Source organism: Lissotriton helveticus, chromosome 11, assembly GCF_964261635.1.
Source record: "Lissotriton helveticus chromosome 11, aLisHel1.1, whole genome shotgun sequence".
NCBI classification, from domain to species: Eukaryota; Metazoa; Chordata; class Amphibia; order Caudata; family Salamandridae; genus Lissotriton; species Lissotriton helveticus.
This window is the reverse complement of record NC_136072.1, coordinates 626,644,161-627,220,876: the sequence shown is the minus strand read 5'-3', so window position 1 is coordinate 627,220,876 and position 576,716 is coordinate 626,644,161. Positions and strand designations below refer to the sequence as shown.

General features: G+C 45.2%; 1 protein-coding gene across 1 annotated transcript; it reads left to right on the top strand.

The window, feature by feature from the left end:
- The first annotated feature begins 205,858 nt into the window (after positions 1 to 205,858).
- On the top strand, positions 205,859 to 484,045 carry LOC144791016 (E3 ubiquitin-protein ligase DDB_G0292642-like). Its single transcript, XM_078665645.1, has 3 exons — positions 205,859 to 205,924; positions 317,863 to 318,030; positions 483,602 to 484,045. Exons 1-3 carry the CDS (start codon positions 205,859 to 205,861, stop codon positions 484,043 to 484,045), a joined length of 678 nt encoding a protein of 225 aa, XP_078521771.1.
- Positions 484,046 to 576,716: the final 92,671 nt, after the last annotated feature.

Below are 576,716 nucleotides of genomic sequence, written 5' to 3'. Positions count from 1 at the left end.
TTTTGTGGTCAGTTGTAGCTTTATTATTATTATTAACTTTTATATAGCGCGTAGCTACCCGAAGGCGCCCCAGGCTTGCATCTAGACAGGGGTTTCTAGCAGACTATGCACCAGGTTGCTGGATGAGCTTTCAGTTGCATTTTACTTTATTTTTGTATGTACTGACCCTTTATTTAAGTTAAATTACTTAATGTGCATCGAAAGTACGTTTGGGACACTCATGCCATTGATTTGTCTCATTTCTGAGTGCTTTAATATTGATTTTACAAAACATACAAAAAAGGTATGGGTAGGGTGATAGTGTTTAAGGCTTAAGGGTTAGAGTGCAGAAGGGGGCTGTTTTTACCTTGCAAAGATTTATAAAATGTCCAATTCTTTCTATTTGCGAAGCTTGCAAAGTTTCCCATTGGAATCCCACGAAGTTTGTCTCTGCATAGTGTGATAGTTTCTACTGCATAGCAATATATTTTTTTCACTTTCAACAAAGCTAGCCAGGATGAAAAATGTATCCGCAAGTTTATCTTTTGCAGCGTTTTTCTATGTGTAATGACATTGCAGAGTAAAAGATACAGGGCACAATCTCCAAAGGTTTTTGCTATGACTTATTTTTGTAGTGCTCCTGGCTTACGTTTGAATTCTGTGAGGAAGGCAGGAGTAAGTTAGGAACAGTCTACCTTATGTCTGCAATTCATGAGTAAGATAGGAGTACTATATGCGTAAGTCTCACCTTCTCCCAGCAAATCTTTTGTTAATTGGCTCATGGAGCTCAATTCACATATGGCCTGATTCACAAAAGGTTTGCTATGGGTAGGCATGATGTATTCTTGCAGTACTCCTGGCTTACTTCCGAATTTCATTAATAAACCAGGAAAACTCCTGGATTACTTCTGGAATTCAGTCCCAAGAAAACATCCCAGCGTCCTGCTAACCCATCAGAACCCATTGTCTCTAATACCCCCTGAATCCCTACCCACCCTACAAAGGCTGACCTGGTCCTGCCTTCATTTATCACCTCTTAACCCCTTCCACGCGGGGAGGTGGGCCACGCACGACGCCGCAGTACTCATGACGAGCCCAGCAGGAGGGGATTTAGCCCCAAGTGGGTGTTCCGCGGCAGTTATGACGAGCTCAGCTCGTCATGAGCACAGCTCCACTGTGCCTCATGACGAGCTCAGCTCGTCATAAGCGCCGAAGGGGTTAATAGCTGATGGTGAATCAAAGCAAATTTGTCCACAGAAGGGAGGCTCCAGATGTGGTTTTGGACCAGGTAATTCCCAGTTCACATGTTAATTCACATTCTAGAGACTAGTACTCAGAACAGCAGGATTCAGGTCTGGATATACCATCTGAATCACTCTTCTGGCTAGATAGGATCCTAACAGCTCAATCCAGCCACCTGTAATTGGGAGCTTAATGTTTCCTTTCATTTAAACCGTTCATTTTCTCTGCACAAGTTTTGGTGACACCTTGAATTGGCTTACCCTGAGTGCCTACCCGACGACTCATGACTGCTGCATGCTTTTATAACCATAGTGAGAAATACCACTTTAGCTTTCAAAAGAGATTGCTAAATATTTGAATCTTGAAAAAAAATATTAGTGCTCTCCTACTGTGACTCTTTTTTAGCAGGAACTGAAAATAGACAATAAAGTAAGAGGGGATGGAGTGTTACCTCAATTTATGGTACCATGCCCCCCTTCAGGCTTGAAGAGAAGAGTAACAAGCTATTTGCCTACACTATTATGGTTTCAGAGAGAGGTTTTCGAAACCTACAATTATGATTTTGATCCTGGCTTGAAATGACTTCATAATTGCATACAAATAACTTTTCCTCCCTTAAAGTATCTATCTATCTATCTATCTATCTATCTATCTATCTATCTATCTATCTATCTATCTATCTATCTATCTATCTATCTATCTATCTATCTATCTATCTATCTATCTATCTATCTATCTATCTATCTATCTATCTATCTATCTATCTATCTATCTATCTATCTATCTATCTATCTATCTATCTATCTATCTATCTATCTATCTATCTATCTATCTATCCATCTATCTATATATCTATCGGAAAAGTCCTCTGCATGTCTAAAGACGTATAGCTCTGCCCTGATTGCTCTATTGTACTGTTGTCTGGATCCCTAATGCTGATTTTTTTCTCATAGGTGAGCACAGATCATGTGGGTGCGCCATGACACAGGTCTGTCTCATGGCATGCAATCTTGTTGGACCAGTAGGGGCCCCAAAGTGCTATCCTTATAGTGGTGGAAGGCTGCAGCCTTCGCCAGGTTTTAAGCAGCACAAGGGCGGTGGTGGCAGCATACTGTGTAGTGATCAGTAGTAGTGAACAGGTCCTTCCTACCCTGTCACTGGAGTGAGGCCTACAGGCTCACTCACTTTGTTAAAAGTTCAACTTCTGTGTGCTTGACTCACCCTTGGCCTACTTCAGCTAGATGTGCAGTGCTGCGCATGAGCAGTGGCTCCGCTAGATGTGTGTGTGCCTGGGAAGGGTACAGTGCAGGGATTTTTATATGCTGCTGCCTGTTGTACTTAATATTGTTTTAACAGTGACTTTGAAATATCTGCACCTTCATGCACAAACCAACTGGGCATTGGTTGACTAAACTGGTTTGATTTTTATATGCTGCCGCCTGCAGTACTTGTTATTGTTTAAAAAGTAATTGTGAAATATTTGCGCCTTCATTCACAAACCAAAGGGCCACAGTCTGATTAAACTGGTTAAAGTTGAGGTTTGTATGCTATTGTGCTTGTTATTGTTTGACCAGTCACTTTGAAGTATTTGCGCCTTCATACACAAACCAAAGGGAGAATTGTTTGCCCAACCTGGCTACATTTTCTGCATACTGCTGGATTTATTTTTATCACACACTTTGAAAGTGTTTCACCTTGATCCAAGAAGAAAGGGGGTTTGCTTTACACAACACGCTTGAGTTTTGTATATTGCTGGATTGCTGATTCTTTTATTATGCGCTTTGAAAGTATTTGCACTTTTTCCTTTGCTTCACCATACAGTTAGTATGGATTCTGTCATTAGGTACTTGATAATATGGTTTGTTTTTCTCCTACATGATGCGTTATTGATGGTGTTATTTGCATTTGTCTAAAATATGTGCACCTGAAATCTTGCTGTGTTTACAATACAGCAATGATAAATACAGACACACATCTGCATCAGTGTTCTGAAGCATCCAAGCAGTTTTCATCCTCAGCCTTGTGTGCCTGCCTGTTTATGCCCTGCTTACCAATAAAGCCCTGACGGTAGATATTGAAATTGCATCCTCAGGTCATTTTAAATACTATAGAGTGGTTAATATGATACAAAATCCCTGACAGATGCAAGCGTGTGGCATGCAGGTAATTCAGACCAGTTTATTTTCATGGAGCTGGCAGGATACTGGGTTATATCTTGTGTATGTATATTGTTAGTCAAGTCTGTTAAATTGCAGATTTGGGTTTGTCTTTCAAAGTTTCGAATTATTTTCCATCAATGTCAATTCTAAATCAGACCCTATGTAGTTGTTCTTTGTTCTGCAGCAATAGGCAGTTCCTCGAACAATAGGACCGCTTCCTGGCATTGCTCTGATTCCTGTCTCAGTTAAATAATCTGCTCTTGACAATAATGTTACAATATTGAGTACGCAAATATAGAGGCATTTCATTTAATGTTGGAGGTTTCAATTCAAAATATACGAGATTTATTGGTGGTGGGGCAAAGTGGTGGGCAGTGGGTCGGACCCCCTCCATGTACTTTGAAGGGGGGCACCCTCAGATTTCTTTACGCCACCGCCTTAACACTGTGTATTACCTTCAGAAGACTTTACATAAAAATGAAAAATCTAAATACAAATAATATTTAGGCCAATAAAGAGAGTTGGTGAGTATTTTAAAGGGTTTTATTTTCTATTCAAAAGTTAAGGTTCTCTGATCCTTTATTCATTAGTCAAATATCAATCAGGTTACATAATTTGTAAAACAGGAAAAATAGAATTAATACAGAACATATTATATGTTGCATACAAAACATTCCATAAAGGAAGGCCATCAAATGTCAGTCAGTATTCTTTTAAAAAAATCAGGAAAATATGATTCAAGAGTGAATTATGCAAGGTTAATCAATAATTAATAATTAGCAAAAATCTTCCATAAAGAGAAATAAATGCATAAGACAAATAAATCTTTTCAAAACTAATTAATTAGTCAAAGCATAAACATAAAGTTTTAGCATCAAAATCTAAACCTTCTGCACTGGTCTGTTCAGTCTGCCTGTTTGTACTTCACAAGGAGCGACACAGCCCGCCCTTCACAAGACCACAGAGGAATGTGATCTGCCTTGCCAAAAATATGATGTGCAAGGCTAGCCTATGCCCCCACCTTCCTCTATCTCTCCTCGGACGCAATATCCTACCAGACTGCACCCGCGACTTTCTTGTACCTAACCCATATGATGTCTCATCTCATCTGCTCCTTCTCCTCTCCTCCCTCTCAGATTAAGGCCCCCCGAGGCTCAAGGCTTAAAAAGCGAGCAAACACACTCCCTAAGAGGTCATTATTTATACTCTAATTCTTGGCTGACTATACTAATAGTGTTGCAGTTTTCAGTAAAGCTTGTACTGTGATTGGTTAGCATAGATGACAAGAGGATCTCACCATCCTGTTCTCTTTGGCAAATCCAACCCATACCAGTTTTAACAAAGGAAGTGTTAATTCTTAATACAGTCCTATATTTCACCAGCAATAATTATACAAATATGCAACATTAAGGTAGAAAAATGAATCAGTCCATTTCTTCCTTCCTTTCACATCGCACAGGAAGGATACTTTCAACTAACACTGGTACTTTGGCACAATAACAAGAATGTACAGTTCACTGTGGCCTTGACTCCTTTGTGTCTTCACTTGAGGCACTTGGCAGTCTGCACATGCGTCTATTATTTCAGCAAAATTCACAGCCATGCTGGATTCTTAGGCAGCCATTTAATGGTGGGCCCATTAACAAAAACAAACATAAAAATAGTATTAATTTATGAAAATAAACCCATTATGTTTTACCACCATACTAGTACCCTGTATTAATGATTACATAGCAAAAGCTATTAGTTTAAAGCAGCGTTTCTATTATTTGTGCACAACATGCAAAAATGTGCAATGTACAACATAGCATAATCATGCACCAGTGCAAATTTTTAAAGCCCACACAGTTAATACATTCTCATAACAACATGCTCTAATGTTTTAGATGGCTTTTCATGCAAAATGCATTTGCCCTGTGTAGTGTTGGTGCATGGTTAATTAATACACATTATAAGAAGGTGTGTTATGAACTGAATATGCATTGTCTAAATATGCAACAAAGCCAAAGTCTTTTAAGACAGGTACAGAAAGTGTAGATTACAAGGAAAAGGAGCTGGGAAGAGAGAACACATTCCATGATTATTTTCAAAGCTAAAGAGGCCACTGAAGTCACAAGTTTTCTCTACACTGCAAAAACACATGTTAATTCAGCACAAGCATTTCAGACTGACTAGGCATCATTTCATGTTTCATGTGCCATGTGTTTTCCCTTGCACCAAATCTGCATCATTTAAAATGCAGTCTGTCTGAAGCACAAAAATAATGCAAAGCCTGACTCCAGGGGAAATCTGAGCTACATCAGTGGTTTTGCACATGCTGCACCGGGCCAACTTTTTTCATAAATTTGTGATTTTCATGTTTCCTTAGTATGTCTACACTCTTCTTTTGCAATGTGTATATGTTGAGTTATTTTTGCCTTTGTAATAAAAGTTTGATTAACCTTCAGTTGGTGGTCGACTTGAGTTATTGTGTAACTCTAATGAGATACACTGCAATTGAAATTTGCTAACAAAGTTATTTCCCTTTTACACTCCCATGCTTTTAAAAAGAACCATTGAGTAAGAGTTGGAAAAGCGGGACGGATTATATGGGCCTGGCGCTATCATTCCAATCAGGATAAGCTGTCATCTAGCAGCAGGTAGATTCCGCAAGTTCCCATTGCGAAACAAAGTAGCAGGCAGCTGCTCGACCTTGGAAAGTATTGATGGTCTGGTCTGCCTGGTACATGAGTTTCTCTTTCATCCCCACATACTGCATACCCACGGCCAGACTCCAATTAACGTCCCTAGTCTAAAAGTTCCTCCGCATAATCAAAAGGCTATTCTAACTAACGGACTAACAGAGAGTATAAGACAGCTATCAGGAAAACATTTCAAAAAGAGCATTACACTCAGAACATGAGAAAGAGTTTTGAAGGTTTTGGTCAACTTAAGCTTACTTGCAACAAATCCTGTAATCACACTACTCTTAATTACTACGAGTACATCATAAGCTAAGAGTTAGGACAACAATTTGTTGAATGTGGCCACCCATACACGTCTATATTTGCCACAAGTGGGCACTAAAATTAATATATCAGTGTATTGTTTAACATGTGATTTGTAATATTATGGAACTTTAAATTATGCTGCTACAGGGGCGCACTAACTCTGTGTGATATCTTTAAGGTGCACAGTCAGTACATTTCATGATGGCTTCTTTGCCTCTGTGCCTCTGTCTGAGATATGGCGCAAGCACAAAGATAAAGTATTCCCTCATTTTCATGAGGCCATGCCCCCATGCAAACGATGGAACAACCCCTCACAATTGCATTGGCACACATGCGTACTACAGAAGGAGCCACACAGACACTTGCAACCCCAAGGGTGGGAAAAGCACATTTGGGTCACTTTTGGTAATATGGCTCCAGGTGGCTCCATCACACTGTCATCTTAGAGGCATTCTGCTTCGTAGAGAGAGGAGCAGATAGAATAATACTATCAGGAGATTTTGTTCAAGGTTGCCTAACCCAGTGTGGAATATGTGAAGTGACTGTACCTCTTTATTATAAAGGCCTGAGGGGGCCTGCAGAGGGCAGGATTGACAACACTATGCAGCAGCAAACCGAGTAAAGAAACCCATTTGCGCATTATTTAGGAACACATACTCTGAACAGAACAATCAAATAAAATACAAAGTCTAACAAACTGAATTTCGTCCTAGTTAAATTAGAAGGACAGTGGTTTGACATAAATTGAAAGCAAGTAATTAAACTATGTTCAAGAGCAAGTCTGTGCCCCTCCCCCCCCCCCCAGGTGCTGGATGGAATGTGTTTATCCCAGAGTTCTCACTAGAATGAGAGCACTGTGCTGTAGCTGAGAAGCAGCTGTCCAGGCAAAGATTGTATGTGCGAGAAAGGAAAGGAAATCTGTAGATAATCTGATGAGCAGGATGTGAAAAACATATGTGAGCTGCTCATTAACTAAGGAAAACTCACTTGGGACACACCATCTGTATTGATTATTTGCAGGGTAAGTAAATATTGAATGTAGGAGTCCGACGTCATCCCAAAGCAAAAGTATTGATTCCACATCGCCTGTTGGAGGAATTTCAGCATGATACTGTCTCATTTTGGCTGGCTTTCAAAAGGTCCTCCTGGCAGCAGAAGGGTGAATGAATTGTGGTAGCTGCTTACCACCCAACTTGTCATAGGGAAATGATGTGGGAGGAGCACCAGACAAAAAGTAAGAGGGCTCAGGGCTTGTTGAGATATACATGCATTAGAGGCTTCTCTCATGGATTACCTTTGGTATAGCAGCAGTGAACTGCTTTAGCTGCTAACAGTCGATATTGCTAAAACTTTCAACTCTGCAGTGGCTGCTGGCATGGTTGGCAGGTGGTGAGCACTGGGGTCGGGAAGACTGGGTTGTGCAGGGGGTGGTGGGGTTATGGATCGGAATGAAAACAAAAAACGTACCCTGAGGCTGGGTCCCGCGTCTTCTCTCCTCCTGCACTCCTGCCTCCGTCTCCGACAGGAACAGATAGCTGGCAGCTTGGCTCCCTCCCCTAAGCCAATCACAACGAAGCAATGCAGCGTTGTGATTGGTCTGAGTGCCATGGCACTCAGCCAAGAGCTATATGGGTGGGCATGTTCTCCATGCAGGTTGTAATGCATCCTGCATGGAGATGGGGAAACTGCATATGACTGGTTTGGGCGGCCCGAGAGAGCCGACGAAACATTCATTGCGCACTTAGGAGTGGGCAAACCATTCCTCCCCTGCCCTGCTCCAAGAGCAGAGCAGCCCCGCTCACTCACCCACCCGCAAAGCAGCAGGAAGCATCCTAAAATTATAATAATAACGCAAAGTTGTTATCATTTTATGTTTCTGCTTCGCTTTGCTTAAAAGGAGTGGGGCGATGCTTGTCCGCCATAGCAGAGGACCCGCCCCTGCAACTCTGTTGACTCTCCTCTCAGGACCGTACAATGACTGCAGGGACAGACTGCCCGTAGCGGGCACCGGGCATTTTCCCGGTGTGCCGAAAGGGTGGTGGACTGATTTTGGAGCAGTGGGGGCCAGTTTTGCAGCAGTGCAGCAAAATCAGCTCCCTGTAACAAAAGAGGCAGCAGTGCTAAAGCGGCAGCACTGCTGCTTCTCACTACCAGTTTTGAACAGGCAGCCTGCCCTCCAATTTCTATATTAGGTCACTGTCAGATCTAGCTGTATTAATGCTCAACCCAATTAACATTAAGGAGGGTCAATTCACAGGAAAAGGAGAATCCTCAAACTCAATTTACTCTGCCAAGACCATTAAATATAAACTTATATGAGTGTTTTTTTCAAAATCTCTATTTTGTAGATGTATTCAAGTACAGTTGGCACTTTCAAGGGACTCCAGGTCCCAGGAAACAACACTTCATGTTCCAGTTGTGCGGAAAGTCGGAGAGGTGTGAAATAATGTGGGTTATAAAGTGCTGTTTTAACCCAGCTGAGCAGGATGCACTTGGCACTTTCAATGGACTCCAGATCCCAGGAAATACTACTTTAGTATCTGGTTGTGCTGTCAGTGGAGGAAGACCCAAAAGACTTGTGCTATAAAGTTTTGAGGCCCGTTGCGTGGTATTGTGCGCAATCCACACCCGGGCAAAGCCCAGGCCAAGCACAGACCCATCTTCATCCGTCATCGCCCAGAAGAGGCTGGATTGCGCCATCCCTCTTGGCTTGTTGACATCTAATGCACTCAGTGAAAGGTACTTTGGATCTCTCCTGTCCCTGCCCCCTAGCTGGTTTCTGGATTTTATAATGTGAATTTAAATCTTGGGCTTCCTAACTGGTCTAGGATATTGCTGCCTACTGGGGAGATGAAGGCGGTTTAGTTTTTTCCCTGCAGTGGGGTTTGATCTTCTATTTTTTTTCTGTACCATTTCAAATGAAAATATGCAGGGGGGTCCACATAGACATTCATAATGCGACTTTTTGAGACTGCCAAATGTATATATTGAGCTCGTATCCGTTTTCAGGCATCAAAATGAGTGGGTGTGGTCTCCGGTATTAGTGGAAGTAAGAAGATTGTGATAATCCTTGGTTTAAAATGGGGAAGCGAAAGGCTGTAGAAAACGATCATGGCGCCACTAAACTCGAAAAATGTGCTAAAACCCTCCATAAACGATTGCACTTTGAATGAAATTGATATATTAATTGAATTGAGGAGGTGGGAACTATATTGAATCTGGTTAAAGCACGCTCATCACTACCTGGAGTTAAACCTCCACAATTAGCCAAAATATTCGAAATAAAGGTAGTAGCTTCATTAGACAATGGGACCCTAGTACAAGAATCATTATTGAGGAGGACAAGGAATTACAACAGCATCATCCTCTGAATCTCTTGTCACACCACTAGCAAATCTGGAATGCGCACCCTTGTCTATAGAAAGGGGGTCTGAGAGTGATAAGAGCTGCAATGGCCAAAACATGATTACAAAAAGTGACTTAACCACAGTTATCTTAGAGTTGAATAGCGAAATTTTAGAACTAAAAGTCTGTTTTAGGACCTTTAAAGCTAAATTGGCTGATTTTACATTGATGTTCGTCGGGGAAAGGGATTAGAGTTGCAGACATGCTAACACAATGGCAAAATCCAGGATCAGCACCTCCTCGGCTAACTCAACACAATTCGACAAGCGTGTAATAAGAGATATGTAAATAAAATAAATTGTTATGATAAAGAGGCCATTGTGGATCATAACAGGCTTCATAGAAAGCAAGAAAAAAATATGATGTGAGGTCTGGGGCCCAGCATGATAAGCCTAGATGGGAATCAACAAGATAGGAGTGGGTAAGGTATACAACTAGACCTGTTATCAGTGCTAACCCATAACATGAGCGAAACACCACAAAGAGAGCTTACATGGGCTCCCATATACCTAGTTAGGACTCCTAACTTTAGGACACCTCATTGCCTTCTGTGAATACCAAAAGTCTTAAAATTAGGATTTGTCTCAGTTTAATAGTAGTAAAGTTAGGACTCCTAACTTTAGGACTCCTAAATGCCTTCTGTGAATACCGAAAGTTTTAAAATTAGGATTTTTCTCATTTTAGGAGTCCTAAAGTTAGGATTCCTAACTTTACTACTACTAAACTGAGAAAAATCCTAATATTAAGACTTTCGGTATTCACAGAAGGCATTTAGGAGTCCTAAAGTTAGGAGTCCTAACTTTTCTACTCCTAAATTGAGAAAAATCCTAATTTTAAGACTTTTCGTATTCACAGAAGGCATTTAGGAGTCTTAAAATTAGGACTCCTACCTTCTGTGAATACGGAAATGAGTAAGTGCCTTCTGTGAATACCAAAATGAATAAGTGCCTTCTGTGAATACCAAAATGGTAGTAAGTTTAGGATTTTGTCTTAAGTTAGTTCAGTGAATCGGGCCCTGAGTGTGTACAACAAATGCTTTACACTGTCCTGAATCTGATACTGCCTTACTGCTCGACCAAGCTACCACTTTGGAGAGTAAGGTTATATCTAACTTTAGCCTCTGCCATACCTCTGGGGACTGTGGACTCTGTGCACATTGAACCGTACTTTGGGACAGTATATACAGAGCCACTTTCTTACATTTGTGGATCAGCGGTGTGATACAAACTTGCATTTGTTGGACTACTTGGTTACCATCTGATCTCACGACAGAACTCTTAAATTGCCTTTAGAATTCTGATTTTCCTAAATTGGTTTCTCTAAAATACTAAAAGTCTTGTCATGGCCTTGCCTAAGTCCCAATAGACTTTTAAAGAAATAAAAGTCACTGTAGTCAGGGTAGAGGGTTAGAACTGTCAGGTTAGAATGTCTCAAAAGAACCCAGTTACTAGTGAATTAATAACATGTAGGACCTGGTTGAGGAGCTCGACCTCACACCTTACTTACACTTGTCTTTCAAGGAATTGAGGTCCTTATGCAAACTTAAAAATGTACAAATGGGACTGCATCCAACCAAACAAGGGTTCCAGGAACTCCTGGCTGAGTATGCTCAGGACCACCCCTCTGAACATGGTGATGACCAGTCAAAAGGGGAAAGGGAAGGGGAGCAGGGTGATAGTGACCCCCCTCCAGTCATCCCTAGGGAGGAGAGGGCCAACATACCATTAACTCCAAGAATCAATCTCTGGGATCCTAGGGACCACACAGGTGGACCAGGTCCCAGGGAAAACATTGTGAATAGCCCCAATGAAGAGGACATCTTTTTAGCAAAGCTGACAAAGAGACTGGACCTAGAGTCCTGGCTCTAGAGAAGGAAAGAAAAGAGATGGGGTTAGCACCCATCAATGGTGGCAGCAATACTAATAATAAGGATAAGGAGCAATCTTATGATCCTAAAATCCCCAAAGGGATTGTCCCTAAATTTGAGGAAGGTGATGACATCACCAAGTGGTTCACAGCCTTTGAGACGGCTTGTGATATGAGTACGTTAAAGAAACCTCTCTGGGGGGCACTCCTGTGGGAACTGTTCTCTGGTAACTGGAGAGACAGGATTCTGACCCTCTCTGGGCCAGATGCAGGGTGTGAGAAGTTGGCCTGATGTATGATGTCTACGGTTCTGTGGGCACCCTGTATCAGTCCAAACAATCCCTTATGGTGGTGGTTGTAAGTCAACCTTAAAGACAAGCTATCCTAGTGGTAGCATCGACTAAGCAGCCTAAAGGCTTAACTCAAGAGGACATGTGAAGCCAGCTGTTTTACCATATGCAATCCTGTAATATCAAATGAAAGGACACCACACAAGTTATATATTATAAAAATATATGTATTTATTCTCGGAATAATCCCCACTACTCTTTATGAGCAATGAAGCACAAGCGTTTAAACAATAGCACAATATAACATATCAAAGTTGCACAGTTATGGATGAGGCCGGTGGCCACTTAAACCATATATCAAAAAAGTGGTGTAACAATCACTAATCGGTCAGTAGTAAGGCCTAGGGCCTTGGGAATCGCTTGGACTACACTGGACTAACAGCAGTTAGGACGGGAGTAGCCTGCGGGATTCGGGTGCAGTGCAGAAAGCACACGCATGCACCAATGCAAAGTCAATGGTGCATAAAAGTTATCGAGTTACAGTTTTAAGAGTCTTCCGACTGGACTAGGAAGACAAATCTTTAGACTTAGACACTAGAGGTGTAAACCACTACAGGATCACCGGCGTTCAAGAGTTACCTCACCCACAGGAAGCGGGTACACAGGTGCGAAGATGTGTCGGGTTTCGTCACGCAGTTCTATGGGGCCTGAAGATGAAGATGCTGCAGGCGTCCAGAAGAGAAGTGTTCGGTGCGATCCAAGGGTGAATCGAAGATGTAGAGTACCTGAAAGCAGAGGGGAAAGAGTCTGGGTCACTAGCCAGTGACCAGGAAGAAACCAGGAAGGAACCAGGCGATGTCGGGCGCAATGAGGTTGATATTATGAAGCTCGTCTCCGCTGCCACGTGGACTCTGGGGCACCGAGGATGTCCTGGAGTGAATCACAAGCTGTCCCACAAAGGCTCTCGCTGTCGGCGGTGTCGGCTTCCGGATTGGAGTCAACAAGCCTTGGCAAAGGCAACCCACGCAGGATTCGAACACCGCTTCTTGACCGGACCAGGAAGGTCAGATCGGGTGCTCCTTTTCAAGGGAGCGAGGGCCAGTCTGGAGCAAGCAGACTATTTATTTTATTTATTTATTTAAGCTTTTATCGCGCACAGCTACCCACAGTGGGTTTCCCGGCGCCAGGGATAGACTGTAGAAGAAAGGACATCACAGCACCTGACTTGAGGCAACAACCAGCTATTGGCTACGCTTAGTGAAAAGTAGAGTCTTCAGAGCCCTACGGAAGCGAAGTAGGTTGGTCTCTAACTTTAGTGTCAAAGGGAGGGAGTTCCAATATTTCGGGCCCAAGATAGAGAAGGAGCGGCCTCCCATTTTTGTCAGCTTACATCTTGGCACTGTGAAATTGCCAGTGTCTGAGGACCTTAGTGAGCGCAGGGGTCTGTAAGGTTTTACCAACCCTTGAATGTAAGCTGGAGCGCTACCCTGCTTGGCCTTGAACATGTAACACAGTGCCTTGAATTTAACACGTTCGGGGATGCTCAGCCAATGGAGGTCATACAAAGCGGCAGAGGCTGAAGTGCGTCTAGGGACGTTCTTTAGTAGGCGTGCAGCCGCATTTTGTACAACCTGAAGCACATGTATGGTAGCTTTATCTGCGCCCAGGTAGAGAATATTGCCATAGTCCAGGCGTGATGTTACAAGTGCCTGGACTACGATTCTGCGAGAGGAGAGGGGGAGCATCCACAGAATCTTATGAAGCCACCGCAGCGTTGAGAAGCAAATGGCTGCAACCTTAGTAGCCTGTTGCTTCATAGTTAGCCTGTCGTCAATAATGACGCCCAAGTTACGAACTGCAGTGGATGGTGTCGGCGCATTTCCCAGTTCAATGGGCCAATGACGGGGACCCCAGAGATGTTTGTTCCGACCCAGAATGACCACCTCGGTCTTCTCCCCATTCAGTTTGAGACAATTTCTCCGCATCCAGTCGGCCACAAGAATGAGGCCAGACTTGAGTGCGGAGGTATTGTTCTCGTCTCTCCCTGATAGGGAGAAGACAATCTGGGTGTCATCTGCATAGGAGAACAAGGTTAGCCCAGCCTGTTCTACTATGGTCGCCAAGGGTTTAACATAAATATTAAATAATAAAGGGCTAAGGATTGAACCTTGGGGAACGCCGCGAGTAGATGGACAGATGGTGGAAGCTGCTTTAGGGGAAAACACTTGAAAGGTTCGGTCGCCAAGGAACGACACCACCCAGTCCAGGGCCCGGCCAGCCACACCAAGAGATCTCAGAGAGTCAATAAGGATGGAATGCGACACGGTGTCGAAGGCTGCGCTCAAATCCAGCAGGATGAGCGCCATGGTGTTTCCCTGATCGACACCGTGCCTAAGACTCTCTGTTACCCCCAGGAGGGCAGTTTCAGTAGAGTGCCGAGGCCGAAAGCCCGACTGCGAAGGATGGAGAAAGGCAGTGTTTTCAACTAATTTGGAAAGCTGGGAATTAATATGTCTCTCCAATATCTTCGAGAAGATAGGCAACAATGATATAGGGTGGAAATTGGCAGAGTTGGAAGAATCTGCACCCAATTTTTTCAATAGGGGTACAACCATAGCGTGTTTCCAAGGTTGGGGGACATGGGCCTCACTCAGAGAAGCGTTTAGTAATTTGATAATAATGGGGTGTGTGAGGGGATCTAATTGTTTCAATATTTTGGCCGGGAGCGCATCCCGTGGGGAGCCCGATCGCACACTATTTAAACAGGAAACAAAGGAGATGGCATCTAAAGGCTGCCAAGTGGTAATTACTGCATCAATAGCGGTATTCTCCGGTTCCTGGACCATATCAGGGGCAATGGAAGTAGTCCCTGGGAGTATGGTAAAATGGTCGTAGATAAGATCAACTTTATTTATAAAGTAATCTGCCAAGGATTGACACTGGGCGGAGCAAAGCAAATTCAAAGGTTTGTCGGTACTGGGGCCACTAGCCAACGGGCAAGCGACCAGACCAACGCGTAGAGCAGGAAAATGCAAAAGGGCCCCACGCAACACTCGTTGAGTGTGGAGGGGTGAGCTTTGGTGCAAAAGCTGCTCGGGCTGAAGCTTCTCAAACTCCAATGTGCAGCTTTGAGGGAGCCTCGGATGCTGCACGGTCAGCGCTTCGTAGTTCCTCCAAGATGGCTGCTCCCACGCTTCAGGTCGCCTCCACAGGTCTCAGCTCTGCATAGACTGTGGATCGGGCTGTTAGAAGGCAGGCACGCTGGGTCTTGTCGATCTCTGTCGCTCGAGTTCCTGCGGGAACTGCAACAAAGCAAATGTTGAGGTGCTGGATGGTGCCTGTTTGCACAGGGTGGTCACTCCTTGACCACAAGGGAGATTCATCAGTCTTCTACGTCGAGTAGGATGTCGAAGGGTCCAGAGTTTCGTTTCATAAGTTTCTGTCAGGATAATCTGATGTGCATTGGCACTGCTCCCTCCTATATTCCAAATAAGGGGGCTGGATTACCTGCTAGGTCATTCCTATGGGTGGGACCCAGGAAGGGGGTGGTTATACCCCTTTCCCTTTGATCAGTTTGCCGCCAGGACTGGGGCAGGATGGCCCCAGAACCGGTTTGACTGGAATCTGCCCGGGGACACCTTGTGCGCCCCAGGCAGTGTCTAGTTTCTTTCAACGCTCCCTGCTACAATCCACTATCTCTTGTCTGGGGTGGTGTGACACCTCCCTGTGACAGGAGATCCTTTGATCAAGCGTCCTCTGCCAAGTTTCGGTCAGCAGCAGGGGGCCAGACTCGTGTCTGTGGCAGCAGCATCCATTTTGTGATGCTGGGGCTCTGGTTAGGATTAACCGCGTTTTCAGTAAAGTAACATGTCTTCTCCCTCTAGAAGGGTGGAATGCTACCCCCGTCGCCAGAACTGGCAAGGGGGTAGTATTCCAAAGTGTATGACACCAAACACAACATGTTTTGATAAAGCCAAACCAAAGTTAGCATTAACCGCGAGGATTATAATGCACTTAAGAGTATATGGTATGGCAGTATCACTGGAACAGCAGTAAGGAAATGGTTCTGAACACTGCAGACAGGCTCAGCTCATGCTAGAGCGCCATCTCACATAAAACCAAGCACTCTGCCTCCAGGATTGTAAAGGCCTGCCATAGGAGTGACTTATAGGTATATATGTGTCCAGATATAGGTTTAGATATAGGTATACTATATCTAAGCAAGGGGTGATTACACCACCTTGCCCCAGCTGTGTGAACAGCCAGTTGTGTCGATTTAAGTACCAGCCAGGGGTGGCAAAAGATATGCTGCAGCCCCTGGTAGGCCTTGGATGCATCTATGCCCTGAGCACCTATAGTGCATGGTACGGGGGCTGACAAGGTGTCCAGTACCAAATTGGTGATGTACCTATAGTACATGGAGTCCATTTAAAGAGAATTCAGATAGCCTGGGACCCTGATTAGCAGGATCCCAGGCCAACTAAGTCGAAAACCAGCTAAACACTAGGCAAAAAAATCTGGGGTAACCATAGTCAGATATCCATCCTCCTACATAACCCCCCCCAAACGAAAGGAGATAAGGCTATCCTTGGCCAGGTAAGCCTATATTACCTGAGTGGCCATATAAGGAGGAACCTGCACTGGCATGGTTACCCCCTGTGTCATGGTCCACCAAGTAATCCCTCACCTTATGGGTATCAGAGGGTCTCCACCATGGGGAATTACTACCTGTGGTATGTTTTGGCAAAGCAAAAGGCTGGTGTTGAGATGGAGTACTGAAGTGAGGCTCCACTAAGGTAGGGCTCAGCTTCCTCCAATCATTCTCCACCATGTGTGCCTTTCTTTCCTTGACTGAGTTGCACTGTGCTCTCAGGGTCAACCTCTGGCTGCCTACAGCTGGAGGCTGGGTCCCTTTGGTTGTCTTACTGGAGGGACAGGTCAGGTTTGGGGCCCTTAGGTCCCAGGTTTGGCTGTGCCACACAGTTTCCATCTGGGGGAGGTCCCTAACTAGTGGTAAGGGGGATCCCTCAGGAATTTTTAAAGTTTTCACCTTGCTAGGGCTGCTAGTTTTGGTGCCCCTAATCTGCTGATGGGGGTGCTTAATTTGACAGGGGGCCCTTTGGGGCTCCCTGAACTCCTTGACCTCTGTAGCCCTGGGCTGACTGAGGCAGGGTAGAGAGGGGCAGGTTACCTGCTCCAGACTGGGTCCCACCTTGGAAGGATCCACTGACATCAGGGGCTCTTCCAGGCTAGGCCTGACTACCTCTGGGGCAGTTTCTTCACAAGGGGGAAGATCAGTTCCCTGAGGAGGCTGATCCTTTCCTAATGTCTGGTGGGAGGGAGATTTCTCTTCCTCCTCAATGCTCTCTGTTTGTGTGGAGTGATCCATAGTCTCAGGCTTCACAACACATGAATAAGTTTGAGTTTGGGCTGTGGCCATCATAGCCCCACCAACCATTTCAGGAAGGGACTCAGTTTGGGTATGGGCTGTTACCCTAATAGCTCTGCTAATTTTCTCAGGAAGGGATTCTGCTGAAAATGGGGCTGAGTTTTGCACAGCCTTACCAACCTTTTCAGGAAGGACATCTTGAATTGGGGCTGTGGCCATCACAGCCCCACTAACCTTTCCATGGAGATTTACCATTTTAGAATGGGTTTCTTGTTCAACCTCAGCCCAGGCTGAGATTTCTAAATCATTCCCAAGTAGACAATCTACAGGCAAGTTTGATGACACTGCCACTCTCTTTGGGCCAGTGACACCTTCCCAGCTGAGATTTACCACTGCCATGGGATGATTTCTCAGCACTCCATCAATGTTAGTCACCTGATATGTGGCACCAGGTAAAAGTCGCCTTGAGGGGACTAGATTCTCAGTCACCATGGTGATACTAGCCCCTGGGTCTCTGTAGGCCTCAACTTTTTGACCATTGATGAGTGGTTCTTGCCTGTACTTGCTCAAAGTGTTTGGGCAATCAGTGAAGTTGGCAAACCCCATGCCAGTCTCACAGACAAGAGTACTTGTAGTAGGGGACCTGGTTAGGCCAGAGTCCACCTGGGTTCCAAAAGTAAAGCCACCCAAATTCTTGGGGGTGCTCCCACCATCTGGGGGATTACTGCTGACAGTAACAGGAGGTGTTGGAGCTCTACTAGGAGGTATATTTTCTTTATTACCATTCTTTGGACAACAGCTGTCTGTTTTACAGTGGCCAGGCTTTTTACAAGCATGGCAATAAGGTTTCTTCTGGTCAGAGGAAGTGTTTTGGGACCCACCCCCATCCTTGGAGTTTTGGGGCCCTGTGGGAGACTTGTCTTTAGATTTATCCCCACCCTTCTCTTGAGCCTTGGAAGTATCCTTCTTCTGGTCATTACCCTCATTCTTAGGCCTAATCCTGGTTCTGACCCATGTGTCTGCCCTCTTACCCAATTCTTGTGGAGAGGTCAGATCTGAGTCCACCAGGTGCTGGTGTAAAAGCTGGTTCTGACAATTACTTAGGATCTGCTCCCTCATAATCAAATTATACAATCCTGTATAGTCATGTACTTTGCTGCCATGTAGCCAACCTTCCAGAGCCTTAGTAGCACAATCTACAAAATCAGTCCAGTCCTGAGTCTGAGCTTTTTGGGTATCTCTGAACAACAACCTGTATTGTTCAGTGGTTAAGCCAAACCCATCAATAAGAGCACTCTTCAGGACAGTGTAATTTTTAGCATCCTCAGCTCTAACAGTGAGGAGCTTATCACTCCCTTTCTCAGAAAAGGAGAGCCACAAGATTGCTGCCCACTGATCTTGGGGGACCTGCTGTACCATGCAGGCCCTCTCCAGAGCAGTTATCCATGTGTGGATATCATCCCCATCTCTGTAGGGGGGCACAATCTTACTCAGGTTTCAATGATCATAGGACCTGTCTTTATCCTTAGGGATATTGCTGCCACCAGTGAGTATTTCACCACTTAACTGCTGTTCTCTTGCCAAGGCAAGTCTAGCTTGGGCCAGGGCTAATTCTTCCCTCTCTATTTGGAGATTAACAGCTCTCATCCTGGCCTTATGCTCTTTTCTCTGGGGAGAAGTCATTCCCCTCTGAGATTCTCTTGAGGCACTAGAAATGTGAGAATCCCTGGAAGGAGTTCTCTCTCTTCTATTGCCTGGGAGAATTCTGCTATTGGGTCTGGGGAAGTGGTTCCCTTCTCCATTCCCATGTAGGACCAAGTTGGCTTGCCACTGGGACCTGGTTTCCCCTCTGACCTTGCTCTGACTCTTCACCTTCTGATTCAGGGTCTGCCTCCTCATTTTCTACTTCTGGGGAGGTGTTCTCAGTCTCTGGGGGGTTCACTCTTTCTCCTGACCCTGAGGGAACTACTCTAGCTTTCTCAAGGTCCTCCTTCTCCAGGATGGCTATCAGGATAGGAATGGTAGGGGTTTGACCCATTTTCAGCTTCCTGGCAGTACACAGGGCACTCAGGTATCTATGGCTGAATTTGTCATAGTCTGAGGTTGCCTGTGGAGGGTCAACTACCACAGGTAGAGAGCTTAGAGCTTCACCTGTGCTAGACATGACTCTAGTGAGGTGTAAGTGATGCACTTACCTACACTAAGTGTTTTCCTACTGTGCCTTGCTAGTGAGTTGTAGTCAGGGTGTGCTAAGCCCTTCTACCTACAACTACTAAGTTCAGTAGAACTTAAATATGCTAAGCTTTGTTTATATGTACCTATGGTACTTAGTGTGATCTTTCGATTTGATAAAAGATTGCAAAGGTAAATCAACAGCAAGCTCAAATCCGTACCGCTGCTCACCAATGTGAGAAGTTGGCCTGATGTATGATGTCCACAGTTCTGTGGGCACCCTGTATCAGTCCAAACAATCCCTTATGGTGGTGGTTGTAAGTCAACCTTAAAGACAAGCTATCCTAGTGGTAGCATGGACTAAGCAGCCTAAAGGCTTAACTCAAGAGGTCATGTGAAGCCAGCTGTTTTACCATATGCAATCCTGTAATATCAAATGAAAGGACACCACACAACTTATATATTATAAAAAATATATGTATTTATTCTCAGAATAATCCCCACTACTCTTTATGAGCAATGAAGCACAAGCGTTTAAACAATAGCACAATATAACATATCAAAGTTGCACAGTTATGGATGAGGCCGGTGGCCACTTAAACTATATATCAAAAAAGTGGTATAACAATCACTAATCGATCAGTGGTAAGGCCTAGGGCCTTGGGAATTGCTTGGACTACACTGGACTAACAGCAGTTAGGACGGGAGTAGCCCACGGGATTCGGGTGCAGTGCAGAAAGCACACGCATGCACCAATGCAAAGTCAATGGTGTGTAAAAGTTATCGAGTTACAGTTTTAAGAGTCTTCCGACTGGACTAGAAGGACAAAACTTTAGACTTAGACACTAGAGGTGTAAACCACTACAGGAGCACCGGCATTCAAGAGTTACCTCACCCACAGGAAGTGGGTGCACAGGTGCGAAGATGTGTTGGGTTTCGTCACGCAGTTATATGGGGCCTGAAGATGAAGATGCTGCAGGCGTCCATAAGAGAAGTGTCCGGTGCAATCCAAGGGTGGATCAAAGATGTAGAGTACCTGAAAGCAGAGGGGACAGAGTCTGGGTCACTAGCCAGTGACCAGGAAGGAACCAGGCGATGTTGGACGCAATCAGGTTGATGTCATGAAGCTCGTCTCCGCTGCCACATGGACTCTGGGGCACCGAGGATGTCCTGGAGCTGTTGGCGGTATCGGCTTCCGTATCGGAGTCAACAAGCCTTGGCAAAGGCAACCCACGCAGGATTCGAAGATCGCTTCTTGACCGGACCAGGAAGGTCAGATCGGTTGCTCCTTTTCAGGGGAGCGAGGGCCAGTCTGGCGCAACCAGACTAACAGAGCAAATTCAAAGGTTCATCGCTACTGGGGCCACTAACCAACGGGCAAGCGACCAGACCAACGCGTCGAGCAGGAAAATGCAAAAGGGCCCCACGCAGCACTCGTTGATTGTGGAGGGGTGAGCTTCGGTGCAAAAGCTGCTCGGGGTTGCAGCTTCTCAAACTCCAATGCGCAGCTTCGAGGGAGCCTCGGATGCTGCACGGTCAGCGCTTTGTAGTTCCTCCAAGAGGGCCGCTCCCACGCTTCGTGTCGCCTCCACGGGTCTCAGCTCTGCATAGACTTTGGATATGGCTACTAGGATGCAGGCAAGCTGGGTCTTGTTGATCTCTGTTGCTCGGGTTTTGGCGGGAACTGCAACAAAGCAAACGTCGAGGTGCTGGATCGTGCCTGTTTGTACAGGGTGGTCACTCGTTGACCACAAAGGAGATTCTTCAGTCTTCTACATCGAGTAGGATGTCGAAGGGTCCAGAGTTTCGTTTCATAAGTTTCAGTCAGGATAATCTGATGTGCATTGGCACTGCTCCCACCTATATTCCAAATCTAGGGGCTGGATTACCTGCTAGGTCCCTCCTATGGGTGGGACCCAGGAAGGGGGTGGTTACACCCCTTTCCCTTTGTCCAGTTTGCCACCAGGACTGGGGCAGGTTGCCCCCAGAACCGGTTTGACTGGAATCTGCCCGGGGACACCTTGTGCGCCCCAGGCAGTGTCTAGTTTCTTTCAACCCTCCCTGCTACAATCCACTAACTCTTGTCTGGGGTGGTGTGACACCTCCCTGTGACAGGAGATCCTTTGATCAAGCGTCCTCTGCCATGTTTCGGTCAGCAGCAGGGGGCCAGACTCGTGTCTGTGGCAGCAGCATCCATTTTGTGATGCTGGGGCTCTGGTTAGGATTAACCACGTTTTCAGTAAAGTAACATGTCTTCTCCCTCTAGAAGGGTGGATTGCTACCCCTGTCGCCAGAACTGGTGAGGGGGTAGTATTCCAAAGTGTATGACACCAAACATGACATGTTTTGATAAAGCCAAACCAAAGTAAGCATTAACCGCGAGGATTATAATGCACTTAAGAGTATATGGTATGGCAGTATCACTGGAACAGCAGTAAGGAAATGGTTCCAAACACTGCTGACAGGCTCAGCTCATGCTAGAGGGCCATCTCACATAAAACCAAGCACTCTGCCTCCAGGATTGTAAAGGCCTGCCATAGGAGTGACTTATAGGTATATATGTGTCCAGATATAGGTTTAGATAAAGGTATACTATATCTAAGCAAGGGGTGATTACACCACCTTGCCCCAGCTGTGTGAACAGCCAGTTGTGTCGATTTAAGTACCAGCCAGGGGTGGCAAAAGATATGCTGCAGCCCCTGGTAGGCCTTGGATGCACCTATCCCCTGAGCACCTATAGTGCATGGTACAGGGGCTGACAAGGTGTCCAGTACCAACTTGGTGATGTACCTATAGTACATGGAGTCCATTTAAAGGGAGAGCAGATAGCCTGGGACCCTGATTAGCAGGATACCAGGCCAACTAAGTCGAAAACCAGCTAAACACTTGGCAAAAAAATCTGGGGTCACCATAGTCAGACATCCATCCTCCTACTCAGGGTCCTATGACCTCATGAAGAAGACGCTGATTGAGGGCTTTGGACTCACTACTGAGGAGTATAGAATTAAGTTCATGGGGGCTCACAAAACCCATACCCAGTCCTGGATTTGTAGATTACTCAGTAAGGACACTGGATGGTTGGTTAACTAGACACAATGTGCATGATTTTACTGGACTTTACAATTTGTCTATGAAGGAACACATACTAAGTAATTGCACAAATGAAAAGTTACATCAGCATTTGGTAGACCTAGGTATAATCTCTCCCCAAGAATTTGGAAAGAAGGCAGACCACTGGGTCAAGACAAGGGTGACAAGGACAGCCACTGGGGGTGACCAGAAGAAGGTGGTTCTAAAACCTTCCCAGGGGAAAAGGTGGTAAAAATCCCCAAGATAAAAAGTCTGAGTCTTCTAAAGGGCCTCAAAAACCTGTACAGGGGGGTGGGACCCAAACTAATCCCTATGTGCCTCAGCCCTATATGGGGAAGAACTTTGATCCTTTAAAGGCCTGGTGTAACAACTGTAAGAAGTTGGGGCACTTAACTGTAGATAAATCTTGCCCCCACAACAAAACCCTTAAGGCACCCAGTACAGCTACACCTGGGGTGGTAAGTATACAGATGGGATCAACAGTGTGCACAGAGCAAATCAGAATACACACTGAAGCATTTCTAGTTTCAGAAGAGGAAGTTGAGTTTGCCACTGTAGCTGTGTGTCCACCCAACTTAAAGATGTATTTGCAATGTCCCTTGATTAATGGAACTAGGATAGAAGCTCTGAGGGATACAGGTGCCAGTGTCACTATGGTGAGAGACACACTGGTTTCCCCTGAGCAATACCTTATTGGGAAAACTTACCCAGTCACCAATGCTGACAGTTTTACCACTAATCATCCAATGGCTATGGTGACATTAGGCTGGGGGGAGTTACTGGCCTGAAACGGGGAACATCACTTACAACGCAACTTTTACCACGCAGTGCCTTTATGACGCAACTTTTACAACGCAAACCATTACAACGAAATGCGCTGGGGGGCGCTCTAGGATAGGGAATAAGTTTAATGTACTATCCAACACCTTCCCTACTATCCACGGGGACTGGAGTTGGAATAGTAAATTAAACAATTCACTATCCAGCGCCTAAAAGCATTATGCGTTGTAATGGTATGCATTGTAAAACTCGCATTGTAAAAGCATGCGATGTAAAAGCATGCGTTGTAATGTCGTACATCCCCTGAAACAGGTAGTGGTCTCTCAAAAATAACCAGCTGAATGTCTGCTTGGCAATGATCTGGAAACCTTAGCCTGGGCTGAGGTTGAATTGAAAACCCATGTAGCCATGCTGGGTATCCCTGAATTGTTGTGTGTGCAAACAAGAGCACAGAGCAAGAGGAAGGGTAAAAAAGTAGGATTGGAGCCTGGAAGAATGGCCCAACCAACTAAGAGAAAAGGTAAAAAGACTGGGGAACCAGCTTCTGTACAGCAAACCGCTTAGGACCCCTCTCCTCAGGGAGAGGACTTGGAAACCCTAGAGGGAACTGAGCCCATGGAGCTTGAGCCTTACCAGTTTGAACTCTTGGACCCAGGGGGATCCACTAAGGAAGAGCTGTGCCAGGGTCAGTAAGACTGTCCCGCTCTTGAAAGTCTGAGGCAGCAATCTGTTTCAGAAGCACAGGAAGATGTCAGTGGTACCCACAGAGCTTATTGGGAACAGGGATTACTGTATGTTGAGGCAAGAAACCCCACTCCTGGAGCCACCAGGAGAGTGGTAGTGCCACAGAAGTACAGGGAGTTCCTCCTAACTTTGGCTTATGACATCCCCCAAGCTGGACATCTGGGGCAAACCAAAACTTGGGAAAGGCTAGTTAGTCACTTCTACTGGTCCCAGATGCACCAAAAGGTGAAGGGGGTTGTTAGCTCCTGTGTTACCTGTCATGGCCACCCAAAGGCCCCCTGATACCACTACCTGTGGCGGGGGTCCCCTTTGAAAGGGTAGGTATGAACATTGTGGGTCCACTTAAACCTCCCACAGCCTCAGGGAACAAGTTCATTCTAGTAGTAGTGGCTCATGCTACTAGGTACCCTGAAGCAATTCCACTTAGGACTACTACAGCTGCTACAGTAGCCAAGGCCCTCCAGGGTGTCTTCACCAGGGTAGGGTTTCCTAAGGAAGTGGTTTCAGACAGAGGTTCCAACTTCATGTCTGCTTACCTGAAACACATGTGGAAGGAGTGTGGAGTGCAGTACAAGTTTACTACATCATACCATCCACAAACCAATGGTCTTGTTGAGAGGTTCAACAAGACATTGAAAGGTATGATCATGGGACTCCCTGAAAAACTCGAGGAGATGAAATGTCCTGTTGCCATGCCTGCTTTTTGCTTAAAGGGAAGTGCCACAGAAGGGAGTAGGGTTTCCCCCTTTGAACTTCTGTTTGGTCATCCTGTGAGGGAACCACTCTGTCTTGTGAAAGAGGGTTGGGAGAGGCTTCTCCAAGAACCCAAGCAAGACATTGTGGACAAGGTGCTTGGCCTAAGGTCCAGAATGGCTGAATATATGGAAAAGGCATCCAAGAATCGTGAGGCCAGCCAGGAGCTTCAGAAGCACTGGTATGACCAAAAAGATGCACTGGTTGAATTTCAACCTGGGCAACAGGTGTGGGTTTTGGAGCCAGTGGACCAAGGGCTCTCTAGGATAGATGGAGTGGCCCTTACCCTATCTTACAAAAGAAGAGTGAGGTCACTTACTTAGTTGACCTGGGCACAAGCAGGACACCCAAAAGGGTTATCCATGTGAACCGCCTGAAGCTCTAAAATGACAAGGCTGACATCACCATGCTGATGGTGACAGATGAGGAACAGGAAGCAGAGAGTGAATGTCTCCCTGATCTCCTCTCCTACAGCCCAAAAGATGGGGCAGTGGATGGATTTGTCTTCTCAGACACCCTCTCTGCCCAACAGCAGATTGACTGCAAGCAAGTCTTGCAACAATATGCTAGTCTCTTTCCCCTGACCCCTGGTCTGACAAACTGGTGTACCCATGATGTGGACACTGGTGACAGTGCACCTGTCAAAAACAACATCTATCGACAGTCAGACCAAGTTAAGGAAAGCATCAAAGCTGAGGTCAGCAAGATGCTGGAGTTAGGGGTTATTGAACCCCCGGAGAGCCCCTGGGCTAGCCCAGTGGTTGTGGTCCTCAAGCCTCATCCACAGGGTGAAAAGAGAGAAATTAGGTTTTGTGGGGGCTATAGAGGGCTCAACTCTGTCACCAAGACAGATGCTCACCCTATCCCAAGAGCAGATGAACTGAGAGACAAATTGGGGGCAGCCACATGTCTCAGTACCTTTGACTTAACTGCAGGGTGCTGGCAGATTGGCATGGCCCCCGGAGCAAAAGAGAAAACAGCATTCTCCACACCTGATGGGCACTATCAGTTTACTGTAATGCCTTTTGGGTTAAAGAGTGCACCTGCCACCTTCCAAAGGTTGGTGAATCAAGTCCTGGCTGCGTTGGAATCCTTTAGTGCAGTTTATCTTGATGATATTGCTGTCTTTAGCTCCACCTGGCAGGATCCCTGATCCACCGTGGGAAGGTTTTAAAAGCCCTTCAATCTGCAGGCCTAACTATCAGGACATTCAAATGTCAGATAGGGCAGGGCACTGTGGTGTACTTGGGCCACCTTGTTCGTGGAGGCCAGGTACAGCCCTTACAGCCCAAGATCCAGGCTATTCTGGACTGGGCAGCTCCCACAGCCCAGACCCAAGTCAGGGCATTCCTTGGCTTGACTGGGTATTATAGGAGGTTAGTGAAGGGATATGAGCCCATTGTGACTCTCCTCACAGAACTCACCTTTAAAAAGATGCCCAAGAAAATCAACTGGACTGTTAGTTGCCAAAAGGCTTTGGACACCCTGAAAGAAGCAAGGTGCTCAGCACCTCTTCTAAAAGCACCAGATTATGCCAAGCAGTTCATAGTGCAGACTGATGCCTCTGAGCTAGGGATAGGAGTGGTCCTATCCCAGACCAATGCAGCAGAAGCGGCCGCTCCTCACGCTGCTCCCCTGCTCTACCTGGTATCGTAGCGCTATACAGCCATACCGCTGCCTGCCACCTCGCCTCACTACCGCTATTGATATTGCCATAGATCGTATAGTATATTGTAACGTAGCGCTAGGTTGCCTGACTGTTTGTATTATCGATAAGCGTAATCATTTGGAAGCGCAAGACTGCCTAAGTGCGCTGTAAGTCTGTTCTCAATTGTGCTGTGCTGCTTAAAGTTATTATTTCTGCCTGACTGTGCCGCTGCCACTGCCATTAGCATCGCGCCATTCGTGATTGTGCCCCAATCCGGTATAGGTTTTGGCTCCCTGCCATTTTGTCTTAGTTGTTGTTGTTGTGGTGCCTCCCTGCCCGGATCTCCGCCCCGCTCCCGCCTCCCAGCTGACCCTCCCTCCCACTGATACTATCAGCCTCGTTCCCCGTGTGTTACTCTGTGACCGCCCTGCTTCCAGCAGAAACGGCCGCTCCTCACGCTGCTCCCCTGTTCACAGACGCTCCTTTTGCCCTCATGTAGGCAAGCACTAGTCGAACTCAGCCAACCCCAAGTCGACATCAGGCCCCAAAACCATCCTAGAAGCGTCCAATCTCCCTCGTCCACGTGTATGGACTCCGAGATTTTATGCAACTTTGAGATGGCTTGATAGACAGTTGGAGCATTATCTGGTAATGGATGACCTTACACACACCACCTCTGTCTGCTAGAACAACGTCTAGAACCATACGGTTCTGTAACGTCATAAGTCTATCCGCTTAAAGCTCTGCTGTCAGGTTACCAAGGGCGCTCGCAGTGATGTTAGCGGTTGATTCTACTACACGGGTTAACTGTCTCAGATTCCTGCTATTGACCATAGGGCCCCAAAACGGTAGGAAACCTTTAAAGAAGTCTCCTGCTTCTTGACCGGTAGTATCTTCTTTACTAATAACGCCTCTCACAACTCTAGTCTTGTGATAGTCTGAGGCAACAGTGAAAGTCGGTGGTAGAAGATTCGCGATATAACAGGTGCCTGAGAAGTCACGGGGCAACGAAGTATAAGCACGATCATAACACACAAAATAAGTACCCTTGGCAGTCAAAAGGACAGGGGAAGAGAGCATCGGTAAGACATATGTCTCAGTACAAGCACTCTTCCCAAACTGAGCTCTCGGATTTTGACCAAGACCTTGCGGACAGAAGTGACCAAGGTGAGGCACGATCCAAATTGGAGACGAGCTCTTAAGCTGTCTATCACCCACTGAAGGGCCAGGACCAATGTTTACTGAGCGTGGCTCTCGATGGGGGTAGGAATCTAGTGCACTGCGGAACATAGTTTGGAATGCTCGAGCGGACCCTTGGGAACTATAAGGAAGGACCAAATACGGAATCCCTCTATCCATGGTATGTGGCATTAGCCCGCACACCCAACAATTGGTAATATTTACCACCAACTGATGCTGATGCAGAAGTTGAACGAAGGAATTGTTTCTGAATTCTGCACGTCTGATTTGTTCATGTTGGGGCAGTAGATGAAAAGAATGTGGAGAAACAGTAGAGACGAAATTTAAATTATGAGAAGGAGGAGTAGGTGAAGTAGAAGGCAACAATGATTGAAAACCAAAATACACCCCACCTACTAGCAGCATAGACACAGTCAGGAACAACATGAGAACCTGTAACAAAAAACATTTTGTTCGAAAAGTTTTGTATAATTTAGATCTTTGTACCGCTTTTTTCTCCATTTTCGACAGCTTAGAGAACTCCATCCTCTAACGACCGTCCGCAACGTTCTTGTCGCACTTCGTTCTGAGTAGCGATTGTCAATTCCCAGGAGTTCCCAGAAATCGACAAAAGGAATCGACCTAATGTCAATAACTGCTAAACAGAAGGAAGTACCCGCGCGGCCCTACGGCCAACCCAGATGATAGGTTTTACTCAGTTGAACAACCAATTTCATTTACGTCTCCTAGCTGTACTGGAAAAGATACATACATAATAAAATATCCACAATATTCAAGGCAAATGTGAGGGGGCAATATGTAATCAAAAATAATAAAAATATTTTATTAGTCTTTATTGCGTGGACGAAGAAAGTATCGGCTTCTTCCAGGGCGAGTCTGCTCTTCAAACAGTGGATTGGATGGCAAAAGAGTGTTCGATTGTTCAGGCAATTTTTCAAAACTTGAATTCTCCGATGTTGATGGTAACGATATTGTTTGAGAGGAATCAACAGGTGTGTCGGAATAAGCTGAAGTGTTCCCTATGGGCTGAGCTTCGCTAAACAGTGCGAAACGCCGAGGGGCGTCGGTTTCTGACGAGGCAATCCCTTTCCTCATCCATGTATCTGCTGGCAAAGGAAGCGGAACCTTCTTGGTGTGGGTGGCATGCACCCAATGTTTCCTGCCTTCGAGTCGAACCGCTGTCCTCGTTGCCAGCAGCACCTGGAAGGGTCCCACGAATCTCGGCTCAAGATTCCGTTTTCATCTGAAATTGCGGGTGAGGACCCAGTCTCCTGGTTGGAGCTGATGACCAGGACCCTCTGTTTGTGACGGTAGAGCCTCAAAGACCTGTTGATGAATCAAACTCAATTTAGCAGTCAGATCATAAAGATAGTCGATCAACATTGGATATTCAATTCTGTCAAATTCTTTAGGCCTCGGCACTCCCCAAATGTTCCCAGGACGGCCGAACACAATCTCATATGGGCTAAGCCCTACTCGAGAGTGTACAGTAGCCCTGGTCGATAAGAGAGCTAGAGGCAAAGCGTCAGGCCATGATAAACCAGTTGTTGCCTGAATTTTAGCAAGTTTTAGTTTCAGGGTGCCATTGTATCCTTCCACCAAACCCGCTGACTGAGGATGATTAGCGCTATGAAATTTCTGATTTATGCCAAGACCACGACATACACTCTTCATCACACTTCCCACAAACTCACTTCCGTTGTCTGACCATACAATCCGAGGCATGCCGTACCTTGGGAAATACTCTTTAAGCAGAATTTTAGCTGTGGATAGGGCAGTATTATCCTTAAGAGGGTAAGCCTCAATCCATCTGGAGAACGCACAAACCACAACCAGAACATACTTTAAATTATTGCATCTCTCCATGTGGATGAAGTCCAGTTGGATAACTTCGAAAGGACATGTAGGGGGGGCAAAATGACCAGTTGGAGTGGGGGTGCCCTTACCAGGATTGTACATCAAACACACCATACAATTCTTAACCACTCTTTCCGCGCACTTAGCAATCCCATTATTCTTCCATACCGGGGACAACAACTTGCATATGCCCTTCGAGCTAATATGTGCTGTGCCATGGGCCATTGTAACAACAGCAAGCACATATGCATCCGGTAACATCCATCTCTGTTTTTCTGAAAAATCAACCCAACATCCATCCTCGTCTAATTTTCCCGTGCTTTCTTTCCACTTAGTCTTCTCCATCTCAGTAGCCTCATTCTGTATTTCCTTCACACTCTCAACTGTGTCCTCACACATACTAGTCTCTGCAGGCCATCTCACTGAACTCGTAACATACATTCAATTTGTCAGATCTTTAGCTGTCTCCTTAGCAGTCTCATCTGCAAACGCGTTACCACGACCAACATCATCTGTCACTTTTCGATGCGCACTACATTTAATTATGGCCACTTGCTTAGGACATGTAAGTGCATCTAAAAGGTCATTCACAAGCTGTCCATGCTGAATCTTTGTGCCATGCGACATCAAGAATCCTCTTTCTCTCCACAATCGCCCAAAACTATGTGCCACACCAAAAGCATACTGGCTGTCTGTAAACACATTCACCCGCTTTCCTCTGGACAACACACATGCTCTCGTCAAGGCGATCAACTCAGCTGCCTGAGCCGAATTCTGAGTCAATCTCGTAGATTCCACAACCGTTCTCAACGTCACTACAGCATACGCAGTCGTCACATCACCGTTCGGTAACTTAAAACAGGAACCATCAACATACAAAGTACCATCAGGATCTACCAATGGAGTATCTTTTAGGTCAATACGACCCTTCGTCTCTTCTTCGGTTCTCAGATAGCAGTCATGTGGTGCAACATCACTTGACTCCGTGTTGATCGGCAACAATGTTGCTGGATTCAACACATTACCCCGTTTTATCCGTATGTGACTTGCCAGTAACGTCAACTCGTACCCAGATAACCTTGCGCTCGTCAAATGTTGGGTTTTCGTTCGGTTCAAGAGAGTGTCGACTGCATGCGGAACCATCCCCGTGAGCATATTATCCATGACCAGACCTGCGGACTGTCGAATGGACGCCGCAGCTGCCGCTGTTGCCCTTAAACAACTCGGCAAAGCTCTAGCTACTGGGTCTAAGGTCGAAGAAAAATATGCGCATGGACGCTGTTTGTCGCCAAATTGTTGCGTCAGGACACTCAACGCACAACCATCCCTCTCGTGAACGTACAGTGTAAATGGCTTACTGTAATCAGGAGTACCTAACACAGGAGCCGAACACAACGCATCACGTAATTCAGAAAAACCTTTCTGACACTCTTCAGTCCATGGCAAAGGAGTCGGAACATCCTTGCACGTGAGAGCTAACAATGGTTTCGCCAATAGTGAAAAATTTGGGATCCATTGTCTGCAGTATGACGTAATACCTAGAAAGGCACGTACATCTCTCTGAGTTTTTGGCACAGTCATTCGGGTAATCGCTGCAATTCTCTCTGGGGTCAACCTTCTCCCTTCTTTTGACAATAAGTGACCTAAGTAGGTTACTTCTTGGCAACAATATTGCAGCTTGGAAGGTGACACCTTGTGATGCAAGTCATATAAATGCCGCAACAACGATACTGTAGCAGTTCTACAAATGTCTTCGGTAATAGCAGCTACCAACAGGTCGTCAACGTACTGAATCAAAGCTGCGCCTGCCGGTAATACAAATGAATCAAGTTGACTTTTAAGGGCTTGACTGTAGATCGACGGACTCTCACAATAGCCCTGTGGTGCGCGTGTCAGTCTAAAACTGCGACCACCTAATGAGAATCCGAATAGGTCTCTGCTTTCCTCAGCAATCGGGACACTAAAGAAAGCATTCTTTAGATCGATCACCGTGAACCAGGAGGCAGAAACTGGAATCAGGGTCAACAAAGTCGTGATATCAGGGACCACGGGAAACTGTGGGATCACGATTTTATTCACTTCTCTCAAATCGATTATGAAACGGTACACAGGAGGTTTAGATGGATCAGTTCATTTTAAAATTGGTAGTACAGGACTATTACACACATTTCCTCGAGTTTCTTCAATGACATTCTTTTTGATCAGGTCGTGCACGATCGCTAATAGCGCCCGTTCACCCTCAATGGAGATACGATACTGTGGTATACGTGGCAATCGCACATTTGGTTTCAGCTTGATCATATAAGGTGGGATGTCCAAGAGACCCACATCATTGGGACCTGTGGCCCATAGAGACGCAGGAAGAGAGCTCAATTCCGGCGTGAATTTATCGATCGGCAAGTACATAGGAGAGATTACTCTCCGACCTAATGTAAGCTCCACTCCTTCAGGAGAGCAATACAAAGTCGCATATAACCGTTTTAACAAATCCAAGCCCAGAAGATTCTCACCACAACCAGTAGATAGAATCAATGGAGCCTCCAGCTCACGAGGGCCAATTGAAAGGGGCAAAGGGCTAGAGACAGGATTGCTAACAGGGGCGCCAGAGAATCCAACGGAAACATTTGTTAAGCCGGACAAAGGTGCGCCGGCGAGTTTCGAATGCATGATGGAACTTTTTGTCGCACCAGTGTCTAACAGAAAAGGCTCGACTACGCCAGATGTAGCAACTGCGACGTAAGGCCCACTCTGATCAACCGGAACTGATACTACTCCCTCTCTCTGTCGGTGGCTGTCCTAGTAACGGTCGTTTACAACAGTCTCATGTTCAACGTAATAGTCGTCCGCATAGTACTGTGCTGATTTATCGGACCTTACATTTCGCTGGTCAAAACAATTATTCGCGTCCGAGGACGCATTAGGGCGCTCGGTCTGATTTTGGAAGGTACCGCGACCTCTACCTCGAGATGCTTGTGGAGGACCACCACGACCTCCTCGTGCCGATACACCATTAAGGCGGTCACGCAAAGCGGGACAATCATATTTTATATGTCCCTCTCTTCTACAATATGCACACTGATTATACCCAAGCATAGATCTAAAGTCAGAGGAGTCAGAACGTGACTGCATTCTGGAGGATTGCGATTGTGGTCTATATTGCTGTTGCGAATCAGTGTGATTCGAACGCGGAGGATACGCTTGCTGCAACAAAACCTTCGTTTTGAGCTCCTTCGTTTTCTTATCTACACGATCACTTTCTTCCTTTTCCCTATTCTCATAATTTTGAGCCGTCGCTAATATCTGTGCAGTGGTCGAAACAGCCCATGCACTTTCTGGATTTTTCAATTTGTTGCATAGTTCAGGCAACAAATTCAACACAAATTTGTCAACAAACAACCGTTGACCTCCCTCAGTGCCCATATCCTGACCACTATGATCAACAAATGCCTCTTCGAATCTAGTAAAGAAATCGGAGACACTCTCATCCTTCTTCTGCTTACAAGCTGCTAATTTATCCCAGTTTACCCTCATCGCCGGCATAAGCGTTTTCATGAGCGTAATGATTTCTGAGGCAGATCCAAAATTAACTGCTCAGGCTTAGCCCCACCAACTTGTAGTCCATTAGCCGCTATTAGTGCAGCCCAATCACCACCTAACTCAGTCGCATGATTTTCCTGAAGAATTTTCGCCCAAACTGGCTGTGGTACAACATTACCGAACAGCATGTCAATGTCGGCAAGGTTCATAATAGTAGCATCTACCAATTGAGACAACTCCTTATAGTAACCCGCCGGATTCTTGCGTGGATCAGGCAAGGACTGTTTGACCTGTAATACTTCTGATCGCTTCCATGGGAGGTGTATCCAAACCCTTTGGAAATATGGCGGGACCACAGGATTAGCATTAGGATCACCTGGCATCCAAACTGGCGGTACCTCTCTCATAGGATACTGACCAGGAGTCGCTTTCCAATTCTCAGAGTCGTCATCAAATGACACTCGAGAAGGCACTGTGGATCTATGGGCTAACAATTGCTCCAAAGCACGTCGTACATCTCCACCTACGATCATACCATTCGAAAATTGACCCTGAAGTTCAATCATATCGGGCGGTACGTTATCTAAATCGTCATTATACCATTGTTCCCTCAAAAAGTTACACATTTCTTCGAACACGAATCTCTGTGTAGGCTCATTAAACTGAGAAAACGTGTCGAAAACCATACGTGGAGTGTAGTTAGCAGGGTGTCTTATCCACCTATGTGCCATCGTCACTAACGTCTCTTTCTCCCTTCCACTAGGGATCTGACTCCGTCTTTGGGGAGTTTCAGAAGTACTGGATGATAGTATCGAACTGGACAGTGGGGAATAGAGTGTAGCAACAGTATTAGGGATACGGGTACGAACGGAAGGAGAAGAAGGAAAAAGAGCAGGAGTGATAATATTAGAAGCGAACGTAGGCACAGCGGAAACAGGCAAGACAGTCGGGGTAGCAGGGGCAAGAGGCTGAGAAGGTACCGGCAAACGAGCAATAGGAATAGAAACAGGTGGTGGGACAAACGTAGGACCAACAACAGGCTGACCAGCAGCCGCCGGAACAACAGGAGGGACAACAGGAGGAACTACAGGCGGAACTACAGGGGCCGTAGCACCCTGTGCATAAGGAGGTGGCGATTTCATCAAATACGCTAACAGGGGATCCTCCTTTGAATTCTCTTCTTTCTTATCTAGACTAGTTGGTAAAACCGGATAACATTTGTCTATCCTCATGTGATGTAGTCTAGTGGAAACTTCTATTTCCTTTTCTTCTTTATCGCGCTGACATTGTTGTACAACTTGCATTATCGGAACGATACCTTCTCTTCGATTCTTTTTAAGCTGTTTGATTTCTTTCTGCTTGGCCTCTTTACACCACAACCGAAAGGAATCAAACATAGCTGGCCTGGCTTTCTTTTTAAATAATTTAGCTTCAAGATTATCTAAAATCGTAGGGTCAAAACTTCCATGTGGTGGCCAACTAAGGACACCATCTTTTTTCGTATAACGGACCCAATATTCATTATATATAATAGGGCCCACACCATGTCGACTATAGAGCTCATATATTGGAGTTCCAACTGGAGGTATCGGACACGAGTCCTCCAACCGGGAATCCATATTGCAACACTTAAAGACACCAAGGAAACCACTATGGCTAAGCAGCGTGCACACTAACCTAGTATCAAACTTCAAGGGTTACCGAAGTGCTAAAACTTCGTGAAAGCCAAAACCCTCGGTTTTTTGGCAATTGCAACTGTCAAATAACAACTAAGAACCAACAACTAAGGACCACAAATGCACTGGAACCATGCATACAACAAAGCTTCAACAAGCTGCAACAACAACTAAGGACTGGGAGCGACCCACAAATACTTAACTGAGAGCTCAATGGCGTCACCAGGAAGGCCCGTCTATCGTCTCGCTTGTACGAAAGATCTACGCCAGGCGTCGAAAACAGGTCGACAGTCAGGGCATCAGTCCGTCGCAGCCGTCAGGAGGCGGGAATCTTCGCGGGAAAAAATCTTCGGACCACTTATTTCGATAACAGGATCGATGAAGCGGGGTGCACCTTTTCTTCGGAGATTTCACACGAAGTTCCTCACAATCGTCAGGCTTTGGACCGGTACCACTGATGTCGCCCCGCGTTGGGCGCCAACTGAAGGACTGGGCTATTTAAGGCCCAGCGGTGCCAGGGGACAACACCTAAAACCTTCGTGGGATACCTGTTCTGGCGCACTAAAGACAGAGACACGGGACACTTCCTTGGGCGTCAAAGATCAGCGTTTATTACTGCAGGGAGGCAAAAGTCACGAGAAGTACAACAGAGTGTAGGTTCTGAGAGTCTGCTTCAAATTGCATATGTGAGTCGCTTTCTTTTATACAAGATTTTGTCATTGCACAACATGCGAACAAAAGGTTACAACTCAGTTCCCACAGTAAAACTCAAAAGGATCGCTTTCATGTATTCAGAACCCCGAAACATAATTACAGTAACATCGCCGGTTCCCAACTGTAAAAGCACATCTTCTCACCGTTAGGCACATTCCACTCTAGTTGTAAATGACCAAGAGAAAGAGACAAGAACAGCTGCAAGGAAGACAGACATTCGTAAGCAAAAGAAGGTGAGGGTAATATCGGAAGCATGATCCTAGGATCAAAGAGCTGGATCCCAGCACGTACTAGGCTGAAATAATAGACCGGCACGGCAAGATTACCCTCATGCGGAGCCATCTGCCTTTGCAGTGTCATTCCCCCGGTCATAAAGACGCATGAAAGGAATATGCGTCTTCCGTAAGGCTTGGGAACTAAAGGGTCATGTGGCGAACAGTTGCCTGCTCGCTGACTACGTGAGGGCAAGAAACAAAATGGATGCCGTATCTAAAATGGAACCCGGAGGTTCAGATGAAGAAACCTGTAAATAATGCGAACCCTTCCACGCAGTGTAGCGAAAACGTGTACACTTACTAAGCTCGTTATTTACGGTTCGTAGATACCAAATTTTCCCATATTCGATCGTGCTCTGAGGTTCCGTAAGAATTATTACGGAACCTCACTGGTATCGTAGCGCTATACAGCCATACCGCTGCCTGCCACCTCGCCTCACTACCGCTATTGATATTGCCAGAGATCGTATAGTATATTGAAACGTAGCGCTAGGTTGCCTGACTGTTTGTATTATCGCTAAGCGTAATCATTTGGAAGCGCGAGACTGCCTAAGTGCGCTGTAAGTCTGTTCTCAATTGTGCTGTGCTGCTTAAAGTTATTATTTCTGCCTGACTGTGCCACTGCCACTGCCATTAGCATCGCGCCATTCGTGATTGTGCCCCAATACTGTATAGATTTTGGCTCGCTGCCATTTTGTCCTAGTTGTTGTTGTTGTGGTGCCTCCCTGCCCGGATCTCCGCCCCGCTCCCGCCTCCCAGCTGACCCTCCCTCGCCCCTCCCACTTCCACTATCCAAATATGATAGATGCTTCTGCGCGCAGCCGTCACGCGCAGCGGTCGCGCCCCATGCGTGCCGAAGGTGCGCCAAAGGTAAGCCCGTCTACGCCCGTCCGCGCCTGGACCACGCCCAACGCCAGACCCCCTGCCCCCCGCATACCCCATCCCGCCCGCATTACATACGACGCCGCAACGCTCACAGCCCTTAACACCGGCAGACTCCCAACCTGCTACCGAGCCGCACCAGGACACACCCATGGACCCTTCACCTGCCAATCCTGCAAGTTTTGCTGCATCAGAACCCACACCAAATCCACAAACTCCAAACGTAACTCCGACACTAACCTCCTAAAGTGCATCCTGCTCAACACCCGCTCTGTCCACAAATACGCCATTGAACTCTGGAACCTACTCGACACCACATCGCCGGACGTCGCCTTCCTTACAGAAACATGGATGAACGCCTCATCAGCACCCGACATCGCCATAGCCATCCCGGACGCCTACAAGATCATCCGTAAAGATCGCACCAACCAACCAGGAGGAGGCATCGCCATCGTCCATAAGAACACCATCCGCATCACGACCAGTTCAGACGATAACCTCGCTAACGCCGAACACCTTCACTTCCAGATCCACACCGACCCCAAAACCACACTCAGAGGCACCCTCATCTACAGACCACCAGGACCCCGCACACAATTCAGCGAAGACATCACCGACTTCATCAGCCCACATGCCCTCCCCTCCGAGAACTACATTCTACTGGGAGACCTCAACTTCCACCTGGAAAAGAATAACGACAACAACACCACCACCCTCCTAGACAACCTCGCCAATCTCGGACTCAAACAACTTGTTGACACCCCCACTCACCTTGCCGGACACACGCTCGACCCAATCTTCACCTTCAGCAAGCACATCTCCTTCGACCACACCACAGCTCTCCATTGGATGGACCACAGCTGCATTCACTTCAACTACAATAAGACCAAAACCCACAGCCCCCCTCAACCGATTCCTCGAAGAAACTGGAACAAAATCACCACCGACCAGCTCTTCACATCGCTTCTCCAAACCCCCCCCCTCAAATCAACGGACCCAAACCAAACCAAGCAGCCACCAACCTCACACAATGGATCACCTACAGCGCTGACGAACTAGCACCATTGAAAAACCATTTAATCAAACAAGGTAGCAAAAAAGCCCCCTGGTTCAACGATGACCTCAAAAAATCCAAGAAGCTCTGCCGTACTCTCGAGAAAACCTGGAGAAAAATCCCAACCACTGACAACTTAGCCAGCTTCAAGAACGCCACCCGCAAACACCACCAACTGATACGATCCACCAAGAAAGCAGCATTCAAGGATCGACTTGACAACAATACCCAAAACAGCAAGGAACTTTTCAACATCGTCAAAGAATTCACTAACCCCACCGCCGGCACCAACGACATCACTCCCTCCCAAGACCTCTGTGACTCTCTATCCGCATTCTTCCACAACAAAATCGCCGAAATACATAACAGCTTTGAAAACCAGTCAGGAGACCAACCCACTCCACCCTACCCCGAACCTAAACCGCTCTCCAACAATCTTTGCGGCTGGAACCCAATCACCACCGAAGACACCATCCGCCTGATGAACTCCATCCACTCAGGATCGCCAACCGACCCATGTCCCCACTACATTTTCAACAAAGCAGACTCCATCATCGCTCCCCACCTCCGAGATGTTATCAACTGGTCCTTCAACTCCGCTACCTTCCCGGAAAACTGGAAACATGCCGAACTCAGCGCCCTTCTGAAGAAACCCACAGCAGACCCCACCGAACTTAAAAACTACCGCCCCATCTCGCTCCTCCCATTCCCCGCCAAAGTCATCGAGAAAGCCGTCAACAGTCAACTTGCAGCCTTCCTAGAATCCAACAAATCCCTCGACCCCTCACAGTCCGGCTTCCGAGCCAAACACAGCACCGAAACCGCCCTCATCGCAGCAACCGACGACATCCGAACATTACTGGACAACGGAGAAACAGTTGCCCTCATCCTAATCGACCTCTCCGCAGCCTTCGACACAGTCGGTCATAGCACCCTCATACAATGCCTCAGCAACATCGGAATACAAGGAAAAGCATTGGACTGGATCATCTCGTTCCTCGCCGGAAGAACCCAGAGAGTCCGCCTCCCCCCATTTCAATCAGAGGCCACCAAAGTCATCTGCGGCGTACCACAAGGCTCATCACTCAGTCCCACCCTCTTCAACGTCTACATGAGCCCCCTCGCATCCATCGCGCGCCAACACAACCTCAACATCATCTCCTACGCAGACGAAACCCAACTGATCCTCTCCCTCACCAAAGACCCAAACACCGCCAAAACCAATTTACACGAAGGAATGAAAGAAGTGGCCGAGTGGATGAAGAACAGCCGCCTAAAACTAAACTCGGACAAAACGGAAGTCCTCATCTTAGGGTCATCCCCTTCTGCCTGGGACGACTCATGGTGGCCACCGTCCCTGGGAACCGCACCCAGTTCCACGGACCACGCTCGTAACCTGGGCTTCATCCTGGACTCCTCCCTCTCGATGACCAGACAAGTCAACGCCGTCTCATCATCATGCTTCAACATCTTACGCATGCTCAAAAAAATATTCCGTTGGATCCCCACCGAAACAAGAAAATCGGTCACCCACGCACTGGTCACAAGCCGACTGGATTACGAAAACACCCTATATGCCGGAACCACAGCCAAACTACAGAAAAAACTCCAACGCATCCAAAACGCCTCAGCCAGACTCATTTTGGACATCCCTCGACAAGCTCACATCTCCGACCACCTGAAAGACCTCCATTGGCTCCCTGTCAACAAAAGAATAACTTTCAGTCTCCTTACCCACGCACACAAAGCCCTCTACGACCTAGGACCCGAATGCCTCAACACGCGACTTTCCTTCTACACCCCCCTGCCAACTACGATCATCCAATCAAGCCCTCGCCGCAATTCCACGCATCCACAGATCCACCATGGGGGGTAGATCCTTCTCCTACTTAGCGGCCAAGACCTGGAATTCCCTCCCCACCCACCTCCGCCTTACACAGAACCACCTCTCCTTCAGAAAGCAACTAAAAACTTGGATATTTGATAAGTAAAGCACCTCTCTCCCACAAGCGCCTTGAGACCCTCTGGGTGAGTAGTGCGCTATACAAATTGTAGAACTAGAACTAGAACTATGAAGACCAAGACCAACCTGTTGCTTTTATAAACAGAAGGCTTCTCCCCAGAGAGCAGCGTTGGAGTACCATTGAGAGGGAGACCTTTGCTGTGGTTTGGTCCCTGAAGACGTTGATGCCCTACTTGTTTGGAACTCACTTCCTGGTTCAAACTGACCACATACCTCTCAGATGGCTAATGCAAATGAAAGGAGAGAATCCGAAACTACCAAGAAGGTCCATCTCCCTACAGGGAATGGACTTTGAAGTGGAACATAGACCTGGGACTGCCCATGCCAATGTAGATGGACTTTACAGGTTCTTCCACTTAGACAATGAAGACTCCCTAGGGCAACGTTAGTCTCATCACCTTTCATTTGAGGGTGGGGGGTTGTGTGAGAAAGTGCCATCTTTCTTGCATGGTATGCCCCCATGTTTTGCTGAATTGCCAATGTACTTTGACTGAGTGTGCCCTGGGCTCCAGCCAATCAGGTACCCAGGGCCTGTGTTCCTTCCCTAAAACTGTATTGAAACCTAAACCCAATTGGCATCTCTGGCCACAGGTAAGCCCCTGGCAAATGGTACCCTAGGTACCCAGGGCACTGTGAACAGAGAAGGCCCCTGAGGGCTGCAGCACTTATTGTGCCACCCTTAGAGGCCCTGTACCCTGACACACACACACACTGCCTTTGCAGGCTGAGTGTCTTGGTGCAGAACTAAGCAGAGAGTCGACATGGCACACATCCCTGTGTGCCATGCCCACAAACACACTGCCCTGGCATACCTCAGTCACCCCTCTAGCTGGGTGCACTATGCTAGTGGTGTGGGCACAAGTGCATGAGCCCTGTGCCCCTACTGTACCCAGGGCCATTCCTGGGCACTGTAAGTGCAGTGATGCCATTAAGAGTATATGGTGCTGGGAGGTTGTCATTATGAACTCCACAGCACCATAATGGCTACACTGAAGACTGAGAAGTTTGTTATCAAACTTCTCAGCACATTAAACCTACACTGATGGCAGTGTGGGATTTAAAGTAAAATGCATTACAGAGGGCATCTTAGAGATGCCCCCTGAAACCTAACCAACCCCCCTGTGTCCTGACGGCGTGGCTACTTAGGCTGCCAGCACCAGACATGTTTCTGCAACCCTGGGTTGAGAGCTTGCCGCTCTCGGGGGCCTGAAACTATGCACGTCCTGGGAGGAGGTGCCAAGCCTCCTTCCCCAGGATGGGTAGGGGAAGCTTCAAAGGCATGCCACCTTTGTGAGATTCCCCAGGCCAATTGCTGTACTCAGCAACTGGCCCCCACCGGTTCTACCCCCCACTCTAGCGGGAAGACAGTCGGGAAACCCTAGGTGAGAAAAGGGGGTGTGCCAGCCTCTGCCAATCCCACCCCACAGGTGGGAGAGGTGAGGTAAAGCATAACTTCGGGCTCCCGCCATCTTGAGGATGGGGAGCCCTACCCAATCAGAGATAGGCTCCTGTCCCCCTCCCACAGGAGAGGAGCAAGATAGGGAGTGTCCTCACCCAGGACAGGGACCCATTGGTCCCTGCCCTTGCCCTACCTGTAACACCCCTACATTTAGTATTTAGGGGAACCCTGAACCTTCCTTCCTCAGATCCTGATTCCGAAACAAGAAGAAGATTTTTTGTTAGCAGCTGCTAACAAAAGGACAACACCAACTGACTTGGCCCCAGCCCTACAGGCCTATTGATCCTTGAACCTGCTCCTGCTAAACCCCGGCGTCTCCAGCGGACAGCAACCTCGAAAACCATGGAGGACCTGCCTGCCTTGCTCATCTAAAGACTGGGACTCCCATGAGCAGTGGTTGTGCTCAAACAAGCAACACCACTGGTGCCAGTCATGAACAGCAAATCCAGCACACTCTGCACCCGACGAGCCTGGCCTGTGCCTGAGTGAACAAAGGCCTTGAGGACATCCCCCGGCAATTTAGACCATGAATCCAGTGCCCAAGGACCCTCCTCGGCGCTCCTGACGACGCCTGCAGCCTCACAACAAGGGACCCATCCCACCCCGACCAGCTGAGGGTAAGATTTCCCAATGTCAAGACACCCCAGCACCCGGAGCCCCATGGCCCCCTGTGCCCAACTCCTGGGTGTCTACCAATCGTCCGTAATCCCAACTTACCTCTCGAAGTGGTAGTCGCACCTGAAGAATCTCCGTCCCGAGCCTGCAGCCTTTGTTCAACTTCCAGCTTTCACATTGAATAACATTGGGTGCCCGAAGGCCCAAAAGCACCCTGCACCCAGCCGCCAGAGTGCCAGTGGGAGTGCAGTACCTATCCTGCTCTACTTCCCCACTTAACCTGTGCAAGTGACCAGGAGCTCAGCTCCCACAGTCGCGTGGCCTGCCTGCTAGCAGCCACCAACCGAATGACCCCTATCCTCCAAAGGATAACATTGTGCCTACTCTCTCTGCACCCGGCTGCCCCTGTGCCACTGAGGGTGTAACAACTGTACTTACCTGACCCTGGGAGACCCCTGAGTCTTTCCCCAGACCCTTAACTCTGCCAGTCGAGTACTTACCCAAAAACAGATAACTTGATTTTCTCCGTAGGGTAACATTGGCTGGTTTTCACTTGGAATTTCTTCTAAGTGACAAGTTTTGCAACTTTGAAATATTCCTTAAAAATCGTCCAAACAACAAAAACGAAATTACTCACCTGCTATCAGGAGAGATCACAGTGCTGTACCTTTGAGCCCAGCACTGAACCTGAAAAGTAATTATAACCGTGATTTACTGTTAACCCAATTTCCCCCCATAGGAATACATTGCCTGGTTTTTGCCAGAATTTCTTCTGTCGATTTTCAGAACTTAAAAATATTTCTTAAAAATCGCCTGTGTAACAAAAGCGATTTCTTTCAACTGTTTAAAGGAAATGCACCAGGGCTGAATCGAATCCAGGATACAGCCCTGAGTAAGAAAAACATTCGTAAAGTGATTTTATGGCATTAACTTAAAACTTCCCATTGAGCTCAATGTTATTTTGTGTTTAACTTGTGTTGCATATTGCAACAACTGTATCTATTGCATTTAAAAGTCAACTGCTATTTGAAAGTATTCAATTGCAACATCTCATTCTGAGAAAGTATTTATGATACCTACTGTGGTTCTAAAATAAAGTACCTATATATTTTTATATACAAAACAATTGGCCTAGAGTTCAGTTCTTGAGTGTGTGAGACCATTTGCTGACTGAGTGTGTACAACAAATGCTTTACACTGTCCTCTGATACTGCCTTACTGCTCGACCAAGATGCCACTTTGGAGAGTAAGGTTATATCTAACTTTAGCCTCTGCCATACCTCTGGGGACTGTGGACTCTGTGCACACTGAACCTTACTTTGGTGCAGTATATACAGAGCCACTTTCTTACATGCAGCACAGCAAGATGTCTTGCTGTGTTGCATTGCGTGGAAGTATGATAAATCTAGTTCTTGTTGTACTATCCTGGTACTGCTTATTGGGTATACAAGCTACTCTCTCAAAGCTACACAGGTTGGAAAGTGGGAGCCTTCAGATGGCTTGTGTCAGATCTGCCATAAATTGTAAGATTATGTTAATATAAACTCACTCATACGATATCTTGGGAATCAAGCTTTGCTCTCCCTCTGGCACAAAATTGATAATTTTCAATATCTACAAACAAAGGATCTCGAGGAATAGAGTCAGACACTATGTCGCAGTTGAACTCATGCATAAAAAGGAACACTGAATTGTTAAGATGGGTATATTTGGCTCCCTGGTCTGTCCCAGTGGATGTGGTCATACTGGTACTTACCTCCACCAATGGTGGGACTGCCCTGTCCTTCAGTAATATTGGGGACGGGTTGTATCAACCATATCCCAGATATGTCCTAAACCTATTGAAGTTTCCCCCGGATTTGTCTCCTGAACATCTGGGACACCATAGTTTTGTCAAGAACGGAGCGAATGTGGGTCAGGTTGGGTTGCATGGTGACAAAGCGCAATATCGCCAGAACATGGAGGGAAGTGGTTAGGCCGCGATAAATTGACTGGGAATCGGATATGGTTTGGTGTATGCAGGCAGAGAGGGTCATCTATGAGAGCAGGGGATGCCCACGCAAATGGACAAAGATATGGGGCCCCTGGAATGAGAATAGAGGTTTACTATGTTCCCCCTTTTAGTGATGCTTCCCTACTGGCATCTGATACTGAGACTTTGTAATGTATTGCCGGATAATGGGGACCTGTAAACGACTGATCGTGAAGTAGACCCAGTGCAATGATTTATCTTATGACCGTACCTTCATATTGCCTATCTTGGAAATTTTGACAACTGCACTGTACTGTATTTGTTTTGCTTTGTATGGTTTTATGTTGTTTTTCTTTTCAATATAAAAGATTCTTAAAAAATAAAAATAGGAACACTGAAAAGGATGCATTAGTATATGCTGGGGGCTTGAATGCTTCAAATGAAACCCTAAATAGATCGGTTCAAGGTATCGCTATGGCAGAGGATGAGAAATGGAGTATCCTGTATCGCAAAAAACCTCTTATCAATGATGGACGGTGCAAGTCATGCAGATCACTGCAATTACTATCTCCCTTAGTCTTAGAGCATGTAATGGCCATACTGCATCAGATATGGGGCAAGCATAAGTTTAATTGGCCAAACCTCACCAGCAAGATTGATCACGTAGTGCTGAAGCTCTGTTTATGACCATTACTAAGAGATATGGCTCTTATAGACTAAAACGTTAGCGATCGCAATACCCTTCATGTTAAGTTGAGGGATCCAATACTCACTCTAGTTGCTACAGCTACTACACACCTATATGGAGAATTGGCAATCACGAACATTAAGAGTACGATCAAGTGGACCTGGGTGGAGAAAAATCTCCAACTATTAGCACATATATATAGCAGGGCTGCAAAGATGTTGGAGTCCCTGTTATCTACTGACAACATCAGTAAACTTTTGTACTCAACAATCACATTGAATGAAATATTATGTGATTCCCTTAGGGATCTCTTTATATGGAAAAAAGCCCCCCAACTCGCCAAACAGCCCGCTCCAACTGGTTTAACATAGATTTTAAAGCTGTGAAGTCTAACTTTTTGGAGGCAATAAAGAGTAAATGCAGTTAAACGGTCAGACTCGTGAGGAGTGTGAGTGCTCCCAAGAAACAGCTAGAACTGAATGGGAAAATACTAACTGGGAGGAATTAGTTACAGCAGTAAAAAGAAAAATATATCAATTGCTTTGGGACATTGTTGCCCATGGTTATACACAAGCCCGGGAGCTGTGTTGCAGAGAGGTGGTCCAAGGCCACGCCCCTTTTCACACCACTCTGCAACGCAGCTCTGTGGCGCTTACTGGAGGTACCTGGTGGGCTACTTGGCTCCCAGGGACCCTCAGCATTGTAGGGGAATTAATTCCCCAACTTAAAAAGTGCCAGGGGGCGCTTTTGCACAGTGGTGAAGGGAGGGGGGGGGGTGGCCTGATGTAACAAGTGTGCAAACGCACCCTGTGGTGCATTGTAAGTTTGGGGATTAAGTCCCCATGAATCCTGAGGGTCCCTGGGGTCCAACTTGCCCACCAGGTACCTCCAGTAAGCGCCACACAGCTACGTTGCGGAGAGGTGTAAAAAGGGGCGTGGCCTTGGACCACCTCTCTGCAACGCAGCCCTGTGGCGCCTACTAGAGGTCCCTGGTGAGCTAGTTGGCTCCCAGGGACCGTCAGGATTCAAGGGGACTTAATCCCCCAACTTAAAACGTGACACAGGACATGTTTGTACAGTGGTGCAGGGTGGGGGGGCCTGATGTGACATGTGTGCAAACACGTCCTGTGGCGTGTTTTAAGTTGGGGATTAAGTCCCCTTGAATCCTGAGTGTCCCTGGGGGCCAACTAGCCCAACAGGTACCTCCAGTAAGCGCCACAGGGCTGTGTTGCAGAGAGGTGGTCCGAGGCCATGCCCCTTTTTACACCTCAGATGGATGTGGTGTGTGTGCAAACCTGCCCTCAGGGAGTGGCCATGACATGTTGAAAACTAGACCACTGACCTGCACACCAACAGCGAGTATGCCTGCGACAGGTAGCTATGTGGGGCCAACATCGGAACATAATTGGAGTGGTGTGGCGTGGTGTGGCGTACAATGGAACAGGGCAGGGATAGCCAGAATGACTCTGGGGCTCTGGGCGTGGTTCAGTACATGTCCGGACAAGGAAGTGTCTAATGTGTGTGTTCCCATTGTAGTGTTTACGGCACCAGAAACACAATAGGCTATGTAGCATACTGTGACTGGCATCCCATTAGATGAGCATCATTGACGTAAAGTGAACCACTGTCTCTACATTCTTCCACATATTCATACATAAATTAGGTAAGACATAACACAGAAGTGCGTCACTGGATGTTTATTGCACATCCAGTGGAGTTTAGCAGCTGGAGCGGTAGAAGGACAGGACAAGCACACTTCACAATATGGGATCGTGGAGGGCGAACCAGAGTCCATCCGGGGATGACAGGTACCGCGGAACTGGAAAGGTACAGTCCCCAGTGAGGTCGTCGTGTCATTGGTCATTGAAGAGGATATGGCAGGCCATGTCGCGGACCAAGGTGAGTGCATCAGAGTGTAGCGAGGGACAATGGAAGGTTGTGGGGCTATGTGTGGCACCAAGGATAAACAGGCCAGGTGGCAGATATGAAAGGTAGTGCCTTCCTCTGATATCAAACCCATCCACGTCCTCGTATGTGTGCACTGCCACACCTGTGGGTTTGTCTGTACCAGCTGCAGGACTGTGTGCCACTGACACATGAGTGGACAAAGGTGGATTGTTTTCCGCACTGTGTGCCACTGACACATCTTGGGCGCAGTGGATACGGCTGTCGCACTGTGAGGCACTAACACACTAGGGGTCAGAGATGTGAAAGGTGTGAGGGCAACAGCATTCATCTGCGCCATGCCTTGTGGCAGCAATGCCATGATGAGGATCTGAATGGCATGGTAGATCCCAGCTACATTTCATCTTCAGTGGTGGGTGCCATCCTTTACGCCTCCATCCACAGCATGTCCTCCATGAGCCTTTGCATTTGTGGCAGGTCATGGCATTTTTTAAAACTTTGAAATTCACAGAAAAAAAGATGGGTTTCAGACATGTTATAGTTAGAAATTAGCATTTAAAAAACCTTAGAAATTCACTGAAAAAAACATAGGTTTCAGACACGTTATAGTTAGAAATAAGCATTTAAAAAACCTTAGAAATTCACTGAAAAAAACATAGGTTTCAGACATTTTATAGTTAGTTGGACATTTCACTCATACTAAACCATAGAAATTCCCGTTATAGTTAGTTCAGCTAACAATAACTTGTGCACCCGCAATGCACTGCTGATGACGTCACATAATATATCATTCATGCCATGGTCAGTGACATCACTGGTGACATCACTTATGACATCTCAAATGACATCACTGATGACATCATCCAGTGACTGTGTGTTTCTGTAAAGTTTAAATTTGTTTTAGTCAGTCAAATTTGCTTTATTCGAGGTAAAAACTCATAAAAGCACAGTACATTTAAAACCGTTTTCATTCTTGATAAAATAAATTTGTTTTAGATATATGCCAAGCTGTATTGAAGAATGAGTGGGTGTATAAGTGTCTGTATAAAGGACTTAGTAGGTACGTAACTGGGGTAATCCTGGAAAAGGGGTGAGGAACAGACAATGTATTGGCTATGCAAACAGCAAAAAGAGAAAATAATACATGTACTGTGCTTGTGCCCCACCCATTTAGGGGATAGGAGGGAGTTGTTACGAATGGGGTGGGTTGCCAGGGGCACAAGATGCTCTAGGGAAGCAGTGCTGCCCTGTTTTGACCCATTCGATACCATCCTTAACTGGGCTCTGGTCAAATGTATTCATTGTTTTTCAAAAAAGATAGAGGCCCTAGATTATGCAGCTGAACGGCTGGGAGGTGATTAGGCTGTCAACGTGCTTGGTACTGGGCCCCCGAATCCACTCCTATCTGAAAGCACTCTATCTGAATGCACTTTTTCAGGACTCGCCTACGCAACGCGCATGCGCTGCATAGACAAAATGAACTATTGCTATCGCTTCGGCTTTTCGCCAAACATGTGCACGCGTTCCATTGCCTTCAATGGCATCGCGTGCACGTCTGGCGATTTCCTTGCGGGAGCGCGCAACGCCATATGGTCGCATGCTCCCTCAAGCGAATTGTGCAGGCCCCCTCCACTGCTGCTGCCCGCTTGTTTTTATTTATCACACAGCCACTTACTTAGACTACTTTACAGCCCCTTTAACTCTACAAATAGTTTCTCAGTACTCACTGCTGACATCTACTGTAAGATGTGCAGTTAATCTGCAATCCCGAGTTTCCCCAGTAGACCGTGTGTGTTCAGGCCACTCAATGTAGCTGCATTGTATTCTGGTATTTGCAGTTCTGTGTTTTTTACTCGAAACTATAGCACACGTCCTGAAATCTTAATAGGAGAAGGAAGAAATGCAGTGGAGGGAACCCTAGGTCCTAATCAAACCACTCTCTGGCCTACATGTAAAGGCAGATTCCCACTGCTTGTGTGTCAGCCAGCTGGGCTATCTGAAGAAAAAGTAGGTATTTCAATTTTCCGCATAGATTGGAATCATGTTCTAACTGGCGCATACAGATGCGTGAGCCGCATACAAACATCTGCTGCTTAAAGACTCTTACTTCGAAGGCTATTGTATTGTTTTTCATCGTGTTCTCTGAGAAGTCATACCCTATGTTTCACCTGTCTCTTTACTTCCCCCTCCCGCACCCGGCGTCAGCAGTGAAGTTAGTGTGTGCTGCTTTAAGCAAGGTATATAGTGGTTTAATGTGGGTACTTGTTCAGTCCATGGAAGTACGGACCGATCTCTGCCAGTGTAGCTCCATTTTTCCGTCCTAATGCATTATGGGAGTTGTAGTCTTGGATAACTTTACTTTGACTATTTCGGCTTCATTACCACATTACACTGGCATGTAAAAGGTAATACCGAGAGATATTGTCGAGTAATGTAAACTGTATTTGCAATTGCTTATCAGGACGAATGTCAACATTCAGAAACTGGATTTGCTGTGGGATGGAAAGGCTGACGATCAAGTACACCCAGCAGTGACACAGTGCTGCCAATTAATCCCATGTAGTGTGTGGCTCTTTAACCAGCCCTTTACCTTTTACTCTGCAGAACGTTGAGGTTTTGGGATTGCGGTTTAGTTTTTCTCATATTTTGTGTATGACGTTTGACAAGCGGCGCCCTTGATAGATATGGACGTCTCAAGTTGTCTCCTGACAGGTCTTACTTACTTACTTATCCAATCCTGAGTTTTCACTTGCATGCTGGAATTATATGGTACGAGAGGACAAAATTATGCGGAAAGATTGACTAAATTATGCAGCTATAAATGGCAAAATATGCGGCATGGCGCAGCACATTTTGTGGTGGCACTACCTTGTTATTTTGTCACTTGTATAAATGTTAACACTATTTGGACAAATGTTGTACCTCATTAGAACCAGTTTGACATCCAAACACACCAATTGGCAACAGATAAGTACCAAACCTTGTTGCTGTCTTTTTAGTAACTTTTGATCCGGTTGAGCAAGAATATATATTTTTTTTAATCTGTAGTCTCTACTACCCCTCTTCTACCCCTCTACCCCTCTTCTACCCCTCTATCCTTCTTCTACCCTTCCATCCCTCTTCTACCCTTTCTACCCCTCTTCTACCCCTTTACCCGTCTTCTACCCTTCTACCCCTCCTCTACCCCTCTACGACCCCTCTTCTACCCCTCTACCCCCCTTCTACCACTCTACCCCTCTTCTACCCATTGTAACTAGCAAAGACACTGTGTCACAGCAGCATCACTCAGCACCACAACAGCATCAATCTGCACCACCACAGCATCAGTCAGTACCACCATAGTATGACTCAGCGCAACAGCAGCATCATTCAGCGCCACCATGGCATCACTCAGCGCCACCACAGCATCACTCAGCACCATCACAGCATCACACCGCATCACCACAGCATCACTCAGCGCCACCACAGCAACACTCAGCGACACCACAGCATCACCCAAGACCAACACAGCATCACTCAACACCACCACTGCATCACTCAGCAGCACCACCACAGCATCACTCTGCACCAACACAGCATCACTCAGGGCCACAACAATATCCCTCAGCACACCACAGCATCAGTCAGCACCACCACAGCATCAGTCAGCACCACCACAGCATCAGTCAGCACCACCACAGCATCAGTCAGCACCACCACAGCATCACTCAAGGCCACCAAAGCATCACTCAGCACCACCACAGCATCACTCAGCACTACCACAGCATCACTCAGCACCACCACAGCATCACTCAGCACCCCCACAGCATCACTCAGCACTACCACTACATTTCTCAGCACCACCACAGCATCACTCAGGGCCAGCACAGCATCACTCAGGGCCAGCACAGCATCACAAGGGCCAGCACAGCATCACTCAATGTTACCACAGCATCACTCAGCACCACCACAGCATCACTCAGTGCCACCACAGCATCACTCAGCGACACAACAGCATCACTCAGCACCACCAAATCATCACTCATGGCCAACACAGCATCACTCAACACCAACAAAGCATCACCCAGCACCACCACAGCATCACTCAGCACCACCACAGCATCACTCAGGGCCACAACAATATCACTCAGCGCCACCACGGCATCACTCAGCACTACCACAGTATCACTCAGCAGCGCCTTTGCAATAGTACACCACCACATCATCATCACTCAGCAAGACCTAAGTATCATTCAGCATCACCTCAGCATCGTCTCAGCACCAGTCACCACCACCACCACCACTACCACCTCAAAATCACTCAACAGCACTTCAGCCTGCTCTCGGAATCTGCCATCTGTTGATTCTCCCCTAGCGTCTGGCCGCTGCTAGTGTTATAATACAAGTACTAGTTCACAACCTTCAACCTCCAATTGTTTATGCCCCCTCAAAAAAAACTTTAACAAACAACCATTGGAATAGGCGAAAACAAGTTGCCAGCATTGCAAGAACAAAAGAAAATGAGGACATTTTTTATTGTACATACATGTTTTAATATGGTCGTTCTGTTGGACATTATGCCTTCATGGTCATATATAAGGTAACAAAAATGCTTCTGGCTAAACACTTATAAGGCCCCAAAGGCGAGACTTATTGGCTATTCCAATGCTTGTTCTGAAACTGTTTCTAACAAGTGCAGGCTGACACCATCTGGTCAGGGAGTTAAGACGCCTAGACAGACCACAAACTCTCGTTGTAGTGACAAAGGCTACACTTTTAAATTGTCTTAGGCATAGCACTTTACTCATACCTGCTTTTTAAGTCTACAGCACAAGGCTATTTTAACCATATTTAGCCGAATTTACTGCACTTTAATATCGACTTGGCCCACTTCGTAGCAAAGGTTCTAATTGTTTGTTTTTTATGCATGTATTTTACAAAGCAGTACTCTTTTTTGGAAATATGTATTTTTGTATATAATGTCATTTTATTTAGGTGTAACATATTGCAACGTTTTTATGAATCAAGCAGTAAAGTCTTTCTTCAGATATGACTGCTAGGCTGGGCTGCACACCGGAACTGGATCAGGGTGAGCTCATGTCAGAACTGTGCCCTCTTTTCCAATCAGCAGCAATACAGGGCACCACATGTGCTTTGGGAAACTACGTTTATAGCTGGGTCCTCCAAAATTGACACATAGTGCAGGAGATCTCCTGGTTCCCAAAAAATATAGTGTGATCATAGCGTGGACTTAGAACGGCCATCATGAAGCTAAGACGAACAACAGACAAAACCTATATAAGTTTTCCACCTGAACCTGCCAAGGAGGACAGAGGAGCAGGGGACTTAGTGTGGCAGGAGTCCCGTGCTCTGCCTACAGTCAAACTGATGAGGAGTTTTACTGGTGTTGACTGCTGGCCTCTGCCGAAATTTCAATGTAGCCGCTAGTCTACTCTGTCATCTTCTATCGCACTCTAATCTGCAACGGCGACAGGTACAACAAACATGGTGCAACTGAACCCCTCAATGTCTTTCAGGCACGCCTTTGCGAGGTGGCAAGGACCTATGTCTTCACCAATCAAGATTAGGGGATATATTTAAAGCTAATGCAAGGGTACAACTCAGCGAAGCTGAGATGACTCACACAAGGAGAGCCATGACTCTCTTTCCAAAGAATGCTCATTCTAGGGTGTCAGCATGAATTATCAGTGGAATGACATTCACGCATGGAGTAATCATGTGCTAGGCTCTCAATCACATCTATTTATATTTGATCAGTGAGTGAGCTGCCAGTTTGTATCGTCACGGTGGCTCCACTGCTGAAACTGCTGAGTAAATTGTGAGGCTACTGAGTAGGCTTCCACCCGCATGCCTCAACATGCCTCAAAAAGGAAAGTAATCCTCTGCACGCAAAAGTTTAATCAGTGCAACCTTCCTCATCACCAGGCTGCTGACACTCCAGCTCATCCTCTTTGTTTCTGGCTTCATGTTATATGAGATGGAAGGCAGGCTGGATGTGTTCATTAACTTTTTTTTCCATGAAACTGGCTGCCTGAAGGGAAACAGATTCAAGTTGCATATCAATTCCTCCGTTACATAGGTCTTGTTAAAACTATTCTACAGTGCCAATGTATTCCAAAACAAAAGACACATCATGGAATACATGCTTGCAATTGCCGTACAATGCACTTTGCGTTTAAAGTTAAATCAATACTAATACACATTGTTACATAAAACACATTTTAAAAATGAGCACATTATGCGCAACAAAAACACATTCCTGAAAACATTGACGGGCATATCTGCTGTCTCAGACAAAGAGTGAACTGTAAATGAATGACATGGTGTAGCTAAAATTAAGTCAGAATTTCCATACAAAAACTATTTTATTTTATTTAATAACTTTGGTACTGTCTGATGAATCTGCACAAACCTTTCAATAACAAGTTCATCATTTAAGCCTCCTTCATAAAAAGGTTCATGCCTATCCTTCATGTGGGGGCCAAGCAAAAGGGGGGTTCCCAAAAGTGAAATTTCCCATGTTAATTAATTACCATTGAAAGATTTTTCTCCTATACAGAAAAAAAGCGTAGGGTTAGAACCTTACTCAGAAAGTGTGCTTTTTGTTGTTTGGTGTACATGACAACAAACCAAACTGGGTAGGGGAGGGCCTAAGGGGAGAAATATTTAAAGACTTAATGGTACCTTGTCCCCCAACTAAGTCATACACAACACGAGAGGTACCAGACGTCTATACATGGGAGCCTATGAAGTACTCACTCTGTAAAAAGACAAAACCAACAGGTCAGTGTGCAATTTATCTATGATTGAGATGTATAATGAAACCAGGAGAAACAAGAGAGAAACCTACAGGGAAAGAAGAGCCCCAAAGGTTCTTGAAAAAATTCCCATCAGCCTGCTCAGTAGCAGAATGTCGTCATATGGGTAGAATGGTTGACAAAGGCAATGTCCATGATGCCCTTCCTTAGGAAGTACCCAAGGCTAGCAACAACTTTGGACCATTGTGTTGACCCTCAACCAGCATAGACACAGACTGAAAAGGATTGAATTGCAGTGCTCAAAAGAATATGTGATAAGGAAAAGAAACCAAGTTCATAATCCAAGTGTTGTTAAAAATACCTACCTTGATGTCATAAAAAACTTTATTGGGTCTGACCATCAAGGTGGTATAGTTAAAAGCAGAGTGCCAATAGCATGCAAGAAATTGCTATTAATCATGAGTTTTAATTGGTCAACATGTTTCAGCCTTGAAAAGGCTTTCTTCAGGACCTATGATGTACTACTGCAATATAGAAAAAACGTGAATACACTTACTGGGTGAAAGCCTCAATAAGTGTGTCTGTCCTCCAAAAGTAAGGAGTCAGAAATCTTCTCCCGAATTGCAGGGAGGAAAAACCTCACCTCACCTGGCACTTGCTCACAGTGAAGGAGGCCACGCACTCTCCGTCGTTACCTCGCTCAAGACTGTGAGTCGAGGGGGAGGTCCCCCTCGACTCACAGTCTTGAGCGAGGTAACGACGGAGAGTGCGTGGCCTCCTTCACTGTGAGCAAGTGCCAGGTGAGGTGAGGTTTTTCCTCCCTGCAATTCGGGAGAAGATTTCTGACTCCTTACTTTTGGAGGACAGACACACTTATTGAGGCTTTCACCCAGTAAGTGTATTCACGTTTTTTCTATATTGCAGTAGTACATCATAGGTCCTGAAGAAAGCCTTTTCAAGGCTGAAACATGTTGACCAATTAAAACTCATGATTAATAGCAATTTCTTGCATGCTATTGGCACTCTGCTTTTAACTATACCACCTTGATGGTCAGACCCAATAAAGTTTTTTATGACATCAAGGTAGGTATTTTTAACAACACTTGGATTATGAACTTGGTTTCTTTTCCTTATCACATATTCTTTTGAGCACTGCAATTCAATCCTTTTCAGTCTGTGTCTATGCTGGTTGAGGGTCAACACAATGGTCCAAAGTTGTTGCTAGCCTTGGGTACTTCCTAAGGAAGGGCATCATGGACATTGCCTTTGTCAACCATTCTACCCATATGACGACATTCTGCTACTGAGCAGGCTGATGGGAATTTTTTCAAGAACCTTTGGGGCTCTTCTTTCCCTGTAGGTTTCTCTCTTGTTTCTCCTGGTTTCATTATACATCTCAATCATAGATAAATTGCACACTGACCTGTTGGTTTTGTCTTTTTACAGAGTGAGTACTTCATAGGCTCCCATGTATAGACGTCTGGTACCTCTCGTGTTGTGTTTGGTGTACATGTTCAGCTTTGCTTTCAGAAATGAGCATTTAAAAAAGTAATTGGCATTAAGAGATTAGTACTGGTAAAGGGTTAGTGTCATCTGGACCATTGGTGTTCAGGTATGCCCTGATTAGCTATTCAAAGTGGATGGGCACATCATGATTTGCTGGCCATAACACTGAGGATTTCTTTTAGACTGACGATGACCAGTCCTTCTAGGTTGGCACAGGAGCATTTACAAACAAGCATTGGCATAGCCAATAGGGCTCGCTTTTGGGATATTATAAGTATTTAGTTATGCAGCACAATATCCTTAGTGCAACAACATCAACGGTTGCATGACTAAACACCTATAAAATCCCAAAGGCGAGACCTATTGGCCTATGCCAATGCTTGTTTTTAATGTCCTCACTAGTATTTTGCAAAGCAGACTGTTAAGCGGTTAAAAAGCCATGTTGTAATCATGTGAAATGCTCAATGCTGTCAGTAAGTGATTCTACGTGACACACACAATTTTACCCAATGTGGTAAAACGATTGTCTGGAGAGTTGAAAAAGTGCAACTAGGTACTGCGTCAAGACATTAAGTAGTAGTAGATTTCATTGTTTTCTTTCAGAAAAACCTACAAAGCCTATTCTGGTGTGCCTAACGCCCAAGACATCTTATTATGGGTCAAGTGTAACATGCATGCACGTTTATTTTGTCTTGCAGCGAAACCCTTCAGCAGTCAGTTGACATCCATATGTATAAGATGTTCAAAATGGTATGTATTACTCATTAACGCAAAGCGTTCACAGTTATGGCAAGAAACTACCCTGCAGTGTAAGCTCAGCGTGCATTAATAACAGTGATTCTAATATATTAAAAGAACAAACATTGGCAAAGTAAAGTAAGTTTGACATTCATTGCAAGCCTTTTGGCTTTGTCAGTGCTTTTTTGGTTTTGGTATTTTTTTATATACATCTCCGGGAAGCTCTCTACCCACATTGATCTAAAAACAACAATAAAATTAGATAAACGCCTAGAAATGCTTTTTCTCTCAAAAAAGCACAGAGTGCTATCGTAGTCCCTGGCACTTAAGGGAACTACTTTGTGTGTGGATGTGGTCTTTGAGACAGGGTAGAAGGCTGTGATCCACAGCGAAGTCAGTCAATGGCTGAAGTGGGTGACCCATATCGCTATGCCCCTATTACCATATGCCCATTGCAATATGCTGTGAATGTAAAGGGCACAATAAAAACAATGGATGAAAAAAGCCAAGGCTGTACCTAAAAAAATGAGTTAATGTTTACAAAATATAACAGTTTGTGCTATTTAGAAAGCTCCTTTAATATATGCATAAGAATGGATGCAAGATTGGAGATTTCATTTTGAAAGCAAAATATGTTCCTAAAAATATTTGCAAACTAAAAAAAAAAAGTTATTGACAGGTTTGCCAAACTATTACACTATTTGTTCGCTCTCAAAATAAAACGTACCCAAGAATATTTGCACCATGAAACAAAGGCTGTTTTACTAAATTATAGAGCATTTTTAAGGACGACTTGATATATAATTTATCTAAAATGTTATTTAATTCAACCAATTTAACACATGGCACTATTTAAGAAAAAAAATTATGATGAATCAGGGTCAAAACAATGTGGGTTGTTTTAAATCAATAATGGCCCCATTCCTAATAAGAAGTCACAAAAACTACACCCACAGGTCTATGACGCTGTGTCACTGTAGATTGACCACTAATAGTAATTCGCAGGAATTTACAAAAGTGGGCCTGGAAAGTGAAAATACAATCTAGAAATGTCAACGTAGTCAGGTTAATAACATAACACTGACATTATTAACTTTACATCAGTACTACAAGTTTCCGCAGTAGATGTTCAGTGGCTACAGTCTAGCACTGAGCAATCTGCCATTGTCCGAACTTTTTACTAGTACAGTGTTGCAGACATACATCTGAATCATAGTCACATTTGGGCTCAGAAGTACAACCACTGCTCGCTGAGCTCGAGTCTGAGGTGCCTTTCCTATAACCGTAGGTCAGAGATCAATGGGACCTACCTTAGGGTGGACATTCCTGTGTAGAGACATGATGCACAGGGATAGGTCCTGGGCAGCGATCAGATGAGCCAGCACCCCCAACAAAACAGATTCATTCAGGTGGTTCTAAATACTTGTTTGTGGTGTTTGCTGCAGTCAAAAACACAGAAAGAAAGGCTAGACTGGGTGTGAGAAGTTGGCCTGATATGTGATGTCCACTATTCTAGTGGGCACCCTGTATCAGTCCAAACAACCCTTTTGGTGATGGTTGTAAAGTCAACCTTATAGACCAGCTATCCTAGTGGTAGCATGGACAAAGCAGTCTTAGGCTAAAACTTCAGAGAGCATGTGAAGTCAGCTGTTTTACCATATGTAACCCCTTGAATACCAAATGAAAGGACACCACACAGGTTATATATAAAATATGTATGTATTTATTACTAACACAACCCCTCTGAACTCTTTATGAGGTCAGAGGCTAAAGCACATAACAAGTTACTTAATCATCATACGATAAGTTGCACAATATACAGTCAAGCCCTAGGGGACTTGCAAACCATATACTAAAATAGTGGTATAAGAACCACGTCACGAACAGGGAGTAGCCTAGGGCCTAGGGAATCGCTGGGGCTACACTGAACTACCAAAGGTTCGGAAGCAGGAGGCCCACGGGATGCGTGTGCAGTGTCTAAACACACACGCGAGTTACTATAGGGATACAATGGGAACGTAAAAGTTAGAAACTAGTTGATTTAGGACACTTCCGGATGGACTAGGAGAAAGCCACTTAAAACTAGGACACTTGGCTAGTTAATAGCCACAGGTGCACCGGAGTACTCGTGTTACCTCACCCAGGGAAGCCGGGTGCATAGGTGTCTTTTGTGTCGGGTTTCATCGCTGAATCCTATGGAGACCTGTAAAAAGATGCTGCAGGCGACCAGGAGGAAGATGTCTGGTTGGATCCAAGGGTGGACCAAGGATGTAGAGTACCTGAAAGCAGAGGGGACAGAGTCTGGGTCACTAACCAGTGACCAGGAAGGAACCGGGAAGGAGCCAGGCGATGTCATGAAGCAATCAGGTGATGCCGTGTAGCTTGTCTCTGCAGCCACGAGGTCCAGGAGACGTCAACGACAACCAGACACTGGAATCAAGCTGTCCCATGATGGATCTAGATGTCTGCAGTGTCAGGACCCGGATTGAACCCAACAAGCATTGGCAAATGCAACCCACGCAGGAATCGAAGATTGGCCTCAGGTCAGACCAACAAGGTCTGGGGAGCTTCTCCTTTTTAGGGAAGCAGGAGCAATCCTGAAGCAATAAGGCAAGTGGTGTAAATTCAATGGACTGCCTTCAAAAGGGCAACTACCCAACGGGCTAGTAACCAGAAAGGCGCGTCAAGCTCAAAGGCAACAGCAGGCCCCACGCGGCACTCGTGGAGTGTGGAGGGCTGTGCGTCAGTGCAAATGTGGCTCGGGTCTAGGGCTTCTCAAACCTCAATGCACAACTTCGAGGGTGCCTCAGAAGCTGCACAGTTAGCAATAAGCAGGTTTTCCAGGGTGTCTGGTCCCATGTCTCTCGTCGCCGCCACGGGTCTCAGCTTTGCTGTGGATGTGGCTCGGGGACAGAGAAGTCTGGAAATCTAGTTCCTGTGTAGCTTTGTGCTCGGGCTCCAGCGGGCGCGTCGACAAAGCAAACCGGCAAATCACTGGTGGTGCCTTTTTGCACAGGGTGGTCACTCCTTGACCACAAGGGAGATTCTTCAGTCTTCTAGTTGCAGTAGAATGTCGAAGGTCCAGAGTTTCGTTTCAGAGTTTCAGTTCAGGATAATCCAAAGTCTCTAGACTCAGCTCCTAGATTTATACTAATCAAAGGGGCTGGATTACCTGCTAGGTCCCTCATATGGGTGGGACCAGGGAAGGGGGTGGTTACACCCCTGTCCCTTTGTCCAGTTTTACGCCACAGCTGGGGCTGGAGTGCCCCAGCAACTGGTTTGAACCGGGCTATGCATGGAGCACCTTGTGTGCCCCAGGCAGTGTTTCATTTCATTCAGCTGTCCCTGTCCCAATACACTATGGCCTGTCTGGGGAGGTGCTAGCACCTCCCAAGGCAGGAAACCTATTGGCCAGGCCTCCCTCGCTGGAAGGGCTCCCAGCAGCAGGAGGTCAGACTTGTGTCCATGGCAGCAGCATCCAATTTGTGATGCTGAGGCTCTGTTTAACTTTAACCGGGGTTACTAGTTATGACATGTCTTCTCCCTCTAGAAGGGTGGAATGCTACCCCCGTTGCCAGAACTGGTGAGGGGGTAGTATTCCAAAGTGTTTGACACCTCACAAGATATGTTTCCATAAAGCCAAACTAAAGTTAGCAATAACCGCGAAGATTATAATGCACTTAAGAGTATATGTTATGACTATATCATAGAACAGCTATAAGGACATGGTTGTGAAAGCTGCAGACAGGCTCAGCTCATGCTAGAGCCTAATCTCACATAAAACCAAGCACTTTGCCTTCAGGATTGTTAAGGCCTGCCATAGGAGTGACTTATAGGTGCATATGTGTCTACATATAAGGTTAGATATAGGTATACTATATCTAAAGCAAAGGGTGATTACACCACCTTACCCCAGCTGAGTGATCAGTCAGTGGTGTCAGTTTGGATGGCCAGCCAGGGGTGGCATAAGATATGCTGCAGCCCCTGGTAGGCCTTGGATGCACCTATGCCCTGGGTACCTATGGTACACTATACAGGGGCTCACAAAGGTGACCCAATATCCAATTAGGTATGTACCTAAAGTACATGGAGTCCATTATACAGAGAGAGCAGATAGCCTGGGGCCCTGAATAGCAGGATCCCAGGCCAACTAAGTCAAAAACCAGCTTCCTCCTGGCTTCTTAATTCAACATGTAGACCGATCCAAAGGGAAGGGAGGGGGAATCGTCATAATTTATAAAGACCATCTTTCCTGCCGATTGCAAGGCAGCCCCCTCCTAGATTGTGAAAATGTCTTATTTTCCATTCAAATCTCCCCATGTAGATCTTTGTCAGGAATTCTTATCTACCGCCCTCCAGGACCCATGGGTCAGTTCAGTGAATCTCTCATGAAACACACCTGCACACTGGCTGCCATCCATTCTACTTTTATGATCCTGGGGGACCTCAACATTCATTTCGATAACAACCAAGTTAAACTAGCCTCGGATTTTATAGCAGACCTTGAAACCCTTCAGCTTAGGTTACAAAGTAGACAACCTACCCACTCACTGGGCCACCTGTTGGATCCCATCGTTTTCCAACATTAATTATCTTACAACTCCAGATCATATTCCGGTACCATGGTCCGACCATTTTTTAATATCACTGAATTGACAGTTACATAACACCATACGCCCTAAACTCCTACCTAGCAAGCCCACTCGTTCCTGGGCTACCCTAGACCCAGAAAAATGGAAGCTAAATTTAGAGCACTCCCCTCCTAGACCTGTCTCCAACCCTGTTCAAGCCGACGCAGAGTTCTCGAAATGGATAGGCGAGACATTGGACAAAACCCTACCAAAAAAATCTACCTGTAAACCTCAAGGTAAAATTACCTCTCCATGGTTCACCCAGGAAATGCGACTTCTGAAAAAAATCTGTAAGAAATCGGAAAGAGACTGGAGAAAAAACTTCGACCCTATTAAAAAAATAGAATATAAACATACTATTCTTAACTACAAAAAGGCACTTAAAATTGCCCAAGTCAACTATTTGGAAGAAAAAATCAAATCATCTGCTAATTCATCAAGGGAGACGTTTCAAATTGCTAAAAAACTTCTTAAAGCACCGGATCCTCCCCCTCCAGTAGAGCCTTCAGCCAACCGATGTAATGAACTTGCTGAATTTTTTGAGTCAAAGATTAAAAGCATTCTTAAATCTCTCCCGTTACAAACTTCCAATGCTTTCTCCCCTATGAATCCGCCCAGCTCCTCACTCCAAACCATAGTCTATCAATTGACCCATCTTGCCCCCCTTACAATAGATACCCTTTCCCCAATATTACACTCAATCAAAAGTGGATCTCCAACTGAACCCGCACCTTTTAACATCTTAAAATCAGTTGCTCCTTCCATCCTTCCCTATTTGGCAAACTTGATTAACACCTCGCTTACCCAAGGTGCTGTTCCACCTAGCTGGAAAAAAGCAATTGTCAAGGCCCTAATTAAAAAACCACACTTAGATCCACTAGAACTAAGCAACTTTCGACCGATCTCCTTGCTCCCAGGCATCAGCAAGATAGCCGAAAAGTATGTCAACCATCTACTTTCTGAATATCTTGAAACCAATGGTCTCCTGGAGCCGTCCCAGACGGGATTTAGGCCCGGCCAGAGCACAGAAACTGCGATGTTGGCGGTTGTTGAAGAGGCAAGAAAGATCATCGACACAGGAGGATCAGTGGCAGTGATCCTCCTGGACCTGAGCGCAGCCTTCGACACCGTCAACCATCCGACATTGGTCCATAGGCTTAGGGACCTTGGAATCACAGGGACGGCCCTGTCCTGGTTGGAATCCTTCTTAAATGATAGGTCCTTCCAGGTAGCAGATGGTAATTTCATTTCCAAGCCCACTGCCATCAGCTGCGGGGTCCCTCAGGGGTCATCCTTGAGTCCAACCCTTTTTAATGTCTACATGTCCCCCCTTGAGAAGATTGTCACCCGATTCGGTAACAAGCTTTTAACTTACGCTGACGATACCCAATTGGTAGTCTCTCTAAGTCAGCAAGACCAATCTTTCACCAATCTCCATAAATGTCTTAGTGACATAACTAAATGGATGAATATCTCACATCTCAAGCTTAATAGTGACAAGACAGAGATAATGGTTCTAGGCAATCAGTCACTCTTCAAACCTAAGTCCCTGTGGCCCCTCTGTATGGGCACGCCACCTAATCCCAAACAGGAAATCAAGAGTCTAGGAATTTGGCTGGATGAAGGTCTCAATTTCTCCACCCAAGCAAGGAAAACGGCCGGTGTGTGTCATGGCCTTCTACGGACCGCCAGAAAAATCCTACCTTTACTCCCAACACAATCTCAAACACTCCTGATTCAGGGCCTTGTGATGTCCCGCCTAAATTACGGCAATGCTCTCTATTTGGGGACCCCTAAAAAAGTACTATCAAAACTCCAAACAGTACAAAATACTGCCGCCCGTCTTCTCACAGGAACTCATCGTCGCTGTTCAGCTAAACCAGCTCTGAACGCCTTGCACTGGCTGCCCATCCAGGAGAGAATACAATTTAAGGCACTATGCACGACACACAAAATTCTTCACGGAAAGGCTCCACCTATTTTAAAAGATCTTATTACTCCCTATAATACCAAGAGAACTTTACGTTCCTCACATTGCAACCTGGCATCTGTACCCAGAATTAAGAAGGCCCGCTCTGGAGGTCGACTCTTTGCCTATAATGCTTCCAAGCTATGGAACTCACTGCCCCCAGATATCCGGGCCCAGCCCAATCTATTCTCATTTCGTAAGGCACTCAAGACATGGCTGTTCCCGTAATGCTTCCCTCTCGCACCTTGTTTTTCTATCACTAGTGCTGGGACGCTTACGGGCAGCCATGCGCTCTACAAATCTGTAAAATAAAATAAATAAAATAAATAGACACTAGGCAAAAAGTTGGGGGTAACCATAGTCAGATATCCACCTTCTTACACTGGGCATCTGTCCATCTCTGTAAATTGAGTCAGTTACAGAAACTTCCCCTCAGGGTAGATCTTTTTCTGCCTGTCTGGTGAGTCCCAATAAGGCACGCTTTGATAGTGCTTCAGGCTAGACCGTCACTGGCTGTCCTTTAGTGGGACTTCAGGTGAGTTTAAGAATGTAGCATTATAATATTGTGCCAGCCTACACCACATCCATATCATGCTGGCACCATGTTCCTTTGCCGTGCTGCCGGTCCCATTACAAGTTATCCCAGCAGTCAGCTATTTCCTGCCGCACTGGTAAATGTGGTAACTCAGGCTTCAGGTGGTACCAATACCATGCAAAATAGGCTTGTGCTAAAAAATAGTAGAGTTCAATATTAGCCACCATCATCTCTACACCTATATAAAAGGAAGCGTTGTTCCCAAGTGTTGTATTCTTATTTCATGTTATATTGCTTTAAGTGTCTTGGTCATTGCCGCATGCCACTGCATGCGACATGTTTTCTTTCAACAGTGTTCTTAATTCCACATGTTAGTGGAACTGGTATGTTACTGTTGGAGTTATCAGTTATAGCTATACTCTGTTACCTGTGGATGGATTGCCATGCTGCTAATAAAAGACATCATAATCTCATTGGATTTTCATGATTATTCAACAAAATATTCTTCCCTTTTCAAAACAAAAAAAAAACAAAAGAGAAAAAATTAAAATTATGTACAATGTTATATAACAAGATAAAATGCACATTACATTCAGTCAGAAAATCTTTTTGGTAAGTTGATAACTCGTTTTGCATCCTTGACTCTATGAGCTATAGAATTTTCTGTGTCTGCATCAACATGTTCATTAGTTACACTGTTGTGAATATTATAAGGCTTAACGCATTTAGCTAACCTACACATATTCCAAATCCTACCATCTTGGGTCATAACACTGTTAGTAAACACCTTTTTAATCTCAATTGGATCACTAAATTTGCTGGATCCCTTGGGTAAAAAACCAGGTTTAAGGATCCTGACCCACTCACCCACTTGAAAAACTAAACGTTTGGCATTCCATTTCTTGTCATACCATGATTTAGTTTTCAACTGTTTACTTTCTACACGTTTAGCCACTTCAACAAGATTTTCCTTACCATCTAAAGAAATCTTGCTATACTTTTCTTTTAACCACCAAGGTAGAACTCTGGACGCTGGATTTCGACCTTTGAAAAGTTTAAAAGGACTCACCTCTGTAGTAGAGTGGGGCGTGATACGATAAGTCCACAACCTTTCTTGTAAAGCACTTACCCAATCCTTTCCAAATTTGACAGATTCCACAATGAAATTCTTCAACACCCTATTGAATCTCTCCACTTGCCCATTCTCATGTGGTTCGTATAACGATGTTAATCTGTGGACAATATTACATTCTTTAAGAAATGTAGACATTTCCACCGAAGTCAATTGCACCCCATTATCAGATACCATTACCGAAGGACAGCCTTCTCTAGTAAAAATGTCCTTGAAAAATCCAATCACAGCTTCAGTAGAAGCTTTAGGTACAAATTTAACTTCTGGCCACTTGGAATGGTAATCTATTATGACCAAATCATACTTAGAGGATTCTGGCAACATGTGAAAAGGACCAGAAATATCAAATGCAACCTTCTCCCACGGCTCCAATGGCCACTTAACTACTTTGAGAGGTGGAGTAATGGTTTTCATCATTCTGTCACTGGATGCACAATCCTGACATTCTCTGACAATCCTGTCAATGAATCTATCAACCCCAGGCCACCAAAAATGTGACCTGACTAATCTTTTCATAGAAGAAATGCCAGGATGAGTCTTATGTGCCACCTTAAGTATGACATCCTGCATCCCTTCTGGAGGAACACACTTGCCTGACTTGAACACAAAACCAGACTCCAACTCTAATTCTTCTTCCACATTATAAAAAGGTAAAAGTTCTGCTCTAATTTTATCTTTGCTAGGCCATCCCCCACTGATATAACCTTTAAGCTCTTCCCATTTATCATCCTTCTGTACACATTCCAACCACAATGATTCAGAAATATCCTGAAAAGAATCCTGTAACACATCCTGAACAGTAACCACAAAATCCCCTTCATGTAAAGCGCTCACTACATCTTGTTCACACGGTAAACGCGATAGACAGTCAGCCATAACATTCTTTTTACCAGGTACATAACAAGTGACAAAATTATATTCTTGTAACCTAGAGGAAAGTCTGGCTATTCTGGCTGTTGAATTCCATCCACCACCGACTGATAAAATGTTGACTAATGGTTTGTGGTCTGTCCTAAGGACGAATTTTGAGCCCCAAACATACAGTCTGAAATGCTCAATAGCCCAGACACAAGCTAGCAGTTCCCTTTCTATTACTGCATACTTTCTTTCACACTCATTGAGTGTTCTGGATGCAAACGCTACAACCCACTCATTGTCACCTTCTTTCTGTGATAGAACACTGCCCAATCCATACAAACTCGCATCTACAGTAATTACACATTCTTTATTTATGCGGAACGGTTTGAGAGTAGGTGAACTTATGATGTCATTTTTGATTGTTTCAAAAGCTTGTTGTTGTGTAGTAGACCATTTGAATTATTCACCTTGTCTCAATAATTTTCTCAGAGGTTCCATTTTAGTTGCAAAGTTTACTACAAATTTGCTGTAATATTCGCACATTCCAGCAAATGACAACAACTGATCCTTATTTAATGGAGCGGGATCTTTGACAATAGCATCAACATTTGATTTTTTAGGAACAACCCCTTCACCTGATAATGTGTGTCCTAAATACTCTACAGACTCCTGAAATAACTTACACTTATGTGCCTTAAGTGTAAGTCCATTTGACTCTAATCTTCTGCAAACTTCTTGTAAATGTGTTTCATGTTCATTCACATCTTTTGAAAAGACCAGGATGTCGTCCTGAAAGCATTTGACAAAAATATCTAAATCTCTGAAAATATGGAACATCGTCCTTTGGAACACGGACGCAGCCGATGCTAAACCAAACGGCATACGTACATACTGAAATAAACCTTGAGGTGTTATGAATGCTGTGAGTTTCCTAGAATTTTCTGTTAACGGGATCTGGTGATAAGCTGATCTTAAATCTAATGTTGAATTTTTTTTTGCCCCTCCTAACATTGACACTAACTCATTTATGTTGGGTAGAGGATGACAGTCAATTACAATATTGGCATTCAGCGCCCTTAGATCTACACATAGCCTTAATTTTTGATCCGGTTTTCTTACCAAAACTATGGGCGAAACCCACTCGGACGACTCAATTGGTTCAATGATGCCCTCATCTAATAAATCCTTTAACATGCTTTTAAGTTCCTCTCTGATGTTGATTGGTACACCTCTGAGCTTTTGTACAACTGGTGTATGGTTTCTTTTAAGAACAATATTATGTGAAAAATGCTTGAGCTTCCCTAATTTTTCACAAAACACTGAACCAAAAGATTTTACTATATTATTAGCCTTTTCAACATAGGTAGAAACAATATTAGATGGTTCAACAAACGAAACAGTACCCATAAGACTGTCATCACAAAGTGAAATGGGATCTTTAGCACGTGGATTAATCAAAATTCCTAATTTCCACCGATCTAACCATCCTAACACATTAACACCCTTGAGAGAAATGTACAATTTTATGTCAGCTTTCCTATGTCTAAATTGAATATTAACTTGAAAAAAACCAAGAATATCAATTCTTGTACCTGAAAAATTCTTTGCAGAAATGTCAGATTCACTCATTTCATTCAACACCAAGGACTTAGTTAAGGTTTGTTCAAAATATTCCTGAGTAATGATAGTCCAAGGCGAACCAGAATCCACCATAAGAGACAAATCACTTCCACAAATATTGAAAATACAATCAGGTGCTTTAAGGTGCAACAAAGCTTGTTCATCAATGATGGATACTACAAAACCATTAGAAATTGATTCAGTATTATAGATTGTATCTGCATTTGCTTCTGCTACAGTAGAAACAGAACCCTTATTATGAATTTGAAAACGTCTGTCTCTACACATGTTTCCAAAATGACCAATTCTTTTACAAAAATTGCATTCCTTTTTAAGTGCTGGACAACCTGGAAAAGAAGCATAATGAGATTTGTTTCCACATCGAAAACACATTCCTTGTATATTACTATAGTCCTGAGACTTTTGTGTAAAATTACTTTTAGATCTGGAAGGAACATATTTTTTAGAAGGTTGGTTGGTAACAAATTTGTTATCTTGTCTATTTTTAATGGCACAAACTTCTTCTTCAGGTACTTTCTTTTCTGTATCATTTCTAATAGTTTTCATCCATAAGTCAGATTGTTCTTGTGCTTTAGCAATTGCGATCGTCTCAGTAAGATTGGGATCACCCATAACCCAGAGTTTGTCTTGTATCTTTTTGCATTTCACATGTACAATGATCTGGTCTCGAATCATTTCATCTGTTATCATACCAAAATTGCAATGCAAACTTAACGATCTTAAAGACGTTAAAAATTCATCAAAAGTTTCATCATCTTTTTGTTTTCTAGTGTAGAATTTGAAACGATTTAGTGCAATGCTAACAGTGGGTTTAAATCTTTTCTCAAGTCTCGCTAAAGCTTCAGTGTAGACATTCATTGCATCTCCACTACCATCACTTTGAGAAATAATTGGTGGTAAAGATCTGAAAATAACCTGTCCTTCTGAGCCAAGGCAATGTAAAAGAATACTCTTCTTCCTTTCAGAGCCCATTCTTTCACCATCAATTGCTTTCATATATGTCATGAATTCCTCTTTCCACCTAGTCCACGGCATAGGTGGATCTCCTTTTAGTTGTAAAAATTTAGCAGGAGGATCGAATTGCATGTTGTAGTCAACCAAAAACTTGTAAAAATTATATTATAAATTGTAGATGGAAATAATGATGCAATGCTGAAATTCTGTAAAATTAATATAAATTTTTTTTTTTTTTTTTTAAAAACGATCCCCAAAATGGTATGTATTCCAGGTAAGAATATAAAATGAGGAGTAGTGGTATATCGCAGACGCTGTATTTTTATGAAGTCACAGTCTTAAATTGAATCATAAAATATTTTGAAACTCTCCCAAAATATGTATGATAAGCGAATGGCTTCCTTTAATGCATTGTGGAAAGTCGCGTTGAAAAACGAGGTTTGCAAACATGTTAATTCTTAGAAAATAACTTCTTGGGTTGGTGGCGTTGTCAAGGAAACGCTTAAAACAGAAATGAAGCTTCGGGAATGACGCGGGCACGTGATGAACGTCGCGCGTCAGAGCGTTCAACACGCATGCGCTGACAATTCCAAGTGCGCTCGAGCAGAAGTCATCGGATGTTTGTGCTTGAATTCTACGCTTGAAAAACAGGTAAATAAGTTGAAAAATCAAGCGAAAACGTTAAACGAGTGCCGCTATTGACTGGATAAAAGTTTATAAAAGCGCTAGTTGAATTAAAATGACACAAAGTTTCGTAGTTGAAATTGAAGTCTGCAATTGCGATATATGGAATAAAAATGCTTGTAAAAATGAGTAAAGAAAACAGAATTCAGCCGCAGGTGCAATCTTAGCACGTTAACATTCAAATTCAGCCGCAGGTACAAAGTACATGTATTAAAAATAAATTGAAGATGGTACATACCAGAATTTCAGCAAAATAAGTAAAATAGTGAGTTCAACACCACTGAAATCCATGCTGCTTAGTGGTGATTTCCCTCGTCGCCATATTTTGTTGAATAATCATGAAAATCCAATGAGATTATGATGTCTTTTATTAGCAGCATGGCAATCCATCCACAGGTAACAGAGTATAGCTATAACTGATAACTCCAACAGTAACATACCAGTTCCACTAACATGTGGAATTAAGAACACTGTTGAAAGAAAACATGTCGCATGCAGTGGCATGCGGCAATGACCAAGACACTTAAAGCAATATAACATGAAATAAGAATACAACACCAAGTAACACACATTTGCATTTGTCTGCCTGCTTAATGTGGTCTTGGGTGACCTGATATTGCAGAAGAATGTTTGGGCTTGCAGTATTGAGATAATAAATAAACATAGGAGCCTCTGAAAAATGATCACCTTTATTTGGACAATGCTACCTGCCACAGATAGAGGGAGCCGTATCCACCTTTCAAATTGCCCCTGTAGTTTAGTAACTGCTACTCCATATTTATCTCAAATGAATGATGTTGCATTCCCTATGTACTGTAACACTCAAATACCTCACAGCTTAATCTCTACATTGCATCAAGAAAGCCCTCCGGCTTGGGATAGATTGTGATGGGCTTCAGCGGGAAAACCTTCAATTGGTTCCAATTTATACAGCCTGGATATCCCTTCAAATCGTAGAAACTCCTTCACTATTGATGACAAATTCACATCAGGCTTGTCAAATAAAGAAGTATTCCATCCTCTTATATAAGTACTACTCCTGCACACAGTCTGCTTGTCCAGTAATGGGTTATAAATTACAGATGCCAGAGGCTCGAGGCTCCACTGCAAGCTAAAGTGATCGCGTTTGTGGTGAAAGCGAAAGTGATCGCGACGACATGTTCTGTTCAAAGCACGCGAGGGATGCGCGCGCAGCAGTTAGAGGCGGAGCGTGGCGCACACGCTTGTGCGCATGAGTGCAAGCTCTTGGCCGCTTTGGTAGCACTTTGAGAAGCCGCTTACTAAATGTCTCAGCAGAGCCTTATACGCTGGCTCAGGCGAGACTTAAAAAGGAGGGAACACTTTGGATGGTACGGTGTATATGGCTGAAAATGTTCAATTGTCAAATACCCGATTTTGTGCTGTGCACTGCTGAAGGTTCTGAGCCATGGGGGGCTTTGCCAGCCACTGTGGTTTAGGTACTTTTGGGGAGTTTGACGTAGAGTATGGCCGAAGCCAGGACCATCACCCGAAGTCTACTGTGTACGGCCAAAGGACGTTCTTAGCAAGGATTGGGCATCCACAAGCCATCATGGGGGTTTTAGGTAATCATGGGGGGATGACTGAAGGCTTTGAGCAGCAGGGTGTTGGCCACTTGTTGAGGGTTGGGTGCCTATGGGAAGTTGGATGCGAGAGGTTAGGCAACAACACCCAGTTAAGTATAGAGCTTGACCAGCACAGTGCAAGGTTTGGCACCCAAGGGGGTTTCATTGCCAGCATAATGTCGACCACCGGTAGGGGGTCTGCCACCCTCAGAAGGTTGGGCACCTGTGGGAGGTTTGGTGCTCACACAGACATGGGCGAAGGGCCTAGGCGTAAACAGGTCACAGCGCCCTACCCCCACTGTACATGGCCTTCTGCCGTCTGCAGCTGGAGTTTGGTACACATTGGAGTTGGGCACTCATGAGGTGCTGGGCACAGGGCCTGGACAGAGTGTAGGCTCCGTAGCTGAATCCAGCTGTGCACGGCAGGGGTTCATTGACTGTGGGAGCATGGATGCCTGCAGCGAGACGGGCGCAGAGCCTGGCCAGATCTTGGCACTCGCAGGACATACCATGGCCTAATACAAATGTATACAGTGAGGCCCCAAGTGAGGTACCACAGGACCGGTAATGATAGCGCTGTACTGAAAAAATATTTAATATAATAAAACGAGAAGGGTCTCGTCATAGGGTCTAAAGACGTGGGCTATTTCTCCCAGACTACCCTGACGGTCTCTGGATTTGTGTTTGTTTGTTCTGTTCTCTGTGTTCATGGTACCTTTGGTTCACTTCTAACTTTAGTTTCTGGTCTGCCACCTCTTGCAATTTTGAGTACCTGGTAAAGGTTGCTTCTCTGGTGCTCATCTGCCTACAAATCTCGCTAAAGGTGTTTTTTTCCCTTCCTCTCCCCTGTTACAATACTGGACTGAGGACAAGATTGTAGGTCAATGTGGGGCATGGTTGTAGCTGTGTGTCAGGAGCTCTGCACCTTTGGCCTACCCATTTGGAGTCATCCAGTGCTTGCCTTGACAAACGATATTGCCACAGATCTTTTCTGAAGATTGCACACCTTGATAAGTCACCAAAACGTTTAATAGAATCGCTCATCCACCAGCACACTGCAGAATGACTACAATTGAAGCACTTTGGCAAGATACTGTGCACATGTGCAATTACTGGCATTCCATGTGAGAATAAATATTTATTCTCAGGCTTGTGTAAATCTCACAGTCAAACCTGTGACCTTTTCACATCCACCCACAAGTATATGCAGAAGCAATCACAGAAATAGTAGTCTGCCTACCCCAGCAGGCCACCATGCCTGTGAATGTTGCCAATCCTAGTGGGTCACAATATGCAACCTACCTCATGCACATTATTGCGTAGGGCGAAATGAAACCCATTACAATTCAGAATTTTGTGAATCAACATATTAATACATAGGTCGATTTGCAAAATTCCAATTTATTTGGTAGAAGTCAGTGCATAAATTGCAGCCACTTCTACAAAATCGATTTTTGTACATTCCATTTAAGAAATTGCAAAATTGTGGCACGTTATTTGGCCGCAATTTATGATTTTTTAAATTAAATCTGTGTACATGAGGGCCCTGGTTTTGTTTTGACTTTAAACAATGAGGATCACATCTCTGAAATGTAAAGCTCTGTTGACATGAATTGGTTAAAAATAAAAGAATGCTATAGAAATATAATCTTCATAACTGTATTTTCAGTCTACTGCTCTCGGTGTTTGCTAATCACCGTCAACATTCTCATTCCTTTTCCTTGAACTGGCTTTCCCTTCCATTTACGTCACATTGGAATTTTTCACCGAAGCCTGCAATTCTTGAAAACAGAAAGCATTAGCATGTCTCAAACAGAAAGTGAAACTTCACTGCCAAGGCTCGGAACTTGTTAAAAAGCGGCCAGCGAAATCACTTGCTAGTTAATGTTCGGCACGGAGACAACAGCATTGCTTCTGTGAACGAAGTTGTCTAATTTTGTTCTTAACGGCATCAAGATGAACACGGCAGAGAACAAGAGATATGACCCGAAAGACAGCACCTTCAAATATGTTTCAGGAGAACCAGACAGTATCACAGGTAAATGAGAGGGCGGGAGAGGACGGATTGTTGGGTATGCTGATGCTACCTTAGTAAACAAGCATTGGAAATGCAATACGGCTCGCATTTGGTTGAGTTAGAGCTATTTGCATTGTAAATCAGAATGTCTTTTACCTATGTGTTATGGAGTGCATGTACGTGGTGTGTAGTGGATTATGTAGGTTGGATCGGAAGTGTTAGTTGTGGAATTCTGTGTTGTGGAGTGGATTTGTGTAGTGGAATTATGTGGCATGGTGTGCAGTGGAAATATGTGGATAGTAATTATATGGTATTGAGTACAGGAATTATGTGGAGTGGAATTGTGTGTTATGGAGTGTAATTATGTGGAATGTTTTTTGTGTTGTGGAGCATTTGTAGTGGAGTTAATTATGTGGTGTGCTGTTGAATTATGTGGCGTGGAACTGTGTGGATAGTTTTGCTTTTTTGGTGGCGAAAAAAAAAACTAATAGGTAGGAGCAAAGCTCCAGATCTGTGTTTTTGGCTGTTAAATAAAAGACAAGGGCAGCAAACATTTAACTCTTTTCCCACCAATGACATAATCGGGTTGCCTCTGTATAGTAGCTCTTTTAGTACTGCTCAGTGTAGCCAATTCCTGAATTGTCAAAGTGTCCACTATCACGTAATGAAAACAGTAAAGTTGCTTTTAATAACAACCATTTGCAATGCAATAAGTCTCGCATTCACGGGAGTTTGAGTTATGGGCATTGTAAATTACAATGCCTTTTATTTATGTTTTGGGTTTTAAAACATAAATAAAAGGCATTGTCGTTTACAATACTAATAGCTTAAGCTCTTGCAAATGTGAGACTTATTGCATTGCATTAGAGGGCCTTCTCGACCGCTTGTTAGATTGTAAATATCAGAGGAAGAGACTGGCCTGTGATGTCTTGAAAGTAGTGATAAATAGTACAGTGAAGAAGATGTGTAAGTGTTGTAAACTACACAGACACAAAGTGTGAAGTGAGAGATACATATGATCTGAGCTATAAACACTAGCAAAGTGCCCCAACACCGTTCACTCTGTGAATACAATGTTGCGGCTCAGGAGGAAGAGTGGGGGTGCTATTACCTGCCCTCTTCGTGATTTGAGTGTGCAGTGTGGCATTGCGTAATCTCATTTATATCTATGGCCTAATAAAAAACACACTCCAGCCGTAGTAGGGCACTGGCTTCACCTCCTGGTGCAGTGTGGGCTATGCTTTATGGCAGGCATGGAGGGAGGGAGGGATGGTCTCGGCTGTAACTCCAGCCCAGTACAGTACCCCTGCTATTACTAGAGAGCGAGTGGCACTGAGGTGGTGGTATTGGTATTGGCGGTGATGGTATTGGTGGTTGTGGTATTGGTGGTGGTGGTATTGCTGGTATTGCTGGTGGTGGCATTGGTGGTATTAATGGTGATGGTGGTATTGGTGGTGGTGGTATTGATGGTGGCGGTATTGGTGGTGGTGGTATTGGTATTGGTGGAGGTGGTATTGGTATAGGCGGTGGTATTGGTGGTGGTGGTACTGGAATTGGTGGTGGTATTATTGGAGGTGGTGGTAATGATGGTATTGGTGGAGGTGGTGGTGTTTGTGGTGGCATCGGTATTGGTGGTGATGGTATTGGTGGTGGTATTGATGGTGGTATTGGTTGTATTGTTGGTGGTGGTATGGGCGTTGGTGGTGGTATCAGTATTAGAACTGGCGGTGATGGTATTGGTATTGGTGGTGGTGGAATTGGTGGTATTGGTTGTAGTGGTATTGGTGTTTGTGGTGGGGGTATTGTGGTAGTATTGGTGGTAGTGTATGTGGTATTGGTGGTGGTGGTATTGGTGATGGTGATCTTGGTGGTGGTAATGATGATGGTGGTGGTATTGCTGATGGTGGTATTGTTGGTGGTACTGGTGGTATTGGTGGTCGTGGCATTGGTGGTATTTGTGGTGGTGGTGGTATTTGTGGTGGTGGTATTGGTGGTGGTGGTATTGGTGGAGGTGGTATTGATATAGGCGGTGTTATTGGTGTTGGTGGCACTGGTATTGGTGGTATTATTGGTGGTGGTGGTATTGGTGGTGGTATTGGTGGTGGTGGCATTGGTGGTATTGGTGGTGGTGGTGGTATTGGTGGTGGTGGTATTGGTGGAGGTGATATTGGTATAGGCGGTGTTATCGGTGTTGGTGGCACTGGTATTGGTGGTGATGATATTATTGATGGTGGTGGTATTTGTGGTGGTAACGGTGGTAGTGGTGGTGGTTGTATTGGTGGTGCCGTATTGGTGGTGGTGGTGGTATTGGTGGTGGTGTTATTGGGTGTATTGGTGGTGGTATTGGTGTTGGTGGTGGTATCGGTATTGGAACTGGTGGTAGTGGTATTGGTGATGGTGGACTTGGTGGTATTGGTGGTAGTGGTATTGGTGGTGGTGGTATTGGTGGTGGTGTTGGTGGTAGTATTCGTAGTAGTGGTGGTGGTGGTATTGGTGGTGGCATTGGTGGTGGTGGTATTGGTGATGGTGGTATTGGTGGTGGTAATGGTGGTGGTATTGGTGGTAGTGGTATTGGCATTGGTTGTGGTATTGCTGTTGGTGGGATTGGTGGTGGTGGGATTGGTGGGATTGGTATTGGTGGTGGTGGTATTGGTAGTGGTGGTGCTATTGGTGGTGATGGTGGTGGGATTGGTGGTGGAATTGGTGGTGGTGGTGGTATTGGTGGTAGTATTGGTGGTATTGATGGTTGTATTTGGTGGTGGTAATGTACTGTAATGTAAATTGATACTTGTATAGCGCACTACTCACCCGCAAGGGTCTCAAGGTGCTTGTACGAATACCGCTGTGGAACCCATCCTGGCTTTCCCTGTGAGGTGTCCACTCCTGGGCACACCCAAGGTGGAGGCCAGGCATCCTTAGCATTGTGGGGGCCGTTGTGGAGATTAAGCAAGCTATTGCCCAGAGTTGCAGTGTGGGACTCCATGATTGGAATAGGCACTGAGGCGAGAATTATCAGGTCCGTGGAATTTTGAGCCCAAGACCCGCTGAGGCGGGGAATTGAACCCTGGTCCCGGGCTAGACCTCTGCATCAGAGTTTGCCGCTCTAACCATTGAGCCACATTTATCCACTGTGTAGTGTTGGTGGTGGTATTGGTGGTGGTGGTATTTGATTGGTGGTGGTGGTATTGGTGGTGGTATTCGGGTTGGTGGTAGTATTGGTGGTATGGTATTGGTGGTGATGGTATTGGTGGTGGTATTGGGAGTGGTGGTATTGTGGTAGTGGGGGTGCTGGTGGTATTGGAGGTGGTGGTATTGATGATGGTGGTGGTATTGGTGGTGTTATTGGTAGTGTTGGTATTGGTGGTGGTAGTATTGGTGGTAGTGGTATCGCTGGTGGTGGTGGTCTTGGTGGTGATGGTATTGGTGGTGATGGTATTGGTAGTGGTATCATTGGTGTCATTGCTGGTGGTATTTGGTGTTGGTAGTGGTGGTGGTGGTATTAGTGGTGGTGGTATTAGTGGTGGTGGTGGTATGGGTGGTGGTGGTATTGATATTGGCGGTGGAATTGGTGGTGGTGGTATTCGATTGGTGATGGTATTGGTGGTGGTGGTTGTATTGGTGGTGTAGTATTGTTGGTATTGGTGTTGGTATTGTGGTGGTGGTATTGGTGGTATTGTGGTGGTATTGTGGTGGTGCTGGTGGTGGTGGTATTGGTGTTGGTGAAGGTGATGGCATTGATGGTAGTTGTGGTATTGGCGGTGTTCTTGGTGGTGGTGGTATTGGTAGTATCGGTGGTGGTGGTATGGGTAGTGATGGTGGTATTGGTGGTGGTGGTATTGGCGGTGGTGGTGGTATTGGCGCTGATGGTGTATTGGTGGTGTTGGTGGAGGTGGTATTAGTAGTGGTGGAGGTATTGATGGTGTATTGGTGGTGGTGTTCGTGGTGGTATTTGTGGTGGGGTATTGGTGGTGGTATTGGTGGTGGTGGTATTGGTGATGGTGGTATTGATGGTGGTAATGGTGGTGGTCGTATTGGTATTGGTTGGTGTATTGCTGTTGATGGTATTGGTGGTGGTGGGATTGGTGGTGGTGGGATTGGTATTGGTGGTGGTGGTATTGGTAGTGGTGGTGCTATTGGTGGTGATGGTGGTTGTATTGGTGGTGGTATTGGTGGTGGTGGTGGTATTGGTGGTAGTATTGGTGGCATTGATGGTTGTATTTGGTGGTGGTAGTGTTGGTGGTGGTATTGGTGGTGGTGGTATTAGTGGTGGTGGTGGTATTTGTGGTGGTGGTATTTGATTGGTGGAGGTGGTATTGGTGGTGGTATTGGGGTTGGTGGTAGTATTGGTGGTGTGGTATTGGTGGTGATGGTATTGGTGGTGGTATTGGGAGTGGCCGTATCGGTGGTGGTGGTGGTATTGTGGTAGTGGTGATGCTGGTGGTATTGGAAGTGGTGGTATTGATGATGGATGTGGTATTGGTGGTGTTAATGGTAGTGTTGGTATTGGTAATGGTAGTATTGGTGGTAGTGGTATAACTGGTGGTAGTGGTATTGGTGGTGGTGGTATTGGTGGTGGTGGTATTGGTATCATTGGTGACATTGCTGGTGGTATTTGGTGGTGATAGTGGTAGTGGTGGTATTGGTGGTGGTGGTATTAGTGGTGGTGGTGGTATGGGTGGTGGTGGTATTGATATTGGCGGTGGAATTGGTGGTGGTGGTATTCGATTGGTGATGGTATTGGTGGTGGTGGTTGTATTGGTGGTGTAGTATTGTTGGTATTGGTGTTGGTATTGTGGTGGTGGTATTGGTGGTATTGTGGTGGTATTGTGGTGGTGCTGGTGGTGGTGGTATTGGTGTTGGTGAAGGTGATGGCATTGATGGTAGTTGTGGTATTGGCGGTGTTCTTGGTGGTGGTGGTATTGGTAGTATCGGTGGTGGTGGTATGGGTAGTGATGGTGGTATTGGTGGTGGTGGTATTGGCGGTGGTGGTGGTATTGGCGCTGATGGTGTATTGGTGGTGTTGGTGGAGGTGGTATTAGTAGTGGTGGAGGTATTGATGGTGTATTGGTGGTGGTGTTCGTGGTGGTATTTGTGGTGGGGTATTGGTGGTGGTATTGGTGGTGGTGGTATTGGTGATGGTGGTATTGATGGTGGTAATGGTGGTGGTCGTATTGGTATTGGTTGGTGTATTGCTGTTGATGGTATTGGTGGTGGTGGGATTGGTGGTGGTGGGATTGGTATTGGTGGTGGTGGTATTGGTAGTGGTGGTGCTATTGGTGGTGATGGTGGTTGTATTGGTGGTGGTATTGGTGGTGGTGGTGGTATTGGTGGTAGTATTGGTGGCATTGATGGTTGTATTTGGTGGTGGTAGTGTTGGTGGTGGTATTGGTGGTGGTGGTATTAGTGGTGGTGGTGGTATTTGTGGTGGTATTGGTGGTGGTGGTATTTGATTGGTGGAGGTGGTATTGGTGGTGGTATTGGGGTTGGTGGTAGTATTGGTGGTGTGGTATTGGTGGTGATGGTATTGGTGGTGGTATTGGGAGTGGCCGTATCGGTGGTGGTGGTGGTATTGTGGTAGTGGTGATGCTGGTGGTATTGGAAGTGGTGGTATTGATGATGGATGTGGTATTGGTGGTGTTAATGGTAGTGTTGGTATTGGTAATGGTAGTATTGGTGGTAGTGGTATAACTGGTGGTAGTGGTATTGGTGGTGGTGGTATTGGTGGTGGTGGTATTGGTATCATTGGTGACATTGCTGGTGGTATTTGGTGGTGATAGTGGTAGTGGTGGTATTGGTGGTGGTGGTGGTATTAGTGGTGGTGGTGATATTGGTGGTGGTGGTATTTGATTGGTGGTGGTATTGGTGGTGGTGCTAGTATTGGTTGTGTAGTATTGTTGGTATTGGTATTGGTGTTGGTATTGTGGTGGGGGTGGTATTGGTGGTATTGTGGTGGTGCTGGTGCTGGTGGTATTGGTGTTGGTGGAGGTGATGGCATTGATGGTAGTGGTGGTATTGGCGGTGTTATTGGTGGTGGTGGTATTGGTAGTATCGGTGGTGGTGGTATTAGTGGTGGTAGTGGTATTGGTGGTGGTGGAATTGGTTGTAGTTGTATTGTGGAGGGATTATTGGTGGTGGTATTGGTAGTGGTAATGGTGGTGGCATTAGTGGTGGTACTGGTGGTGGTGGTGGTATTGGTATAGGTGGTAGTGGTATTGGTGGTGGTATTGGTATTGGTGGTGGTATTTGTGGTGGTAGTATTGGACTGGTGGTGGTATTGGTGGTGGTATTGGTGGTGGTGGTATTGGTGGTGGTGGTACTGGTGGTGCTATTGGTGGCAGTATTGGTGCCATTGGTGGTGGTATTTGGTGGTGTTAGTGGTGGTGGTGGTATTGGTGGTGGTGGTGGTATTAATGGTGGTGGTGGTATTGGTCTTGGTGGTGGTATTGGTGGTGGTGGTATTTGATTGGTGGTGGTGGTATTGGTGGTAGTATTGGTGGTGGTAGTGGTAGTATTGGTGGTGTGGTATTGGCGGTGTTGGTATTGGTATTGGTGGTGGTGTTGGGAGTCATGGTATTTGCAGTGATGGTGGTATTGTGGTGGGGCTGGTGGTGGTGGTATTGGTGGTGGTGGTATTGGCGGTAATGGAGGTGGTGGTATTGGTGGTGGTGGTATTGGTGGTGGTAGTATTGGTGGTGGTAGTATCGGAGGAGGTGGTGGTATCAGTGGTGGTGGTGGTGGTATTGGTAGTGTTGGTGGTGGTGGTATAGGTGGTAGTGGTATTGGGGGTGGTATTGGTATTGGTGGTGGTATTTGTGGTGGTAGTATTGGACTGGTGGTGGTGGTTGTATTGGTGGTGGTGGTATTGGTGGTGGTGGTACTGGTGGTGCTATTGGTGGTAGTATTGGTGCCATTGGTGGTGGTATTTGGTGGTGTTAGTGGTGGTGGTGGTATTGGTGGTGGTATTAGTGGTGGTGGTGGTATTGGTCTTGGTGGTGGTATTGGTGGTGGTGTTATTTGATTGGTGGTGGTGGTATTGGTGGTAGTATTGGTGGTGATAGTGGTAGTATTGGTGGTTGGTATTGGCGGTGTTGGTATTGGTATTGGTGGTGGTGTTGGGAGTGATAGTATCTGCATTGATGGTGGTATTGTGGTGGGGCTGGTGGTGGTGGTATTGGTGGTGGTGGTATTGGCGGTGATGCAGGTGGTGGTATTGGTGGTGATGGTATTGGTGGTGGTAGTATTGGTGGTGGTAGTATCAGAGGAGGTGGTGGTATCAGTGGTGGTGGTGGTATTGGTAGTGTTGGTGGTGGTGGTATTGGTGCTAGTGGTGTTGGTGGTGGTGGTGGTATTGGTGGTGTTGGTGGTGGTATTGGTGGTGGTGGTGGTATTGGTGGTAGTGGTGGTAGTATTGATGGTGTTATTGGTGGTGGAATTGGTGGAGGTGGTATTGGTGGTGGTGGTATTGCTGTTGCATTGGTAGTGGTATTCGCAGTGGTGGTGGTATTGGCTGGTGTTATCTGCGGTGGTGGTGGTATTGGTGTTATTGGTGCTGGTATTTGTGGAGGTGGTGGTATTGGTGGTGGTGGTATTGGTACTGGTGCTATTGATATTGGTACTATTGGTATTGGTGGTGGTATTGGTTGTGGTGGTGGTATTTGTGGTGGTAGTATCGGACTGGTGGTGGTGGTTGTATTGGTGGTGGTGGTATTGGTGGTGGTGGTACTGGTGGTACTATTGGTGGTAGTATTGGTGCCATTGGTGGTGGTATTTGGTGGTGTTAGTGGTGGTGGTGGTATTGGTGGTGGTGGTGGTATTAGTGGTGGTGGTGGTATTGGTCTTGGTGGTGGTATTGGTGGTGGTGGTATTTGATTGGTGGTGGTGGTATTGGTGGTAGTATTGGTGGTGATAGTGGTAGTATTGGTGGTTGGTATTGGCGGTGTTGGTATTGGTATTGGTGGTGGTGTTGGGAGTGATAGTATTTGCAGTGATGGTGGTATTGTGGTGGGGCTGGTGGTGTTGGTATTGGTGGTGGTGGTATTGGCGGTGATGCAGGTGGTGATATTGGTGGTGGTGGTATTGGTGGTGGTAGTATTGGTGGTGGTAGTATCAGAGGAGGTGGTGGTATCAGTGGTGGTGGTGGTATTGGTAGTGTTGGTGGTGGTGGTATTGGTGCTAGTGGTGTTGGTGGTGGTATTGGTGATGTTGGTGGTGGTATTGGTGGAGGTGGTATTGGTGGTGGTGGTATTGCTGTTGCATTGGTAGTGGTATTGGCAGTGGTGGTGGTATTGGCTGGTGTTATCTGCGGTGGTGGTGGTATTGGTGGTGGTATTGGTGTTATTGGTGGTAGTATTTGTGGAGGTGGTGGTATTGGTGGTGGTGGTATTGGTACTGGTGCTATTGATATTGGTGCTATTGGTATTGGTGGTGGTATTGGTTGTGGTGGTGGTATTGGTGGTGGTAGTGGTATTGGTGGTGGTGGTGTATCGGTGGTGTTGGTGGTGGTATTGTTGGTGGTATTGGTAGTGGTGGTGGTATTGATGGTTGTATTGGTGGTGGTGGTATTGCTTGTGGGGCATTGGTGGTGGTATTGGTGGTGGTGGTATTGGTTGCATTGATAGTGGTGTTGGTATGGGTGGTGGTATCAGCATTGGAACTGGTGGTATTGGTATTGGTGGAGGTGGAATTGGTGCTAGTGGTATTGGTGCTGGTGGTATTGGTGGTGGTGGTATTGTAGTGGTATTGGTGGTGGTGGTAGTATTGGTGGTAGTGGTATTGGTGGAATTGGTGGTGGTAATGGTGATGTATTGGTGGTGGGTGTATTGGTAGTGGTGGTGCTATAGGTGGTGATGGTGGTGGTATTGGTGGTGGTATTGGTGGTATTGATGGTTGTATTTGGTGGTGGTAATGTAATGTAATGTAAATTGATACTTGTATAGCGCACTATTCACCCGCAAGGGTCTCAAGGCGCTTGTACGAATACCGCTGTGGAACCCATCCTGGCTTTCCCTGTGAGGTGTCAACTCCTGGGCACCCCCAAGGTGGAGGCCAGGCATCCTTAGCGTTGTGGGGGTCGTTGTGGAGATTAAGCAAGCTATTGCCCAGAGTTGCAGAGTGGGAATCCATGATTGGAATAGGCACCGAGGCAAGAACTATCAGGTCCGTGGAATTTTGAGCCCAAGACCCGCTGAGGCTAGACCTCTGCATCAGAGTCTGCCGCTCTAACCATTGAGCCACACTTCTCCACTGTGTAGTGTTGGTGGTGGTATTGGTGGTGGTATTGGGGTTGGTGGTAGTATTGGTGGTATGGTATTGGTGGTGATATTGTGGTAGTGGTGGTGCTGGTGGTATTGGAGGTGGTGGTATTGATGATGGTGGTGGTATTGGCGGTGTTATTGGTAGTGTTGGTATTGGTGGTAGTGGTATCGCTGGTGGTAGTGGTATTGGTGGTGATGGTATTGGTGGTGATGGTATTGGTAGTGGTATCATTGGTGTCATTGCTGGTGTTATTTGGTGGTGGTAGTGGTGGTGGTGGTATTAGTGGTGGTGGTATTAGTGGTGGTGGTGGTATGGGTGGTGGTGGTATTGATATTGGCGGTGGAATTGGTGGTGGTGGTATTTGATTGGTGATGGTATTGGTGGTGGTGGTTGTATTGGTGGTGTAGTATTGTTGGTGTTGGTATTGGTGTTGGTATTGTGGTGGTGGTATTGGTGGTATTGTGGTGGTATTGTGGTGGTGCTGGTGGTATTGGTGTTGGTGAAGGTGATGGCATTGGTGGTATTTGTGGTATTGGCGGTGTTCTTGGTGGTGGTGGTATTGGTAGTATCGGTGGTGGTGGTATGGGTAGTGATAGTTGTATTGGTGGTGGTGGTATTGGCGGTGGTGGTGTATTGGTGGTGTTGGTGGAGGTGGTATTAGTAGTGGTGGAGGTATTGATGGTGTATTGGTGGTGGTGTTCGTGGTGGTATTTGTGGTGGGGTATTGGTGGTGGTATTGGTGGTGGTGGTATTGGTGATGGTGGTATTGATGGTGGTAATGGTGGTGGTCGTATTGGTATTAGTTGTGGTATAGCTGTTGGTGGTATTGGTGGTGGTGGTATTGGTGGTGGTGGGATTGGTATTGGTGGTGGTGGTATTGGTAGTGGTGGTGCTATTGGTGGTGATGGTGGTTGTATTGGTGGTGGTATTGGTGGTAGTATTGGTGGCATTGATGGTTGTATTTGGTGGTGGTAGTGTTGGTGGTGGTGTTGGTGGTGGTGGTATTAGTGGTGGTGGTGGTATTGGTGGTGGTATTGGTGGTGGTGGTATTTGATTGGTGGTGGTGGAATTGGTGGTGGTATTGGGGTTGGTGGTAGTATTGGTGGTGTGGTATTGGTGGTGATGGTATTGGTGGTGGTATTGGGAGTGGCCATATCGGTGGTGGTGGTATTATTGTAGTGGTGATGCTGGTGGTATTGGAAGTGGTGGTATTGATGATGGTGGTGGTATTGCTGGTGTTATTGGTAGTGTTGGTATTGGTAATGGTAGTATTGGTGGTGATGGTATAACTGGTGATAGTGGTATTGGTGGTGGTGGTATTGGTGGTGGTGGTATTGGTATCATTGGTGACATTGGTGGTGGTATTTGGTGGTGATAGTGGTAGTGGTGGTATTGGTGGTGGTGGTGGTATTAGTGGTGGCGGTGATATTGGTGGTGGTGGTATTTGATTGGTGGTGGTATTGGTGGTGGTGCTAGTATTGGTTGTGTAGTATTGTTGGTGTTGGTATTGGTGTTGGTATTGTGGTGGGGTGGTATTGGTGGTATTGTGGTGGTGCTGGTGCTGGTGCTGGTGGTATTGGTGTTGGTGGAGGTGATGGCATTGATGGTAGTGGTGGTATTGGCGGTGTTATTGGTGGTGGTGGTATTGGTAGTATCGGTGGTGGTGGTATTAGTGGTGGTAGTGGTATTGGTGGTGGTGGAATTGGTGGTAGTTGTATTGTGGAGGGATTATTGGTGGTGATATTGGTAGTGGTAATGGTGGTGGCATTGGTGGTGGTACTGGTGGTGGTATTGGTGGTGGTGGTGGTATTGGTATAGGTGGTAGTGGTGGTGGTATTGGTATTGGTGGTGGTATTTGTGGTGGTAGTATTGGACTGGTGGTCGTATTGGTGGTGGTGGTATTGGTGGTGGTGGTACTGGTGGTGCTATTGCTGGTAGTATTGGTGCCATTGGTGGTGGTATTTGGTGGTGTTAGTGGTGGTGGTGGTATTGGTGGTGGTGGTGGTATTAGTGGTGGTGGTGGTATTGGTCTTGGTGGTGGTATTGGTGGTGGTGGTATTTGATTGGTGGTGGTGGTATTGGTGGTAGTATTGGTGGTGGTAGTGGTAGTATTGGTGGTTGGTATTGGCGGTGTTGGTATTGGTATTGGTGGTGGTGTTGGGAGTGATAGTATTTGCAGTGATGGTGGTATTGTGGTGGGGCTGGTGGTGGTGGTATTGGTGGTGGTGGTATTGGCGGTGATGCAGGTGGTGGTATTGGTGGTAGTGGTAGTGGTAGTGGTATTGGTGGTGGTATTGGTGGTGGTATTTGTGGTGGTAGTATTGGACTGGTGGTGGTATTGGTGGTGGTATTGGTGGTGGTGGTATTGGTGGTGGTGGAACTGGTGGTGCTATTGGTGGCAGTATTGGTGCCATTGGTGGTGGTATTTGGTGGTGTTAGTGGTGGTGGTGGTATTGGTGGTGGTATTGGTCTTGGTGGTGGTATTGGTTGTGGTGATATTTGATTGGTGGTGGTGGTATTGGTGGCAGTATTGGTGGTGGTAGTGGTAGTATTGGTGGTGTGGTATTGGCGTTGTTGGTATTGGTATTAGTGGTGGTGTTGGGAGTGATGGTATTTGCAGTGATGGTGATATTGTGGTGGGGCTGGTGGTGGTGGTATTGGTGGTGGTGGTATTGGCGGTGATGGAGGTGGTGGTATTGGTGGTGGTGGTATTGGTGGTGGTAGTATTGGTGGTGGTAGTATTGGAGGAGGTGGTGGTATCAGTGGTGGTGGTGGTATTGGTAGTGTTGGTGGTGGTGGTATAGGTGGTAGTGGTATTGGGGATGGTATTGATATTGGTGGTGGTATTTGTGGTGGTAGTATTGGACTGGTGGTTGTGGTTGTATTGGTGGTGGTGGTGGTATTGGTGGTGGTGGTACTGGTGGTGCTATTGGTGGTAGTATTGGTGCCATTGGTGGTGGTATTTGGTGGTGTTAGTGGTGGTGGTGGTATTGGTGGTGGTGGTGGTATTAGTGGTGGTGGTGGTATTGGTCTTGGTGGTGGTATTGGTGGTGGTGGTATTTGATTGGTGGTGGTGGTATTGGTGGTAGTATTGGTGGTGGTAGTGGTAGTATTGGTGGTTGGTATTGGCGGTGTTGGTATTGGTATTGGTGGTGGTGTTGGGAGTGATAGTATTTGCAGTGATGGTGGTATTGTGGTGGGGCTGGTGGTGGTGGTATTGGTGGTGGTATTGGCGGTGATGCAGGTGGTGGTATTGGTGGTGGTAGTATTGGTGGTGGTAGTATCAGAGGAGGTGGTGGTATCAGTGGTGGTGGTGGTATTGGTAGTGTTGGTGGTGGTGGTATTGGTGCTAGTGGTGTTGGTGGTGGTATTGGTGGTGTTGGTGGTGGTATTGGTGGTGGTGTTGGTGGTAGTGGTGGTAGTATTGATGGTGTTATTGGTGGTGGAATTGGTGGAGGTGGTATTGGTGGTGGTGGTATTGCTGTTGCATTGGTAGTGGTATTGGCAGTGGTGGTGGTATTGGCTGGTGTTATCTGCGGTGGTGGTGGTATTGGTGGTGGTATTGGTGTTATTGGTGGTAGTATTTGTGGAGGTGGTGGTATTGGTGGTGGTGGTATTGGTACTGGTGCTATTGATATTGGTACTATTGGTATTGGTGGTGGTATCGGTTGTGGTGGTGGTATTGGTGGTGGTAGTGGTATTGGTGGTGGTGGTGTATCGGTGGTGTTGGTGGTGGTATTGTTGGTGGTATTGGTAGTGGTGGTGGTATTGATGGTTGTATTGGTGGGGGTGGTATTGCTTGTGGGGCATTGGTGGTGGTATTGGTGGTGGTGGTATTGGTTGCATTGATAGTGGTGTTGGTATGGGTGGTGGTATTAGCATTGGAACTGGTGGTATTGGTGGAGGTGGAATTGGTGCTAGTGGTATTGGTGCTGGTGGTATTGGTGGTGGTGGTATTGTAGTGGTATTGGTGGTGGTGGTAGTATTGGTGGTGGTGGTATTGGTGGAATTTGGTGGTGGTAATGGTGATGGTATTGGTGGTGGTAGTGGTATTGGTGGTGGTGGTATTGGTGGTGGGGGTATTGGTAATGATAATATTAGTGGCATTGGTGGTGGTGGTATTTGATTGTTGGTATAGTATTGGTGGTGGTATTGGCAGTGGTGGTCTTGATGGTGGTGGTATTGTGGTGGTTGTGGTGGTATTGGTGGTGGTTGTGGAGATCATGGTGTTGATGGTGGTGGGGTTGTTATTGTTGGTGGTGGTATTGGTGGTGGTAGTATTGGTGGTGGTGGTGGTATCAGTGGTGGTAGTGGTATTGGTGGTGGTGGTATTGGTGGTGCTGTTGTATTGGTGGTGTTGGTGGTATTGGTGGTGGTGGTATTGGTAGTGGTCGAGGTATTGATGGTGGTATTGGTGGTGGTGTTCATGGTGGTGGTGGTATTTGTGGTAGGGCATTGGTGCTGGTGGTAGTATTGGTTGTATTGGTGGTGGTGGTTGTGGTATTGGTATTGGTGGTGGTATCATTATTGGAACTGGTGGTGTTGGTATTGGTATTGGTGGTGGTGGAATTGGTGGTAGTGGTATTGGTGGTGGTGGTATTGTGGTGGTATTGGTGATGGTGGTTAATGGTGGTGGTAACGGTGGTGGTATTGGTATTGGATTGGTGGTGGTGGTATTGGTGGTGGTGGTATTGGTGGTGGTGGTAGTATTGGTGGTATTGGTGGTGGTATTGGTATTTGAGGTGGTATTGGTATTGGAGCTGGCGATGGTGATATTGGTATTGGTGGTTTTATTGCTGGTGGTGGTGATATTGGTGGTGGTGGGATTGGTATTGGTGGTGGTGGTATTGGTGTTAGTATTTGGTGGTGTTAGTGGTGGTGGTGGTATTGGTGGTGGTGGTATTACTGGTGGTGGTGGTATTGGTGGTGGTGGTATTGATGGTCGTGATGGTATTGGTGGTGTTATTGGTGGTATTGGTGGTGGTAGTATTGGAGGAGGTGGTGGTATTATTGGTGGTAGTGATATTGGTGGTAGTGGTGTTGGTGATAGTGGTGGTATTGGTGGTGTTAGTGGTGGTGGTGGTGGTAATATTGGTGGTGTTGGTGGTGGTATTGATAGTAGTGGTGGTAGTATTGATGGTGGTCTTGGTGGTGGAATTGGTGGTGGTGGTATTGGTGGTAGTATTGTGGTTGTATTGGTGGTGGTATTGGCAGTGGTGGTGGTATTGGCTGGTGTTATCAGCGGTGGTGGTGGTATTAGTGGTGGAATTGGTGGTGGTGGTATTGGTGTTATTGGTGGTGATATTTGTGGAGGTGGTGTTATTAGTGGTGGTGGTATTGGTACTGATTCTATTGGTATTGGTGGTAGTATTGGTACTGGTGCTAATGATATTGGTGGTGGTAGTATCGGTTGTGGTGGTGGTATTGGTTTTGGTGGTGGTATTGGTGGTGTTGGTGGTGGTATTGGTAGTGGTGGCGGTATTGGTGGTTGTATTGGTGGTGGTATTGCTTGTGGGGTATTGGTAGTAGTGGTATTGGTGGTGGTGGTGGTATTGGTGATGGTATTGGTGGTGGTGGTATTGGTTGTATTGGTGGTGGTGGTGGTATTGGTGGTGGTATCGGCATTGGAACTGGTGGTGGCGGTATTGGTATTGGTGGTGGTGGAATTGGTGCTAGTCGTATTGGTGGTGGTGGTGGTATTCGTGGTAGTATTGTTGGTGGTGGTATTGGTGATGGTGGTATTGGTGGTGGTGGTGGTATTGGTGGTGGTATTGGTGGTGGTGGTATTGGTATTGGTGGTGGTATTGTATTGGTGGTGGTGGTATTGGATTGGTAGGGGTGGCATTGGTAGTATTGGTGGTGGTGGTAGTATTGGTTATGGTATTGGTATTTGCGGTGGTATTGGAACTGGTGATGTGGTATTGGTGGTATTGCTGGGGGTGGTGGGATTGGTGGTGATGGGATTGGTATTGGTGGTGGTTGTATTGGTGGTGGTGGTGGTGATATTGGTATTGGTGGTGGTATTAGTATTGGTGATGGTATTGGTGGTTGTATTGAAGGTGGTATTGGTGGTAGTATTGGTGGCAATGGTGGTGGTATTTGGTGGTGCTAGTGGTGGTGGTATTAGTGGTGGTAGTGGTATTGGTGGTGGTATTGATGGTGGTGGTATTTAATTGGTGGTGTAGTTGGTGGTGGTATTGGTGGTGGTATTGGGAGTGGTGGTAAAGGGGGGTGGTATTGTGGTGGTGCCGGTGGAGGTGGTATTGGTGGTGGTGGCATTCGTGATGGTGGTGGTGGTATTTATGATGGTGGTGTTATTGGTGATGTTATTGGTGGTATTGGTGGTGGTGGTATTGGTAGTGGTGGTGGTATTGATGGTGGTATTGGTGGTGGTATTGTGGTGGTATTGGTGGTGGTATTGGCAGTGGTGGTGCTATTGGCTGGTGTTATCAGTGGTGGTGGTGGTATTGGTGGTGGTGATATTGGTGTTATTGGTGGTGGTATTTGTGGAGGTGGTGTTTCTGGTGGTGGTGGTATTGGTGGTGGTGGTATTGGTATTGGTGTTGGTGGTGGTGGTATTATTGGTGGTTGTATTGGTAGTGGTGGTGGTATTGATGGTTGTATTGATGGTGGTGGTATTGCTGGTGGGGTATTTGTGATATTGGTGGTGGTGGTATTTGTTGTATTGGTGGTGGTATTGGTGGAGTTATCGGCGTTGGAACTGGTGGTGGTGGTATTCGTATTGGTTGTGGGGGAATTGGTGGTAGTGGTATTGGTGGTGGTGGTATTGGTGGTGGTGGTATTGGTGGTGGTGGTATTGGTGGTGATATTGGTGGTGGTGGTGATATTGGTGGTGGTGGTGGTATTGGTTTTGGTGGTATTGGTGGTGGTAATTATGGTAGTATTGGTGGTGGTAGTACTGGTGGTGGTGGTATTGGTGGTGGTATTGGTTTGGTGGTATTTGTGTTGGTGGTATTGGATTGGTAGTGGTGGTATTGGTTTGGTGGTGGTATTGGTGGTGTTGTTAGTATTGGTGGTGGTATTGGTGGGTATTGGTGGTGGTATTGGTATTGGAACTGGTGATGGTGGTATTGGCATTGGTGGTGGTATTGGTAGTGGTGCTTTTGGTGGTGGTGGTATTGGTATTGGTGGTGGTGGTATTGGTAGTGGCGGTATTGGTGGTGGTGGTTGTATTGGTGGTGGTGATATTGGTGGTAGTGGTGGTATTGGAGGTGGTATTGGTGACATTGGTGGTGGTTTTTGGTGGTGGTATAGGTGGTGGTGGTATTGATAGTGGTGATGGTATTAGTGGTGGTAGTGGTATTGGTATTGGTGGTGATGGTAGTATTGATGGTAGTATTGGTGGTGTGGTATTGATGGTGTTGGTATTGGAGGTGGTATTGGGAGTGGGGGTATTGGCAGTGCAGGTGGTATTGTGTTGGTGGTGGTGGAGGTGGTGGTATCGATGGTGGTGGTGGTATTGGTACTGTTATTGGTGGAATTGGTGGTGCTAATATTGGCGGAGGTGGTGGTATTGGTGGTGGTAGTGGTATTGGTGGTGGTGGTATTGGTGGTGGTGGTGGTATAGGTGGGGATGTTGGTGGTGGTGGTATTGGTGGTAGTATTGTGGTTGTATTGGTGGTGGTATTGGCAGTGGTGGTGGTATTGGCTGGTGTTATCAGCGGTGGTGGTGGTATTAGTGGTGGAATTGGTGGTGGTGGTGGTATTGGTGTTATTGGTGGTGATATTTGTGGAGGTGGTGTTATTAGTGGTGGTGATATTGGTACTGGTTCTATTGGTATTGGTGGTAGTATTGGTACTGGTGCTAATGATATTGGTGGTGGTAGTATCGGTTTTGGTGGTGGTATTGGTTTTGGTGGTGGTATTGGTGGTGTTGGTGGTGGTATTGGTAGTGGTGGCGGTATTGGTGGTTGTATTGGTGGTGGTATTGCTTGTGGGGTATTGGTAGTAGTGGTATTGGTGGTGGTGGTGGTATTGGTTGTATTGGTGGTGGTGGTGGTATTGGTGGTGGTATCGGCATTGGAACTGGTGGTGGCGGTATTGGTATTGGTGGTGGTGGAATTGGTGCTAGTCGTATTGGTGGTGGTGGTGGTATTCGTGGTAGTATTGGTGGTGGTGGTATTGGTGATGGTGGTATTGGTGGTGGTGGTGGTATTGGTGGTGGTATTGGTGGTGGTGGTATTGGTATTGGTGGTGGTATTGTATTGGTGGTGGTGGTATTGGATTGGTAGGGGTGGCATTGGTAGTATTGGTGGTGGTGGTAGTATTGGTGATGGTATTGGTATTTGCGGTGGTATTGGAACTGGTGATGTGGTATTGGTGGTATTGCTGGGGGTGGTGGGATTGGTGGTGGTGGGATTGGTATTGGTGGTGGTTGTATTGGTGGTGGTGGTGGTGATATTGGTATTGGTGGTGGTGGTGGTATTAGTATTGGTGATGGTATTGGTGGTTGTATTGAAGGTGGTATTGGTGGTAGTATTGGTGGCAATGGTGGTGGTATTTGGTGGTGCTAGTGGTGGTGGTATTAGTGGTGGTAGTGGTATTGGTGGTGGTATTGATGGTGGTGGTATTTAATTGGTGGTGTAGTTGGTGGTGGTATTGGTGGTGGTATTGGGAGTGGTGGTAAAGGGGGTTGGTATTGTGGTGGTGCCGGTGGAGGTGGTATTGGTGGTGGTGGCATTCGTGATGGTGGTGGTGGTATTTATGGTGGTGGTGTTATTGGTGGTATTGGTGGTGGTGGTATTGGTAGTGGTGGTGGTATTGATGGTGGTATTGTGGTGGTATTGGTGGTGGTATTGTCAGTGGTGGTGCTATTGGCTGGTGTTATCAGTGGTGGTGGTGGTATTGGTGGTGGTGATATTGGTGTTATTGGTGGTGGTATTTGTGGAGGTGGTGTTTCTGGTGGTGGTGGTATTGGTGGTGGTGGTATTGGTATTGGTGTTGGTGGTATTATTGGTGGTTGTATTGGTAGTGGTGGTGGTATTGATGGTTGTATTGATGGTGGTGGTATTGCTGGTGGGGTATTTGTGATATTGGTGGTGGTGGTATTTGTTGTATTGGTGGTGGTATTGGTGGTGTTATTGGCGTTGGAACTGGTGGTGGTGGTATTCGTATTGGTTGTGGGGGAATTGGTGGTAGTGGTATTGGTGGTGGTGGTATTGGTGGTGGTGGTATTGGTGGTGATATTGGTGGTGGTGGTGGTGGTATTGGTGGTGGTGGTGGTATTGGTTATGGTGGTATTGGTGGTGGTAATTATGGTAGTATTGGTGGTGGTAGTACTGGTGGTGGTGGTATTGGTGGTGGTATTGGTTTGGTGGTATTTGTGTTGGTGGTATTGGATTGGTAGTGGTGGTATTGGTTTGGTGGTGGTATTGGTGGTGTTGTTAGTATTGGTGGTGGTATTGGTGGGTATTGGTGGTGGTATTGGTATTGGAACTGGTGATGGTGGTATTGGCATTGGTGGTGGTATTGGTAGTGGTGCTTTTGGTGGTGGTGGTATTGGTATTGGTGGTGGTGGTATTGGTAGTGGCGGTATTGGTGGTGGTGGTTGTATTGGTGGTGGTATTGGTGGTAGTGGTGGTATTGGAGGTGGTATTGGTGACATTGGTGGTGGTTTTTGGTGGTGGTATAGGTGGTGGTGGTATTGATAGTGGTGATGGTATTAGTGGTGGTAGTGGTATTGGTATTGGTGGTGATGGTAGTATTGGTGGTGTGGTATTGATGGTGTTGGTATTGGAGGTGGTATTGGGAGTGGGGGTATTGGCAGTGCAGGTGGTATTGGTTTGGTGGTGGTGGAGGTGGTGGTATCGATGGTGGTGGTGGTATTGGTACTGTTATTGGTGGAATTGGTGGTGCTAATATTGGCGGAGGTGGTGGTATTGGTGGTGGTAGTGGTAGTGGTGGTGGTGGTATTGGTGGTGGTGGTGGTGGTGGTATAGGTGGGGATGTTGGTGGTGGTGGTATTGGTGGTGGTGGTATTGGTGGTGGTGGTGGTGGTGGTGGTGGTATTGATGGTGGCATTGGTGGTGGTGGTATTGGTGGGGGTATTGGTTGTGGTGGTGATATTGTGGTGGTGTTGGTGGTTTTGGTGGTATTGGCAGTGGTGGTGGTATTGGCTGGTGTTATGGCGGTGGTGGTATTGGTGGTGGAATTGTTGGTTGTGTTATTTGTGTTATTGGAGGTGGTATTTGTGGAGTGGTGATATTAGTGATTGTGAGATTGGTAGTGGTGGGGGTATCGGTGGTAGTATTGGTACTGGTGCTATTTGTATTGGTGGTGGTATTGGTGGTGTTGGAATTGGTGGTGGTATTGGTGGTGGTGGAAAGGGTGGTGTTGGTATTGGTGGTAGTGGTATTAATGGTGGTGGTGGTATTGGTGGTGGTGGTATTAGTGGTGGTATTGGTGGTGATATTGGTGGTGGTGTTGGTGGGATTGGTGGTTGTATTGCTGGCGGTGTAGGCGGTGGGTTTGATGCTGGTGGTATTGGTGGGAATGGTATTGGTTTTGGTGGTAGTATTGTTGGGATTGGTGGTGGTGGTAATGGTGGTGGTATTGGTGGTAGTGGTATTGGTGGTGGTGGTATTGGTAGTGGGGTATTGTTGTTGGTGATGGTATTGGTGGTGGTGGTGGTATTTGTGGTTCGATTGGTGTTGGTGGTGGTTTTGGTGATGGTGGTGGTATTGGAGCTGGTGATGGTGGTATTGCTGGTGGTGGTGGTATTGGTGGTGGTGGGATTAGTATTGGTGGTATTGGTGTTGCTGGTATTAGTGGTGGTGGTGGTATTGGTATTGGTATTGGTGGTGATGGTATTGGTGGTGGTATTGGTGATGGTATTGGTGGTAGTGGTTATATTGGTGGTAGTATTGGTGGCCTTGGTGGTGGTGGTATTCGTGGTTGTAGTGGTAGTGATGGTACTAGTGGTGGTGGTGGTATTGGTATTGGTAGTGGTGGTATTTGATTGGTGGTGGTGGTAGTATTGGTGTTGGTATTGGTGGTGGTATTGTTAGTGGGGGTATTGATGGTGGTATTGTGGTGGTGGTGGTATTGGTGGTGGTGGGGTTGGTGGTATCGGTGATGTTATTGATGGTGTTATTGGAGTTGGTGGTATTGGTGGTAGTGGTGGCATTAGTGGTGGTGGTGGTGGTATTGGTGGTGGTATTGATGGTGGTATTGGTGGTGGTATTGATGGTGGTATTGGTGGTGGTATTGGTGTTTGGGATATTGGTTGTGGAATTGGTGTTGGTATTGGCATTTTTGATGGTGTTGGCTGGTGTTATTGATGGTGGTGGTGGTATCGGTGGTGGTGGTGGCTTTGGTATTGGTGGTTGTGGTATTGGTATTGGTGGTGATGGTATTGGTGTTGGTATTGGTGATGGTATTGGTGGTGATATTGGTGGTAGTATTGGTGGCATTGGTGGTGGTGGTATTCATGGTAGTAGTGGTGGTGATGGTAGTAGTGGTGGTACTAGTGGTGGTGGTGGTGTTGATGGTTGTGGTATCAGTATTGGCTGTGGTGGTATTTGATTGGTAGTGGTGTTTGTATTGGTGTTGGTATTGTTAGTGGTGGTATTGGTGGTGGTATTGTGGTGGTGGTGGTATTGGTGGTGGTGGTAGTGGTAGTGGTGGTGGTGGTATTGGTGGTGTTATTGATGGTGTTATTGGTGGTGGTATTGATGGTTGTGGTATTTGTGTTATTGGAGGTGATATTTGTGGAGGTGGTGATATTGGTGATTGTGAGATTGGTAGTGGTGGGGGTATTGGTGATAGTATTGGTACTGGTGCTATTTGTATTGGTGGTGGTATTGATGGTGTTGGAATTGGTGGTGGTATTGGTAGTGGTGGTAAGGGTGGGTTGGTATTGGTGGTAGTGGTATTAATGGTGGTGGTGGTATTAGTGGTGGTGGTAGTATTGGTGGTGGTATTGATGGTGGTATTGGTGGTGGTATTGGTGGTGGTATTGATGGTTGTGGTATTTGTGTTATTGGAGGTGGTATTTGTGGAGGTGGTGATATTGGTGATTGTGAGATTGGTAGTGGTGGGGGTATTGGTGATAGTATTGGTACTGGTGCTATTTGTATTGGTGGTGGTATTGGTGGTGTTGGAATTGGTGGTGGTATTGGTAGTGGTGGTAAGGGTGGGTTGGTATTGGTGGTAGTGGTATTAATGGTGGTGGTGGTATTGGTGGTGGTGGTATTAGTGGTGGTATTGGTATTGATATTGGTGGTGGTGTTGGTGGGATTGGTGGTTGTATTGCTGGCAGTGTAGGCAGTGGGATTGATGCTGGTGGTATTGGTGGGGATGGTATTGGTTTTGGTGGTAGTACTGTTGGGATTGGTGGTGGTGGTAATGGTGGTGGTATTGGTGGTAGTGATGGTGGTGGTATTGGTAGTGGGGTATTGTTGTTGGTGGTGGTATTGGTGGTGGTGGTATTGGTGGTGGTATTTGTGGTTGTATTGGTGTTGGTGGTGGTAGAGGTGGTGGGATTAGAGGTGGTTTTGGTGATGGTGGTGGTATTGGAGCTGGTGATGGTGGTATTGGTGTTGGTGGTGGTATTGCTGGTGGTGGTGGTGGGATTGGTATTGGTGGTATTGGTGGTGCTGGTATTAGTGGTGGTGGTGGGATTGACATTGGTGGTGGTGGTATTGGTATTGGTGGTGATGGTATTGGTGGTGGTATTGGTGATGGTATTGGTGGTGATATTGGTGGTAGTATTGGTGGCATTGGTGGTGGTGGTATTCGTTGTTGTAGTGGTGGTGATGGTACTAGTGGTGGTATTAGTGGTAGTGGTGGCATTGGTGGTTGTGGTATTGGTATTGGCTGTGGTGGTATTTGATTGGCGGTGGTGGTAGTATTGGCGTTGGTATTGGTGGAGGTATTGTTAGTGGTGGTATTGGTGGTGGTAGTGGTGGTGGTGGCATTAGTGGTGGTATTGGTGGTGGTGGTATTGGTGGTGGTATTGATGGTGGTATTGATTGGGGTATTGGTTGTGGGATTGGTGTTGGTATTGGCATTGGTGGTGGTATTGGCTGGTGTTATTGATGGTGGTGGTGGTATTGGTGGTAGTGGTGGTATTGGTATTGGTGGTGGTATTGGTATTTGCGGTGATGGTATTGGTGGTGGTATTGGTGATGGTATTGGTGGTGATATTGGTGGTAGTATTGGTGCCATTGGTGGTGGTGGTATTCGTGGTGGTAGTGGTGGTGATGGTACTAGTGGTGGTGTTGGTGGTGGTGGTATTGGTTGTGGTATTGGTGTTGTTATTGATGGTGTTATTGGTGGTGGTATTGGTGGTGGTAGTGGTGGTGGTGGTATTAGTATTGATGCTGGTATTGATAGTGGTGGTATTGGTGGTGGTATTGTGGTTGTGGTTGCATTGGTGGTGGTGGTGGTATTGGTGGTGTTATTGATGGTGTTATTGGTGGTGGTGGTATTGGTGGTGGTAGTGGTGGTGGTGGTATTAGTGGTGGTGGTAGTATTGATGGTGGTATTGATGGTGGTATTGGTGGTGGTATTGGTGGTGGTATTGATGGTGGTATTGGTGGTGGTATTGGTGGTGGGGGTATTGGTTGTGGAATTGGTGGTGGTGGTATTGGCTGGTATTATTGATGGTGATATTGGTGTTATTGGTGCTGGTCGTAGTTGTGGAGGTGGTGGTATTGGTGGTGATGGTGATATTGGTGGTGGTATTGGTAGTGGTATCGGTGGTGGTGGAATTGGTGTTGGTATTGGTGGTGGTGGTATTGGTGGTGGTGGTATTGGTATTGGTGGTGATGGTATTGGTGGTGGTATTGGTGATGGTATTGGTGGTGATATTGGTGGTAGTATTGGTGGCATTGGTGGTGGTGGTATTCGTTGTTGTAGTGGTGGTGATGGTACTAGTGGTGGTATTAGTGGTAGTTGTGGCATTGGTGGTTGTGGTATTGGTATTGGCTGTGGTGGTATTTGATTGGCGGTGGTGGTAGTATTGGCGTTGGTATTGGTGGAGGTATTGTTAGTGGTGGTATTGGTGGTGGTAGTGGTGGTGGTGGCATTAGTGGTGGTATTGGTGGTGGTGGTATTGGTGGTGGTATTGATGGTGGTATTGATTGGGGTATTGGTTGTGGGATTGGTGTTGGTATTGGCATTGGTGGTGGTATTGGCTGGTGTTATTGATGGTGGTGGTGGTATTGGTGGTAGTGGTGGTATTGGTATTGGTGGTGGTATTGGTATTTGCGGTGATGGTATTGGTGGTGGTATTGGTGATGGTATTGGTGGTGATATTGGTGGTAGTATTGGTGCCATTGGTGGTGGTGGTATTCGTGGTGGTAGTGGTGGTGATGGTACTAGTGGTGGTGTTGGTGGTGGTGGTATTGGTTGTGGTATTGGTGTTGTTATTGATGGTGTTATTGGTGGTGGTATTGGTGGTGGTAGTGGTGGTGGTGGTATTAGTATTGATGCTGGTATTGATAGTGGTGGTATTGGTGGTGGTATTGTGGTTGTGGTTGCATTGGTGGTGGTGGTGGTATTGGTGGTGTTATTGATGGTGTTATTGGTGGTGGTGGTATTGGTGGTGGTAGTGGTGGTGGTGGTATTAGTGGTGGTGGTAGTATTGATGGTGGTATTGATGGTGGTATTGGTGGTGGTATTGGTGGTGGTATTGATGGTGGTATTGGTGGTGGTATTGGTGGTGGGGGTATTGGTTGTGGAATTGGTGGTGGTGGTATTGGCTGGTATTATTGATGGTGATATTGGTGTTATTGGTGCTGGTCGTAGTTGTGGAGGTGGTGGTATTGGTGGTGATGGTGATATTGGTGGTGGTATTGGTAGTGGTATCGGTGGTGGTGGAATTGGTGTTGGTATTGGTGGTGGTGGTATTGGTGGTGGTATTGTTGGTGGTGGTAGTATTGTTGGTATTGGTGGCAGTGATATTGGTGGTGGTATTGGTTGTAGTGGTATTGGTGGTGGTGGTGGGATTGGTGGTAGTGGTATAGGTGTTGGCGGTATTGGACACGGTATTGGTGGTGATGGTTGTGAGAAGTTGGCCTGGCATAAGCTGTCCACTAATTATAGTGGGCACCTTGCACCAGTCCAAACAACCCTTTTTGATTATAGGTTTAAAGACAACCTTTATTGAAAGCTATCCTAGCGGTAGCTATGGAAAGCAGCCTTCAGGCTAAGTCTTGAAGGAGTGTAAGGCAACTTGGTTTACCAGATTATAATCTCTTGAATGACCAAATGAAAGGAGAATCACACCAGGTATATATAAAATATATGTATTTATTACTAAAAACTCTCTAGTAACCTCTTTATGAGATTAGAGAACAAGATACACAATATCAACACGGTAGAACTTCAGTAATTATCACAATATACAATGTGCCCCAGGCGGAGACCAAACCATATATTAAGAAAGTGGTATAAGAACCATGACTTGACTAAACACAGTGCCTAGAGTACGTAGAATCACTGGGACACCAAGGAACCACCTAAGGTAGTGACACAGGGTCCCACGGGGGACGTGTGCAGTGTGAGAACACAGCAGCGAGCTCGGTACAATCCTATGGGAAAGTCGTGGTTGGAAAAGTACAGATTAAGGACGCTTCAGAGAGGACTTGGAGCAAACCCATTTAGACTTAGAAGGTTCTAAGGCCAGCACCCTTGTGTGCACCTGAGTACTCGTGTTACCTCACCCAGGGAAGCCGGCGGCATAGGTGCCAAATGGTTTTGGGAATCATTGCTGTTTTCAATGACGAGTTACTGCAAAGTGCTGCTGCTGTGGAAAGGGAAAGTGTCCGGGGCAATCCAAGCCTGGATCGAGAATGTGAAGAACCTGAAAGCAGAGGGGATGAGGTGCGATGAGGTGAAGCTTGACTCCGGCCATGGAGACCAGGAGACGTTGACGATGACCAGAGTCCACAGGCGAGCTGCCCCACGAAGGATGTTGAGTGTTGGGGGGTCAGTGTTCGGATCCGAGACCAACAAGCCTGGGCAACAGCAACCCACACGGTGAGAATAAAAAGGCTTCGGGATGGACCAGCAAGGTCCAGGTGACTCCCCAAGCGATGGAGAGTCAGGGCACGTCTGGAGCAACCAGGTAAGATCATTCAAAGTTAAAGTATCCTTCTCAGGGACCCACAAGTTGCCGGTCAAGGGATCGCGAAGGGACCTCGAGAGGAATCACTAAATACCAGCCCACCTGTCACTCATGAAGTGTAGGACAGTAATCTTCGGTGGAATCACTGCTGGGGTCTGTAATACAAGTAGCCCAATGCCCAGCCTCAAGCATCACCAAGAAGCTTATGCAGCTGCAAATGGTCACGGTGTCCTGGGGTTCGGGTTACACGGTCCCCAGGAGGGCTTTGATTCTCAGGCATGCTGACAGCACGGATCAGCCTCCGGGAAGCATGGAAACCCACCTCCTGTGTTGCACAGTCTTCGGAGTCCTTCAGGAGTTGCATAGTTGCAAACCGGACAGATGCGTCTTTGGAGCCTGCCTTGCAGCAGAGTAACTCCTTTACTCCAAGGGAGATTCTGCAGGCATCCAACAAAGTGTAGATAGTTGAAGTTCTGGGATTCTGTAGCAGTTTTATCCAGGTAAATCTAAAGTCATGTAGTCAGGGGTTCCCACTTTATACCCAAGGAATGGGTGGGACAAACTCTGGGACCCATCTCTGGGAGGGTCAGGAAATAGGGGTGGTTACACCCATTTCCTTTGTCCAATTTCATGCCAGAGCAGGGGCTGGTAGCACCTGCAACCGGTTTCAGCTGGACTATGCACAGGGACACCAAATCTGCCCCCAGTGCAGACATCAAAGCACTCTTGGAGTGCACCCACCCAGCCCCAATGCACTAAAGCCTGTCTAGGAGGTGGTTACACCTCCCTGTTCCTGGAAACCTATTGTCCAGCCTCCCCTGCTGGGGTTTCATCCATGGAGTAGGGGGCGAGACTCGTATCTGTGGCTGCAGCATCCATTTTGTGATGCCAGGGTTCTGGTAAGCTGGTACCGGGTGTACCGGTGTAGTCACATTTCTCCCTCTAAGAGGGTGGAATAATACCTCCGCTGCCAGTACTGGCGTGGAGGTATGATTCCAAGGTGTTTGACACCAAACATGACATGTTTCCTTGTAGCCATTCCAAAGTTAGCATTTACCGCAAGGTTATAATGCACTTAAGAGTATATGGTTTGGCTGCATCACAAAACAACCCCGGATAATAGATTCCGAAGGCTGTAGAGGGGCCCTACTCATGCATAGGCACCCTATCATACAAAACCCAGCACCCTGCCTTCAGGATTAATAAGGCCTGCCATAGAGGTAACTGATAGGTTTACATGTGTAGTGATATAAGGTAGATATAGGGAACCTGTATCCAAGTAAGGGGTGCATACACCACCTTACACAGGCTGCTGTAGCAGACCTGTGGTGTCATTTTGAGTGGTCTCCCAGGGGTGGCAAAATACAGGCTGCAGCCCCTGAGAGGCCTCTGGGGTACCTATGCCCTAGGTATATAGGATACCATATACTAGGGCCATATAAGGGTACCCCAGAATACAATCTGAGGTATACCTAAAGTACATGCAATCATTTTAGAGAGGAAGCAGCTAGTGTGGGGCCCTGGATAGCAGGGTGCCAGCGAGACTAAAGTCGAAAAACAGTGAAACATCATCAAAATGTGGGGGTAACTATAAGAAGCAGATCCTACTCTCCTACACAACCCCCCCAAACGTAAGGACATTAAACTAACCTTGCCAGTTGAGTCTTCATGTTCTAAGTGGAAATATCTGGAGAGTCCATCTGCATTGGCATGGTTACTCCGAGGTCTATGTTCCACTGTATAGTCCATCCCCTGTAGGGAAACGGATAACCTCAAAAGGTTGGGGGTTTCACCCTACATCTGTTTTAGCCATAAGAGGGGCTTATGTTATGTCTGAACAGTGAAGTGGGTGCCAAACAAGCATGGCCTCATCTTCTTCAGAGCCCAAACCACAGCAAATGTCTCCCTCTCAATAGCTGACCAACGTTTCTCTCTGGGGGTCAGCCTTCTGCTAATAAAAGCTGGCTGATCCTGACCTTTATCATTCAATGGTGATAACACAGCCCCTACCCCCAACTCAGATGCATCTGTTTGGACAACAAATTCTTTGGAGCAGTTAGGACTTTGCAGAATGGGAGCAGTGCACATGGCCTGACGTTTGATAGCTTACTGTCCACTGAACTTTCTTTGGCATTCTTTTAGAAGTTAAGTCATTCAAAGGGGTCACTATGGATCCATAACCTTTGACAAATCTTCTATAGTTCCCAGTCAGGCAGGCCCAAGAAAGCTCTGACCTGAGTCTGGGTGGTTGGAGCAACCCAGTCCATGATAGTCTGGATTTTGCTCTGCAATGGTTGAACCTGGCCTCCACCCACAAGGTGGCCCAGGTACACAACCTGACTCTGCCCTATCTGGCACTTGGTGGCCTTGATAGTTTGGCCTGCTTTCTGCAGGACCTCCAAAACATTTCTCAGGTGGACCAAGTGACCTCCCAGGTGGAGCTAAAGACAGCAATATCATCTAGATATGCTGCACTATAGTCTTCCAGGCCTGTAAGGACTTTGTTCACCAACCTTTGAAAAGTGGCAGGTGCATTCTTCAAACCAAAGGGCATCACCACAAATTGGTAGTGCCCACTAGGGGTAGAAAATGCTTTTTTTGGCTTTGCATCATCAGCTAATCTGATTTGCCAGTAGCCAGCTGTCAAGTCAAATGTGCTCAGAAACTTGGCTGAGGCCAAAGTAACTATAAGCTCATCTGCCCTTGGAAATGGATGAGCATCTGTCCTAGTGACTGCATTGAGACCCCTATAGTCAACACAAAACCTAATTTCTCTCTTGCTACCATGGGTGTGAGGTTTAGGGGCTAAGACTACTGGACTAGCCCAAGGGCTATCTGAGGGTTCAATAACTCCCAATTCTAACATCTTCTGGACGTCAGTCCCTGACATTATCAGGTTGCCTGTAAATCTTATTTTTAACAGGCAGACTGTCCCCAGTGTCTACTTCATAAGTGCACCAGGTAGTCTGACTTGTAGTCAGTGAGAACATATGTCTAAACCGTTGTAGAACATTTCTGCAATCAGTCTGTTGCTGGTTAAGGTTGCCTGCCAAGGCTACACCATCTACTAAACCATCGTCAGGGTTCTGTGAGAGCAGGTCAGGGAGTGGATCACTTTCTTCCTTCTGTCCTTCATCATTAGCCATGAGCAAGCTCACGTCTGCCCTGTCAACATATGGTTTGAGCCTGTTTACATAGAGCACCCTATGGGGGCTCCTGGAAGTTTTTAGGTCTACCAGGTAGGTATCCTCTCCCTTCTGCTCAATTATGGTATGAGGGCCACTCCACTTGTCTTAGAGGGCTGATGGGTCCACTGGCTCCTACACCCATACTTTCTGCCCTGGCTGGTAAACAGTCAGCACAGCCTTTTGGTCATGCCAGGCCTTCTGTAATTCCTGGCTAGCCTCAACGTTTTTAGTTGCCTTCTTCATGTACTCAGCCACCCTGGAGCAGAGACCAAGTACATAGTCCACAATATCCTGTTTAGGGGGTTTGAGAGGTAACTCCCATCCCTCCTTCACTAGACACAATGGACCCCTAACTGGATCTCCAAACAGAAGTTCAAAAGGGCTGTAACCAACCCCCTTCTGTGTCTGTGGAACCTCCCTGTAGACAAATAGAAGGCAGGGAAAAAGTATGTCCCACCTGCACCTAAGCTTTTCTGGGAGACCTTTATTCATGCCCTTATCGGAGCACTTAAATTGTGCATCCATACAGGAAGAGCGAATAGAACCCCTGGAAGGACAGATCCCCTTGGGAGAGCCCTCCGTGGGAATCGTAACTCAAGGCACTAGTGCATCAATTCTGGGACTGTCACCCATGAGAAACAGCAATGACGAGACCCTCAAATTAATATCATGGAACATAGCCGGTGTAACAAAGAATTTGAGGGATCCCGATTGGGCTAAGTACATTGATTCTGTTGATTTTTGCCTTCTCCAAGAATCATGGGCACTTGATACGCCACATAGGGTAGACTATAAGTCTTTTGGAGTTGGTGCTACCCCTTCTATAAGGGGAATACCATCAGGCGGTTTAATTACCTGAGTAACGCTGAGGATTAAGATAGAAATTATAGACACTAGCTCACTGGATATACTGGCACTAAAAATCACAACTAGTGAGGGTAAATCACTCTATCTAATCAATGTCTATAATAGACCTGCCCCAGCCTATAAGGAATCACTAACCCTGATAAAGCTGGATTCCTTTTTAAGTAGAACAGTTGATAAGGAACCGATCATTCTAGCTGGTGACCTAAACTGCAATTACGAACCAATCCCAGGGCTGAGTGATGCTTTTGACGAAGAAGACCAGGCAAATGATATTCCATCGCTGGACAACAATGACTCTGTACACTGCACAGTCTTGGCAGTCCAATTAGCAAAGTTGTCCGCAGAACATGGTCTAAGGGCTTGTAATGGTCGTCTCCCATCTGATGCAATAAAAAAAACACATTTCATAGGAACAGTTGCAAAAGCAACCTAGACTTTGTAATTGTTTCATTGTCAATCTGGCAAAATATGATTGACCTAGAGGTGAAGGACAGGATAGAGAGCGACCATTATCCCTTGGAACTACAACTAGAAGCACATTTGTTAGTAGGGGCTGGGAGTGTAAAGACAACCGATTCACATAGCGGCCAATGTGATGAGATTCTCGTTAGTAACAACAGACGAGCTCTAAAATGGTCCCACATACTGGAACATGGCGATACTCTTGCAAAAATTTACCGACATTTAGCAAGTGCATTGTCGACCTTCCTAAATTCACCTTCCAAGGCAGCTAACCCTGGTCGTTTTATTGCTCTCCATAACCAGCTTTTCAAAACCCTGAAACTCCTAGTCACTAAATTACCAAAAAAGAACTACCAGAAATCTCAGAATCTGTCTCATGGTAAAACTTGGTTTGATAAAACATGTAGACAGCATAAAGCAAGCCTCCTATTGGCGATCAAAACTAAATCCTCGGACCATGTCAGGTTGGCAAGGAAAGCATACAAAGAGGTGCAGGTCGCTTCAAGGAAAACTTGGGAGGAGAAAAATTGGGCGGACATGCTGGTAGCCGTAAAGGCCAAGGATAACAGGCTACTGGAGGTTAGTTGCCAATGGGACCCATGAAGGGAGAATTGTCAAAGATGTTTATCTTGATGAAGTGACGTGGGTTAATCATTTTACTACTCTCTATAAACAATATGATGATACCACTAATGTAACCAGTGAGGAGGTTTCATGGTCTATACCTTCTGGCGATAGTATGGATTTTACTTTAGAGGAAACTGAGGCAGCTATCAATTCTGTGAAAAATGGTAAAGCACCTGGCTTAGATAAAATCCCTGGGGATCTATACAAACATGACCTAAAGGTCTGGGCACCTTACATTATTCATTTGTGTAACACACTGTCTTGTAGTGTAGAATTCGCTGAAAGCTGGAGGGGAGCTGAGATTGTTTTAATTTTTAAAAAGGGTGACAGGTCGAAACCCTCTAATTACCGACTAATCAGCCTAATGGATATCCTACAGAAAATCTATTCTAGTCATATTTTAATCCGTGTTAACCTGTGGTTGGAAGATAACTCAGTCCTTACCAAGTTCCAAGCTGGGTTTAGGAACAAAGTAAGCACCATTGACCAAGTCTTTAGGTTCTGCTGCCTTTATTGGAAATACGTCCAGATTAAAAAGGGACATTTGTATGTCGCCTTTGTTGACCTCAGGGCAGCTTTCGATATAGTGCCACGAGATCTTTTATGGAGGTCACTTCATAAGGCAGGGCTACCCAACTGTCTGTTAGTACAGATAATTGGGCTACACGCCAAGAACTTCGCCAAACTAAGATGGGGACCAAATGGGGAACTGACCCAGAATATACCCATTGAGCGTGGGGTGCGCCAAGGCTGCGTTTTGGCCCCCACTTTATTTTCCATTTTCGTGAATGACATTCCTGCCCACTTGGAGGGTTGTATAAACGACTCACCAAAACTAAATGGGGAAAGGGTACCCGCGCTATTATTCGCGGATGATACCATTTTAATTTCCCAAACTAAGAAAGGCTTACAGACACTATTACATTCTTTTAGTGAGTATTGTAACAAAAAAGGGTTGGAAATTAATGCCAAAAAAACTAAATGTATGGCCCTAAATCCCATTAAACGAGATAAAGGTCACTTATCATTAAATGGTCAAAGACTAGAATTTGTTGAAAACTTTTCCTACTTGGGGGTTACACTCAACTCCAAATTCACGTGGAGACCCCAAATTGAGAAAAGTAAATTATTATTCACCCAGAACACCAAACCCATTTTGAAGAAGCAGGGTGCAAGTATCAGCAAAGCCGTGTCACCAGCACTCGAACTGTTTAAATTTAAAGTTCAACCTGCTGCCCTTTATGGTGCTGAGATTTGGGGGCCAATGTCAAAGGACGTGTTTATGACTTCTGATAACAAACTTATGAGAAGTCTTGTAAGGGTTCCAAAAGGCACTCCCCTAGTACCACTTCAGTTGGACCTAAATGTTAGAAGAACTGACCACTATTCCATTATCCGACCGCTAATGTTCTGGGTAAGACTTTGGCAAACACCAGAACTGCTTGATTACAAAAATGGGATTAAAGAGGTAATGGATATGGATGGATCAAATTCTAATGTTTGGTTAAAACATGTTAGGATGTGGTTAACTAAGATAGGCCTATTACAATTTTGGGAGAATCCGGAAAGTTTGCCATACAACTAAAAAAAAATGGTGAAAATGGCCTTTTGGGGTTTCATTAATAACCAAATGTGTAATGGAAATAGCGGTGGGACATTAGTAAATAACTTCTTAAAGTTCAGGGTGTTGAAGCATGACGATGAGATGGCGTTGACTTGTTTGGTCATCGTGAGGGAGGAGTCCAGGATGAATCCCAGTTTGCGAGCGTGGTCCGTGGGTGTCGGTGCGGTGCCCTGCACCGTGGGCCACCAGGAGTCGTCCCAGGCAGATGGGGATTGTCCGAGGATGAGGACCTCCGTCTTGTCTGAGTTGAGTTTCAGACGGCTGAGCTTCATTCCTTCCTGGAGGTTGGTTTTGGCGGTGGCTGGGTCTTTGGCGAGGGAGAGTATCAGCTGGGTGTCGTCGGCGTAGGAGATGATGTTGAGGCTGTGATTGCGAGCGATGGCGGCGAGGGGGCTCATGTAGATATTAAAGAGGGTTGGGCTGAGCGAGGAGCCTTGGGGTATGCCGCAGATGATCTTGGTGGCCATGGAGCGGAAGGGAGGGAGGCGGACTCTCTGGGTTCTGTCGGAAAGGAACGAGGTGATCCAGTCCAGGGCTTTTCCTTGGATCCCAGTGCTGTGGAGGTGGGTTATTAGGGTGCGGTGGCAGACGGTATTGAAGGCGGCCGAGAGGTCTAAGGAGGATGAGAGCGGTTGTATCCCCGTTGTTCATCAGGGTCCTGATGTCGTCGGTGGCTGCGATGAGGGCGGTCTCGGTGCTGTGGTTGGCTCGGAATCCAGACTGGGATGGGTCGAGCGAGATGTTTGCTTCAAGGAATGCAGTCAGTTGTTTGTTGACAGTCTTCTTGATGACTTTAGCCGGGAAGTGAAGGAGAGAGATGGGGCGAAAGTTCTTGAGGTCTTTGTCTGCAAAGGAGAGCCACAAGATTGCTGCCCACTGCTCCTGAGGTACCCTCTGTACTTTACTGGCCCTCTCAAGTGCAGTTATCCATTTGTGGATGTCATTCCCACTCTGGTAGGGAGGGACAATCTTGTTCAGATTCCTATGGTCATGAGTATGATCTCTACCTCTTGGGACACTGTAGCTGCCCCCATGGGGCTCTAGCCCCTCTTTTCTAGAAGCATTCTGGAGCTCCAGGGATTTCCTGTCTAAGGCCAGCTACTCTCTCTTGATCCTAAGCTTAGCTTCTTCAAACTTGAGCAGTCTGCACTTTTTATCGTAGGCAGACTCTCTCCTGTAGGAGGCTGAGGTTCTATGAGCGACAGATGTCCCTAAAGATGTACCAGAATGATTAGATTCCTGAGAAGGAGATCTAGACCTTCTAGGCACACTCCAAACTCTTCTTGGAGAGGTGAAGAGAGGGCCACTGGGGTTCTCTTCTTCATCCACAGGGAGAATTTGATTGTCCAGGTTAGAATCATTTTGATCCTCCTGGTCAGCATCAAGGTCTAGGTCTTGGATGTTTTCACCTCATTGCCTTTCCTCTTCTGCTGCCCCACCCAACCTGCCTGCCTCATCAGACCCTGGGGTCTTTCTGAGACCATCTAAAAGCAATACCTCAATGAGGCGCTGGGCCCTAGGGTTTTCCCATGTCTTCAAGTTTCCTAGATGCACACATGTTCCTCAATTGTGGAAATGGGACATGGTCATAATTAGTTAATCTGCAGCCACTGGCTTCAGCCTTTGAAGACATACAAGTTTGGTGTGGTGTCTGCACTTACCTACTCTAGTGGGACTACTAAACTCTCTCTTGAGTTGGAGAAAGGGTGTGCTAGACCCTTGACTTACCCAACTCTAAGTTCAGTTGAACTTACTTTATTCTAGACTTGTTTTATATATACCTATGTACCTATAGTGGTTTTCAGTTAGTCACTCAGATGAGATTATCTGGCAAAGCAATAGCAAGCTTGAATCCAACCGCTGCACACCAGTGCGAGAAGTTGGCCTGGCATATGCTGTCCACTAGTCTGGGTGATATTTGTGCTACATTTGGGCTCTTTTGTCTCTGGTGGCCATCTTGGGAGATTTATTTGTTACGAAGTTTCCTAATTTCCTCATTTACTGCAGCCTCCTCAGTAGGAAATGCTTTCAGTTTTTTACTTTGATTCCATCAAGAAGGTATTCAGATATGTCACACATTTGCCATAAATTCTGAATGTTAGCACTCTAGTTGCTCATTAGATCACGGTAGTAAAGCTGCTGCTCACCACGGAAGTCTGCTGCTGGTATTCAAAGTGCATGTTTCAGTCTGCATGTCAGAATTTCTTTATGAAATATAAGAGGAATTGAGAAGTCACTCAAATTGTGCCCTAATTTTTCTTTCTGCAGCACTAATCATAATTTGTATGGCAAAATGAACCCCCCTCATTTGGTTCCTTTTTAAATTAAATGTTTTAAGAGTGACCGCTTTATTCCAATCAAGATGGCATCAGGTGTGCAATACGTTTGTCATAAGTAGGACTGTTCACACTCTAGTTGTTCTTTGGAACACTCTGGAAAGCTGCAGTAGAACACAAAGGAATCAACTGACAGTCTCTGTCCTTGTTGGATGTGCATGTTTTACTGAGAATGACAGACTTCATTCTCACATGACTGAGAAAGATAATGTGAATTTACAGAAAATATGCTCTCAGTTTAGCTTATAGATCACCTTCCAAACCTCTGTGGGAAAAGCATGAGAAAATTGTTTTCTCTCAAACATGATTCATGATATCCCAGCAGAAGGCTTTTTTACATGGTAAAATTACCTTAGAACACACCACAATTCCTAAAATGAGTATGGTACCATAAACAAATGATTTATAATGTAACTAAAGTCTTAAAACCTTCTATTAACTGCAAGGCTTTTTAATGAGGTGCTATCCTGTATATTGGTCCCAAGATGGCTGCCACCACTTCTTGGATGAAATGCTGACAGCCAATCAGATCTCACGATGAGATGTGTGGTTAGGCTCCGCCCAGGTAAATAAATTATTTTTCCATTTATATTTTAAAAACTACTGAACGGATTTACACCATTTAACAAAAAGAGTTCTTTCTGAAAAAAGGGTTACCTTTTTGCAAAATTTGGTTTAATTCCGTTCAGCAGTTCGGGCTGTAGAAGTGTCTAAAGTTTTCCTATGGAAAAAACACGTTTTGTGACCCCTCTTTTTTCTTTCAAGGTAGGAGCGGACCGGAGCGCCCCACGTGTTTTGAAAATTTTGCAAAGATTCGTCAATCGGCGCCAAAGTTATTGGGAATAGAATGTTGCGATTTTCCTATGGTAACTAGGTCCTAACTATAACCACCTACTGGCGACCGCCAGTAGGTAATATATATATATATATATTGCTGGCAGAGATGAGAGGAATTAAGCTACAGTGTCACAGCAGGGTGATTCTGGCTTACGCATGAATCTGCACCGGCAATGCAGGGCAGGCAGAATTCACTTACAAAGACTTCGACCCACTGGGGGTTATTTGTGTCACAAACACAAGACTCTGAGAAGCTGCCCCACATGGGGAAAACCTACAGCACTACAATACCCAGAGTGCCACATGATGGACACGCCCACTGAGGCTGACATTTGAAAATATAAATTTTGCTAAAGATCGGTGGTCTCAGTGACTCTTGATCACACCACTGAAGAAGGGATTGGATTTCCTGAAACGCGTTTGGCTTATTTTAATATTTGAAGCTTGCACTTGAAAGGCTGCCTGCTTGCACGATGCAAATAAATGAAGTGCGATGCATATTTCCGAGAGGCTTCACTCTTTCTTTGGGCTCACCTGCAAGTTGGATAATTTACGGCCTGGTCCTGCCGTGGAGAGAGGCCCACCGCTGCCAGGCAGTGGGCCTCTCGTGACCAAGGTGTTTGTAACACCGAAAAACGTAGATCGCTCGCTTTGAACCCTGTGGAATGGTCTTTTGATTAAAATCAAGTAGCTGTGGAAATTACTGGTTGGGCGCCTCGTTTTTCCTTCATGTGAAGGATTGTGAATGGATGTGAAAGCGGCGTGGTTCCGCCGCAAGGAGCTGCCCCCATGGTGAGCGCTGCGATTCCCGGATCCTTTTGAACCGACGTGGGTACATATATATATATATATATATATATATATATTTTTTTTTTTGTTTACTGAAAAAAACGTAGGTTTCAGGGGTGTTATAGTTAGCTGAACATTTCACTTGTACCAAACAATAGAAATTCCTCTGTTATAGTTAGTTCTGCTAACTATAACACACACCCGCAATGCACTGCTGATGATGTCACATATTACATTATTCATGACATGGTCAATGACATCACTGATGATATCTCAAATGTCATCACTGATGACATCATCCAGTGAATGTGGTTTAGTTTGAAATTTAAATATGTATTTTATATATACCAATCTGTACTATAGATTGAGTGGATATATAACTGTCTGGATGGAGGATTTAGTAGCTGTCTGACTGTCTGTATAAGTGAGTAATTAAAAGAGTCTCACTTAATACATGGATTAGTAACTAAAATATGAGAATGTGTGCATCACTGTCTCTGTTGTTGTATAACATGCTGCATCAGTTGGTCACTAACTACAGGAGTGTGTATATTAGTTATTGATTAGTTGGGTGAATATTTCTATGGGACACTGAGTTTGTGTGTGGTTGGATGGGATGTGTATGACTCTATGCATAGATGTGTGAATGGTTGATTGACTAGGTGTATAGGTTTAAGAGTGCACGTGAAAACAGTTGTTTGGGTGAATGAGTGTATTTATTTGTGTTCTGGTGAGCGAATATATGTTCTAGCTGTACATCTTCAACAAAGTAAAAAAAAAGCATTGTATGTGAGAGTTGGTGTATATAAATAAGTATATGTAAGAGTCAGTTATTGTGAGAGTAACTATATGAATGAGTATATAATCGTAATGGTGATTTTTTAACATATTAACTATGAGTTACTATGTGTTTGAATAAATGAGATGTCTGTCTAATTGTGTAAGTGAGTAAATGTAAGTGTGATTAATTTTTTCCATGAGTGAGTAGGATGACTGCATTACCGACTAAATGACTGCTGATGTGTCAATGTCTATATATGTATATAAGTACATTTGATAGTGTTCTAATAATTAGTGACTGCATATATAAGGGATTCTGATATTGAACGGGTAGTTGTGTGTGTAGACTTAGGAATCAGTGAGTGGGTATGTAATAACTGGTATTGGTGTGTCAATAGTTTCAAATATGATACTCTGTATTTTACAGTGAGTGATGAAAGGTTATACTAGTGTATGATGAGGTATATTAGATTGTCACGTGGATGATGTAATCAGTGATGTCATTTGAGATGTCATCAATGATGTCACTGACCATGTCATGAGCGATGTAATATGTGACATCATCAGCAATGCTTTGCTGGCGCGAGAGTTATAATTAGCAGAACTAACTATAACGGAATAATTTCTATGGTTTTGTACGAGTCAAATGTCCAGCTAACAATAACACCCCTGAAACCTATGGTTTTATCTGTGAATTTCTAAGGTTTTTTAAATGTTAATTTCTATTTATAACGTCTCTGAAACCTATGCTGTTTTCAGTGAATTTCAAAGCTTTTTTAAATGCTAATTCCTAACTATAACGTCTCCGAAACCTATGTTTTTTTCAAATCCTAATTTTTAAGTGTAACAGTAGTAATACCTATTTTTTGTACTGATTTTCTACAGTTTTTTAACTGTTTATTTAGAAATATTGTATTCATTAAATAACAGTATGTGTTTTTCTGAAAATTGCACAAATTCTTTTTTTTTTTAATTCAACCTGAAATATTGTTTACTTTTTTTGTTTTATTTTTTTAATATATTATTATTATTATTTTTTTTTAAATGTTTCCAATGTTTTTTTGGAGTCACGCACCCAAAGCGTACACATCACGGTGGGTGCACAGATTCTAGCCGCCATTTTAGAAAAGTTGTGAAGAATCAGCGTACGGTGTGCGACGGCTGCTTGTTTTTCAGTTACATCATATACATTTATTATTATGTGATGTGTGCGATTGGTATGCGACCAGTCCACGACTCCTGCTTCCGGGCATTCGCGACACATGCGCATTACGGTACGCGATGCTTGTGCAATGGCGGTCCTGCATGATGTCATATACATACTGGGGCGCGCTGGGTGCCCGACTCCCGCAAAGAAAATGATGTTCTAAAATGATATGTATGTGTCTTTAATATACATATTAGGGCAAGAGATTATCTAAGATTTTCATTAAAATAATATATTTGTACTTATAATAAACATATTATTTTTGAATATATTTTCGCGAAGACGCGTCGGGTGCGTGCTTGGAGAGCGCAGAGTGCGCGGATCCCATTTGGCCTAAAAAAAAAAGATTTCATTGGTTAATAACATTTCCCACTGTAACTGTTGAAGCACCCCACCCATTTTAATCATTCTTGTTGGAGCATCTTTAGAGAGACATCTCTTTTCCTACAAGAACCCTTTTTGCTTGTTTTTTTGGTGTTTTTCAAAAAATATCAAACAAAACGGCATTTGGACAGCAGCAGGAGGAAGTATCTTCTGAAGAAGAATTCTTGCAGGAAAGCACCACATCCACAGAGGCCGGAATCTGTCATGTGGAAATTCTTCACTTTTCCAACTGGAGAGATGAAAGTAAATGCAAGAAAGGTGACATGCAAAATTTGTGACCGAGTCCTGTCTAGAGGCAGTGAAAAGAAATACTCTTGTGGCACTGCTTCTATGTACAAGCATCTCCGGACCACACATCCTCTCAATCTTGCTCGGGAGGAAATGAGGCGAGCTGCTTTGAACCCCTCAACTGCTGTGGCAAGTACGTCTGGAGCGTCCTAAGGAACACCTGCAGTGGACATTAGGCCAGAATTCACATTTCTCGAGCAACACTGCGAGAAGTGTAAGAAACGTATTTGCTTCGGTGAGCAGTCTGTGGATGCAGTTTGTGCTGCGCAACGCAACCATCGTTGTTAATTTTTGTTGTCGTTGTTTTTGGAATGATAAGTAATTTCAAAAGTTTCCTGTTTTATTCGTTCTTTTTTTTGTTCATTTTTTGGAAAAAACACCCAGAAAAATACAAAATTGGTCAAAATAAAAATACAAAAGAAAACAAAAGTTCTTATCAGAACTTCCTTATCTGGTTAAAGAAATAACTATAATTGCAAGGTAATGTGTGAAAGTTTGGTTGAATATATGTATACCGCATGATTGACTGAAAGAATGCATTAGTAGTGTATGGTAATTTATAGGTGAAGATTTATGAGGAAGTACTGCAGCGTGACACTGCAAACTCTTCAGCTGCACTGCACTGTGGCACTTCCGAAGCACAGGGATGTGACATATGTACATGAATACGTTGCACCTCTGTGCTTCCCTCTGCACTGCTGCACAATCTAAATCCATGTGATGACACAGGTACCCTTGCACCATGGTGCAAGGATGTCTGTGTCGTGCAGAGATTGTTTTTGTGCAGGAAGGGACACCTTCCTGCACAAAATCAATCAGTAAAGGCATTTTCCTCTTTCAATTTATGCTGTGGAATGCAGCATGCATTGAAAGAGTAAAAAATGAGGAGAAATGAAAAAATTCTCCTTGTTGCGCCTTGCTGCACCAACTCTAGGATAGCGCAGCATTCACACACATCTCCAGATTTTCGATTTCTCATAAATCTGGAGATGTGTCTTGCTCTATAGGTGTTGCGTGGGAACACCCACAGCAAAACCTATGGAACGCCCCTTCAACTCAAAGTTCTGTGTATAAAGGGGTCGTATTTACAAGGAGAGGAAAAACCACCCAGGGTGGTTTTTCCTCTCCTTGTAAATATGAAGGAGTGCCTGCCACCATCACTACCTTACAAAAAGTGACGTACTGGTGGCGCAGGTTCTTGTAAATCTGCCCCATTAGTGCTTAGGTATTGGCAGACTGATACAATAAGAACATAGTGCTGGATGGGTGATTGAAGAATTGCATGAGACTGACAGGAGGAGTACTACGCTGCATAGGTACTACTTCAGTATTTAATGGAATGGACCAATAGTATATATCTGCTTAGTGATTTGTAGGGATTATGCACAGAATATTTTATGTGTATTTGTGTTGGTGCCTAGGTCATTTTATAAGAATACCACTAGTAACTGGAATGATGACAGTGCTGCAAACAGAGTGAACACTTAATTTATAAGTGCTTACATATTGGTGAAGTGATAGGATAAGTAGATAGTGGTAGATAAGTGATTAAAGAAGAGCAGGAGACAGACTGGACGATTCCTACACTGCATGAATACTAACTGGGTATTTAGAAGAGTGTATCAATTGTATGTAGCTAGTTAGAGGTGTGCTTGGATAGTGCACAAAATATTATAGTTGTGCTCGTGTTAGTAGCTAGGCCATTCCATAAGTTCATGACTAGTTACTAGAATAATTACAGTATTACAAACAGAGTATATAGTGAATTTATAAGTGCTTAGGTATTGGTGGAGTATTAGAATAAGTAGATAGTGCTGTATGGGTGATTGGAGAAATGCATGGGACAGACAGGAGGATACCAACACTGCATAGGTACTAACAGGGTATTTAGAAGAGCATATTGATAGTTTTTAGCTGGATAGAGGTGTGCATGCATAGTGTACAAAATATTGTACCAGCACTTGTGTTAGTGACTACGCCATTCCTTAAGTATAGGACTAATAACTGGAGTAATTTCAGTGTTGCAAAGAAAGTGCGTGCTGAATTTATAAGTGCTTAGGTATTGGTGGAGTGATAGGATACGTATATAGTGCTGGATGGGTGAATGGAGAACTGCATGGGACAGCCAGAAGGATTCCTAGACTGCATAGGTACTAACTGAGTACTTAAAAGACTGTATCAATGCTATGTAGCTAATTCTGCATGCATAGTGCACAGAATATTGTAGCTGTACTAGTTTTACTGGCTAGGCCATTCCTTAGGTACATGACTAGTAACTAGAATAATTTCAGTGCTGCAAACAATGTACATATTGAATTTATAGGTGCTTAGGTATTGCCGAGTGATAGGATACGTAAATAGTGCTGGATGGGTGATTGGAGAAGTGCATGGGACAGACAGGAGGATTCCTAGGTTGCATGGGTAGCACTTTACTAAGTAGCTGGTTAGAGGTTTATATATATAGTGCACAGCTGAATGTAGTTGTACATTGATAGTGTTTGGATTACTTAATCTTACCTTAACAGTAGTACATATCAAAAAATGCTAAACATTTTTTTCAGTTATTATAGGTGCTTAGGTATTGGTGGAGTAATAGGATAAGTAGCTATTGTTGGATGGGTGATTGGAGAAATGCATGGGACAGACAGGAGGGTTCCTACACTGCATAGGTACTAACTGGATATTTAGAAGAGCGTATCAATAGTATGCAGCTAGTTAAAGGTCTGCATGCATAGTTTACAAAATATTGTACCAGCAATTGTATTAGTGGCTAGGCCATTCTTTAAGTATATGACTAATAACTGGAGTAATTTCAGTGCTGCAAAGAGAGTGCATGCTCAATTTTTAAGCGCTTAGGTATTGGTGAAGTGATAGGATACGTAGATGGTGCTGGATGGATTAATGGAGATCTGCATGGGACAGACAGAAGGATTCCTAGACTGTATAGGTACTAACTGAGTATTTAAAAAAGACTGTATCAATGCTATGTAGCTGATTAGAGGTCTGCATGCATAGTGCACAGAATATTGTAGCTGTACTAGTATTGGTGTGTCTATGGTTTCGAGAATGGTAGTCTGTATTTTAGGGTGTAAGGAGGTGCATCAGTGATGTCATTTGAGATGTCATAACTGATGTCATCAGTGATGTCACTGACCATGTCAAGAGTGATGTAATATGTGACATCTCAGCATTGCATTGTGGGGCGCGAGTTATAGTTAGCACAACTAACTATAACAGCCGAATTTCTCTTGTTTTGTACGAGTGAAATGTCCAACTAACTATGACGTCCATGAAACCTGTGGTTTTTTCAGTGAATTTCTGAGGTTTTTTAAATGCTAGTTTCTAACTATAATGTCCCTAAAACTTGTGTTTTTTCAGGGAATTTTATATATATGTTTGTAATCTCCTCTTTTTCTTACAAGGAAGGAATCAGCACTCACGTTCTACTTTGAAAGTATTTAATCTGCAAAGGATGTGATCCACGCGTTTCGGCTCGTCCGAACCTTGATAACGATACAAGACGTCATTGAGCTTCCTTATTTAAATGTACAAATGCCTCCAGTTGCCAACATTAACAAAGGACTATACATTACTTTAATCCAAAAGGCTGGCGGCCATATTGGCCTAGTCACGATGTGAAAATTCAGGAATTGACACAATAAAGGAAAGAAAACAAGTGTTAATATGCACACAATGTAATTTCAGCATATCTTGCCCTGTGACCGCGATACCTGTATGTTAGGCAATGTGACTTATTCATAATAAACATAATTAGCATTGCAAACATCAACATAAACAATGGACTACACATTACTTTAAAGTGAAAGGCTATCGGCCATATTAGTTTGGGCACGTTGCGTATTACAATGGTTCTTCGTAGAAAGAAAAGAAAAAAAGGGGTGTTAATACACACACTATATCCCTAAATAAAGTTCTAGCAATTATAGTTCCATTCCATTCACAGCTCATTTGAGATGTCATGAGTGATGTCATGAGTGATGTAACTGACCATGTCATGTATGATGTAATGTCTGAGGTCATTAGCAGTACATTGCGGGGGCGTAAGTTATAGTTAGCTAAGGTAACTATAACTGCTGAATTTCCCTGGTAGTGTATGAGTGAAGTCTGAGTCTAACTATATCGTCCCTGTAATCTTTGTTTTTTTCAGCAGATTTCTAGGTTTTTTTTAACGTTAAGATGCATATCACAATGGATGGTGGGGGGTTGGAAGCTGGGCGTGACATTGTGCTGCCTCCACCCAAGCTTGCTGCTCCTGCCTTCCCTCCTCCTAGCCATCCATTGTCCAAGTCCATGTCCCTGCTCCCTTATTACAGCCATGTGTGGCCGTTGTTCTGCCACTGGCCTTCCCGCCTTCACTGAACAGTTTGCTTGCTACCCCATCCACCTCCTCCCTATCCTCTGTTTTCTGAATCCATGGACTAGCCTCCTGTCATGCATGGTCTGATGTTCTGCCACTGCCCTCCATTTAGCATGATGTACCAGTCCACTTCTCCTGCCCTCCATTGCCCAATTCTATGCCCCATCATTGACCTCCTGCTTAGCCTCTGTGCTTAGCTTGCTGCCCCTATTCTCCTTCCCCCTGCCCTCCGATGTATGTGTGCATTCCCCTGCTCCATCCTTTTTGCCTACCATGTTCCATGGACCTTCCATGCCTATCTACTTTGAGTGTCTGTTGAGCTGCTACTCCCCTCCCACCTGCCTAGCATTGTCAGATGACTGTAACCTGTCCCTGCCACCTCCACCATGCCTGTCCACATTCCATGCCCTTATCCCCTTCTTCCTGTCCTCCATGGTCCATCTTACTGCCACACCCTTCTGCCCTCCCTGGTCTGTTGTGCTGCAACTGCTCCACCTGCCTGCCCCGCGTGGTCTGTTGTGAGGCCCCTTCCCCTGAACTCTCTTGTCTGTGCCCAGGTCCTAGCCCTCCCTTCTATCCTCCATGGTCCTTTGCGCATGCCCCTGCACCCTCCTTCTTGCCCATCACAGCCATTGTGCTGGCACTAACCCTTCCGCATGCCATGCAGGTCTTCTGTGCTGCCACGGCCCCTCCCACCTTCCATGTGTGGTCAGCTAGCTGCCCCTGACCCCCTCCGACCTTCCCTCAGTGGTCTACGTGTATGCCATTATATTCTCACTGTTGTTCTCCATGGTGTGTCTTGCTTCTAGTGCCCATCCTGCCTGACCTCCATGGTCATATTGCTGCTCCTGCTCTTCCCCCTTGCCCCCAGCCCTCTGTTTCCATGTGCAGACCCCTATTCCCTCCCTCCTGGCTTGTCTTTTCCATTGTAATGCCCACAATCCGCCCCTCATGTCCTTTATGGTCCGTTATGCTGCAGCTTTCTCTCCTGTCTGTCCATTATGGTCAGCTAGCTACCATTGCCTCTTCCCCTCTGTTCTCTGTTGTCCATGTGCATGGTCCTGTCCCCTCCCTATTGCTTTCTATGGATTGTTGTGCTGTACTCCGGTCTGGCAAGGCCTGTGTGGTGTATTGTGCTGATGCAAACCCTGATGCCTGCCCTCTGGGGTCAGTTTGGTGCACCTCTCCATTTCCCTCCTGTCCTCTTTTATCCGAGTCCATGTCCCTACCCCAATTCCTCCTGCCTTCCATGATCCAATGTACCATACTTGCTAACATTTTAAACTTGGTAAGAGGAGATTTTGAAAAAAAACTGGGGTATTGATTTTCCCCTTTGACTTACATTGAAAAAGAGGAGATTTTAAACAGGAGACAGATCAAATAAAGCCCATTTGGGCTTAAAAACATTGGATGTTTCCTGGCTGAATCGGGTCTGTTGGCATGTATGGTACCACTGCCTCTTCCTTCTGCCCACAAGGGTCTATTATATTGCCACAGCCTCTCTTGCCAGTCCTGTATTGTTGGTTTGTTGCCCATGCCCCCCTTTCCACTGCCCTCCATTGTCTGTTGTGCTGCCACTGCCCTTCCTGCCTGCCCAGTGTGGTCAAATTGTTGCCTCTGCATCCTCCTACCTGCCTTCAATTTTCAGAGTCCGTGCCCCTGGCCTCTGCCTCTCAACAGTGTCCTAATGAACAACTAGATTGCTAACATTCTATAATTATTACAAAAGTGTGGAACGCCTGACATCATCTTGATGTAATAAAAACTGTAATACCTAGAGAATTTCATTTAGAAATTACATATATGAGAGGGTCTTATTTGCATCAAAATTATGGTTTGTGCTCTAAAAAACTAAAATGAGGACATATTTTCAGAGTTATCAAATAGCGACAAAGCACTTTCAAATTATTTGTTATCTTTATGTTTTTTTATCCAGTTGATCACTTGATTAAATGTTGCACTTAGGATTGAGGATGTGGTGTTGCTTCCAGAGCTGCAGACTTTGCAACTGGGGAACCAGGTTGGAGTTTCTGATTCAGCTCGACATTCTGTGATTCTGGTCAAAACACTTAATCTCCCCATGTCTACAACCAAAATGAATTTGTTCTTGTGTGATGTAACCAATGCTCATGTAAAGCACGCCAATACCTGACAAGTCTGCACTGTCATTGGGCTACATGTGGGCTACATCTGGGTGATATTTGTGCTACATTTGGGCTCTTTTGTCTCTGGTGGCCATCTTGGGAGATTTATTTGTTATAAAGTTTCATAATTTCCTCGTTACTGCAGTCTCCTCAGTTGGAAAGGTTTTCAGTTTTTTACTTTGATTCCACCAAGAAGGTATTCAGATATGTCACACATTTGCCATACATTCTGAATGTTAGCACTCAAGTTGCTCATTATAACACTGTAGTACAGCTACTGCTCACCACAGAAATCTGCTGCTGGTATTAAAAGTGCATGTTTCAGTCTGCATGTCAGAATTTTTTAATGAAATAGATGAGGATTTGAGAAGTCACTCAAAATGTGCCAACATTTTTCTTTCTTCAGCACTAATCATAATTTCTATGGCAAAATGAACCCTCTCATTGTGTTCCTTTTTAAACTAAATGTTTTAAGTATTACCAGTTTATTCCAATCAAGATGGCTTCAGGTGTGTCATACTTTTGTCATAAGTAATACAGTAAGCGCTCTAGTTGTTCTTAAGAACACTCTGGGACATTCTGTCATTGGGCTACATGTGGGCTACATCTGGATGATATTTGTGCTACATTTGGGTTCTTTTGTCTCTAGTGGCCATCTTGGGAGACTTCTTTGTTATGAAGATTCCTATTTTCATCATTTACTGCAATCTCCTCAGTAGGAAATACTTTCAGTTTTTTACTTTGGTTCCATCAAGAAGGCATTCAGATGTGTCACACATTTGCCATAAATTCTGAATGTTAGCACTCTAGTTGCTCATTAGATCACTGTAGTAAAGCTTTTGCTCACCAGGGAAGTCTGCTGCTGGTTTACAAAGTGCATGTTTCAGTCTGCATGTCAGAATTTTTAATGAAATAGAAGAGGATTTGAGAAGTCAAAATGTGCCCTAATTTTTCTTTCTGCAGCACTAATCACAATTTCTATGGCAAAATGAACCCCCTCATTTTGTTCCTTTGCAAATTAAATGTTTTAAGTGTTATCACTTTATTCCAATGAAGGTGGCTTTTGGTGTGCCATACTTTTGTCATAAGTAAGACTGTTAGCACTCTAGTTGTTCTTTAGAACACTCTGGGACATTCTGTCATTGGGCTATACTTGGGCCACGTCTGGGTGATATTTGTGCTACATTTGGGCTCTTTTGTCTTTGGTGGCCATCTTGGGAGACTTATTTGTTATGAAGTTTCCTAATTTCCTCATTTACTACAGTCTCCTCAGTAGGAAATACTTTCAGTTTTTTTACTTTGATTCCATCAAGAAGGCATTCAGATGTTTCACACATTTGCCATAAATTCAGAATGTTAGCACTCTAGGTGCTTATTGGATCACTGTAGTAAAGCTAATGCTCACTAGGGAAGTCTGGTGCTGGTATTGAAAGTGCATATTTCAGTCTGCATGTCAGAATTTTTTAATGAAATAGAAGAGGTTTTGACAAGTCACTCAAAATGTGCCCTAATTTTTCTTTCTTCAGCACTAATCATACTTTCTATGGCAAAATGAACCCCCTCATTTTGTTCCTTTTTAAATTAAATGTTTTAAGAGTAACCACTTTATTCCAATCAATATGGCTTCAGGTGTGCAATATGTTTGTCATAAGTAGGACTGTTATCACTCTAGTTGTTTTTTAAAACACTCTGGGAAGCTGCTTAGAACACAAAGGAATCAACTGACAGTCTGTCCTTCTTGGATGTACATGTTTTACTGAGAATGTCAGACTTCATTCTCACATGACTGAGAAAGATAATGTGAATTTACAGAAAATATGCTCTCAGTTTAGCTTATAGATCACCTTCCAAACCTCTGTGGGAAAGGCATGAGAAAATAGTTTTCTCTCAAACATGATTCATGATATCCCAGCAGAAGGTTTTTTCACATGGTAAAATCACCTTAGAACACACCACAATTCCTAAAATGAGTATGGTACCATCAACAAATGATTTATAATGTAACTAAAGTCTTAAAACCTTCTATGAACTGCATTGCTTTTTAATGAGGTGGTATCATGTATATTGATCTCAAGATGGCTGCCAACACTTCTTGGCTGAAGTGCTGACAGCCAATCAGATCTCTCAATGAGATGTGTGGTTAGGCTCAGCTCAGATAAATATATTTCTTTTTCCATTAATATTTAAAAAACTACTGAACGGATTTACACCATTTAACAAAAAGAGTTCTTTCAGAAACAAGGGTTACCTTTTTTGCAAGATGGCCGCTGACAGCCCTTGAGAGCGGTCGCACTCTTCCCTCTCTCCCGTGGTTAGGACGGATAATGGACCTAAGGACTGGGGGCCTTTGATGGAATAACGGATGAAATAACGGAATGAATATTGCTATAAGATTTACTCAGCAGGCTTGGGCATGGCGCTTCACTGACAGTGGAAGCACTCAGCCAACATTTATACGGCAGCTGATAGCCGGCGAAGTATTCCTGAAGAAGCTTTGGAATCCCTACATTCGCGCTTGTTCCTATAGTCGGACGACTATTATGGCACAGAGGGGAGGAAAAACAATGAAAACTAAGGAGAAAGACGCAGAGCCCAATTAGCAAAGTGACTCTGGCGCTCCCTCTTTCAATCTAAGGGGGAAAACACAGACACAGACACGGAAAGCCCTGACGAGGATGAAAGACGATTCTAACGTTGGGCTACAACAAAATGAGAAAAAAGATAAAGAAAAAACGATCGCTGGGAAGAGAGCACTGAAACAGCGGGTCAATGAAGAAAGTGCGTTAAGGCAACCCACCTTGATGGAAGCCTTTGCAGGTGTCGATGCAGGTTCACCCGCGGATATTGCTACAGAGGTACAGGAGCAGGAACCGATCCCTGAGTTGGAGATGCCGAGCCACAATCAGCTGGTCTCTACGACGCCGCAGGCTACAGTGATGGGTTCAGAGTCACGGATTGACGCTCCGGCGGTGGAAGACGGGAATACAACCAGCTTACTGCCAGGGACAGAGGAGGCAGGCATCTTTGCAGATGGAGAGGCTGGGACCGACGGGGGGCCGGTACGGCAAGACCCCTTGACAGGTACTGAATGCGCTGAGCATGCTGAGCATGGAGAGTTGCAGGAAAATACCGTGAGTAGTGATGAACAGGTTTCCCAGTCTCACGGTGAAGGTAGCAATTAGCTACTCAGTAATGTTGAAATAGACAAAAATAACGGCCCGAACATCAACTCTGAGGGGAGCACTGTCTTGAATGCGGAGGGGGCAGAGACTATGGGAGCCCCAGGTTTAGAAACCAATATGGGAGTGAAAGAGGGGGCAGGGGGCCGCGTGCATGGAGGGCCTAAAGTATTAAAGACTTATCAATCTGCTCGGCCTAAAGACTTGGCGGGTTTATCCGCAAAATCAGGAAGAGTGAGAGGGGAAACTGCCCCCCCCCCCGGCAAAGCGTCGTAGCACGAATCACCAAGACTAAGACCATGACTGTAGCCCCTGGCTCTCCCAGTGATGACTGTTTTTACTCACTAAATGATGCGGAAAGTGACGATGAGGAGTCAGATATTACATCAACCCCAGGAGAATGCTCTCTAGAGGTCTCTGAGGAAAATACTACGGATGGGGGTCCGGAGGATAACACAGCACTTAGGGCAAATATGCATCATAAAATGCGTAAATCACGAAGCAGTTTAAAAAGAGCGATGAGCCCCACGCAAGTCTAAAAAAAACTAGACTGGGATTATTCTGCCACCTCCCAAACCTACCCCGAGGGTAGTGCAAGCAATCATCAAGAGCCTCATACCCCTAATCAAACTACTACTATGGATATGCTATATAATACCTTGAAACAAATGCAACTAGAAGCCAGATCAGAGAGTAGGAGGGCGAGGCAGGCAAATCAGAAGTTGCAGGGGTCATTAAGGAAGGTTAATAAGTTATATGCTGACATGGCTTCAAGAGTCACTGAAGTAGAGGAGAGGACGGGACAATTGGAAGATGAGGTCAATACATGGCAGAAATTCAGACAGGAACAGGAGGAGACAACAACTGATTTACAATGGAAACTCGAGGATTTCGAAAATCGACAGCGTCGAAATAACATTAGACTTCTTGGAGCTTCGGAAGGATTGGAAGGCCAGGATACTCGGTCATTTGTGATTAATTTGTTGAAGGGGGCCTTCCCAGAGACTAAAATGTGGAATTCGGAAGTAGAGGTGTAGCGCGCCCACCGTTTTCCATTTGTACAAAAAAGAGGAAATCCAGCGCCTGTTAAGCCAAGAGCTATTTTGGTTTATGTTGGAAACTTTTTGCTGAGACAGGAAATATTAGACAAGGCTAAACCAACTGCAAGGCGTACTTTTAATGGGGTAACATTTTTTGCTAGGCCAGACTTCTGCCACGCCACAGTTGAGCGAAGGTGGCGAATGCGCCAATTAATTAATCCATTTCAGACAAACAAGAATGCGATGGTAGTCGCTGTAAGACAAGGAACCCCTAAAGAATATAGAAAATGAAAAATGGATATACTGTGGATGGCAGGATATCACCAAGTTGGGGGGATTTCTTCTTTGTGTTAATGTGTTAATATTAATGCTGAGAAATCCTTGTGCTTTGTTTATAAATAGGCCTAGTAGCAAATAACACTTCATATTGAATGACGGAAAATTCATTGGGTCCAATTTTTAGATTTTTTTTTGTGAGGGAGAGGGGGGGACGCTCTGGGTTGTGAGCTGTCACATTTGGGTCAGGATTGACCCAATTGCCTGTAATAGGGGGGTGGGGGGAGGGTTGTGGGGTAGATGGGTGTGGGGTGGGGGTGGGTACAAGGCATGTTAAAAAGACACAATCTAGGAGCTTGTCTAGGAGCTCGTTACGGAAGATTTGGCGTTTGGGATGGATGGGGGTACAAAGTGAGGTACAAAGTGAGGTAGAGGAAAATAGTATAAAGGAAAACCAGGATGTAAAAAGGATGGTGTATGGAGATTCATTTAAATGGCTATCATTTAAAATCAACTGGGAACACGAGTAATCACGTGGAATGTTTGTGGATTAAATAATAGGCAGAAAAGGCAGCGGGTGGCAACACTGTTAAAGACTATGAGACCCGATTTTGTGTTTCTCCAAGAAACCCATATAGAAGGGACAAATGCAGGGGTTTTGGAGCAGCTAGGATTCAATCTTCTAGCTTATTCAAAACAAGGGACTAGAAATAGGGGTGTAGCTATTTTGGCAAGGCATACTGACATTGTAGTAAGAAGGAAACTGGAGGACCAATGGGCGAGATGGCTCTTGATAGAGTGTATGATTGGGGAAGAATGGGCTACTTTGGTATCGGTTTATGGCTCAACAGAAGATGACCCAGAGGTTATAGAGTTCCTGGATCTTGAATTAGCTACATGGCCCCCTCGGGTTATTATGGCTGGGGATTTTAATATAAATGGGGCTGGAGGTCTCTGGGGGAATGGAAGAAATATGTACACTGGGAGGAAAAAGAGGGTCTATCGTGCATTAACTAACCTTGTACACAACAATCTACTTAGTGATGTATGGCCATACCTGAAGCCGGATGATTTAGGATTTACTTATTATTCGGCACCACATAGGTTGTGTCTAAGGTTGGACTACTTTTTTGTATCCAATTCCTTGCTATCAGGGACTAAGATTCAGAGGCTGCCCTGGATCCTTTCGGATCATAACCCGCTGATTTTAACCCTGCCAGCAACAATAAAGCAGAAAATAGAAAGAGTATGGACGTTTGAAAGAGCTTTGCTGAAGGATGAGAACTATATCGAACATATGACACACTGGATTAAGTCATTTTTTGAGATAAATAGAGGAAGTGCGAAGACAGGGGTAGTTTGGGACGCGTTTAAAGCCGCTGCACGGGGGAAACCCTACGTTTTAGCGTCTTTAAACAGAAGGAGGGGAAAAAATTTGGAAACTTTAATAATGTCATTAGAAGAAGCAGAGGGGGAGCTACCTAGAGCCGTGTCGGGAGGGGATCCATTGGACCAAGTCCTTATTAAAGTGGCCAAAGCAAGAATGGAAACAAATGAGAGTATATCAGATAAGACAGCTAAGATATACCTTACAAATTGACAAAGATGTTATGAATGTAGTGAAACGATAGGGCGCACATTGGCAGTTCGGGCAAGGCAGATGGCTGCTATACGGGAAATTAGAGAATTTAAAGATTCCGCAGGGAAATCTCTCAGAGACGGAGGCAATATGAGAGGTCTTTAGGCAGTTTTATATTAAATTATATGATGGGGGACACCCTATAAATGCCAGCAAAATAGCCGACTACTTAAGGGATATACCTGGTGAGACCCTCTCAGGAGAGGATAGAGAGATTTTAGAAGCAGTTTGTGATATGGAGGAGGTTGAGTTGGCCATGCTAAGTCTCCCATCAGGTAAAGCGGCGGGACCTGACCAATTACCTGTAGAGTTTTATAAGATATTCTGGGGAATACTCAAGCAGGATCTTCTGGATACAATCCAACAAGCTCAGAGTGGCTTATCGATACCAGCATCCTGGGCGGGGGCAGACATTGTAGTGATTTTAAAGAAAGGGAAGCCAGCGGATGAACCAGGGTCATATAGACCAATAACTTTGATGAATGCGGATACTAAAATATTCTCTAAGTTATAGGCCTTGAGATTCGCTAAAATGATTGGCAAGTTGGTTAGTATAAATCAGCATGGGTTTATACCCGGAAGAGGCACAACCCATCATATAAGGAAAGTTATTACCCTGTTTGACGCCATGGAGATCCCAGGGGACCCGATGGCAACAATGCTGCTAGATGCTGAGAAAGCATGTGATCGGGTCTCCTGGGATTATTTATGGGTTATTTTAGAAAGAGCTGGTTGTGGAGCAGGCTTTATAACAGCAATGCAAGTTTTATATACAACACCAACCGCTAGGGTAAGGGTCAACGCAGGATACACTCTCCCACTACAAATTACGAGGGATGTCCATGCTCCCCGCTGCTATTTGCCTTATATATGGTTCCCTACATACGTAAAATGGAAGCTAACAATAATATCCCCCCAATTAAGACTCATAGGGGGGATTGCAAGATACTAGCGTATGCAGATGACGTGGCGATAGTCACCTCAGATCCCGCAGGAGCCATAAGAGAAGTGGAGGCTGAGGCGATACAGTTTGGCCAGGTATCAGGTTACGCTCTGAATACTTCTAAAACTCAAATCATACAAAATACTAAGGCAGGCTTTATTGATCCAAGGGTAGTTACAGCAGGTACATATTTAGGGGTCATAATTACGTCAGAACTAGACAAACTAGTGGAATTGAACATAGCACCGATATTTGGTAAAACTAAACGAGAACTAGATAGATTGAATAAATTACATTTGTCAATAGTGGGGCGGGTAAATATTATTAAAATTATTTTTTTGCCAAAATTCTTGTACATATTTAGGGCGATTCCACTGTTATTCGAGGCAAAATGATTTAAGATCTGGGAGCACATGATAAATAGGTTCATATGGGCACAAGGGAAGACAAGAAGGGCATTGAGATATATGGAGTTACCTAGGGAGAGAGGTGGATGGGCTGTGCCGGATCTTAAATTATATTACTGGGCGGCCGCATTGCAATATATGGCTGGGCTATTGGGAGGGGCAGAAGCTGAAGGACAGGATCCATTGGGAACGGTTGCAATTTACGCACTGGTTTTGAACTCAGAAGCAGAGAACGTATTACTGAAACAAACTGACTCTTCCTACTATAAAAGAACAAAATTTAAGACCGTATTGACAGCCTACAACATCTGGAAGGCCTTTACAAAAAGATTTGGATTAGGGAAATATAATATGTATACTAGGTTAACAGACAATGAGACACTTCCACGTGATATCTTTTCAGACACGGTGTTTGCTGACTGGGGTAGGCGGGGGATAAGTAAACTGGGAGATATAATCGGGACTCAAGGAATGTTGCAATTTTCTGAAATACGAGTAAAATATGATCTGTATCAGAGGCATTTTTTTAAGTTCCTGCAAGTTAGGAGTTTCATGGCGGCAAAGAAAGGAGGCCCGAACGGATTTAACACAAATCCAGTATTGGACCTTATACATGGAGGAGTAGGGGGTACAATTAAAAATCTATATGCTGAGCTGACTAAAAACAAAGTAGATGACCAGGAGAAACAAGAACAAAAATGGGCACATAAGTTGGGTATACCTAAAGAAACATTCCAACTATCCCTAAATTGGGGGCAGGACATCCTTTGTTCAGTCCCACTTCAGGCGCAACATCTTAAAACCATGTATTCACTATACTACACCCCGGCAAGGATAGCACAGTGGGGGGGAAGCATGGGAGTTACTTGTCCTAGATGTGGCTCAGACCAAGCTGATATTGTGCACATGTGTGCGACCTGCACCCATTTACAAACGATCCGAGAAGAAATTGAGATGTTTTTAAAAAAATCCTTAGGAATAGTACTGAAACTGACACCCCAAATTATTATCTTTGGGATAGTAGATGCAGAAGTGCAACTAGATTATAGCTACTTTTTGTTTGTTGCTATGGCGATATTACGGTTAGCAACTGCAACGGTCTGGCTGGATAAAATACCTTCAACTTATCAGGAATGGCTAGGCAGACTCTTGTCAGCCTACAGTCTAGAAAAGGCAATATATGCCAGGAAAGAGAGAAGAGGGAAAAAGCTAGGATTAAAAATTTGGGGACCGGTGATGAAGTGGAGGGATCAAGAAGCTGAGTTTACCCCGTAAAATGAGATGGTGAGCTAGATGTCCCTACATGTAATATTGATACTGTTTGATGTGATTTTTTTGCTCATCTTTGTTAATATATTTTGCTTTATTTGTGCTATTATGTGGCTCTACCTTCATTATATAACTGACTCTTGGATAAGTAAAAGTATAGTAGAACTGCTATATAATAACCTATGTTTTCTTTTTTATGCTTGCGCTTTTCTTTTTTTCTTTTGTATTATGATTGAATGTAAAAAATGTAACTAAAGTACATGCCTTGTACCAGGGGAAAAAAGTGGGAAAAAATAAAAAAAAAAAATTAAAAAACACAGAAACAAGGGCTACCGTTTTGCCAAATTTGGTGTAATTTCGTTCAGCAGTTCGGGCTGTAGTCGTGTCTAAAGTTTCCTATGGAAAATGACATGAAGAAAACACGTTTTGGGACCCCCCTTTTTTCTCAGCCCCCGTTTGTCGACTCACCCTGAAACTTTCAGGATAGGAGCGGACCGGAGCGCCTCACGAGTTTCGAAAATTTCGCGAAGATTCGTCATCCGGCGAAAAAGTTATTGGGAATAGAATGTTGCAATTTTCCTATGGTAACTAGGTCCCAACTATAACTACCTACTGCCGACCGCCAGTAGGTATTATATATATATATATATATATTCACTGAAAAAAACATAGGTTTCAGGCCTGATATTGTTAGGAATTAGCATTTAAAAAACCTTTGAAATTCACTGAAAAAACCCTAGGTTTCAGGCCTTGTATAGTTAGAAATTAGCATTTAAAAAACCTTAGAAAGTCACTGAAAAAATTGTAGGTTTTAGGGGTGTTATAGTTAGCTGGACATTTCACTCGTACAAAACCATTGAATTTCAAAGGTTTTTTAAATGCTAATTTCTAACTATATCAGGCCTTAAACCTTTGTTTTTTTCAGTGAATTTCGAAAGTTTTGTAAATGACAATTTTTAAATGTATTAATTGTTATATTTATTTGTTTTGATACTGATTTACTACATTTTTATTATAAATATTTTTATTTATTTTATTTTTTAAGTTATATTTCATATTCTTAATGTAAAATAATAACAAATCTAAATTCAAAAATAATTTGTTTATTAATTATTATTATTTTTTAATATGGGCTGAAAGATGCAGCACTGAGGTCTGCCCTGATAACAGGTGAGTAAATCGGAATTCGTAGTTCGGCTGATTTTTGAGGGATTTTTTCAAGTTCCAAAGCTCCACACTTGGAAGAATTTCCAAGTGAAACCAGTCAATGTTAGCCTATGAAAGGAAATTCAAGTTACTGTAAGTATGGTTAGAATTACTTTTTAGGATCAGTTGTGCGCTCAAAGATGCAGCACTGATGTTTCTTGTTATAACAGGTGAGTACATCGGTATTCGTAGTTCGGCTCATTTTACAGGAATATTTTGCTCAATAGTGAAGGAAGGGGGCGGGGCCTGAGGTAACATGTGTTTAAGTTGGGGAATTAATTCCTCTTCAATCCTGAGGTCTCCTGTGAGCCAACTAGCCCACCAGGTACCTTCAGTATGCGCCAGGCAGCTGTGTTGCAGAGAGGTGTTCAGAGGGCACGCCCCCTTTTTACAACACCCTGCAACACAGCTCCGTGGTGCCTACTGGAGATACCTGTTGGACTTGTTGCCCCCTAGGGGACCTCTGGATTGATGAGGAATTAATTCCCCAACTTAAAGCGCGCCACAGGGCATGTTTGCACTCACATCACCTCACATCACATCACGCAGCCCCCTGGCGCATTTGCAGAGGAGGAACTAATTCCCCTTGCATACTGGAGGTCCCTGGGGGCCAACTAGCCCACCAGGAACCTCTGGTATGTGCTTGGGAAGGTACAGAGTAAAGTACAGAGTCCGGAACTTCGTACCCCGCGATTTGAGCCTTTTTTCCAAAGAATGAAAACCCCACCCTTTTCCTTCACTTCTTCTTTCACTTTGGTGAGAGCAAGACCTCTTTTATTCTCTGCTTATAATCTGTGGATACAATGGCTGCCAGAGCATCCAGCAGCAGTGAGAAGTCAGATGATTTCATAGATTAAAGCAAAGATTTAAATTAGCATAGCTGGGGGCGGGGCAGGTACCCATGGCCGTCCCTTGCTCTTGCTGCAACATTTCATTCCCAAACATAAAAATTCTTTTTTTGTGAGACACCACTCCATCATTTCAATCAGCATGTTATTATGGTTAACAAATCTCATTGGTTTTGCTCTTAAAAAGGGTTCTGTTGCCCTCATGTTGTATACTGGTAAATAATGTGGCTATATCAAGAGTCAATAATATCATAGTTTGGTCCCACTTTACATCATATTTATGCTTTAAAAAGTCCTATGAACCTTTTAGATGGGACTGAACTGTTCTTACAATTGTTTTAAAAAAATAATCAATATATTTAGAGACATTTTCGAAAAACCATTACAAGATGAAATTATGGGTCTCCCTGCTGGATTATTAATGTTCTTATGGACTTTCGGTATCATATGAACTACTGGGATGGTCGGATTCTCCTGTTTCACAAATCTATATTCATCCCAGTTCAAGAGTTCTGGATCTCTCCAATCCTTCAATCTTTCAATGAATTGGTCTTTTACTCTTTCATATTCTGATGTCTCTATTATTTTGTAGCACTCTGTTGTTTAATTGGCTCAATGCTTCATTTTTGTAAAGTTCACGTCCCCATAAAACAACGTTTCCTCCCTTGTCAGAGGGTTTCACTGTTATATCTCGTTCTTTTTTAACCTTACTTATCACTCAATTAATTTGGACCTCTTTAGGGTCTGCTCCTCTTTTTTGGTTTCCCTTCCTGTGAAACAGTCTCCGCATATCCATTGTTACGTTCTCGGAAAAAATATCAAGGTTATCCTTCATCATCTGTGGTATAAAGCGGGAACTTGGACGAAAAGGATTATGATCCATTCTTTCCAACATCAGATTCATAGTATCACCTCTTGTATTCTCCATTGTGGGCTCATCTACTCCATATGTTTCATCACTGTTTTCATTTTGCAGGGACCACATGTCTTCCAAAATTGGTACATCAGACACAGTTAGGCTAGTTTGCTGTGGTTGGATATTGTTTGCTATTGAGGTTTGCTCTGGTTCAAGGATATTTCTACTCTTATGTAGTTTCAACAGCTTTAATTTTTAAATAAACTTGTATAAATCCATCCTGCTGCTTGCATAGTTGAATTCATTTTTGTGGCAGTATGATATACCTAGTTCCAATATCGATTTATCCTCTTCAGTTAATTCCATGAAACTTACATTGATGACTGTGTTATTCTCATTCACTGTTTCGATTTCTGTTTCGCATTGGGGTGCGTTGATCTCCCTATTGCTCCTCCTTATGCTCCTCTGATATCCTTGTCCTCCTCTGCTTTGCTTCCTCTTCCTCTTCCTCTCAGTCTCCCTGACCTCTTATTACTTGATGGTCCGTCCTTTGATCCAACTGTAAAAAACGAAGCTCTTCCGTTACTGTTGCATCATACTAGTTCCACTCTTTCTTGTAAGGTCTTCCTGCTCTACTTCAGAGCCAGTATCTGAACTCATTTCACTCTGTTAGTGTTCCTGGCTTGTTATATTACCACTTTGGTCCTTCTGCCTTCTAACCGTGTCAAAGCGTTTCACAAACGTATATAAGCGCCTGTTCTCATACTGTAAGCGGTCCCGCAGAAACTTGGTTGCTTTTCTGTCTTTGATCCTTTTTTCATATTTTTCCAATCTGTTGTTTAAATCACTTTTGAATGTTAATACCCTTGCTTGATCCACTTCTCTGTCAAGTACATCCTCGAATTCTTTAATTTTTCCCAAATCTTTGATTTTTTCCAGTTCAGCATCTTTTATCAATATTCTGATCATGTTGCTTGAACTTCCTGCACTATTCTCTGCCCATTCTTTTAGGAGTTCCGGATTTGGATTTTCGTAGGTTGGTGTAATCATCAAACTTAGTTTCCTTGGAACTCGTCCTACTTAAATATATTGAAGATGCCACTTCCCACCAGCGTGAGATTTCTCTCTTCTTTAGTTTTCCAAATCTTGATGCTTCTTACCAATGTCATTACTGGTAACATTCCTTGCTCCTACTGTTTCCATATTTACGGAGGTATTGAGTTCTACAAAGTGTTTTTGAGACACCTGCTCTAGAGCCGCACATTCTTCATCACTCATTTTGAATTTGTTTTCCTGATAAATCCCTTTGCCAAACTACAGCTCCTTTGATCTCCTCTCTCACTTGGAGAACTCACTGCTTCCAGCCCGGCTCCCGCCTCCCCGGTGCTCGGCCAGCTTACCGGAGTCTCTCCCGAGTGTTCCGTCGTTGGCAGGAATCCTCCGATTCCCACCCTGGGAATCCTCTCACTCTGCTCCTTTCCTCGGGCAGCACAGTCAGAGTTGTGGGGGCACGCCTGTCTCGTGACTTCTCCTTATCCAGTGGCAGTTCCTGGGTGCTTCCTAAGCGCTGGTGGTGCTGGCTATATATATATATATATTCACTGAAAAAACCATAGGTTATAGACCATATATAGTTAGGAATTAGCATTTAAAAAACCTTATTTTACTCACACAAAACCATTGAAATTCCATATATAGTTAGTTGCACTAACTATATATCGCGCATCCGCAATCCACTGCTGATGATGTCACATATTACATCATTCATGACATGGTCAGTGACATCACTGATGACATCACTGATGACATCTCAAATGACATCACTGATGACATCACTGATGACATCTCAAATGACATCACTGATGACATCACTGATGACATCTCATTTGACATTACTGATCACATCACTGATGACATCATTCATGTGATAATACGATGAACCTCTTCAGACTCTAATATAACCTTAGATACACTCAGTGTAAACACAGACTCACAGATTGTCACTCATCCATGAAGTTACACACACACCTAGTCAGTCATGCAAACAATCAATCACACCTCCATTTCCTTAACTATACAGTTAAACACACCTTACTTATTCAAACATATACTAAAACATATTTACTCACTTATACAATCCTGGATACAAGTTCACAATGATCCATACAGCCACTCACACATTCACTGGCTCTTATGCACAGTTATTTATATATGTCAACTCTCAAATGTACTGTATTTTACATATGTACTTACTTTGACATGTAGCACTGAGATATCTATTCACTCACCAATACAGTCATGCACACAGTCAACCGCCCATACAGCTGTTTCCACATGCACTTTTGAACCCATACATCTAGTCAATCAACTGCTCACACATCTATGCAGAGAGTCATACACCTCCCAGCCACCCACACACACACTCAGTCTCCCATACAAATGCTTGGGCAACCAATCAATAACCCATACAGTTAATCATATAGCTAATGATCAACACATGCAGCAGTTTACAGAACAACAGACATAATGATGCACAAATTAAGACAGTTTAGTCACTAACCCATGCACTCAGTGAGACACATTTAATCAGTCACTCATACAGTCAGCCATGCCCCTACTAAATCCTTCATCAAGACACTTATACATCCACTCATTCTTCAATATGTAAGACATATCTTAACTTTACAGAATTATACAGTCACTGGATGTAGTCATCAGTGGTGTCATTTGAGATGTCATCAGTGATGTCATCAGTGATGTCATTTGAGATGTCATCAGTGATGTCATCAGTGATGTCATTTGAGATGTCATCAGTGATGTCATCAGTGATGTCACTGACCATGTCATGAATGATGTAATATGTGACATCATCAGCAGTGGATTGCGGATGCGCGATATATAGTTAGTGCAACTAACTATATATGGAATTTCAATGGTTTTGTGTGAGTAAAATAAGGTTTTTTAAATGCTAATTCCTAACTATATATGGTCTATAACCTATGGTTTTTTCAGTGAATTTTCAAGGTTTTGTAAATGCTAATTCCTAACTATATATGGTCTATAACCTATGTTTTTTTCTGTGAATTTCATTGGTTTTTTAACAGCTAATATCTGTAGCTGTAAAATGTATTCTTCTTTAAATCCAAAAATATATTTTATATGTTTATGAATAATTTTTTTTTTAAATATTTTTTTTTCTTCGTTCCCGCTTCGCAAATCGGGAAGCTTCCCGTTAGCTGACCTTGATGCCGCGAAATAGACCGCGAGCCGGTAAACGTTTCTTTACCGCAAGTGCCGCGTTACAAAACAACATCGTGACGCCTCCCGTCCGCATGACGTTTCACGTTGTCGCGTGATACGTCATATGACGTACTACGTTAGCGAACTGGTACGCGAAGCGAGTCGCAAAGCGCAGGTTTCTGGAAGCAAACCGGGAGGCCCTGCAAAGCGCTTAACGTAAACACAGCAAGTCATGTGACTTGGTAATAACACTTTTCATTGGTTCATTTCACTTTTGGTTTCCTAATGATGTAAGACTAGGTCATATAATCTAAAATGAACACTTTTGATTGGTTGAGAACTCTTGTTTTTCCCAAATGATGAAAATCCCTCCTTCTTTCCTCACTCTGACTTTCATCATTGTGAGAGAAAGACCCTTTGTGATCACTGAGCAATGGCTTCTTTAGTAGCTTCAGCTGGTGCTTCCCCACCACCTCCACCACATCCAAGGAAGAGTGGACCACCTGCTCAAGTTATAATTCAACAAGAAGAAGAAGAAGAGGAACAGGAGGACGAGCACGAAGAGAGGCAGTTTTTGCCTGAGCAGCCCAGGACGTCTCACCGGAAAGAAAACTTCATTTGGCAATTTTTTAAAATTCCCAAAGGTCAGAAAAAAGTAAATGCAAGATACGTAACTTGCCTTATATGTCAAGATAGACTGTCCAGAGGGACCGACAAAAAATACAGTTTCGGAAACTACACAATGCATCGCCATATGACTAGGTGGCATCCTAACAACTACAGTGCTGCACAGTTTCGGAACGACCTAGATAATCTCCCTATTATGGCCAGAAGATCTGTTGTACCGGAAGTAACGGGACCAGAGGGCAGGGAGATGGTGCCAAATATACAAATGAGATTTGGTGATGTAAAACACATCTGCGTATTTTGCGATGGATTCATTTCCTACGGAGAAAAAAGCATCACTCTGATCAACAGAGCTATTGACTATCATATGCAAGTTTGTACGAAACGCCCAAAATAATAAATACTTCTTTTTTTTGTTTTGTTGCTCCTGTTGAGCCCTTTACAATGAATCGTTTTCATTGCCCCCTCCAAGAAAAACCCAAAAAAATATAAAACTGTTCCGAAAAATTCAAAAACAGTAAAAAAATGTTCAGAAAAATAAAATAAAAAGTTCTTTTCAGAACTACCTCCCCGTTATTAAAAAATTGGTACAATATTTGGAACTGTGCCAACCTCTATTTCTCTTAGTTCGCTTCCCAGTTCGCTCGCCGGTACGCGAACCGGAAGCGAACCAAAAACAGTAAGTATAAGGGAAGGAAACAGACACTTATGTTAAAAGAAAGACAGCTATAGGGGAGTAAACTAGAGATACTATTACCCGTAATCCACTGCTGATGATGTCCAATATTACATCATTCATGACATGCTCAGTGACATCATCAGCAGAGGATTGTGGGTTTTTTGGCAACATGCCTTATCCACGGTTTAATAACGCTGCCTTTTGCTTTATATAAGTTTTCAAATTGTATGAAATATATACCAATAGGTCGTTATGAACCTTTAGGTAGTGCTTTTCTTCATGAGGTCTGGTCGCTTCCATACACATACAGATGTTTCAAAGATGATCAAGAAGTTTATCTGAATGGAGAGGAATGCACTGAGACGCCAGATCATTCACTAATGTGTAGGCACATACAGTTACACGGTTCATGCAACAAACACCGACCAAATATGGCTTGCGTGTTGCAAGGCACGCCAGTTCCTGCTATCATCCCCACGTTCAAGTTGTTGGAAAATGGTAGTTATTTGATGCTCAATAATGAAGATTGTTCTGAGTTAATTAAAAGTATTCCTTTTATCGTAACAGTAAGTGAACGGGTTATTTGCTGCAGAAATGTTCTATTTCCTCCCACACATGAACATAGGGAGTTTTCAATCTGGCCACAAATACCAACCTTGGGACACATTTCAACGGCATGGCAAGAATAAGAGCTCTTTTGTCTCAGAGAGAGGTGGCCTTGAGTTCGGCCCGTGAAACTTTCGTACTTCACATAGCGAACACCCGTACAGAGGTGCACACCCTTTTCAATTAAGATTTGCCTTTCAATTTCAGCAACATGTTTCCGACTATCTTTAACGCATCCTCCACAAAGTCCCTGGCGCACTTTTTTAAAGTTGTTACCAGTGGTCTCGTGACTTCATTTGAGAAAATCTTTGGAGTCATCCCTGCTACCTTTCATTCTATTTTCTCCACTCTGGTTCGTGGATTGGCATTTTTACTTGCATTACCAGCGGACGCTCTTGTGCTTTTTTACATTTTTAAATATGGATGTCCCTCCTATGCAACCTCCCACCCTGCAGCTGCTGACACTGTTCCGCAATCGCATGCTAGAATATTATGGCACAATGCCGTTGGCGATATTAAGCACGGCATATGGATTATCTTTTCGATTCTCCTACTTCACCTGTGTCCAGCCTGTATTTCACTGCCTGACCTGTGATTTCGATTGGGCCATTGATTTGTGTCTCTGCGGACCGGTTTCTCCTGACGTCGACTTTAATCAGCTGATGACTCCTATCATTACTCACGAGTTGGTTTGTCCTGGCGAAAGGATTATGGCTGTGGCATTGATGCATGGACTACTTGGTCCCTGGAATTTACTGGCGGCAGCACAGTCTTTCTTGGAACAGAGCTTTCTTGAAAACCCACCGAGCTGTCCTCTGATGGTGATAGAGGATCCGGTGCTGGGAGAGCACGTATGTTCTTTTCCGCTTTTAAATTGGATGGCTGAACTGTTTTCGGATGAAGACGGTGACTTCCTATTGGAGGCTGTTGCAGCTTATTTTGCATACACAGTTATGTCATAGACCTTTTTCATGTTTGATATGCTGAGTACTAGCATTTCATTGACAATTCATTGACTTATTTGTCAAGTTTTTATTATTTACCTTGCCTATTGGCTTAAGACTCGATAAAGTACTTGGCTGTTTTATTTTTCTTTAGCATTAAATTTTCCTAGTTTTTAATGCTTTACCTTGCGGACCGTCCACATATAAACTTGCAATCTGCTCTCATGAGATGGCACTTCTATTATCTTATTCAGTTCGTTTCCGGATCATGGGGAGGTGTCATCTAGGTCCTGGATATCTTTACACCGTGTTAAGTTAGCATGGGCTCATTACCGGTTTAAACGCCATTTTTCCTTTTTTGCAACTTCTGCACACGACACTTAGTTGTTGCTTTAGCTTTCCACCTAGTAGTTCATCGTGGTTTACATGAGAATAATATGTTATTGGTCTACTATCTGCTTTACTTGTTAAACTATATCTGTACAGCGAGTGCTAAAGTTTCAAGAACAACACAATACAGAATTGTTATGAGGTCTGATCTCCACGACTTCATACTCATAACATAAGTGCAACTTCTGCCAATTCTGGGCATGAGGCGGGTTTTATATTGCTTTGCCGAACACACATACACAACAGTTGATGCGGTTCACATGAAGAGAGAGCTGGTGTATGCTGATGTGATTCCTTCAAATGTAAGACACTAAAGTATGGGCACGCCCTAAACCAACACAAAGAGACCTTCTTAGCAAATAATATAATATGTGTATTAGGGAGGGTGAGATATAAGCAGCCGCGGGCCGTGGAGGGAGTTACGGTGGGGCAGGGAGGCGGGGAGGGGGAGAAGCAGGGTGGAGCCCTCTCTACCTTGCCCCTCCCCCTCCCCGCCTCCCTGCCCCACCGTAACTCCCTCCACGGCCCGCGGCTGCTTATAAGTGTTGCTAACTCTTATTCATTTACAGCATGTTAACATACTGTCACCATTCGCTTTTTATGTACTAGTAACTATGCTGGTAATTTTGCTACTGATAATATGTGTACTTGTATTCTCCACCCTGCTTCTCCCCCTCCCCGCCTCCCTGCCTCACCGTAACTCCCTCCACGGCCCGCGGCTGCTTATAAGTGTTGCTAACTCTTATTCATTTACAGCATGTTAACATACTATCACCATTCACTTTTTATGTACTAGTAACTATGCTGGTAATTTTGCTACTGATAATATGTGTACTTTTATTATCTAAGGTACTACGCCTGAGAAGACGGCATTAGTAAATAAACATTTCAAATACACATCTGTTCTTCTTAACTCCATGTTCTGGTTTCTAAGAAATCTATAACGACCGACTGTTCATGAGTTCCACGTATCCTGAGGTACTATAAGTTCATATTCTGGATTGTCTAAACATTGAGAGTTTGTTATATCCAATGTGACACTGTACCTAGCTTGCTAAGGAGTTTTTGATTACTAACGTGAGTTTTGGGACACCCTAATTCGCCGAGGTTCCAATCCTCTGTCCACAGTTCTGTGTGAGAACAGAAACCCTGCGACAGGGGCACCCCCGACCCTTGCTGGAGCTTCATCACACTTGCGATACAACTCCAGCAATGCATTCGCCGAGGTTCCAATCCTCTGTCCACAGTTCTGTGTGAGAACAGAAACCCTGCGACAGGGGCACCCCCGACCCTTGCTGGAGCTTCATCACACTTGCGATACAACTCCAGCAATGCGCCACCTTTACGGCACAGATACATCACGCATCTGTGCTGTTTTTGCCCCATGATGCGCCGCATTGTAAATGCAGCACACCATAGGTGACGGAACAGCGGCACAGAATGACTAACACATCCCTGGTGATGCGCCAGTCATAAATGTATCCCTATGCTTCTTATCTTGTTAGAGATGAACCGCCATATGTATCATCAAAGTTTTTTGCATTTCCTAAATAGCGAACTTTAAGGAATAAATAGCGATTCTTTACCATTCCTAGTTTGCGATGAGCTATTTGCTAATTAGCCGAATGTAGCCCAATGAAGCCCAATGTAGCCCAATGTAGCCCAAAGATGGCCGCCAGACACACAAAAAAACAAATGTAGCCCAAATATCAGCCAGATGTAGCCCAACTATAGCCCAGTGACAGAATGACCAATCAGCTTCGCAAACTTCCGTTACGCGAAGCGGAGCGCTGTTACAGATATATATCTTTTTTTGAACGTTAATTTCTCAAAATCCACTGGAGCACATATATTGAGACCTAGCAAAGGCACATCGGGCTACCAGTCCCTAATATTTTGCCAAGTTTCGTGCAAATCCATTCAGCCGTTCGATTATTATTATTATTTTTTTTTTTTGCCCCGCGGGGCCCTTTTAAAACCTCCACATCAAACCTAGGGGGTCAGCGAGGATCTACTATGCCCCCTTATAGTTATTTCCCCCTTTGTTTTGACCTCCTCTTGTCTCTCGATCCTACCGAGAGACAAGATGGCGGCCGCTACGGACTGTTTGGAATGTTGACAGACGCCGGAGAACCAATCAGCTTCGCTTCACAAAGCTCCGTTGCGCGAAAAGTCCGCGTCCTGGGCCGCTGCCCAGTCCGCTGTTACAGATATATATCTTTTTTTAAACGTTAATTTCTCAAAATCCACTGGAGCACATATATTGAGACCTACAAAAGGCACATCGGGCTACCAGTCCCTACAATTTTGCCAAGTTTCGTGCAAATCCATTCAGCCGTTCGGGCTAAAAGTGAGGCCAACCGCCCTATGGAAATTAACATGGGAAAAACGCGTTTTGGGACCCCCCTTTTTTCTCGGCCCCCCCTTGACGAACCCCCCCAAAATTTTCAGGGGCTGCTCAGAAACAAAATGTGCCATTTTCCTGAAAATTTCAGCCAATTCCGTCCACAAACGCCAAAGTTATTAGACATAGAATTTTCAAAAATCCCATAGAGAAAAAATCCTAACTATATATACCTACTGGCGACCGCCAGTAGGTAATATATATATATATATATATGTGTGTGTAAAAATATATATATTTATGCGTGTGTAACTATATATATATATATATATATATATATATGTGTATATATATATATATATATATATTTTTTTTTTCACTGAAAAAAACATAGGTTTCAGGCCTTATATAGTTAGGAATTAACATATAAAAAAACATTGAAATTGCTCCTATATAGTTAGCTGGACTAACTATATTTGGCGCACCCGCAATCCACTGCTGATGATGTCACATATTACATCATTCATGACATGGTCAGTGACATCACTGATGACATCACTGATGACATCTCAAATGACATCACTGATGACATCACTGATGACATCTCATTTGACATCACTGATGACATCACTGATGACATCATCCAGTGACTGTGTTTTTCTGTAAAGTTTAAATATGTTTTACATATTGAAGAATGAGTGGATGTATAAGTGTCTGGATGAAGGATTTAGTAGGTGCGTGACTGACTGTATGAGTGAGTGATTAAATGTGTCTTACTGAATGCATAGGTTAGTGACTAAACTGTGTGAATGTGTGCATCTGTATGTCTGTTGTGTAAGCTGCTGCATGCGTTGATCAGTAGCTATATGAGTGGCTATATGGGTTATTGATTGGTTGCCCAAGTATTTGCATGGGAGACTGAGTGTGTGTGTGGCTGGCTGGGAGGTGTGTGACTCTGTGCAGATCAATGTGTACTTGTATCAGTGATTGTATAAGAGAGTAAGTATGTGTTAGTATATGTTTGAATAAGTAAGGTGTTGTGCGTATAACTATATAGATGAGGAAATGGAAGTGTGATTGATTCTTTCATGACTGACTAGGTGTGTGAGTAACTCCATGGATGAGTGGCAGTGTGCGAGTGTCTGCATAGGTGTATGAGTGCATATGATAGTGTTGCATTGATGAGTGACTGTATGTATGAGTGATTGTATGGGTGAATGAGTGGATGTGTGAGTAGACCTAGGAATCAGTGAGTGCCTATGTAGTAACTGGTATTGGTGTGTCAATAGTTTCAAGAATGGTAGTCTGTATTTAACACTGGGTGTATCAAAGGTTATATTAGAGTGTGAGGAGGTGCATCGTATTATCACATGAATGATGTAATCAGTGATGTCATCAGTGATGTCAAATGAGATGTCATCAGTGATGTCATTTGAGATGTCATCAGTGATGTCATCAGTGATGTCACTGACCATGTCATGAATGATGTAATATGTGACACCATCAGCAGTGGATTGCGTGTGCGCCAAATATAGTTAGTCCAACTAACTATATAGGAGCAATTTCAATGGTTTTTTATATGTTAATTCCTAACTATATAAGGCCTGAAACCTATTGTTTTTTCAGTGAATTTTCAAGGTTTTTTAAATGCTAATTCCTAACTATATAAGGCCTAAAACCTATGGTTTTTTCAGTGAATTTCAAAGGTTTTTTAAATGTTAATTCCTAACTATATAAGGCCTGAAACCTATGTTTTTTTCAGTGAATTTGCAAGGTTTTTTAAATGCTAATTCCTAACTAAATATGGCCTGAAACCTATGGTTTTTTCAGTGAATTTGCAAGGTTTTTAAAATGCTAATTCTATTAGCGGATAACGTTTAAATATGTTAATATCCTTGTGGGACCACCTGAGCAGCCCTAGGGATCCGATTTTTGGACCGGAGCAAGATGCTCTCTGATTGTGCCGTATTTCTTGCCTTCTGCCCCCCTGATTGTGCCGTATTTCTTGCTTCTGCCCCCCTGATTGTGCCAGAGGAGCGGAGCGGGCCATCTTCTTTGAGAAATTTGCGAAGATTCATCAACCAGCGCCAAAGTTATTCCCAATAGAATGTTGCGGATTTCCTATGGATACTAGGTCCTAACTATATATACCTACTGGCGACCGCCAGTAGGTAATATATATATATATATATATATATATATATATATATATATATATATATATATATATATGATATCAGAAGCAATACTATTTTATGCTTTACATGCATTTCTTTTCTTTGACTGCTTCTCTGACCCTCCTTTGACTGCTTCTCTGACCCTCCTCTTTTTACACCCACAATTGCTATCCCACTTGGAAATTGTGAGTGTGGATCAGTTACGCAAACAGTGTCCACTTCTATCACAGGTAAAACTCACTGGCACACAGATCTTACACGTTACTAAGATCGAGAAGTGTCAGTTTCCACGTTTGCATTAAAATGAACTTCTGGGTACCGCAAACGATTCTTAACTCTTCCCATTACATTATGTTTGTCTATGGAAAGACTAGTTTGGCTGAGGTTTTTGAAGAATGTTAAGTCTATAAGTTTGCCCTTACTAAATCAAAAGGTATAAAAAAGAGGAAAAACCTTTGCGTCACAGAATCCACCCTAGATGTGGCCATTGATTTCTGCAATTTCAAAGCTGGTGTCGCCATTTGTTTCTTTTAAAAAGGTGAACTCTCACACACTCGCGCTCTTTGAACTCCCACAGCTGTCGGTGTTTCCTCTCACTTAACCAATGATAAAAGCATTGTATTGTCTTAAACAGTCTGGAAATAAAAGGCATGGCACTGAAACAATTCCATCTAAGTGAATGCCTGTCTTCTGAGTGGTGAAAAAACATAAAAAACTTGTTTATGCCAGGCTCTTCATCATCTTTATGGGGAGGCTGAGCGCTTTGGTCATATCGGGTGCCGAAATGGACAATTCCTGGAGACTGTTTATTTTCAAGTTGAGCTGTGCTAATGTGCAAGGGCCACCTGAACCTAAACCAGAAGACGCCCTTGGGAGTCTTAAGAGAAAAGCCGTCCTGACGGCTACAATGCCAATTGAAATAAATGAGAGTGGCCTGAATTTTATAGTACGTGTGAGAAAAACAAACTCGGCTAGTCAGAGATATAAAAAGTATTGCTAGTTTCTCTGCGAGGTGTGGGAAGAGAGAGGCCTGAAACCTGTATGCTCTTACATCAAATCATACACCCATGAAACGGAGCGAGTCCTTATGTAAAATAATGGAGCAGTCCTGTGACTAGAGGGGGAGGGGTGGGGGTGGGGGGTTTGCAGGGTGGGGCCAGGGACCCCCTGTCCCGGGGTAGCTGCAGGGGCCTGCTGATGCATCGCACAAACCTGCACTGCGCCTTTCTGCCTAGGAATTTGGTTTAGTGAGAAAACTCCTGAAATATGTTTATCTGACTTGCGGTCCAACTCCTGTTCGCTTTAAACCTACGTGGCTCGTTCTCGAACTTGTTCATCAGGCAATAATAACTCCATCGGGGAGAAAATAACAATAGCAGAAAGAATTCACACATAATTCACCTTCATTTCCCGAGACACAATGAGTGAACACATTTTATTGCCCTAAGTGTTAATCACGGATTACATTAATAGTCATGTTTCAATGCATTTGAAAATTCGTTTTTAGGTGCATTTGAACAAAGCACGTTCTTAATTGCAGCTTTTATATGTAATAATAAGGCACTTGCATTGTACAGGGAGTCAAGATTTTTTCATTTTAATTGAGAAAAATGACATTTGGCATGTGACCCTACCATGATGACCTACTTAAGAAGCTCTTTTATTTATTGCTTCACAATGTTAAAAATAATTGATACATTCTTAAACACAATCTTTGTTGCAAATTGTCACAGTTTTAAAGAGGGCTGAAAGTAATAGGTTGCCAGTTTTTAATGCAATAATGTCATTGTCTGTGGCTAAAGCTGCATCTTGCGGATGTATGCTGCGCTCTAGGGTTGTATGCCGTGTTTGTAGTTTCACAGCAACATACCCTCCGGAAGTTACTGCAAGCAGGCTCTTTCAAACTAAAGCTTAAACATCAATTGGTACTCGACATGAATTCAAAATAAGACAGCACTACACTAGGAAAAAAACACCTCAGCGTTGCAATGAAAAGCAGAAATATTGGTTCGAAGGGTCCTTTACCCTTACTCCGTTCAGATTTGTTTTATTGTCGCCATTCCTTCTTTAATTCAAGTCACTATTCTGTATTTCTTGATTCATTTTTATCTGCCAAATTGTGTGCCTTTTTTGCAAACTCGAACCTCTTATTGGCACAACGCATGCATTTAAAAACGGCGGCGTCTCCTCTTTTCCCGGGGCTCCCTCAGCACACGGGAGCCCAGCACCAGCCGGCAGCATCACCCGGTCTCCCCCTCGGCACGGGAGACCGGGCGGGCACACCTTTGGCTTCCGACCGGCTGGGCCACACAGTACTTTCCCGCACTCACCGGTACGGAGGAGGCACTCCTCAGGTGCGGCGGGGCTCTTCTCCTGTGGCTCGCCTTCTCTCCGCCGGCACCTGTGGGGCTCTCCCAACACCACGGGGGCCCCGCTGTGGTACGGGCGGCGTCTCCTCTTTGCCCGGGGCTCCCTCAGCACACGGGAGCCCCGCACCAGCGGGCAGCATCACTCGGTCTCCCCCTCGGCACGGGAGACCGGGCAGGCATATCTTTGGCTTCCCCCAAGCAGGGGGAAGCGGAAACCACGTCCTCCCGGCCCCGCCCACAACCAGGCAGCGGCCATCTTGAGGCGGCTCGGGCCTCGGCGGTGATCTCGGGGGTAAAACGAGGGGTGGGCACCCTCGAGATTAAAATAAAGACATTAAAATAAAAGAGAGAAGCCCCCCAAGCCCCCCCCCCAAAAAAAATTACGAAAAATTGCAGGGTGCGCGCATGGTGCGCGCTTACAGAGATATAATTGTTTTCTCTTTTAATTTTCTCAGGAACCACTGGAGGGATTTACACTATTTAACTAAAAGCGTGATCTGCGTACCAGACTCTACCATTTTGACAAGTTTGGTGTAATTCCGTTCAGCGGTTCAAGCTGTAGCCATGTCTAAAGGTCTTATGGAAATCAACATGGGGAAAACAAGTTTTGGGACCCCCCTTTTTTCTCAGCCCCCACTTGACTAATCCCCCCAAAACTTTCAGGGAAGGAGAGGAGCGGAGCGGGCCATCCTCTTTGAGAAATTTGAGACAAAAGATTGAACTTTGACAAGAAACAGGACACTTTGTCGAGCCAAGGTTATAATTTGCATACTAGTGCATTCTGGGAATTGTGGTCTAAAGGAAAGGCCACGTGAACATTGGGATTTAAAATCAACTCACCTGTGATCAAGGCGCAACACGCTGAAACGCGTAAGGACTTAAAGAGTTGTTGAAGCTGCCACGTATTTCAGACACAATAAAGCTGTCAGCCTGAAAGGACGCCGAAGCTGCGGGCTTTTCTTTTTTCTCGTGTTGAATTAAACAGGATTCTCCATTCCTGCTTTGAAGCCCGCCCTGCAGAGTTGGGGGCCCCGGTAAAGTGGAGATTGGTTTATGCAACAAATGGAGGGAGCATGACTCGCTCTTTACCACAGCAGTCAAAAATGGACTTCCGTGACAATTTGCGTGGATGAAGAGAAAGGGAGGAAGGAGGTTTTCACCTCTATCCAGCAGTCGTCGTGTTTTTCTGCCAGGCAAACATTCGTCACGTGGCAACCAAGTGCACTGGGCTTTTTAAATGTTTTCACTGGAATGCAGCATGAAAAATTAAGACAAAAGATTGAACTTTGACAAGAAACAGGACACTTTGTGGAGCCAAGGTTAAAATTTGTGATGGAGCGAGATTTTGTTTTAACTCGCAAAGTTGAACTCTTATAATGTTAACTAATTATATTAATGAGTGTGGAATGATTACTATTAATCAACTTAGTTTAAAATCGCATTACACAAACATGGGGCTTAACATGTGTGCTTATTTATGTGCTTTATGTTGCAAAGCAAAGTGGGTCAAGCAGGTGGTGGCAGCTCCTGTTCCTCACTGGGGGCATTGTAACAGCGAGAGGCTGCAGTGATTATAACTGTACTTGTAACTGGATAACAAGCGGTGTCCCTGCTAGATTTAGATGCAGGCGCCGAATTTTATTTTAAATCATTGTAAATTGGGCTCATTTAAAGCTGCGTTTTTAAAAACATATATTGTGCATTTCTCACCTCTCGGGTGGCCTCCCCAGCCCCGGTCCATCACGGCTGCTCGTGCCGATTGTGTGGAGGGCGGGCGCCATTTTGGGTGTAGCCTGAAGGCTGCTTAGACCACAGTTAGCAGTCCAGCTGCTCGGGGGTGCACGCTATATAGTGGCAGGTCTCTCAGGGCTCGCTGTGGGTCAAGCAGGTGGTGGCAGCTCCTGTTCCTCACTGGGGGCATTGTAACAGCGAGAGGCTGCAGTGATTATAACTGTACTTTTAACTGGATAACAAGCGGTGTCCCTGCATGATTTAGATGAAGGCGCCGAATTTTATTTTAAATCATTGTAAATTGGGCTCATTTAAAGCTGTGTTTTTAAAAACATATATTGTGCATTTCTCACCTCTCGGGTGGCCTCCCCAGCCCCGGTCCATCACGGCTGCTCGTGCCGATCGTGTGGAGGGCGGGCGCCATTTTGGGTGTAGCCTGAAGGCTGCTTAGACCACAGTTAGCGATCCAGCTGCTCGGGGGTGCACGCTATATAGCGGCAGGTCTCTCAGGGCTCGCTGTGGGTCAAGCAGGTGGTGGCAGCTCCTGTTCCTCACTGGGGGCATTGTAACAGCGAGAGGCTGCAGTGATTATAACTGTACTTTTAACTGGATAACAAGCGGTGTCCCTGCATGATTTAGATGCAGGCACCGAATTTTAGTTTAAATCATTGTAAATTGGGCTCATTTAAAGCTGTGTTTTTAAAAACATATATTGTGCATTTCTCACCTCTCGGGTGGCCTCCCCAGCCCCGGTCCATCACGGCTGCTCGTGCCGATTGTGTGGAGGGCGGGCGCCATTTTGGGTGTAGCCTGAAGGCTGCTTAGACCACAGTTAACAGTCCAGCTGCTCGGGGGTGCACGCTATATAACGCGATGTGTCCTCGTGCGCGCAGCGGACTAGCGCAGCGGGCGCGCCGAATGCGCGCCGAAGTCGCGCCTAAGTCCAGCCCGTCTGCGCCCGTCCGCGGCTGGACGGGGGCTACGGGCTCGGCCCCATGCCCATTCCATTCCTTATTCCTTTGAGGCTTTAAAATCTATGCAAGGCAACTGGCCCCTGCCCGCCTCCACTATTTGTCGTATCTCCTTGCTTGGACTTGCCCCCTCAGTTCCTCAGTCTTCTCCCCCTCTGCCGACACCCTTGAAGCAACCTTCCTCGTGCACTGGTCCTTCCCCTCCCCATCCTCCTTTATCTATTATTTTGCTCAACACCAGGTCAGCGGTCAAACACGATCAGGAACTGTTTGTCCTGCTTGATTCCCACAGGCCTGGCATACTGTTCCTAACCGAAACCTGGTTCTGTGAGTCTTCCTTACCTTCCCTTTTGGCTGTCCTTCCCCCTTCTTATGCTGCCCTCCGGGCTGACCGCCCGGCGAGTAAGACAGGGGGTGGCGTGGCGCTTATTGCCCGTTCTGATTTTAACTTTCAACTTCTCCCTTCCCCTCCCATTGCCCCCACCGAGCATCTTGTGGTTCGTTCATCTATTTTTTCACCTCCGCTCACTTGCATGCTAATGTAACGCCCGCCTCAGTCTTCCCCCCTGTTTATACAAGCCTTTCAGGATCTTTTGGCTACATTGGCGGTCAACTACGCCTCAGTCTTAGTGCTAGGCGATTTTAATTATTGGCCTATGGACCCCCTTGAATGCACCTCTTCTAAACAATTTACAGAGTCGCTCCAATCTCTGAATTTCGTTCCCCATATTCAACTCCCGACACATACACATGGACACATGCTAGACCAAGTTTGGTCCCTTAACAGCGCTGTTTCGTCCATGTCTGTGTCCCCATGCCCATGGTCTGACCATGCCCTTATCTCTTTTTCCCTCCACCTTAACCCTGTAATTAAGGCCCCGCTTGCAAAAAATACCTGGGCACGGAACTGGAACCGTGTTGACCTCCCTTCGTTATCCTCTTCTCTCCTTGACTCCTCACCCAACCTGGCGGGTCTATCCTCTTCATTGCGAGCCACTGCCATTGACACCCGGCTCGCCGGAGGCTGCGATCATGTAGCCCCCCTACGTAGGATTTCTACTAGAAGACCTAAGGAGTCAAACCGGTGGTTCAGTGATAACCTGAAGGAGAAAAAGTTGACCCTCCGGCGAGCTGAGAGGCAATGGAGAAGGGACTACTGCCCCTTATTGAAAACCCATTATCTCACACTATTAAGTGACTACAAAAAAGCTATTATTGAAGACAAAACCGCCTACTTTTCAGCTAAAATTCTGGTGGCAGAGAACAAAGCAAGGGAGATTTTTACAATTGTTCATGATTTAGCTTTTTCTGAGCGGGCTATACCTAAACCCCCTCCTACCCAGTCCTTATGTGATTCGCTGAATTATTATTTTCTGGACAAAATTATTAAAATCAAGACCAATATCCCACTCCCCCCCCCCTACTTATGTTGCCCCTCTCCCCCCCACGGTTCAGTGCTGTCTTTTTTCAAACCCCCCTCTTACTGAAGAAGTATTTTTGGAAACACTTCCTAAAGTAAAGTCAGGTTCTCCGTCAGACATTTGCCCGGCCCGCATTCTTCAACAGATTTATTCTGTTTGCACTCAGCCCCCGATCACTCTTCTCAATAGCTCTCTTGCGCAGGGGGTTGTGATCCCAGCTTTCAAAACTGCTACAATAGTGCCTATCCTAAAGAAACCTGGAGCAGATCCTTCCGCCCCAGTCAACTATCGCCCCATCTCCCTGCTGCCCTTTTTGGCCAAGGTGCTTGAGCGCCATGTCACATCGGCACTCAGTGCCCATGTGGAAGCAACTGGCGGCCTGGCGTCTCGTCAGGCGGGTTTTCGACCCAGGCACTCTACTGAGTCTGTTGTGGTGTCGGTCCTGGATAACCTCAGGGAGGGCATGGACCAAAACAAACATCAGGCCCTGGTGCTCCTCGATCTCTCCGCCGCTTTTGATACGGTGGACCACTCCATCTTGCTTTCACGTATCAGAGCGGCAGGAATCGGGGGCTCTGCCTTGGTCTGGCTGTCGTCCTTCCTGAGGGACCGCACCCAGGCTGTCCGGCTGGGGGATTTCACGGCAAGTCCACTCAACATCTCTTGTAGTGTCCCTCAAGGCTCTTCCCTTTCCCCTCTTTTGTTTAATCTCTACATCTATCCTTTAATTTTTGCTTTTCAGCAGATGGAGGTCACCGTATATAATTATGCGGATGACCTCCAGCTCATCTTTGATCTTTCTTCTTCGTCCCATTCTCTTTCTAATTTTCAGTCTATTATGATTTTTATCCGGGACTGGATGAGCCACAACCATTTGAAACTGAACCCCGATAAAACTGAGTTGGTTCTCACTGGTGGCTCTTCCAGTCCCTGGAATTCTTTATTCTGGCCCTCGTCTTTAGGTCTCCCCCCCACCCCCTCTCCTACAGTTAAGACTTTAGGCATTAAAATGAATAATCACCTTACCCTTCACTCACAAATTAGTTATGTCGTCTCTTCTTGTTTTCTCACTCTTCGTACCATTCGCACTGTTTCCCGATTTTTCTCCCCCCTTGCACTCAAACTGATCATGTCTGCTCTAGTGATCTCCCGGCTGGACTATGCCAATTCCCTGTATAACGGCATCCCAGCCTACAGTTTAAGAAAGCTCCAACTGGTGCAAAATCAGGCGGCCCGGCTTGTGTACGGCCTGTCCCGATCCCATCACTCCACCCCGTTACTGAAGGCGCTCCACTGGCTGCCTGTCAGGGAGCGTTCCCTCTTTAAAACCGGGTGCATGGTTCTTCAGGCCCGTCAGGGCTCAGCTCCTGCTTTTATTGTTTCCCTGATAAAGGACTACGTCCCTGCCAGAGAGCTCCGGTCTTCCTCTCAGTCCCTGCTGCAGGTTCCCCGTTACAAGCGAAAAAAATGGGGAGGGGCCAATTTTTCATTCCTGGCACCTACCTTTTGGAACTCCCTTCCCTCCCATCTGCGGTCGGACAAACACTACTCGCTTTTCCGCAAAGGCCTAAAAACCTTTCTGTTCAATCAGGCATTTCCGCAGTAATATATCCTCTGTTCCCCTTCCGTTAACTTTGCCTCCACAGCGCCAAGAAACCGTCTAGGTGAACGCTGCGCTTTATAAGTATTTTAAATTCAAATTCAAATGCTTATTCGAGGAAAATAAAAGCTGATCTTGTCTATTGTCATGTTTGAATTAATTGCGGCTGTCATAATTAATGGCATGTGCTTATTTTCGTGTGCTTATGTTTTGTCTTTTTGTCTTTGTGAGGCTTATTCTGTTTGTTACTAAAACGCTTTGGCTAGGTAATATTTATTAAGGGGTTAATAACTAGTAAAGGTGGGTGGGTAACAGAATGAACTTTATTTCTTTCATTAATTGATGTCTTGTGTTTGTTTATGCATTAGTTTTACGAGTGGGCCTAAAGAAAATGGCTGATAGTCCTGCAGTCCATGAAAGCTTGACCAGAGTAAAAGTTTTACCCATGGGCGAACAAAAGAGTTTTCTTTTTGCTGAACAAACAACGTTCAATATAGAAACAAACGTGGTCGAGTTGAATATGTTCTTGGAGTCTTTGTCAAGGAGAGGATGTTGTAAGGCCTGCCAAGATTAGGAAGTGAAAGACTCTCCTCGGAAAAAGTAACTTTTTTGAGGAAGCTAAGAGGATGGTGATTCTGAGAACAATAAGGGCTATGATGAAGCCCCGGACTTGGTCAGGAGCAATGACCTAATTGTGGACTGACATGGCTCAACCAATCCCGAGTTTGGATTGATAGAAAAATGTGCGATATAGATACTTTAGTTAGTCAGAAAAGGTATAAAAACTGTCCCCATGGGAGGGAGGGGGCTCTTGGTGGCTTCTCGCTTTCCGAATCCAGTTGGGCGTGATGTGCTGACGGACTCTTTGGAGCACGTAAGGATCAATAGGGCTAAATGACTTTAACCTTTTATTCTTTTTAACAAAGTGAGTTTTAGACTGGAAAAATAGGGCTTAGGTAATGGAAAATTGTTTATTCTTGATTTATCATGTTATTTGATTTTGCTTGGAACTGACAGACTAATTTGCAATTCCTTTATCAATGCTGCTTGAATAAAAAGATTTTTAACATAATGCACCTTTCTCTGAATAAATAGCTAATAAATAAGATTTTTGAAAAGACAAGCTGGCCTTGTTATTTCAGTCTCGTTATCATCAGTTAATCCATTCGCCAAAGTGGCTTAATTAAATGTTGAGCTTTATATTATTCACGAAGAATTCATTATACTTCAGTTGTATATAAATGTATATATTATTTATGAATAAGTTTAATTAATTAGGTCACATGATTCAGTTGCTCAAAAATATGTCTTGTTAGTTTATGGGCCTTGTGAGTGTTTCATAATTAATGGTGAGTATTGTGGAGTTGGGTAGCGTTGTTATGACATATTTTCTATAGGGGCGCTGGATCAAATTCTTGGTAGCAGAGTGACGGTTACTATGGTAACGGACATGCTACATGGTAACTACATAGGATTCATGACTAAAACATGTTAAGTTTGTCAAAGTTGTTATATGTTGTCGAAAGGTTTTTTCCAGTAGTGTGAAAATTCCTAGTTGTACCGGTACAAAGTGGTGTGACAAGTGAAGTTACACAGTGCATTTGTTCTGTTTCAAAATAGTGGTATTGTCATATATCACTAGTGTTGTGGATGTACAACACAAGTTTAGGGATACTAGGTGTGCTAGGTAGAATGTATAGTGAGAATTGTCTATGAAATTGTAGCTTTCGAGTATAGGGACTTGGAGCCTGTTTTAAAACTCACTGCGAAAAGAGTAGTAGAATTTTATTCAAACTTGAGTGAAGGGTAAGGTAATGCCGTTTATTTTACTGACGAATGTGGATTTCTATGGTTGGTTAAAGTCCTGCCAGGATTTCATGTATGTATGGTTAGGGAAACTTTCCGTTTGAAAGTGCGAAAATGATTTTGTAATTCTGTCCGAGTCTAACTTTGAATTGCTACTCTATGTGCTTTCAGAGAGAAACGAGTTCGTTATTACTTGTTAGAAGGGTAGAGTAAAGGTTTACTTTATCAACAAATGTATATTCTGTGAGAGTAGCGTCGTCTATTCCACGCGAAAGAATACTTGTATGTCTGTAAAAACTATCACTTTATTTTAGCGAAACAGACAAATGTTTTTTTCTGTTGTTATTAACTGAAATTCATTGAAAAAGTGTTCTTAAAATGGCGCTGTGAAAAGTTTTTGTGAAGGAGGGGTGAGCTCTAGGAGCGAGACACTAGAAGCTGCAGCGGCTGTGTACGTCACAGGGTCCGCGCTGTGATTGGCTAACATACGTCACAGCTAGCGCACTAATTGGTTCACCTGACTGAGTCAAGCTGTAAGCTGATTGGCTCTTCTGAAAAGCAGCTATTTTATTGGTTGAGTAAGGTGGTGACGTAGCTCAACCTGATTGGCTTGTTGGTGTGTTTCGCGCACGGATTGGTTGATATTGCGGAACAACCAGGAAACATTTTCGATCATTTGAATTAAACAAATTTGATTAAAAATATGAGTTATTTCTACAAGAAAGAGAAAAAGAAGCTTACATGGCTTCAGAAATTGAAAAATATATTTTCACCTGATAAGAAAATTGAAACGCGAGGTGGAAAATTACTTCATAAGTACAAAACTCCTGCAGCCTATATAGAAGGTGAATATGGTTATCATACTTGTCTTTGGTTTGATAATTGGATGGATTATACCAAGAATTATGGTGTGTTAGCATGGCCAGAAGATGGTTCATTTAAAATGAGAGTTTTAAAAAATTTGAGAGAGAAAATGATGGCTCTTGTGCCAAAGCCTAGACCTACATAATTTGAAGCTTTAGTTGAATGGGAAGATGAGATGTTTCAACTTCAACGAGAAGAAATGAGAGGTATAACGAGGCCTCAGAAATTGAATGCTTATAGAGAAACACATGAAGATAGAATGCGTCGATGGAGACAGGCGGACATGTGTGATGGTTTATATCCAGTGAGAGTGATGGTTACTGAAATTCCAGGTCAAAAGAATACCCAAAAGAAAAATAATATTGAAGAAAGTGAATTAGAAGACCCAGTTTTAGAAGAGATTTATTTGACAAATAAAAAACAGACTCCTCTTAAACCAGCTTGTTCATGGTCTACCCCGATGGTTTCTTCAGAAACCACTCCAAGTGCACCTCCGCTTAATGAAGAATCACCCATATTTTACCCGAATAATCCTGAATCTCCTGAAAGAGTAGAAACAAGAACTAATTCTAGTGCAAATAATTTTACTGAAACTCCAAATGTGGGAAGAGAAGCTTCTAAAAATTCAATGGGAGCAGGGAGAATTGAGGGAACTCCAAATATTTCAGAATATTTACGATCAAAAGAAGAATAATTCGGCAATTAACTAAAGACATGGAAGCAGTGACAGTACCAGTAACGATTGGTCCTGTTCAACCAGTTTTCGATCAGAGAGAAATTAGAAATCCAGGTTTAACAATTCCATTAAATGCAGAAATTCAGAAAGTGGCTGAATAATTTTACTCAGATTTAACTGAAATTCATCGAGAGAAAACAATGATGCCTGATTAAACTTTTAATCAAAATTCATCATGCAGAACTCCAGCAGGTGCAGAGTCGGATACTGAATCCCCAGAAATGAGTAATGAAAAAACAGATTCTACCCCAAAGCTTAATGTTGCAAGACTAAAAGCAGATTTGGAGGAATTAATAATTGCACAATTGGTCCTGACAGTTTGAAGCATTATCAAGATGATGAATTGTTATTCATTTGCAAAAGTGTACAGTGGAAAACGAAAAATAAATATGAACAATTGGAAGAATTGGCTGCAGAATTAGAGATTGATTTGAGCAGGCAGAAAAACTTAGGAACACATTACAGATTAGATTTCACTGAAAAAGATATTGGGAATTTTAATACAATGGGAAGAATTGTGCATATAAAAGATTTGATTGTGTACATCAAAAAATTGGGTGACTTAAGTAAATGGAGAGTAAAGTGGACAAAAAAAGAGAGGAAGAAAAAAGAGAAAGAATGCTAATCAGTACTCAATGAGAGAAATAGCAGGTGGTGGTTATGTTCATGTTCCCTGGTCCAGACAAGACACTTTGTTGTTCACAAATGATTTTCCTCGGCTGAGAGAAAAGCCTGTAGAATGGTATCAACAGGTGGACAGGTTCATAAAGGTGTCAAAAGTTCTGTGGATTGATCTTGATGGATTCTTTGATATTGTTGTCCCGTCAGATCTTTGGACAGAATGTAAAATTGCTGTACGTTGGCCAAAGGTAGAACCAGCTCGAGATACAATGACAGGTACTCCATCATCAGAGGTCATGGGATTGTATGACAAAGTGATTTATTGGTTGAAAGGAAAGATTTCCCCGAAAGAAGTTGATTGGGTTAAAATAGACAGAACAAATCAGGAGCCAAAAGAATCAGTTCATTCATTCTATGAAAGGTTACTGTTAGTTTTTAAACAGTACAGTGGCTATGAAAAAGTAAGTGAAAAGGACATGAGCCACTTTATTTACAGATTTGTTTATGGCCTCAGACCTGAAATTGGTGAGATGATTAGAAATGGAATTGTTGGATGGCAATCACTCTCAGTTGATGATATTTTGAGGAAAGCAAAATATTGCAGTGACGAGATAGAAGCAAGGCAGAAGAAACTTAAGGAGAAAGCAATGTGGGCACAGGTGAAAGTAGCTGAACAGCAGATTGCAAATTTAGAGAACAAAAATGTCAATTTTAATCAGAATCAGGGTCAAGGAAAATTTAAAGGTAATTTTAACAAGCCAAAATTGAATGTTAATATTGAAGAGTTAAAACAAAAATTACCTTCTTTTAATTGCGGCGAAATTGGACACTGGAAGCGTGAGTGTAAAAATCCGCCCAGAAATTTAAAAAATGCATCATTAAATCCACAGATGCAGAATGATGTAAATCTGCAGCAACAGCTACAGCGACAATTAAATGAGCTAAATCTGCAGCAACAGCTAAAGCGACAGTTAGCGAATCAACAGAGTCAGATTCCACAACTACCCCTACCAAATTGTGTGAATGGTCAGAGGTACAATCCGGAAACAGGATTCTGTGGTGGTGAACAGGTAATCAGACCGCAAAGAATGAATGTGCCAAATGTTTCTCAACAATTTTTGTAGACAGAAAATGGAGGAAGTGATTTTGAGGATAACTTATGACGGTGCCTGAGAGAGGAGGAAGAGTGTGTGCTTGGAGCCCCTCTTGAGGTTGACCAGTCTGGTCCATATGTAAATGGTAAAGTGAATGATGTAGAAATCACTTTTCTTGTGGACACTGGTGCTACCCATTCTACTGTTAGATCAGTGGAAATAGAAAACCTGCCTCTCTCTAGTGACAGCATCCAAGTAGTTGGTGTAGCTAATCAACAAATTAAAACAGATTTGACAGAGCCTGTAAAGGTAGAAATTGGCAAATTTAAAGACAAACACAGGTTTGTAGTTTGTAACAGCAGTCCAGTAAATTTGCTAGGAAGAGACATACTATACAAGATGAATTGCAAAATATATTGCTCACCGGAGGGTATTGAGCTTCAGACATTAGAAGAAGATGGGCTGTATAAATTGACAATGTTAATGGTTGAAGCAGAGGAAAGTAAATTATTTCCTGCATTTGATGAAGACAATTTACCTGAAGAACTGAAAAAGACAGTTAAAGCTGAAATTTGGGATTTGTCAGGAAGTGAGATGGGTTTGATGAAAAATGTAAACCCAGTTAAAATCACTGTGAAGCAAGGAATAGATTTTCCTAACATTCCTCAGTATAAAATGAAAGCAGAAACAATTGAAGGTGTCATTCCTGTAATTGACAAATTCATAAAACAGGGTGTTCTAAAGGAAATTGAAAGTAGTCCTTGTAATTCACCGATTATGGGGATCAAAAAGCCAAATGGAACGTACAAAATAGTTCAAGACCTGAGAAAGGTTAACCAAATAGTTGTTCCATGTTGTCCAGTTGTTCCAAACCCAACAGTGATTCTTTACCAGATTCCGCATGATGCAGAATGGTATACGGTCATTGATCTTTGCAATTCGTTCTTTACTGTTCCATTGCATCCAGACAGTCAGCAAATCTTTGCGTTCAGATTCCAAGGTCGCATATTAGCATGGTGTTGTATCCCTCAAGGGTATACAGAGAGTCCATCAATCTTTAATCAGTTGTTAAAGAAATCTCAGGAGAATCTAGATTCGCCAGGAAAATCGACATTGGTTCAGCATATTGATGATCTCCTCGTAGCAGCAAAAACGAGAGATAACTGCGTCACAGATACAATTACCCTTTTGAATCACTTAGCAGATGAGGGACATAAAGTGTCACCTGCAAAATTACAGTTTTGCAAACAAGAAGTAAAATACCTTGGTCACAGAATTGCAAAGGGAATCAGACAAGTGACAATTGAGAAAATAAAACTTATTCAGGGAATGCAACCTCCAAAAACTCTGAGACAGGTCAGAATGTTTGTAGGAATGGTTGGCTATTGTCGCCAATGGATTAGTGGATTTTCAGTAATTGCGAAACCACTGCAGAGACTAACAAAATCAGATATAAAAGACCCAATTGTACTCACAGAGATTGAGATGGAGGCTTTTGAAAAGCTAAAAAGAAGCTTGTGTGAAGCTCCAGCTTTAGGCATGCCTGACTATGAAAAGGATTTTGAACTGTACTGTAGAGAAAGAGAAGGATGTGCATTGTCAGTTCTAATTCAGAGACACGGAAAACTGAGAAAGCCTATAGCATATTTTTCAGCAGTGCTTGATCCAGTTGCAAAGGCATTACCAGGCTGTTTAAAGGCAGTAGCTGCAACTAGTGTGAGTCTTGAGCAATGTGAGGGAATTATTATGGGATTTCCTGTAAAAGTCTATGTACCACACTCTGTGGAAATTCTCCTTACAAGAAGTAAAACGCAGCATTTAACAAGTAACAGGCTTACTAAATATGAGAAAGTTATTCTGGGATCAGATAATGTCTCGATAGCAAGGTGTGTGAATTTAAATCCTTCCACATTGTTGCCTGATGGTACTGTGACTGAAGTCAGAAATGAAAATGACATCGACCATGAGTGTTTAGATGTCTTGGAATATTGCACCAAGCCTAGGCAGGACATTAAAGATGTTCCTTTGCCTGTATCAGATTTGGTTTATTTTGTTAATGGTTCTTGTTTAAGAACAGAGGAGGGTTTTCTGAGAGCAGCATATTCTGTCTGCACAGTTGCTACTGTAGTCGAAGCATCATGTCTCGTAGGAATTCGTTTAGCTCAAGTAGCGGAATTAATTGCTTTGATTCGTGCATGTGAAAGAGCAAAGGAGTTAAAAATTACCATAATTACTGACAGCCAATATGGGTACGGAGTTGTTCATGATTATGGACAGCTCTGGTCTCAAAGGGGTTATTTGACCTCTGCAGGAACACCCATCAGAAATGCAAAATTGATCAAAAGATTGATTGATGGCATTCAGTTACCAGAGAAGATTGCTGTCGTGAAATGTACAGCACATAAAAAGGGAGAAGATTTTATTACTAAAGGAAATGCCTATGCAGATGAGATGGCAAGGTATTGTGCAAAAAACAATTATTCAATCAATCGGGAGAGGGACGATGAACATATTTTGAGTTCACTCATGCTAACATCTGTAGTTGAAACATGGCAGGGAGTAAAAGATTTACAAGATGAGGCAGAAGATGAGAAAAAAGACACTTGGCTAAAAGCAGGTTGCAGACAGCGAGAGGAGGATGGAATTTGGTTGTACAAAGATGACAGACCGGTTTTACCAAACAGCATGATTGCTGACATGGCTAGGATGTACCATGGTCAGGGACACATTGGGAGAGACTCTATGATTAGGCTGTTTAGGCAGACTTGGTATAACCCAAAGTTTAGAATAATTGCAGAGTCTCTTTGCCAACGGTGCTTGGTTTGACAACAAATGAACCCCAACAGAAAAACAGTTGTAAGCATGGGAATCATAGGACAGGAGGGTGGTCCTTTTACCAGGTTACAAATGGATTTCATTGAAATGCCACTACACAACAAGTTACGTTATGTGTTAGTGATAGTCTGTTTGCTTTCAATGTGGGTTGAAGCGTTTCCCACTAGACCCAATGACTCAGTTACTGTTGCAAAGCTACTTCTAAGAGAAATTATACCTAGGTACGGTTTCCCGGTTACTGTGGAGACTGATCAAGGAAGACATTTTGAAAACAGATTGTTAAAATTGGTTTGTGAAGCTTTAAGTATTGAACAGAAGTTACATTGTGCATACAGACCAGAAGCATCAGGTGTTGTTGAGCAAGTGAACGGTACTATTAAAAATAGGATCGGAAAAATGTGTCTAGCTACAGGAATGAAGTGGACTGACGCGCATTCACTTGTTTTGATGACACTAAGAAGTACTCCTGACAAAAAGACAGGTCTAAGCCCACATGACATCATCATGGGCAGAGTCATCAGACAAGCATTTATTCCAGTGGGAATGTTGATGACAATAAATGATAGTGTCATTATGGACTACTGTAAAAATATGTCTGACGTCATGACTTCTGTGTTCCATCAGGTGGGAACTGAAGTACACACCAGAGAAAAGGAACAAGCACATGATTTATTACCAGGTGACTGGGTAAGAACTAAAGTTCACCGGAGAAGAAACTGTTTAGTACCCAGATGGCAAAAAGCGAGACAAATCATTCTTGTAACAACGAATGCAGTGAAATGTAAGGGTTTGAAGAGGTGGATTCACGCAAGCCATACAATTCGTGTACCTCCACCTGGAAATCCTGATGAAGAAAGTGACACCACTGCTGATTCAGATTCTGAAGAAGAACCTGAGGAAAATCCAGATCCTGAAGCTCGACAAGTAAGTCGACATCTGGAGTGTTCGAATGCGAATCAAGCCTTGAATGAAAAAGACTTGGAAATTGTGACACGGGACTCTGAAGATAATGAAGAAGTGCTAGAAAAAGAAACAGAAAAAGAGTCAGATCAAATTGTGATTGATGATCAGGAGAGTATTGAAAAGAAGTAGAGAAGCTCTGAAAGCAGGAACGAAAATTCTGATACTGGGAAGTTGAAGGTAATTGAAGAAGAAGAAGAAGAAGACGAATTACCAAGTACCAGCTACAAAGATGATGTTCCTAACGGAGTGAAGCTGCCGAGTAAAGAAAGTCCTAAATACAAGTTTCAAGTATCAGATACAGATTCTGAAGAAAGTGATGAAGAATCTGATATAAGAAAATTCAGAAAAAGAGCTTGGAGAGAAGAATGTAATGTAACCGAGCCAAAGAAGAAATTACCAAAAAAAGGTGATAAATGGCCAAAAGAAAATGAAAGCCTGAAATTCAAGTTGGTAAACCTGTTCAAAAGAGCAGGTCAATGAGATAACAAGTCAAAAAGCTGATTCTGAAAAGAAGATTGAAACAGGGAAGAAAATAGAGGTGATTAGTAGTAAAGCAAAAAGAGTTGTGAAACTAAACCAAAAATATAAGTCACCTGAATGGACTTATATAATAATTCCACCTGTAGTGGAAATTAGCAGCAGTAGTCAGGAGGAGATAGGGGACAATAGTGACAACGATTGAAGTACTTTTTATTAAAATTTAGGGTATTTCTGTTTTTGGCATAAGGCTGAAGAAATTGTGTTAGGTGACACAAGGTCGAAGAAATTATTTTGAGACGCAAGGTCGAAGAAAAGCTGTTAGAAGGTGGGTTTTTATAAAAAAAAAAATTAAAAAAAGGGGGGTCCTAGAAATTAGAAATTTTTAATTTTTGATTTTTGTTTTCTTTGCAAGGCTTTGATAACAGAGGGAAAAATGCCATATGTTTTTCTTAACAACAATTCAAGATGTTCTATTATTAGGAGATGCTGTAAAATGTCTTTGATTTGTGTGGTCTTAATAATCTTACTCTGGTTAGTTTTAGCTGTCATTTTCCCTTTTGGAATTGACAAGGAAATGTATAAGGTCAACATGACAAGCAAAGCTTTAGTTAAACAAAAAAAACATAGTGCAACAGGCAAAACTAACAGAGTTATTGATCATAATCCTGAGATTCATCAGGACAGGTCTGCTGGTGATTTTTCTAGTAATACTTTTTCAAGACTCCTGGCTGAATATGTAAAGGTCATGGAAGTCAAAGATTGCTACATTTGTGTGAAATTGCCTGCTTCTGTTTCGGAGGGAGTCACTTATAATATGCTTCCTCTTACTTATGCTATAACCTGTAGTGTAATAGCTAGCTTATTCTATCAAACTGGTCGTTTGGAATATTATTATTCAAATTACGACGAAATCTTTGCAAATCTGAAAATTGAGAAAAGCCTAAATAAGCATAAGCAAGCCAAACAGATGAGGGAAATTTTCATTGTAACAAATGAACTCACCTATGAATATGCTTTTAAAAATAATTTGACATGTAAATTGAGAAATGAGGAAAAGTCTTTTCTGAATTTAGTTGAGGAGAGAAGAGCAATTTACAAAAGAAATGAAATGTTAAAGCAGACTAAATCAAAGTTCTGGCAGAAAGAGGACCAAAAACTTAATGGCAAAACTTATGAGAATGTTGCAATTCACATTGACAAACCAATTATTGGCACATTTTGTATCAGGAGAGATAACACATTATTTGACAACTATTTTGTGGGTGCTAGTCATTGTGAGGACACTTATCAAATCATGGGGGGTTGGGGATTCAAAGGTGGCAAGGATCCGATATTTCCTGGGATTTATTTTATATGTGGAGACAAAGCTTATTACAACCTCCCAGACCACTGGTATGGAACGTGCTTTGTTGGATTGGTTTTCCCGGAAATATTTCATGTTGACAGGAATGCAGAAGGTTCATTTGAAATCAGTAATCATTTGAACAGATTCAAAGGAGAGAGTTTCACAGAAATTTTGGGAGATATCTTTCAAGCAGTAATTCCTTTGGTGGGTATTACCCTGAATTCAGGTAGAATCAGAAAATTGTCCACAATTGTTGACAGATTGTCAACAGATACAGCAAGTGGCTTTCAATTAGTGGATACTGAGCTTATTGCTATTCGATCAATGGTAATGCAGAATCGTCTTGCCCTTGACATTCTGCTAGCAAAAGAGGGAGGAGTTTGTGGCATTTTACATGTCCAACACTGCTGTACCTATATCCAATACAAGAGTCAGAATATAGAATTGTACATAAAGAATATCACTGAGTTACAATCAGAAATTGTTCCCTTAGAAGAGGATGATTTTTCAGAACGTTTGTCCAAAAGATTTCAAGCAATAAAAACCTGGTTTCCAGAGATTGGTGGTTCAATTCTTGGCAAAATATTGACACTATTATTAGTTATAGTTTTTGTGATATTGTTGTTGAAGATCAGTTGCATGCTACACAAAAGAAAGAAATACTTGAGGGAAAAGATGAGATTTTATAGGCTCAGAAAGGAACAGGAGAGAGAAATAGAACTGGAGGAGTTTCGTAGAACTCAATATGAGAGTTGTAGTCCAACAGCTGAGACAAAACTTTAGAAATACTAACACAGTGAAAATCAAAGCACGTTCATCTTTGGGATAAAATTTTGCAAAATTTTTGGGTATGGTTTGGTGGTTTTGAAATCACCAGATGAGGGAGTTGATGGAGCGAGATTTTGTTTTAACTCGCAAAGTTGAACTCTTATAATGTTAACTAATTATATTAATGAGTGTGGAATGATTACTATTAATCAACTTAGTTTAAAATCGCATTACACAAACACGAACTGGAGGAGTTTCGTAGGACTCAATATGAGAGTTGTAGTCCAACAGCTGAGACAAAACTTTAGAAATACTAGCACAGTGAAAATCAAAGCACGTTCATCTTTGGGATAAAATTTTGCAAAATTTTTGGGTATGGTTTGGTGGTTTTGAAATCACCAGATGAGGGAGTTGATGGAGCGAGATTTTGTTTTAACTCGCAAAGTTGAACTCTTATAATGTTAACTAATTATATTAATGAGTGTGGAATGATTACTATTAATCAACTTAGTTTAAAATCGCATTACACAAACATGGGGCTTAACATGTGTGATTATTTATGTGCTTTATGTTGCAAATGCTTATTCGTGGATAATAAAAGCTGATCTTGTCTATTGTCATGTTTGAATTAATTGCGGCGGTTATAATTAATGGCATGTGCTTATTTTCGTGTGCTTATATTTTGTATTTTCGTCTTTGTGAGGCTTATTCTGTTTGTTACTAAAACGCTTTGGCTAGGTAATATTTATTAAGGGGTTAATAATTAGTAAAGGTGGGTGGGTAACAGAATGAACTTTATTTCTTTCATTAATTGATGTCTTGTGTTTGTTTATGCATTAGTTTTATGAGTGGGCCTAAAGAAAATGGCTGATAGTCCTGCAGTCCATGAAAACTTGACCAGAGTAAAAGTTTTACCCATGCGCGAACGAAAGAGTTTTCTTTTTGCTGAACAAACAACGTTCAATACAGAAACAAACGTGGTCGAGTTGAATATGTTCTTGGAGTCTTTGTCAAGGACAGGATGTTGTAAGGCCTGCCAAGATGAGGAAGTGAAAGACTCTCCTCGGAAAAAGTAACTTTTTTGAGGAAGCAAAGAGGATGTGCTGACGGACTCTTTGGAGCATGTAAGGATCAATAGGGCTAAATGACTTTAACCTTTTATTCTTTTTAAGAAAGTGAGTTTTAGACAGGAAAAATAGGGCTTAGGTAATGGAAAACTGTTTATTCTTCATTTATCATGTTATTTGATTTTGCTTGGAACTGACAGACTAATTTGCCATTCCTTTATCAATGCTGCTTGAATAAAAAGATTCTTAATATAATGCACCTTTCTCCGAATAAATAGCTAATAAATAAGATTTTTGAAAAGACAAGCTGGCCTTGTTATTTCAGTCTCGTTATCATCAGTTGATCCATTCGCCAAAGTGGCTTAATTAAATGTTGAGCTTTATATTATTCATGAAGAATTCATTATACTGCAGTTGTATATAAATGTATATATTATTTATGAATAAGTTTAATTAATTAGGTCACATGATTCAGTCGCTCAAAAATATGTCTTGTTAGTTTATGGGCCTTGTGAGTGTTTCATAATTAATGGTGAGTATTGTGGACTTGGGTAGCCTTGTTATGACATATTTTCTATTGGGGCGCTGGATCATTTGCATACTATTGCATTCTGGGAATTGTGGTCTAAAGGAAAGGCCACGTGACCACTGGGATTTAAAATCAACTCACCTGTGATCAAGGCGCAATGCGCTGAGACGCGTAAGGACTTAAAGAGTTGTTGAAGCTGCCACGTATTTCAGACACAATAAAGCTGTCAGCCTGAAAGGACGCCGAAACTGTGGGCTTTTCCTTTTTCTCGTGTTGAATTAAACAGGATTCTCCATTCCTGCTTTGAAGCCCGCCCTGCAGAGTTGGGGGCCCCGGTAAAGTGGAGATTGGTTTATGCAACAAATGGAGGGGGCATGACTCGCTCTTCACCAGAGCAGTCAAAAATGGACTTCCGTGACGATTTGCGTGGATGAAGAGAAAGGGAGGAAGGAGGTTTTCACCTCTATCCAGCAGTCTTCGTGTCTTTCTGCCAGGCAAACATTCGTCACGTGGCAGCCAAGTGCACTGGGCTTTGTAAATGTTTTTACTGGAATGCAGCATGAAAAATTTAGAAAAAAGATTGAACTTTGACAAGAAACAGGACACTTTGTCGAGCCAAGGTTATAGTTTGCATACTAGTGCATTCTGGGAATTGTGGTCTAAAGGAAAGGCCACGTGACCACTGGGATTTAAAATCAACTCACCTGTGATCAAGGCGCAATGCGCTGAAACGCGTAAGGACTTAAAGAGTTGTTGAAGCTGCCACGTATTTCAGACACAATAAAGCTGTTAACCTGAAAGGACGCCAAAGCTGTGAGCTTTTCCTTTTTCTCATTCATATATATATCTATACTACTATTATAAAGTGAGAACTGTGTCCTTTGAGCCAGGTAAACTCGAAAAGTACACCACCAATCACAACACCCAATACAGCGTTGGAAAGGGGAGGTCCAGAAGATGGACATAGGCTATATAAATGGACACCATATACACTAAAAAGGGGGGCGCCATCAGTGGTAAAGTAGTCCCTTCTGGCCGTTAGTTGTGGGCGTTACATGTGGGCGTTAACATTGTAGTTCACGGTGCAAAACCAAACAGTGAGGAGATGTGGCCGTGAGATGTGGGCGTTAGATGTGGGCGTTAACATTCAGAGAGGCAAGTTGTGGGCGTTAGATGGCGAGGAGAACATTGAGATGCGAGGAGATGTCACTGTGCAAAACCAAACACACCATTCGCGCTCACAGTGCAGAGTATTTCAACCATTCCTGCTCACAATGCAGCGTATTTCAAACGCGCAATAATCACAGTGCAGCATATTGCAAACACAAAATATTCACTCACACACAAATCTTCGGGTAGGCAGAATCATTGACCTGGGCATTACCGTTGTACGCTGACATCAGGGACGGGGCGCGGCTTGCATTCACAGCCGACCAATCACGCCACATAACTCGCATAACACATGCAAGCCTTGCGAGGAATATTTTATAAACGCTTTCACCATTGGACACGCTCCTGTTTGTCACAGGGGGAAGACCTCAAGCAAAAGAGGTGCGGCTTACACGGCGTTTCAGGACTTAGGCGAGTATGCGTTCTGCCGTTCTGAAGATGCAATATTTATCGCACGGAGATCTCATACATACAAAAAACAGGCTTTCGCATGGCCCTTAAGCGAGTCAGCGTTCATCACAGTACTTGCGTTCTAAACCTAAGTACAAAGCTACGGATTCACTCGCCGCTATCTGTTTTACCACTGTAACACTCCCACTTATTGCGGCGCTAAGGAGAAAACTTGACTTCAGGGCTTAAACAAATATTTCACTCGCCAACATCACCAAGTGCTACATAAAATATCGTCTTGGCAGAAGCAACAACATTCTCACGGGGGAGGGGGTAAGGACAAACAAGGAAACACGAGTAACATTAACTAGAGGGACCTTTTGCCAACAAGATTACACAATTTACTTTTCGAAGCCGGACAACGTTGGGACGGGCTGCTAGAATATTTATATATACATATATATATATATATATATATATATATATATATATATATATATATATATATATATATATATATATATATATATATATATATATATATATATATATATATATTGCAGAGCAAACGTCCCTTAATACAAGGAGGAGCGACCTTTCAGCTGGTGCTGGCAGCGAGCCAAGGACTAGGCTCGTGTTTTATTTTCAAAGCAAAATAAATAAAGCCGCACTCTTCTCGGACAATTTTCAAAGCGATTTATTCCAGTTCACACACTCTTCCTCCTTCCTCACGGTACCGTGATCAGGAACAGTTGTGTTCGAAACGCGTAGGTGGAGGAAGAGTGTGTGAACTGGAATAAATCGCTTTGAAAATTGTCCGAGAAGAGCGCGGCTTTATTTATTTTGCTTTGAAAATATATATATATATATATATATATATATATATATATATATATATATATATTTATATTTATATATGAATTCTATCCTACTGGCGGTCGTTAGGACCTAGTTTCCATAGGGAAAGCGGTTTTTGATTTGGAAATATCTTCGGCGTCGTTTGATGAATCTTCGTAACATTTTCAAAACTAATGGGGCATCAAGTCAGTTGCTGTGTTGAAAGTTTTGGGGTGAAGCAGGGACCGAGAGAAAGGGAGGGTCCTAAAATGCTTTTCCCCCATGTTATTTTCCATAAGAAACTGTTGACGCAGCTACAGCCGGAACTACTGGACTGAATTACACCAAATTTGGCAGAAAGGTAGCTCTTGGTTCAGAGTGCAATCTGTTTGTTAAATGGTGTGAATCCATTCAGTAGTTCCTGTAAAATGTAAAGATTTCTCAGATATACAAATATGGCCATGGAGGATCTGCTAACTCTCCCGAGCTTGAGCCTGCGATCTGATTGGATGCCAACTTTTCAAACCAGGAAGTGTTGGCACCATCTTGTGACTAGGCAGAACCGAGTCACAAGAAAAATAAAATGGTAAAAAAAGTTACAAATTAAGAAAAGGGGGCAGAGTAGAAACACCCTGACTCCCTGCTCAGGGGTAGGGCCAAAAATAGCTTTTTTTAAAAAGATTTCAGTGTGATTCACGCTGAATCCCAAAATCTGAAACTAATGAACACCAGGATCCCGTACTTTCTTTCCTTTAAGCCCCCTGGTGGGTCAGGTCCCGGGGGCACTGATTACAATAGATACAGGGTGGGCTCCCGCAACCCCGGGGACCGCCATCTCCCGGGGCTAGGCATAACAAATGTGGGGGAACCATGCAGGCCATCCGCAGACGGGGATGCCACCTCCCCGGGGCTTTAATATTAAAATAAATGCATGGGAGGGATGCTCCTGCCCCCCCATGCAGTCTGGGGACCGCCTCCTCCTGGGGCTAATTATTTTAAAAGTGGGGGGGGCACACAGCCCCCCGGAGGACCGCCACCTCCCCGGTGCTATATTGAAAAGATCCTTGGGGGCTACTGCCCCCCCACACAGCCCTGGGGACCACCACCTCCCAGGGGATTTGGAATTGTTGGAAAGGGGCTGCGCGGCCCCTCTCATGGAGCCGGAAATGGTCCTGGGGACCGACAGCCCCCAGGGCCAACTCTGGCAATGTCCCGGGGTGCCCACCCCCGGGACATTGGAGTTTGCACTGCTCCCGCCATCCCATAGCAAACAGTGTGCTCACTTTGAACAAGCGAGTCCACTTTGCTCTTGCTTGTTCAAAACGAGCACACTTTGCTTTTTACCCCCAGGGAGCTGTATGGCAGTAACTCCCTCAGGATAAAAAGCCATGACCACGGCCTTCATGCTCCCCCCTCAGTCCCCAAACAGCTGGCCATACCCCGGGGAATTGGGTCCCCAGGTCCAAAAATACCCCCCCTCCCTTTTTTTTTCACTCACTCAGTGATGTCATTGACCATGTCATGAGTGTTGTAATATGTGAGGTCATAAGCAGTGCATTGCAGGGCGCGAGTTATAGGTAGTTAGTGAAATGTCAGCCTAACTATAACATCCCTGTAACCTTTGTTTTTTTCAGTGAAAAAAAATATATATATATGTGTGTGTATATATATATATATTACCTACTGGTGGTCGCCAGTAGGTAGTTATAGTTAGGACCTAGTTTCCATAGGAAATCGTAAACATTCTATTTGGATTAACTTTGGCCTTGGTGGATGAATCTTTGCGAATTTCTCAAAGACGATGGCTCGGTCCACTGCGCTCCTTCCCTGAAAATTTGGGGGGGATTGGTGAAGTGGGGGCTAAGATAAAAGGGGGGTCCCAAAACGTGTTTTCTCCATGTTATTTTCCATAGGACGTTTAGACACGGCTACAGGTCGAACGGCTGAATGGATTTATAAGAAATTTGGCAAAACTGTAGAGTCCGGCTCGCAGATTACGCTTTTTGTGGAATGGTGTAAATCCGTTCAGTAGTTGCTGAGAAAATTAAAGTTAAAGTCAATTATATATCTATAAGCGCGGACGGGTGCGCGCACTCAAGCGGCTGCGCGCGAGCAGAATTTTTTTTTGCTGCGTGACGTCTGTTAACGTTCGATTCGAAGGAAATCAGGAAGTGTTGACCGCCATTTTGTCACTGCGAGTAAATATATTGTCATTTCAAAGCGTTGGAACATGGAAAGTGGAGAAGGTAGAGATTGTTTTGCTGCGTAGGTTTTCTCAGGGTGTGCAGTAAGGTCCTTAAAGGCGAAAATATATATATTTTTTTTTTCAAAAAAAAGTTGCGGGGTGCGCGCACTCGGGCGCGCACACCTATTTACAAGAGTGTGAAAATGGAGATAAATCAGAAGTTTGAGTGCTTTGATATAAGGTGGCTCTGAAAAGAGCCCTTGTGTTTATTGAGTTGTTTCTGCATTTATAAGTAAGTACAGATGCAGAGTCTGATGTTGCAGAGGAAGATTTTGTTTCCCTCATCCGTGAAATGAACACCATCTGTCCTATAGATGTCTTGCATGTGGTAACGCAAGTTGTTGTGGTAAATAGAACCCATGCTATAATCTCTGAGGAAAGCAGAAACAGATTTATTAACATGTCTCCTTGCTTTCTCAATTTGTGCACAATGTTGATTGGACCAATTCCATTTCTGTCTTTGGCATATATTGGAATATACCAAGGCAGTTCGAGGAAAAAGTGTCATCAATTGTCTAAAGGTGTCTTTTAGAAGCATTTCCAGACCTACCCCAGTCAATGTGCCTAGATCGTTCCCACCACAGTGCACAATTATAAGGTCTGGTTCTGGGAGATGCATAAAAGTTTTCACCAATGGTATTAATTGGTGACATCTTAATCCTCTTTGCCCAATCCACGTTATCTGCACATTTGGTAAATCAAGGTTGGAAATTCGTCTGCTTGCTGCATATTTTCCACTCCAGTGAATATAGCTGTGTCCTAAAAGCCAAACCTTCATTTTCAAGGCAGATGCAGTCGTGCTCCGATGGGTTGTGGAAGTGGAATGGCAGTTAGAAGCTGAAATTCAGGATAAAAAAATGGATGAGGCTTGGTGTGGTTGAAAAACAAAAGATGATTGGTTGATTCTAATACGTGAAGATTGAAGACTACGTTGCATGTTAATGTTATGTAAAAGAAAAAGTAGTATTGGGTGTGAAAAAAATGACATGTAACAGAGCTGTGGATAGGCAGGTGTTTCTGGAGGGAAAACAGTGTTGTTAGTTTGCTGTAGAACGTTGAGATATGAACTTTTGACCTGTGCCTTCAGCCAGGTGCAGAATGAGGTGTTACCATGGAAACAGACAGAGATGGCAGTGGGTGATGGGTGACTTTTATGTGACATTGAAAATATTGTGAGGGACAACCAACTGAAATGTAAATTTGAATACAAAATTTTGCGGGAGGAAATATGATTGGCTGAAGAGACATATATGAGTCTGTATTGACTGGATATCTGTGCCATTGAATTTTGGTTGCAGTGATAGCAGCATAATTGAGACTTCCGTCAAACGAATATCTATTTTGTGACTGTCACTGTTGTACATCGTACAAAGCATTGGTAAAGGTAAGTCTGTAACTGTTTGTTTTGTCATGTACTGTAAAAGAAAGGGTTCACGGGCTGTTATAGGCCTGTGGGTTCTAGTATGAGTAAATCAGGTCGACAAAAGAAAATATTAAGTTAGTACAGCTGAAGTTACGTGGAACTCATGAATACTGTTTCAATATACAATCATTTTAGTTGAGATTATGGATTAAAAGAGAGAACGTGTATATTTGAAATGTTTATTCAGAAATGCACTGTTTTCAAGGCAAGTTTCTTATCTAATACGAGTGCAGACATTGTAAAAAACAAAGTAATCGGTATAGCCACTAGTACATAAAATACAAACGGTATAGTTGATGAAAAATGAATATGGTTTAGCAAAATTAATTATACACTCTTATGAGGAAGTATATTGGGGCAGATTTATGAAGGCCTTGCGCCGCCGGTGCGTTACTTTTAACATAAATAAGGCTCATTATATGTTAATAAATGGATGAAGGTCTCTGGCCTTTCCGTTTAGGAACGATACATGAAAATGCTAGTGGTTAGACCAGTGTTTCCCAAACTGTGGTCCGCGGACCCCCAGGGGTCCTTGACCCATTCTCAGGGGGTCCACAGGCAGCAGTTTTAAAAGCACTTCAAAGTTCCTTGCAGAATTATCAGTTTTGGAGCAACAATAAAAGTGTCAAGATAACACCAGTGATTAATGTACCTGCTGGAGAGAGGAGAGTTTTGTCCAGTGGCAACTTCAACTTATCTAATGTAGCACAGAGGGTTACTGCAAAGAATATGTACCATGTATTTAATTTAAAAAAAAATTATATGCATAGGTCAGTGGGTTACTTACTGCTTTTGTAAGTAACTTATTTTTCTTCCCAGATTGTCGTATCCTTGTGCATAATAAGGTCTTCATTTACTATTCTTTGAAAGCTAATAAAATTCAATCTGTAATGATAACTGTGTTGTAGACTGCACCATTGTTTCCCAAAAACCTTTGGGGGAGAGCATTCCAAAGCACCCTCTGTAGTGGTCAGGCTCACTCATTGCACTTGGTATGCACCGTATGGGGACTGGTCTGAAAACATTTTCTAGGGCTGCTTTTGGTTTCCAGACTGGCCCTTGCAGGGGCAGGAGCCTCGAACAGCAAAATAAAACCAGCCATGTAAAGGTTTGTCACTGGGGTGCAGCACCAATCTTCCCATTAAATTATTTAGTTTTTTGTAAATTCACAGAAGTGGAGGAGCATGTCGTTATCCTCCTTGGCTTAATGACACGGTCCACCACTTCGGAAACGAGGGTTTTGGCCATATTTACAAGAATATGGTGCAGCCCTGTGTTTCCCCCTGCGCTTGCGCTACACTTAGCAGGGTAGCGGCAATGCAGGCACCCTTGCACTATAGTGCAAGTGTGACTGGGTGCAGGGGAAGATTGTTTATGTACAGGAAGATCCTCCTTCCTGAACATAAAAAATCCAAGGCGTTTTGCTTTTTCCATGTGTACTGCATAAGGCAGCACACATGAAAAAAGCAAAATCGAGGAGAAATAGAGCATTTATCCTCGTTTCGTCAAGTTAGGTCCAGGTGTTTCCTGGTTTTAATTATGGCGCAGTCTTCTATTTACGCTGCCCTTGTAAATAGGAGGCAGCGTTAAAAAATCAATGGCTGTTGCAGTGGAACGCCCATCGCAACACCCACTGCCCACCTCTTTCACGTTAAGTATTGCATGAAAGTGGTTCTTATTTGCAAAGCAGCGTTAAGCCATAGTAAGTGGCTCAACGGTGCCTTGTACATAGGGCGAAACCCATATCGCCACGGGAATATCGCAAAAAGTGACGTTCCCATGGAGATAGGGGTTTGTAAATCTGCCCCAAAAATTGTTAGTAATTCGAGTTTTTCTTTTGTGTACACCTGAAACAATTTCCCTGAGATATGTGGCATACAAGGTAAAACAGAACACCGGGACCTTTATCGATTGCGTTATGTTGCACAAAAGAAAAAAATACACGTAACAGACTTGGATCATTTACATTTTCACTATTTCTGGGCACTTTGATTTTTGACCTTTCAGTAACCGACTTGCTTTATTTCGCCTGTATTTTACGTAGATCGGAAACAATGGCTATGTATTCGAACTTACCAATTCAAGAGCTACTATTATATTTGGTTTTCACAAAATCTTTATTCAAAAATAATGACGTACAAATGCAGGCATACAACCACGTAAGTTATGACGCACAAATGCAGGCCTAAAACTACGTGGGCCAGCCACGGAGCAGACTGGGGCTGTACAAGAGGGCATATTTATCTGAGGAAAACATAACTGAGTCGGTGGTCATTTTATTTCATCAAGGTACGATAAGTGCAATAGAATCATATCGAAAATTCATTGTGGGCAAGTACCATCAGTGTTGAAAAATCGACCTTTCAATAATACTGTAATTAATGATGCGTCAGAACTTAATATCAATTCATTGTCCGAATGTTCAAGCAATACTCATCCCCTCCCGCCATGTGCTTCAAGAACTGCATCCATATTTCATGATCTGAAGTCTGAGCATCCGGAACACAACGGGGAATTGCGAGTTTCGTTTATATCGGCGCCATTTTGGGTGGGGTCAGGCGGGCCCAAGTATAGTCAAAATGTCTCCACCAACTCGGGGTTGGACCAGAATCTCTTTCGGCAGTCCAGAAGTTCCGTTAAGGGGCAACAGAAGGGACCGGTGACATGAACCATCAATCAAAGAAATTGAGGGGCAACAATCTTTCCTACCGGGTCATACTGACCACCGGAACCGATCGAATCAGTAGTCTGCAGGATTTTTGGTCATTCAAACTGAGGCTGGCGTCAGCATGAGAGCGCCAACATCTCGTGGCTACGCTTTGGTTGTTCTGCGGGCAATCATGGCAGTCCTTTTCCATCGGGGGCGGTCGGAGGCCCGTGGAGGCCGAGGGCCCTCCGCAGCTCTCGTAGAATCTTCAAAGTTGAGGAGAACGCCTCTGGACAGGTGTCTTCCATTCAGAAAATATTGTTGGCAGCATTTTGAAAGGAAAGTCAGGGGCCCATTTTCTGGTTAACAGGCGACCAGGCCAACTTTTCACGCCAGGCCCATTCCTGCAAAGTCGACCGCCATTTTTAGGAGATCTGCAACCAACGGCAGTCACTGGGTTGCAGGAGCAGATGGACTCAAGCCTGTCGGGCGAAGCATCGTTGCACCGCCACAGTGGACGAGACCCTGCTGGGTGAGTGGAGCGTCGCTGTACCGTAAGAGTGGACGAGTCCTTTGCGGGGCGCGTGGAGCGTCCCTATACAGCCACAGTGGACGAGTCCTTTGCTGGGCTCGTGGAGCGTCCCTATACCGCCACAGTATGCGAACCCTTTGCTGGGCTCGTGGAGCGTCCCTATATCGCCACAGTGGACGAACCCTTTGCCGGGTGCGTGGATCGTTGGGGGTGCAGCTGAGGGGCCTCCACCTGGGGAGGCGGGAGAGGCTCGTCCGCGCCGCCTCTCCCTCCCAGTGCACCCCACGGCGTCTTGCTGACATTTGTTATGGCCGGACCAGGCGATGAAGAGGGGGGGGGGTCGGAGGCATATGCAAGACATCCCCCCCTTGTGGCCTGCAAGGCGCCGAAAGAGGAAGGGAATGGCAAGACAAGTACATCTCGGGTCGGGCCCATGCTTTCTCCGGCCGATGGCGGCCGGCCGCTCTTTGCCACGGCCCCAGGAACGGATCCCTTGGTTCATCCTGGGGACAGGTCTTGGCGCGTGGTGTCGCCTCCGGACTATTCGCGTAATGGTTCTCCACCCCAGGCCGTTGCCTTTTATAGACTTTCTGACGCTCAAAAACCCTACTAGAAAGCAGCCCAAAAGTAGCCCAACATTGCTACTTTGGGGGAGGAGGGACAGGGACGGCGTCAAGTAGACGGCGAAATGCATTGTGGGTTTGTTGCTGCGGCCGTTTGTCATGTAAATAGTTGTTTTAATATATTTTTGTTCAAGAATAAAAACGTTTTAACCTGTTATTTTGCTGTCGTGTGGTATATTTCTAATATTTGTCGCTCTGATGTCGTTTCCCCTCCCAAATGTAACATGTGATTGTAATCTACAGCCGGACATTCCGACAGGACATGAGAGCAAAAGGGGGGGGGTCAGATCTGAAGTTGGGCAGGCGATAAGATCACGTTTTGCTATGTGGGGCTATCTATGTTCGTGATGGGGCCTAAAAGGGGGCAAGATGGCGGGGCCACTGTGCCGTGACTTTCGCTTTAACTCCATCAGTGGTGAGGGTGAACACAAATGAACGCCGCTTATGTACATATACATTTTCATTTTCTACACCACATGAAACCTGCGTCAGGTTTCATATAGGCGTTTTGTTGCAGGGTGGGCATTCATTTGCATGAAAGCCCTGTAAAACTAACACAGTGAAATTTAGAAGATTTCACTGAGTCAGCTTTATAGCATTGCTGAATCAAATCCTTACGCCTGTTTGAAACAGGCATAAGGAGTGATGCACCATGCAATTTGTGGCTTGCTCCTGTGCATTGCAGTAGACATGTCGCGCTTACGACGTGATTCCTGCAATGTGCTGCTTTTGCGGCACAGATGCGTGACGCATCTGTGTTGTTTTTGCTCAATGGTGCTCCACATTGTAAATGCGGCACACCATGGGTGGCAGAGCAGCGGTGCACATTAACTGGTGCATCTCTGGGGATGCGCCAGTTAACATAAATCTGCCCCTTTACATTTAAGTATGAGCAGGGGACACAGAGTTGGTGAGGCTTATCCAAGGTTATAAAGAGATGAGTCCTGTTCACTGAAAACTTGGACATAGGACTCACCTCCTCAGCATCGCTGGACATGGCTAAATAATAGCTGCAAAATGTTACTCTTGTTAAACAATTTTACTATTATAGTCTCTGAGATTTGTCTCTTACTCTGCAACATCTTATTGTTGTTCTCTTTCTTTAAAGATAACGACAACATCAACCATGAGTGATAATGAGCAATCCGTTGATTTCGATCTTATCGTTGAACTTGTCATTGAAACGTCAGTGGAAGTGGATCCCTTAGATGATTTAAATCCTGAGGATGATGAAGAACATGATGAGGATGCCGATTTGTCAGAATTGTATGACATAGGGTGGGAAGCTGACGTGCTTGAGCCTATGGAACTATAAACATTTATTTTTAAAATTTACTGGAAATAAAAAGTGAAAATGTAAACCGTTTCATTTAAAATTAAACACAACTTGAAAAACAGGTTATGTGTAGTGTCTTTAATAAAATAGTCAAATATGCTCATAAAAATATTTCTAAACCAATGAAAAGCTTTATTAACAAGTCACATGACCTGTTATGCTTACGTTACGCGCTCCGCGCCGCGCCCCGGATTGCTTCTGGGAAGCTGCGCTTCGCGCCTCGCGCACCGGAGCACTTCCGGGTGCGCTAACGCGGCGTGTCATATGACGCATTATGCAACAACGCGATATGTCGTTGGGGCTCCACCGGAACTGATTGAATTGGTAGTCTACAGTGTTTCTGGAAGTTTCAGACTGAAGCTGGCGTTAGCATGAGAGCACCCCGTGGCTACGTCGTGGCCATTCTGCGAGCAATCATGGCAGAAGCTCCCCACCGGAACTCTGCGGGAGTCGGGGGCCCCTGTGACTCTTGTAGAATCTTCAAGGCCTCGTAGTAAAAGTATGCGTGGTAAAGGCTGTCGTTGTAACCACGCATGCGTTGTAATGCATGCGTGGTTAAAGTTTTCGTTGAAACGGCCTCGTTGTAGTGGTCGTTTCCCTTCAGGCCCATGCTGTTTCAAAACTGTGCATGTGCTTGAAGCAGGCGTAGGTATTGACGCAGCATAGAAACTACTAAGAACCAATTGGAAGTGTTGTTTTCAAGTCACATGACTTCACATGCACGTCTCAGGACGTGTACGTGGTGATAGTATCTAGTCACGTACGCCATTTGGAAGTAGCGGTCTAATTTAACAAAGTTTCAAAACGTGAAAAGGAGTAAATTCAAACATATCCGATTTAATATATCTTTTGAGCTCGATTCAAGCATACAATTGTTAAAGTATAAAACCTTTTATATATTTGAAAATAGCAAGGTGTGTACATTCGGTCACACACGAAAGTTTAAAAAGACATTCGGCTCCATTTAATGAAAATTTTCATATTTAATAAAAAAGAAGCCTAGGTTTAGTGTCTTTGACGTAGTATAAGTTCTTTGATGGGTCTATGAAGAAATTTAATAAGTTGCAATTGTAAAGTTTTCTCAAAATATATAGGCGAGTGCGCGAACGACGGCGTCAAGTAGACGGCGAAATGCATTGTGGGTTTGTTGCTGCGGCCGTTTGTCATGTAAATAGTTGTTTTAATATATTTTTGTTCAAGAATAAAAACGTTTTAACCTGTTATTTTGCTGTCGTGTGGTATATTTCTAATATTTGTCGCTCTGATGTCGTTTCCCCTCCCAAATGTAACATGTGATTGTAATCTACATCCGGACATTCCGACAGGACATGAGAGCAAAAGGGGGGGGGTCAGATCTGAAGTTGGGCAGGCGATAAGATCACGTTTTGCTATGTGGGGCTATCTATGTTCGTGATGGGGCCTAAAAGGGGGCAAGATGGCGGGGCCACTGTGCCGTGACTTTCGCTTTAACTCCATCAGTGGTGAGGGTGAACACAAATGAACGCCGCTTATGTACATATACATTTTCATTTTCTACACCACATGAAACCTGCGTCAGGTTTCATATAGGCGTTTTGTTGCAGGGTGGGCATTCATTTGCATGAAAGCCCTGTAAAACTAACACAGTGAAATTTAGAAGATTTCACTGAGTCAGCTTTATAGCATTGCTGAATCAAATCCTTACGCCTGTTTGAAACAGGCATAAGGAGTGATGCACCATGCAATTTGTGGCTTGCTCCTGTGCATTGCAGTAGACATGTCGCGCTTACGACGTGATTCCTGCAATGTTACTCTTGTTAAACAATTTTACTATTATAGTCTCTGAGATTTGTCTCTTACTCTGCAACATCTTATTGTTGTTCTCTTTCTTTAAAGATAACGACAACATCAACCATGAGTGATAATGAGCAATCCGTTGATTTCGATCTTATCGTTGAACTTGTCATTGAAACGTCAGTGGAAGTGGATCCCTTAGATGATTTAAATCCTGAGGATGATGAAGAACATGATGAGGATGCCGATTTGTCAGAATTGTATGACATAGGGTGGGAAGCTGACGTGCTTGAGCCTATGGAACTATAAACATTTATTTTTAAAATTTACTGGAAATAAAAAGTGAAAATGTAAACTGTTTCATTTAAAATTAAACACAACTTGAAAAACAGGTTATGTGTAGTGTCTTTAATAAAATAGTCAAATATGCTCATAAAAATATTTCTAAACCAATGAAAAGCTTTATTAACAAGTCACATGACCTGTTATGCTTACGTTACGCGCTCCGCGCCGCGCCCCGGATTGCTTCTGGGAAGCTGCGCTTCGCGCCTCGCGCACCGGAGCACTTCCGGGTGCGCTAACGCGGCGTGTCATATGACGCATTATGCAACAACGCGATATGTCGTTGGGGCTCCACCGGAACTGATTGAATTGGTAGTCTACAGTGTTTCTGGAAGTTTCAGACTGAAGCTGGCGTTAGCATGAGAGCACCCCGTGGCTACGTCGTGGCCATTCTGCGAGCAATCATGGCAGAAGCTCCCCACCGGAACTCTGCGGGAGTCGGGGGCCCCTGTGACTCTTGTAGAATCTTCAAGGCCTCGTAGTAAAAGTATGCGTGGTAAAGGCTGTCGTTGTAACCACGCATGCGTTGTAATGCATGCGTGGTTAAAGTTTTCGTTGAAACGGCCTCGTTGTAGTGGTCGTTTCCCTTCAGGCCCATGCTGTTTCAAAACTGTGCATGTGCTTGAAGCAGGCGTAGGTATTGACGCAGCATAGAAACTACTAAGAACCAATTGGAAGTGTTGTTTTCAAGTCACATGACTTCACATGCACGTCTCAGGACGTGTACGTGGTGATAGTATCTAGTCACGTACGCCATTTGGAAGTAGCGGTCTAATTTAACGAAGTTTCAAAACGTGAAAAGGAGTAAATTCAAACATATCCGATTTAATATATCTTTTGAGCTCGATTCAAGCATACAATTGTTAAAGTATAAAACCTTTTATATATTTGAAAATAGCAAGGTGTGTACATTCGGTCACACACGAAAGTTTAAAAAGACATTCGGCTCCATTTAATGAAAATTTTCATATTTAATAAAAAAGAAGCCTAGGTTTAGTGTCTTTGACGTAGTATAAGTTCTTTGATGGGTCTATGAAGAAATTTAATAAGTTGCAATTGTAAAGTTTTCTCAAAATATATAGGCGAGTGCGCGCACACGGTCGCGCACGAACGAAAGCCAAAAAAGCGGAGATAAACCCCCTTTATAATATGCTCCTGGAGCTCTTTTTGGTACAATGAGTTAGTTCTGAAAAGAACTTTTTTTTTTTTAAAACAAGTGTTATGTTGTGTTTGATTTTTTAAACTTGCAACAACATTTTTCATGTGTGACACAGGATCGAAATGAAATGAAGAAATTTATCTTTTCTCGGGGCATTTATGACTCTCAATTTTTAGTTTAGTAAGAATGAGGCTCTGCTCTCCGTACAGAAGAATTTCTCCACACTCGTTGCATTTCATGTGCACCTTTGCAAGATATGGTCTCAAGTCCATCACAGCACTCGATGGAGATACAGGTCGTCCACCAGAAGATGTGCTGGCCACCTCTGATGGTAATAGCGTGGCCAGGGCTCGTGTCGATGCCTTTGCAAATTCAACAGGGTGCACTTGTTTGACATGCCGCACCATGGTATGTATGGAAAAGGAATATTTTTTTCTTGGATTTCCTCTTGAGAGAACCTTATTGCATATCGTGCAGGTAACTTTTGGCGCATGAACTTTCTTTTGTTCTTCAGGATAAGTGAAAAATTGCCAAATAAAAGATTCCTTTTTTCTTTTTAAAGGTAGTCGCACATTTACTTCAGATTCGGAAGATGAATGTGGGGCGGCAGCCATTTCAGCAAAGTCTTCCGAAGGGTGTTGAACGTTGTTCTCTTTTGAGAGTAGAAAAGATAGTGAGAGAAGTGGGTAGAGTACTCCGTGTAAATTGCAGAATAGAAACTACTAAGAACCAATTGGAAGTGTTGTTTTCAAGTCACATGACTTCACATGCGCGTCTCAGGACGTGTACGCGGTGATAGTATCTAGTCACGTACGCCATTTGGAAGTAGCGGTCTAATTCAGCGAAGTTTCAAAACGTGAAAAGAAGTAAATTCAAACATATTCGGATTTAATATATCTTTTGAGCTCGATTCAAGCATACAATTGTTAAAGTATAAAACCTTTTATATATTTTTTTAAAATACCAAGGTGTGTACATTCGGTAACACACGAAAGTTTAAAAAGACATTCGGCTCCATTTAATGAAAATTTTCATAATATTAGAAAAGAAGCCTAGGTTTAGTCTCTTTGACGTATTATAAGTTCTTTGATGGGTCTATGAAGAAATTCAATAAGTTCAGATTGCAAAGTTTTCACGAAATATATAGGCGGGTGCGCGCAGTCGGTCGCGCACGAAAGCTTGGAAATGCGCTATCCATTTTATTGAGAACTGTTGCCGAGAGTGCGCACACCGGGTCGTGCACGAAAGTTTAGAAAGGCTATTTTTATTTATAGACAAATTTTAATGCGTTGAAAAAAAGGCAAGGTACAGACTTTCTAATTCTGTATCGCTTTACAAGGAGTCTCTATGCAACTTGAACAGTGAAGAAAACGGATTTTTCCCGAAAAAAATATTGCCAGAACTTTATTGACAAAAGTATAGGTTGCATACACGAGATATTTCTGAATTAGCATTTTAAAAACCAATGAAATTCACTGAAAAAAACCATAGGTTTTACACACGTTATAGTTAGGAAGTAGCATTTACAAAACCTATGAAATTCACTGAAAAAACCATAGGTTTGACACCAGTTATAGTTAGCTGGAAATTTTACTGATATAAAACCAATGAAATTCCACGTTATAGTTAGTTGGACTCACTATAACTTGCGCGTGTAATGCACTGCTGATGACGTCACATATTACATCACTCATGACATCACTGATGACACCATCCTTGTGACACAGTGACAGACCTCCTTTCACTGTAATCTAACCCTTGAAACACATATTCAAAAATAGAAACTAAAATTTTCAAAAAAATGGAGATACCCATACCAGTTACAACAACCAATTCAATAATTCCACCATCTATATACACATGCACTAATTCACCAACAGTTCTATATATTCACTCATACATATATTCACTAATCATATGTAGTGATACACCTACACATCCTGTTACACACCGAAAGTCATCCAAAAATTATTCACACACATACTCACACATGCAAATAAACTATTGAACATCCATTTATTTGCATAAACAGCTATACACACACTACCACTTTACTTCTAAGGAAACTTACACATACTTACTCTCTTAAAAAATCACTTATAGAAAAATACTAATTTAAACAGGAACTCTTACAATCCCTCACTCTCAGATATACTCACTTATATACATCAATATTCACATATACTAGATTAAAACATATGTAGTTACTGATAAAGACACTAATAAGACAGTCATTCACTCACTAACACAGACATATACACACTCATCCACCCATACAGTCCTGCACATATGCTGTCTTCAAAACACATACAAACAGAGACTCAGCCATTCTTGCATCTATGTAGTAAGTAATACCCCCACCAAACCATGCAAACACTCATACTGATACTAAGAAAAACATCTAATAACCTATATACATACACATGTAGCAACTCACCAACCCATGCAGGCACTTATACACAAAGTGAAACACTAATACATATATTGAACTATTTAAGCATTACTCACTAATATATGTATTCACTAAGATATTCAATAATATATACATATATAACACATATTTATTTTTCAGAAAGACACACATTCACTGGATGGTGTCATCAGTGATGTCATGAGTGATGTAATATGTGACGTCATCAGCAGTGCATTACACGCGCAAGTTATAGTGAGTCCAACTAACTATAACGTGGGATTTCATTGGTTTTATATCAGTAAAATTTCCAGCTAACTATAACTGGTGTCAAACCTATGGTTTTTTCAGTGAATTTCATAGGTTTTGTAAATGCTACTTCCTAACTATAACGTGTGTAAAACCTATGGTTTTTTCAGTGAATATATATATATATATATATATATATATATATATATATATATATATATATATATATATATATATATATATATATACATATATATATATATATATTCTCGCTCCTGTTCGCACCAATGACGACGGGGCTCTGGCGGTGGGTGCCGCAGACACGGTCGGTGCAACGTGTAATATGCCTGCTCCAAAACTCCTCTCCCAACCGAGAAAGAAGTAGCAGCACTCGCGGGGTATATTGCAGTGTTTCCTTTATTGTTCCTTTACAGACGCGTTTCGGGTCAAGCCCTTTATCAATGTGACAACAAAGATGTTGCACAGGAACCATTTTAAACGCAATGCGTGATTTCAAGAGGAAACTGAGAAAGGACTACCCGTTCACAGTCTAGGGGCGCCATATTGGAATGTGCAAAACAAGCAAAACATTATATACTTATTCTACAGGCAAAATTACTTTACATTTGTAAATTTAAACTTGGTAAAATCTTGCCGTGAATCGGCTAAACAAATACATAATCAAATCTGCGATGTTTCTTAGGGAACAAAAATTCATAAAAACGTGTGCAGCTTAATGACATACATATTATCCTTTTATACTTCATAATGCAATTTATCACATACTAAGTATACACGTTTAGGCTCTTTGCTCAACCATTAGTAAAATGATGTAGTGTTGCCTGATAAATGAAACATTCCTTGAGAATCTTGCCGTGGATCGGCTTTGGCGGCTCCTATCACTAGAAGCCGCCAGGTTATACCTGAGGACCCCTCAGGTTGAACCAGATTCCTCTTGAATTAATTTAGTTGGCCTCGGCATTTAAATAGTCTATTTACCCAGGTGGATGGCCAGTTCTTACCCACTGTTTAGGCCCATTGGAATTTTCGTTTGCAGGTCAATAATGTAACGTGATTCAAGACGCCTCAATTTCAACAGCCGGTTTCCACCCCTTTCATGCTCTGGTACCTGGTCCACCCCAAAATACTGTAATAGATCCCTATTACTTCGATGTTTAATTGCAAAATGCTTGGCTACAGATGATGTCATGTCCTTGTTGGCTATAGCCCGCATGTGCTCCAGGATTCTCAATTTCACACTTTTTATAGTGCTCCCTATGTATTTTAGATTGCAGGGGCACGTTAGACAATACACCACATAGGGTGTCTGGCAGGTGATGAAGGAGCCGATCTTATTCTTCTTCTTCACACCTGAAAGTTCAAAGCCCAAGACCCTTTTGCTGTAAGCACAGGCCTTGCACTTGCCACAGGGGAAGAACCCCTTCATCTCTGCTAAAGTGTTTGTCCTCGTTGTGGGGGCGTCTAGGTGACTATGCACCAGTAAATCTTTGATGGATTTTGTTCTCCTAAAGGTTACCAGAGGATTTCGTGGGATGTCTGTACCGATGATGGGATCTGTCTTTAAGATGTGCCAGTTTCGGCACAATATTCCTTTCAACCTGTTGGCATTATCTGAAAAGGTTGTTATTAAACGGAACTTTCCATCATTAGATTTGCTTTCTTTTTGGTTTTCTCTTTTCTCTTTTAACAGTTCAGTTCTTTGAATCCCTGACACTCGTTTCAGTGTTTGATTCAAGAGTGCCGGACTATAACCTCTTTGTTTGAACCTATCTATGCTTTCCTTCGCTGCACTTTCAAAGTCTTCCTCTCGTGAGCAGTTGCGTTTAAGACGCAATAGCTCCCCGTAGGGGATACTTCGTTTTAGGTTCACCGGATGTCCGCTGTCCGCATGCAGAACGCTGTTTCCAGCGGTTGGTTTGCGGTACAGGGATGTTATTACCTGATTGTCAATAATAGCTACCCGGAGGTCAAGGTAGCTCACTGCCACTGAGCTTACCTCCCCAGTGAATTTCAGATTGACATTATTGTTGTTTAGATAGGAAATGTAGTCTCTGGCACTCTGTTCTGACCCCCTCCATACCAGGAAGAGGTCATCTATATATCTGTGCCACTTGACCACATTATCAGTCCAGGCCCTGTTCCCCTCGGACCAGGCCACCTGCTCCTCCCACAAGCCTACGAATAAATTTGCGTAGCTGGGAGCGAAGCAGGTGTCCATCGCGGTCCCGGAGATCTGTCTAAAGAGGTCTCCCTGGAAAAGAAAAAAGTTATTCAGCAGACAGAATTCCGTTAGTTCCAGTAACATTGTACTATGTCCCGCATATTTTAAAGGTCTTTTCAACATGAAATATTCAATTGCTTTCAAGCCTTGTACGTGCTCAATGCACGTATATAAATGTGGTGATAATGACAAAGGACATGTACGTAGGAGAAGCCAAGAGACAGCTTTTGAATCATGAACACTATGAACTCACTACACCAAAAAAGTATCAAGAAAGTGTACAAGAGTACGACAAATTAATTCAAAAATGGCATAATAAAGATATGCTTAACACTGAAGAGTATCTTTTTTTACGATCAAGCCATCCAGTGATCCCCACTTTCTACCACCTGCCTAAGATCCACAAAGATCTTAGGGCACCTCCAGGCCGCCCAATAGTATCATCAATGGCCAGTTTAACGGAGATTCTGTCAGTTTTCATCGACCATTTTCTCTTCCAATCTGTGCTGAATCTGTCCTCATATATTAAGGACACTAAGGATTTTATTGTACAAATGCAGGACTTGGCTTGGGACTCTACTTATGTTTTGATTGTGATGGATATCATGAGTTTATATACGTGCATTGAGCACGTACAAGGCTTGAAAGCAATTGAATATTTCATGTTGAAAAGACCTTTAAAATATGCGGGACATAGTACAATGTTACTGGAACTAACGGAATTCTGTCTGCTGAATAAACTTTTTTCTTTTCCAGGGAGACCTCTTTAGACAGATCTCCGGGACCGCGATGGGCACCTGCTTCGCTCCCAGCTACGCAAATTTATTCGTAGGCTGGTGGGAGGAGCAGGTGGCCTGGTCCGAGGGGAACAGGGCCTGGACTGATAATGTGGTCAAGTGGCACAGATATATAGATGACCTCTTCCTGGTATGGAGGGGGTCAGAACAGAGTGCCAGAGACTACATTTCCTATCTAAACAACAATAATGTCAATCTGAAATTCACTGGGGAGGTAAGCTCAGTGGCAGTGAGCTACCTTGACCTCCGGGTAACTATTATTGACAATCAGGTAATAACATCCCTGTACCGCAAACCAACCGCTGGAAACAGCGTTCTGTATGCAGACAGCAGACATCCGGTGAACCTAAAACGAAGTATCCCCTACGGGGAGCTATTGCGTCTTAAACGCAACTGCTCACGAGAGGAAGACTTCGAAAGTGCAGCGAAGGAAAGCATAGATAGGTTCAAACAAAGAGGTTATAGTCCGGCACTCTTGAATCAAACACTGAAACGAGTGTCAGGGATTCAAAGAACTGAACTGTTAAAAGAGAAAAGAGAAAACCAAAAAGAAAGCAAATCTAATGATGGAAAGTTCCGTTTAATAACAACCTTTTCAGATAATGCCAACAGGTTGAAAGGAATATTGCGCCGAAACTGGCACATCTTAAAGACAGATCCATTCATCGATACAGACATCCCAAGAAATCCTCTTGTAACCTTTAGGAGAACAAAATCCATCAAAGATTTACTGGTGCATAGTCACCTAGACGCCCCCACAACGAGGACAAACACTTTAGCAGAGATGAAGGCGTTCTTCCCCTGTGGCAAGTGCAAGGCCTGTGCTTACAGCAAAAGGGTCTTGGGCTTTGAACTTCCAGGTGTGAAGAAGAAGAAAAATATCGGCTCCTTCATCACCTGCCAGACACCCTATGTGGTGTATTGTCTAACGTGCCCCTGCAATCTAAAATACATAGGGAGCACTATAAAAAGTGTGAAATTGAGAATCCTGGAGCACATGCGGGCTATAGCCAACAAGGACATGACATCACCTGTAGCCAAGCATTTTGCAATTAAACATCGAAGTAATAGGGATCTATTACAGTATTTTGGGGTGGATCAGGTACCAGAGCATGAAAGGGGTGGAAACCGGCTGTTGAAATTGAGGCGTCTTGAATCACGTTACATTATTGACCTGCAAACGAAAATTCCAATGGGCCTAAACAGTGGGTAAGAACTGGCCATCCACCTGGGTAAATAGAATATTTAAATGCCGAGGCCAACTAAATTAATTCAAGAGGAATCTGGTTAAACCTGAGGGGTCCTCAGGTATAACCTGGCGGCTTCTAGTGATAGGAGCCGCCAAAGCCGATCCACGGCAAGATTCTCAAGGAATGTTTCATTTATCAGGCAACACTACATCATTTTACTAATGGTCGAGCAAAGAGCCTAAACGTGTATACTTAGTAAGTATGTGATAAATTGCATTATGAAGTATAAAAGGATAATATGTATGTCATTAAGCTGCACACGTTTTTATGAATTTTTGTTCCCTAAGAAACATCGCGGATTTGATTATGTATTTGTTTAGCCGATTCACGGCAAGATTTTACCAAGTTTAAATTTACAAATGTAAAGTAATTTTGCCTGTAGAATAAGTATAAAATGTTTTGCTTGTTTTGCACATTCCAATATGGCGCCCGTAGACTGTGAACGGGTAGTCCTTTCTCAGTTTCCTCTTGAAATCACGCATTGCGTTTAAAATGGTTCCTGTGCAACATCTTTGTTGTCACATTGATAAAGGGCTTGACCCGAAACGCGTCTGTAAAGGAACAATAAAGGAAACACTGCAATATACCCCGCGAGTGCTGCTACTTCTTTCTCGGTTGGGAGAGGAGTTTTGGAGCAGGCATATATATATATATATATATATATATATATATATATATATATATATATATATATATATATATTCAAGATAAGATATCCATTTCATTTTTAAGGAAATCAGCCGGCACTCGTACGCGGGTATCGTTAATTCAGGCTTTTATTATTCAGATTACATCCATCAACACGTTTCGGGAGTCAAGCTCCCTTGATCACGATGTTTGTACCGCCATTCGACACTTCTACAAATACACAAGCAAGGTAGTAAACAGTGCAAAAGGACAATTAAAATCTGATCAAGTCGTCTACTAATCTGGCGGCCATTTTAGCACTTGCAATTTAAGGAAACCTTTGTACAGCAACAATGCAAAGATGCTACCTGTTTAGGGCAAACGCCAATAACAGAGTATCAAATATAAACATCCTATTATCATGTTTTGTATCATTTCAAAACAGGTGTATAAAAACTTTGTTTATATAACACGCAAGTGTATGAAGAACATCATTTTCAATCGTTCAAACAATAAGGATTCCAGAATTATCTGGACAAGTGCCCCTAAACCACTAGAGCCTTAAAAAAGTATTCATAGGATTATTTAACATTTTCATATCACACGCTGTACAACCTTTGTTCCCAATTCATTACTTTCATTAGACCTCAGACAACTGATCCATTTATTTATCTTAGTTCGCCACGTGGCTATACCAAGCTGATCTAATTGGAATGGGAGAACAATTCCTAGTAATGCTATTTAATTTGAGATAACCTTATTATTTAATCATAAAGTGCAAGTGCTTGTTTGTAAACAATAATACTCTCTTACTGTAAACAACTACTCCATAGAATGCACACAATTCAAAAAAGAGAATAAAGTGCTAGTGATTGAATATGTTACATTTTCAAAAGTGCTAATGCTTAAACGACAACAATAGTACTCCATACTATTTATGTAAACAATCCACTCATATTGCACATTAAAAAGATTTTTGAAAGTGTCAGTGCATAAATAGTTAAAAAAAGCATTACTTAGTTCATTCCATTTTTTCAATGCCATTTCAATTTTACACATCATACTACCACTCGTGTATTAAAAGAAGGGAAGGAAAAAAGTTTTTTAAAAAGCTTTTTATCTATTAAAAATATTAACAATTTATAATTTCAATATGCAGTTTCGGTATACTTGAGGTTGTTCTATCATTTCATTAAGTATTTAGGCAATCAGGTTAAACATGTATAAAGATCCTCATCCACATTTAAACCCTGTGGCTCTTTGCAATTAAACTCTAAGATAAAATAAGTCTCCAATTTTCTGAGTTCACCTTTCCTGTCACCTCCTCTCTTTTTCTTTGGGACCTCTGCAATACTAGAATATTGGAGGCCCTCGGGGTTACTTTGGTGGTGTGATTCAAAGTGCCGTGCTACAGGGTAGGATCTGTCCTGGTTGACAATTGCGCGTCTGTGCTGCAGGATTCGCTGGTGCACTGGTAAAATGGTGCTACCAATATATAGCTTAGGGCATGGGCATTGTAGTAAATATACTACATAGTCACTTTGACAATTGATGGCACTTCTGACTGTAACTGTCTTATTAAAAGAGGTTCTAAAATCTGTGTGATTCATTCTATGATGACAAGCTTTGCACTTAAAACATCTTTTAAAACCAGGCTTCGGTTTCAGCCAGTCGGTGTTACTTTTCTTTTTGTCTATGAACTCACTTTTTACAACTAGATCTTTCAAAGATTTAGATTTTTTATACGTGATTTCGGGATTCTTTTTCACCTTTGAACCTAACACTGGATCATTCCTTATTAGATACCAGTGTTTTCTGAGAATTGATCTTATTTCTTTATGTTTAGTATTAAAGGTCGTTATGAATCTCGAAGAAACTTGATCTTTCTGCATTTTATCTAAATTTTTCAGTTTCTGAGTTCTAGATGGTTCAAAAAGTATATTCTGTCTTATCAACCTTCTTGCCTTGTTGGATGCACCTTTGAGGATCATCTCCTAGTACCTTCTTTGAATAAACCTCTGGGTCATTTCAGTCTCAATCTTATCATATTGCTCATCAGTGCTGCAGGTACGCCTAGCTCTATAATATTTCCCGAACGGAATACTTCTTATAAGAGCAGTCGGATGGGCGCTTTCAGCATGCAGGATTGAGTTCCCTGCAGTTGTCTTACGGAACACACTAGTTTCTAATCTACTATCTATGGGCGTGATCCTATTATCGAGGAAATCGACTGTTTTTTTACTTGAATTCCTCACGAATTCCAGATTTAATGAATTCTGGTTCAACTCCTCAATAAATAGATCGATTGATGTCTCCGTGCCCTGCCACAGCACGAAGACATCGTCGATATACCTGACCCATAATAGAATGTGTTCCGTCCAGTGATCGAGGGGACCCCCTCTGAGCACCTGTTCCTCCCACCAGCCGAGATGTAAATTGGCTTAGCTGGGGGCAAAACAGGTGCCCCTCGCGGTCCCTCGCTCCTGGAGGTAAATATCACTGCCAAAGAGAAAGATGTTTTTAGTTAGACACCACTCCATAATTTCAAGGATCATTCTATTCTGTAAAACAAGTCGTACCGGTCTCCTATTTAGGTAATGCTCACATGCCATTAGACCATCTACATGTCTTATACTTGTGTATAAGGTTGAAATGTCTAACGTTAAAAGAACCATAGTTTCAGGATCCCAACATATATCATAGATACATTTAAAAAAATCAGTTGAGTCCTTCAAATATGAAGGGAGCGATCTGACAATAGGGTTCAAGAAATAGTCTATATATCGCGATGCGTTCTCAAACAGGCTTCCACAGGATGAAATGATGGGCCTCCCTGGTGGACTAGTGGAGTTTTTGTGGATTTTTAGTAACATATAGGAGACTTGAACCACAGGATTGTCTTGTTTGATGAACTTATGCTCGTCCCAGCTAAGTAGTCCATTTTCTTTCCAGTGGTCCAGTCTTCTATGAAATACCACTGTCACATTCTCATATTCCTTGGGGCTTATTCTCCTATAGCAACTACAGTCTTGCAATTGACTCAGTGCCTCTTTCTTATATTGCTCTTTCCCCCAGAGAACCACATTTCCTCCTTTGTCAGAAGGTTTCACTAGGAGTCCATCTTCTATATATATATATATATATATATACATATATAATTTTTTTTTTAAAGACAAAAAAGCTGCACTCAAAAGTTCCAAATTGTTCCAGATTTTTTCTCTCAGAAGATCTAACGCTTCAGATGCATTAGATGTTCTGAGAGAATAAATCTGGAACAATCAGGAACTTTTGAATGCAGTGTTTTTTTTCTTTCAAAATTGGAATTGCGCTTGGATTTGGCCCCATGCTTGCACCCACTGTAGTGCTGCAATTTGGATCAAATTGTTTGGGGAAAAAATATATATGTATATAGAAAGAGAGAGAGTGAGAGATAGATAGATAGATAGATAGATAGATAGATAGATAGATAGATAGATAGATAGATAGATAGATAGATAGATAGATAGATAGATAGATAGATAGATAGATAGATAGATAGATAGATAGATAGATAGATAGATAGATAGATAGATAGATAGATAGATAGATAGATAGATATACTTACCTATGGTATTTTTACTACACAAATGCCTTTACCATGCATGCCTTTACCATGTTAATGTAAGTATTTTACATTGGAATAATGCTGCCAAGCTTTACTTGCTGTTGCTGGCTTTTTATGAATATGACTTTTTAAATGGAAGTTTCATTTGTTATCATCTATACATACTGACTTTTAATGAATTTAACATTCTAAATGCAATCTTGAACCTTTTAAATGTTTTGTACTTGCAATGGTTTATTTTTAAATCACGCAATAAAGATTATTATTAGGTAAGTTTAAACCCATTATACATATATATGTAGCAAAACAAGGGTTTATACTTACCGGTAAAGTTTGCATTTTCGTGGTTATGGCATTCCTGGTAAGGGCATATCCGTGGTAAAATAACTTGTTGTAAATATGTTTGCAGTTAAGACTAATTTGGTAAGGCGTCTTTGTAAGGAATGTTGTGGTGCGGGCAGTTGTTGTTCCATCATACAACTCCTTTGTATATACTGCAGGCTGATTTGAAGAATCGGCATTGCTTAAGGGTCAGCGATGTTTAAAATGTAATTATTCTGGTGATGTGTTAGTATTTTTAGTAGTCATATCAGTAAACCTGTGGTATATAGTATGGCTTTAAGGAGTAGGTTGCTGGTGGGTTCTCATAGCCTATGCATGAGATGAACAGCAACTTCATGATGAATTTTTAAGGTGTTTTGGGGAATAGGGTTTAATGGATCCAAGAAGTCTCGGGTGACAGGCGATTATTGCCCTGGAATTAATGTGGATGTCCTTCATGAATTTACTACCTAGAGCACTCTGAGCAAGTGTAATTGCTATGTGGTAAAGGCTGCTAGAATTTGGCAGGTCAAAGAGTCCAGAAAAGCAATGACATCCCTTTCTTGTCTCACAGCCATAAATCTAATGAACAATCAGTATAACAACTTGAACTCATCCTGCCCCCTCTTCCTAAGTGCAGTCCATCCTCTTGGTTCTACAGGCAGCCAGTCATATTTCATATTTAATAATTTTCGTTGGACCGACAGCCTATATGTTTGTTCGCCTTGCTTCAGTTTCTCAAATCTGCACTATCCTCTCCTCCAGTTGTGTCTTTCTAATGTGCTATTGACCATCAAGCGGCATGTTCACCCTAAAAATGGTTAACTTTACTCCTATTATATTTATTGCCTCTTATCCAACATCAATATTTGAAGAGAAGTTTTGAATACTCCGATCACTAGCTACCACATCCGCAGCATAATTTACATGATGAACCTATAGTAAAACCTATTTCCATCCAGCTATCATAACCAGTTATTTCCCATCATCATATCTCTAAGCCCTTACAAGGGGACCCAGGGCTGGAAAGTGGACAGCTTGCAGCAGTGCTTGAGCTCCCTGCATGCAATTTAACTTCAACCACATATTCTGTGCCACAAATTAGGTTAATAGATTGCATACAACAGAAAACTGCAGGCCCAAACTATCTTGGGGAAATTCCGACGTTCCCCCTTCGCATTGAGGCCCTTTGAGTCAGACATTGCAACAAGCCAGAAACGGGGTACATATGTACAAAAGAGTGCTGCAATGCAATAGGTCAAGGTTTATGGCAACAGAGTGCCTTCCTTTGGTCATCACTCCAGAAACCTAATCAGCTCATAACAGATTCCTTTTAACTATCGCTGTTCCTCCCCACCGTATTGTGTATTCCCCCTACCCCTTCTTCTAGTATAATCAGTTTTGTTAGCCTAGCGTTTCTCGGTCTCCTCAAATCTCTTGTCAATTAAGTCATCTGACATCTAGCCTTACTTCTCCACATGGTTGTTGATCCTGAGGTGCCGTTTACCCTGCAAGTCCTTTGCTGCTCCGGGACTCCAGGTGATGTACCTCCATAGGTCCCTCTTCAAATACTGTAGCTGGTGGTAGCAATTATAGTTTTTTGGGGTCCAGGTCGGCAAGACCTGTTGTAATCTCTTCTGATGGCTTTTGGAACACCCACCGATTGCCACTGGTTGTTATCTGTGGCATTCAGAAACGCTGGCTTGTTATTGGTGCAATGGTTGTAATTGTTCCACCTTAGTGTGCTTGGTTGCCTCCCAGGCAATTGCACTCATTGTTTATTTTGTTTGGCCATCCCCATGCGTTCACGGGTTCTCCAGGCCATCCTTGAGCATTTTTTATTGCAGCTTGAACACGATGGACTTGTCTACAGGCTGTACAATGGAAACATCATGTGATCCGTGGCCTCCCTGTGACATGCCCTTTGATGTCAGCAAAGCACATCTCTCGGCTCCCATGTCTCTGGAGCCGAACTGCAGTAGTTTAAGTGATTTCAATGTTTTTGTATTTGTATTGTATTTGATTTATATAGAGCCAACTACCCCTGAAGAGGCGTCAAAGCTTGTTATATTAGCGACTGCTGCGAGCTTCATTATTATAATTAGCCAACGGCTGCTGTGCTTCTTTAAATATAACAGCAGTGATTAACAATATTACCCTATTGCCCAAGGGGGGGGGGCAGATTGCATTGCCTTAAGGGAGGACTCTGACAGACATAACTCTTAGCATCGGCTGCCTCACTGCCCTCCAGCACCTGAGGCTGCGCATGGTTCTGGGATCCCTGACTGACTTGAGAAGCATTTTACTGCAAACACGAGATTGTTCCCTAGGCACTCTGTTTCTGTGACACGCTTACCCTGCTCTGTGTCTTGCACACTGTCCACATTGTTTGCTTCATTTTGTGCAGAAAAACATTTCTCTCATAGTCAGAAGAATACTTTACTTCTGTCCGATATTACGGAATCACAAAAAATTGCGCAAAACCGATTTGCACTGATTTACCCGGGAACAGCCCATGACGGGTGTTTGCGCAGGGTACAGTACGGGTGGTGGATGTGTCTCCTGAAACTCTAACTGACTGCCATGCTGCTGACCTTGCCTGTGATTGAGAATTTAGTAAGACCAAGGCTTCCAAATGCACAAGCCAAGCACCTAGAAGCCCTCTGTACTCCTTAGTACACATCAAAGGAGGTCTGCCTAAAGGACCTACTGCTACAAATCCAGGGAAGCCAAGTGGTGGCTCTGCAGTTAGAGTACTCTACACTCCTTCCCTGACTATTAGGGTTTTAGTTTTCCTGCAACACTGCTAGTATGTAATAAATATGTGGTATTTCTGTAGTGCAACGCTCGCCAAAACGCAGCAGAGTGCTGTACAATGTTAACAATAAGCATAAAATCAATGAGTATTACAGGGGGTAGCTTGTTTGTGGACTGTGAATGGGTTTTGATGCAGTTTTCATGAAGGAGGTGCATTTTTACTTATCTTTTAATCTGGAACATCTTTGGGGCGGTCCGAATGGATACAGGGATGCTGTGCTTGATCCTGGGTGAATAGATGGAAAAGGTCTTCTGCCTGTTTTTTGTTTTCTTTTTTCCATTTCTTAGTCTAAAGTTAGATGGTGTCCTGGCTGCAGGTGTGCTGAGAACCACCAGAGGTAGTGAACTTGTCTGCAAGATAAACAAGGGTGCTGGTTATGATGACTTTGTAAATCGTGCTGCTAGTTTGGAATAGCATTTCAGCGGGTGTGACTGAGATGTGGAACTTGCTCCCAGAATTGGGTCTAAGGGCCTTTGGATGGGGGAGATGTTATGCACTTTACAGGATGGCCGGTGGGCTGTGCCCAAGGACTTGATTAACTTCAAAGAGGCCTACAATGTCACAATCAGTTGTACCTAACACCTAGGCCTGCACCCTTCTATTGTCCTCCTAGCTAGATGGCCTTCCATTACAGAGGTCCTCTTGTTGACATCACAGTGTCAGGTCTTGCTGGAGTGTCAAGACCGACTTGACAGGTCAGCTGGGACTTTTCATATGGCATTTGGGGTGCACAGAATGCCAAAAAGGTTTACATCTACTGTCTGGTTGCTGAAAATTCAGCTTTGTCCTATCAGACCTCTGTATCTGAGGTTGTTATGGATACAATGACTGCCTAAAACTGGATTGGGAGGGCACTGGGATTACCATAGTATACTCCACATTATTATTATTATGGATGTATAAAGCTCATGGCTGCCCTAAGGCTTACCAGCGCTAAGAGGTCATATAACTGATAGGGGTTATCCGGGCCTTAGAGGCATTGCTTAAACAACCAGGTCTTAATCGCTTTGCGGAACTGTAATTCTTTATCCGTCAACCTATATTCCAGTAGTAAAGAATTCCAAAGTTTAGGAGTGAGGTGGGAAAAGGATCTTCCTCCACATTACTCCCTCCTGACCTTTGTTGGTTTTAGAAGTTCCTCCATGCTTGATCGCAGCCGCCTTTTTGGGATGTAAGGAGATACTAGCCTTTCGATTTTTTGGGGACCTCTATTATGGCAAGCTCTGTGGGTGATGACCAGTATTTTGAATTTTATTCTGGCTTCTACCGGAAGCCAATGATGTCCGAAATGGTGCTTTTTCACTGACTCCTGTGCAGGGACATTGCACAGCAGCCTTGCAGCTGCATTCTGAACCACCTGCAGTCTGTGGGTTACAAATTTAAGTGCCCCCAGGAACAATGAGTTTCCATAATCTAACCGCGAAGTGACTTGAGAATGGACCACTATCTTCCTAAGATCTGTATGAATCCTGTCTAGAATTTTCCGAAGGCTTCTAAGAAGTCCAAAACAGGTTGCTACAACCTCCTTAGCCTGTGTCACCATTGAGAGACCAGAATCCTAGATTTTAATATTTCTGTGGGTGTAGTTGGGTTGCCTAGACAAGCAGGCCGACCTATGGTGGGCCTGGGTATTGCTTTACTTCCGAGAAATAGTAACTCAGTTTTGTCCCCATTTAATTTTAGACAACTGGTTGTCATCCACTCTTCAACTCTTATCAAGCAGGAAAATATTCTCTCACCATCCCTGCTATTTTTTGGGTCCAAGGAGTTGACCAACTGAGTGTCGTCGGCATAGGACGTCATAGATATATAAAACTCCAGCACAATCTTAGCCAGTGGCTCCATGTACACATTAAAAAGCATTTGGCTCAATGAGGAGCCCTGTGGGACCCCACATCTCAGTGACATGGTTTTAGAGAGAGTAGTATTCTTCTGTACTTGAAATGTTCTATCTTTTATAAACGATGACCGCCATTTAAGCACAGTGCCCTGTATCCCAATGTCGGAGAGCCTTCTTCGTAATATATGATGGTCTACCGCATCGAAGGCGGCGCTTATATCCAATAGGAACAAGGTGGCTCGTTTTCTGTGGTCTAACGATCTTCTTAGATCCTCCACACCACCAACAGAGTAGACTCTGTGCTGTGTTGTGCCCTGAAGACCATCTGAGTGGGGTGGAGGTACTGGTTGGTCTCTAGGAATTTTGACAGTGTTCTGTTGACATGATTTTCTAGTAGCTTGCCCACATATGGTAGCAAGCAGATGGGACAAAAGTTACCTATTTGCAATATATCTGCATTTGCTTTTTTCAGCAGAGGCTTTATAACAATGTGTTTCCAAGTAAATGGGACTATGCCTGTTTCTAGAGACTGAGTAGTGACCCTCATTAGAGTTGGTAAAATGACAGGTGTTACTGTTCTGAGAATGTATGGGTGGTTGGCTCCAGAGGTGAACCGGACTTCACCTTATCCATCAAGGCTTCTGCACCCTTCGGTTCCATAGGCGGGAAATTGGCGATAGTTTGTTGTGGGGGTGCTATTTCCTGTTCTACTTCACACCCTGCGGTTAGTTCTCCATTCGTTTTAAAGCAGCTATAGATGTCTGTTACTTTAGGGGCCTGGGGGTCAAAAGATTAGGAGGTCTGATAGAGTGAAGTTGGGTGTTAGAAGGATTGAGAAGAACATTTGTACTCCTTCTTTATGAGAATGGCTAGTCCCCCCAATGCCTGTCCTATCCTGTCTAGCCTATGTATCTCATAGTCTGGTGGCAATGCCATAACTATATCCGGGGATGAATACTCTTTGAGCCAACTTTCTGTTATGAACAGGGCATCTAATTTAGTGTCCTCTACCAGTAGTCAGATTTCAGTTGTGTGTTTGGGCAGTGATCTACTATTAATCAGCCCTAGTTTCTATTCCTGCGGTTCCTTAAGCCCATTAGTTTTTTTTTTATCCTGTCTTGTGGGGTGATTACCATCTTAGTTTACAGTGCTGGCACACCCTCTCTCCTGAGGTGACACTCATGAAATCACCGCCTTTCTCAAAATTCTTTCATCTGGGTATGTTAAAACAATGCAGTTCCTCTCTAGCGTATATAAATTGGGGAAATTGTGCAGGGTTCTTGGTCCTAAAGCATACCCCCAGCACTCCGAGCCCACGTTTAGTGGGGCTGTAGATTTTGGCCAACTTGAAAGGTCTCAAAGTGGGTAGGGTTGGCACCGGGAACCGTTACCCCAGTGATTAGTTCAGGCCCTGGGGTTGTTCCCACTCATTAGATCTTGCCAGGTATAAATGTTGCATCACCAGGAACCCACTTTAGAACACAGAAGAACCTAGAAGCCTTGACCTGCTTTCTCTATTTTACCCAGGACAAAGAAGTGGACTCCATGGGTCATAAGAATGACCTCCTGTTAAAGCTAGAGGGGTGCAACAAGTTAAAATAAGTCTTTCCTGCACCTGCCCAGCTAACCAGTAGCAACTGGACCCCCTGTTGGCCTCTGCCTGCCACCACCCTGTGAGCCTGTAAGTGCCTTCCCAGAGGTTTTGGACTTGTTTTAAAGATTGGGCCCTAAAGTCGAAAGGTAAAACCTGTGACCAGAACGAACTTGGTTAATGTATCTGAACGGCACTCCATTGCGGTCAGTGTGAAATTGCGCATAGGTCCTGTTCTATTGTGACCATTGACTGGCATTGGCACTTTGTGCTTCTTGGTACTATTTGTACTCAAAACTTAAAAAAATATATATCTCAGGTTCCCCTTATTTTGGTGTTATTCTGTTTATTACATTTTACTCTATTTTTCCTCATTCTTTTTAGATATTTATTGTATTGCATTTCAACTTTACTACTGCTTTAGTACTGCATAAATAATTTACATATTAAAACTAAGTTAAACTTGTTTCCCCTGTGCCAAAGCTACTAGTGGGTTGAGGTCAGGTTAATTTAGTGACTTTAGGGGTTCGCCCTAACAAGGTTTGTGATTATTATGTCAGGTGGATACTTACCCTCCTCAACTAATAATCCAATTTCTTACAGCAGGAGGGACACAATACTGAAAACCCATTCAAAACTGGTAGAGGACATATTGTTTTAAGTTAAAACCTAGGGATAATATAAGACACCTGCAGTGTCTGCTACTCTTCTTTCTTTCTCTTCCTCTGCTGTCACCATGTGGAATGTTTGGTACCCATGACAACTGAGTAGAATGTTGGTTCCTATCTCTGTGAGTTTAGTTGGGAGCTTTGGGACTGAGCTGTAAGGAGACAGCTCCTGGTGGGGTTTTTATATCCTTAACTATATCTTATTCCTGACTTACCACCTTGTACCATCATCTATATATATAAAAACCAAAATATGTCAGTTTTTCCTTGATGCATTACTACACCATTCATCCGATCGCCATGAAACTTTGGGAAGTTGTTGAGTAAACTCCCGCGAAGGTTTCTGGCTAAAAAAAAAAAATAAATAATAACAATTACAAAAAAAAAAGAAATTGTTAAAAGTTGTTGAGTACACTCCCACAAAGGTTGCTGGGGAAAAAAAATACATAAATAAAGAAAAATGTGTTAAATATCGCCCCCCCGGACCCCCAGGGCCATCATAATCTTTCCAATACTGAACGTTTACAGTTTCCGGTGCGACACGCTTTTGCAATGACCATCAACAAAGCACAAGGACAATCGCTGCAAGTGTGTGGACTAGATTTGGAGAATCCGTGCTTCTCACATGGACACCTGTATTTGGCCAGCTCATGCGTCGGAAAACCTTCTGATTTATTTGTGTACGCACCAGACGGAAAAACAAAAAATACCGTGTATCCACAAGCACTCTAATAAATAAACAGAATTAAAACAACACTTTAAAATGTTTTCCATATTAAAATGAATAAGTTTCAATAAAAATGACACAATGTAAATTGAATGTTATCATAACAAGTTTCCTTAAATTTCCTTTCTTCTGAGATCGCAGCAACGGGTAAGCTAGTACAGAATAAATACCTATTATTACAAGAACCTACGTGGACGTGATCTTCATTTTACTTCACTACAGATTGCCGACGAATTGGGCAATTCTGCTTATTACTCTCCAATGGACTTTTCAACTTCAGGTAAAGGATTTTCATCTCGTAAATCTATGCATTATTAAGCATACTGGCACTGTAAAGAAACCTCACCAGTGACCATTTCTCACTACTGGTCGTCCTCATCCCGACCTGCCAGTCCCTGCTACATTTCCTGCTACCTAAGTCCTACTACTTTAATTATATAGCAGCAATTGATTGATTTCCCTACCTGCCTGCATTTTACTTTCTACATGCCTGCTGTTTTCCATTTTTCTGCCATGATGCAAGTACTTTCCTTTCACCCATTCGTCAACGTTATGAATTTCAAATTGTCATCAGCAGCATTTGATTTTCATACCTGCAATGATCCCTTCTACAAGCCCTTTAATTCCCGTTTTGCTGCCATTAACCTCTTCGAGGCTCATGACGAGCTCAGCTCGTCATGAGGCACACTGGAGCTGTGCTCATGACAAGGTGAGCTCGTCATGAACAAAGGGTTTCAAAGCTTTTCAGCACAGGAGGGGAAAAGCCATAGCAGCCAAGTGGTTAAGCAAGTGTCTTTTCTGTTATGCAGCGTTGCTCTGGAGAGCGCCTGCCCTGACAAGCAGTTTTTTTCATCATCGTGGTTTGTGCTACCATTTTTATTTGATGAATTTAAGGTCCGCTGAGAGAGTGACCCCGATTCTACGTCACAATTCACAGCTGCACTCACCGTCAACCATCCTGCCTTGCGTAAATAACTTGCACCATCTTGATTAATTCTACATTTATGCCAATCACCCTTAGACAACCACATTTTCATTTGTTCGGTTATAATAAAGCTGTCTTATGAAGCTTCCTAACGTGGTTCCTTCCTACTAAGGATTTCTGCTGTTTCAGTTCCCCTTTCTCCCCAATTTCAACTTTGGATTCCCTCCGCTGCACATCGTATTTCAAAGCAGGTACTGTTCTGTTGTATACTCTTCTGTTTTTTATCAGTGCAACAACTTCAGCGCTGCACATGTTTTCGGTGACATGCACACAATGAAATGTATTTATATTTTACAGCAAGTTCAGTATTTTATATAGTTACTGTTCTTTGTCATTTCTGCAATCTACATTTTGGGTTGTTATTATAAAATGAATAAAAGGGGAAGATGTGTAGTGTCTGCTACTCCTCTTTCTTTCTCTTCCTCTGCTGTCACCATGTGGAATGTTTGGTACCCATGCTCAGTGAGTTCAGTTGGGAGCTTTGGGACTGAGCTGTAAGGATTAGTTACTTACCTGTAATCCTAGTTCTCTTCCAGGGGTATCCTCATCAAAGTCATAAGCATTAGAATATTCCCGCCCATGCGCGGGACCCCGGAAACACTATATTATATGTGCCCCACATATATATACTCACATATATATATATATATATATACATATATATATATATATATATAAAAACATGCAATAGCAGCCAAATCACATCAGAGTTTAAATATGCTGTGAAGAATTTCCACCATACATGAATAATATGCATTAGAAACATGAGAAACAACACCACAGACTGTTTAGAAACTGTTTCAATGCTCAGGATGCAGTAGAAATTCTTATAACTCACTGAAAGCATAGAAAGCTCCCAGGCTGCATTGCAAACACACAGTCTAAAAAGACTGAAAAGCTAACCTGTAGCTGTATACAAAAAACTGACACCTTGCCTTTAAGGCACCCATGACCCCCGGTATCCCATCATGCCTCAGGGGTGACAGTTAGGTCAGTTGTTCTTTTCGGAGACTGAAAAAACCAAGTAACAAAATAGGTTAACAATATCTCCTTATTAAAGAATATCCTTTGCCTGGGGAGGCGGGAGGGTTGCTTATGACTTTGATGAGGATACCCCTGGAAGAGAACTAGGATTACAGGTAAGTAACTAATCCTTCTCTTCCAGGGGATCCTCATCAATAGTCATAAGCATTAGAATAGAACAGCGAGCCTCTCGTCTTCCCTGCGGGCAAAGGAATGACAAGACAGTAATCTCATCAACAAGCCTGAGCAGGCTATAGGCTACCCAAACAGATTTCTCAAGGAGGCTTGCCCTACTTGAGTATCGGCCCTGGAATCAGATTCGAGACAGTAATGCCTCGTAAAAGTATGAACTGATTTCCAGCTTGCAGCGTTGCATATTTCTGACATTGGAATGTCATGCAAGAAAGCCACTGTGGCCGCTTTCCCTCTGGTAGAGTGCGCTTTGGGTGATACCAATAAAGGTTTGCCTGCAAGCTGATAGGCCAATTTAATGCAAGAGACAATCCATCTGGAGATGGACCTCTTGGCCGCTGGAAAGCCCGTTCTCATTGAACCATAGTTCACAAACAGCTGATCCGTTTTCCTGATCCCTTTAGTCTTTTCCAAATAGAACTTGAGCACTCTCTTAAGATCCAAGGAGTGCAGTGACAGCTCGGCTGGGGTCGTAGGATTTGGAAAAAATGAAGGGAGGGAAATGGACTGATTTATATGAAAACAGAAACCACCTTAGGAAAGAAAGATGGATGAGCCCTCAGGACTACTCTATTGTGGTGGAAAACAGTATATGGTTCCTTCGCACAGAGCGCTTGTATCTCGCTTACTCTGCGCGCTGAGTTAATTGCCACCAAAAAAGCCGCTTTCCAAGAGAGATGTTGCAAAGAGGCCTTGTGGATGGGCTCGAAAGGAGGTGACATTAACCTGGATAGAACCAGGTTCAATTCCCAAGGAGGAGAAGGATTTCGCACAGGGGGATACACTTTTTTCAACCCCTGGAGGAAGTCCTTAACCACCGGAACCTGAAAGAAAGAAATCTGATTAGGTGATTTCCTGTACGCTACTATGGCTGACAAATGCACTCTAATGGAAGCATATTTCAAAACAGAAGTTGCCAAGGAAAGGAGGTATGGCAGGATTACCTCCTCCTGCCCTTTAGTCGGATCTAGGTGATGATCCCTACACCATATGTAGAACCTTTTCCACTTGAACGCATAAGACGCTCTCGTGGAAGGTCTCTTAGCCTCCTTTAAAATGCGCATACATTCGGGAGGCAGATTCAGATATCCATATTGCAGGACCTCAGGTGCCATGCTGTCAGATTCAGTGATGAGAGGTTGGGATGCAGTATCCTCCCGTTCTTCTTGCTCAACAGGTCCGGTCTGCGAGGAAGTCGTCTGTGTAGACACACAGACAGATGCAGAAGGTCCGGGTACCACCACTGCCGTGGCCAATCCGGGGCTATTAAGATCATCTCCATGTCCGACCTGAGGAGCTTGGAGACTACCTTGGGAATCAGAGCTAGGGGAGGAAAGGCGTAAGCAAACGTTCCCGACCAATCCATCAGGAGAGCATTCCCCAGCGTCCCTGGCTGGTGGAATCTGGACGCGAAGGCGCGGCATTTTGCGTTTTCTTCGTCCTCAAACAAGTCTATGGCTGGACGACCCCAACAACGAAAAAGCTCTTCTACCACTTTGTCGTTTAGCACCCAGTCTGGCTGATCTTCAAAGTGCCTGCTGAGTGCGTCTGCTTTGATGTTTAACTCTCCTCGAAGGTGCACCGCCACCACTGAAAGGTTTCGAGAGAGAAGGCAGTGCCAGATGGTTTGAGCCTCCCGGGAGAGAGGGCGTGACCACGTGCCTCCTTGTTTGTTCAGATAGAACTTGGTGGTTGTATTTTCTGTCTGAACTAAGACTGAGTTGGACTCGATCGCTGGAAGAAAAGCTTTGAGAGCTAGAAACACCGCTCTGAGTTCCAGCATGTTTATGTGGTATGTCCGCTCCTGCGCAGATCACTGACCCTGAATCTGAAGGGGACCCATGTGCGCTCCCCAGCTTTGTAGAGAGGCATCTGTCACTATAGACTGGGTTGGTAGTGGTTGGTGAAAAGGCACTCCCACCAGCACATTCCTCGTCCGAGTCCACCATTTGATGGCATCCTTCGCTGCTTGGGAAAGAGAGATACGATCTTCCCAACGCCCTGTCGCCTGATCCCACTGGTCTTCACAAGCCTGTTGTAGAGGCCGCATTCTCAGCCTGGCGTTCGGAATGAGAAAAATGCAAGAGGCCGTGGAACCCGGCAGGGAGGCTACCTGCCGGACTGTTGGAAACCGAGACTCTAACAGAATCCCACCCTTCTGCCTCACGGAAAAAAGTCTCTCATCCGAAGGAAACGCTTTTCCCAATTTTGTGTCCAGAACGGAGCCTAGGTAGTGGATGGACTGTGTCGGCTGTTGGACTGACTTCTCCAGATTTACATGGAGACCGAGCTTGTGCCACTGGTGTAGGCAAAGTTGCAGATCGTGTGTTACCTGTACCGGAGAAGGGCCTTTTAGGAGCCAGTCGTCCAGGTATGGGTAGATGAAGAGTCCCTTTTTGTGAAGAAAAGCCGCCACCACTGCCATGCATTTGGTGAAGACTCGTGGTGCGGACTTGAGTCCGAAGGGTAGCACCTTGTACTGGTAGTGTTTGCTTCCTACGACAAACCTCAAGTACTTGCGATGCTGTAGAGCAATCGGAATGTGAAAGTATGCATCTTGCAGATCCACCGAACACATCCACTCTCCCGCTTGAAGATGTGGGCATATTTGGTGTAGAGCTAACATGCAGAACTTTTCTCTGACAATGACTTTGTTTAGGAGACGCAGATCGAGTATGGGTCTGAACTTGTCCTCCTGATCTTTTTTGGGGACAAGAAAGTATCTGGAGTAGACTCCCTTTCCTCTTTGAGAGGGAGGAACTTCCTCTATAGCTCTTTTTTGTAGTAGAACTTTCACCTCTCTTCGGAGCAAGCTTAGCTGGTGAGGGTAAGAGTTCTTTTGAGGAATGTTCTTCAGAAGCGCACGGAAACGTAGCCTGTATCCATTGTGCAGTATATTCAGCACCCACTGATCCTTTGTGATGCTGACCCACTCTGCCAGGTGTTGTGAAGCACTTCCTCCCACTGGAGTGGGCAACGGCGCCAGAGGAAGCCACTGCTCAAGCCTTTCCTCCTCTCGTGGTGGTAGAGGACTGCTGGTGACCTCCTCTACCTCTGTTGGATTTGCCTCGGAACTGGGGTTTTCCCTGGTTCTTATTTTGGGACCACGGGGTTTGAACCCTCTGTTGAACCCCTCTCCCCTTGTTGGTCTTGAAGCGGCGTTTGAATTCTTTTTATTCTCCAAACCCACCGCTTTTACCGTATCCAGCTCTGTCTTCATACAGGTCATCTCTTCGTCAGCATGCTCTCCGAAGAGAGAGGAACCCGAAAAGGGAAGATTAAGGAGGCGATGCTGAGCATCCAGCTTCAGCCTTTTGAGGCGCAACCAAGCTGACCTCCTGGCACAAACCCCATGTGAGTAGGAATGTGCCGCAAGCACTGCACCGTCCGCTGCTGTGCTTATCAACTGGTTCGCCACCAGAGATCCTTCTGTCATAGTTTCTTCGAAGTCCTTCTGGTCTTCCTTTGGCAGTTTGGACTTGAACCTTTCCATGGAGTCCCATAAGGCTCTGTTGTATCTACCCAGCAGTGCGGCCGCACTGGAGACCTTTAGCGTGGAGGCAGCTGAATTGCAAACTTTGCGACCCCACGAGTCCTGTGATTTGCTGTCCTTATCTGGTGGGACTGAAGAGGAAGCAGCAACTGCATGCGTCTTCCTTGCCGCTGCCACTATCACAGAGTCTGCTGGAGGGTCAGATTTTACAAAAACTGGGTCAGAAGAAGCTGGTTTGTATTTCTTCTGTATGCGGGCTGGCACCGCTCCGATGGTCGCTGGAGTTAGGAAAACGTCCTTGACAGGATCCATAATCCCCGGGGCTAAAGGCAGCAGTGGACGAGAGATAGATTTTTTGTGCAAAGTTTCAAAAATTACTGTCTTAGTAACCTGGGGGACAGACATTTCAATGCTCAGCTTCTGAGCTCCTCTTTGCAGGACATCTAGATAAGTGCCGATGTCATCCACTGGAGAGGATCTAGAAGTAGAACTATCCGTCAGCGTGGGAGAGTAATTCCTCTTGGAAGACCTGGAAGAAGAGGTAGATGAAGTAGACGGAGTTCTTCAACGTCTACGGTGAGCACCGTGCCTCCTCTCACGTGATCTTCTTGGATGCTCTTCCCTTCTAGGAGAGCGAGATCTGACCGGATCTTCTCCTCTGGGTTAACGAGATCTGACAGGAACTTCTCATCTGGGAGATCGGGATCTAACCGGATTTTCCCTTCTGGGAGAGTGAGATCTGGTTGGTCTTCTCAAAGCTAATTTGTCTGCTTGGCGCCTGGGAGGACTACGCCTGTCCACTTCATCCACCAGTCTCTGGAGAGGAGATCTGTGTTGCGGACTGACATACTCGTGCATACGTTTGGTAGCCCCTGAATCTCGCCAATGGTTCAATGACTTGTACCATCTGGGTGACAGTCTGACCTCCGCAGCCGAAGGATCTGGCTGACGCACAGGAGATCTGAGGACAGGACTTCTGGACCTTGAGGATGTTGTTGAGGAGCCAGAAGACTGTGAAGTAGAATGACGAGAAGCTGACTCCGTAACCATGATCACAGAGTTTCTTGACGACGATCGAGCCCTTTCTGAATGTCTCGACGTCGAGCGTTCTGGCGTCGAACGTTTTTCTCTCGACGCCGAATGCCTCTGGGGAGTCGGCGGGTCCAACAATCTCGACCTCGAATGCCTCGACGGCGATTGATGCGAGGATCTATGGTCTCTCGCCGCTGAACGGCGATGACCAGCCGTCGACGGAGCCCTCTGTCTCGATGTCGAATGTCTGTGCGATGACGGCGGAGGGGTATTGGTCACCCTCGACGCCGAGCGTCGACGAAACGCTGACGGAGACTGCGTCCTCGACGCCGATCGACGTTTCTCTGTCGACGGCGGAGGGATCTTGGTCCTCGACGCCGAACGTCGTTTCTTAGACGACGGCGGAGTCACACTTCTCGACGCCGGTCGTCGCCTGGATGACGACGGCGGAGGAGTGACCTCCCTCGACGCCGATCGTCGCCGGGTTGACGACGGCGGAGGGGCCTTGGATCTCGACGCCAACCGTCGCCCGGTTGGCGGCGGCGGAGTCACATTTCTCTACGCCGATCGTCACCCGGTTGACGACGGCGGAGGGGATTTCGGCGACGTAGCTGGATCCTTCGACGTCGTCTATGTACCTGTTCTTCTTTTCGACGGCGAGCCTGCCGTCGACGGTAGTTTTGAAGACAAATGACCCACCGGTGGCTCTTTCCTCAGCGCCAAGCCTGACGCTGAAGCTGAAGGGTGCGAAGACTTCTCTTTTGAAGATGTTCTAGCCTTCTTGGAACCCTTCTTCACCGGAGACCTTCCTTTGGATGACCTGTGAGCCAGGCCATAGATGCGAATTCTCTCCCTGTCTTTGAGAGTTCTTCCTGACAGGTGCTCGCAGTGAGGACAGGTGCCTGGATCATGTTCTTCAGGCAGACACAGGATACAAACGTCATGGTTGTCTGATTTTGCTTTCTTGTTGCCACAAGAAGGACATTTGTCAAAAGTGAAGGCATTCTCAGCTGAAAATGCCCACTAAACTGACTTAAAAAGACAGTTTCTTATTTGACTAGATGTAAAATGTCAAAGTAAGTAGAAAAAGTTGTTCAAAATGAAGTAATTGTCTGTCAGAAAACAGAAATTAGTGGAGCTGTGTTACCAGGATCCTTCCTGAAGTTGCCGGAAAGAACAAGTGACCTAACTGTCACCCTGAGACATGATGGGATACCGGGGGTCATGGGTGCCTTAAAGGCACGGTGTCAGTTTTTTGTATACAGCTACAGGTTAGCTTTTCAGTCTTTTAAGACTGTGTGTTTGCAATGCAGCCTGGGAGCTTTCTATGCTTTCAGTGAGTTATAAGAATTTCTACTGCTTCCTGAGCATTACAACAGTTTCTAAACAATCTTTGGTGTTGTTTCTCATGTTTCTAATGCATATTATTCATATATGGTGGAAATTCTTCACAGCATATTTCAGCTCTGATGTGATTTGGCTGCTATTGCATGTTTTTTTTTATATATATATATATATATATATATATATATATATATGTATGTATATATATATATGTGAGTATATATATATGTGGGGCACATATAATATAGTGTTTCCGGGGTCCCGCGCATGGGCGGGAATATTCTAATGCTTATGACTATTGATGAGGATCCCCTGGAAGAGAAGGAGACAGCTCCTGGTGGGGTTTTTTACATCCTTAATTATATCTTATTCCTGACTTACCACCTTGTACCATCATACAGAATAAATACTTATTATTACAAGAACCTACGTGGACGTGATCTTCATTTTACTTCACTACAACGCCATTGCGGGAATTCTTGTGTGAGTAGAAAACACGGCTCACTGTATTATTTAGGCCCCTTGAAATGTGATTGATTAGTTATTTTTGGCATCTTGGTTCAGTGTGTTGGACGGTGGCCCTATTGTTGTAGTGTCATGGGATACTCTCTTTGCAGAGTATGGCTAGTGGTAAGATTGGTGATGCCATTAGTTGTTGTTCCTGTACATACCATAGTTGCGAATTCTAACACACAAGTTGAACTCAATACTCCAGAGAATAATGTTTTGAGAAGACAGAATAATGCATATTGAATCAGTGAAAACAGTTGTAAATTAAATGGTTTGTGAAATAGGGTCATAATTCTCAGGTTTTGCTGTACATTCCATATTCATAAAAAATCCTGACACGCTTATCTATATTTAATAACCCTAGATAACATTGTTTTAACAGAAGTCATAGTGTGCAAAATTTGCACTTCGCACTACGCGAACTTCACGTAGCACTACGCGAGCTGCGTAGTAGCATGTTCGCACTGTGCAAGATGCGTTTTCAATGATTGCACAGTGCGGACAAGCATCCGGCACTGTGCAAGCATTGAAAACGGCATCTTGCACAGTGCAAGCTGTAGTTTTCTGCTGCTCGAGTTGATTATTACTCGAGCGGCAGCTTTCTCAACGCGAACAGGTAGTTTCTCATTGAGAGCGGTCGCGAGCATGCGCAACCACTCACAATGAGAAACCTGACCTCCTCGCGTTGAGAATCTCGCCGGGATGTCATTTTGCTTGCTCGCGGTCGCGAACATGACGTTCAGGACCGCGAACAAGCAAAAAATGACCGCTGCACTACGCTATGCTGCACTACGCATGTTCGCACTGTGCTACGTGCAGCTCGTGTAGTGCGAAGTTGCGAAAACTTCGCAAACTCCGCGAGCGTAGCGTAGTGCTTCGCCCAGGGTTAGTGCAAATAAGAGCTTTTACAATTTTGACTCCCAAAGTGTCTCCTTGCTTTTAAAGGAAGACGTCACTATTGAATGCAAAAACATTGTGGGTAAAGCGAATTGTAACAATTCCATAACCATCTCATTACTTTCTAAAAAGTGAGCTCACCTGAAAGGCGAAGCAACTGACCATTTATTTTTAGGCCCCCAGGTTGCAAGTTAATCTCCTTTTCAGCGACCGACTACAATTGACAATTAACCTTAAACATAGGCATACATTCCTGTGCCTCCATTTTCCTCAACTCTGATCGGATAGTTAAATCCATCAACAAAATACAACACACAAGATTTTTAACACCCCTAACTCCTTAACTATGAGACACTCTTGTTTTCCCTCTCGGTTTATTGTAACATTACTGATGGATTTGCCCTTTTAAAAAAAATATGTTTTCAGACTTTAATATCCTGTATTGCGAACTGTAAAGTTACTCTAAACCATAACAAAGGAAGCAGATTTTGGCGGGAGGATTATGAATCTCCATTATGGACTGCAGATATTGGGGTCTCCTAGCAATTTTGCATGTTGTTTGTTTGCGAACCATGGAGCATATTACCAAGCAATAGCGATAATTATCGCTATTGCTTGGTTAGAGACAAAATTTTACCGCTGAGCTGCGGCGATTTTTATCGCAGATAAACCTTGGTATTATCAAGGTTTATCGCAAATGCGATAAAAAACGGCCGCAATGCATGAATATCGCTGAAAAGTCAGCGATATTCATGCATTACCGAGCTAATGCTCTTAGCCATGTTATCCACCTCCCATTGGATAACATGGCTAAGAACTGCTCAGGGCAGGTGTTAGCTTTTGGAGATATTCGCGCTTAGCGTGAATATCGCCAAAAGTTGGTAATAGGAGATAGCGATGTTAGCGTCTGTTTCCAGTCGCTAACATCTTGGCACGCCCACCTTGCATGTCATTAGTGATAAATATCACTGACATGCTAAGTGGGGCCCAAGATGGTCGCTATCTCCTACTAGCTGTCACTAACTGGTGTTAGCGACAGCTAGGTAATAGGGAGATAATTTTATCTCCGCTTTCTTGGCTTTTAAAGCCAAAAAAGCGGAGATAAACCCCCTTGATAATATGCCCCCATGAGCGTACTGTTCGGTTGTCTTCCCTCCTCTAAAGAGTACATCCATGCGGCATAGTTCATTTATACAATCTTGACACACTGATGCACACTTGTATGCATAATGAAGCTGACCTCTTGTGATTGTCCTAAGTTAGAGGTGGGCTTACACTTGAGGGCTGAACACCCTTGTTGCATCTAGCCAGCACCTCTTTGTGTAATTGTTCTGTCAGTCAGTCAGATGAGTGTCGGCCTCCGTGGAGGGCTTGTCTCCTGATCACTGTTATTGCCTCTTCCTCCGAGCATCAGGAAATGCTTAGCTTTGTCAATATTATGGTGATTAAGACTTTCGCTACACTACTGTGGTAGTACAACCATAAAAGGTCAATATTCTGACATAGAGGTTGCTCCCCCAAGTAGTGAGCACGATTGGTACCGATCATGTTATATTAAATATTTTTTTAAAGTGGTACAAAGAGAAGTTTCCAAAGGTGCAAACTCCTGATGATGGACCTGAAAATAGCATACAGCCTGTGACAGACAGCTTCATTAAGATTCATCTGACTGTATGATACGTATTTGATGAGTGTGTATTGACTGTGTAAGTGGAAATGTTTATGGGTCTGCAGACTTCTTAGGTGATAAATGAAATTAAGTATACATATATATATCTGTCTCAATGGAGAGTATTGGCCCACAGTAATTGACACTTGTAAGTGACAGTTATCCGCACTTCATGTAGGAGGAATTACTGTGAGATGTTTTGCTGATCAAACACCTAATTCTTCACTGCTTCTAACTTTTTAGTGTTCCGATGACAGTGTCAGTACCTGCTATTTTGATAAACCTGAAAGTATCAAGAAGATCTTCAATTGAACTAATTCTGAATTTAAGGCACTATTAAATTATGCAAAAATGATATCTTACTGATGCCTTATCTCTTGTTAAGTGACTTTGTCTTCAGAACGGTCCATGGGCTTTCTTGACATGTTCATCCAAAACAACCCATCTACCATCAACAAATCTGTGGCACATTATACTAATCAACATAGATGACAACAGAACCCTATAGGGTATCTCATCACACATATATATTCTGGTTTTATTAATCTTCTTTGTTTCTGCTAGGTGATGATGATGGTTTCCTCCTTGTGAAAATGTCGTGCGGACATGCTGTTGACCCCAACTCATTAACCAGATGGTGCAGAAGTCTGTTAGATCAGGTATGTCTAGATGTATTGCAACATTGTTCTATCTTTAGTCCTCTTCTGGTGTCTATTTGAGTGGTGTCAATTCATAATTTCATAGCTCCTTCCACACATCGTATATATCTTTGTAAAATGCAAATTTACTTTCAGAGCATTAATATGCTTATTAGGAACTCAAATACCATTTGCTGAAAGTGTGTCTTGTGTTCTTTTAGGTCTGGCATTGGCCAAGACACTTAGGGCCTGATTTCGAAGCCGGGCCTCACCGGCGCAGAATCGGAACCGCAGATGGTGCGGTCGCAAACTCCCATTTCCCTATTGGAGCCTGTGCTGCGGCCGGCAACCGGCCGTAGCACAAGCTGCCATAGGGAAATGGGAGTTTGTGTTAATCTCTGCACCGTGTGTGCCACACGGTGCAGGGATGAACAGAGCGCACCCCTAGGCCCCTAACCGGAGGCCGCCATGTGAAGGGTGCCTTGCAAGGGGGTCCAAACTCACTCCCTGACAGGCTCTCAATGTGAGAAAGCCCGGTATGGAAAGCCTGCCGGAGACCAAGCATCGTAATCCCTAGGACAAAAACGCCACCCTTTAGAATTACAGGCCGGCTGGAATGAACGGCTGGTTTAATTTCCGACCGCCTCAATTGTAAAGAGGCGGTCAGAAACTAATCCACAATGCGACCCAGAAAGGCTACGACCGACAGTCAGAGCCTTTCCGGGCCACATAGTAATGAGGCCCATAGTGTTTAATAAAAATATGTATACTTGCTGAGGCTTTCAGTCAGTCTTCTTCATTCATTGGTCTGGCCAGGGGTCTTTCACATTCTGCACTGCTTTCCGATCATTTGTGTGATGCCTGCCTTCTTACAAAGCCATTCATAAACAAAATAGGAAAAAAGGGTGTAGTCTGCCAGTGCCAGACTGATTGACTTTGCAATTGCTTGTTTAAGAATGTTTTCCCCAACACCAGATTGTCATGACTACTGAGGCATGATCAGGGATATGTGGTGTCCTTGACTTCAATGACAATAATCTCCCTACACATTATTCTCTTCCATAGAGATGAAGAATCTGACTTTAATGGCTAAAACAAAACCTCTAACAGTCCTCACCAGGAAGAGGATTTCAGGGGTTTAAGAAGGCGCCTGTAACATGAGAATCTCTTCTTGTTTCAGAAGTTCTGACTGTGACAAAAATAATCCAATAAGTGTTTCTGTAGCTTGCATGGATGGCATGAGGAGAATCATATATTTCCCTAAATGACTAAGACTTCATATGTAAGGCAAGCATTGGCATAGCCAATAGGTCTCGCCTTTGGCACCTTATAAGTGTTTAGTTATCCAGCACAATATCCTTGATGCAACAACATCAACTGTTGCATGGCTAAACACTTATAAGGTCCAAAAGGGGAGACCTATTGGCTATGACAATGCTTGTTTCTAATGTAATAGCGTTTTGGGAATCCCAAGCACTATAAAAACAACAATATAATGGTCTTGCTCAAAGGTATCCATGTTATTTCCACTTTTTTTTAAATATAAATTATGCTGTTACGAATAAGTGTTGCAGTGTTTTTGTCAAGGGGGAAGTGGAGCGATATGCTCATGAGGCCTTTCATCTTAAAAAATAATAATTGCAGTTTTATATAGCGAGAACTCGACCGGAATATGTCAGAGCGCTGTACATGAAAAACAGTCACATTACAGAGGGACACATTCATTTTTAGGCACCGGGAGATTAAATGATTTGCCCAGAATCGCAGGATGTTAGAGTCTCCTGCCAGACTCAAACATGCTTCTTTCTCCTACTTCAAAGTCGGGGCCGCCCTAGCCGTTAAGCCACACCCTCTCTGTCCAGAGGCTGCTGCAGCCCGTTGGGGGTCCCTCAATCAAGTAGCCACTAATGCCCCGGTTACTTACCGGTAATCTTCATTACTCCGAGTACTTGTCTTCCTCGCCACAGTAAATACCATTGAGCCTCCGGCTCCCACAGAAACTCCAAGTCAAATTTTACATTCTAGTCTTCCTCTCCCAATATGGCCCCCGGTGGCAGCAGCCAATCCCATAAAGGGACACAGAAACAGACAAACAATCTGAAACCCAAGCCGCATACATGAAGCCACCAAGAGGGCCGGGAGGGAAGGGAACCAATACTGTGGCGAGGAAGACAAGGACTCGGAGTAATGAAGATTACCGGTAAGTAACCGGGGCATTACCTCCTCGTCCGTCTTCCTCGCCACAGTAAACACCATTTAGCCGATACCAAAGCATATCAGCTTCATGAAAGAAAAAACAGCCCACACCACGAAGGCAGTAAACAACAAGTGTATTAACAAGAGGCAGATAACCAAAAGAAATCCCCTCAAGGAACACCAGCAGTCAGCACAGAAGAGGCAAAGGAGACCGAGCCCCCACCCCCAACCTGAAGGCAGTAATGGGACATGAAGGTATTAGGGGATGACCAAGTGGCAGCCCGGCAAACATCCTCCATGGAGACCCCCTTAAACGCTGCCCAAGAGACAGCAACAGACCTGGTGGAACGTCCCTGAATAGGAAGAGAGGGAACCTCGGAAACAGAACCATACGCCAACAAAATAGTCTCCTTAATCCAACGACTGACCGTGGAAAGGGAAGGCTTCAAGCCCTGATGGGACAAACCAAAATTGACAAATAAATTGTCCACCTTACAGAAGGAAGACATGCGGGATAAATAAACCAACAAGGCACGTCGATCATCCAACAGATGTAAAAGACACTCCTCATCCGAGGAAGGATTCGGGAAAAGAACAGGAAGGACCACCTCAGTAGACCAATGAAAGAAGGAATCAACCTTCGGCACAAACGTAGGATGAGGGCGCAAGACAACACGATCCACCAAAACAACCAAAAACGGAGCAGACCGCAGGAAAGCCCCCAACTCCCCAATACGCCTGGCAGAAGCAATAGCCACAAGAAGGACGACCTTAAGCGTCAAAAACTTCAAATCAACCGTCTCCAAAGGCTCGAAAGGAGCAGATTGCATCGAATGCAAGACCAAAGGAAGGTCCGAAGGAGGAGGACACAGGACAGGACGGGCAGCTGGAAAGACAGAGACTTAAAAAGCTGCGCCACCAAAGGAGCCACCGAAACCAAAGGAAGGACATGAAATGCCCGAATGGCGGCCCACTGAGCACGAATAGTAGAAATGGCCAACCCCAACTCAAAACCCTCATTCAGAAAATCAAGAATGCGAGCCGGGTCCAAAGAAGCCTCAGACAGATCGCGATGAAGACACCAAGAAGCAAAGTTGTCCCAATGCTTAGCATAGGATTTTAACGTAGAAGGCCTCCGGGACTGCTGAATAATACCAGCAACAGCCATCGAACAACCACCATGGATCAGGGATTCCCTCTCAAGAGCCAGGCCCGCAGACCCAGGGATCGGAACACAGGCAGTGGAAGTAGAGGGCCCAACAGAGGGAAAGGCAAGAATGGCAAGGCCTACCCCGGTGTCACAGCCAATTCCAATATCAGGGGATACCAAGGGCGACGACACCACCCCGGAACAAACAGAAGGACAAATGACACCTCCCTCTTGATTTTCTGCAAGACAGCTGGAATCAGGGGACAGGGGGAAAGGCATACAAGAGGCCTCATGGCTAACGGAACGACAGAGCATCCACCCTCCAAGCATCCCGGCAAGGCATAATTGTGCAAAAGCAGCAGACCTTGGCATTGGACTGGGACGCAAAGAGGTCTACAATCGGAGACCCAAACATCCGCCTCAACCTGCCGAACATCAAGTGCGTCAGGGACAAAGAACCCATGGAGGGAAACACACAGCTCAGACAGTCCGCCACAGTGTTCTCCTGACCAGGTAGGTAAATCGTAGACAGGGACGCCAGGTGGAACTCCGCCCAAGAACAAATCCGACGACTGAGGCAACTGAGGGAAAGAACCCTGCAACCTCCCTGTTGGTTGATATACGACATCACCACCTGATTGTCCATCCGGACCTGCACATGGTGACCCAACAGAAGATCCGAGAAGGCCAACAGGCCCAACTGAACCACCTTCAGTTCCTTGTAGCTGGACGAACAGGACATCACAGATCGAGACCAAACCCCCTGCGTCGCCGAATCCCCCAGAGTAGCACCCCAGCACAGCAGGCTGCCATCTGTAGTGAGAATCCGAGACGGAAGAATCAGAAATGGGCGACCGAGAGACAGATGAACCTCGTCCAACCACCAACCCAGGACCACCCGAATCTCAGACAACATAGGGATCAAAACAGTCATATCTAGGGAACAGGGGTCCCAATGCAATAAAATGTGGGACACCACCGGATACATGTGAAGGTGAGCCCACGGCACCGTTAACAAAGATGCTGACATCAGACCCTGCACCCTCAACCACAGGCAATTCCTGTGCAGGAACCAGGGAGGACTTCGGGACATTCACCAGGAATCCGTGATTCTCCAGGACATGGCACACCCTCCGGACATGCAACTCCGCCTTAGAAAGAGAAGAAGCAGAAATCAAAATATCGTCCAGATAAGGAAAAACGCTCATGCCCTCCCCATGTAAATGGCCAATAAGAGGGGCCAGAACCTTAGTAAAAACCCTGGGTGAAGAGCAGAGCCCAAAAGGCAATACTTGGAACTGATAGTGCCGACCCATGACGCAGAACCGCAGAAACTTCTGAGAGTCGGGGTGTTCAGGCACATGGAGATATGCATCCCTCATGTCTATCGAGGCCAGAAAATCCCCTTGGGAAACCAGAGGAAGGATCACCTGGAGAGAAACCATCTTGAATTTCTGATGAGGGACGAAAGTATTCACCCATTTCAAATCCATCACAGGTCTGAGATCCCCTGTGCGTTTGGACACCAGGAACAGAATGGAATAAACTCCCAACCCCAATTCATCCCCTGGCACGTGAATCACCGCTCTCTTTTGCACTAGGGATTCGATGCCTTCCAAAAGCACCACCTTCTTCAGAGCGTCTCTGGGACAAGGAGTGGACCTGAAACCGTCTGAGGGAGTCTGGGTAAATCCAAGACGAAAACCCTCGGAAACCACCTGAAGGACCAACTGATCCGAAACAGTCACGCTTCAAGAGTCCCGGAAGAAACATAGATGACCCCCAACTAGACCCACTCCAGGAGCAACCCAGTCATGATTTTGAAGCTGGAGAGGAGGAAGCAGAAGCGCCGGAGAACCGGGATTTGTCAAAGGAAGGAGCACCCCAGCCACGCCCCCTCCCACGAAAGGGCTGACTCGCACGGCCCCTCCGTGAAGGACCAAAATCCCTCTGTGATCCAAAAGCACAGAAGCGACCAGCCCGTTCAGGAGCAAGCAGCTTACGCTCTTCCGCCGATTTCTCAACCATATCATCCAACGGGGAACCAAACAGCTTAACACCAGTAAAGGGGATCTTCATCAATAGACCCTTCTGCGTAGCATCAGCCTTCCAGGATCGGAGCCACAACTGCCTCCTCGCAGCGACAGAAGACCCCGCCACAGAAGCAGCCGCCCCCAAGGAATCAAATGACACGTCAGAAAGCAGACAAACCTGCTGCTCCATCATAGCCAGCGTAGAAGACACATCTTCCCCCTGGTCCAACAATTCTGATAACTTGCAGCTGATATTGCTCCCTTTCTCGCCAGGTTATTCAATCAAGTTCTGATAGATGGTGATTTACCGCCCATAACGTGGAATAAAGCTTCGATTACGCTTATTCTGAAACCAGGAAAGGTATCCACCGCCTGCGGCTCGTATCGCCCTATCTCAATACTCAACGCAGACTATAAGATCTTTGCGTCACTTCTAGCCAAAAGGTTGGGGCAGGTCGCTCCTTCAGTTCTACATTCAAATCAAAAGGGCTTTGTTAAAGGTCGCCAGCTTTTTGAACTGACGTACGACCTAATAGGACCGATTGATATGGCAACTAGCTCATCGCTACCTTTGGCTATTCTCACGTTGGACGCAGCCAAGGCCTTCGACAGGGTCATTTGGGTATATCTGTCGGGGGCCTTGGAAAAATTTGGCGTGGGTCGGGCCTTCCGCAGAGCGGTGGAACTGCTGTACCATAATCCATCGGCCTCGGTCTTGGTTAATGGCGGATTGTCGGAACCATTTACCATCACAAGGGGCACTCGCCAGGGTTGCCCGCTTTCGCCCCTGCTCTTCGATCTCTATATCGAGCCATTTGCTCAAAAAATCCGGGAGGATATTAACATCATACCTTTCAGATATGGAGATTTGGGCAAAAAAAGTATCCATGTATGCTGACGATATTATGATCATTACCTCTGATATCAGCAGTGCGTTTCCGACAGTCATAAACCTAGCACAACAATTTGGCAACATCTCTGGCTATGAAGTAAATGCCACAAAGACCGAGGTTATGGTGTGGAATAGCACAACAGCCGGGCTTCCTGTGCAACCCTGTGACAACATGAGATATCTTGGCATAAAAATTGTAAAGGATATCAATTTGATCGCCTCTACAAACTTTACTCTGGTGGCTAAAGAATGTAGGAAACTAATGAGCTCTTGGGGACATCTTCCATTAACGCTCCTGGGTCGGTCAAACTTAGTCAAGATGTCTATCCTACCTAGGTTGACTTTTATTTTCAACAGCCTACCACTTTTTTTTGATAAAACGCTGATAGCAAAGATGCAGAGTGACATCACCTCATTTGTTTGGAGGAACAAGAGTGCAAGAATTGCTTGGAGCAAATTGAGGCGTCCTAGGGAGAAAGGTGGTTTGGCCAGACCTGACCTCCAGATTTATGCCTGGGCCTTTCAGTTGATACACGCCCGAATGCTACTTAAAACTCCATTAGATCAAGGCATCGGGTTAATGTTTTCAACATTACTACAGTGTGAAGGTCTAAGTCAGTTGGGTTTTTTATTCAAGTTCAGAGACCCCAAATTTTTTAAGAAGATCAAACTGAAGGTATTGCAGGGCCTTGCAAGAACCTGGTATAACCTCAGAGTCACTACCAAAATAGGCTACCATTCTAATAGATCTCCTATATGGGATCTTCCTGCTCCTCCCTGCTGGACTAAAGACACATTGATAAGCCCACTAAAAAACGCTGGAATCTCAACATGGGGAGACTTGTTTTTTGAAAGGGATATGTTCTCTTCGGATCACCTAGTGAGTAAAGTAGGTCCTAATTTTTCTATATTAAAATTCTTACAAATTTCAAGCTGGCACAAGCACAAAGAACTGGGCCCCCTCGTCGCCAACAACCATCTTTAGGAGGAAGTAGCCAACTGGAATCTTCTTTACTCGACAAGACACCAGCACCCAAAGAGGTCTCCTACTTTTATAATCTTATCCTAGAGGAGATTGACGGGAAATTCCATCTTCCAGACCAGCTGTGGGGCTCCCTATTGCCTGCAATATATTTGCATGAACTATGGTTATCCTCCTGCAATGTTCTCTGGGATATTGTCAAACCTGCCTGGCTTCGTAGAAACCACCATTTTACCCTTCACAGGGCTTACTATTCACCTCAAAGGTTGTCTAAATTTTCAACAGGCATACCAGTGGCTTGTCCCCGTTGTGGCCGAGTGGCAGCCTCGGACGCCCATATGTTTTATGATTGCCCACATTTAGGGGCCTATTATGATTGCGGAATTTCCGCATCCTCCGGGCCGGCGGAAGCCACCGCCGGCCCGGAGGATGCGGAAAAACCGCAGCGGACCCACCAAAGACCCACCGCCACATTAGGATGGCTGGTGGGTCCTGGTTTCCGTCCGCCGCTTTTCCCCCGCGGTTGGCTTACAACCGCGGGGGAAAAGATCTAATATGGTGGCGGTGTCTCTCAGACACCGTCCGCCATAATAGGATTAGTGCCAAGATATGCTTTTCCGCGGCGGGTTTACCGCCGTTGAAAAGCATACGGATCTTCACTGCAGGGGCCCATTGCGGGCCCCCTAGGTGAAGGGGGGGTGGGGGGTGCACATGGGGGGTACCTATGGTACCCCCCTGCATTTGTATGCAGAAAGCAGCAGGCACCGTGCGGTGCCTGCCACTTTCTACATACAAATGCAATGCGTGCATTTTTAACATTGCTGCGGGTGCAGCTTGAAGCCGCACCCGCCCCAATGTTAAAAATAGAGGATGTGACCGCCAGGGTGGCGGTCACATCCTAATAGCACAGGAGGGAACGCCGCAGCCCATGCGGACGTTCCCTCATCCTCGGTGATCGCGGACGGACTCAAGTCCGTCCGCGATCATAATCTGCCCCTAAATATCTTACTGGCAATCAATAGGCAATAAATTAACATCTTCAATAGGCTCCATCGTGAGTATAGATCTCCGCCTAGTAATTTTTGGAGTTGTGGACAAAAAGAGAAGTGCTAATAACAACCTTTTGTTCTACTCAATGCTGGTGGCTCGACGTGAAATTTGCAGGCGGTGGAAAGAGGTTTCTCCTCCGACGCTGCATGACTGGCGTTCCTCCATGTTACAAATATCTAAAATGGATCTTTCCAGGGCTGGAAAACCTGATAAAAGAGCTTTTTGGTCGAAACTTGATTGGTCCCAATAACTTGAGCTGGGTTTTTTTTTTTTCCCCTAGTTCCAATGATTACGAAGCCATGACCCACTCTCTTCGCTCTATCACTGTCGCCCTTTCTTCAAGGCGAATTAGTGGTAACAGCAATGGTGGAATCTGGCTAAGGCAATCACCTGTCAAATGGTACACAAGGGGCAGAGATCAGCTGGGAGAATGACATAGCTGTAGGGTCTTGACGGATCCGTACTACGATTGCACCCCAACCAGTCTTGCACTGAGACAGCATGTCTATGTCTCATATCTCATTTTTCCCTGTCCACGGTTCTGACTGGCTGGCCATGGTTGAGATGAGGAACAAAAAAAAAAAATTCTGATAACGACTGAAAGTCCCTAAGCAAAGATTGGATGGTGTAAGAAGAATAGGCAACCGCCCGATGGAAAAATTAGCGGCAGCAAAAGTGCGTTTCACCGCACCATCCACCTTAAGATCCACTGGGTAAGCAGGAGTGGAATCCTCAGAAACAACGGTCCCATGAGATGATATACTAGTCATCAAGGAATCAACCCTAACTGAGGAAGGAAACTTCACGGAAAAGTCTTGCAAAGGATAACGATTATTCAAAAAACGTGGAAAAGAGCCCTTGTCCACATCCTTCCACTCATCTCCAAAACCTTCAAAACAGAAGAATGAAGGGGCAAAGATTCAGCCTCAGGACGCTGATATTGCACAAATAAATCATCCTCCAAAGGCACAACAGAATCAGGAAAAACCAGATTCTTGCGAATGTGACCAAGCACCACCTTAAGGTCGGCACCCTGCACAAAACGTCCCTTAATGTCAACATCCTCCCCCGCCTCAGAGTCAAGATCAGGAGCTGCATCAGATATCGCCTTCTTAACAGGAGGAACAGCCACCTTATCCTGCAAAGCAGCAGCCACAGCAGAATTAAGCATCTTCTGCAATAAATCCATAGAAGGAACTGTCACGCCAGAACCAGAAGCCAAATCCATGGAGCCTGGATCAGCCACAGCCGATGAACCACCATCCATGACTGCCAAACACGAGTGATACACACAGGCACCATTCTGAAATTACGACCGGTAAAATAGGCCGGATGTTGCTAGGCAACCAACAAAACCACCCACTGCACGCCCATTACACGAATTATAAAACCGGAGGAAGTCCGGCGCGCCCTCCTAACGAAGCCGCCAGACCCCCGACCGGAAACATGCAGCAGAGGCAAACAAGGAAGGTAAGGAACACCGAAGAAGCTCAGCAACTCCGTGCCCCAACGGGGGAAGAACCACACACCAGGTGCGCGAAACGTCCGCTGAGCAGGATGCGCGCAACATTGGAAAATGAGTCAAAAAGACCGCTAAGCAGGTCAAGACTCGTGTGTCACCGTAAGGGAGGCCGACTCCCATGCGGGCCCACCCCCATGGAAATCCCGAGTCCGCTAAAGCAGGACTAGACGAGACCAAGAAAATACGGCAGATGAGGGGAACAGAGAAAAAAACAATTAAAACATACACCAACATTCCCCTACATCAAAACCCCACAAGGACCCAGAGCCCAGCAAACGGAGGACCCCAGCCCCACTCACCCGCAACGCAGGCACACAGCACTCGGGGTAGTGCAGAAACAAAAAACAGATTGTTTGTCTGTTTCTGCGTCCCTTTATGGGATTAGCTGCTGCCACCGGGGGCCATATTGGGAGAGGGAGAGGGAGGCTTAATGGTGTTTACTGTGGCGAGGAAGATGGACGAGGAGGTAATGACCGCGTGAATGCTTGTAAATACCCGCCCCTCCTCCCCTCTTGGTAGCGTCGAATCGTCACATGTACGGAAACGGTCTGATAAGGATCGGGGTATGGGTGCGTCCGTCTTTAGTCAGATTTGATTGAAGGATGCTGATGTAAGGCACGGTCAGTGTGCATCCGAGAATGGAGGCTCCGGCGTCTCATCTGGTGTCTGCTGGTCCTGCTTGAGGGCCAGGCATGAAGGGCCTCACTCAAGCACTGGAGGCTGAAGTGGATAAACACTAGTGCAATCATGTCTGCAGCTGTGGGCGAAGGCTGCCTGCGCTGGTGCACGGCAGCCCCCGGGAGGCTTCTTGCTCATTGCCGCTTGCCAGCAGAGGTCCTCTCGTGGCACGTTTCCCAAAATGCAGTGCACCTGCAGGCAGAGGGGATAGGCCGGGCTTTAGTGACCTGGGTCATGAGTTCTAAAAAGCAGGTGCTTTAGAGATGGCTCCCGATCGGACAGGCTCTCATTTTGCTGTCGGTGTGAGCCTTCCGAGGCTTCCTTGTGGGTTGATAGTTCCCGAAGTCTGCAGGGGGCAGGAGGGGAAGGGGACAGAGTTTAGGCATAAAGGTAACACCCAATCATTCATTTCCTGGTCTGCAGCCATGCTGACCAGTGGGCTGGGCCCACAGTCTTTGGTGAGTGGGCGGGGAGGCAGAGGGAGATGTGGATTGTGATTACACCCTATACAGACTGCTGAGGAAGGTAAAGTTGATTTAGCTTGGCTCACATTGCTGGGAATGCAGCGCTGGAGGCCGAAGTAGAAAAGCAGGCGGCTTGGCTTTGATGCTCCCATGAGCCTTTCCCTCGACTTCAGGCAGTGCTGGAAACCCGTATCAGCAGCAGGTGACCCCAAACACACCGGCAGTCCACCCCTGAATCTCGTGTGCCTCTTGTTACCGTCTCACAGGACATTTTAAAGCTGTTGCGTGGTTAAAAAAACAATTTTAAAAAAAATTCATCAAACAAGCCTGCTCTCCGCATTTATCCCTTTTCATCTACTGTTAATGTCCTGGGCAATTAGTTGTATTTTTTCCTGACAGATATTTATTTATTTAAGGGGTGCTCTTGCGTAGTACCTGAAATAAAAAAACTCGGGCGACTCTTTCTCTCTGCGCCTTGAGGCACGCCACCCAAGAAATAAACCCCCTACATTGCCCCCCAAGCACGAGCTGGCGCCCTGCATTCTCTTTATTTATTATTGTTAAATAACCGAGCACCGTGCATCAGTTTACAATTACAAAGGTCAAGAGGAAAGAGCAGAAGATACTATTAAAAGGAAACAATCATACAATATAATTATTTATTTATTTATTTGTGGGTTTTTATAGCGCTATGAATAAACTCCCGAAGGAGTATCTCTGCGCTTGTGGTGCTTAGAGTAGGAAGCTTAGAAACGTCCCACATGAGGTGTATTTTATGACCAGAGACCTAATAAAGCCGACGAATGAGTTTTTAACATAGGCCAAACAGGAAAGTTTTCAGACATTTCCTAAATTCAAGATGATTCCTACATGATTTTAGAGAGGGCGGGAGGGAATTCCAAAAACTAGGACCTATCACAGATAGAGCCCTACCTCCTTGCCTAGTTTTTGTGATTCTAGGAATGTTTAACAAAAACTGTTCACTGGACCTGAGGGAGCGAATAGGAGCATATGGAACAAATTTTGTAGCCAAATACTCTGGTCCCAAATCGTTAAGGCCTTTATGGATAATACAGCCGATTTTAAATTTCACTCGTTGCCGTATAGGCAACCAGTGAAGTTTCTGCAGTAAAGGTCTAGAAGGAGACCTAGGAGGTGCATTAAGCACCAACCTTGCAGCTGTATTCTGCACCACCTGTAGGCGGTTCAGAACCTCTTCGTTAGCTCCTGCCAGGAGTCCATTGCAGTAATCCAGACGGCTGATAATCAGAGCCTGAACCAGGGTTCTCCTGTAAGAGTCAGGGAGGAAAGGAAAAATCCTCCGAAGGAGACCTATTACGTGAAAACATGTTCCCACAGTAATGGAGACATGATGTATCATAGTCAACTCTGGTTCCAATCTGACTCCTAGATTCTTTATCACTGCTTTGGGCTCAGGAACTGGGCCTAGATCGAGCGGCCACCAGTCAGGGGACCATTGGACTTTTGCATCACCAAAAAGCATAACCTCCGTTTTTCCAACGTTGCATTGGAGGAAATTGGAGGACATCCACCTTGCAACTGCCTTCATTCCCTCAGAGAAAGAAAGTATTATCTCCGGTGTAAGATGTTTAAAAGGGAAGAGCAGCTGCGTATCATCAGCATATGACACTGGATGGAAACCGTAAGCTCTGGTTACATCTGCCAAGGGGGCCACATAGAAGTTAAATAGGGTCGGGCTCAGGCATGACCCCTGTGGAACCCCCTTGGTGATGTTAACCTCCTCCGACCTAAAATCACCCATGGTGACAGTTTGGGTCCGGTTGGAGAGAAAGCTTCTGATCCATTCCAGTGCCATACCACCGATTCCACTCTCAGACAGGCGTTCGATAAGAATGTTATGAGAGATAGTATCGAACGCTGCCGATAAATCTAGTAGTACCAGGATCACAGAGTAACCTTTGTCCTGGTACAACCGAAGATCGTCTGTTATCGACAGCAAGGCCGTTTCGGTGCTAAATTTCGGCCTAAAACCTGACTGGGATGGATCGAGGCAGCCAGATTGTTCGAGATAGGTGGATAGATGTTTATTGGAATGCTTTTCGGTGATTTTCCCCAGAAATGGTAAAAGGGAGATAGGTCTAAGATTAGACAAATCGGTCCACGGAATTGAGGAATTCTTCCTGATCGGTCTGACAAGAGCTTTTTTCCAGCATTGTGGGACTACTCCAGATGTTAGCGAGAGGTTTACAAGCCTCTGAACATCTGGGCCCAATATGCTCCCTAGTGGACCCATAAGTCTGGCTGGGAGCCGGTCTGCCGGGCTTCCGCTTTTAATATCCATGATTAAATTTTGGACCTCACTCAGTGAGATTTCTGGAAAATCATTAAAGGAGTGAGACTTTGTGGCTTTAGTGGATGACATAAGCACCAAAGCAGATTGATCTTGACTATTATTAACAGTATTTGTGGTCTCAATTCTCCTATAGATGGCATCAATTTTGTCGGCGAAAAAGCTGGAAATGCTATCACAAAGATGTTGTGAAGCCATGTCTGCACTTTCGCAAGCAACGGGCTTCAGGAAAGTATTGACAATCTGGTACAAGGTCTTTGAATCATTACCAGCTGCCTCTAACTGAGCGGTGATATAGTGCTTGCGAGCAGAACGTATGGCTTTGTGATAGGTATTAAGAGCCGTCTTATATTTGGCTTTATCTCCTTCCAGATGTGAGGTTCTCCATCCCTTCTCAAATTTCCTAACTGTACATTTTAAGCTACGCAAATCCTCCGAGTACCAGACTTCATGTTTCTTGGTCAGATTAGTTTTGAAAGTCTTTATCGGGGCAAGTTGTTCTACCACATCACCAATCGCTAAATCCCACTTTAGAAGAGCGCTATTAATATCTTCTGTACATACAACAGAGGGAGAACGATATTTTTGCTCAAAAGTGAAATTAGTGATTTTGTGCCACTGCCTTCGCTTAGATGGAATATGGGCATGTACAGTGGGTCGCGGGGTATTTATTGGCATGAAGAACTCAAGCATAAAATGATCTGTCCAAGGGTATTGTTTGGGTAATTTACATTCAATGCCGGGAAAGTTGGCTATAATCATGTCCAACGTATGGCCAGCTTGATGTGTGGGTCCGTTGTTGTATTGTTTTAGTCCCAGAAGAGAAATATCAGTCATAAAAGATTGTACCTCCTTATTATTTCCTTCCTCACTGTAAATATTAAAATCCCCAAGTAGTAAAAAATCTTTATCTGTACTTGTATGTGGTGCAATCGCTTCCACTAACAGTTTGGGCATGTTTTTCAAGGGACCGGGTGGGCGGTAAACCAAGGCTCCTTTCCTACTACCTTTAGTAGATGAATCAATCCTAAATATCATCATCTCAAAGTCAGGAATACAGCAGGTGATGGAGCGGGTGATGAATGATAAAGCGGGCCCTTTACACCTCCCACCTTCCCCTGAGATTTCACAGGGGCTTGTGAAAATTCGGCCATGAGGAGAGAATGTAACATCAAGGGGGCCTTGGGCTGCAGACTTCTAAGTGGAGAACCAAGTTCTAGTGTAGGCATGGGCTCGACACCCTGGGATTCTGGGCAAACCACGTCATCTTCCTGAGCCTACAAAAAATGTGTCATTGTGTAATATAACTTGTGCCGTGTCATAGTTGCTGGGCCAGGGTTCCTGGCACTGGGCATGGTAGGACACAGACTGGCTACTCACAGGTGGGTGCAGAGCCTCGAGCAGCTCACAGGCTACTCCTTGGAGAAGCCTGCTTTAAAGAGAAATCCCTATTGTGCCAGTTAAGCGAGAGTGTAACAGCAGACTGGGTTAGCAGGAAACTGCAGACATCCATAGTCCGAACAAATAGGTAAACAAAATGCCAACATTCACTGTAGCAAACACAGAATTAATCTGTTTCTGTGGAGCAAAACGGCCAAATCTGGAACATTTGGTCCTATATTATTTACTAGTGGAACCTTACCTACAGGCATCCGTGTTCTGAATGCTGTAGTGAAAGGTACCAATATGTCTTGTCCTGATGGGACAGACAAAGTTCCCCTGCATGGCTCAGGAGAGCGAGCACCCCTGCAGCAGGTTGTATCCGCTTGTAAGATGATGATGCGCCTGCGCAGAGGTCTTTCCAAGCTATAGAGTGAAACCCAGAGTAGGTTTGTGGTTAGGTGCACAGAATGTGTGATTCCCTTTTAAAGAAAGGGACTACAGTCACACAGTGCTTGAAATGGAAAAATGTTTCTGTTTCTGTTTAAAATTAAAGTTCAGGTACCCATGTACCGGAGAACCTACTTCTGAGAAGTGCTGTTCCAACTAAAAGTATTGCACCTCATCAGAGAAGTGCAGGTACTCTGCCTCTCACAATAAAGAAGTGCAGGTACTCAGTACCTGACAGTACTGACTCATTTAAAGCACTGCTATTGTGGTATTGGGTTCCGTCAGGTCTACATACTCTGCAAAAACTCTCAAACACCATAGAATAGAAGTTGGCACGGAAACTGGAAATGCAAAAGACAAGTTTATTAGGACGCCATGGGGTGGTGGTACATTCCTACAGCACCCTTCGGTAATGCAAGAAGTATCACACCGAACATCGGTGTGCGACCTCTTTTATACAAGTTTAACAGTAATAAAAAGGTAGGCGGTATACTTTTGCACAGTTTAGGTACATATAAGGGCATTTTTGGAACACAGCCAATATGTGGGAGGAGTTTAGTACTACTGGTCAGTTTTAGAGAACATTCCTGAGAGGTGACCACTCATTAATGTAAATGTTCGAGTACGCATGCGTGAGCTTGACCAGTGCTAAAAATAGCCTGTTGCCGGGCAAGGTAAATGGTCATTGGTACAGAGAAAGGACAAAAGGGCATGCTGACCACGAGGCCGCATGTTCATTAAAATGGAAGCCAGGGAATACAAAATGCCCCCCGTAAGTTTGGTCAATTTAAACATGGAAGTTCGTGTAGCTGAGCTGAATGCTAACCTAGTTACTGCCAAATTACGACACTATCGCCTCATTGGGCTGTAGAGGAGTGACAGGGGTGGCAGAAAAGTTAATATATTTGCAATATCAGCCTTTTCTCTGCTGCTTGCTTGGTTTCATCGTCTGGTTGAATTCTGCTGAAATTTCTAACTAGAGCAATATACTGTGTACAAGTTCCATGAAGCCACCTCAAGTACCCGATATATCCGGCCCCACAGGGTCAGTCACTCATGGGGAATATGGTCCAAGGCAATGAGGTGCGTTTCTCCACCTGTTCACTCATGCACCTTCCCGGTTTAAATAATCAAAGAAATCTCACTTGTAGAGTGAGTGATCCACACCCCATGGGCCTCTGGAGGGGGGTGGAGGCGAAATCGGCACACCCTGCGGGAGGAAAAACGACAAAAAACAGACAAGAAAATGGCGTGAGGCAGGAGCCATACTTTTGACGAAAGTACTTAGCTTTGATTGTTGAAGAGAGGAACTCATGCCTGCGACGCCAGGCACCCGCTCGATACCTGCATACACCCTCGTACCGGACCGCCGAGGTACACTTCTCATGGTCCTGACGAATGCCCAGTAATTTATACACTGAGGGCAGAAACATGTTGACCCCACTATAAGTGGAAATAGCTGAACAATTTATTTGGTAATTTCCCAACACATCGTTTTTAATATGTCGGATTGGCCACTTAATAACATTTTTGCGTGAGACACAATCTGGACATTTTTAACTAATCACATTCACACATCTTCACAAAATAACCAGCTCCGCAGTAACCTGGCATCATGCACACCGGGGAGGCATTCGGCTTCTCCCGGTGGGGACCAATGATGAAGCATGTCCCCAACCAGGTTGGTGAGTGTTGGACCTGGGGTTACCAGTCCACATAGGGTAGCATGGACCAGAGTGGTTAGACCTGTCCGAAAGCAAATGTGTTATACTTGCATCACACCTAATACAGTAACCCAATGCCCATCCACCAAAAAGGACACACACACCTTATTTAGAAAAGTAAAAAATCTTTATATTCTGTTTCAGTTAATTTTCTTGTTTTTCTCTTAGTTGCTAAGACAGCTGCACATTCACATTTATAACAGTGCAAAGATTCTATTTGTTCATGTAAGCTTTTTCAATTTCATAGAGATAAGCTCCCTTGGCAAATCCCACACAGGCATATAGCATGTTAGTTCCCTCTGTCCCCTAGAATCATATTACATCATCTTAGGTCAAAAAAGGGCATTTTCTGTATCAGATAACCTGAGTTGTCTAATTCAATATGATCCCGGAAAGAGAGACAATTGAACCTCAATATCACATCACAGTTATAAATAACCCTTCAAATGTGCATTGGCCCCTCTTCCGGTGCATTTACTAGTGTGCCGATGTAGTCAATGTTCAAGTAGCCGACTAGGCAGATTAACCTGAGAAACTTGGGCTTCCCTCTACCTCCGTCTTGCTATACTGCCAATACTAGTACACTCCCCCTAAATCAACAGAGTTTATTTGGTTTAGGGCACCCTAGTAAGTTCACGCTCTTCTCTCTCTGCCGGTTCTGATGCAGCTCTGCAGTTCCTGTGATTCTCCTCTGGCTTCCAACTATCTACTAAATGCCAGGAGGTACGCTAATTCCCCCAGGGCCAACAGGGGGTTCTGTTCCAATCCTGCTTCTCTTACTGCTTCGATCGCCCGACTTACTCCGGGCTTCCGGTAATGGCCAACAGATGTTATAGGGCCGAGTACTTGGGTAAATAAGTTTCCCCCCACCCAGCAAAACTTCCAGGGGCAGGAGCGCGTCCCATTTCAGCTCCGGGGGGGCCCCCGCGCACTCCAACAATCTTACCAGGCTCTTGTAGCCTCCTCCCGGTCCGATGATTCGTTTGCGCTACTTCTTCCAGTCACTCAGTCGCGGCTCTGCTTTGACTCCAGCCTCGACGATGTTGGTTCCTCGCAGCTGACGAGGCCAGATCTTGACTGCAACTCCTTCGTCGACTCGTTGGATCCGTGTCCCGCCCTCTCCTCAGCTGACAGAGAGAAAGGAAGCAATGTGGGCCGGTCTGCTCTGGTTCCCGCCCCTTTCTCTCAGCGCTCGCCTGGTGACAATCTCCGGCCCCTGCGCTGCCTCTATACTCGATCGGCTGTGCTGATGTCCAGACCCGGGTCCTCCCCCCGCTAGCTCTCCTCACCGGGGGCCCAAGACCACAAAGCAGGCACTCAGCAATGGGGCAAAAGCGGCCATCTGCCACAAGGTAGGTTTCTCCTACGACGGTTGGGCACAGAGAACTCAGGAGGGGGGGGCGAAAGTATCGGCGGTGATTTCACCAGGTCCGCACCTTCTGTAGAAGTGGTCCCAATCGAGTCACAGAGGAGAACAAGGGAGGGGGAAAGCGGGACAGTCTTTTCCCAATCAGATGCTCCCCTGTGGTACTTCCCCAGGTCAACGATCAACCGCTCCTATCAGGGAGTTCAATGACGCTTTTCATAGGGACTTTACCAGGGTTCTGTGAGCTATTATCAATCAAACGCTTGCAGGGCTCAGTCAGTAGTAAACAAGAAAAGAGTGTCAAATGGTTATACCAGGCCACAATCAGGAGCAGCTAAGAAAGGGGTTGACGGCCTCACTCAGGACGTTTAAGGAAAGCCCTCACTCACCACCTGGTGATGACATGTTTCATCATCGGGCCCCACCAAAGAGACCGAGTGCCTCTTTGGTGTGCTACAACGCCAGATTTACTGCGGAGCAGGATAGTGAGATTCAGACGTGTTGTGCAAAGTAAATTTAACTAATGAGTGGTGAGGGTTTAAAAAGTCAGTAGTGTATCAGAAACAATTTTATTCTTTGATCACTAAGGACGTATTATTAAAATTTTATGTGTTTGGAAAGGAGTCCACAATTAATTAAGTGGACGTGTCCTTACAAATCAGTCAACATGTTTCAGCCATGAAACGGTGTAATGTTACCAGGCATTCTTCAGGACTTATTGGTGTATTAAACCCTGGTGGTATGGACGCGCTAAAGCCCACCCTTACCTAGGGACGTGAAAGTGAAAATAACAAAAAAGGGTGAAAAAGTGCAAAAAATTAGGAAGAAAGATTTGCTTCCTAATTACTCCTGGTTTAGTAGGCTTCCAGCTTTATGGTTTCTGCACTTTTGTGGTGTCAAGGAAGTACAACAAAGACACTGGGAGTGGAGGGTCCTAGGGGAAGTTTACAGACCCAAGAACTGCTATGACCCCCAACAACGTCATTACACCAAAACAAGATAGCAGTGAGTCTTAAAATAATGAAAATATGTGCCTTGAGTATGTATCTGGATATAAACAAGTGATAGAAAAAATCTACCCGTGGAACATCATCTACGTGTATGAGTTCCCATCAGTCAACTCACGAGACCGCCCTTCAGCATTTGGGGACCATCACACTTTGGAGAGTCAAGTATCCACAATAGATTGGCAGATGTTATAAGCCTAATCTATATCAAACATAGAGGGAAGGCGTGTCTATGTGTGGAGGTGACTGAATAGCAGTGCAGAAAAAAGTTAAAGTGAATAAATGAACATAAAGAAAAGTAACTGTTAAGATTGGGTAGTGACAAGGGAAAAAAACATTTATTCTGTACCCCTTCAGTCCCAAAGTATAAAAATCAGTGCAATAGTAGTAAAACCAAATAACTACTGGGGAGTATCTTAGGTCGACATGTTTCTGCAGACTGTTGGAGCCAGGTGGTCTCCTGCTGATTCTTCAGGACCATTATATGCTACTGCTTTAAAAAGAGAAATTAATATCATCTTAGACGTGATCTGTTACCATCTTCCTGACTTCATAGGTACAATCATCCAAGGTGGGAAACCAGATACATACAGAAGAAACAAAAGAAACACATATGGCACCATTATTATATGCCTGAATTATAAAATTAATACAATTCCATTCGTTGGCTAATAAGTTAAAAGCCAATACTGACAGTCTAGGCTTGTCAAAGTCTTGTCCTGCTCACTCACCTTTTTGGCAGGAAGGAAAAACCCCACCTCACCTGGCTTCAGCTCAGGTACATGGAGCACCGCTCTGGCGGAGGGAATAAAAAATGTATTTACACTAAGGAAATACACAACCCATGAACTGCAATGATTGATCTGTCTAAAAGCGACCAACCAGTCAATACCAATATTTTCCATATATCAAAATGCAGACAAATAGTTTCGTTAGTTGTCACTAGGTGATCTATATTGTGACAACTAGCTGGTTAAGAGACAATCCTTAATAGCGGGATAGTTCGTGTTTAAAGAACAGCTTGTTCACAAAATTCACCGTTCCTTTTTAGAGGCCCCACTCATGGATATTGTTTTGCCAAGTTCTACTCAAGTTGTCGCCAACCAAATATATAATCGAGCATGCTCCCGTAATGTTTAGATTAAAGTTATTAGGTGATAGCAGCTCTTAAGCCCAGTAAGACTAAGTCGGCCTATTCGCGTTATTTCACCCATCGGCGAAGGCATGCAGAATGATGGGCATACCGGTGCTATGTCAACAAAAAGGCCGCTGAATGCTTTGCACTAACCTCTCCGTCAGCCTGTTCGCGCTACTTCACACATCGGCGAAGCCGTGCGGAGTGACAGACATACTAGCACTATGTCGACACCAAAAAGAGCGTGCTGAGTTACAAGCCCGCTGAATGTTGTATGCTGTATACTTACCTCTCCGTCGGTACCCCGGACGTCCCTCTGGGCTGTCTCTTGGGGAGGTACCGACGTGAAGAGGAATCGCCATTTTGATTATTTCAGAGGGCGGCGTCGCGTCAGCGTATGACGTCATTAAAGCGTGCCACTATCAGAAAGCCGGGTAATGTAGTTTAATGGGCCGACTTTGTAGTTTTTGCCATAAAAATGCTTTATTCATTACGATAGTCGACTGATGTCACAACTCATGACGATTAAGCGATCATGCAGGCGCCACCCCTGTTGACACAGAACTCTACGTATATATTAACCCCTTACAACTAATTCAGAAACTGGTGAGATCATAACAGAATAACAGTTGGAGGGGAACTATGACCCAGCTGCAACAGAGTAATGATAATAAATAACTCAGTGACATCGATATGCTAAGACTCTGACAGTGTGTTTAAGTGTGTTTTGGTCTCGTGTGTGTGTCCGGATCTCATATACATGTCACAGGCAGATAGATCCAGTGCAATGATAATAAGGCTAACACGAAAATCATTTACAGTGACATCCAAGGGATGTCTTCGTTTAGCCCTATTTTGTCTGTCTTCATCCTGAACACCTATTTTTGTTCACACTTAAACAAAAAAGTCGAGGTATCAACTCCAGATGGAATCAGTGGTTGATCCAGAACTGTCAAGGAAGTACACCATGGGTCACAGGAGGGGGGGTGGGAACGTAATTGGCACACTGCCCTCGACGCTCGGCACCCTCAGTGTACCTGCATCACCCTCAACTCAGCTCAGTCAGTAGCCAGGGGGTGACGTCCTCAGAGTGGGGCTGCCGACCTTATAGGGCGATCTAACCTCTATCAGTGCGCCTACCTCCTTACACTACCGCCTCACTTGTCACCAGGTTCCCTCCAAACACTCACTGGTCACTCCCAAAATGGCCGCCCTGGTTCTGGCCTTTTATAGGCTGGCCTCAGGCTACCAGAACCAGCCGAAGGTTCTAGAGCTTTCCCATATAATCCTATGTCCCCAGATCCTGAGGTAAATAATTGTGGCATTTACAAGCCACCATTTTGTGTGTCTATGTATTCCCCAAGTCAAGAGAGCACCTAACCCCAAGGACAACACCAAAAATTCCAGTGGACATCAATTAAAAAATGGAAAGAGTCAGGAGGCAAAAAGAGGACAAAAATAAATAAATAAATAATAGGAGGGACCACCCAAAGGACTGACAGGTCTAACAGTGAGTGAGGGCTTTCTATACAAAATCTAAAAGAGATTTGCATATTCTTCCCATGCTCGCTTCTCTGAATTGATCAACTACACTCTTCTGTTGTTTAAATTCAGTTTCTTTTTCCCAATGGCAAAAGCAGTCCGCTACATCTACACTTGTTCACGTTTCCTATTTCACTACAATTATGGCACAAATGTTGAGTGCCACATTAGGTTATAGTAAATGTACCAGTTCGCATCCTTTTGTTCATACGCAACACCCTTACATTTTACACTAGGTCGTGGAGAGGTTCTCGTGCCTAAAGTAATAAAGCCACAATAAACCCAACAGCAATCCCAGAAGAAAGAGGCACGTTAGAGAACGTGCACCCGGGCATGGATCTTTACCCATTGACAACCTCTTCAGAGCCTGCATGAAGTTCAGTTGACGAGGCAGTGTTCCCGGCCCTAAACATCCCCTTTAAATGTAGTTCAGCTCCAAGAGCTGTCAGCACGGCACCATTTGTAAACACTAAACTGGCAATTAACCAAAAATGTACTGAAGAACAACTACAAGACCCGAGGAGTGTGTTCTGATACCGAACTTGAAACCACAATGTGTCAGGTGGGACTATGAGGAGTGTCTGCCTGGCCTCGCGGCAGCACGTATGTGCATCCATTCTGCGGATGCACGGTGCCCGAGGAGAAGGGAATGGTGCCAAGGCAGGTACAGGGAGAGTGAGGGCGCTTGGAGCCCCTGGTAGGTGCCTCTACTTATGCCACATCTGTCTCACGAGTGCAGCACCAGAAGGCGCGCGAGAGGCCTGCTGGCTGGCGCTGTCTAGCGTGTTACCTGGCGGAAGCGGGCCCTCCAGGCCCGTCTTGCAGGAATGGGTGCAGGAGGGGGCACTGTGCCTTTGGAGGGACAGCTGCAAGGCAGCAGTGCATGGCAGCGCAAGCAGGCACGCAGGGCTGCTGCAGGAATGCTGATGGGTGCAGCAGTGGGCCCACTGTACCTGTCTGGCTTCCTGACAGCCCATCTACCACACCAGATGACACCAGCACAAGAGGAACGGGGAAGGGATGCTGACCTCTGCAAAGATTCATTTGTTTACCAACAGAAAGCGAGTTGTGATGAGAGGTGGCAGTGCCCTTCACAAATGATGTGGATGCCAGTCACTGCCTCACTCCTCCTCCACAGCCATGTTTTTTTTATTTTTAGATTCTGAAAACCTTGAGTATCCAATACATAAAACAAACCCCTTCCCAAAGCAGCTCTTCACGGTAATTTGCTAGCATCTCTTATGGTGGCAGGCACCAAGCCCCCCAACCCTGGGCATGGCGGCATCTGTCGCTCTCCCCTGAATATTATGATAGGCTTAAAGTCTCCCCTGCTTTCGCCTCATCGGTTCACGAGAGACCGGTTACTGCTGTCCGTGAATGCGAAGCATGGGCACGTGAGAGGTGAGGCAGTCTGGTGACAGGGTCTACATTTATGCCCCGTGGCTGGCACATGCGCTCTGCGCGCGCCGAGGGCTGTGTAGAAGGGTAGGCAGCATATGAGAGGAGCGTGTAACTGGAGCAAAGGACAGCTGGGGCCCCGCCCGGAATCCAACCACTCCGGCCGATGAAGGGGGAGCCTCCAGCCAGGCCTAATTTTTGGAACGGCACGAGGGCCGAGTTCTGCGGCAGCGTGCTCATCTAAAACAAGCGCGCGCGCCTCCTGCGGCAGCAGGGGGAGGCGTGCGTGGCAGCAGGGAGGAGGAGGGGGGCCTGCACGATTCACTTGCAGGAGCGATAATTGCTACCATATGGCGGCGCTCGCTCCCGCAAGTGAATCTCCACATGTGCACGCATTGCCATTGAAGGCAATGGAACGCGTGCACGTGTTTGGCTGAAAAACCGAAGCGATAGGAATAGATCTTTTTGCCTCTGCAGCGCATGCGCGCTGAGTAGGCGAGACCTAAAAAACATGAACATGCACTAAGGGCACTCTAGCTATATCAATGAGGAGAGTCAGGGAATTGCCATAATCTTATAGTGCCTTAGAAAAATTATGTCTCTGTGCAAGCACACCTAGTAGTTAAGAGAGCTACATGGACCACACAATGACAGGCACATTATTTTTCACCAAGGAACATTATGCTTATCTACAACACTCATAAGCTAACCTAGTTGAAGTCATGACTGAAGTAAAACCCAGTGCATATGGGATTACATAATGAATCAAAATGGCTAGTGATCTGAATGGTAACCTAATTTCTTCATTTTGGGATCTTCATTAATATTCTTAAATACTGAATATTAATGTGGATGTGAAAGAAAATGAAACAATATCATGCTCTCGACTGAAGCAGTCCATTGGCTTCTCAAGGGTGAGGGTACAGCTTTTGCAAAAGGCTATTGTATTGGAAGCAAGCTGAGACCTTAACTTCATTGGCTGAGCTATATATTCTGATAGCCCTGACAACTTGCTAAGACTTTAACTCTATTCCATGCTCCTCCCTTAAACTCTCCCACCCCAACTTCCCATCACCCTCTGGGTGATCAATATCTCTGACCGCTCTTGCCCAGAAGTAGCCTCCCATTTCCCTATTGACCTCCTTCATCAGCCTCAAAATTGCAGATTGCGTCCTTGTCCCCTCCATGCTCTCTTAGCTAACAACTGCATCAGAAGAACAGCATCCCTCACCACTTCAGGAGCAACGGGTCCAAATTCATTTTCAATAAAGTAAATAATTCCAACCCTGCCAACTGGACCAGGCCATTCTCCCCCAAGTGAATCACCACTACAGCTGGCCCAGGACCTCTAAGCCTGAGCTCCAACTAGGCAGGCACCAACTGCCCCCAACGCAGACCACTTAGGTTATGCCAATGAGCCACCATGCTGTCCCTTGCCATCCCCAGCTTGTTGCCACCAAATATTTTCTCAGCCTGCACCCAAGGCCTTTTAACAATTGATGGTCTGCAAACATTTCCCAATGCCTGTCTGGCTTTCCTATTGCACCTGCAGAAGTAAAACAAAGCATACACTACCCCTCAGACGTCATCCTATTCTCCACGAACAAAGCTCTTCACTCAATCACTACACCATCTCCCCAGAACTTTCAACTTGCCATACCTCATCCCCAGCCGGAAGCCCTCCATTGCTGCCCCAATTCTGAACAAGAGGGTGCCATAGTCCTTGCACTGATACTCTGCCACTTGCTAGCATCGCTTGAATATAGCTTGCACCTACTGCGCCAACACTCAGGATCTTTCCCTATGGCAAAACATAGACCCATGCTCCCCCTGACATCCAATTACTGACACAATCATCTCACCGGGCAAACCCTGTGATCTCCCAAACATCTCAACCGCACCTCATCCCATTTCTCTTTCTGATCAGTATTAGATCTCCTAAGTTGCATCTTCATACTGTTTGTTTCCCAGTGTGTGTATATTCTTCATGTCCAAACCCAGTCCACCATTCCTCCCACCAATTCAGACACCCAGAATGCCCTAAACAACAGCAACTTAAACAACACCCTGAATAAGTGTCTCACCCAGGTGGTGGTGCATGCAACTTGCACCCAGTCAATTGCCTGTCTTAAGTCTCTGATCATAATCACAAATCTCCTACGCCTCACAGTCCCTTTCTCTCCAGCCATGTCTTTTAAGATCCTCCTTTCCAACTCTCCCACACAGGGGTCGTAACTCCAATGCAGTTCCTGCCAACTTTCCCCCAATGGTCACTGTTGGACTTGGCCCTTTTTGCAGGGTCATCCATGAACTTTTTGCCTTCCTTCTACATTTTTTCTGACCTGTTGTTGTCTATTTTATGACTCTGGGTACTTTATCACTGCTGACTAGTGCTAAAGTGCATATGCTCTCCCTATTATAAATTGATGTATGAATTAGTGATTCCATGATTGGCTGATTTGGTTTACTTGTCAGACCCTAGTACAGTGCACTGAGTGTGCCCAGGGCTTGTAAACCAAATGCTGCTAGTGGGTTTGCAGCACTGGTTGTGCCACCCACAGAAGCAACCTGTAAATGTGTGTCTCAGGTCTGCCATTGCAGAGCCTGTTTGCAGTCTAGTACTGCCATGTTGACTGGGCAAGTACACCCACTTGCCAGTCCCTAAACCTTCCCTTTTCTTCATATCAGACACCCCTATGGTATGCCCACGGGCAGGGTGCATTATAAGTATAAGGTAGGACATGCCCTGGTGTGTGTGGCATGTCCTAATAGTGAATTACAGCCATTTTTGTTTTTCACTATTGCAAGGCTACCTGTTCTCCATAGGCCAGAATGGGCAGTTAGATTATTACATCTTATAATCCTAACTGACTCAGGGAACATGGTAAAAATTCGAGTTTAGTATGCCTGAACTCAGAATGATAAAATACATCTTTTAGTGAAGTTGGTTTTGACATTCTGTGTTTGAATGTACCACTTTCAGAAAGTAGGTATTTTCTTGTCTAACTATCCAGGCCTGCCTCTGCTAGGTTGTGTATTCCTTGTCTGGAGTTTGAGTGACAGGGCTGGGGGATTCCAGGAGACAGAATGAGTCAGCCCAGTGGTGAATAGAGAGATCTGCATCTAGATGGGAGAGAGAAGCTGCACCTGGGACCTGAATAGGGCTGTGCCTTCCCTCCACAATGCTGGCTCTACCTCCTGTGGTGCGTCAGATGTCTCTACTTTGCACTGTGAAAGAAGAGAAGGAATCATGTCAACAAAGTGCTCCAGGGCTGTGCTTTTCCTTCACAATGCTGGCTCCACCTCCTGTGGGGCGTCTGATGTTTCTGCCCTGCACTGTGAAAGGAAAGAAGGAGTCATGTAAAAGAGTGCTCCAGAACTGGTTTGGACTGGGCAAAGGGCCCTCTGCCCCCAGAGGACAAAGGATGTTGGGGTATAAGTATTGGGACCCTGATCCCAAGAAATTAGATCACTTTTGGACTACAAAAAGAAACCTTTGCTGAGGAGAGGAACCTGAAGAAACGGAGGAGAGACTATGCCTAAGCTGAAGTGCTGCTTGGGGGTTTGGCCTGCAGTGGTTGCCTGACTGCCAAAGAAAGGAGGAAGGACATTGTGTGCACTTTATTCGACTTGTGAAGGATCTCCAAGGGCTTGGAAGAGAGCTTGCCCCCTGACCGAAGTCTCAGGACCAGTAGACTTCACCAGCCTTTGTGGATTGCTGCTGGAAACTCTGTTTCAGTGGCTACAGAGGCAGGGAGCTGTGACCGACTCTCACGACCGGCCCGGTGTCCTGTAGGCACCGCATCGAACAACGTCTGCATCTTGCAACGTAAGCTCTGAGCTCACCGACTCCGTCCTGACGCCGTCACCGAGCCGTTGCCTGCACATAACCTGTGGACACCGCGACGTGCAATGCCTCGCTACACCGATTCGTACTGGTCTGACCGATGCGGTCACTGTTGCTGACTTCAAGTCCTGTGAATGCATCGGAGTTGGGCACTGCATCGCACACTTTGTGACGCACCGCCCGGCTCACACCGCTGTCTGGACTGTTCTTCGCCACCTCCCGAACTCCAGCTCTGTCGCGCACCGCAAGCTGCAAGCCCCGCAACGAGGCACCGTCTTGCCCTGCAATGTGCACCTTGGACCCACCGACTCTGCCAACGGGCCGCTGCCTGCACCGCATCGAGGGACAAAGCGTCCTGCAACGCTTTCTTTTCTGCAGCGCGTTGAACGCCGAACCTGGCTCACACGCCCGTGCTGGCCGCATCAAGTAAAGGTACTGTGAGCGAGTCTGTCTACGCTTGCGTGGGCCCGTATCGACGCGGTCCACCGGAATTTTTAGACTCTGTTATTTTCATCAATGCTGTAGCCGGACAGGGCTACCGACTCGCATAGAACTCTGATTTAAGCATTTTTAACAAGAACTCTTGATTTTTAATAGTACTTGTGGATTATTCTTATTGTTTTTGGTCTTGTGGTAAATCTATATAAAAGATACTTATTTTTAGAAATATACAACCTGTGTGGTGTCCATTTGTAGTGTTGTCACTTGATTACTATATGTGTTCACAAATGCTTTACGCACTGCCTCTGAGAGAAGCCTGTCTGCTTGTGCCAAGCTACCAAGGGGGTGAGCAGGGGTTATTGTAGGAGTGTACCCCCTTACCCTGACTAGAGGAGAGGGTCCCTATTTGTCACAAGTACCTACTTGTGCCAACTAGAGACCCCCAATTCTAACAGTCACCGCCAACCGATTCTTATCAATCTGATCCAATAAGAACTCCACCATGTCCTTATGCCTCTCAGGCATGCCCTGCTCATCCCCTGACCTTCTTCTTGCCACCGACTCTAGAGCTGTTTTCCGGCACAGCTGATATGACGTCCTCATTGACACAGCTATTGAGCTCTCCACCAGTTGATGGTCTCCCACAGCCTAATTTCCTACAAGTTGTCCAGGACCTTCAAGCCCACTGTGGCAGCTCCTAAGGCCAAATCATGGAACCTCTGCCACTGCGAACAAGAGAGTGCATCAACCATCCCTCAAGCCCTAAAATGTGCTTAGCCCTGAATCAGATGTTGTGCTCCAAGCATTGCAAAGCAAGCTCCCTCAGAATCCTCAACCGCCATGCATCCTTTGTAGCCATCCTGCGAAATATGCCGATTGAGATGGGTGACGGTTTATCGAGTGGTCCTTGAACTAAGGAAGGGTACCATTCTCTTAATCATATGGTGAAGACACCTGCTTACACGTTTCTGGCGATATTGGGCCGTGAAACGTTTCTCCGTGATTAACAGTACACCTGTGACGCCAGGCTTGGCTCCAGGCAAGGTTGCAACATACAGTCCTGAAGAAGACTGGCAGCTACGGTCCAAATCCCTTACAGCACAGTTGAGTCGAAACGTCGACGCTCACCTATTAACCAAGACCTGTACCTATACTCTCTTTGTCATTTCACTGGAAACTGCATTGTGTGCACAATTGAAATTTACAGATTACTTGTAAATATATGATGGACAGGCTTGTAATGACTGGTCTTTACTATGAGTACTTGTAAAATATTGAATTTATCTCCTTCATTCTTTGACTTAGACTTTCACCTCCCACTACCCTCCCCATTTCTTTTTTCTGTGCGCAACCTTTGTTCATTGAAAAGTGACTTTTGATTTATGCAAAATAAATATCTGTTTAATCATTGCAGTATTTTGGCGCTTCATAATTGTGTGGTCCACTAATCCCTGTGCATACATAAAATGTTATGAACGCATAGGATCATTGTTTTGTTATTGAATTAACTAGGTTGTAGTGCTCCCACACAACCCCAATTTGTAAATCTTGTTTAATTTTTTGGTCACGGGCCATTGTTTTCATTCCCGTATTACGCCCAGTTCCGCCTTGACTTTAAGGGCTACCCCATTATCCTTAATGGTCATCCTGTTCACAACATGCACAACTGCCTCATTATCAGTCACAAAGTCACTTTCTTATTCCACAGTGCATACCCCCACTGGTGAACTGCCAGAAACAACTGGAAGAATTCAAGAAAAGTGATGTTGTGTTGCTTGTTATGTAGTGTAGTTCCTATTATCCCAATAGGCTCTGCGCATTGGAATAATACCTTCAATAGTATAGGCCTAGACCAGACGTTAACTAGGTCTTCTATTGTCGATATTAGACTTAAAGTTTTGGGTTTGCCAGCTAGCTCAGAGTTCACTAGAAACTTTCTCGAATAGGCAAGGAGGAGTTGAACCTCCCTGGATAGACAAGAAGGGATTTAGTTTCTGACAACCATAGAACATGACAACTTTGCTCTCCCCTAATCAAGAGTGTATCTCTAGAGTCGTGTGAAAACAAAAGACAACTTATTTTACTCAGTCAGTACGTGCATTCTTAGTCTCACCAGATTGTAGAGAAAAGGAAGAGACGTGCGTGTTCAATAAAAGATGGTATTTATTGATCAGTCTCTTTTCTCATACAAGAGAAATGGATCGATATTATCGCAATACTTATGGTTAAGTAAAGTGCATACAATAAAAGCAGAAGTATAAAATAATACTGTAAAAACATTTATATGGTTTCTAAGCCATAAGGTGGTTTAAAATGGATAAAATAGATACATACACATATACATTTGACTAATCGTACTCAACTGGTGTTTCTACCTACGCCTACCCCAGTGTACCTGACCTAAGCCTAATACGTGGGCGGGAATAGAAAGTAGCAGTTTAAGTTAAGTTTGTTTTGCCAAGTGACTGACTCAAGAATTCTCTGCAAGGGGTTATTCAGTTCTGTACCTGGAATTTAGGATGAATGAGGGATGGTATCTCTCGTCTCTGGTCTCGATATTCCAGGCTGCCTGCAAGGGCTGCCCGGAAGCGCCGGAGCTGGATTTCTCGGCAGGAGAAAGCAGCGTCTCGTTCTCAGCGCGTCAGGAAGGCGGGGCTGCGCCAGCGGGGTCTGCTCTGCTCTGGGCTTCGGCAAGTCTGGCTGCTCCGATCTCGTCACCACCGCGTGTGTTTGCTTAAGGCAATACCGGTAATATTTATACCTGTAAGGTGCCGAGATTGACGTAAGGATGGACATAGATACGTCAATAAGGATGTCATACGAACTGGTCGTTAGCACATTCTTTTGCTGAAGTTCTCGGTGAAATCAAAACAATGGCCGCAGGGTTTTTCCCAGGTTGTCATAGGTTTGATTTGTTTTAAGAACTCCGTATGCCTTATCAGGGGCTGGAGGAATATTGCTTGTCTAATTAGATGGCAAGCGTTATGACCTAATCAGATAACACGTTCCTGTGCCGTGGTGTGGCTTAATCAGATAACGGTTTCTGCATCATGGGATGGCTGCTAGTTAACTTGTTAACCAGAACAGGGTCAGGAATAGGGGGATCGATACAGAACCTATAGGAATACATCACACCCACTCCACGCTAACTATGGCCATATTTACGAATCTAGGCATAGTAAAACATACTGTAGAGCATCGTGTATACCTTACCACCCCAAAATACATATAATGCATTTCGAAATTATGTAATATACGGAAAAAGCAGTCCTATATACTATATGCACTCAAGCTGTAGAATAATGCTAAAGTAATCATGCATATGTATACATTATTACTATTTGAATATGAGAATAACACATGAAATGGCCCTTAATACAGAAGAAAAAAGTTCGAGACCATTCCATCACAGAATAAAATAATTATGAACATACCAGCGGGCAGCTAATGTCTATAAAGTTTCTAAAAATAGAAATTTAGTTCTCTAAGAATAGTTCTTACTTTAAGCAGAAGATAAGTGTCCCGAAAAATCGTAACAATATTTTGGGGCTGCTGAAAAAAATAGCTGTCCGTGAACTGGAGGGAAAATTGTTCATGCTACTTTATTATTAAAGTTGAAGGCCAAATTCAGGGTGTTGGGAACGCCGTGTGCTAGCTTGCTCAAAAGTCGTTATTTCTGCTCTGGTGAGAACATCATATCATTTAGACTGTCGAAAAAGCTGTCAACAGCTTCCTGGGAGAGTTCCACTAACTCGGAAAAAGGTGTAACCATGCATTCGTGCGCATGATTGTCTCCATTGACGTTTTGATTAGTATTGCTGACAGAAGGTCGTACCTGATCAATGCTGCTTTCATCTTGAACTTCACTACCCCTCAATCGTAGTGGTGAAGTTTCCACGAATGCCGTCATCAGGATTGGTAGCCGTTGAGGGCAGCACAAAGCATGGGCCGTTACCGGACCCAACAATGTTTCTGCATCCATAGGCGCATCCGATTGTAGCGTCAGACAGGTGTCCAACACGCATTCTTCTCCGCACAGAAAGCACCTTAATACAGGTAAAACACATCGATGCCACATTGGTCGAAATGAAAGAAACCAAGTCATGTTCAGGTCTCTAAGCCGGGATAGTCCCAGGATTTTTGATATCCGGTCCCGGTATCCAATGGCTCGGATTGTTTCTTCCCTTGTCGCAGGTGTTTTGTCTGTGACATGGTTTGCCATAACGAAATATAAGGACCAAGAATAGTATTCCTGCAATTAGTCCCAAAATGAGGGGAAGTCCGCCAAAAATCGAATGGACGAAATCTGGAAAAATACCCAGTATGGCTTTGAATGGTGTTAATGCCATCGAAAATACTGTCTTAAATACTTTTGAGACTCCACTGGTATCAGAAATATTTAAGATTTCATTCAGGATTTCTGCGAAATGTATGGGGGAATTAGTTGATAACAACGAGTGAATCTCTGCAGTCGTCCTTGCGACCAGGAGATCATACGTTTCTTTTGATGACGTGAGTCTGGTCGGCGTCTGAAGAAGCACTGTTTTCATTCTGCTTAAAGTATCTATTCGTATAGAAGTAATTTTCGAGTTAGGCCATGCCCTTGCCTCCCTGTCTGGAAAGGAGCTGGGGAACAATGAGTGTCCACAGCACATGACCTTCGCAGTCGTAGTTATGAGATAAGGAATCCCGGGCAGAAGACTACAACATCTGCGATCCACAGTTAGAATGTAACTCCCATTATAGAGTCTTTTAAAGAATGGTTCTATCTCTGTTGCAGGTGCGCCTAGCTGGTGACATGAAAGGTTATTTGAGTTCCCTTCACAGGCTCCATGCAAACTAATTCCATTACACAGAAGTGTACCGCTTAGTGACATCGCACAATTATTGCCACTAAGAAACACTTTCTGTCCTTTATTACTGACACATGCATGTGAATAGGGCAAGTTCCAAGTTGACTTAATGTACCCTTTTCCCAATTTTTCGTACATGCCAGCCTGTATATATTTTTGGCAGTATTGAAACCTGAAGGTTGATATTGGAATATTAATTATCCCATGTATTATCCATTCACTGACAGGTCGTTCTGACATTGTCACTGGTAATCTCTCGAGTTTCTCAATGCTCAGGATTGTATAATCAGCACCCTTCTGTGCCATACTGATTTGTTTATCAGTAAGGTTAAAGATATTGAATAGTGACGTTGTGTTGATTAAACGCCAAGGCACATAGCCTGAACGCAGATTTTGTAACGTCCAGCCAAGCTGTACAATAGAACGCAATTGAGACTGACCGTGTTGTAACAACAGTAAGTCTTGCGATATTATGTCGATTGCTGAAGACACAATGCTGTCCAGAGAAAAAATTCTGGAGGACAGAGTCATTAACCCATTGTCCACTACAGAAAGTGATTTTTCCAAATCAATACGGTCAATTTCCCGTATACTTTCTGCTGTCTCAATTTGAGTCACCTTCCAGGCCTCGTTGTAAGCTGCATATACAGAGGCTGCTATGAAACTTTTTTGACGCTGTTTGCGCGGTCCCATAATGAAATCACGCAAGTCAGCACCATCAGTAAGTAAAGTTAGGTGTTGCTTAATTTCTGTCAGTGTGGAAGTTTGTAGCCATTGAAGGCAGAGTTTGCCCACACTGTAGGTGGTTATTATCCCTGGGTGTTGTCTTTGGGAATATCTAGGGTCTGGCCTGGTCAATGTGAACCCCTGTGTTTTGTTCAGGAATCTATCTTGACAGTTATTAGTATCTGTGGGCCAGATTAACCATTGTTTCCAATCAGGATGTGTTCTGTTTTTGTTTAATACATAGTTTATGTCTATCTCTTCATCTGTAGAGCCATTGCTGTTCATTGTTGGCTTTGGAATAGACGGTTTATTTAAGTCTTTGATTTTGGCTAGGCCAAGACAGGTAGTCTGTTGAACAGTGTCATTTAAAAATATAATTTGTTCTGGGATCATGCAGGCTCTAAACAATGATTCTATACCTTGTACTTGCCATTCTTTTGTACCCCAAACACTTTTTACTTCAACATTTTTGTCCCAATAATCAAAACCAAAAGTATTCATTTGTTCAAAAAATGAGTCTGAATATATCAATTTCGTGTTTGTTAGCATGGTCTTTGTCCCTGTCTTATTTGACAATTTGAAATAAAATGTTTCAGCATTACTTGTGTTGAACCCTGAAAAGTATGAATATTTGTTGTAAAAGGTTCTTGAGCTTCCTTTTGGAGGGGTTGCACAATGTTCCCATTGATTATAATTTAAAACATTTCTAGGTTGTGCCGATTTATGTAGAAAATGGTTACCATAGTGGTTGTAACAGTACATACTATCATAATTAGTCGAACCCTGCAAATAATCATGTTTGGTAAATTTAGCAGACATCACTAAGTCAGACATCATATTATTAACGCTTTCAAAGTCCCAATCATCAGCGAATGAGCTTTGTTTTACAAAGTCACTCAACGAGATCTTGATTTGGTGTGGATATTTCAGGATCTCAACCGGACCATAAATTTCGTAGTCAGTATTGTCCCATGCTACCCCACCCGGTATAGGATTGGCTGTGAAGTTGACTGAAGAAAGTTCTCTTTTCTCGACGTGTGAAGATGTGTGTGGCTTGAGGATCAAGTTGATTTTCTGACTTGCTGTGTCCATTTTAGCATATTTTCCCTCAATGAAGCGTCCCAAAGTTAGTACCATGATGAGCCAAAGTATGAGGATAAATGCACCAAAGGTCACCCAAAATTCAATCCATGGAGAAATCAGATAGGTTTCTTTCAGTTGTTTCAAAAGTTCTTTAGCTTTATCTTTAAAGGTTTTTGTTGATGGCTGTGTTTTTGATTCACTGAGGTCTTCAGAGGAATCATCGAAGTTTATGAAGTAGCCGGATGCAGTTCTGTCAATTGTTCCAATTGCTTCAGGATTACTATTTCTTGCATATTCGTTTGTTACTTCATTGTAGGTTGGTGTGTCTTTACTAAATGTTTTTATTTGGGTTTTCAGAGGTTTAAGTTCCATTGCATTGTTGCACAGTCCTTGTTGTTCTTCTGTAGGCGTTTCGAATGTGATTAGCCTCTTAGTTAGGACCTCTGTATTGGTAGCAAACCTTGGTGTTCTACTACTTATTGGGAGTCCACTTGGCCTACTGTTTGTTATCGGCCACATGATTGTGGTTTTACCAGGTCGATGGATACAACTCGGTTCTCCTTTTTACCAGCAAGCGGCGGTAGTACAACTGATCTTGTCCCGTTGATAGACAAGACAGGAACTGCTTTTCTGTAAGAAGGCCCAAATTCCTTCTATACCCCGATCTTTTCTCTGACTAGATCCCCGACTTTTGGAATCCAGACAGGTCTTGCTGGGACAGGTGGTGGTTCTTCAGTGGTTGTTGGCTGCTGTTTCAACTTTATGTTGCTCAGGTCTTTTCTTTTTTCGTTTAAGTCCTGCAAAATAGCCAAACGATCTTTGATATCAAAGCTTTTTTCCTTCACCACTGAAGTCTGACTGTCAAGATCTAAGACCAACATCCTAGTTCCAAACAATAATTCGTACGGACTGAATCCCCTCAGAGAATTTCTTGGCAGGTTGTTTAGACTACGTTGGACACTTATTAGATGTTTGACCCACCCAGCTCCCGAACCTAATATCCTTTCTGTTATAGATTGCTTTATGTCTTGGTTTTTTCTTTACACCATCCCGTATCCCTCAGGAAGGAAGTGAGAAGAATCCCGCTGTGCTATGCTCATTTGGCCATGCTTCCCCACAGGCTTGAGGGCTAAAGTGAGAACATTGGTCAAACGTAGCATGCTCCTAGCGTATATGCCATTTAGACTCGCAAATCTTTGTATAACAGTCCCGACGTCAGCCGAGTGCTGGGGTCTACATTATAAGTGGAAACTAGTCTTTGTTTGTTAATAGGACGCCTTATTCACACTGGTCTTATTGATTATTGCTTAGCCCTTCTTGAGTGAAACGCCATGGTATTACACCGTTTCTCTCGCCGCTGCGATCTCTGTTGCAGTCCGGGCATTTTTTTTACAAAAATGTGATGCTGCAGGCTCATGCCTGGCCACCAGTACACTGATTGTAGTTCTTCCAGAGAATCTTTTAGTTTGAGATGACTAAGACCCTCACCTATATGTGTGTCTACAATGAACAAAGTTCTCCTGTCCATGTTTGGAATTACTCTATCCCCCACTCCAGGGATTCGAGCAAAAGGAACGGAGTTTGCATCGATTATGTATGTATAATTGAGTGGATAGTTGATCGGTAGCGCTGAGCAGTCGCCTTTTGATGACGTTCTCACCGCCAGCACTGTTTCACCGTCAATGTATTTCATTGTACGCTTTTTTCTAGCTACGGAAGCCGATTTAGTTGCTACCGCTGTGGCTGTCTCAGCAAATGAATTCCCTGCAACGTGAACGCCATCACGCTGATGACTCAGTGTATGTATCACGTGAGTCTTTGGTAGTTCTTTTTGTAGCAGAACTATTTGTTCCCAAAGCAGTTTTTACTTTATTGTTGCACCTGTGTCATCTTTGTAACCGTTTTGAATCCATGTCTGCAAATCGTTGTTATATGATTTGACGCAGTAATATGAATCGGACACTATAAGTGTCGGGAATTCGCGATCCGCATTATCTAGCGCCATTTTCAATGCTATTATTTCAGTCTGTTGTTCTGAATTAATTTCTACTGAGTGTGTTTTTGTTAATAGAGGTCTTAGTTTACCTCCGCGCCACACTTCTTTTGTAATCTCACATGTGGGGTTGTATGCTTGTTCTCCCCAAACGGAGGGTTGAGCATGTCCGTCTGTATAGATTACACAAGCGTACTGTCGTAATGGCAGAATGTCGATTGGCAGAGGGAATGTTCTTTCATATTCTATATTTTTTAATTCTTTTAATTCTGGATAAAAGTAGTACTTTACTCTGTCCGTTGTAATTGAATTCACCCATTGTACCCATTCCGGATTCAATGCTGTTGTTGGTAAATTACACGGTGTTGTTAATGCCTCAAAAGCTGATTCTGCTGTTCTGACTGTGATACGTCTACCGTCAGCTTTATCTTTTTCTCTAGCTATTGCGGTTTGAACTGCATGAACAATGTTTTCTTTAATGCTGAACTTCTTTTCAGCTTCTGTGTACAAGTGTGATTTGAATGCAATTTGTACCTTTTCTCCCTCATTAGAGGTCAGGTATGTGAATCCGCATCTTCCTGGGATGACTCGAATCACAAGATTGCGTGTGTTATCACGTGTTTCTAATTTTTGTTTTAATTAACATGTCTGTTTGTAAGGATCTCAGAATTTCTGTGTGTATTTGAGTCCAATTGGTTCTTTTAAAATCTGATTTTATTAGATCATAAAGGGGTTTGACCCTTTCTGCGTAATTTGCAATGTATGTTCTTCCGAAATTTAGGAAGCCTAGAATTGACTGTAGGTTTTTTAGTGTTCTAGGTGCTTGGAGTACGGCACATTTCTCTAGGAAATTGTCAGCCAGGCTTTTGCCTTCACTTGATAATTCATATCCTAAGAACAGGACTGTTAGATGGGCAATTCTAGATTTTTTAAAGTTGAATTTGTAACCCTCTGCTGTGAACCCAAGTATTATGGTGTTCACTCTCTTCAAGTGAGTATCCAAGTCATCATCTGTTAGGTATATGTCGTCGACATAAGATAATGCTTCGTCATTATATGTTTGTAGTAACTCTGTTACTCTCGCTGAGAATAATCCTGGGCTGTTCTTGAACCCCTGGGGTAACCGACAGAATTCTTTTTGAGCGCCATTTATTGAGAACGCGGATAAATATCTGCTCTCTGGTGCTATTTTTTGACAAAAGAATCCATTAGAGATGTAAATGTAAATGTAAATGTACAGGAATTTATATAGCGCAAATCACCGAGCGGTTTCTAAGCGCTTGCTTAGGGAACCCGTCCTGGTATTCCCCTGTGAGATAACCCCGGCAGGGTATCCGCAAGGTGAAAGCCAGGCATCCCACCGCGAGGGGCCGTTGTGGAGATTAAGCAAGCTATTGCCCAGAGTCGCAGAGTGTGAACCCGTGAATCGAGTAGGCACCGGAGCGAGAATTGTCGAGTCCATGGACATTTTAGGACTCAAGACCCCGCCGAGCCGGGAATTGAACCCTGGTCCCGGGCCTACCTCTGCTTCCAGGTCTGCCTCCTCTAACCAGTGAGCCACACTTCTCCATGTCTAATGTTGTTTTGTATTTTTTGCGCACTATGTTATTCATTAGTGCAGCACTATGCGAGTTTTGCACTGCAAAAGTTTTGCAACATGAGTTAAGGTGTCTGTAATCCAAAACTAGACGATATGAATTGTCTGGTTTGGAAACCGGAAACAAAGGGTTGTTCATTTGTGAGGTGCACGTTTCAATCACCCCCTGGTATTCTAGTTGATCTAGGATTTCTTTTACCTGTTTTTTAGCTTCTTGCTTAATTGGGTACTGTCTTTGTGCAGTAGGTTGTGTTTTTAACTGGATTTTGTGAGGAGGAGAGTCCTCATCCCATCCTACGTGATTTTTATATAAAGCAGGAGCTTGAGCTACTGCCCACTTTCTAGCAAGTGTGTATTTTTTATGAATTGGGATATGATTTGAGAAGGCAGGCATAATTATTTCTTCGCCATGAGGGCAGTCCCTGACAAACTCTGGTGGACAGTCTTTTTCAGCTAGAAGGATGTCATAGCCCTTGGAGAGATTATCCCAAAATAGTCCCCTTATTTTTCTAGTCTTATCCCCCTCTATACGTAATGTTATTTCATATATTTTGTGAGGTTTGCTAACTCTGGTGTCTGCAGTTTCCACTTGAAGGTATTCATTCGTGTCCACTGTCTCCAGATGACTCATAAGGACTTTGCGAGCTATGCTCACTTCTGCTGCGCTGTCTAGCATTGTCTGAGCCCATTCTCCGTTTTTCAGTTGTGTCCTCAGTATTCTCGGCATTGTTAATTACTTTAATACTGGCTACCTTCTTTTTTGGAAATTGTAATTTCTTTTTTAGATGAGCAGGTTCCTTGTCTTTGGACTTGACGTGCTCTTCTCTGTGTTCTGATCGTCCTCTTCTTTCCGATTTCTGCGAGGAAGTCTGAAAAGATTGAGAGGGGCGTGTATCAATTTCTTGATATCTATCAGGCTTCTTTATATTATCCCTATTTCTAAGGTTGTATTTTTTCCCAGAGGGCTCACTTTGGGGAGACCTGCGTCCTTGGTTTGGAGATCTTTCTCTCCGCCGAGGAGACCTTCCTCTGGACTGGAATTTCTTTTCTTTAGGATTGGATTGTTTGTTTCCATCCCAGCTCTTTTTTTGTGATGTTAAATTATTATTAAAAAATACTTTTTCAGGACTTTCAATCAGTCGGGGTTTTACTGGTATTCCACCTAAACTATCTCTACCTAGTTCCTCATAGGATTTTTCTATGATTCTGGCAATTTCAGCTGGTTGGTCTGCTAAATCTGTCTCTTTCAACCTTTGGCGGATCGCCACGTTTGCTGCTTCTCCCTTTATGTTGGCTAGTAGTATTGCCGAGACCTGCTTGAAGTCTTTTAGTAATTTCATACCAAGAGTTAAAGAGGGTTCTGGACCGTATTCATCTTGAATTTGTTTTAGCACATCTGGTATTACCGAGATGGATGGAACACCATGCGTTTTTGTGTAAATCGAAGCAAAGACTGTACCCCAAGTGTCACAGTCCTCCACGTGTGGTGCGATTCCCATTGGAAGACAGATAGTCAGAATCCTGTGTTTTTCTAACGGGGTGGTGTCTGGAAACACCGCCTCTATTTGGGTGATTTTTTGTGCTAACCAGAATGGTATTTGTTCCCGTTTAGCTGGTACTTTACCTAGGCAGGATTGTATGTTCTGTGGTGTAATTTTATTTGTGTTCCCCTGATGAGGGGTCAGCTGTGGAATTTTAATTGCTGGTTGGATTGTTGAAGTCCGCATTACATATTGGACTAATTGTCTATGTAATTTTATTAATTGTTTTAGTTGTATTAAAAGAGCTGCTGCAGACATCCCGTCGATGTCTGGATGTGGTGTGTATCCGGCTAGGACCGGCCACGTTGCTCCTGGTCTACCTAGTGGACCGAGCCTGGTGATGTGATTATTATGTTTTAGGGCGCCATTAAACAAGAGCAGGTGCTCTTGGAATTTAAGTGGCACTTCCACCTCCTCGAAAGGAGTGTACTCATTAGGAGGTTCCTCTGTTTTGTAATAGTGGAAGTGCTTTGTTACAGCGTTTGCTGCTGGAAAGTTTATCCATGAATAGAATACCTCTGTCTGCCGATATTCGTGTGCCTCTATTACGAATATGACTCTGCCACCTCTAGGTGTCAGTCCATTTTCTATAAGTTTCAAAGTTATAGATTTTCTTATGTTGACCGGGATGAGTATTATATCCGGGTCTGCTTCTTGTATAGCATTATCAGCTGCTACGAGTTCGGCTGCTATTCTAGCTGCCTCTCTTTCTCCTTCACTGTCTGACATTGTACTGTCCAGAAGGTTATTCCGTTTGTTTGCAGATCAGGTTTCTTATGGAAACAAAGATTAGATGCTCAATATTTTGGAACAGTGTATCCTTCAACGTTGACTAAACCAAGAACCATACATAGGAGTTTCCTCCTGCGAGGTTTGGCGGATATGACCTTTCACCCACTCCAGACGTCTTTGGAGTATTATGGGAAAAAAGGGGTCTGAGTGAAAAAGCACGACTGAGTTACTCTAATGTCTTGCGTTAGTTTTATCGCCTTTCCAAACGTTGGGCGCCATGTAGTGTAGTTCCTATTATCCCAATAGGCTCTGCGCATTGGAATAATACCTTCAATAGTATAGGCCTAGACCAGACGTTAACTAGGTCTTCTATTGTCGATATTAGACTTAAAGTTTTGGGTTTGCCAGCTAGCTCAGAGTTCACTAGAAACTTTCTCGAATAGGCAAGGAGGAGTTGAACCTCCCTGGATAGACAAGAAGGGATTTAGTTTCTGACAACCATAGAACATGACAACTTTGCTCTCCCCTAATCAAGAGTGTATCTCTAGAGTCGTGTGAAAACAAAAGACAACTTATTTTACTCAGTCAGTACGTGCATTCTTAGTCTCACCAGATTGTAGAGAAAAGGAAGAGACGGGCGTGTTCAATAAAAGATGGTATTTATTGATCAGTCTCTTTTCTCATACAAGAGAAATGGATCGATATTATCGCAATACTTATGGTTAAGTAAAGTGCATACAATAAAAGCAGAAGTATAAAATAATACTGTAAAAACATTTATATGGTTTCTAAGCCATAAGGTGGTTTAAAATGGATAAAATAGATACATACACATATACATTTGACTAATCGTACTCAACTGGTGTTTCTACCTACGCCTACCCCAGTGTACCTGACCTAAGCCTAATACGTGGGCGGGAATAGAAAGTAGCAGTTTAAGTTAAGTTTGTTTTGCCAAGTGACTGACTCAAGAATTCTCTGCAAGGGGTTATTCAGTTCTGTACCTGGAATTTAGGATGAATGAGGGATGGTATCTCTCGTCTCTGGTCTCGATATTCCAGGCTGCCTGCAAGGGCTGCCCGGAAGCGCCAGAGCTGGATTTCTCGGCAGGAGAAAGCAGCGTCTCGTTCTCAGCGCGTCAGGAAGGCGGGGCTGCGCCAGCGGGGTCTGCTCTGCTCTGGGCTTCGGCAAGTCTGGCTGCTCCGATCTCGTCACCACCGCGTGTGTTTGCTTAAGGCAATACCGGTAATATTTATACCTGTAAGGTGCAGAGATTGACGTAAGGATGGACATAGATACGTCAATAAGGATGTCATACGAACTGGTTGTTAGCACATTCTTTTGCTGAAGTTCTCGGTGAAATCAAAACAATGGCCGCAGGGTTTTTCCCAGGTTGTCATAGGTTTGATTTGTTTTGAGAACTCCGTATGCCTTATCAGGGGCTGGAGGAATATTGCTTGTCTAATTAGATGGCAAGCGTTATGACCTAATCAGATAACACGTTCCTGTGCCGTGGTGTGGCTTAATCAGATAACGGTTTCTGCATCATGGGATGGCTGCTAGTTAACTTGTTAACCAGAACAGGGTCAGGAATAGGGGGATCGATACAGAACCTATAGGAATACATCACAGTTACTCCACGCTAGTGGCACACCAAATCCACCAGTTTCCGAGGTTTCATTCTGCAACCACCTTGTTGCACCTTTGCCGTTCACCAAGAAATGTTTACATATCACCAAATCCTCATGCACCCTCTGCCTCACTCGTACCCTTTGGTGCAGATTTGTTGCCTCTGCACTGTGAATCTTAGGCTCCTGCAGAATACCTGCCGAGGTGCTACCACCCGGTACACAAATTCAAGAAGCTCAGAAATGTTTGCATTATCCTCAGCTCACACTTCTCCTTTCTAAAAAACTCATCAGCAACTCATTCAGAGATGACAACTTGTCCCCAGCTAAACTCAATGTCATGGTTATGGAATACAACATAATGCCCAAAGACCTATACCTATTATCTGCCCTTTCAGACTTCCCCGCTGCCAACAGAATCCCAAACCTGTCCGCCACCACTGCCAATGTTTTCATCAAACTCATGCATTCCCCGGAGGCACCAGTTCTTCCCACCACCAGAAAGTCCTTCAGATAATGCAAGATCGGGTTGGACCTGGCCATTGACCGCACAACATATTCCACATAGCAGCTGAACTTCTCAAAAACTGCACAAGCCACTGCACAGCCCATGGGCATACACTTACCCACTAAGTATTTGCCAGGGAAATGTATCCCCAGTAGGTACTGGATGTTAACCTTACCCCTATCTGCTCCTACTCGACATGACCTGGTCAGCCATGTCCAAGTTTCTATAGGGCACTAAACATTCTGACTGCTCAAAGAAATCTAACACTGGCGCCCCTTCCAGCCACGAAAGGTGGTGTATCAAGCATAATTCCTCAAGTGCCTTTTTCAGCACTACCCCCAGCGGAGATACCATGCGATCAGACAAAGAAGGCAATCCAAAAGGCCTGACATTTTGCTGAGTGCTACTCCCTTTTTATAGGTTATCCTCCACCACCTCCGACCACTCTTTACAAGACTTGAGATTGTCCACCCATCTTCTTAGATGAGGTCAGTGTATCGTAGTATGAACCCTGCATAAACCCCTTCTACGTATAGCACCCAGCAGCCGCTGTTCTACACCACTACCCTGCCGTCGACCTGCACTCTCCCTTCCGGTGCTTTGCCTGCACCACCTGTGCATTGCAACACTGGGTGCACCGACTGTAATGCGTGTGATTGTGTTAAAACTTGCATGGGTAGTGTTGGCAAACTCCTTTAGTTCCAGCATGCTCCCTTTGGGGTATATCTATTCTCTCCTACCACCCCTTCAGGAGTGGGACGGCTCGGAAAGAGTTGGTATGAGCGGACCAATTGCAGTATTAGCCGATAGTGTCGGCTGGTCATGGTCATGTACTTCAGCCAAAACTCATTGTCTTTTTTGCCCCGCATTTCTCCGGTGTCACACTTCTGGGCCAAAAATTGCTTGTCGTATTGGATCAAGGCTAAACCCCCAAAACTGATACTAGCCATCCTAATGAGCCACACTTCACTCCAGCATTTTCTCACAAATAATCCGGGCAAAAATTGTGAATGCAGCTGTCCAGGTGGTTAGTAGGAACTTTAGGCCAATTACCTTTCTTCTGCCTTCAAACCCTCTTTACATCTAGCCTCCCAGTGCAGTAGCTTAAAAACATCCACATATGTGTTTTCCCATATTTCTTCTTTGGTAGACAATTAGTGGCCTCCCAAGGCATCCCTCACATCCACTAACAGCAGGACTGTATCCCCCACCAAAGCACTCTCTCTGATGGCAGGTGCAGGGGAGGGTATCTGGTACCGATTTTTCTCCCCCTCCGGACAGGCCGGACTGCCCAGCCAACCCCACTGACATTCCACCCCCTGCAACAGAGCTCTGTCGCGGAACTTCCCCATCCTGTGCTGCAATCGTCTCCACCTTATTCCCCCCCCACCGACCTGAACTTCTTCGTCTGAACTACTCCTTCCTTCATTGTGCCTAGGTGCACCAAGAACCACTGCCATAATTCCCACCATACTCTTTACATGATACTGCCTTCTCAGTATGCTCTGATGCTCCATGCCCAAACATCCTCTCTCCATATATCTGCCCAGACAATGTCATATTCATGCCTAGGCCCTCCTCCTCCAGACTACCAGCTCTCTGCTCTCCTCCCTCGTTTACAACTGTACTATCACCACTGCCACTGGACTCCCCATCTCTGTCCAACTCCCCATCTAGTGGCCTTGCCGCTTGGCCTCACCTCCAGGACACCCCAAGGATTCGACTCTACCTGATCTTCCTCATTCCTCGAAGCATCATCACTAGTGCTCTGCTCCTCAGCCCTAAGGTTCTCGCCCTGGACGACGCAGCCCCACGATTCATCCCCCCATGTCCATCATTGTGCCTGGAACCCTCATGACCACTGACATGGTAGCAGCCCTGTTCTCCTCTGCCATCATTACTTTTATCCACTTCCTTTGCCATCACCACCTTCTCGACCACCATCACCGTGCTCTGGGCTATGCTTGTCCTCCTTAATTATTCCCATGGGAAGGGAGGTGTGTCCCCCGGAAGGAAGAGCAGAGGCTGTCCAGGTGAGTGGTGTATACTTTATTTACTGCGCATCAGCTTCTGCAGGGGAGAGCCGTCCTAGGCGTCTCGGTGCCGCAATCGTGATGCCCTAGCCCCCCGCGTCACTGCCTCTCATGATAGTCGCGCAGGCCACATGACTCGGGAAGGCTAAAGGGCAACACTACACATCTTCCCACTTAACAATATCAGAATTAACTGTAGCTATGCCCACAAGCGTGGGGAAGGGATAGAGAAGAAAAAAGAGAGAGCGAGAGAGACGATTTCACAACTGAAAGTCACTGAGGTGTTTCGGCAGCTTCACCGCACGGCCCGTGCGGGTGTGCGTTCCAGTCCCTTGCTCTCTTCCTCCGCGGGGTCCGCCTGACCTCGCACCCTCCTCCTGGTCTCTCTGGGAGGTGTTGGGTGTCTTGTCCGTAATGTTCCCTCCGTCTGCGTCCTGGCTGGGCAGACATGGCATCAGCTGTTCAGGTGATTGTCCCTCCACACTGGCTGTGGGTCCGGCCGCACTCCCGGGGTCTGTAGAGGGTGCTGCCATTCCGGCTCTGCTGGGGCTTTCATCAAGTTCACTGTTGTTCACACCCCAGTGCAGGATCTTGTTGCACTTAGCCATTCTGGATTGGGACCATACTTTTACATCACTCAATAAGGCGGAGCGGGTGAATGCTTCCACCACCCATAGGGGTTCACTGAATTTGCTGTCACCTTTGAGGCCTGGTTGGCCTTCTTGACCCGGACCTACTCGCCGTTTGTCAATGAGTCCTCACGCGCACTGCTCCTTTTGTCATAGTGTGCTTGTAGATGCTTTGTGCTTTTTCTATGTTACTGCGGACAATGGCTGGGGACCATTTGCTTTGTAGTCTCATGGTCATTCAGGCTATGTTGTCTCTGGTGAAGGGTTCTCTGCCTCATAAGATTTTAAATGGGCTGTAGCCTGTCAAGGTAGGTGTGATGCAGTAGGCCCATACCGTGTTTCTGACTTCGGACTCTCAGTTCTTACCAGCACTGATGGTTGCTTGGATCGAGCCCATGATCACTCGGTTAAAGCGTTCCACTTGGCCGTTCCCGGCTGGATGGTAGACTGGAGTGCGCTTTGTCTGGATTCCGTTCCTGTTGGTGAAGGCTGTCCATTTGACCAATGTGAACTGGGGTCCATTGTTGCTGATGATGGGCTTGGGGATGCCCTCCCTCAAGAAGATGCTGGTGAGGAAGGTTATGACTGCATTGGAATCAACTGACTCACAGATTTCGACTTCCGGACATTTTGTATAACGGTCCATGATGACAATGAGATGTTTGGGTGTGCCCCAGGTGTCTAGGACTGGGCCTACAATGTCGATGGATAGGTCCTCCCAGGGGTTGTTGGGAGTGGCGAATTCACCCATGGGGGGGCCTCATGGTGACAAGGGTTTTGTCTGCTCTGGCGCAATGGGCACAGTCACTCACGAACCTTTCCACTTGGATGTCCATGGCGGGCCATCAGTAGAGCAGCTTCATCTGCCTTTTGGCTTTCACAATGCCCAGGTGTCCTTCGTGGTTGATGTGGAGGATGCGGTCATGCAGAGCCTTCGGGGGCACCACTTTGTCCCCTCGTAGTAGGAAGATGGAGTCCTCACCAATGGAGAGTTCATTGCGAACTTCCCAGAATTTTCCGAGTCTGCTGTTGCTTTGATTCTTTTCCGGCCAGCCTCTCGTGACGTATTGCTTGACTTGGGATAGTTCTGCATCCTGTGTGTCGGCTTCTGCCCAGTCCTGAGCGCAGACGGTATGTTCATGATCCTGTAGTGTAGTTCCTATCATCCCAATAGGCTCTGCGCATTGGAATAATACCTTCAATAGTATAGGCCTAGACCAGACGTTAACTAGGTCTACTACTGTCGATATTAGACTTAAAGTTTTGGGTTTGCCAGCTTAGCTCAGAGTTCACTAGAAACTTTCTCGAATGTTCAGGAAGGAATTAACTTCCCTGATTAGACAAGAAGGGATTTAGTTTCTGACAACCATAGAACATGACAACTTTGCTCTCCCCTAATCAAGAGTATATCTCGAGAGTCGTGTGAACAAAAGGCAATTTATTTTACTCAGTCAGTACGTGCATTCTTAGTCTCATCAGATTGTAGAGAAAAGGAAGAGACGGGCGTGTTCAATAAAAGATGTTATTTATTGATCAGTCTCTTTTCTTGTACAAGAGAAATGGATCGATATTATTGCAATACTTATGGTTAAGTAAAGTGCATACATAAAAAGCAGAAGTATAAAATAATACTGTAAAAACATTGATATGGTTTCTAAGCCATATGAAGGTTTAAAATGATTAAAATAGATACATACATATATACATTTGACTAAACGTACTCAACTGGTGTTTCTAAATACGCCTACCCCGTGTACCTGACCTAAGCCTAATGCGTGGGCGGGAATAGAAAGTTACAGTTTAAGTTAAGTTTGTTTTGCCAAGTGACTGACTAAAGAATTCTCTGTGAGGGGTTATTCAGTTCTGTACCTGGAAGTTAGGATGAATGAGGGATGGTATCTCTCTCTCTGGTCTCGATATTCCAGGCTGCCTGCGAGGGCTACCCGGAAGCGCCGGTGCTGGATCTCTCGGCAGGAGAAAGCAGCGCGTCTCGTTCTCAGCGCGTCAGGAAGGCGGGGCTGCGCCAGCGGGGTCTGCTCTGCTCTGGGCTTCGGCAAGTATGGCTGCTCCGTCTCGTCACCACCGCGTGTGTTTGCATAGGGCAATATCGGTAATATTTATACCTTTAAGGTGCCGAGATTGACGTAAGGATGGACATAGATACGTCAATAAGGATGTCAGACGACTTGGTCGTTAGCACATTCTTTTGCTGAAGTTCTCGGTGAAATCAAAACAATGGCCGCAGGGTTTTTCCCAGGTCTGTCATAGGTTTGATTTGTTTAGAGAACTCCGTATGCCTTATCAGGGGCTGGAGGAATATCGCTTGTCTAATTAGATGGCAAGCGTTATGACCTAATCAGATAACACGTTCCTGTGCCGTAGTGTGGCTTTATCAGATAACGGTTCCTGCATCATGGGGGTTTTCTGCCTCATGGGCTGACTGCTAGTTAACTTGTTGGTTTGTTAACCAGAATAGGGTCAGGAATAGGGGGATCGATTCAGAACCTATAGGAATACATCACACCCACTCCACGCTAACTATGGACATATTTACTAATCTAGGCATAGTAAACATAGTACAACATACTATAGAGTATTGTGTATACATTACCACCCCAAAATACATAAATGCATTTTGAAATTATCAAATATACGGAAAAATGCAGTCATATGTATAGTATGCACTCAAGCTGTAGAGTAATGCTAAAGTAATTACGCATTTGTATACATTATTGCTATTTGGTATATGAGAATTTACACATGAAATGGCTCTTAATACAGAAAAAAGGTTCGAGACCATTTCATCACAGAATATAATAATAATAATGAACATCCCAGCGGGCAGCTAATGTCTATAAGCCATCTAAAATTAGGAATTTTAGTTCTCTAAGAATAGTTCTTACTTTAAGCAGAAGATAAGTGTCCCGAAAAATATGCAAAAATATTTTGGGGCTGCTGAAAAAAATTGCTGTCCGTGAACTGGAGGGAAAATTGTTCATGTGACTTTATTATTAAAGTTGAAGGCCAAATTCAGGGTGTTGGGAACGCCGTGTGCGAGCTTGCTCAAAAGTCTCTATTTCTGCTCTGGTGAGAACATCATATCATTTAGGCTTTCGAAAAAGCTGTCAACAGCTTCCTGGGAAAGTTCCACTAACTCGGAAAAAGGTGTAACCATGCATTCGTGCGCATGATTGTCTCCATTGACGTTCTGATTTGGATTGCTGACAGAAGGTCGTACCTGATCGAAGCTGCTTTCATCTTGAACTTCACTACCCCTTAATCGTAGTGGTGAAGCTTCCACAAATGCCGTCAACAGGATTGGTAGCCTTTGAGGGCAGCACAAAGCGTGAGCCTTGATTGGACTCAACAATGTTTCTGCATCCATTGGCGCATCCGATTGTAGCGTCAGACAGGTGTCTAACACGCATTCTTCTCCGCATAGCAGGCACCTTAATACAGGTAAAACACATCGTTGCCACATTGGTCGAAATGATAGAAACCAAGTCATGTTCAGGTCTCTAAGCCGGGATAGTCCCAGGATTTTTGATATCCGGTCCCGGTATCCAATGGCTAGGATTGTTTCTTCCCTTGTCGCAGGTGTTTTGTCTGTGACATGGTTTGCCATAACGAAAAATAAGGACTAGGAATAGGATTCCTGCAATCAGTCCTAAAATGAGGGGAAGTCCGCCAAAAATCGAATGGACGAAATCTGGAAAAATACCCAGTATGGCTTTGAATGGTGTTAATGCCATCGAAAATACTGTCTTAAATACCTTTGAGACCCCATTGGTATCAGAAATATTTAAGATTTCGTTCAGGATTTCTGCGAAATGTATGGGGGAATTAGTTGATAACAAAGAATGTATCTCTGCAGTCGTCCTTGCGACTTGTAGATCATACGTTTCTTTTGATGACGTGAGCCTGGTAGGCGTCTGAAGAAGCACTGTTTTCATTCTGCTTAAAGTATCTATTCGAATAGAAGTAATTTTCAAGTTGGGCCATGCCCTTGCCTCCCTGTCTGGAAAGGAGCTGGGGAACAATGAGTGTCCACAGCACTTGACCTTCGCAGTCGTAGTTACGAGATAAGGAGTCCCGGGCATAAGACTACAACATCTGCGAATTACAATTAGAATGTAACTCCCATTATAGAGTCTTTGAAAGAATGGTTCTATCTCTGTTGCAGGTGCGCCTAGTTGGTGACATGAAAGGTTATTTGAGTTCCCTTCACAGGCTCCATGCAAACTAATTCCGTTACACAGAAGTGTGCCGCTTAGTGACATCGCACAATTATTGCCACTAAGAAACACTTTCTGTCCTTTATTACTGACACATGCATGTGAATAGGGCAGGTTCCATGTTGTTTTAATGTACCCCTTTCCCAATTTCTCGTACATGCCAGCCTGTATATATTTTTGGCAGTATTGAAACCTGAAGGTTGAAATGGAATATTAATTATCCCGTGTATTATCCATTCACTGACAGGTCGTTCTGACATTGTCACTGGTAATCTCTCAAGTTTCTCAATGCTCAGGATTGTATAATCAGCACCCTTTTGTGCCATACTGATTTGTCTATCAGTAAGGTTAAAGATTTGGAATAGTGACTTTGTTTTGATTAAACGCCAAGGCACATAGCCTGAACGCAGATTTTGTAACGTCCAGCCAAGCTGTACAATAGAACGCAATTGAGACTGACCGTGTTGTAACAACAGTAAGTCCTGCGATAATATGTCGATTGCTGAAGACACAATGCTGTCCAAAGAAAAAATTCTGGAGGACAGAGTCATTAACCCATTGTCCACTACAGAAAGTGATTTTTCCAAATTAATACGGTCAATTTCCCGTATTCTCTCTGCTGTTTCAATTTGAGTAACCTTCCAGGCCTCGTTGTATGCTGCATATACAGAGGCTGCTATGAAACGCTTTTGACGCTGTTTGCGTGGTCCCATAATGAAATCACGCAAGTCAGCACCATCAGTAAGTAAAGATAGGTGTTGCTTAATTTCTGCCAGTGTGGAAGTTTGTAGCCATTGAAGGCATAATTTGCCCACACTGTAGGTGGTGATTATCCCTGGGTGTTGTCTTTGGGGATATCTAGGGTCTGGCCTGGTCATTTTGAACCCCTGTGTTTTGTTCAGGAATCTGTCTTGACAGATATTAGTATCTGTGGGCCAGATCAACCACTGTTTCCAATCAGGATGTGTTCTGTTTTGGTTTAATACATAGTTTACGTCTATCTCTTCATCTGTAGAGCTATTGCTGTTCATTGTTGGTTTTGGAATAGACGGTTTATTTAAGTCTTTGATTTTGGCTAAGCCAAGACAGGTAGTTTGTTGAACAGTGTCATTTAAAAATATAATTTGTTCTGGGATCATGCAGGCTCTAAACAAAGATTCTATACCTTGTACTTGCCAATATTTTGTACCCCAAACACTTTTCAATTCAACATTTTTGTCCCAATAATCAAAACCAAAAGTATTCATTTTTTCAAAGAATGAGTCTGAATATATCAATTTCGTGTTAGTTATCATGGTCTTTGTGCCTGTCTTGTTTGACAATTTGAAATAAAATGTTTCAGCATTACTTATGTTAAAACCTGAAAAATATGAATATTTGTCGTAAACGGTTCTTGAGCTTCCTTTTGGAGGGGTTGCACAATGTTCCCATTGATTATAATTTAAAACATTTCTAGGTTGTGCAGATCTATGTAGAAAATGGTTACCATAGTGGTTGTAGCAATACATACTATCATAATTTGTAGAACCCTGCAAATAATCATGTTTGGTAAATTTAGCAGACATTACTAAGTCAGACATCATGTTATTTATACTTTCGAAGTCCCAATCATCAGCAAATGAGCTTGGTTTTACAAAGTCACTCAATGAGATCTTAATTTGGTGTGGATATTTCAGGATTTCAACCGGACCATAGATTTCGTAGTCAGTGTTGTCCCATGCTACCCCACCCGGTATAAGATTGGCTGTGAAGTTGACTGAAGAAAGTTCTCTTTTCTCGACGTGTGAAGATGTGTGTGGTTCGAGGATCAAGTTGATTTTCTGACTTGCTGTGTCCATTTTAGCATATTTTCCCTCAATGAAGCGTCCCAAAGTTAGTACCATGATGAGCCAAAGTATGAGGATAAATGCACCAAAACCCACCCAAAATTCAATCCATGGAGAAATCAGATATGTTTCTTTCAGTTGTTTCAAAAGTTCTTTAGCTTTATCTTTAAAGGTTTTTGATGATGGCTGTGTCTTTGATTCACTGAAGGCTTCAGAGGAATCATCGAAGTTTATGAAGTAGCCGGATGCAGTTCTGTCAATTGTTCCAATTGTTTCAGGATTACTGTTTCTTGCATTTTCACTTGGTACTTCATTGTAGATTGGTGTGTCTCTGCTAAAAGTTTTTATTTGGGTTTTCAGAGGTCTAAGTTCCATTGCATTGTTGCATAGTCCTTGTTGTTCTTCTGTAGGCGTTTCGAATGTGATTAGCCTCTTAGTTAGGACCTCTGTATTGGTAGCAAACCTTGGTGTTCTGCTACTTATTGGGAGTCCACTTGGCCTACTATTTGTTATCTGCCACATGATTGTGGTTTTACCAGGTCGATGGATACAACTCGGTTCTCCTTTTTACCAGCAAGCGGCGGTAGTACAACTGATCTTGTCCCGTTGACAGACAAGACAGGAACTGCTTTTCTGTAAGAAGGCCCAAATTCCTTCTTTACCGCGATCTTTTCTCTGACTAGATCCCCGACTTTTGGAATCCAGACAGGTCTTGCTGGGACAGGTGGTGGTTCTTCAGTGGTTGTTGGCTGCTGTTTCAACTTTATGTTGCTCAGGTCTTTTCTTGTTTTGTTTAAGTCCTGCAAAATAGCCAAACGGTCTTTGATATCAAAGCTTTTTTCTTTCACCACTGAAGTCTGACTATCAAGGTCAGAGATCAACATCCTAGTTCCAAATAATAATTCGTACGGACTGAATCCCTTCAGAGAATTTCTTGGCAAGTTATTTAGACTACGTTGGACACTTATTAGATGTTTGACCCACCCAGCTCCCGAACCTAATATCCTTTCCGTTATAGATTGCTTTATGCCTTGGTTTTTTCTTTACACCATCCCGTATCCCTCAGGAAGGAAGTGAGAAGATTCCCGCTGTGCTATGCTCATTTGGCCATGTTTCCCCTCAGGCTGGAGGGCTAGAGTGAAAACAATGGTCAGACGTAGCATGCCATTAGCGTATATGCCATTTAGACTCGCAAATCTCTGTATAACAGTCCAGACGTCAGCCGAGTGCTGGTGATCGACATTATAAGTGGAAACTAGCCTGTATATGTTAATCGCAAGCCTTGCTTTTTACTAGTGATTTCTTCTGGAGTGAAACGACACGGTATTACACCGTTCCTCTCACCTCTGCGATTCCTGTTGCAGTTGGGGCAGTTTTTTACAAACACGGTGTGATGCAGGCTCATGCCTGGCCACCAATACCTTGATTGTAATTCTTCCAGAGAATCTTTTAGTTTGAGGTGTCTGAGACCCTCGCCCATATGTGCGTCTGCGATTAACAAGTTTCTCCTGTCCATGTTTGGAATCACTCTATCCCCCACTCCAGGGATTCGAGCAAAAGGGACGGAGTTTGCATCGATTATGTATGTATAATTGAGTGGATAGTTGATCGGTAGCACTGAGCATTCGCCTTTTGATGACGTTTTCACCGCCAGCACTGTTTCACCGTCAATGCATTTTAATGTACGCTTTTTTCGAACTACGGGAGCCGATTTAGTGGCTGCCGCTGTGGCTGTTTCAGCCAATGAATTCCCTGCAACGTGAACGCCATCACGTTGATGACTCAGTGAGTGTGTCACGTGAGTCTTTGGTAGTTCTTTTTGTAAAAGAGCTATTTGTTCCCAAAGCAGTTTCTGCTTTATTGTTGCATCTGTGTCATCTTTGTAACCGTTTTGAATCCATGTCTGCAAATCCTTGTTGTATGATTTGACGCAGTAATATGAATCAGACACTATAAGTGTCGGGAATTCGCGATCCGCATTATCTAGCGCCATTTTCAATGCTAATATTTCAGTCTGTTGTTCTGAATTAGTTTCTACTGAGTGTGTTTTTGTTAATAGAGGTCTTAGTTTACCTCCGCGCCACACTTCTTTTGTAATCCCACATGTGGGGTTGTATGCTTGTTCTCCCCAAACGGGGGGTTGAGCATGTCAGTCTGTATAGATTACACAGGCGTACTGTCGTAAGGGCAGAATGTCGATTGGCAGAGGGAATGTTCTTACATATTCTAGATTTTTTAACTCTTCTAGTTCTGGATCAAAGTAGTAGTATACTTTGTCCGTTGTAATTGAATTCACCCATTGTATCCATTCCGGATTCAATGTTGTTGTTGGTAAATTACATGGTGTTGTTAATGCCTCAAAGGCTGGTTCTGCTGTTCTGACTATGATATGTCTACCGTCAGCTTTGTCTTTTTCTCTAGCTATTGCGGTTTGAACTGCATGAACAATGTTTTCTTTAATACTGAACTTCTTTTCAGCTTCTGTGTACAAGTGTGATTTGAATGCAATTGGTACCTTTTCTCCCTCATTAGAGGTCAGGTATGTGAATCCGCATCTTCCTGGGATGACTCGAATCACAAGATTGCGTGTGTTATCACGTGTTTCTAATTATGTTTTAATTAACATGTCTGTTTGTAGGGATCTCAAAATTTCTGTGTGTATTTGAGTCCAATTTGTTCTTTTAAAATCTGGTTTTATCAGATCATAAAGGGGTTTGACCCTTTCTGCGTAATTTGCCATGTATGTTCTTCCGAAATTTAGGAAGCCTAGAATTGACTGTAGGTTTTTTAGTGTTCTAGGTGCTTGGAGTACGGCACATTTCTCTAGGAAATTGTCAGCCAGGCTTTTGCCTTCACTTGATAATTCATATCCTAAGAACAGGACTTTCAGATGGGCAATTCTAGATTTCTTAAAGTTGAATTTGTAACCCTCTGCTGCGAACCCAAGTATTATGGTGTTCACTCTCTTCAAGTGAGTATCCAAGTCATCATCTGTTAAGTAAATGTCGTCGACATAAGATAATGCTTCATCATCATATATTTGTAGTAATTCTGTTACTCTCGCTGAGAATACTCCCGGGCTGTTCTTGTAACCCTGGGCTAACCGACAGAATTGTTTTTGAGTGCCATTTATTGAGAACGCAGACAAATATCTGCTCTCTGGTGCTATGTTTTGACAAAAGAATCCATTAGAGATGTCTAATGTTGTTTTGTATTTTTTGCGCACTATGTTATTCATTAGTGCAGCACTATGCGAATTTTGCACTGCAAAAGTTTTGCAACATTAGTTAAGGTGTCGGTAATCCAAAACTAGACGGTATCAATTGTCTGGTTTGGAGACCGGAAACAAAGGGTTGTTCATTTGTGAGGTGCAAGTTTCAATCACCCCCTGGTATTCTAGCTGATCTAGGATTTCTTTTACCTGTTTTTTAGCTTCTTGCTTAATTGGGTACTGCCTTTGTGCAGTAGGTTGTGATTTTAACTGGATTTTGTGAGGAGGAGAGTCCTCATCCCATCCTACATGATTTTTATATAAAGCAGGAGCTTGAGCCACTGCCCACTTTCTAGCAAGTGTGTATTTTTTATGAATTGGGATATGATTCGAGAAGGCAGGCATAATTATTTCTTCGCCATGAGGGCAATCCCTGACAAACTCTGGTGGCCAGTCTTTTTCAGCTAGAAGGATGTCATAGCCCTTGGAGAGATTATCCCAAAATAGTCCCCTTATTTTTCTAGTCTTATCCCCCTCTATACGTAATGTTATTTCATATATTTTGTGAGGTTTGCTAACTCTGGTGTCTGCAGTTTCCACTTGAAGATATTCATTCGTGTCCACTGTCTCCAGATGAGTCATAAGGACTTTGCGAGCTATGCTCACTTCTGCTGCGCTGTCTAGCATTGTCTGAGCCCATTCTCCGTTTTTCAGTTGTGTCCTCAGTATTCTCGGCATTGTTAACTATTTTAATGCTGGCTACCTTCTTTTTTGGAAATTGTAATTTCTTTTTTAGATGAGCAGGTTCCTTGTCTTTGGACTTGGCGTGCTCTTCTCTTTGTTCTGATCGTCCTCTTCTTTCCGATTTCTGCGAGGAAGTCTGAAAAGATTGAGAGGGACGTGTATCAATGTCTTGATATCTATCAGGCTTCTTTATATTATCCCTATTTCTAAGGTTATATATTTTTCCAGAGGGGTCACTTTGGGGTGACCTGTGTCTTTGGTTCGGAGATTTTTCTCTCCGCCGAGGAGACCTTCCTCTGGACTGGAATTTCTTTTCTTTAGGATTGGATTGTTTGTTTCCATCCCAGTTCTTTTTTGGTGATGTTGAATTATTATTAAAAAATATTTTTCCAGGACTTTCAATTAGTTGTGGTTTTACTGGTATTCCACCTAAACTATCTCTACCTAGTTCCTCATAGGATTTTTCTATGATTCTGGCAATTTCAGCTGGTTGGTCTGCTATATCTGTCTCTTTTAACCTCTGGCGGATCGCCACATTTGCTGCTTCTCCCTTGATGTTGGCTAATAATATAGCCGAGACCTGCTTGAAGTCTTTTAGTAATTTCATACCAAGAGTTAAAGCGGGTTCTGGACCATATTCGTCTTGAATTTGTTTTAGCACATCTGGTATTACCGAAATGGATGGAACACCGTGCGTTTTTGTGTAGATGGAAGCAAAGACTGTACCCCAAGTGTCACAGTCCTCCACGTGTGGTGCGATTCCCATTGGAAGACAGATAGTCAGAATCCTGTGTTTTTCTAACGGGGTGGTGTCTGGAAACACCGCCTCTATTTGGGTGATTTTTTGTGCCAACCAGAATGGTATTTGTTCCCGTTTAGCCGGTACTTTACCTAGGCAGGATTGTATGTTCTGTGGTGTAATTTTATTTGTGTTCCCCTGGTGAGGGGTCAGCTGTGGAATTTTAATTGCTGGTTGAATTGTTGAAGTCCGCATCACATATTGGACTAATTGTCTATGTACTTTTATTAATTGTTTTAGCTGTGTTAAAAGCTCTGCTGCAGACATCCCATTGATGTCCGGATGTGGTGTGTATCCGGCTAGGACCGGCCACGTTGCTCCTGGTCTACCTAAAGGACCGAGCCTGGTGATGTGATTGTTATGTTTTAGGGCGCCATCAAATAAGAGCAGATGCTCTTGAAATTTGAGTGGTACTTCCACCTCCTCGAAAGGAGTGTACATTTCAGGAGGTTCCTCTATTTTGTAATAGTGGAAGTACTTTGTTACAGCATTTGCTGCTGGAAAATTTATCCATGAATAGTATACCTCTGTCTGCCGATATTCGTGTGCCTCAATTACGAATATGACTGTGCCACCTCTAGGTGTCAGTCCATTTTCTATAAGTTTTATCGTTATAGATTTCCTTTTGATGACCGGGATGAGTATTATATCCGGGTCTGCTTCCTGCATAGTAGCATCAGCTTCTGCGAGTTCAGTTGGTATTCTAACTGCCTCTCTTTAATCACCGCTGTCTACCATTTTACCGACAGGAAGGTTATTTCTTTTGTTTGCAGATCAGGTTTCTTATGAAAACAAAGATTAGATGCACAATATTTTGGAACAGTGTATCCTTCAACGTTGACTAAACCAAGAACCATACATAGGAGTTCCCTCCTGAGAGGTTTTGGAGGATATTACCTTTCACCCACTCCAGACGTCTTTGGAGTATTGTGGGAAAAAAGGGGTCTGAGTGAGAAAGCACGACTGAGTTACTCTAAATGTCTTACGTTAGTTTTATCGCCCTTTCCAAACGCGTTGGGCGCCATGTAGTGTAGTTCCTATCATCCCAATAGGCTCTGCGCATTGGAATAATACCTTCAATAGTATAGGCCTAGACCAGACGTTAACTAGGTCTACTACTGTCGATATTAGACTTAAAGTTTTGGGTTTGCCAGCTTAGCTCAGAGTTCACTAGAAACTTTCTCGAATGTTCAGGAAGGAATTAACTTCCCTGATTAGACAAGAAGGGATTTAGTTTCTGACAACCATAGAACATGACAACTTTGCTCTCCCCTAATCAAGAGTATATCTCGAGAGTCGTGTGAACAAAAGGCAATTTATTTTACTCAGTCAGTACGTGCATTCTTAGTCTCATCAGATTGTAGAGAAAAGGAAGAGACGGGCGTGTTCAATAAAAGATGTTATTTATTGATCAGTCTCTTTTCTCGTACAAGAGAAATGGATCGATATTATTGCAATACTTATGGTTAAGGAAAGTGCATACATAAAAAGCAGAAGTATAAAATAATACTGTAAAAACATTGATATGGTTTCTAAGCCATATGAAGGTTTAAAATGATTAAAATAGATACATACATATATACATTGACTAAACGTACTCAACTGGTGTTTCTAAATACGCCTACCCCGTGTACCTGACCTAAGCCTAATGCGTGGGCGGGAATAGAAAGTTACAGTTTAAGTTAAGTTTGTTTTGCCAAGTGACTGACTAAAGAATTCTCTGTGAGGGGTTATTCAGTTCTGTACCTGGAAGTTAGGATGAATGAGGGATGGTATCTCTCTCTCTGGTCTCGATATTCCAGGCTGCCTGCGAGGGCTACCCGGAAGCGCCGGTGCTGGATCTCTCGGCAGGAGAAAGCAGCGCGTCTCGTTCTCAGCGCGTCAGGAAGGCGGGGCTGCGCCAGCGGGGTCTGCTCTGCTCTGGGCTTCGGCAAGTATGGCTGCTCCGTCTCGTCACCACCGCGTGTGTTTGCATAGGGCAATATCAGTAATATTTATACCTTTAAGGTGCCGAGATTGACGTAAGGATGGACATAGATACGTCAATAAGGATGTCACACATTCTTTTGCTGAAGTTCTCGGTGAAATCAAAACAATGGCCGCAGGGTTTTTCCCAGGTCTGTCATAGGTTTGATTTGTTTAGAGAACTCCGTATGCCTTATCAGGGGCTGGAGGAATATCGCTTGTCTAATTAGATGGCAAGCGTTATGACCTAATCAGATAACACGTTCCTGTGCCGTAGTGTGGCTTTATCAGATAACGGTTCCTGCATCATGGGGGTTTTCTGCCTCATGGGCTGACTGCTAGTTAACTTGTTGGTTTGTTAACCAGAATAGGGTCAGGAATAGGGGGATCGATTCAGAACCTATAGGAATACATCACATTTCCGGCCAGCCTCTTGTGACGTATTGCTTGACTTGGGATAGTTCTGCATCCTGTGTGTCGGCTTCTGCCCAGTCCTGAGCGCAGACGGTATGTTCATGATCCGTCATGAAGGCGACGCCGTATTCGTCCCAATCAGAGGATGTGACGGGCTCTTCCATGGCTGCTGCCCTGCTCAGGAAATCTGCCGCTCTGTTCTGCAGGCCCGGGATGTACTCTACATCATAGACAAAGTCCAATGGGCGCAATGTCATTTTAGCGATGCGTGGAGTGGCTGTCGCGTTTCCGCTGGATGTGAGGACCTTGACCAAGGGCTTGTGGTCTGTGCGGAGTGTGAACCGTGACCCCCACAGGTACTGTTGGAATTTCTTCACTGCCCAGATGGCGGGTAGCATTTCCTTCTCAATCACACTGTACTTCTCTTCACGGGGAGGGAGGGATCGCGATGCGAAGGCCACTGTAGTTTCGGTGCCACTTAAAGCCCTCTGGGACAGGACTGCTCCCAATCCCTTATCCTGGCGTCTGTAGTGAGGATGCTGGATGCCGAACCGTCAAATCGATGTAAGGGAACAGCCTTGCAGATGTCCTGTTTGATGGCTAAAAACTCTGTTTCCGTCTCCCCTGACCAGGCAAACTTATTCTTTTCCTTGAGCAATTGGCGTAGGCTGTGCGTCTTTGTTACAAAGTTCTCGACAAATTTACTGTAGAACTCCGCCAGCCCCAGGAATGAGCGAATGTCGTCTTTGGTCTTCGGGGCGGGAGCTGACATGATGGCCTCTACGTTTGCCGATTTGGGGGTGATACCCATGTCGCTGATTTCATGTCCTAAATACGTGACCTGACAAAGACCGAATTTGACACAATGAGATTTCTCACCTGCGCTCCAGTACATCTAAGTTCAATAGTAAAACCCCGTACAGGCTAGCAAAAAAATATTATTTGTAAGGATGCACATGAAAAGTTTCTCATATATAGCACAAGTATAATTATAATGACGTGACCAAAATGCCTGGTCACAGCAGTACAATGTCCATTCCTCAAATCCTGGTTTCAAGGAGAATGTCAATAAATCAAAAGATTTTCTTCAATAACTCCAAAATCCACAGTCAATGTCCACAAATTATATATTTGGTCATAGAATTCTTCTTTATTCTTAGCTTCTTATATTTGTCGAATCAAACTTCAAACATCAGTCAACAGCCTACACGTGTTTCGTCTGGCTTTACACATTAGCCAGTGACTTCATCAGGGCTTTCAACGTGTATCAAAAATTGTCAAAGAGGACTCATCTAATCTCCTTGTTCCAAAATAAATATCTTCTTATCATCAGTTTAATACATCGCCTTCAGATCTCATAAGTTAAAGGAGTTAAGATCTAGATTCAATCATGGTTTGCACGCGAAATAGTATCTATAATACTATTATTCGATATCCCGTAATCAATAGTATTGAATTTCCATCAGTCAGAATTCCTCAAGCATCTTAGGTTAAAGTTTGCATCATTAATGGCCCACTATTTTCATATCCAAAGTGGAACGAGTACCAAAAAGAGCACCATCTATTAGAAATCTGGCGTTGCAGCTGTTGACTGAATGTTTGAAGTTTGATTCGACAAATATAAGAAGCTAAGAATAAAGAAGAATTCTACGACCAAATATATAATTTGTGGACATTGACTGTGGATTTTGGAGTTATTGAAGAAAATCTTTTGATTTATTGACGTTCCTCTTGAAACCAGGATTTGAGGAATGGACATTGTACTGTTGTGACCAGGCATTTTGGTCACGTCATTAGAATTATACTTGTGCTATATATGAGAAACTTTTCATGTGCATCCTTCCAAATAATACTTTTTTGCTAGCCTGTACGGGGTTTTACTATTGAACTTAGATGTACTGGAGCGCAGGTGAGAAATCTCATTGTGTAATGTTCTTTGCCCATACTATGTGTGGGTTTTGAGGGTAGTCTGGTAACCACCCCCATTTTCACCTAGCTGCACCATTGATTTGGAAAGTGATTGTTAGTCCCTGGAGATAATTTGAGTGCCCCTAAACCTGCGAGGTTACCAGTGGCATTTGTTATTAAAAAAGACCGAATTTGCATTTCTCTAATTCGGCTGTGAGGCCATTGGCTGCGAGCGTACGTAGGATGGTGTGCAGGATGTCGTCATGTTCAGCTTTGGATTTCCCCATGACAAGGATGTCATCTTGAAAGTAGAGAATTCCTGGAACACTTTGGAACAGCTTGTGCATGAGTTAATGGAAGACGGCCGCCGCGGAGGCGAGCCCGAAAGGCAGGCGTCTGAATCTGTAGCATCCAAAGGTCGTGATGAAGGATGTGAGTTTTCGGCATGACGGGTGGAGTGACACCTGGTGGAAGGCGTCTTTAAGGTCGATGGTGGAGAACCATTTGATACCTTTTTGTCTGGGCGAGCAATTCATTTATCTTGGGCAATGGAAACTTGTCCACAAAGATGTTTTTGTTAAGTACGCAGAGATCAATGCATAGGCAGATCTTCCCACAAGGTTTGCGCGTCACTACCAAAGGCGCAAGCCATTTGGCGCATTCAATAGGTTCAATGATGCCACTGTCTTCTAAGCGCTTCAGTTCTAGCTGTACTGCTTCCCGGCAGTTCAACGGGATGTTCCTGACCTTGTGGGCGACTGGTATGGCTGCGTCTTGAAGTATGATCTTGTGGGTGAACTTGCACATTTTGCCAATCTGGTTGCTGAAAACAGTGGGAAACTCTGCTTGGAGTGAGGACGGCATGTAAGTGTCCTCCATCAGTAGTACTTGCGTGTCGCCACCGGGGTTGAGCTGGATGCCAAGCACTCCCTGGTCAGCCCACCCCAGGACTGATGGGCCTTTCTTTACCACGTACAATTTCGCAGTGGTGTGTCAGCCGTTGAACTCGAACAGGAGCTGCTGGAAACCAACCATGGGGATCCGTTCTCCCGTGTACGTGACTGGGTGGACGTCCATGGGATTAAGCAGGTCCCCCAGCACTCGAGCAAAGTCTCGGTCACAAATCTGTTTCTGTATGATGGTGTAGGGCGAGCCAGAGTCCGCAACCATGACGACGTGGATGTCTCCAATGGACAACTGGCATGAGGGTTTTTTTTGTTGCTACACCCCCTATGCCCAGGATGTGGTCCTCAATTCAAAGAATGCTATCTGGGTCAGAGAGATCTGCTCCCTCTTGATCATCGGAGGCGTCTTGGACGTATTTGACAGCAGCATTTCTGGGTCTCCGACGGCAAACCTTGCCAAAGTGTCCAGTGATGCCGCAGAACGAGCATTTAACGTGGAACACTGGGCATATTTTGTCATTACCCATGTGGGAGTGGCTACCACATCTGTAACCGGCGCCCTGTTTCCCTTGAGGGGCGCGTCCAGGACCTCTGCCCCTAGACGTCGATTGGCGGGGTGAGGCGGAGTCCGTCGTGATTCTTGATTGCGGTGCCTTGCGATCGGTGATTTGGCACACTGTGGCTTTTGGCACTACGTCTTTTTTGGCTGCTAGGGCGCATCGCTTGGATAATTCTGCCCGTTTCACAATCGCAATGATCTCCGGTAGAGGTGCTTCGCCGCAGACCCAAAGCTTTTCCTGTACACTTGTGTGGGTTGAGTGCATGATGATTTGGTCCCGTATGACGTTGTTGTGCAGGGTACCAAACTTGCAGTTGTTGGGCAGATTTTTCAGGGCCGCCACGTAGTCCTCCACTGATTCTGCTTCTGCCTGTTTCCTTTGAAAGAAGTTGTAACGCTTGATTGCTGTGCATATCACAGGCTGGTGATGGCTGTCTAGGTCTTCGAGGGCGTGTTGGATAACCTCATCGTAGGTCAAAGCTCTGGTCTTTTTCACTATCTGGTCGTAAACGCACAGGCCCTCCAGCCCTAGATTGTGTAACAGGATCTTCTTCCGCTGTTTGCTTGAGAATTCCTCCTCGCCTTCATCCTCCAACGCCGAGAGGTAATTCAAGAAATACCCCTTCCAATCAGCCCACCTCATGGCCGGTTCCCCGGGTTTAGGCAGGAAGGGCTCTGGGTTGGTTAAGGAGAAGGTCTGAGTGCACATGGTGCGTGTGGCGAGGACAGTAGAGGAACGTTATGGTACACTTAAAGCCCAGGGGGGCTACAGCCAGCTTGTAGGGGTTGCACCCCTGCGTAGGTTAAGAGGGCGCCGCTTCCTGGGTTGCAGGTCGTGACGTGCTGCTGCGGGGCTGCTTTCGTGCTGGTGTATAGATCAATTCAGTGGCCAAGAGGTCGATGAGGCCGCAGGAGGCCAGCTATGGGCTCTTCTGTGAGATTGATATGCAGGGCACCCGGCCCTCTGGAAGTGCCAGTGGTGAGGCTGGTGCCTTGTGAGCTCCGGCAGTGGGTGATGCCTTGCAGAGGTAGGCCAAGGGCGATTTCCCAAGCACGTAGCCTTTCCCAGCGTGGGTGGGCACCATGTGCACCAAGGCTGTGCAGTGCAATGGCTGGCTCTTCTCTGAGTGGGGCCTGGTGAGGATGACTCCTTATGCCTGTTGGTGATTTCCCTTGGTGCACCCAACATGAGCTGTGCCTAGGCTGGCCCCAGTTGAAATTTGAGCCTGAAGATGGCAGCTCCGGTGGTGGGCCGCGCTGAGCAGGGGATGGACTGGTCCTCGCACCGCTCGCCGAAATGCGTGCTGAGACTATAGTGGGCATGGCCTGCGCACAGCGCTGAACTACACATCGCTGCTGCACATGGAATGGGGCTATCACTGGAAGTGGGCAAGGAGGAGCGCGAAGAGCGGTGTGCCCCCCTGCCTCACTGCAGGTGCTGGCTCTCCCCTACCTGGTCGATGTCGGGCTTCATGGTGTTCTGTCCGCCGCGTCGCCACTGTGGGAAGGGAGATGTGTCCCCCCCGGATGGAAGAGCGGAGGCTGTCCGGGTGCGTAGTATGTACTTTATTGATTGTGTATCAGCTTCTGCAGGGGAGAGCCATCCTAGGAGTCTCGGTGCCGCAATCGTAATGCCCTAGCCCCCCGCGTCACTGCCTGACGCGATAGTCGCGCAGGTCACGTGACTCGGGAAGTCTAGAGCGCAACACTACAATTTCAACCTCCACTTGTGAAGTCTGCACCTCAAAAACAAAGGAACTTTCAATCCCAGCAGTCACAAGACCTACAGGGATGCGCCTACCCTGTAGAACTAGAATCACGGAATATCTGCTCACCCCTGGGGACCCCCTCATTCACCAGGGGCCTGCACTGGTTGGCACCTCATGGGCTGCTGCAGTATGCCTGCTGTGTCCCTGGGCACTGGAGCTCCTGCATATCAATGAACACCACTTTTGCTTTTTCATGCACCCACAGAACTGATCTTTCCCTTACCCCAGCTCTTCATACTTGAAGCTGCACCCCGTGCCAATGTGCGAAGGTTTTACATTGGAACACAAATCGAAAATTCACGTCTGAGATAGAAAGGTCCCATGTCTGTTTTATGAGTAGAGCAACGACTCTTACTCATAATGTGCTTCCAATTTGGGAGCCAGTGCAAATTATTGGGATACGGTTTAACAGGTGTTTGTTTAGGAGTGCTGGCAGTTCGGGCTGGACTGTTCCCATTGAACGCAGGGTCAAGACTGATTTGCATATGGCTGGGTCCAAACTGGAATGGCATGGCGAGCAAAAAATCTATGGATTTAGGCCCAGATCTCTGTACTGGGGTGAATGTATGCATTCTGTCCATCAATTGTTCTGTTTGTGTTTGTTTTGGAGTGCCAAGAATGAGTCTAGCTGCAACATTTTGTACTATCTGTAGTCATTTTAAAATATGAAGTGAGGTGAATAGGTAGATTAAGTTACTGTAATCTACTCTGGATGAAATCAGAGCTTGTATCACTGTTTTCCTAGGTGAAGTGGGTTGAAGAGGAAAGATTTTATAAAGAGCTTTAATAATGCAAAAGATAAAGAAGTGTCAGAAATTAACCCAACATTTTTTTGCTGAATTTTTAGGCAGAGTGGAAGCCTCTAGCTTACTAGTCCATCAGTCTGTATCATGTCTAAGATAATTTACCAAAGTATCTGTATTTTGTCACTGTTCAGCTTAAGACAACTATGCCTCACCCATGATGCCACAATAAAAAATACAAAAAACTGATTAATAAAATGCTTGAATTAACTCAGCCACTAGTAATTACACAAGACATTATCCTAGCCTATCTTTTTTTAGCTAACCATACCACCTCAGATTAGACCCAGCCATATGCAAATGCGTCTTGGCCTTGATCCAATAGGAATAGTGTAGTCTGAACTGCCAAGCCAGGTCTTCTCTGAATCAAGACACAAGCAACCCAAGACTGGTTTTGGCCTAGTCGGGCCTCATCAGTCAGGTGCAGCTTGGTACCAGTGGCACAGTGAACAAGGGACCCACATCTGAGCATACCAGTCTCACTTAAGGTGTCACAATGAAAAATTAAAGAAAATAATGGCCAGAATTAATCTCAGTCGCTGGTAATTACTTGGAGTTGCATCCTAGTCCATCATTTCTTCGCTCACCAAGCCACCTCGGTTAATCCCAGCCACATACAAACCAGTCTTGATCCAGCTGCAATAGGACCAGTCCAGCCTGAACTGCTAAACCAGGTACTCTCTGAACCAGAACACAAGCATCACAAGACTGGTGTGTAGCACTGTGGACATACAATTCCGAAAGTTGGATTTTGTGCTTCTAAAATTCTTGAAGATTGACACAATAATTTGTGGGTCATCCACATATGAGACCAGGTTTATGCCAAATTATCTTTCCGGGGAAGGCAATGGAGACATATCTATACTAATATAATAAAGAGAGAGCCCAAACCGTTGAGGCGGGTAATCTCAGGAACCACAGCACCAATCACAACACCCAATACAGCGTTGGAAAGGGCAGTTGCAGCAGAAGGACATAGGCTATGCATACACCCACCATATACATTTAAAAGGTAAAAGAACCGTGCCAGCAAAGTAGTCCCTTGTGGGCGTGTCTGCGTTGTGCTGGGAGCGTGTGCTGGGGGTGTGACAAACGCTGGGGGGCGTGTGGTACGTTCCGCCCTTCATGCCATGTCTCATATCGTGTGCTAATCCCACCCTGCTCCCTTTAAATACCCCTGCACCCCATAATCATAACCCACCCTTACTCCTTAAAATACCACAACACCCTTAAACTCTAACCCATCTTAACCCTATAAATATACCCTGTGCCCCAAAACCCAAACCTATCCCTAAACCCTAAAAATACCCCTGTACCCCAAAACCCAAACCTAGCCATGAACCCTATAAATACCCCTGTAGCTCAAAACCCAAACCTACCCCTGAACCCTAAAAATACCCCTGTACCCCAAAACCCAAACATAGCCCTGAACCCTAGAAATACCACTGTACCCCAAAACCCAAACCTACCCCTGAACCCTAAAATACCCCTGTACCCCAAAACCCAAACCTAGCCCTGAACCCTTAAAATACCCCTGTACCCCAAAACCCAAACCTACCCCTGAGCCCTAAAAATACCCCTGTACCCCAAAACCCAAACTTAGCCCTGAACCCTAAAAATAACCCTGTACCCCAAAACCCAAACCTACCCCTGAACCCTAAAATACCCCTCCCAAAACCCAAACCTAGCCCTGAACCCTAAAAATACCCCTGTACCCCAAAACCCAAACCTAGCCCTGAACCCTTAAAATACCCCTGTACCCCATAACCCAAACCTACCCCTGAACCCTAAAAATACCCCTATACCCCAAAACCCAAACCTAGCCCTGAACCCTAAAAATACCCCTGTACCCCAAAACCCATACCTATCCCTAAACCCTAAAACTACCCCTGCACCCCATAACCCAAAACTATATCTGAACCCTTAAAATACCATAACACCCCAAAACATATACCTCAGTACCCCCAAACATATACCCCTATACCCATACTTACCTTATCCAAACATTACAAAAAAACATGCTTTTACCATTCATGCATTTACAACGAATTTCGTTGTAAATGTATAAGTGGTAAAAGCATATAAAATGTAATGCCATGCGTTATAATGGCATTGCGGAGTCATGGTACTTTCGTAATGAAAGTATGCGGAGTGATGGTATGCGGAAAGAAAGTTGCGTTATAATGGCATTGCGGAGTCATGGTACTTTTGTAATGAAAGTATGCGGAGTGATGGTATGCGGAAAGAAGGTTGCGGAATAATGGTTGTTTACCCTCCCCCGGTAAGTACATTGGTGGCACGGCGGCCTGCATCTCCAGCAACATACTCATATTTTTTCACCAACCATTTGAAAAATGCACATGTCTCTCTCATTGATGGCCAGCACCGACATACACTTTTAGACACACCTCCCGCCACAAGTTCTAGAATTGCGAACTTTAGAGCTGGGTAGCTACGTTTAAATCTCGGCATCAGCTCAACATCCTGTGATTCCTGGCAAATCGATTTTGTCTCCCCGTGCCTACCACAAATGAATGTGTTCTTCTGTAATGTAAATTGTGCTCATGCCATTTTGTCGAGTTCGCGCTATATAATATTGCAAGGAAAAATAAAGTAGGGAAACTCGAGTTCACACACTACTGAACGCGCACTCTTAAATGCATCAGCAGTGCACTGTGAATCGAAGCGTTTCACAGGCCTGTCACAGATAGGAAATGCTATCAAAACGAAATCCTACAAAACAATATACTACTGGCCGGCAGCAATTCATACCCGGACAACGTCGGGACGGGCTGCTAGTAGATAGTAAAAGATGTAAAGCTCCATGGTAAGCAATGTGGGATCCCACAGCAGCGAGAGAACAGTGCTGATAGAAATGGAGGCAGCAAGACTGTCTTTGATCTAGCAGCAAGAAACTACCATAACCATCTTACTGCTTTTTTACATTTGCTAAATTCTGAGAGTCTGGATAAAATAACAGGGTGAGAGACCATAGCGAATGCTTCATACAGGTCCATAAGGACCAGGACGGTAATGAGATTGATTGCATGTCATCAAACATGGCAAGAAGAGCAGATTTAGTATTATGCATCCACCTGAACACTGACTGATATGGGTCAAGAAGTGGCCTAAGTTTCACTTATTAGGGTAACTGAAAATTATTGTGATATTATTAATGGCAGATGATGCTTGAATGTGATGATGAGAGGGATGTCACAGAAAGGACGTTGTGAATAAAGATTCAAGGTACCCAATGATTTATGGAATGCTTTACCCACGGCCAGACTGGGAAGCGAAATCAGCACTGGGAAACACATCGGCTGACCCCCCCCAACAGGGGGGCTAGTTCAAAGCACCACTCTTGTCTCACCGCTGCTGCTTTTGTTACAGGGGGCCGATATTGCAGCTATGTTGCAAAACCATCCCCCGGTAACAAAAAAGGCCCCCTAGGGGTTCAAAATCGGGCCCACTCTGGCGGCCCACCGGGGAAACACCCGGTGCCTGCTACAGCCAGTCCAGCCCTGCCTTTGCCCACCTCACGCTCAGGGGAAAGCAGTAATGGGAAGCACTGCCAAAGGAGTTTTATGACAGAGTGCTTACAAAATAAATCCAAAAACTGTTGCCTGGCAGAAAATGATGGAACATACGTTTTATTTTGAAGTAAGGGTGCCTGAAGAATATTTTGGACAGCTGAGACAAATACGAATTGGGTGCTGGAGTTGAAGCTTCGAGTAAACCATGGTCCACTCAGCCTTTTCCACTTTCCTGTCCTCGATATCTTTCCGAAAGTTTTCGGCTCTATCTCCTGTGATCTCCCAAATCTGCCTGGGAGGTAGTAACAAGATTCAGGCAGATGAGGGAGGGAGGGAGGTCGTTCTTTCTCTTTTTTGGCAACTTGTGGCTGGATTCAGCTCCATTTTGAACTTCGTACCGAGGCCCCGAAGCGCTGTTTCGTCAGAAACTGATGACATGGTTGTTCTTTTCTCTTTAATTGCAGCAGGGTGTGTATAAGCTCTGCAATCCATAGCGCCACAACACCCCCAGGAATAGCTGTGCGCTTTATGAAACACTCTCATTCATTCATTCGTTCGGAATCTCATGTGGAATGTGTGGTGCCTTGGACCTGGGCTACGTTATACCCCACAAGGGTGAGGAAGGCCTAGCGCGGGGGCTGGCGCGGGCTGAGTGAGAGGCAGGGAAACAACACACCACTAGCCTGGTTGGAAGTGACGTGCCACGAGCGGCCGCCTTCCTTTTATTAGTTCCCCGCAGGCCACACCTGGCCTGCGGATGTAGGGGTGCATGAGCGTTGGCCACTAGAACGCCAACCCTTACATCCCTATCCACCTCAGTCCTTTTTGTTATAACTTGTTCTTAACATGGTTACAATGATTCACATTCATTATTCAGTACAAACACATGACTGTGGTACTTGCGTGATTCTCCGCTGGCGAGCCCCGGGTCTTCAGCAAACATAGTCTCTCAACCGCTGACTCGGGTGGGCGTTTGGCCTCAGGCTGAATCTTCGGGTGCCAGTACGCTCTTCCAATTCGTTCCGGTCAGAGTCATCGGCACAAACCTCCTCTCGTGGTGAGGGGCTTACTTCAGGGGTCCCACCAACTTGGCCACTCGCCGACTGATCCGCCCGTCTTCCAGGCGCACTAGCAGCCATGGGACTTGGGTCTCCTGGCGTTGTTCTGGTAGGACTTCCTTGAACCACAAGATGTTATTGGACACTTCCTCCGCTCCTCAACGCGCCATTATCATGGAGCCATGGTTCACAGTGACTGACTGCCCAGGTGCCCAGCTCGTAGTTTGTTTGGAACGTTCCTCCCTGGCGTCGGCTCCGCAGGATGACTGTCGCCCCATGGTTAAGCCTCCTATGAGTGGCGCGGCGTCTGACACTTGCATCTTGGTTATGTCGTGCTCTCTGCTCTTGCACCTCCTCAACCTCCAGTTGCGGTGACGACCACTCTGGGCAGGTGGGAAGCAGGTCACGGCGGGGACCATGGAGCATGAGGCCCCACGGGCTCCGCTGGGTCGTACAATGAGGGGTGCTTCGGTATTCTCTCAAAAATTCCTGGAGTCTCTGTTCCAGGTCTACTTGTTCCATGACTGCTATGCGGACCATCTTTTTAAGGGTTCTCATGAAGCGTTCGACATCCCCATTGGCTTGGGGCCACTGAGGGGTGATGCGGCGATGCGATATGCCTTATTGTTGGAGGAATGCGGCAAACTCAGCCCCTTGGAACGGGGGACCATCCTGAGGGAAGCCAAACATTGCGAAGACTTTCTCTAATACTGGTCCGATGTGGTTGAAGGCCGTCGATGTGATGGGTTCCACAATAGGGTACTTGGAGTAGGCATCTATGATGACATGGGTGTGCCTCCCTCCGGGGAAGCTTCCCAAGTCCACACTTATCTTGGACCATGGGATGGTGCATGCTTCTTCGGTGATTATCGGGAGAGGTCTCTCGGACCACTTGTTAGTTGGCACAATGAACACCTTCGGACGTACTCTACCATGTCAACAAGTTCTGGAAACCAGACCTTTTCTCCCATCCATGCCTTCATCTTGGTTATACTCTGGTGTCCCCCGTGGGCTAGTTGGACGGCCCGGTTCTTGAGGCTCTACAGGTATACCAGCCGGGGTCCTCTCAGCAGGATGCCATCGCTGGTGGCGCTCAGTTTGTGACGGACCCGCCACATCTTGGTTAGGATGTCCCGATCTTCCGGGCTCTCCGAATTGAACTGGCGGAGGTAGTTTGTCTATGAGCCTTCCTGCATGGCGCATAGTGTCTTGGTATAGATGGCATCGGTGGCAGCCGCTTCTTTTACGTCGTCTAGGGTCATGCTCGGGGGCATGATGCCAGAGCTACCAGCTGAGCATATTCTTCGACCTCTTTGTCTTCACCTTGTTTCCCGGACTGAACTGGGTGTCTTGAGAGAAAATCAGCCGGGTTCTTGGATCCTGGGCGGTGTACCACCTCCATCTCGTACGGTTGCAACTGGACGGCCCAGCGTTCGATGCATGGAGGGGGTTCAGTGCTGTCCCTTTGAACAGGGAGACCAGAGGCTGATGGTCGGTGACCATGGTGAACGGTTGCCCGTGGAGGTACAGATGGAAATGATTACAGGGGTGCCGCAGCGTGGAGGTCCGGGGGGAAAATCCAGAGGCTGTTTGCTGAAACCGAGTCATATCCTGACTCACGGAGACCAGCGGACCTGGGAGGATTGTCTGGGGCATTGTCTTCTGTGCCTGGGCTTGTCGTAGTCACGCCGCAACACCGAGGCGGTCTCCAAGTCCCAGGATCCTTTGTGCTCACACCTGGCCTGGGAGTAAGCCGCGCCCCCACCTTCAGGATAGACAAATTGACCTCGCCACACCCGCTCCGCGGGTGCCGCAGCGTGGAGGTCCGGGGGGAAAATCCAGAGGCTGTTTGCTGAAACCGAGTCATATCCTGACTCACGGAGACCAGCGGACCTGGGAGGATTGTCTGGGGCATTGTCTTCTGTGCCTGGGCTTGTCGTAGTCACGCCGCAACACCGAGGCGGACTCCAAGTCCCAGGATCCTTTGTGCTCACACCTGGCCTGGGAGTAAGCCGCGCCCCCACCTTCAGGATAGACAAATTGACCTCGCCACACCCGCTCCGCGGGTGCCGCAGCGTGGAGGTCCGGGGGGAAAATCCAGAGGCTGTTTGCTGAAACCGAGTCATATCCTGACTCACGGAGACCAGCGGACCTGGGAGGATTGTCTGGGGCATTGTCTTCTGTGCCTGGGCTTGTCGTAGTCACGCCGCAACACCGAGGCGGACTCCAAGTCCCAGGATCCTTTGTGCTCACACCTGGCCTGGGAGTAAGCCGCGCCCCCACCTTCAGGATAGACAAATTGACCTCGCCACACCCGCTCCACGGGTGCCGCAGCGTGGAGGTCCGGGGGGAAAATCCAGAGGCTGTTTGCTGAAACCGAGTCATATCCTGACTCACGGAGACCAGCGGACCTGGGAGGATTGTCTGGGGCATTGTCTTCTGTGCCTGGGCTTGTCGTAGTCACGCCGCAACACCGAGGCGGACTCCAAGTCCCAGGATCCTTTGTGCTCACACCTGGCCTGGGAGTAAGCCGCGCCCCCACCTTCAGCATATTTCATTCGGTCACCATTCCCGCGTCGCGGGACGCGCGCGGGTTAGCGCCCGGGGCTAAGCCCGGGCAAAGGGCGGGCCCTCTACGGCCCTCAAAGGCCGGATAAGGACGGGACGGGCCACCCCCCTTGGCTGCTACATTGCAGGTCATTAAGAAGGTAAAGAGCTTTACTTACCCATCTGTCCCTATATTTATGGTATTGCTGACATATCGCTGCCCTACATCCCCTTATCATCATGACCTCTAAAGTGGATTACTTAGCCAGCGTAGCAGGCACAGAACAAAAGTTCTCTTGGTTAGACGAGTTAAACACCTTATGTCAAACCACCTACGCTACATCAGAAACTCCCCTTCCGCCTAAAAGCGATATCATACAATCAGATAAGGCCACACTCGCAGAGTACCCCACTTCATCCAACAAAACTTGCAGTCTGAACAATCCAGGTATTCCACCCCCTCAGGTTTCATCTGTGAAAAGGATTCATACACCGTGCCCAAGCTCACTCACTGTTAACTCCCCAATGATTCCACCGATTGTTGAGCTCCCAGCTGCCTTAACCCCTCCTCCACAACTGCATATACTACCGCTCATTGAACAACTGCTCAGTTCTCTGATAGCCCCGTTGTTGGAAAAAATTAACTTGTTAGGGGAGAGGCTCACTGGAATAGAGTCAGCCATCAAGGTAAACCTGCTGGCTGACAAATGCAGTGACACACTCAACCGCCCAAAGTCACCTCCCACTCATCAAGGCTCTAAACCATCTCTGCGGGATAGAAGTTGCCAAACACAATTAACTGGCCCTAGTACAGTAGGGCAAAAAGTAACTAAACACCCTCCCAAAGTCTCCTCTCCCCAGTTGACCGCACCTAGAGTAGTTCATAACAAGGCTAACTCTATCCATTTACCACCGGAAGCTGCCCCATACGTGTGCATTCTTGCGGGGGTCCCTACTCTTCCACCTGGAAAAACTGAGAGTCAACATGACTTACTTAATAAAACCAAATTTTGGCTGTCAAAAAATAGGCCACTGCCTCGTCACTTATATGGAACAATAAGGAGCGTTAGGAGGGTGGACTGGTTGGGTTCCCTTCCTAAGGATGTTCCTGGGGACCTGGTACTTGTGAGATTTAGAGCCAGAAACATTGTCCCTTACCTGAAAACCTGGCCGCCTCAAGAGAGAGACGGCCCAATATCTATATGGGACTTATATGACTTTTATCCCTCAATTCCTTGTTTTCCCCTTTTTCAGAAATCACACCTTACATGGTCGAACTCATAAAACACATCAGGACCTTCTTGGGAAACACTTGGATTTGTAATAACTAACTTGAACCCCTATGTTACCATCTCAACCCTGGGGCGGAAAAGAACTATTTATATTTGGGATCCTGCCTTACTGTATTTGGTTGTTTGTAATGCTGTATATACTGATGTTATTTTTAAATGCTCCTTATTTTGTTTGTTGTATTTTCTAGCTGACAAATTGAGGGTTTTAAATTGTACTGGTATGTTCCTTAAAATTATTGACATTTTTTAAATTTATTGCTATGTATGCTTATATGATATTTCTTTTTGAATATCGAATAAAGCTTATTTTGAACCTTTGAACCTTTGATTACAGGCCCACTTGATGGCGAGTGATTCGTGCTCGATCTGGGCGTATCTTGCTTCCGTGGAGGTGAGGGACTTGCTGGCGAATGCTAGAGCAGCCCACTGGCCTGGCTCATGCTCCTGAGCCAATACTGCACCTACTGGGCTTGCATCGACCAATACTTCCGTTCATTTTGCGGGATCAAAGTATGCTAGCGTGGCTTCTCCTAAGAGGGCATCTTTTATCCCTTGGAATGCTTCTTCTTCCTTTGGGCCCCAGTGCCAGGTTGCATTGGCTTTGGTGAGTGCACGCAGTGGCTCACTCCGGGTGGCCAGGCCGGGTATAAATCGCCCACAGTATGTGGCCATTCCGAGGAAGCTCCGTACTTCCGTCGGTGTCGTTGGTGCGGGGCTGTCCTTGATGGCTTGCGACTTCCTTGGGTCAACCTGTATGCCTTCCTGGTTGAACACGTAGCCGAAAAACTCGAGGGAAGGCTGAAAGAATTGGCACTTGTCCTTATGTAGAGTGGCTCCATGTTCACTGAGGCGCTTCAGTGTATCGCGGAGATGATTCTGGTGATCTGCGGCTGTTGCAGAGTGGATGAGGATATCATCGCTCACGTTCAGTACTCCCGGCAAACCTGATAGCAGCTCTTGTATTGTGTTTTGGAACACCTCGGCTGCCGATGATATCCCAAAGTTCAACCTCTTGTACCTCCTGAGTCCTAGGTGAGTGCTGAATGTGGTGATAAATCTACTCTCGTCTGACAGGGGTAGTTGGTAATACCCTGCGTTCAGGTCAATTTTCGAAAACCACTTGGATCCATTGACATCCACAATGATGTCATCCATTGTTGGTGTTATGTGGCGTTCCCTCTTAATTGCTTCATTGGGCAGCCGCATGGCAATACACAGGCGTATGGCTCCTGGCTGTTTGGATTTTTCAGCGATGACCATCGGGAATACCCACAGTGTTGGGCAGACACTTTTTCAACGACTCCTTGCTCCTCCAAGGTTTCCAGCTCCTTCTCAACGAGCGGTCGCAGGTGAAAAGGAACTCTCCTGTGTCGCAGGCCAACTGAGGCGACTGACTTATCGATGGCAGCTTGATGGGGTCACACTTGATGCATCCGAGGCCTTGGAACAGCTCGGGGAACTGCCCAAGGAGTTCTTCCACCTGGTACGTCCGGATCCGTCGAGCAAAGGCGATTAGTTTTAGATCTTCGCAGTGTGGCTGCTCAAGGAGGGTATCGGCTTCCCTGTCAATGACGTGGATTGTGGCCATCACCTCAAGATCGTCTGCCTGGATGGGTACTGAAATCTTCCCTTTCAGCGGTAATGGCGTGTCTGCCCCATACGCGTAGATTTTGGTCTTGGATGGTACTACAGGATGGCGACGGCGTAGGCTTCGGTATTGTTGTAGGCCCATGATGTTCACTGTCGCTCCTGTGTCGATGACCACTTTCACCTCGGTTCCCGCGACTTTTACTATGCACGTGGCCTGTGGTCGGCGGCGTTGCTTGAGTTCCCTTGCGAAGGATACTAGGTATTCCTCCTCTTCGTCATCCTCTGAGGAATCCTCTACGGTCGGTAGGTGCTTCGCGGGTGTTCTCTGTGCGTCGACAGGTGACGCGGTGTCTGTCACCGACAGCTGTCGAACGGCTCTCGTTAGGGGCTTCTGCCCTCGAAGTTCTCAGTTCCTGTTGCGCCTTCTACAGACAGATGCAAAGTGATTGGGTATTCCGCAATTGGCGCAGGTCTTCCCTTGGGTTGGACAGTCTTTAGCCGCGTGTGGTTCATGGCCACAGTATCCGCACCTTGATCTGGAGGCGTCTCCTTTTGGTACCCTGAACGTGTCTCCTCTGGGCTTGGTTCTTACAGCATCAGCCCGCTCGCACGCAAGCACGGTCAGCGTAGAGGCACCGGCGGGCGCGCACACGCTGCCGACGTCCGGCAGTCTTCAGATACACGCGGGCCTTCAGAGACACGTGGCGCACAGCCGCGTCGGAGTGCACAGGAGGCGGCCGGTCCAGCCGAGTGTAGTACGGTGAGAGCGAGGGTTGGGCCCCCTCCGCTCGTCGCCAGTGTGGTGCCTTGGACCTGGGCTACGTTATACCCGACAGGGGTGAGGAAGGCCTAGCGGGGGGCTGGCATGCGCTGAGCGAGAGGCAGGGAAACAACACACCACTAGCCTGGTTGGAAGTGACGTGCCACGAGCGGCCGCCTTCCTTTTATTAGTTCCCCGCAGGCCACGCCTGGCCTGCAGATGCAGGGGTGCATGAGCGTTGGCCACTAGACCGCCAACCATTACAAAATGTAGGTTCGTGGTGTAGAATCTTAATATTCATGGCAGAATATTGAAGTTTAAATATCATGAGTACCATTTTGTAATCAATGGTAAGTACATAGTTTTTTTTTACCTCGAATAGTGAAATCTTAAGTATCAATTACTTTCATGTAATGCTTTTTTAATATCATTTATTTATATTAATACTTTCTAATTTATTTATTATAATTTTTTATGCATTTTCTCTAATTAATTTGAATTCTTGTCCTTTATTGGAGTGTATTAAAACACATTTTTTAGCTTAATATTATTTTGTTTTTTTAATTTGAATTAGAAATGGATTTGTGATGTTTTGGGTTGTTTGGTTTGAAAATAGTTTTTTTCATTACAAATGTTATTTTATATGTTTTAATTACATTTTTAAAAACATGTTTTTAATTTACTGTTATATTTCAGGATGCTGCATCTTGTAGAGGAGTATATAGGGAGTTTTTTTAAAGTAATGCTTTAAAGTTTTTTTAAGTTGATTTAATATTTAATATTATTTTGCATCTTTTATTTATTAATTGAAACGTGTTTCATTTATACTGTTTATGTTTTGGTTTGTTGGATATTTTAGAGGTTTTCAAATGTATATTACTTTTTTCAAATGTTTGTTTGTGCATTCATTATGTTTGCTACATATGTGAAATATGTTTTTATTATTTTATTAAATAACTGTTTTTTTCAGTTCAGAATAATTTTATTGAATTTTCAGAAAAAAATGACATACATAGACAATACATAAATATTATCAAGGGCAATAAAACCTAAGTAATTGACAAATGCAAATTATTAGCAAAATATAATAGGTCAGTACATTTTCAAAAATAATAATCAATAAAAGGAAAAAGAAAAAGTATATAGGGAAGGGAAAGAAAGGGTACATACTATATAATCTTATATATAAATTAGAGTTACTAATAACATATAACTATTGCAGATACAAAAATTGTAAAGTTAAACAGAATAAATAGTGGAAAATATTATCATAACAACAAATATGAATCTACAGGTGACCAAAAGGATTGATAAGAATGCAAGTTATGATTAATTCCATGTAATGATAATTGGGCACCTCTTCTTGCAAAAATGATCCAGGACCGCCAAGCATGAACAGATAGAGATGAAGCATCTTTCCAACAAAAAGTGATTGATTTTAAAGCAGCCTAAATCAAGAAATAAACAATTTTGCTTCTGAGTCTTTAAGCTGATGTGCAAGAGTAACCGATTTACAAATTAACAGTTTATATGAAAGAACATCTTGAATAGGTACTATTTTTAGTATAATATCCCAAACTTCAGACCAAAATTTCGAAATTAAAGGGCAATCAAATAGCATTTGTTGTAATGACCCAGGGTGCAAGTTGCAATGCCAACAAGTATCAGAATAGACGTAATGGCGTCCATGAAGAATTGAATAAGATATACGCATTTGTCTGGTAGAGAGATACACCGGTAGCCAACCAGAAATGCTACTAAGCCAAATAACTTTCCAAGAGTCAGTAGATAGGGAAATGGAAAGTTCAGCGTTCCAAAAATCTGAAATTACATTGAGATTAGTACCTAATGAAGTAGCTAATTTTTTATACAAAATAGAAACTGCATTGGAAGATGCAGATACAGCATGAAGATAAATTATCAAATCTGTTGTAACAGTAGAAGGGATACCATTCGGGAATGAATCTAAAATTGAATTACATAAAGACTGATATTTAATAAAATCAGCATTAGGTAATTGGAATTTTGATTGTAAAATGTCAAAGGGAATAAAGGCATTATTACAAAATAAATCTTTAAGATAAAATATACCAGCTTTAATCCAAGAATTCCAAAAAAATCACATTTCTATTCAATTTAATAACAGAACTATGCCATAGTGATAAATCTGTAGTGGAACTTATAGGAGAAGCAAAATTTAAATCTAAATCATTAAATATTAATTTCGAAGATTTGAATATAACTGAAAGGTATATAACTGTGGATTTATGAGACATTGTAAGCAAGGTGGGTAATGGGAAAGGATAAATAAGTGATTTCTCTATATCAAACCAAATAGGGGGTTTAAGTATAGAGGAAGAATTAAACCATAAAGAACTTTGTTTCAATATGAATGCTTTATGATATATAAGAAAGTCAGGTAGGCCAAATCCTGCATAACATTTTGGCATTTTTAGTTTTTTGTAACAAATTCGAGGTGGTTTATTATTCCAGAGAATTTTGGATAACATTTTATCAACATCTTTGTAAAATTTTAGTGGAAACTGAGTAGGGATCATAGCAAGAGAGTAAAAGATTTTAAGGAGCAATATTCATTTTAATGGATTCCATTATCCCCCATCAAGTGAGATGAAGGGAAGACCATTTAGATGTTTTATTCTTAATATAATCAAAAATAAAATTACTGTTTAATTTTAATGTTGTTGGGATGGAAGATACTTCAGTCTATTTTTTTGCCAAATAATATCTGTCAGAGGTAACATATCAGGGGTACAAAAAACATTTAGGGGGAAAAATTCAGTTTTATTAACATTAAGTTTATATCCCGAGACTGTGGAATATTTGCTAATAATGTCTAATAAGGCCGGGATAGAGGAGATTGGATCGCTAATGAATAACAACACATCATCAGCATAGGCTAAGGTTTTAATAGTAACATCCTTAATCGTAATACCTTCAATATCATCACAATTTCGTATTTGGTTAAGAAAAGGTTCAATTCCCAACAGAAATAAAAGTGGGGAAGGGGACAACCATGCGGTGTTCCTCTAAAAAGGGAAAATTGAGTAGATATTTGGCCATTGATGAATAATTGAGCAGTGGGAGCAAAATTCAAGGCAGAAATCATGCAAATAAACGAGGATCCAACATTAAATGACAATAAAGTCTGGAATAAAAAAAATTCTGCGTCTAAAGCCATAATTCCAGAGGGAGCAAGTAGGATAGGACTCTGTTCAATTACATGCAATAGGGTTCTTGTATTGTTAGCAGAATATATATTCTTCATAAATCCTGATTGATCTGGGTGGACAATAGAATGAAGTACAGGGGCTAATCTAGAGGCAAGAATTTTAGCATATAATTTACAGTCTTGATTAATTAAAGATATAGGACGATAATTTGAAAGAAGGGTAGGATCTTTATCAGGCTTGGGGAGTACAATAATTAAAGCATCAGCAAAAGAACCTGAAACGGTCCCAGAAGAGCTGAAAAAAATAAAAAATTGAAATAGGTAAGGCAGAAGATGAGACTAGAATTCCTCATAAAATTCAGCTGGAATATCATCGGGCCTGGAGACTTAATTTTTTGAAGAGATTTTATGGCTTTTAAAATTTCATCAGTAGTAATGGGTAGATCTAATCCAAGTTTATCCGATTGCGAAATTTGAGGCAGATCACAAGTACTTAAAAAAGCATCAATTAATGAAGTATCATGAAAATCTGGTTTGTTATATAGGTTTGAGTAAAAATCCAAAAATTCTTTAACAATATCATTATGGGACAATGCAATCTTGCCTTGAGGACCATGAATAGAGGTAATCTGCGTTTTATCTCTTTTAATACGCAGATAATTCGCAAGGAGTTTCCCAGACCTTTTGGCATTGAAACGAAATCTAGCATTAGATTTAGAGATTTGAACACCAGCTCTTTTACTGAGGATAGAGTTAAATTCATAACGAAGTTTTTGTAGTTTAACTTTGAATTGAGGATTATTGGAGGTAATAAATAACCGTTCAAATGTTGCTATTTGCTTCTCAAAGTGTTTTATATTAGCATTGAATGACTTGTTCTCAAGAGCCATAATAGAAATTGTAGCACCTCTAATGTAAGCTTTAAAGCATCCCATCTATTGACTATAGAAGTAGATTCTTCCGGATTAAACAAAAAATAATCTTGAATGGCTTGTAATAGTTTAGGCTTATTATGCTCATTAAGAACAATACCAGTATTCGTACGCCATTTGGTTTGCTTAGTAAAAGTGGAAGATATATTTAAAACAAAATAAATTAAGGCATGATCAGATATATCAATATTACCAATGAAAGGATTAGTTGCAGATTGGATAAGAGGCGGAGAAAGCAAAAAATAATCAATTCTGGAATGTGAATAATGGGGATTGGAATAAAAGGTAAAACATTTATCAGTAGTGAAGTGCAGTCGCCAAATGTCAGCTAGCTTGGTGGTATGAATAAAGGATTTAAAAACATGAAAAACCTTAGGAGGACGAAATTTAGTACTAGACAACCTATCTAATAATGGGTCTGCAATAACATTAAAATCACCCCCAACAATCGAACGGAACTTTACCCAACTTTGAGACTTCAGTAGTAATATTAGACCAAAAAGTAGGCTCATCAGCAGTAGGACCATAAATATTAAGTAAAAATAAAGTAGAATCATGAATTTTAATTTTAACTAGTATATATCTACCCTCTGAACCTGAAATTTTGTTTAAAACTTGACAGTGTAATTTTTTCGCAAAGAAGATAGCAACACCATTTTTCTTTCCATTAGCAGGAGACGACACAATAGTATCAACCCATTTCTTTTTCATATAATATAGTATTTTATCATCAATATGAGTCTCTTGAACAAAAAAATGTCAGCTTTACAACTTACTAAATAATCCAAAATGTTAGTACGCTTAACTGGGTCTTTCAAACCTTTCATTTAGAGAAATAACTTTAATATTATGAACATTAGCCATTATGAAGAAAAAAGTAAGGAAGAAAAGCAATAGAACAAGAAGAGGCTAAAAAAAGCATAGTTGAGAAATAGATGAGAAACAGTAACTCTAAATTTGAGAAAAGGACAGGGAAAAAAGAAAACAAGGAGAAAAAGACAAACAAGATACAGAAATAAGAACATTGAATCGCACACACGTTCTACAAGCATGGCCAGAACCTCTGGAGCCCAAAAATGTAGAAAATACTCATAAAGCTGTCAGCAAATATCAGACTGGAAAGAGTCAGGTAGTAGGGTCATGAGTATCCATTGAATGTGAAACTTGTTGATCAAGAAAGTGTTGCAATTCTTCCGGTCGTTGAAAGGATTTGGACAAGTTATCTTTCCATATGCGCATTGTAGATGGATCAAAAAGTCCATATTTGAAGCCAAGACTTCTTAACTGTGGACGAAAGGCAGCAAAATCCTTACGTATTGCAACAGTTTCTTTGGCAAAGTCTTGGTGAATAAAAATCTTGTTACCATTTACCATCAGTGAGGGAATGTCTCTTGCAGCTTTTCGTATCAAGACAAGATGGTGATGACAAAGGACTTTAAATATCATTTGCCTCGGTTTAGTATGGCGAGGGTTGCGATGAGAAGGGATTCTATGGGCTTTATCCACTTCAAATTTTTCTGAAAACTTGATATTCAACAGACCAGGAAGCAAAGTTTCCAAATACAACCGACAATTAGAACCCTCAACTTCTTCAGGCAAATTAAAAATGCGAAGGTTGTACTGTCTATTGCGATTTTCCATATCCAAAAGTTGCGAATGCATAGGATGAATTTTCGCCACTAATGGTGTAAAAGCATCCACTTTAGTTTTATTATCTTGTATTTTGATGGAATTATCGGATATTTTCATTGACAAGCAAGCCATTTCTTTACGTACACTTTTAACTTCTGATGCAATATTTTCAGTATTAACACGCAATGCTTGAATTTCTTCCACAATTAATGGTTCAGAGGACTCCACTGCCTTTGAATTAACTGGAGGAGGTGAAACTTGCTGTCTCCTTTTATTGTTGACTGGATTTTTATTTTCCATTTTGAGGAGAAAAAACCCACAAATAGGCTTAATTGAAAAACAAATACGCAAAAAGAATGCTATGAAGTAAAAGAGCAATGAAAAACTCCTCAAAAGCACTGGTGCAGCAGCTATAAAGAACTGTGTGCGTGGCTAGGCCCAAACCAGGCCCTTTCCTAAGAAGCACTCCTCCCCCTGGGCATACACAGCAGACAGTAGCTTGGTGAGAGGCTGGGAGCAGGAACCAGGGGGCAAGAAACAGAACTTACAGCAAGCAGAAAAGCCTCAAAACAGCATACAAGGTAGGAATCAGCTTGTACTTAAAAGCGACCTCATTTGCGCTTCAAAGCTGACAGAAAATCGTCATATTTAGAGAAAAACGGTCCGTCGATGCACCGGAGCTTAAGCCGCGGTGGCCATGTTGGTTTATGTGCTCGCACGTCTCCATTAAATAACTGTTTTGATTAAGAAATTCATTTCAGATAGTTTCAAAGTTGTTCATCTTTCTGTTAAAAAATTTGAGAATCATATGTTTCTGTTAATATAAAACTATATGTCAGGTATCACATTTGAGTCAATTATATTGATATTATTCTTAAGGATTTTTTAATACATATATCTTGTTATTTTTCTTTAATAAGTAACACATGTCGTATATCTTCATTGTATTATTTTATAGTATTTAAATATATTTGCTCTTTTTTTACCTTTAAGTTTGAATAGTTTGGGATGTGAATAGTAAAGTTGATCTACCAAGAGACAAGTATTTTCTATATGTCTCTTTATCTTGGATTGGAGATACTTCTTCTCCCCTCACTCACCAACAATCCAGTACTTTCTTCAATGTTGCTTATTAAAATAGATGTTAGTGAGTAAATACACCATCGTCAGACGCTGCCCACTGTACCTGCATAAACATGAATAAACTGTGGTTGATGTTAATCAAACTAGCGTTAAATATTGCCCTGGTTAATTTTTTGCATGGTCTTCACAAAAATATGGGAGCAAAGTCTGATAGGCCAGGCTGGTGAACTTTCTGATGTTTTTCCAGTAGGCAGTGGAGTGCGACTGGGTTGCGTGTTGGCACTCCTGCTCCTCCCTTTTCTACATAAATGATCTGAATGTCTTTTTAACTAATTCAACCAGGGACATGGCGAAAATTGCCAACTCTGTTGGACTGGTCTAAACTGTGGTGGCATGGTGAGCAAAAGAATGATGGATTTAACCCAGATCTCTTGACTGGGTTGAATGTTTTCATTTATTCTGCATTCCGTCCATCAATTGTGTGTCTTTTGAACTCTGCTGTCCCTGCATTATTATATGCAGACAACGCTGTTTTGTTGGCCAGAACCCCTCATGCCTTGTGTAGTCTGGTGGAATCTTTTGAATCATTCATGAGTTCTTTTGATATGAAAGTGAATTTTGAGAAATCACACATCATGGCTTGCGGACCTAGTAGGAAAGCAGCTAAGTGCAGTTGAAAGTTTTTGCTATTTGGGCCTGACATTTGACTCAAGTAATTCTTGGCCGAGGCAAGTAAATACAGCCCGGCGGAAACTTGAAAAAGGAGCGAGCTCTCTTTTTATTCTAGCTAAGAAGGATTGTAGATCCACGATATCCAGATTTATTATAGCATACAAAATGCAATGTGTTCCCACTGCTGCATATGGAGCCGGGGTTTGGGGATTTCATAAAGCTGCTTCCATACAAACAGAGAAAGTAGAATTTGCAAGAGACTGTTGATCATTACGCCCTTGAGTGCCAATTTTATTCTGGTCTCCAAAGCGAATCTAGAGTAGATCTCAGACAGTATTTTTTTAGTTTGAAAAGAATTTTATTGATCAAGAAAAAAGAAAAAAAAAAGGTGTCAATACATAATACATGGGCTATGTAAAGATAATTGAGGGAAAGGGAAAGGGAGAATAATAACTGTCGGGTAAAACATTGCTGTAAAGTCAATAACAAAAAGTCAATCATGGGCTACAAGGTTAAACATAAGAGATACAGTAGTTACAAAGCATGGTCAGGCAAGAGCATATACATAACAGGTATTGAAGGAGGGGAGAGGGAATGCAAAGGGTAATCAAGGGGGTTTGGCAACTTCTTGTAGGGTAGGTTGTAGACAAAATGAACGATGGGCACATCTATCCAGATACAACGTAATAGGAAGCCATAAATCTGCACGTTTCGCCTCCATATGAATAGGGAAAACAAAATTGGTGTCTAGCGTGATTGTGACACACATTATACCACCATGCTTTGAAGGAAATGTTAGACAAAGTTTTCCAATTAACAGTGATCTGTTGAAATGCACAGCTAACAATAAGTCAACAATGCGCACATTAAGATCAGTACCACCCCAACAGGGAGAAAGGCTACCCAGAATGATGTGAGTGTGAGAGAAGGGGATGAGAGTATATAAAAAATTACGTTAATTTGAGCCCATACCTGAATCCAGAAATCATGAACAGATTTGCAGAGGAACACCATATGAAATAGGGAAGCATTCGGAGAGGTTGCCCGTGGAGATACAGATGGAAATGATTACAGGCCCACTTGATGGCGAGTCATTCGTGCTCGATCTGGGCGTATCTTGCTTCCGTGGAGGTGAGGGACTTGCTGGCGAATGCTAGAGCAGCCCACTGGCCTGGCTCATGCTCCTGAGCCAATACTGCACCTACTGGGCTTGCATCGACCAATACTTCCGTTCATTTTGCGGGATCAAAGTATGCTAGCGTGGCTTCTCCTAAGAGGGCATCTTTTATCCCTTGGAATGCTTCTTCTTCCTTTGGGCCCCAGTGCCAGGTTGCATTGGCTTTGGTGAGTGCACGCAGTGGCTCACTCCGGGTGGCCAGGCCGGGTATAAATCGCCCACAGTATGTGGCCATTCCGAGGAAGCTCCGTACTTCCGTCGGTGTCATTGGTGCGGGGCTGTCCTTGATGGCTTGCGACTTCCTTGGGTCAACCTGTATGCCTTCCTGGTTGAACACGTAGCCGAAAAACTCGAGGGAAGGCTGAAAGAATTGGCACTTGTCCTTATGCAGAGTGGCTCCATGTTCACTGAGGTGCTTCAGTGTATCGCGGAGATGTTTGTGGTGATCTGCGGCTGTTGCAGAGTGGATGAGGATATCATCGCTCACGTTCAGTACTCCCGGCAAACTTGATAGCAGCTCTCGCATTGTGTTTTGGAACACCTCGGCTGCCGATGATATCCCAAAGTTCAACCTCTTGTACCTCCTGAGTCCTAGGTGAGTGCTGAACATGGTGATAAATCTACTCTCTTCTGACAGGGGTAGTTGGTAATACCCTGCGTTCAGGTCAATTTTCGAAAACCACTTGGATCCATTGACATCGGCAATGATGTCATCCATTGTTGGTGTTATGTGGCGTTCCCTCTTAATTGCTTTATTGGGCAGCCGCATGGCAATACACAGGCGTATGGCTCCTGGCTGTTTGGGTTTTTCAGCGATGACCATGGGGATACCCACAGTGTTGGCCCGACACTTTTTCAATGACTCCTTGCTCCTCCAAGGTTTCCAGCTCCTTCTCAACGAGCGGTCGCAGGTGAAAAGGAGCTCTCCTGTGTCGCAGGGCAACTGGGGCAACTGTCTCATCGATGTGCAGCTTGATGGGGTCACACTTGATGCATCAGAGGCCTTGAAACAGCTCGGGGAACTGCCCAAGGAGTTCTTCCACCTGGTACGTCCGGATCCGTCGAGCAAAGGCGATTAGTTTTAGATCTTCGCAGTATGGCTGCTCAAGGAGGGTATCGGCTTCCCTGTCAATGACGTGGATTGTGGCCATCACCTCAAGATCGTCTGCCTGGATGGGTACTGAAATCTTCCCTTTCAGGGGTAATGGCGTGTCTGTCCCATACGCGTAGATTTTGGTCTTGGATGGTACTACAGGATGGCGACGGCGTAGGCTTCGGTATTGTTGTAGGCCCATGACGTTCACTGTCGCTCCTGTGTCGATGACCACTTTCACCTCGGTTCCCGCGACTTGTACTATGCACGTGGCCTGTGGTCGGCGGCGTTGCTTGAGTTCCCTTGCGAAGGATACTATGTATACCTCCTCTTTGTCATCCTCTGAGGAATCCTCTACGGTCGGTAGGTGTTTCGCGGGAGTTCTCTGTGCGTGGACAGGTGACGCGGTGTCTGTCACCGACAGCTGTCGAACGGCTCTCGTTGGGGGCTTCCGCCCTCGAAGTTCTCAGTTCCTGTTGCGCCTTTTACAGACAGATACAAAGTGATTGGGTATTCCGCAATTGGTGCAGGTCTTCCCTTGGGTTGGACAGTCTTTAGCCGCGTGCGGTTCATGGCCACAGTATCCGCACCTTGATCTGGAGGCGTCTCCTTTTGGTACCCTGAACGTGTCTCCTCTGGGCTTGGTCCTTACAGCATCAGCCCGCTGGCACGCAAGCACGGTCAGCGCAGAGGCACGGGCGGGCGCGCATACGCTGCCGACGTCCGGCAGCCTTCAGATACACGCGGGCCTTCAGAGACACGCGGCGCACATCCGCGTCGGAGTGCACAGGAGGCGGCCGGTCCAGCCGAGTGTAGTATGGTGAGAGCGAGGGTTGGGCACCCTCCGCTCGTCGCCAGTGTGGTGCCTTGGACCTGGGCTACTTTATACCCCACAGGGGTGAGGAAGGCCTAGCGGGGGGCTGGCACGCGCTGAGCGAGAGGCAGGGAAACAACACACCACTAGCCTGGTCAGAAGTGACGTGCCACGAGCGACCGCCTTCCTTTTATTAGTTCCCCGCAGGCCATGTCTGGCCTGCAGATGCAGGGGTCCATGAGCGTTGGCCACTAGACCGCCAACCATTATAGAATGTAGGTTCGTGGTGTACATCCTTAATATTCATGGCAGAATATTGAAGTCTAAATATCATGAGTACCATTTTGAAATCGATGGTAAGTACATTGTTTTTTTTTTTAACCTCTAATAGCGATATCTTAAGTATCAATTACTTTCATGTAATGCTTTTTTAATATCATTTATTTATATTAATACTTTCTAATTTATTTATTATCATTTTTTATGCATTTTCTCTAATTAATTTGAATTCTTGTCCTTTATTGGAGTGTATTAAAACACATTTTTTAGCTTAATGTTATTTTGTTTTTTTAATTTGAATTACAAATGGATTTGTGATGTTTTTGGGTTGTTTGGTTTGAAAATAGTTTTTTCATTACAAATGTTATTTTATATGTTTTAATCACATTTTTAACAACATGTTTTTAATTTACTGTTATATTCCAGGATGCTGCATCTTGTAGAGGAGTATATAGGGAGTTTTTTTAAAGTAATGCTTTAAGGGTTTTTTTAAGTTAATTTAATATTTAATATTATTTTGCATCTTTTATTTATTAATTGAAACGTGTTTCATTTATACTGTTTATGTTTTGGTTTGTTGGATATTTTAGAGGTTTTCAAATGTATATTACTTTTTTCAAATGTTTGTTTGTGCATTCATTATGTTTGCTACATATGTGAAATATGTTTTTATTATTTTATTAAATAACTGTTTATTTTTAGTTCAGAATAATTTTATTGAATTTTCAGAAAAAAATGACATACATAGACAATACATAAATATTATCACGGGCAATAAAACCTAAGTAATTGACAAATGCAAATAATTAGCAAAATATAATAGGTCAGTAAATTTTCAAAAAATAATAATCAATAAAAGGAAAAAGAAAAAGTATATAGGGAAGGGAAAGAGCAGGGGAAGAAAGGGTACATACTATATAATCTTATATATAAATTAGAGTTACTAATAACATATAACTATTGCAGATACAAAAATTGTAAAGTTAAACAGAATAAATAGTAGAAAATATTATCATAACAACAAATATGAATCTACAGGTGACCAAAAGGATTGATAAGAATGCAAGTTATGATTAATTCCATTTAATGATAATTGGGCACCTCTTCTTGTAAAAATGATCCAGGACCACCAAGCATGAACAGATAGAGATGAAGCATCTTTCCAACAAAAAGTGATTGATTTTAAAGCAGCCTAAATCAAGAAATTAAACAATTTTGCTTCTGAGTCTTTAAGCTGATGTGCAAGAGCAACCGATTTACAAATTAACAGTTTATATGAAAGAACATCTTCAATAGGTAATATTTTTAGTATAATATCCCAAACTTCAGACCAAAATTTCGAAATTAAAGGGCAATCAAATAGCATATGTTGTAATGACCCAGGGTGCAAGTTGCAATGCCAACAAGTATCAGAATAGACGTAATGGCGTCCATAAAGAATTGAATAAGATATACGCATTTGTCTAGTAGAGAGATACCGGTAGCCAACCAGAAATGCTACTAAGCCAAATAACTTTCCAAGAGTCAGTAGATAGGGAAATGGAAAGTTCAGCGTTCCAAAAATCTGAAATTACATTAAGATTAGTACCTAATGAAGTAGCTAATTTTTTTACAAAATAGAAACTGCATTGGAAGATGCAGATACAGCATGAAGATAAATTATCAAATCTGTTGTAACAGTAGAAGGGATACCATTCAGGAATGAATCTAAAATTGAGTTACATAAAGACTGATATTTAATAAAATCAGCATTAGGTAATTGGAATTTTGATTGTAAAATGTCAAAGGGAATAAAGGCATTACTACAAAATAAATCTTTAAGATAAAATATACCAGCTTCAATCCAAGAATTCAAAAAAATCACATTTCTATTCAATTTAATAACAGAACTATGCCATAGTGATAAATCTGTAGTGGAACTTATAGGAGAAGCAAAATTTAAATCTAAATCATTAAATATTAATTTCGAAGATTTGAATATAACTGAAAGGTGTATGACTGTGGATTTATGAGACATTGTAAGCATTGTAAGCAAAATCCTTACGTATTGCAACAGTTCCTTTGGCAAAGTCTTGGTGAATAAAATTCTTGTTACCATTTACCATCAGTGAGGGAATGTCTCTTGCAGCTTTTCGTATCAAGACAAGATGGTGATGACAAAGGACTTTAAATATAATTTGCCTCGGTTTAGTATGGCGAGGGTTGCGATGAGAAGGGATTCTATGGGCTTTATCCACTTCAAATTTTTCTGAAAACTTGATATTCAACAGACCAGGAAGCAAAGTTTCCAAATACAACCGACAATTAGAACCCTCACCTTCTTCAGGCAAATTAAAAATGCGAAGGTTGTACTGTCTATTGCGATTTTCCATATCCAAAAGTTGAGAATGCATAGGCAGAATTTTCGCCACTAATGGTGTAAAAGCATCCACTTTAGTTTTATTATCTTGTATTTTGATGGAATTATCAGATATTTTCATTGACAAGCAAGCCATTTCTTTACGTACACTTTTAACTTCTGATGCAATATTTTCAGTATTAACACGCAATGCTTGAATTTCTTCCAAAATTAACGAAAGAGAAGGTTCAGAGGACTCCACTGCCTTTGATTTAACTGGAGGAGGTGAAACTTGCTGTCTCTTTTTATTGTTGACTGGATTTTTATTTTCCATTTTGAGGAGAAAAAACCCACAAATAGGCTTAATTGAAAAACAAATACGCAAAAAGAATGCTATGAAGTAAAAGAGCAATGAAAAACTCCTCAAAAGCACTGGTGCAGCAGCTATAAAGGACTGTGTGCATGTCTAGGCCCAAGCCAGGCCCTTCCCTAAGAAGCACTCCTCCCCCTGGGCATACACAGCAGACAGTAGCTTGGTGGGAGGCTGGGAGCAGGAACCAGGGGGCATGAAACAGAACTTACAGCAAGCAGAAAAGCCTCAAAACAGCATACATGGTAGGAATCAGCTTGTACTTCAAAGCAACCTCATTTGCGCTTTAAAGCTGACAAAAAATCGTCATATTTAGAGAAAAACGGGCCGTCGATGCACCGGAGCTTAAGCCGCGGCAGCCATGTTGGTTTATGTGCTCGCACGTCTCCATTAAATAACTGTTTTGATTAAGAAATTCATTTCAGATAGTTTCAAAGTTGTTCATCTTTCTGTTAAAAAAATTTGAGAATCATATGTTTCTGTTAATATGAAACTATATGTCAGGTATCACATTTGAGTCAATTATATTGATATTATTCTTAGAGATTTTTTAATACATATATCTTGTTATTTTTCTTTAATAAGTAACACATGTCGTATATCTTCATTGTTTTATTTTATAGTATTTAAATATATTTGCTCTTTTTTTCCTTTAAGTTTGAATAGTTTGGGCTGTGAATAGTAAAGTTGATCTACCAAGAGACAAGTATTTTCTATATGGCTCTTTATCTTGGATTGGAGATACTTCTTCTCCCCTCACTCACCAACAATCCAGTACTTTCTTCAATGTTGCTTATTAAAATAGATGTTAGTGAGTAAATTTTCCATCGTCAGACGCTGCCCACTGTACTTGCATAAACATGAATAAACTGTGGTTGATGTTAATCAAACTAGCGGTAAATATTGCCCTGGTTAATTTTTTGCATGGTCTTCACAAAAATATGGGAGCAAAGTCTGATGGGCCAGGCTGGTGAACTTTCTGATGTTTTTCCAGTAGGCAGTGGAGTGCGACTGGGTTGCGTGTTGGCACTCCTGCTCCTCCCTTTTCTACATAAATGATCTGAATGTTTTTTTAACTAATTCAACCAGGGACATGGCGAAAATTGCCAACTCTGTTGGCCTGGTCTAAACTGGGGTGGCATGGTGAGCAAAAGAATGATGGATTTAACCCAGATCTCTTGACTGGGGTGAATGTTTTCATTTATTCTGCATTCCGTCCATCAATTGTGTGTCTTTTGAACTCTGCTGTCCCTGCATTATTATATGCAGACAACGCTGTTTTGTTGGCCAGAACCCCTCATGCCTTGTGTAGTCTGGTGGAATCTTTTGAATCATTCATGAGTTCTTTTGATATGAAAGTGAATTTTGAGAAATCACACATCATGGCTTGCGGACCTAGTAGGACATGACCAGCATGTGTCTGGAGTGATGGAAAATCACTTACTAAGAGTGGAGGGTGTGAGAAGGAGCCTATTATAAATGAAAAACAAAGATTGTGTCAAGGTCGCAGCTCTGGATGATTAGCGAATTTTAATCCTTATCTTGTCCCATAGGGATACTGGCCACGATGCATCAAGGTCTTGGTCCCACTGCTGTTCTACCTTAGACTTAGGTCTGACAGACTCCTTAGTGTGGAGGTATTTGTAAATAGTGGAGGCTTTGGAGGCTGTACGCAAGAGGGAATGGAGTCGTGAAACCGAGGTGGGGGAAGGAAGAGGAGCCTGTGCTTGTGAAAGCCGGGTGAAATTTGCCTTAACCGTTTCCTTAAGTAAAAGAAACTTTTGAGCAAAGGATGAAGGTAGACCAAAGGAGGAACACAGAGTTGAGAAAGGTGAGAAGGTAGAGTGTGAGAATAATTGCGACACGCAGATTAGTCCCCTTTGCCTCCAGGATTTCCAGTAAAAGGGTTTATTATGAATCAAAAGGTGTATATTGTGCCAAATGGTGGAAGCGAGGAAGTTAGCAATAGTAGAAGGTGGAGGAGGACTAGAGGATAAAAGGAGCTTAGTGGTGAATTTATGAATGGGAGAAGAAAGTGAAGAGGGTTTGCGCAAAAAGGAGATGTATTCAGCAAAAGAAAAGGGAGAAAGGAAAAGGCGCTCGAACTTGGTCCAAAGAGGACAAGGAGAGGTGGGATCTTGTAACCAGAAGGAAGCCTGCGGTAACAGAAAAGCTTTTTGATATGCTGGAAAATCTGAGAAGTTGACCCCGCCTTCTGACGTGGGGCAAATTAATCTAGCGAGGGACATTCTGGGTTTCTTGCTATTCCATAGAAAGGAGGAGAGAATCTAATCGATTTTCTTAAAAAATTTACAGGGGATGGGCAGTGGAATGTTGGAAATAGTGTATAGAACTATAGGGGACAACATCATCTTGATGGTGTCAAGGCGACCCCACCAGGACAAACAAAGAGGATGCCATCTGGCTGTTAGATATGATATTTTTTGGATACATTTATTGAGGCAGAGGGAAATGGTGTCTGGAATAGAGGGAGTAATATGCAGACCTAAGTACTTGATGTGTAAGGGGCTCCAGGTGAAATTGGAGACGCTAAAATCAGGTTTAAAAGTAAACTTCGTTAAGGGCAAAATCTCACATTTATCATTGTTAAGTTTATAGCCAGATATTAGGGAGAAATTCCGCACTTCCTCCAAGAAAGCAGGGATTGAGTCTGTGGGATTAGACATGAAGAGTAAAATGGCGTCTGCATAGGCGGCAAGTTTGATTTGGGAGGTTGCAGTCTGGAAGCCATGTATGTTAGGGTTCTGACGGAGTTTGGATAAAAAAGGCTCCAGAGCCAGGTTAAAAAGGAAAGGGGACAGGGGGCAACCTTGTCGAACGCCCCTACCAATATCAAAGAAGGAGGAGATAAGGCCGTTAGCACACACTGCCGCACGTGGGTTAGAATATAAGAGGGAAATCAGGGAGATAAATCTGGGACCAAAACCAAACCATTCAAGAGTATAGAAGAGGTAGGACCATTCAACCCTGTCAAACGCCTTCTCGGCATCCAGGGCGATCGCTGCAAGGGAATGTAAACGCGGGGACTGCGATAATATGTTAAACAGAAGTCTGGTGTTATCAGTGATGAATCGACCTTTTACAAAACCAGACTGCTCCTCACCTAAGAGGTCAGGAAGTAAGAGGTCTAATCGTGCTGCAAGGGACTTAGCAAACATTTTATAGTCGATATTCACCAAGGAAATGGGCCTGTGATTCTTACAGTGTTGGCATGTTATGTTATGTTATGTTATGTTATAAAATATTTTATTACGCGCTCTGCTACTACAGAGTATCCTGGCGCGATATGTAACATTAAACAGAGCCAATCCAAGAGAAAAGAAGAGAGAACTAGATACTGAGATTAAAAAGATGGGTTTTTAACCCTTTCTTGAATCCCGCCAATGTGGCTGATGATCTCAAAGAAAGCGGCAGGGCATTCCAGGACCGTGCTGTTTGGACAGAGATAGACTGACCACCCAGTCTCGCGTATCTGACTTTGGGCATGGACATCAGACGGAGATTGGCCGATCGAAGAGCACGGCGAGGAGTATAGAAGGTAAACCTCGTGTGCAGATATTGTGGGCCTTGTTGATGCAAGGCCCGAAAGGCCAGGACCAATGATTTAAACATAATACGATGGGCCACTGGGAGCCAGTGGAGCTCTCGAAGATGGGCACGTGCACTAGTTCTTCTTGGGAGATGGAACAAAAGTCGCACGGCCGCATTCTGAATGATCTGCATTCGATTTATAAGGTATTTGGGGAGACCACTGAAGAGAGCGTTGGCATAGTCGAGCCTTGACAGGATCAGAGCGCGCAAAACAGTCTCTTTCGCTTCCCTGTGGAGAAGCGGGAGGAACCTCTTAAGTGACTTGAGGGTCGCAAAACAGGTCGCGGTAAGTTTTTTTAAGTGAGCTTCGAACTTAAGATCCTGTCCGAACCAGACCCCCAAGTTTTTGGCCGGGCCTCCGTGAGAGCTGGGACATGCAAAATCAGTCGGCCAAATAAGATCCCTAAAATTGGCCGGAAAATTGCCATAAAATAACAACTCTGACTTGTCCTCGTTGCATTTGAGCTGAGCTGAGGCAAGCCACCGGAAGACGTAGGACAAACAGGAACAGACAGCCCGGGCATCTAAGCAGTCCTTAGGCCAGGTAAACAGCAACTGCGTGTCGTCGGCATATGCCATTATTTTGGCTCCCCACTGCTCAGCCAAATAGATCAACGGGGTCATATAGACGTTGAACAGCAGAGGGCTTAGCGTCGAGCCCTGCGGTACCCCGGTGGTAAGCTTCTTGGGTGATGAGGCAAATGGGGGCATCCATACTTGCTGCGTCCGCTCTGACAGAAACGAAGACAGCCAGGCCAAAACCGCACCCGACAGCCCCACCTCTGCCAGCCTTGTCAACAGCTGAGCATGGGGTACCGTATCAAAGGCGGCAGATAGGTCCAGCAAAACCAGGACCGATCTGCCGCCTCCGTCAAGACACTCCCTAATGGCCTCTGAAACTTCCACCAGAGCCGTCTCAGTGCTAAAAGCCGCCCTGAACCCCGATTGAGCCGGGTGCAGGGCCTGAGAGGACTCAATGAAATTATTCAGTTGCCTGAAAACGACTTTTTCACACACTTTCGCTAGTGCCGGGAGCAGCGATATCGGACGGTAACTGGAGGTAGCTAAGGGATCCAGGCCAGGCTTCTTCAGCAGAGGAAGAAGTTTCGCCTGTTTCCAGCAGAGGGGTACAGAGGCAGAGGCCAAAGACAGATTAACAACCTGGGTGACCTCCTGATACACCAGGCTTGCCGCTCCCCCCAAGACCCTAGCAGGACACGGGTCAGAAGGTGAACCAGACTTTAATGCCTCCAAAATAGCCAACACATCAGCTTGCTGAGCTGGCTCGAAGATGGAAAATTGGCAGACAGGTTGCTTCACACCCAAATCGATGATAGGTGGTGAAGGCTGAAGGGGACCACAGGAATTTTGGAGCTCCTCTTGGATTTTAGCGATCTTATTATCAAAGAAACATGACAGTTCCTCACACCACAGATCGGATGCCGGGAGAACTGGGGAGGCAGCACACGGAGAAAGGAAGCTCTGAACAATGGCAAAGACTTCTCTGCTATTGATGTCCGCCTTCTCAATCCTTCCTGAAAAGTAGCTACTTTTGGCAGCCTTGATTTCAGCATAATATACCTTCTGAGCCCTCCGCAACTTGCTCTTCAGTTCAGGCCGGAACTCAAGGCGCCAAGCTCGCTCCAGCTTTTTACAACCGGATTTGAGTTCCCTGAGAGCATGGGAGAACCAAGGTTTGGAGGGAGACGACCTAGTCCGCCTGCTACCACCTTCCCTTCTTTGGGTATCAAGCAGATGTGAGCGTCAGAGAAGGAACCTGAGGAGTTACCAAGGGTAACAAATGTATCTATGAGAGAATGAAGTATTGGAATGAGTAGTTTTGAGAAATGAAGATAGAATTCGACCGTAAAACCGTCAGGGCCAGGGGCTTTGTTCAATTTGAGGTGTCGAAGCGCAGTGAGTAGTTCTTGCTGGGAGATGTCAGATTCCAGGTGAGAGAGATCGAGAGGTAAATGTTCGGGCTTCTGAATGGTAGAAAAAAAGTGTACTAGAGAATAAGGGGAGGGCTGAGTTTCAGAGGAGTAAAGGGTTCTGTAGAAAAGGGAGAAGTCAGTTAGAATATCAGTGTCCTTGTGCTTAAGGTCCGAATTAGTATCATATATAGACTCAATATTCAGCTTGTTATGTTTGACTTTCAAATAATTTGCTAGAATTTTCCCCGCTTTATTTCTGCCCCAATAAAACTTTGCACTGGATTTCAGTAAATACAATGAGTCATCCTCTGTGGATTTCTCATTAAATTTCATTTTGGCATCAACAAGCGCAGTCAGGCTATCTTGTGAATGAGAGGTAAAATAGGCGTGTTCTAATCTCTTAATGTCTCGGAGAAGATCCCCAGTAAATTTATGAGTAGCTTTGCGTTTCTTTGCCACATAACCAATAACAAAATCTCTTGCTGTAGCTTTAAAGGCATCCCAGATGGTATGTTTTGGAATGGAAGGGGTATCGTTGAACATAAAGAACTCATCAAAAAAGTCGGTAAAGGAGGTGGTGAATTTGGGATCGGAGAGAAGAGCATTATTAAAACGCCATTGTTTGGGTCCAACTGCTTTAGGGAGTATGTCGACGTTAATTAGGACCGGGGCGTGATCTGATAATAAGATTGGACATATTTCAGCATTAGTAAGGGTTTGGGCAATATTATGAGTAACAAAAATGTAATCAATCCGTGATTGAGAGTGGTGGGAAGGAGAGTAAAAAGTAAACTCCTTTAACGTCGGATTGCAAAGTCTCCAAGCGTCAATGAGCTTGTGTAAAAATAGCTTGAGTAAAAGTTTTTTGAGGTTTATTAGGAATGTAAGGGACATCAGAATTCCTGTCAATGAAAGGATCAAGGGGTTGGTTGCAATCACCAGCAAGGATGAAATTATCATCAACAAAATGGGTAATGTGATGAGAAAAATCAGTCCAAAAAAGAGGATTGCCTCCAGTGGGAGCATAGACATTAAGAAGAGAGATTGGAACACCTCTAAGAGATAGCCTGACGTGCATCCACCTACCCTCAGTGTCCGACTCCTGGGAAAGGAAAGAGTGGGAAAGAGATCTGCGGCATAAAATAGCTAAACCCATTGCATTTACCATCACCTTGGGAATAATAAACCTCACCCACCCAACCTCTTTTAAGTTTTGCAGATTCCGCATCAAAAAGGTGGGTTTCCTGCAAAAATGCTGAATCAACATTTAATTTAGCAAGGTGAGAAAGAATCCTCTGTCGCTTGATTGGAGAATTAATACCCTTAACATTCCATGAAACAACTTTCAGTGACATATTGTATAAAATAAACTGTAATAAGCAACATGAACAAAGTCAAAGGAATCCATGGCGGAGGCCTTATGTGCGTTGATAAAACTCTGCAGACGAACTGGATCTTCATAGGTGGTTGTTCTGTTGTTATAAGTGACTTTAAACAAACAAGGATGATAAAGGCCATATCTAGCTCCCATCAAGCGAAGAGCCTCTCTCATATTCAAGAAGGCCTTTTGACAGTTGGCAGTAGCCTTGGCGTAGTCCTGTGCGAAGAACAAAGAGGAGCCAGACCAAGTCAGTCTCGGAGAGTACTTGGCAGCTGCCAAGACCTTCAAAAGATCAGTATATTCCAAGAAGTAGAGAATTACGCCTCTAGGTCTTTGCGAAGGAGAAGCAGGGGTAAATGGGCGACCCAGTCGGTAAGCACGTTGGATATTGAGATTCGTGCCTTCTGGTAGGTGGAGCAGTTTAGGAAGAAAAGATTTGAAGAAGGCAAGTGAATCTGAGCCTTCAAGTCCTTCCACCAGGCCGTAAATATGAAGGTTATTACGCCTATTTCGATTTTCCAACTCCTCCACCTGCTTCTGAAGAGTGGACACTTGAGAATTTAAATGAGAGACTGTGGAGCAGGTTTCCTGAATAGACGTAACCATATGTTCAACGGAAGATACTCTTGTTTCAAGTTGCGACCAATTATCGGTGAGAGCCTGAAGTTTGACGTTGGTTTCCTCCATGAAAGGGCGGAGGGCTCTGATTTCTTCCAGTAATAGTTCCATAGAAACAAGCGGTGGTTGCTTGAGTGGTGAAGGGGGGTCTTTTTTCAGTCTTTTGGTATTAGTTTTCCCTGGTGTAGGTTGCGAAAGATCCATCGCTGTGTCTGAACCAGATGGAGTAAGGGAATCCTCTAGTTTGGAGAAGGCAGAAAAGACTCTAGAATTCTTCACAAAGGTATGCCTGGCTGTATGAGGTAGGTGTGACATAGACTTGAGCCTTCCCATAAAGTATATGTCACAAGATATTTGTCACAAAATATGCGCATAGGAGTGAGAGAGTTCACATAGGAAATTATGGCAGAAGCGAAGAACTAATATGAATGAAGAGAAAACTCCAGGCGCATTAACAAAGTTCAGGCATTAGAAACATGAAGCACATGTAGTGGGTGGGACAGTCAACATGAAGCAGGTCCAGTTAGAAAAGTAAAATTCATGGTAGACGGCTGGGCAAACAGGAGCAGGTAGTGAGCTTTAGTGCATAAAAACTCATGTTAAAACATGTGCACGAAACAGCAGACTGGCTGAATCACATAGCCGCAGGGACCAATATGGAAGGTGTGCAGGAGAATGTGGCGCGCAAAAGAAGTTAAAAGGGCGCTCCTGTTGGTGAAAAGGAAGACAACCAAAATGCGCAAGATGGATGAAGGTGTCCGTTGCAGTGACAGTGAGCACTGTTGATAGTCACAAAAAGCTTAGCCTCAATGTTAGTAGGGGAAAAAATTAGTAACACGCTGAAAAAACAAAGTAGTAAATCACAATGTCATCAGCAGGGTTAATAACATCGTTAATCCGTAGGAGAAATGCAGAATGGCGGTTCCCATCGTCGAAAAGGATGCATATGCTGTCGCAGAGGATTAAAGAAAGATGTGTGTGAGGCTGAGTAAAATGGCAGTTACATCAGTGAAGGGGCGACAAAGCAGGCTGTGACAGGGAGAATCAACGAAAGCAGCAAGTCAGAAGTGCCAAATCCTCAGGGCGCTTGTAAGGGCGTGAATTGCGGGAGCCAATATGAGAGGCAAGCCACACGTTAGCTCCGTTACTTGAGCCGGTTGAAGAGGGAAGTTGAGGAGATGCGCTGAGGCTTGCAAAATGGCGGGCGCACTGGTTGCAAAGTCGGAGCACTTACTGCGTCGAATAACTTTGTCCATAAAGCACGTAAAGTGCCCCCAGGCATCGCGAAGTCATCTCTGCGGTTTCCGATATGCCATAAAACCTCCAGGCAGGAAGAAACAGTCTGGAAGCGGCAAGTCTCCCGGAGCCGCAGCAGAGCCTCACTCGGACGCCGCCATTACCCTCGGGCGCCAAGCCACGCCCCCGATCTCAGACAGTATTAAATTGGCACCCCTCCTGCTCTTGGTGAGCATGTGGAGTAATAGTGAGGCAAGTTTCAATAGGGCAGTTATTGAGGACTGTCTGAGTCTGGATAAGGGGCTCTTCATTCCCTGGCTAAACTATGTCTGCAAATACCTAATTGATATTGGTTACACTGAATTGGTGTTGTTACTAAGACCATTAAAAGGGTGGTCAAGCAGAAGTTAGCTGTACGTACCTGCTCACAGACCCTGCGCCCATTGGAAACAGTCCAGCTCGAACTCCCAGGCCAGGTCCTCCCTGGACTGGAAACAAGCATCCAAGAACTAGTTTCGGGCTTCAGCCTGGATAGCTTGACTCCAGTGGCATGGACAGCTTGGGACCCATGTCTGGGCATACCCGTCCTACTCGTGATGACAAATGCAAAAAGAACGGGTATACCCAGACGTGGGTCCTGTGCTCACCATGCCAGGGAGGACCTGGCCTGGCAGTTTGGATGGACTGTTCCCATTGGGCGCACGGTCAAGACTGATTTGCATATGGCTGGGTCCAGACTGGAATGGCGTGATGAGCAAAACAACAATGGATTTAGGCCCAGATCTCTGTACTGGGGTGAATGTATGACATTGTTCTGAATTCTGTCCATCAATTATTCTTTTTGCATTTGCCACCCCGAGTGGGACGGGTATGCCCAGACATGGGTCCCGTGCTCTCCATGCCACTGGAGTCCAGCTCTCCTGGATGATGAGGGCTGAAAGCCCAAAACAGTCCTAGGATGTTTGTTCCCAGTCCAGGGAGGACCTGGCTTGGCAGTTCTGGCTAGACCGTTCCAATTGGGCGCAGGGTCAAGACTGAATTGCATATGGTTGGGTCCAAACTGGAATGGCGTGGTGAGCAAAAAAACGATGGATTTACGCCCAGATCTCTGTACTGGGGTGAAAGCATGACATTGTTCTGCATTCTGTCCATCAATTGTTCTTTTTGCATTTGTCAACCCGAGTTAGGCAGGTATGCCCAGACGTGGTTCCCGTGTCCTCCATGCCACTGGAGTCAAGCTATCCTGGCTGATGAGGGCTGAAAGCCCGAAACCGGTCCTAGGATGCTTATTTCCAGTCCAGGGAGGACCTGGCCTGGCAGTTCAGGCTGGACTGTTCCCATTGGGCGCAGGGTCAAGACTGATTTGCATATGGCTGGGTCCAAACTGGAATGGCATGGTGAGCAAAAGAACAATGGATTTAGGCCCAGATCTCAGTACTGGGGTGAATGTATGACATTGTTCTGCATTCTGTCTCTAAATTGTTTCTTTTTGCATTTCTGTTTTGGAAGCATTCAGTTTGAGATGGATCCATGTCATCCACTGCTCAGCGGCTCTGAGGCAACTGAAAATTTTAGATTTTCCAATGTCTTTAGAGCTTTCCATTTTAAGGAGTAATTGTGTATCATCTGCATAGTTATAGCATGTGAGGTAAAATTCATTGATCAGTGCCAGTAATTACTTCATGTAGATGTTGAAAAGCATGGGTGAGATAATAGAGCCTTGAGGGACCCCTGATTTTGTGAAGCATGGTTTGGATGAGAAAGGGGGGGTATGGATGACATTAATTTTGTTTTGAAGGTAGGATGTGATCCAGTCAAGAGCAGTCCCCTCTAACTTCGTGTAGACTTTGTATTAGAGTGTCATGGTCAGCTGTGTCAAAAGTAGTTGAGAGGTTCAAAGCAGCTGAGAGGTCCAAGGGAAGTAGTGCAGCAACCCCGTTCCGGGGAACTGTGTTCTTAAGGCCATCCCAGATGGCAATGAGGGCAGATTCTGTGCCTCTTCCTGAATGGAACGCTGTTTGGAAGTCTGAAAGTATGGAATTCTCTGCAATGATTGTGACATCTGGGTGAATACTGCTCTTTCTATCAGTTTGCCCAGTAAAGGTCCATTTGTAATTGGTCTGTAGTTGTCGGGGTTAAGCAGGTCCAGGTTTGTTTTCTGTAGTAAGGGGCATATGTATGCCTTTTTTAGGTCTTCTGGAAATATTCCCATTGTTAAAGAATTGTTGATGATTCTTCTTACTGGTGTGGCAGCAGAGGAAGTTAGAAGAATTTTCTTGACTGTTTGTGGTGGACATGGGTCAGAGGGGCTGCCGGCAGGCCTGATTGCTTTGACCAGGTCCATGAATTCATTGTGTGATATTTGTTGGAAGGAATGTAGAGGCTTGGTTAACCTACTCTTGGAGGGGTTTTAGGAAAATGGTCGGTGCTGGTGGTTTTTATTTGTTTTAAATGGGAGTCCAACATGTCTGCTTTGGTTGTGTAATGATATGCCAGTTTGTTTGTACATTCTTGAGTAATGAGGTGAGCTCCTTCTAGGCAATTTGGTCTATGAAATTAGGTGAGAAATGTATTGAATTCTTTGTTTTCACATTTAGCATTTTGAATTCTGTCTGAGTAGTATCTTTTCTTAGGTTGTTTGATTGCCGACTTGTATAATCTGCTAAGTTTCTGTAGGTGAAGTTTGTCTTGATTGGTGTTTGTTTTGAGCCAGGTGGGTGCAGCTTTCTAATTTGCTGTTTTAGCTCTTTTAGATCTGTATTTCCCCAAGGTGCCTGTTGTCTTTTGTTCTGTTGCTCTTAGTGGTCTTAGGATATCAAAAGCTTCCTATATCCACTCATATAGTTTTTGAACGGAATTTATTGCACCTAAATCTGTATTGGATGTTAGATGTCTTTCTAAGTGTTCAAAATTGAGGTTGTTCCACGGCCGATAGGTGGATGCATGTTAGGTGATTTTAAGTGTGTTGCTTTGTGGTATTTTATGTTGGAAAGCAAACATATGGTGGTGGTCTGACCATGTGACTAGAGTATCGTTTGAAAGGTAACTATTTCTGGATTTGCTCAAATTACATCTAGGATGTGTCCAGTGATGTGAGTGGATTTGTGCACAATCTGATGTAGGTTCAGTGTGTCTAGGCCAGTTATGATTGTTTTTGGATGGGGAATATTTTGTTTGCCAAACTAAATGTTTAGGTCACCAAGAATGCAAAGGTTGGAGTGAAGTGTTATCAGGTTTGAAACTGTGTCTAGAGGTGTGTCTGGGAATGTGGCATTGCTAGGTGGAGGTGTGTAAAGGAGTAGGAAGTTACAGGAGGAAGACGGTGTAGGGTTGCATCTGCTGATGAGGACTTCACAACCTTGTATGGAGACGTTGTCAGCTTTAATGATATTTAATGTTTGCATGAACACAACAGCTAGGCCACCTCCTCTTTTGCTTATACGATTTTGTGTGATAGTTTGATAGTCTAGAGGAACGACTTCAAGCAACACTGGAGCCATGTCATCTCTCAACCATGATTCAGTTATGAACAGTAAGTCAAGTTGTGCATGAGAGGGAAGGTCGTACATATGATGCTTGTTTTTTGACAGTCACTACATCACTACATCACACTAGAATCTTACATTTCTCTATTTCTATTTCTCTATCTATCTCTTCCTACCTCTCGCTAGCTTTCTTCATGGCTACCCCACCTTTATCTGTCTACCTCACTGTTAGACCTGTCAGCCTTATGGTGGTCTTTCACCAAACCTTTTTCCTTACTCCCCTATTTTCGCTGGCCTGTGAACTTTACAGCTGCTGATCAGTGCTAAAGTGTGTCTACTCCCACATGGTACATGGCTTACACCCAATTGGCACATAAAATGTATTTGTAAGTCCCTAATAAAGTGGTACTACCTGTGCCACCCACTTAAGTAGCCTTTTAAACATGTCTCAGGCTTGCCGTTGCAGCCTGTGTGCGCAGTTTTTAAACTGCCACTTTGCCCTTTGCCAGCATACACCTGTTTCCTGCTCTGTAATCTCCAGACCATCCAGAACACTGCAGCCAGACTCGCCCTCGGCATCCCACGGCATGAACACATCACCGAGCACCTACGAAACCCCCACTGGCTTCCCATTGAGAAAAGAGTAACTTTCAAGCTATTCACATGCGCCTACAAATCCCTCCACAATACCGGACCCCAATACCTCAACGAAAGAGTCTCCTTCCACGTACCCAAAAGGAACCTCTCCACCGACCTTGCCCTCGCTGAAATTTTGCGCATTCGCAGAGCCAGAGTGGGTGGAAGAACATACTCCTACATCGCAGCAAAGACCTGGAACAAGCTCCTGCTCAACATCAGACGTTCCCCCCACTCTGCACACCTTTAGGAAGAGCCTCAAGACCTGGCTCTTCGGTTGAATGAGAGCTGCAGCCCCCCCAGCGCCTTGAGACCCTCAAGGGTGAGTAGCACACTCCACAAATCCCTGATTGATTGGATAAACCTCCCTTTTTAATACATATAAGTCACCCCTAGGGCAGACCCTACACTTCCCAAGAGTATAGGTTGCAGTGTATTTAAAATGTTGGACATGTACTTACGTGTCCTGGTAGTGAAAAACTCTTAAATTCATTTTTCACTATTGCAGAGCCTACAGTTCCCACAGGATAATATTGGGTTACCTTATTAGATTTAATAAGTGCTAACTTTCATGTGGGAGCAGGTAAAATAATTAAGTTTGGAGTCTAAAGAATTGAAAAAAGTCAAAATTCTGAAATGCAACTTTTAGAAATTTGGCATTTTCTTGTCCTAACCAGTTGGTGCCTGGCACTTGTTACTTTTGTCACATGACTAGGAGTAGCTGGCAATTGTGCTTTGTGTATTTTTCCCAGACAATGAGACAAAGGGGTAATAGGTGTTAACAGGATGGGCCATCTCTGACTTGGTAGGGGGTGAAGCTGTTGCCTACCACACTTGGACATCACAAAGCATCTTGCCTCAACACACAATTGTTTGACACTCGTCTTTTGTGCCCCCAGACAAGCTAGGGCCAGAGCAGAGAGTCAGGAAAAGCTGAACACCTCTGAGGGTAGAAACGTCCAGAAATTTCTCCTACTTCAGAGCTGGCACCAATTACAAATATTGGACCCTCAGACCCAAATCTTAAATACATCTCTGGACCTGTGAAAGACTGCTGTGCGGCCCTCTTGCAAGCAGGACTGCTACTCTGCCTCCCTGCTAATCTGCTACCCTGCTGCCTGGGTGAAAAGGACTGGACCTGCATCTTGAACCCAAGATCACCAGAATGACTCCAAAGCTAGTTGGTTGGCCTCCTGTTCAGACCCTTAAGCACAGAAAAGGCTCCAACTACCTTGATCCCTGCACCTGGACTGTGTCTGCTGTGAGTTTTGCCCTACAAATGGTGCTACCCCATTCCCGGACCTTTGGAAATGGGCCTGAATGTGCTCTGCCAGCTATGGTCCAAGCAGAACCAACACAGTGCAATGCATCGCCTCATAGCTGCACATCGGAACTGCAGGTTGTGAAACACATCCCCAATGCAGGACCCTGCAGCTCTTCAGAACCACTGCTGCATGATGCCTCCTTCATGCAGGACCTCGCAGTGCAGGACTGCAGCCCTTTGGAACCGCCACTGCTCCATCGCTGTCGGCCTGAACTTGTGACTTTGGATTTTGTCCCAGTCCGGTGTGAGCAGATAGCCATAGTTGGCACTGTTTTAATTTAAATCTTTAAAATACCATATCTCCTGTTCTAGTGACTGGATTATTGTTGTTGTTTGGGTCCATAATAATTTATCACATTTTACTCTATTTTTCTAAATTGGTGTGAGATTTTTCCTGTGCTGTGTTTCACTTTATTAATTTTTGAAGTGCTGCATGAAATACTTTACACTTTGCCTCAAAGTTTAGCCTGGCTGCTTTTTTTTTGTCCTCATTAGCCTCAGATTGCCTTTCACGCACCTCCGTCCGTGACCACCCTTTTGAACATGCCATGAGAGCAAGGATCTGATTTCGTCCGCCTTACCAAGAGACCAGTCAAATGCACTTCATGAAGCCAAACTTCCTGTCTTTCGACACTCTCACCTTACTATCATTTCTTTTATACCGCCCTTCCATGATAGATATGAGAGATTTAGGTTTGGCTTGTGCATTTTCTGAGGCCTGTTTTAGGCATAATCATTGGACCGCTCTTCCTACCTCCCCAGCCATTCAGCTACTGGGCGCCAAAAAGCATACCTTCTCTTGTCTAAGGAGATTGCGTCCAAATTTAGATTATAGCTTAATGATATTTTCCACTCTATATACGTTGGAGCGAGCGCACTGGTCCACTTTTTACATAGCTTTCTTCTTGCCAGCAGCATAGCAAAATTTTTTAATTTTTGTTCATCTCCAACTGATTCATTGTCCAACCCAAAATATATTAGGAGAGGGCTTACCTGAGTTTCTTTCTTTAGAATTTCAGTCAGCACTCTACATACCTTTCCCTCCAAAAACCTGGATTTCTGAACACCTCATAAACATATGAATATCATCAGCCAATTTCAAGCCACATTTGGCACAATCAATCAATCAATCAATCAAGGTGTTTATAAAGCGCGCTACATACCCGTGAGGGTCTCAAGGTGCGGGGGGGGCTGCTACTGATCGAAGAGCCAGGTCTTGAGGAGTCTTCTGAAGGCCAGTAGGTCTTGGGTCTGTCGTAGGTTGGTGGGGAGGGTGTTCCAGGTCCTGGCGGCGAGGTGGGAGAAGGATCTGCTGCAGGTGGTCGTTCTTTGGATGCGGGGGACAGTGGTCGTTCTTTGGATGCGGGGGACAGTGGCGAGGGCGAGGCTGGCTGAGCGGAGGTTGTGGGTGGGGATGTGGAAGCTGAGTCGTCTGTTGAGGTATGCTGGGCCGGCGTTGTGGAGGGCTTTGTGTGCGTGGGTGAGGAGTTTGAAGGTTATCCTCTTGTTGACGGGGAGCCAGTGTAGGTCTCTCAGGTGGGGTGTGATGTGGCTGCGGTTGGGGATGTCGAGGATCAGCCGCGCCGAGGCGTTCTGTATGCGTTGCAGCCGTCTCAGGAGCTTGGTTGTCATTCCTGCGTAGAGGGCGTTTCCGTAGTTCAGTCTGCTGGTGACGAGGGCCTGGGTGACAGTTCTTCTCGTTTCGGTGGGGATCCACTTGAAGATCTTGCGGAGCATTCGGAGGGTGTTGAAGCAGGATGAGGAGACAGCGTTGACCTGCTTGGTCATGGAGAGGGTGGAGTCGAGGATGACCCCGAGGTTGCGTGCGTGGTCAGTCGGTGTCGGGGCTGTTCCCAGCGATGTTGGCCACCAGGAGTCGTCCCAGGCTGAGGGGATGGAGCCGATGATGAGGACCTCCGTCTTGTCAGAGTTCAATCAATCAATGAAATTTGTAAAGCGCGCTACTCACGCGCTAGGGTCTCAAGTCACTGGGAGGGAGGGAGTCTCTACTGCTCGAACAGCCAGGTCTTGAGTTGTCATCCCAAGTGTGGGCAACAGCGGGACAAAAAAGATAAGGTAGCGTCAGTGGGACACCGAGTCCAGGGGCGAACCTGCGGCGCTGAGGACAGAGACGTGCTCGCAACTGTGGAGCCGTGCAGCGTGGGGAGTGTCCTGGGGTCAGGACACACTCACCTGCGCCATGCGGCCTCCATATGAGGCCAAGTGGGAGGGAGGAGCAGCTGGGAGGCGGGAGCGGGGCGTCCAATGGGCAGGGGAGTTCAGCTTCAGCCTGCTGTCCTTCATCCATTCGGCGACAGCCTTCATTCCTCTGTGGAGGTTTGCTTTGGCGGTGAGAGGGTCTTCAGTGAGGGAGATGATCAGCTGAGTGTCGTCGGTGTAGGAGATGATGTTGAGGTTGTGCTGTCGGGCGACGTGGGCGAGCGGTGCCATGTAGATATTGAAATCCGTCGGACTGAGTGGGGAGCCTTGTGGTACGCCGCAGATGATCTCGGTGGCCTTGGAGCGAAAGGGTGGGAGGCGGACGCTCTGGTTTCTACCGGAGAGGAAGGATGTGGTCCAGTCCAGTGCCTTTTCTTGGATTCCGGTGTCGTGAAGGCGTGCTCTTAGGGTACGGTGGCAGACCGTGTCAAAGGCGGCTGACAGGTCCAGGAGGATGAGGGCTGCTGTTTCCCCGTTGTCAAGCAGGGTACTGAGGTCGTCGGTGGCGGCGATGAGGGTGGTTTCGGTGCTGTGGTTGTTGCGGAAAGCGGACTGGGACGGGTCCAGGATGTTGTTGTTCTCGAGGTAGCGGGTCAGTTGTTTGTTGACTATTTTCTCTGTGACCTTCGCCGGGAACGGGAGCAGGGAGATGGGACGGAGGATTTTGAGGTCCTTGGGGTCCGCCTTGGGTTTCTTGAGTAAGGCGTTGATCTCGTCATGCTTCCAGCTCTCTGGGAAGGTTGCTGTCTCGAAGGAGATGTTGATCGCTCTTTGGAGATGGGGAGCGATGAATGTGCTGGCTTTGTTGAAGACGTGATGTGGGCATGGGTCCGACAGGTGGTGCGGGTGGTGGTCGTGGTGGGGGACTCGGTGGTAGGCGGGGGGGCGAGGCGTTGAAGCTGTCGTGGATGTCAGCGATCTTGCGGTGGAAGAAGGAGGCCAGCGAGTCGCACAGGTCCTGCGATGGGGTAATATCGTTGGTGTTAGAGCTGGGTTTGGAGAGTTCCTTCACGATGCTGAAGAGCTCTTTGCTGTTGTGTGCATTGTTGTCCAGGCGGTCCTTGAATGCGGTCCTCTTGGCGGTTCTGATGAGTTGATGGTGTCTGCGGGTGGCATTCTTGTGGGCTGTGTAGCTGTCTGGGGATCGTTCGCGGAGCCAGTTCTTCTCCAGTTTCTGGCATGTGCGCTTGGAGGCCTGGAGGTCTTTGGTGAGCCAGATGGCTGTCTTGCTGGTGCGGCTGTTGGAGGTGGTCTTGAGTGGGGTAAGGGTGTTGGCGAAGTCATCGATCCACTGTCTGAGGTTGCGGGCGGCAATGTCGGGGTCTGTGGGGTCGGCGGGTGGGCTCTGGGCGAGGGTGGTGGTTAGCTGGTCTTCGTGACTTGGCCCCAGCAGCGGCGTGGCATCTGTTGTGTGCGGTGGTGTGTAGTGGGTTTCCTGAAGGTGAAATGGACGCACCGATGGTCGGTCCAATGGGCTTCGGTGGTGAGGTTGAAGGAGACGTGGGACTTGCGGGGAAGATAGGGTCAAGCGTGTGTACATGCCATCTCTCCTCTTTGCCCAACCCTCGACAGCTTTCTCTGAGTCCTATATACTCTATAAATGGAAAAACTGTGATTTCTCTTTAAATAGGCAGCTTTGATCAATTTATAAAATGTAGTAAAGGATACTTGCCATCATTTTTGCAGCGTTGCTCCTGGCAAGTCTGTCTCCCATATTTTATGTTGTTGAGTAGGCTCCCCCTCCATCTCTTCCATGATTCGCCAGTACGAATATGATGTTTCTTTCTTCCTTGGGTCAACCAGAATCAGCATTTCCTCCACTTCGTTTGCTCCTCCTATCTTACTTTCTGATGCTTGGACCCAACTCTGGATTTGGAGATACTTAAATCTGGAAACATGCTGGTTTGGTTTTATTTTTAATTCACTCCCATGAAATCATCCTTTTTCCTTCAATTAGATCCTCCCATCTTTCCACTCCAGCTTGCCTTAATGCCCTGGCAAGAATGTCCTTTGTCCATTCCGGTGATCCGGGTGAGTCCCATATCGGAGCCATGTTACTATAGTGCATCCATTTCATTCTCCTTCTAATCCTGTACAAGGTTTCTGCCGCACCTCTAAGAATTTTCAGCCTAACTCTTTAAAAATATCTCTGATCTGCATATTTTAACATAAATCCCGAGCTCCCTCCTTCTGCCTGCTTTAACATTCCTGTGAACAGCTTGCCAATTTCCGAATCCGATACCTTATCTCAAGAGCATCCTATTATTCTTAAGCTGGAACACCCATGCATATAACTGCAAGTCTGGAAGAGTCAGGCCCCCTTTTTCTTTCCTCCGGCGTAACTTCTTCCATGATATTCTGGATCCTTTTGCTGCCCAGATGAAAGACCCGATCTTGCCCTGCAACTTGGGAGGGAAGCCCCGCTTCTTTAAATGGCAAAGGTATGGCATTAAAAAGAAAAGTCAATTTAGGTAATACGATGATTTTTACTAAATTCACTCTGCCAAAGATAGTCAGGGGTAGATGCATCCAACTTAACATTAAATCACATATTTCTTTTTTCACCTTATTAAAATAAGTTTCTGCTTATTTGTTGATATCTTGGGTCACTCTCACTCCTAAATATCACATTTCCATTGTAATTTTTGATTTCCCTCCATCTTGATTCCACACCATAATCTCTGACATATCTCTATTTATTTCATACCCAGATACCTTCTCGAAATCTTCAGCAATTTTCACTACATGTTTCATTGTGTTCTCTAAATCCACTGTATGTACCAGCAGGTCGTCAGCATACAGTGCCAGCTTCTTTACCCAACCATTGCAATGAAATGGGACAATCTGCTGCTCTGCCCTCAATTTGTTAACTAAGAGTTCTATATATCAATTAAAAAGTAAACGAGTCACCGAACAACCTTGTCTTGTCCCTCTCTTTATGTTGAAGGCTGATGTCAGTACTCCATTTACTAAGACTTGCTTTTGGTGACTTGTAAAATCCAGCAATTGCTCTACAGAACCTATCCCCCAATTTAGCAGTTTCCATAACGGATGTCAGAAAAGCCCAATTTACACAGTCAAAAGCCTTGGTAGCATCCAAGGCAATGGCTGCCAAAGGTACCCTATTTGTTTCCGCCAAATCTATTGTCCTTATCAGGGAGTAGGTTAACTCATGTAATGACCTTCCTGGCATAAAGCCTTTTTGATCCATGTGAACCAGATCTCCCATTAAGCCTTTAAGCCTATCTGCCAGGATTTTGGCACCTCCTTTAATGTAATATACACTTCTACGGGCAGGCTATCTGGACCCAATGCCTTCCCCCGCTTACCCTTCTTGAGCACCTACCCCTCCAGAATATGAGTATTCAATAATGCAGTTTTTTCATCCTCCAATGTTACTACCTCCCCCTCTCTAAGCCACCTGCTTCTCTCCTCTTCTGATGACACCAATCCTTCTTCATACAGAGTTCCGAAATAGTTATAAAAAACCTATTCATTCTCTTTTCTATTGGTTAGAACCTTGCCTGAATTCTGACACTTAGTTTCTTGTATTCCATTCCTCACACGATCCATTCTTGTCTGCCACGCTGACAATTTTCCACAGATTTCCCCATATTCAAATGGCCTTAACTTGCTTGTTTCCCACCTTTCCCTCACCCTCTTATCCAGAATACCTGCAAGTTTAACTTTCAAGTCTGTTAATTCGATCTGTCTGGCCTCCCTCAGACTATTATTAACCAACTCTTCTTCTAATACTCTCATCCTTTTCTCTATTTCTCCGATCTCTTCCCGATAAACTCTCCTCTTTCCAGCCGCATCATTTATTAACTTTCCCCTCGAATATGCCTTATACGAATCCCATACCACCCCCGCCAATGCAGTGCCCCAATTAAAGTAAAAAAACTCTACTGTGTCTTCCTTTAATCTCCCTACAATTTCTTCGTCTAACAACAGGGAGCGTTCTAATGTCCATCTTCTTCCCTGAGGAAAATCACCAAAGAAATGGCCGAGTGATCAGACAGGTGCATTCCTACATGTGCCAGACTCCTAACTTGTTCGCACAGATCTAAATCCAGTAAGATGTAATCTATCCTTGACTGGTGATGACATTTCTTATTCACATATGTAACTCTCTTTTATCCCCCATCCACCATCTCCAGCCGTCACATAAACCCAATTGGTTCATCATAGATTTTATCTGCCTCTTCATTTTTGGGTTTGCCCATGCCCTACTACCTGCAGATCTATCTAAGGTTCTGTCCAAAGCCACATTAAAATCCCCTGCCCAAATAATAGGATCTGAGGAACAATAGATCTCGGTTAGTAACTCTTGCAATGGGACTATATCATCCACATTATGTCCGTAGTATCCTGCTAACATCAAGACTTGTCCCCTCACTTTCGATTTGACCACGACCTATCTGCCACCTGTGTCTGAATAACTTTCTATGATTGAAAGATTTGGGTCTTGTTTTACTAATACCGCCACCCCCTTAGTTATTATAGTTTGCTTTGTGCACACCATATCCTGCACCCAATTTTGGGACTTGAACAGTTCCTTACACTCTTTTTCTGACAAGTGCGTATCCTGAAGCACACAAATCTGGACATTACAATCTTTTAAGCACTGTAGGATACGCTCTCTTCTTTGCCTTACCCTTAAACCAATTAACGTTCCAAGATAAGATTTTTAAACTCCATCTTTGACTCTCTCCCATTTTTCTGTTCTAAAAGGCATCTCAATCGGCAAACCTGCTGCTTCAGAGGATTTATTGTACTTTTTCCCTAATTCTCCCCGCCCCGTGACCCCCACCTTTCGCCCCCCCCCCCCCCCCCATGAAGAGCCTTCCCCCCTTTCTGATGGCCCAAACTTAAACCTAAGCCTAAGCCCATGGGTTCTCCCCAGGTGTGTTTTACTCTTTATCATACCTCTAACCTCTAATTTTTTTCATTACCACCCCTATTTGTTGCTATTTCCCAACAAATTGCCTCAACCATCTTATATAACACTTATTTACAAACTATTACACACCCTTATATCTGTGGAAAAATTATATATCTATATTTTTCTTTTTCTTCTAGCATACTATTTACACGACCCTATAACATCATCTACTTCGCTCACCACCCTGAAATTGTGCATTTTATTATTCAGAATAACTTTTAACATGGCCGGGAATTTCATCTGAACACTGGCTCCTAGCTCCTTCAACTAATCCATTCTCTTCCCGAGCTCCCACTGTCTGTTGGAGGCTATCTGACCTAATCTCACAAGATACCCCGTCTACCTCTATTGTTCTCTTTTTCAAAGCTCGGGATAGCGCCTTTTCTTTCAGAGCATAAGTAAGGAAATTTATCACACATTTTCTGGGCTTACTTCTATTTGGATTGAACCTAAAGGGATCCCTATGTATTCTCTGTATGTCTCCCCCAACTCCTGTTCAGTTTCTTCTAAGTGAAGCCCCGTTTTCAGCAGCTTAATTATCCAGGCCTTCACGTCATCTCCTTCTGTACCTTCAGGAACATTTAAAATTCGCAAATTATTTCTTCTTTGATTGTTCTCCATCCTTTCCTCCCACTCCTGGCGACTCTGCTCCCTCGATCTCAAGCCCTTTATTTCTGCCTCGTTTGTCTGTATCCTTCCCTTGAGCTCCTCTACTGTCTCTTCCAGCACTGTTGTTCTTCCTGTAAGATCGTCCAGTTTCTTTTCTAGTACTTCACATACCATTTTAATCTCTTTTTGATTCCCTTCGGACACCTCAAACCTGCTCCTAAACTCGGAAGTCAGTGTCTCTAACAGATCCCCCAGACCTGCTCCCTCCGTACTCATTCTTGACCCATTCTCTCTTTTGTATTTAGTGTCTGAACCGGGGTAAGTTCCTCTTTCTCACCTTCCTCAATAATTCTTCCTTGCACAAGTGGTAGATGAGTAGTGGGATTTTCACTATCTTCTTCTTGGCCTTTTTCCTGAAGTATAATAAATCTATTTGGGCTGTATACATCACTCCACTCTCCCTGTATTTTCACTCCTTCCTGATCTGTGTTTTTTTCTGTACTCTCAATATTCTCTCTCAATATTCTCCCCCTTCTCCTCCATTTCACTGCCTACCGCTTTCCCCTCGCTCAGTGTTAAAGTCCTAGGGAGTACTTTAAAAAAGGCCCTAAGTGAGGGAGTTACCTTTACCTTACTTTTCTGCGATTTACTCATACGTTGCTGTATAGTCCTCTCTTGTTTGTTAGTTCTTTGTTCTTCTTTTATTGGATTCCTTACTCTAGGTGTTTTAAGCACTGCAACTTCTTTCACTTCCCTTCCTACACCTCCTTCGACAATTTCGTACTCCTTAAGAAATACCTCCCTGGCTGCTTAAATTCACTTATCATAGGGGCTCTCAATTATTTGTTTTAAACTTGACCTACTATTTTTACTGTCCATTTCCCCTCTGGGCTTATTTTCCTCTTGCTCTTCTTGACTGGATTCTGCCTTTAAAATCCTTTCCCCACTCTGTCTGAAGTTTCTATATCCCGCTCAACAGACACTCTAGTTTGCACCTTTGGGCTGTCCCCTCCACCTCGGAACGGGATTCATGCTGCCGCCTTCCTCCCTTTGTTGACTTCCAGTGTGGCTCTAAACCACCGCTGGTTGCTCCCCGTCCTCCTGCCGTGACTGTCTTTCTTTTTCGCCCTCACCTCTGGGGAAAGGAAAGACCCTCCCAACTCCCAATGACTCATTGCTGTTTTCACGCAGCGATGAGTCACTTTTCATAAATGAGGCCCAGTGTATGCAACGAGAAATAAGCAGGCAAGCTCCTGGCTTCGATGTGCTCACAGGAGCATTCAGTAAATATCGGTCGTGGATTTGTGTACTTCACTAGCTTTGCAATGCCCACATATTATTTTTTATATTCAAAACAGAGCAGCGCCTGAAATTTCCTTTCTTTAGAAGGACGGTTATCATTCTCAGCACAGTTAGCTGAGTTAGCGCAGCTTAGGAGTCAGTGTAGTAGAAACTAGAGAGAGACGTCTTCCTTTACATCGTGTTCCTCTTATTGTTCCGTAGCATTTACATTTATGAAGCGTAAAGTTCTGCTTCTCATGATTTTCAGGGCCATGGCAAGTTTCACTGCCCTGCTGATGTTGCTGGTCAGAAATGTCTTAAAGAATGGCCCTACATGGAAGTTCGGAAGAATGCTTTGCTGACAGACGATGAGCGGGCCATGTTTGAAGAAAAAATGGCATTGATTGCAGGCCAGCGGGACCGTGGATTTAAAAAGGTGAGTTGTGATGTGGCTGCTCTTTCTGAATATCCTTCACTTTCTTTATGTCTATTTAATATGCCGTGTACGAGTATAAGTGACACTGATCAGCAGGAGCGTAGCTTGGGGGGGGGGGGGGGGTGATTGGGTTTTTACACCCCACAGTAAATGTATTTTCTGGTAAATTGTCGGGTACATGTGCTGTCAGTAGGGTATGGAGAGGTGTCTGTAGGATTACACCAGGAATTGTACATACAGACAACTAAAACACACACCCTCTCCTTCTGTTTTGAAAGCCATAAAAATGTTGGTTATTTTACAAAATTGTGTGTTTTCTCTTTTTTAGTACCACTACCAATCATATTCCTCTCCTATTCCACTACCCCTTAGGCCCCTCTCATGCACCCTGCTTATCCTGTATGTATTTAACTTTCTATGCCAGCGAGATAGTTGGAAAATCGGATGCTCACCGCCCAAACTTACAGGCCAAGCAACGAACCCTGATGATCAGAACAGGGGCGGCTGGTGACATTTGAAAGTGGCGGGGCGTAAACTTATTTTCGTACTGCACAATGGCGAGCAAGCGTACCGAGCGAGCCCGAACAACCTACATACAGGTTTTATTGGGGAAAAGAGTGGACAAATGATGCATTTTCAAGCAAACTTGAGGAAGCAGGAACTTAATAAAGCAATACGATTGAATTATTTATCAGTTAAGAAATTCCATGTCTTCTGTTACATTTTCGACCCTTTTCAGCATTCACAAACATTACACATTTACTTCCACTGACTAACAGTTCTGTTTCCTTTTTCACCACATAGCTTTTCCCACCCATTACCCACATCAACAGGCCCTTTCCCTCACTTCACAGCTGATCTCTCAATCCAGCCCTGCATATTTAAAAAAAAGACCAGGGCAGTTCCACCTTGAAGTTGAAAAGAACCCGGGTCTTCCCACTGCTAATTTCTCACAGGCAAGCAGCGTCTCTTACCCCTATAATAAGAGCACATTGGCCCTCAGCCCATCTTTACATTTTCCCCTTCATTGGCCTCTCACACGAGTGTGGTGTATTCTACAATGATGACTGATGTGAGAGAGGAAAATAACTTTTTGTTTAGACAGCCTGGTTGTCAAAGATGCATCCTATGTTGTGAGAGGTTGGAGGAGGCTCTTTTTAGATTTTGTTTCTCTAGTATGGTGTAGGAGATGGGCGGTGAATGTAAAATTGTAGCCTTCGTGATGCGTCTGAAAGGTGTGCAGGTTAATTGCATGTTGTTTGAAGTGGCACACAATTTTAGGGCGTTTTCCTACTTTTAGTGCTTCCTTAATTAATCCAACAAGTGGCTTTGATTTATTTTCTGTTTGTCTTTGGGTGGGCGCAGCGTGCTTCCCTATGAATTTACGTCCAATCTATTAGTAGTACCGAACATAAAGAAATAAAACTGTAATTGCATTTTCACAGCTTGAGGAATATACGATTTGTTTGGTTAGGATCTTGGTTTGTGAGCCACAGCTGAACACGAGTTGTAAATTGTTTGACCACATAAAACTGATCTACATAGTGAAGTAAAACCACTAAAGATTGGCACTCAAAGCCTTGAGAAAGGTACACCTGTCTTCCAATCTCCATAGTCTACTGAGCTATAATGAGGCCCGGTTTTGTAATACTACAAGGCAGGGTCGGATTGGGATTGAAAATCGGCCCAGGCACACAAAAAAAAAAAATCGGCCCCCATTTGCATAATGCCTTTCCTCAAATCACTGCTTCAGTGTAATTGCATTAAAAAGAAGGAGGGGGCTTAAAAAAATGCACGCCTTAGTTTACACTAGTGAAACCCACCTGAAAACAAGTGAGGCCACTTCTACTGAGGCCCCCTGCCCCGCTCAGTATGTGCATACATTAATGGGCCGGCCAGCGAGACAAAGGGAGTGATACCTCTGCCTATTGCTAAACCGGTGGGGGGGGGGGGGGGGGGAGGGGGAGAAGGGTGCCGATCTGCCTGCAGAAAGGCCACTCAGCCACCCACCGGGCCGCTGGCTGTATTCTGAAAATAGAGACACTGCCCAAATCGGTCCCAGACTGCTAAAAAAAGCAGCCCACAGCAGGAACTCAGACACCATGCATGCTTCGGAAAGGTAAAAACAAAACGTGCATTTGGGTTTCAAATGTCCAATCCTGCAGCAGCACACTTCCAAAGCCCTTACATGCCAGTAACCCGATTCAAGGCCCCATTCTCCCGATTTTTTTTTTTTAATCTCCCTATTTGCTCTTCTGAAATGTTGGCATGTATGACTAATGATTCTGCAAAGGGTATCCAGTCTGTTATCTAACAAAAGAAAGTCCCACTTGAATGCATCAGAGTCCTTATCCACAGCCGTACATTCCCCTACCCACCACCTCGATTGGCCATTTATCCCATTGGGCCTTTCCGATAAGCGATAGAGGGGACTGAGTTTATGGCTGGAAATATTTTATGGGAGAAAAAGAGGGTTGCTTTGAACGTTTTCTGCCAGGATTGCTTTTGGTTTTCAGTCCGGCCCTGTGAAGCTCTAATATAACAGGTCGTATGACCTGCAGACGAGCGTGAAACTGTCCGGTCTGACTTTGAAATGAATATTTTGCTGCGTTTCTTTCTCCGGGATTATCCCTTGCGATATGAAGTGTTTACACGCTAACAAATGCAATTCTTGCAGGCCTGTTAAAATTGCGAAGCCCACTAATACCAACAGATACAGCAGCCCGATACAAAAATGTCCAATATGGTATTCTGAGGATTTTTTTCCATTCACTATCACTAATCACTCACTCTTAGTCTTGCTTTTTCACACTGGAGCAAGTCAGAACAGGGGATCGATCGGATCGGATCTACACCGTCACCACGAGGTCGATGACTGGAGCAGGTCAGACTCATTCAGCACTCAGCAGGATGGATCGGATCCATCTTCACCGGGTCCACGACTGTCTGTGTAACTACACGCAGCGCAGGCCTGTGTGTGTGTATACGACACAACAACAACACAGGCACAGCTTGTCGCGACGGTGAGGCGGCCGGGCCCGGGAGTGAAGTCAGATGTCTGCTGCCTGCGCACGAGGCGAGCCCCTAGACTAGAAACTGAGAACGGCATGGCGCTCGTCCCGAAATGGCCAATCACTGCATGGCTTCACATGAAGTCACACAGTGATTGGCCATATGCAGTGCTTCTGAGGCAGTGTGCCACAGACTACTCGCCCAGTCTCCCTTTGCAACCCCGGGGGCTGCGGCCTGGCTAAAGCAGCACCCCCTTCGGTCCCTCTCTAAGGGGAACTTCAGTCAGGTAGTAACGCGCATGCTCGGGCTAGTTACAGCCCAAAAATTCACATGCGCAGTACTGCTGCTGGCCTGCTGCAGCTGAGTGTGGACTGTCACTCAAGCTGCAGCAGACCAGCCACCCCCACTCATTGCGCACTCCGGATTCAATCAGGTGTGTCCCGGATTCCCGGCGGGAAGCGCTGCGCTGCGGCGCTTATAATTGTGCAATGCCAAAAATATTTTTAGTGTGCTGCTGTGCTCTTGTCACGGTGCGTCCAGGCTTAGTGGGGCTACGCCCCTACACCCCAATGGACGCACCGCACCTCATCAGCAGCTAACATAGGCACTATACTAAACTCTAACACATTCCTCTTTAAGGTGAGCTGCACCTTGTGACGGCCTTACACCAGTAACACACAAAGGGGCAGATTGACGAATTTTTCATGCAGCACAGCGCAGTGCCATGTCTACTAACATGTGCCTGCTGCTACTTTCATCTCCTGCACTTATGCTCTAAATAGGTTGTCTTGTACAACGCACAACCCTGCATACTCACACTCTGCTCGCCCTGCACACTCACACACTGCTGGCCCTGGACACCCACATACTGATCACCCTCAATACTCACATACTGATCACCCTGCAGATTCAAACACTGCTCACCCTGCATACTCAAACACTGCTCTGTTGGACGGGGCAATCTCAGGGGGCCAGGTTGTGCTCACCCGGACACCCCAAGATCCACCTCTCCCACAGAACTTGCCGAGTCTTGGTTGTGAGGTCCTCGCCGGGGAGGACTTCGGGTCTAGGATCGTACACACTGAGCTCACACCACACTACGAACAGACACCACACCGGTGGGTTTTAGTAACAAGATCTTTATATAAGCAAATAACGAAGGAAGCACTCTGATATACACAGTGGTCAAGGGATAGTCTTTTAGTCTCTGGGACAGTACGAGGCGTACCCTGCGCACAGCTCTCAATCCTCGAACCGGGGGGTACGGGACGATGGTCGTACGGGCTGCTTCGCCCACGTCGAGTCGGCTCGGTCGTGATGGCGCTCTCGATGGTCCAGCCGGACCCGAGTACTCCTCGAGCCGCGACGAGGTCAGCAGGGCTCGATCGGGAGAAGTTCGTGAGGAGCCGCGACAGCGTCAGCAGGGCTCGGATGATCTTAGAGGTCGAGCCGCGACAGCGTCAGCAGGGCTCCGATGGTCTTAGAGGTCGAGCCGCGACAGCGTCAGCAGGGCTCTGATGGTTACAAGAGGACGAGCCGCGACAGCGTCAGCGGGGCTCCGATGGTTACAAGTTCAGCTTGAGCAGCGACAGCGTCAGCAGGGCTCAGAGGTTCCGGATGAGTCTTCTTAGGGTCAGCCGCGATCAGATCAGCAGGGCTTCAGGTCCAAGATACAACTGCCCGCTAGTTGTCGGGCGGGCCCAGTTATAGTCCTCCTGCTCTTTGATCTCCGGGCCCTCGCAGGCGGAGGTCTCAGGCCCTGGGGGCTGATCGTTGGCGAGGTCCGGCGGGTGGCTCTTTGATCCCTTTGAAGGATGGGTCCGGGGATTCCCAGACACCCAGTGGGTCTGGAGCCAGCCCTCGGGGAGGCCAGAGGGGTGATCGAAACTGGCCCACAGGGGAGGGCCAAAGGTGTGACAGAAACCAGCCCCTCAGGGGAGGCCGGAGGTGCCATCGAAACTTCCTGGCTTATCTCACTCGGGAGCCCTTTACCCCCCAGTCGGGACTGGCGCGCCTTTGGAGTCTGGGTTTCACTGGGGCCGGGGTCACGCTAGGCCTAGGGAGACAGGGATGTCGGGAAGGGAAGATGGCGTCCGGGCCTTGTGGGGCATGCAAGGTTAGGCGCTCGGAGCCGGGAGTGGAGCGGGGAAGGCAGGCCGGGTCGAGGTTCCAGGGGGATCTAGGCCTCGCTGGGGTAGGGCGACCAGGCTCGGGGTGCAGGTTACACTAACGGGGAGGCTGGGCAGGGGACTCGGGGTACAGGCCTATGCTCACAGGGGGTGGAGGGACAGAGGCGAACCACGCCACGAGGCCGGGTCCAACACGCGTCCCCCCCAGCTGAAGGCGGGGAGAACAACCCATCCTCTTGGGGGTTCTCTTCGCTGAGGCGGAAGAATCGGGACATGCCGTCTGCGTTGGCGTGGTCAGAGCCAGGCCGGTGCTCAACAGTGAAGTCCATCCCCTGGAGGGAGATGGACCAGCGCAGCAATTTGGGATTCTCCCCTCTCATCTGCATTAGCCACCGGAGGGGTCGGTGGTCGGTCTGGACCCGGAAGTGAGTACCGAACAGGTAGGGCCTCAGCTTCTTCAGGGCCCAAACCACCGCGAAGGCCTCCCGCTCGATGGTGCTCCACCTTTGTTCGCGAGGGAGTAGCCTTCGGCTAATGAATGCCACTGGTTGGTCTAGGCCGTTCTCGTTCACCTGGGACAGGACCGCTCCGATGCCATGTTCGGACGCGTCCGTCTGGACGACAAACTCTCGGGAGTAGTCGGGGGCCTGTAGGATGGGGGCGGTGCACATGGCGTCTTTCAACGTTTCGAACGCCTCTTGGCAGGCGGAGGTCCAGCTGACGTTCTTCGGCTGGTTTTTGGAGGTCAACTCCGTGAGGGGGGCCACGATGCTGCCGTAACTCTTAATGAACCGGCGGTAGTACCCCGTGAGCCCTAGGAACGCCCGCACTTCCGTCTGGGTCGTGGGGGCCTCCCAGGCCACGATGGCATCGATCTTGGGCTGGAGGGGGGCTACGAGGCCGCTTCCGACCTGGTGCCCGAGGTAGATTACGGACCCTTGTCCGATATGGCACTTGCTGGCCTTAATGGTGAGACCAGCCTTTCTCAGGGCGGTCAGCACCTCCCAGAGGTGCTGGAGGTGCTCAGACCAGTGGAAACTGTATACTGCGATATCGTCCAGATATGCAGCGCTGAACTCCTCCAACCCTGCCAGGACCTGGTTCACCAGCCTCTGGAAGGTGGCGGGGGCATTCTTCATCCCGAAGGGCATCACCCGGAAATGGTAGTGACCATCCGGAGTTGAAAAAGCGGACCTTTCCTTAGCTCCCTCGGTGAGGGCGATCTGCCAGTACCCACTGGTCAGGTCGAATGTGCTAAGGAAGCGAGCAGCCCCGAGGCGATCGATAAGCTCGTCGGCTCGGGGGATGGGGTGCGCATCGGTTCTGGTGACTGCGTTGAGCCCGCGGTAGTCGACGCAGAACCTCAGCTCGGGAACAGCACCGGGGGCGGCCGCCTTCGGAACCAGGACCACGGGGCTAGCCCATGGGCTGTCAGAGGCTTCGACCACCCCGATAGCTAGCATCTTTGATACCTCGGCCTTGATGCAGGCCCGGACTCGGTCAGGGACGCGGTAGGCTCGGTGCCGTACTGGTGGACTATCCCCGGTGTCCACGTCGTGGACGCACCAGTTGGTGACGCCGGGGGTGAGGGAGAAGAGGTCCGAGAACTGTCCCAACAACTGGCGACAGTCCTCGCGCTGCTCGGGAGAGAGGGAGGAGGAGAGACTCACTCCCTCTACGGAGCCATCTTTTTCTTTCGTGGACAGGAGATCGGGGAGAGGCTCCGTTTCTTCTTCTTCCCCATCGTCCGTGGCGAGGAGTAAACTCAACTCGGACCGGGCGAAGTGGGGCTTGAGGCGGTTTACGTGAAGGACCCGCAAGGGGTTCCGGGGGGACTCTACATCGAAGAGATAGGTCACCTGACTCTTGCGTTCAACCACCTTGAAGGGCCCTGTCCACTTGTCTTGCAGGGCACAGGGCTCTACGGGGGCCATCACCCAGACCCGCTGCCCGGGCTGAAACTCGACCAGAGTGGCATTCTGGTCATACCACCGTTTCATCTCTTCCTGGCTGGCCTCGAGGTTGGCCTCGGCCAGTTCTCTGAACTTCCTCGTCTGGTTCCGGAGGGCCAGAATGTATCGAAACACATCGGGAGGGGGCGCTGGGGCCGCCGTCTCCCACCCTTCCTTGACCAGGGTGAGGGGTCCCCGGACGGGGTGCCCATAGAGCAGCTCGAAGGGGCTGAACCCCAGGGCCTTCTGGGGGACTTCGCGGTATGCGAAGAGGAGGCAGGGGAGGAGGACGTCCCACTTACGTCTCAGGGGCTCTTCGAGACCCATGATCATTCCCTTGAGGGTCCGGTTGAATTGCTCCACCAGACCGTTACCCTGGGGGTGATATGGGGTGGTGAATTTGTACGTCACCCCACATTGTTGCCACAGGGACTTCATGTATTTTGAGATGAAGTTTGTCCCTCGGTCGCTGACGACTTCTCGGGGGAATCCCACCCGGGAGAAGATGGCCATGAGGGCCCGTCCCACTACGGGGGCGGTCACCGTTCGGAGGGGAATGGCTTCGGGGTATCGGGTGGCATGGTCCACCAGCACCAGGATAAAGCGGTGACCCAAGGAGGTCTGGGGGTCGAGAGGGCCCACGATGTCGATTCCCACCCTCTCAAAGGGGGTACTGAACACGGGGAAGGGTTGGAGAGGAGCCTTGCGCTTCCCTCCGCTCTTTCCGCTGGACTGACATGTGGGGCAGGACTTACAGTGGGCTTCCACATCGGAGCGCATGCCCGGCCAGTAGAAGTGGGTGACCAGGCGATGGTACGTTTTGTCTTGGCCCAAGTGTCCCGCCAGGGGCACATCATGGGCCAGGTTCAGGAGGAAGCTGCGGAAGCGTAGGGGGACCACCAGCACGCGGCCGGACCCTAGTTCGGCGGATTTTTGCTCGCTGTACAAGAGGCCGTTTTCCCAATATACCAAGTGGGAGCCGGACTGGTCACCGGCGGCCTGCTGCCGCGGCCCAACCAAGGAGGGACAGGAGGTCTGCTCTAGGCAGAATTCTTCTCGGGTCGGTCCCCCTTCCTGGCGCCATTGGGCCAGCTCAGGAAGGTCGTCCAGGCTCGGGGTTGGTTCGACGCCAGGGCTGAGGGGGCCTGCGTCGGGGGGGAAGCTCTCTCCGGGGAACCGCTCAGGGGTCTCGGAGGGTTCAGGGACCTCGGGGTCCTCAGGGGTCGCCGGTGCTGCCTCTAAGGTCGCCCCTTCGGGGGTGGCCCTTCGGGTGGTCATTGACCGGGTGCTCACACAGGCCCACTCGGGCAGGCCCACCATCTCCAGGTGGGTCCTTTTCTCAACCCGATGCCATGGGGAGCTCTCGAGATCGTTGCCGAGCAGGCAGTCCACAGGCATGTCTGAGCGGACTGCCACTCGTAACTCCCCAGAGACGCCCCCCCATTCGAACGGTACTTGAGCTATCCGGCAGGTGCAGACGGAGTTATCAGCTGCGATCACCCTGCAGGAGATGTGGGGAACAATCTGGGCCTCGGTGACGAGGTGCCGTTTGACGGCGGTGATGCTGGCCCCAGTGTCTCGGAGCGCCCCTATGTGATGGCCATTGACCGTCACCTGCTGTCGGTACTTCTCTGTATTGTCGGGTAGGGGAGCTCCGGGGACCATTTCCCTATTCCCCAGGGAGACTAACATCATAGCCGCGGGGTCTGCGCCCTCAAACTCCTCTTCTCCCTCCTCTTCTTCTAGGGCTACTGAGGTGATGTGGCGTGCTGGGGGGCCTGCAGCGGCGGGTTTCTTGAACAAAGGGCAGCGGGGGTCATTGGCATAGTGCCCTGGTTGCTGGCAATGGTAGCAGGCTTGGCTGACTCGGGGCCCTGGCTTAGCTGGGGGAAACCCTGCGCGCGATGTGGGAGGCGAGGTGCCGGGCTGGTTTCTGGGGGGACTACGCGGAGACCCTACCTGGGAACCCCTCTGTCTGTTCTGATTCCCCCCTCCCCTCTGGCGGGACGACCCCTGTTCATTTCGGCCAGGATCTCCCCCGGGCCCCCGGGGGACTCTGGTGCTCACCCAGCGATCGGCCTCGACGGCCAGTTTCCGGGGGTCAGCCAACTTGCTGTCCAGGAGGTGCTGTCGGAGTTCCACAAAGCAATTCAGGGACAAATGTTCATATGCAATGAGGTCGATGAGCCCCTCGAAGGTGGATACTTTGCTGCCCTTGATCCACCCTTCCAGGGCCCGGCTGTAGAAATTGACATATTCCACCCAGGTGGTGCCAGGGATCTTCTTACAGTCTCTGAAGCGTTGGCGGTACATTTCTGGGGTGAGCCCGTACCTTGTGAGGAGGGCCTCTTTCATGTGGCTGTAGGAGGTCTGTTCGGCAGACGGTAGGTCGAGTAGGGTGTCTCTCCCCTCCCTCAGGAATCGACCCCACAGCCCGGCTCCCCAATCTTTCTGCGGAACTCGGTGGGAGGTCATGGCGACCTCGTAGGCCTTGAACCATTGCTGGATGTCATCGTTTTTATAATATTCCTTGACCACGTCCTTGGGGATGTGGACCTTGGGTTCCACCGGGGGAACAGACTCTCGGGTCGCTGCTGTTTTGTTGCCTTCATTCCGGGCCTTTAGTTCTATTTCCAATATGCTGCGCTCGTGCTCCAGCTGGAGCTTCTTTCCGTCGTGTTCTCGTTGGAGCTTCTTTTCTTCCAGTTCTCCTTGCAGCCGCAACTGCTCGATGGCTAGCTTTTTCTCGGCCAGCTTGAGTTCTCCTTCCATTTTCAGACGGGCTAGTTCTAGTTCGTGGTTTCGGTTGCGTTCTCGGTCGGTCATTTCTTCTCGAGACAGACCTCTCTCCGTGCTGGGAGTCCGCGTCGGGGACTCTGTTCTTTCTCGCTCTGGGGCGTGGGTTTCGATCAGGGGGGCTCCCCCTCCATCGGCTTCTGTCGGTGCTGGAGGTTGTGCTCCGGCCTCCACCCAGGCTGTTAGAGCTTGTTGGAAGTCCTCTTTGGTGTTTAATCCCGTTGACGGGATACGGAGATCTTTGCAGAATTGCTTGAGCTCTCGGTGCGAATAGTCTCCCAGAAGCTCCATCTGGAAGGTGGTCTTGTCGTTCGTGACGCTCATGGCTGCTTCTTCGTTCGGGTAGTGTGTCAATACTGTACGATCCCTAGACGTAGGTTCTTATCGCGACGCTGCCACCAATGTTGGACGGGGCAATCTCAGGGGGCCAGGTTGTGCTCACCCGGACACCCCAAGATCCACCTCTCCCACAGAACTTGCCGAGTCTTGGTTGTGAGGTCCTCGCCGGGGAGGACTTCGGGTCTAGGAACGTACACACTGAGCTCACACCACACTACGAACAGACACCACACCGGTGGGTTTTAGTAACAAGATCTTTATATAAGCAAATAACGAAGGAAGCACTCTGATATACACAGTGGTCAAGGGACCACAAAGTCTTAGAGGATTCGGGAAGGGGGAAGCGGGACAGTCTTTTAGTCTCTGGGACAGTACGAGGCGTACCCTGCGCACAGCTCTCAATCCTCGAGCCGGGGGGTACGGGACGATGGTCGTACGGGCTGCTTCGCCCACGTCAAGTCGGATCGGTCGTGATGGCGCTCTCGATGGTCCAGCCGGACCCGAATACTCCTCGAGCCGCGACGAGGTCAGCAGGGCTCGATCGGGAGAAGTTCGTGAGGAGCCGCGACAGCGTCAGCAGGGCTCGGATGATCTTAGAGGTCGAGCCGCGACAGCGTCAGCAGGGCTCCGATGGTCTTAGAGGTCGATCCGCGACAGCGTCAGCAGGGCTCCGATGGTTACAAGAGGACGAGCCGCGACAGCGTCAGCAGGGCTCCGATGGTTACAAGGTCAGCTTGAGCCGCGTCAGCGTCAGCAGGGCTCAGAGGTTCCGGATGAGTCTTCTTAGGGTCAGCCGCGATCAGATCAGCAGGGCTTCAGGTCCAAGATACAACTGCCCGCTAGTTGTCGGGCGGGCCCAGTTATTGTCCTCCTGCTCTTTGATCTCCGGGCCCTCGCAGGCGGAGGTCTCAGGCCCTGGGGGCTGATCGTTGGCGAGGTCCGGCGGGTGGCTCTTTGATCCCTTTGAAGGATGGGTCCGGGGATTCCCAGACACCCAGTGGGTCTGAAGCCAGCCCTCGGGGAGGCCAGAGGGGTGATCGAAACTGGCCCACAGGGGAGGGCCAAAGGTGTGACAGAAACCAGCCCCTCAGGGGAGGCCGAAGGTGCCATCGAAACTTCCTGGCTTATCTCACTCGGGAGCCCTTTACCCCCCAGTCGGGACTGGCGCGCCTTTGGAGTCTGGGTTTCACTGGGGCCGGGGTCACGCTAGGCCTAGGGAGACAGGGATGTCGGGAAGGGAAGATGGCATCCGGGCCTTGTGGGGCATGCAAGGTTAGGCGCTCGGAGCCGGGAGTGGAGCGGGGCAGGCAGGCCGGGTCGAGGTTCCAGGGGGATCTAGGCCTCGCTGCGGTAGGGCGACCAGGCTCGGGGTGCAGGTTACACTAACGGGGAGGCTGGGCAGGGAACTCGGGGTACAGGCCTATGCTCACAGGGGGTGGAGGGACAGAGGCGAACCACGCCACGAGGCCGGGTCCAACACGCTCACCCTGCTTACTCAAACACTGCAAACACTGCTCACCCTGCATACTCACACTCTGCTCACCCTGCATACTCACACTCTGCTCAACCTGCATACTCAAACTCTGCTCGCCCTGCATACTCACACTCTGCTTGCCCTGCATACTCACACTCTGCTCGCCCTGCATACTCACACTCTGCTCGCCCTGCATATGCACACTCTGCTTGCCCTGTACACTCACACACTACTGGCCCTGGACACCCACATACTGATCACCCTGCATACTCAAACACTGCTCACCCTGCATACTCAAACCTCTCGTCCTGCATAGTCACACTCTGCTCACCCTGCATACTCAAACACTGCTCACCCTGCATACTCACACTCTGCTCGCCCTGCATACTCACACTCTGCTCACCCTGCACACCCACACACTGCTGGCCCTGGACACCCACATACTGATCACCCTGCATACTCAAACACTGCTCACCCTGCATACTCAAACACTGCTCACCCTGCTTACTCACACTCTGCTCACCCTGCATACTCACACTCTGCTCACCCTGCACACTCACACACTGCTGGCCCTGGACACCCACATACTGATCACCCTGCATACTCACATACTGATCACCCTGCATACTCAAACAATCACCCTGCATATTCACATACTGCTCACTCTGCTTACTCAAACACTGCTCGCCCTGCATACTCGCACTCTGCTTGCCCTGCACATTCACACACTGCTGGCCCTGGACACCCACATACTGATCACCCTGCATACTCACATACTGATCACCCTGCATACACAAACACTCACCTTGCATATTCACATACTGCTCACCCTGCATAATCAAAAACTGCTCACCCTGCAAACTCACACACTGCTGGCCCTGGACCCCCACATACTGATCACCCTCAATACTCACATACTGATCACCCTGCATATTCAAACACTGCTCACCCTGCATACTCAAACACTGCTCACCCTGAATACTCAAACACTGCTCACCCTGCATACTCAAACACTGCTCGCCCTGCATACTCAAACACTGCTCACCCTGCATACTCACACTCTGCTCACCCTGCATACTCACACTCTGCTCAACCTGCATACTCACACTCTGCTCACCCTGCATACTCACACTCTGCTCGCCCTGCATACTCACACTCTGCTCGCCCTGCATACTCACACTCTGCTCGCCCTGCATACTCACACTCTGCTTGCCCTGTACACTCACACACTGCTGGCCCTGGACACCCACATACTGATCACCCTGCATACTCAACCACTGCTCACCCTGCATACTCAAACACTGCTCACCCTGCATACTCAAACCTCTCGCCCTGCATAGTCACACTCTGCTCACCCTGCATACTCAAACACTGCTCACCCTGCATACTCACACTCTGCTCACCCTGCATACTCACACTCTGTTCGCCCTGCACACTCACACACTGCTGGCCCTGGACACCCACATACTGATCACCCTGCATACTCAAACACTGCTCACCCTGCATAATCACACTCTGCTCACCCTGCATACTCAAACACTGCTCGCCCTGCATACTCACACTCTACTCGCCCTGCATACTCACACACTGCTAGCCCTGGACACCCACATACTGATCACCCTGCATACTCAAACACTGCTCACCCTGCATATTCACACTCTACTCACCCTGCACACTCACACACTGCTGGCCCTGGACACCCACATACTGATCACCCTGCATTGTTTGAGTATGCAGGGTGAGCAGTGTTTGAGTATGCAGGGTGATCAGAATGTGGGTGTCCAGGGCCAGCAGTGTGTGGGTGTGCAGGGTGAGCATACTCACACTCTGCTCACCCTGCATACTCACACTCTGCTCGCCCTGCACACTCACACACTGCTGGCCCTGGACACCCACATACTGATCACCCTCAATACTCACATACTGATCACCCTGCAGATTCAAACACTGCTCACCCTGCATACTCAAACACTGCTCACCCTGCATACTCAAACACTGCTCACCCTGCTTACTCAAACACTGCAAACACTGCTCACCCTGCATACTCACACTCTGCTCACCCTGCATACTCACACTCTGCTCACCCTGCATACTCACACTCTGCTCAACCTGCATACTCAAACTCTGCTCGCCCTGCATACTCACACTCTGCTTGCCCTGCATACTCACACTCTGCTCGCCCTGCATACTCACACTCTGCTCGCCCTGCATATGCACACTCTGCTTGCCCTGTACACTCACACACTACTGGCCCTGGACACCCACATACTGATCACCCTGCATACTCAAACACTGCTCACCCTGCATACTCAAACCTCTCGTCCTGCATAGTCACACTCTGCTCACCCTGCATACTCAAACACTGCTCACCCTGCATACTCACACTCTGCTCGCCCTGCATACTCACACTCTGCTCACCCTGCACACCCACACACTGCTGGCCCTGGACACCCACATACTGATCACCCTGCATACTCAAACACTGCTGACCCTGCATACTCAAACACTGCTCACCCTGCTTACTCACACTCTGCTCACCCTGCATACTCACACTCTGCTCACCCTGCACACTCACACACTGCTGGCCCTGGACACCCACATACTGATCACCCTGCATACTCACATACTGATCACCCTGCATACTCAAACAATCACCCTGCATATTCACATACTGCTCACTCTGCTTACTCAAACACTGCTCGCCCTGCATACTCGCACTCTGCTTGCCCTGCACATTCACACACTGCTGGCCCTGGACACCCACATACTGATCACCCTGCATACTCACATACTGATCACCCTGCATACACAAACACTCACCTTGCATATTCACATACTGCTCACCCTGCATAATCAAAAACTGCTCACCCTGCAAACTCACACACTGCTGGCCCTGGACACCCACATACTGATCACCCTCAATACTCACATACTGATCACCCTGCATATTCAAACACTGCTCACCCTGCATACTCAAACACTGCTCACCCTGAATACTCAAACACTGCTCACCCTGCATACTCAAACACTGCTTGCCCTGCATACTCAAACACTGCTCACCCTGCATACTCACACTCTGCTCACCCTGCATACTCACACTCTGCTCAACCTGCATACTCACACTCTGCTCACCCTGCATACTCACACTCTGCTCGCCCTGCATACTCACACTCTGCTCGCCCTGCATACTCACACTCTGCTCGCCCTGCATACTCACACTCTGCTTGCCCTGTACACTCACACACTGCTGGCCCTGGACACCCACATACTGATCACCCTGCATACTCAACCACTGCTCACCCTGCATACTCAAACACTGCTCACCCTGCATACTCAAACCTCTCGCCCTGCATAGTCACACTCTGCTCACCCTGCATACTCAAACACTGCTCACCCTGCATACTCACACTCTGCTCACCCTGCATACTCACACTCTGTTCGCCCTGCACACTCACACACTGCTGGCCCTGGACACCCACATACTGATCACCCTGCATACTCAAACACTGCTCACCCTGCATAATCACACTCTGCTCACCCTGCATACTCAAACACTGCTCGCCCTGCATACTCACACTCTACTCGCCCTGCATACTCACACACTGCTAGCCCTGGACACCCACATACTGATCACCCTGCATACTCAAACACTGCTCACCCTGCATATTCACACTCTACTCACCCTGCACACTCACACACTGCTGGCCCTGGACACCCACATACTGATCACCCTGCATTGTTTGAGTATGCAGGGTGAGCAGTGTTTGAGTATGCAGGGTGATCAGTATGTGGGTGTCCAGGGCCAGCAGTGTGTGGGTGTGCAGGGTGAGCATACTCACACTCTGCTCACCCTGCATACTCACACTCTGCTCGCCCTGCACACTCACACACTGCTGGCCCTGGACACCCACATACTGATCACCCTCAATACTCACATACTGATCACCCTGCAGATTCAAACACTGCTCACCCTGCATACTCAAACACTGCTCACCCTGCATACTCAAACACTGCTCACCCTGCTTACTCAAACACTGCAAACACTGCTCACCCTGCATACTCACACTCTGCTCACCCTGCATACTCACACTCTGCTCACCCTGCATACTCACACTCTGCTCAACCTGCATACTCAAACTCTGCTCGCCCTGCATACTCACACTCTGCTTGCCCTGCATACTCACACTCTGCTCGCCCTGCATACTCACACTCTGCTCGCCCTGCATATGCACACTCTGCTTGCCCTGTACACTCACACACTACTGGCCCTGGACACCCACATACTGATCACCCTGCATACTCAAACACTGCTCACCCTGCATACTCAAACCTCTCGTCCTGCATAGTCACACTCTGCTCACCCTGCATACTCAAACACTGCTCACCCTGCATACTCACACTCTGCTCGCCCTGCATACTCACACTCTGCTCACCCTGCACACCCACACACTGCTGGCCCTGGACACCCACATACTGATCACCCTGCATACTCAAACACTGCTCACCCTGCATACTCAAACACTGCTCACCCTGCTTACTCACACTCTGCTCACCCTGCATACTCACACTCTGCTCACCCTGCACACTCACACACTGCTGGCCCTGGACACCCACATACTGATCACCCTGCATACTCACATACTGATCACCCTGCATACTCAAACAATCACCCTGCATATTCACATACTGCTCACTCTGCTTACTCAAACACTGCTCGCCCTGCATACTCGCACTCTGCTTGCCCTGCACATTCACACACTGCTGGCCCTGGACACCCACATACTGATCACCCTGCATACTCACATACTGATCACCCTGCATACACAAACACTCACCTTGCATATTCACATACTGCTCACCCTGCATAATCAAAAACTGCTCACCCTGCAAACTCACACACTGCTGGCCTTGGACACCCACATACTGATCACCCTCAATACTCACATACTGATCACCCTGCATATTCAAACACTGCTCACCCTGCATACTCAAACACTGCTCACCCTGAATACTCAAACACTGCTCACCCTGCATACTCAAACACTGCTCGCCCTGCATACTCAAACACTGCTCACCCTGCATACTCACACTCTGCTCACCCTGCATACTCACACTCTGCTCAACCTGCATACTCACACTCTGCTCACCCTGCATACTCACACTCTGCTCGCCCTGCATACTCACACTCTGCTCGCCCTGCATACTCACACTCTGCTCGCCCTGCATACTCACACTCTGCTTGCCCTGTACACTCACACACTGCTGGCCCTGGACACCCACATACTGATCACCCTGCATACTCAACCACTGCTCACCCTGCATACTCAAACACTGCTCACCCTGCATACTCAAACTTCTCGTCCTGCATATTCACTCTGCTCGCCCTGCGTACTCACACTCTGTTCGCCTTGCACACTCACACACTGCTGGCCCTGGACACCCAAGTGCTGATCACCCTGCATACTCACATACTGCTCACCCTGCATACTCACACTCTGCTCACCCTGCATACTCACACTCTGCTCACCCTGCATACTCACACTCTGGTCTTGAAACTCATCCATGCAGGAAGCTTTCTTTCTGTGCGAGGAGGCCACTGAGCAATTTTTCCTTTCTACTGCATACTTGAAATCAGTACTATTTTAGAATGAATTACATTTTTGTGATAAACATGTTAAGCTCGCCATAGACTGTTACAGATTTTTACCTGTCTAGCAATACTGAAATAATTACAGGATGCTGCCAGGTCTTCTGGTTCACAGTACAATTGGATTTTTGACTGCTACGATATTTGAAGGCAGCCTGAATGTTTTCTGGCTTCGTTTTGCTCTCTCATTATTAACTGCAGCCTGCCTTTCTCCTCATTAAGTGATCGTCAAAATCATTACTACGAAACCTGATATGTGAAGGTTTTTTAAAGAAACAATAAATACCAATTTGCATTTACCTTCATTCTCTCCTTAGAAAGATTAAGAGAAATGCATGCATTGCAAACTTCCCTTCTAACAAGGAAATCTTTATACGGAGAAGAGGCGCTGACAGGGAGAGCTTCACCGTTAAATGGATCCAAAATAATAAAAGAAGCTCGAGAGTGGTGCTCGCGCGCGCACCACTGTGAGCATATGTCTTCAATTATCGCGGCCATGATGGCCGGATAATTGAAGACATATGGCCTCTGGTGCACGTAACAGACACCAATAGGCCATGGGCGGAGCTACGCGACCGCCCATGGCCTATTGTGTGTTCTGTTTTAAAAGTACACGCACGCAAAGGCCAATGAAAATGGACCTTGGAAACAACACGCCCGAGCTGCGTGGAATTCCTAGGTCCATTTTCAAAACCCCGGGAAAAGGACTCTCGCTACGCGACACTGCTTTCGCAGTGTACGCTAGGCCCGAGACCTAAAAATGTATGTGTTCTTTAGTAACGTAACTAGTGCACATGTAAAGTACTCCAATACCCTTGGGGCGAGTTCGCGTTATATACATCAGCAAAAACAAAAACGTGTTTACTGTGCTGCAGCCTGAGTTCTCAAGAAACAAAACTGCCCTTGCCACACTAAAGAGGTCAAAGGTTGTGGGATGCCACGTCCTCTAATGTCGCTAGAAGATGAAGCAACACATCTGCCTCCTATATGACGTTGGTGAAATGATGCCACTATGCTGGGGGCAGCTTGTGACGCAGCACCGATTTTCCACAGCATAAGCGCATAGAACACAAACCACACACCTACCAATGCCACTTGAGGTCAGTTCTCAATATTTTGCTTGCACCCATTGGTTGGTACATTTCAAGATAAGTTAATTGAACTATTTAAGGCATTTTCTGGTGCATACAGATGATATCCATGTTGCTATTGCACACCATATCATTATTCAGATTTACCTCAGATGCTACGGACCAATAGGAATCATCGTCACAAGGTTAACCATTGGCTAGGGAGCTAGCGCCAACCTTGACAGAAGTGTGATCGCATACATCCAGAGCTGGGGGACATGGGTGCGGGGATTTTCCATTTGAGTGACACTTGGAAAAGCATGAAGTGGCAGAGATAAGAGTTTTCATCGGTTCAAAAATCCCTAAGCACATATCTGTCCTTTAAATTCTGAAATACTCTCATTTGTCTCCCTTCCATCCATTGTACGGTTTTGCACCTGGGGATAATATAGTAAACTGATTTTGCGCTCTATTTTGTGATGCATTCAGCATCATGAAGGAAGGAGCTGATATTACACAGCATTTGACTTTTCTAAGAAACTAGAGCGATGATATATGATGAACTGTTACACATTCATGACTGGCCACATAAAAATCCCCTTTATATTATATTCGAAATTACAAAATAAAGATGGAGATCATAATTTGGGATATCTGGTGTAAGCTGGTAAATTCAAGGCTGGCAATGTTAGCAGGAAGTCATTACTGTCTATAAACTCAATCAGTGTCAAGTCTATCGAAGATTTGTCAAGGGAAAAATGGGGTCCTGGACAAAAAGATCACACCTCATCCACCCTCATTTGAAGAGCCCTTTGAGCAAATCTATAGCGGATCATGGTTACATAACGTTTACAACCAAAAAAGGAGGGACACTGTTCCATCCGAGTGCACGCTGTGAAATTTACGCCCACAATCAGATAAAGTAAAGAGAGAGGTTTAGGAATTCAAGAGAAGGAAGAGAAAGCTAGGTATGGTCTTGAACCCTCTTAGGTGAAGCAAGAAGGGACAGGGGAGACGTTTTATGTCTCTTGTTGCCCTCACACACCCCGAAGGATGTTATGCTTCATCATCGGGCAGTGCTCCTCGTCGGGCCGGCGCTGCATTGCCCTACGGGTCCCCCGAAGGGTCACTTTATCGGAGATCTTTAAAGAGAGCAGCCGTATGATGAGTGTGAGTATGTGGGGAGGGTCCTACTTTAGAGTGGCAGTGTAAGTGGGGGGTGGATACAAATGGCTAGGGGATACCAAAGGGCAGTAATTGTATTAGTGGAGTATGGGTTCCCCTGTCATGTTAAAAACCAGAGGTTGTGTGTTACAATATGGGTAATAATGTCCCCTAGGTAACTTAAAGTGTGGTCAGGTCGACTTGTTTCGCGCTATCGTGGTCAGGAAGATCCAATGCGCTTCATCAGGACCAGTGCAGAGAAAGGTGGTAATAGTGTAATCTAAAAATAGTGCAAGTGTAAGTGTAGGGGGTTGTTGACCCCTTTGTAATGCTGGAGGTGCACGCGGTTCTAAGCTCCAACTAGAGCGCCGCAGTGACCAGACAATTAGTCTACCCTCCAGTGAAACCTAGTACAAATAAAAGGAGAGACGGACAAAAAAAGTGAGAGGTGCAGAACGCAATCAGTTTAAAATCAAAGTATTATTTTTTAAAAAGATAATCATAGCCTGAGTCACTGATGGTGGATGGCTGCAGTCCTATGATTGGTCATAGTGAATTAGGGTGGTGGACCGGCATTCGCCCCTTCTGGGCCACGCTAAGCTGTACAACTGGCCAAGAGCCAGCAGTTTGCTGTCCCATCTTGTACGGTCCAGCGAACCTAGCTGTGTTCCTTTGCCGATATGCCAGTGTTTCTCATTCAACCCCAAACAGACAGGAACCATGTGCACTAGGGAGCTCAGCAGGAAATGCCCGGTGTTGCCTCGATCCCTACGGAACGTAGAGCGAGTGCATGCCACACAAGACACTCCCGTGTTTCCCTGTGCGAACTGGTGCAGAAATATCATAAAGTAGCCTGGTGTTAGAAATGGAATCCCCACCTGGCTGAGGGTCGCACCCCAGTCCAGTAGGAACCCCACTCCCACGTCAGGAAGGGCGGGGCCCTTCCCCAATACTGCCTGCTCCCCTGGGTAGGACGGTAGCTAGGGCAGGCAGGCTTGTAGCGTGCCAGACATTTCGGACTGTACTTGGTAGTAGAAGAGACCACTTACAAAATAGACACAACACAGAGGTCTAGTAAAATACTGGCTTCTTTATATACTTTCTTATTAGTGATGTAACCATACAATCCGTACACCACCTCACGGCAGGGCCGTGACTCTATTGTCAAAGTTCGTGGCGCACCCGTGGTACGGCCTGGAGTCTACTTCGTACTCGGGGTCTGTCCTCAAAGGTCGTGGCGCTCCAGCACTGCGGGCAGGAGTACCCGGATTACTCGTGGTTGAAGTCTCACAGTTCGTGGCGCCCTCAGCAGTGCGGGCGGGAGTGCGGAACGCACCCGATGTTGTTGCTGGTTAGTACAGGTGAACACAGACGTGAGCCGCGACAGCGTCAGCCGGGCTCGTAGAGATGGTGGAGGCTTGGAGCCGCGACAGCGTCGGCAGGACTCAGGTGATGGTGAAGTCTGGGAGCCGCGACAGCGTCAGCAGGGCTTGGGAGAGGGTGCAAGCATGGAGCCGCGACAGCGTCAGCAGGGCTCAGATGACGGTGCAAGCGTGGAGCCGCGACAGCGTCAGCAGACTCAGATGATGGTGCAAGCGTGGAGCCGCGACAGCGTCAGCCGGCTCAGAGGATGGTGCAAGCGTAGAGCCGTGACAGCGTCCGCCGGCTCAAATGATGGTGCAAGCATGGAGACGCGGCAGCGTCAGCAGACTCAGATGATGGTGCAAGCGTGAAGCCACGACAGCGACAGCAGACTCAGATGATGGTGCAAGCGTGGAGCCGAGACTGCGTCAGCCGGCTCAGAGGATGGTGCAAGCGTGGAGCCGTGACAGCGTCCGCCGGCTCAGATGATGGTGCAAGCGTGGAGCCGCGACAGCGTCAGCAGACTCAGATGATGGTGCAAGCGTGGAGCCGCGACAGCGTCAGCAGACTCAGATGATGGTGCCAGCGTGGAGCCGCGACAGCGTCAGCCGGCTCAGAGAATGGTGCAAGCATTGAGCCGCAACAGCGCCAGCAGGACTCAGATGATGGTGCAAGCGTGGAGCCGCGACGGCGTCAGCAGGGCTCAGATGATGGTGAAAGCGTTGTGCCATGACAGCGTCAGCCGGACTCAGATGATGGTGCAAGCGTGGAACCGCGACAGTGTCAGCAGGGCTCAGATGATGGTGCAGACTGGGAGCCGTGACAGCGTCAGCAGGGCTCAGTGGATGCAAAGGTCTTGGAGCCGCGACAGCGTCCGCAGGGCTCAGTGGATGCGAAGGACTTGGAGCCGCAACAGCGTCAGCAGGGCTCAGTGGATACGAAGTCTTGGAGCCGCGACTGCGTCAGCAGGGCTCAGTGGATGTGAAGGACTTGGAGCCGCAACAGCGTCAGCAGGGCTCAGTGGACGCGAAGTCTTGGAGCCGCGACAGCGTCAGCAGGGCTCAGTGGATGCGAAGTCTTGGAGCCGCGACAGCGTCAACAGGGCTCAGTGGATGCGAAGTCTTGGAGCCGCGACAGCATCAGCAGGGCTCGGGAGACGAAGACACACTCGTCGTACCTTAGGAGGCTCCCGGGGGTACCTCTTCAGAGGTTCCCCTAGCAGATCAGCCTCTCTAGTTCCAGCATCCTTCTTTTATATCTAAAAATGTCTTTGATCTCCTTTCATGTAGGCCGGGGGTTTCCTTCCCTGTGCCTGGTTGGGGGTGGCTCCCGTCATGGGCCACCTCATCCTTTGAAGCAGGAAGGCAGGGTCGTCAGCCACTCAGCAGGAAGCGGCGTCGTTATTGTGGAGGTCAGGACGCAGCCCTGAAACTACTCCTCCCCTCTAATCTAAAAGGCAGACAGCAGATACCAGTTGGCGGAGTTTCCCTAGGCCCTGTCACTGTCTCCAGACAGGGGAATACACATCCTAGCAGTATCGTCCAGCAAGATTGCCTGGAGAACAGTCCCGGGCCAGAAGTCCTTTTTCTAGACCTAGGAGGTGGCGAGCACTCTTCCTAACGAGCGTATCACGTAATTCTGATTTTAGGGATGTCAGTCTCATATCTGTCCTATGTTCCCTGAGTCAGATAAATAATAAGGGGGATGGATCGAAAAGCTATTACAGCCAAGATGGCTGCCAACCACTACGAGGTCATGCCACCCGCACCTGGGCAGGGCCTACCCTCTATTAGCAATGCGCTTGGCCTAAGGGTCGACCATAGAGGTGCCGGGTAGGTTGGAAAGGGAGCCCAACTAGGCTTGAGAACAGGGTAATTGTGTCGCAACATTCAGGGGTTAGCGTCGGGAATAGGGCCAGGTCCAACACGATCCCCTTCCTGCCAAACACAGGGGGGACCAATCACTACCACGATGGGCTTTCCTGTGGTGGGCGATAGAACGTGGGACCTGACCCACAACAGTCTACTGCAGTCGTAGTCCCCATGTAAGCAGTATACTCTTCCTGGGGGACATCATCAGGATAATACCTAACCCTTGTTTGCATAGAGAGGTATCTCCCCACATCCATAGTACACATACAGCTAATACCGGGGCGTGGCCGCTTCCACTCCCGGTCAAACAGGACAACCAACTAAGGGGCCCAATGGCCGCTAACAGGGGCGAGAGCCAGTCCTCCCACCTGCTAGTCTTCTCTACTGCTGGGGGGGTCGGAGAGTGGGGGGCAGTAGCCCCAGGTGCTGGGCATCTTCTTTCCACTCCCATTCCTGTTTGGTCAGATATGACCGCCTGGCACCAACCAACTAGTCCTAGGCCCTCATCCAGCAGCCCTTTAGGAGGTGGAGGTGGGCGGTCCCACACTCTTGTCCCTTTCTCCTGGGCGTTCTGTACCCTCTCACCGGGAGAGGCGCCCCTCGAACCTACTTCACTCATTAGTCCGGTATCTTCCTCTTGCAATAAAACCATTAACTGGGGGTCCAAACCTCCCTGTCCAACTAGGGGCAGAGGCGAGGCCTCCCTCACTCTGCACCCCTTCCAGATGCTGGTACTCCCCCAATCGGAGTGGGACTCAAAAAAATATTTGCTGCTGCCGGGCGTTCCCTGAGGACAGGGAACTCGTTTTCTAACAGGGTTGGGCAAGGCTCTGGAACAACAGTACTTAAGCTACGCTCGTCCATGTTTATCTCGGGTTTTTCTTCTGGGCTACCCTTCACCCCCCCGGGTAGGGTTTCTCTTATCTCTTCTATACTGCTACCCCGATATGGGCTGGACAGTTCCCGGTTGTTTTTTTACTACCCTCTCTTCTGGGTTGACCTTACTTTCTGGTACCAGGCCCGTAACCATGGGTGAACCCCTCTCTCGGGGCTCTTCCTGGGGAGTCGCTCGGGTGCCCCTATCCCTTGAACCATCATCTCTTGGGTCAGTCCCTGACTCCTTCTCAAATATCCTGTATCCTACAGGAGCTGTCTTATTCTCTTGTTTTCTCGGGGGCATTTGGCGCCCCGCCCTCAAGGGTAGGGATCTACCTCTCGGTGGGTGTACCTGATCCCCTGCTCTGTTTGCTACGGGGCTGTGGCCTTCAATTGGACTGAGCTTCCCCTTTAGTTCTGTATTGAACGAAATTCCGCTGTGGCCCGCTGGGCTGAATCCGTCCTCGAATTCAGTGTCTAGGAATAAAATGTTGCGGCCGCCAGCTGGGTCATAGTTTACTACAAAGTTCGCACACATGGAGACATTTCTGCTGCCGTCAACTGGGCGGGACTCTTCTTTCAGCGCCGTGTGGGCCCGTGGAGCTTGGTTGCGGCTGGTTGAAGCGTACAGCCTCTCACCCTCAGCGTGGGGAGAGGTGCCACCGTGGCGGGCTGCTGTGGCATACAAGCTCTCCGCCTCAGCAGTTAAAAATGTGCACTCGGTTTTCCATACAGCACAACGAGGGGAACATTCACTGTCTTCTGCTGCTTGGGGCTCGGTCTCCCCCTCGGCCATGCTCATGGGGGGAGTTACAGAACTTATGTTTTGTCGGGCAGCGGCCCACCAGGCCTCCTGACTTTGTTGTTCCCGATCTAGTTCTTCCATTTCTAGTTCATGCGCAATTCTCATCTGCTCTGTTTTCCTCTGAGATTCCTCCTTCAGTTTTTGGAGGCGTTTGTCTCTTTCCAAGCTTAGGTTGATCATCGAGATCTGGTGTTCTCTCTCTCTGTCCTCCCATTCTGCCAGGGACAGGCCTCTGGCTGGAGGATCACTGATGCCGGGTGGGGAAGAGTCCCTCCTCCCTGTTGGACCCGGCCTCATGGCGTGGTCCTACCCCTCCCGCATGGCAGGCCCAGGACAACATCAGCCCTCCTCCGGACCTCGGGCGGCCCCTTCTGCCCGACCCTGCACGCACCAACACCATAGATCCGGCTACCATCCCGGATCCCCCATCATCGGCCGGGCCCCAGCGTAGGCCCATCACGACCTAAGCACGAGGCCGTGCCCGACTCCATCTTGGGCCCACCACGTCACGACCACGTGGCCTCGGCCCCAGCCTCGGCCCCAGCGAAGCCCAGACATCGAGGCACCAAGATCCACCCAGATGGTCGAGTGGCCACTCGACAGATCCCGGAGGGAGAGGAGTTTCGATGGCCCTCCAGCCGTCCCCGGACGCCTGGTATCGATCGCCCTCCGGCCTCCCTGGGCGCTGGCTCAACCCCCCTGCTGGGTGTCTGGACATCTTCATCCCGGCCCCTCTGACCCCCAGGCGCGAGGGTCCGGACTTCAAAGACCTCCAGACCTATATCTGGGCCAGCCCTGGATCAGGTCTTCAGTTGTATCCTGGACTGGGAGCCCTGCTGACGCTGTCACGGCCGACACCAGACGAACTCATCCTTCCGGTAACCTGAGCCATCTGAGAGTCTGCTGGCGCTGCCGCGGCCTACCTTGCTGAACCATCGGAGAGCCTGCTGGCGCTGCCGCGGCCTACCGTGCTGAACCATCTGAGAGCCTGCTGGCGCTGCCGCGGCCTACCTTGCTGAACCATCTGAGAGCCTGCTGGTGCTGCCGCGGCCTACCTTGCCGAACCATCTGAGAGCCTGCTGGCGCTGCCGCGGCCTACCTTGCTGAACCATCTGAGAGCCTGCTGGCGCTGCCGCGGCCTACCTTGCTGAACCATCGGAGAACCTGCTGGCGCTGCCGCGGCCGACCTTGCTGAACCCTCTTGTTAGCCTGCTGGCGCTGCCGCGGCTCGACCCGCTCGGAACCCCCCAGCTCTAGGATTGAGAGCTGTGCGCAGGGCATCCCTTCCTCCGCCCAGAGTAAGACAGTCCCGCTACCTTACCCCCCTTTTACGAGACTTTCCAGATCCCTCGATCTGCTTGTACATACTGCCAAGAACCAGCAACCGTTTACTACTTATAAAGTTTAAGAACTTGACCTCCTGTGTGGTGTCCGTTTGTAGTGTTGTGATTACTCTGCTGTACGATCCTAGGAGAGGACCCTCAGTCAGGAGGCCTCTCGGTAAACGCTCGGCTACTTCTCGACGGAGGGGTGGACCTAGGGGTGGTCAGTCAGACATCTTCTGTCTCCCCCGGGTCGCCTTTCTAACATTGGTGGCAAGCGCTGGGATCCGAGCCCACGCAGATCGTACAGAGAGTGATTCACTCGCTACCCAGAAAAACCCACTGCAACCATGAGCACAGAATTCCAGAAGGAGAAGATGGAAGAATACAGTCACAAGGAGCTGAAGCAGTTCTGCAAAGATCTAGGCATCGCTACCACTGGCTTAAGCACCAAAGAAGATTTCAAATCGGCCCTGCAGGCCTGGGTGGACGCCGGTGAGGCGCCACCTCCGAGGGAAGATAACTCGGGCCCGAACGGAGGCCCGGAGGCCCAGCCGAACCCAGCGGGAGAAAGACCCGCAAACCCAAACACGGGCCTCTCCCACGAAGACGCCCGAGAACGAGAGAGGAACCGGCTCCACGAGTTGGAGCTTGCTCGACTCAAACAAGAAGGAGAGATCCAACTGGCAGAAAGGAAGCTAGCCCTCGAGCAGCTACGGCTAGAAGGAGACCTAGAAGAAAAGCGAAGACAAAGAGACCTCGAGGAGAAGAAACTCCTGCTCGAGCACGAGCGCGTCCTCAAAGAACTAGAATTCAAAGCCAAGGCAAACGAGACTGCCACCTCCGGGGGTAAGACCTCACCTCCCCCGGTGGACACGAAGGTGCACATACCCAAGGATGTCGTCAAAGAGTACTATAAGAACGACGACATCCAGCAGTGGTTCAAAGCTTACGAGGTCGCCATGGCCGCCCATCGAGTACCCCTCAAGGACTGGGGCGCCGGCCTGTGGGGGAAGTTTATCAACGAAGGGAGAGACGCCCTGCTGGAGCTCCCTGATATCGAGAGGACCTCGTACGAGCACATGAAGACCGCCCTCCTCACTCGCTATGGACTCACCCCCGAGATGTACCGGCAGCGATTCCGAGACTGTAAAAAAATCCCGGGTACCACGTGGGTGGAATACGTGAACTATTACAGTAGAGCCTTCGAGGGGTGGACTCGGGGCTGCCAGGTCACCACCTACCAGCAGTTGGTCGACCTCATTCTATGGGAACACCTGTCCAATAACTGTTTCGTCGAACTCCGGCAGCACCTCCTCGACAGCAAATTGACTGAGCCACGAAAACTCGCTGTCGAGGCAGACCGATGGGCCAGCACCCGAGTTCCCTGGAACACGATGGGAGATTACGGCCGGGGGTCCCCGGGAAACCACCGACCACGAGGTGGCGGAGTAGGCCAGAGCCGGGGTCGCGACGCCCCCCAGGGGTCATCCCCTACCTCCACGTCGCCACCCCTGGGCCGGAGAGGGGGCCCCCCAGCCAGGCCGGGGCCCCGCCCGAACGTTACGTGCCACAGATGCCAGCGACAGGGTCATTACGCAAATGACCCCCTCTGCCCGATGAACCAGCGACCCGGCACCACCGGGCCCCCAGCCCGCCAGATCGCGGCAGCTGCCCTAGGTGAAGAAAGAAGTGAGGAAGAAGACGTCGACCACGAGCAGGCCGAGTGGGAGCCCGCCGCCATGACCTTAGCCTGCCTGGGTGCTCAAGACATGATCCCCCGAGGGCCGATCCCCGGCAACACCCAGAAGTACCGCCAGTGGGTCACCATCAATGGTCGCCGGACCGAAGCCCTCCGTGACACTGGGGCCAGCGTGACAGCGGTCCGCTGCCATCTGGTGACCCCGGAACAGATCCTTTCCAACGTCCTGTGCCCAGTCCGATCCGCAGATAACTCCGAAACTTTGTGTCAGATGGCCCGCATCCCCTTCGAGTGGGGGGGAGTGGCGGGCGTGCTGAAAGTGACTGTCCGCGACGATGCCCCCGTGGACTGCCTCCTTGGGAACGACCTGGAAAGTTCCCCATGGGCTGGCGTCGAGAGGAGGGAGCATCTGGGGATGCTAGGCCTTCCCGAGTGGGTCTGTGCGACCACCCGCTCCATGTCCGCCCGAGCCTCCGCCCCAGCGGGGGAAGCTCCAACGGAGGAGCCAGAATGGCCCGCACCTCCGCCATCCGTCGTCCCCGAGGACGCCGGCCCCGAGCCCGGCCCCCAAGGGCCCGGCCAAGAAGATCCCACCGAGCTCAACCACCTCCCAGAACTCGCTCAATGGCGCCAAGAAGGTGGCCCCACCCGCGAACAGTTCCGGCAGGAACAGAAAACCTGCCCCTCCCTCGAGGGGATGCGACAGCAAGCCGCTACGCAAGCCGCTGGAGACCCCGCGGGGTCTCACTGGGTCTACTGGGACAACGACCTCCTTTACAGTGAGCAGAAGATTGCCGAGCTAGGGGCCGGCCGGGTGCTGGTTGTACCCCTCCGGTTCAGAGACTTCCTCTTGAACTTAGCACATGATGTGCCCCTCGCCGGGCACCTGGGGCAGGACAAAACTTACAGCCGCCTGGTGACCCATTTCTACTGGCCAAAAATGCGCATTGATATCCAGAACCACTGCAGGACCTGCCCGACCTGCCAAGCCGGCGGGAAGAGCGGGGGGAAAGTCAAAGCCCCGCTCCAGCCGTTCCCTGTGGTAACCACCCCCTTCGAGCGAGTGGGAATAGACATCGTAGGGCCCCTGGACCCTCGCACCTCGCAGGGGCACCGCTTCATCCTCGTCCTGGTGGACCACGCCACCCGCTATCCTGAGGCCATCCCTCTCCGAACCATCACGGCCCCCGTGGTGGGCCGAGCCCTCATGAGCATCTTCTCCCGAGTCGGCTTCCCCCGAGAAGTCGTGAGTGATCGGGGGTCCAACTTCATCTCGAAGCATATGCGGTCCCTATGGCAACAGTGCGGGGTCGCATATAAGTTCACCACCCCGTATCATCCCCAGGGAAATGGGCTCGTGGAACGCTTTAACAGGACACTGAAGGGAATGATCAAGGGCCTCGAAGAGCCCCTCCGGCGCAAATGGGATGTCCTGCTGCCCTGCCTCCTGTTCGCCTACCGCGAGGTACCCCAGAAATCCCTGGGGTTCAGCCCATTCGAACTCTTGTACGGACACCCAGTTCGAGGCCCCCTTAGCCTGGTCAAGGAAGGTTGGGAGACAGCAGTTCGAGATGCCCCACCGGATGTCTACCGGTACCTCCTGACACTCCGCAATCAGACTCGGAAGTTCAGGGAACTTGCCGAGGCCAACCTGGAGGCCAGCCAAGAGGACATGAAACGCTGGTATGACCAGAACGCCTCGTCCATCGAGTTCGAGCCGGGCCAGCAAGTCTGGGTCATGTCCCCGGTTGAGCCGTGTGCCCTCCAGGACAAATGGACGGGGCCCTTCAAGGTGGTGGAGCGCAAGAGCCCCGTCACCTACCTGGTAGACATGGAATCCCCCAGGAACCCCCTCCGGGTTCTACACGCTAACCGGCTCAAGCCGCACTTTGCACGCACTGAACTGAGTCTGCTGCTGGCGACCGATGACGGAGCGGAAGACGACTCCGAGCCCCTACCAGATCTCCTCAGCACCACCGAAAAAGGCGGCTCCTTCGAAGGGGTCCGGCTCTCCTCTACCCTGACCCCAGAGCAGCAACAAGACTGCCGGAAGCTGCTGGGGCAGTTTGCGGATCTGTTTTCCCTCACGCCGGGGGTCACCCGGTGGTGTGTCCACGATGTAGACACCGGAGACAGCCCCCCTGTGAAAACACGAGCTTTTCGAGTACCCGACCGGGTTCGGGCCTGCATCCAATCCGAGGTGGCCAAGATGTTGGCCCTGGGGGTAGTCGAGCCCTCCAACAGTCCCTGGGCCAGTCCCGTTGTCCTGGTCCCGAAAGCTGCCGCCCCCGGAACAGCGCCCGAGCTCCGGTTCTGTGTTGATTACCGGGGACTGAATGCCGTCACCCGGACCGACGCACATCCCATCCCCAGGGCGGATGAACTGATCGATCGCCTAGGGGCCGCCAGATACCTCAGCACCTTCGATCTCACGGCGGGGTATTGGCAGATCGGCCTCACCCCTGGCGCACAAGAGCGATCGGCCTTCTCGACGCCAGATGGCCACTATCAATTCAAAGTGATGCCCTTCGGCATGAAAAATGCGCCGGCCACCTTCCAGAGGCTAGTGAATCAGGTGCTGGCCGGACTAGAAGAATACAGCGCCGCCTATCTAGATGACATTGCGGTTTACAGCCTTCACTGGAATGAGCACATGTCCCACCTCTGGGAGGTCCTGACGGCCCTCCAGCGGGCCGGACTAACAATTAAAGCCAGCAAATGCCAGATAGGCCAAGGGTCCGTGACCTATCTAGGACACCAAGTAGGGAGCGGTCAAGTAGCTCCCCTCCAACCAAAGGTAGACGCCATCCGGGCCTGGGAGCCCCCGGTCACCCAGACCGCCGTCCGAGCCTTCCTGGGGCTCACCGGATACTATCGGCGGTTTATAAAAGACTACAGGAGCATTGTGGGGCCCCTCACCGAACTGACCTCAAAGAAATTACCCCAGAAGGTGCACTGGACCCCTGCGTGCCAAACAGCCTTTGAGACTTTAAAGACTGCCATGTGCACTGCCCCTGTGCTCCAGGCCCCCGACTACAGCAGAGAGTTTGTAGTCCAAACAGACGCCTCGGAGCACGGCATCGGGGCGGTCTTGTCACAAGTTAACCCCGAAGGAATCGACCGGCCTGTGGCCTTCATCAGCCGCCGCCTCCTGGCAAGAGAACAACGGTGGAGCACCATCGAGAGGGAAGCCTTTGCCGTGGTATGGGCCTCAAGAAGCTCTACCTCTTCGGCACCCACTTCCGAGTCCAGACCGACCACCGGCCCCTGCGGTGGTTGATGCAGATGCGGGGAGAAAACCCGAAACTGCTACGCTGGTCCATTTCTCTGCAGGGGATGGATTTCACTGTGGAGCATCGCCCTGGCAACGACCACGCCAATGCCGACGGCCTGTCCAGATCCTTCCGTCTCGGCGAGGAGAATCCCCAAGAAAGTGGGTGACTCTCCCCTGCCTTCAGCTGGGGGGGACGCGTGTTGGACCCGGCCTCATGGCGTGGTCCTACCACTCCTGCATGGCAGGCCCAGGACGACATCAGCCCTCCTCCGGACCTCGGGCGGCCCCTTCTGCCCGACCCTGCACGCACCAACACCACAGATCCGGCTACCATCCCGGATCCCCCATCATCGGCTGGGCCCCAGCGTAGGCCCATCACGACCTAAGCACGAGGACGTGGGCCCACCACGTCACGACCACGTGGCCTCGGCCTCAGCCTCGGCCCCAGCGAAGCCCAGACATCGAGGCACCAAGATCCACCCAGGTGGTCGAGTGGCCACTCGACAGATCCCGGAGGGAGAGGAGTTTCGATGGCCCTCCAGCCGTCCCCGGACGCCTGGTATCGATCGCCCTCCGGCCTCCCTGGGCACTGGCTCCACCCCCCTGCTGGGTGTCTGGACATCTTCATCCCGGCCCCTCTAACCCCCAGGCGCGAGGGTCCGGACTTCAAAGACCTCCAGACCTATATCTGGGCCAGCCCTGGATCAGGTCTTCAGTTGTATCCTGGACTGGGAGCCCTGCTGACGCTGTCACGGCCGACACCAGACGAACTCATCCTTCCGGTAACCTGAGCCATCTGAGAGCCTGCTGGCGCTGCCGCGGCCTACCTTGCTGAACCATCGGAGAGCCTGCTGGCGCTGCCACGGCCTACCTTGCTGAACCATCTGAGAGCCTGCTGGCGCTGCCGCGGCCTACCTTGCTGAACCATCTGAGAGCCTGCTGGCGCTGCCGCGGCCTACCTTGCCGAACCATCTGAGAGCCTGCTGGCGCTGCCGCGGCCTACCTTGCTGAACCATCTGAGAGCCTGCTGGCGCTGCCGCGGCCTACCTTGCTGAACCATCGGAGAACCTGCTGGCGCTGCCGCGGCCGACCTTGCTGAACCCTCTTGTTAGCCTGCTGGCGCTGCCGCGGCTCGACCCGCTCGGAACCCCCCAGCTCGAGGATTGAGAGCTGTGCGCAGGGTATCCCTTCCTCCGCCCAGAGTAAGACAGTCCCGCTACCTTACCCCCCTTTTACGAGACTTTCCAGATCCCTCGATCTGCTTGTACATACTGCCAAGAACCAGCAACCGTTTACTACTTATAAAGTTTAAGAACTTGACCTCCTGTGTGGTGTCCGTTTGTAGTGTTGTGATTACTCTGCTGTACGATCCTAGGAGAGGACCCTCAGTCAGGAGGCCTCTCGGTAAACGCTCGGCTACTTCTCGACGGAGGGATGGACCTAGGGGTGGTCAGTCAGACATCTTCTGTCTCCCCCGGGTCGCCTTTCTAACACTCCCCTCTGAGCCCAGGCGCCCATGCAAGTTGTCTGTAAAATGTTCTTGGAATCCGTCTTTCTCACATGCACCCATGCTAGATGCCATGGACTCGGTGACTCCCCTGGTCAGCGAGTGTTCGCTGTTCCTCATGACCTCAAAAGCGGGCATCTCGGGAAAAAAGTCTAACAACATCGCGCGTGGTAGTTTGGAGTTGGTGCTTACTTGGTCATAGTTGCTGTTTCCTGGTTCATGGAATCCTAAAGGCACTTCCGTCTCTTCGAAGTCAGAAGTTCGTATCCAAACCGCTGCCACCAGTGTTAGAAATGGAATCCCCACCTGGCTGAGGGTCGCACCCCAGTCCAGTAGGAACCCCACTCCCACGTCAGGAAGGGCGGGGCCCTTTCCCAATACTGCCTGCTCCCCTGGGTAGGACTGTAGCTAGGGCAGGCAGGCTTGTAGCGTGCCAGGCATTTCGGACTGTACTTGGTAGTAAAAGAGACCACTTACAAAATAGACACGACACAGAGGTCTAGTAAAATACTGGCTTCTTTATAGACTTTCTTATTAGTGATGTAACCATACAATCCGTACAGCACCTCACGGCAGGGCCGTGACACTATTGTCAAAGTTCGTGGCGCACCCGTGGTGCGGCCCGGAGTATACTTCGTACTCGGGGTCTGTCCTCAAAGTTCGTGGCGCTCCAGCAGTGCGGGCAGGAGTACCCGGGTTACTCATGGTTGAAGTCTCACAGTTCGTGGCGCCCTTAGCAGTGCGGGCGGGAGTGCGGAACGCACCCGATGTTGTTGCTGGTTAGTACAGGTGAACACAGACGTGAGCCGCGACAGCGTCAGCCGGGCTCGTAGAGATGGTGGAGGCTTGGAGCCGCGACAGCGTCGGCAGGACTCAGGTGATGGTGAAGTCTGGGAGCCGCGACAGCGTCAGCAGGGCTCGGGAGAGGGTGCAAGCATGGAGCCGCGACAGCATCAGCAGGGCTCAGATGATGGTGCAAGCGTGGAGCCGCGACAGCGTCAGCAGACTCAGATGATGGTGCAAGAGTGGAGCCACGACAGCGGCAGCCGGCTCAAAGGATGGTGCAAGCGTGGAGCCGTGACAGCGTCCGCCGGCTCAGATGATGGTGCAAGCGTGGAGCCGCGGCAGCGTCAGCAGACTCAGATGATTGTGCAAGCATGGAGCCGCGACAGCGACAGCAGACTCAGATGATGGTGCAAGCGTGGAGCCCCGACAGCGTCAGCCGGCTCAGAGGATGGTGCAAGCATGGAGCCGTGACAGCGTCCGCCGGCTCAGATGATGGTGCAAGCGTGGAGCCGCGACAGCGTCAGCAGACTCAGAGGATGGTGCAAGCGTGGAGCCGCGACAGCATCAGCAGACTCAGATGATGGTGCCAGCGTGGAGCCGCGACAGCGTCAGCCGGCTCAGAGAATGGTGCAAGCGTTGAGCCACGACAGCGTCAGCAGGACTCAGATGATGGTGCAAGCGTGGAGCCGCGACGGCGTCAGCAGGGCTCAGATGATGGTGCAAGCGTTGAGCCGTGACAGCGTCAGCCGGACTCAGATGATCGTGCAAGCGTGGAGCCGCGACAGTGTCAGCAGGGCTCAGATGATGGTGCAGACTGGGAGCCGTGACAGCGCCAGCAGGGCTCAGTGGATGCGAAGGACTTGGAGCCGCGACAGCGTCAGCAGGGCTCAGTGGATGCGAAGTCTTGGAGCCGCGACAGCGTCAGCAGGGCTCAGTGGATGCGAAGGACTTGGAGCCAGGACAGCGTCAGCAGGGCTCAGTGGACGCGAAGTCTTGGAGCCGCGACAGCGTCAGCAGGGCTCAGTGGATGCGAAGTCTTTGAGCCGCGACAGCGTCTGCAGGGCTCAGTGGATGCAAAGTCTTGGAGCCGCGACAGCATCAGCAGGGCTCAGTGGATGCGAAGTCTTGGAGCCGCGACAGCGTCAGCAGAGCTCAGTGGATGCGAAGGACTTGGAGCCAGGACAGCGTCAGCAGGGCTCAGTGGACGCGAAGTCTTGGAGCCGCGACAGCGTCAGCAGGGCTCAGTGGATGCGAAGTCTTTGAGCCGCGACAGCGTCTGCAGGGCTCAGTGGATGCGAAGTCTTGGAGCCGCAACAGCATCAGCAGGGCTCGGGAGACGAAGACACACTCGTCCTACCTTAGGAGGCTCCCGGGGTTACCTCTTCGGAGGTTCCCCTAGCAGATCTGCCTCTCTAGTTCCAGCATCCTTCTTTTATATCTGAAAATGTCTTTGATCTCCTTTCATGTAGGCCGGGGGTTTCCTTCCCCTGTGCCTGGTTGGGGGTGGCTCCCGTCATGGGCCACCTCATCCTTTGAAGCAGGAAGGCAGGGTCGTCAGCCGCTCAGCAGGAAGCGGCGTCAGCATTGTGGAGGTGAGGACACAGCCCTGAAACTACTCCTCCCCTCTAATCTAAAAGGCAGACAGCAGATACCAGTTGGCGGAGTTTCCCCAGGCCCTGTCACTGCCTCCAGACAGTGGAATACACATCCTAGAAGTATCGTCCAGCAAGATTGCCTGGAGAACAGTCCCGGGCCAGAAGTCCTTTTTCTAGACCTAGGAGGTGGAGAGCACTCTTCCTAACGAGCGTATCAAGTAATTCTGATTTTAGGGATGTCAGTCTCATATCTGTCCTATGTTCCCTGAGTCAGATAAATAATAAGGGGGATGGATCGAAAAGCTACTACAGCCAAGATGGCTGCCAACCTCTACGAGCTCATGCCACCCGCACCTGGGCAGGGCCTACCCTCTATTAACAATGCGCTTGGCCTAAGGGTCGACCATAGGGGTGCCGGGTAGGTTGGAAAGGGAGCCCAACTAGGCTTGAGAACAGGGTAATTGTGTCACAACATTCAGGGGTTAGCATCGGGAATAGGGCCAGGTCCAACACCTGGTCTAGTATATCTCGCCTTAATACTGGAGGAGTATTACTCCATGGGTAGCGGCGTAGGTATCACCGTCAAATCACGGTCTGAAAAGGGAGAGGATGTAAATTTAAGTAGGGGCAGCGGGTACTCTAAATGGTAATGACAAGCGTCAAAGGCACCCGATGTAATCACGTTCTGAAAAAGGAGAGGATGTAAATTTAAGTAAGGGCAACAGGCATTCTAAATGTTAATCACAAGCGTCAAAGACACCCACTGTAATCATGTGTATAGTAACACATCACAATGCCAAAATCCTAATGGACACCGATCCTGCCCACAATCATATGTCTAGTAACACACCACGATGCCAAAGTCCTAGTGTACTCACGGTTCTGTAGATACAGAGGCGCTGTTCAGCACCTACCCACCATACGCCGACCTGGATCTTAACTGCCTGGTCCATCGTGGCTCCAGATATACACTGTTCAATCAGGGTAGAGGCGGCGGCCATTTCTGGGAGGCTGAGTCACGGCTGTCAGTACAGCGCATGTGTCGGGGAAGAGTGTCTCAGCCTGGCACCAATGCGCCGGCCCGTGCGTGCATCCTCCTTTGGTTATACCGTGTTTGGGCAATAGAACATAAACTGGCCAGGAGATAGCCCCGTGGAAGACGGTCTATTGTGTTTTTAAAATAACAGGAGGGTCCCGGGCAGCTCATCAGAGCGTATGTGTTTAAGATGTCACAGGTATGTCAGTGCATAGAAAAGAAAGCCCTAAACAAAGGGAGACCTCCAAACCATGTCAGTGAACAAAAAGTTACAAGCATTACACTACACTCGGTATTTCCCTTTACTGATATGTTGCTAGGCTGATAAGAATTATCAGAGAGATTGAAACCAGTAGGGTTCTGGTAGTGGTAGTGAAGGACTGATAGCAGGGTTGGTTTTTAAAGTCAGTGGGTGATATGGTGTACACAGTGTTTCTTCTGGTAGGAGAACAGTAACAAGGTATCACTACTGTAGTTAGCAAAGTGCGAATCATTAAATATGAATATTACAGCTCCGCCCAGGGTATATCATCGTTACGGCCATGGACATGGGTGTTAAGTCGGTGGACCCAGCGTTGTTCACGTCTCAGAAGTGTGGTGTTATTCCATGAAGGGTTAGCCTCTAAGATTGTCCATTCCATTTCCTCACTGGAGTGTCTTAACTCAATAAAGTGGTTGGTCATGTTGGTGGATGTACGTCCTCTGTGTATGGTGCTCCTGTGTTCACTCATCCTAGTCTTGACAGGTCTCGTAGTCATTCCCACATACCTCATCTGGCAGGGGCAGGTGATAAGGTAAACGCAGTTCTTAGTGTTGCAATTAGTATGGGCATGTTGCGTCCATGAGAAATTTCCAATTTGGATAGTTTTGGTGTGTTTGGTCGTAGGGCTGGCGGTGCACGACCCACAGGGGTAATGACCACACACCGGAGGAAGGTTCCGGAGAGTATTGTCATTTGTTTTTTTCTTTGGCTGTGGGCGGGTGTGAATCAGCTGATCACGTAGATTGCTAGTACGTTTAAATGCAAAACGTGGTTGTTGAATCTCTAGGGTTCCTGTATTCAGGATCCTCCAAATATGTTTAATGATCCCTTTGATCTGATTGGATTGAGGTGTAAAGGTGGTGACACACGTGATGGCTTCATTAGTTTCATGAGATTTGGTTTCCAAAAGACCTTGACGGTGGTTGTTTCTGGCGCATTTCTTCGCCTTGCGGATGACTTCTGTCGGATATGCTCTTTTGTGTAGGTTCTTGCTAAGGCATTCAGCTTGTTCATCGTAGTCTGTTATCTCGCTACAATTGCGCCTTATCCTGAGGAATTGGCCATAGGGTAAATTCTCTCGTAGTGCCTTCGGATGGTAGCTTTTGAAGCTCAATAAACTGTTACGGTCCGTGGGTTTCTTAAAAGTTTTTTGTGTGGAGCTGTCCGCCCTCGAGGGAGATAAGGAGGTCCAGAAAGGAACCAGAATGCATTTTTGTGTAATGTATCTGGTTCTCATGTAAAGCACTCCGATACTTTGGGTGGAGTTTGCGCTATATAAAACTGCAAAAATATGTATAAATGTAATTGGAGACAGCTGGCAATGTATTTGTTTATTGTTTCAATTAATTAAAATTGTTACAAAAAAGAAACTGGTTGGGTTCAATCATAAATAAACATGGTCATTTCATTTAACAAGAATGTTAGACACATCTAAAACATAATCATTTCTGAGCCATTTTCATAATTACAGCAGTAAAACATGGGTTAAAACTACAGTTTGTCTCTAGTCTTTGACAGAGTCATTATGTAGTAGTTCTTTCACCTTGTGTGCAAATTTCGCTAGTCTTGCCAATTCCATTGGTGCGTATCCCATATTTTAGAAAGAGGGGTTTCATTAAAGTGCGACGTGCATAATTCAAACGATGACATATGCAGATCATGTGGGTCATGGATTCCTCGTGCTGGTGGCACAATCTACAAGCAGTGACCGACTCTAGTGTTTTCCAACGTCTGTTGATGTCTTTTATCGGTAGTACCATCAGACAGCATTTGCTTTAAAATAGACTTGTTCAGGGCAGAGTCAAGGTATGGCTGACTCAGTTTATTGTGGAAGGAACTGGCTAGTAGACTGATGTTGCTACTAGAGGACTCTAGTTCCTTCATGTCCTCGGATAGTAGTATGACTTGTTTCTTTAAAATGTTTTTTAAAATTCCAGGTTGGTAAATAAAATCCTGTCAGTTGGACAAGTCAAGGTGCAATTCAGTGCAAGCAATTAAAAGGCCGCTGGCCCACGAGTTGTTACTTTTCATAAAAATTTCCTTCAAGATTGCCTTCATTGTGTTTGAGGGGGCAGCGCAGACCCCTCGATAATACCGAACAATCGACACCCAGTGTTCATACTGCTGTTTGTTTAGCCCAAATTAAAGCCGGACCAAGGTGTTACGAGCATGAGCGGGTATATGGAAGATCTGTTTAAATGCCCGGCAGTTGGCACGTTCCATGACGTTGATTGATGCCGTGGGGAGTGCTAGTTGGCCATATGTAATTGAAGAGAGTAACTTAGCTCTTATGACCTTTCTAATGGGTCCAGTTGTCGGGCTACTTAGTTTGGAGTTCAATTTGCAAAGGGCGTACGTCACTGCCTTAGCTTTTGATTCCATGGATGCAGTGTATGCCGCTGATTTCCCACTGCTCATAATCCAAACCCCTAAGTTGTTGTATTTGGTCGTTGTTGCTATTTTCAGGATACCCATTCTCCATTTTTTTGTAGTTTATTTGCATGCTTCCCGAAAATTACTACCTTTGTTTTCCCTGCGTTTGCTCCTAAGTCATTTTCGTTGTTATAGATGCTTAATGCATTCAGTGCTCGTTGCATGCCCATTTTGGTATGGTCCATGAGCACCATGTCGTCTGCCTACTGCAGTAGAAACAGTCTAGTAGATCCAATTTTCGTGGATACCAGATTGACTTTAGATATTGTTTTGCCAAGGTCTGCAGTGTAGAGATTAAAAAGCAAGGATGCCAGTACACACCCTTGTTTTAATCCTCGGTTTCTCTCCCAACCACTGTTTTTCTGGCATTCTCGCCTATTGCCCCCCGGGACCGGCGAAGCAATTCTACAAGTCACTTCCAACCACCCTAGCTGAACAGGTCACTACTAGCGCTAATTTTACATTGCTAGGTGACCTTAATTTACATCTTGACTCCCTCTGCGACCAAACAGCTATGGAATTGATGGACGATTTAGCAGCCCTCCAATTAGATCAACGGGTTGAAGTTCCCACTCATATCAAAGCCAATCTTCAAGACCCAATCTTCACCAACTGTACCGAATTAGCAGTCGGGCATACTATCTGCTTACCCTGGACAGACCACTTCCTCATCCCTTTCACCTGGACAACGTGTAAATCACTACCCCTGGCCCCCCTGATCAGGAGCTCAAGAAACTGGGCCAGACTACCAGTTGACCTCTGGATTCACAACCTGATGCAGACCTGCCCAGCGAGCAATGTTGACCCGAGTATAGCCAATCAAGAATATGAGGTCTGGATATCCACATCTCTTGAAGCTACCCTCCCTATTTGTAAAGTTACGTCTAAACGTACACAAAAAACCGCCCCCTCGTTCTCAAAGGCCCTCAGAGATCAAAAACGTCTCTGTAGGAGATTAGAGAGAAGATGGCGTTTGGATTACGCATCGGAGGCTAAGACTCAATATAGAGAGGCAATTAACTCTTATAAAAATGATGTAAAAGCCTCCCAGTCCGCCTATTTCTCAGGAAAGATTATGGAAGCAAAATCTAAACCTAGGGAAATCTTCCATATAGTTAAAAGCCTCACCAAAATCTCCACACCTCCTATACTTACAGCTAAAACCACAGCTTACTGCAATGATCTGGCAGAATTCTTTCACGAAAAGGTAAATACAATCTATTCCTCCTTCCCGGTCACAGTAGCTAACCCTAGCACTATGGGACAGGGGAGCCGGGAGATGGTACCTTCTCATTCTCTAGCGTTTTTAGAAAACTTCCCCTTGCTAGATCCCAAACACCTGGAGCAATTAGCTCTCCAAGTTAAATCAGGATCACCAAGCGACCCAGCCCCACCAGAAATAATACTACTGGCTCGACAAGTTGTGCTTCCCATCATTATGAATCTCTTAAACTCCTCCATCATTTCATGCACAGTCCCGTCTGCTTGGAAGAAGGCCAAGGTTCGGGCCTTGTTAAAAAAAAACAACCTTGATCCTGAGGATCATGGGAGCTATCGTCCCATCTCTCTCCTCCCATGGGTGAGCAAAATTCTCGAGAAACATGTCAACTTCCACTTAATGGATTTTCTCAAGAAGAACCAACTATTAGATGCCACCCAAACCGGATTTCGACCTAAGCACGGAACAGAAACCGCCTTGTTAGCAGTTACAGAAGAAACTCGAAGGATCCTGGATCAAGGGGGATCAGTGGCAGTGATCCTCCTTGACCTCAGTGCTGCGTTCGACACGGTCAGCCACGCCACCCTGCTGGACCGTCTAGCCGATGTAGGAATAACAGGTGGAGCACTACAGTGGCTACAATCATTCTTGAGCTCTCGGTCCTTTCAGATCTTTGAGGGAGATGCTGTCTCAACTAGTAGGCCTCTCAACTGCGGAGTCCCGCAGGGCTCCTCGTTAAGCCCTGCGCTTTTTAACATTTATATGAGACCACTAGCGGAGGTTGTCCGTCCGTTTGGCATTAAAATTATATCATATGCAGACGACACCCAGCTAGTGGTTTCTCTGTCGCAGGAGGGTGATCAATCTGCTCCATTGGGACTACGGAACTGCTTGGAGGCAGTTAAGGGATGGATGACAGCATCCTCCCTAAAACTCAAAGGGGATAAGACGGAGCTGATGCTCCTGGGGTCCTCTTCCCCGGAGCATTTCAACTCTCTCTGGCCCTCCTGCCTAGGCAGCCCCCACCCCCAAAGGATACCATAAAGAGCTTGGGAGTCTGGCTGGATAAGGCTCTCTCCTTTGACATCCAGGCCACCAAACTCTCTGCAACCTGTTTCGGCCTTCTTCGGATGTTGAGGAAAGTCCTCCCTCTCCTGCCTATGGAGGAAAAACGGGTAGCCGTCCAGGGCCTTATTCCATCCCGGCTGGATTGCAATAACGCGCTGTATCTCGGTGCTCCGGATTATACTTTACGAAAGCTGCAGATTGTGCAGAACTGCAGTGCTAGAACTTTGCTCCAGCTGCCCCGCAGGCAATCTGCCAAACCGGGGCCAACCAACCTACACTGGCTACCTGTCCGACAGAGAATTATCTTCAAGGCGATGTGCATCGCTCACCAGTCTTTCTGGGGCACGGGCTCAGCAATTTACCGCCAACTGATAACTCAATATCACCCTACTAGAAATCTCAGATCCACCCAGTCTTTCCTAGCTGTGGTCCCCAGAATCAGGAGAGCAAGAGTAGGTGGCAGGATGTTCTCCCTCAATGCTGCTAAACATTGGAATTCCCTTCCCTTGAGGCTCAGATCCAACCCTAATCTTCTTTCGTTCCGAAAACAGTTAAAGACTTTTCTGTTTACTGTCCATCTGTAAGTTTTCTTCCCTGCTTCCCCTTCTTTTTGTTGCAGTAAACATACCTTTCATTTAGCGCTTGGACGCCCTTGGGCAGCAACCGCGCTTTATAAATACTCCTTTCATTTCATTTCATTTCATTATGTGTAGATGTTTTTGGTTACTGCGTTCGTAGATACCTTCACACGTACCCAAGTTCCGGTATAGAGAGCAATAATTGCTTTCAGCTGGGTGGTCGGAATCCCACAATCTTGTAATTTCCTCCAAAGCAAATCCCTGTAAACTCCATCGAATGCCGCAGAATAATCCACGAAGCATGCGAAGAGTGGAAGCTGGTTTTCCTGAGTGGACTTTTCTACCAGGTAGGCAAGGGCTATGATGTTATCTAGTGTCGGAACTCCTGGCCTGAAACCGGACGGGTATGCTGGAAGAATTTCATTCTCGTTAGCCCAATTTTGCAAGTCTTGCAGAAGGAGGCTTGCTTATCCTTTTGCCTCAATATCCAAGAGGGCTATCAACCTATAATTAGTTGGGTCCTCAGTGTCACCCCTTTTGTGTATCGGTTGAAGCAGGGAGATTTTCCAGGCTTCAGGCACCATTGAGTTATCCAGGCAGGACTGATAAAGTGGAGTAAGTAAGGTTCCCCAGAAATCGTTGTCTTCTTTGAAGAGGCATCCAGGCAGACCATTGGGTCCCGGGGCCCCATCCTTTCTGATATTTTTTAATATTAGTGTCACCCGAGGTCCTGCGTCAAGAGTTTCAGATGGTTCTTCCATGGTCATTATACAAGGGTTAATTGAACTGGTGTTAGTAGAAGCTCTTTGATGGTTTGCTGGTCTGTGGTCTGGAACACTACAGTGCAGTGTAGTCACATAGGAGACCCATGTGTGGCTGGTGACCCCATTACGCAGGTCGTGTCCGGACAACCTATTGATGTATGACCAAAATTCAGCCTGTCTGTTTGGCATCAACAGGCTAAAAATATGCAACCGTTGCGAGTCTTGCATTTGCCTTTTATGAACCCATAGGTTTTTCCTGTGAGCTTTTCTTGCTAACAACTGGTTTTGAAGTGTGTTCTCGTTACCCTCTCTCGTATGTTCACGGTTGGCTTGTCTTAGGTCCTGCTTGCTTTGTGCAATTTTTTCGCATCTTGGTTGAATTTTGCAGCACTCCTTTTCTGCACAGTCTTGCTGCTGGTGTGATCTTTTGCCTGACATAAGGCGATACAGCTCTGGCGCCAAGTTGGCCCAATTCTCACATATATTGCAAGCTGTAAAATCTTTAGCGAGTGCGGGCCAATTGCTTTTCCAGTTGACAGGCTAGTTGTATCTATTTTATTCCATTTTAGCCTTCTTGGGAGTACATGTATTTCCTCTCCTTTAGAGTGGCCTAAGAGTGGAATATGCGAAAGACTGGCTGTTTGCAGCGAGATGGCTATGGCTAATGGAAAATGGTCACTGGTCTGTAGCGCTGGATTTCGGAGTTCTGCAGCTTGATCATACAGGTAATTGCACATGAAGATATAATCAATTGAGGTTTTGGTCTTTCCCTGTGAAGCGTTATTCGTGGCATGATTGGTAAGTTGTGGGTCGTGCGTTGACCTTTATCTGTACGTGTTTAAAATGTGTTTAATACGGTCCCAGCCCGATCCATGTGCAGTGATGCATCTTTTACTTTCCCCAAGTTCTGGGTGTTGAAGTCCCCGGCCAATGTGATCCCACTATTTGAGTGGTTACTAAGCAAGTCTTCAAGTGTGTCTACCATGCCCCTCATCATGGAGTATCTTGGTTTATCTTTACAATTGAAATAAACATTCAAGAGGAGAATTGTAAATAGACGGCCTTCCAATTTTAATCCCTGCAGGTAGATAGCTTGAACATTGTCCGTGGTTAGCTCGGTTTTAGCTTTTATATTACAGCCAATTTGTATATATATGATAAGCCCGCAGATGGCCTACCAAATATATCGTACTTTTTTGCTGGCTGGAATTCTACAAAGCCTGGGATGACCACTGGAGTGAGTAACTAGGTTTCTTGGAGATACAACAAATCCCCAGACTGTAAGAATTCGAATGTAGCTCTGTTTTGCAACGTAGCTTTTAATCCGTAAACATTCCATGAGATGACTTTCATAGTGGTGATCATTCGACTCCCCCCAGCGATCGTTCCTTATTGTGCTAGGAGCAATTCGGTTTTATGCATGTACGGGTCATTATAGTTCCATTTTGGGGCTTTCTAGATTGATCAATTTGTCCACTTTCTGTTTGGTTGAGGTTTGGTGAGAGATGTATTCTTTATTTTTTTTTATTTTTATAAAACTTTTTATTAATCAGCACCAGCATATCAATCACATTACAGAGGAGTGATAAGGGAATCACAAGTTGTCAATAGGGTACATCAATTAGTGCGAAAAAGTCATTTGGAAGGTCTAGGGCGAGGGGGGGTCTTCAGCAATGGGGGAGAAAGGGGGCTGACATATATCTCCACGATATGAATTCCACATGCCCCACACCCGCTCCCACTTCTTATGGCAGCCACGGGCTACATACACAGTTTATTCTCTAAACATTGACCAGTCTAGGTCTTTCTCCCAGTTGCCCACCTCTGGAGGTTAAGACGCCCCCCACCTCTGAGCAATGTTTCTTTTGGCAAGCATGAGCCCCAGAGTGGCCCATTGTAGCAGGCAGTCATTCAAGTCATTCTGTTCCCAGATATTCAATAAACATCTACGAGCGTACAGGATGAGTTGTGTGGACAGGACGGCATTTATAACATCATGCATGCTACACCAGTAAGATTGAATACTATCACAGTCCCATGTTATGTGCATAAAGGTACCTGTTTGGCCATATCCACGTCTACAGTTCCCCTCTTCCATTTTCCCCATTTGCACCAGTTGGGGACGAGTCACACATACCCTATGGAGGATTTTGAGCTGAACAAGTCGGAGGCGTGCAGGTATTGCCATGACTCTAGGTGAGGACACGGCCTCTTGCCAGTCCTCGTCATCCATCTCAATTCCATCCCTGGACCACTTCTCCAGAAGCGACTGGAGGGGGTCTGGCATGTTGTTTATTAGTTTCTTTTATATTAAGGATATGGTTTTATCCGGGACAAGACCATCTAAAACTCTGTCCTCCAGTGGAGAGGATTCAGGAGGGGTGCTGCCGCGCTGTAGATGGGAACGCAAAGCATGCCTGACCTGTGTGTATTGGAAGAATTTCGAATACGCCAATTCAAATTGCTGCTGTAAAGTGGCGAATGATTTAACATCATTTTTATCCCATAGGTCACTTATTTGCGAGATTCCTAAAAGGTCCCACTTGTCGAACCCTTTGCTTTTCCACAAGTTACCCTGTTGTTCGGAGTCTCACAGTGGTGTTGCGAGAGTAAGCCTGCAACTCCATTCGAGACATTTGGTGGCTGTGTGCCAGACTTGGACTGCATACTTGGTGAGACCCATGAGAGCAAAATGGCGTGGCCCGGAATAGAGGGCTCTATTATAGTTCCCACCCGGTAGGAGCCACTTATCCATGGTATAACCTGGGTTACCGGGGAAAGTGTAGGTGCCATGGTTTATGGCCACCAGATGGGCCCGCCAATAATACTTCTTAATGTCGGGGAGGCTAATGCCCCGTCATACCAATTTAAAGTGAGCTTTTAAAGGGCAATACGTGGCTTTCCACTCCATAGCAAGTCCCGTAGGAGACTGTCCACCTCTCTAAATTAGGATGCTGGGACCAGGACTAGGGAATTTTGCAGAGCATATAAAAAATGAGGCAGAGACATCATCTTAAAAAGGCCGCTTTTCCCAGAAGGGAGAGCGGAAGCGATTTCCAGTTGCTTATGTCCTTTACAGCCTGGCCAGAGGGGAGTAGGTTTTGGGAATAACGGAGTGATGGGTTTAAGGAGAGAAAAATCCCCAGATATTTAAAGCCATCGGAACATAGCTGTATTGGGCCTCCCCTCGGCGGAACGGGTGGCTCCCCAGCCAAAACAAACCACAAGGATTTACCCCAACTATTATTATTTTATTATTTTTTAAATTTATATGGCGCACAGCTACCCGAAAGGTTTCACGGCGCCTACGACCACGTAGGACAAGGGATACAAGCAGGAAGTTAAGTAAAAAATTATACTATTGATTAAAAAGCCATGTTTTTACGCTCTTGCGAAATTTAAGGTAGTGCTTTTCTAGACCTAAATTAATTGGTAGGGAGTTCCAGAGGGAGGGAGCCAGATAAGCAAAGGACCATCCTCCCATTCTGGCTAGTTTGATCCTGGGAACCTGGAATTTGAATTGATTAGAGGAACGTAGTAAGCGTGGGGGGTGGTAGTGGTGCACCAAAGTACAAAGATAGTGGGGGGCTGAGCCTAAGTTTATTCTGTGCATATAGCAGAGTGCTTTGATTTTGGCTTGATTGTCGATTTTTAGCCAGTGTAGTTCCAAGAGTGAGGCTGAGGTGGAAGCCATTCTGGGAACTTGGCAAAGCAGTCTAGCTGCAGAGTTCCCAACTACTTGCAACTTACGGAGCACTTCCTTGCTAGCCCCCAGATAAGGTACATTGCCGTAGTCCAATCTGGATACTACTAAGGCCTGGATGACAGTTTTCTGCGTGGGGGAAGGAACCATCCAAAGAATTTTCCTCAGCCATTTGAGAATAGCAAAACAGGTGGAAGCAACTTTAGTCACTTGCTGCTTCATCAGCAATCGGTCTTCTATGATAACGCCCAGGTTGCGGGCCGACTGTGATGGGAGGGGAGGATCACCCATTTGAGGTGGCCAATGATGAGGGCCCCAAGGTTTTTATTTTGACCAGAAATGAGCTCAGCAGTTGTAGCCAGAGGGCTAACGTAGATGTTGAAGAGCAATGGACTGAGTATGGAGCCCTGAAGGGACTCCATACAGGGAACCTGGGTCTTGGAATGAGCACTTGAGGAAAAGACCTGAAAGGTCCAGTTAGACAGGAAACTGGACAGCCATTTGAGTGCCATGCTGGTTATACGACTGGATTGGAGGATTTTTAGGAGAGAAGTGTGAGAGACAGCGTCGAACGCGGCACTTAGATCTAATAGGATAAGTGCCACCGTCTCTTCTTTGTCGACCTGTTGACGAATGTTCTCAGTGACTCCCAGAAGTGTCGCTTCTGTTGAGAAGCCTGCCCTGAAACCCGATTGGGATGGATGGAGGATATTTTGTGCCTCGGCAAAATTTGTCAGCTGGATGTTTATGTGTTTTTCTAGAACCTTGCAGAGGACCGGAAGTAGGGAGATGGGGTGAAAATTAGAGATGATCTCAGGGTCAGAGTTGGCCTTTTTTAAGAGGGGGAGGACCATAGCGTGTTTCCAGGCTGCTGGAACCTTAGCCTCGCATAATGATGTGTTAAGTAGTTCCATGACAATACTTAGTATAGGCGGGTCCAGTTTTTGAACCATAAAGGGGGGAACCGGATCATTGGGGGAGTCAGATTTAATGCTAGTGAGAATACTATGGAAGGAAGAAATGTCGAGTGGGGTCTATTTGTCTAGAAGGACGTCGCTGTTGGCTTGAGTGACTTCCTGTGGGAGGCATGTGTTGCAAGGTGATCTGGTTGTGAATTTATTAGTGGTGTCATCTGTTTGTTAAATTCAGAGTAGATGTTCTCGATTTTCTCCCAAAAGATTCCGCCATAGCATCACATTGTTTGGAGTCCAAACTCGGAGTTTCGGGCTGACAAGTGGCACCAGATAATTCCTTCACTACTTTGAACAGTACTTTAGGGCAGTTTTGTGAATGTAGAATAGTATGATTGGCGTACTCCGCCCGAGCAACACTGCACATAGAGTGATAGTTGTTTAAGGCATGTTTATACATGGCTTTTTTTGCCGGCTCATAGTCTTTTCGCCAGCATCTTTCTAAATGTTTACATTTCGTTTTTTTCTAATTTTAGCTTTTCTGAGAACCAAGGGGCTGGGGGGCGATGAAAATGATGTTTCTTGACAGACTGCGGGAGGCAAGCATCAATGGAAGAGGTTAGCTTTTCTAGCACTGCCCAGAGATACGGCCATTCAATGGTATCAAAGGTCACAGTGGCGTCTAGAGAGACTATTACAGCTGGTTCTTGGATGAAAGCCGCTCTGCCCAGTACCCCATGTACCCTTCGCAGGTTAAGCGCAGTATTGCGATGTGGAATAAAGCCTGACTGGTCTGAGTGGACTAGACTCTCGATAATCGTTATCAGAGGGCTGGCCAATAGTTTAGCCAAAATCTTGGGTTTCGTAGTCAGGAGGGAGATCGGTCTGTACGACCCACAGTCAGTTTTAGGTTTACCCTCCTTGTGAATGGTGATAATGGTAGCTGTCCTCTGATCCACTGGTAGGAACCCTATTTCCCTGGAGTCCTCATACATACCCCTAAGATGAGGAGCCAGCTTGTCCGGTTTAAGCTTGTATAATTCAATCGGGAGCCCATTAGGGCCGGTGGCCTTACCCGATTGGATGGACCTTACCGCTTTCGCTATTTCATCATTGGACAGGTCACTGTCCAAAAATTCGCACTCCTCTGCCAGGAGTTTGGGCAAGGCAATGTCTGCTAGCATCAGGCGGGAATCCTAAACTGAAAGGGGAGCTGCAGATGAGTAAACAGTGCAATAGTGCTCTGCAAACGTATCTACGATTGCCTATGGGTCCGTAATAAGGATGCCCCCTCCCCTCGGAGTTCCGGCACTAGGCGGCTAGCCCATTCCTTCTTATCCAGCCATGCCAGTAATTTTCTGGCCTTGTCACCCATTTCATATATCCGCCCCTGCACAGCTCTTCCCAAGGCCTTTGCCTGGTCAGTAGCCAGTGCTCTGTATTCCTGCTGTCGGAGTTTCAAATAGTGGAGTTTGTCTGGTGTGATCTCCGATTCCAGGTCAGCTTCTAGCTGGCTAAGGTCTGCCTTAATGGCCACCATCTCTCTATAACTGTCTTTCTTTTTACACGAAATCAGGGAGAGGGCTTGACCCCGGATCACCATTTTGAAGGCTTCCCATAACACCTGTGGGGAGTCTACGGACCCTTCATTATCCATAAAGTAGTTATCGATTGCAGTGAGGAGTGTTTTACGAATCTTGGGGTCTCTAAGGTACCATGGGTTGATGGGGGACACCCGTCCCACCTGTTTATAGTTAAGGACCATGTGAAGCCAGACTGGTGAGTGGTCGGAGATACCCCTGGCTAGGTGTCTGATCTGGTAGATATGGGCTACATGAGAAGCGGGGACCAGAAAGTAATCTATACGCGAGAGGCTCCTGTGCGCCCGGACTGGAAGGTGTGTTGCATCATGTTTGGATGATAAGTCCGCCATCCATCTACCTGCCCCAAGGTCTCAAGAAATTCAGGAAGCCAACATGCCGCAGGGATTAGAACTCGGGGAGGATGCCGATCCAATTCACCCAAAACTACTGAGTTGAGGTCTCCTCCGAATATCAACAAACTTTCCGGGATAGTAAGCAATATTGTTCCTAGATCTCTGAAGGGGGTGGCCTGGAGGCAGGGCGGCACATAAACTGATAGTAGTGTGATGTGGTGACCCTCCCAGATGCCTGAGACCCCTATATACCGTCCCGATCGTCTAACCAGGTTGACCGCACCACTAGCGGAAGAGATTTTCTTACCATAATACCCACCCCCTTAAACTGGAGGTGAATCCCGCATGAGCCAACATTGTGTAGCCCCCTCTATGTATGGCTTTGCATGCATTACCAATGAGATGGGTTTCTTGAAGTAAAACAACATCTGGGGCCTGGCACTTGATATACTGAAGAACGACACTATGCTTGATTTTATCCCCCAGCTCATTGACATTCCAACTTAGCACTTTAATCCTTACGTCTCCCTGTGCCCCGCCATATCTGGTTCGGAGATATCTCTGCTATCATCACGCGAGCAGCAACTCATGTATAAACCTCCTCCACAGGAATAACTATAGATGTTGCTGGTACATTGAATTTAGCCAACACCAAACAAAACACCCCAACCCAACAACCCGCCTCCCTGCTTCCCTGCACTCTGGGCCTGAAACTGCCCATTGAAAACTTGCAGAGTGCCTGTCTCCCTAGAAAAACTAAAAGTAGAAAAAAAGGGGGAAAATAGAGCGCCCTGCCTCCCTATCCCTGACAATCAGATATACCACCTCATCAAACTAGATGTGTCAGGTCGAAAAGGGGGGGACCACAGTAATTAAGGATCACACACAGGATTCACTATCCAAACTCCCCCCTCCCCACCCCCATGCCCCATGCCCAACATACTCTACCCCGGACCCAATGTCACTGCGGAACTCTTCTTAGGCCGGGCGGGCGGCTGTCCTCACTCTCCCTTCTGGCGCGGCCACCGGGGCTCCGTCCTCCCCAGTACTCAATCCAGTCCGCCACTACCTCCGGGCTGTCAAAAAACTAGGCCTTCCGATCCGCCTCGACCCGGAGGCGTGCCGGGAAAAGCATTGCATACTTCAAACCTTGATCTCGAAGCATTCATTTCACAGAGAGGAAGGACCTCCTTTGTTTTTGCACTCTCTGCGTGAAGTCTGGGAAAAAGGTTATGTCTGCATTTTCAAATCGGAGTGGGGCCCCCGCCCTGGAGAACGACGTCTCTGTCTCGGAAGTTCAGAACCCTGTCAACGATCGGCCACGGAGAAGCGCCGGGTCTGGGACCGCCGCCCAGGACCCTATGACAAAGAACTTACTGAGGCCTTTGGGCTGAAGATGCTTCAGGATGAGGTCCTCCACAAACAAGTCAGGGGACTGACCTTCTGCTTTTTCTGGAACACCCAGGATGCAGAGGTTATTACATCGCAGGCGGCCTTCATAATCGTCAAGTTTTAGGTCTGTAAGTTTACGGGAGTCCTGCAGTTCATGAACCTCTCCTTGGAGCTGGGTGACGTCCCCGACCAAACTCGCAGTGGTGATCTCCACCTGCTTGACCTTTTAGTTAAGTTTCCCTAAGTCCGCCCTGATAAGATTCACATCAATAGCCAGGCTGTCCATCTTATGCTCAAGGGAGGTTTTTACTCCGTTGATCGCCTCCATGACAACTTTTAGGGATAGTTCCTGTTCCTCCTCTCCTGTGCCTCCCTGGCAGGCCCCACAGGATAGTCGGCTTTGCTGCAAGTCTTTGGGGACCGTGTACCGGTCCAACATATTAGTTTGCGCCGCTTTGAGCCCTCGGGTACCAGAACCTTTGCCCCGATCCATGATACAGCCTGGTTGATGGGTTGGTCCCCTTCAGGGAGCGTTTCCACAGAGGCCTACGGCCACACCTCACCTGCCAGAGAGCGAGCGGTCTCACCCACTCCAATGGCACAGATGTAGGAGTAAGCAATGCGGGACAGATCCCCACGGGAAGCCACCTCAGGATAGTGATGCCAGGTGGGCAGTGTCCAGGCCCTAGGTTCAAGATGCAGGTCCTGCTACAACCAGAGCACCTCCCCAAAAGGGCCGAAAGTGTCCCCCACTGCATTCACGATGCCTGTAAGGGGAGCACACTACATCCGCCTGTCCCAGTGATGATAGCACCCCGGAGGCCCCGCCTCCAATGCGGCCACTGTGTCTCCCAAATGTCTGCTACAGTCCTGATTTGTTATGGGGCAGCCAACTTCCCCCTTTTCACCCACAGTGCGCGCTATAACAGAAGACTGCATCGGGAGGGAGTGGGGACATAAGGATTACTGTCTCTGGCCCCCACAGGATTGTCTCACAACTCACCAGCTCGCAGCCCCACTCTCATGTGGAATGCCGCTTCTGGGCCCTACCCCCCATAGGGAGCGCCGTCTCTGGGCCATTTTTCCTCCGCTGGGGCACTGCAGGGCAGTCGTTGTGCGGCTGCGGCTTTCAGGCTCCTGGGGCAGTGTGGCAGATCAAGCCCCGCGCGAGCACGGGGAGTCCTGTGTGGCTCAGAGCCATGCCCCGGCTCCCTGCCGCACCACGGGTCCCGGCTTCAGGCCGGAGAACAGGCCTCACTGTGTCCAGCACCGCCGCCTCCGTTCCAGGTGCGCTGTCCAAAGAAGTGGCAGGCAGATCCAGGCCCGCACCGATGCAGGGAACATCCAGCCTGGTGAAGCTCTGCCTCTGCTCTCCACCGCACTGCAAGTCCCGGCTTCAGGCCAACAGGTAGGCCCCACTGCGCAGATCTCTGTAACACCGGCCCCGGGTGTCGGGTGCGGGCCGGAGCGGGCGGGATGGCATTTACGAAACCCCCAATGAGGAGTCCCACCTTCAGGCGGCACGGATTTGTATGACGGATAGCTGATTAGGGAAGGTCGGGCGGCGGACCTCTGCTCTACGAGGTCATACTGGATGGCTGCTTGGCCACGCCCCAAGAGATGTTAAGTTAAGAAACGCTGACGTGCGGGGAACTGGTTTTGTCCCTCTTAAGATGGTCTTTCTTGGGGTTTTTGTCGTTTGAACAGCCTCCTAACATGTGTGGATACTTTTCCTCTTTTGTTATGTATATACTGATCCCCCATTTCGTAAATTGATCTCTTTCTTGCATGATTTTGTAGTCTATTGAATTATTTTTCCATTTTGATATTGTTGACTCTCTTGTTGTATTACTCCCTAGTACCTTGAATTGGACTTGAATGAGGTCTTCAGTAACAATAAAAGAGAGCTCTGGGATGTGTTGGAGGATTTGTAAAATATTAGATCTGTTTAATGTGTCGGAACTTTCACGAGATATATATTCAGGTGTGAAAATGATGATGTTATTATCTGATTCCCTTTGCACTTGAGGCCAAAGGGCCGCCGGGGGGGTTGTATTTCCAAACTTTGAACCGTTGTTGTGGTTACTCCGTTGTCGTCTAGTCCGGCCTTATTCCCCCATGTCCCGAGGTTTTCAACTAAAGGGAAGAATGTCCTTTCTCTGCCCCTAGCCTGTGGTGATGCAACCAGTTCTTGATTTTCTATGCGCTGTTCTATAAGGTGACGCTCCCCGCTATCTATTTTTAGTGATGGTTCGGGCCCATGTGGGGCTCTAATAGGCTGCTTGTTGTTCTCGAAAGTATGACCAGCATCAAGATTTGTGCTTGTGGTTAATTTGATTGCTAATAATTTATTTAGCTGATTATCGTCACAATTTGAATTTGTAATTGATTTGAATGGCGGTATTTTGTTTGGCTGATCTTTTCCTGGTCTATACTATTGAAATATAGGATAACATTTCTGAGACTGCGGGAGGCTTAGTGTGCAGGCCTTCTTTGCGTTTGTTTTTTGACTCTGGCTGCCGTGTAATGTGGCCAGGCCCAGCTGTAATTCCTTTGCACGGCCATGTTGTTTATTACTTTTTGCGTGCTTCTTCAAGCGTTTTTTTGTTCTCCTTGATAACGCTTTGGCAGGTTAGTGTTGCTATGGAGGGTCTTGCCCATCACTGGTTCCTCTTGGTTGGATGTATTTTGGCACGTTACTGACACCAACTGCGTCAATGTCGGAGGTGTGTCCGACCCTAAAGTAGGTTTGCTATCTTGAATGTTATTGTCCATAAAAGACTTGACTTCTGGTCTTGGGATGTGGTTCACGCTCTTCGTTGTTGTTTGATGTAAAAAAAAAATGAGGGGGCTGTCAGCCCTTGTTGTGGCTTTGATACCATTATGTTTGGCGTGATTTGGTGCTCTTTCAGCTATGTTTTGATTTGGTTGGTCTGTAAGCTTGAATTGTCTTTGCTTTAGCTCTGATATTATTGATGTTAAAACTTAAGGAACAGAGCTAAACTTCTTGACTATGTTGATCATAGCTGTTGCAATTGCCTGCATTGTGTCAATTTGGAATTCGAGTTTTTGTGTTTGCAAGGTGAGAGCCTTAATGGCCGTCGTCAATGTAGAGTTTATTGAGGATAACAAACTGTTTTGTTGGTAAGAGCCGCTTTGAGTTGTGCTCTTTGTTTCTACAGTTAGTTGATGGGGATTTTGTTCCCTCAGGTAGCTATTCTCTCTCAGCTCCATTCCCTGCAAAATTAAGCCTTGATTGAAGGTAAGGAGTTTGATCACAGATAGATATGGTGACTGGGACAGTTCGTAATGAGATCCTCTGCCAGCTGCCTGTGGGGTCACTGGGCACTCCCCGTGCGTGTGCTGTTTAACCATATTTGGGGACCCCAAAGCTGATGATAGTTCCAGGACTTCTGGGTTTTCTCGGCCCCGGTACATCTTGCCTCCTATCAAATAGCTCAGATGCTGAAGATATTTCCAAAATTTCCAGATTATCTCGCCCTAATGCGTCTAGTCTCCTTTCTGGGGATGTACAGGGGTCTGCTCCATTACTCCGGGAGGAAGAATAGTTCCCATCATCCAATTTGTCAGTGCTCTGTATTTTTGGTTCCTGTCGCATGCGTCTTTAGCTTGTTGTTTCTCCTGTTTTCGTGTATTCCCGTCGGGCTCTCCATTCCCCTAAACTCTTTGTCCTGTCAGTTTTGGCATAAAGTATTTTCAGATTCCCTTGCTATTTAAGTTGGAATTTGAATTTGAGGTTAAATGCACAATAGGGGTAGACTCTAATTGTGCTCGGGCCTCCTTAACCGACTTTTTCTTGATGCCAGTGCCAGAACTGCCCCTGGTTTTACTCATTTTGATGCTTGGTCTGCTCTTTGTCATTTCCCTCCCCTGTTGTGCGTGTGCTTGTCTTTGATTTCCTCATGCGATCCTGTCCCCAAGTTTATATGGTAATTTGTATATCGGATTTCCAGCTGTGTACCCGGTATCTATGTTCTATAAGTACCAAGGTTTTACACGCTTTGTGAATGGTAGCACTTTGCTTGGTCACTCCTTCTTTTCTAATTTTCCAATTGTCCAGAGTTTTGTTTGATGTCATTTAGAATAGATGGGTCAGATTGTTTGGTGAGTGTGGTACTTAGAAAAGATGACCAAAAGACATCAGGACGATTAACAGGAGTCTTTATTTCCAAGACAAGACTACTACGACCTCAGCCACAGCCTAACGCTTGGGGAGCTTCTTCGCACGATGTCCCCTGCGCTCGCCTTGGAATGCTGGTCGCGGTGACATTCTAAGTGATATCACCGCGAGCAGATCCATCACACGCGGAGGCGCCGGGGGGTTTTGAAAAGGGAAGATACCACACATGCCCCTTCCCTGCGGATGGAAAACATTAAACACAACATGAGCTGCAAAATGCACCAGGTGAAGGAAAAGGGCACCCACAGGGGGTGTACAACACATAGGACCTTGACCTGGTGGGAGGAAATGACTCCAGGTAGGCAAGGTGGCATAGGTTACATCATAACATACTGATCAAAATGCCTAGGTGGTCTGGTCGCCCTCCTGTTGGGACTGTTGCCTGGGTGGGGGACCACCAACTGCCTCTTGGTGGTGGAACTAAGGTCCTGCCTAGAGTCCCCCTCCCACCTCCTTGAACCCTCAGGGTCTTCCTCTGGCGGATGGTATTTTACAACTCTCCCTAGGTTCCATATTTTCCCTTCCTGAGTCTTGACTGCATTCTTGAAAACTTTAGTGATTTTGGTGGGACTGGTGTACCCTGACCAGCTTGCCTTTCCTGTGGGAGCTCTAATTTTGATACTGTCTCCTACTTTGTATTCAACCTTCCGTGTGGCCTTGTGCCGGTCATAACCTTCTTTCCGTTTTTTCATGACTTCCTCCTGCTTCTTCAAGCTTTTCGCTGCTTTTGTTCGGTCTGACCACCCCTTGTGCCACTCCATCCACCCTGGGGTTAGCTTGGTGTTGGGTATCCTGGCGCGGAGTAGTTCGAACGGGGTGACACCCGTCGTCTGATGTGGCGTGAACCTGTAAGCTTCTACCCGTCTCCACGCCTCTTCTTTCCAGTTTATGCCACTGGCTTTGGCCAACTGGATGCTCTCTTTGAGGGTTTTATTAAAACGCTTGACCATGCCATTGGTTTCGGGGTGGTATAAAGCGCAGCGCTTGTGTCTGATGCCTCTTCCTTCCAGGAAGTCTTCCATTTCCTTCGAACATAGTTGTACTCCGTTATCTGTGAGGATGTTGCTTGGTAGCCTTTCTCGGATGAACACCTCCTCTAGAAAACCGATGACTGTTTTGGTCGTGACTGGCCACCTGGAATACAAATCCACGAGCACCAAGATGTAAGGCGTCCTCAGTTCCCCAGACATAGGGCCCACAATGTCTAATGCCAACTCATCCCACGGTCCCGACGGGGGCGGCCTACACACCATAGGGGGCGTCTGCTGTCTCAGGACCTTGTCACTGTTGCTGCATGGGATGCACTCTCTGATTTTCCTTTCGGTGACTAGATCCATGTTCGGCCACCAATAGCTCTCTCTGAGTCTTTGTTTGGTTTTGGTGATGCCCAAATGCCCTTCGTGGGCTATCTCGACCAGGTTGTCTCTCACAGTTGCAGGTGGTACGAGTCTCGTACCCCTGAATAGACACCCGTCTACTATGGACAACTCGTCCTTAATGGCCAGGTATGGCCGCAGGCTTTCGTCCTGTTTGTCACCATGCTTCCATCCGTCTTTTACTCTTATGTAAATCCTCTCCAGAATCTTGTCCTCATCCAACGCCTTTCTCCATGTTTCTTCTCCCAACGCCCTCTGGATGGCGCAGACATCCTCCATCTGAAAGTCCTCCTCTTCTTCGTCCGTCTTCTCTTGCTTCTCTCTCGCTTCTTCATCACTGACGAGTCTGGACAGACAGTCAGCTGCGAGGTTTTGCGTACCGGGGACGTACTCGACATTGAAAGTGTATTCTTGAAGGCTGACCACCCACCGCCTTATCCTGCTGGAGATGGCATCCAATCCCTTCTTACTGAATACTTCCACTAACGGCTTGTGGTCCGTGCGGAGAGTGAACTGGGTTCCCCAGAGGAAGTCTCTGAACTTCCCCACTGCCCAAAACACTGCCAAGGCCTCCTTTTCGATCACAGAGTAGTTGTTCTCGGACTTCTGGAGTGACCTTGATGCAAAGGCTATTGTTTCTTCTCCTTCTTCTCCAACTTGGGTGAGGACAGCTCCCAATCCTTTGGCGCTTGCATCGGTGGTGACTACTGTTGCCCGGTTGGGTATATAAGACTTCAAACTGGGGGCCTCAGCAAGTGCCTTCTTTACGTCCTCGAACTCCCTCTGGCACTCCTGACTCCATCGGAACTCATTCTCCTTCTTCAACAGTAGTCTGATGGCGTAAGTCCTTCCCGCCAGGTTTCTTATGAACTTCCCGTAGAACTCCAACATCCCCATGAATGACTTGATCTCGTCCTTGCCCTTGGGGGGTGTCAGGTTCACGATGGTGTTTTGCAGTTCGGCTTTGGGACATATACCTTCTTTCGTCACCTTGTGTCCCAGGAAGTCTAACTCTGCACAGCCAAACACACACTTGTCCTTTTTTACAGTAAGGCCTTGTGACTGAAACCTCTCCAGCACGCACCTCAGTCTTCCGTCGTGCTCCTCATGGTTCTTGGCGAATACAAGTACGTCATCCTGGTAGCACATGACGCCTGGGATGCCCTTCAAGATGTTGCCCATGATTCTCTGAAACACAGCGGCCGCCGAGACTAGCCCAACAGGCATTCTTTTAAACTTGTATGCGCCCATAGGTGTCACAAAAGCTGTGAGTTCCTGAGATTCCTCGTGTAATTTTATTTGGAAGTAGGCTGAGGTGAGGTCGAGGGTGGAAAATACCTTGGCACCTTCTAGCATGCTCATCATTTGGGTGATGTTGGGTAAAGGGTATCGGTCGACCACGACCTCCTTGTTCAATGCCCTTAGGTCGATGCAGAGCCGGACCGACCCATCCTTCTTCTTTGCTGCCACGATGGGGGCCAACCATTCTGTTGCCTCCACCGGTTCAATGACTCCGGCCTTGCACAGTTTCTCCAGTTCGGACTTCACCTCCTCCTGGATGGCAATGGGGAGCTTCCTAACTTTAGCCACGACTGGCTTGGCGTTCTCCTTCAATCTTATTTTGTGACAGTAGTTCTTTAGGCATCCCAGTTCTTCTTTAAACACCTCTTTGAACTCTGTTACGACGTCAGCTTTATGTTCAAGAATCTCTTGTATCAAGATCTGGGGATTACTGTTAGGATTCAAATAGACCCCCAGCTCTTTCTGTGCCTGCCAACCCAAGATGTTGTCTCCTACTGTGGACACATACACTTTGGTGACCGTTGCTCTATTACTGTATTCAATTTTCCCCAGGAAGTACCCTTTCATGGAGATGGGGCGACCAGCATACCCCCCTGGCCTTAAATCCATTCTTCTCAAAGTTATCGTTCCCTTTGACACTCGTGAGAACTCTTTTGCGTTGATAATGGTAATTCTAGAACAGGAGTCAAATAGTGCTTCCAAGTCAACCTCTCCTACTTTTATGGTGTCCTTGGGGCTGCTGACCTGTCCTCCCTCAACCTGCACTACTATTTCCGCACACACGGAGTTGCTAGGACTTGGGACTCGTGACTCTTGTACTTGCACCACAATCTCGTCACACACCCCATTCGTCCTGTCTCTACTCTGTCTACCAACTACCTGCCCACTCTTGCAGTATTGCTTGAAATGCCCTTTCTTCCCACACTTGTTGCACGTGAATCTGAGAGCGGGGCACTCTCTGTCGTTGGCTAAGTGCCCCTGCTTGCCACACCTATAACAGGTGCCCTTGAATGATCCCCCCAACCTGCCCTCTTTCTGTTCTTTGTCCGCTCATTTTTTGCCTTTGACTACAGACACTGCCTCACACTCGGTCACCACTTCACTGACATTGGCCTTTTCATCACTTTTCTTCTCCCCTGCGTCTTGCTTTATTTCCTTGACGCACTGAAGCATATGCTCCACCTGCTTAGCTATGATGAGCACCTCCCTCAGCGGCGGGTCGTCCTTGAGCCATAACTCTTCTCGCACTCGCTCCATCCTACAAGCCAAAACAAATTGGTCCCTAATTCTTTCCTCACTTGCACCACCAAACTTGCAAGTGGCGGCTAACTTCCTCAAGTTGGACACAAAATCTTCTATCGATTCTCCCTCTTTTTGTGTCCTTTTTCCAAAGTGGTATCTCTCCATGATCGTGCTAGTCTTGGGGAGGTAGTGTAAATCTAACTTCTTTAGGCTCACTTCGAACTCGTTCAGACCCCTTGCCTCCTGCGCCCCTAAATCTGGGAGATGATCAAGAACTTCCTCCCCTTCCGCACCTAGATAATAGGCCAATAATGCAACCTTTCTTTCTAAACCAAGGTTTGGTCCACAAACAGTGGCGTAATTTAAAAACACATTTTTTCCATTTTTTCCACTGGATATTTGGATCACCTGGGGTGGTTAAGAAAAAAGGTGGGGGAGTCACACTTTGCATAGTTGGATGCTATATGTTCCTGTACTTGCACCCAGAGGAAATGCACAAACCCACTAGACCACAGTTACACTGGAAGGGAAAGGGTCTGTTAGCAACTACCAGAAGGAGCATACATTCTCAAACTACAGGTTCCCACCCCAACTCCAAGCAGGGACAGTAAGAGAGAGAGACGGATGCACAGTCCACCCTCCAATGAGAAAAGGATTCAGTACATAAAACTTTAAATGTGGAACAGCGCTGACTCTGATGATCCTAGGCCCTCCTCCTTAAGAATGACACTGCTACGTCCTCTTGATACACCACACCACGCTCCACTATTACTACTGCCAGTTCAGTCTGAGCCACGCCTGTGGCGGAGGAGGCAAATGAGTTGAAAGGACTGCCCTTCAGTACATCAGACATTGGTAAAGCACTGGCGAGTACGAATCCCACATACTGGCAACGCTTGTACTTCACAGAGATAGTGCGTGTGTGTTTGTACTCCTTTCACCCAGGCTAATGGCAATGTCATAAGTAGAATGCCCACTGTTGAGTTAGGAAAACTGCTGCCTGCGCACTCGCGCTTCACGCCAGAAATTCCACACAGCTGAGTTCTTCACGTCGGGCATGAATCACAGGCACAGGCTGTGAGGAGGACGTGCTGCTCAAATTCCAGTGCCAGGCGTGTATTTCTCTCAAACTGCCCTTTGCGCACCTCCCTGGAAATAGGCAGAGATACAGTCACGCACTACACGGAGCAAAAGTCACTGAGGAGGGTGCGCTCCTTTGATGTTACCACTCCGCGCTGCCCTGCTGCTCGTGATTAGTCACACGGGACTACACGGTGAAAACTACAAAGTCAGTACTCGTGACAGCCGTCACAATATGCCTGAGGTGAGTGAAAGGAGCGTGCGCGGAGCGTGGCAAGGCGAATTGTCCGGTGAAAATCTTCCTCAGCTTGCCAGGCTGTGGCACTGCAAACCGCCTCAAACCACTACAGACCCACAAATGACAGTACTTGCGTGGGACATTAAAGTAAAAAAAAAAACTTCTAATATGCGCGCAGAGGTTGCCGGCAGAAGTCACCTTACTTTCAGTCTGAAGCAGTCGGATGACAGGCTCTCCCCGACTCGCGGTCACCCTCGTGAAGTTCTTATCACTGCTGCTCCTTCACTCACTGCACCACAGAACCGTGACTGTTCTTCACAGCGGCGCTTCCGGATACATTCAGCAGACGTCCGCCTCAGTTTCTTCACGTCAGCTGTTCACTTCTTTGTGTTCCCGGCGTGTTGAGGTCGCAGAAAGGTTTTTCCCTCGTCGCCAGTGTGGTACTTAGAAAAGATGACCAAAAGACATGAGGACGATTAACAGGAGTCTTTATTTCCAAGACAAGACTACTGCGACCTCAGCCACAGCCTAACGCTTGGGGAGCTTCTTCGCACGATGTCCCCGGTGCGCCCCTTGGAATGCTGGTCGCGGTGACATTCTAAGTGATGTCACCGCGAGCAGATCCATCACACGCGGAGGCGCCGGGGGGTTTTGAAAAGGGAAGATACCACAGTGAGTTTTTTCGAGGCTGTGCTAGGCAGGAATCCGGTGTTCACCGCCTCTGTGCCCTGCTCACTGCTCACATGACTGGCGGTTACGGTGAGCGCAAAGCACAGACTTGACCAGCTAGTCAAGAGCAGTATCAGGAGCTGGAGCAGTGGCTCAGTGTGCAGCCAGCAGTAGTATTCTACAATGATAACAGGAACTGCGGAGCCTAGGGCCGTGTGCCTCCGGAGAGGCAGCGGATGGTGGTGAACAGACAAGAGAAGGGCAGAAGGGGGAGGTAATTGGCCGCAGACTGCCAGAGGAGACGCTGTCAGCTGGAGCGCGAGGCACAGCTGCAATGTTTACTTGAATTGAGGGGGCGGAGCTCCTTGGAGTGACTGCTGCAAAAGACTTCACTGAGGACTCCTCAGTGAAGTCTTTTGCAGCAGTCACTCCAACATGTTTGCACTCAAAGGAAGTGTTTCTCGGCCTCAGCTGCTAAGATGGGAGTCCGGCATGGCTTGATCCGAGGGGCTTATGCTCTCTGCACGCCGGTGACACCGACTTCTGTCCCACCTGTCAGCGCCACACGGGGAACAGCACAGGTGAAAATCGCCGGAGTCTGATTTTGCTAGCTCTCTGAGAAATCAGTCTGCACTTGTCTAAGTGACTGCCATGCAGATGTAATCTCCTTACATTCAGAATATGTAGTGCTGTGTATTGTTTTGGCTTTCGTGACAGTCGCTAACATTGCTGCCTAATTGAGGTATACTGTAATCCAACCTTTTATCAGGTTTTGAGTACAGGCACAGCTCAACAAGTCTGAAATATATTTAATAGTAATTTGCCAACATTTCATGCTTGGGTGTACATCTTAAACATATCTTGTCCCCATTCGTTAAGCTTATGCACATTTCAACAAAGCTATCATCTATTTAATGAATCAGTTAAAGAAATTGACGACAAAACCATATCGGTCGATAAGCATGTTTGTTCATTACATTTTCATCCGTTAGCCAACCATACCCTACGATACAAATGCTAATAGTGGTTAATAGACTCCTACTCAAACATCACTCAGACGAATGGTTGACAAAAGTTGTGGACATCCCACAATAGTTGAAGGAGACTATAGGAGATATGGCCTAACGACTAAAGCCACTGCAGACATAGCAACTCAGAAACCAGGTTCTGGTATCTGCTCGACATTTTGTGTTTCTGACCAAATAACTTTATCTCCACTGCCTTACCAAAAAAAAAGGAATCTGGGCTTGTGTAATGTAAACTTTTGCTCACGCAAAGCGCTCCAGTGCTCTGGGCCGAGTTGGTACTATATAAACTGCAAAAAATAAAAACAAGCATTTGCAATAGGTCTCGCATTTGACTATTACCATTATAAACACGAATGCCTTTTTTTTTTTTTTTTCAAAACCGTATTTATTAAGAGTTCATGCATGAATCAATACAGCCCTCCACAGTCAGGAGGAGACTGCCAACGACAGACACTGAAAAGGCATAGCAGTGAACCCAGAGTTATAGAAAACATACCCCAATCCCCTCCCAGACCACCCAACCCCAACAGCGCCCTGCAACACCCCCCCCTACTACCCACCCCTTATCCCACCCGAACCCAGTGCACGTGTTCACAGCGTAGCAACATAAGATGAAAAACAAAGGTGGAGTCAGCCAACAGTCTAAGGTACGGGGTCCACATCCAGAGCCAACACATCATCAAGATCAGCGGGGGGGTCGAGGTGCAGACCCCTGTAGTCCGCCCATCTTTTCCAAATGTTGTAGTGTTTCCGGGGACACCCTCTGGCCTCAAAAACAGGTAATTCCAGGCCCATAAGGAAGTCCAGTCCCGCTTTCCATGCACCAAGTGGGGGGGCACGAACGCTTTTCCAGGCTTGGGCCAGATCCCGCTTGGCCACCACCAGTCCCAAAAGCAGCAAGTGACGTTTGTAAGCGTTACCCTCTCATCACCGCACCTCAGACACTCCGGGGCGGCTATAAGGCCCGCCCGCCACAGCCGTTCCCTAGTATAGTAGGCCCTGTGGAGGTATTTGAACTGAATAAATCTAAGACGGACAGCTATAGCAGCTCCCCGGGGGGATTCAAGGGCCTCGCGCCAGTCATCATCATCCAAGGGGCCAATATCAATCTCCCAGGAGGCCTTCAACGACGAGAGGGAGGGGGAACAGTGTGTAACCAAGGAGCGATATATCTGAGAGACCTTTTTGTCGCCTAGGTCACCCATAAATAGTTTAGCCTCGATGGGACTGAAATCGGGGAGTTGCTCCAAGCCCACCAGACTCGGGCCAAGGGCATGGCGGAACTGGAGGTACCGGAAGAATTGGGACTTAGGCATATTGAATTCAGAGCTAAGGTCCTGAAAGGACTTAAGCGTAGTACCAGAGAGAACGTGACCAAGGGACGAAATCCCGATCGCGTCCCAACCGCCAAACCCGGATAGGGAAGCCAGCGCCGGGAGCAGGCCATTACGCCACAACGGCGTCTCAGCCGTCAGTCTGCCCCACCACCCCACACGATGCAAAGCTTGCCGCCAGACCGCAAAGACCACCTGAGTGACCCTCGGCAATACCCTCCTCCGTCTGGCCGAGTACAGCAATGTGTGGAGCGTGGCACCGCCCATCAACGAGTGCTCCAGAGCATAAGCCGGATCACTACGGTCCCCATACCACCACTCATTGAGCACGAGGAGGTGGGCAATGCCTTTTCTTTTTGTGTTTTCAAAACCCGCAAGTGGTGCATAAACACACACTTTGTAATTACAGTTGTTGCTTACGAGAAGCAACGCTGGCAGTAACTACGCCTCTTTTACTGCCAGCCTTGCTTCTCGTAAGCAACGACTGTAATTACAAAGTGTGTGCGCACACTTGCAGCTTTTCTAAACATATAGATAATATATATAAAATGCATTTTCATTTACAATGCCAATAGCTGAATTCTCGCAAACGCGAAACCTAATTCATTGCAAATGCTTGTTTTGCTTTTGTAGCCAACCCATGTGTCCTCCGTACAAATTGGAACACAAACCACTTTATTATCATATATAAAGCGAACCTCCACTTTAAAGGACACAAATCGCTGCTCCACCGTTTATAGCCATATAGGCCACCACGCACAGTGTCACAACGTCCAACCACCTGTGCCTATATAAGCACATACAAACCTTTACCCACATGTTTGGGAAAGCTTCCTTTTATTGGTTTAGATGTCACACATCACCCCTTATACACACCTCTAATGTAGGCCTTCACACCCACGCAGTAACAGCAGTTTCACCCTCCTACACCGTACAATGGCACCACAGCCTTGGGGGCTTCCTTTGCCGCACCTCTTACCTATTCTCAATGCACTAAAGGGCCTACAGCACCCGGGTTGTAGTGCGTGCTCTATGCATATATTTCATATCTCCTCTCTTTTTTCCCGTTCAGCTGTGACTGTTTGCTACTCAGGGAAACTTTAACCTAGTTCTGGTTTTATGCTCCAATGTGACTTTATGCCTCGGACTAAACCAGCTGTGCCACCTGAGCCGCGCTACTCTTTTTTTTCTCTTAAATATGCATATAGCTCAGTAGGTTAGTGTGCCTGCTGCATATGCGTGTGTCTGTTATCTACTCTGTAGCCAACCTATATGATCTCCGTACAAACCGGGACACTCACTGTTCAATAATGATTTTTTTCAGCGTACAGATGCTCTTGCATTTGTTGCACACAAAAACAATACAAAACCTATAATTGCGCTTTCAGGAAACCGGTATAAACAAGCACTTGCAGTGCAATAGGTCTCGCATTTGCAAGAGTTCGATCTATTGGCCTTGTAAATGATAATGCTTTTTATTTATGTGTTTAGAAAACCTGCAAGCGGTGGGTAAACGCCGCTTGCAGGTTTATAAACACATAAATAAAAGGCATTATTATTTACAATGGCAATAGCTGAAATTCTCGCAAATGCAAGACCACTTGCACTACAAGTGCTTGTTAGAACTGCCGCTGCTGAGCACTGACAGGACCCGGCCCACTTAAAGCCCTGGTGTAGAGTATAAGCGGTGCTATGGTGAGGCAATGATCACTGAAAGCTTATAGCACCCGTGCATTTAGGGCCGTTTAAATCCCCATATGGCCAGTTCATGGGTGGAGGACGACAGAAAACAACAAATGAGGGGATCATACGCCGAAGAAACTGGGACTAGTACTCGCGAGGAGAGGCTCTCTAGCTGGACGGACAGTACGACAGGGTTAAGTTAAACACAAAGATGGGCGAGCCCTACATGGAAATATTCCGCTTACAAACAATATCCTTCAAGCACATTTTCCCTCCTAAACGAAAAGCAGCTCTCTTTACTATGTTGGCGCGTGACAGCACCCATTATCAGATGCACACACACACATGAAACCAATCTCCTCTCTTCACAGCCATTACAGGTCTATGAACAAAAAAACACACACATACCGCTAAGACTGCAGCGGGAACGAAGAATAGAAGGCCCGAAATGAGGGTTTTCACTTGGCGAGTGTGACTGCGGAAGCACCAGACAGGACTTGTCTTAGTATCCTGGGGGAACGCATTCCCCGGCGCACCTTACGGCTCCGGAGACAGCGCAGCGGCCCAGCTTTACTGGTCGGCCGTGGGTCGGAAGAGAAAACTCGCATTCGCCTCAAACCTTGCACAGCAGCAGATTTTTATTAAATGCGCACAAATATCTTTAAGGAAATGTTTCCCTTTGGGGAAGCTGGGATTCTCATCTAGATTTTAAGTCACTAATCTCTAGAATCCCAGGTCAGGCCGACTAAACCTTTTTCCCTGTTTTAGAAGCGTAGAGGGAAGATTTCTAATGTCAACGATCTTACAACTCAAATCCAAATTGAAGTCAAAGGACCACTGGCTACAACTGTAGTTTTAGAGATGTATTACAAAGGCAAAAATAATTGAACATACAGACATCTCAACAAAAGACTCAGGAAATACATGGGCACTAATACAAACATAATCCTACGCAGGAGTCTCAGACGACTCAAGATGAAAATCAGAGTCAGTTTGAAAAGCATTAGGCATGCTATTATTTTCAACGCAGGAAATCTGGACTGCATTTACAGAAAGGAAAAGAACTGGGTTAGACTGTCCCTACACAAACTCTAGAGTGGCATCCCTACTTAACGATTTCCCCAGCAAGAATGAAGGTGTCAGCAGTGAAGACTTCCTAAGAAGTACCTTCACTTTTCCCATAGGTAGCCTCAGCTACCGAGCTCATTCTAAGATGCTCCTTCTTACACCTTACTCTGCCTGAAGTTCACAAACCACCTACATCTTGCCTTCCTCAGAGTCCACTCTCTCTAGTTCTGTCTACTCCTTTCTAACTTAGTGTCTGTTCTCCTCTGAATCTACCCCAATCTGCTCTCCACCCACGGGGTGCTGTCCCTAATACAAAACCCCAAAAACAGTAGGCACACCCAGAAGCACGCCCGTCTGGCAGGTACGGATCTTTGGATTTTTCCAGCATGGCATCTCCCCATCGAGCGTCCGTTAGGGTGTCCTTGGATCCCAGGCACCTTCTGCGCTGAATGTTGCACTCCCAAATTCCTTGGTTGCTCCTCTGCAATCGTGCCTACCATCCTAACTCCTAAACAATGGATCTTTCTACCTAACAAGTCTCATGCCCTTGCACCTGCAGGCTGAAATACATGAGAACCAACTTTGCAAACATTTGAAGTTACAATTCAATATTCGCTGAGGACAGCTTTTCCCCGGAGAGAGAAAATCATTCCTTTTCGACAAAGGCTAACTAAAGAAATTACAATTAGGCCTCTACTGGCTTCATCGAGTCCCAGGCCCTTGCACATTTAAATGCATTTCTAACACAGCATGCCATTACATTTCATCACTTTAAGGCATTAATTCTATTTTAATGTAAGCAGTGTATCTTTCATATTAAAAGCCTATATTAATTCACTCATTAATAAGCACATGTATACTTCAATAAGGCACATCATTGATAATACGACATTTCACATATGTTTACATTTCTACGTTAAACAACAATATTTCCTGATTAAAGCACTACATTAGTCTATGATTAATAAACACACCACTACATATTGCACTGATCCCCGGCCTAAAGTTACATTTCTAAACTACATTAGTAAAGTCCTCTAAATATGTGGGCGCTGTCTACTCGGGATTATGATGCACCCCTCCAAATTTTCACAGTAACATGGCGCTCTCTCAGTCCCCCCCTTTGATGACCTGTGTCATCACATACTACAACATCTTTAGCGAAGAACCGATTTATACAGCGCTTGTTGCCACTTTCCCTTTCTTGAGCAACTCCATGTTTTTCAGATTTTGATATTGACTGTCCTGCTGTCTCTCCATTCGTCTCTCTTGCATTCTCATTGACCTCTCCAGTCTACTTGACTTGTACCACTTATAGGCTTGTCCAAACCCCACAATCCAATCACACAACACACCACTATGACGATTGGCTTTTGAATGTAACCAAGAATTCATTTTCCAAGGTTCGCAAATCAACTTCCAACCTTACTAAAACCCTTTCCAATCTTTTCCCACACGGTTTCTCCAGTCAAGTCTTCAATCTCATAATGAATTGCAGTAATGTTGCTTATATATTTTTCCAGATCCTTGCTATTGTCTGGGATATAAGTACAACATTCTTGGACCTTTAAAAGCTTACTCCTCCCTCTTTAGCTAGAAGGACGTCTAAAGCAAGACGGTGTTGTAAAGCCATAGTCCTTATCGATAACATCTCACCCTCAACCAACACTAATGACTTAGCTGTATTCATAGATAATTCATCCACAACAGTCGCCAACCTGCGGATCTTTACATCATTCAAAATCACTCCCAAAGTTGGTATCATTGCTCCAAAAATATCTCCAACTATGACTCCTGCACTTTCACCCCGCTTCACTCTCACATGTTGTCCTCCTTCTAGAAGTTCAAAATCTTCTGTATGATAGATTTTAGGGAAAATGATCGCTAGATAACATGTTCCATACCATTTCGTAGGCAATCGCACATAGGCATTTCTCCCAAAGACAAAATACACGGTCGGAAGCACTTGCACCACACTTTGCAAGAAATCTTTCGCATAATACTCCAAAGTGAAAGTATGCTCACAGGTGGTGTGTCCTACATTGACATTCTCATAATATGTCTGTGGTCTATGAATGCACAACTTCCCTTTCTGCACCTCATCTAAAGCTTTTGGACTAAAACTCCCTTTTTACTTGTGTAAATTTTCTTCATCTGTCCAATCCACTTTACCCTGTCCTGAATCTCACAACTGTTTTTGTTTTCGATATCTATCTTCTACTTGATCTATGAATTTCTTCTCCGTGTCTGACAACAAATGCGTCAAATTATGGCAAGGAGCATAAGACGTATCCAACTCCTGGGTCGGAATAAAGTACGTCTAAGTCTATCTTCTGATTTGTAATATTCATACTTGTTCAGATGTTTATGTGCTGGCACTTGTGGAAGCACAGCATCATAATTTGAAAATAAATACTCAAAATGATTGCATCCATAAAATATGCTAATCAGCAAACTACATGAAATTCCATATATCACTAGAAGGTGATGGTATCTAATACCCTCATCTACAGAAGCAGGCAACTGCATACACACTTAACAGTCTTTCGCATCCATTGCATCAATATACTCATACAACAACTTCGCATACGCATTGAGCTTGAAATTACCTCTAGACAGATCTGCATGTAACCTATGACTCTCCTCTAGCAGAAAAGCTTTCTCATCTCCTATTTTGACCTCTTTCTTGCTAGGAGTAGTAGGTGTAGGTGTTCCCTCAATCTCTACTGCCTGCTCATGTGGTGCCAAATACGAAACTACAACTACTAGAATAATGAAGAGTATCACTCCTCCTATAAGTGTGCCTACAATGCACCTAGCTCTACGATTCGGGTTTCCAGCCTCCATGGTCTCAAGACTAATTTCCATGAGGTTATTCAGCACCAGCACTCAAGAGTCTCTTTCTTCTTTTCTTCTTGTTGAAGCTCTCGAACCACACTTCAGAGGCTGAAAGTCCCCTTTTTAATTTCAGTTCCTTATTTACAGCAAACAGCAGACAACCCTAACCCTTCTCCGTCCTCTATCGGAAGTTCCTACATTTCTTCTTCTTCCACTCGGACCTATGTTATTTACAACAAAGTACTTACAGCCAAAGTCCTTTAGTCTATAATCAGATTTGATCCAACCGCTTCTAATACATACTCCAAAAGTTCCAGACGAAGAACAATAGATTCATGAGATGGTATTTAAGGACCAAATGTAGGAAAGATCAATCTACTCAAAATTAGATGACGAATTCCACTCAATATTGGGGGATTTGGAACGGTGATGGTCAGTACGCCTTCGATCTCAAGTCCTGGCACCAATAACAGCACATCCAGTTTGATGTTAGGACTGGTACTTGTCACTGTAACTGCCCTCACCCGCCCCGATCTCAGTACACCTGGCATCAGTCACAGGGTTGGTCCACTCAGGAGTTGCGTATCTTCGACAAGGCACCCTCTCTCGCCTTGACCTCCTCGGACCTCCACAAGCTTGTCCTTCTTCGCCTCCGTCTGATTCAGACTCCTCAGACACTGGAGCAAGATCTCTTTCGGAGACCAACCTCAGGTTCAGTCGCCTCTGTCTCTCCGGCCACTGCTCCTCTGCTCGGCTGGTTCTCTTTGTTTCTTCCTGCTCACTAAGCTCACAGTTTTCTTCAGCTGAGTTTGGCTTTGGGTCACTTTCACAGTCACTTCCCCTTTCTGGGGATGTTTCAGCTTTGCTTCCGTCGTGACCCTCTTCAGCTTGATCTGGTGAGTAACTCCCCTCCTGTGGCCCTGCCACTTCAGCTTGATCTTCATTCGGGAGAGGAGCTGTTTCTTCCAAGGGTGCTGCAACTCGACGGGTGTGTGAAGCGTGCACCCAATTCGGCAGTCCTCCACACTTCACAGCAGTGTTCGTAACCAAGATGACTTGATATGGTCCTTTCCAACGAACATCCAAGCAGCTTTTCCTCACGTGCTTCCGAACCAGTACCCAGTCCCCCGGACTCAGGTCGTGACAGAGATCACTGGAAGCCGGGACTACAGCAGCCTGCACCTGATGAGACACAGAACGGATGACATCAGCGAGTCCCTTACAATAGTCAAGAATGAGATCATCTGTGATACTCAACAAGGCTGTCGATGGCACCGCTGGTAACCTCATTGCCCTCCCCATCAACACTTCATGAGGTGAAAGACCTGTTCTCCTGTCTGGGGTACTGCGCATACTCATTAACACCAAAGGAAAAGCAGCTGGCCATTTTAGGGACGTGGACGAACACACTTTTGCCATACGAGCCTCCAAAGTCCCGTTGATCTGTTCCACTATCCCAGAAGCCTCTGGTCGGTAACTACAATGGAGTCTCTGATAAATGTTCAGTGCTGTGCAAAGCATCTTCATGATCTCACTATGGAAGTTTGTTCCTCTTCCGATTCCAAAGAGGTCGGAATCCCGAATCTAGGCACAAGTTCCCTCAACAATAGCTCAGCTACTGTAACTGTATCGCACCTACGTGTCGGGTACGCCTCCACCCACCGTGAGAACACACACACCACCACCAAGATGTACCTCAAATGGTTGCATCTGGGCATCTCAATAAAATCAAATTGCATCCTATTGAAAGGCCCTCCGGACCTCCCAATATGACTCATGGTGACTGCAGTTCTCTTCCCGACATTCATTTGTTGACACGTAACACACCTTTGACACACAGCTTCTGCCACTGCACGAAACCGTGGATTGTGCCATATTTGTCTGAAAACTCGCACCATCGCATCCCTTCCCAAGTGCACTGCACCATGAATTTGTCGTGCCATTGGACTCAACAACTCATCCGGCAACACCGCTCTCCCATCAGTTGAGACCCAAATGTCCACGTCTCCCTTCACACAACCTGAATTGATCCATAAATTTTTCTCATGGTCAGAAACCTGTTCCTGCATGCATTTAAGCTCATCCCAAGTATCTGCCATAGCCAGCATCACGTTCAACTCTGTTCTTTCTTGGCACCCCTCTATGTCTTGCTCAGTAAAGGAATAGCCTTGTTCGGCACAGAAACGTGCATCTTCATCCGCATAGCGGTTTCCAAGCGACACAAAATCTGTCCCTTTTCCATGAGCCATGCACTTCACAACAGCAATTTCTTTAGGACATTGCAAAGCTTCCAAAATCAGTCTCATGAATTCCCCATTTCTAATGGTGGGACCCAGATGATGTCATGTAACCTCTCTGAGACCGTAACTGTCCGAAGTCATGAACCACACCAAACCCATATTGGCTATCAGTGTAGATGGTAATCCGAATCTGATCTGCTGCTAAGCAGGCACAAGTCAAGGCAATGATTTCAGCTACCTGAGCAGAGTATACTCCTTCCAGGCACACATCTTCAACAACTCCTGTGATGGTACATACAGCAAACAATGCTCGCAACTGACCAACACTGTCTCTTATGCATGAACCATCAACAAAGACAATTTCATCAGGGTCAGTTAACGGTTCATCAACAATGTCCGGTCTCGGTTTGGTGCAAAGTTCAGTCACATCAAGACAATCATTGTCCGCACAATCTTCATCAAGTGTGTTTGGCAATGGGGGCGTGGCTAGCCAGGCAGCGAGATGGCCGCTCTGTGAGCGAGCTCCGCCGGCTGAGTTATTAATCCTATATTACTAATGCTGTAAAACCGACTTTGGCGCTTCAAAAAGGTGCGCAGACGCTGCAGAGCCTGTGGCGCCACTCCCGACGGCTGCGACCACTGCTGTTAAGCTGTGCAGCGGGATACAGGTCTGGCCGAGCCCGATCGGGTAGTGCGGCTGGTGGCGGAGGTGAAGTGTTTGGCCTCACAACTCAGGCGAAGGCGGGGATCGCAGGCCTACCCGCGGATGTGAAACGAGAGGAAGGCGCTGACCGGGGAATCTAACGGAGATGCAGCTGCAACTCGAGGTGGTTCGCTGGCTGTGCTGTGAGCCTCTTCTGCCACGAAGAGTGCATCTGATGCCACTACGCTCCTGAGGTGAGAGGCGGAGTGGTTACGCGAGTGGCGCCATTTTCGGCCGTTTGAGACTGGATGCGACGAATCCGCTGTGCCTAGCTGGCCTCAACGACGTGAACTCACGGAGGGTGTACTGGTTGATGAGCAGCCCCCAAACCGACTGGTCCCTGGAAATACTGAGTGCTTGAGGCACTTGATAATTAACAAACAAATGGACTTGGGGCTAATTTACTTGCTGTCGGGCAAACAGAAGGACGCTGGTTGAGGGGAGGTATGAATACTAAGACTAAGAAATCCTGAAGCATTATCATTGCAGCGACAGAGAGACAAAGGGCCCAGTGAGTTTTCTGTATACGCTGCAGGAGGACGCCATTTTGTGCACCGAAGCGCGCGAAGGGCCAGATACACATTGGAGGGCGGACTCCGAGGCTTGGGAACTGCCGTATAGACAACTGTGCGACTGCTGAGGCTGGCACTGCGCAAGGTCCGGCATGTTTACTGTGATCTGCACGATACACATCTACATTTGTGGCTAGCTTGGTTCTCATGGTATAGAGTGCGCCTAATCAGGGGTGGAGGCCTGGTTGTGCGCTGGCTTGGTGTCTAAGTGGGTGTTCCAGAGAGCACTAGTAGGACTGGAAAACATAACTTGCGTTGTGTGGGATTGGGTGCCCATTGCCCCTGGTGCCTCCCCGCACGCTGAGTGCCCCCGGGTGGAGCCTGTCTGCTGGTCCCTTGCATACCGAGTCTACACGTGGGTGCAACCATGGGGAAGGTGGAGGCTCGCCAGCCCAAAATAACATTTGATAACAAACGTGGGGCGAAGCAACCTAGTGCTGAGCGCGATAGCCTGGGAGCGACTGGTGGCGCGCCGGACGAGGACACCACCAACGGAGACCTCAGGTCTTTAATGCTGGAAATGAGATCTAGCCTGCACAGCATAGACGCTAAGCTGGACACCCTCACGTCGCAACTGGATCAGGTTAAATCCCAGGTCTCTACACATGAAACTCGGCTAGACTGCCTGGAAAATCGACATACGGAGCAGCATGAATTTCAGCAGGAAACAAAGGCCCAAATCTCAAACATGGATAAGCTGTTAGCTGTTATACAAGCAAAGAATGATGACCTGGAGGCACGGTCTCGGAGAAGCAACGTCCGTATAACAGGCATTCCGGAGACAACTGCTATTTCCAAGATGGAGGTATATGTCGCTGATCTCCTGCATGAGCTGTTTGACCCTCACCTCTCCACTGTATTTGTGGTGGAGAGAGCTCATAGAGCGCTGGGCCAAAAAACGCCGGTGGGAGGTACGCCAAGGCCAATACTGGCTAAGCTGCTGAACTACCAAGACAGGGATGTGATACTAAGGTTGGCACGTGAAAAAGGGAAGATAACGCATAAAGGTAACCACATCTCCTTTTACCCTGACTTTACACCAATGGTGCAGCAGCTAGACACAAATTCCTACCGGCGAAAAAGCTACTAAAGGATGCGGAGATCCCCTATTCTCTCCTATACCCAGCTAAACTTAAAGTTTCACATGATGGCAAATCGCACTTCTTCGCCGATGCTAAGTCGGCACTTAAATTTGCTAAACATGTTTGTGGGTCGAAGTCCAGGAAATCTGCGGCGGGGAGAAACGAAGCGGAAGACTGCCTCAGTGACAATGATTGACACGCTCGCCCTCTCCCTACCGCATGGCTTTTGTATTTCGCACATGGGGGGGTCTCGAACTGTGCCTCCTGTTTTCAGATTGTTTATCACTAACCTGAACTGCATTGCTTAGATGGCGCTATAGCCTGCTTCCTTCGCTGTTTCTAATATACGTTTACATTCTTATTGCCTCGCTACACTGGGTTCCCCACAGATTGGGTTGCAGCTTGCTTAACTGTGATCTCTCTTTGCCTGCTTGAAAAGGGATTACAATGTGCCCTATTATGTTTATCGAAAAATAGTACTCTGTATATCTATTGACTCTATACTCATACTAGACGAGTTCAATTTGAGACACAGCTGGATTGTTTATCGTAAATACATGATGTCCCCTTGGGATTCCCTCCAGAATACAACGGTACGGGGAACTGCCTTAGAGACAGGGATGACTGCACTTCCTCTGTTTCTTGAAGCGGTACACGCCCTTATTCTTTGCTACTTTGGGAGGTTATGTCCTGCTCCCCCCGATTTGGGATTCCCAAGCACTGATCTGAACCGCCTTGTTTAGGGGGCGGCAGGATTCTATCCCTCGAAATACCTGATACAAGTCAAAATTAATATTACCCAGTCATACGGTGCTGATTACACAATTGGTGTGTCCCTCATCTAACCAGGACTTATTCTTACATGCTAGAAATGTGATTGATATGTGCCATACCATGTTTACTGCAGGATAGTGACGTATGGGTTTACTCAATCAGGTCCAAGATTAGGCATGTGCTGCTCTGTGTTACTGTAGAATTGACTGTAATGGATATGGGGTATTTGTATATACTGTTGATGTGATGTTTGTAATCCATTTGTAGTCGAATGTTCCACATGGTCGGTCCCTATATGTTACTCAGCCACCCTGTGGAAATGGGGGTATTTGCTGGAGCTCCCACACCTCCATGGGGTGTTCCCAAATGTTTTGGTCTTCCCACTTTCGGGAGACACTTGGGGGGATATGTCTCTGCCTGTTTGGAGGGTTGGAGCGGGTGGGGGGTGGGCAAGTTGGGTATGTTGTAACCTGTTGGACTGGTCACCACCATTGCTTTGAAAACTGGTTGTATGCAGTCGGGTATCCACTCTGGGTATGTGCGGATACCTCCGGCTCGAATGAGCCCCGTATCACTATCTCCCATGACTGCACTTAGGATTCTCACTTGGAATGTGAGAGGACTCAACGATTGTAGGAAGGCACGCTTAGTGCACACTTATTTATCACGACACAGCATTGACATTTGTTTCCTCCAAGAGACTCATTTAAACACGACACCGTCCCCGAGGCTCAGGCACAGCAGATGGGCGCACGTACATGCAGCCATATATTCAAACTATGCCCGTGGGGTGGCGGTTCTATTACGGATAGGGCTAGACTGGAGATAACACAGGGTGGCCTTGGATCCTGAGGGACGTTATGTTATATTGCATGGTACAGTGGGAGGTAAACAAGTGGTTCTAGCAGCTATATATGCCCGAATGTAGACTCCCCAGTGTTTTTTCATGAGGTGTGGGTGAAAATTGCATCTACAAACTGCGATACTATAATTTGGGGCGGGGATTTCAACGCTGTTTTGAATGATGAGCTAGACAGAAGGGGTACAGCTAAATCACTACACCCGCGAACTCGAGAGACCCTGAGTGATTTAATGAGGGAGGGCGAACTGCTGGACATCTGGCGTGTCCTCCACCCTGATCTACTGGAGGGGACGTACATATCTAATACACATGCTACCTGGTCCAGATTGGACTTTTGGCTTGTCTCCTCCAACATTGCTGCATGGACGTCGGAGGTGCATCACTTGGCCTGCTCTTTGTCTGATCATGCTCCAAATTTGCTAGTTGTCTCTATTCCTGACTCACCAGACCGGGCCTTCAGTTGGAGGCTTCCGCCACATGCGTTACTAGATGACGTATTTAAGGAGGAGATTCGCTCGGACATCACCGAGTACTTTGACATGAATGCTGGGTCAGTGTCCACTGAGGCGACTTTGTGGGACGCCTTCAAGGTGGTCATCCGTGGTAAATGCATAGCGAGGCAAGCTGTAGTTTTAAGGGCAATCATGGGAACCTTGTCTCGTATTGAGAGCCAGATTAAAGAACTGGAGGGCCAGTTTTATGCAGATAGCAGCCCCCAAATTGCAGCACAATTAAAAGATAAGCTTCTGGAATATTCAGAGGAGGCCCAGCGCTAAGTTAAATTCTTGGGAAAATTCGCAGAAGCTAGACGCTACGGAGAAGATGATAGGCCGGGGAGGACTCCAGCGAATATGATCCGCAAGGCATCATCGACACCTTTTATCCACGCGATAAAGAAACCAGATGGGAACGTAGTGATAGGCCAGACTGAGATCCTAAATGAATTCAAGGAGTTCTATGCTGAGTTGTACACGATGAAGCAGGCTAGCAGCCCTGAAGGCCTGCATGCCTTCCTTGACTCAATCACTTTGGTGTGGTTCAGTGATGCACTCCGTAAGTATATGGACTTCTATGTCTCAGTGGATGACATCAAACAGGTCATAAAGAGCCTCCCGCTGAATAAGGCGCCGGGTCCAGATTGTCTCACCACTGCCTTTTACAAGGCATATGCTGAAGAGCTTGCACCAAGACTATATGAGGTGTATGGGGAGGCACTGGAGGCTGGGGTGCTCCCGGATTCGATGAGAGAGGCCCTGGTGATAACATGATTAAAACACGACAAGGATGAGGCAGAGATTGACTCCTATCGTCCCCTGTCTCTCATTAACGTAGATGTGAAAATCTATGCAAAGCTAGTGGCGAACAGATTGCAGCCCCTGCTTCCCATTTTCGCCCTACCAGACCAATCGGGGTTTATACCTGGTCGGAGTACATCCCATAATCTCAGAACAATATTTGCGGTCCTACACTATCTCCACCCAAGTGTGAAAGCTGCAGCCGTTTTCTTAGATGCCACTAAAGCTTTTGATACCCTTGATTGGCCGTATCTATTTCAGGTCCTTACCAGAATGGACTTTAGTCTTATGTTCATTAACCAAATAAAACTTCTGTATACTGCCCCGAAAGCGAGAGTACGGATAAATGGCATGGTATCAGAGCCCTTCCATATCACCCGTGGCGCTAGACAGGGTTGCCCACTCTCGCCTTTGCTATTCACCATTGCCATGGAACCGCTAGCTGCCAGGATCCGCCAACACCACACTGCTAGAGGTATTGGATTCAGTACTCGCAGCTTGCTAGTCTCGTTATATGCTGATGACGTCACTTTATATATCTCAAATCCGTCCGAAAATTTAGATCCACTACTCCGTGAGTTTATTAAATTTGGTGGACTCTCGGGAGTATCCATTAACTGGACAAAGTCTGTCATTTATCCACTAACTGACGCTACCCCACACGTTACATCGGAATTTCCGCTACGCTGGGCACCTGAAGAGGTGAAATATCTAGGCGTATGGGTATGCAGAAACTTATAGGATATCTGGAATATGAATTTTGGGAGGGCTGTGAATTGGCTTGAAGGCAAAGTGGAGATATGGTCCAGGCTGCCCCAATCCGTGGCGGGGCGGGTGGCATTGTCCAAAATGGCGGTGCTTCAGAAATTTTTGTATCTTTTTGTAAATATTCCAATCCCCCTGACGCAGCAATTTTTCAAGTCACTTCGTACTCAATTGCTGTCACTGGTTTGGGCGGGAGGTCAAGCCAGGGTGTCGTGGGCGCTTTTGACACTACCACTGCGACAGGGTGGACTGGGTGCTCCGGATATGCAGCTATATGCGCTATGCGCCCATGCCCAATTTTTGCATTTCTGGGTGCACCGTACGCCATACCAGCCGCGGAAATAGACTCTGTAGCTCCTATGGCACTAGATGTTGCCCTTTACAAACACACAGCACGCCCCAGATTGGATGTAGACACTGCAGACATGCTACGGTGGGCTTGGAGGGCGTTACAACACAGAGCCCGCATTCCACTGTTATACGCCCCTGCAGTTCCTTTGAGAGGAAACCCGATGCTGGCTTGTCTGGAGGAGGGTGGGGGTTTGTTGGAGCTAGATGGAGTTCAATTACGTACATTTGCTGATTTGTACCCGGAAGGGAGGTTTCGTCCCCCACTGGTTGGGGCTACAGACAGAGTGTTAACCTTTAGAAAGCAGTTTGAATATCACAAGCTCAAGCAGGCCTGTACCACACTATCCTCGAACTTCCCTGAAGCCCCCCGACATTAAATGCACTACAAGACATATTGGCTAGGGTTTCGCCACGTAAACTAATAACTAGGTTGTACACAGCCATGCAGAACCAGGCCCCTATTATAAGACCTAAATCGCTCCAATTGTGGAATGTAGACTTAGACCCTCAGATATCAGAGGAACAATGGGAGTTTTGTTGCAGGCAATTACTCGAACTCTCACCCAACTACAAGTTAAGACTAGTGCATTTCAAATTTCTACATAGATACTATAGAACGCCAACAAATCTGTATCGCATGAACCTCCGAGATGATGCGAGATGCTGGAGGTGCGGAGGTGAACCTGCCGGTTTTATACATATAATTTCAAAAAGGGGGTGGTGATGGACAGAGTATCTGAGTTAATCAGAACACTCCTACCCAGTCAAGAGATCAGGGCTTGATCCATCACCGTTTTTTAGCTCACTGCACCATCCCAGTTCAGAACCTGGCTACATGCAAATTAGTCTGTCCCTGGCCCAGTGCATCATGGGAACAGGGCAGACCAAACTACCAAGCCAATTCTTTACTGGAAAGGAAACAAGCTTCCGGGGACCGGTTTCTGGCATTACAGCCGTCTTCGGCCCGGCTTGCTTGAATCCTGATGGTGCAGTGAGCAAGGGACTCATGTCTGAGCATACCCTTCCACACTTATGGTGGCCAAAATAATTTCAAAAAGGGGGTGGTGATGGACAGAGTATCTGAGTTAATCAGAACACTCCTACCCAGTCAAGAGATCAGGGCTTGATCCATCACCGTTTTTTAGCTCACTGCACCATCCCAGTTCAGAACCTGGCTACATGCAAATTAGTCTGTCCCTGGCCCAGTGCATCATGGGAACAGGGCAGACCAAACTACCAAGCCAATTCTTTACTGGAAAGGAAACAAGCTTTCGGGGACCGGTTTCTGGCATTACAGCCGTCTTCGGCCCGGCTTGCTTGAATCCTGATGGTGCAGTGAGCAAGGGACTCATGTCTGAGCATACCCTTCCACACTTATGGTGGCCAAAATAATTTCAAAAAGGGGGTGGTGATGGACAGAGTATCTGAGTTAATCAGAACACTCCTACCCAGTCAAGAGATCAGGGCTTGATCCATCACCGTTTTTTAGCTCACTGCACCATCCCAGTTCAGAACCTGGCTACATGCAAATTAGTCTGTCCCTGGCCCAGTGCATCATGGGAACAGGGCAGACCAAACTACCAAGCCAATTCTTTACTGGAAAGGAAACAAGCTTCCGGGGACCGGTTTCTGGCATTACAGCCATCTTCGGCCCGGCTTGCTTGAATCCTGATGGTGCAGTGAGCAAGGGACTCATGTCTGAGCATACCCTTCCACACTTATGGTGGCCAAAATAATTTCAAAAAGGGGGTGGTGATGGACAGAGTATCTGAGTTAATCAGAACACTCCTACCCAGTCAAGAGATCAGGGCTTGATCCATCACCGTTTTTTAGCTCACTGCACACATCATTTTGTAGTCTGGTCTGCCCTGTTCCCATGATGCACTGGGCCAGGGACAGACTAATTTGCATACAGCCAGGTTCTGAAACTGGGATGGTGCAATGAGCTAAAAAACTGTGTTGGATCTAGCCCTGGTATCTTGACTGGGTGAGAGTACTCTGCTTAATTCAGAGACTCTGTCCATCACCACCCCTTGTTGTAAATAATTTTGTCCGCCCTAAGCGTGGAAGGGTATACTCAGATGTGAGTCCCTTGCTCATTGCACCATCAGGATTCAAGCAAGCCGGGCCGAAGACGGCTGTAATGCCAGAAACCGGTCCCCGGAAGCTTGTTTCCTTCCCAGTGTAAGAATTGGCTTTTGTAGTCTGGTCTGCCCTGTTCCCATGATGCACTGGGCCAGGGACAGACTAATTTGCATACAGCCAGGTTCTGAAACTGGGATGGTGCAATGAGCTAAAAAACGGTGTTGGATCTAGCCCTGATCTCTTGACTGGGTGAGAGTACTCTGCTTAATTCAGAGACTCTGTCCATCACCACCCCTTGTTGTAAATAATTTTGTCCACCCTAAGCGTGGAAGGGTATACTCAGATGTGAGTCCCTTGCTCATTGCACCATCAGGATTCAAGCAAGCCGGGCCGAAGACGGCTGTAATGCCAGAAACCGGTCCCCGGAAGCTTGTTTCCTTCCCAGTGTAAGAATTGGCTTTTGTAGTCTGGTCTGCCCTGTTCCCATGATGCACTGGGCCAGGGACAGACTAATTTGCATACAGCCAGGTTCTGAAACTGGGATGGTGCAATGAGCTAAAAAACGGTGTTGGATCTAGCCCTGATCTCTTGACTGGGTGAGAGTACTCTGCTTAATTCAGAGACTCTGTCCATCACCACCCCTTGTTGTAAATAATTTTGTCCACCCTAAGCGTGGAAGGGTATACTCAGATGTGAGTCCCTTGCTCATTGCACCATCAGGATTCAAGCAAGCCGGGCCGAAGACGGCTGTAATGCCAGAAACCGGTCCCCGGAAGCTTGTTTCCTTCCCAGTGTAAGAATTGGCTTTTGTAGTCTGGTCTGCCCTGTTCCCATGATGCACTGGGCCAGGGACAGACTAATTTGCATACAGCCAGGTTCTGAAACTGGGATGGTGCAATGAGCTAAAAAACGGTGTTGGATCTAGCCCTGATCTCTTGACTGGGTGAGAGTACTCTGCTTAATTCAAAAACTCTGTCCATCACCACCCCTTGTTGTAAATGGTTTTATACATATGGCGTGGTATTGCCCTAAGGTGCAGAGGTTCTGGAGTGAGATTTTTGAAGCCATCAATCAGATTCTGGATAGAACAGATGTCCCCACCCCACACCGCGGTCTTTTAGGCCTTGTAAGTGACACTGGGCCTTCTGGGAGGAAGCTACATGCGCTGCTGCTATTATATGCTAAAAGACTTGGGTCCAGATGTAGCTCGCCAATTACCGGACCGGTATTTGGGATTTGTAATGTAGGGGGCCATTGATTTACAGAATCGGTAATTTTACCGATTCGGTAAATATACAGAGTCGGTAAAATATCGAATCGGTAAATTTACCGATTCTGTAAATCAATATGTAGGTGGCACTGTAATCAGTGCCACAGGCCCTTACCGAATCGTTATTTACCATGGAATACTATTCCATGGTAAATAACGAATTCCTGTGTACATGCACATCTGTGCATGTACACCTGTGCCATGTGGCACACAGACATGCCCTAAGGGCATGTCTGTGTGTCACATGGCACACAAGCCAGAAACAGGGGTGCAACAGGGTGTCAAAGTGACACTCTGTCCCCCTTGTAAATTCGGTATTTTTACCGATTCGGTAATTACCGAATCGGTATCTGCCATTGAATCCTATGGGCTTCATGGCCCATAGGAATCAATGACAAATACTGATTCTGTAATTACAGAATCGGTAAATACCGAATCATACCTATTCGGTATTTTTACAGAATTTTTTACCTACATAGCAATTACCGAATAGTGAATACCGAATCGGTACAATTCGGTATTTACCATTCGGTAATTTGCTATTACCTACATCTAGGCCAGATTGCCTTATGTTAGGGGCGGAAAACAGCTCCTAGATTCAAGGCATGGCTGGCAGATGTAACTTATGGTCAAACGCAGTTGGTCACGGTTTGGGAGCTGATGCCAGTTGCCTCTAGACCCAGGGACATTTGGGAACCGATCCTGCCTTGGGCACGGTCGAGGGCGGACCCCCTTGATACAGCTGGCGAGTTGGTGGGCACGTCACACTGCTGGATGTATGTTGCCTTCCATACTTTTGTCAACTATTAGGTTTATTGGGATGTATGTTATGCTATGTCCAACTGTGGAGGGCCTATACTGCATTTGTAATTCCTTTCCATCTTATTTTTCACTGTTTTATATTGTAATGCTGGATATGCTTGTGGATCTGACCGGTCCCTGTTCTTGGTTTGTATGGATGTTTTGTCTCGCATTTTCCTGGTAAAAGGTGAGAACATAGGGGCATATTACCAAGCAACAGCGATAATTATCGCTATTGCTTGGTTAGAGACAAAAATTTACCGCTGAGCTGCGGCGATTTTTATCGCCAATAAACCTTGGTATTACCAAGGTTTATCGCAAATGCGATAAAAATCTGCCGCAATGCATGAATATCGCTGAAAAGTCCGCGATATTCATGCATTACCGAGCTAATGCTCTTAGCCATGTTATCCACCGTCCATTGGATAGCATGGCTAAGAACTGCTCAGGGCAGGTGTTAGCTTTTGGAGATTCGCGCTTAGCGCGAATATCTCCATAAGTTGGTAATAGGAGATACTGTTTCCAAGTCGCTAACATCTTGGCACGCCCACTTTGCATGTCACTAGTGATAAATATCACTGACATGCAAAGTGGGGCCCAAGATGGTCGCTATCTCCTACTAGCTGTCACTAACTGGTGTTAGCGACAGCTAGGTAATAGGGAGATAATTTTATCTCCGCTTTCTTGGCTTTTAAAGCCAAAAAAGCGGAGATAAACCCCCTTGATAATATGCCCCATAGAATGTTATTATCTGCTTTGTACCAATGTATAAGCTGGAATGCCTGGAAAATCAATAAAAACAATTTAAAAAAAAGTGTGTTTGGCAACGGCATCAAGGTAGCAGGATTCAAAACAGAACACCTCTTAAGGGTCACCTTCTCCGCAGCAAGTATGACCTGCTCGTAGCGTGTGAGCCTATTATTCGTCAGGTGCTGTATCTTGGTCCTGGTCATTAACAGTTCAACAGAATGTGGTACGTACACAGTAATTGGTGACCCATAACAATACTCTCGCACCTTTCAATGCTGACACCTGTTGCAGCAACGGATTTGAGACATCCGGGCAACGCTGAAGCTACTGGATCTAAAGTAGCTGAGAAATAGGCAACTGGTCTACGGACACCTCCATTATCCTGGACTAGGACTGATAAAGTGCAACCTTCTCTTTCACAGCACAATAATGAAAAAGGTTTACTGTAGTTAGGCATTCCCAGCGCCGGAGCACGAGATAGATCCTCTCGCAGCTCAAGCAAAGCCTTCATACAGTCGTTGTCCCATGGTACCGGATCACTCACGTCCTTGTGCGTCAGTTTTTGCAAGGGCTTTGCCTTCAATGAATAGTTGGCGATCCACTGGCGACAGTAGCCAACCATCCCTAGGAACATCCTGACCTCTCTCTGGGTTGAAGGCACCATCATGTTCATTATTGCCTCAATCCTATCGGGTGACACTTTCCTTTATCCCTTCTCTATTCTGTGACCCAGATACTGCACCTCGTTCAAGCAGTACTGCAACTTGTTTGGCGACATTTTGTGTCCATTCTCTGCCAAATGATTCAGTAAAGCGATGGCATCAATCCTACAAGCATCTTCAGTCTCTGGCGCCACAAGGAGGTCGTCTATGTACTGGACGAAAACGGAGTTCTGAGGCAGTACTAGACTCTCAAGATTCTTTTTCAAGATCTGATTAAAGATCGATGGACCCTCTGTGTACCCCTGAGGGATACGACACCACGGTAAGACACGACTTTCCAGTTTGAAAGCAAAAAGAAATTGTCTCTCTTCATGCAGAGGTATCTAGAAGAAAGCCTGACAAAGATCAATCACAGTGAACCATTCAGCTTGGCACAGGATTTGAAACAATATTACAGATGGATTCGGTACCACTGGACAACAGGGAACAACTATGTTGTTCACTAGGCGCAAATCCTGTACAATCCTACATTTCCCGCTCGGTGTCTGCAATCCCATGATTGGTGAGTTACATGGACTGCCCAATATCTCCTTCAGAATTCCCTGTTTAATCATAGACTGAATCACAGGCTTTATCCCTGCAACCGTCTCTGGGGTCAAATTATACTGAGGCGTTCTTGGGAACTCAGCGCTCTGCTTAATCTGAATTTTAACTGGCTCAACTCCTTTAATCAATCCTATGTCTTCTCCTGTAAAGTCGCACACTTCCTGCGAGACTGAATCTCTCAAGTCGAGTGGAAGTTCCTCCACTGTCAAAGCTGGGTACATCTCTATGCCCACATGCTGATTCGCGACCTTGAAGGTAGCATCATCATCGTTGGTCTGCAGTTCTACTCCCTTAGGGGTGCAATAAATTGTACAGTTAGGCTTGCACAGAAGGTCCCTCCCTAGCAAACAAACAGGACTCGAATCGCACACCACAAATTAATGTCTATCCCTGAACGTTCCTATCTTCACAGGAATCGGTTCTGTCAAGCGTTTTGTCGTTTTCCTATTTGCAACACCTACAACTTGGAGAGTCTGTCCCGAGAGGGGTAGGTTAGGGACTACTGCCGATCTCACAGTAGACCGGGTAGCACCAGTATCAACCAAAAAGGTGGTAGGGTGACCATCAACATCAGCTTCTACAAAAGGTCCCCTCTGGTCAACCTCCAAGACTGCCCCAAGAGTGCAGTCTTCCTCCCCCCTCAGGCACCGTCATGCCAACGGGTCTAGGTAACAATCATCGCTCTCGTCAAAGAAAGGCATCTGCTGGTATGTCCGGGTCCCTGTTGAGATTTTTGGTGGCTGGGGAACCTGGACTCGAGGACCTGAAGTCCCCCCTTTTATCGACTTGGTCTTTGCTACTGCTGTCGTCATCACCTGAGGTACCTGTACTTAAACCACTTCATCCTCCTGCTGCACTTGATTTGCAGGATTAAAGGGACACTCGCGTCTCCAGTGTCCAACCTGGTGACACTGGTGGCATTCAGTAATCTTTTTCAAAGTCGCTAAATCTACCTTTGGTTTGTAATCATCTCCGTTTCCCTTTTTCTGCCCATTCTGTCTCCTCTCCAGAGTACCTCCTCCTGAGGGCGCTTGACCTCCCTTGTCAGCAGATTGCATCTGGACTAGCATCAATTTATCTTTGAGCTTTTTGTGCTTCAAATCTATTTCATCACTACAGTATCTAGCATATCTCAAAATCTCGTCCAGCGGCTTGTTCTGCCAACAAATCAAATGCTGCTGGATCATGAGACAGATCTCAGGTCTCAACCCTAGAACGAACTTAGAAACAAACTGCCCCATGTCCTTAGGGTCCATTACATCTAGACCACTGTACTGCTTAAAGACCTGCAACAGTTGCTCGTAGTATACATGCACTGTCTCTTTAGGTTCCTGAACTGTCCGATCTATCTTCACCCAGTCGATATCCTGTGGTGGTACCTTGGATTTCAACCATGTAATTACCTGTTCATACTGCTTCATAACTAAAGGTGATGGTCCATTTGTGGCAGCATCTCTATCTGGCTCAGAAGTGGGCCATTCGATAGCAACCTTGCAAGCGACCCACAAATCTCCTGGGACCACAATGTCAAACAAAGTGTTCAGGTCAAACCACAACACTTTAGAGATCCTGACAAACCTCTCTACCTATTTGTACCATTCAACTGGGCTCTCCCTCAGCTTTGGGAAATCATTCCAAATCTCCCCGACTCCAGGGCACCTGTACATACCCTCCATTGGTCACCTCCCATAAAGGGTATCCTCCAATTCCTGCCATTCCTCCTCCTGGAGGAGGTGTCTCTACCACATTCCTTCTAACACTCTTTTTCTTTGACCACCTTTCTTCCCATTTGTCAAGTCTGCTCCAGGCTCGTACCCCTATAATCAGTTCTCTAATGTGAGTCTTTAGTCCAATCACCCTTTTCTCTTCTAGGTCTTCATCAGTATATTGCAGTCTGTGATTACCCTGCAACATTTTTGTCCTAGACCGATCCACATCATATTTATTCGCTAATTCAGTCAGTTTCTCATAGGTTGACCTAGCTTTCCGAGTCACATCCTTCGCTACAAACAGCAACTCATCTGGTTCGTAAAGTTCGATCCTCTCTAAAGGCAAGTTTCCTTCAACAATCTCATCCACTTCTGCTTTTAGCCGCATCACATCAATTCTTTTTGCCTTTATTGCTGCACTCAAAGTACCTCGGCTAGATGCACCACTTATCTCTCTACCAGCACGGTCTTGCTCTCTGCATCGGTTCGCCTCAGATACGTCTCTGAAAGCCGTCCTGTTCTCGGCACTCCCATGGTCCCAGTCCTCCCTTGGCCTGTCGCTCTGAGCCCCTTCAACTGTCTCCCATGTTCTCAAATCTGGCCTCAATTCGCCGAAAGATTTTGGCCTTGGTCCTCTTAGATCCATCGGCCCTCTCGACGAATCTGCTGTAGCTGGTAACGGAGTACTCGAGTCTACAGTAACCCTGGGCGTAGTGGGCGTAGTGGGGCTCCGCGGAGCTACGCGGAGTGGGCGAGAAGCTACGCCCACTCCCGCACTCCGCGTAGCCCCACTACGCACCTCCCTCCCGCTCTCCTCTACATATATTATTTAAGCAAAATACCCTTAATAAAACAATTTTAAAGCACTTACCGTGTCCGGGGCTCGTCCGGGGCTCCCTCTTGGAATCGCGTCGTCATGGATACCAATGCGCATGCGCGGGCGGCCGCGCATGCGCATTGGTATCTATGAAGGGACGCTATTCCAAGAGGGAGCCCCGGACGAGCCCCGGACACGGTAAATGCTTTAAAAAAATTTTAAGGGTAGTTTGCTTAAATAATGTATGTAGGGGAGGGCGGGAGGGAGGCGGGTGGCGGCCGACTCGGCTACGCACACGGAGTGGGCGTAGTGTTGCCGGCTACGCTGTCTACGCAAAATGCGTAGGAGGCAACACTACGCCTACTCCGTGGACGTAGCCGATTCGGACGCCCAGGCTTAGTCTACAGGTTTTGGCATTTGACTCAATCCGCCCACTACACCGTTCCTGTCAGAACTGATACTTCCCTCTATCCCTGTCTGTGGTAGATGTTCGCTTCTCATTTGCTCTGGATTGTACACCGACACTATGGGACCAATGGTAACCGGTACTGTAAGAGCATCCGGCAACCTCTGAGAACTGACACCTTCTACATTCTGTCCTTCTCCTGTCAAGAGCTTTCCCACTACTTCAGTTCTAGGAGGAACTTGCGGTACCCTAACTTCTTCTACCGGGGCTGATCTCTCCTCCCTTGACCCTGGGTTGTATGGAGGTTGTCTCTCAGATAACAGCCTTTCTATCAAGCTATCATTCGTATCACTGTCGTCTTCCTCTGCATTCTTTTTCTGTGCGCCTCCTGTCTTAACCAACAGTGGGTGCAATCTGTCCTCCTCAATCGTCTGTACCCTCCATCTCTTTTCCAATGCATCCCACCTCGCGTCTTGGACTGCCCTAACTGACCTCTTGACTCTTTCCTGTCACCTGTCCCGGTTCCGTTCGTGCGCCGCCCTGGTCCACGCATTCAATGCCTCAAACTGTGTCGGTCTAGGTAGGGGTCGCAAAGAAGCCATAATCGATTTCAACTGATATAACACTTCCAATCTAAAAGGTCCATATCTGGGAAAGGTCAACTCCTCATTTCCGTCAGTCATCTTGCACCAGTTCTCGAGCCACAATATAGTGTGCAACCCAACATTCGTAGCCATGTGAGGAGCCGGAATATCCTCGGGCGGGGCCTCTTCGTCCCCCCCCCCCCCCCCCCAGGCTCTAACCTCTTTTCTTTTCTAAACAAATCGCGCAAAACTTTAAAACATTTCATGATGAAAAGCAGCGTTTCTGTTTACAGCACTCTTTTTACTTCCTGATGACAATCCACCAATCCCAGCGCGGCTTCACACCAACCGCCCTATCCCAGCGCGGCAACTTCTGATGTCACTCTCCCCCGCTTTGCAGCAGTTCCCCTCCTTTACAGCTCGTCTCTCACTCACACACATATCCTAATCATACACTGAAATGATCAACTGCTGACCAAGCAATCACTCCGCTGACTGTACGTCCACAGTCTGACTGTACGTCCACAGTCGCGTAATTCTCACCAAACTGGCAACTGTCTGTCCACGAAACGACCGGACAATCACCTCACTGATAGGTTACAAACACAGCAACTCACGACCAGCGTCAGTTACTCACGCACTCGCACATTCGTTCCCCCTATCTCGGTCCAGCGGGCGATCAATGGTACCTCACGATCCCCTTAACAATGGTCGACAATTACTATGGGTGTTCGATACACCCGAACCACTTAAGCTACTCCTTGAGCATAAGATTTTCCCGGGCTGCGCGCGTTCACAGCCTGATCTCCTTTCATACAACAGGCATTCCAACTCCGCAAGACATTACAACACAACACAACATATAAACACCACAATCTAACAACATATAGCCCTATTAAATACTCACTCTCCCACAAACTGCTGCTTTTTGCGGCACCGTCACTCTCCGTTGGTTTCCATGAAACGCCGTACGCCGACAATCCACTGGGCAATCATCATCTAATTTCTATAGGCCTTTGAAAACTCTTATCCTAATCTAGATCTTCCCTCGCTCTAGAAGGGAACCATCCTACACTGCTACCAGCTGGGGAAGCTGGGATTCTCATATAGATTTTAAGTCTCTAATGTCTAGACTCCCAGGTCAGGCCGACTGAACCTTTTTCCCTGTCTTAGAAGCGGAGAGGGAAGATTTCTAATGTCATCAATTTAAACGATCTTACAACTCAAATTGAATTCAAAGGACCACTGACTACAACTGTAGTTTTAGAGATTTATAACAAAGCCAAAAATAATTGAACATACAGACATCTCAACAAAAGATTCAGGAAATAGACGGGCACTAATACAAACATAATCCTACACAGGAGTCTCAGACGACTCAAGATGAAAATCAGAGTCAGTTCGAGAAGCATTAGGCATGCTATTATCGTCAACGCAGGAAATCTGGACTGCATTTACAGAAAGGAAAATAACTGGGTTAGACTGTCCCTACACTAACTCTAGAGTGACATCCCTACTTAACGATGTCCCCAGCAAGAATAAAGGTGTCAGCAGTGAAGACTTCCTAAGAAGTACCTTCACTTTTCCCGCAGGTAGCCTCAGCTACCGAGCTCTTTCTAAGATGCTCCTTCTTACACCTTACTCTGCCTGAAGTTCACAAACCACCTACATCTTGCCTTCCTCAGAGTCCACTCTCTCTAGTTCTGTCTACTCATTTCTAACTTTGTGTCTGCTCTCCTCTGAATCTACCCCAATCTGCTCTCCCCCCACGGGGTGCTGTCCCTAATACAAAACCCCAAAAACAGTAGGCACGCCCAGAAGCACCCCCTCTGGCAGGTACGGATCTTCGGATTTTTCCAGCATGGCACCTCTCCATCGCATGTCCGTTGGGGTGGCCTTGGATCCCAGGCACCTTCTCCGCTGAATGGTGCACTCCCAAATTCCTTGGTGGCTCCTCTGCACTCGTGCCTACCATCCTAACTCCTAAACAATGGATCTTTCTACCTAACGAGGCTCATGGCCTTGCACCTGCAGGCTGAAATACATGAGAACCAACTTTGCAAACATTCGAAGTTACAATTCGATATTCGCTGAGGACAGCTTTTCCTCGGAGAGAGAAAATCATTCCTTTTCGACTAAGGCTAAAGAAATGACAGTTAGGCCTCTACTGGCTTCATCGTGTCTCAGGCCCTTGCACATTTAAATGCATTTGTAACACAGCATGACATTACATTTTATCACTTTAAGGCATTAATTCTATTTCAATGTAAGCAGTATATCTTTCATATTAAAAGCCTATGTTAATGCACTCATTAATAAGCAAGTGTATACTTCAATAAGGCACATCATTGCTAATACGACATTTCACATATGATTACATTTCTATGTTAAACAACATTATTTCCTGATTAAAGCATTACATTAGTCTATGATTAATAAACACACCACTACATATTGCACTGATCCCCGGCCTACAGTTACATTTCTAAACTACATTAGTAAAGTTCTCTAAATATGTGGGTTCTGACTACTCGGGATTATGATGCACCCCTACAAATTTTCACAGTAACATGGCACTCCCTCACCTTCATCAAAATGAAGGGCCTGCCTCCAAGAGGCAGATGGAAGCTTTGAGAAACAGAACAGTGGCCTTACCAATGTTTGTTGAGAATCTGAGTCGACATGCAAGGAGAGTGCAAAAGGAAAATGTGTGTTCAAATGGATATGCCATGCTATGTGAATCAGGATCTTTGTTTGCTGTGATCCTGTAAGTGATATTAATTACTTTTGTTGCTCCACATCCTTCTTTCTGTGGCATCAACATTTGAAATTGCTCTGTACAGGAAAGTCCACTCCCATCCTGTCAAAGCAACCCGCTAGACAAGACAAAGGATTCTATTAGGAAACAGTAGAAGAGGACGGCAGACAAACATCCAGGGATTGATTTTTGTGGCTATGGCGATACTTCGACTCTGTATTGCCTCAGCCTGGCTAGATCCTAACCCACCTGCATTTTTACAATGGAGGGCTAGGCTACTTGCGACCTGCAGCCTCGAGGTTGCAATATACAAAAAAAAAGGCTCGAACAAAAGAAGAAGGGGTATGCTGATCTGGGCACCGCTCTTGCAGTGGATTCAGAGACATACATAGGTCGGCATGTATTTTTTTAATTGTTTTTTGTTCCTTATTATAGTGTCTTTACCTGCGCATATGTTTAACAAATTATAATGAATTAACCTTAGATTTATAAATGTAATGAGTCTTTTTTTTTTTCTTCTCTGTGTATGGTTTCATCTTGGTCTTGTGGGTGGGGGGTGGGATTGCTGGGGCTGTGTATTTTATGTAAAAATTGAGAATAAAAAGATTTTAAAAAAAGGAAACAGTAGAAGAGGCAGAACACTGTAAAGTGTAAGCTAATACGTTTGTACATGTGTATGTGTGTGTGTGTGTGTAGCTAGATAGCTAGCTAGCTAGCTAGATAGATAGATAGATAGATAGATAGATAGATAGATAGATAGATAGATAGATAGATAGATAGATAGATAGATAGATAGATAGATAGATAGATAGATAGATAGATAGATAGATAGATAGATAGATAGATAGATAGATAGATAGATAGATAGATTCACAACAGGCCACTAGTAGAAAACGCACACTCAGGACACGTTCATGTGGGCAGAAAGTTATTTACTGAATATTCATGCTGGTACACCCCGCCAGCTTTTCCTCACCTACCCTTGTGGGTCCTGGATTCCAGCAGGAGCGTTAGTTTTTTGGATATATATATATATATATTCAAGCTCAATCCCTCCCGGTCCCGGGTGGGAAATAAAGACTGCACACACGGGAATCTTCAATTCAAAAAGCAACTTTACTCGCACAGATGCGTTTCGGAAGCCACGCTTCCTTCCTCAATGTTGCGTGGCTTCCGAAACGCATCTGTGCGAGTAAAGTTACTTTTTGAATTGAAGATTCCCGTGTGTGCAGTCTTTATTTCCCACCTGGGACCGGGAGGGATTGAGCTTGAATATAGAGAGCGCGAGGCTCCGACGCGCTTGGACTGCACCCGCCGAAAAGAGTGCCGCGTACCTTGGGGCAGAGAGCGAGGATATATATATATATATATATATATATATATATATATTCACTGAAAAAACCATAGGTTTCACACCAGTTATAGTTACCGGGAAATTTTACTCGCATAAAACCATTGAAATTCCCACGTTATAGTTAGTTGGACTCACTATAACTTGCGCGCCGGTAATGCACTGCTGATGACATCACATATTACATCACTCATGACATGGTCAGTGACATCACTCATGACATCTTTTTTCAGTGAATTTAATAGGTTTTTTAAATGATAATTCCTAACTATAACTGGTGTGAAACCTTTTTAATAGCTAATTTCTATTTTATAATGAATCCTATATTGTATATTTATGTAATACTATTTTTTTTATTTTATTTTTTATTTTGTTTTGCCCTGGAGCGCTCCCGGTGCGCGTACCGATGAGCACACCGGTAAGCGCAGTCTTGCGGCGCGCCCCGGTGCGCGTATCGGGGAGCGTCCCGTTAGCGCCATTGCCGCGAACGAAAACATCATCGTGACGTATCGCGAAGCCGCGTGATGCGTCTTATGACGCACGGCGTAAGCGCTTCCGGAAGCGCATACGATCGCGCATTGTAACCGGGGCGCGTAGCGTAAGCGCGTCGGGTCATGTGACCTGAAAATAACACTTTTCATTGGTTCAGAACAGTTTTGGTTTCTAATGATGAAAGCCCGGGTCATGTGACCTGAAAATAACACTTTTCATTGGTTCAGAACAGTTTTGGTTTCCAAATGATGAAAGTCCGGCTCATGTGACCTGAAAATAACACTTTTCATTGGTTCAGACAGTTTTGTTTTCCAAATGATGAAAGCCCCCACCTTTTTTCCTCATTCTCACTTTGTTCTTTGATTGAAGAAGACCTGCTTCTATTGATAGAGAAATGCTACATTAGCAGCAGCAGCTGGAGCATCTGCACCACCACCACCACAAGGGCCACCACAACATCACATTGGTGGTGAACAAGAAGAGGAGAAGGAAGAGGAGGAGGATGAGAGAAGGCAGTTCCTGCCTGAAGACAATCCCCCATTTATATGTTTTTTTAAAATGCCAAGGGGTGCATAGAAGGTAAACGCTGCAAAGGTGACCTGTCTCATCTGTGGCGCTGTACTATCCAGGGGGAACCCAGCCAAAAAATATTCATTTGGGAATCACACAATGATTTGCCACATGCAACGATTGCACCCCAATATCTATTCTGCAGCAGAGGTGAGAAAATTGTGCAGAAACCTTCCCCAAACATCTTCCAGAGCCTCAACAAGCAAAGAACCCACTCCATTGGGTCCAGAGGCAAGGGAGATGATCCCAAAGATCCAAACCAAGTTTGGTAGATACAAAATTGTTTGTATATATTGTGGTAAAACAATTACCTATGGTGAGAAAAGTATTACACTCATCAACGTTGCTGGTGATAACCACAAGTGCCCAAAGAACCCTTAATTTTTTCCTGTTTTTTTTTTTGCTCCAGTTGAGCCGTTTACAATTCCCTGTTTTTTGTTGCTCCCCATAAAAGATACAAAAAAATATAAAACTGTTCAGAAAAGCCAAAAAAAGTAAAAAATGTTCAAAAAAACAATAAAAAAAATAAAACAACAAAAAGAATAAAAAAACTGTTCTTTTTAGAACTACCTCCAATTTATAAAAAAATGCTACATTTTTTAAAAACTCTGTCATTCTTTTCTCTCCAGGGTACGCGCACCGGTACGCGTACCGGGGCGCGCACCCAAAATAAAAAAAAATTAAAAATAAAGGAGTGAGCATGAGGGAAAGACACAGAGAGAGTGATGTTAAGAGAAAGAGAGCTAGAGGAAGCAACACAGAGGGACTGTTTATTACATAGTAAGACAGAGAGAAGGTGTAATAGGGTGTAAGTGAGAAAAGGAAAATGAATAAGGAAGCGAAAGAAGGGAAGAGAGAGGAAGAAGACTAAAGCAGAGGTACTGGGAGAATATGAGTGGGTGTTGAAAGTAAAAGGAAGGACAGTAAAGGATGGGGAATGACGGGTAGTGACGGAACCGGAGTAAAGGAACAACGGTGAGGGAGGGTGAGAAAAGAGCAGTGAGTGTAAGGAAAGAGGGGTGAAAGAGGGTGGATAAAAGTGAATAAGGGTAAGACTTGGGGAGTGACAGAGAGAAAAGACAGAGAGAGTAAAGGAAGGAGTGACTGAAAGGGTCTGAGTGAAGCAGCAAAGGAAGGTAAGTAAGGGAGTGTGGGTGAGTTGTAGGGAGCGAGCAGGACAAAAGAGTAGTGACAGAGTGAGGGGACAGCGACGGTAAGAGAGACAGAGTGAGGGAACGGAAGTGAGGAACTGTGAGGACAGACGGACTGAGAGAAGGAGTGAGAGGAGTGAAGTAAATGAGTAAGGGAATGAGTGAGGGAGCGAGGGAGCGAGGGAAGGGAACAGAGGGTAAGGGAAGTAAAGCAGGGGGACTGAAAGAAGTTGAATGCCGTAGGAGAGTAAGGGAAAGAGGAGTAAACATGGAGGATAAGAATAAGTGAGGGAAGCAGAGTAAGAAAACAGGAGTGAGGTAGGTTGAGAGAATAATAGTGAGGTTAAAGCAAAGGGTGATGACAAACTACATTTTGTTAGTCACACTTACCATATAATTAATGTACATTTAATTACATGTTTTTACTACACTTTGTATCTGTGAAAGAGAGAAAAAAAATAAGTTATAATTAGTAAAATATATATTTTAAAATAGAAGAGACACGTTAAGAGGTTAAAAATCATAAAAGTATACTAAGAAACAAAGTAAGAGTGAAGGACACAGAAAGGGAAATAAAGCAATGTAGAAGGACAAAAAGAGGGAAAAAGAAATAGAAGGAGAGCAAATTACTAATAGTAAGGCAGATACATTCAGTGACAGAGAGGAAGAGAAGAAGAGAGAAATGAACTGAAGGTAAGAAAGATACTAAAAGAATGTGAGTTAGCAAAACTAAATCAGGAAACAGGAGTAAGTAAAAAGGGAATGACTGAGAGGGAAAGGAGTCTGATTGAGGATGCATTTACAAGAATGAGGAATGGAAGATGACAGAGTGACTGAAGGGGAGTCACAGAGTGAAGGGATAAAGGGAGAGAGGATATTATAGAAGGATTGAGGGAAAAGGAGTGAGGAAGTTAGTAGACAGAGGGACTAAGGGAAGGACTGAGTGAAGTGAAATACAATGAGTGAGGAAATAAAAATGACTAAGAGAGAGGAGCAGTGAAGTTGTTGTAAGAGAAATGATAGAAGGTAGATAAACACAAGTGAGCATAACACAAGGAGAGTGAGGGACTGAGGACATAGAGGTAGTGAACAAAAAACAGAGAGAAGAGGACAAATGAAAGGAGCAAAGAAAGATAAGTCAGGGAGAGTGGGTGAGTTATAGTGACAGACTGCGACAAAAGAGGTGAGTGAGTAAAGAGGAATTACTAAAAGAGCAAAAGAGGAAAAGACGGAAAAGGGAAGTAAAGCAGAGAGACTGAAAGCTGAAAAGTGGAGCAAGGGAGAGAGGGGATGCAGATAGTTGAAATGGGAATGAGGGGTTGTGAAAGAAGTGGAGTAAAGGAACGGGGGTGAAACAGAGTGAGAGAAAGACAGTGTGAGTGAGTAAAGAGAGCTGAAAGAGGGTGGAAAAAAGAAAGTGAGTGTGAGACAATGGGAATACAATTTAAATTACACAATACAAACTATAGAATAACTTGTACAACATGTTACATAGTTTATTTTTGCTGTTATCAGAATATATTGAATTTCACTAAAAATAGTGAGTTCAAACTACTCATCATATGACAGCAGGAAAAAAAACACAATCTAAAAGATTGTGTTTGAAAAAACCCATATAAACTTACAAATCACATATGTACACTAATCTTTGATTCACTTACTTTTCTTTGTAAGCCAAATAGTACATCATGAAGGTCCTTTTCGTTGGAAAATACTCTGCTGTTCTCTAAAACTTCCATTTCATCGACTTTCTATAAGAAAAGCTCAAAGAACATGTGAAATATTTCTCAATGTTTTCATTTCCTTCTTGTGTCCAGTCATGACTCTTTCCTTATTCCTTCACTTTTCCATGAGGCCAAATAGTGTCAGATGTATTAGTATGTTTTAAATTACTGAAAACAAACTCTGAAATTACCGTTTTCCCAACGTTCTGAAAGAAAAGCTCCTACAACATTTTCACAATATTTAAAAATTCATATTTCCATCTCTGCCTCACTGATATTCAACATTTCCTATAATACTGATATCACTTACTATGAGATCCATTTACAGTACCTATATGACAACTAGAATTTTTATATTATCTTCAACACTTTTACTCACAATATAATTTTAAACAGCAGACTAACTTTTATTAACTGCTCCTGTCTTCATAGGCCAATTACCTTTACCTAAATTTTGTTTGTAAAAACACTAGGTATGAATTTTTTAAGGCAAAAGGCAAACGTTGTTTGAAAGTCAAATGAGTATCATTACAGTTAGTCCAACCTCTTCGACATTTTAAATAAATTGTATAATGCCCTGATGTTGTTGAAGGACCGTCATGATAAATAATAGCTACAGTTGCAAAAGTTCTTCCTGAAATTGATAACTGAGAAGCCACGAAATTTTTAATAGAAGTTGTCAATTTAGTTCCATCAGGTCTACATCGTTGGAACATTAAAATGACATACTGACCATAATTTTGTATAAATAATGTGGACAGCATTGCAGACTTACATTGGGTACACACCATATTGTGATCAGCTGCTTTAACTAGATTATTAAAAGGCACTGATTTGCAGTCTGGTAAAGTCAAATATATAAATCTTTCGGTGTCTATTGTAGTACTACTTGATAAACTACAGTTGTCGCAGTCATGCTGCCATTGATAAGAAAGGCTAAAAAGATTTTTTATATCTACACCTTCATCTTCCAATACATCAAACATATACATTAAAAATTCCTGACAATCCTGCTGAATATTCTGTGAAAATTGTTTTTGACCAGAACATATGTCTAAAAGATTTCGAATTTCTGAAACACTTTCTATTTTTGCTCTATCACTGTTATATTTCTCAAACACAGAATTCAATAAACAACAGAATCTTTGTTCCCGATTTTCAACAATCTGTTCTTGTAAAGTTTGAAGAAAAAAAACAACATTAACCACTACATTAGCATAGCAGTTGACACCAGAACTGTTTTCAAACTGAAATCCAACAACATCTTCAACAGAATCCTTTTTCTTTCTGCTTACAATTACAGTTTCATCTACTTTTTGTCTTTTTGCTACTACCTCACTGCAACTATTCTCATTTCTTCTTTTTCGGCCTACCACACGTTTTTCAAACAGAGGATATTGAGGCAAATGTGGAGCATACTCTCTTCTTAACCTATTGTATTCTTTAACACAACCTAGATCTGCACAAATCTTTGTTTCATCACACTCAATCAAGTACAATCCTGATAAAGTTCTGACTCGTGATAATGCCACATATGCCATACCCTCTTTAAACACAGAAATTCCAATATTCACCAAAGCACTATCTACACTTAAACCTTGAGATTTATGAATTGTCACCGCATATGCCAAACAAACAGGAAACTGTTTTCGGCGAACATATAAGTCTTTCACAAGCATAAATCTAGCTGAACAACGACAAATTTGTTCTATTTCGTCAATGCCATCAAATTTAATTTTTAAAATTTCAATTCCATCTCTATTTTTGTAATTCACAAAATCAACAACATGACCCATTGCTCCATTTACCAGACCTCTTTCAACATTTAAATTCCTTCTCAAAATGATACGACAATTTAAACACACATTCAGAGTCTTTTCAAAACCAGCAGTTTTAGATATAGTCTTCTCTAATTAATCCAATTTTGATTTCAAATTTTCAGACAAAATAATTGTTGCTCCCATATGCTCTATTATTTCTATAGCTTCCAGTTTCACTATCTCTTCATTTTCTAACTTTAACATTTTGTTGTTGAAGATGGAACATTCTTTCAGAGTTGGCATCAAACATATCCCAGATTTGTTCTCGTTAATTTTCTTAAAAATATTCTCTGGAAGAATGTTTTCATTTGGATACAAATTTGAAATTAATCGTGCATGTAAAGCTTCTTTCCCATGCTCACTTACTTCTCCGATTCTTACATCTTGTAGAATATTTTTATAATCTTCATCCTTTGCCTGTCGCATATTTTGAAGTAGTTCTGCATATTTGAAATTTAACCATATATTAACGTTTCCAATGCTTCCTAGGCACTTCCTGGTATCTTCATGCGTGACCATTTTAAACACTGGTTGTCCTTTCACTGGAGTCAACTGCAGTAGATCTCCAAAAACAATAATGTGTTTCCCTCCAAATAACACATCATACTCTGTTCTAAGAATTTCTTGCATTCTCAAATGCACAAAAGCAAGCATTAGATTTGAGACCATGCTTACTTCATCAATGATAAGAAGTTTCATTTTCTTCAGGACTCTGGAAACTTCGGAACACGCATCTCCAGATAGCTTGTGGTATTGCAATTTGTTATCATGCTCGACTGGTAGCATCAGTAAACGATGTAAAGTAATCCCTTTAATGTTATGTGCTGCCAGCCCAGTTGGAGCGGTAACAACACAAGACAGCGGTGATTCAGTCCTTTTCTGCAGATAAGTTGCAATTGCTTTAATCAGAAAACTTTTTCCAGTTCCCGCTTCTCCACTCACGTATAGTCGGACAGGCTTAAATGATGTACATGAGCACTCTTTTTTCTCATGTTCAATCTGTTCTGTGACTTCGTCATATATCTGTTTCTGCTCAAGGTTTAGTTGTTTTACCAAATCTTCTAAGTTAACTACATCATCTTGAGCTTGTTCCAAGACCACTATAACCAAACAACAAAGCAATGACAATAAGCAAACGATATAAACACTAATTTACAACATATCTAAGTTTATATCGCAGCAACTATGTAACTAGGAGTAAGACAGAGAAAAAGAGCTAAAGGAACTAACACAAAACGACAGAGAGAGTCAGACAAAGAAACAGGTTGAGGGAGTAAAACATAGAGAAGGAGTAAGACAGAGAGAGTGTATAATATGTTGTAAGACAGAGAAAGGATGTAATAGGGAGAGGGAGTAAGTCAAAGAAAGGGAGAAAGGGAGTAAGTCAGAAAAAGGGTGTAACAGGGTGGAAGACAGAGAGAGGGTTTAAGAGGATGTAAGACAGAGAGAGGGTGTTAGAAGGTGAGAGAATGTAAAAGAGACTAAAACAGAGAGAGGCTGTAAAAGGGAGAGAGAGAGAGTAAGTTTGAGAGAGGGTGTAAGAGGAAATAAATCAGAGAGAGTATGTAACAAGGAGTAAGTCAGACAGAGGGTGTAACTGTTTGTAAATGTTATTTAAAAAAAGATTTCGGGGACATGAATTGGTTGTACATTATTGACAAGGATTAGATAGTATCTGCATGATTAAAAAAATATATTAGCACGTTTCACAATCATGTCACCTGTGTTTCTTCAGATTAGTAAGCAGATTGTGCAGATGAGGTGAGGCCTGTCCAGGGGTGCAGAGGACGTAAGTCCTGTGTCCAACAGTGCTGTGGACAGGACTCACCTCCTCTGACCCTTAGACAAGCTTCACCTCCTCCATGCCCACTGATCAGGCCTCAATCTATTGGATATAATAGATGGTAACAGGATGCAAATGAGGTGAGACCTGACTAGGAGTACAGATGAGGTCAGGCCTGTCCTGGGGAGCAGAGGTGTTGAGGCCTGTGTCTAAGAGGGCAGTGGAATGGACTTCATGAAGCCTCTACCCCACTGCACTCTTAGGCACAGGCCTCACCTCCTTTGCACCCCTTGACAGGCCTCTCTCCCACTACACTCTTGAACACAGGCCTCATCTCCTCTGCACCCGTGGACAAGCCTCAACTCATCTGCAACCCTGAACAGGCCTCGCCTCATCTGCACCCCTGGACAGGCCTCACCTCATCTACACCCCTGGACAGGCCTCACCTCATCTGCACCCTGTTACCATCTATTATACCCAATAGATTGAGGCCTGTCCAGGGGGCACGGATGAGGTGAGGCTTGTCCAAGTGTCAGAGGAGGTGAGTCCTCTCCACTGCACTCTTGGATACAGGCCTCACCTCCTCTGCACCCCTAGACATGCCTCACCTCATCTGCACAATCTACTTCCTAATCTGAGGAAACACAGGTGAAATGACTGTGAAAGGTTAAACTATATCTATTTAATCTTGCAGGCACTATTTATTCTTTCTCAAAAATGTAAAAGCCATTCATTTGCCCCAAAATCGTTTTTTAAATAAGATTTAAGAAACAGAGCGCAGGTCCTATGTACAAGCATTCCATTTCACTACTGAAACCTCACTATTTTACAAAATACAATTCCTCTCTCTTGCAAAGATTGATACCAAACATTATCAAAAACCATGACACAAACCAACAAGCAAAAAGCACAATCTGCTTCCTAATCTGAGGTAACACAGGTGACATGATTGTGAAAGGTTCAAATATATCTATTTAATCTTGCAGACACTATTTATTCCTTCTCAAAAATGTAAAAGCTATTCATTTGCCCCAAAATCGTTTTTCCAATAACATTCAAGAAACAGAGCGCTCGTCCTAGGTACAAGCATCCAATTAGTAAGCAGATTGTGCAGATGAGGTGAGGCCTGTCCAGGGGTGCAGAGGAGGTAATTCCTGTGTCCAAGAGTGTTGGGGACAGGACTCAACTCCTCTGACCCCTATACAAGCCCACCTCCTCCGTGCCCCCTGGACAGGCCTCAATCTATTGGGTAAAATAGATAGTAACAGGATGCAGATGAGGTGAGACCTGACCGGGAGTACAGATGAGGTCAGGCCTGTCCTGGGGAGCAGAGGTGTTGAGGCCTGTGTCTAAGAGGGCAATTGAATGGACTTCATGAAGCCTCTACCCCACTGCACTCTTAGACACAGGCCTCACCTCCTTTGCACCCCTGGACAGGCCTCTCCCCCACTGCACTCTTAGACACAGGCCCCACCTTCTCTCCTCTATCTTACAAATGTTGATACCAAGCATTATCAAAAAACATGACACAAACCAACAAGAAAGAATCTCAATCTGCTTCCTAATCTGAGGAAACACAGGTGACATCATTGTGAAAAGTTCAAATATATTTATTTAATCATGCAGACACTATTTATTCCTTCTCAAAAATGTAAAAGCCATTCATTTGCCCCAAAATCATTTTTTAAATAACATTTAAGAAACAGTGTGCAGGTCCAATGTACAAGCATTCAATTTCACTACTGAAACATCCCTATTTTACAAAATACAATTCCTCTCTCTTGCAAACATTGATACCAAACATTATCAAAAACCATGACACAAACCAACAAGAAAAAAGCACAATCTGCTTCCTAATCTGAGGTAACACAGGTGACATGATTGTGAAAGGTTCAAATATATTCATTTAATAATGCAGACACTATTTATTCCTTCTCAAAAATGTAAAAGCCATTCATTTGCCCCAAAATCGTTTTTTAAATAACATTTAAGAAACAGTGCGCAGGTCCTATGTACAAGCATTCAATTTCACTACTGAAACGTCACTATTTCACAAAATACTATTCCTCTATCTTGTAAATCTTAATACCAAGCATTATCAAAAAACATGACACAAACCAACAAGAAAGAAGCTCAATCTGCTTCCTAATCTGAGTTAACACAGGTGACATCATTGTGAAAGGTTCAAATGTATTTCTTTAAGCATGCAGACACTATTTATTCTTTCTCAAAACTGTAAAAGCCATTCATTTTCCCCAAAATCGTTTTTCACATCACATTCAAGAAACGCAGTACAGGTCCTATGTACAAGCATTCCATGTCACTACTGAAACTTCACAATTTTACAAAATACAATTCCTCTATGCAGTAAAAACGTTTTACCAAGCATTATCAAAAAACATGACACAAAGCAACATTAAAAAAACACAATTTGCTTCCAAATCTTCTCCATAGAGTATACAAGTCTCTATCTATATTAAATGAATCATTACTCACCTTTACAAATGCTTTGGGAGATTGAGAACAGTGTCAGACACACACACCAATATTTCTTTAGCAGAGCAAAAGGTATGCACTCCAGGCACTGCAACCATGAATGGCACAGAAAACCTCTAATTCTACACACATATATCCCTCATGTTAACCAATTAAAACTCTTCCCTCTCTATTTTCAAACCAACACCCTTCCTCCCCTCAGCCCTTTCTACCTGTTACCATAGCAACTCCTCACTGAGCTCTCTTTAAAAGTTTATTCTACAATGTTGCAAATGAACTCAGCAAGGATGTTTGACCTCCCAATACACCAGCTTATCCGGTGCAATGTTTCTTTAAATGACTTTTTCTTAACCATTCAAATTACTTCTTTCACAGAACAGAACCATGCACCCTAACTTTCAGTTTTCAACTATCTGAATCCACCAATCATTGCAGAGCACTGAAACTCCACAGTTTTTTTTTACAAACTCCTACTGTTCCAACTGCCATTTCTTTCCCACACTTCATCTGACTGCACCAGAACCTCCTCTTACCATGTATTCTGTCTGGATTATTGGACATAGCTACATCCACTGGGCTCAAAAGTATGCAGCTACCAGAAATTTTCACAACCTTGATTTACCAAATGTAGACATCAAGTGGATTGGCCAAAGAGGATTGAGATGTCATCAATTGATACCATTGGTGAAAACCTTTTTGCATCTGCTACACCCTCACCTCATAATTCTGCACTGTGGTGGAAATGGCCTAGGCACTTTGACTGGGGTAGGTCTGGAAATGCTTTTAAAGGACACCTTTGAGCAATTGATGGCACTTTTTCCTCAAACTGCCTTGGTATATTCTAATATATGCCAAAGACAGAAAGGGAAGTGGTCCAACCAATTTTGTCCACAATTTGAGAAAGCACGGAAACATGTGAATAAATCTGTTTCTGCTTACATGAGAGACTATGGAATGGGTTCAATATACAACAATAACTTGCGTTACAACATGCAAGATATCTACAGAGGAGATGGTGTGCACTTCTCAGATGAGGGGAATAGAATATTCCTCCTGAATTTAAGACTGTGCATTGGAACCTACTTGTAGGTACCTAAATCAGCCACAGAACCCAAAAGCTCTTTTCAGGGCTACCCTACCTCTGATCACTCAAAATGATTATTTTACTCTAACTTTTTTCACTGTTTTTCACCAAAGTACGCTCCCCCCGCGAAAAATTAAACAAAATGTTTTTTTTTTTTGGCCTATATGGGCCTCCTAAGCCCCCCTCAGAAAACCTAGGGGGTCAGGGGGTGTCTACCGTGCCCCCTTTTACCCATTCCCAACGTTGTTTGTCCTCCATCTTGTGTCTCAAATCTACCGAAAAACAAGATGGAGGACTCCCGTAGCGCTGCCGGTACGCGTACCGGGGCGCGCACCGGTAAGCGCTCCCTAAAAATTTTAAAAGTTAATTTACATAAAAACCACTGGAGAGACTTTCACCAAATATAGAATAGGCCCTCCTACATACCAGTCCCTACCATTTTCCCAAATTTGGTGGAAATCCATTGAGCCATTTGGGCTGTAGCCCTGTCTAAATATCCTGAGGTAAATTACATGACAAAAACACATATGAAGTGTTAGAATTTACAACCAATTAAAATGTTACTTTCATTTTCTACTTTTATTTCCTGACATTTGATTGGTTATGTACATGAATATAAATGAAAAATGAGAGGGAAACACGGCCATTTTGACTACAACTACCTGAGGTACATCTTTAAAGGATTTTCTCATTTATCTTCATCACCTTTCTATAAGGTAAGTTGTTAATTTGTAAGGGGCACTTTAAGTTAATTTGTTAAAAACGTTTTCTGATAGTTATTTACTGTCCCTCTGTTATAGATTGAGATAGGCTTCTCTGTTATAGTTATAGATTGAGTTAGGCGTCTCTGGTATAATTATGAATTTACTTAGGCTTCTTCACATACACTTTTTTATATTTCTACTTCCTGCCTGATACCATACACTGCCCAAAGATAACTTCACTGTTAAAAACTCAGAAGTACCTGTCTGAACTTAAACCCAACAGTGCCCTAACTCTACATATATTTTAATTTTTTATGCAATTTACAGCAAGAAAATGGAAGGAGAACAAAACAAAATTAATATTTCTTTCGAAATTGTTATGGAGAACAATCCTGAGGAAAATATTGATGTCTTTGACTTTATGGATCAGTCTCTGGACCAAGAGTTACTTAATTGTGTGGAAGAAATAGAATCATGGAATCAAAATGAGGAGATTCCAGTTGATGTAATCTTGGAAGTTCTTTTAAATTTTGAAAAATCACAACAATAAATTTATATTGAATAATTAAAAATTGTTCGAGACATTATTCATTTTTATATGTAATTCATGAAATAGTACCAAAATGATTATAATATAAAGTAAGACTTACAGTATAGTACATTGTACCTGGTGGCAGCTGGTTCGTGGCTGCTGCGGCGCTCGCTGGCTCACTGTTAATTTTAAATTCTGCCTTTTGTTGAATTTTAAAACTGCTAATCTCTGTTACCTTCCTACCTGGCTGCTGCTTCCTCATCTACCATCACCGCTCCCCTAGCCCCGGTCCGGCACGGCTGAGTGCCGCTTGTTCCAGAGGGCTGACGGGGTTGCGGTCACCATCTTGGAGGGGCACACCAGTTCCTCGGGTAGCGTTCTAGCTTTCACGCTCCCAGGACTCTTAAGCAGCGTCCCATGCGCACGTGCAGTGGACACATTGTACCTGGTGGCAGCTGGTTCGTGGCTGCTGCGGCACTCGCTGGCTCACTGTTAATTTTAAATTCTGCCTTTTGTTGAATTTTAAAACTGCTAATCTCTGTTACCTTCCTACCTGGCTGCTGCTTCCTCATCTACCATCACCGCTCCCCTAGCCCCGGTCCGGCACGGCTGAGTGCCGCTTGTTCCGGAGGGCTGACGGGGTTGCGGTCACCATCTTGGAGGGGCAGACCAGTTCCTCGGGTAGCGTTCTAGCTTTCACGCTCCCAGGACTCTTAAGCAGCGTCCCATGCGCACGCGCAGCGGACACATTGTACCTGGTGGCAGCTGGTTCGTGGCTGCTGCGGTGCTCGCTGGCTCACTGTTAATTTTAAATTCTGCCTTTTGTTGAATTTTAAAACTGCTAATCTCTTTTACCTTCCTACCTGGCTGCTGCTTCCTCATCTACCATCACCGCTCCCCTAGCCCCGGTCCGGCACGGCTGAGTACCGCTTGTTCCGGAGGGCTGACGGGGTTGCGGTCACCATCTTGGAGGGGCAGACCAGTTCCTCGGGTAGCGTTCTAGCTTTCACGCTCCCAGGACTCTTAAGCAGCGTCCCATGCGCACGCGCAGCGGACGCGCGCAGCGGGCGCGCCGGTGGCGCGCCGAAGGCTTGCCCGTCTGCGCCCGTCCGCGGCCGGCCGGGGCTAGGGGCACCTTGCTATGCCCAATTTTTAACCTATTCCCCAGACGAGCTCTATGCCTATCAAAGCTTCGGCTCTCTTGGTGCCACCTCAGTGTCCACCATTCGCGATCTTGGCCTTGCTCGACCCAAGTTGACTCCCTCCATGGCCCCTACCTGTCCTCCCACTGTGTCCCCGCCTCACCGCTCGCTGGAACCTGCCCAGACTTCCAGCCCAGGAGACACCATTTCGGCTTGTCTCCTAAACACCAGATCAGTGGTGAAGCACCAATTGGAACTTTATGACCTTTTGGATAGCCAGAAGCCCGATTTGCTATTCTTGACAGAAAACTGGTTCTGCCCCTATTCCCTCCCTAATATTCTCGCACTACTCCCGTCCACTTACTACGCACTGCGGGCGGACCGGCCACCGGGCAGGGCAGGCGGAGGAGTTGCTTTGATCGTCCGGTCGGACTTTCACTTCCAAACCCTCTCCTCCCCGGCCATTAAAGGAACCGAATGCTTGGTAATACGCTCAGCATCTTTTCAAACCCCAGTGACTTGTGTGCTTGTCTATCGCCCTCCCGGTCCCGCCCCTCACTTTTCAGTTGAGTTTGAAGAGCTACTAGCCACATTGATAGTCAATAACTCCTCTGTTTTAGTCCTCGGTGACTTCAATTTTTGGCCCTCTGCTCCTGCAGAAGACACAGCGTCTAGGAATTTCACTGACTCCCTTCTCAGTCTTAACTTCACTCCTCATGTATCCACCCCCACACATTGTAAGGGCCACACCCGTGATCAAATTTGGTCTCTGAATACTTCAGTCTCCCCCCCCACTATTGCTCCTTGTTTATGGTCTGATCATTTTCTAATATCGTTCACTTTAAACCTGCATCAACTCAAACGTCCAGCCCTCTCCAGGAACATCTGGGCCCGCAATTGGAACAAGGCTGATATCCCTGCCTTTTGTTCCACCCTTCACAATTCCGCCCCGTCCCTGGAGAAACTTTCCCCAGCTTTGCAGGTTGTCACTATCAACAAATGGCTATCTAGGTCTTGTAATCTGGTTGCTCCCCTGAAACGCGTTGCTGTGAAACGCGCCCACAGTGTAAATAAATGGTTCTCTGACGAACGTGCATGGAGGCGCTCGTACTGTCCTATACTAAAAACCCAGTATTCACTATTGCTCAACGCATACAAAAGGGCAACTCTTTTAGCCAAGACTGACTATTTCTCCGACAAAATCCTCTCCGCAGGAAACCAGTCCAGAGAATTTTTTTCCACCGTACAGGAGCTGGCTATGTCTGACAGAACCACTTTAAAACCAGTGCCCTCTCAAGTTCTCTGTGACTCCCTGAATAACTTTTTTGTGGAGAAAATCAGAGTCATTAAAGCCAACATTCCCCTACCTCCCCCGTTCCCCCCGGCCCCCGATCCCCCTCCCAATAGGTTTCACCTTGATCGTATCCCTCTGTTGACAGAAGAGACGATGTCCTTTCTGGCGGCGAAAGTTAAATCTGGCTCCCCCTCAGATATATGCCCAGCGCCCATCCTGAGAGAAATCTTTCAGGCCTGCCCCGCTCCTCCTCTGACATTCCTGAATGACTCATTGGAGATCGGTGTAGTTCCAGAGCTCCACAAATCAGCAATAATTATCCCTCTCCTAAAAAAAACCCGGTGCTGACCCCGCTTCCCTAACAAATTACCGCCCCATTTCCCTCCTCCCTTACCTGGGAAAAATCTTGGAGTGCCACGTCTCTGCTGCCCTCAGTTCATTTATGGAGGACAGCGGCTACTTGGCCCCTCGCCAGGCCGGATTCCGCCCCCGCCACTCCACCGAGAAGGTTGTGATTTCGGTCCTGGACAGTCTAAGGGAAGGAATGGATGTGGGCCAACCTCAGGCTTTGGTCCTCCTTGATTTGTCCGCTGCTTTTGACACGGTTGACCATTCCATCCTTCTCACTCGTGTCAGGGCGGCGGGCATTAGGGGGCCCCCCTGGCGTGGCTCACCTCCTTCCTGGGGGACCGCACCCAGGCCGTCCGTCTAGATGGGTTTTCCTCTTCTCCACTTAAGGTGCACTGTGGTGTTCCCCAGGGTTCTTCCCTGTCCCCTCTTTTATTCAACCTTTATATCCTCCCGCTTATCTCTGCTCTCCAACAGCTGGAGGTCACCGTCTTCAACTATGCGGATGACCTTCAATTGATCTTTAACCTTTCACACTCCCCTGAATCCATCTCCAATTTCCAATCAATTATGATTTTCATCAGGGACTGGATGAACTTTAACCACCTCAAACTCAACCCAGATAAAACTGAGCTGGTTTTGACGGGTGGGGCATCCAGTCCCTGGTCCTCTTCGTTTTGGCCCCCTGCACTTGGTTCCCCCCCTTCACCTTCTTTTTCTGTTAAGACACTTGGGATCACGCTAAATCAAAATTTAACTTTGCACTCCCAAATTAGTATGGTGGTGTCCTCGTGCTTCTACACCCTCCGCACCATCAGGAAAATCTCTAGATATTTCTCTGTGTCTGCTCTCAAACTCATTATGATGGCGATGGTCCTGTCCCGGCTGGATTACGGTAATATCCTGTACAACGGCGTCCCAGCTTATGCCCTCCGCCGCCTTCAGCTGGTACAGAACCAAGCGGCACGCCTTATATTCGGCCTCCATCATGCCACAGCTGCACTTAAAAACTTGCACTGGCTCCCCATCAGGGAGAGGGCCCTTTTTAAACTGGGTTGTACTGCATTCCAGGCCCGAGCTGGTACCGCCCCAGCCTTCATAAATTCGGCAATCTCCAGTTACACACCTGCCAGAGAGCTTCGTTCCTCCTCTCAATCTCTCCTCTCTGTCCCACGTTTCAGGAAGACGAGGATGGGGGGGGCGAAGTTTGCGGTTCTTGGCCCCATTTTTTGGAACTCTCTTCCCCCCAACGTCCGCTCCATTCCACTCTATCATGATTTCCGTAAAACCTTAAAAACTCATCTCTTCCTGCAAGCCTTCCCCGCCTAGTCCCCTCTTGCTGCTATCTGGTGTTCAACAGTCCTAGCGCCATGAAACCGCATGGTAAAAGTGCGCTTTATAAGTGTTTTTAAATTCAAATTTAAATTCAAATTCACTGTGCAACTTTTTTGTGTTACATAGTAATTTTGCTCATAGTTACTTCCTTTCTCCCACTATATTATCTCCAATGAGTATTTCACATCTCTTTTTCATCTCCTGCCTCCATGTTGTTTCTGCTTTCCTGACAGACTATGGTATAGATTCCATATACCACAATAAATTATCTACAGAGGAGACGGTGTACATTGAATTTAAGACTCTGTATTGGTACCTACATGCTGGTACTTAAATCACCCACACAACACAACAACTCTATTCAAAGCTACCCTACCTCTAAGTACTTTAAATTATTATTTTACTGTTTCACTGGGTTTTCCCCTTGGTACGCTCCCCGGTACGCTTTTTTTTTTTTGTCCCGCGGGGCCCTTTTATGGCCCCCACATCAAACCTAGGGGTCAGGGGGGTCTACCCTGCCCCCTTATGGTCATTTCCCCCTTTCTTTTTGCCACCTCTTGTGTCTCGATCCTACCGAGACACAAGATGGCAGCCGCTCCGGACTGTTTGAAATGTTGACAGACACCCGACAGCCAATCAGCTTTCCACTCGCGAACTCGCGTTACGCGCCGGGTGCGCTCCCCGGTGCGCGTACCGGGGCGCGCATATAGATATATATTTTTTTTAACCTAAATTACTCAAAATCCACTGGAGCACATATCTTGAGACATAGCAAAGGCACATCGGGCTACCAGCCCCTACAATTTTGCCAAGTTTGGTGGGAATCCATTCAGCCATTCGGGCTAAAAGTGAGTCCAACCGCCCTATGGAAATTAACATGGGGAAAACACGTTTTGGGACCCCCTTTTATCTCGGCCCCCGCTTGACGAATCCCCCCCAAACTTTCAGGGAAGGAGCAGAGCGGAGCGGGCCATCTAATTTGAGAAATTCGCGAAAATTCTTCCACCGGCGCCAAAGTTATTCCCAATTTAAATTGAAAAAAGTGTCCATTTTTTAAAAAAACGCACCACACACCTACTTGCTTTTTGGTGAATAAATAACAGCATCATTAACGAAGCACAGACAAAGGAATACTCAACGAGGAGCTTTGCACTGGCATAGAAATAGGACGGCAGCATGGTGCATGGTGTCTCTATACTATTGCAATACTATTTTCTGACCCCTTTCTCCCATGGACATAAACTAACAGCAGGACAGGAGGTGCCATGATTGAGAGGAAAACATGGCGGCCGGCTAGGTAGCAGGTCGCGGATGCTAGCAATAGCGGCGGTGCCGGGCGGGGGTGTTTATCGGCAACTAAGCTAGTGGTTTGTCTTCGAGGAGGCGCTTACCGTTTTTTTGGGAGTCCCAGGCTGTCTTGGCGTCTAGCGGTAACTTCGGTGCTCATTTCCCCTTGCTTCTTGAAAGCGGATGGCGGAGATCTCTGAGCGGTCTGGTGCAGTCAGTGAGGAGGCGGAGTCACGTCTTTCAGCGGGGCTGTGCAGCGGGAGCTGGGGAAGGGCGGCTCAGGAATTCGGCAGAGGACGCCGGATGATTGCACGAGTTGGAATCCAACCCAGCGGAGGTCGGGGGAGAGGAGAGGAGTCCCTAGTGAAGGCTGCCCTGGGTTTCTGAAGGTAAAAGGCGCAGAGAGTGGGCTGGATCCACAGAAATTGTGTTTAGCGGATACTGACTTGGAGAAGCTGAGGGGAGGTTCGGAAGTGGCATTTGGGCGCCCCAGATACCTACTAAGAAGCTCAAAGCCAGAAAATAACGAACTTGTTTTGGGCAAATCTAAACCTTTGCAAAGAAGTCCTAAAAAGGGCCCAATTAAAGTGATTAAAACTAGTAAGCTAGGAGAGTGTTTTCAAAAGAAAATCACGAGAAAAGGGAAACAAAAGGGGCCGGAACATAAGTTAGTTACAACCCCATCGCTAAACTCTTATTTTAAGCCAGTTCCCAAGGTATTATCTCTGAAACCTGCACTAACAGCTCACAGCTCATTAACAGCCCAGAACCCCACTTCTATCGTTATTGAGGGCGGGGGGACTGAGGATCTAGACTGGTCCGCACATTTATCTCCAAACCCTTTTCAGGCTCTGGTAGCTGAAATGGAGTCTGAGAAAGAAGAAGCACTGTTACCAACCACAGAGTTGCCAGACATAGAGAACCCTCAACAGCTTAATATAATACCAGAAGCGGAGGGTGTAATTCTAGCAGGAGCAGTATGCGGAATAGCTAAAGAATTAATAGAAGGGGAGACGGAGGTGGAGAAATTGGACGGACTTCTAATTTCTCAGGATGTGCTGGACACGAGGCAGGCTGATTCTCAGCAGGATGGCTTAGATATACCAGATAAATCGGTATTGATATTATTAAGAAAGCTGGAAAGAGACATCCACATGGGTTTTGAAGCCTCAAAGAAAAATCAGGAGCGTATAAGTGCTTCATGTAGTCTCTTAGAAGACAAGTTGGATAAACTGAGCACTCGCACAGAAGTGATTGAATCAGAGATGAAGCTGATGCAGGGGAGAATTGTGGATAATCGTAAGGAAATTGAGGCTTTGAAATTTAAAGAACGAGAGACGGAGGAGAGAGTCGAAAGGTTGGAGAATATGCAAAGGCGCAACAACCTGAAGATCCTAAAATTACCAGAAGGGAAGGAGGGGTCAGACTTAAAAATTTTTGTAGTGCAATTACTAAAGGTTGAGTTACAGAGGAATAAGAAGAAATGTTGGCACGTGACATTCAGAGAGTTCACCGGGACCCCTTCCGGTTGAATCCAAATCGTTCCAAACCAAGGAAAATATTAATCAATTTCCTTACGTACAATTTAAAAGAGAAGATTCTAACGGCAGCCCTCAAGAAAAAAAGTATAATCGTTGATGGAATTTCAGTAGATATCAGGTCAGATTTATCGCCAACTACAGCAAGTAGGCAATGGGAATTAGGGAAGCGTATGGCGCCCCTAAGAGAAATGGGGGCAACTGTCCAACTGAAATTCCCTGCTTTCTTAAAAGTAATGTGGCGTAATAAAATGCATACGTTCCGTGCAGTTGAAGAGGTGGACGCCTTCTTGGATCAGTGTCAAGAAGTATAATATCAGATAGCTTAGATTGCTGCCTAAACACTCACAAAAATATTCACTAGTTTTTTTTAGATAAAATAGGGGCACCGCCACTGTAGCATCCACTGGCCTAGGGTTAGGCCTTGGGAATTTTGGTTGGGTTTTCCAGGGAGAAAGAAGAGGGAGGAGATGAGGTAGGGGTAGGGCTGTTAGGGGGTAGGGGTAGGGGTAGGGGTTGTGGGGTGGTGAGGGGGGTGTTGGAAGGGAGGGGAAGTAAGAAAAGAGGAAAAAACCCTCAGGAGCATCTTTGCCACCGAAAAGCAAGAGAACTATGGGATAGCTCATATGACTGGGGTTAAAATTAAGGAGCTAAAGTTCCTTACTTGGAATGTTAATGGCCTACGAGGAAAAACTAGAAGGCAATTGATATTGAAATATCTGGAGGACTCCCATGCTCAGGTGATTATTTTGCAGGAAACCCATCTGACTGAAAAAGAAAGTAATGAGATCTTCTCTACACAGAAATGGATTGCTAATGCTGTTTTTACACCTCAAGAGTTAGTAACTAAAGGTGTGGCAATTTTGTTTAGGAAAGGGATGGATATTGTTCTGGAAGAGAAGTTAGCAGACAAAAGAGGAAGATGGTTGATTGCTAAGATAAGAGTGGCAGGGGAAGCTCTGGTAGTAGCTGGGTACTATGGACCAAATGTCGATGACCCATCGGTCTTAAATAATTTAACAACAGAATTATTGGATTTCCCAGGAAAGTTAATTTTGGCCGGTGATTTCAACACAGTGTTAGATGTCAAGTTAGACAGGACAGGAAATAGCCGGGCTGTGGTGAATGGTAAAATGTCAGATATGTTAAGGTTAATTATGGCGCAGCAAGGCTTATGCAACATTTGGAGATTGAAAGCAGGCCAGCAGTTTGGGTTTACTTTTCGCAACAAAAAATATAACCACAGCTCAAGAATAGATTTTTTTTTATTGGACACTAGGCTGAAGGATCGGGTCACGAAAGTGATACACCTGGGAGCTCATATCTCAGACCACTCAGCGGTTAGTTTAGATTTAGAATTAGGAATAGAAGGGTTGAGTTCTATCTGGAGATTGGACCCCACTATCTTACTGCATGAGGATTATTTACAAACTTTAAGAATAGAATTACAAGACTTCTTAGATGTAAATGAAGGATCAGCCAAAGGAGATATAGTCTGGGACACATGTAAGGCATTTCTGAGAGGGAGATTGGGAGCTCCAGGTGCTAAAAAGAGAAGGTCTTATTACAGTAAAATTTTAGACTTGGAAAAAGAAATACGATTCTGGGAGGGTAGTGGAAGTCGCTCAGGGAGTAATTGTGCTGAGGAGGAAGTTAAAAATAAGCTCCAGAATTTAAAAATAGAGCTTACATTAGTACTTTCACAAAGAGTCAAAGAACGCTGGGAAGCTAGTCAGTTGGCTCACTTTTCATACGGTGAGGGTTGTGGTAAATTGTTAGCGTGGAAAGCAAAGAAAGATCTTATGCGCAATCAAATAAAAGAAATTAAAAAGGTTGACTCAGTAGAAGTGATAACAGACAGCAAAGGAATAGCCGATGCCTTCCACAGCTATTTTGTAAATGTTTATGCAGAAGACCTCCATCCAAGAAAGTCTGAAATAGAAGAGTGGCTAAACTTTTTGAAACCTCTTTCTGATGATTTAATGGGAACACTAAATAAAGAAATTACTTTAGACGAAGTGGCTAAAGTGATTAAGGAGAGTAAAAGGGGGAAAGCACCTGGCCCGGATGGTATTCCGGCTGAAGTATACAGAACTTTAGTTGACGTAATTTCTCCTACACTCTGTCAATTATTTAATCAAGTTTTTAAAGGGGAGGTAACTATACCTAGTTCATGGAATGAGGCAACTATCTCCTTGATACTCAAACCAGGGAAATCTCCCAGCAGTTTAGATGCTTATAGACCAATATCGCTTTTGAATTGCGATTATAAGTTTTTCGCAAAAATCTTAGCCGACAGACTTGCTAAGGTTATTCAGAAACTGATTCATGAGGATCAAAAAGGTTTTATTAAGGGGAGATACTTGAAGGAACTCACTTTTACCTTGGTTGGAATAATTGATATGGCTTCCAGTCAAAAGTCTCCCTTGGCGGTGTTTGCACTAGACGCCGCCAAGGCATTTGACCGAGTAAACTTCACATATCTGAAAGATCTTCTGCAACATCTTAATCTAGGGAAGAATTTCACTCAATCTCTCTTTTCTCTGTATTGCTCCCCGACATCACGTGTTTTAGTTAATGGAAACCTTACTCTTCCCATAAAAGTAATGCGAGGCACCAGACAAGGGTGCCCTTTGTCGCCCTTACTCTTTAACTTATATATAGAGCCATTGGCTTGTAAGATAAGGGCTTCAGAAGAGATACCCCCCTTTGTAGCTGGAGATTGGTCAAAAAAACTGGGCCTTTACGCGGATGACATTATTATTTATTCTTCTAATTTACATCACTCGTTGGATAACTTGTTGAAAATAACGAAAGAGTTTGGAAAAGTTTCAGGTTATCAAATAAATCAGGATAAAACCGAGATAATGGCCTGGAATTTAAGTACAGAAGGGGTAACTAGCAAATCTGAAATGAGATATTTGGGGATCAGGATAACTCATAAGATTGAAGATCTTGCTAAAGTAAATTTTTTTAAGATCAAGAAAGAAATTACGGCTACTTTAAAAGGATGGATGAATCTCCCTCTGTCACTGTATGGACGGACCAATCTTGTGAAGATGGTGATCGTACCGAAAATTACCTATTTGTTTGAGACTATACCGCTGGGATTTAGAAAAGAATGGTTGGCTAAGGTGCAGAGTGAGGTAGCTTCTTTTATATGGGCATCAAAAGGTGCACGAATATCATGGAAAAAGCTGAGGAGGAGAACTAACAAAGGCGGCTTGGCTGCACCAGACTTACAAATATATGCGTGGGCTTTTTGTTTAAAGAACTGTAGGATGTTGTTCGGTACCCTAATTAAATCCACGATTGGAGATATATTTGGTGAGTTGTTAAAATGTAACGGGTTCGACGATTTTGGTTTTCTATATAAGTTTGCAGACCCTAAATTTTTTTTAAAAGTGAGATTAAAGGTTTTGCAAGACTTGGCGGAGGTATGGTATAAAATAAGGAAAACATTGAAATTGCCTTATTTTAGTTTTATGGCCCCAATATGGGATTCTCCTGGAGCTCCACTTTGGACAAAGGATGCTCTGGCTTTTCAGTTGAAAAAAGAAGATGGGCTACAAAGATGGAAAGACGTGTTTCAGGATGATAATTTGATTTCTTGGAGTCTTTGTCAACAACAATGGGGTCAAGCTTTTTCCAGGTATAAATACATACAGATACAGAGCTGGGCAAGTGATCTAGAAACTGATTGGGACTCAGAATGATTTCGAGATCAAGTTAGGGTTAGGGGCTTTTAACCCCTTCGACGCTCATGACGAGCTGGGCTCGTCATGAGGTAGCCTCCTCGCACGCTCATGACGAGCCCAGCTCGTCATGAATAATGGGTTTTTTAAAACATGAGCACAGGAGCGGAATTTCGCTAGCGCTCATGTGGTTAAGAAGGAAGTGGCCACGTGGTACTGGACGATACTAGAAATGGAAGATGGACCATTCGTGCTCCCGGAGGCCCTGTGGTTGGAAAGCTAGCCGAAGATCGCGACGGAGAGTCAATGGCAAGTAACGATGTCTATGCTCTATAGTATTGTTAAACCTGCAAATTTAAGGAGGAATCTTCTCTTTACTATCCATAGGGCATATTGGTCCCCTCAAAGATTATCCAAATTTAAAACAGGCAGAGTAGTGGGATGTCCGAAGTGCAACACTCTAAATGCCGATGATCTACATATGTTTGTCTATTGCCCAAATATAAGACAATTCTTGCTGGACGTAAGTAATTGTCTATCTAGAATCTTGAACCTGTGAATGGAGGTAAGCCCCGAATTTATAATAACGGGGAGATATAATTTAGTAAACAAATGTTTGAATGATAATGTAAGACTTATTTTGTATGCCATATTGCTAGCTCGCAGAGAGATTTGCAAGTTGTGGGTCTCTACATCCCCCCTAAATTAATGGATTGGATTCTAGCTATGAGGGTTGTGGCTAAGATTGACACTCTAGATCATTCTAAGAGAAATCGAGGGTTTTGGGTACCTTTTCTTGAAGTTTTTGGTTGATTCTTCATTATTTTGTAAGATTTTCCGATGATTAAGCCCGCGCCTATCTCGCTGGTATAAAATGTATGGTGCTCCAGGTCGATAATAGAGTGAGAGGTGGATACGCCTGGTGAGTTAGCTGGTCAAGAAAGTTAGTTTGACACACGACCAGATTCAAAATAGGTGTAGCTTCCCCTTAACACTCTAACCAGCATATGAGATAAATGCCCAGTGGTGGACTCAGTTAGAAGAAATGGGTGGCGAGACGGCAAAGAAGGGATAAAAAAAAAAAAAAAAAAAAACTTTGAAAACTCATAAAGTAAGTCAGCAGGATAGGCAAGGCATACCCGCAGCACCTAAGTGCCAGAAAAAGTTGTAGGTAACAGAAGACACTTCTCTCTCAAGGTGCTCTTTTGACAACTAGGAGTGGTGAATGTGCAGAGGGCACCCACCATGCAGAAGATCTCTAGCTCGATCCAAAGACTGACTACAGAGTCCATGAGTCCATATTAAAGTATGAAAAACAACGGATAACTGTGGGTCTACCAACAAAATCAAGACTATGTGTGTGTAGGGCTGGCTATGTGTCTGCTACCAAAGTTGAATAGAAGACAAACTAATGGACAATTAACCATTGTGAAAAAATGTCCATCAGTTACTCGTTCTGTGCCACCCAGTACATCATTTGGTCTACTTCACAGTAGGTAGTCCATTGTTTCATCTCCGTAAATATGGAAGGGAGATAATTAATGAAGGATGGATGTCTGGTAGATGTTATTCACTTGTAACTGAGAGCAGTGCATTGGTGAAAAAAGTGAGTGTGTTAAACATAAGATTGGATGATGCATGCGATATAACTTTATTCTGGAGTCATGCACCTCCAACGCTAAAAACAATAGAGTGCAAAAAAGTCAGATGGTTCAAACAAATAACTTCTGACTGGGTAATCTGGTCGACATGTTTCTGCGGACTATTAAAGGTCAAGCACTGTACCTGCCGCTTCCTCAGGACCCATAAACTTGATTGCTACTGCTTACGTGAACAAAATAATAATAATTAAATACAATAGGACATATGTGAACAGAAATGCTAAATGTCACCTGTTCACTTCCACTTTCCCTCCTTTGGATCATAGGGTCCGATTGTGAATTCGCCAGCATGCTCCCACATAGACAAGGAATGAAATATAGAAAATACAGTAACACCTTCATTAGTAAGGGCTATCAATAGACATTGCTAGATTATAATTCATAACATATCTTGGTCCAATGACCTTAATATGCAATCCATTGTACAGGTTATCAATGGCTCACCTTAATTTGTAAGGGGAAAATGCCTCGCCTCACCTGGCAAACAGCTCAGGAAATTGAAGCACCGCTCTATAGTGCAGAAAATGTAGAAAAGTCGAGATGAAACATATGACAGCCAAACAATGTCAGACTCACTCCCTGTAGAATACTCGCTTGTACACTACAGAGGCTCTAGGTCTATAAATAATCAGGTTATTCAAATGTCCAATTGCTCATTCACTGGACTAACTCTTAATCATTGTGGTTTATAACCTCTTCATTTTATTATATATATTTTCCTCTTTATCACATTAGATATAGATGGAATACCTATATGAGAGTTTAACAACAATCCATTTGTGATCCGATATGCTATTGCAAAAATCACATTGAATATGATGGAAACACCTCATTACAGAACCCAATTTGTGAATTGGGCTTTCAAGTTATAAATTTCTGTCTGTGGTACGCTAATTACTCTATTCTGTCACTCTAGTATACATAAGTTGTTCTTTATTATCTTGAAGGCCTAAGCTCACTTTTAGCCAACATGTGTTTCGTACAAGCCAAAATGCCTCAACTTCATTCAAGAAAATAAAGAACAACTTATGTATACTTCAATAAAGACACTCTACGAGTGTTCCGCAATAGTGCTCATGGTGTACGTAATCAAAATAAGCACCTTCACTCAAGTTCACCTGGCACAGACAGGAAAAGTGCACCATATTAAATAGAAAATGCACTGTCCCCTGTACCGGCAAGGATTTATGCCTTCAATATGGACAGCACAGCATTGATAGTTCGATGGGTAGTCTGTCTTTAAATGCGGAGTTCTGTCTGCAGGAGGGTGTGCATAGACGCTAGGAGAATGCACCGACTGTGCCACTTCTTTTTTTTTAATTAAAATTGAAATCATGTGTATACAAAAATATTATAATACTCTTTCCTATACATCAATTTATATCTTACAAAACATTTAGGACCAATTCATCTTCAATATCATGCAGGAATAAAAAATAACTAGTTATAAGACATATCTGTACAAATCACTGTAATCAAGGCATATAATACATAAAAGAACAAGATTTTGAGGCACATCAGTATTTGTCACAGTAGAAACGGCAGAAGATACAAAAGAGCGTTATCTAGGACTTTCTAGTATCCCGCCAACTTTTGAGGGGGGCCCAGATATTCTGCCCAGCTCCCTCATCTTCGTTCCCCAACGGATGTATAAAGCGGCTTCAATATTATGAATGCCAAGTAGTCTGGATAACCACATCTAAAAAGAGGGTGCCATAGAGTCCTTCCACTGTGCGGCCAACAGTATTTTTAGCACTGCGATACCGATAAATACAAAAGCTTCCGCCTCTTTTTCCAATTTTACCTTAGAATCTAATCCAAATACCAACAGGACCGGGGATAGGGTAACTTTAATCCCTAGCAGCCCCTCCCAAAATTTTTCCATTTCCGAAATAAGCTGTTTCAGAGCACTGCACTCATAGAACATATGAACTAGATTAGCCAGCCCCCCAAACACCTAGGGCACCTATCATCGTCTCTTTTCCCCCACTCGAAAAGCTTGGCTGGGGTATAGTACAGCGTAAATAGTGTTTTGTAATGTTGTGCCCTTAGGTTTGTGGATCGGAATAATCTACTTGCCATCTGCAGCGCTCTATCCAAATCCACGTCCGGGTCCCCTAGTTTGACTGCCCACGAGGCCTCAACCTTTTCCATATCATCCTGCCATGTCTCGGAGAGGACCTCATAGATTGTACCGATCCTGGTCCCCACACCCAAGACATAGTCAAGGATCTTAATTTTACCACCTGGATTAAGTCTAGGTCTGATGGCCATCAGTGTTTGATGTAATTGCATGTACTTAAAACTGTGTTTAGATTCCAGTCCATACTTTTGTTGTAGTTCAACAAAGCCCACTAGGACGGAACCATCTCATACATCCCCAATTCTGCGGATTCCCAAAGAATCCCATTCCAACCCCCCTCCATCACAGCTCAGATATGGGAAAAGTTTTGAATTTCATAAGGGTGTGTAATAGTTAAATTTCACAATACCTAAATACTTCATTATTTCTTTCCAGACCCACCATGCAGTATCCAATACCTTGTATCTTTTTTTTTGTAGTATCGCCGATCGGTATTGCGTAGTAGTGAACCAACAGCCTCCTTCCCCATCAATAATTCATAAATAGTAGGTGGGGGAATGCTGCCTGGGAGCCTATGCATATAAATTGATGTATTGCCCATGAGTATTGCCATTTGGCTAAACAGGGAAGCTAGGAGGTAGCACCTAATGTTGGGGGCACCTAGGCCACCTCTTTCCTGTGGAAGCCTTAATCTCTGAGGAGAAGTAGCGGGTAAACCCCTGATTGATGATTTTAAGTTGCGCGGGGTTAATCAGAAATGCCTGGATTTTTTTACCCTGAAACGGCTTCAGAATCTGTCTGAGTCTCCAATGTCTCTCTACCGTGATGTGGCAGAAGTCCGGTCTTACAAAGAAAGATACCTCCCCGCTTGTCCTCCTGGCATCCGGTCTTGCCTTATCCGAAATGGATTGCCCCGATAAAAAGTTTCCAAAAAAGACCAGGATTGTGAGAAGTTGGCCTGGTATATGATGTCCACAGTTCTGTGGCCACCTTGTATCAGTCCAAACAATCCCTTATGGTGGTGGTTGTAAGTCAACCTTATAGACAAGCTATCCTAGGGGTAGCATGGACTAAGCAGCCTTAAAGGCTTAACTCCAAAGGACATGTGAAGCCAGCTGTTTTAACTATACAATCCTGTAATATCAAATGAAAGGACACCACACAAGTTATATCTTATCAAAATATATGTATTTATTCTTAGAATACTCCCCACTACTCTTTATGAGCAATGAAGCACAAGCGTTTAAATAAAAGCACAGTTAAACATATACAAGTTGCACGTTTTTGGATGAGGCCGGTGGCCACTCAAACCATATATCAAAAAAGTGGTATAAGAATCACTAATCGATTAGGGGTAAGACCTAGGGCCTTGGGAATCGCTTGGACTACAGTGGACTAACAGCAGTTAGGACGGGAGTAGCCCACGGGATTCGGGAGCAGTGCGGGAAGCACGGCTTTCACCAATGTAAAGTCAATGGTGCGTAAAAGTTACAATGTTATTGCAAATGGAGTCTTCCGACTGGACTAGGACTACCAAACTTTAGACTTAGGCACTAGAGGTGTGTACCAGTGTGGGAACACCGGCGCTAGTAAGTTACCTCACCCACAGGCCGCGGGTGCACAGGTGCCAACCTGTGTCGGGTTTCGTCACGCAGTTCGATGGTGCCTGAGGATGACGATGCTGCAGGCGTCCAGAAGAGAAGTGTCCGGTGCGATCCAAGGGTGGATCGAAGTTGAAGGGTACCTGAAAGCAGAGGGGAAAGAGTCTGGGTCACTAGCCAGTGACCAGGAAGGAACCAGGAAGGAACCAGGCAATGTTGGGCGCAGTCAGGTCGTTGTCGGGTGCCTTGTCTCCACTGCCATGTGGACTCTGGGGCACCGAGGATGTCCTGGAGTGAATCACGAGCTGTCCCACAAAGGCTCTCGCTGTTGGCCATGTCGGCTTCACGATCGGAGTCACCAAACCTTGGCAAGGGCAACCCACGCAGGATTCGAAGAAGGCTTAACACTCGGACCAGCAAGGTCTGAGCGGGTGCTCCTTTTCAGGGGAGCGAGTGCCAATCTGGAGCAACCATATCAGCTTTTCAAAGTTAAAGGTTTGTCGGTTCAGGGGTCGCTAGCCAACGGGCAAGCGACCGGACCAACGCGTCAAGCAGGAAAATGCAGAAGGGCCCCACGCAGCACTCGTCGAGTGTAGAGGGGTGAGCTTCGGTGCAAAAGCTGCTCGGGGCTGGAGCTTCTCCCGCTCCAATGCACAGCTTCGAGGGAGCCTCGGATGCTGCACGGTCAGCTCTTCGTCGTTACTTCAAGATGGCCGCTCCCACGCTTCAGGTCGCCTCCACGGGTGCCAGCTCTGCATGGACTGTGGATCGGTCTGTTGGAAGTCGGGATAGCTGGCTCTTGTTGATCTCTGTTGCTCGAGTTCCGGCGGGAACTGCGACAAAGCAAACGTCAAGGTGCTGGATGGTGCCTGTTTGCACAGGGTGGTCACTCCTTGACCACAAGGGAGATTCTTCAGTCTTCTATGTCGAGTAGGATGTCCAAGGGTCCAGAGTTTCATTTCATAAGTTTCAGTCAGGATAATCTGATGTGCATTGGCACTGCTCCCACCTATATTCCAAATCTGGGGGCTGGATTACCTGCTAGGTCCCTCCTATGGGAGGGACCCAGGAAGGGGGTGGTTACACCCCTTTCCTTTGTCCAGTTTGCCGCCAGGACTGGGGCTGGATGTCCCCAGAACCGGTTTGACTGGAATCTGCCCAGGGACACCTTGTGTGCCCCAGGCAGTGTCTAGTTTCATTCAACCCTCCCTGCTACAATCCACTATCCCCTGTCTGGGGTGGGGTGACACCTCCCTGTGACAGGAGATCCTTTGATCAAGCCTCCTCTGTCGAGTATCGGTCAGCAGCAGGAGGCCAGACTCGTGTCTGTGGCAGCAGCATCCATTTTGTGATGCTGGGGCTCTGGTTAGGATTAACCACATTTGCAGTAAGTAACATGTCTTCTCCCTCTAGAAGGGTGGAATGCTACCCCCGTCGCCAGAATTGGCGAGGGGGTAGTATTCCAAAATGTATGACACCAAACACGACATGTTTTGATAAAGCCAAACCAAAGTTAGCATTAACCGCGAGGATTATAATGCACTTAAGAGTATATGGTATGGCAGTATCACTAGAACAGCTATAATGAAATGGTTCCGAAAGCTGCAGACAGGCTCAGCTCATGCTAGAGCACCATCTCACATAAAACCAAGCCCTCTGCCTCCAGGATTGTTAAGGCCTGCCATAGGAGTGACTTATAGGTATATATGTGTCCAGATATAGGTTTAGACATAGGTATACTATATCTAAGCAAGGGGTGATTACACCACCTTGCCCCAGCTGAGGGATCAGCCAGTTGTGTCGATTTAAGTACCAGCCAGGGGTGGCAAAAGATATGCTGCAGCCCCTGGTAGGCCTTGGATGCACCTATGCCCTTGGCACCTATAGTGCACTGTATAGGGGCTGACAAGCAGGGCTTAATTTGAGCCAGAGCTTGCCGGTGCTTAGCACCTGCACCTAATTATGAGGGCCGGGTCTACAGTCACGAGGCATTAGGTGCACCTGTCCTGCCTTAGTAATTGATTTATGAGAGTTGTGACTCGTGTGTGGCACTGGCACACAGAGAGCGTGTGCTGTGCTACTGCTGTGGTGCCATACTTAGTTCGTTTAAGTTACCGACGTAGACTGATGCATGCAGTTAGTAAATTGTAAACACACTGCTGACGGTGACATGACTCACTCCCAGTGATTTGATTCTCAATGTCCGCTCCTCCTACCTCCTTACTGCTCTCTTCCCGGCCGCGGATCAAGCCCAGTGGGCGGGACACTGTAGTTAGAAGTTGTTGTTGGGAAGGGCAGGGCTTTTCTGCGGGGGTTGGGGCTGTGCGCAGCAGAGGCAGCGACGCGTGCGCAGATTTTGCAATTGAATGCACGCGCATTTTCGCTGCCCGCCCCAGCATACCCACACCTCTTCTCCACCAGCCACCGAGTATCCAGTGGTGGTGTACTCGACCAACGCATGCCGCCTTTCAAAAGTAGTTTGATTTGGGAGCTCGGACTACTCAGCATGTGAGGGTGAGTGAGGCAGGGCCTTGCAGACCGCAACCAGGGAGGCGCCTTGGTCAGGTTTTTTTAAATCATCTTGATTGGTCTACCGGCCGGCGTCTGGTCATGATGGCCTGGGGTAGGCCCGGCCGGCGCCGGCGGCCGAATCATCCTGATTTAAATAAATCAAGCTGCGCAGGTGAGGCAGGGCAGGGCAGGGCAGGGTCTGGGGGCTGCAGGCGCATGATTACTGTTTATTTTTTAATCATAATTGTCGATTGGTGACATTATGGCCTGGGATAGGCGGCGTAGGCCGGTGGCAAAATCATGAATTAAAAAAAAAATAAAGCTGCGCAGGTGAGCCTAGTGAGGCCTACTACTGGTTTACTTTTTTATGTTGTTGGTCACGTCACTCTGATCATGAGGATGAGGTTGTTTTTTGATCCCCTGGTTTGATCATCACGATCAAGTTTGGTTGCCAGCAGTGCACTGCAGTGGGCAGTAGTGGCAATTTGTTGGGCAGTTGCGGGCCGGACTGCCTGCACAGATCAGTAGTACAGGATGGATTCAGTTTCGTTTTCAGGGCATGCTCATCAAATCTGTGGGGGTTGGCAAGCAGCGTACGCACATTTTTTCACATTGTAATGCGCGCGCATTCACTGCTTTGCCAACACACCCCACAGATAACGACTGTCAGTTCATGCTCAATTCCATTTAGACAGTCGATAAAGTAGAAAGCTCCGATAGAAGGAGTTTCTTTACTTTGGTGATACAGTGAGTTCTTCAATAATTGTGATGTCCTAAGGGGTTTATTTGCAGGTGCGCTCTCTTTGCCTTCCATGCGCAATGATGGTGGTCTCAGTAACTGTACTGCCTGTGTAATATACCCGGCGTCGTTGGTCCTGACGACTGGGAAGTGTCACGGCAGCATCGACACTCGCTGAGCATCATGCATAGGCAGCACATTATACAGCTGAGCCAGAGACTGCGGCCCAGCGTTCATCTTGTCGAGGAAGTCTGTAAAGAATATCCTTAAGGCAAGTTGTGAAGTAAAGAATAACTTCATTATCGTTACAAAGTCCATGTGGTTACGGCCCGCTGCCAGTTGCTGTCGGCTCGGGCTCACCTCAGTAAGGTATGAAGTCCTAGGCCTAAATTGTTAACAAACTTTATTCATGCACTGCAGGATTAGCATAGTGAAAGAGGGCGTCAGAGTAGACACCATCAGCGGTGATCACTTTGCATACTTTTGATATTAGGCAAGGCTGCTGCTCACCCCTTCTGACCCCAGAAGTGCACAGTAGAGAGAAGCCTGCTCTCTGTACAGGGTGTGTTTGTGAGGGTGGGGGGAGCGGTAGTGTGTCCGGTCAGTGAGTGAGTCAGTGTCAGGATAGTTGGGCCCTTTATGGGCGGGCCGACCCAGAGCTTCAATGAAGCTGAAACTAGTGCCCTTGTGTCACTTGGTATTGTTAGCGCACACTGGGTACAGCAGACATGAAAGACCATTGAGGTATGACCCCTGAGACACGAACAGGTTGCAGCTTTCCCTTCCGTTGCTGTTCTGCCCCCAGTCTCGAGACAGCAGGTCAGTAATTTTATGGGATGATTATTTTAGTCTGTTTGTGGGCCTGTCTAGCAGTGCTTGGATGTGCTGTCTTAAACTCACGATTTTTGTTCTGATAAAAAATAATTCTGGCAGCAAGCTTAATTAGTGTGACATGCAAAACCCGTCTTCAGCACTGTCTAAACTGGCTGATGCAGCAGAGTTACTTACTTGAGATAAACAATGGTGCCTCGACTGTTTTATGTAATCAACTCAGAAAGCGGGTTTCAGGAGTTTTGCATTACTTTCAAGCAGGGGCGTAGCTAGAGCTTGTGGCGCCCGGGGCTACCCTTCAGATTGCCGCCCCCCTGGGGGGTGCGGGGTAAAAAGGACACCGAGCACCTGAAAGACGTCCGAGAGACACATTATATTGCCGCTCATAGTTACCTCGATCATGCAAGTTACATGCACATACATGACCCGGTCTAGTGCTAGACAGCCCCTATCCCCAAAATAGTGTCGCCAGGGGCAGACCGCCCCCACCTAGCTATGCCGCTGAAGGAAAAGCAGAAGGAAACCCAAAACCTACATCAGTTCTACCTACCCTTTTTGTGACATCTCACTCATAACATCACAGCTTGTGCAGGACCCTTGTCCCCTGTCCCCTATCTGCCCCGTCCATGACCTCAGCAATGTCTGCAGACCGGTTCACCACACTGGGTTTGAGCACGATTCCCCTGTCAGCACCTTCAGGATACTACAGGAGAGTCCAATGCACCTGATCACAAGACTAACTTGAGTTCTGCAGTTGGGCAGTACCAGGCCGGATAAGGGGGGAGAGGGTTATGAGGGGCAGTAAGTTAAAAACAAAGCTGGAAGGACAAAATATGTTTATTCTGTCCCAAGTTTCTATTGTCTTTACCTTCAGGAAAAGAATATAAAACAAAGGCACACTGTATGTTTAAAGATAAATCCAAGTTAAAGTAATTGGTAGGAAATGCATTTGTTTGCATTATGAAATTTTATTGATTAATTCAGTCATTACAGATGAGTGTAACCAGACAGTAAAAGGAATAGATTCCTGGTGGTGGTGGGTAAGGAGTGGTGGTTAACGGCTTCTGTGTCCAAAGCAGTCTTCTTGAATGGTCACCTAATTCTGTTTCCTAGGAAACAGTCTATGGCTAATGAAAGGCACTGGACAAACACTGCCCTTAATGTCAATTTGAACCAGGACTGTTCAAACTCTGTTATTTGTCATCATGCAAGGACTAATCACATTCAGGGGCATCATATAGGTCCTGGAAGGTCTTCTGACATTCCGCAGTCCTAATCAGCTTCTAAGGCTGCTTCTTAATCAGTTGCAGGCTTTTGGGCTGCTCAACCATGCCATCCTCAATCTCAGCAATACGGCATTCATTACTGTCTACTCTTCAAATCTGTATAGGCAGTTTTGCAGAAAGTTTACCCGGGAGGTGAGGCGCTTACCGCGCAGATGGGCATTTGAGGTAAACAGGAAGTGAATATATACCAGTAAGTCTTTGTTAACCAAGGGCTGATATTAACAAAGTGGCATAACACAACTGTGGAGTACTGTGGCGCACTGCCAATAATTGCAGATTTTAATAGGAACATGGTCTTGTGCATTGCTGTGGAGAGATTGGTAAAAAGGTTAAGGGGTTAACCAAAAGAAATTGATAACATGCTATGGGTTTAAGTAAGGGAACATGATTCATCTAAGCTGAGCACATAGTTTTCCAACGCCATTTTTGTTAGATCACCTATAAGCGCTAAGAGGTGGTTAAAGCGAAAGACAGGCTCCGTTAAAGACAATGCTTCAAGTCATGTATTTCTGACCCGTCTGGAAGAAAGGGATGTGTTTCTCTCATATCTTTGCAAGGACGTGGTTGACGAAAGTGTATATTACTGTCATCTACGATAATCAACACAATTATTGGTGTTTCATCTGACCTTACAATTAAAAAAATAAAAAGTGTTTAAAAATCTTCAGCTAACTTGGCATGAGGTCTGAATGGAGTCAGACACAGGCTGTAAGTGACTGCAAAACTGCATCTAGAGCAGCCAGCTGAAGATACTAGGCGCTGCTAGTTTAAAAGGCAAGAACGTTTTTTTTACTGTCTAAACGAGACATCTGTATTTATTTTTTTAAATATGAAGCTTGTCAGTTCGTGATGGTAGCAGCGAGTCTCACTTCCTGTGAGGAAGGTAACAAACCAGAGAATTTATTAACAGCAGTCCTGCCAAGCGTCACGCAACAGGTGTGCCGCTCACGCATTTCAGTGCGGTGATCCGCATCACCGCACTGAAATGCGTTGTCACGCATTTTGCCACCTGCTGCCAGGCGAGCCACCAGCGGCGCCTGTGACTGTGCCCGGGCTCTCTCTGCTGCTCCGAGAGAGAGGTGCGCCTGCTTCCGTCGTGTTCCTAAACACTGCTCTCAGCTCTGAGAGTGCTACAAATGTATCGACTGCACTCTGCCAGGAGCTGCCTGTTGCCCTGGAAACAGAATGCGGTAAATGATGGTGCCGTGCGGCTGCGGCGCCAGCACGGCTCATGAGACAGCAGGGGGGCCGGGCTGCCTGCCCTCTCAGTCTGATACTGCAGCAATCTCCGACCGTGTCACCAGGGGGCCGGGATTAAATCCGTATGTGCGGCGGTAGGGTGCTGTCACGTCCGGCCCAGAACAGGAAGTAAGAAAAGCAGCTGGGGAATCAATCTTAGAGTGCAGGCTGCAGTGCCTGCTCACAGCCTCTCTCATGCCATGATGGCAGGCCGCTCTGGCGACGTCACTGGGCCATGCTCGGAGCCAGAGGATCAACTCAGGTGAATTAAGGAGCGAGACCTTCTGTCACAGACTACGGGCACCCTGGCAAGCGCCAGTTATGTTTCTTTGCGCGCAACTGAATGTGCTGACACTTTGGCGCCTCCAAGAGTCACAGTGCCATGCTGCAAGACTCGTCTCGGCTGCTCTCCGGTCTGTGAGTATTATTCATGGCTGACATGTTCTTGATATATGTATTGATAGTAATAATAGCTTTCATTTAATTTATCAGCCTGCTAATAGACGTTACCTGCTCACCTCGGTCTCGGTGCCGAGACGGGCCGGCCTCAGCTGACTTACTGTTGTGATTAGCAGCTGAGTTGGCCCCGCAGCCCCACAGGTGCTGTCTGTAATGTGCCTGTAGTTCCCTGCATCAGTAAAATAAATACATCCTGGATGGAACCTTCCCTGTTGCTGAGTCTTTTTCCAGCAAATCACGTGTTACCCCCAGTGTCACTCCACTGACCTTTCGGCAGCACAGCTTCTTTGGGCATTCTGAATGCGGGAGAATCACTGTGAATGCGCAATGGCACTACCTGTGTGAAGTTTTTTTCAATATTATCCAGCGCCAGAATGGGTCCGCTTTTGCCTCTGAAGTCGATCGGCTGGTCACACTCTGTCAACAATTAATAATACTATTGTGGCAACAATGATCCAACATAACAGATACCAAGGACGACGGACTAGCCCCTACAGGCGCAGGATGATTTTAATTTCTTGCCGGCCCATGCCCCCAGGAATTATTGCAGCCGCCCTGCAGCACAGTTAAATTAGAACAACACTATTTGACCTGGACAAGTGCTGCTGTGGGTTCGGGTTCTGTCCGGTCAGTGAGTCCGAGAGCAGGTGCTGTCAGTGGCTTTTAAAGGCACAAGGAACTGCTCTCAAAGCTGTTCTCACTGCCCGTCGTGTCATTCAGACTTTAATCTCATCTACACTACAACACCTCAGTCTGCAGCCAGTCAGTGTGACGGAGACACTTCAACAACAACACATCGGCAGAAGACTTTTTTCCCCAGCTAGGTGCAGCAGTAGGTAGAATTGTTGTGGCTCAGTACTTCTGTAAGCAAGTCAAAAATGAAGGCTGCTGTAATTAAATATATCTGTTCAAAGGTCGGAAATGTTTCAACTGGCAGTTTGCTCTGCATGTTTTATCGCAGAAGATTCATATCCCTGCAGCAGAGAACGCCACTCTACAATGCAAATCGCAAAACTGTTTATGAGGATCTCTCTGAATTACTGGATGCTATGTTATAGCCCTTCCATTTCTAGTACTGTGCAGCAGTTTCAAGCTCTAAGTTCCTAGTTGCTCAAATGGGTGTAACTTCCGATTTTTATGTGTTGCCCTCATCTTCATGACTTGATTTTGATCGGGAGAAAGTGTCACTCATAGTCATTGAAATGTCACTCATAATTACACTGACATTTTAAAAATGTCACACATAGCAATCTGAAACCTTGGCAGCTATGTAACAGCATCCAAGTACTTCAATGATGACCGAGTGCCACACAAAAGCGTGGCTTGCAAAAACAATTTCTTTAATCAGTTTGCAAACCAATTCACTTGAGAAATGCAATTACCTCATTCCTGGCGAGCGGAATTCAGCACGGCCCAGCCTCCTCGTGACCCCACTGACTCCAGGGGCAAACCATGCCGCCGGGCATGATTCATTTAATTTTTCTACAGGGCAGTTTCACAATTGTGTGCCCTGGGCTTCGGAGCCCGGTGCGATCCTTGGGGTTGCATCCGGTCGCAGGAACACATTTTTTTAAAGGATTCCTGTGTGGTGTGAGGCGCGCCTTCCACAACTTCCATTCTCTCTCAGAGTCAGGCTCAGGCACTGTTGACGTCGCATCGGGAGGCACGTGACATGCAGTGCTGCTGCGCAGGCTCGCACTACAAACGGCGGCCGTGGGGCACTGGCCCGTTATGGTGGCCTTTATAATGTATTTGGGTACACTGACGGACAGTGAGTGTCCCTAAATAAATTATAAAGGCCACCGCAACGGGCCAGTGCCGGGCAGGCTGCCGCCCTAAATTAGTGCCGCCTGGGGCGGACCGCACCCCCCCCCGCATCCCCCTAGGTACGCGTAAACCGCATCACTTCTCAATAGTTTGAAGTTAATTGTATTTTAGCTTTTTCAATATCACTGTCAGTTTCACTAATTTGCAGTTCAGTGCCACTCAGAAGTGCATTGACGACGTCGGTCTAAAGAGCAATCGCAGCACTGCACAGCTGCCAGATACTTTTTATGATTTTATATAGAGCAGGCCAGGCCCGGAGTGCTTTACAATAGTCGAAACAGTTAAGTAACAAGTAGATAAAGGATTACGCTAGGGAAAATGAGCGACAAGATACCACTCACGAGTTGGAAGTGCACACCTCTCGGAGAGCAGCAGTTGTTATTGACAGGAATGGCTAATGTTACTGACTCTCCTACAGCTCCACCGGCTTTTCACATTCTTCCTCTGGCAAACCGGCCATTCGACATATCTCCCTGTATTTATTTTAGGCATGATTGCTTCCATTTCTAGCCCAAGAAAAACATCTACATTAAGCTGGTAGTAACGTCTATAAGGACTGGATCCACAGAGGGAAGTCGGTTACGATCAATGGGTGCAGAGTGCAGTCCCCTCTCAGCGCCTATATGGGCTATATGGGCTGGGCGAAGGATGGCCTCTAATGGACAATTAAACGTGAGTGCAAATGGCTTGTGTGTGTGTGCTAATGTGGGTAGCATCTGTACTTAATAATGCACCCGCTCCAGGACCCAGTGCGGACCGCAGAGTCACTCCTGCCTGGCAACGGTCACACCTGTTGACTGAAAACTTCAGGAATGGCAAGAGAAACCATTAACATTCCCTGTGAACTTTTCTTAGTAACCAAAATGTTCGTTTTACCCTCATGCACAGCAACTGCCACCACCAGTATAGGTTATGTTTATAAACTCCAGTCTTCAATTTCAGATGATTACAATCTTCCATTTTTTTAAATAATTTCCAAAATCCTCGTTCACATAAACATTTTAAAAGTAAATGCGTTTCATCCTTTCAGATATATTTGAGCTCTTGGCCTATCATCTGAAATGTCGCCAATTGTTAACCAGAGTTAGTTAAAATTCCCTTCCAAGCATTTGCTCATGTAATTTTGTGTAAAACACCACATGTGCAAAAATAGGCTTGTGACAGAACTAGGCCTTAGAATTAAAAATGGCATGGGCTTTCACAGTGCATGCACAAATGGCAGGCCCCCAAGCTTGCCACTCAGTGATATGATGTCCGAAATCGCTGTTTTGTGTCTTGGACAGCACAGCTGTGCATTGATGAGACAGGCCCAGAATGATACAGCCTCGTCACCCCTCACCTTTACATAATTGATTACTTTATATTTAATAAAGCAGTGGTGTACTCTTTTCTTGCTCTTCCTCAGTATCTGCTTTTCTTCCTTCCCTTCACACCTTACTCTGTTTCCCCTTAATTCCCACCTCCCCTCATTAACTGCTTTTCATTTTTCACCTTCTTATCTTTCCCTTCCACTTTCTTTTCACACATTCCCGCTGTCTGCTCTTCTTCTCTTTTTCCTCTTTTCATTATCATCATGTTCCACTCCATTCTAGCACTCCCTGTCTCTGCTTTCCTCACTTCTCTTCACATTCTTTGTCTACCATATCTATCTTTGCCTTCAGACCTCTCCTCCTTCCTCACTCTCCTGTTTATGTTTTTCCTTCTTGCGCATGTCTTCATATCCACTCCAGGAATCTGTTTTTGTTCTCAGGGTCATACATTTAAATCTTGGTGCGGCAACTCAGTCTTTAATATTTCTGAGGTCGATAACATGTGTGCCATTGAGCGGGTTAACAACATTTTAAATTCAGTGTCAAGGCCCCCTTTGGTGAATATGTGCTTTACAAACATACATGGTATGTTAAGGACACAAATGTATTTCAATCTTTTGTTTTTCAATTTCTATGCAATATTACACTGTCATTATTCTCTCTGATCCTCCTTGATCCAGTACTTTTCTTACTCATATTCATTCCCCTGACCTCCTTTCTTTCCTTTTGTCCCATCTTTATCTTTTCTCTTTTTTTCTTCCTCAGCACCTCCTTTCCCCTCTTGCATCTTGCTTCCTTACACCCTCATTCCATTCTTGCTTGCTTATACCCTCATTCCATTTTTGCTCCCTTACACCCTCATTCATTCCCCATACTTCCTCCCTGGGTGCATTTAATCCTTCTTCCTCCAATCTTTCCGTACTTTGTTTTCCTCCTCCTTCCTTCACCTCTTCTTTACTTTCTTCCTTATCATCAACCAATCCTTATCTTGCTCCTTTCCTTTCTTCTTTCCTTTCATTCATCACATCATTCACTTCCTTTCCCCCTCTATTCCTTCATTTCTTCCTTTCACATCCTTTACTTATTTCCTCCTTCTTTCATCCATTGCTCATATATATCCTCACTTCAGTACTCCACTTCCTGCCTGCATTTGTTGCTGTCTTCTTTAATGTATTCCTTCCTTTACCCTTTCCTTTCTTTTTAACAGCACAGTACACGCACATTCTCTTTAATTTCCAAAGCTGCCTCAAGTCCTCTAATGACCTTTACTGAAGCTGCATTTTGAGATTTACACACATTATCCAATTTGAGTTCACTTTTAAGTTTTTGTCATAAGCTTCCCATATGTTACATTATGTTAAGTTATATTGATTAGTAGAAATGCTAATCACCCGAGAGGGTATCCACCCTCTTGGGCAGGTGTGTAGGTGTGAGGTCCCGAGGTGCTTATGTGAAAGGCCAGATCTTCAGCTCCTTGCGGAACTCAAGATGTAAGGAGTGACTATGATGTGTTGATGCTTATAGATGTGGGTGGAACCAATAAAAGAAGTAGATGGGCCTCTCTCAGAAGTGGGCGGAGCCAGGAAAGTGGGTGTGGCCTCCGGAAAAAAATTGGAGCACCTGCACTTAATATTTTACAAATTAAGCACTGCTGACAAGGTGTCCAGTACCAATTTGGTTATGTACCTATAGTACATGTCTGTGAATTTAGAGAGAGAACAGCAGGCTGTGGGTCTGATTAGCAGGCCCACAGCCACATTAAGTCGAAAACCAGTGAAGCAAAAAGCAAAAATTGGGGTGACCATAGGATAGCAGACCCTAATCTCCTACACAACCCCCCCCCCCAAACGCAGGGACATTAAACTTAACCTTGACCAGATAAGTCTTCATGTTCTAAGTGGAAGTACCTGGAGAGACCAACTGCATTACCATGGTCAGTCCCTGGGCGGTGCTCCACTGTAAACGTCCATCCCCTGTAGGGAAATGGACCACCTGAGCAGTTTGGGATTTTCACCCTTCATCTGATTAAGCCACAAGAGGGGCTTATGGTCTGTCTGAATTAGGAAGTGAGTACCAAACAAGTATGGCCTCAACTTTTTCAGGGCCCAAACCACAGCAAAGGCCTCCCTCTCAATAGCTGACCAACGTTTCTCTCTAGGGGTCAGCCTTCTGCTAATAAAAGCAATGGGTTGGTCTTGACCATCTACATTGAGTTGTGAAAGCACAGCTCCCACCCCCAACTCAGAAGCATCTGTTTGAACAATGAACTGTTTGGAGTAGTCAGGACTCTTCAGGATAGGTGCAGAGCACATGGCCTTCTTCAGGTCATCAAATGCCTTTTGACAGCTAACTGTCCACTGAACCTTTTTGGGCATCTTTTTAGATATCAAATCATTTAATGGTGTCACAATGGACCCATAGTTCTTTACAAACTTCCTGTAATTACCAGTCAGGCCCAAGAAGGCTCTGACTTGTGTCTGGGTAGTTGGAGGAGCCCAGTCCTGTATGGCATGGATCTTGCTCTCCAATGGTTGAACTTGACCCCCACCTACTAGGTGGCCCAAGTACACAACCTTGCTCTGCCCTATCTGGCACTTGGTAGCCTTGATAGTCAGGCCTGCCTTTTGCAGGGCCTCCAGAACCTTCTTCAGGTGGATCAGGTGATCCTCCCAGGTAGAGCTAAAGACAACAATATCATCTAGGTATGCTGCACAAAAGTCATCCAACCCAGAAAGGACTTGATTCACCAACCTTTGGAAGGTGGCAGGTGCATTCTTCAAACCAAAGGGCATCACCACAAACGGATAATGCCCACTGGGGATAGAGAATGCTGTCTTGGCCTTTGACTCTTCAGCTAACCTGATTTGCCAATAGCCAGCTGTCAGATCAAATGTGCTCAGAAACTTGGCAGAAGCCAATTTGTCAATGAGCTCATCTGCCCTTGGAATGGGATGAACATCTGTCCTAGTGACAGCATTGAGACCTCTATAGTCCATGCAAAATCTCATTTCTCTCTTTCCATCTTGGGTATGAGGTTTTGGCACAAGGACTACTGGGATGGCCCAGGGGCTCTCTGATGGCTCAATCACTCCAAGTTCTAACATTTTCTGCACCTCAGCCTTGATACAATCTCTGACATGGTCAGGTTGTCTGTAAATGTTGTTCTTTACAGGTAGACTGTCACCAGTGTCCGCCACATGGGTGCACCAGTTAGTCTGACTGGGTGTGAGTGAAAACATGTGTCTATGGGCTTGCAAAGCTTGTCTGCAGTCCATCTGTTGCTGGTCAGTGAGGCTGCCTGCCAAGGCTACTCCATCAACTGAGCCATCATCAGGGTTTTGGGAAAGCAGGTCTGGGAGAGGGTCACTCTCTTCCTCCTGTTCCCCATCTGTAGCCATGAGCAAGCCCATGCTTTCCTTGTCAACAAATGCTTTCAGTCTGTTCACGTGGATCACCCTGTGGGGGTTCCTAGGGGTTTCAAAGTTCACCATGTAGGTGACATCCCCTTTCTTTTCCATTATGGTGTAGGGTCCAGACCATTTGTCCTGGAGAGCTGCTGGGGCCACTGGCTCTAACACCCGCACCTTCTGTCCTGCCTGGTACTCAGTCAGAACAGCCTTTTGGTCATGCCAAGCTTTCTGTAATTCTTGGCTGGCCTCCAGGTTTTTGGATGCTTTCTCCATGTACTCAGCCATCCTGGAGCGGAGACCAAGTACATAGTCCACAATATCAAGTTTGGGCTTTTTGAGAGGTAACTCCCATCCTTCCCTCACAAGACACAATGGACCTCTCACAGGGTGGCCAAACAAAAGTTCAAAAGGGCTGTAGCCAACCCCCTTCTGTGGGACCTCTCTGTAAGCAAAGAGTAAGCAGGGTAAAAGGATGTTGCATCTACGCCTGAGCTTTTCAGGTAATCCTTTTATCATTCCCTTTAGGGTCTTGTTGAACCTTTCAACAAGCCCATTGCACTGTGGGTGATAGGGTGTGGTGAACTTGTAGTTCACTCTACACTCCTTCCACATTGCCTTTAAGTATCCAGACATGAAGTTTGTACCTCTGTCTGAAAGTACCTCCTTTGGAAAGCCCACTATGGAGAAAACTCCAAGTAGGGCTCTTGCCACAACAGGAGCTGTTGTGGTCCTTAGGGGGAATTGCCTCTGGGTACCTTGTGGCATGATCCACTACCACCAGGATAAATCTGTGCCCAGATGCTGTTTGGGGATCCATTGGTCCAACAATGTCAATCCCTACTCTCTCAAAGGGTACCCCCACCACAGGAAGAGGTATAAGGGGGGCCTTTGTGGTGCCACCTGATTTGCCACTGGCTTGGCAGGTGACACAGGAGCGACAAAACTCCTCAGTATCCTCTGACATATGAGGCCAGTGAAAGTGAGGGACAAGCCTGTCCCAAGTCTTGTTCTGGCCTAAGTGTCCCGCAAGGGGAATATCATGGGCCAAGGTTAGAAGGAAGCCCCTAAATTGCAAAGGTATGACCAACCTCCTGGTTGTACCAGGCTTGGGGTCTCTAGCCTCTGAATAAAGGAGCCCATCATCCCAATACACTGAATGGGTACCTTGAGCATTCCCTGCAGCCTCAGCAGCAGCTTGCTGTCTGAGGGGTTCAAGTGAAGGGCAAGTCAACTGAGCCTGCCCCAGGTCTGCCCTTGAGGGTCCCCCTGTCCCCAGAAACTCAACCTGATCAGGTTCAAGCTCTTCAGAGACAGTCTCCTCTTGGATCACAGAATCACCCTCCTGTGAAGTCTGATCCTCAACCTGGGGCAAGTGGGAAGGCTCTGCCTTCACCCTCTTGCTCCTTCTCTTGGGTTGTGGTTGGTCTATTGTTTCAAGATCCACCACAGGTTCGGGTAGGCACTTCTTGGCCTGGGACCTGGTTACAGCCAGTACATGTGCTGAAATCCCTAGCATTTCTGCATGAGTCCTGTACTCCACTTCTGACCATACTGATTCCTCCAGATCATTGCCCAACAAACAGTCAACTGGGAGGTCTGCACTAACAACAACTCTTTTGAGGCCAGTTACCCCTCCCCAGGAGAAATTAACAACAGCCACACTATGTGAAGTGGTGGCATTGCAAGCATTGGTCACTAGGTAATTCTCACCTAGTATCATCTGTTCAGGGTCCACAAAGTTAGGTGTCACCATAGTGACACTGGCACAAGTGTCCCTGTAGGCCTGAGCCAGTTTCTCATTAATTAAAGGCGTCTGCCTGTACTTGCCCAGGTTACTAGGACTCACAGTAGAGGACATTGCTATGTCCCCCTCACAGATCAGAACTGCCTGAGTAGGGATCCTGACTAAGCCAGTCTCCATCTCAGTACCCATGGTTAACCCCACTATAGCCTTGGGTTGTGTACTACTACTGCTAACTGTACTAGGGGGTGCAGGTGTCTTAGGGACTGCAGTAGTAGCAACTGGATTTCTATTAGTGCATTCACTCCTCCAATGGGAAGTGGACTTGCAAAAGTTGCACCAAGGTTTCTTTTGGCCATCATTCTTCTTTTTCTTGTTTCCATTTTGGGAACCACCCTCCTTATTATTAGTTTGGGGGCCTGTAGAAGACTTCTGGTCTTTATCTTTCTGATTACCACCCTTTTGGTCTGCTTTCTTCTGATCACCTCCTTGGTTCAGGGGTTTCTGCTTAACCCTTGTTCTGACCCATTTGTCTGCCTTCTGTCCCAATTCTTGGGGAGAGGTCAGATCAGAGTCTACAAGGTGTTGATGCAACAGCTGGTTTGTACAGTTATTAAGGATCTGTTCTCTCATTATAAGATTGTACAATCCTGTATAGTCTGAAACTTTACTTCCCTGCAACCAACCCTCCAGAGCCTTAGTGGCACAATCAACAAAATCAGTCCAGTCTTGAGTCTGTGCTTTTTGGGTGTCTCTGAAGAACAACCTGTATTGCTCAGTGGTTAGGCCTAACCCATCAATAAGAGCACTCTTCAAGACAGAGTAGTTTTTAGCATCCTCAGGTCTAACTGTGAGGAGCTTGTCTCTCCCTTTCTCTGAAAAGGAGAGCCACAGGATTGCTGCCCACTGATCCTCAGGGACCTGCTGTACCATGCAGGCCGTCTCAAGAGCAGTTATCCATTTGTGGATATCATCCCCATCTTTGTAGGGGGGCACAATCTTACTCAGGTTTCTATTATCATAGGACCTGTCCTTATCTCTTGGGATAATGCTGCCACCAGTGGGAGTCTCCCCACTTAACTTTTGTTTTCTTGCAAGAGCTAGTCTAGCTTGGGCCAGGGCTAATTCCTCTCTTTCTATTTGGAGATTAACTGCTCTCATCCTGGCCTTATGCTCTCTTCTTTGAGGGGAAGTCATTCCTCTCTGTGATTCCCTTGAGGCACTAGAAATGTGAGAATCCCTGGAAGGGCTTCTCTCTCTCCTATTGCCTGGGAGAATCCTGTTATGTACTCTGGGGAGGTGCTGGCCCTTTCCATTTCCGTGTAGGTCCAAGTTGGCTTGGCTAAGCCTCCCCACTGGTACCTGGTTATCCCCTTGACCATGATCTGACTCTTCACCTTCTGATTCAGGGTCTACCTCCTCATTTTCTACATCTGGGGAGGTGTTCTCAGTGTCTGGGGGATTCACTCCTGCTCCTGAGGGAATTACTATAACTCTCTCTAAGTCATCCTTTTCTAGAATGGCTATCATGATAGGAATGGTAGGGTTGTGACCCTTTCTCAGCTTCCTTGCAGTGCACAAGGCACTCAAGTCTTTGTAGCTGAATTTGTCATAGCTGGAGGTTGCCAGTGGAGAGTCAACCCTCACAGATAGAGACCCTGTAGGTTCACCTGTGCTAGACATGACTCTAGTGTGGTGTAAGTGATGCACCTACCTACACTTAGTGTTTTCCTACTGTTCCTTACTAGTGAGTTGTAGTCAGGGTGTGATAATCCCTTTTCTCTACAACTACTAAGTCCAGAAGAACTTAAATATGCTAAGCTTTTATTTATATGTACCTATGGTACTTAATGTGATCTTTCAATTTGATAAAAAGATTGTAAAGGTAAAACAACTGCAAGCTCAAATCCGTACCGCTGCTCACCAATGTGAGAAGTTGGCCTGGTATATGATGTCCACAGTTCTGTGGCCACCTTGTATCAGTCCAAACAATCCCTTATGGTGGTGGTTGTAAGTCAACCTTATAGACAAGCTATCCTAGGGGTAGCATGGACTAAGCAGCCTTAAAGGCTTAACTCCAAAGGACATGTGAAGCCAGCTGTTTTACCATATACAATCCTGTAATATCAAATGAAAGGACACCACACAAGTTATATATTATCAAAATATATGTATTTATTCTTAGAATAATCCCCACTACTCTTTATGAGCAATGAAGCACAAGCGTTTAAATAAAAGCACAGTTAAACATATACAAGTTGCACGTTTTTGGATGAGGCCGGTGGCCACTCAAACCATATATCAAAAAAGTGGTATAAGAATCACTAATCGATTAGGGGTAAGGCCTAGGGCCTTGGGAATTGCTTGGACTACAGTGGACTAACAGCAGTTAGGACAGGAGTAGCCCGCGGGATTCGGGAGCAGTGCGGAAAGCACGGCTTTCACCAATGTAAAGTCAATGGTGCGTAAAAGTTACAATGTTATTGCAAAAGGAGTCTTCCGACTGGACTAGGACTACCAAACTTTAGACTTAGGCACTAGAGGTGTTTACCAGTGTGGGAACACCGGCGCTAGTAAGTTACCTCACCCACAGGCCGCGGGTGCACAGGTGCCAACCTGTGTCGGGTTTCGTCACGCAGTTCGATGGTGCCTGAGGATGAAGATGCTGCAGGCGTCCAGAAGAGAAGTGTCCGGTGCGATCCAAGGGTGGATTGAAGTTGAAGGGTACCTGAAAGCAGAGGGGACAGAGTCTGGGTCACTAGCCAGTGACCAGGAAGGAACCAGGAAGGAACCAGGCAATGTCGGGCGCAGTCAGGTCGTTGTCGGGTGCCTTGTCTCCGCTGCCACGTGGACTCTGGGGCACCGAGGATGTTCTGGAGTAAATCACAAGCTGTCCCATGAAGGCTCTCGCTGTTGGCGGTGTCGGCTTTACAATCGGAGTCAACAAGCCTTGGCAAGGGCAACCCACGCAGGATTCGAAGAAGGCTTAACACTCGGACCAGCAAGGTTTGAGCGGGTGCTCCTTTTTAGAGGAGCGAGTGCCAATCTGGATTAACCAGATCAGCTGTTCAAAGTTAAAGGTTTGTTGGTTCAGGGGTCGCTAGCCAACGGGCAAGCGACCGGACCAATGCGTCAAGCAGGAAAATGCAGGAGGGCCCCACGCAGCACTCGTCGAGTGTAGAGGGGTGAGCTTCGGTGCAAAAGCTGCTCGGGGCTGGAGCTTCTCACGCTCCAATGCACAGCTTCGAGGGAGCCTCGGATGCTGCACGGTCAGCTCTTCGTTGTTACTTCAAGATGGCCGCTCCCACACTTCAGGTCACCTCCACGGGTCCCAGCTCTGCATGGACTGTGGATCCGGCTGTTGAAAGTCGGGATAGCTGGCTCTTGTCGATCTCTGTCGCTCGAGTTCCGGCGGGAACTGCGACAAAGCAAACGTCGAGGTGTTGGATGGTGCCTGTTTGCACAGGGTGGTCACTCCTTGACCACAAGGGAGATTCTTCAGTCTTCTACGTCGAGTAGGATGTCGAAGGGTCCAGAGTTTCGTTTCATAAATTTCAGTCAGGATAATCTGATGTGCATTGACACTGCTCCCACCTATATTCCAAATCTGGGAGCTGGATTACCTGCTAGGTCCCCCCTATGGGTGGGACCCAGGAAGGGGGTGGTTACACCCCTTTCCTTTGTCCAGTTTGTCAACAGTCGTATTAGAACGCTGTTCTCCGTTTGAAGCATATCACGGAAGCAACTGCTCGCGGTTACCAGGCATTGAAACCATTCCTGCCGAGGTGACGTGGGTACCGGACACCGATATAGAAATTAAACTAAAGTATAGAGGCAACGTTGGCATCACCAACCCCTTTCAACCACCGGGTCGCCCGTGGGGGCGCCGGTAGGACTGTTCTACTCCACCATCCTTAGTGGTCTTTTTCATAAGAACAAGCTGTACAGTCAAGTGAATTCACACTAGATCACCGTCAAGACATTAGGTGATCTACCCCCTGGAAGCTTGGACTGAGTTCCCACCTGACCAGCTTCATTGGTGTTCGATCCAGACCACCAGTCGGATCACGGCCAAGTTCCCCTCCTATTCCATCCTTGTCCCCTGTCCTTAGGAAGACCCGCAGCCGAGGCCCCAAATATCCCAAGAGCACCAGGGTCGAAACGTCGACGCTTTTCTAACTTGTATGCCTGTACCTATATTGTCCCACCCCTTCCCCCCTCCAAACTGTGTGGACAGGCATATATAATAGCGGAAGGTTTCCCGCTTTGTTCTTTGTAAATATCAGAATTGTACATTGTAAACGCTTTCCTTCCTTCTTCTAAACACTTGAGCACCCCTTTATTTCTCACTGACTATACTTCATAGTCCATGCGCCGTTTATGATCATAATTGTTTTATGAAAATTGTAAATAAATATGTAAAATTTTGGTAGTACCAGTATCCAGAGTGTGGTTACAATCTGTTTCTTGTTGCTTTTATTTATCAGGGTGCTGTTTTCTTTTTGCATTCAATGTGTATAAAATCATTGTGAAATTGTAAATATCTCCCCCATCTTGCTTGAGTTAAAGCATGCAGATTTAATTGCATTTCCTAAATTAGAAATGATTTCCACGTAAGGCTTTTTCCGATTGATAGTCAAGGACCATTGTTTTTCCTTTCGCCAGTTTGCCGCCAGGACTGGGGCTGGATGGCCCCAGAACCAGTTTGACTGGAATCTGCCCAGGGACACCTTGTGTGCCCCAGGCAGTGTCTAGTTTCATTCAACCCTCCCTGCTACAATCCATTATCTCCTGTCTGGGGTGGTGTGACACCTCCCTGTGACAGGAGATCCTTTGATCTAGCCTCCTCTGTCGAGTATCGGTCAGCAGCAGGAGGCCAGACTCGTGTCTGTGGCAGCAGCATCCATTTTGTGATGCTGGGGCTCTGGTTAGGATTAACCGCATTTGCAGTAAGTAACATGTCTTCTCCCTCTAGAAGGGTGGAATGCTACCCCCGTCGCCAGAATTGGCGAGGGGGTAGTATTCCAAAATGTATGACACCAAACACGACATGTTTTGATAAAGCCAAACCAAAGTTAGCATTAACCGCGAGAATTATAATGCACTTAAGAGTATATGGTATGGCAGTATCACTAGAACAGCTATAAGGAAATGGTTCCGAAAGCTGCAGACAGGCTCAGCTCATGGTAGAGCACCATCTCACATAAAACCAAGCACTCTGCCTCCAGGATTGTTAAGGCCTGCCATAGGAGTGACTTATAGGTATATATGTGTCCAGATATAGGTTTAGACATAGGTATACTATATCTAAGCAAGGGGTGATTACACCACCTTGCCCCAGCTGAGGGATCAGCCAGTTGTGTCGATTTAAGTACCAGCCAGGGGTGGCAAAAGATATGCTGCAGCCCCTGGTAGGCCTTGGATGCACCTATGCCCTTGGCACCTATAGTGCACTGTATAGGGGCTGACAAGGTGTCCAGTACCAATTTGGTTATGTACCTATAGTACATGTCTGTGAATTTAGAGAGAGAACAGCAGGCTGTGGGTCTGATTAGCAGGCCCACAGCCACATTAAGTCGAAAACCAGTGAAGCAAAAAGCAAAAATTGGGGTGACCATAGGATAGCAGACCCTACTCTCCTACAAGGATGGCCCGTGCTTTGTCTTCTTCCTTCACCAGTAAGCGCTGTTTGAAAGGGATACGGTGTGCTCTTTGTATCTCGGATGCCCAATTCCAGTTCGATAATTCAGGGAAGGCGGAGGAAAACAGACTGATGATATAGCTCCTGACGTCAGATCCCTCCACTCCTTCCTGTACCCCGAGAACGGATGTATGACGTTACAACGCATGCTTTTACCACGCATGCTGTTACAAAGCAGTTTTTACAACGCAAACCTTTACAACGCATAGCGCTTTGGGGTGCTGGATAGTGAATAGTTTAATTTACTATTCCAACTCCAGTCCCCGTGGACACTAGGGAAGGTGTTGGATAGTAAATTAAATCTATTCCCTATCCTAGAGCGCCCCCCAGCGCAATGCGTTGTAATGGTTTTCGTTGTAAAACCTGCGTTGTAAAAGCACTGCGTTGTAAAAGTTTCGTTGTAAAGGATGTTTCCCCCCGAGAACTCTTAGGTTGTTCCTTCTTTGGCGGTTCTCTGATTCCTCCAGCTTCCATTGTATGTCTTTTATCTGGGCATCGAGAGCCTCCACCATTGTAACTGCCCTTCCAGTTTCTCTCTCAGCGCCCATTACCCTATCCTCTAACAGTGTTACTCTTTCCCCCATATTGGAAAATGCTTTGGATAGTTTATGGACTACCCCCTGTATTTTCCGCATCCCTGACTGGGATTTCCTACTGTCATGGCGCGCCACCTCTCTGTTGGCCAATATGGTCTGATGTATTGTCTCCAATATGGAGGATCCTTCAGGTTTTGTGGTCGCAGAGGGTTTGTCGGTGTTTCCTGACAGTGAAGTGTTTGCTGAGTAATCCCAAGAGAGAACTTTTCTCTGCTTATTCCCCTTGCCTAAGCCACCTGGACCTTTTTTTGTTGTTGAAGGTAGATCCTCCTCGCTCTCTTCCAGATCCAGATCCGATTCCAAGCTACTAGCACCCTGAGACGTACTTAATGCGTCCTCTGACCACTCTGCTTCCTCTGTCATCGAGAAGAAACTGTAGTGTAGCTCCTATTTTCCCAATAGGCTCTGCGCATTGGAATAGTACCTACAGCAGTAAAGGCCAGACGTTAACTAGGTCTACTACTGTCGATACTAGACTTAATTTTTGGGTTTGCCAGCTAAGCTCAGAGTTCGCTAGAAACTTTCTCGAATGTTCAAGGAAGGATTAACTTCCCTGATTAGACAAGAAGGGATTTAGTTTCTGACAACCATAGAACATGACAACTTTGCTCTCCCCTAATCAAGAGTCAATCTCAAGAGTCGTGTGAGCACAAGGCAATTATTTTACTCAGTCAGTACGTGCATTCTTAGTCTCATCAGAATGTAGAGAAAAGGAAGAGACGGGCGTGTTCAATAAAAGATGTTATTTATTGATCAGTCTCTTTTCTCGTACAAGAGAAATGGATCGATATTATTGCGATACTTATAGTTAAGTAAAGTGCATACATTAGAAGCAATAGTATAAAATAATACTGTAAAAACATTGATATGGTTTCTGAGCCATATGATGTTTAAAATGATTAAAATATATTTACATACACATATACATTTGACTAAACGTACTCAACTGGTGTTTCTAAATACGCCTACCCCGTGTACCTGACCTAAGTCTAATACGTGGGCGGGAATAGAAAGTTACAGTTTAAGTTAAGTTTGTTTTTGCCAAGTGAATAACTAAAGAATTCTCTAGGAGGGGTTATTCAGTTCTGTACCTGGAATTTAGGATGAATGAGGAATGGTATCTCTTTCTCTGCTCTCGATATTCCAGGCTGCCTGCGAGGGCTGCCCAGAAGCGCCGGTGCTGGGTCTCTCGGCTTGAGATAGCAGCGCGTCTCTCAGCGCGTCAGGAAGGCGGGGCTGCTGCCTGCGGGGTCTGCTTCGGCTCTCTGCTTCGGCAAGTATGGCTGCTCCGTCTTGTCACCACGCGTGTGTTTTGCATAGGGCAAGGTCGGCAATATTTATACCTTAAAGGTGCCGGGATTGACGTAAGGATGGACATAGGTACGTCAATAAAGATGTCATACGACTTGCTCGTTAGCACATTCTTTACTAAAGTTCTCTGTGAAATCAAAACAATGGCCGCACGGATTATCCAGGTTGTCATAGGTTTGATTTGTTATGAGAACGTCGTATGCCTTATCAGGGGCTGGAGGAATATCGCTTGTCTAATTAGATCTCAAGCGTTATGACCTAATCAGATAACACGTTCCTGTGCCGTAGTGTGACTGCGTCAGATAACGGTATCTGCATCATGGGGGATTTCTTGCCTCATGGGCTGACTGTTAGTTAACTAGCTAGTAAGTTTAACCAGAATAGGGTCAGGAATAGGGGGATCGATTCAGAACCTATAGAAATACACGACACCCACTCCACGCTAACTATGGTCATATCTACTAATCTATGCATAGTATAACATAGTACAACATACTATAGAGTATAGTGTATACCTTACCACCCCAAAATACATAAATGCATTTTGAAATTTTCAAATATACTGGAAAATTGCAGTCATATATATTGTATGCACTTAAGCTATGAATTAAATGCAAAAGTAAACACGCATTGTTATGCATTATTGCTTGTTGGTATATGAGAAATACACATGAAATGGCTCTTAATATGGCTATACAGAAAAAAAGTCGAAACCATTTCATCACATAAAATATATTGTGAACATACCAGTGGGCAGCTAAAGTCTATATAAAGTCTATAAAGTATCCAAAAAAAATAGAAATCTTAGTTCTCTAGGAATAGTTTCTTACTTTAAGCAGAAGATCAGTGTCCCGGGAAAAAATATATAGAAAAATATTTTAGGGGCTTGCTGAAAAAAGTTGCTGTCCGTGAACTGGATTGTAATTGTTCATGTGACTTTATTTTTAAAGTTGAAGGCCGAATTCAGGGAACGCCGTGTGCGAGTTTACTCAAAAGTCTCTATTTCTGTTCCGGAGAGAACATCATATCATTCAGGCTTTCGAAAAAACTGTCAACAGCTTCATGGGAAAGTTCCTCTAAGTCGGAAATAGGGGTAACCATGCATTCGTGCGCATGATTGTCTCCATTGACATTCTGATTTGCATTGCTGACAGAAGGTCGTAACTGTTCGATGCTGCTTTCATCTTGAACTTCACTACTCTTCAATCGCAGTGGTGAAGATTCCAGGAATGCCGTCATCAGAATTGGCAGCCTTTGAGGGCAGCACAGTGCGTGAACCTTGGTAGGAACCAACAGTGTATCTGCATCCACCGGCGCATCCGATTGTAGCGTCAGACAGGTGTCTAACACGCATTCTTCTCCGCATAGCAGACACCTTAGTACAGGTAAAACACACCTTTGCCACATTGGTCGAAATGATAGAAACCAAGTCATGTTTAGGTCTCTAAGCCGGGAGAGTCCCAGGATTTTTGATATCCGGTCCCGGTATCCAATGGCTAGGATCGTATCTTCCATTGTCGTGAGATTTTGTTCTGTGACATGGGTTGCCATAACGAAAAATAAGGACCAGGAATAGGATTCCTGCAATTAGTCCTAGGATCAGGGGAAGTCCGCCAAAAATCGAATGGACGAAATCTGGAAAGATACCCAGTATGGCTTTGAATGGTGTTAATGTCATCGAAAATACTGTCTTAAATACCTTTGAGACCCCAGTGGTATCAGAAATATTTAAGATTTCGCTCAGGATTTCCGCGAAATGTACGGGGGAATTGGTTGATAATAATGTATGTATCTCTGCAGTCGTCCTTGCGACTTGTAGATCATACGTTTCTTTAGATGACGTGAGCCTTGTAGGCGTCTGAAGAAGCACTGTTTTCATTCTGCTTAAAGTGTCTATTCGAATAGAAGTAATTTTCAGACCGGGCCATGCCCTTGCCTCCCTGTCTGGAAAGGAGCTGGGGAACAAAGAACGTCCACAGCACTTGACCTTCGCCGTCGTAGTGACGAGATAAGGAGTCCCGGGCATAAGACTACAGCATCTGCGGTCTACAATAAGAATGTAACTCCCATTATAGAGTCTTTGAAAGAATGGTTCTATTTCAGTTGCAGGTGCGCCTTGCTGGTGACATGAAAGGTTTTATGAATTCCCTTCACAGGCTCCGTGCAAACTAATACCGTTACACAGAAGCGTGCCGCTTAGTGACATAGCACAATTGTTGCCACTAAGAAACACTTTCTGTCCTTTGTTACTGACACATGCATGTGAATAGGGCAGGTTCCAAGTTGTTTTAAGGTACCCCTTTCCCAATTTCTCGTACATGCCAGCCTGTATATATTTTTGGCAGTATTGAAACCTGAAGGTTGAGATTGGAATATTTATGATTCCGTGGATTATCCATTCACTGACAGGTCGTTCTGACATTGTCATTGGTAATCTTTCTAGTTTTTCAATGCTCAAGATTGTATAATCAGCACCCTTCTGCGCCATACCGATTTGTCTATCAGTAAGGTTAAAGATTTGGAATAGTGACGTAGTGTTGATTAAACGCCAAGGCACGTAGCCTGAACGCAGATTTTGTAACGTCCAGCCAAGCTGTACAATAGAACGCAATTGTGACTGACCATGTTGTAATAACAGTAAGTCTTGCGATAATATATCGATTGCTGAAGACACAATGCTGTCCAATGAAAAAATTCTGGAGGACAGAGTCATTAACCCATTGTCCACTACAGAAAGTGATTTTTCCAAATTAATACGGTCAATTTCCCGTATTCTTTCTGCTGTCTCAATTTGAGTAACCTTCCAGGCCTCATTGTATGCTGCATATACAGAGGCTGCTATGAAACGCTTATGACGCTGTTTGCGTGGTCCCAGTATGAAATCACGCAAGTCAGCACCATCAGTAAGTAAAGTTAGGTGTTGCTTAATTTCAGGCAGTGTGGAAGATTGTAGCCATTGAAGGCATAATTTGCCCACACTGTAGGTTGTTATTATCCCTGGGTGATGTCTTTGGGGATATCTAGGGTCTGGCCTGTTCATTTTGAAACCCTGTGTTTTATTCAGGAATCTATCTTGACAGTTATTTGTATCTGTGGGCCAGATCAACCATTGTTTCCAATCAGGATGTGTTCTGTTTTGGTTAAGTATATGGTTTATGTCTATATCAGAGTTATTGCTAAACATTGTTGGCTTTGGAATAGACAGGTTATTTAAATCTTTGATTTTTGCTAGGCCAAGACAGGTGGTTTGTTGAACGGTGTCATTTAAAAATATCATTTGTTCTGGGATCATGCAGGCTCTAAACAAAGCTTCTAAACCCTGTACTTGCCATTCTTTTGTACCCCAAACACTTTTCAAATCAACATTTTTGTCCCAATAATCAAATCCAAATGTATTCATTTTTTCAAAGAATGAATCTGAATATATCAATTTTGTGTTGGTTATCATGGTTTTCATCCCTGTCTTGTTTGACAATTTGTATTAAAATGTTTCAGCATTAGTTATGTTAAAACCTGAAAAATATGAATATTTGTCATAAACGGTTCTAGAGCTCCCTTTTGGAGGTGTAGCACAATGTTCCCATTGATTATAACTTAAAACATTTCTAGGTTGTGCAGATTTATGCACGAAATGGTTACCATAATGGTTATAGCAGTACATGCTGTCATAATTTGTAGAACCCTGCAAATAATCATGTTTTGTAAATTTAGCAGACATTACTAAGTCAGACATCATATTGTTAATACTTTCAAAGTCCCAATCATCAGCAAATGAGTTTGGTTTTGCAAAGTCACTCAAAGAGATCTTAATTTGGTGTGGATATTTCAGGATCTCGACCGGACCATAAATTTCATAGTCAGTGTTGTCCCAGGCTACCCCACCAGGTATTGGAATTGCTGTGAAGTTGGCTGAAGAAAGTTCTGAAGAAAGTTCTCGTTTCTCGACGTGTGAAGATGTGTGTGGTTTGAGGACCAAGTTGATGTTCTGACTTGCTGTGTCCATTTTAGCATATTTTCCCTCAATGAAGCGTCCCAAGGTAAATACCATGATGAGCCAAAGTATGAGGATAAATGCACCAAAACCCACCCAAAATTCAATCCATGGAGAAATCAGATATGTTTCTTTTAGTTGTTTCAAAAGTTCCTTCGCTTTGTCTTTAAAGGATTTTGATGATGGCTGTGTCTTTTGTTCGCTGAAACCGTTGGAGGAATCATCGAAGTTGATGAAGTAACCAGATGCAGTTCTGTCAATTGTTCCAATTGGTTCAGGATTTTTGTTTCTTGCATTTTCACTTGGTACTTCTGTATAGATTGGTGTGTCTCTGCTAAATGTCTTTATTTGGGTTTTCAGAGGTCTTAGTTCTATTGCATTGTTGCATAGTCCTTGTTGTTCTTCTGTAGGCGTTTCGAATGTGATGAGCCTCTTTGTTAGGACCTCTGTACTGGTAGCAAACCTTGGTGTTCTGCTACTTATTGGGAGTCCACTTGGCCTACTGTTTGTTATCGGCCACATGTTGTGGTTTTACCAGGTCGATGGATACAACTCGGTTCTCCTTTTTTCCAGCAAGTGGCGGTAGTACAACTGATCTTGTCCCGTTGACAGACAATACAGGAACTGCTTTTCTGTAAGAAGGCCCAAATTCCTTCTTTACCGCGATCTTCTCCCTGACTAGATCCCCGACTTTTGGAATCCAGACAGGTCTTGCTGGGACAGGTGGTGATTCTTCAGTGGTTGTTGGCTGTTCTTTCAACTGTATGTTGCTCAGGTCTTTTCTTGTTTTGTTTAAGTCCTGCAAAATAGCCAAACGGTCTTTGACATCAAAGCTTTTTTCTGTTACCACTGAAGTCTGACTATCAAGGTCAGAGATCAACATCCTAGTTCCGAATAATAATTCGTACGGACTGAATCCCTTCAGAGAATTTCTTGGCAAGTTATTTAGACTACGTTGGACACTTATTAGATGTTTGACCCACCCAGCTCCCGAACCTAATATCCTTTCTATTATAGATTGCTTTCTGTCTTGGTTTTTTCTTTACACCATCCCATACCCTCAGGAAGAAAGTGAGAAGATTCCCGCTGGGCTGTGCTCATTTGGCCATTCTTTCCCTCCCCCAGGCTGGATTGCCTGAGAAAAAGAAAAAAAAATGGTCGAACGTAGCATGCTCTTAGCGTATATGCCATTTAGACTCGCAAATCTTGTATAACAGTCCGGACGTCAGCCGAGTGCTGTGGATCTACATTATAAGTGGGAACTAGCCTGTATATGTTAATCGCAAGCCATTCTTTTTACTGGTAATATTATCTGCCTTGATACGACGAGGTATTAAACTGCTTCTCTCCCCACTGCGATCTCTGTTGCAGTTTGGGCAGTTTTTTACAAACATGGTGTAGTGCAGGCTCATGCCTGGCCACCAGTATCGTGATTGTAATTCTTCCAGAGAATCTTTTAATTTAAGGTGTCTGAGACCCTCGCCCATGTGTGCGTCTGCGATTAACAAGTTTCTCCTGTCCATGTTTGGAATCACTCTATCCCCCACTCCAGGGATTCGAGCAAAAGGAATGGAGTTTGCATCTATGATGTATGTGTAATTGAGTGGATAGTTGATCGGTAACGCCGAGCAGTCGCCTTTTGATGACGTTTTTACTGCCAGCAATGTTTCGCCGTCAATGTATTTTAATGTACGCTTTTTCCGATCTACGGGAGCCGGTTTACTGGCTGCTGCTGCGGCTGTTTCAGCCAATGAATTCCCTACAACGTGAACGCCATCACGCTGGTGACTCAGTGAGTGTGTCACGTGAGTCTTTGGTAGTTCTTTTTTCAAAAGAGCTACCTGTTCCCAGAGCAGTCTCTGCTTTATTGGTGCATCCGTGTCATCTTTGTAATCGTTCTGAATCCAGGTCTGCAAATCCTTGTTATATGCTTTGACGCAGAAATATGAATCTGACACTATAAGTGTCGGGAATTCGCGATCCGCATTATCTAGCGCCATTTTCAAAGCTAATATTTCAGTTTGTAGTTCTGAATTAGTTTCTACTGAGTGTGATTTTGTTAATAGAGGTCTTAGTTTACCTCCGTGCCACACTTCTTTTGTAATCTCACATGTGGGATTGTATGCATGTTCTCCCCAAACGGAGGGTTGAGCATGTCCGTCTGTATAGATTACACAGGCGTAGTGTCGTAGAGGCAGAATGTCGATTGGCAGAGGATACGTTTTTTCATATTTTAGATTTTTTAATTCTTCTAGTTCTTAAAAGACTGTCAACCAGGCAATACTTGATAATTCATATCCTCCGTACTGGATTTTCAGATGGGCAATTCTGGATTTTTTGAAGTTGAATTTGTAACCCTCTGCAGCGAAACCAAGTATTATGGTGTTCACTCTTTTCAAGTGAGTTTCCAAGTCATCATCTGTTAAGTAAATGTCATCGACATAAGATAATGCTTCATCATCATATAGTTGTAGTAATTCTGTTACTCTCGCTGAGAATACCCCCGGGCTGTTCTTGTACCCCTGGGCTAACCGACAGAATTGTTTTTGAGTGCCATTTACTGAGAATGCAGTTAAATATCTGCTCTCTGGTGCTATGTTTTGACAAAAGAATCCGTTGGAGATGTCCAAGGTTGTTTTGTATTTTTTGCGCACTATGTTATTCATTAGTGCAGCACTGTGTGAGTTTTGCACTGCAAAAGTTTTGCAACATGTGTTAAGGTGTCGGTAATCCAAAACTAGACGGTACGAATTGTCTGGTTTGGAGACCGGAAACAAAGGATTGTTCATTTGTGAGGTGCAAGTTTCAATCACCCCCTGGTATTCTAGCTGATCTAGTATTTCATTTACTTGTTTTTTAGCTTCTTGCTTAATTGGGTACTGCCTTTGTGCAGTTGGTTGTGATTTTAACTGGATTTTGTGAGGAGGATTTTTATATAAAGCAGGTGCTAAGGCCACTGCCCACTTTCTAGCAAGTGTGTATTTTTTATGAATCGGTATTTGATTCGTGAAGGCAGGCATAATTACTTCTTCGCCATGAGGGCACTCCCTGACAAACTCTGGTGGCCAGTCTTTTTCAGCTAGAAGTATGTCATAGCCTTTGGATAGGTTATCCCAAAATAGTCCCCTTATTTTCCTAGTCGTATCTCCCTCTATACGTAATGTTATCTCGTATATTTTGTGGGGCTTGCTAACTCTGGTATCTGCAGTTTCCACTTGAAGGTATTCATTCGTGTCCACTGTCTCCAGATGATCCATAAGGACTTTGCGAGCTATGCTCACCTCTGCTGCGCTGTCTAGCATTGTCTGAGCCCATTCTCCGTTTTTCAGTTGTGTCCTCAGTATTCTCGGCATTGTTAACTACCTTGATACTGGCTACCTTCTTTTTTGGAAATTGTGATTTCTTTTTCAGTTGAGCAGGTTCCTTGTCTTTGGACTTGGCGTGCTCTTCTGATCGTCCTCTTCTTTCCGATTTCTGCGAGGAATTCTGAAAAGATTGAGAGGGACGTGTATCAATGTCTTGATATCTATCAGGTTTTTTAATATTATCCCTATTTCTAAGGTTATATCTATTCCCAGAGGGGTCACTCTGAGGTGACCTTTGTCTCGGGTTTGGAGATTTCTCTCTTCGCCTAGGAGACCTTCCTCTGGACTGGAATTTCTTTTCTTTGGGATTGGATTGTTTGTTCCCATCCCAGTTCTTTTTTGGTGAATTATTATTATTATTAAAAAAACATTTTTTCTGGACTTGTAGTCAGTTGCGGTTTTACTGGTATTCCACCTAGACTATCTCTGCCTAGTTCTTCATAGGATTTTTCTATGATTCTGGCAATTTCAGCTGGTTGGTCTGCTATATCTGTCTCTTTTAACCTCTGGCGGATCGCCACGTTTGCTGCTTCACCTTTTATGTTGGCTAGTAATATAGCCGAGACCTGCTTGAAGTCTTTCAGTAATTTCATACCAAGAGTTAAAGCAGGTTCTGGACCGTATTCATCTTGAATTTGTTTAAGCACATCTGGTATTACCGAAATGGATGGAACACCGTGCGTTTTTGTGTAGATGGAAGCAAAGACTGTACCCCAAGTGTCACAGTCCTCAATGTGTGGTGCGATTCCCATTGGGAGACATATAGTCAGAATCCTGTGTTTTTCCAGCGGGGTGGTGTCAGGAAACACCGCCTCTATTTGGGTAATTTTCTGTGCCAACCAGAATGGTATCTGTTCCCGTTTAGCTGGAACTTTACCTAGGCAGGATTGGATGTTCTGTGGTGTAATTTTATTTGTGTTCCCCTGGTGAGGGGTCAGCTGTGGAAGTTTAATCGCTGGCTGAATTGTTGAAGTCCGCATTACATACTGAACTAATTGTCTGTGAATTTTTAGTAGTTGTTTTAGCTGTATTAACAGCTCTGCTGCAGGCATTCTTTCGATGTCTGGATGTGGTGTGTATCCGGCTAAGACCGGCCACGTTGCTCCTGGTCTTCCTAAAGGACCGAGCCTTGTAATGTGATTATTATGTTTTAGGGCGCCATTAAATAAGAGCAAATGCTCTTGGAATTTGAGTGGTACTTCCACCTCCTCGAAAGGAGTGTACTCATTAGGAGGTTCCTCTACTTTGTAATAGTGGAAGTACTTTGTTACAGCATTTGCTGCTGGAAAATGTATCCATGTATAGTATACCTCTGTCTGCCGATATTCGTGTGCCTCGATTACGAATATGACTGTGCCACCTCTAGGGGTCAGTCCATTTTCTATAAGTTTTAAGGTTATAGATCTTCTTTTGGTGACCGGAATGAGTATTATATCCGCGTCTGCTGCTTGCATGGTAGCATCAGCATCTGCTATTTCAGTAGCTAATCTAATTGCCTCTCTTTCTCCATCACTGTCTCCCATTTTACTGACAGGATGGTATTATTTTTATTTGCAGATCAGGTTTTTTATGGAAACAGAGATTAGATGCACAATATTCTGGAACTGTTTTATCCTTCAACGTTGACTAGACCAAAAACCATACATAGGAGTTCCCTCCTGCGAGGTTTTGGAGGATATAATAACCTTTCACCCACTCCAGACGTCTTTGGAGTATTTGGAAAAAGGGGTCTGAGTGAGAAAGCACGACTGAGTTACTCTAAATGTCTTACGTTAGTTTTATCGCCCTTTCCAAACGCGTTGGGCGCCATGTAGTGTAGCTCCTATTTTCCCAATAGGCTCTGCGCATTGGAATAGTACCTACAGCAGTAAAGGCCTAGGCCAGACGTTAACTAGGTCTACTACTGTCGATACTAGACTTAATTTTTGGGTTTGCCAGCTAAGCTCAGAGTTCGCTAGAAACTTTCTCGAATGTTCAAGGAAGGATTAACTTCCCTGATTAGACAAGAAGGGATTTAGTTTCTGACAACCATAGAACATGACAACTTTGCTCTCCCCTAATCAAGAGTCAATCTCAAGAGTCGTGTGAGCACAAGGCAATTATTTTACTCAGTCAGTACGTGCATTCTTAGTCTCATCAGAATGTAGAGAAAAGGAAGAGACGGGCGTGTTCAATAAAAGATGTTATTTATTGATCAGTCTCTTTTCTCGTACAAGAGAAATGGATCGATATTATTGCGATACTTATAGTTAAGTAAAGTGCATACATTAGAAGCAATAGTATAAAATAATACTGTAAAAACATTGATATGGTTTCTGAGCCATATGATGTTTAAAATGATTAAAATATATTTACATACACATATACATTTGACTAAACGTACTCAACTGGTGTTTCTAAATACGCCTACCCCGTGTACCTGACCTAAGTCTAATACGTGGGCGGGAATAGAAAGTTACAGTTTAAGTTAAGTTTGTTTTTGCCAAGTGAATAACTAAAGAATTCTCTAGGAGGGGTTATTCAGTTCTGTACCTGGAATTTAGGATGAATGAGGAATGGTATCTCTTTCTCTGCTCTCGATATTCCAGGCTGCCTGCGAGGGCTGCCCAGAAGCGCCGGTGCTGGGTCTCTCGGCTTGAGATAGCAGCGCGTCTCTCAGCGCGTCAGGAAGGCGGGGCTGCTGCCTGCGGGGTCTGCTTCGGCTCTCTGCTTCGGCAAGTATGGCTGCTCCGTCTTGTCACCACGCGTGTGTTTTGCATAGGGCAAGGTCGGCAATATTTATACCTTAAAGGTGCCGGGATTGACGTAAGGATGGACATAGGTACGTCAATAAAGATGTCATACGACTTGCTCGTTAGCACATTCTTTACTAAAGTTCTCTGTGAAATCAAAACAATGGCCGCACGGATTATCCAGGGTGTCATAGGTTTGATTTGTTATGAGAACGTCGTATGCCTTATCAGGGGCTGGAGGAATATCGCTTGTCTAATTAGATCTCAAGCGTTATGACCTAATCAGATAACACGTTCCTGTGCCGTAGTGTGACTGCGTCAGATAACGGTATCTGCATCATGGGGGATTTCTTGCCTCATGGGCTGACTGTTAGTTAACTAGCTAGTAAGTTTAACCAGAATAGGGTCAGGAATAGGGGGATCGATTCAGAACCTATAGAAATACACGACAAAACAGTCACTTTGTTCTTTCTCCTCTTCCCCACCGTCCTTCACCACCATCGTTTCACCTTCATCCCCCAATTGACTGCCAGACACTTGCTGAATTGTAGGAGGCGTGACTAGGTCCTTTGATGCAATTCTAATGACTTGCTCTCCTTTTCTCATCAGAGAGTCACCATTTAAATTTGGGGGCACAGTATCTGTGGATAGCTGTTTGACTGCTGCCCCAGCCTCTTCACCAGGATTCCCCTCTAATTGATTCCCGGGGGCAGTACTCACTGTGGTCGGTGCCTCTTTTGTCCGATGAAGCAGCTCCCCCACCGAGGGACCTGCTGGTTTCAGCTTGGTGTTGTCTGCAGTTATACCGCCCTTCCCTCTCCTAGATTCTGTCGGGCGTTGCTTGCGGAGTTGTCCCGGGGAATTGTCAGTGCCTGTCATAGCCAGTGCTTTAAATGGAAAAATAGAAGTGCAGGTACTCCGTACCGAAGTACCTGCTTGTTTCTGAGAAGTGCCGGTACTCTCCAATTAAAAGCATTGCATATCTCTTGAGAAGTGCCGGTACTCTCCCTCTCAAGATTAAAAAGTGCCGGTACTTAGTACCGGACAGTACCGTCCCATTTAAAGCACTGGTCATAGCATTCTGGTTGGGGTTTGAGATTGCCTCGCGCCGCACTCTTTTCGCAGCAGCCACTGCTGCTGCCTTCAATTGAACATTTGCTGCAACCTTTGGAGCCATCGTGGGGGCGCTGGTGAGCTGAAGCAGCAGACGCCGCAGGCACAGTGAGACACAGCGCCGAACGAGAGACGCTCCGGGATAGAAAGAACGCCTGCTGCCTGCCGCCGACCAGCATCTGAGGTGGGGGGGTGAGTACAGCATCCAAAGCAGAGCACAGTGAGGAGCGTGATTCGGAGCGGGGGAGAGAAGCGATGCAGCTCTCACACCGGGCACATTACGAACCGGACCGCTGCCCTATAGCTGCACTAGCGTCCTCTAGACGGGCGCCATATTGCTCCACTCAGGGTCCCGACTGTGCCACTTCTTATGTGGTGTGCGGTCAGTCCACCTCCCAAAGGCTTGGATCATGAGCGCAAAAGGATTTCCCATGAAATTAGGAATTTTCTATTAAGATCACACGGCTCAAATAGTGCACCCACGCAATCCATATTACAGAAAGAGCTCTTAACCATCTATAAAGTTCCCTGGATGCACAAAAACTGGTGCAAATGCCCATTGTGCCCTTAGGGCAATTTCTGATACGACCCCACATTTTTTTACCCCCTCAGGTGCAACAATGAACTATGATGAGCAATAACAAAATGGTTGCTCTCTCCATCTACATAAACCAGCGCACGACACAGCCACAACCAGGCAGCCGTCCAGCACTAGAAAAGTTTGTAAGAAAGAACACCACTTTTGTATGATGCATCAGTAAGATCTATATGAAGTTGGAGCCCCCAAGGACGGACCTGTGTATGTAAATCTTAATAAAGCACAACTCTCTTACATATCACTGTCACATAAGCAGGTCTATGCACTGCTCCAATATTGCGGTGACAGAAGGGGTGCTCTCTGACGTCCTATGCACAACACTCAACTCTTTCAACATAGGGTACCGGAGAGCCATACACTTGACTAATTATGTACGTAAGCCCCAGCGTGCACCAAAATACACAAGGACAAACACAGACTTCCAGGGCTGCATCCTATGAGATAAGGAGGCAGGGAGTGTCTGGGGTGGATTAAAGAGGCAGGAGGTGGAATCAAGACTACTCAGCCTTCTGATTTGTCACCCCAACCTTTAATGGCGTTAGCCCAGGCTTCTGAGCAAAACTTTGAGCCTAACCTTTATTGTTTTATAAATTAGGCATTGAGTACATACTTTATGAAGAAGTCAAATGCGTGAGTAAGGATGGCACACAGTGATTAAAAAAAACCAATATCTTTTATTACCTATAGTTTATTGATTGAAATTGCACTAAAATGGATTTCTATCCCTTCCGCTTGTAAACATGGAGGATATTGTTGTACTTTTCTGCACTTTTTCCAGCACACATGGAACAATCAGATTAAGTTAGAAGTGCTGATATGTTTGGTTGAGCAGTCACAAATGTTACACTTATACACCTGGATGAAACTTTATACTTTATGGGTGACATTTCCCAGCTGCATGGAATTGTCTCTCATAGATGCCCCCAGCCCCGAGTGGCCTTAGAAAACGTCATAACCACCACTTTACACTAACAGCCTTACGTTCTTTTCAGCTGTGTCTGCCAGAAGTGACACGCTTTGAGTTCCGGCAGCGGAGAATGTGATGCACGCTCAAGAACGATGTCATGCGAGGGGGGGCGAACAGCGTCCCCACAGCCCGAGTGGCAGCTCAAATGTTCTCATTGTCGCCCAAAGCCTATTTTGTGTTTCCTTTTTTGTAAAATTTGCCAGAGTTTGCAAGGCTGGCAAAGTAAAAAAAACAATAATGTAAAATTGTACACTGCTTGTCTTCACAACTTCTCACACGCCTAAGGCATGTGTGTATGTTGGAACTGGCTTTACCCTGCACTAGCCATCCGGAGTCTCGCTTGAGCATCGGAAAAACGCTCTGAATCGCCTTAGTGCACGATATAGTTTTGTTACTCACACGCCACACCAACATGCCCTTCTTTCTGGTACATAGTAAACATTCCAAAGCATTTTCTGTAGGGTTCTTGAAGTTACAGTCTTTAAGTTCCTTCCAGAATTTTAAATAAAAAAACCGGGACATTTCACAACAAGCGCGATCCTCGCGCAGCAGCAGTGGAGGGGCCTGCGAGATTCCCTTGCGGGAGCATGCGACCATATTACGCCACCATATTGCGCTGCGCGCTCCTGCAAGAAAATCGTCAGACGTGCACGCGTTGCCATTGCAAGCAATGCAACGCGTGCCCGTCTTTGCAGGGAAAGCTGTGCCGATGGCTACAGGTCTCGCTCCGATGCAGTGCATGCGCGCTACATAGGCGAGACCTAAAAACCTTAATTGTTTCCTTAGTCAGGGATAACATTAACCTTGTCCCTGGTGATGTGATTCATTGTTGTGATGTCCCGTCCTTGATGACCTGTGAGGTAATATGCAGTGCATGAAGCACGTTATGGATTGGATTATAATTTATCATAGTTGGCTAAAAAGGCATCACCATTTTAGCTGTGCTGCTCCTTTTTATACATCAAAAATGCATACAGCTCAGTAGGTTAGCGTGCCACTCATTACCTCTTCTAAAGACCCTCTAATGTCTGCTTTCATAGCCGCCGCACTAAAGAAAGTATAACACTCCTCCACCCTACAATGTCACCAGAGCCTTCGAGGCTTCCCTTTAGCACTTCGCACCTGTTTTCAACCATTAAAGCGCCTACAATCTCTGTGTTCTAGCACGCGCTATATGCACATATTTCATAACTCTAATAACATGTTTATGACTTTGCCCCCGCCTTTTTCCGCGTAGCTGTGACTGTCTGCTACTTAGGAACACTTTAATCTAGTTCAGGTTTTATATTAGAAAGTGGCTCTGTGCCCAGGGGTAGGAAGCGCCAGCTATTCCGCGCTGCTCCTTTTTCTCTGTCAAACGTGCATATAGCTCAGCACCTTAGGGTGCCTGCTGCAAATGCAAATGCTAGTTCAAACAGTCTTTGGGGTTAACTTGTAATTTCTCCTGGTTTAATGTCTATAAGAGCTTGGTAACACCTCATACACAACCTGTGTTGTTGCTGGGGCCTTATTCCTGTGTCTTTGCTAGTTTTCAAAAAACATTTAAGGAATAATCACAGCCTTCGGGGCTTCCCTTGCAGCACATCTCACCTGTTTTGAACGCGCTAAAGTGCCAAAATCATCCGGGTTGTAGCGCACACTAGATTTCATGTTTTATGTTCCAGCGTGGCTTTTTGCCCGGGGTTACAAAGGCTGAACCACCTCACCTGTGCTGCTGTTTTTTCTGTCAAATATGCCTGTAACTTAGTAGGTTAACGTACCTGCTGCACATGCATGTCTCATTTTTTTTATTGTTGGCACCATATACAAACCCTTTGACACATCTTTAGGAAGGCTTCCTTTCCGCCTAATCTAAATGTCACACACTATCCCTTATAGACCTTTTTTTATTAATCTAGGCCCTCAGTGCCCCGCACTAATGGCAGCATAACCTTCCTCTACCCTACAATATCACTAGCGCCTTCTGGGTTTCCCTTACAGCACCTCTCACCTGTTTTAAATGCACCAAAGTGCATATAGCACCTACATTGTAACGCGCGCTGCTGCTGACATGTTTATGAGCCCGCCCCCTTGCCTTTCACCACGCAGCTGTATCCCTCTGCTGCTCCCAGACACTTTAACCTAGTTCAGGTTTTATCCTTCCACTTTATATTGTGCCCGGGGCTACAAAGGCTGCGCCACCTTAGCCGTGTTGCTCGTCATTATACATCAAAAATGCGTATAGCTCAGTAGGTTAGCGTGCTGCATATAGCTCAGTAGGTTAAGGTGCCTGCTGCATATACGTGTGTCTGTAATCTTCTGTGTAGCTAATTTATATGTCCTCAGTACAAACCGGGACTCGCACCATTTAATACTCATTTCTTTTTCAGCATAAAGATGCTCTTGCATTTGTTGCAGACACAAACAAAACAAAACCTACAATTGCGCTTTCAGGAAACCGGTATGAAAAAGCTTCATTGTTTCCTTAGTCAGGGATAACATTAACTTTGTCCCTGGTGATGTGATTCATTGTTGTGATGTCCCGTCCTTGATGGCCTGTGAGGTTATATGCAGTGCATGAAGCAAGTTATGGATTTGATTATAATTTATCATAGTTGGCGAAAAAGGCTTCGCCACCTTAGCTGTGCTGCTCCTTTTTATACATCAAAAATACAAACAGCTCACTAGGTTAGCGTGCCTGCTGCATATGCGTTTGTCTGTTACCTTCTCTGTAGCCAACCTATATGTTCTCCATACAAACAAGGATACACACTATTCAATAATATATATTTTTTCAGCATACAGATGTCATTGCACTTGTTGCACACAGAAACAAAGCAAAACCTATAATTGCAGTAGACCTCCTCGTGGGACTACTGCAGGGCAGTAGGCGGGGCAGGGGAGGGGCAGGGTGAGGGTAGTAAACTCTAGCATTAAGACAAAAGAAGTTCACTTAATCAATACATAAATAAAACAAATTTCATTGCACGCACTGCAATGTAGCAATGCGATGCAGCACGCTCGATGAAATTTGTTTTATTTATTCTGTGCACTCCGTTCAGCTTAATGCCAGAGTTTACTACCCACACCTTGCCGCTCTCCCCCCCACGCCTCACCGCCCAGCAGCACTTTCACAAAGAGCCACCACTATAAACTGCAGACCTCTTTCATTTACTTACACGTTTAAAAACATATACCTTGATCCTGAAAAAGACCTAATTTTTCTGTTGTATAGAAGTCTAAAATTACAAAGTGCAATAAAAGTTATATAAAGTAATAATAATGACTTAAATATATTGTATTACTTACTGTTTTTATGCTTACAAATGTTTGCCGTAATATTAAAACGATTTTTAAACAAACTAAGCCATCAAATGGATTATTTTACACACTACTTTTACATGTCACAAAAACAAATGAGATTAATTATTTTTAATATAATATAAACAGCTAACCTAATGAATATGCCGAGACCGATTGGCATTGCCAATGCTGTTCGTTTTCCTCAGTGGGACGCCCTTTTGTGATATCAATGCCCAGACCTTGGTCCCATACTCAATGTCCCTGTTGTGCCTGTTCAGAAGGCACCTTGACTGGGAGATTGCAATAGACTGCTACTATTGGAGCAGGACCAAGGTTGATTTGTCTATGGCTGGATCCAGTGTGCTATGGCATAGTGTGCAAAAACAATGAACTGGATTGCATCCTGAGTAATTTACCAGTGGATGAAATCAATTAAAACAATCCACCCATCACCTTTTTTGTTTTTCACAACATAAAAATAGTCAAGTTTTCAACTACGATTAGAAAGAGAAATGATTAGGTAAATCAAAACTGAGGAAGAAGATTACCACATGGCTGAAGGCACAATAGTAAAAGCTCACTACCCTTCCTTGTTGTCTTAAAATGCAACACCAAAAGTAAAACGAGGTTGTAGTGGAGTGCAAGGTAAGCCTGGTGGTACAACTTCTAAGCCTGATTTTCAAGAACCTTATGTGCAATCCATACTACATTATTAGTGTAAGCTGGGTTCCCAAGTCAGTTCAGTGTGTGTAGAATAGATGTTCCCAGAACAAATATGTGACTAATCTCTGAACCCACTCCTGAGGTGGAAGCCGGGAGCTGGTGGTACGCTTTCATTTACCTTTTAAAAATTTGAATGTCACCTGTTTTCCTGTGTATTTTAAAAACAAAACGAAGCTCACCTCCCTTAACCTCTCTTGGGGCAGAAGCCCATTGTCTGTTCAGCGCACAGCCGATTTGAACGCTGTTGCGCTCATAGTTTACTTTAGCGGCCGCCATCGCCGGCGTGCTCGCTGACCACGCCCCCTCGAGGACAAGCCCCCCCGCCCAGCATAAAAGACGCTGATAACAAGCGTCAAACACTAATCTCTGAACCCACTCCTGAGGCGGAAGCCGGGAGCTGGTGGTACGCTTTCATTTACCTTTTAAAAATTTGAATGTCACCTATTTTCCTGTGTATTTTAAAAACAAAACGAAGCTCACCTCCCTTAACCTCTTGTGGGGCAGAAGCCCATTGTCTGTTCAGCGCACAGCCGATTTGAACGCTGTTGCGCTCATAGTTTACTTTAGCGGCCGCCATCACCGGCGTGCTTGCTGACCACGCCCCCTCGAGGACACGCCCCCCCGCCCAGCATAAAAGACGCTGATAACAAGCGTCAAACACTAATCTCTGAACCCACTCCTGAGGCGGAAGCCGGGAGCTGGTGGTACGCTTTCATTTACCTTTTAAAATTTTGAATGTCACCTATTTTCCTGTGTATTTTAAAAACAAAACGAAGCTCACCTCCCTTAACCTCTCTTGGGGCAGAAGCCCATTGTCTGTTCAGCGCACAGCCGATTTGAACGCTGTTGCGCTCATAGTTTACTTTAGCGGCCGCCATCGCCGGCGTGCTCGCTGACCACGCCCCCTCGAGGACACGCCCCCCCGCCCAGCATAAAAGACGCTGATAACAAGCGTCAAACACTAATCTCTGAACCCACTGCTGAGGCGGAAGCCGGGAGCTGGTGGTACGCCTTCATTTACCTTTTAAAAATTTGAATGTCACCTATTTTCCTGTGTATTTTAAAAACAAAACGAAGCTCACCTCCCTTAACCTCTCTTGGGGCAGAAGCCCATTGTCTGTTCAGCGCACAGCCGATTTGAACGCTGTTGCACTCATAGTTTACTTTAGCGGCCGCCATCGCCGGCGTGCTCGCTGACCACGCCCCCTCGAGGACACCCCCCCCACCCTCGTTAGATATGTGCATTTGCAGGAAGCGCAGCGGACGAGCGCAGCGGACGAGCGCAGCGGGAGCGCCGTTTGCGCGCCAAAGGCATGCCTAAGGCAAGCCCGTCTGCGCCCGTCCGCGACAAGAACGCGACAGGCGCAGGAAACTCTGGTCAAGTACCCGCCACTTTAAGGTACCAACCCGACGTCCTACGCAGTCTCCGCATAAGAAACAGTTGCACTTGTAAGATTGAAATGAATAACATCAAAGGGCCCTTCAGCTGTAAACTCTGTAGGTGGACTTCCTCCGGGTCCCCAGTCAAGACACAAACTCCTTTAATCGACTTGGTAGATAATATGTCGCACTTTAAAGGAGGGATGATCAACGCTCGCTCCATGTGTAGCCACAGCCAAGATATAAAAGATCTCATCTGGGAGTTCGACCTAGATTGCCTCCTCATAACCGAAACCTGGCTAACTGATAATAGAAACCCTGACCTAGCCATCGCCCTCCCTCAAGGCTATACCATCCTTAGGCAGGACAGGCTGAAGGGGAGAGGTAGAGGAGTAGCCATGGTGTTAAGAAACCATTTTAAATGCCACACATTCAACTTAGACCCCCTCAAAGGTATAGAAGGCCTCGTTTTTTCAATCAAACTGAACGAAACCTCCTCCTTCTCAGGAGGACTTATCTACCGCCCCCCGGGTAATGCTACCAGATTCCTAGAAACTCTCAGTGACTCATTGGGTCAACTTCTTATTAGATACCCACACTTCACTCTTCTGGGTGATTTTAATCTGCACCTCGAATCCAAAACCGACTTACAGGCTCTTAATTTTCACCAGACCCTGGACATTTTTAACCTTCAACAAAGGGTTAAACAGCCCACACACCAAGCTGGACACATACTAGATGGGGTATGTACGAACTTTCCCCTTCTAGCAACCCAATCTCCTGTCCCACAAATATGGACCGATCACTGTCTGATCCCATTTTGTATCAAAACCTCTCGCCCCCTGAATGCAATTAAATCCAGTTCACATTCGGAAAACTACGTTAACTGGAAAATGGTAGAGGAAAATTTCAAGCTTAAGCCTATCATCCAAACACCGATCCCTAATCTTACCGGCGACGTAGAACATGACTCAAAACACTTCCAGAGCTGGATGCAGCATGAGATTAAAGCACGTGAACCACCCAAACGTCCCCGAAGAACGGAGATAAAACCTAAGACAAATGCCCCTTGGTTTACTCCAGAATTAGCCAAAGCCCATCTATTATGTAGTAAAGGCGAACGCAAGTGGCGTAAAACCTACGATACGGCAGACAGAAACTCTTTTATCCAGCTGAGGAAGATATATCACTCCAGCATAAAAATTGCCAAGAAAGATTTTTATATCAATGCCATCAAGGATGCCAAACAAAAACAAAAAACATTGTTTTCGATAGTCAAGACTTTTACCCATCCCAGAGCGTTACAGCCTGAAATACCCCCATCCCAAGAGTTCTGCAATCAAATAGCTGACTTTTTTGAGGAGAAAATGGACTCAATACAGAAAAACTTTCCTATACCCCAAGTCGCTCTGACTTCTACCCTCTCTGATCAGGGAGAAAACTCAATGGGAAGTCTTAAAACTTTCACATCGGTCAGTCTAGCCCAAACACGGGACGTAATCCTAGCCTGTAAATCAGGAGCACCTTCGGACCCATGCCCCCCAAGAATTCTCCATCAGTTAATTGATGTGGTGAATCCAATCATAAACAAGATTGTTAACTCTTCCCTCAATACAGGTATCGTCCCACGTGAATGGAAACAGGGAATAGTAAAACCCCTGATGAAAAAACTTAATAAATCCCCCTTAGACCTCACTAATCTACGTCCAATATCACTCCTCCCAGTTTTGGGAAAAATCACTGAACAGATGGTCTATAGAGAACTAAAAAGTCATATAGAAGCATACAACGTCCTCCATCCCCAACAGTCAGGTTTCCGTCCCCATCACTCTACAGAAACTGCACTGATTGAATTGACAGACTCTATAAAGCTGTTACAAGATCAGAGAAAGAACGCCGTGATGATACTACTGGACCTCACAGCAGCGTTCGATACCATCTCGCATTCTATACTGTTGAGCAGACTGAAAGATATTGGTATCTCAGACATGGTTCTTGCGTGGATAACATCCTTCTTAACGGACAGATCCCAAACCATTGCCTTGGGCCCTTTCCTTTCTAAAGAGAAGAGGGTTCGGTCTGGAGTCTCTCAAGGTTCCATTTTGAGTCCTCTTCTCTTTAATGTGTATTTGATCCCAATTATCTCCCTGATTGAATCATTCGGCATACTCGTAACTTCGTATGCCGATTATACTCAACTCATTGTACCATTAGATGAACATTCCACTAAGGCCGAACAAAATCTTAAAAACTGTCTGAAGGCCGTTTTCCACTGGATGGATAAAAACCACCTGAAATGTAACGCCAGCAAGACAGAAATCCTCCCAATGGGAAAAAATGTTAATTTCTGTCCCAGCCTTTGGTGGCCAGAGGACTCCACTGCTCCCCCCCAGACCGTAGCGACAGCAAGGAATCTCGGAGTCCTGTTCGACACGGAACTATCCTTCGACCAACATATCAGGAATGTGGCAGGTCACTGCTTTGGCATCATAAAATCTCTTACATTTTTTTTTTACTTTTTACCCACTGACTCAAGAAAGGCTGTAGCAGTGGCTCTTATCCTTGCCCGCCTCGACTACTGCAATGGTGAGATGGCAGGTGCAAAAAAATCTACACTAAAAAAACTCCAAAGTGTACTACATTCGGCAGCCAGATTAGTTTTAAAACTACCCAGAAAATCCTCAATATCAGCTGCCTTAAAGACTCTTCATTGTCTCCCTTTGCATAAAAGAATATTTTTTAAGATTCTAATCGTCGCATTTCGGGCATTCAACAACACAGGCCCTAAATATCTCATCAGGCGTTATCCCCACTACAACCCTTCTAGAACTCGACGATCCTCTAATGACAATCAAATAAAGCTAGCTAGGTTTAACCTCAAAACCAAAGGTGGCAAAACCATGACTTATCTGTCCTCTAAAGCCTGGAACTCTATGCCCAAAAATCTCAGGTCCCAAACCCAAGAAATACAGTTCAGGAAGCTACTAAAAACCTGGATTTTTAATCTCCCAGACGAATATATCATGGCCGCCATTTAATTTTTTGCTTATGTAACTGACTGCTTACCATCAAACAGCGCCAAGATGCTCCTTTCGGAGCGACCGTTGCGCTCTACAAATACCACTACAAATTACAAATTACAAGTACCCCCCGCAATTTGACAATAGTTCTGTAGCACCTGAAGCACCAACAGAGGCCTTTATGAAGATCATGGTAAAGCCCATTGATTTACTCCATCCTCGAGCCAATTATAAAAGGGACAGCAGAATAACTCCTGACTCAAATTTGAGTCCCAACAAAATCCTGCCAGCCACTCTATATGGCATAAACAGTTCGAGGAGATAACAGAGCTCTCGGTTTCTAATTGGCATCAGTTTTAAAAACCAAGTTCTTGACCGAATTTACAAGTTTATGACAGATGCTCAATTTTGTGGGCCAGAATTCGAGCACCAAAAGTCCACACTAGTGCCATCCTTTATTACTTCAGTTTTAACATGCATTACTTATGTTTTACATGGATTGAACTTGAACCACTGACTGCCCATTAAGATCCTGCCTTCACAATACATTTTCTTTAGAGAGATGCTGAGAATTCCATTGAGAAGGTCTCAAATCACAAGAGAAATGACAGGCCTAAGAGAGCAAGTGGGGTAAGCATGGAGGGAATGTGTCATCTAATATTAGACTAACAGGGCAGCCTTGACCTGTTAACAATCCTTAAGATAAAATCCAAGAAATTTGGTGGTGTCAATGTAGTATTTAAAGAATAGGGTAGATGGTTCTTTCCCAGAGTAGGAGTTATAAACTAAATCTGAAAAAGTATTCTATTCTAAGTGCCATTAAACTCATTTACATTTGTTGTAGAAACCGAGTTTATCTCGAAGAAAATGTGATCTTGAAATGTTCACACCCACAAAAACATGATCTGCCTGATGCTCAACTCACAAAGCTTCCTTAGCTATTTTTTACATTTTAGTACTGCAACAGCATGTGAGAGCCATTCAAACGCCTCACTGTCATGAATGACTCACAGTCATTGTCACTATGTTTCTTACAGAAACATCTGTCTGTACAAATGGGCTTCAGCTTGCTTTATGGAATGTCCAAATTGTATTACTTGAAGTTAAGAAGTAGTCAAGAGCTTTGATCATTCCCAATACTTGTTAGTTGAATAATTATACTTCCACTTTTCCCAGTAAAAAGACATTTTATTTTAGTATTGTTGCAAATTAATTTTTGTCAGTTTATGAAAATTAAATAAAAATCTGTTAACATTACTATTTCTGTGCCGGTACATATCATTTAAAGATTAGGCTGGACATGTGGTTTTCTCTAAAGGGCATGCAGATTCTTGTAGTATTTTGTGCCTTGGACAAGTAGATTATTTAAAAAATCACACACCTTGTATGTCAGTGCCCTCTTCTCAAAGTAGGTGAGTCCCACCAGGGAAATTGTGATATCTTAAACAGTCAGGCTGTCCTCCACCAGGGTGGAGGAAGTAATGCCTGCTGCCCCTCCTCCAGGGTCTGCAGACTCTCCGCCACCATATAAATGGTCCCCTTAGGCCCTCCTTATAAATTCAGAGCTAAATTCCAGTCACTATGCAAACAGGAGATAACACAGTGATCAGAATGACAAAATGTGTGAAAATGATCGCACACTCGCAGTTTTCTGCTGATAAAATGTATTGGAAGAACAGGCCCAGAAAAAAGCAAAACAGATAATTCAGTGTGTTAAAACCCTGATTCTACATGTATGCCTACAAACTTTGATGTGTTAAAACTGATTCTGCATGTTATGCCTCATTTCCAAGTTTAAAAATCCAAATTGGAGGTATTTACCACACCCTACAAATAATTCAGCCCATGGTAGTGGTATTTACTGGGTGTGGTATTTTTAATATGCACTGTGTGGTATTTCCTCCCTAAACCAAATTCTTCATTTTTATTATAAAAAGTAAATGTACCATTGATGGTTAGTGTAATTTAAATTAACAAGTACTGGCAAAGCCAATAGGTCACACTTTAATGTGGTAACACATTCAAACAGAGGCATGCACTGATAATGCGTATAGGCAGTAGCACTGGAAAGCTAGGTGTATTTGCTTTACAAATGCTTGTTTGCTCTTGTCCCTTCTTTGTAGGGATTGGGGGCCTGCCATATGACTTTCGTTTTTCTTTGCCTCACCTCTGCACATTTCGTGTAACATCTCCGGTTTGCCTGTTGTTTTGGGTAGGCAGATGCTTTGCATCAATATTTGACTCCATCATGCCCCAGTATTCAGTAAGCTTCAGTGACAGAAATTCACAGTGCAGGTTGGTGTTCTTTTCTCTACCACCCTTATGCTGGGGTGAATCTTGAAAGAATAGTATTGGTGCTCATTTCACTCTTCCCACTTCTACTGATGCAGTACTGTAGATGTCATGTTGCTGTGGAATGGCTTTTGTTGCCCCCGAATGACAGTTCCTCACCCCCAACCGAGTTATTTAAAGATTAAAGATTGGTCTGAAATAGACTCTCTCCGGAAACTAGAACAAAGCTAGATCACTGTTCTTTGCTAGAAACAGTTTAGTGACAAATGTTTCCCCTGGAAAATATGCGAAGCTCTCTAATCCTGTATTCTCATTTTCAGTGTCCTGGATGCAATACAGTTGTGCAGCGCAAAAACCTGGGGAAACTGTGGGTGCACTGTGTGATCTGCAGCGCCAAGAAGAATAAACCTTGTGAGTTCTGCTGGCAGTGCCTAAGACCCTGGATAGATGGTGGATCTTCATCTCTGCGGTGTGGAAACGAGGGGTGCGCAGACCCCCGGCTGAAGATCCTCGCTGAATGTAGTGTCAAAGATCTTCCAAAAAGTGAAATCAAAAACTGCCCATCCATCCGGGCCTGTCCCACATGCGGGTTTATGATAGCGCACAAGGATTTGTGCAAATATGTTATATGTCTACAGTGCAGTGTCGAATTCTGCTTTGCCTGCCTTGAATCTGCTAAAGTCTGCCAGGCGAATAAAGGAGGGGCCCATTTTAAGACTTGCTTCAAGTCTGTCGCTCCCAGGCAAACTAGGATTCCGGTGTAGTCTCAGCGAGGCCAACGGAGCCCACCTAACCTTAGATCACTGTTAAATACTGCGGAAGCCTTTGAGAATCCCAACTGTATAACTTCGTATGCTAGAGGCCATTGGTAATGCATTAAATACTGCACATTGAACTACTCACGATTAGAAAAAGTGTGCAAAAACACTTTGTTGACATTAAGAGGACAGGAGAATTTACAGATACATATAAGTTCTTTCATCCATCTTAACTGTTGAACTCTTTCAATGGTTACTGGTCAGCCTTTAGAACGGAACTGTGTAATTAGTGACAAAATTCATAAATTACTTTTAACAGACGTGGGGCCACATGTATCAACATGTGGAATAGCGATTACCAAATTGCGATTTTCAGCAAATCGCAATTATGTTATCGCTATTACAAATGTTTGAAACTCCAAGAAGTTCATTAAGCAATTTGTAGGGGCTCGCAAATTTACCTACCTCATTAATATTAATGAGGTAGGTCGCGATATGCGACCGCCTAGGAATAACTAAAATCACTGGGATGGTGGCCTGCTGGGGTCAGCAGACCACCATGCCTGTGATTACTTTTAAATAAAGCAATATATTTTTCTTAAATGCAACCCGCTTTCTGTAAAGGAAAATGGGTTGCGTTTAAAAAAAAATAAAAGTTTTCCTTTCACTTTTTAAGAGCAGGCAGTGGTCCATGGAACCACTGTCTGCTCCTAACAAACGTTTTCGCCAGCATTCCCAAAGGGGAAGGGGTCGCTTGGGGACCCCTTCCCATTTGCAAATTGGTTACCACCAACTTGAAGTTGATAGTGAATTGCGAATGTTTTTCGACTGTATTCATGGTCACAAAACATTCATACATAACGCAGCGATTCAGTATTTGGAAGGGACGCCCTAAGCATGCTCCTTCCAAATATCGAACAGGTAACCCATTTTGCGATTCGGTAACAGGTATCGCAAAATAGGGTTTGATACATGTAAAAAGCCTTTTTTGTATTCACATATGGGCCGATTATGTGAATTGGCCCGTTTGCGAACACAAAATTAATTGATACATGTGGCCCTAAAACACCAAAATGATCATTTCTTACTAATGTAAAGTGTGGAGGAGTATATCTATCCTGCGCCTCTGCAAACTCATATTTCATAACCCAAATAATTGTATGTGTGAAATTCTCACTTAGATATTTGTCGTCTTCATCCCAGATGTTTTGCATTGCTCTCCTCTCCTGCTAGCCATGTGTTTTCAATTTACCTCCGTGTCAAATTGTACTTCAGGCATGTAGGAAGCTGGCTCTTAATGGGATATATCAATAATCGGATATATTGTGTAAAGAGTCCAGGGGTTCCCTTACTAGCGGACAGGGCTTGCTAGGAAATCCCAAAGTGCTCTTTTAGGGGGGTGGTGTGGTCAAGCAGCTTTAGGCTTAACACAGATGAGTGTGAGACATTTTCAAATACTCCCAATGATTATTAAATGACATCACAACTCATAAGGAGATCCACACCAATTTATAGAATTACAAGTATCTTTATATATGTTTAGGCATCAGAGAAAAATCATTCAGGTAAGTACGTTTTTAAAAATAAATTCTTTTCACATTAAAAAGTGGACACAGCACAATTTCTGAGTTCTGCAATGTTATCCTATGGAATGAAGAACACGTTCTGCAAACAGGTACAGTATATCGACTTACAGGAGCAATACCAAGAGTTGAGGTGAGTAGTGGACAAGGTCCAGGGCAGTACCAACAGTACACTACCAGCGACACGAGGGCGGCCAGTTACAGGGCGCAAATCAGCATCGTGAGCTCAATGCGTTTCAATAGGGCTTTATCTATGTAAGAAGAGGCTGCAGGCTCTGGCTAGGAAGCAGGCTGGCTAAACCAGAAATGGAATCAGGTCTTGCAATGCTCGGGACGGGGGACACCTTTGGTCCTCTTCTCCAAGGCCCAGGGACAATGGGTGAAAAGGTGTCTTTAGGTGTCTGGTTTTTCCTTACCGGAGCATTCACGGTAGAGGGGGCCTGCATGCAGAAGCTGCAGACTATGTCGAGGAGTCCAGGAGGGGTAAAACCACGATGGACTAGAGCTCAGGATGGCTGGTCAACCTTGTGGACACCATTAGCTCACTTCAACTCAGGTCCGAAGCAACAGTGCAGTGGCTGCTTTAGGTGTTTTGGCGGTTCTGGAGGCCTCAGAGTCTTCTTTTTGGAGTTTCTGCTGAACAGGTCCGCTGTTCACAGGAGGTCTTGAGTCTTTTTGAAAGGCAGGCAGTCCTCCCAAGTTTCTGGAGTCACAGCTGTAGGACGAGTCAACTTTGGTGCAGTTTTCAACAGGTTCTGCATATAGGCCAGCAGGGCTGGGGCCATTTCAGGTGCCCTCTTCAGTCTTCTCTACTTTTGTGGCTCTTTGCCACAAAAGGTCATCAGGTGCAAAGGACTCCCCTAAATACTGAATTTAGGGGCGTTAGGGGAGTGTAGAGTAGTAGCCAATAGGCTACTGACCCTTGGGATCACTACGCCCCCAATATGACCACTTCCTGTGGGAGCCCTGTCACAGAATTCCTATGTATGTCATCACAACGATGTCTTCCTATGAAAAATCGTGTCCACCTCGCAGTTAGCCCACCTTAGGGGCTGTACTAACCGGAGGTTGGCACGCCTACCTGACTACCTAATTTTCCCGCCTGTTAGTTGCCAAATGGGCTTTGGACAAGGGGTAGGCTTCCTCTCCTGTGAGGGGAGACAGATTAGCATTCCAAAGGTGGCAGCTCCTTTGAAGCACGCCTACCCAAGTAGGCTAATCAGCAGGTCATCCATTGGGAGGGGGTGTTACACCCTTGTCCCGGACAGGCTTTGTTCCTGACTACCTCAGAGCAAAAGGATCTCATTCTAGGAGGTCAGAAACTTGCCCCGGTGGCAGGCTGACAGAATCCAGCCAGCAAGCACACCAGAGGCTGATTTTCAGGGGGCACATCTAAGGTGCTCTCTGATGGCATGTTTTGATAAATTCAACACTGGCATCAGTCTGGGTTTATTATATGTTTGGTACTAAACATATCTATTTTTAGTGAAGCCATTGTGTTTAGGGGAACTCATTTTCACCAGTGTCCAGTACATGGTTTAAGATGGCTTCCCTGGTCACTTGCACTGCCAGCAATAGGGCTGACCAGCACAGAGGCATATCTTCACATGCATAAAAGCCCTCACAGATAATATTAGGCACCCTGTGTTAGGACTGTCAGGCCTGCTGTAGGGGTGACTTAGAAATATCAGATGCAGTGGTATGGGACATGGCGCACAGTCTTGTATGACAGGTCATGTTTTTCACTAGTGTCTGCACCAAGACACACAGCCTGCAATGTCAGTCGTGCATGTGCTTGTTGGGGGGCCCCTAGGGTGGCACAATTTGGCCCGCATCCCTATGGGGGACCCTCCTTTAGTACCCCAGGCCTTAGCTACCAGGGTACCATTTCCTAATGGCTTACAGTGGTAGATAGAGGTTTGCAAATTGGGGAAACAATTTCACAGTTTTAGGGAAAGAGCACTGATACTGGGAACCTGGTTAGCAGGGACCAAGTACACCTTGGTCAAAGTTGCATCAAAACCAGGCAAAATGTGAGGTGGGTGTACTGCAACACAAATCCAGTTTCCCACAAGGTGTGTGATTCCCTCACTGTGGTTCCCTTCCTCTCTCCACTCTCTGTCTTAGATGACTCACAACTGTTCCAGATTACCCAGACATTCTCACACTCACCTCAGACCTGTGCGTTTCTTAACACATTATATGCTGTTTGGCTTATTTTTATTTCATGGTCACAATAATGCTATTGGTAGTTAGCTTCTTTATACAGTCAATTTGATGCCATTAACTTCAGAACGAGAATTTATCATTGGAAAGAACACAAGATACATCTGCCAAAAACAATTCTAACAGTTCACTGAAAACCATAATCATCCTCTTTTCTCCTACATAATGTTTTCTACCCATGGCAGAGACCTAAAGAAGTTGTAAAAGATTCTGCAGATGTCAAATGTAGTTGACAAGAAGGAGTAAAGCCTATTTGTCAGAGTGGGTTAATATCTAGGTGGGTAACACAGTTTGGAAAACATCTCCAACTGATGTACAAAGCAGTGTATATTATGAAATATCAGATGCAACACTGTAGTGGGAAACAGCCACTACAACGCGGCCGTTTTCACGCACAGCCTTAACCACGCATTCATTACAGCGCATGCGTGGCTACCACGCATAGCTTTTACCACGCATTCCTTTACTACGAGATACATAGTAAAGGCATGTGTGTTAAAGGTACAATTAAAAAAGAGGGCTTGGGGGTCTCCCCCCCAAAAAAAACACACCTGTTTAAAAAAGGGGCTCCGGGGGTCTCCCCTCTCAAAATAAACGCACCTGTTTCCGTCACCTTCACAGTCTTATTGTTATATAACCCTATATTGTACAATGAATTCATTCTTGAAAGTAAACTGCATATAAATGCAGCATGTGCCATCTAGTGGAGAAAATAGATCCTTGTAACACAGCTGAATCCCAGCGCTGAATTGGGGCAGGGATCGGAGATAACCTTTACCATGAATAGGCTATTATCATGCATGGTTTTACAATGAAAATCGTTGTAAAGGTATGCGTGTAAAAGGCTTTTCATGGTAAAGGTTATGCGTGCTAATGGCATTCGCATTGTAACGCATGCGTGGTAAAGACCTGCGTTGCAACGGAATGCTTTGTAACTTCATATAACCCACTGCAGCACTTTGGTTGATTTATTTATTGCCCCAATAAGCATTCATTCATGGTGTAGGGAGATGCAGATAGATCCTAGAAGCCCATGGTGTAATCAAGGAACAGCTGAACGAACACATTTGCTTGTCACATGCCCTCACCTTGGTGTATTGTCTTTGAATTACTTTGAAGGGTAGCATATAGACTTTACTCTTGAAAAGCTATAATGATTTGGGTAGATATGATCCAGGCAGGCCTGATGGTCGCTTGCTTAATCTTAGCTAAATGCTGGAAGATCTGCTATCATTTGTAATGGTTTGAAAAAATATCTGAGATTATCATGTTTGAATGAGCACTGGTGAAGCAAATGGAAGGGTCACGATTAACTTTAAAAGTATTGGGAAATTCAGCATCAAACTTATTGTAATACCCTGATAATATATGGTATTTTGCATTCACCTCACCAAGCAACTTTATCTCATTATGTTCCAAATTAAATCATAAGTAGCTAAAGGCCATATGTACGATGCATTTTACCGGTCGCAAGCAGCTCATCGGGCCGTTTGCGACTGGTAAAATGCATTTTCTTATGTACCAACCCTATTTTGCAGGTTGGTAACCTATTACTGACTCGCAAAATAGGGTTTGCGAGTCGCTATTAGGAAGGGGCGTTTAAAGGGCATCCCTTCCAAACAGCGAGTCGCACTGGTATATATGAATGTGGTTGCAAAACATTTGCACAGTACCACCAATTTCAAATTGGTGGTAAACCCTCATAAACAGAAAGGGGTCCCCATGGGGCCCCTTCCCCTTTGTGAATGGGGCACCAACATTTTTTTCAGAGCAGGTAGTGGTCCCATGTACTACTGCCCACTCTAAAAAAAATGAAAAGAAAACTTTTCATTTTAAATTTCTGAAATGCATTCTGTTTTCCTTTAAGGAAAATAGGCTGCATTAAAAAGCAAAGCAACCACAAGGAGATGGTGGACGGAGTGCTGACATTTTTCAGACACTCCCCATTAGTCACAGAACTGGGTTGAATCCATCATCATTCTTTAGCTCACTTCACCACCCCAGTTTGGACCCAGGCATATGCAAATCAGTATTGACCATGTGACTCATGGGAACAGGCCAGCCCGAACTGTCAGGCCAGGTCCTCCCTTTTACCAGAAAAAAGTATCCTGGGACCAGTTTCGGGGTAACACCCCTCATCAGTTGCAAAAAATCAAAATTCGTGAGTCGTAAACCCTGACAGTCATACATGTGGCCTTAAATGTTTTTGGTATAATGTTTTAATATAATGCCTTGAATAATTTCAGTGTATATTCTGAAATTCTGTCAATACAAAAAACTGCTTTGAAGAATTCAGCCCTTAACCTTCCGAAGAGGTTTCCACATTAGGCATTTTGAGGACAGGTTTTTTTTCTAGTTCATATTCCAGTATAGATGATTTCTGTACTTGTCTGATAACTCCTGCCCACAGGGAAGGAAGGAGCTATTGAGTCTTAACCATGCTGATTGGCGTGCTTTGACTATCATGTCCTGCGTTCATCCTACTGTGGCTCTGCAAACTTCAATCACAGGGTAGCAAGGGCGAGCAGTTAAAGGCTTCTTAGGGAGGCAGTGTAAGGGGCAGAGGCTCACAACTCAGTCAAACCAAAGACATAATAAATGTACTCTTTTACTCTCCAAACAGTGCTTGTCTTTGTAAAAAGAGATGTCCTTTAATACCATAATATAACCAAACAGCTACACAGTAATGAGGGTTCAGTTACAGAAATTTACAAGACTGCTATTGGGCTCTAGTCTGATACGACCATTCTCACACCAGCTACTGTGGTAAAATACAGTTTTTGTTGTGCCTACGTCTGCACTGTTCTAGCGATAAGTGGTCATCGGCAAGAATAAGGCATATGTTCAAGCTCTCTGTTATGCTGTGCAACCAGGAACATGCCTGGGAACCCATCGGTTAGTTAGGTCACCTCTTGAGAAAAAGAGTTCATGTCCTAGAGTAACTATAACTCACCCCCTCGCCATGCACTGCTTCTAACCTCGCATATTACATCACTCATGATATGTTCAATGTCTGCATTGATAACATTACTAATGACATCTGAAATTACATCATTGATACAACACTGTGGGCACAATTTATAGTTACTTTAGGGTATGAGTTATAGTTACTTGAGATAACTATATCTGGTGAATTTCTGTGGTTTTCTATGTTTAAAACAGAATGTTTTAACTGATATTTTTACCTAAATATAAAGTCCCTTTAATGTTTGTTTTTTCAGTGAATATGTATATATATGTATATATATATATATATATATATATATATATATATATATATATATATATATATATATATATATATATATATAGTGTATATATATATATACATATATATACATACATATGTGTGTGTGTGTATATATATATATATATATATATATATATATATATATATATATATATATATATTTGCTGAAATAAAAGGAGAGAAAATATCAATGAATTCTGCGCCCGGTTCATTGCAGATTGCAGTGATAGTGATTTCTATACACACTGTTTTTAGCTCTAGAATAGATTGATATACTCAGCAATATTTATAATGACACTTCTAAGCAATATTTGTTTGCTTTTCCTACACCTTCTTATACATTCATCTTTGCTTTAGGTCATTTACTACACTTTAGCTTACTTACCTATATTCATATTTTTGTGGAGAAACCTCTCACATGAAAGTCATCCTGATTGATTCTCCAATGCCAGTGACGTACATGAAATCACTTGCCGCACATGTCCAAAGGATTTAAAACAAGAATATAAATGATGGTTTCTGCAACTGGTTTGTGTAAACCTATGTAAAGCATATGTGTGTGGTGCTGGAACATCACTGGGCAACAAGATACTGGAAGTAGTTACTTATAGTTGCAGTGTTGTTGGTTGTGGTGGTAACCAGCCTGTCTCCTTAGGAATCAAATGTTATGTTACATGTGAAAATCCAGTAAGAGTGTATGCCACAAGACAGGTACAAGATGATGGAAGGCATAGTCATTTAACTAGGGGAATGTCTAGGAATTGTTATGCAGATTGCCACAGTAGCAGGGAATAGGAAATGTCCCTGTGGTATTGTTGTAACTTACTATAGGTAGCTTGTGCATGTTAGTGGAAACCTTAGTGTCGCCCGTGGCACTGATTTCGAAGTGCAATCTACTCAACATGTGAGTGGCACAGTCTCCCCTTTTAAGTATTGACGCTTCTTTAGCCAGTTTTCTGGGATTAAGGTTAGCTTCATTCCCAGCAATACAAAGACAGTGTATACTTTCTAAGAACAAACTGATATGTTCCGATGGAGGGCTGTTCTGAACATAAAGAAAAGGCATTTGTTTTGTATTAAACATTTTTCAATTCCAAGTGAAATACCTTGTATACTATATAATTCATATAATGTCCTTCATGTTCAATGTATTAATCTATTAAATGTATTAAACATTTAGTTGAAAAAATATATTTAATATTTTTGTTGTACACCTAATATGTCTGTTTAGTGTGTTTTACTTCTGAATTTAGGCGGTGTTGTCTGCCGCTAGATAGAGACCATTCATTGACAAAGCCCTAAAGATATTTTACTGGCTTTCAGTGGAAAAGTATTACTCTCACCAAAGTATCACTGTAACCTTCTCCGCACTTACGTCAGGAGACTACGTTGCTGAAGACACTTGAGCAAAAGGGCCATGGAAGGTACAGAATCCATTCTGATTCTCTGGCTCGGCTATGGCCTACCACAGGTGAAATTCTTGTGTCTCCTCAAAACCCTGCTTATTTTATCAAAAGAATGCCTGGGCAGACATTGGTTATGACTTCGTTTCTCTCATCAGTCTTTTCTTTATGCAGATGAGTTCATGTCTCGAAAACAAGCAAACATTCTAACTATTGAAATCTCACTTCAATTATAAGTCCCTATCAGTGCACTGAGGTCACTCATACCTGATCCATCATCCAAAAAAAACTTGCGTCTTTCTGAGACATTTTAAGACATGGGCAAAGTTGGAAGTTATCCAGGGCCACCACCGTCTAAGGTGCTTCTAGGGAGAGTGATCTTTCTGTCTCTCTCACATCATTGCTTTATTTCAACCACTCTCTTTCTCCTCTCTGCCTACCTCTCACCATTTCTCTCTCGAGCTAGCATTATCCTAATAAATTATGAGACACTGGGCAAAACATATTTCAGTTTTTTTTTGTGACCTTGTTACTAGAAGTTTTGGTATAATTCAATATTGTTTAGCATCATGCAGCTTGAATTAGCAGAAGTTATGTAATAAAATTCAAAGTTGTTATCTTGCCGGGGCACCAACACACCTGAAGATGACACTAACTCCTGTTTACCTTCGATTTCTGCACCTCACAGGATCTGCCCCTTTTATTCTTTTAATAGATGTTCTAAATAAATGTGCTAGAGGTACCTGCATAAAGTATGCTATAACCCTACTATCATCATCATGAGAGCTATGATATTGAGGCATTTTTGATTTGCCAATTTAATATTCTTAATTTTCATTTATGGCCCTGATTATGAGTGGCCTCCTAAATTTTGACCCATGCGTAAACCCTTGTTTACGTATGGGTCGGAATTATGAGTTTCACCGTATTTAACACATCCGATAGTTATCAGATGCATTAAATACCTCAGCAGTCGTTACATTTCAGTAGGTTAAAACTGCCGAAATTTAACAGAGTTAATTGTACGGTGTTTACCATACCCCACGGATTTGGGTATGTTAAGCACTAAAATCTGCATGTTATTCCCCACAAACATTTGATGGGTGTTATTTATCACACACGATAAATAACATACTCCGTGGTATCATTATTTATCATATGCAATAAATAACACCTAAAATCATAATCTGGGCCTATGTCTTTAAAGGGAGGTTGGGGCATAGCCAAGCAGACTCATATCATAGAAGACTGCTGCAGATTAAACTTCTCTCCTCCCTTTTCAGTGTTAGCTCACCTCCAGTTTGGGGAGGCTGCAGTGCTCTGAAGACTGACCTTTTAGAGAACAGGTTACTTACGTCCCCACCCTGTAGGTGTAGGCTCAGAATACTGCTGTTAGAATATTGGCTATAATATTGCGTTTGAAGTATTGTCTACAAAAATATTGCCATATTAGAGGAAATTATAGAAAACTTGCAGCCTATAAGACAATAGTTTTGTAAATGATATTTAGGACATGATATTTTTGTTACATGTTATTTCTGTACATGATATTCTGACATTCAGTTCGTCCTGCATGAATTGATTGGTCAGATGTGTGTTTTTGGCTGACAGGGATTTCATCATTGAACTTATAATTGAGCTTTGTCAGTTGCATGTTCCATCAGGGAATCCTTAGATGTGAGGTGCTATTTGCTAAGGGACTTGGTACTGGTTGGGAGTGCCGTGCATCACATTGGGGTCACTTGAAGTAGAAGGGCACTGCTATCACTTTGACATCTCAATGCCTTAATGATCAAGTGATTTAGCAGATTCTTACATTGAGACATATTATGGTCCATTTCTTCTCATGTATATGAAACACCAGCAATAGGTAACTTTACAAAAAAACTGAAGCTCAAGATTGTGTGGTTAGTGATTCCTATGGATCAACAAAGTGGGTTGCTGAACTGTTCCTTAGATAGGACAGTGTGTGTATCTGGCGTGACCGGAGGTGAAGATGTAACACCTTTGGGCATCCATTTTGTTGGAAGTATTTGCCTCACACACCCATACAGGTGTCATGCTTCATCATCGGCGTTGCTCCTCGTCGGGGAGGCGGTGCAATCCCCGACAGGCTCACCTCAAAGAGGGGCTCTTTGGCGGAGATCTTTTGAATCCAACTGCCTTTTGGTGAAGTGCGGGTGTGCGGGTGGTGCAGTATGTAGCCTAGGTGGTGATTTAAAATGAAGTAGAGGGTACCGGAAACTACTTTTATCTGGGGGTCCCCTACTGCAATTAAAAACGTGAATCTAATTATCTGGGTGCCAGCAGGTTAGGTATAGTGGCCCTAGATTAGATTTGTAACGAAATTGGTCAACATGTTTCTCGCATGGGCTAGGTACCCGCGATTCATCAGGACCTATAGTGGGTAAAAGGAAGGTCTACAAACATTAAACAACATGCTAGTGTCATGTGCCTAATACCGAAATTGTGGCTGTAGCTTTATCCTATGCCTAAATGGGAAATAAGAGTACAGGGTTAATAGCATTGAATGATCGCCAGAATAGATACAAGGTGCTAGACCAAATAAACACAGAGTGTCATGCTAGTGATCGTGTATTTTTACTAGCTTCAAGTCGACGTGACTGTATTGTGACAACGTGAATTAATCCTGTCACACCAACCTATTATAAGTGAAAGGTTTAAAACTAGCAAGTATAAAAACAGCAGCAGGCTATCAGGAGAGACCACCTTCTTCTCGTTTGAACAGTTGTCCAATATGTGATGACGTAGTGCTCACTAGGTGTGCATAGTGCAAATTGCCGTAATGCAAGGATATAAACCCGACTCACCTAATGGTCAGGGATTAAATGCCACAACAATGCTCGGCGGGTTGGTACTGCCGGAAGGGGCCCATTGGGTGTGGCTGGGGGTGTAAAAGCAAGGCGTGTACAGAGTCAGAACACGACTTTCATCAAGATAATCAAAATCCTATGAGGATTCAAGTTCAGAACCCCCGATGTTATCAGACTGGCAAAGAAACAATATACGGGTCCCAAAAGCGTCCCTCGTATGTCCTCCTTACCTCTCCGTCACCGCGTACTGGTTACTTCACCTACCCATCGCCGCCGAGCTCGGATAGATGCTGGAGCTCGGTGGCGGTAGCCATTTCTAGGTGAAAGCGTCACTGTTCGGTGTGTGACTCCGCCCCCAACGTCAGGTGCCTAACTCCGGCCCCAATTTCAGGTCAGGTGGTAGTATGAGTAACTGTGGCGGCCATTACAGCAGGGTGGTCGAAGTCTTATCAAACTAAATATCGGACCAAGTTAAGGTAGTGGCTGCTTTGTAGGAGAGAGTATGCCTTACTCGCATATACCTAGGGAGTTGTTATTTGTTGTAGGAATATTAGCACTTGTTGTTCGCCCCTTGTGCAAAATAATATGATGCCGCATTGTATTGGTCATGGCTAAGGTTTTATTGAGGATAAGTCAGAAAATTGAGAATAAGTCAGACAATTGAGGGTGGGTTTAACGCGCGAGATGTTGATCTCAACTAGTCGCGTTAGGCGCCCCCAACGTCAGGTGCCTGACTCCGTCCCCTTTGTCAGGTCAGGTGGTAGTGTAGGTAATTGTGACGGCCATTACAGAAAGGAGGTCGAAGTCTTATCAAACCAGATGTCGGGCCAAGTTAGGTAGTGGCTGCTTCGTGGGAGAGGGTATGCCTTACTGGCATATACCTAGGGAGCTGTTATATATTGTAAAAATGTAAGCACATGTTGTTCGCCCCTTGTGCAAAGATATAATATTACCGTATTGTATTGTGTTGGTCACGGCTACAGTTAGTAGAGGATAAGTCAGAAAGTTAGGGTGGGTTTAACACGCGAGATGTTGATCTCAACTAGTCGCGTAAGGTGCAGAGTAAGTACATGTGTCAGGAATTCCAGCACGGCCGTATTATAATGCGTGCCACGGAATGTCCTCATTCAAGCCCCGACTGTCTGACGATAATCGGTGGATCCACCTCTGTTCTTTGTGAAACAAGGCTTGTTTTGTGCAATTGGGGCTAGATTCAAGTACAAGCCATTTAAGAGAGTCAGTTGTGTGGTTAGCTTCCACATAGTGTTTGCACATCTTGGTATTGGTCTTTCTACATTAGAAATTACTGCGGTGTTCAGTGATGCGGGTTTTGATCGGACGTGTCGTCATTCCTATGTATTGTAGTCCGCATGGGCAGGTAAGCATGTAGATACAGTGTGAGGTATTACAATTAGTATGTCCCCTGAGCTCCCAATTGAAGGTGTCAGTGAGTTGTATTGTCTTATGTACAGATGTGTAAGCACAAGCTGTGCAAGAGCCACAAGGATAATGACCCTTCACAGGGGGCAGATGCCATAGTGTCTGTTGAGACCCCTTCTTGGTGACTTTGGGTCTCGTGCTGATCAGGATGTCTTTAACATTCTGCGATCTTTTGAACGCGAATCTAGGTTGTTCAAAGGTTAGATCTCCTGTGTTCAGGATAGCCCAGTGGCGTTTGATCACACTTTTGACTTTGGTTGACGCGGGGATGAATGTTGTGACACAAGTTATGGGTTGTTTCTCTACAGGTACCAGCTCCCGTTGTTCGAGGAGAGCTTCTCGGTGGTTATTTTTAGCTCGTTTTTGTGCTGTAGAGACATCTCTTACAGGGTATCCTCTATCCAGTAGATTCCTGGAAAGAATTGCTGATTCTTTCTTGTAATCAGTTAAATCACTACAATTTCGCCGGATTCGGAGAAATTGCCCAAAGGGGAGGTTGGTGCGTAGAGCTTTGGGGTGGTGGCTGGTGTAACGGAGCAGGCTATTGCGGTCGGTGGGTTTTTTGTACATCGTGGTACTAAGGGACCCATCTTTCAGTTTTATTGTCAGATCAAGGAAGGCAATTTCAGTGGGTGACACAGACATCGTGAAGCATAGGAATGGGTTCAGAGTATTGACCCATTCAAAAAAGGCCTCATGTGAGGTCGGTGGTCCTGTCCACAGGATCAGGATGTCATCAATAAATCGCCTCCACATCTTGATGTTATTGAGGAAGGGATTAGACTGGTGTTGTATGTGTCTGCCTTCAAAATCAGCCATGTAAAGGCATGCCACCGATGGGGCAAAAGTACTGCCCATCGAAGTTCCTTGTGTTTGATGGTAGTAGTTCCCCTTGAATTCAAAGAAATTCTCTGTTAATGCTAAAGTGGCACACTCCATAATGAATGAAGGTGGGGTAGCAGAGTTCCAAGTTTCCAGCCCAAGCATCTCCTCGATTACTCCTAGTGTGGCCCTCTGTGAGATGTTTGTATAGAGGGCCTCCACATCGAGAGTAATCAGGAGATTGATCTGCCCGCTATCCTGGACAGTGTCCAGTATGCGCAAGACATCAGAGGTATCTTGGATGAACGAGGGAGTGCGTCTCACTAGGGGTTGCAGGAAATGGTCACAAAATTGTGAAAGTGGTTCAAGGATGGAATCAATCCCCGAGACTATAGGTCGCCCGGGTACCGGTCTGGTCTCTTTATGGATCTTAGGAAGAAGGTAAAAATAGGGGACCCTGGGTTCTTTTTTCATCAGGAAGTCCGCCTCTTTCTTACTGATCCACTGTTCACATTCTGCACTGTCTACCAAGCCTGTTATTGTGGTTTGTAGGCGTGGTGTCGGGTCACACTGAATTGGAGTGTAATAGCGTGTGTCACTTAGTTGTCTTATGCACTCAAGGTCATAGTCTACGGTATTCATAAGGACTGTGGCACCACCCTTATCCGCCTGTTTGATGGTGATCTGGGGGTTTTCCGCAAGTGACTTGAGTGTATGCATCTCATTTTTAGAGATGTTTTGGTAGGTTCCCTGCTGATCCAATGTCCTAATGTCTTTGAGCACAGCCTGCTCAAAAGTCAGGATTTCATTCGGAATCATCTCATTGTGGGGGGTGAAGGTGGAGGGGTTGTGGAGGCCAGAATCTTCTATTGGTTCACTTAGTCTACCCTCAAAAAAGGCTTTAAGCCTGATTTTACGGAAAAAGGAATGAACTTCCTGAGTTTGTTGGAAGAGGTCAATTCTTGGAGTGGGTACAAAGCCCAGTCCCTTTTGTAGGACTTTCTCTTCTCTCTCAGTCAAGTCTCTGATAAATTTACCACCAGACTCATTTTTGTCCCGACCTGTTCGTATTCCTCGTGTCCATTCCCTGGGGGCGCGTGTCCTTCCTCTGTACTCTTTTCCCTGGAGCGTTGACTTGCTTTCGCCCTCGCCCTCTGCCCCAGCCTCTGTCTAAAAAAGGGGGTCACATGGAACCCTGTGGGGCATGGTAAGGAGGATATTGCGGGGCGTAAGGTGGTTGGAACTGAGGAAATTGTGGGTAAGGCCACATGGGAAGTCAGTGGGGTGGCCCATGGGGAGTGAAGTTTTGATAAACTTGTTGGCCCCGTCCCCTGCCCCTTCTACCTTTTGGTGGTATCTGTGGAAGTCCACCCTCCCCGCTACTATCAGATCCACTGTTAGATCCCCTTCTGGTGGAAGTAGTACTGGAATCTGAGTTATAGTTAGTTCCCGGGGGGACATAATCTTCCTTCAGGTATGGGTATACCTTTTCTTTTGAAAACCTTTTGATGTCTTTTTGTAATTTAGTCACCTTCTGATTCATAAGGTATTCTTTGTGCTCTGCAAGTTCCTTATTGAGTTCCGCCAGTTTAGTTTTAAAACCTGGGTTGGGAACATCTGCCTTAAGTGCACTTTCAGCTGCTTGAATGCGGGTCAACAATTCATCCGCTAGGCGTTTGGCAGTATTAACAATCAGGATGAGGAGATCATGGGTGCACTTCCATGAAATCTGAGACCATTCTACCTTGAACTGTCCATCCTCCCAGAAAATTCTCGGGAAGTTCTTGACAATTAAGCCGTTGGGTGCAATTTTGGCTTTAAAATATTCGGCCATCATTGCCCCATGTAAGGTTATTCTGATCCATTCTCGTTTGAGGTCTGACAATGATTGCCATTCTGCAGTGTTACTACATGTGGCTGGTTCTATATCAATGCCGAGAAGTGATGGTATTCTCAGAATGGCTGCTGCATCTTCTTCTCCGAAGCTCAACCCCTGGCCATCCATCTTCTGGAGGTCAGGAAGGTCGTGCTCAGTGAGAAGGGAGCCCTCGCGAGGAGAACACAGAGATGGAGAAAGTGAAACTGCCCCATCTGGGAAGCGAGGTGTGACTCACTAAGTGATGAGGAAGTCAAAGGGTGGGGGATAGAACAAGTCTTACCTGCCAAAAAGAGCTCCCACGGTGTGGACCGTGCAAAAGTAGTTATCAAGAGGAGGGAGAGAGATCGGTCGATCAATTGGGCACCGTTTACCACTAAGGGAAGTGGAAGGTCCAGTATCAGCTTGTGCCCTCAAGTATGGATCAACAAAGTGGGTTGCTGAACTGTTCCTTAGATAGGACAGTGTGTGTATCTGGCGTGACCGGAGGTGAAGATGTAACACCTTTGGGCATCCATTTTGTTGGAAGTATTTGCCTCACACACCCATACAGGTGTCATGCTTCATCATCGGCGTTGCTCCTCGTCGGGGAGGTGGTGCAATCCCCGACGGGCTCACCTCAAAGAGGGGCTCTTTGGCGGAGATCTTTTGAATCCAACTGCCTTTTGGTGAAGTGCGGGTGTGCGGGTGGTGCAGTATGTAGCCTAGGTGGTGATTTAAAATGAAGTAGAGGGTACCGGAAACTACTTTATTCTGGGGGTCCCCTACTGCAATTAAAAACGTGAATCTAATTATCTGGGTGCCAGCAGGTTAGGTATAATGGCCCTAGATTAGATTTGTAACGAAATTGGTCAACATGTTTCTCGCATGGGCTAGGTACCCGCGATTCATCAGGACCTATAGTGGGTAAAAGGAAGGTCTACAAACATTAAACAACATGCTAGTGTCATGTGCCTAATACCGAAATTGTGGAATACTTGATGTTACCTCTGTAGCTTTATCCTATGCCTAAATGGGAAATAAGAGTACAGGGTTAATAGCATTGAATGATCGCCAGAATAGATACAAGGTGCTAGACCAAATAAACACACAGTGTCATGCTAGTGATCGTGTATTTTTACTAGCTTCAAGTCGGCGTGACTGTATTGTGACAACGTGAATTAATCCTGTCACACCAACCTATTATAAGTGAAAGGTTTAAAACTAGCAAGTATAAAAACAGCAGCAGGCTATCAGGAGAGACCACCTACTTCTCGTTTGAACAGTAGGTCCAATATGTGATGACGTAGTGCTCACTAGGTGTGCATAGTGCAAATTGCCGTAATGCAAGGATATAAACCCGACTCACCTAATGGTCAGGGACTAAATGCCACAACAATGCTCGGCGGGTTGGTACTGCCGGAAGGGGCCCATTGGGTGTGGCTGGGGGTGTAAAAGGAAGGCGTGTACAGAGTCAGAACACGACTTTCATCAAGATAATCAAAATCCTATGAGGATTCAAGTTCAGAACCCCCGATGTTATCAGACTGGCAAAGAAACAATATACGGGTCCCAAAAGCGTCCCTCGTATGTCCTCCTTACCTCTCCGTCACCGCGTACTGGTTACTTCACCTACCCATCGCCGCCGAGCTCGGATAGATGCTGGAGCTCGGTGGCGGTAGCCATTTCTAGGTGAAAGCGTCACTGTTCGGTGTGTGACTCCGCCCCCAACGTCAGGTGCCTAACTCCGGCCCCAATTTCAGGTCAGGTGGTAGTATGAGTAACTGTGGCGGCCATTACAGCAGGGTGGTCGAAGTCTTATCAAACTAAATATCGGACCAAGTTAAGGTAGTGGCTGCTTTGTAGGAGAGAGTATGCCTTACTCGCATATACCTAGGGAGTTGTTATTTGTTGTAGGAATATTAGCACTTGTTGTTCGCCCCTTGTGCAAAATAATATGATGCCGCATTGTATTGGTCATGGCTAAGGTTTTATTGAGGATAAGTCAGAAAATTGAGAATAAGTCAGACAATTGAGGGTGGGTTTAACGCGCGAGATGTTGATCTCAACTAGTCGCGTTAGGCGCCCCCAACGTCAGGTGCCTGACTCCGTCCCCTTTGTCAGGTCAGGTGGTAGTGTAGGTAATTGTGACGGCCATTACAGAAAGGAGGTCGAAGTCTTATCAAACCAGATGTCGGGCCAAGTTAGGTAGTGGCTGCTTCGTGGGAGAGGGTATGCCTTACTGGCATATACCTAGGGAGCTGTTATATATTGTAAAAATGTAAGCACATGTTGTTCGCCCCTTGTGCAAAGATATAATATTACCGTATTGTATTGTGTTGGTCACGGCTACAGTTAGTAGAGGATAAGTCAGAAAGTTAGGGTGGGTTTAACACGCGAGATGTTGATCTCAACTAGTCGCGTAAGGTGCAGAGTAAGTACATGTGTCAGGAATTCCAGCACGGCCGTATTATAATGCGTGCCACGGAATGTCCTCATTCAAGCCCCGACTGTCTGACGATAATCGGTGGATCCACCTCTGTTCTTTGTGAAACAAGGCTTGTTTTGTGCAATTGGGGCTAGATTCAAGTACAAGCCATTTAAGAGAGTCAGTTGTGTGGTTAGCTTCCACATAGTGTTTGCACATCTTGGTATTGGTCTTTCTACATTAGAAATTACTGCGGTGTTCAGTGATGCGGGTTTTGATCGGACGTGTCGTCATTCCTATGTATTGTAGTCCGCATGGGCAGGTAAGCATGTAGATACAGTGTGAGGTATTACAATTAGTATGTCCCCTGAGCTCCCAATTGAAGGTGTCAGTGAGTTGTATTGTCTTATGTACAGATGTGTAAGCACAAGCTGTGCAAGAGCCACAAGGATAATGACCCTTCACAGGGGGCAGATGCCATAGTGTCTGTTGAGACCCCTTCTTGGTGACTTTGGGTCTCGTGCTGATCAGGATGTCTTTAACATTCTGCGATCTTTTGAACGCGAATCTAGGTTGTTCAAAGGTTAGATCTCCTGTGTTCAGGATAGCCCAGTGGCGTTTGATCACACTTTTGACTTTGGTTGACGCGGGGATGAATGTTGTGACACAAGTTATGGGTTGTTTCTCTACAGGTACCAGCTCCCGTTGTTCGAGGAGAGCTTCTCGGTGGTTATTTTTAGCTCGTTTTTGTGCTGTAGAGACATCTCTTACAGGGTATCCTCTATCCAGTAGATTCCTGGAAAGAATTGCTGATTCTTTCTTGTAATCAGTTAAATCACTACAATTTCGCCGGATTCGGAGAAATTGCCCAAAGGGGAGGTTGGTGCGTAGAGCTTTGGGGTGGTGGCTGGTGTAACGGAGCAGGCTATTGCGGTCGGTGGGTTTTTTGTACATCGTGGTACTAAGGGACCCATCTTTCAGTTTTATTGTCAGATCAAGGAAGGCAATTTCAGTGGGTGACACAGACATCGTGAAGCATAGGAATGGGTTCAGAGTATTGACCCATTCAAAAAAGGCCTCATGTGAGGTCGGTGGTCCTGTCCACAGGATCAGGATGTCATCAATAAATCGCCTCCACATCTTGATGTTATTGAGGAAGGGATTAGACTGGTGTTGTATGTGTCTGCCTTCAAAATCAGCCATGTAAAGGCATGCCACCGATGGGGCAAAAGTACTGCCCATCGAAGTTCCTTGTGTTTGATGGTAGTAGTTCCCCTTGAATTCAAAGAAATTCTCTGTTAATGCTAAAGTGGCACACTCCATAATGAATGAAGGTGGGGTAGCAGAGTTCCAAGTTTCCAGCCCAAGCATCTCCTCGATTACTCCTAGTGTGGCCCTCTGTGAGATGTTTGTATAGAGGGCCTCCACATCGAGAGTAATCAGGAGATTGATCTGCCCGCTATCCTGGACAGTGTCCAGTATGCGCAAGACATCAGAGGTATCTTGGATGAACGAGGGAGTGCGTCTCACTAGGGGTTGCAGGAAATGGTCACAAAATTGTGAAAGTGGTTCAAGGATGGAATCAATCCCCGAGACTATAGGTCGCCCGGGTACCGGTCTGGTCTCTTTATGGATCTTAGGAAGAAGGTAAAAATAGGGGACCCTGGGTTCTTTTTTCATCAGGAAGTCCGCCTCTTTCTTACTGATCCACTGTTCACATTCTGCACTGTCTACCAAGCCTGTTATTGTGGTTTGTAGGCGTGGTGTCGGGTCACACTGAATTGGAGTGTAATAGCGTGTGTCACTTAGTTGTCTTATGCACTCAAGGTCATAGTCTACGGTATTCATAAGGACTGTGGCACCACCCTTATCCGCCTGTTTGATGGTGATCTGGGGGTTTTCCGCAAGTGACTTGAGTGTATGCATCTCATTTTTAGAGATGTTTTGGTAGGTTCCCTGCTGATCCAATGTCCTAATGTCTTTGAGCACAGCCTGCTCAAAAGTCAGGATTTCATTCGGAATCATCTCATTGTGGGGGGTGAAGGTGGAGGGGTTGTGGAGGCCAGAATCTTCTATTGGTTCACTTAGTCTACCCTCAAAAAAGGCTTTAAGCCTGATTTTACGGAAAAAGGAATGAACTTCCTGAGTTTGTTGGAAGAGGTCAATTCTTGGAGTGGGTACAAAGCCCAGTCCCTTTTGTAGGACTTTCTCTTCTCTCTCAGTCAAGTCTCTGATAAATTTACCACCAGACTCATTTTTGTCCCGACCTGTTCGTATTCCTCGTGTCCATTCCCTGGGGGCGCGTGTCCTTCCTCTGTACTCTTTTCCCTGGAGCGTTGACTTGCTTTCGCCCTCGCCCTCTGCCCCAGCCTCTGTCTAAAAAAGGGGGTCACATGGAACCCTGTGGGGCATGGTAAGGAGGATATTGCGGGGCGTAAGGTGGTTGGAACTGAGGAAATTGTGGGTAAGGCCACATGGGAAGTCAGTGGGGTGGCCCATGGGGAGTGAAGTTTTGATAAACTTGTTGGCCCCGTCCCCTGCCCCTTCTACCTTTTGGTGGTATCTGTGGAAGTCCACCCTCCCCGCTACTATCAGATCCACTGTTAGATCCCCTTCTGGTGGAAGTAGTACTGGAATCTGAGTTATAGTTAGTTCCCGGGGGGACATAATCTTCCTTCAGGTATGGGTATACCTTTTCTTTTGAAAACCTTTTGATGTCTTTTTGTAATTTAGTCACCTTCTGATTCATAAGGTATTCTTTGTGCTCTGCAAGTTCCTTATTGAGTTCCGCCAGTTTAGTTTTAAAACCTGGGTTGGGAACATCTGCCTTAAGTGCACTTTCAGCTGCTTGAATGCGGGTCAACAATTCATCCGCTAGGCGTTTGGCAGTATTAACAATCAGGATGAGGAGATCATGGGTGCACTTCCATGAAATCTGAGACCATTCTACCTTGAACTGTCCATCCTCCCAGAAAATTCTCGGGAAGTTCTTGACAATTAAGCCGTTGGGTGCAATTTTGGCTTTAAAATATTCGGCCATCATTGCCCCATGTAAGGTTATTCTGATCCATTCTCGTTTGAGGTCTGACAATGATTGCCATTCTGCAGTGTTACTACATGTGGCTGGTTCTATATCAATGCCGAGAAGTGATGGTATTCTCAGAATGGCTGCTGCATCTTCTTCTCCGAAGCTCAACCCCTGGCCATCCATCTTCTGGAGGTCAGGAAGGTCGTGCTCAGTGAGAAGGGAGCCCTCGCGAGGAGAACACAGAGATGGAGAAAGTGAAACTGCCCCATCTGGGAAGCGAGGTGTGACTCACTAAGTGATGAGGAAGTCAAAGGGTGGGGGATAGAACAAGTCTTACCTGCCAAAAAGAGCTCCCACGGTGTGGACCGTGCAAAAGTAGTTATCAAGAGGAGGGAGAGAGATCGGTCGATCAATTGGGCACCGTTTACCACTAAGGGAAGTGGAAGGTCCAGTATCAGCTTGTGCCCTCAAGTATGGATCAACAAAGTGGGTTGCTGAACTGTTCCTTAGATAGGACAGTGTGTGTATCTGGCGTGACCGGAGGTGAAGATGTAACACCTTTGGGCATCCATTTTGTTGGAAGTATTTGCCTCACACACCCATACAGGTGTCATGCTTCATCATCGGCGTTGCTCCTCGTCGGGGAGGTGGTGCAATCCCCGACGGGCTCACCTCAAAGAGGGGCTCTTTGGCGGAGATCTTTTGAATCCAACTGCCTTTTGGTGAAGTGCGGGTGTGCGGGTGGTGCAGTATGTAGCCTAGGTGGTGATTTAAAATGAAGTAGAGGGTACCGGAAACTACTTTATTCTGGGGGTCCCCTACTGCAATTAAAAACGTGAATCTAATTATCTGGGTGCCAGCAGGTTAGGTATAATGGCCCTAGATTAGATTTGTAACGAAATTGGTCAACATGTTTCTCGCATGGGCTAGGTACCCGCGATTCATCAGGACCTATAGTGGGTAAAAGGAAGGTCTACAAACATTAAACAACATGCTAGTGTCATGTGCCTAATACCGAAATTGTGGAATACTTGATGTTACCTCTGTAGCTTTATCCTATGCCTAAATGGGAAATAAGAGTACAGGGTTAATAGCATTGAATGATCGCCAGAATAGATACAAGGTGCTAGACCAAATAAACACACAGTGTCATGCTAGTGATCGTGTATTTTTACTAGCTTCAAGTCGGCGTGACTGTATTGTGACAACGTGAATTAATCCTGTCACACCAACCTATTATAAGTGAAAGGTTTAAAACTAGCAAGTATAAAAACAGCAGCAGGCTATCAGGAGAGACCACCTACTTCTCGTTTGAACAGTAGGTCCAATATGTGATGACGTAGTGCTCACTAGGTGTGCATAGTGCAAATTGCCGTAATGCAAGGATATAAACCCGACTCACCTAATGGTCAGGGACTAAATGCCACAACAATGCTCGGCGGGTTGGTACTGCCGGAAGGGGCCCATTGGGTGTGGCTGGGGGTGTAAAAGGAAGGCGTGTACAGAGTCAGAACACGACTTTCATCAAGATAATCAAAATCCTATGAGGATTCAAGTTCAGAACCCCCGATGTTATCAGACTGGCAAAGAAACAATATACGGGTCCCAAAAGCGTCCCTCGTATGTCCTCCTTACCTCTCCGTCACCGCATACTGATTACTTCACCTACCCATCGCCGCCGAGCTCGGATAGATGCTGGAGCTCGGTGGCGGTAGCCATTTCTAGGTGAAAGCGTCACTGTTCGGTGCGTGACTCCGCCCCCAACATCCGGTGCCTAACTCCGGTCCCAATTTCAGGTCAGGTGGTAGTATGAGGAACTGTGGCGGCCATTACAGCAGGGTGGTCGAAGTCTTATCAAACTAAATATCGGACCAAGTTAAGGTAGTGGCTGCTTTGTAGGAGAGGGTATGCCTTACTCGCATATACCTAGGGAGTTGTTATTTGTTGTAAGAATATTAGCACTTGTTGTTCGCCCCTTGTGCAAAATAATATGATGCCGCATTGTATTGGTCACGGCTAAGGTTTTATTGAGGATAAGTCAGAAAATTGAGAATAAGTCAGACAATTGAGGGTGGGTTTAACGCGCGAGATGTTGATCTCAACTAGTCGCGTTAGGCGCCCCCAGCGTCAGGTGCCTGACTCCGTCCCCGTTGTCAGGTCAGGTGGTAGTGTAGGTAATTGTGACGGCCATTACAGAAAGGAGGTCGAAGTCTTATCAAACCAGATGTCGGGCCAAGTTAGGTAGTGGCTGCTTCGTGGGAGAGGGTATGCCTTACTCGCATATACCTAGGGAGCTGTTATATATTGTAAAAATGTAAGCACATGTTGTTCGCCCCTTGTGCAAAGATATAATATTACCGTATTGTATTGTGTTGGTCACGCCTACAGTTAGTAGAGGATAAGTCAGAAAGTTAGGGTGGGTTTAACACGCGAGATGTTGATCTCAACTAGTCGCGTAAGGTGCAGAGTAAGTACATGTGTCAGGAATTCCAGCACAGACGTATTATAATGCGTGCCACGGAATGTCCTCATTCAAGCCCCGACTGTCTGACGATAATCGGTGGATCCACCTCTGTTCTTTGTGAAACAAGGCTTGTTTTGTGCAATTGGGGCTAGATTCAAGTACAAGCCATTTAAGAGAGTCAGTTGTGTGGTTAGCTTCCACATAGTGTTTGCACATCTTGGTATTGGTCTTTCTACATCGGAAATTACTGCGGCGTTCAGTGATGCGGGTTTTGATCGGACGTGTCGTCATTCCTATGTATTGTAGTCCGCATGGGCAGGTAAGCATGTAGATACAGTGTGAGGTATTACAATTAGTATGTCCCCTGAGCTCCCAATTGAAGGTGTCAGTGAGTTGTATTGTCTTATGTACAGATGTGTAAGCACAAGCTGTGCAAGAGCCACAAGGATAATGACCCTTCACAGGGGGCAGATGCCATAGTGTCTGTTGAGACCCCTTCTTGGTGACTTTGGGTCTCGTGCTGATCAGGATGTCTTTAACATTCTGCGATCTTTTGAACGCGAATCTAGGTTGTTCAAAGGTTAGATCTCCTGTGTTCAGGATAGCCCAGTGGCGTTTGATCACACTTTTGACTTTGGTTGACGCGGGGATGAATGTTGTGACACAAGTTATGGGTTGTTTCTCTACAGGTACCAGCTCCCGTTGTTCGAGGAGAGCTTCTCGGTGGTTATTTTTAGCTCGTTTTTGTGCTGTAGAGACATCTCTTACAGGGTATCCTCTATCCAGTAGATTCCTGGAAAGAATTGCTGATTCTTTCTTGTAATCAGTTAAATCACTACAATTTCGCCGGATTCGGAGAAATTGCCCAAAGGGGAGGTTGGTGCGTAGAGCTAGTGATTCCTAGTCAGCATTTTTATGTATTTATTTATTGAGTTTATACAGCAGAACTGTTTACCTGATGAGCTTGTCCTCATACTCAAAGAGCCAATCAAGATTAACAAAGCCTTGAATTATTCCAGTGGAAAGAGCCAGGTTTTAAGATCTTTTTAAATACCCAGACATTGGATTGTTGGCAGAGAGACAAGGAAGAGTGTCCCAAATCTTGGACACCAAATAGGAAAAGGAATGGCCTCCACAATTAGAGCACTTTAAAGGTTGGACTGCAATTAGGAGAAGGCTGAACGCATGCAGATTGAATGTTATGTTATGTTAATAAGAATGTATTGAGTGCACTGCTACTCCAAGGAGTGTCCCGGCATTAAGCACTACAGTAAGGCAAAAGATGAAAAACGGAACAAAGAGCTGCTGGACAAAAAGCCAGGATTTGAGTAGTTTCCTAAAACGTCCTTCATCCTTAATAAGCCTCAGTTCTAAAGGAAGGTTATTCCAACCCTCTGGCCCCAGGAGCGAGTAAGACCACCCTCCAGTTTTACCAAGGTGGACTCTTGGAGTCGTGGCCAGGTGGTTATTAGAGGATCTTGGTACATGACGTGAGCAGCCATAGTTTAACTCGTTAGGTGAGAGGGTTAGTCTAGGTACAGCCAGTACTAAATTTGTAAAAAAAACTAAGTGCCAAGGCTCTCATCAGGAGGGCTCTGCAGATTACACCACACATTGCCCCAGCTATGTTGCCAATGATAGGAACAACACAACAGCTAATCATCACACTCCTACAAGTGGGACAATTCAGACTATTTCCGGCATACAAAGCTATAAGAATTGCTTGGGCTGCAAGTAACAGTAATTTTTAAATGTATATTTAATTAATAATTACCTGCTGTTGTCATTATCTCTAAATTAGTCAGACAGTGCTACCTTGTGGCAGTCTGTCACAAGCGCCACTGTTGACAGTTAAGTGCCAGTGCAGAGCACCGGAAACCAACGGCTCAAAGTAAGCACTGGGTACAGCACAATTATCACAGTTGCATAAAGTCAAAATGTCCAGCTAAAACTAAATGGTACACAACAATTCTAATACAACCACATATATATTAAATATATTTGCAACCCAAAAAAGTAGCAAGACCTGTTAGACCTGAGTCTCTCTGAAGGGTCGCCCCCAAACTTTTTGCCTTTACCCTCCACTATTTACTGACCTCCTTTTTGATGGCCTTTGGACTCTGATCACTTTTCCACTGCCAACTAGTGCTAAGGTGCATGTGCTCTCTCCTCTAAACATGGTAATATTGGCTTATACCCAATTGGCATATTTAATTTACTTATAAGGCTCTAGTAAAGTGGTACGAAAGGCACCCAAGACTCTACTATTGGGCCTCCAGCACTGATTGTGCCACCCACCTAAATAGCCCTTTAAACATGCCTCAGGTCTGTCTTTGCAGAACCTATGTTTGCAGTTTAAACTTATATTTAGACCTGACAAAATAAACCTTTTGCCAGACACAAACCTTTACTTTTTATATACAAAAGTCACACCTAGGATATGCCCTGGACAGCCCAGATGGCAGGGTGCAGTGAATTGAAAAGGAAGGCCATGTACTTTTAAGTTTTACCTGTCTTTGTAGTAAAAAACTCTTAAGTTAGTTTTTTTACTACTGCAAGGCCCACCTCTCCCACAGGATAACATTGGTGTTACGTTATTACATTTCTCAAGTGTAATTTCCAAATAGGCAAGAGATTCCCAGTTCATGTTTGGTGTCTTTGGAAATCAGATTAAAAACCCTATTTAGTGGTGAAGTCGGTTTTTGATTACAATTTTTAAAATGCCACTTGTAGAAGTTGCCATTTTTCTGCTCTTAGCCTTTTGTGCCTATAGCCTGGCCTGGGTCACATGACTCGGTGAAGCTGACAGACTCTGGAAATAGCTCCCAGACAGTCAAACACTTGAGGTGTGCCTGAGTGGGTCATCTGCTGTCAGGATGGGTGGTGGAGCTGAGCACAGCCCACTTACACCTGAATAGCCTGTGCTCTGCCTTAACACAATGTGCCTAACAACCCTGCATGGCACCTCAGCCAGTTTGGAGCAAGGCCAGGGAAAGCAGGAAATTCCATGCACTTCAAAGCCACTGTCTAAAAACTTTTCCCACCTTCCAGAATCTGGACACCAAGGTATAAATGAAGGACATCAGACAGCAACTCTTCGATACACTTCTGGACCTGTTTATTCTCTGCCACGAAGAATGACTGCTGTGTTGCTGAACGATTGCAACCATGTTGAACTGCTCTCTGCTGGACTTCTGCTTTGCAGTGCTGACCTGCTGCCCTCCTGCCGAGGTGAGAAGGACTCAACCTGCATCTCTTGAACCCAGAGTGACTCTAAGAGCTCGTCGGCTGATCTGAACCCTCAGGAACATATAAGGCTTCCACCACCTTCGCACCTGCACCTTGGCTCTGCCATCTGCGAGTCTACCCTGCCAGCTGCTGTGGATCTAGCAGAACTGACACATCTCTTCTGCTGCATGGTGCAACCCCGAGCAGAGCCGACAAGTCTCTGCTGCTGCAGTGATTGGACCCGCATCACTGTGCACCCAGTAACACCTTTAGAACCATTTCTGCACGACACACCATCGGTGCAAGTCCCCAAATCCCTCATCCACGGCAGCCTCAATGATGATGTCAGGCTCCATTCCCATCTTTTCCGAACAAACGCATACCCAGACTGTGCTCCACATCCTCGTTGCTCACCTTAGCATTGCAAGCCTCGTCAACAGTATCCTTGATGATGATGCAGGCCCCCCACATCTTGGAACTGACGGATCCATTCAGCTGTGCGTTGCATTGTTGATGCCGAGGAATGCAGCACTCCGCAAACCAGGATTGAAGGTACTTTCTTCAGCTGGCCTAACTGGGTCCCTGTAGCGGCCCATGCTCCACGCGGTCGGCCTCAACTTGTGACTTGCAACTAGCTATCCACAGTTGGCGCTTAATGCCTCTTGCCGCTATTTGCTCTAAAACTTTAAAATGCAATTTCTCAGTTCAATTAATTGGAATTTTGTCATTATGGTCTTGTTTTATTTATCAAAGGAAGCTCTGTGTTTCTAACCTGATATGGGATTATTTCTTTGTGGTGTTTTCACTGTTTTACTGTTTTGAAGTGTTGCACAAATACCTTACTCAATGCCTCTAATTTAAGAATGACTGCTATGTGCCAGGGTACGAGGGGGTTGAGTACCGCTTAATTTGGGATTTGCTTGTGCCTACCTTGACAAGGAATGTGGTTGCTGTTTGACCAGGGCTCACACCCTAGTCAACCAGTAACCCAATTTCCTACACTGGTGTTCTATGGTGGAATTGGAGATGTGTTTGTGCAGTGAACCTAAATCACAAATGTAACACCATGATGATCCAACGATTCAGAAATCTCTTGATCAGAATGGGAAAGCCAGGAATTTAATAAATTAGACGGTAATCATGTTGTATAGTAATGAAGCCAACACCATTGGCTATACACCCTATGTAATGATAGGAACTCACATTTTCATAACGCTTGAAACATACCTGGGACAGAATAGCACTGAATTAATACAATGCAATATTGATACAGAAAGACAAAGTTCACAAATGAATAATGTTCACAAAGCTGTGCACTAACAACATAGCAACATGTAGTATTACAATATTGCCACCAGAGGGGTTTCTTCAGAAGTGCTCAATATTGATTAAGATGTGTACTCTGCAAGGTTCTTAAACACCTTTAAAACAAACACAAAGGCAACCTGCAACCTGAAACATTCTCAAACATCTAAACAGTACAAATCAAACACAAAGGCAACTATAGTTTCAAGTGGTACCTGCATAGGGAGTGCGATTGACTCTGAGCTGATCTATGTGAACTTTACTGACACTGAGAAGGTACAATAACCTCGAGGTGTGGAGGGAAATCAAGTGCTACAAGCCCAGGAGCATAGGTAGCTCATGATAATATTTCATTAATGATCTGTGGATTTGGCTAGTCGACGGGGTGCTCAACTGCTGTACTGAGCAAGTGCAATGGAGCAATGAAAACAATAAAATAAAAACATTGGAACAGTGGTTTGCCTTCCGGGCAGAGTCAGGACCTGCACCTGGTGTGAAAGTCAAGAGACCCAGTAGATGTTCACGAACATTGGGTGTCCTTGAGGTTTATTTTTCAGCAGCAAGCACAGAGTCTTGTGGTGAAAGGTAGAGTTGCTTTCCGGGTTCTGGATCAGTTCTTTGGTCTCGATGGACTAGCTGGATACCTCCATGCAACCTAGGCAGTAGAGGTGTGGCAGTCTAACAAATCTTCAGCAGGGTATTCTGGGCTAATCCTAACCTGAAGGAATATGGAAACCCTCTGCTCATGTTTCAGCATACACCAATAGAGCAGGTTCCTTCAAGACCTAAAGATGTTCAATGAAATTCAGTATAGCGCCAACTTTTGTTCCCAAAGCTGGAAAGTAGGGCAGATGACTACAGCCAATTAGTGTTCTCTGCATCCCTTCAGTTAATCTCTCCAGGAAAGCAGTATGAGTCAGTCTTTCCTTCCAGAGAGAGGAGTCTGCAAAAGTCATCTACCCATGCACTACGGAACTCTCTACCTGTGGGCAGAGGCCCAGGTAAACCTTATAAGGTTGGGTCTGGTTGAACACTATGTGAAGGAACAGAAATGAGAAGTAAGGTAGGTGTTAGTCCTGTTTGGTAATACTCACCTTCCAACTTGCAAGCACCATTCTTACTCCACGGTAAATGTTTGCAAACAGTTACAGAAACCTCCTTATGTCAGCTTATGTCAGATGTCTGCAAAGGCTTGCAAAGCCCTTTACTGGTGTTACTCATAATGATGTTTGTGAAGGTCAAGAAATGAGTACACAGGACCACAAATAAGGACAAGTGGCGCAGTCAGAAATTCCCTGAAGCTGGGGCAAAGGGAGACAGAGGTTTAACATAAAGCAATCTATGGACAGCAGAGAATGGTAAGGCTGGTTTAGGATAGAGGACAGCAAGGATGCGTGTGGGTCTCCGAGGGGAATATTGAGTGGGACACAGAGCGCCCATTCTTTTTTCAGCCAAAGCCGTACAGATAGAAAAGGCAAGCAGGGTCCTCAAGTGTGGAGACCAGCAGGAAAGTAGATGAGAATGGAGTGATAGAGCACGCAGGTCACCCGACTAGTTTTACCATACTCACCTGGGCCCATAAAACAACATACAATGAGTTTTAATCAGGTACCCTGTGCACTTACTCTAATCAGTGATTTATAAATTTCATTTAGGACCTATACCATTGACTTACCAATCCTCGTCATCTGTACCTAAAGTCCTAAGGGATCAAGGTGTTAGCATAATAGGTAGAAATAACATTTGCACTCATATAATAACCACAAACTCGGGAAAGTTTTAAACTCTTTATCTAAATTTCTTAAATGTCATAATCCAAATATTAAACGTCAAATAATTTTCAATGAGAGAGATAACGATTAAAATGAAGATATGCAAAGATTTTATAAGGCAGTCATTAAGCATTTGTCATGAGGGAGGGTAAAGAAAAGGAAACAATGTATAATGACATTTCCTACACAGTATATTTACCTAGTATGGTGTGAAGACCAACCCTGGCCACGGATCAGTCAAAGGATAGAGCCCAAAGTGCAAGTGCCAGTATAGACGACAGATGCCAACCAAAAATCAGGACAGGTGCAACCAGATTTGGATCAGGACAGGACCACCACAGGCTAAGACCGGCACCCACAGTTAAAGTTTCTACGCCAGCTCTACAACCCTCTCTGCAGCTAACAGCCAAACCCTGATTGGGTTAGCAAATTCTCTGACAGAGTGCGCCGCCAGCACCCTTGCTCCCGACCCCCGATTAGGTTATCGAATCTTCTGACAGAGTGCTTCGCCGGCACCTCTGCTCTCGACCACCTATTGAGTGCGTTGGGTCAGTGACAGGTCAGCTATTCAGACAAGTCGGACAAATTAACTAGCTAAGCCTACTCTAGTTATACCATTTTCCAGGGCAGTGTACCACCCCTCAATGTTGCAAGTGTAAGGATCCCCAATTTCGATTGGACAAAATGATGAGGAGAGGTCATCACACCATACCAAAATGAAACCTTTACCAAAGCATATGGAAATTAGCGTTCCCGCCCATCAATTTTATTTTCCCATGCACTTTTATTCCACCCAACAATTAATGTTCTTTATAGAAATACATTGTTAACAATATTTTCTTCCGCTTGGGGTTGGCCAAGGTACAGGGAGGAACATGGCGGCAGCAGGCTAGCTGCCGCGGTACTCCGAGCTCCGAGCCCCAGCAGAGTGTGATTCAGCGGCTACGGGTTACGGGTCAAATGGATTTTCGGAGAATGATGTATTCGTACCGTCTCATTTGAAACTTTTGATTTACAGAGCTTCTCAATGCGCAGAGCGCTTCTGGAGGCTTTCTCCCCTTCACACGGCCTCCTTTTTGTCTTTTACAGCACTTGGGCGGCGGCACGCCCGGGCTGATGTGTTTTGCTTCAGGGACTTGGTGCAGGCTGACCCGGCAGTTTTTCGAGTTGGCGTCCCGGCAGCCTTACAGAGGGAGACGCCAGGAGGCTTGTGGCTGTGGTATCGGGCCGCCCTGGAGCTCCACAGTGGTAGGCGGCTGCGGAGCCTCTGGAGAGACTCTCATGTTAGTGCTATCAGCTCTGCTACCTCCAAGGACGCCATAATATCGACAGCGGTGGATGCAGTGAATTCAACAAAGTCAGAAGAGGCAGCAGAAGCAGCGACAGGGTCTGCAGTGTCTACAGCGCCAGGGGGGATTTCTGGAGATGCCGTTTCAGCGCTGGAAGAGGAGGAGAAGGGGATAGAGGAAGGGGGGCAGCCAGTTGGGGTTCAAGCTACAGCAGTAGTTCCTTTGACCCCCTGCAGTGCGGCACTTTCCACATCTAAAGGAGCACAGTGTAAAGGTGCCCACAGAGCGAAATATAATTGTAAGAAGAAGGGGGGGGGGGAGGGACTATCAGCGACTCAGATCTCTCAGGCACTTTCCGAGCAGGAGCAAGGGGTCCCTTCGCAATGTTTTTCAACAATATCAGGGGGCCACGCATTGAGTAAACCCTCCTCATATCTCACAACTGAGGTTAAGGCCAAACGTTCACATAGGGGAATAAAGTCAATCAAATCAGTACCTATTTCCAGTTCTAGGATTACCCCCTCACTACGCACTTTTTTTAAAGTTGTCCCTCAGGTATTGGATCTTGTTCAAGACCATCCCCCCCTGTATGTGACTTCTCCCCCTCTATCTTGGTCACCCCCAGCCCTTTCGGTACTCCTACACAGTTACGCCTTCCAGAAGCTTTCAGCGCTACACCCCCGCTAGGTCCTTTGTCAACTCCTCAATCGTTCCCTGCAGTGGACGTCCTAGATATTTTACCGATCTCTGTACCAGCTATTTTTTCAACTTCAAACATGGAGGGCGCCTTGCCGTTCCCCCAGGTTTTGGGGGAGAGTGTAGCATCTTGTCATAATCAACAAGATAACCATGTTATGTCGGATGTATGACGTTACAACGCATATTTTTACAACGCCTACCTTTACAACGCATTTTTTACACCGCAACATCCATTACAACGCACACCATTACAACGCATACCATTACAACGAATTCTTTGAAACTACCTTTACAACGCATTCCACTACAACACATACTACATTTACAACGCATACCATTACAACGCATTACATTACATTGCATGTAAGGTAAGTGTTTGATAGTGTAGGGGTAAAATTTACTATTCTAACTCCAGGGGGTGCAACAGTAGGGTAAGTGTTGGATAGTGTAGGGGTAAAAATTACTATGCTAACTCCAGGGGGTGCAACAGTAGGGTAAGTGTTGGATAGTGTAGGGGTAAAAATTACTATTCTAACTCCAGGGGGTGCAACAGTAGGGTAAGTGTTGGATAGTGTAGGGTACTATGTGTTGTAATGCTATGCGTTGTAATGGTATGCGTTGTAATGACTGCGTTGTAATGGCATGCGTTGTAGTGGTGTGCGTTGTAGTGTCATGCGTTGTAATGACTGTGTTGTAAAAGTATGCGTTGTAATGGATTTTGCGCTGTAAAAGTTTCATTGTAATGGTAGTGCCTTGTAAAAGTTGCGTTGTAAAGGTTGTATACCGTTATGTCTCCCTCATCCTTGACTGGGCAAAGTGCCTCCAACGGAGAGGCCATATTGATCCCTCCACTTAAAGAGGTTGAAGAGGTTGGACGTACTCCTTCTAGTAGTAAACAGGGTCTTTCCAACTCAATAGTTGTTGACCTTATCTCCGACTCATGTTCCAGCTTCCGATATTCCGCCCGCTACGGAAGATACGTCAGTTGCCAGTGGTCACACTCTTCCAATCTCTGATTCATCTTCTAGTATCTCAATGGCATCCTTGCAGCTCATGTTCTCTACCTTGACATCTGATATTAAAAGAGGGTTTGAGGAGTCCGCATCAATCCAGAGAGAGATCAGAAATTACTGTGAGTCACTTGACAGTAAAATTGACGGTCTCACTGCGAGAACGGAGGCTCTAGGAGAGACTGTTGGTAGGTTATCCGTGCATCTGGACAATGCTAAGGAGGACATATCAAAATTCAAGAAGGAGGACCTGACACTAGCTGAAAGAATGGAAACATTGGAAAACAATGCTAGGCGCTGTAACATTAGAATCCTGAACGTACCAGAGGGAAGTGAGGGTTTGGATGTTAAAGGCTTTATCATCCCGCTTTTAAAACAGTCCCTTAACCTTGATGTGCCTGAAGATGAGCCAGCTAAAGATATCCAAAGGATACATAGAGATCCCTTTAGGCGCAATCCCCAAAGAACTAAGCCTAGAAAGATTTTGGTAAACTTTCATACCTATACTCTAAAAGAGCAGATCCTTAACTTGGCTTTAAGGCAAAAATCTTTAACAGGCAAAGAGTTTACCTTCCAGATACGATCTGACCTATGTAGGACCACCCTGGAAAAGCTGTGGGAGCTGGGGAGAAGGATGGAGGCATTCCGGGGGCTGGGCGCAACGGTTCAAATGGGCTTCCCTGCAGCTCTGAAGATTATGTTTAACAACAAGATGTTTAGTGTTCGCTCAGTTCAGGCGGCAGATGAGCTGTTGTTGTCTCTGGGGGGGGGGGGGGGAAGGGGGCCTCTGGTTAGACAAGAGAAGTAATCCTGAATTTGAATTGAACAATATAAGGTCCCGTACTATTGGTTAGCTATTTGTTCTGTTTCTCCCTCCTCCTTCTTCAGCCTTTTCCTAGGTCCTTAGCTCTAGGGCTTCTTTTTGCCACTTAGTCTCCTAACACTTTAACTCTTTAGTGAGTATGTCTATGTTAGGTTGATATGAGGATCCAAGGAAAAGGGGCAATTGATGTTGAAAAAAAAAAAAAAACATCAAGTAACGATACTAACTAGGGCCACTTGTCTAAATGTAAAAGCCATATTGATTTAAATAAATCGGAAAATAGGGAAAAAAAGTTACAAAAGGGATTATAAATCAAATAAAAGGTATAAAACAGAATAATAAAAAAATTTAAAAAAAGGGAAAATAAAAAAACATTCACTCTGTAGGGGCTTGGGTAGGGGAAGGGGTACCATCTGCCGGACCTGATCCGGTTAGATAGTACAAGGGTTCCTCAGGAGAGGGGGGGGAGGTTGGGGCACTGGGGAGTTAGGGGTTGGGTAAATAAACATAAAATTTCCTCATTTATGGTTAGGTTTTTGGCTACTCCTTTTGATAATACATGGGTAGTGAATTTAAAAATGGTAGGAATTAGTGTTGATTCTTTTTTCTTCGTTAGATTCAGCGGCTCTACGGGTAAGACAGGATTTTCGAGCTATGAGTAATCTCAGGATCCTCTCCTGGAATGTTAATGGCCTGCGCACCAAGCCAAGAGCGAATAAGATCATACAATACTTGCGTGATACAGATGCGCAGGTCATTATACTCCAGGAGACACATCTAATAGAGGCTGAGATGCTCGAATTTGTCAAGAAAAATAGGTGGATTGACGTTTCAGTATCCTCTTCCCAAACTCTGAATATAAGGGGAGTGACTATCCTTTTAAAAAAAACATAAACACAAGAATTATTTCGCAGGAGGTCGATTCTGGTGGGAGATGGGTTATTACGACTGTAGACATTGGTGGAGCTCGTTTGACTTTAGTTGGCTACTATGGGCCTAATCGGGATGATCCATCAGCTCTTGAATTATTATTTTCTCATCTTTTACGTTTCCTAGAGCCTATCATTATAGCAGGGGACTTTAACATCGTATTAGATCCCTTGCTCGATAAATCGCCAAGTAGTAGGCAGCAAGCACTATCAAAATCTAGAGTCAATATGGACTCACAGACATTTGGAGGGTAAGAGCAGGGTTGGAATCTGGATTTTTGTTTAGAAATTTGAAATATCGTCACCAATCCAGAATCGACTTATTTTTAATTAGTCGTAATTTGGTCGATTCGGTAAAAAACTTTAGTTATTTGCCCTCGCATCTGTCCGACTACTCTTCAGTATCTTTGAATCTCTATGGAGTAATTACACCTCCTTCTAGATCTTGGTCGTTCGACCGTTCCCTTCTCTCGTCTCCAGAGGATATTTCATCTATTAAATCTGAAACCCGCAAGTTTATGCTAGCAAATATCGGCTCTGCGGATCATTGCATAGTATGGGATGCTTACAAGTGCTTTCTTCGAGGTGTAATTAAGAATAAGGTTGTGTTCCGAAGGAAGCAATACACTCAAGAAATAGTATCCATTGAAACTGACCTTCTTGCAGTACAAGCTGAATTAGAAACCAGCTATAATACCCCTAACCATGATCCCTCATTGCTACACAAAAACCTGCTCGCCCTAAAAGAGAAACTGGTTTCCGTCCTGAATCAACGTATCCTCCAGAAATGGGAGAGTAGCAAGCTATCCCATTTCGAATATGGGGAGGGAGCCGGTAAATTACTGGCCTGGAAGACCAAAACTGACCAGGCATGCAACATCATAGCTTCGGTATTAACGAGCAAAGGCTCCCTCTCCTCTGACTTAGAAATTAGAACAGCTCTCAAGGATTTCTTTAAAAAAATATATCAGGAGGACAGGAACATCACCATAGATAGTGTAGACAGATGGTTAGAAGGTGTTTCCCTACCATCATTATCTTTTGAACAAAGTGCCTTTTTGGATAGGGAGATTACCGAGGATGAGGTCACGTTAGCTATCCAGGGGAGCAAGGGAGGTAAGGCTGCAGGCCCAGATGGCTTGCCAGCTGAGATCTATAAAAATCTGGTGGCAGAAATATCGCCCCTCCTTGCCGTACTTTTTAATCAAATACTGCAGGAGGGGGCCCTTCCACCATCATCTTGGAATGGTGCATCTATCACGCTTATTTTGAAACCTGGCTAACCAGCTACCAACTGTGGTTCGTACCATCCCATATCAATCCTGAATGCAGATTATAAAATCTTTGCATCTCTTTTAGCAAACAGGCTGGGCCAGGTGGCCCCTGATATCCTACATCCCAACCAGAAGGGCTTTGTTAGGGGTCGCCAACTGTACGAACTTACTTACGATCTTATAGGCGCCATAGATATAGCGATTAAGGACTCCATTCCTTTGGCTATCCTCACGCTGGACGCCACCAAGGCCTTCGACAGGGTCAACTGGACGTTCCTGTCGGGGGCCTTGACCAAATTCAGCGTGGGTGAAGGCTTCCGTAGAGAGGTGGAACTGCTGTACAATAGTCCATCTGCCTCTGTACTGGTAAATGGGGCCTTGTCTGAACCCTTTGCAGTTACAAGAGGAACACGACAGGGTTGCCCTCTATCCCCTCTCCTATTTGATCTCTATATAGAGCCCTTTGCGCAGAGATTAGGAGAGGATGATACTATCAAACCCTTTATCTATGGAGAGTGGGAAAAGAGGGTGGCCCTCTATGCGGACGATGTCATGATAATGGCTTCTGAAATCAGTACCGTGTTCTCTGCAGCTATTAAGTTAGCCTTGGAATTCGGGGAAGTGTCAGGATACGAGGTAAATGCCTCGAAGACCGAGATTATGGTCTGGAACGATGATGCGAGCGGCTTTATTGAACAATTTAGTGAAAGCCTGCGTTATTTAGGGCTAAACATCGTTAAAGATATCACCTAGATAGCCCCCTTGAATTTTGCAGTAATTGCAAAAGACTGTCGAAAGCTAATGAGATCTTGGCAACACCTCCCCCTGTCTTTGTTGGGTAGAGCGAATCTGGTAAAGATGTCTATCCTTCCAAAGGTTTCCTTCTTATTCAACACAATCCCACTTTTTTTTAATCCTTCTTTGCTGGCTAAGTTACAGTGAGAAATTTCTTCATTTCTTTGGAAAAATACAAATCCAAGGATAGCTTGGAAAAAAATCAGGCGCCCCAGGGAGAAGGGTGGGCTGGCGGGCCCAGATTTACAGATATATGCGTGGGCGTTTCAGCTATCGGACTCACGCATGCTTCTTAAAATGCCAACAGATGAGGGCATAGGTAGTATGTTTTTGGCTCTATTGAGCTGCGAAGGTGTCAGTCAATCTGGTTACCTTTTTAAGTTTGGCAATCCCAAATTTTTTAAAAAGGTAAAATTGAAGGTGCTCTATAGCCTGGCAAGAACTTGGGCAAAGATAAGATCTACAATTAACCTGGGGTATTATTCTAGCAGATCTCCAATATGGGAGTTACCCTTGGCTCCAAGCTGGATGTGTGACGCACTAGCACTCCCGATAAGAGAGGCTGGAATATCTGTCTAGGGAGATTTGTTCTTTGAAGGGACCTTGCTTCCTTGGGAATATCTATCAAACAAGGCCGGGCCCAACTTGTCCAGATTTAAATACCTGCAAATATCCAGTTGGGCTCAAGCTGCCACCACTCAACCTACACGCCGAATAAACTTGCCACTGGGAGGAGGTTGTGAACTCGAATCTCTTCTAGTAGATAAACCGCCTGTAAAAAAAGAGATCTCTGTGTGGTACAATTTAATATTAGAAAAGATCGATGGCAACTTTCACCTTCCAGAGCTATTGTGGGGAGAATCGATGCCAGGCTTTAATGTGAAAGATCTCTGGTCAATGTCCTGTATAGTACTTTGGGACTTAGTTAAACCAGCCTGGCTTTGCAGAAACCATCTTTTTACCCTGCATAGGGCATACTACTCCCCACAGAGGTTGTCCAAGTTTTCTCTGGGGGGCCCCGTGGTCTGTGCAAGGTGTGGTTTAAAAGAGGCCCCGGATACGCATATGTTCTTTGATTGCCCCCAGTTGGCGCCTTTTTGGGACTCAATCAGCAGCAAACTTTCATCTTCTCTGGGCTTTAATGTAATGATCGACCTTCGCATGGTCATCTTTGGAGTCGGGGACCAGACTCGTAGTCCAGCCAAGAACCTACTGTTCTATTCCATCCTGGCGGCCCGCAGAGAAATCTGTAGGCATTGGAAGGAAGCATCCCCTCCTACATTCCACGATTGGTGTAAGTCAATCCTTCAGATCTCGAAATTAGATCTCGCCAGGGCTAAGAAGCAAGACAAAAGAAATTCTTGGCATCTGTTGGATTGGTCACATTGAACCTGGGTTTCTTTTTTTTTTTTCTTTTTTCCCAGGTCCGATGATTACGTAGCCATGGTTTATTTACTCTGCAATGCCCGATTACCTGTTAGCATCAGCTATGATAGTAACTGGCTTAATGGTGTCATCTGCCATTTGGGCAACATGGTTGGTTTGGGCGTGAGCCAGTTGCTGCTGTTGCGAAATTGTTACCCTCCCACTTGCCTTTCTTGCCAGTCCCGACTGAGGAAGCACGACTGTTCTCTATTCACCCTACTACCTTCTTTTTGATGCCTGGCAGCTAGAAACCATGAACGTGAATGAGGACAAAGAAAAATATATATATATATATATTTTCTTCCGCTTGGGGTCAGCGGGTTATGTTCCCAGGCGCATCTTCTACTGTGCTGTAAGCTTGGCATTGCTTCTATGTCAAATGACTTCAGCTCCTTCTGGAGTTTGACATGCGCCGTGTGGGTTTTCAAGATGGAGCAACAGCACCTCCCAGGCTCAAGATTATCGTTACATGAAAAACTAGAAAAGAAACAGTTTTAGAACAAGAATAAATGAATGTACTGTATACCACTTATCTCTACTCCATTCCCATTACTTCATTTTAACTATTGCATTAGAGATTAGGCAGAACGAACAGCTTAGCAAAAGCAGCGGTGCAAGCTTCTTGCATGTTAGAACACAGTGCGGCCATCTTAGTTCTAGATCGCAAAAGATTCCCTCCAAGCAAAAGATACGTCATGTCACGTGAGTGTGACAGACGCATGCGCAGTAGGAAATCCCGCGTAGCAGCGGCCATGTAAATGCAAGCGGATTATAGTTAGTAAAACACATAGGCAAGCTTTACTCGGATACCCAAAATATCATGTAATGCAATTATTAGTTCGCAAAATATGTCAGTTAGTACATTACAAGTTATTTAGAGAAGGTTGATTACGAGCAAGTCGCTTTACGTGAGAATCCTTGCTCCATCAATCCCCTCTTTGATGATATTTTATATCATCACCAATTATTGAAACAGATGGAAACTTTCACAATTCTCCCAACTCAATTTCTTCAAATTTTCTGTTTGGTTTCCTTTCATTATTCATATGAACATTTTTCACTTTCTTGTATATTTTTCCATTCATTTCTTCTAACTCAATTTCATCTATTTTTCTCTTTCTCCCTTTTTCATTAACTGTATAGGTCTTTTTGTGTTTGCGACATTTGCAACAAATCATTATCCCTAAAATCAGCAGGGCTATTCCCAACATCAGCATCAGTATTCTACCCACAAAACTTTTTCCTACATTAGAAAACCAACTACCTATAGAGGAGAGACCATCGGTAAGTCTCTTCCAAGCACTATAAACCTCCAGCGGTTTAAGCTCTTTTTCCAAATTAGTAATATTTCTTACATACCTTTTAATTTCAACACTTTTGTCAGGTATGTAAGTGCAACAATGTTGCGCTTTCAACATTCTACAGACTCCGCCCTCTTTTGCTAATAATGTATCAAGAGCAAGTTGATTTTGTAAAACCATTGATCTGATCGCAACCAATTCGGTAATGACCATTAAGAACCCTCCAGCAGTATCAGTCGATAAACGATCTACTACTGTTGACAATTTGCAAATTCTTTGCGTATTCAGAGCCACTCCCACTGTAGGTATCAATGCACTAAATATATCACCTACTATTTCTCCAAAACTAGCTCTTTTGCTATGTATTAATCCATTAGTTTCTTCATTGTTTCCACTGATCTTGTTTACAAGATATATCTTTGGGAATACTATTCCAAAATAACAGCTCCCATACCAATGATCTGACAGTTTGTAATAAGCCTTGTTTCCACATATAAAATAAATTCCAGGAAACACAGGTTTGGTTCCATCTTTGAAACCCCGAACCCCAATTACTTTATCATTTTGTTCACACTCACTGGAACCAATTAATATATTGTTATAATAACTTGTTCTTTCTCTATGGAGACAGAGTTTCCCTTTCTTTTCAAAATCCAGCAACATAGCAGCATTAGTCTTGCCATTTAGGGTGAACCCTATATTTTTAGCCCATTTAGGAATTTTATGATTCTTATCATTTGCCTTTCTTTGGAAACTCTCTCTCCTTTCCTCAACCATATTCAAAAATATTTTCTCCTTTTCATGTAAATTGCATGTTAAAAGTTTCTTGTGTGCTTCAGCTATATCTATGTTACCTATAGTTAGAAAGTATTCACCCATAGAACGTGTTACCTCACTCTTAGTATGTACAGGATTCAGGTTGCTACGTATAGGAAGTTCAGAAAATATCACATCTGAATTAGAATAGTAGTACTGCAAAGGTCCTTTCTTATAGAATACTCTAGCTAAAATACTACATGAAATACCGTATGTTAGAGGTAAATGATGATACGTAACGCCCTCAGCTACAGACGTCGGTAACTTCATACAAACATAGCAATCCTCTATTTCCATAGCTTCTACATAGTGTACTAATAGATTTGCAAATACATTTAAATGAGTTCTGTTTTTAATTCTAGTATAATGTAATCCTTCTTCATCTGATGCTTTTAAACCTACATTTTGTTGCTTAATGCGAAGTGCCTTTTCATGTGTATCTATTTTTTCCAGGTACATCTACCCTCTCATGTATATTAGTGCTATGCTTTATGTCCCTACTCATTATATATGGGATAGCTACTGCCAGTCCTAACCATACTATGAGTACTATCACTACACTACATGTGCATATTCTACAGCATGCTTTTAAACAGTTTCTTTTCGGTCTTCCATTAACAGTATGATCAGCCATTTCTGACTAAGGAGACTTAACCCCTCTTTGTAACTCTTACACAGACTTTTAACCTGTATAATTTTCTCATGTTGGTCTCACTTCTTCGTCAGCCTGCTCAGAAATTAATTTGTCATCACTTTCGTCACTTATTTCTAAGTTCTCGAAATCTTCAAGGTTGACCTAAGTCCATTCAGGGCCTCTGAAATTGTTACTCAGTCTTTTCAGTCGTGGACTTCTCCTTCTTGGTTGTACTGTAGATTGTTCAGTTTGACTTGTTATTTCATTTACTTGTTCTGGTTCTTCATTTATTGTTTTAAGGCGGAATTTCAATCTTTTGACAAATCTAGGCCACTTATCTCCTTTTCTGAGTCTTTTAGCTGGCACTGTGCTCTGTCCTTCTTCAAATGCTCTCTTATTTTCATTCAGTTGTGGCACATCGATTTCAATGCTGTCCTCTGTATCCCTCACTATCTGACTAGGTCCAGGTCATATTTCTGTTTCTTCTGCCTGGTTACTAATCTGGCCTTGTTCAGGTGTTTGCTGAATTTGAATTTGACTTTGATTTGATTCGCCTTCTTCTTCCTGAACACATTTTTCTACATCTATCTGGTCCTGCTCAAGCTCTTCGAACTCTTGATTTTCTTCCGCCTGAGCTTTCGCCCTAATACCTATCTGTCCCTCCTCAGACTCAGGAGTTCTTGGTGGGGTGTTGATTGTCTGAGTATTTTGATCTTTCCTTATCTGTTCCTCCTCAGAATTACAACTGGCTTGGATTTCTGTAATCTGAGTACGTTCTTCTAGACGTATCTCATCCTCGCTATCACTCTGACTATCTAGATAAGTCTGACCTCTGGTTCTCAAGTATTCTGGAGGTATGTTGACTACTGGAATCCAATCATCCTGACTGATGCTCAGTTGTTCCTCTTCAGCTACTTCAGGATCGATGTCTTGAGACCCCTCAGCTGCACAACCTTCAGCTTCAGTTTCATCAGGTTCAGTCACTCTTTTTGTATGACTGGCATGTATCCAGTGTGGAACTCCTTCGCACTTTACAGCTGTGGTGGTAACCAAAATTACTTGATGTGGTTTTCCCCACCTTGGTGCAAGGCAAGATTTTCGAGTATGTTTCTTTAACACTCCCCAATCACCTGGGTTCAGGTCATGTGCTGGAGTTGCTTGTCTGGCGACAGCATCTTCCCCAACCTAGTGAGAGATAGAACGCACTTGGTCAGCCAGTTCTTTGCAGTACTCCAGTACTAAATCATCAGATATATTTATCAGCTTGTGTCCTGGCACCCATGCTTGCCTCATTGCTCTTCCCATCAGTATTTCATGAGGACTCAAGCCTGTGTTCCGGTCTGGAACATTTCTGAGTCCCATCAGAACAAGAGGTAAAGCATCTGGCCATTCTAATTGGGTGGATTCATACATCTTTCCCAATCTTGACCTGATTGTGCCATTCAGTTGTTCTACCACTCCAGAAGCCTCTGGGTGGTATGCACAGTGCAGCTTTTGCTTAATATTGAATGCTTCACAGATTAGGCCAATTAGTTCATTATTAAAATGACAGCCTCGGTCTGATTCAATCGTTACTGGAAAACCGAAACGTGGTATGAGTTCTCTGAGTAGGAGTTTGGCTACAGTAATGCTATCATTCCTATGTGTTGGGTAAGCTTCTACCCATTTTGAAAATAAGCAGACAATGACAAGGATGTATTTTAGCTGGAGCTGTACACAGACACTCTCGTAATTTCAAGAAAGCAGTCATGCTTTTGTCATCCCATTCTACTGGGTCCTTTGCTCTCGTCTTTGTCATTTGCATCAATGGTTTCGCTAGGACTGCAAATCCCACAATCCACTGCCTGCAGTAACCTACAACTCCAAGAAACATTCTGATCTCTTTTTGAGTTTGAGGTAGATTCATGTTTTTAATTATTTAACCCTTCTGACACCTCTTTCTATCTGGTGCGCCAGATATTTCACTGACCTGGTGCAAAATTTTAATTTCTCAGATGACACTTTATGCCCTCCTTCACCCAAATGATTCAGCAAGGCAATGGCATCAACAACACAGTAATTTCGAGTTGAAGACGCCACCAATAGGTCGTCTATATACTGGACCAGGACTGACTGTCCGGGCAGCACCAAAGACTCAAAGCATTTTTTCAAGATCTGATAAAAAAGTCGAGGGGCTTTCTGTATACCCCTGAGGAACACGGTTCCAGAAGTACACATGACTGTTGAATTCAAAAGATAAAAGAACTTTGCTATCCGGGTGTAATGGAATTGAGAAAAATGCGTGGCACAAATTTATTACCGTAAACCATCCAGCTTCCCATGGTATCTGATACAGAATCACAGCAGGATTTGGCACAACTGGAAAGCATGGGACAACAATCTTATTAATTTTGCTCAGGTCTTGTTTGACCCTGTACTTTCCACTCAGTTTCTTTATGCAAATTATGGGTGAATTACTTGAACTGCTCATTATTTCTTGCAAAATACCTGTTTCAACCAAACGCTTTATTTCTGATGCGACACCTTCTTTTAAGTCTGGGCTCATTTTGTACTGTCGAGTATTTGGGTAAACTGCACCTTCTTTCACGGTCACTTCTATGGGTCTACATTTGCCATTAATCCTACATCTTTTCCTGTGAAATCCCACACAACAGGATGCTGTAACTCACTTGGTATATCTACTAAAGTCAGCTTTTTATTTTCAGTTTCCTGTTTGGCCAACATTAATTTATAAATTCCGTCTTTGTCTGGGGTTTGAATTTCAACACGACTTGGGGTGCAAAAGATGGTGCAATTAATTTCGCACAATAGATCTCTGCCTAACAGATTCACTGGACTTGAATCACACTCTACAAATCTGTGCATTTCTTTAAAATGACCTATTTTAACTTCCATTGGTTCTGTGACTGGGGTACTAATTTGTTTATTAGAAACGCCCACTACTTGGATCGCTTCTCCCGAGAGGGGTAGGTTTGGAACATCTGCTGTTCTTACAGTAGAACTGGTAACACCAGTGTCCAATAGAAAGTTGACATAATGTCCTTCAACCTTTCCTTCAATGTATGGACCTGACTGATCTACCGGAAAGGATGCACCAAGTACGCACTCCCTGTCCTCCCCTCTCAGCCACCGTCAGTATGTGTCCTCACTGAAAACCGTATCACTCAAAAGAAATTGTGATGTCACTGTGTCTCTCCTACCACTTCCCTCCCAATTTGCGATTTCTGGACTATAGCTTGTTTTGCTCCCGTGATCTGGCATAGGTGCAAGTGGTAGCTGGGTTTGTATTACCTGCTGCTGCTGTTTCCTTGGCACCCCATTCTGCGTCTATGGATTCAAATCGTTAGTGGGGACATTACCATTTTGTACAGCCTTACACTCGTTTTTCCAATGCCCCAACTTGCCGCACCTGTGACAAGGAAACTTCTTCTTGGCTTCCTCCCTTTTGAATTTTCCCTTGGGCTTGCCCCATTACCATCTCCTTGTGTCTGGTTACTGTTCATTTGGCTTAACTGAAGTTCCTGTTGCTCTGCTAATTTCACTTGTGCTCACATTACTTTTTCTTTCAATTCTTTTCGTTTATTGTCAATTTCGTCCTCACAATATTTTGCATATTTTAATATTTCATCAATCGGCTTGGCCTGCCAACAAATTTTATGGTCTTTAATCCATTGTGAGATTTCTGGTCTTAAACCTGACACAAGCCGATAGACAAAATGCGTCATGTCTTTCATGTCTATATTATCTAGATCAGTGGTTCCCAAACTTTTGACTCCTGCGGACCCCCATTGAGTCACAACTGGAAGCCGGGGACCCCCAAGCAATTTGTAGGATTTAAAATTCAAACATTAAAACAGTAATTAAAAAAAATAAACACCCGTGTGCACACAAAACAAATACTCAAATTAGTAAGTATTTTAGGGGCATATTTACAAGCCCCTATCACCATGAGAACGTCACTTTTTGTGATGTTCCCGTGATGATAGGGGCTTCGCTTTATTTGCAAGGAAGAGTTAAGCCACTTAACATGGCTTAACACTGGCTTGTAAATAACACCCCCTTTCACCCAATGCTTAGCGTGAAAGGGGTGGGCAGTGGGTGTTGCGGTGGGCGTTCCACCGCAACACCCATTGATTTTGACACAGCCCCCTTTTAACAAGGCCAGTGTAATTGGGAGGTAGCGCCAAAATTAAGATCAGGGAAAAAACCTGGTCTTAACTTGGCGAAACAACAAGAAATGTTTTAATTCTCCGAAGCGCCATCAATTGTTTATGTTCAGGAAGATGACCCTTCCTGCACATAAACAACCTTTTTAAAATATGACATTCTGTAACTTCCATGTGTGCTGCATTAAGCAGCACATATAGAAGTGACAAAATGGCATTTCAAAATTGTTTATGTGCAGGAAGGGGGACCTTACTGTACATAAACAATCTACCCGTGCACTATGGTGCAAGGGTGCCTGCGTTGGTGCTACAAAGTTAAGTTTAGCGCAAGCGCAGTAGAAACACAGGACTGCATCATATTCTTGTAAATATAGGTGCCGCCCTGCGTTTCTGAAGTAGCGGAGTGTGTCGTTAAGCCAAGGAGGCTAACAACTCTCTCTGCCACTTCTGTTGTATTTTATATTGAAAGAATTTGGAAAAAATTAAGACCAATAATGGGAAGGTTGGTGCTGCATCTCCGTGACTAACTTTTAAATGGTTGGGTTTATTTCGCAGTACGAGGCTCCTGCAAAGGGGACTACAAGGTGTAGAATTCACGTCATTCATACTGGTAGGCATTTTTAAAAAGTGGAATAGCACAAACTCAGGATTCAGAACATAACACACTGGGTAGCATTAACTTTAACAATAACATTTATTTCCACCCAAATAAACCTTTTTAGCAGTATCAGGATAATGGAAGACTGAGAAAAATGTGTCATACCTTGCAGTTTGCAAGCAGCTCTTTGACGACAGTTTATAGGTCACTGTGCTAGGTTACAATTGCCACTTATGAACTGCACAGTACCAAAATTATCAGTTTTTTTAAATGCATTATACATGTTTTTTCAGTAGGCATATTAACCCTCGGTGCTACATTAGATAATTCAAAGCTGCCACTGGACAAAACTCTCATCTCTCTCCAGCAGGTACATTAATCACTGGTGTTATCTTGACACTTTTATTGTTGTTTAAAAACTGGTAATTATACAAGATACTTTCATGTGCTTTTATAACTGTTGCCTGCGGACCCCCTGGGAATGTTTCACGGACCCCTGGGGGTCCGCGGACCACAGTTTGGGAAACACTGATCTAGACCACTGTATTGTTTAAATACTTGTAACAATCGTTCATAATATGCATGCACAGATTCATCTTTATTCTGAGTGGTTCTATCTATTCTAGTCCAATCAGTTTCCTTTGCAGGTACTTTCCCCTTGAGGTAGAGTATTACTTGGTTGTATTTCTTCATAACTTCTTCTTCAGAGGGGGCTCCTGTCTTAGGGTCTCTAGGGTATTCTTCACTAGGCCAATCAATGGCAATTTTACATTCAGTCCACAAATCTACCTACAGGAACAACAATGTCAAACAATGTCAATAATCCATCTAAATCTTTTAATAGGCATTTTGAAACTTTCACGAATCTCTCGACTTGTCTGTACCACTCTACAGGTTTCTTGCGGAGTTTTGGGAAATCATTTGTAAATGACAAAATATCCTGTCGGGACCATGGGATATGTACATAACCTCTACCTGGTACCTCTCTCATGGGACACAACCTTTCTACTTTTTCTGCTTCTTTTAATACATATTCAGATGGTGGGCACAGTCAGCTAATATCTCTTTTGATTGATAAACCTTCCGCCAAAAAGGAAATTTCAACATGGTACAAGCTGATTATGGAAGAAAGGGATGGTGTTTTTTCACTACCGGATGACCTTTGGTCGTCCTCTATAATGGATTGTAATCTGCAAGAGCTTTGGAGCATATCCTGTGGAATGTTGTGGGATGTAGTGAAACCATTTTGGCTCCATAGAAATCATCTCTTTACCATCCATAGAGCCTATTATTCTCCTCTAAGGCTTTCGAAGTTCACTCAGGGGAGCGTGGTGGTATGCCCTAAGTGTGGCTTGGTGGCCGCCTCAGACTGTCACATGTTCTTTGAATGCCCCATTTTGTCAACGTTTTAGGAGGCTGTAAGAACTCTGTCATAATCCTTGAACTTGAATATAGTCTTCGATCTTCCACTGGTCATTTTTGGTATTCTGGAGGGTGTCCAAAGTTTGGAGAAGAAGCTAGTTTTCTACTCTATCTTGCTTGCCAGAAGGGAGATATGTAGAAAATGGAAAGACTCTTTGCCCCCTACGATCGAAGACTGGTACACCTCCGCATTGACGGTCTCCAGATTAGACCTGGGTAGGTCTGGTAATTCAAACAAAAGGGTGTTCTGGCAACTATTAAATTGGGCTCATTGAGTGTCCGGGTTTTTTTTTTTTTTCCCGGGTCCAATGATTACGCCACCAAGACCCAACCCGGGGCGAGACACCATTGTGGAAACATTCTCCACCTGTCTATTGGTTTTTGTTTGGTGATTACAGATGGTTGAGGCTGGAGGAGCTGAGGGACGAGTATCGAGTGTCAAGTTGGGCCCTACCAGTTATTAATAAACTGAGACAGCTTCCCGCTTGTATACCTCTGGACTTCATCATGGAAACAAAACTAAGCATGAGCGGATTTTGCGTATTGGCAATCCGCGGTTCTGCGGATTTGCGGATTTGCGGATTGCGACAATACGCAAAATCCGCGGATCCTAGCGTATTTTTTTTTTTTTTGCGTGTTCGCACGGGTCTCTGCAAGTTCCCGAGGGTTTTATTGTACAAAACACTCGCGAACGTGCAGAAACCCGTGCGAACACAATGTGCCTACTCATGGCCAAACGGACGGGGCTTCCATGCGATTGCACGCACATGCCTCTTGTGTGTATAAAAGGTCAGAGGCCGATCAGAGCAGCAGATGAAGATACAGAGACTCCTGGTCACAGGAACAGCACAGGGATTGTGCTGCACATGCCTCTTGTGTGTATAAAAGGTCAGCGGCCGATCAGAGCAGCAGATGAAGATACAGAGACTCCAGGTCACAGGAACAGCACAGGGATTGTGCTCGTGAAAGTCAAGGATGCAAAGGCCTCTATCCAGCATCACAGCTGACTTTCGACGGTAGATGTGGTAAAGAAGGCACATTGCCCAGCCTCGACGACGCTCTCGATTGTTTCTGGGCTGATGAATGAGTCACTGCATTTGAGCTTCAACTAGTTCCAGCGACCATGTGTGTGTTTACAATGGCGCCAGCAAGCTGCCAGCGCCGTTGTAAAATAGTTACAAAGTTAGCTTGCACAGGAAGCACTTAGATAAAATAAAGCAGCACCTGCTTTGTTTTATCTAGTGGTTCCTGTGCAAGCTAACTTTGTAACTATTTTACAACGGCGCTGGCAGCTTGCTGGCGCCATTACATGAGTGGGTGGGGGTTCAACTTTTGAACCCGTTACATCCGTGGATTTTTTCGGATTTTGTGGAAAATACGTAAAATACACGGATTGCGTATTCACCAAAAATCCGAAAAATCCGCGGACGTAACGGATTTGCCGCCCATGCTTAAACAAAACCAAGGTGGCAAATGAGGACAAAAAAAAATAATAAAAAATACATATTCGGATGCAGTTTGTTTTGACTCCGACATCTTCTTTTTTCTTTGCCCATCTAGTTTTACATTTTTTATGTCACCCCATTTCTGTAATAATGACACAAGCTCCTTAATGTGTACCTTTCTACCTGACACATTCATATTTTCCAAATCTTTGTCAGAAAATTCTGCTCGATATGGTTTCTGTAATTTTCCAACATCAATTCCCATATTATTGGCCATATCCGTTCGTTTTTCATGAAACACTCTTGTATTTCTAGTAATGCTTTTACATATAAATAATAACTCGTCTTCACTAAATGTATTTAATCTGTCCAATCCCACATTTCAGTCATCATCTCTTCTAATTCAACCCTTAATTTAAATATACTTTTTGTTGCGATTTTGGTTTCTCTATTTCTCGGGACCATCTTTCTATTTCTTCTGGGGTAACTACAGTTGCATTCATAGTACCTGAGGGTGTTTCCATCCTTACTTCCTTAGAACTTGCAGGTGTTCTTTTCTGGACTAAGCTCCGTTCAGGTTCTCTTATAGGTAAATCCATAAGGGAAATTACCGATTCACATTCTCTTGCTTGATCACCCACAATTAATGTTTCTTTTCTTGGCTGTACTATAGGGGTAGTTAGAACGGGAGTTTTATAATAATAATCATCTTCTGGATTATCACTAATCACCAGATTTCCTGTTTTGTCTGTGCTTTTACTCCCTGGCGGATTTTCTCGTGTAAATACAGTATACAGCCCTTCCACTATCATGGACTGTCTCCATTGTTTCATTTACCTATCTCTAGTCTCACGTGGAATCTTAGGGTAAAACCTACTCAACCCTTTATCACTTCTGCATCTGTCTCGCTCAAAAGCGTCAATCTCCCATTCTTCTAATGCCTCATGCTGCGTTAGTCTAGGTCTGGGATCTAACTCATTCATGCGATTTCTCAAATTAAACAGAATCCTGCCATTGAAAGTACCATGTTCTGGGAATGCTAATACTCCGTCATCTTTAGTGTATTCCACCCAATTCTCTAACCACAGACAGGTGTGATAGCCTCTTTCAAACATCGTGTATGATGCAGGTGTATTCGGTGGTTGAATAATAATTCCTTCTCTAGTCTTAATCGGTTTATCCTTTTTAAAGAAATTCTTAATTTTCTTGACAAATGACATTTTTCTTTCACCTCCATACATGATATAAGATCTGCCTCTTATCATCTGTTCTTTAGCAAAACCTAGATATTTTCTATCAGGTTGGTTTTCTATAAATCCTGGATCTAAGTGCCACGTATAATTTGGAAAATGTAAACCTTTACGGTAATACTCAATTGTTTACAAAATACTTCCAATACCAGCGCGTCTTTTATTTCCAGTCACCAATCAAAATTTCGAATTCAAATAAGCTCAACCAATAGTTGCGCGTCTTTTCCTGTGAGACTAGTTCTCACGCTCCTGTACTCACCCCTCCTTTACAATTACTATCTCAGCTAACACGCCCGCTGCCTCAACTAATACCAGCGCGGCTCTAAGTGACTTCAGCGCAGCTCCGCGACTGACTCCCTCCTTTGCAAGGTAATACGAAAACCTATTTCTTTTCACTTTTAAATGCAGATTTTATTATTTAACAATGTAAAAACATTCGCCACTGTACCTGAGTGACTAATTCAAAGGAAAGATACATTTCATTCACTACGAGTAAATCCCCTCCGCTTACTCTTCATACAGTACGAGTAGATCCCTTCCGACTACCCTTCACGCAAGCATTAGAGAACCTGCTACTTCTTCAGACTTATCCCCTCTGGTATATACTAAGGCCAAAGTTTCACCAGTGAACCCCTTTTGCTATCAGTCAAGCTCAGAAGAACCTGCTACTTCTTCCGTGTGACCCTTTCTAGGTGATATCACACAAAAAGTTTTGCTAGCGAACTCTTTGCTATCATTTATTCACACATTTATACAGAAAATCCCTAATTAGTGCTTCCGGTTTTACCTAACCATGCACTTACTTCCTACAGGTAAGTGACCTCACTGCGGTGTGGCTTCCATTTACCACCCGCCATTCTGCCCCTGGGGATTCCAGACAAAACATAAATACAGCATCAATATAGAATCAATGTAAAAACAGATTTGATCAATCAATAATCAGTACATAACTAACTACCTATCTTAACTAAACCCTAAGCTTACCTCTACTAGCAAAAGAAATACTGATGGAGGGCGCAGATCACCTGGGCCCATAAAACAGCATACAATGAGTTTTAATCAGGTAACCTGTGCACTTACTCTAATCAGTGATTCATAAATTTCATTTAGGACCTATACCATTGACTTACCAATCCTCATCATCAGTACCTAAAGTCCTAAGGGATCAAGCTGTTAGCATAATAGGTAGAAATAACATTTGCACTCATATAATATCCACAAACTCAGGAAAGTTTTAAACTCTTTATCTAAATTTCTTAAATGTCATAATCCAAATATTAAACATCAAATAATTTTCAATGAGAGAGATAACGATTAAAATGAAGATATGTAAAGATTATATAAGGCAGTCGTTAAGCATTTTTCATGAGGGAGGGTAAAGAAAAGGAAAAAATATATAATGACATTACCCACACAGTATATTTACCTAGATGGTGTGAAGACCAACCCTGGCCACGGATCAGTCAAAGGATAGAGCCCAAAGTGCAAGTGCCAGCATAGACGACAGGTGCCCACCATAAATCAGGACAGGTGCAACCAGATTTGGATCAGGACAGGACCACCACAGGCTAAGACCGGCACCATCAGTTAAAGTTGCTACGCCAGTGCAACAACCCTCTCTGCAGCTAACAGCCAAACCCCGATTGGGTTATCGAATCTTCTGACAGAGTGCTTCGCCGGCACCTCTGCTCTCGACCACCTATTGAGTGCGTTGGGTCAGTGACAGCTCAGCTATTCAGACAAGTCTGACAAATTAACTAGCTAAGTCTACTCTAGTTATACCATTTTCCAGGGCAGTGTACCACCCCCCAATGTTGCAAGTGTAAGGATCCCCAATTTCGATTGGACAAAAGGATGAGGAGAGGTCATCACACCATACCAAAAAATGAAACCTTTACCAAAGGATATGGAAATTAGCATTCCCGCCCATCAATTGTTTTTCCCATGCACTTTTATTCCACCCAACAATGAATTTTCTTTATAGAAATACAATTTTAACAATATTTTCTTCCGCTTGGGGTCAGCGGGTTATGTTCCCAGGCGCATCTTCTTTAGTTTGACATGCGCCGTGTGGGTTTTCAAGATGGAGTAATAGCACCTCCCAGGCCCAAGATTATCGTTACATGAAAAAATAGAAAAGAAACAGTTTTAAAACAAGAATAAATCAATGTACTATATACCACTCATCCCTACTCTATTCCCAATACTTTATTTTAACTATTGCATTAAAGATGAGGCAGAACGAACAGCTTAGCAAAAGCAGCAGTGCAAGGTTCTTGCGTGTTAGAACACTGTGCAGCCATCTTAGTTCTAGTGTGCAGAAGCAAAATATTCCCTCCAAGTGAAAGATACGTCATGTCACGTGACGTGAGTGTGACAGATGCATGCGCAGTAACAAATCGAGCGTAGCAGCGGCCATGTAAATGCAAGCGGATTATAGTTAGTAAAACACATAGGCAAGCTTCACTCGGATACCCAAAATATCATGTAATGCAATTATTAGTTCACAAAACATGTTAGTTAGTACATTACATGTTATTTAGTGAAGGTTGATTACGAGCAAGTCGCTTTACGTGTGAATCCTTGCTCCATCAGGAGTGCTTTGCCTTATAGCCCACCAGGACTTGGCATACAAGGGAGCCATTGTAGTAGCATGAGGCATCACCCACGAGTGAATAAAATCAAAAAGCAAATTGGATAACAAGCTGCATCTGTATCAAAGATTCCATATGATAGAGGCACCAGTGGGCGAAGCACGGACCACCACCAATGGTCTCAATATTCACTCTGTGAGAAGAAAAACAAGGGCATGGGCTCTACTACATCTACCAATCATCTTGCCAAGTAAGAGCAGCTGATCGAGCATGCACAGTGTCTCATTCATTGATTGGTGTCATCAGCAGTTGTAAGTAAGTAAATAAGTCATATTTCTAATGCTTCAGCAGTCATTGGCCATTGGTATTTGTGATACAGGGAAGAAAAGATGTTGTAGGGAACGTTAGATAATGGCCTGTGGTTGGAGCAGAGAGAGCCAGTGCTATATGCACTACCTCAGTACAAGTGGTTGGCCACTTTCAAGGGCTTGCCATCGAGTTTTGGTTTGGAGGGACAGGAAGAGGTCTGTAATGCAAGGTAGTGCCTGTTTGCCTTTCAGTAGAGGAGCTTACTCCAGAGCTGTTTGAAAGTAATTTTGAGTTGAATTTTCAAGGTGTAGGTGAACACATGCAGTTATCATATATTTTGGTCAAAGGATCTGTGTGGTAGGGCATCAAGAGAAAGGAATTGGAACTAGGGACCAATGGTGGCAAAGGTCGTCTTTACTTGCTTGGTTAGAGTTGATGACTGGATGGGTGGACTGGCATTCAAACAGTGGTGAGGCAATGGTGGTGTGGCAGCATTATAATTTTGTTTTCATTTGTGTTACATTGGGCCCCTTCAAATGGTGTTGAATGTAAGATTTGAGATTGGATAAGTTACGGAGAAGCTGATGAAATTAAAAAAGGAAGGTTGTTCAAGGGTCTTTTTGATGAATGCCAATGAGCTAATTAATAATTTCATTCCAGGTACTAAATAAATCAGGTGAAAATAGATTCATTCACCAACTCTGATGACAAGCACGCCATCAAAAGACTACATTATCTTGGATGACTGTCACATATGCAAGTTTGGCCAGACTGTGATTTTGGGGAAGATGGTATGAAATTGGGCAAATGCAAGTTAAAGCAGCATTTAGTTTGTTTCCAGTTCTTCTGGAAGATTTGTATCATCCTAAATCAGTCACATGCTTGAGATTGATGTAGAAAGTATTCCCAAGAGCTCATCCCATGCTTGCGGTGGCTGTTAACAACGTTGTCAAAATCTGATCAGAAAATGCTCTGCCAAGATGATTTTATATTTAACAAGAAGATCAGCAAAGGGGAGTAATGCAGAAGGCTTTTGGGATTTTGAAGTGTGGTGGTCATTCCTTTGAGATTTTAACAGATGAACAATGCGGAGAGGAGACTGAATGGAGGGTGCAGATGTTTGAGGATGAGATGTGGACAGGTAGTTGAGAATTGCACAAGCAGAATAGGCAGTGTATAGAAGAGTGGATGGTGGAGGTGAGTATTACACACAGTAGCATAGTATTTGTGTAGTTATTTCTGCTTGTGGTAACATGGCTGCTATGGGAGGGGTTGGGCACGAATTTCCAAGTACAGTATAAAAAAAAACTACTATCCTGACCTGTTCTAATTTTCTGGCTGAAAATGTGTTTATACCCCAGTGAAACTGACCTCAAAGTCCTGGGTGGTTTTGGTCCATGTGGTTGTTTTTGCTTCACAGCAGACACATTACTTTGCTAGACTTGGGGTGCACTCAAAGTGTAGTTGAACAATTACAGCCAACACGTGTTTTGTCTTGTGACACATGATGAAACACGTGTTCCAACTGTACCACAACATCAAGCTGTGTTTTGGAAACATTATACTACTGAGTATCAGACACTGGATACCCAAATAAAGAGTTGGAACTAAGACTTTATATAAGACTTTTCTGCATTTCTGTTAGACAGAACATTACTCACTTGGAGTGCTCAGGGGTGAATCATTGTTTTACTGTATTCCTTCTGCTGTGGGGATCAATTGTGGTTGAATTGGTAGCCGACCACTCTCCCCTTGGAGAACCAATGAGTACTTGTGCTGTATTGTTACATTGCCCTGTATATTCATTGAGCGCCTGGGTCTTCCAGTCTTAGCCTGGTTACCAATTTGCTTTCTTCTGCTCTCAAAGTGTACTCCCATCCATAGTAGGGAGTAGATAATGCTCATCCTTGTGTTATGGGGTGACATAGTTGTGGGAGTATGAACCATACTTTTTTTAAACCCTGATCGACTATTGGCTTTTTGAAAAAAAATCTGCCCATTCTCATTTTAACTGTGGCCATTCACTTCTACATTAGCACTTGTCTTATAAGGGTGCATGTGTGATGGGTTCTGAAATGTCTCTGTGATTGCAACACAAAATGTAAGTTCCCGCTCAGGTTTCCTTTTTATGGCAGATGTCAAAACCTGCAGATAGCTGTCCCTAGAAAACTTGGGAGCCTGCCTGGGAGGCTTGAAGAAATACACTTCCACCACCTCCTAGAGCTAAAACGTTTCCTGGAACAAATGATTTACTGAAACCCAGTAATAGCCACTTGGGATTACTATTCTGCAACATTAGGGAAATATCTTAGTGACCATTTGCTTGTCTTTCCCTTGAGGTTGGAAAGCCAGGGAAGTAGCACACAAAGTAGCTTCCTGCTCTGGTTGTCTGGGGTTGTGATTTTTTTTTAAATGGTACAATCGATAGGCTCTGGTTTTAAACCTGTGCCACAGTTCTGGATATATACCGGCCCACTGTACCCAGTTCTTGGCATTCACCTTGGCTTCAGCTAAACCTCTGCAGCACCAGCTGAGAGAAGTACCACCAAGGCCAAGGCATACAAGTTGCTGTCCCACAAACCTGGGAATATTCCTGAATCTAAGGAGACTACTGTATAGGTAAGAGGGATTCCACCATAACCCGGAGCAAATTTATAAGACCCTGTTGACTTCTTATTTTATCTTATAAATTCTTTATTTTTGGCCAAAGGCCATAAAAGATTTTATTGTAAAACATCGTCCATAAAAGAATCTAAAATGTTTCAGCCAAATGTTACATAATTTCAATAAAATTGACAATTGCAGTAAAACAATTTCATTCAATAAAACCTTTTTAAAATATACATGTAGTAATGTCTAATTATTCAGACAGTCCAAGGTAAGTTTCACGGTTGCAGATATCTTGGTCATTAGTATATTACAACTATAGCCCCATTCTCTTCCTTATTAGACCCTCTATAAACAAATATCTTGATAGCGCAAATATGACATGTGGTAGGGTACTTGTTGTCAGTACCCTCAGCGCCTCTTCATGTTTTCTGAATCCCATTGAATTACATAGTGGTCAAATCCATTTGCTCCTTGCCCTATCATACGCCGGGCAAAATATGTGCAATGTTTTTGATGTTGTTTGTAGGCCCTAAAGTGCATCTAGTGCATAGAGAACAGACACGATCCTCCTTCCCCCCCATTTTACAGTATAGCTCTTGATCTGTAATGTGTTATATCTTAACTTTAGATACAGAATTCTTCCTAGTAACGGTTGTATATGGTCAAGGAAATCCTCGCGATTCCGACTTGGCTTAATAGAACGGAATCCACTTGTTAACCTTCCTAATCTTGGATCAGAGTGGAGTGCATTCAATGTATATTGCCAATAAATACCCTTTAGAATGCCTTTACAACTTGGGGCCTGATTCTGATCTGGGTCGGAAAGCTCTCCGACCGACCCGGATCTGGAGTTTTTTCCGACTGAGCCAGACTCCTGTAGTCCGACAGAGCCAGTACGATGTGGCTGCATGCTGCCAGACTCGGTTCGGTCGGACTCCCATACAAGTCAATGGGATCCGGTCATACGATGCGTACCTGGGCTCCCATTGACTGACTGGGTATGTCTCGCACTAAGGCGCCCCCTACAGTGGGTACGCGTTGGTGCCATCTGCATCGTACATGCCTGTGATGGAGAGACCCTTGTATCTCCTCCTGTGTCCGAGTCGTAAGTCTGCGGGTGACATGGGGTCCGATGCCAACCCCCAAAGGCAACGTCCTGAATGTTTTGCAAGCCGGAAACTTTGGATCGAGCCGGCTGTCCGACGCGTGCATCGTACTGGCTCAGTCATAAATCGTATCCATTGCATGGCACGGTTTGCTTACGGACGAGACGTACGGAGCGGTTCGGACCCGGAAACGATTTGGTCGGTGAATTTCTTGTTGCTCGCATCGTACTTGCTTGCTCGTACAGCTGTACGAGTCGGGTGGAAAACACGCGTACAGCTCGTAATTTTTTGGGCCGAATCGCGTTCGGTGCCCTTCCGAGCGAGAATTCAGAATCGGGCCCTTGGTGTTAAATTATCTGGTTTAGTCCAGTATGATTCAAGACCTTACTCATCAGCCAATTCCGGACAAATGTTAACCACGCGAAGGTAAGACATGTATCAATATCCAGTAATTTGCATGCACCTTCTCTACATGCTAGTAATTCCGGCGTAGTCCAATAGAGCAGTGCACGTAGGGTTGCGAGATGACCTATTTGCTTCAAATTTAGATCGTGAAACATTGGGACAAGGGGGGTTGATTGGGGTAATCCTAATAATCTCCTTACAAACTTGTTTTCCCCAGCTGTTAAATGACGGATGTCGCTTGTGCCCCATTACTCTGATCCATACAGTGCTGCAGCCTTGATCTTACATTTGTATATCTCGAGTGCTGGTGTCACAGCTTTGCTTGTAGTTGAGCTGTACTTCATAAGGATTGCCCCTAATCCTTGGGCTAACCTTAAGGCTGAGTGGATTATTTGCTGGTTCCAGGCTAGTTTTGTGTCTAGTAATATGCCCAAATAAGTAAAATTTGTGGCATGTTCTATTTTCTCATTACTGAGCACAAGATTATTTTTATGGGTCTTTTGTGGGTTTATGGCCATGTACTTAGTTTTATTTGTGTTTATTTCGAAGCACTTTTCTGTACAGTATCTATTAAACCCGTTCAACATATTTTGTAGTCCCGGTTGATTTAAATCAGTGTGGAAAACAGCCTAGAGAAATAAACGGACACTCCTGCACCAATCTGCTACCTGATGGCAGATATTACAGGATACTAATAGCGGACCGCACGCCTAGACTAAAACATACCATCAACATAATGGTAGAGGAAGCAAAAAATAATTTCTAGATCTCAAAAATGGAAGCCGAATTATTGCGGGCAAAAAATCCCAAAACACCCGACTTCTAGTGATTGCCAAAAATGCACAATAATAGACTACCACCATCATGTCGCCCTATCAAATCACGGATCGGTTCTATACTAGAACCCTTATCACAATTCGTGGATTATAATCCAAGACCTCTGGTCTAAAAAACGCAGACATATCTCAAAGACACCAGAGATCTCCTGAGCCAATTTAAAGATATAACATACAAACAAGGAACTAGCATTTTATGTATTTGTTTATTTGATGAGTTTTATATAGCGCTGGCTAGACCCATAGGTATCAGAGCGCTTTACATAGGATCCTTGCGTTACAAGTTACAAATTACATCAGTTCCCAGAGCATAGTAAAACATAGGCAAAAATAATGTTACAGTAATTCGTCAAAGGGAGGGGGAGGAAGTAGACACGGCGGGGAGATGGGGAGAACTGTGCCCAATTTCCGACTGGGTAGGTGACGGCCGAGAGGGAAAACCATGGCCGATCTCCTCTACAGCTGTCTAGCAGCTCCACCGGACATCAGCCATGTTGCTCAGGTCTCAGTGGTCAGGGATAACAAGAAAAACAGTTTTTCATGGTTACATTAGTTACAGTTGCATAGTCAAGCACAGAGGAACAAGTCCCCAAAAGGCACCGGTCCTGGTGTTACTGGGAAGTGCCTTCCTCTATGTTCTCCAGCTCGCCCCAGGACAATACTGGTGAGAAAAGAGGAGGAAGGAACAGATTTGGACTGCTTGTTGTGTGGTTTAGGCTCTTTATCTGCCATGGTCTTTGCAGGAGGAAGGCTACTAAGGCGGCTCTGAGTAGATGCCAGGTTTGGAGAGAATAAATGCTAGGAATATAAACTACATCACCTAAAGTCTGATGGCCCGTCTGGAGTATGGCTGCGATTGGAAAAGTTTAAAGTTCCAGTGTAACGTTACTGCGCAGAACTTAGTACAAAGCAGTAGAAAGTAGAAATGTGTGCTAGATTGTTGGGGCTACCAGGTGGAATGGGTAGAGAACCAGCAGGATCCAGCAAGCCAAACAAGGATGGATGAGTAGGTCTGTATGGGACAGGAGGTCAGATCACGTTGCCTCGTGTGTGGACACCATTATTGGGTCAGGCAGAGCCCTTTGAGGATTCAGTACAATGACATCAGACACTTCAAACCATTCGGAGTGATAGACTCCTTGCCGTAGGTAGGAAATATATTGGCTTATGAGCTGCCTAATATACACAGAAAAGCAGGTATAGTTTGTGCCAGGCCTTTCAAACTGTACAGATTTACTCGGAAAAGGCCGCCATTTTCAGGTCAGGCAAGCTGATAGATGAAGCAGTAGGAGACTCCACGGAAAGCACAGACTTTCAACACAACTTCCAAGTTAGGTTCAGTGGACCGCGGGTGGGAAGCGGAGTTCTCTGGGGAGCCTTATTTGACAAGCGCTTCACTCCCTGCTTAGGTCACTGATGCCGATGTTGCGATGGACCGACAGCCAGACCAGCAGCCATTTTGGAGAGAGGAGATGAAGATCGCTGAAAAAAAGCCTCAAAGGAGCATGGAAAGCCGTCACCCTGCTCACGGTTCGGCTCTGTCGATGTTCTGGAGCCAGGGACTGGAGCAGATGTCCTCGGGCCCATCATTAAGGTGAGATAGCCTGCAGTCAAGGACCGCTAGTGGGGAGCTGCACAATTAGGCTTCCATGCGCCGCGCTGGCCACACCCATTCTTTTTAGTTGGGCTAGGTATAGAGAGTCTATATACCAGTCTCACAAAAAACCCACCCTACACACAATCAAGGACTTTCTCTTCAAACAAGAATGGACACACAACACTCCAAGACACTTCATCTTGGAATGCTGACGTCTAGGAATGATGGAAATTTTGTTTTTAATTCGAAGGTGCTTTGTACCCCTACTGTGTCAAGATCCTATTTTGGAAGATGTACCTAGACAACATCTTGATGATCTGGCAAGGTACTCAAGAAGCCCTTCCAGAATTCAATGGTTTAACTACTGCGGTGAGTTCCTGAGATTCACATATATGGCTCACGAAAACGCACTGAACTATATGTTACCATCTTCGCAGAGAATAACAGCCTGAAAACTAAAACGTAGTACAAAACAGCTGCTATAAATAGTCTCCTTTCTTTCAACAGCTTTTATCCCAGACCATTAAGGAAAAACCTCCCTTTTAGCCAGGTTTTACGCTTACAGCGTAACTGTAGTGACACAAAAGATTACAAAAACAAGCTCTTGACTTAATCAACAAATAAAGAGAAAGAGATTATCCAACTAAGAATATTCAGAACTGTCATAAGAGAGTTAGGAATCAGTACCGAGACACACTCTTAGAAACAACAAATAGAAACCAAGATAAAGATATTCTCACATACGTCACAACGTACAGTACAGCCTCCAATACTATCAAAAAGGCTGTAAATAGACCCATTCATATCCTTACTTCTGGGGCACTCACATGGCCAAAACCCAGATGTACCAATAAGAGGAGCAACTATATTAATGATCTCCTTGTACACACAAGACCCTCACTAACACGTACAGAAAGCAACACAGTGTTAACCACCTGGGGACTATCACCTGTAACTGTCAAATTGATTGAGAATCTCGAGTGGACCCTCAGACGACATACGAATTGTAACACCACACACGCGATCCATATGATCTGGTGCACCTGTAACCTAAAGTACATTGGCATCACCTGCAGCAAAGTAGAATTACACATTGGTGAGCACAGCAGTAACATTAGATGTGGAAAGTCGACCACTCGGATGATTAACTATTTTTTATCACTGAAACACACTGCCAATGAACTTAGGGGCATATTAGCACGGAACCTCGTTAAAATTATCGCCGTTTTATCGGCAGGAAACTGCTGATAAAACGTCGATAATGGGCTTGCTAATATGTGTTATAGAATTCCTATAGAATCCCAGGTTAGATGTGCAGGACATCTAACCTGGAATTCTATAGGAATTCTATAACGCATATTAGCAAGTCCATTATCACCATGTTATCGGCAGTTTCCTGCCTATAAAACGGCGATAATTTTAACGAGGTTCCTTGCTAATATGCCCCTCAGTTTGGCGATCCTAGAAACCCTCTGTACTTTCAAGAGCAATGCAGAACACACAGGACCCGATTCACAGAACTAACTTAAGACAAAATCCTAAACTTACTACTTTTGGTATTTACAGAAGTTAGGATTTTGTCTTAAGTTTGTCTTAAGACAAACTTAAGAAAGACTTAAGACAGACTTAAGACAAACTTAAGACAAACGCAAGACAAACCTAAGACAGACTTAAGACAGACTCAAGACAGACTTAAGAAAGACTTAAGACAGACTTAAGTTAGGATTTTGTCTTAAGTCTGTCTTAAGTCTGTCTCAAGTTTGTCTTAAGTCTGTATTAGTATACATGTCTATTTAAAACTCTTCATTACAGCAGACCTACCCAATGGCCACCCTTGTATTTTTTTAACAAAAGATTAGGTTTAAGACATCGCCAAACACTGTGCAGCATTAATCACATAATGTAATGATGCACACGCTAATTTCAAAAGAACCATTGTTATTAAGATCACTAGAAGTTTTCAACGCGTTATAAATCGTAACTTGTTTTGCTTATGCAAAAGAGTGTCACACTACTGTATATTCACAAAACATCGATCAACACATTGCCATGTTGAAAATTCTCATCCTCTCCAACTCGGTTACATATAAAAGAGTACTCCGACGTTTCTTTAGAACAATGTATGTTTTCAAAATATTCGGTTATTCACAACATGTCCCTTTTTCCTTTTCCAGATATCAAATATATCTTTCCAATAGTATTTTGGTCAGTTTCATTACTGAACGTCCAGGTACCCAATGTGAAACTGACATTTTACACACTGGTCACGTATTACACTCTCTTGTTTCTATTTAAGGTCGGTGTTTGGTATTTCACCCCGACCTCCTCTCCTACCCATTTACAACCGGGAGGAGGAGGACTGCAGCAGCACCACTAATGTAAAAAACAAACATTTGCAATGCAATAGGTCTAGCGTTGGCAAGAGTTTAAGCTATTGGCATTGTAACACGTTTGCAAGAGTTTAAGCTATTGGCATTGTAAATGACAATGCCTTTTATTTATCTTTTTTGATAATTAACACATAAATAAAAGGCATTGTCAATTATAATGCCAATAGCTCAAATTCTGGTAAATGCGGGACCTCAGTCGCCATTGTCCCGGGGTGCTTGGAAACTGAAAGTGCGCATGGCGCACTGAAAGTTGCAGGAAAGTATGTCATGCTTGCAGTAGGAGAAACGAATTAAAGAAAATAGTGCTTATAGACTAAATAAGACATAGCGTGTAACAACTGAAGTAAATGGGCCAGTCCTCATGGGAGGTTACAAATGAAGATAAGGCGGTACTAAGGAGGGACTAACAAGCCTATTAACGAATCGTAAGCCAGCATTTACAAGGGACAAATATGCAAGCCAATGAAAAATATGGGTGGTGAGGGGGCGGAGCTTCAAGTCCATACTCGAATACAGAATGCCTCGCAGAGCAGCGCATGCGCTGCCCAAGCTCAACCTAAAAACATGTGGTTGCTTGCCATTTCCAACTGTATATATCATTTGTTTCATGAAACTATATTTCCACCGGACCATCATTTTGCTTCCTGTGTCCCACAGAGAATTTTTAGCCGCCCTTAAAGGTAAACAAAACCATTTTGATTAGTCTCAACAAATCATTTTGAAGTCATTAACATCACGGCTCATATATCGATTTTCACCTTACTAACTGATGAGGGCACATTTTCTGTTACTACAAAGTGTTCAGTCTCACATTTATTTAAAGGCAGATGCTTGTGCCTATTTTCTTTTCACAGCCCAAGCAACAAAATACAGCAACTACGTGCATCATCCTCTTTAGTTTTACCTACACCAATGCAGAACTTTTTCTGCTCATTAAAGCAACAACAAATGCGTTCATAGTATTTCCAATACACACTGCTAACCTTCATACTCTTGACACCCATAAAGTGACTTATGTAAATAGTAAATACATTCATTACTTCTGTTCGTTGATTAAAGGGACTGCCACAATCCAATCACCAGCCATAAATTAAGATACACCCCGGCAGGTATTTTATGAAACTTGCGGAAACTCAGGCACATTGAATATTTCTCCAAATACGTTCAATGGGTACATACAGATGTTAACCATCGATTGTGAAGATGGAAAAGCTCTAGTACCTATAAGGGCCTAGCTGGTGTTAGAAAATGCATCAGGCTATTTCTCTCCAATCTCTCCCTTTGGCACATATTAATGTATAAACAGCACGCTTCTCATCTTTCATTAAGCAGACTTAAGTATCACTTTGGGCCTTTTCTTTTGGAATCTTATACACTGAAAAGAAAATTGTTTATCATTTCCCCTGTTATGTTCCCTTCAGTCATAGGCAAAGCCTGTCCCCATGACCACGTCATCAACAAGCAAATGTGCTCTCTGACGAAGAGTGGTAAGTGATTCAACTTACCCTAACTATACATTGAGAGTTCTAAAACTTAGACAACTCGCTCATGCTCTGGTCCTGATAAAGGCCACCTGACCCAAATGGGCACTCTCTGGGGTGCAGTGGGCCATTACCTTATCCATATGAGCACCTCCATATTTCGTTTAATCATTTCCCTTTCCTGACCAATAAGGTTTCTATACAGAAAAGGAGATATTTTAAACACTTTCACTACCCAGACAGTCTCCCTCGTGGTGGAGGACAATAAATCACTTGGAGAACTGAACCCTCAAGTGATAAGATCCAATGATGATACTATCCACCTTACCACATGAGCAGAGAACATATACTTTATGTGTGGTTGCGGGTCTCTGACACAATTCTCTTGGGAGTTTGGAACATTGACACAAGTGAATCATTCCCCTTTGACCATGATAGAGAAAGAACCAGCTTAATCAGTTGGCCAGAACTGAGTAGAAATGAAAGACCTGCATCTGTACCACACAACATTCAAGAATGTGCTGGAGACATTGAAGGACTGCGTCTGATCGTGAGCCCATAGTGTCCTTCTGCCTGTCTCCTGTACACCACCACCCTGTAGCGAGATCCTTGGCCCATGACTCAGTGGCGAACACTTGGCTGGGAGGCGGTTTCTAAATCCCTCTATTGTAACTTCGTGGGAGTCTGCAACACCCATTCCTGAACCCAAGAGGCACTTGATTATTTCTCTTTCTTATTCAGCAAACATTTAAACATTATCCTAAACCCTTAGGGTACTTATGGCTGCATCTAGTTGTCCTGAGCCAAGAACTGTTGGGACAATGAGATTCAACTTACGATTCCAAACATATTCAGGTTGAAATGTTTGACTGCACCCCTATTCCTAACCGAGAGTGCTGCAATGTACCCAGTGGGTAAAAAACAGTTCTGTTTGTAACTTGACTCCCATGGGTGCCCCTAACATTGGATAATTTTGACCAAGGCCAGTTGTTATTGAGATACAAGTCTCTAAAATTTGTGACTTTGTCTACCAATACCGATTTGCAACCTGCACATTGACATGACCAGGTTTGAGTTACATTATAAATTAATGCCACAATTAATCTATTTATTGGGTAAGAATGTTTCCAAATTTATATATTTTCAGGTAGTCTTTGCAATTTTAAATGCCAGGGCATGAAATTAGATTAAACCAATGCTAAAGCAATGAGTATATACCACACAAATATAACTATACCCTTCCTGTCAGAAAACTAATTGAGATTCCCCAAACAAACCAATCAATCTTAAATTTTCAAGATTTGAAATCAAATGCGCTTAATAGTTCATATGGAAAGTATGATTGAACAGTAGTTTAATGTAAGCATTTTGTATTACTTTCCAAAAGTTACAATTACATTCTGTCACTTTGATAGTTGAGTGAATCGTATTTCCCAAACCTTGGTGAAAAGAAACACATGTACTGCTTAATGCAGAATATTTTCATGCATCCTGTAGCATGCCCCAGACTGACGGCATTAGAGCGCTTAATAAAGATTTTGAAGAGCAACATGGGGTGCTGGAAGCAGGTATCCAGAAACATTGAGAATATGCACTGGCAATTCTTAAATACCTGTTTCAGTGAAAAAACAGAACAAAAAAAATTGGTTTTGTATACAGTGGATTTATGCGATAAATAGTTTAATAGGGGGTGATTTGGTAGACTTTTGAGATGCACAGTATTTCCTTAGATATTGCTGTTGATGGCGCTTAGATTTCACCTATAGATTTAGGCATTCCTAATGTGAAAAACTGCTTTGAGTTTCAGACACAAACTGAATTTTAAAAGTGGCACACTCTGTGCATGAAAAATGAAAACAAATGAATGAGGCCTGGTCAGATGCTTCCAGTCTGATTAACCATGCTAAATTAATGAATTAATGATTGTTTGAATGTTTTTTTTAGATTTAACCTCACTATAGAATGTACATTTAATTTAGAAAATGTGTTTTGAACTTTGAAAGTAGAATATATTTGTGCTGAATTAACAGGCATTCTGCAGTGTAGGAAAGCTAAAATACACAGCTCGCGATTAGTACAAGGCCTTGAGATAATAATGGAATTTCCTCCTATTTCTGTCATAAAAAGACCTTCAGTACATAGTTGCTTAGACGATGCTTTATTCACTTCATAACATGGAATAAAAAACTGCAAAGCACACATTTTTCTACTTGATTATTATAATATGTATTCTCTATTTCTGCATAATTAATACTTTTTTTGTTGAAGAAAATGTACTTGTTTTCAGGATGTTAGGAGATGAAGTCATTTAGCACAAGACTCAAATGTGTTACAAGAACTCGCCTGATTGATGACGTGTCCAGTCAGCCCTTGGGCTGTCTATGTGTTCTGAAACTTCAATTGGACAAAGTATGAAGACCAAGGGGGTCGATTAGGATTGCGGTGAATCCGCATCCTCCGGGCCGGCGGAAGCCACCTCCGGCCTGGAGGATGCGGATTCACCGCTGCGGTAAATGAAAAGACCCCCCGCCACATTAGGATGGCTGGGGGGTCATCGGCGGACGGGAAGACCGTCCGCTACTTTTCCTCCGTGGTCGCCTTCCGACCGTGGAGGAAAAGCTCTAATATGGTGGCGGTGTCTATCAGACACCGCCAGCCATATTAGGATGAGCTTCAGGACATGCCTTTTCGTGGCGGCATAGCCGCCACGGAAAGGCATACGGTCTTTTCTTTGGGGGCCCGTTGCGGGCATCCAGGGTGAAGGGGGAGTGGGGGGTGCCCATGGGGGGTACCTATGATACCCCCCTGCATTTGCATGCACAATGCGGCAGGCACCGCGCGGTGCCTGCCGCTTTGTGCATGCAAATGCACAGCATGCATATTTAACTTTGCGGCGGGTGCTGCTTAAAGCAGCACCCGCCGCAATGTTAAATATACGGGATGTGACCAGGGTGGCGGTCACATCCTAATTCCACCGGAGGGACCGCCGCTGCCCCTGCGGACGGTCCCTCCACCTCGGGGGTGGCGGACATACGCAGGTCCGTCCGCCATCTTAATAAGCGCCCAAGTCGTGTATTTTTTTTAGAAATTCTGGTTTCTAGCCTTTTCCTTAATTTTTTAGTAGAATGCGAGGCAGAACCACACAACATTTTTTTTTAGTTCTGCAGAGAGAAAGGAGGGGCAGCTTCTGTGTGAGACACAGAGCGGTAGACAGAGATGAACAGAGCTCAGCTGAGGGAACGAGGGCAAATTTAGAAGCAAAAACCCTAACTTTTATGCTTTGACTAACTGGTTTTGAAAATACTTATTTGTCCTATGCATTTATTTCTTTTCATGGAGATTTTTGACAATTATTAATTATTGATTAGCTTTTCAAAACTCACTCTTACATTATATTTCCTGAACTCCTTAAGAGTTCTGACTGACATTTGTGCCTCACTTTCCATTGAAATAGGGTTTTCTTCCTTTATGGAGTGCTTGTATGCGATCTATAATATGTTTTGTATTAATTCTATTGTTATCTATTTTCAATTCTGTAACCTGATTGATATTTGACTAATGAATAAGGAGTCAGAGAACCTTAAATTTGATTAGAAAATAAAACTCTTTAAAACTACTCACAACTCTCATTATTGCCTTAAATATTTATTTGCATTTGATTTTTTCATGTTTATGCAAAGTCTCCTTATGATGATAACACGGTGGCAAAGGTACATTGCCATTGAGCGGGAAACAAGAGGTAATGATGTTTTGCATTGAGGAATTACCGTGAAATTATGGCTCCACCAGTTTGGTAGCAGAGTTACGGTTAAACGCCATCACCAAATAATTGCTCATGTTAAATAAATGTCCAGATTCTCAAAAAGTCTTGATTCCTGATTCCAATGCTAAGAACTTGAAGACTGGCAACAAGGTACTGGATGGTAATGCAAGAAGGCGATGGCTGGAGTGGTGCGACTATCAATAGGGTTGTGAAGTGTTGTTAATGTGCTAAAATGCATTATTAGTAGTGTTGAAAAAAAATAGGAAGGTTTTGACTGATGATGACTTTTGACTTATTAGACTTGATGCTTTATTGAATAAATTGGTAATTTATAGGACATAATTCATGATTTTTGTTACTAATATGAAAAGTTAGTGTCTTGTTTTACTTAGTCTGGAAGTACGGGTACTGAGTTGCATAAGATCCCGGGATGTTCTTTAAGCCCTAGTGGTAGTCATAATGTGAAGGAATACCATACTGAAAGTCATAGTGTGGAGAAATACCGCACTGGAAGTTCTTTGTCTCTTGTTGTAATATCGAACAGCGGTAGGCTGTTGATGTTATTTTAGGGACTTATTCTGTTGTAAAGAGAGTGTATGAAATAGTGGAAAGTCCGCTTCTGAAACTCTGGCCTTATCACCAGAGGAGTACCAAGACCTCTTTTAATAAAAAGTCCTCTTGTGAAACTTTGGCCTTATCCCTAGAGGCGTACCAAGATCTCTTTTCACTTGTTTGAGAGTGAAGTAGCGCTAGGCGTTATTCTGCTGAAAGTAAAAGGAAATCTTTGATAAAATTGAACTTTCTCTGTAGAAATGGTGAAATATATTTTCAAATGCAATGTGTTTGAGAAATTAAGAGACAAGTGGGCAAGGAAACATGAGAAGAAAAAGAAAACACCAGACCTAGCAAGGAAATATGAGAAGAAAAAGAAACCACCAGACCTTGTTGAGTAAAATATTAAACAGGATGAGGGAGAAGCTTTTGTTTACTCATTGAGAGAAATAGTGGGAGAAGTTCATGTTCATGTTCCATGGAACAAAAGTGAACTTGCAGCATTTCTGAACACATTCCCAAAATTGAGAGACAAGCCTATGCTATGGTACCCACAAGTTAATGGATTTGTTGAAATTTTAAAAGAGTTGTGTAGTAATTTGAAAATGTTCTTTGACACTGCCATGAAAACTGAATTGTGGTTTGAATCTAAAGTTGTTGTGCAAGGGCCAGATGAGGAGACGATGAGAAATGTTTGCATGAAGGCACCATAATGTTCTGTTGTCATGGAGAAAAATGAAACAGTGATTACTATTCTTAAGGGCAGAGTGCCAGAAAAAAAGATGTTAATTGGGTACAGATTAAAAGAACCACACAAGAGCTAAAAACATTGGCTCATGAGTTTTTTTAAAGTGTATGCCTAGAGTTTCCGCAACACAGTGAGAGAGAATGTCCTGATACCAGTGGCATGAGATTCTTTGTGACTCAGTTGGTTATTGGTTTAATGTTCTCTGATCAGACCCGTGTGCACGTACAGCAAATATTTGTTTGTTTGCAAAGAAAGCTGATAGATGGGATTCTGAAGGATGAAGGGTACTATAGTGCTATACAAGGAATGAAGCAGAAAGAGTTTGAGGAAAACCCCATGATGCTTCAGAGGGAGTTTGCCCAAAAATGTTTTCAGAATCACTTGTTTGCAGAGAATGAAAGTGAGTTACAAGGTATTGTTTCACAAGCAGAAATAAAAGGTGTTCAAGAAATATTTGGTGTTACAGAGACAAAAGGTAGAGGTGTTTCGGTTTGTGCAAATTGAGGTATGGATGTTGCACTGCTGGAAATAGTGTCCTTTTGCCATCTTTGTAATGGGTATGAGCATTGGAAGAGGAAGTATACATTTAAACATGATGAAGTAAATAGAAATGCGCAAATACAGAGAGAAATGCAGGTGTGTAATGTGCCAGCGTAGCAAATGTCAATTCAGAAACAGGTTCCAATGACAGTAGTTTTTCAAGCTCAGATGCTCCCACAAAATATGGAAAATGTTAAAACTAATTTAAATCAGTTTTCCAGAGCAAGTGTGAATTATTTACAGAAACAAAATCAGAACCCATTTCAACAGGTTGCTGTATTTGAGAATGAGAGTTTTAGCTGTAAAAGTTCTGAAATTACCAAGTCCATTGTGAAAACAGTGGAAGGTCCAGGCGTACCTCACTTAGGAAAGAATACCAAAGTTGTAGGAGTTTTTAACAGAGAAATTAAAAACACAGTTTTAGAGAAGGTTTCAGCAAAATTAGGCCCATTTGAGAAAAGTTACCAATGTGTTGTTTGTGAGTCAGGCCTGACAGGAAAACATTTGTTTTGCAAATTGAACATCGGAGATAACTGATTACTGTACACCAGATGATGTTAAATATCAGATTCCTGATGAGGATGTACAGTTTGAAATGGCCCAGCAAGAGACAGATGTAGGATTGTTTTCAGAAATGACAGTTGACAAATGACCTTCTGATTTGAAAGAAATATTAATCACAGAAGTAAGGGAGTTCACAGAGAAAGATGTCAGAATAATAAAACGTGGAGGACATATCTTATTCAAATTAGAACCAGGTGACATGTATTCAAGAACACAGTCAGTTGCAGAAACTCTACCCATATTTGGAGATAAACAGAGTAAAGGATTTTTGATGGAATTGATAGGAAGTTTATATAACTTTCTGATCACAGGTTTACAGAAACTAAATTAAAATAACAGAGTAGTGCAGAAGATTAGCAGCATAATTGTTCCCTGTTGTCCTATGGTACTGAATCCAGCCAACATACTTTTTCACGTTTCATGTGCTGAAGAATGCCTTACTGGGATATCAGTTCAACCAGGGAGGCAGCAAACTACTGCACCCAGCATCACCCGCAGCAGGAGGGCCGCCCACGATCTTGCTTTCGCGCCAGGAGGCGCACAAAAGGGCCGCTCCACTTCCGCAGTGTGGGACACACGCTGGCGTGCCCAGGCCACGCCTGGGCCAAGCCCATCCGTGGCAGAACGTGGCAGGATAGGGCCACCCTCCTTGGTTGTGTGGATTTTGTCAACTTTGGTAAGAGATACCTACATCGTATTTGCCTGTTTTGTAGTATAACATACTGACAACATTTTAAAAAAAAACATCTTTTTATTGTAAAAACATGCTCCAGAAAATCGCACCGTGGTCAGCAGCAGTAAGACATTGATACATAAAAGACACCACAACTTACATTTACATGTCAACAATACGTCCTGCATAGAAAGATCAAACCCCCTGTATACCTCCCATCGCTAAACATACTGACAAAATTATGGCCAAAAGGAAATTATCACTACAAGGGGGAAAAGTGCCCACAAAGAGTGCACCTATTAGCAAATACTTAAAAAAAACCTGTGGGACTTATTAACAGCAAAATTGTGCATGTGGAGGAGCAATTGGCAGCAAAACAAATTGCACTAGGTGCCGCTTTAAAGGAGTCCACCACAGAAGGCAGGATTGACCCTCTAGTATCGGTGATTAATACAGGCGGTAAGGTCAACGAGGCAGAGTCACCTGCAGCAAACTTAACTAACAAAGTTAATGTTCGGAGGAGGAGCTTCGCGCGCACCCAAGATGGTCGCGTGAGCACAGGGCTCCCGGACCCTCGCCACCTCCACTGATTATCCTGTATTTTATCCTGCTTTGGACGACGGGTTGCTCACGGCGAAGCCCTGCTGATCACATATCCGATCTCGAAAACTGTTTTGGACTTTGGGGACCGGAGCTACGGACCTTCGAATTTCTCGGGCCCGCTCATGGTGGTGCCCCGGGCTATGTTATCTCTGCCAGCCGGCCAGTAATTGAATAACAACGGCTTCCTGCATTCGTCTGAGCTCGGCATTCAGTTTCGGTTTCGATTCTTGTCCGGAGACCTGATTGACTTTGCCTGTTGTGCGGCTGGACTTGATTGCCCGTACTCGCCTTTCAACGTTTGACACCGGACTATTGTGGCTTTGGGCTCGGAGAAAGACATCTACTCTTCCCTCCTTGGTGCTGCAGACGCTTCTACAGTAACCATTTTTACCCGACACCGAGCGGCCCTCCTGGGTCCGGGATCTAAGATGGCCACCAGGCCAGAGGGTGAGAAGCGCAAAACCAAGCCGGGTGTCCGAGGAGGCGCTGTACAATCGAATGTCATGGACAGGTACACCCTTACTAAAGGATCACCGGGTGCAGTGTCTAAACCTTCGACCGTAGCTCAGGAGGACCCCTCGATTGATGAGGAACTCTCGTTACGAGACGTCATGGGCGCCATTTCTGGCATGAAGGCTACACTGGGACAACAATATGAGGCCTTGTCCCTCAAATTGGATACGGTCGCCATAGATGTCAATTTGATCAGGGCAGACCTGGCGAAAACGAATGAAAAGGTCAAATCCCTTGATATCAAGACTTCCAGCCTTGTTACCGATGTCTCTGATTTGCAAGCTGAGGTCGGTAATCTGCGGAAAGCTAATGACTATTTCTCTGGGCGGCTGGAGGATTTTGAGAGCCGTGCCAGACGAAATAACGTTCGCCTGATTGGTGTGCCGGAACAACTGGAGGCTACCTCGACGGACCTCTTGGTGGAGGACCTGGTGCTGAACCACCTGGCACCCAAGGGTCTTAGCAAGTTTTTTGCTGTCGAGCGTGCACATAGGATCCCTGGCGGCACGCCTAAACTAGGTGCCAACCCACGTCCCATCATTGCGAGGATTTTTAATTTCCGGGACAGAGACGCTATCCTGCAGGCGTCGAGACAGTCTGGTCCCATCGCCTTCGAGAACTCCACTGTCAGCTTTTATCCGGACTTTACCCAACAGGTCCAGAAACAGAGACTGGGATTTCAAGGGGTTAAGAAGCGGCTGAGAGACAGATCCATGAAGTACGCTATGCTCTTCCCGGCTCGCCTACGTGTGGTGCATAACGACCGAACCTTTTTCTTTGACCATCCTGGGGTTGTGAGTGACTGGCTGGATTCGCTACCTATGGATCAAGAACATTCCGAGGGTTTTGGTCAATCGGACCGTGCGGAAGGTGGCCTGCGGGAACAAGAATAGGGACCAATATCGGCTCCCGCTCCCTTATAGTTGACTTTCAGCTGTGGCTAATGCCGTGACGTTATAGTTTGCAAGTATTTGGTCCTTTCGGGGGTGGGTGGGGGGTGAGTCAGTCCTTCTCCTTCTGGGTTTCTTTTCGTAGACTAGTTGGGTGGTAGGGCGACAGGCACACTGCAAGTTTATGGGGCTTTTTAGTCTTCCGCAGGGGTGCGGGGTGGGGGGTGAGACGGATAGGGCATGTTTGGGGAAAGGGGGGTTTTGGTTTGAGTTTTATTGTTGTTATTTGCAAGGTGAAGACAATGCGAACTCCTGTTTTTGGATGTTGCTTAGGATGTGGAGCGGGGGTGGGGCTGGATGCGGGGATGGGGGGTAGAGGACTTCTAATATTGGGTTGGAATGTAAACGGGTTGGGGGACGGGATTAAGAGGGGTGTAGTGTTGCAGTTGTTGAAACGTTTGTCTCCTGATGTCGTTTTATTACAGGAGACGCATTTGCTCGGCAACAAGTGCTATGCTCTAAATAGGCGTGGCTATCGTCTTGTGGCGCACTCCGGCTTCACTTCGGGCTCCAGAGGGGCGGGTATTCTAATCCGGACTTCCCTCCCCCTGGCCATTGATGATGTCATGCTTGACGATAGGGGAAGATATGCCGCCATTGTTGGGCGTTGGGAGGGGAAGGTTGTTGTTTTGCTTTCTGTATACGTACCCCCGGGCCTCCAAGCCACCACGTTTGCCGATCTGAGTGGGGTTATCCTGGGACTTCCCGAGGGCTTGCTTGTAGTTGGTGGTGACTTCAATTCCGTGGTTTCTGGGGTGTGTGATCGCTACCCTCCCCGGGACCTTCCGAGGGCCCAGTCTTGGTTGAGTGGCTTTCTGGAGACCCTGGGGCTAACTGATTGCTGGCGCTTGCTCCACCCGGGGCAGTCGCAATATACTTTCCATTCTGGTGCCCATGGAAGTCTCTCGAGACTGGACCATATTCTTATTCCCTCTTCCCAAGCCTCCGCCATACAGGAAGTAAAGCATCTTGCGAGAGGCATTTCGGACCACTCTCCGATTTGGTTAGTTGTGGATGCACAACGGGGTTCGGCGGGCCGCGTGGCTCCGATCAACCCCTGGTATCTCCGAGATCCCAGAGTCAGGGCCGACCTGATTAAAACACACGATCACTATTTTGCTGAGAATGTGGGTTCTGTTTCCTCCCCAGTTTCTCTGTGGGAGGCTTACAAAACTGTCATTCGTGGCCAAGCTCTTTCTTTGATCGGCAGCGTCAAGTGGGCCAACCGTGCTGAGGTGGTTCGTGTCGAGGGTGAAATCACTGCTCTGGAGGGAGACTTGGAATCTGGGGTCACCACAGAGGGGCTGCATCTGCTGGAGTTGAAGCAGTATGAATACAAGGCTCTGGTCACGGATGCTGCTAAGGAAATGGGTAGGGAGCAACAGGGACGTCTGTATGATATAGGTGACAAAGCTGGTAAGCTGCTTGCTTGGCTGGATAAAAGGGAGAATGCAAGCCGGGTTGTTCCTGTGATTGTTGCCGCGAATGGTGAAAGTTACACTGACCCTGTTGATATTGTTACATGCTTTGCCGAATACTTCCAGGAAGTGTATTCCCCAGTGTCTGATAGATCCGAACAGGACTCCCACTTGCTTTTACGGGATATTGCACTTCCCCGCTTGTCTGATATTGACAGGGGCGCTCTGGATGTGCTGCCTACTGTGGAGGAGATTGCTGCTGCCGTCCGTTCGGTTCGGTCGGGCAAGGCGTCGGGCCCAAATGGACTTCCCATTGAGCTCTACAAACTTCGCCCAGATAGGCTAGCCCCGCACTTGCGCTTGATGTTCCTTGAATCTTTGAAGGTGGGTTCCCTCCCCCATGACCAGAGACTGGCCTCTATAGTCGTTATTCACAAGGAAGGAAAACCACGAGATCGCTGTACCTCTTTCAGACCTATCTCGTTGATTAATGCCGAACCTAAGATCCTGGCCAAAATGCTAGCTACGCGTTTGGCTACTGTCATAGGGGACTTGGTTCACCCGGATCAATCCGGTTTTATACCGCATCGCAAGACGGCGCTTAATCTTCGACGTTTGCATGGCGTCCTAGCGCGAGCTGGGACGTTGCGTGAGCCCGCCATTTTGGCGTCTTTGGACGCCACTATGGCGTTTGATACAATAGAATGGCCGTACTTGTGGGCGGTTCTTGCAAAGTTTGGTTTCGGTCCGGAGTTCATTAAGTGGGTAAAACTGCTATACACTGATCCCATGGCTCAAGTAGTTGTTAATGGTCATGTCTCCGCTCCCTTCACACTTGGCAGGGGTACGCGACAGGGCTGTCCTTTGTCCCCGCTTTTGTTTGCTCTCGCATTGGAACCACTGGCGGCCTGGTTGAGGTGGGAGCCGTCTCTGAGGGGCATTGGATGGAATTCGGAGCTTGAGGACCGTGTGTCTCTCTATGCGGATGATATTCTGCTATATCTAACGTCACCTCGAAAATCCCTCATTGTTTTGTTTGATGTCTTGTCATCTTTTCGCAAGAACTCGGGACTCGTCATTAACTGGTCGAAGTCCTGTATATATGTCCTATCGGGAGACACTCCCCTCCTGCCACGAGGCTGCCCCATCGCGGTCGCGCAAGACGGATTCACCTATCTAGGCATTTTTATCACTCTGCAGCCTGCTCTGCGTTTTGACCGAAATCTGCTCCCCCCTCTCCAACGCCTCCGGGCAGATGTTATTGCTTGGGGTAAACTGCCTCTCTCCCCTCTGGGAAGGGCAGCATTGTTTAAAATGATGTCACTGCCCCGTTTCCTCTACGTATTGCAGAATACACTTGACATAGTGCCAATTAAATATTTTCGTGAGATTGAGAGCTTGCAGAGGCAATTGGTGTGGGGGGAAGATCTCGTATTGCTGTTGCTAAATTGACACTCCCGTGGTACGATGGTGGTATTGCTCTACCTGATATCCGTCGTTTCTATTGGGCGTCCCAATTGGGGGCGATAAATCATTGTATGTACGGCCCTTCACCGAATCCAGCCTTCGAACTGGACAAATGGCTTTTGCCTGGGGGTGATTACTATAGAGCTCTTTACTCCAGACCTGTTCCCCAGAATGTAACGGGTCCCACCAGGACAGCCGTCCAAGTATGGCGCCATGCCTCAATGGCATTAGGCTGGACTGATAAATTGACTCGCGCCACTCCACTGTATGCCTCCGATAGGCTCGGGTCTCTTTGGCAATCGAAGGGATTTGATAGATGGGATTTGATAGGTATCAGCAAGGTGAACGACGTATGGGCTGGTGGGAGAATGAAGACGTTTGACGAACTGAAAACTGAATACGGTCTGAATGATCGCAAATTTTTTCGCTATGCCCAGGTCCGTCACGCGGTCCTATCTGTTTTCCCCTTGGGCACGGACATACCGGAAGCATCCCCACTTGAGGACAGAATACTAGACGGGCACGTCCCGGATAGTACGATTTCGCTCATTTATAAAAAATTGATTAATTCCAGGTCCGATCTCTTGTGTCACCTTAGAGAAAGTTGGACTAGCGACGGACTTGAGCTCGACGATGAAGATTGGCAGGCGGCGATCTCCTCCCCCAAAGAGGTGGCCATCCCGGCGCGCCTCAGATTTGTACAGCTCAAAATCCTTCATAGAGTGTACGTGACTGGTCCCCGCTTGGTACACATGGGCTTTTCTGTTGATGGCCTGTGCCGGCGTGGCTGTGGTCTCGTGGGCACATTCCTACATATACTATGGGAGTGTCCCGAGATAGTGCGATTTTGGTCTCGTGTGCATGAAGTGATGAGTGAGGTTACGGGTGTGCGGTCGGTGCCGGAGGCTAGGAGATGCTTGCTGAATGTATGGGAGCCGAATGACTACAATGTACCGCAGCTCCGATGGGTGACCCTGGGTAATATGATCGCCAAGAGGGATATTGCCCAATTATGGGGTGCTCAGGGACCGCCCGGTGTTCGGCAATGGAAACAAAACATGGATTGGTGCATGTTCAGGGAAAATACTGTGTATATTTCTCGAGGTACGCCACGTAAATGGGGGAAGATATGGACTCAATGGAACTCTTACCGTGGCGATATATGTACCCCCCCCTCTCCCGGAATCGGATATCGAACTGACGTCCCCACAACCCAATGATTCCTCCACGTGATGCTATATATTGAACTGTTGAACTGCTGTTGCTCCCACTGCCCCCCCGACACTCCTTACTGAGATATTGTAAGTAAGTAAGCATAGGAACTACCTAACATCTGGTGGTCCTTTCCGGGCGCCTAGATGCTCCTTGGAGCGATTGTCGCGCGTTATAAATTGGTATTTACATTACATTACATTACATTGTATGACCGCTTGTAGACTCTCCCCACTCCTCCCACATGATGCAACTCTGTAAAGAAATGATGTCGTCTTCTTTCTTTTTGTTCCTTGCAAGTTGTTTGTGTTCTTTAAAATTAATAAAATGTTTTTTTTTAAAAACAAGGTTAATGTTCCCAAATTGTCTAATCCATGTATTCTAACAACATCTTTGGAGATTTCTGTATCATCATATGATACTTTCACGTTATCCCCTCCTGCGAAAAAAAGTGAAGCAACTCCCTCGAAAAGTTAACAGCCCAGTGGAGAAGCAGCCAACTAAGGCTAAAATCAAACCCAAACAAAACAGGGAGGTAATAATACAGGTACAACTAGAGGGGATTGTAACACCACAAATCATGCTCAAAAGCCGCAAGATCTTGAAATTCTATTTAAGAAACTACATGGTAAACTGTACAGTATTGAAAGACGTTTAATGTCAGAAATTAAACTGGTACAGAAAGACATGGCATTTTTAACAGACATGGTCTCTGAAATATTACCTTTTAAATCCATGAGTAAGGCAAAAAGCCTCTTTAAACCAGTCTATAATCCAACTGATAGTGTAAAAAAAAATCAGGCACTGCTTTCATTATCAGCGATGTAAACCAAAGAGAGATTATCCCTGCAGCAAATCCAAAGAATGCCTTGACAACTCAATTCACACAAGATATAAGGTCACATAAAGAACATATTACCCAACCTATAAGAGCGCCCCAAAAACTTTTGATGGCCAAAATGAACAGTAATATACAAGACAAAAATAACGTTAAGGGACCACTAAATCTTCATCCTCAGGTGACCCCATACGTCATTGTACTAAATAATGTCCCAAAATTTGCTGTAAACCAGAGGGAAACTTATGAGTCACTGAAAAATCAAGTGGTTCACTGAATTTCTGCAAACTCTAAAGTTGGGGCCAATATTCTACATCAGGCTATTATCATGTTAAGGAGAGTGAATTGGGTGGGTAAATCCAGAAACTCATGTCAGGGACACTGTTGTGGTAAAATTTCGCAGTAGGGAACTGGTGGGGATTTGCTGAAAGTATTTTTGAATGATGACAATGAGTACTGCTTTGATAACAACGACCATTTAATGGCCGTCCCACTGGGATATTTTTATAGGCCTAGCTATAGCAATTCCCATATTAATACGAGATCCAATTTACCTCAAATTATGCCAATGTATAATAGGTATGCACCATTGAGAAGATGTAGCGAAATAGATTGACAGAAAAAGGTCATAGCCGAGTTGCCAGCCAGGAATATGGACCACGTTATTAATTATTGGCCGATAGACGTTGATCTAATCCCACAAGCTGAGACTAATGCTATTGTAGGGCCCATGTCTAGTATTAAGGATCATGTCCATAGTAATAATCTAACTATTAATTTAGAAAATGTTGATTTAACTGTACAATCTAAGAAAGATGTTTTGGTAAAGCCCACAATTGGGAACAATGACCATTCTCCCATTTGTAACTCGACGAAAGTTGGTCCCTGTACACGCCCCAGTGAGTTTTTAAATATTATGACGTAGAACGTTGCAAGGATCAAAAATAAGATTAATGACAAGGGCTGGCTGAAAACAATTTATGGGTTTGCGTTAGTACTAATCCAAGAAACCTGGTGTACTGAGCCCTTTTTTGTAAACGGCTATCAAATTGTTGTTTGTACTAATGCCAGCCCATCTAGGATGGGGAGAGCAAAAGGTGGCTTAGCCACACTATTTGCAGTTACTTCACCTCTGCTTTAAAAAAAACCATTTATCCTATCACAGTATTATCAGCTTTTGTATTTTCATTCGGAAGGAAAACAGGCCATCATTGAAATACATTTTTACAACAATATTTTTGATAAAACAAAAAGTAGGATTATCAAGCTATTAGAAGATGATTTGGATTATTTTTTGGAGGGAGTAGGAGGGGATTATGTTTTAGTTTGGGCAGGTGATTTGAATTGTGGATATTGTGATATTGTGATTATCTTGGTGACAGGATTCCCAATTTTTTAAATGACCCTTATGGGGAAGCTATTAATAATGCAGTGCACAAATATGATCTAGCAGTTTTAGAATCCACTATCCCTGATGGTGAGGCAATAACACATACATTTGTAGGGGCAAGGTCATCTTCAAATATAGACCATTTTATCGTATCAGTTAGTTGTAGTGATTTGGTGGAAACATTTAATTAATGTTAGCCTTTTTAGTGACCATCACCCCTTAATTGTGTCACTGAAACTAGATACAAAAGGGGATCTGTGCACACGCCTAATTCAGTATGACCTCAGTGTCACTATTCATTACATACAAAACCAAAGCAAACAATGAATCAATTGTACATGTAGTCTTGAGTGATGTTTTTCTTCACGTTTTCTTTTAATCTCAACGCCCAGCCAACACGTGTTTCGTCAGGGCACTTAGCCCACTACTTCATCAGGGCTCCAATCGGGCTGACTTTGCCACTTAATGCACTGCAAGAATTTATTGTGCTCTCCGCCGGTTATAATTCCGAACCGGCTGCCGGGAAAAAGTATAGATGACGCTGGTGTTGATCAACGCAGAGTATGCTGGTAAGGACCAGAAAATTGAACAGAACCCCAAATCTGTATTCTGGCTCCCGGCACGAAAAGTGTTCTCTACCTCTGTGGCATCCGCGTGTGTATGCGAAAGTGTCACTGAAACTAATCGTTTTTTTTTTTAAACTTTATTTTTTCAAATTTGTAAAGTTCAAAATAAAGAACCCCCCCCCCCAAAGGCATCGTTAAAAACATTTGTATACAGATCGACAGACTCATTATGGCACATCACGGATTAGGACAACATCTCGAAACACGTAAGTTCATGTGGTACAACAGAATAACAAGCAGTGAACAACTGACATCGTGAGGAAAACAGGCCAGGCCCAGCTCCGTGCACTGTGCGAGTAACCCCTCAGTCGACTCCTTCCCTCTCTCCCTCAGACTCCAATTCATGCGCTGAAAATAATTCGCCACTAGTCACTTCAGAGTCATTGTGTGATGAGTGGCAGGTAAGCGCTAGTGCAGGCAAGGCATTATTTCATCACGCTGCTGCTGCGCTTGCTAATCTAGAAACTTAGTTATTGCCACTTGCTGGTGGACACCTAATTTCAACTGTGGACTGGAAACTGAATTGTTTTAGCTGTCATATGCTCGGCGCTTAAAGCGCGAGTCTGTGCATTTTAATCTCTCGCATTTTATAGGGAACACTTCACCATTTGGAATCGTGGTGCTTAGCGGGCTTCTTAGGACATACCTGCATGTAAAATCAGCAATCTCCACCGCTGTTTGGCGGCCCGTTAGCTGGTCTGGGGGTAGGCGCCATCTTGGGAGGGGAAGTGCCGGCAAGGGACGCCATCTTTGTTGCCGCTCTAGTTGTCACGGCAGACATAGCACGATTGGGTGCTACTTAAGCCGGTCAGAGCAGGCGCTCGCTCTGTTCAGGTAAGCGCTAGTGCAGGCGAGGCATTATTTCATCACGCTGCTGCTGCGCTTGCTAATCTAGAAACTTAGTTATTGCCACTTGCTGGTGGACACCTAATTTCAACTGTGGACTGGAAACTGAATTGTTTTAGCTGTCATATGCTCGGCGCTTAAAGCGCGAGTCTGTGCATTTTAATCTCTCGCATTTTATAGGGAACACTTCACCATTTGGAATCGTGGTGCTTAGCGGGCTTCTTAGGACATACCTGCATGTAAAATCAGCAATCTCCACCGCTGTTTGGCGGCCCGTTAGCTGGTCTGGGGGTAGGCGCCATCTTGGGAGGGGAAGTGCCGGCAAGGGACGCCATCTTTGTTGCCGCTCTAGTTGTCACGGCAGACATAGCACGATTGGGTGCTACTTAAGCCGGTCAGAGCAGGCGCTCGCTCTGTTCAGGTAAGCGCTAGTGCAGGCGAGGCATTATTTCATCACGCTGCTGCTGCGCTTGCTAATCTAGAAACTTAGTTATTGCCACTTGCTGGTGGACACCTAATTTCAACTGTGGACTGGAAACTGAATTGTTTTAGCTGTCATATGCTCGGCGCTTAAAGCGCGAGTCTGTGCATTTTAATCTCTCGCATTTTATAGGGAACACTTCACCATTTGGAATCGTGGTGCTTAGCGGACCTCTTAGGACATACCTGCATGTAAAATCAGCAATCTCCACCGCTGTTTGGCGGCCCGTTAGCTGGTCTGGGGGTAGGCGCCATCTTGGGAGGGGAAGTGCCGGCAAGGGACGCCATCTTTGTTGCCGCTCTAGTTGTCGCGGCAGACATAGCACGATTGGGTGCTACTTAAACGTCCCCATGATGACGCACAGCGGTGACGCGCAGCGGGCACGCCATAGGCGCGCCGGAGGCTCGCCAGAGGCGAGCCCATCTTTGCCCATCAGTGACCATCTGGGACCTGGGGCCAGAACCCCTGGCCCATTTATGCGTTACTCTAGACGCGACCTTCTGGGGCTTAATTTGGGTAAGTCTCATCTCGCCCAGGATTGTCTAAATCTGCTAGCCCTAGAGGGGCTTCTTACTACAGCCAGGGACCCCAGAGAGGGGCTGCGCGATTCCAATGCGCATGCTCTAAATTATGGCCTGTTGAATACACGCTCTTTGCAGGCCCATAAGCTGGAGGTTTTCTCATTACTGGAAGACGGTGAGCTAGATGTTCTTGCGCTCACCGAGACATGGCTGGAGGACTGTTCGGCGCCAGATCTAGTGGCAGCCTTACCAGATAATTATCTGGCTCTCCATTTTAATAGGGAGGGAGCTAAGAAAGGAGGGGGAGTAGCTCTTCTCTATCAGGCCCATCTCCGTGCCGAAATGTTTCTCTCTGAAACCTTAGGGGGCGCAGAGGTTATAGGGGTAAAACTCAGACGAGGGGCGGTCTGTGTGGTGTTTTTGGTGCTGTACCGACCACCATGGGCTCCGCCTGAATTCCCGGCTCTTCTCATTCGACTGGTTCAGGACCTGCGCTCGAGATACGACAAAATGATTATTGTCTGGGATTTTAATTATCATTGGGAAAAATCCCCTAAAGAGGGACAAGCACTGCAGATTGAGGAAGCATTCTCCTCGTTAGACCTCACTCAGCAGGTGAAGGGATCAACACATGAGAAGGGACATGTGCTTGATTTTGTTTGGACTACCATGCCAGCCCAGGGCTCTCTTGAAATCTTGCCATGTGCGTGGTCTGACCATTCTTTGCTAAGAGGAAGAATTCTACTGAATGGGCACTTGTCCAGACCGGGGGAAGGTTGGAAAATGGCCCGGAAGTGGAGAAACATCGATGGGGAGAAATTGGTGCATCTCCTGGAAGAATCCCCCCCAGTGAGGGAGCAGGAGGGTAATATCGATGTTCTTTGCGGACAATTTCAGCAGAGACTGGGGAGAGTCATTGACTTGGTGGCACCCCTTCGGAGGATGAAGAAGGTGGAGAGAGGAGCTGGTGCCCCATGGTACAATGATACCCTACGGGTTTTGAAACGTGCGGTGAGGAGGAAGGAGCGAGCATGGCGGAAGGAGTATGACGCCACTGCCAAGAAAGAATACACTTCCTCTCTGTCGACGTATAAATTAGCCATCCAATCTAGGAAGGCTGTTTTCTTTGAGGAACGAATAGTTGCGGCTAGAAATCCGCAGAAGGAAATCTTTCGGGTCCTTGCTGAGCTCAGGACAAACAAAGAGCAAAGCACTGAGTTCGCCCAGGTGGACTGTCAGAGGTTCCAGGACTTTTTTGTGAACAAGATCTCCAATATTCTGGGAGAAATTGCCGCAACTACACCCCTCGTTTGTCCCTGCCCACCTGATCTTTCCATCTCATCGGACATTATACCGCTAGTTGAGTTCATCCCAATGGGAAAACAGGAGCTACGCACGATCATGGATCAAGTTAAATCTGGCTCGAAGGTCGATCTTTGCCCTCCGGATGTGTTTAAACTGGCACTGCCAGGTATTGAGAGTGAAGTTTTACATCTGCTGAACGCTTCTCTTCTCACAGGGCAGGTGCCTCTAGCTTTTAAAGAGGCTCGCCTGATCCCTTTAATAAAGAAACCTGGATCAGACACGAAGTGCCTAAAGAATTTTCGCCCAATCTCCCAGCTGCCTTTTCTGGCTAAGGTCATTGAGCAGCATGTGCTGGCGCTGCTCTCGGGACATCTGGAGAGCAATAACCTGCTGGAGTCCAATCAGGCAGGGTTCCGTGCTAATCATAGCACGGAACTAGTTATGCTCTCTATTTTGGATGAACTGAGGAGTCGCGCCGATATAAAAACACCAAGCGCCCTGGTACTATTGGATCTCTCCGCGGCATTTGATACCGTGTGTCATGAACAACTACTGTCGCGGTTGAGATCCTTTGGTATCAGGGGTACAGCGCATGCATGGCTCACATCATTCCTGCAGGGCAGGACACAGAGAGTACAGTTGGGGGATCTGCTTTCCACCTCCTCCCCGATTACTTGTGGGGTTCCACAGGGATCTGCCCTGTCACCCCTACTCTTTAATGTATATTTGCAGCCTTTAATTGCACTTTTGAACAGGATGGACTGCTTAGTGTATAACTACGCTGATGACACCCAGATAATCATCCGGCTGGATGATGGTCCGGGAGCGTCCTCTAGGTTGCAGGATATACTTAAAGCCACCACTAACTGGATGTCCGAGAATTCTTTAAAAATTAATCCGGACAAGACGGAAGTGTTGCCTATCTCCATCTCGGGCCACCCTTGGAGTGAGAGATTTTGGCCTGTGGAGCTGGGTGCGCCGCCGGAGCCGGCGTCTGCAGTAAAAAGCCTGGGTCTATATGTGGACGATAAACTCTCCATGAAGAAACAAGTCACCACGGTAGTGGGCACTTGTATAGGCCTGCTGCGGCAACTGAGAAAGATCTCTTCTCTACTCTCATTTTCCACCATGAGACACGTGGTCTCAGCCACAATTCTGGCTAGGCTAGACTACGGTAACTCCCTGTATATTGGCCTACCTCAACGGCTGTTGGATATGTTACAGGGGGTTATGAATGATGCAGCCCGGCTGATCTATAAAAAACCCAGAACTGCCCACTCTTCCCCACTGATCCAGGAGCTACATTGGCTCCCGATTCGGCAGAGGGTTGTTTTTAAAGGTTTGTGCATCGTACACAAGGTGTTGTATGGCAATGCACCGAGATATTTGAAATCTCGCCTGTCCCCTTATACACCGAGCAGGACTTTGCGTTCGTCGGATGCGACCCTCTTGTCCCAATCTCGTTTCTAACTGGCCACGGTGGGAGGACGCGCTTTTTCCAACACGCTTCCTGCACTATGGAATAAATTGGCCCCAGAACTAAGGAAGGAATGCAACCTGTTATCCTTCAGGAAAAAATTAAAAACTATTCTGTTTAGGCAAGCATGGTGTAGCCTGTAGGCGCTGTGGTAATATCAAGTAAAGGCTGAACCCCCACTACGTAATTCTGGACAAACAGCGCTTAGAGACCCCGGTGGTTATAACTCGCTATACAAATTAAATAAATAAATAAATAAAATAAGTGGCCTTCCGTAGCTAATCCTGTCATACACAAGGCACGCCACACCAGCAGGTCTTCTTGCAATTTTTCATCTTTCCTAGTGTTCTGCATGTGTGTTTCCTCTGTGAGTGTCCATTCCCTCACATCCTTAAGCCATGTGTCTACGTCAGGGGCCCTCTGTCCCATCCACGTGATGGTGACCCTGCGCCTAGCCAGCACTAACATCAGTTGCAATAATTTATATGAAAGTTTCCGTTTCCTTGGCTTGGGGACCAAAGCCAGCAGACAATGTAAGGGTGTTAGTTCGATCCGGAGGCCAGTGGTGGCCGTTATACGACCCACAACCCCTGTCCAAAAGCTCCCCACCAACGGACATTCCCAGGCCAGATGCAAAAATCCCACTTCCACCGCGCTGCACCTGGGGCAATTGTCCCTTCTATCTTCCGAGTAGCGGCACACCAACTTCGGAGTGAGGTAGACACGGTGAAGGAAGTTAAAATGAATGAGATAAAGCGCGCATTACAGGACACCCGCCGTGTCAAGACCCCTATACGCTTCCGCTGCCCTTGGTCCAGAGGCGCTCCCAGGTCTGCCTCCCAGGCCGCCCATGTCGGTGGCACCGGGGGGCGGAATCACGTTTCATAGCTGCATACAGCAAGGCTAGCAACCTACGTCCTCTGCCGCAGGACAGTAGTATATGTAAGGTATGGGTCATTGGAGGTGTCTCCGAGCACTGTGGCCAAATCGAGCGCACTATAGAACGCAATCCTTGGTAATGCAAGTACTGTCCGCCACTAAGGCCAAATGACTCCTCCGCCTGCTCGTATGTCAAGAAGCTCTCCGAGGGGTACAGATCTGCTAGGACCTCACAGCCCCCCTCTCTCCATTCGCGGAAGGACATATGGTGTTCTATTTCTACTATGGGGGCCAATATCCAGATCGGTAGATCCCTGTGAAATGGCGCCAAGCGTAGGACCCTTTCTTTGAATCGTTGCCATACACCCGCTGTGTGTCTCACCACATAAGGTAGCTCGGCTTTGGCTCCCGACCCGCGCATCAATGCCAACTGGAGCTCCTGCACTGTCGCCCTTCCTGCTAGCAATCGTGTCTCCCATACATCCACGTCTGCAAACCATCTGGCAGCCGGAAGTAGCTGCGCTGCGTAATAGTATAGATTGAAGGGCGGGGCTTCCAATCCCCCCTCATCAAAGGAGCGCACGACGGTACGGAGGGCCACTCTGCTTCGCCGACCTGCCCAAAGCAGGGATGTGAGCAGCGTGTTAAGAGTCCGAAAAATCTTAGGCGGAAGAGGGCACAACGTGTTCTGAAGGACATACAGTGTCCATGGCAGCATCACCATTTTAGCGACGGCCAGTCGCCCCATTAGGGACAGTAGTAGGGTGCTCCAAAAGGACACGGATTGCTGGAGAGACGTAATCACCCGGTATATATTAGGGGCGAGGGACTGCTCTTCTGTTGAGGCCACATGGATGCCTAGGTATCGAAAACTGGTCCGTTCCCATCTCAGCCCAAGCTCTGGCAAGTCCTCGAGGGGTACCATTTCAAAACCCGATAGAGGGAAAACTTAGACTAATCATGACACAAAAAAAAAACGGGGAAAGACAGTGGACACTGATATTAACACCCAAGGGAATAATGGAATTGAGATAAAATGGTCAGGAGTGAATCCAACAACATTCATGGAAAATCTTAAACGAAAAAAGCAAAGCGACCTAGAAACCTGTCTGGATAGATCTTCCTCAAATTTGGCAATTATAACTGCCTTTTATAATATTGCAACTGATATTTCAGTTGATTTAACCACTAAAAGGAGGAAGAAAGTTTGTGACCCTAATCCCAGATAGTCTAACCGGGAATGTTCAAGGTTAAATGGGGAATTGAAATCAACCCTTAAATTAAAACCAAGAGACAGTGTTAGGATTAGCACGGTAAGGAAAGCCTATAAAAATACTATGAAGGAATGGAAAAAGGGGATCCGTAGAGGCCATGGGAGAAATTAATCCAAGCAGCAGAGTTGAAAGACTAAGGGGCATATTACCAAGCAATAGCGATAATTATCGCTATTGCTTGGTTAGAGATAAACATTTACCGCTGTGCTGCGGCGATTTTTATCGCAAATAAACCTTGGTATTACCAAGGTTTATCGCAAATGCGATAAAAAACGGCCGCAATGCATGAATATCGCTGAAAAGTCAGCGATATTCATGCATTACCGAGCTAATACTCTTAGCCATGTTATCCACCTCCCATTGGATAACATGGCTAAGAACTGCTCAGGGCAGGTGTTAGCTTTTGGAGATATTCGCGCTTAGCGCGAATATCTCCAAAAGTTGGTAATAGGAGATAGCGATGTTAGCGACTGTTTCCAGTCGCTAACATCTTGGCACGCCCAGTTTGCATGTCATTAGTGATAAATATCACTGACATGCAAAGTGGGGCCCAAGATGGTCGCTATCTCCTACTAGCTGTCGCTAACTGGTGTTAGCGACAGCTAGGTAATAGGGAGATAATTTTATCTCTGCTTTCTTGGCTTTTAAAGCCAAAAAAGCGGAGATAAACCCCCTTGATAATATGCCCCTAAGTTCTCTTTTGGAAAACAATCAATCCCTTTTTTAACCCTTTCTATGCTCATGACGGAATGGTTCCGTCATGAGCATAAGTGCCAGTGTGCTCATAACAGTACCATTCCGTCATGAGCACACATTAACAAAATCCCTCTGCGGTAAACAGCAGAAGGATTTCCCTTTTTTTTTTTCTTTGTAAGGTGGGGAAGAGCTTCCCCAACGTCCCAAAGCATACTAGGTGTTTTCATTGTAATGACGATTGCGCGCATGGAGAGCTGTCGTCATAACAATGAAAACAAAACTGAAACTGAGGGACATATTATCAAGGGGCTTTATCTCCGCTTTTTTGGCTTTAAAAGCCAAGAAAGCGGAGATAAAATTATCTCCCTATTACCAAGCTGTCGCTAACACCAGTTAGCGACAGCTAATAGGAGATAGTGACCATCTTGGGCCCCGCTTTGCATGTCAGTGATATTTATCACTAATGACATGCAAAGTGGGCGTGCCAAGATGTTAGCGACTGAAAACAGTCGCTAACATCGCTATCTCCTATTACCAACTTTTGCAGATATACGCGCTAAGCGCAAATATCTCCAAAAGCTAACACTTGCCCAGGAGCAGTTCTTAGCCATGTTATCCAATGGGAGGTGGATAACATGGCTAAGAGCATTTGCTCGATAATGCATGAATATCGCTGACTTTTCAGCGATATTCATGCATTGCGGCCGTTTTTTATCGCATTTGCGATAAACCTTGCTAATAGCAAGGTTTATCTGCGATAAAAATCGCCGATTTGCGGCGATAATTTTTGTCTCTAAATAAGTTAGAGACAAAAATTATCTCTATTGTTGGTAATATACCCCTTAGTTTCAGTTATACAGTTTTGGCGCTTGTGAGGCTATCTCAGCCCCCCTGAGCACCAAACACCACTAAAAGGAGGAAGAAAGTTTGTGACCCTAATCCCAGATGGTTTAACCGGATATGTTCATGGTTGAATAGGGAATTGAAATCAGCCCTTAAATTAAAACCAAGAGACAGTGTTAGGATTAGCGCGGTGAGGAAAGCCTATAAAAATACTCTTGAGGAAAGGAAAAAGGAGATCCGTGTGGGGCATGGGAGAAATTAATCCAAGCACCAAAGTTGAAAGACTCAGTTCTCTTTTGGAAAACATTCGATCACCCCTTTTTTAAAGAGAACACTGCAGTAAATATTAACATTGTGGTACCCCTGGCAAGACTGGGTATCACATTTTGAGAGTATTTTTAATCCATATGCCGCCAAAATAACCGAGAGTAAGAATGGAAATTACATATTAGTGGAGCTCGCCAAATAATTACCAATAACGCCAGACAAACTTAAATCAGCTTTACTAAAAAGTGCTAATGGTAAAGCTGCTGGTTCGGACGGGGTACCTATTGATGTGTTTAAACATAATACTGTTTTCTGGAGGTGGGGAAAACATGGCGGCCGCAGGCTAGGGCGGTGCGCACGTCCAGACTGACCTCTCCGGCTCTTCCGGCTCCTTTTAGTTTGTTTTTTTTCGTTTGCCGGCTATGTTTTCTTTAATAGGCATCTATTCGAGGGGTGAAAGCTGCGAAGAGACCAGAACGAAGAAGCTGAACGCTGAACGAAGAAGCGGACATCTGTAACGCCGACGCTGATGTGCTTTGGAGCGGGCCTGAGACCCCTCCCCCCGCCTGCCTTCCTCCTGCAGTGGAAGCGGGCAGCCGTGGAGCTGAGGCGCGGCCGCAGGGCAGTGGCTCGCGGGCTCCTTAGAGGTATTGTAGGAGGAGACTGAGGGGGAGACTCGACGGCTGCGGGGTCTATTTCAGCATTTGCCTACTTTCGCCCCGTCACTCATGCATCCACAACCGGCAGCAAAAACAAAAATAACGAGGTTTGCCCAGAAGCTCTCGGCGGTGTATTTGCGCATGAGGAAGGCAAGCTGGGTGCTTTGGCTGTGGCAGAGGAGACAGAGGGTGTAGTGACCCCTACATCGGCCAAAAACGCTCCAAAGAAGCGGCTAATAAAAAGTAAAAAAGGGCGAGGGAAGGCTGCCAGAAATTACACTCAGACAGAGAGTTCATGTAGGGAGGGAGAGAAAGGGGTTTCAGATCCGGCTTTGGAGGAAGACAAGGAAGGGGGGAGTGAGTCCGGAGTAGAGGTCGAGGCTGCATTGGTTAGGGCAGGAGACAGAGTTGAGGTAACCAGGGGGGCTAAAAATAAGGAGAAAAATAAACACAGTATTTCACAGAAGGGGGGCAAAAAGAAGCTGGCACAGCATAACGTGGTTCGCATCACCCCCTCTCTGCGTTCCTTTTCTAAGGTATTACCCCAGGTTTTGGAGATTCCCCCAGTAAACTCCGGTGACCACAACACCCCTAGTAAAAATATGGCTGAGCCCTCTCCTATGTCCTCACCCCTCCCTCAAAATACACTAAAAATCACTCAGGATAAGGAGATCATAAACCCCCCGGCAGACCCCCCGGCAAATAAAGAGGATTTGGGTATAATTGAGGAGTCCACTGGTCTGGGGGATAGCACTGAAATGATAACTGGGACAAGTGGGGGAGGTCTTGAGGGAGAAAAGAGGGCTGAAGATTCCCTGGAGGCATTTCTAACGGCCATGAGGGAGGAGATAAGGAGTGACTTTGCGATCTCCAAATTAAATCAAAATGAGATCAGGGCGGCTTGTGAAACCCTAGAGAAGAAAGTGGATGGTTTATATGAAAGAACGGAGAGCTTGGAGGGTTCAGTGAGGTCACTAAAAGCCAATCTGGAAAAAGCGGAGAGTAAGATTCAAAGTCTACGGAGAGAGGGGGATGCTATGAAGGAAAGAGTTGAGTCACTGGAAAATTTCTCACGGAGGAACAATCTTCGGCTTTTGAAGGTCCCAGAGGGGTAAGAGGGAAGTGATATCAAGGCCTTCGTGGTCTCACTACTGAAGGACTCCCTAAACCTGGATGAGCCAGCTGACTTTCTAGAGAGAGACAGCCAGCGAATTCAAAGAGACCCCTTTCGTCTTAACCCGGGTAGACTCAAACCCAGAAAGATATTAGTCAACTTTCTTACCTACTCATTGAAGGAGAAAGTCCTGAACCTCGCATTGAAGGCTAAGTCAATAAAGGCCTTAGACTTCTCCTTTGAAGTCCGGTCTGACCTATCCAAAACCACTCTAGACCAACAGTGGGAGCTTGGTCAAAGGATGGAGAAGTTCTGAGCAGTTGGGGCAACGGTACAGATGAGGTTCCCCGCCTTTTTGCGGGTGATGTACAATAATAAAATGTACAATATTCAATCCCCTTTTGAGGCCGACGAATTACTAGGATCCATTGGGGACCGCTCACAGGGGGAGCTAGTTTTTCTCTTTTTCTGTTTTTTTCTTTCTTTCTCTCCCACCGCATCAAGAGAATACGATGAGGTGGCAGTGATAGAGCTAGAGCTTCAAACTCCTAATATTTTTGGGTATGGTATGTCCCTTTCTGGGAGAGTGTAGAGACTATTTTTGAAATGGTGATCGATAAGGGATAGAAAAAAAGGAAGGGGGAAGGTAAGGTAAATAAATAAATAAATAAATAAATAAATACAAATAAAAAATATATAAAACAATAAGAAATAGAAATAAATATAACACATAAACACATAAAGGTATTTAAGTAGTGAAGTGAGGATTTGGTTCACCTCTTGCTAGTTCACTCTTCCTATTATATGACGTTGTTAGTCGCCATCAAAGTCAAAAGGTATAGGAGGGAGGAGGGGTCAGTCTGAGGACGTTAACCTGGCTATACACCTGGCCAGAATAAGTAAGGGGGGGTTCCAGGGGTGAGGGGAAGGGGAGCACAGGGTGGAAGGGGAATTTATTTTTTAAATCCTCACAAGTCAGCCCTCGTAAACACAATAAAGTTTTTAAAGTGTCCAACAAGTAGATATCTCCAGACTAAGTCCTGGCATCAGTCGCATTTGAGGGTTAGGGGTTTTCAGGGTTGGTGGATGGTAAGGGATGGAGTAGATAACTGATATGACCTCTCTGCAATTTCTATCCTGGAATGTAAATGGCCTGCGTGTGAGGAGCAGAAGACATAGAATCCTTCAATATTTAAGAGACTCCCCCGCGCAGGTCATTGTCATCTAGGAGACACATTTACTCAAAGTAGAGGTCACGGATATGTTAAAAAAACAGAAATGGGTGGACAAGTTTTTCTGTACTGACCATAATGCAAACATAAGAGGGATCCTCTTTATTTTTAAAAAACAGGCAAAAGTACAGATTTTGGAGTATAAAGAAGATCATAGTGGGAGATGGCTTTCAACAATAATTTCGGCAGCTGGGCAAATTTATACGTTAGTGGGTTATTATGGCCCGAATCAAGATGATCCGTCCTACTTGAATTCGATTCAAAATCACCTGATCTCCTCCCAGGAACCGATCATTTGGGTCGGGGACTTTAATATAGTCCTTAACCATAAGCTTGATAAGTCACCTAATTCCAGAGCCTATACACTATCTAAATCCAGGGAAACTCTGATATCAATAATGAAACAGCTGGGGTTAGCGGACCTATGGAGGGAAATGTCAGGCAATAAATTGGGGGTCTCCTTTCAAAATCTCAAATATAAGCATAAGTCGAGAATTGACTATGCATTATTCAGCTTTTGCCTTAAAGACACATTGAGGGAGTTGGAATACCTTCCCTCCCACTTGTCTGATCATTCCGCCATCTTATTTATGGTAAAAAACGATCAGCAGATGAGACATGCCTCGTGGTCTTTTGACCGCACGATTTTATTAGAAGACGAGGAAACTAGTTTTCTGATAGCTGAATCGAAGGCATTTTTAGAAATTAATTTGGAATCTGCGGCCATTGCTACGGTGTGGGAGTCCCTGAAAGCCTATTTGAGAGGTTGTATAACCAATAGAGCCTCCTATAGACGGAAGGCATATAGAGATATGATCAATAATCTGGAGCAAGAATTGTACTTGCTAGACCAAAAGCCTGGTTCTTCCATAGGCTCGGTGGAAGAGCAAGAGAAGCGGGCCGGAGTGAAAAAACAGCTTGAAAATATATTGCAGGAGAGGGTTGCTAAGAGATGGGAGGGGAGCAAGATCTCACATTTCGAATTTGGGGAAGCCGTAGGCAAGATTTTGGCTTGGAAAACTAAATCGGACCAAGCAAAAAAGTATATTAGAGAAATCAATGTAGAGGGTGAAGGTACACCTAGGACCTCTAATTCGGAAATTGAAAGCGCCTTCCAAGAATTCTTTCAGGCAATATATAAGGAGGAGATCACAAATGACCCTGTGGCAAGGGAGTCCTGGTTAGACAGCATTTCCCTTCCAACTCTCTCTGAATTACAGAGTAGCCATTTGGAGATGGAGATATCTGAGGCAGAAGTTGGGAAAGCTATTGGCCAACTAAAATGCGGGAAGGCGGCCGGTCCAGACGGCTTACCAGGAGAGCTTTATCGGGTCCTAAGTGCAGTCATAGTTCCATCTTTGACAGTACTTTTCAATAGTATTCTTTTGGAAGGGGAGGCACCCCCAGAGTCATGGAGTGATGCAACCATTGTCCTGATCTACAAACCGGGTAAGGTCCCGTCGGATTGCAGATCCTACCGGCCGATCTCATTACTCAATAACGACTATAAAAATTTGACATCAATTATGTCAGCTAGATTGGGTAGTGTAATTGGCTCAATAATTCATCAGGATCAAAAAGGGTTTGTAAAGGGGCGACAGCTAGCAGATCTTACCCATGACCTGGTGGGAGCAATAGACATCGCCTCCACCTTCGCGCTCCCTCTGGCTGCCCTCACCTTAGATGCTACCAAAGCATTTGATAGGGTCAATTGGCCCTATCTGGCCGCGGTAATGAAGAAGTTTAAGTTTGGGGACGACTTCTACCGAGTCATCAATCTACTGTATAGGGCCCACGGGCTAGATTGTTGGTCAATGGTGCCTTGACAGACCTTTTAAAATCACTAGAGGCACTAGGCAGGGCTGCCCGCTTTCTCCCTTTCTATTTAATTTGTATATCGAGCCGTTTGCACATGTCTTGAGAGAAGAAGATAACATCCCCTCTTTCAAATTTAGTGGATGGGAGAAGCGGGTAGCCCTTTATGTAGACGACATTCTTATTTATATGTCTGATCCGGAGCGTTCACTTCCCACGGGTTTTAAGAGGGCGGAAGAATTTGGGTGGATTTCGGGATACAAAATCAACTCAAGTAAATCAGAAATTATGATTTGGAATATTCCCAACTCACAGCTTGTGGTGACCCCATCTATGCGTTACTTGGGAATACGGATTACGCAAGAGATTGGGGATATGGTGCAGACCAATTTAGATCGGGTTTTTAATGAATGTTGGAAGCTTTTAAAATCTTGGGCTTTTCTTCCACTCTCCATACTCGGAAGAACAAGTCTGGTTAAGATGTCCATTCTTCCAAAATTTACTTTTATCTTCAACACCATTCCCCTGGCCTTTGACCCTAAATAACTGGACAAATGTCAGCGGGACAT

Coding starts and splice junctions, on each gene's coding strand:
- LOC144791016 (XM_078665645.1), top strand. CDS start 205,859: ATGTCGTGCGGACATGCTGTTGACCCCAACTCATTAACCAGATGGTGC. Junction 205,925..317,862: donor GCAGAAGTCTGTTAGATCAG/GTATGTCTAGAT, acceptor CATGATTTTCAG/GGCCATGGCAAGTTTCACTG. Junction 318,031..483,601: donor GGGACCGTGGATTTAAAAAG/GTGAGTTGTGAT, acceptor TCTCATTTTCAG/TGTCCTGGATGCAATACAGT.